This window comes from Poeciliopsis prolifica, unplaced genomic scaffold (genome assembly GCF_027474105.1).
Source record: "Poeciliopsis prolifica strain line A6 unplaced genomic scaffold, Auburn_PproV2 SCAFFOLD042, whole genome shotgun sequence".
Classification (NCBI taxonomy): Eukaryota; Metazoa; Chordata; class Actinopteri; order Cyprinodontiformes; family Poeciliidae; genus Poeciliopsis; species Poeciliopsis prolifica.
The window spans coordinates 4,919,318-5,448,126 of record NW_026562417.1 but is presented as its reverse complement, the minus strand read 5'-3'; the positions used below and the strand labels follow the sequence as shown (position 1 = coordinate 5,448,126).

Sequence of the window (528,809 nt, the reverse complement as noted above, 5' to 3'; positions counted from 1 at the left end):
AAGTCAAAAAGTAAGACTAAGACGAAAAAAGCTTTCTCTCAGTGAAATAAGTCAAAAATGCACCACTGTAATTTTCTGAAATTCATGAAAGTTCAGCTTCATAATCTTTGAAACAGCTTAGAAGTACTGAGAAGCAGTATATTTGAGTGTTTTGAACAATTCCAGTGTTGATCTCAGTGAAAGAAGTCAAAAAGTAAGACTAAGACGAAAAAAGCTTCTCTCAGTGAAAATAAGTCAAAAATGCACCACTGTGAAATTTTCTGAAAATCATGAAAGTTCAGCTTCATAATCTTTGAAACAGCTTAGAAGTACTGAGAAGCAGTATATTTTAGTGTTTTGAACAATTCCAGTGTTGATCTCAGTGAAAGAAGTCAAAAATAAGACTAAGACGAAAAAAAGCTTTCTCTCAGTGAAATAAGTCAAAAATGCACCACTGTGTAATTTTCTGCAAATTCATGAAAGTTCAGCTTCATAATCTTTGAAACAGCTTAGAAGTACTGAGAAGCAGTATATTTTAGTGTTTGAACAATTCCAGTGTTGATCTCAGTGAAAGAAGTCAAAAATAAGACTAAGACGAAAAAAAAGCTTTCTCTCAGTGAAATAAGTCAAAAATGCACCACTGTGTAATTTTCTGCAAATTCATGAAAGTTCAGCTTCATAATCTTTGAAACAGCCTAGAAGTACTGAGAAGCAGTAAATTTTAGTGTTTTGAACCAATTCCAGTGTGATCTCAGTGAAAGAAGTCAAAAAAAACTAAGACGAAAAAAGCTTTCTCTCAGTGAAATAAGTCAAAATGCACCACTGTGTAATTTTCTGCAAATTCATGAAAGTTCAGCTCATAATCTTTGAAACAGCTTAGAAGTACTGAGAAGCAGTATTTTAGTGTTTGAACAATTCAGTGTTGATCTCAGTGAAAGAAGTCAAAAATAAGACTAAGACGAAAAAGCTTTCTCTCAGTGAAATAAGTCAAAAATGCACCACTGTAATTTTCTGCAAATTCATGAAAGTTCAGCTTCATAATCTTTGAAAACAGCTTAGAAGTACTGAGAAGCAGTAAATTTTAGTGTTTTGAACAATTCCAGTGTTGATCTCAGTGAAAGAAGTCAAAAAATAAGACTAAGACGAAAAAAAAGCTTTCTCTCAGTGAAATAAGTCAAAAATGCACACTGTGTAATTTTCTGCAAATTCATGAAAGTTCAGCTTCATAATCTTGAAACAGCTTTAGGAAGTACTGAGAGCATAATTTTAGTGTTTGACATTTCCAGTGTTGATCTCAGTGAAAGAAGTCAAAAATAAGACTAAGACGAAAAAAAGCTTTCTCTCAGTGAAATAAGTCAAAAATGCACCACTGTGTAATTTTCTGCAAATTCATGAAAGTTCAGCTTCATAATCTTTGAAACAGCTTAGAAGTACTGAGGAGCAGTAAATTTTAGTGTTTTGAACATTTCCAGTGTTGATCTCAGTGAAAGAAGTCAAAAATAAGACTAAGACGAAAAAAAGCTTTCTCTCAGTGAAATAAGTCAAAAATGCACCACTGTGTAATTTTCTGAAAATTCATGAAAGTTCAGCTTCATAATCTTTGAAACAGCTTAGAAGTAATGAGGAGCAGTAAATTTTAGTGTTTTGACCATTTCCAGTGTTGATCTCAGTGAAAGAAGTCAAAAAGTAAGACTAAGACGAAAAAAAGCTTTCTCTCAGTGAAATAATCAAAAATGCACCACTGTGTAATTTCTGAAATTCATGAAAGTTCAGCTTCAATATCTTTGAAACAGCTTAGAAGTACTGAGAAGCAGTATATTTAGTGTTTTGAACAATTCCAGTGTTGATCTCAGTGAAAGAAGTCAAAAAGTAAGACTAAGACGAAAAAATCTTTCTCTCAGTGAAATAAGTCAAAATGCACCCACTGTGAAATTTTCTGAAAATTCATGAAAGTTCAGCTTCATAATCTTTGAAACAGCTTAGAAGTACTGAGAAGCAGTATATTTTAGTGTTTTGAACAATTCCAGTGTTGATCTCAGTGAAGAAGTCAAAAATAAGACTAAGACGAAAAAAGCTTTCTCTCAGTGAAATAAGTCAAAAATGCACCACTGTGTAATTTTCTGCAAATTCATGAAAGTTCAGCTTCATAATCTTTGAAACAGCTTAGAGTACTGAGAGCAGTAATTTTAGTGTTTTGAACAATTCCAGTGTTGATCTCAGTGAAAGAAGTCAAAAATAAGACTAAGACGAAAAAAGCTTTCTCTCAGTGAAATAAGTCAAAAATGCACCACTGTGTAATTTTCTGCAAATTCATGAAAGTTCAGCTTCATAATCTTTGAAACAGATTAGAAGTACTGAGAAGCAGTAAATTTTAGTGTTTTGAACAATTCCAGTGTTGATCTCAGTGAAAGAAGTCAAAAATAAGACTAAGACGAAAAAAGCTTTCTCTCAGTGAAATAAGTCAAAATGCACCACTGTGTAATTTTTCTGCAAATTCATGAAAGTTCAGCTTCATAATCTTTGAAACAGCTTAGAAGTACTGAGAAGCAGTAAATTTTAGTGTTTTGAACAATTCCAGTGTTGATCTCAGTGAAAGAAGTCAAAAATAAGACTAAGACGAAAAAAGCTTTCTCTCAGTGAAATAAGACAAAAATGCACCACTGTGTAATTTTCTGCAAATTCATGAAAGTTCAGCTTCATAATCTTTGAAACAGCTTAGAAGTACTGAGAAGCAGTATATTTTAGTGTTTTGAACAATTCCAGTGTTGATCTCAGTGAAAGAAGTCAAAAATAAGACTAAGACGAAAAAAGCTTTCTCTCAGTGAAATAAGTCAAAAATGCACCACTGTGTAATTTTCTGAAAATTCATGAAAGTTCAGCTTCATAATCTTTGAAACAGCTTAGAAGTACTAGGAAGCAGTAAATTTTAGTGTTTTGACATTTCCAGTGTTGATCTCAGTGAAGAAGTCAAAATAAGACTAAGACGAAAAAAGCTTTCTCTCAGTGAAATAAGTCAAAATGCACCACTGTGTAATTTTCTGCAAATTCATGAAAGTTCAGCTTCATAATCTTTGAAACAGCTTAGAAGTACTGAGAAGCAGTATATTTTAGTGTTTTGAACAATTCCAGTGTTGATCTCAGTGAAAGAAGTCAAAAATAAGACTAAGACGAAAAAAAGCTTTCTCTCAGTGAAATAAGTCAAAAATGCACCACTGTGTAATTTTCTGCAAATTCATGAAAGTTCAGCTTCATAATCTTTGAAACAGCTTAGAAGTACTGAGAAGCAGTATATTTTAGTGTTTTGAACAATTCCAGTGTTGATCTCAGTGAAAGAAGTCAAAAAGTAAGACTAAGACGAAAAAAGCTTTCTCTCAGTGAATAAGTCAAAAATGCACCACTGTGTAATTTTCTGCAAAATTCATGAAAGTTCAGCTTCATAATCTTTGAAACAGCTTAGAAGTACTGAGAAGCAGTATATTTTAGTGTTTTGAACAATTCCAGTGTTGATCTCAGTGAAAGAAGTCAAAAATAAGACTAAGACGAAAAAAGCTTTCTCTCAGTGAAATAAGTCAAAAATGCACCACTGTGTAATTTTCTGCAAATTTATGAAAGTTCAGCTTCATAATCTTTGAAACAGCTAGAAGTACTGAGAAGCAGTAAATTTTAGTGTTTTGACCATTCCAGTGTTGATCTCAGTGAAAGAAGTCAAAAATAAGACTAAGACGAAAAAGCTTTCTCTCAGTGAAATAAGTCAAAAATGCACCACTGTGTAATTTTCTGCAAATTCATGAAAGTTCAGCTTCATAATCTTTGAAAAGCTTAGAAGTACTGAGAGCAGTAAATTTTGTGTTTTGACCATTTCCAGTGTTGATCTCAGTGAAAGAAGTCAAAAATAAGACTAAGACGAAAAAAGCTTTCTCTCAGTGAAATAAGTCAAAAATGCACCACTGTGTAATTTTCTGCAAATTCATGAAAGTTCAGCTTCATAATCTTTGAAACAGCTTAGAAGTACTGAGAAGCAGTATATTTTAGTGTTTTGAACAATTCCAGTGTTGATCTCAGTGAAAGAAGTCAAAAATAAGACTAAGACGAAAAAAGCTTTCTCTCAGTGAAATAAGTCAAAAATGCACCACTGTGTAATTTCTGCAAATTCATGAAAGTTCAGCTTCATAATCTTTGAAACAGCTTAGAAGTACTGAGAAGCAGTATATTTTAGTGTTTTGAACAATTCCAGTGTTGATCTCAGTGAAAGAAGTCAAAAATAAGACTAAGACGAAAAAGCTTTCTCTCAGTGAAATAAGTCAAAAATGCACCACTGTGTAATTTTCTGCAAATTCATGAAAGTTCAGCTTCATAATCTTTGAAACAGCTTAGAAGTACTGAGAAGCAGTATATTTTAGTGTTTTGAACAATTCCAGTGTTGATCTCAGTGAAAGAAGTCAAAAATAAGACTAAGACGAAAAAAGCTTTCTCTCAGTGAAATAAGTCAAAAATGCACCACTGTGAAATTTTCTGAAAATTCATGAAAGTTCAGCTTCATAATCTTTGAAACAGCTTAGAAGTACTGAGGAAGCAGTAAATTTTAGTGTTTTGACCAATTCCAGTGTTGATCTCAGTGAAAGAAGTCAAAAATAAGACTAAGACGAAAAAAGCTTTCTCTCAGTGAAATAAGTCAAAAATGCACCACTGTGTAATTTTCTGAAATTCATGAAAGTTCAGCTTCATAATCTTTGAAACAGCTTAGAAGTACTGAGGAGCAGTAAATTTTAGTGTTTTGACATTCCAGTGTTGATCTCAGTGAAAGAAGTCAAAAATAAGACTAAGACGAAAAAAGCTTTCTCTCAGTGAAATAAGTCAAAAAATGCACCACTGTGTAATTTTCTGCAAATTCATGAAAGTTCAGCTTCATAATCTTTGAAACAGCTTAGAAGTACTGAGGAGCAGTATATTTAGTGTTTTGACCATTTCCAGTGTTGATCTCAGTGAAAGAAGTCAAAAATAAGACTAAGACGAAAAAAGCTTTCTCTCAGTGAAATAAGTCAAAAATGCACCACTGTGTAATTTTCTGCAAATTCATGAAAGTTCAGCTTCATAATCTTGAAACAGCTTAGAAGTACTGAGAAGCAGTAAATTTTAGTGTTTTGAACAATTCCAGTGTTGATCTCAGTGAAAGAAGTCAAAAATAAGACTAAGACGAAAAAAGCTTTCTCTCAGTGAAATAAGTCAAAAATGCACCACTGTGTAATTTTCTGCAAATTCATGAAAGTTCAGCTTCATAATCTTTGAAACAGATTAGAAGTACTGAGAAGCAGTATATTTTAGTGTTTTGAACAATTCCCAGTGTTGATCTCAGTGAAAGAAGTCAAAATAAGACTAAGACGAAAAAGCTTTCTCTCAGTGAAATAAGTCAAAAATGCACCACTGTGTAATTTTCTGCAAATTCATGAAAGTTCAGCTTCATAATCTTTGAAACAGCTTAGAAGTACTGAGAAGCAGTAATTTAGTGTTTTGAACAATTCCAGTGTTGATCTCAGTGAAAGAAGTCAAAAATAAGACTAAGACGAAAAAAGCTTTCTCTCAGTGAAATAAGTCAAAAATGCACCACTGTGTAATTTTCTGCAAATTCATGAAAGTTCAGCTTCATAATCTTTGAAACAGCTTAGAAGTAGTGAGAAGCAGTATATTTTAGTGTTTTGAACAATTCCAGTGTTGATCTCAGTGAAAGAAGTCAAAAAGTAAGACTAAGACGAAAAAAGCTTTCTCTCAGTGAAATAAGTCAAAAATGCACCACTGTGAAATTTTCTGAAAATTCATGAAAGTTCAGCTTCATAATCTTTGAAACAGCTTAGAAGTACTGAGAAGCAGTATATTTTAGTGTTTGAACAATTCCAGTGTTGATCTCAGTGAAAGAAGTCAAAATGCACACTGTGAAATTTTCTGAAATCATGAAAGTTTAGCTTCATAATCTTTGAAACAGCTTAGAAGTACTGAGAAGCAGTATATTTTAGTGTTTTGAACAATTCCAGTGTTGATCTCAGTGAAAGAAGTCAAAAAGTAAGACTAAGACGAAAAAAGCTTTCTCTCAGTGAATAAGTCAAAAATGCACCACTGTGTAATTTTCTGCAAATTCATGAAAGTTCAGCTTCATAATCTTTGAAACAGCTTAGAAGTACTGAGAAGCAGTATATTTTAGTGTTTTGAACAATTCCAGTGTTGATCTCAGTGAAAGAAGTCAAAAGTAAGACTAAGACGAAAAAAGCTTTCTCTCAGTGAAATAAGTCAAAAATGCACCACTGTGAAATTTTCTGAAAATTCATGAAAGTTCAGCTTCATAATCTTTGAAACAGCTTAGAAGTACTGAGAAGCAGTATATTTTAGTGTTTTGAACAATTCCAGTGTTGATCTCAATGAAAGAAGTCAAAAATGCACCACTGTGTAATTTTCTGAAAATTCATGAAAGTTCAGCTTCATAATCTTTGAAACAGCTTAGAAGTACTGTGAAGTAGTATATTTTACAGTTTTGAACAATTCCAGTGTTGATCTCAGTGAAAGAAGTCAAAAATAAGACTAAGACGAAAAAAGCTTTCTCTCAGTGAAATAAGTCAAAATGCACCACTGTGTAATTTTCTGAAAATTCATGAAAGTTCAGCTTCATAATCTTTGAAACAGCTTAGAAGTACTGAGAAGCAGTATATTTTATTGTTTTGAACAATTCCAGTGTTGATCTCAGTGAAGGAAGTCAAAAATAAGACTAAGACGAAAAAAGCTTTCTCTCAGTGAAATAAGTCAAAAATGCACCACTGTGTAATTTTCTGAAAATTCATGAAAGTTCAGCTTCATAATCTTTGAAACAGCTTAGAAGTACTGAGAAGCAGTATATTTGAGTGTTTTGAACAATTCCAGTATTGATCTCAGTGAAAGAAGTCAAAAAGTAAGACTAAGACGAAAAAAGCTTTCTCTCAGTGAAATAAGTCAAAAATGCACCACTGTGAAATTTTCTGAAAATTCATGAAAGTTTAGCTTCATAATCTTTGAAACAGCTTAGAAGTACTGAGAAGCAGTATATTTTAGTGTTTTGAACAATTCCAGTGTTGATCTCAGTGAAAGAAGTCAAAAAGTAAGACTAAGACGAAAAAAGCTTTCTCTCAGTGAAATAAGTCAAAAATGCACCACTTGAAATTTTCTGAAAATTCATGAAAGTTCAGCTTCATAATCTTTGAAACAGCTTAGAAGTACTGAGAAGCAGTATAATTTAGTGTTTTGAACAATTCCAGTGTTGATCTCAGTGAAAGAAGTCAAAAAGTAAGACTAAGACGAAAAAAGCTTTCTCTCAGTGAAATAAGTCAAAAATGCACCACTGTGAAGTTTTCTGCAAATTCATGAAAGTTCAGCTTCATAATCTTTGAAACAGCTTAGAAGTACTGAGAAGCAGTATATTTTAGTGTTTTGAACAATTCCAGTGTTGATCTCAGTGAAAGAAGTCAAAAAGTAAGACTAAGACGAAAAAAGCTTTCTCTCAGTGAAATAAGTCAAAAATGCACCACTGTGAAATTTTCTGCAAATTCATGAAAGTTCAGCTTCATAATCTTTGAAACAGCTTAGAAGTAGTGAGAAGCAGTATATTTTAGTGTTTTGAACAATTCCAGTGTTGATCTCAGTGAAAGAAGTCAAAAAGTAAGACTAAGACGAAAAAAAGCTTTTCTCTCAGTGAAATAAGTCAAAAATGCACCACTGTGAAATTTTCTGAAAATTCATGAAAGTTCAGCTTCATAATCTTTGAAACAGCTTAGAAGTACTGAGAAGCAGTATATTTTAGTGTTTTGAACAATTCCAGTGTTGATCTCAGTGAAAGAAGTCAAAAAGTAAGACTAAGACGAAAAAAGCTTTCTCTCAGTGAAATAAGTCAAAATGCACCACTGTGTAATTTTCTGAAAATTCATGAAAGTTCAGCTTCATAATCTTTGAAACAGCTTCGAAGTACTGAGAAGCAGTATTTTAGTGTTTTGAACAATTCCAGTGTTGATCTCAGTGAAAGAAGTCAAAAAGTAAGACTAAGACGAAAAAGCTTTCTCTCAGTGAAATAAGTCAAAAATGCACCACTGTGTAATTTTCTGAAAATTCATGAAAGTTCAGCTTCATAATCTTTGAAACAGCTTCGAAGTACTGAGAAGCAGTATATTTTAGTGTTTTGAACAATTCCAGTGTTGATCTCAGTGAAAGAAGTCAAAAAGTAAGACTAAGACGAAAAAAGCTTTCTCTCAGTGAAATAAGTCAAAAATGCACCACTGTGTAATTTTCTGAAAATTCATGAAAGTTCAGCTTCATAATCTTTGAAACAGCTTAGTAGTGAGAAGCAGTATATTTTAGTGTTTTGAACAATTCCAGTGTTGATCTAAAGAAGTCAAAAATAAGACTAAGACGAAAAAAGCTTTCTCTCAGTGAAATAAGTCAAAATGCACCACTGTGTAATTTTCTGAAAATTCATGAAAGTTCAGCTTCATAATCTTTGAAACAGCTTCGAAGTACTGAGAAGCAGTATTTTAGTGTTTTGAACAATTCCAGTGTTGATCTCAGTGAAAGAAGTCAAAAAGTAAGACTAAGACGAAAAAAGCTTTCTCTCAGTGAAATAAGTCAAAAATGCACCACTGTGTAATTTTCTGAAATTCATGAAAGTTCAGCTTCATAATCTTTGAAACAGCTTCGAAGTACTGAGAAGCAGTATATTTTAGTGTTTTGAACAATTCCAGTGTTGATCTCAGTGAAAGAAGTCAAAAAGTAAGACTAAGACGAAAAAAGCTTTCTCTCAGTGAAATAAGTCAAAAATGCACCACTGTGTAATTTTCTGAAAATTCATGAAAGTTCAGCTTCATAATCTTTGAAACAGCTTAGAAGTACTGAGAAGCAGTATATTTTAGTGTTTTGAACAATTCCAGTGTTGATCTCAGTGAAAGAAGTCAAAAAGTAAGACTAAGACGAAAAAAGCTTTCTCTCAGTGAAATAAGTCAAAAATGCACCACTGTGAAATTTTCTGAAAATTCATGAAAGTTCAGCTTCATAATCTTTGAAACAGCTTAGAAGTACTGAGAAGCAGTATAATTTAGTGTTTTGAACAATTCCAGTGTTGATCTCAGTGAAAGAAGTCAAAAAGTAAGACTAAGACGAAAAAGCTTTCTCTCAGTGAAATAAGTCAAAAATGCACCACTGTGAAATTTTCTGCAAATTCATGAAAGTTCAGCTTCATAATCTTTGAAACAGCTTAGAAGTACTGAGAAGCAGTATATTTTAGTGTTTTGAACAATTCCAGTGTTGATCTCAGTGAAAGAAGTCAAAAAGTAAGACTAAGACGAAAAAAGCTTTCTCTCAGTGAAATAAGTCAAAAATGCACCACTGTGAAATTTTCTGAAAATTCATGAAAGTTCAGCTTCATAATCTTTGAAACAGCTTAGAAGTACTGAGAAGCAGTATATTTTAGTGTTTTGAACAATTCCAGTGTTGATCTCAGTGAAAGAAGTCAAAAAGTAAGACTAAGACGAAAAAAGCTTTCTCAGTGAAATAAGTCAAAAATGCACCACTGTGAAATTTTCTGAAAATTCATGAAAGTTTAGCTTCATAATCTTTGAAACAGCTTAGAAGTACTGAGAAGCAGTATATTTTAGTTTTGAACAATTCCAGTGTTGATCTCAGTGAAAGAAGTCAAAAAGTAAGACTAAGACGAAAAAAGCTTTTCTATCAGTGAAATAAGTCAAAAATGCACCACTGTGTAATTTTCTGAAAATTCATGAAAGTTCAGCTTCATAATCTTTGAAACAGCTTAGAAGTAGTGAGAAGCAGTATATTTTAGTGTTTTGAACAATTCCAGTGTTGATCTCAGTGAAAGAAGTCAAAAAGTAAGACTAGGACGAAAAAAGCTTTCTCTCAGTGAAATAAGTCAAAAATGCACCACTGTGAAATTTTCTGAAAATTCATGAAAGTTCAGCTTCATAATCTTTGAAACAGCTTAGAAGTCAAAAATGCACCACTGTGAAATTTTCTGAAAATTCATGAAAGTTTAGCTTCATAATCTTTGAAACAGCTTAGAAGTACTGAGAAGCAGTATATTTTAGTGTTTGAACAATTCCAGTGTTGATCTCAGTGAAAGAAGTCAAAAATAAGACTAAGACGAAAAAAGCTTTCTCTCAGTGAAATAAGTCAAAAATGCACCACTGTGTAATTTTCTGCAAATTTATGAAAGTTCAGCTTCATAATCTTTTGAAACAGCTTAGAAGTACTGAGAAGCAGTATATTTTAGTGTTTTGAACAATTCCAGTGTTGATCTCAGTGAAAGAAGTCAAAAAGTAAGACTAAGACGAAAAAAGCTTTCTCTCAGTGAAATAAGTCAAAAATGCACCACTGTGTAATTTTCTGAAAATTCATGAAAGTTCAGCTTCATAATCTTTGAAACAGCTTAGAAGTAGTGAGAAGCAGTATATTTTAGTGTTTTGAACAATTCCAGTGTTGATCTCAGTGAAAGAAGTCAAAAGTAAGACTAAGACGAAAAAAGCTTTCTCTCAGTGAAATAAGTCAAAAATGCACCACTGTGAAATTTTCTGAAAATTCATGAAAGTTCAGCTTCATAATCTTTGAAACAGCTTAGAAGTACTGAGAAGCAGTATATTTTAGTGTTTTGAACAATTCCAGTGTTGATCTCAGTGAAAGAAGTCAAAAATGCACCACTGTGAAATTTTCTGAAAATTCATGAAAGTTTAGCTTCATAATCTTTGAAACAGCTTAGAAGTACTGAGAAGCAGTATATTTTAGTGTTTGAACAATTCCAGTGTTGATCTCAGTGAAAGAAGTCAAAAATAAGACTAAGACGAAAAAAGCTTTCTCTCAGTGAAATAAGTCAAAAATGCACCACTGTGTAATTTTCTGAAAATTCATGAAAGTTCAGCTTCATAATCTTTGAAACAGCTTAGAAGTACTGAGAAGCAGTATATTTTAGTGTTTTGAACAATTCCAGTGTTGATCTCAGTGAAGGAAGTCAAAAATAAGACTAAGACGAAAAAAGCTTTCTCTCAGTGAAATAAGTCAAAAATGCACCACCAATGAAGTTTTCTGCAAATTCATGAAAGTTCAGCTTCATAATCTTTGAAACAGCTTAGAAGTACTGAGAAGCAGTATATTTGAGTGTTTTGAACAATTCCAGTGTTGATCTCAGTGAAAGAAGTCAAAAAGTAAGACTAAGACGAAAAAAGCTTTCTCTCAGTGAAATAAGTCAAAAATGCACCACTGTGAAATTTTCTGAAAATTCATGAAAGTTCAGCTTCATAATCTTTGAAACAGCTTAGAAGTACTGAGAAGCAGTATATTTTAGTGTTTTGAACAATTCCAGTGTTGATCTCAGTGAAAGAAGTCAAAAAGTAAGACTAAGACGAAAAAAGCTTTCTCTCAGTGAAATAAGTCAAAAATGCACCACTGTGAAATTTTCTGAAAATTCATGAAAGTTTAGCTTCATAATCTTTGAAACAGCTTAGAAGTACTGAGAAGCAGTATATTTTAGTGTTTTGAACAATTCCAGTGTTGATCTCAGTGAAAGAAGTCAAAAATAAGACTAAGACGAAAAAAGCTTTCTCTCAGTGAAATAAGTCAAAAATGCACCACTGTGTAATTTTCTGCAAATTCATGAAAGTTCAGCTTCATAATCTTTGAAACAGCTTAGAAGTACTGAGAAGCAGTATATTTTAGTGTTTTGAACAATTCCAGTGTTGATCTCAGTGAAAGAAGTCAAAAAGTAAGACTAAGACGAAAAGAGCTTTCTCTCAGTGAAATAAGTCAAAAATGCACCACTGTGAAATTTTCTGAAAATTCATGAAAGTTCAGCTTCATAATCTTTGAAACAGCTTAGAAGTACTGAGAAGCAGTATATTTTAGTGTTTTGAACAATTCAGTGTTGATCTCAGTGAAAGAAGTCAAAAAGTAAGACTAAGACGAAAAAAGCTTTCTCTCAGTGAAATAAGTCAAAAATGCACCACTGTGAAATTTTCTGAAAATTCATGAAAGTTCAGCTTCATAATCTTTGAAACAGCTTAGAAGTACTGAGAAGCAGTATAATTTAGTGTTTTGAACAATTCCAGTGTTGATCTCAGTGAAAGAAGTCAAAAAGTAAGACTAAGACGAAAAAAGCTTTCTCTCAGTGAAATAAGTCAAAAATGCACCACTGTGAAATTTCTGCAAATTCATGAAAGTTCAGCTTCATAATCTTTGAAACAGCTTACAAGTACTGAGAAGCAGTATATTTTAGTGTTTTGAACAATTCCAGTGTTGATCTCAGTGAAAGAAGTCAAAAAGTAAGACTAAGACGAAAAAGCTTTCTCTCAGTGAAATAAGTCAAAAATGCACCACTGTGAAATTTTCTGAAAATTCATGAAAGTTCAGTTTCATAATCTTTGAAACAGCTTAGAAGTACTGAGAAGCAGTATATTTTAGTGTTTTGAACAATTCCAGTGTTGATCTCAGTGAAAGAAGTCAAAAAGTAAGACTAAGACGAAAAAAGCTTTCTCTCAGTGAAATAAGTCAAAAATGCACCACTGTGTAATTTTCTGAAAATTCATGAAAGTTCAGCTTCATAATCTTTGAAACAGCTTCGAAGTACTGAGAAGCAGTATATTTTAGTGTTTTGAACAATTCCAGTGTTGATCTCAGTGAAAGAAGTCAAAAAGTAAGACTAAGACGAAAAAAGCTTTCTCTCAGTGAAATAAGTCAAAAATGCACCACTGTGTAATTTTCTGAAAATTCATGAAAGTTTAGCTTCATAATCTTTGAAACAGCTTAGAAGTACTGAGAAGCAGTATATTTTAGTGTTTTGAACAATTCCAGTGTTGATCTCAGTGAAAGAAGTCAAAAATGCACCACTGTGAAATTTTCTGAAAATTCATGAAAGTTTAGCTTCATAATCTTTGAAACAGCTTAGAAGTACTGAGAAGCAGTATATTTTAGTGTTTTGAACAATTCCAGTGTTGATCTCAGTGAAAGAAGTCAAAAATAAGACTAAGACGAAAAAAGCTTTCTCTCAGTGAAATAAGTCAAAAATGCACCACTGTGTAATTTTCTGCAAATTTATGAAAGTTCAGCTTCATAATCTTTGAAACAGCTTAGAAGTACTGAGAAGCAGTATATTTTAGTGTTTTGAACAATTCCAGTGTTGATCTCAGTGAAAGAAGTCAAAAAGTAAGACTAAGACGAAAAAAGCTTTCTCTCAGTGAAATAAGTCAAAAATGCACCACTGTGTAATTTTCTGAAAATTCATGAAAGTTCAGCTTCATAATCTTTGAAACAGCTTAGAAGTAGTGAGAAGCAGTATATTTTAGTGTTTTGAACAATTCCAGTGTTGATCTCAGTGAAAGAAGTCAAAAAGTAAGACTAAGACGAAAAAAGCTTTCTCTCAGTGAAATAAGTCAAAATGCACCACTGTGAAATTTTCTGAAAATTCATGAAATTTCAGCTTCATAATCTTTGAAACAGCTTAGAAGTACTGAGAAGCAGTATATTTTAGTGTTTTGAACAATTCCAGTGTTGATCTCAGTGAAAGAAGTCAAAAATGCACCACTGTGAAATTTTCTGAAAATTCATGAAAGTTTAGCTTCATAATCTTTGAAACAGCTTAGAAGTACTGAGAAGCAGTATATTTTAGTGTTTTGAACAATTCCAGTGTTGATCTCAGTGAAAGAAGTCAAAAATAAGACTAAGACGAAAAAAGCTTTCTCTCAGTGAAATAAGTCAAAAATGCACCACTGTGTAATTTTCTGAAAATTCATGAAAGTTCAGCTTCATAATCTTTGAAACAGCTTAGAAGTACTGAGAAGCAGTATATTTTAGTGTTTTGAACAATTCCAGTGTTGATCTCAGTGAAGGAAGTCAAAAATAAGACTAAGACGAAAAAAGCTTTCTCTCAGTGAAATAAGTCAAAAATGCACCACTGTGTAATTTTCTGAAAATTCATGAAAGTTCAGCTTCATAATCTTTGAAACAGCTTAGAAGTACTGAGAAGCAGTATATTTGAGTGTTTTGAACAATTCCAGTATTGATCTCAGTGAAGAAGTCAAAAAGTAAGACTAAGACGAAAAAAGCTTTCTCTCAGTGAAATAAGTCAAAATGCACCACTGTGAAATTTTCTGAAAATTCATGAAAGTTTAGCTTCATAATCTTTGAAACAGTTTAGAAGTACTGAGAAGAAGTATATTTTAGTGTTTTGAACAATTCCAGTGTTGATCTCAGTGAAAGAAGTCAAAAAGTAAGACTAAGACGAAAAAAGCTTTCTCTCAGTGAAATAAGTCAAAAATGCACCACTTTGAAATTTTCTGAAAATTCATGAAAGTTCAGCTTCATAATCTTTGAAACAGCTTAGAAGTACTGAGAAGCAGTATAATTTAGTGTTTTGAACAATTCCAGTGTTGATCTCAGTGAAAGAAGTCAAAAAGTAAGACTAAGACGAAAAAAGCTTTCTCTCAGTGAAATAAGTCAAAAATGCACCACTGTGAAGTTTTCTGCAAATTCATGAAAGTTCAGCTTCATAATCTTTGAAACAGCTTAGAAGTACTGAGAAGCAGTATATTTTAGTGTTTTGAACAATTCCAGTGTTGATCTCAGTGAAAGAAGTCAAAAAGTAAGACTAAGACGAAAAAAGCTTTCTCTCAGTGAAATAAGTCAAAAATGCACCACTGTGAAATTTTCTGAAAATTCATGAAAGTTCAGCTTCATAATCTTTGAAACAGCTTAGAAGTACTGAGAAGCAGTATATTTTAGTGTTTTGAACAATTCAAGTGTTGATCTCAGTGAAAGAAGTCAAAAAGTAAGACTAAGACGAAAAAAGCTTTCTCTCAGTGAAATAAGTCAAAAATGCACCACTGTGAAATTTTCTGAAAATTCATGAAAGTTCAGCTTCATAATCTTTGAAACAGCTTAGAAGTACTGAGAAGCAGTATATTTTAGTGTTTTGAACAATTCCAGTGTTGATCTCAGTGAAAGAAGTCAAAAAGTAAGACTAAGACGAAAAAAGCTTTCTCTCAGTGAAATAAGTCAAAAATGCACCACTGTGAAATTTTCTGAAAATTCATGAAAGTTTAGCTTCATAATCTTTGAAACAGCTTAGAAGTACTGAGAAGCAGTATATTTTAGTGTTTTGAACAATTCCAGTGTTGATCTCAGTGAAAGAAGTCAAAAATAAGACTAAGACGAAAAAAGCTTTCTCTCAGTGAAATAAGTCAAAAATGCACCACTGTTTAATTTTCTGCAAATTCATGAAATTTCAGCTTCATAATCTTTGAAACAGCTTAGAAGTACTGAGAAGCAGTATATTTTAGTGTTTTGAACAATTCCAGTGTTGATCTCAGTGAAAGAAGTCAAAAATAAGAATAAGACGAAAAAAAGCTTTCTCTCAGTGAAATAAGTCAAAAATGCACCACTGTGTAATTTTCTGCAAATTCATGAAAGTTCAGCTTCATAATCTTTGAAACAGCTTAGAAGTACTGAGAAGCAGTATATTTTAGTGTTTTGAACAATTCCAGTGTTGATCTCAGTGAAAGAAGTCAAAAAGTAAGACTAAGACGAAAAGAGCTTTCTCTCAGTGAAATAAGTCAAAAATGCACCACTGTGAAATTTTCTGAAAATTCATGAAAGTTCAGCTTCATATCTTTGAAACAGCTTAGAAGTACTGAGAAGCAGTATATTTTAGTGTTTTGAACAATTCCAGTGTTGATCTCAGTGAAAGAAGTCAAAAAGTAAGACTAAGACGAAAAAAGCTTTCTCTCAGTGAAATAAGTCAAAAATGCACCACTGTGAAATTTTGAAAATTCATGAAAGTTCAGCTTCATAATCTTTGAAACAGCTTAGAAGTACTGAGAAGCAGTATAATTTAGTGTTTTGAACAATTCCAGTGTTGATCTCAGTGAAAGAAGTCAAAAAGTAAGACTAAGACGAAAAAAGCTTTCTCTCAGTGAAATAAGTCAAAAATGCACCACTGTGAAATTTTCTGCAAATTCATGAAAGTTCAGCTTCATAATCTTTGAAACAGCTTAGAAGTAGTGAGAAGCAGTATATTTAGTGTTTTGAACAATTCCAGTGTTGATCTCAGTGAAAGAAGTCAAAAAGTAAGACTAAGACGAAAAAAGCTTTCTCTCAGTGAAATAAGTCAAAAATGCACCACTGTGAAATTTTCTGAAAATTCATGAAAGTTCAGCTTCATAATCTTTGAAACAGCTTAGAAGTACTGAGAAGCAGTATATTTTAGTGTTTTGAACAATTCCAGTGTTGATCTCAGTGAAAGAAGTCAAAAAGTAAGACTAAGACGAAAAAAGCTTTCTCTCAGTGAAATAAGTCAAAAATGCACCACTGTGTAATTTTCTGAAAATTCATGAAAGTTCAGCTTCATAATCTTTGAAACAGCTTCGAAGTACTGAGAAGCAGTATATTTTAGTGTTTTGAACAATTCCAGTGTTGATCTCAGTGAAAGAAGTCAAAAAGTAAGACTAAGACGAAAAAAGCTTTCTCTCAGTGAAATAAGTCAAAAATGCACCACTGTGTAATTTTCTGAAAATTCATGAAAGTTCAGCTTCATAATCTTTGAAACAGCTTCGAAGTACTGAGAAGCAGTATATTTAGTGTTTTGAACAATTCCAGTGTTGATCTCAGTGAAAGAAGTCAAAAAGTAAGACTAAGACGAAAAAGCTTTCTCTCAGTGAAATAAGTCAAAAATGCACCACTGTGTAATTTTCTGAAAATTCATGAAAGTTCAGCTTCATAATCTTTGAAACAGCTTCGAAGTACTGAGAAGCAGTATATTTTAGTGTTTTGAACAATTCCAGTGTTGATCTCAGTGAAAGAAGTCAAAAAGTAAGACTAAGACGAAAAAAGCTTTCTCTCAGTGAAATAAGTCAAAAGTGCACCACTGTGTAATTTTCTGAAAATTCATGAAAGTTCAGCTTCATAATCTTTGAAACAGCTTAGAAGTACTGAGAAGCAGTATATTTTAGTGTTTTGAACAATTCCAGTGTTGATCTTAAAGAAGTCAAAAATAAGACTAAGACGAAAAAAGCTTTCTCTCAGTGAAATAAGTCAAAAATGCACCACTGTGTAATTTTCTGAAAATTCATGAAAGTTCAGCTTCATAATCTTTGAAACAGCTTCGAAGTACTGAGAAGCAGTATATTTTTAGTTTTGAACAATTCCAGTGTTGATCTCAGTGAAAGAAGTCAAAAAGTAAGACTAAGACGAAAAAAGCTTTCTCTCAGTGAAATAAGTCAAAAATGCACCACTGTGTAATTTTCTGAAAATTCATGAAAGTTCAGCTTCATAATCTTTGAAACAGCTTAGAAGTACTGAGAAGCAGTATATTTTAGTGTTTTGAACAATTCCAGTGTTGATCTCAGTGAAAGAAGTCAAAAAGTAAGACTAAGACGAAAAAAGCTTTCTCTCAGTGAAATAAGTCAAAATGCACCACTGTGAAATTTTCTGAAAATTCATGAAAGTTCAGCTTCATAATCTTTGAAACAGCTTAGAAGTACTGAGAAGCAGTATATTTGAGTGTTTTGAACAATTCCAGTATTGATCTCAGTGAAGAAGTCAAAAAGTAAGACTAAGACGAAAAAAGCTTTCTCTCTCAGTGAAATAAGTCAAAAATGCACCACTGTGAAATTTTCTGAAAATTCATGAAAGTTTAGCTTCATAATCTTTGAAACAGCTTAGAAGTACTGAGAAGAAGTATATTTTAGTGTTTTGAACAATTCCAGTGTTGATCTCAGTGAAAGAAGTCAAAAAGTAAGACTAAGACGAAAAAAGCTTTCTCTCAGTGAAATAAGTCAAAAATGCACCACTTTGAAATTTTCTGAAAATTCATGAAAGTTCAGCTTCATAATCTTTGAAACAGCTTAGAAGTACTGAGAAGCAGTATAATTTAGTGTTTTGAACAATTCCAGTGTTGATCTCAGTGAAAGAAGTCAAAAAGTAAGACTAAGACGAAAAAAGCTTTCTCTCAGTGAAATAAGTCAAAAATGCACCACTGTGAAGTTTTCTGCAAATTCATGAAAGTTCAGCTTCATAATCTTTGAAACAGCTTAGAAGTACTGAGAAGCAGTATATTTTAGTGTTTTGAACAATTCCAGTGTTGATCTCAGTGAAAGAAGTCAAAAGTAAGACTAAGACGAAAAAAGCTTTCTCTCAGTGAAATAAGTCAAAAATGCACCACTGTGAAATTTTCTGAAAATTCATGAAAGTTCAGCTTCATAATCTTTGAAACAGCTTAGAAGTACTGAGAAGCAGTATATTTTAGTGTTTTGAACAATTCAAGTGTTGATCTCAGTGAAAGAAGTCAAAAAGTAAGACTAAGACGAAAAAAGCTTTCTCTCAGTGAAATAAGTCAAAAATGCACCACTTTGAAATTTTCTGAAAATTCATGAAAGTTCAGCTTCATAATCTTTGAAACAGCTTAGAAGTAGTGAGAAGCAGTATATTTTAGTGTTTTGAACAATTCCAGTGTTGATCTCAGTGAAAGAAGTCAAAAAGTAAGACTAAGACGAAAAAAGCTTTCTCTCAGTGAAATAAGTCAAAAATGCACCACTGTGAAATTTTCTGAAAATTCATGAAAGTTCAGCTTCATAATCTTTGAAACAGCTTAGAAGTACTGAGAAGCAGTATATTTTAGTGTTTTGAACAATTCCAGTGTTGATCTCAGTGAAAGAAGTCAAAATTGCACCACTGTGTAATTTTCTGCAAATTCATGAAAGTTCAGCTTCATAATCTTTGAAACAGCTTAGAAGTACTGAGAAGCAGTATATTTTAGTGTTTTGAACAATTCCAGTGTTGATCTCAGTGAAAGAAGTCAAAAATAAGACTAAGACGAAAAAAGCTTTCTCTCAGTGAAATAAGTCAAAAATGCACCACTGTGTAATTTTCTGAAAATTCATGAAAGTTCAGCTTCATAATCTTTGAAACAGCTTAGAAGTACTGAGAAGCAGTATATTTTAGTGTTTTGAACAATTCCAGTGTTGATCTCAGTGAAGGAAGTCAAAAATAAGACTAAGACGAAAAAAGCTTTCTCTCAGTGAAATAAGTCAAAAATGCACCACTGTGTAATTTTCTGAAAATTCATGAAAGTTCAGCTTCATAATCTTTGAAACAGCTTAGAAGTACTGAGAAGCAGTATATTTGAGTGTTTTGAACAATTCCAGTATTGATCTCAGTGAAAGAAGTCAAAAAGTAAGACTAAGACGAAAAAAGCTTTCTCTCAGTGAAATAAGTCAAAAATGCACCACTGTGAAATTTTCTGAAAATTCATGAAAGTTTAGCTTCATAATCTTTGAAACAGCTTAGAAATACTGAGAAGAAGTATATTTTAGTGTTTTGAACAATTCCAGTGTTGATCTCAGTGAAAGAAGTCAAAAAGTAAGACTAAGATGAAAAAAGCTTTCTCTCAGTGAAATAAGTCAAAAATGCACCACTTTGAAATTTTCTGAAAATTCATGAAAGTTCAGCTTCATAATCTTTGAAACAGCTTAGAAGTACTGAGAAGCAGTATAATTTAGTGTTTTGAACAATTCCAGTGTTGATCTCAGTGAAAGAAGTCAAAAAGTAAGACTAAGACGAAAAAAGCTTTCTATCAGTGAAATAAGTCAAAATGCACCACTGTGTAGTTTTCTGCAAATTCATGAAAGTTCAGCTTCATAATCTTTGAAACAGCTTAGAAGTACTGAGAAGCAGTATATTTTAGTGTTTTGACCAATTCCAGTGTTGATCTCAGTGAAAGAAGTCAAAAAGTAAGACTAAGACGAAAAAAGCTTTCTCTCAGTGAAATAAGTCAAAAATGCACCACTGTGAAATTTTCTGAAAATTCATGAAAGTTCAGCTTCATAATCTTTGAAACAGCTTAGAAGTACTGAGAAGCAGTATATTTTAGTGTTTTGAACAATTCAAGTGTTGATCTCAGTGAAAGAAGTCAAAAAGTAAGACTAAGACGAAAAAGCTTTCTCTCAGTGAAATAAGTCAAAAATGCACCACTGTGAAATTTTCTGAAAATTCATGAAAGTTCAGCTTCATAATCTTTGAAACAGCTTAGAAGTACTGAGAAGCAGTATATTTTAGTGTTTTGAACAATTCCAGTGTTGATCTCAGTGAAAGAAGTCAAAAAGTAAGACTAAGACGAAAAAAGCTTTCTCTCAGTGAAATAAGTCAAAAATGCACCACTGTGAAATTTCTGAAAATTCATGAAAGTTTAGCTTCATAATCTTTGAAACAGCTTAGAAGTACTGAGAAGCAGTATATTTTAGTGTTTTGAACAATTCCAGTGTTGATCTCAGTGAAAGAAGTCAAAAATAAGACTAAGACGAAAAAAGCTTTCTCTCAGTGAAATAAGTCAAAAATGCACCACTGTGTAATTTTCTGCAAATTCATGAAAGTTCAGCTTCATAATCTTTGAAACAGCTTAGAAGTACTGAGAAGCAGTATATTTTAGTGTTTTGAACAATTCCAGTGTTGATCTCAGTGAAAGAAGTCAAAAATAAGACTAAGACGAAAAAAGCTTTCTCTCAGTGAAATAAGTCAAAAATGCACCACTGTGTAATTTTCTGCAAATTCATGAAAGTTCAGCTTCATAATCTTTGAAACAGCTTAGAAGTACTGAGAAGCAGTATATTTTAGTGTTTTGAACAATTCCAGTGTTGATCTCAGTGAAAGAAGTCAAAAAGTAAGACTAAGACGAAAAGAGCTTTCTCTCAGTGAAATAAGTCAAAAATGCACCACTGTGAAATTTTCTGAAAATTCATGAAAGTTCAGCTTCATAATCTTTGAAACAGCTTAGAAGTACTGAGAAGCAGTATATTTTAGTGTTTTGAACAATTCCAGTGTTGATCTCAGTGAAAGAAGTCAAAAAGTAAGACTAAGACGAAAAAAGCTTTCTCTCAGTGAAATAAGTCAAAAATGCACCACTGTGAAATTTTCTGAAAATTCATGAAAGTTCAGCTTCATAATCTTTGAAACAGCTTAGAAGTACTGAGAAGCAGTATAATTTAGTGTTTTGAACAATTCCAGTGTTGATCTCAGTGAAAGAAGTCAAAAAGTAAGACTAAGACGAAAAAAGCTTTCTCTCAGTGAAATAAGTCAAAAATGCACCACTGTGAAATTTTCTGCAAATTCATGAAAGTTCAGCTTCATAATCTTTGAAACAGCTTAGAAGTAGTGAGAAGCAGTATATTTTAGTGTTTTGAACAATTCCAGTGTTGATCTCAGTGAAAGAAGTCAAAAAGTAAGACTAAGACGAAAAAAGCTTTCTCTCAGTGAAATAAGTCAAAAATGCACCACTGTGAAATTTTCTGAAAATTCATGAAAGTTCAGCTTCATAATCTTTGAAACAGCTTAGAAGTACTGAGAAGCAGTATATTTTAGTGTTTTGAACAATTCCAGTGTTGATCTCAGTGAAAGAAGTCAAAAAGTAAGACTAAGACGAAAAAAGCTTTCTCTCAGTGAAATAAGTCAAAATGCACCACTGTGTAATTTTCTGAAAATTCATGAAAGTTCAGCTTCATAATCTTTGAAACAGCTTCGAAGTACTGAGAAGCAGTATATTTTAGTGTTTTGAACAATTCCAGTGTTGATCTCAGTGAAAGAAGTCAAAAAGTAAGACTAAGACGAAAAAAGCTTTCTCTCAGTGAAATAAGTCAAAATGCACCACTGTGTAATTTTCTGAAAATTCATGAAAGTTCAGCTTCATAATCTTTGAAACAGCTTCGAAGTACTGAGAAGCAGTATATTTTAGTGTTTTGAACAATTCCAGTGTTGATCTCAGTGAAAGAAGTCAAAAAGTAAGACTAAGACGAAAAAAGCTTTCTCTCAGTGAAATAAGTCAAAAATGCACCACTGTGTAATTTTCTGAAAATTTATGAAAGTTCAGCTTCATAATCTTTGAAACAGCTTCGAAGTACTGAGAAGCAGTATATTTTAGTGTTTTGAACAATTCCAGTGTTGATCTCAGTGAAAGAAGTCAAAAATGCACCACTGTGAAATTTTCTGAAAATTCATGAAAGTTTAGCTTCATAATCTTTGAAACAGCTTAGAAGTACTGAGAAGCAGTATATTTTAGTGTTTTGAACAATTCCAGTGTTGATCTCAGTGAAAGAAGTCAAAAATAAGACTAAGACGAAAAAAGCTTTCTCTCAGTGAAATAAGTCAAAAATGCACCACTGTGTAATTTTCTGCAAATTCATGAAAGTTCAGCTTCATAATCTTTGAAACAGCTTAGAAGTACTGAGAAGCAGTATATTTTAGTGTTTTGAACAATTCCAGTGTTGATCTCAGTGAAAGAAGTCAAAAAGTAAGACTAAGACGAAAAAACTTTCTCTCAGTGAAATAAGTCAAAAATGCACCACTGTGTAATTTTCTGAAAATTCATGAAAGTTCAGCTTCATAATCTTTGAAACAGCTTCGAAGTACTGAGAAGCAGTATATTTTAGTGTTTTGAAACAATTCCAGTGTTGATCTCAGTGAAAGAAGTCAAAAAGTAAGACTAAGACGAAAAAAGCTTTCTCTCAGTGAAATAAGTCAAAAATGCACCACTGTGTAATTTTCTGAAAATTCATGAAAGTTCAGCTTCATAATCTTTGAAACAGCTTCGAAGTACTGAGAAGCAGTATATTTTAGTGTTTTGAACAATTCCAGTGTTGATCTCAGTGAAAGAAGTCAAAAATGCACCACTGTGAAATTTTCTGAAAATTCATGAAAGTTCAGCTTCATAATCTTTGAAGCAGCTTAGAAGTACTGAGAAGCAGTATATTTTAGTGTTTTGAACAATTCCAGTGTTGATCTCAGTGAAAGAAGTCAAAAATAAGACTAAGACGAAAAAAGCTTTCTCTCAGTGAAATAAGTCAAAAATGCACCACTGTGTAATTTTCTGCAAATTCATGAAAGTTCAGCTTCATAATCTTTGAAACAGCTTAGAAGTACTGAGAAGCAGTATATTTTAGTGTTTTGAACAATTCCAGTGTTGATCTCAGTGAAAGAAGTCAAAAAGTAAGACTAAGACGAAAAATGCTTTCTCTCAGTGAAATAAGTCAAAAATGCACCACTGTGTAATTTTCTGCAAATTCATGAAAGTTCAGCTTCATAATCTTTGAAACAGCTTAGAAGTACTGAGAAGCAGTATATTTTTAGTGTTTTGAACAATTCCAGTGTTGATCTCAGTGAAAGAAGTCAAAAAGTAAGACTAAGACGAAAAAAGCTTTTCTCTCAGTGAAATAAGTCAAAAATGCACCACTGTGTAATTTTCTGCAAATTCATGAAAGTTCAGCTTCATAATCTTTGAAACAGCTTAGAAGTACTGAGAAGCAGTATATTTTAGTGTTTTGAACAATTCCAGTGTTGATCTCAGTGAAAGAAGTCAAAAAGTAAGACTAAGACGAAAAAGCTTTCTCTCAGTGAAATAAGTCAAAAATGCACCACTGTGTAATTTTCTGAAAATTCATGAAAGTTCAGCTTCATAATTATTGAAACAGCTTAGAAGTACTGAGAAGCAGTATATTTTAGTGTTTTGAACAATTCCAGTGTTGATCTCAGTGAAAGAAGTCAAAAATAAGACTAAGACGAAAAAAGCTTTCTCTCAGTGAAATAAGTCAAAAATGCACCAATGTGTAATTTTCTGAAAATTCATGAAAGTTCAGCTTCATAATCTTTGAAACAGCTTAGAAGTACTGAGAAGCATATTTTAGTGTTTTGAACAATTCCAGTGTTGATCTCAGTGAAAGAAGTCAAAAAGTAAAACTAAGACGAAAAATGCTTTCTCTCAGTGAAATAAGTCAAAAATGCACCACTGTGTAATTTTCTGAAAATTCATGAAAGTTCAGCTTCATAATCTTTGAAGCAGCTTAGAAGTACTGAGAAGCAGTATATTTTAGTGTTTTGAACAATTCCAGTGTTGATCTCAGTGAAAGAAGTCAAAAATAAGACTAAGACGAAAAAAGCTTTCTCTCAGTGAAATAAGTCAAAAATGCACCACTGTGTAATTTTCTGCAAATTCATGAAAGTTCAGCTTCATAATCTTTGAAACAGCTTAGAAGTACTGAGAAGCAGTATATTTTAGTGTTTTGAACAATTCCAGTGTTGATCTCAGTGAAAGAAGTCAAAAAGTAAGACTAAGACGAAAAATGCTTTCTCTCAGTGAAATATGTCAAAAATGCACCACTGTGTAATTTTCTGCAAATTCATGAAAGTTCAGCTTCATAATCTTTGAAACAGCTTAGAAGTACTGAGAAGCAGTATATTTTAGTGTTTTGAACAATTCCAGTGTTGATCTCAGTGAAAGAAGTCAAAAAGTAAGACTAAGACGAAAAAAGCTTTTCTCTCAGTGAAATAAGTCAAAAATGCACCACTGTGTAATTTTCTGCAAATTCATGAAAGTTCAGCTTCATAATCTTTGAACAGCTTAGAAGTACTGAGAAGCAGTATATTTTAGTGTTTTGAACAATTCCAGTGTTGATCTCAGTGAAAGAAGTCAAAAAGTAAGACTAAGACGAAAAAAAGCTTTCTCTCAGTGAAATAAGTCAAAAATGCACCACTGTGTAATTTTCTGAAAATTCATGAAGGTTCAGCTTCATAAATTATGAAACAGCTTAGAAGTACTGAGAAGCAGTATATTTTAGTGTTTTGAACAATTCCAGTGTTGATCTCAGTGAAAGAAGTCAAAAATAAGACTAAGACGAAAAAAGCTTTCTCTCAGTGAAATAAGTCAAAAATGCACCACTGTGTAATTTTCTGAAATTCATGAAAGTTCAGCTTCATAATCTTTGAAACAGCTTAGAAGTACTGAGAAGCAGTATATTTTAGTGTTTTGAACAATTCCAGTGTTGATCTCAGTGAAAGAAGTCAAAAAGTAAGACTAAGACGAAAAGAGCTTTCTCTCAGTGAAATAAGTCAAAAATGCACCATTGTGAAATTTTCTGAAAATTCATGAAAGTTTAGCTTCATAATCTTTGAAACAGCTTAGAAGTACTGAGAAGCAGTATATTTAGTGTTTTGAACAATTCCAGTGTTGATCTCAGTGAAAGAAGTCAAAAATAAGACTAAGACGAAAAAAGCTTTCTCTCAATGAAATAAGTCAAAAATGCACCACTGTGTAATTTTCTGAAAATTCATGAAAGTTCAGCTTCATAATCTTTGAAACAGCTTAGAAGTACTGAGAAGCAGTATATTTTAGTGTTTTGAAAATTCCAGTGTTGATCTCAGTGAAAGAAGTCAAAAAGTAAGACTAAGACGAATAACGCTTTCTCTCAGTGAAATAAGTCAAAAATGCACCACTGTGTAATTTTCTGCAAATTCATGAAAGTTCAGCTTCATAATCTTTGAAACAGCTTAGAAGTACTGAGAAGCAGTATATTTTAGTGTTTGAACAATTCCAGTGTTGATCTCAGTGAAAGAAGTCAAAAAGTAAGACTAATACGAAAAAAGCTTTCTCTCAGTGAAATAAGTCAAAAATGCACCACTGTATAATTTTCTGCAAATTCATGAAAGTTTAGCTTCATAATCTTTGAAACAGCTTAGAAGTACTGAGAAGCAGTATATTTGAGTGTTTGAACAATACCAGTGTTGATCTCACTGAAAGAAGTCAAAAAGTAAGACTAAGACGAAAAAAGCTTTCTCTCAGTGAAATAAGTCAAAAATGCACCACTGTGAAATTTTCTGAAAATTCATAAAAGTTCAGCTTCATAATTTTTGAAACAGCTTAGAAGTACTGAGAAGCAGTATATTTTAGTGTTTTGAACAATTCCAGTGTTGATCTCAGTGAAAGAAGTCAAAAAGTAAGACTAAGACGAAAAAAGCTTTCTCTCAGTGAAATAAGTCAAAATGCACCACTGTGTAATTTTCTGCAAATTCATGAAAGTTCAGCTTCATAATCTTTGAAACAGCTTAGAAGTACTGAGAAGCAGTATATTTTAGTGTTTTGAACAATTCAGTGTTGATCTCAGTGAAAGAAGTCAAAAATAAGACTAAGACGAAAAAAGCTTTCTCTCAGTGAAATAGGTCAAAAATGCACCACTGTGTAATTTTCTGCAAATTCATGAAAGTTCAGCTTCATATCTTTGAAACAGCTTAGAAGTACTGAGAAGCAGTATATTTTAGTGTTTTGAACAATTCCAGTGTTGATCTCAGTGAAAGAAGTCAAAAAGTAATACTAAGACGAAAAAAGCTTTCTCTCAGTGAAATAAGTCAAAATGCACCACTGTGAAATTTTCTGAAAATTCATGAAAGTTTAGCTTCATAATCTTTGAAACAGCTTAGAAGTACTGAGAAGCAGTATATTTTAATGTTTTGAACAATTCCAGTGTTGATCTCAGTGAAAGAAGTCAAAAATAAGACTAACGAAAAAAGCTTTCTCTCAGTGAAATAAGTCAAAAATGCACCACTGTGTAATTTTCTGCAAATTCATGAAAGTTCAGCTTCATCATCTTTGAAACAGCTTAGAAGTACTGAGAAGCAGTATATTTTAGTGTTTTGAACAATTCCAGTGTTGATCTCAGTGAAAGAAGTCAAAAGTAAGACTAAGACGAAAAAAGCTTTCTCTCAGTGAAATAAGTCAAAATGCACCACTGTGTAATTTTCTGCAAATTCATGAAAGTTCAGCTTCATAATCTTTGAAACAGCTTAGAAGTACTGAGAAGCAGTATATTTTAGTGTTTTGAACAATTCCAGTGTTGATCTCAGTGAAAGAAGTCAAAAAGTAAGACTAATACAAAAAAAAGCTTTCTCTCAGTGAAATAAGTCAAAAATGCACCACTGTGTAATTTTCTGCAAATTCATGAAAGTTCAGCTTCATAATCTTTGAAACAGCTTAGAAGTACTGAGAAGCAGTATATTTTAGTGTTTTGAACAATTCCAGTGTTGATCTCAGTGAAAGAAGTCAAAAATAAGACTAAGACGAAAAAAGCTTTATCTCAGTGACAAGTCAAAAGTGCCAGCGTATGGAGGTCCAATGTTTCACTGTCCAATCACCTGGTTACGTGGTATGGAGTGGCGTCTCGACAGGACGTGGCAATGTTTCTTACTCTGTCTGAAAAACTAGAAAAAGCGTATTTGACAGGCTTTGACAGTAAGACAACCTTGCATCATCACACACATACGTGGAAGGAACTACATGTCCTTGGGAGCTTCCTTTCACTGGCTAAACATGTCAATAATAACAATCAAAAAACGTCCTCCCTTTAGCAGGGAACAGTTAAATGATTTCCATCATAAAATAGTTAAAAAGTCATTGAGTCAAAGAGATGGCAATTAGTTACATAATAAAACAGTTACAGTATCACATGAGGCAGAGCCATAAACAAACATTTGTTAGAGCATTATAGATAATGGAGTTGTCACCATAGTTTTCCTTCAAATCCAAAAGGAAACCAATTTAATTAATTTATTATTTATTTAATTAGACCTGCATCATATTTGTTTTTTAGCCAAAATCATCAAGAACATTAGATAGCGCAGGGGTGTCCAAACCACCAGTTTTAATTGGCCCGCAGCAAATTCTGAAAATATACTTGAATATGGTCCGCACAAAAAGCTTGAGCTCAACTCTGTTGCACTTCTGAGTTTCAACAGGAGATGGAGCCAGCCACACAAACTGAATTTAATTTATGTTGATGCTGAGCTGGACAGGCTTGTGTCAGGATAAGAACTGATAAAGTCATGAAGAGTAAAAAATAAAATTACATTTAATAATATATTCTGGTGCATACTATCTTGTTTTTCATGTTAAAATATTAATGGTGTTTTGTCTTGTTTTCATGATATAACGAGTAGTTAAAAAAGAGATAATTCACTTAATATAATGATTACTTAGCGATAACTACTAAAAATCAAACAGTTAAAATATAACATTGGTATTTGTTTACTAACGTAATCTTTCTTGTCACTCTTGTAACAAGCAGCATTCTACTAATAGGCTACATTGTTTCTTGACAAATTCCTCATCTAAAATAATCAAATAATCCTAACACAGTGTAAATATCTCAATGGATCTACTTATACTTCATCTTGTTATTGTTCTTATCTTCAGTTATTAACCTCTTAAATACAAGGAGCTTTGTTCCTATATGAGTCTCTAAGAAACGAACCATTCTACTTACACTGTTTTTGTCCAAGTAGTAGAAATCAATTCCATATTTTCTCTCTTTTATATTTGTGCAGCTCTCATACATTTTATGTTTTAAGGACGACTTGTTCTAAGTACAAGAATGTGCATTTATTGATTGATCTTTCTCTGATCTGCACAATACTCATCCGATGTTGTGCAGATCACAATTTTATCACAATCTGAGCACTGTTTATTTCTGTTTGTAAGTAATGTAAGTGTTGCACTTAATACCCTTCCTTCTCAATTTCAAGACCTAGAACTGTTCTTCATGAATCCTTCTGCGTCTTTCTAAAACGTGCTCAAAATGTTAAGATTGCTTAGATCTTTATGTCTAAGCAACAACAATGAGAGCAGGTCTGTTTTCCATCTCCAGAAAAACCCACTTTGAAACAGCATAAAAATGAGAGCTGTAGTTTTGATGGTTTGAAATATAAACAAAGTCTAATTCCTGCGTGTCGTGGAAAAAAAAAACTCTTTCCAAGCAGTGTTCAGGCGGAACCACTCAATCAGGTTTATTCATGCATTGTGCAAAATTATGAGAGCTCATAAGACAATCAATAATCAAGCCCGTCTGGATGCAAGTCTAACCCAGCTCACAAAGCTCTACCAGCTTACAACATGTAAGTTTTTATACAATGACTAGGAAGGAAAACAAGGGGCTGTGGAAAACAACCTTCCAACCTCATACAAGTAAGCCAAATAGTCCTTTTGGTGAGAGTTCACAAACATTTCATATGGCATGACTTGCAGATGTAACCTTATTGTAATTATTCCATGACAATCCCCTCTTCTGAGGATAAATAAATATAGAAATATTTATTGTTAATCAAGATAATAAACAGTGCTTGCATCTCTGTTGGGCTTCCCATGTTGGAAAATGATCAATGATTAACGCCATTCTTTTTCACACCAAGAGGCACAATGAAGCTTGTTCTTCTACAGGGTGCTGTTGAAGTCGTTTCAGGAGAGGAAAGTGGTCTACCAAACTTGATTTTGACTTTTCCTGCGCTTGTAGAGAGTGCCAACTAAAGCATTTTCGCGAGTGGCTTTAGTTAATCTGTTCTGTAGTGGTTTCAAGCATCGATGACGGTTACTGTAACAGTGTGCCACTAGATTTACATGCATCATCTTTGGTATCTAAAGCCGAACTCCAGAAAGGCTGATAATATCTCAAGAAGAGCAACACCAACATTGAAAATCATTGTATGAGTTTTGGAGTGGATGGAAAACTGCTTTGTGAGGTATAGAAATGAACTGAAAAGGAGTATATTTTAGTGGTTTAAACAATTCCAGTGTTTCATGAACATAAAACTTCTAAGACCAAAAACACTTTATCTCAGTGAAATAAGTCAACAATGCACCAATGTGTAATTTTCTGCACAATCTTAAAATTTCAGCTTTATAATCTTTGAAACAGCATAAAGATACTAAGAAGCAGTATATTTTTGTGGACTGAACAATTCCAGTGTTCCATGAACATTAAACTTTCTAAGACCAAACAGGCTTTATCTCAGTAAAATAGGTCAAAAATGCACAAATGTGTAATTTTCAGCAAAATATTGAAATTTCAGCTTTATAATCTTTGAAACATCATAAACATACTGAGAAGCAGTATATTTTTGTGGATTGAACAATTCCTGTTTTTTTTTTTTACATAAAACAATGTAAGGCCAAAAAAGATTTATCTCAGAGAAATATGTCAAAAATGCACAAATGTGTAATTTTCTGCAAAATCTCAAAATTTCAGCTTTATAATCTTTGAAAAAGCATTAAAAATCTGAGAAGCAGTATATTTTGGTGGTTTTAAACAATTACTGTGTTTTTTGAACATAAAACTAAGTATGACCAAAACAGGTTTATCTCCATGAAATAAGTCAAAAATGCACAAATGTGTAATTTTCAGCAAAATCTTGGAATTTCAGCTTTATAATCTTTGAAACATCATAGAAGTAATGAAGAGCAGTATATTTTAGTGTTTTGAACACTTCCAGGGTTGATCTCAGTGAAAGAAGTCAAAAATAAGACTAAGACGAAAAAAGCTTTCTCTCAGTGAAATAAGTCAAAAATGCACCAATGTGTAATTTTCTGCAAAATCTTGGAATTTCATCTTTATAATCTTTGAAACAGCATAGAAGTAATGAAGAGCAGTATATTTTGGTGCTTTAAAAAATTCCTTTGTTTTATGAACATACAACTATCCAATGTCAAAAATGCTTTATCTCACTGAAATAAGTCAAAAATGTACCAATGTGTAATTTTCAGCAAAATACTCAACTTTCAGCTTTATAATCTTTGAAACAGCATAAAGATACTAAGAAGCAGTATATTTTTGTGGACTGAACAATTCCAGTGTTCCATGAACATTAAACTTTCTAAGACCAAACAGGCTTTATCTCAGTAAAATAGGTCAAAAATGCACAAATGTGTAATTTTCAGCAAAATATTGAAATTTCAGCTTTATAATCTTTGAAACATCATAAACATACTGAGAAGCAGTATATTTTTGTGGATTGAACAATTCCTGTTTTTTTTTTTACATAAACAATGTAAGGCCAAAAAAGATTTATCTCAGAGAAATATGTCAAAAATGCACAAATGTGTAATTTTCTGCAAAATCTCAAAATTTCAGCTTTATAATCTTTGAAAAAGCATTAAAAATCTGACAAGCAGTATATTTTGGTGGTTTTGAACAATTACTGTGTTTTTTTAACATAAAACTAAGTATGACCAAAACAGGTTTATCTCCATGAAATAAGTCAAAAATGCACAAATGTGTAATTTTCAGCAAAATCTTGGAATTTCAGCTTTATAATCTTTGAAACAGCATAGAAGTAATGAAGAGCAGTATATTTTAGTGTTTTGAACACTTCCAGGGTTGATCTCAGTGAAAGAAGTCAAAAATAAGACTAAGACGAAAAAAGCTTTCTCTCAGTGAAATAAGTCAAAAATGCACCAATGTGTAATTTTCTGCAAAATCTTGGAATTTCATCTTTATAATCTTTGAAACAGCATAGAAGTAATGAAGAGCAGTATATTTTGGTGCTTTAAAAAATTCCTTTGTTTTATGAACATACAACTATCCAATGTCAAAAATGCTTTATCTCACTGAAATAAGTCAAAAATGTACCAATGTGTAATTTTCAGCAAAATACTCAACTTTCAGCTTTATAATTTTGGAAACAGCATCAAAATACTGAGAAGCAGTAAGATTTTGGTGGTTTGAAAAATTCCTGTGTTTTATAAACATAAAACTACTGAAGGACAAAATAGCTTCATCTCAGTGAAATAAGTCAGAAATGCAACAATGTGTAATTTTCAGCAAAATATACAACTTTCAGTTTGTTAGGAAAATTATCTTAGCTCATTTACTTTTATTTGAATGGTTATGTTTTCATATTATTCTTTGTGTTGTTTTCTTTCCTTTTCTTTTATTTGTTTATTCTTAACTGTCTTTTAGGGTTTTCTCTTGAGGGTTGGAGATGTCTCACACATTTCTGTGTTAACGAGCCACAATGATCTTTATCTGTATCCTGAGAATGGTAATCCTTGTGTCCCAACAATGGGACATCAAGGGAAGACTTCCAGAACATCCTGTAGGATAGTGTATTGGTCAATTGTTTGAAGCCAACCTCTTTGTGTATTCACATAATAAAAGGCAGTTGGCCGACGGAGTTGATCTCAGACAGCGTTTGGCAGCGGTTCTCTCCGCGTCGGGCTCTTCTCCCCTTTTCTGCTGAAAAGTAATTTGTGTCTATGGTTGATTCTTGCAGGTTGGGGAACAAAATAAACCCAACACTCTCACTGTACAATTCAGAGTTCCAGCACAAGTCCAACTTCTGACATTTACAGAAATACTCAGATGACTCTGCAGTTGTCGGGTGAAACAGAGATGGACAAGAAGCTAAGTACAGAGATCTGCTTGACCGCTTTTGTCATGGTGGGAGCAATAATCTCATCTTCAATGAGAGCAAAACCAAGGAGACGATTGTAGAGTTCAGATTTGGAATCAATGAAGTAGTTTTGAAAATTTGAATAGAATTTGAGTTTTAAATTAGTACAGCAATATCTAATAACCAAAGCCAATAATTTTTTTTTGTTTGGTATGTTTTTACCAGTGGCATCTTTTGGGTTGACTGTGGAGGTTCCTTGTCTTCTGTATGGACCGCTGTGGCTTAGATTCCCACAGGTGTTTTACGTCTCCCCGTCCTTCAGCGGTGTATGAAAAGTTGGGAGTTCCCTGGAAACAAGTCTCTGCTTTGACTGTTTTCTTCCCAGGCTTGACCTTTCATATTCCATTTGCTTTGGATTTCAACCCAACAATATATTTTTTTATAAATATTAGGATCCCATGTAAGAAATGTGTCCTTCTTCTGGACAATTTTGTGTTCTAAAACCAGAAATGATGGCTCTGTAAAAATGACAATATCTTATATCAAAGGTGAGGAGTGTAGGGGGGTTCCACAATGTGACATTTATGGCTAGGATTAGGCAAAAATGGCTCTTTGGCTTGTGAAGATGTAAGGGTCTTGTGAGAAGACCCATTGGATCAATAAATAAGAACTTGATGATCAAGAGACTTGAAATTACATCAATTGGTCCTGCACAGTTAAATTGATTTAATTCTGATTAAATAGAACTTAAATATAACTTATCTGCAGTCATAAATACCAGCATAATATGGGATGCAGTGAAGAAACACAATATTCATAGAGGAATTTCATTACAGTGTCCAACCCTTTGTGAGCATTCAGATGGTCCAGTCAAGCTCTAAATCCTCATTAATTTCCCAAAGCGTTCACTTTATTTTGTCTTAAACATCCTGACAATTCTTACAAAGCAAGTGTCAATCATTAATGAAAAACATACCAACAGGTCTAGTGACATTAAAATAGTACATAACCCTCATTAAAAATGAAAATAAATAGAACCTTTTGGTTTAATATCAAAGGAAACTTCTACAAAACACCAACTTCCAAGTTTCCAAACTAAGAGCTATACGTCTGCCTCATTTCTCCCCTAAACAATTGCAATATTTTCTATATCCGGTACATTCTCTAAAGCAGTGCCAGTTAAAAAAAAAGCACAATTTAAGGCACAGTTGGATCATCTGCAGCAAACCATCACTGCAGCAAGCAAATGCAAAATATGAAAACTATATGCACAATTTTACACAGCAAGAACTGAGTCTGATACTGTATTAAAAACAAGTATCAGCTCATGTCATGTTTTAGGAATATAAAGATGCAGCAGAAACAGGAGACTGGAAGCTTCCAAAGCTTCAGATGCTTGCAGTGCGAGGGATATGTGGAGTTCAGAATCCTTCCATCAGAGTGCTGACATCATGGTTAAGGAGGAGTCACAGACTGGTGGAGCAGGAAGTTGAATCTAATCTAATCTAATATAATTCTGTATTGTGAGTGTGGGTGAGGGGTGGAGTCAGGTAGTACAGACTCCACCCACTCAAAAGGTCAGATGGAGCTAAAGAAATGGGAGTTTTCCAAACATGCTGGAATGCTGCTGTTGCATAATCTCAGGATTTTCCTGCCGATGAACTCAGTCTTCTGACTGAAGCATCAGGATGTGTACTCAGATCATCAGCCTCTCTCTCTCTCTCTCTCTCTCTCACAGACACACACACACAGAAACACACACACCACGGTGAAAAGCTTGTGCTTCAGAAGGATTCCCATCTTCCAGTTGCCAGCATGGAGGCAGTGATAAACAGAAGTGAACAGTGACAGTGTTACACTGAAAGCTTACGTACGTACATGACTCCACTGTGGCAATGAGCAATGGAAAAGAACAAAGATAACAATAAATACTCACTTTGCTTTGTTTTCAATTCTATGACACTTGAAATATAAAGTTGATGTTTTTAAAAACTCTGCACCATAACAGCTTGTGTTGTCGCCTCGCTGCGAGGCCACAGTTCTATGATACAGGGAGGGGCCCTCTCAGGAGAAGCCTGAGGAATTGGGGCCCCCATGCTGCAGCGGGTAGGGAGTTGGGGTTTGGTGGAGGCTGGACGCCTTCAGTGGCACACTGCAGCCCTGGGCCTGCGGGAAGCGCTGATGGTACCGGTCCAGACGCAGATACTTGACTGTCACCAGCTTACCTGCAGGCAAACGCATCACTCCATAATAGAGAGCCACACACACACTCATATGCCTTAATGCATGTAACTCACCATCAAACCAGGAACCATGCAGGGCTTTGAAGGCTTTTCCTGAGTGCTCTGCAGAAAGACACTTCACATAGACACAGCCCTGTGGAAACAAACAGTCAGTGGAGGAGAACCACAGAACCAACGCGTCTTAATCACACCTCACAGTTCACCTCTTTAGAGTTCTTATCAACAGAAATATGGACGATGCCATCATTGTCACTGCATTTCTCCAGGATGGCTTCCTGGATGGCCAAGTCCCAGCTGTCACCAACCTCCCTGCACACACGCACACACATACGCGCGCACACAGACACACACTGAAAATCTGCGCACAGGTTGGGGTTGGAGAGCCTTCGGTAGTTCAATCATGGAGGTACTTACATGTCTGGATCAAACATGTTTCTGATCTTCAGACAGGGAGTCAGACTGTTGGGCGGTGAATTCCTCCTATCCAGAGGGAATGCTGGGAAAAAATACAAACATGAGACCAGCATTCATTTCCTAGCTGTAAACCAGCTGCCATGCAGCGGTCTGCTGCATGTCTGTTGCAGATCTAAAACTTTGGCAGAATCAGGCTGGCAGCAGCAGGCTCTGCATGCTCACATAGACACAGCTGTGTGTTATGTATCTCTACAGGAAGTGACAACATGAGGGAAGGTAAACCTTGAGGAGGCTGACAGGTTGATTCAAAATAACTATTTATCCCAAGACAGAAATGAATTGCTGTTATAACTGAGATCATCCAAGTTAGGGTTTTATCCAGAAAACTTGCTAAGCCTGTTGGTCAGGTTGCCAGGTTTTTGTATTAAAAAATATTACATTGACAGGAAATGTAAAATATTACCAGGTCATTATGTTACTGGAAGACATTGCTGACAATGCTTAAACACACAACTATAGAATCTTAAAAGCAACAAATAAAAAAAAAATAAAGAAATAAGTAGCAGCAGCATGGTACCTTTCCCCTGCCACATCTTGGATTTGTCAGAGCTGAGGGGTGGCTGGATCCACCTCCACACCATGAAGTCTGCTCCCTTGATCTGCTGCGTCTCTGTCCGGATCCTGGACTCGTTAGCTGAGAGGAACTTCACGGCTAGCTCCCAAACCTTCTTCATCTTCCTCCTGAGGAGTGACTTGGTTAACCTGGTCTCTGGAGGCTGACGCACATTTCCTGCTGCTGTTGGAACTCACCGATCCTGGGGCTGAACCAGAGAGTCTCTGACATGGGGGATGGGCAGGTAAGGCTCCAGGTCCCGGTTCTCTTGGCACGCCTCACCATGGGTTCTTAACACATCTGGACCACAACAGTTTACACTGATTTCGGATTTTTGCTTCAAGCTGTGACATGAAGTGTGCTAATCTTACCGATGATCCTCTCCACCATGTCGTACATCTGCCTCGTCTCCTCCTCCTCTCTCCTCCAGCGATACTTCACATAGCAGACTACACTGCACACTAAACCTACAACTGCAGACATGACGCTTTCATGTCAAGTTCACTATACACCTGATACAAATAAGAATGTATTAAAATACAGGATGGGCTATGGAAGCAGGGAATCCGTAAAGTAGGACTGGACAATATAAGCCTCTCGTATCAGTTTATTGATAATTATTGATTAGTTTTTGTTTTATGTATGGAGCCAAGAAACACAGCTGAGTGTGGGGATGAGGGAGGGGTTGGTGGGCTGTGATCAGATTTACTGTTGTCAGCTTATCCACTTTGTTGTTGTATTTATAAATTTTTCAGTCTCCTCTGATGCCTATTTTCAAAATGACAGTAATTGATAAATCTGAAGTTTTAGCACGAGCTTCCGCTAAATATCATGTTGATATTACTAACTAATGTTTATAACTAGTCCTTCACAGTTATCATAGCTAACTTGACAGTTAGTGGTGCAGACCAGAGCTATGTTTTACATATGATGTTACTTGGAAAACTTTGACCTTCATGAGTTTGGGTCCACTCACCAACGGCAACAACCAGGACTTTGTTCATGACTGTGAGCAAAGCTCGGCAAAAGCGGCAGGTGAAAGGCATCCTGGGATGCGTGGATTCCAACCAAGAGATCTCAGACACATCTGTCACTAGGTCGTCAGCTCGCTGCCCACTCAGCCTGGAAACACACAAATCCATCCCATGTTCACAACAAAAATACCTTATCTGTTTTGGTTACAGTATAAAATGATTGCCTGTGCAGCTATTGTTTCCTTGGTTTCCAGCTTTATTTACAGATGCAGGACATTTGTCACTTATAAGAGATTAAAGAAAAGATCAGTTACACCTGACTGATGCATGTTTTAAAGCCACAATCTCTCCTAGCAAAGTTATTTATACTTGTGGTAGATTTAGATTAAAACATATTCTCATTCAACCAATAAGATGGTTTCTAATAAGTATAAGACCACCATCTCTCAAAAGATTGAATAGTATGGCATTACCACCAGTTAAAATTATTATGTAATCCTGGATTGGATTATTCTTCACTAAATCTCAGGCTGAACTACCATGTTCATTTCAGCGTAGCAGAGTTGCTGCAAACAGCAGTATGTTATCATAAGCAAAGGATGACGGTCTCTGTACATCGGTACATTTTCCAGAGAAAACATGATCACCAACAAGATGGATGAGGAACACCATGATGAATAAACAAACATTGCCACTCTTTATGCAAACAAGCTCAATGTTCGGGTTCTTTATTTTGAAATAGACAAAGGAGATGTTCATATCTGTCACGCTGGAGTCAACTTCTGCCTTTGTTTACATTTCACATGGTGGCATCAAATAAATACCAGACTCTGACTTAAAGAAGATTTGGGATTATACTAGTCTATTAAATATTCAGTCCATACAGAAGGAGGGAGAGGTTCCTTAAAAACCCACCACTAATAATAATATTAAATTTTATTTACAACGTTCCTTACACCAAATTGAGATCTCAAAGGGCACATTGATGGTAGTAAGCTACTGGATTATAACCATGGCTGCCCTGAGGCAGTCTGTCAGAAGCCAGGCTCCAAACAATGAGTGCTGAACGGGTATCGTAATGCCATCACCCCTTTATATGTTCTTTTGATACAACTTTAAACATCAACATACATTTATACCCACAAGTGGCACATAATGGCTAAAGATGAGCTACTATAGCAACAGTCACATGAACATTTTCTCCCCATCCTCACTTTATTCCAACATCCTGGCCAGCTCGAATGATCCACTCCAGAGAGACATCAATGAAGTCTTCAAAGTCTCCATTCTGAGCCTTAAAAACACACACAGTTAAAACCAAGACAAGTGAGTCCATTCGGAGTCAAACTCTGATAGCTTCCAAATGTAAGCTTATGATGCTCAACCAGAGCAAAATCTGACCACAGGTCAGCATCTGATTCATGTCACCTACCAGTAAATACTGTGTGACCTGCTCTCTGGACAGACTCCTGCTAGGATACTGCTCCTCTCCACAGTCATGATGACCTGTGAAGCAACACCAGAATTACAACTGAGTAGCTGCTTACATTAAAGTACATTCTTTACATGGAGTTCATATAGTTCATTCCAGCTGATGCTTATAGCAGGCAGTATGAGTCATGATTAGTAAATCCTAAACTGGAACTTGAAACTTTGTTCTGAACAGAAATCAGGATTTATGGGATATTATTGTTGTGGAGTTAAATTGTTGGGACAGATTTCAAAAGCACTGGTTTGTGTTGTGAAGCATGTGTTCAGATGAAGCTCAAACTGAACAATGAGTCCATATCTACCAGCAACAATGCCCAGATGATCATGGAGGCTGAGCAGCAGCTTTAGGATCATGTCTTTTTCTGTCTTACTCTGGAAAAAAATAGAAACACTTGGTTACCAAAGCAGCATACCATATAGAACTTTGTAATATTAGCTCTGTACCAACATGCCTATGACACAAACTGATCCTGAATACCAGCAGTGTTAAGATTTGGAGCCAGAGGTTAAAAGAGCTCTTTGGCTCAGTCAGCTGGAGGAGGTGGTGATCCAACCAATCAGATAATTTTACACTCAGATACGTAAAAATAATGCAATAGAAAGCCTGCTAGACCATAATGTTTGGTAGCGTTCAATAAATCGGCCCCGATTTCTTTCAGTTTGTCAGATCAGCGATCGCTACTTGATGAAAAACTGATCTGTGCTGTGAAAAGGAGTGAAAACCAGCTCTGCCATGACAGGAACCCCCCTCCTACCCAACAGGTCACGCCTCAACATGCTGTTAACATCAGTCTCCACACTGAGGCAAACTCTGCAACTTTGTCACCATATTTGGCAACTTTTCAGACAGCAAAATCAGTCATACTTTTAACAGCAATCAGTGCAAACATAGATACATCGTTTTGTTGTGCATTCATAGTTTGCATATTAATATATATGACCAATCGAATGGACTAACTGCCATTCACACATCTAAATGTACATTTTTTATGGTAAAAACAAGTTAAAAACAAAAAATACAATCAAATATTGCAACCAAAGTAAAAGGTTAATATTTACTTTTTAACATTGTGGATGTCTGAATATATACATAAAGGAAGAAATTATACTTACATATGAGGAATCAAAGTTGCTGCCAAACGGGTGGCTCTTAACTACAGCAAAGAGATGAGCAAGGATTAATGAAGATAAAAAGATGAAATCAAAAGTTAACCAGAACTATTTAAAATGTGTTCAGAATAAAAAAAACTTGTGTAAATGTTTCTGGAAACATTTTACGCAACATGAAAAGTTTGATTGCTAAGCTGGTGAGCCCAGATCCAGTCCAGCCTCCAGATGCTCTCACTGAGAGCCACTGAGTCCTCCATCACATCACCAAAAATTAATCAAAAGTCATTTTAAGATCAAATAAACACAAAAAGCAATTTATAGATGATTTTGTGAGGGGAAAGCATATGTCTGAATCACCCTGGTCCTGCAGAAAAACAGAATGACTCTCCTTATTAGCCATTATTTGGGTTTCATTTCACCAGCCAGAGCCTGAAGCATCACTTCAACAGAACTTGAGAGACATAACTAACACCATCAACAATGACACAACATTCAGATTTTATGTCGAGATACATGAGCTTTCTACTCCAGATGAAGTGTTGCTGATGAAAACTTTACAGAACGTCACTTGAAGCGATGCTCAAATACCTGACAGAGAGGCAGAAGAAGAGCTGGAGAAGAGCTGGAGATTCCTCCAATGAAGCAGCAGGTGGTCACAAGCAGTTATTAAGGTCTTTGTTAGCTATAAGCTATAAATCAGCCACACAATACTAAACAGTGGACTTAACATACATATACAAGTTTCAATTTTGGAACGGAAAAAAAAACAGAAAAACAAATTATTTTTCAGTATTCCTGTTGACCTGTATTTAGTTTTATATATTTATGTAAATGCCCTGCCTCGTGTAATAACTGGATTTTATTGTTGGATCTCCCCAGCTGATGGGAAAAACAAAAAGCTGCTGTGATCAATAATTACAGCCAATAATCCTGGTGTATTTTAAATTCAAATCCCTTTCACTCCAGCTGGTAATGTGTCCCTCTCTGCCAAATGGAGATGGGGCAACATGAAACATTTTAGACACTTACTGACACCGTCTCCCACCGGGGATCCCGAGCCCCTCATGCGAATGTACATGAGGCCAAGCAGGAGGAAGAAGAGGCAGGCTGCGGTGAGCAGGAACATGGACAGGTAGTGTGCGCTAAAGCTTCCGGAGGAAGGCTGCTCCTCTCTTTTAAACTGCAGCAGCAGCTCATCCTCCGGGGCAGTTGGCTTCTTCTTCTGGGTTCCCGGGCTATATGCGTGGTTCTGGACGGGGCTGTGATTAGAATAGCCCCCCTGAGGGTTCAGGATCGGGCTGTAGGCGGCGCGGTAGCGCGGTCTCAGGTCTATGTTGCTGCCGGACGCCACCTCCTCGCTGTTGACATGGTTGTTTTCCCCGGTCTTACTGTGGCGGTCCTCGCCGAGGGACACGTAGATCGGCTTCCTCGGAAGCATGTGGCTCCGTAACCCTCCCGATGCGTCCAGGTCTCCTTTCTTCCCTCTCTCCTCATCCTCCTCTCTGCAGCCCGCCATGGCTCTGTTTCCAAACGGATTAAGCGCACAGTTTTTCCCTCCGATCCGGGACCTGCCGTCTACATGCGAAGCAAACGGTCCGCTCGTGTAAATCCGTCGCAGCTCCAAACTCCTCCGGTCTCTCTCTGGGCCTCCATGGCCCCCAACTTCCTCCTCGTCCGAGTCTGAGTACTCACCGGCTAGTTTGCTTGTGTTGAGGCGAGCAGCGCTGCGACCATTAACCGGGTGGGAATTCTGCACTTCATCATCATTAATGTCTTCGTCCCTCGATTCAGGATCATGCATAGATCTTTTACCAGTTTCCCAACCCAGAGAGGCATTTGTCTGTCCGTCTGGGCTCGGGAATGAATTGCTTTTCAGAGCAGTCCCAACTCCATACTGCTTCTTGTTAGCCTCGTTAAGAGGCGTAGCTGTTCTAATCTTCAGCTGTTGTTGCAGGTGTGGGTTTCGGCTGGGTCTTTTCATGTGATCCAGGCCCTTTCTTCTCAGTGGCGTTTCCGCATCAGATTCGTCAGAACTGAAGCCGAGAACAGAGGACTTAAGGCCCGGTCTCCTACCGGAGCTCAAGCGCCTGACGTCATGTCTAACTGGCCTTGGTGCCCCAGTGCTGCTGCTGCTCGTCCCGCTGACTCGGCCTTTAGCCCGCTGCTGCTGCTCCTCACGAAACTTCTTCAGTTTCTTTAAATACACCGGACGTGTATTTTCTGTGACTGGGCCAGGAATGTAACCGAAACACTTCAACTGGGAAAAAAGCTCCTCATCTGTTAACTGCGCCGACGCCATCTTTGGAGAGGAAAAAAAATGTCTAAAAACATTCTTCTTCGTCCGTTTCCTTATCTATTGCTGTCGTCAACACAAAGCTGCATTACTGCCACCTACATTAAATTTTTGTATTAGATTAGTAATGACTTATTTATGCTACTACACACTACTACTACTACTACTACTACTACTACTACTACTACTACTACTACTACTACTAATAATAATAATAATAATAATAATAATAATAATAATAATAATAATAACAAAAGAGACACCAGAAAGAAAAAAAATGTTAATCGTTCTCATGAAAAATATTTATTTTGTAGATACAAAATACAGTGCATAAGTTATTCACAATCCCTCCCTTGCCCCTATTTAAAATGAGGTAGGGCTATCTGAAAAGATTGTTCAACAATTTAAAATTATGATTCATAAAAATTATGTAATTTACATTTGAGTAAAATTGGCATCTCAATAATCAATGGAAGAAAATACTTAACTTTACAGCAATTAAACCCTTCTTATAATGAATGAATAGCCTTTTGTCTTTTTCTGCTGGTGCAATAATAAGTTATCTTGAGGTTAAAAGAAATCTGTGCCATCATTCTAATCCTTACCCCCCTCCACAGATTCTTGGTCAGACTCAAGTTAGAACTCTGGCTGTGCCACTGTAAAAACTTAATATTACTTGCAGTCAGAAGAAAGATGTTGGTAAAATTAAAAAGATTATTTTAATCCTAAATTTGACAGGCTTAAGTGAAGCTTGGACTTACCTAAAAATGAATGTCTGCTGACGAAAACAATGAAATAAGACTATGTGTATTGCAATGTTAAAATATATTTTCTACATATTTAAACATAGTTGCAACCTGGAGTTTAAATAGATAGAAGGAAGATGCATAGACCATTTCTGTCAACGTCTAAAGTTGAATCAGTCCAAACTTTTCTTGTTTATGGTTGGTTAGAATCACCTGACTTATTCATTAGAAGCCATAATAATGGGAAAAAGAATATATCAGAGGTGTATTTATTTTCAAAATCATAAGTTTACATGGAGAATGATTACTGTTTCTTTAAGCAATGTGGGTTAATAGGAGTCACACCTGCAACACTTTACTTTCTTGTTTGACACAAGACTATTCAAGAGAAATCAGAAAAGACATCAGGAAGAGAATCATGGAGTTGCACCAGTTTGGTCCTTGGGAACAATTTTTCTTGAAGGTGAAGCATTCATCTGTTCATAGACATGATGGGAATGTCCAACCATTCAACCAGAGGAAGAATCCATTACTCCAAAAGAACTGACAGAAAGCCAGACTGCAGTTTGCAAATGTCCACAGAGACAAAAAGCTTCATTTTTGGAGACATGTCCTCTGATCTGATAGGACTGAAAGTGCAACAGTTTGACCATATTGACCGATGTTACATTTGGAGAAAACATGGGGGTGGTTGTTGCCTGGAACCATCCTAACTGAAGTATCGTGGTGGCAGCATCATTTGTGGGGCTGTTTAGCTACAAGAGGAACTGGTGCACTTCATAAAATAGATTCATAAATAGGCATCTTGAGAAAAGAACATTATATGGAAACATTGAAGTAACATCTGTAGACATCAGCTATGAAGTCAAAGCCAGGGTACCAATGGGTCTTCCAGATGGAGAATGACCTTAAGCCGGAGTGGCCCAAGGACAACAAAATTGATGTTTTGGTGAGGTCATCACAAAGCCAGAGCAAGATTACCCATAAACCTGACCCAGTTTCCCCCATTTCTGAATGGGATTTCAGAAGTCCTGAATGGGATTTCAAAAATCCTGAGATCCCATTCAGGATTAATTCCTGAGTGGAATTAATCCAATTAATCGAATTAATCTAATTCGATTAATTGAGGGATTAATCCTCGAAGATTAATCGAATTAAACCCTCAAGGATTAATCCTCGAGGTAGGAGCTTAATCCTAACTCGAGGATTAAGCTTGAGGAAAGAACCCCTGTAAAGCAGTTAAAGGCAATGTCAGCAAATACTGCACTGTACATTTTATACAGTTAATCTTGAAAATATTCACAACACTTCACTGTCCTCATTTTGTGATGTTGCAACCTTTGTTATATTGGTTTGTGAACCTGCTCTGATGAAGTTTGATAAGTGAAAAAGACTCAAAGACAAACATTATCTTGGAGGAATCTGAATTTATTAACTCTAATCCTAAAGTAAAGAGCATTGTTTCGGATTTAAGAGTGCAAGATGAAAATACATAGGATGAGACATCGGTCTTTCAGCTCATCTGATCCATTGAAGCTTTGAGGTTGAGAAGGATTAACACATCACATGGTGCCAAACAGAAAACTCCCAATTCATTCAGAGCAGACTCTGGTGAAGGACCTTCAAAGTCTGTTGTCTCTTGCTTGGAGTGTTTGAGGAGATCCTTTAGGAGAATGGCAGAGCCAACCTTTAGACACAAAATAATGCACGCTTCCTTCACACTGCAAAGACAAAAAGGAAGACTGAAAAAAAAGAACAGATACATCTGGTTCCACAAAAACATTTATCAACAAACAAAGAAATCGATCTTCTGTACATTCTCAAAGGTCTGAAAATCAGTGGCTACTCTGCGAGGAGACAGGACCGAATGACAGACTCCTACCAGATCATGTCTGCAGTTAAAATCAGTCACGCCACTGCTGTTAACTTAGCTGCTATATTTAGTAACTTTTCATACAAACAAAAAAAAAAAAGATCGGCAGGTCAGTTTTTAAAGAGAAAACGGCAATTGGTGAACCACTAGTATTTTTAGTAGGGTTGTATGATTCCAAGAAACTGAAACATTGACATCAGTTGTGATCAGCCCTCTTTCTTTAGCAATAATAACTGACTAAACAGGCTCTGACAATTATAATATAGTCCCTCGTAATATTGGATCAGTAGCCCTTTGCAACCGTGACATTAAACACACTGGTATTGTGTTGATGCCAATTGAATGTATTGTGTAGCTCCAGTTTTTAACTGTCATCATATCAGGAGGATCTCATGTTGGCCTTCTGCCCTTTCTAGTCTCTGGATTCTGGTGGAATGTTGTGCTGCAGTAAAGCCGAGCCGCTGTCAAACACTTACTGCTTAAAGAAGTTCTCAGGTCTTCTGCAGTAATGGCCAAACAGAGGGAACAAGTTTCTGGTCATATCGAACTGAAGCTGAGCTGCTCCACCATCACTGAAGTGATTAGACAAAATAACCTGGCAGGCAGAAACAATTCATGAAATTATTGGCAGCACTAATAAGCACTTAAAGATGTTAACAGCTTCCCAACGATGACAAACCGCTTTGATGTCTTTTAGTCTGGTTTTCATGATTACCACAGTACTGAGATTGTCCTTGTCAAAGTGGTCAATAACACACATAAACACAGACTGTGGAAGAACCACTGTGCTGATTTTGTTGGGCCTATCTTATCTTACATTACTGAAGTGAATGGAGAGCTTGGTCTGACTCTCTGGTAGTCAACTGGTTCTGTTCTTACAGAAAAAACAGGTATTTATTTGTGTCAATAGGTAACTTCTGATTGAAGTCATGTGGGGGTACCTAAAGGTTCAATCCTAGGACCCCACGCATTCAATATCTACATGCTCTCACTAGTTCAGGTTATAACAAGATATAAGATTAATCATCATATCTATGCAGATGGTACAGGTGACTGTGAAGCCATCCAGTTCTAAACATCTGTTCTAAACAACTGCTTAGAACAGATGTTCAACATAAATGTGTTGATGTGCCAAAACTTTCTCCTGCTGAAATAAACAAAACTAAAGTTATTATCTTTGGACCATGTAGAGATAACACACAACTTTAGTTATTACAGCTGGAAACCAGAGATCAGGCTGAAATCTGGTAGTAGTGATGGACTCAGACTTGAGCCTTCAGAACTACAAAAAGACAGTTACAAAGTCAGCCTGCTATTACCTGAGAATCATTAAAGGAGTAATGTCTCAAAAAGAGCTAAAAAAAAACAAAACTCAGCCATGTGTTTATCTTTAGTCGCATTGATTACTGCAGTCTTATAGGCTTATCTGGGAAAAAAAAAAAATCAACCCTCCAGCTGCACCTGATCCAGAACACTGCTGATGAAGTTCTGAATAAAACCAAAAAGATAGAAAGATGACCAAAAAGATCACCCTGTTCTACAGTCCTTCACTGAGAGAATAGACTTTAAAATATTGTTAGTTTATAAAGATCTGCTGTTGTTGAATCAACCTTCCAGACCTCCTAGGTCTTCTGGTTTTGCTCTGTGTCCAGAACCAGAACCAAACATGGAGGAGGAGCATTCAGATTATATGCACCACAAATTCCAGATGTGGAATTTGTGGTGCATAGAAGCATAGAAACAGTTTTCTGGAATAGACTTCCAGAAAACTGCAAAAGCGGAGAAACACTGAATTCCTTTAAATCAAGGCTAAAACTAACCTGTTTAGAGTTGCTTGTAATTTAATATTTTCTTGTTTACCACGTGGTGTATTTATGACTTTGCAGTTTTATAATGTGAAGCACTTTGAACTGCCTTGCTGCTGAATGGACTATAATAAAAAACTTGACTGATATGATGTTTCTGTGTGCCCAGAAAATATATAATATTGGCCATCTAATAAGTGGCTTAAAATATTTGCACTGACAGTTCAATAAAATTTATTAAGAATTTGAAATGTTTTGGGAAAGAAAACCGCTTTTCAAGGCCAATGGACATAATTCTGATAAAACTGGACTACCACTGTTGGCTTCAAACATTTTCTGTTAAGTAAAGAAGCAATTATCCTCTTGGCTCAGACAAGATGTCCCAGCCCAGCAGATAGCACAGAGTTCTGATCCAGACATACAGCCTGCAGAGAGACGGATGGAACAGGATGTATAGTTGACCCAGAAACCAAGCCTCTCGTCTACTGAGAGCAGACAAGACAACAGCCCTCTGTTCCACCTTGTGTCACTGCTCATCTTTTGAAAACTAATAAAGCTCAAGGTCTGGTGGGTTATGGCTCTGTCGGCTTTACAAATCTACGCATTGACATCTTGGACTGTTGCCGTTTGCAAAAGTTTGTAACTTTCTCATAAGACAATCTGCACAAAGAGGACTTTTACTTTACACTGTAATTTGTCGTCTCTGTGATCAAACACTTTCTATTGTTTTGTTTTTAATGTAATCTTTGCTGAAACAAATCTTTGGACATTTCTGAACAGTTCCAATCCATGGAGACCAATCCATAAAGAGACAAAACGTAGTACAGTTTTTATTATTTCATTATTACATGTTTAGATTTTTAAACCTAAACATGAGGTCTTCTGTGTGCATTATGCCACCAGTACAGTCCAATGAAAACAGTTCACCCTGCTGTCCCCCAGGAAATGTCCAAAACAGTGAAATGAAGCAGCTTAGTGCATCAGTGTGAAGCACTGTGGGTAGTAAAGTCTTTCACCATATTAGACCAGATAAGCTGTAAGTATCAGAACAGAACCATCACATCTCTCACCTCTTGGTAGATGAAGTTGTCCAGTTTCTCTGCCAAACCCTGCCAGGCGAGTTGGAACAGAGAAACACTCAGAACCTGTTGAAGGTTTAACAGTCTGTCCCTCAAGCAAAGCATCATGGGACACGCTGAACTGGACAGGGACATGGCAGACTGGTCTTGAGGAGGTGGAATGGACAACCATCTACAACAAGAGAAAAAGCACAAAATCCATCTATTCTTATGAACCTTTATTTTCAAAAAGGTCAGGTTAAATATTGAAAAAAAGGTCCATTTACCAGTACAAAAACTACCAAATTTGTGACTGTGTGTGGTACATTAACAGACTCACCTTTCCTGACAGTATGGCTGGGCTTTTTCAGCCGTGTCTCTCATTAGAAAGTGCAGCAGTCTTGCCAACATATCTCCCTTCAGTCGATCCAGCAGTGACAGCAGACCATCAAACAGAGACCCCTCCAGGGAGGCCAGACGCCCGACTTCTGTCATCTCCAGGCTGCCCAGAACCTCTTGCTGTCCCAGAGAAACTGCAGCCTGCTGCAGCTGGAGGAAAAACTGAAGCACACACACAGGAAGCAGTCACACACTCTGCAACCTTCAGTTCCTGTCATTCCTCTGCAGCTCTGGCTTCATGCTTAGCAAATGCTTTACTTGTAAAACTCAGGATGATTTTACTGCACTTGTTATGCTCAAAAGCTCAGCATTAAGAAGTGAACACAACCTTCTGCTAGAACTGCAGTCACATAAACCCATACACACCACATTGTCCCCCCAGTCTCTCAGAATGGTTGAAATGTAGTTGACCGTATTGAGGATGGCACAGTACCGGAGCCCCAGTGGGCAGCGGGACTCTTCTTTCATCACCTGGGAACAAAAGAAAAGGACGTTTATTGTGGTGGGATGTTCAGTGGTCCTCATGTTGGACATTGTGGTTGTTCCTGATGTCACAGAGCGGAGTGTCTGATTCCTGATCCATGCTCTTGAAGGCCAGTGAAGTTTTCTTGCTGAATCATAATTTTACGTTTTTCAAAACGATTATGAAACAAGTTTTTTATGACAGCTGACATCCAGAGTCATTCTTACCTGAGTTAGTCGTATGCGGAAGTCATCAACCAATTCCTTCTGCAGCCCAAAAAACTTGAGCTGTGCTGCAGGACTAGGCAAGGCCCGATAACGTTCTGTAAGTTTGCAACCAAACACAGTTAGCTGACAAAAACTGTTGGAGGAATCTATACTATAGTTAAATATGTAGTGCTCTTTTCAAATGAGCTTATTGTGGGAGTTAGCTTTGGCAAAACTTTATCCATTTTATTTATTCCCAGATTTCACCAACATGTCTCCTGCCACACCAGAGGAGACAAGACCCTGGACCATGTCTACTCCAATCTGGCTGGAGGTTACAAGGCGACACCCCTCCCCCACATTTGACAGTCAGATCATCTCTCCCTGTTCCTCACACCTCGGTACTCACTACTCATCCAACGTGTGAAACCCACTGTGAGGACAGTAAAGGTGTGGCCAGAGGGCTCAGACGGTGTGCTCCAGGACCAGTTCAGAAATACAGATTGGAATACTTTCCACCACACAGACTTGGATCAGTATGCCTCATCTGTACTGGACCACATCTCCACCACCATAGACTGTGTCACCATTCACAAACGCATCACCAATAGAAATTTCAATAGAAATTTCGTTGAATCCTGTTCAATGACAATAAATGCTATTCTATTCTATTCTATGTACCCCAACCAGAAGCCCTGGATGAACCGAGATGTTCATCTCCTGCTGAAGGACCATAACATCGCCTTCAGGTCAGGGGATGCACAGACCTACAGCGCAGCCAGGGCTGAGCTGAAGAGGGGAATCAAGAAGGCCAAACACCACTACAAAAGGAAGGTGGAGGATCACTTTTCCAACTCCAACCCCCGACGCATGTGGCAGGATTCTCACAGATTACAAGAATACCACCTCCACCGCCTCCGCTGATGTCTCCTTCCTCAACGAGCTTAACAACTTTTATGCTCGTTTTGAGAGAGGGACCACTACAACTGCAATTAAGACAGCTACTTCCCCAGATCAACAGCCACTGACTTTCCTCTCCACTGATGTAGGAGCGGCTCTGAGCAGGATTAAATCCAACAAGGCTGCGGGTCCTGATGACATACCTGGCCGTGTCCTCAGAGCGTGCTCTGGGGAGCTGGCAGGAGTGCTGACGGACATTTTCAACCTGTCCCTGGCCCGCGCCGTGGTACAGACCTGCTTCAAGTCTACCTCCATCGTCCCAATTCCCAAGAAATTCAACCCGAGCAAACTCAATGACTATCGTCCGGTAGCCCTCACTCCCATCATCACCAAGTGCATGGAACGGCTGGTCCTAGCACACCTCAGATCCTGTCTCCCCCCACACTGGATCCCCACCAATTTGCATACAGGCAGAATAGGAGCACAGAGGATGCAGTCTCCATAGCACTGCATTCTGTCCTTGCCATCCTGTAGATGCCATCAATGACATCTACAGGAAGCGGTGTCTGGACAACAAGAACACTTATGCCAGAATGCTGTTCTTGGACTTTAGTTCAGCAGTTAACACTGTCATTCCATCACAACTCATTGCCAAACTCACAGGCCTCGGCATCAGTTCACTCATGTGCAACTGGTTGCTCGACTTCCTGACCAGTCGACCCCAACACGTCCGGCTGGACAATCACTTCTCATCCACCATCATCATAAACACCGGAGTGCCACAAGGCTGTGTGATGAGTCCCTTCCTCTACTCTCTCTTCACCCACGATTGCAGACCAAGTTTGCAGATGACATCACGGTGATCGGCCTAGTCAGAGACAACGATGAGGCCGCCTACAGGGAGGAGGTGGACCGTCTGGCTGAGTGGTGCGACAAGAACTACCTGCAGCTGAACACCGAGAAGACCAAGGAGCTCATCGTGGACTTCAGGAGGAACGCTGACCTGCACCCACCCAGCCACATCAATGGAATAGTGGTGGAGCGTGTGAACAGCTTTAAGTTACTGGGAGTCCACATCTCAGAGGACCTGACCTAGACAACCAACTGCCCCAAACTCGTCAAGAAGGCGCACCAGCGCCTCTTCTTCATGAGGACCTTGAGGAAGAACCACCTGTCCTAAGAGATCCTCACCAACTTTTACCGCTGCACCATTGAGAACATTCTCACCAACTCCATCACAGTTTGGTACGGGAACTGCTCTGTCTCCGACTGGAAGGCTCTGCAGAGGGTGGTGAAAACTGCCCAGCACATCGCCCGGGCACCGCTCCCTGCCATCAATGACATCTACAGGAAGCGGTGTCTGAAAAGGGCCTGGAAAATTACCAAGGATTTCACTCACCCTCTTCTCTCTCCTGCCCTCTGGGAGGCGTTACAGAAGCTGTTCCAGAACCACCAGGTTCTGGAACCTGGTGGTTCCAGCTGTGGTTCTATAAGGACTGTACCCCCCCCTATCCCCGGACTGTTTCCCTCACATAATCTTTATAATCTTTATATAATCTGTAATAATACAGGTTATAATATTTATCCTGCATTATAAGACAACTAATATATATACACAATCCATTTTTCATATTCCTGTATATTCTGTACAATCCTGGTAATTTGTATAATATGTACATAGCTCTCATATTTATGTTTATATTGTACAAAACATTTATAGCACGTCATTATTCTCTGTTTATATCTTGTACAACTGTTTATAAATATTTATATCCAATATAGCACTTCTGGATAGATGCAAACTACATTTCGTTGCTTGTACATGCGACAGTGCAATGACAATAAAGTTGAATTCTATTCTAATTCTATTCTATTCTATCTCTGGATCAGGAGCGGTTTAAAGACACTGTATTATATATTTTCCAGGCCTACAGTCCCATTTTATAACATAATCAAGTAACTGTGTTACCTTTGGTTGTTATGATTTAGCACCTTGAAAATTGGACCCCTGTCTCCTTCTTTTTTGAAAGAAGTAGCTCCTATAATGTGCTCAGCTGATGTACAGTTCCACCAGTTTTGAAATTTCTCAAATATGCATGTATGAATCAAGACAACACTCCAAGTATGTCTCTGATGAGGGAATAACATAACATGATGTATAAAAAAAGGTCAATTTTATAATACTGTCCCTTTATCGCAGAATGGGACAGTTTTTACTCATTTGCTTCAAAATCCTCTTACTCTTGTTGCTTTTCTTATAACCATCAAAATGAGCAAAAATCCTTTGTGCAGATTATAAGTTTTTCTGGATGAGTCTATGTCGGATAAATGATCAGCTTGAGGAGGTTTTGAGTTTACGCACACTTGGTCATACCAACACGTCTCTCAGCTTCTTCTTTATGTGTGAAAACATGATGAAGACATACCTGTGATGACTTGCAGGAGGGTCATAAATGTCTCTGCACACTCTGGTGCCTTCAACTCATCCATGTCACTGATGTCTTTGTACTGAGATGACCAGGCTCCCTCAGCTGACAACATAGCATCCATCTTCTCCACAGCCACTGTGAGCAAACGGAGAGAAAAGCACAGGAAGTGATGCAGGCAACGTTGACGACGCTCCATGTTGCCTGCATCTCTAAACCACAAAAAGGACAAAGAGATTAAAATAACTGAATCATGGGCAAAAATGATCAACTAGTACATCACTGTTTGATTTAGAATTTTCCAGCAGATGTCAGAGTTGTTTCCTTCATAGACAGGATGCAACATGAGCAGTGAGTGATGAGATACAGCTTTTAACCCAATAAAAGAGGAAGAAACTGATGGACGGCAGTCTGGTAAGAACTCACTCTTCTTCTCTACTGCAAGCCACTTCTGAAGGAAGGCGTTGTCAAGCAGGATGTGGAGCAGAGCGGGCAGCATCGCTGGGTAGGAATGATGGGTTCTCAGGTCCTTCTCAAACTGTAGCACTTCCTCCACTAGGTGGCAGAAAAGCCCATCATCATACAGCATTCGAGATGCATCACTGGTTACCTTCTCCTGGACTAAACACACCAGGCCTTGACACAGCGCCACCTGCAGGCAGACAGCGCAAACAGATTGCTTCTCTCGTCACCCATCAGGAGAATTTGATCCTTTTTTTCTGAATTCAGAGGATTTGTAGATGAAACTTATACAACCTAATACATTATAATTTTAAACAAAACAAGAACTTGAACATTTTAACTTTTTATAGATTAATAACAAAAATATTATGTATTGAAGTTAAAATAAATCTATTTGAACATTTTTGAAACGACTTGTTGAGATCAAAGATCTACTTCCCAAGAGTATAGTTTTACAGTTTTAGCTGTAAAACATCTAACAATCAAGCAGTCCAACCATTTAAAGCATAAAATTTACATTCAGCAATAATGCAATTATTTATTCTTACCGGTCTGACAGAGGAATAAATAATTACATTTATAACGAGTACCTGCTCCATTCTAGGTTTTCAGAAAAGATTTCCACATGCGTAAGTAAGCACAGCTCGCTAAGCTAGAAATGATCTAAGTGCTTGATTTGGATCCATTTTATTTCTCTCTTTTCTAATCAACATACCTTGGCACTGATGGTTTGTCCAGACCGGTCAAAGACTGGCTGAATCTTTTCCTCCATGAAGGTGGAGCTGATTTCCATCCATTTCAGAACCTGAGTGAGGTACCACTCTGGCTGGAACACACACAGATATAAACTCTTCTATAGCAGGGAACCAGTCTAGTTAGTGTAGAGCTGAACTCAAACAGTACATTTCTCCAAACACAGTGCTTCATTAAAGAAAGTACAAAACCAAACAGGAACCTGTTTAAAGGAGGAGTCCTGAAAGGCATATTAAAATTAAAACTTATTTTATTATATTCAGTCTGCTGTATTTTAATTTCCTCAACAGTAAAAAGATTCTTTAATTATGAATATGTAAGTGAAGCTCAGCTGCAGTATCAAAAAAGGCAATTAAACCCCAGTGATAAACATGAACTTTCAAAGCACAGAAACACTTTTTTAGGTCGAGATGGAAAGAAAATAACTGACAGCAAGATTATAACCAATCCACAAAGAGATTGTCTCATAGTTAGCTTACATTCACAAAGCAACAGCAAAAAATATGGAAGCAAGTTGGATAGAACTTCTTCTAAACATATAGGTCATTTAGGAGGAAGACTTCAAGTTCATTTTACTTTTCATTCTGAGAGTAAATGTCACATGAAGAAACCAGGAAGAGAAGTTAGGGTTATGTGCGTTGGGTGTTCACTGCAGGACAAACCTTGTGTATGGAATTGGTTTGGCGATTTCCATAAAAGTGGTATCTGAACCTCTTGGTGAGTGGCTGCAACATGATCTGAATGGGAAGACAGAGGGGTGGTGCTGCAGGGGACAGGGTGAATGAAGAGCCAGGAGGCGGTCCTTGAGTGGAGGCTGAAGCCCTCTGAGATATGAGGTCATCGCTTTGAGGGGCGGTTACAGAAACCAACAACCTTTAGCAAAAACACTGATTGCAGGCTTCATTATTTAAGCTTAGCTTCAGAAACAATAGCTGAATTACTTATTGTAGCATTTAATAATTTAAGTCTGTTAAAGTGGAATCTCAATAAATTAGAATGTTCATTTATTCATTCAAAACAATCCAAGAGATTTTTCACTCACACAGCCTTAATTTTGTTGATTATTACTACCAGCTAAATTAAACTCAAAACTCATTTAAAAAATTCTTTTGAAATTACATTTTTACTTAAGAGCAATAAAAATTTTAGAATTACAAAAAATGTTTTGTTGTAGTCACATCTATGCACTGACAGATGTTCAACATGTTATTTAGTCCTCTACATGGACAGTCAGCCATAAACTCCCACTGCCCAAGAAACTGACCGTTTACAGAGAAGTGGACCTGAATGTATGGAAAGTTGAGTGAAAGAAAAAAGTTAGGCAGAAAAATGTGCTCAAGTAAGTTGGACAGCAGCTGCTTTAAGAGGATTGCTATGCCATGAAAAGGTGGATGGCGCCCCAGGGAGTCTCAAAAACGGAAGTTCTCAGACTCGGCTATAACTGCTTTTGATGCAGCCAATTTGACTTATGATTCATATTCCATGTGAGAGACCATAACTGAAAACACTTTGCTGCCTACTAGAGGCTGGAGTTACTCTGAGTTATACCTAATTTTCCTAACAAGCCAGCGTATTTACGTTACCTGTGTGCAATGTTGAGATGAACAGCCTCTATTCAGTTCAGGCTCTGCTTCACGGTTAAACTCAAACTCAAAATCAAAATTCAATAAATCAGAGTTCTGATGAGGTCAGGCTAAAAGACAACAACCTTTAAGCAGGTATTAAACAAGCTTTTCCCACATTTCTACATTCAGTGGTTTTTGATGTAATATTCTAATTGTACTGAGCAACTCTGTACATGTGAAAGGATACGAAGTCTGCAGAGCCAGCAGCTGCAACAGCAGTCCCTCCAGCTGGCTGCTCAGCTCCTGGTAGTTAGCAGGAGGAGTCACTGACTGGTTAGGTGTGATGATGGGCCACTGCAGCTGAGCCAACACTTTCTCAAAATCACTGTGACAGAAATAAAAAGGAGGATCAGACTTCTGAAGAATCTGACCTCCTGAGTATTGTGGCTTTGAGGCAGACCTGGTCAGTCGATCCTTGATGATGTTATGCCAAAAACAAAGAGTTTTCCGGAGAAAGTCACGAAGATGGGAACATTGGGATTGGTTTAGACCGCAGTCCAGGGCTGCCATGCTCTCTACTCCCTTTATGGCATCCCACACACTGTTGATCATGAGGGATTGCTGGACTGCAGCACTGTGGACACAGCAGCACACACACACACACACACGCACGCACGCACACCTTACATGTGATGCATAAAACTGTTACCTAAACCCACATGCACAGTACCATCATAATCTAATTGTTGACCCCCAAGACTTCTGGACTGCAGCACTGTGGACACAGCAGCACACACACACACACACACACGCACACCTTACATGTGATGCATAAAACTGTTACCTAAACCCACATGCACAGCACCATCATAATCTAATTGTTGACCCCCAAGACTTCTGGGAAAATATTCTGTGGACCGACAGACGAGGAAAAAAAAAACTTTTTAGATCTGGTATAAAGGAGGGTGACTCTCTGTTTTGTGTTTCTCTCCATGTATTTAATAACTGATCCAGGTTCTTAACCATCTCTCCTAGTTTACTGTACCTAAGCTCCTCTATGTGGTGAAGGCCCTTCAGGTATTTCATGGATCTCTCTATGAAGTCCACATGGTTACACTTCTGGCCCAGATCCTCCATCCACTGGTTGGCCCCCTGTAGATGCTAGAGAAGAGCAACAAGATCATCATAAATACAAACATCATAAAACACAATACACGACTAGGGTTTAAACGATTAATCATGATGAGTCAGTTAATTAAATAGTCATCAATTAATTTAGTAGTTGTTTCTATGAGCTCTACTGCAATGGACAAGCAACCTGTCTAGGATGACCCCACCTCTCGCCCATTGATAGCTGGAGATAGGCACCAGCACCCTTCATGACTCCAACGCGATAAATGTGTGAGAAAATGGATAGATGGATAATTTAGTAATTGATTAATCGTTAACTGGAATGTACAGACTAAAACAAAAAACTACACCTTCAGAGTTGTAACTAACCCTGAACTGTAAACAATATTTAAATATTATGCATTTAAAATAAAAACTTCTGTCTGTAAATATGTTCAACTTCACCTGGTTCAAATAGTTAAAATGACTATTTTATCATTGGGTTGTTTATTTGCGTGTTTATTTTTTTTCTTATAATGTATAGAAAAAGCTTAAGTAGTTAAATGACAAATCTGTAGAATGAGGCAACTGTTTTATCCAACTAATTGATTAACCGTTAAAAAACTGATTGCTAAAATAATCATTAGTGAAAGAACAAAAAGAAAATTCATGGAACCAACTGGACAGACAGACTGTGGAAAGAGTTCCAGGTGAAAATGCGGCATTAATCAGTGGGAACGGTTCACATGATGATTTCAGGTTTAAAACTGACCTTTGGACACTTTGACCTAAAACTATGTCTAACGCCGTTTCGATGAGCTCTACCTGCTGCACCCTGCTGGAGATGCGCTGCTCTCTCTGCAGCAGCTCGTCCAGAGAACATCTGACCTCCACTGCAGCAGAAAGAGCTGCTGCAACTTTAGGAGGAACAGAACTGCAAACATTCACAACCTGAATTAAAAAATGAGACATTTGTATTGGATTTTATATTGTCATAAACTTGTGTTTACTTTTGAGTTTACTCAGAGTTGAGCCAACCTACCTGCTCCTCTAAAGATCCGGTCTCCTCTCGGATCTTTGCCAGCAGTTCACAAACATTCCTGGAGGATTTCAGGATGTCGCTCTGCTCCTTCTCCAGAAACTCCAGTCCGTAGTCCTCCTGCTCCCCCATATCACCAGGAACTCCTTCATTCCTCTGAAAAATCTTTTCTTTTAACTGGTCGCTACTTTTTCTCGTTGGGGAGTCCTGTTGCTCCTCGGTGACTGCAGCCATTTTCCCTTTAATCTACTGAGATGACGTTGTCTTTCCGTCGAGTACAAATCGAACGTTAAAGTTATTGCCCCCTGCCGCTTCGGGGTGGTATGAAAGCAGAATGAAGACCAGTGTTGTTTGTTTTTGTTGACTTGTATAATTAATTGAAGCACACTTGAATGACATCCAAAGATGATGAGAAAATCTGTTCGGCAAGGATGAATTTCCAGACCAACGTGAAAAGCAATAAGAAAGTACATGTTTGGAAAACATAAGCAGAGATGAAAGCACATTGGCAATGTCAACGTTATCAGACTCAACCATAGAAAGTAACAAAAACCCCATAATACACCGAGAGGGAAATAGATTGATGTTCAAGGCAGAGTACTTTGGAGACCCAATTTTTAAGTATCAAAAATCATCCAAGCCCACAATAAAATATCAACATAGTCTGTTTATTAGAGTTAATCTACCTACTGGCACAGATTGCATCTGCTGGAGAAAAATGTTTCCTTCTGATTTGAATGATCCAAAATGCCAACCTTCAGCTTCTAGAATACACTATGGATGATTTAAAGGATTTTTTTTGAGTACAAACTACCAACAAACATAAGTCCAAATGCATGGAAGATTTACCCGATGATTATCTACTTGATGACTATCTGTCTGGCACTGTCCACCTATCAGTGACATATAGAAATATAAAGCAAACATAAGAGCATCAACATTTTAATAAATAATCAGGTAGGCAGACTTCCCAGCTCTTCCAGGAACGTTGCTCAATATGGCAGGAGCACTGACTTTCCAAGTACTGGAAGTCAAATTCTAGAAATTAACAGCGACATTTCAGTCATACTTATGTGCAGAGAACATTTCAGCAACAATGCAGTTCAAAGTGCTTTACATTACAAAATACATAATACAGTAACCAATTATGAAATAAGCAATAAACATTACATTTGAATCTTTTCAATACATACACACATACATACATATGTACATGTATGTATGCATGTAGGCATATGTGTGTGTGTGCATGTGGGCGTGTGTGTGTCTGTGTGTGTTTATAAGACAACTTTGGAAGTTCAGTTTCTTAATAGCAAAAAAATTCACAATCTCCAATAATTTATTCTTCTTTACCTCAAAGTTCTGAACATTTATAAACTTTTAATATAGTAATTGAGACTCCATTTATTTCAGGAAAGACTTTATCCAAAAGATAAATCTCCATTGTTCCAGAAAAACTTGCTTTCTGTAAATATGGATTGAACGGTTGGATCTAGTGACTGTAGTGTCCTGTGGGCATTCGTGAATAAAACTTTGACCCCTTAATTCTGCAGGTCAGTCTAAAAATGACTACATGAGAAGATCTGCCTGACAACACAGCTTTCCATGGAAGCCTAAGTGTGGTTTGTCTGCACATGTAGCTTGGTCACATGAGGAATCAGCATTCAATTATCAGTGAAACATCCATGATAATGTACTGCTTTCAATCTGAAAAACAAATCAATGCTTTTATGAGATGAAGCTTTTTAGACTGAGTCACATAATCATCTTTAATGAAATAAAGACATCCTTTTAGTACAACAAACCTTCAGCAACAGAGTGTAAAAGGATTGAGACATTATGAAGCACATGCTGAGTCTGTAGGCTATGCAGAAAGAATGGAATAATGAAGTAAAGCTTTATTTTGGAAAGAAAGAAAAAAGGATTCTAAAAAGAGCTTATAGAGAGAACTGCTGGGCTGGTGGGTTTACTGATTTGAATTGTGGACAAAGTACTGTTGTAGTTTGGATTAGTCAAGATCTCAAAACAATTTCCTGAATACTTGTCTCAGAGTTGCAAGCTCCCTTCCTTCTTCCTCCAAATGTACCAACATGACTGACCTATTTATACTCTGGGGTAGATGCAAGCATTTCACTCCAAAACATGTTCCTGTCTGAGACACAGAACACCAAACCAGAAAGAGTGCCCTGTTGGGACCTGGAAGGAGACTGAAGTGATGTGGTTGGTGGAGGCAAAGGCAAAAACTTATGGTGTGCTCATTGTGTGCATCTTCAGTAAGAGGCTTTTTCAGATTCAGTGTATTACAGACCACTGCAGATTTTTCCTGCCAACAGCCATCAACCATCTCTTTGAGGAATCTAAATCAATGAGTTACAACCTTTAATTTCCCTTTTTTGATTAATAAAGTATTTTTGATTTTGAATTTGAACTCAATTCACACCTTAGGCCTAAATATAAACCCAAATCCCAAATCAGCATTTCTCCTTGTGGGGTCCAGGCTTCAGTCCCCACAAAGTAATATGTGTCAGGAAAATGGTCCCCACAAAGTATTAAATATATGGTACACACACACATACATACATATATAAAACCATCAGGTTTATAAATATGTACATGATCTGAGAGCGTACGTACAGATACCGGTCAGAGTACAGTTCTGTTATCATTTTTACACCAAGAGAATCACAGACAGTCTGGATTTCTTGCAGCTGCAGAAAACAAGTCCAGAACAACTACCTCTGGGCTCAGATAGGGTCATTAGGTCAAAGTTCATAAGCATTAAAATAAAAACTTAAGTCATAGGATATAAACCTGTATGCATAAAACATACTCTCCCATAGTATGTGAGTTTGAGGGACAGACATTAAAGGACATGAAGGATGAAGAAAGAAAGCATGATTACAATGCTTTCAACCCTCAGAAATAATAAGATCACAAAAGATACTGTTCAAGAAAGACTCATTGTTCTTAGGGTTGGGCTCACAGTGATCTGATTGATCACTCACATGCCCCCATTCCCCTCCCCACATCCTTTCTTAACATTCCCCTCCTTATTTTTGCTTACCAGCCAAATTATCAGTGAGGATTTATATAAAGCCCCTGCTGTCTTGAAACTGAAGCATTCATTTCTGCACCAGAGACGGAAACTCTTTTGCACCTATAGGATGTCTGCACACATCAGACCAGGCAGGTATCATGCATGAAAAAGACTTCTGTCTGTCTCTTCACATCCTGTCTAATTTATCAGTCCGTCACTGCATAAGGTTTTGTCCCCTTTTTTTCTGCTTTCTGTAGAATCCATTTTATTGTTATTTTTTTTTAAAAAAGGAGGCAAATTTAGGTTTTAATATGGAAGATATTGAGAAAATATGTAAATTCATTCATTTACTCACTGTCCATATTCTCAGAAGATCACTGTGGTGTTGTGAATTTTCTTAATATTCCAGTCTTTATTGTTTTTCCTCATTTTTCTCTTTCTTTGGCGTTTCTTAGTCTCCCCTGTGTTGGTGGTGCTAATCTACCTGGCACTCTGCAGCAGGCTGAGCAGCATGAGAACAGCATCCAGCTGCACCAACGGCCAGTCTGGATGCCACTTCCTCACCCTGGCCAACCTGTTTGACCGGGTCATCCAGCACTCAGCCAGGATGCATGGCATTTCAAATGACCTCCACTCTGAATTTGTAAGTCTTTTTCTTATTTCCTGAGGATTTGTAATGATTCATATCAGAGTGTCTTTGACATACTTGAATTCTGTAATTCTGAGTGTATTAGTTATGTCTAGAATTTATTTATACTCAATCTATCTATTAAATGTAACAGTCCTGTAATGTTGGCTATGTCAATGATTGGTTGGGGTTTTACAGTTTGGCCTGCTGGTAAACTTTACTTTGCCAATAATTTAAAAAGAAGGTTTAAATGCAGTTATGATGTGATTTTAGGACATACAGTACATTACTCTGCTTTAAGGGGGAACTAAACATGTTATCATTGCCTAAAAAGGTTTTGTTAGAGGAGGATCAAATAAATACACAGTATTTTCTCCCTCATAATTCTTTTAATTTTTTTGTTTTTTAGTCGTGTTTAAAAGTTTAAGATTTGTAAAGGAATTTTAAAAACTTGAGTAAATCCCAAAACCTCTTTTTTATTTAGGTTCTGATTTTATGTAGTTGAAAAAATTAGCTGTCCAAACCAACCTGGTCCTACATGAAAAAGAAGTGACCTCATTGCTCAATTTATTATTATTAACTACATTTAAAGTAAACTAACTTCAGTTTTCCTTGTCACACCCAGTCCTGATTATAATAGCTGGACCTGTGAATCAAAAACTGACTGAAACAGAGCCTGTTTTACAACATTAAGTAGTCTAAGAGATCTGGAAAAATAACCTTTAAGCAAGTAAATCAAACACATCTCAGCTGTTCTTTTAGCTATGTGCACATTTAAATATAAAAAATAGCTCAAGTGACCAAAGAGAACAAGACAGAATACAACAATTGCTAATCTGTGTGGTAATTTGTGGCAATTTGTGGTAATTACCACACAGTTTTTATAACTGCCATGCAGCCGTGCTTACCAGATCTCATAGCTGTTAGAAAATGGTCCCAGTGGGCTAACCATCAGCTGATATGAGAAATTTGCTGATATGGCAGACACAGCAACAGGCATCACCAAGGAAACTCCACTTAGGAACATAGACCTTTTCTCTTTTCTTTTTTTTTAAACTTAGACATTGTTGTCACAAGAGAATTTGATGCAGTTCTAACCATACTGGGCTCATAACTGTAATGCTCTTATGGGTGCTGCAACAAAGTGGATGTTGTCTGTAACAAAAAAATCTAATGAAGTCACTTTTTATGCATCAATAAAAAAACATGCCTTTCAACACAGAGAGAGACATTCACCCACACCTGAGAATTAAATCCAGTGTCAAGGGTCTGTTTCCATATTTGCATATTTGAGAATGACATCATCAAGTTATACTTCAAATAGTATTCAGATGTGTATTTGTCACAATGACTAGCATATGATGCTACTTTTCAAACCTGCAGTGAAACTAGCAATACTGATATATTAAATTTTGATAGTAATAATTGATCATCTTGACTGAAGTCAAGTCAAAGTTTATTTATACAGCACATTTACATCAGCCTCAGCTGACCAAACTGTTTTGCAACTAGATAAATAAGATGCAAGTAGATAAATAACAAGATAAAAAATAAAATTAAGTTTAGTAAAAATAATAAGACAAATATAAAATTGGCAAAGAAACTAAAAGCTAATGGTATGAATAAAAAACAAACAGTACTTAAATTTTATCTGCAGCAATTTTCTTCCATCCTTTTTATTTTAATCCAGTCATGAGGGCAATTAGAACCAAACATCACTAATGATGTCAGTTCAAAAGGTTTAGAAAAGCATTAAGAGAAGCAGAATACATCTTTGTGTAATATGTCGCTCTCATACAGAACCATAGACTGCTATATGCAAAATGCTGTTTTTAACCCGTCTTCAATTGTTCTTCTTGCTATTATTCAGTGATGCACATGTACATATACACACACAAATAGAAAGCATCACTAATATTAATCACTTGCGTACTGTGTCCACAGATGGCATTTAGAAGAAGCTTGACCTTTGACATTCTCATTCATGTCTACTCCATCAGGAACTCTATTTCCTTCCCAGTAAAAACCAGATTGGCCGGGTCAGTCGCAACTGCCACACGTCTACCATCCTAACTCCAAATGGCAAAGAGAATGCTCAGAGAATAGCGGTGAGTTAACCTTTCTGGAACTTATTTCCTCTTCCTGACATCAGCTGTCTACATAGTGAAACGTCATGTGACCTTTTGGGTTCCTCTTCAGTTATTACCTTTTATAACACACAACTGTGCTACTTCCTCCTTTGATTTTCAATGCAGCGGTTTAAGCAGTTACTGCATACAACTGTGATGATGAACAAGCCCTCCTGACTTTTGTATTTTACCATGTTCCCACATGTTCTACTGCTCTGCAGAGAGAGGAACTAACCGAGGTGATTCTGAAGCTCCTGGTTGCGTGGCGGGAACCTCTGTGGCATTTTCACCAGAACATGGCTCAGCACCATGAATTTAACAATTTCAGCTCAAACAAGTCTCTGGAAATGAGTGACATGGTGCATGAACTACGCAGGGGTGTGCAAAAAGTGGTTGAGAAGGTACATGCCTGCACACATGTCCTCATAATCTACATCAAAACCAAAATGAATGATTCTGAGCTGCCTTTACTATAGACTGAGGGAAGTAAGGAGATTCTTTATACTCATCAGATTAAGATTTATTTAACATCACTAAAATAGACCAGGAACTTTTTAAATTAATTTTCTCATTAATCATACTGCTGTCCCAATCAAAGGGGGAGAAAGAGGAGAAGGTTTAATGAGCAAAGAGTGAACATTTGAAATATTATTTACAATGAGTTAGGTCTCTTTGTTACTTTCTCCAGACTTTGTGGACATTTATGAATTCCAATACCAAACATTAATTTGAAGGGAAGGAAAATGGTTGATTTCAAAGTTTCAGAATAACCCAACCTCTCAGAGTTCAACTTCTGAGACAGAACAGAAATAATGAGTGCATGTTTTGTGAAATGAAATGGTTGGCTCACTGATGGAGGAAACAGTCTAGTCTCAGCTTACCTGACAGGTAAACCTGTTTCAAATGCTCTGGTTCTGATCAGGCAGTCAGAAGGAGATTTGAAAGTCATTTATTATGTTTGTTGATCTAAACCCAGTGACAATAAAATCAAGCAAAATGAAAAAAGAAGAAAAAAAAATATGGTAAATGTGGCACATCATGTTGCAAACAGAAACATTCACCCAAAAGCTAAACTTACCCGACCATGCAAAACATTTTGAAGGTTCTGTTTCTGTCTCTTAAAACTCAGTGGTAGGATGGTGAGAACCAATCAGAAGCTAACTCTGAGGAATGTGGCACCAAACAGTGCTGAACAGCCAACACACACAAAAAAGAAAATTTATTAAAAAAAATTTTTAACCACTTTTTAGACTCTGATAGACACCAAGAATGTAAGCAAACTATCCAAAACTGCTTACATACTAAAGATTTCCAGCAGGAAATCACTGTATTGATCACCATATATAATTTATATTTTATAATTTAACACTTCACTGAAGTTATTTTCTATCAATATAATTTCTTTAAGCTTTAGCACATTTAGTCATTCAGACAACATAGTAAAACTTTTCACACATAAATCACTGAAGCACCTATATTTCAAGACAAAGAAAACTATATCTACATGGAATATAAATAGTTTCAAAGGAACTTGGTGAAAATGGTTCTAGTGGGTAAAAGCTTGGATCTGTGGCTTTGTATTTCTAATGAGAGTTCTCACAGAGGGTACTGTGTGGTTTATGTTTTTGTTAATTTTTGGTACCTAAAGTCATTTAATTTAGAACAAAATGTCTCAGTGCATATAACTGTTACTGTTTGATAGTCCTGGAGGTTAACTCGTCTCATCCATCTGATCACCAGAGCACATCATTTACCTGTTTTTGTGCCAAACCATATTTTTTGAAGAAAGATGAGTTGAACGTAATATTTTTTTGAAGTTGTTCAGTATCCCAAATAGACTTTAGGAAGCTTTTATGATTGTTTATGTGGTGTACTATCAATATGAACATGTTGATATTGATTTGAAAGTTAAAGTAATAATGTATGTTCCTGTGCCTAAGATGCAGATGCTGGGAGTAATAAGCAGTTCTCTTGGTAACCTGGGTTCCCCAGAGGCTCTGATGGCATCCGACAGGGCAGAATGGCGACTCATGAATGACTATGATCTCCTCTATTGCTTTCGTCGTGATTCAAACAAGATTCAGAATTACCTGAAGATCCTGAAGTGTCGAATTGTTCCAGAGCATGGGTGCTAAAAGGAACACTATCGAAGACGTTGTGTTGGACTCTGTGAAATCAGCATTGAAATGGAAATACGCCACAAAGAAACAATGTATATCCTGACTTACTGTGCATTCCTTTTGCCAACTATCAGGCATGAAGTAGCTACACTTAAAATTTGTTCAATTCTGTCATGAAAGAAGACTTGCAGGTGGTTGGCTTCTGTGTACTTCAGAACTTCAGAAAAACTTTGGGCATAATGTAAGGATGCAGTGGCAGCACAATTGTTTACAAATGTCATGTAAAATGCACAATGTATTGAAGTATGGTTATATTATATAAAAACATTACTCGAAAAAATATATATTTCTGTCATTTCACCAGAGAAGAAATATGTGCAGTGTTTCCGCCTTCCACCAGAAACTGTTCATGTGGTCAGAAAAGAGCCAATGAACACAGTAATCAGTTTTCTTTATGTACAGTTTTTGGATAATGTGTCATCATATCTTTGAATGGCAAGTTCTAGTTTGAGCACAAAGTAATGGTGTTATGTGTAACGTGACCATAGTAAAAGTTCACTATCATGTGTCTCAGTTGGCCAGTGAGAACAGAAAAGTGTCTACTTGACATTGATCTTGGCATTTAGACAAACAATACACAAAAAATATATTTGTCAGTTAAAAAAATTTTCAGACATCAAAATTACATATATATTTTTTGTCTTCATGGAAATATCAAAAGGCAAGAATATTGTCAGAACTGTGTGCCATGAGAACTGTGAGAAGTTTCAGCAAATTAACTAACAAGCTGTTTCATTTGGCATTTTTAATCATTTTTATGGTTCAACAAGCTAAACGCAAACTTTGTCACTTAAAGGGATTTTTTGTGTGTTTCTCATTCCATTTGTATTTTTGACACATAACAAGTTTCAATCTTCTCTTAACTTTAACAAGAAATCAAGCCAAGAAATATACATATTACAATGGTGCTCTCCTCTCACCATTGAAAGATAGTAAGATCCTCCACGAGCCAAAGTCCATGATAAAGCTCTTCATGAATGAAGCCACCATGATGTATTCACTCTGAGCCCTTCTGGATGGCCTTAAATCAAGCTAATGAACTGCCTAGATCCATTAGCTTGCCTTATTGTCTCATAAATACATGCAATGACATCGATCCTAAAAACCTGTGGTGTATGTATAATGCTTGAGTAATCATATCTAAATTGGGGACATTAATCAAAGGGCATATTTCCTTAAATAATTCTGTCAGAAACTGGGACTAACATACACGTTGAACATTTAGATTAAGTAAATATTTTTGATAATTCGGGAAGTTCAGCTGAATCAGAAGTCCAAACAGATCAGATTTTACAGTTGCTATATAAATCTACCTCAATCACTTTATTTTCAAGAAAATAAATTTTAATTCTGCACTGTAGTGCTAAACGTTTCAAAATGTTTGACTCTTTTTGTGATTTCAAACCCACCATTTTAACATGGATGTGTAGATTTTTGGCCATTGACTGCAGCCTAATTTTGAAACTACTTATGAGAAAGTAGCCAATGTAAAAAAAAAACTGCAGAACATCCAGTGAGTATGAGAGGGAGAGGAAGATGCTGCGTTTATTGTTTGTTAAGGGCAACTAGACTAAGATAATATAAAGAATACTTAAGTGGAAGGACAAGGAATGTACAATGATCAAGTGGCACGTGGGCAGTAATGCACACCAAAACCAGAGGGAGGCGATAGTGCAAGTTAAACCGCTGGTAAACTCCTTTGGAAAAAGAAGAGGAAGTCCATGTTTTCCAGCATGTCTGCGATTGGGATTCATTTTGGTTATACTTGTGCTTGTGTGGCCGTGTTTAAGGTGAGCGACTCGCAGTCTTTTACCGCGTAAAATCTTTCAGAGCAGCGCTTCACGTTGCTGTTCACAGAGAGGAAAGGCAATGATGTCAGTTCCGGTAATGATCGATGGCATCGTGGTGTAAGCGTTAGCAGCAGCAGTCTAGTGGTCTTTCAGAAAATTTGGGAGAACAAAGAGGCTAGATAGAGGATCAGAGAGGAGTGAGGGGTTCCAGGTTTGTGGAAGACCCGACAGTTTCAGCTTAGAGGGGAGCTATAAATGTCTACACGCTAGCAGTTCCACAGGTCGACGAGGTCGCCGTGTGGGGAGGGTAGTGATGTAAGTCACTGCTCCAGAGTCTGTCACGTTATTACCTCTATTTTTTAATAAGGCATTTAGCTTATCATGGTAACGTGTTATAAATTAGGACATAACTTCTTAATTTTGAAAGATGTATGCTTAAAAAAATAAACCCAGGTTTGTTGTTGAAGTTGACGAAGAATAAAAATCATCAATTTCTAGTCCAATAAGTCTGAACAGTTTGTGTCCGGGATGTGTGGGGTCAGCAGAAGTGTAAGCTTTCCTTTGCCTGACCCTTGACCTGTTCCAGGATGGAGGGCTGGTCAGTCCTGCAGACGCTCTGTAGACCTGATCAGTCTCTACAGTTTGGACTTGTCTTGTTTGTGGATGAGCCAAACCACACAGTTCTGGACAAGCAAGGGACAGACTGAATAACATCTATGTAGAAGATGACCGGCAGTCACTATATATGTACAATGTGTCCACAATCCTGTTCAATGTGCAGCTCGTATATCATCCAGCAGTGCGAAGGCAAGGGCTCCTCTTGGTCCCTAGAGCTGATTAACGCTCATATCTTTTCAAATCCTCGTCCTCTTTACTGTCACTGGCTCTTATCGAAGTACTCTATCTACCCTGTGCTCCTTGCTTTGGTTTCAAAAGCTTAGCTCACTAAGCTCATAAAATCTCATTGTATCAAAGTATTTTTTGTCATCAGATTTTTTCTTGAAATATACTCAAGCTGCCTTTCTGACAGAGGGTCCCCCCAGTGTGTTATAAGTCTGCCAGACCCCATAAGAATCCCCCTCCACAGGTCTGCTGCCAGTGTGCTGAAGGCAGTCATATCAATTGTCCTCTTTGTTTCCTGTTTTTATTTTTTGTTTTAATGAAGTAAAATGTGTGTCTTAGGATGGACGTGCTGACGTGGTGGCTAACGATGCAGGAGATAGAGTCACTCCAGCTGTGGTGGGCTACAGAGATACTGAGCAGGTGAGTCATTTCGATCTGCCTTTCTGTATTTCATTCTTATTTACTCTCCTAAAATTATTGCCAACAGAATCCTTTTTGCATCTTTTCTGGTGTTCTGAAGCTGTGTCATTCTTGCTAATTCCATGTGGGCTGATTGTTCATTTGCAGATTGTGGGAATAGCAGCAAAGCAAGGTCAGGTCAGAAACGCGGCCAACACAGTTGTTAAGGTGAAGCAGGTTCTGGGGAGAAGGTAGGTCGCCACAGGAGTGTTTTGTTGCAGCTTATGTAGTTTCACTAGAACAATGATTCTGATAGACCTGCAGGCCAAAATCTGAATTGTTATTAAATGAACTAAGACTCAAAATCTCCCACATTAATTGCTGTAAAAGCGACAGCAATAACTTTTTTATCCCTTTTTTTCCTTTCTTAATGTATTTATCTAACAAAGAAAGATTTGAGCAGTATCAACTATCAGTGAGGTTATAAGTCTGCCAGACTTTTATATATATATATATATATTTGTTTGTTTATTTAAAACCCTAAATCAGAAAAAACCTGCAGTTCTTTCGAAATAATAAATAATTTTCTGTGATGGATATTTATTGAACATTTTGAAGTCGTCTTTTCAGTGAAGGTCATGTAACAAGCTTTATTTAGCCAGACTGAGGGGAAGAAAAGCTCCGTGACAACAGCTCTGAATAATAATAGTTCTTTTCTCTGTCTTGATGGTTTAGGTTTGATGATCCTGTGACACAAATGCACAAAGCAGAGACGAAATGCAAGGTACGTTGTGGCAGTCACGTTTAGAGAAGGAAGTGTAATTGTGTATTTATTTTTGGGTTATTGATGGTTTCCGTTATTTAAACTTTTCCACCATATGCCACTCTTCAACCCACATAAGAGCTAGAGTGACAAAAACATAAAAATGAATAACAGGCCAGTTTTATCATCTTATCATCAATTGACTTCTGCTATGCCAATGTTGCTGTCATGTAAAACATCCCATCATCAGGCACACATTAACCTGGCTCATTCTTTTTTTGATTGGTGATAAATGTGTTATTTATTGTTATTTTTATGTCTTCTACTACTTTCTACTTGGAATAGGACTTTGGTTTCTTTCCTAAAATGCGCTTTGCCAGCAGAGACAAACTCCACCTGACTTGTGGTTGGTTATTAGGTTATCAACAGAGAGCAGATGCCATGTTATGAGATCATCTGTGGAGAGCATACAGAGCTTGTGGCACCAGAGGATGTCGCAAAGCTCATCTTCAAGAAGATGAAAGGTAGTGTGAATTAAATGCACCAACGAAGTGTCAGCCAGTCAGCTGACACATCTTTGCTTTTCCCCAGAAACAGCTCAGTCAGCTCTGGGCTCTGATGTCACTGACACCGTTATTACTGTTCCCTTTGAGTTTGCACATTCTCAGAAGCGTAGTTTGAGGTAAGAATATTTTATTTTCATTAATTTCTGTTTCATTACTGTTTTTCACCAAGCTTTATTGCTTTGGGGGACAAATTCATAGTTTTCATCTTTCTTTAATCGACAGCAGTAAACTTAATTGCTGTAGTTTAGAAGGCAAAACAGTCTGGAAGTTTTCTGGAATACGCTTCAAAATGTTGTTTTGCAGAGAGGCAGCCGAAGCTGCAGGCTTCCATGTTTTGAGGATGATCCATGAACCTGCTGCTGCTCTGCTGGCCTATAACGTTGGACAGGACTACTCCTCTGGGAACAGGTACATTGTGAAAATATCTGCAGAATGTTTCCTTTGTTGAAGATAACAAAGAAAAATTCAAGAGGCTGATTAGACATCTGTTTTCACAAGCAATGCCTCCATGTTCTTAATAGCAAAGCTGCACCCTTGCTGCTGTCAGCCTCTTTATTTATCTGAGCTGTGCTGAAGTGACTTCAGTTCTGATGAGGTTCAGCTTAGTGAGTCTGATCTGAATTCTAAAAGGATCGTCTTTCTCCTGGGTAGAGTGTGTGTTGATGTTTGACCTTGTGGTTTTGTCCCAGTCACGTCCTGGTGTATAAGCTTGGGGGGACGTCCCTGAGTGTGACTGTGCTGCAGGTGAATGGGGGGATGCTGCGGGTAGTCAGCACCCGGACAGACCACAGCATCGGGGGGGAGAGCTTCACCCAAGCCCTGGCTCAGCACCTGGCCTCAGAGTTCAGACGGTAGCTGCCGTCACACACAACCACAATACAAGTCAGGTCCATTAAACACAGAGAAGAACGTTCAGTTAATGGCTTTTATTTTGAAGTTCTTTTTCATCAGAATAATAATTTATGTTATTTATGTTCATGTTGAAATAAACACTTACTGAAATGAAAACTCAAAATATTATATCAGGCCAGCAATATAGGATAGTGAATCTTTATCGTGTGAGTTTCACTTTTAGAAACTTATGACCAAAATCATTATCTTTTTGATCATTTGTAAAATATGGGTCTGTATCTTTGTGATATGCTAAGGTTGAAGGTTAAAACTTAATAGGTTAATGAGCTAATAACAAAAATATTTCAAATCAATAAGAACATGTGCATCTCAACATCATCACCGATTCATCAAGACTGGAGAGTTCAAATGTTTCCATAATTCCAGAGGGCATCTGTATAATGTAGAAAATTTTGAGAGTTGCTTTAGATACCAGGAACCTCTTTTCTCTGGACAGTTTTTCTCAGCCATAACAGAAGGCATAGCCTTCCATAAAAAAATATTCTGATTTACAGAACAGTTTGGGCTTTCTCCCACTCACTTAGATTCCCTTGGAGTCCCTATGGTAGAATTTCTAATCCGCAAACAGAGTGAATGATAATGTTGATTTTTCTGCTCTGTTTTAGAATCGTAGTCTGCCTGTAGTTTTAGTGGCGGCATTGAAGGAAGCTGTTTGGTCTGTGTTGGTTACACTTTTAATATTAACAGTCGCCTCATTCTCTCGCAGTACAGACAATTTCTAGTAAACTGGTGCACTACATATATCACTGGCAAACATTAGAGACTAGGTAAAATGTAAAACTTTAACAGAGTTCAGGATTCCAGGATGGAATGATTATTCAGTAGTGAAGGGTCCAGTAGCAAAGCATTGAACCAAGCTGGTTTTCACCAGGCTAAGACATCTGTGTTGTTGTGCAGAACCTTTAAACACGATGTGAGCAGTAACCCGCGTGCCCTGCTGAAGCTCATGAACAGTGCAGACATGGCTAAGCACTCTCTGTCCTCCCTGGGATCAGCCAACTGCTTCGTTGATTCCCTGCATGATGGTGTAGATTTTGAGTGCACTGTTTCTAGGTGAGCTGTCAGCGAGGGCGTCATGGGACAATTGATATTTGTTTCATTTCGTTACGTTTTGACCTTTGGTTTGTTTCCCACAGAGCTCGATTTGAGCTGCTCTGCTCCACACTCTTCAACAAAAGCATCCAGCCAATCAGGTCGCTGCTGGACGAGGCGGGACTCTGTGCTGGAGACATCAACAAGGTGAGACAGGCTGACCCAGGCACAGCTTTATGCAAAGCACATCAAAAAGTAACGGGTTCATGTAGAGAGAAAAAATAAAAAGTTGTGATGTACTTCAAAGATTATATTAATTTTGATCAATTAAGGAAAAAATGGCCTTGTTTGGCTACCATTTCCGCTTAAGACATTTACTGCTAAACCTGACTAGTTCCTAGCTAGGTGTAAGGTCTGTTCATACTACAAGGCGTTTAAAGTTGCACACAGTTCTTTGATTGTTTGCATGGTTGGATCCTGATAAGTGCTTCTAGCACCATTTGACCTTCCACTCAACTTTCCACTCTGAAAAACCAGCTGAGCATCTGTAAATCTGAATTCTGGCAGTTGGGCGGCCATTTTTGTTTTAGGTGGTTCTCTGTGGCGGATCGTCCAGGATCCCTCGCCTCCAACAAATGATCCGTGAGATGTTCCTGGGCGTGGAGCTACTGAACTCGGCACCTCCAGATGAGATGATTGCTGTGGGAGCAGCCATGGAGGCGGGGCTTCTGGTTGGCCGGGACGGCCTGGCCCCGGAGGAGGAGTCTGTTGCCGTGGATGTTTCTGCTGCTGACATCCTCCTGAAGGTATCCTCATTCGTTCGAGTCGTCTGCACTAAGCCATCTGCACAGCATGGATGGCTTTCCTTTTGGAATATATCCTTTATATATATATTACTATAAATATAGTGGATAAAATATTGTCATATTGCAACAGCATCCCATAACAGAAACAGCAAGTTAAGTAGTGACTCATTTTCCCTCTTCAAGTAGTGGAATCTATTGAATTAGCTTTTTTATTGTTTGAGATGGAAAATAAAAATATAAAGCAAGAGACATCCTCTTTCATTCAGTTCTATAAAATGAGGATTAGGATGTAAGTGTTCTGCTTATTGCTGCAGGAAGTGGATGAATCGGGAGCACAGACGTTTAGCATTCTTCTTCCTGTGGGAACTCCCCTTCCTGCACGCAGACACCATACCTTCTCTGCTGAGGGCAGACTGTCCTCCCTCTGTCTGGAGGTTTATCAGAAGATCGCCATGCAGCAGCCCCAAAAACTATCCAAGGTAATCAAAATTGTAGCTTTGTATTCAGGTGAGTTTCAGTACTTTGTAGTTTGACATCGTCGACTGAAAAGGCTGCGACGCAGCTGCACATTTTCATTGAAGGTAAAGAAATTTGTGCAAATTCACAATACTATTATGCACCATCTAACACGTTTGTGATTAATATCCAGATTATTTTAAGAGACCTGCAGCCCAGTGAAGACGACCACAACATTAATGCTGTGGTCACTATGAAAAGGTGCGTGTCCTCTGAAGCATCAGTGTGTTCACTTCAGTTCAGAGTTGTGGAGAATTCTTGTCTGTGTGTTCCAGGGATGGTTCTGTTCATGTGTCATGTGAAGTGCAGAGCAGTGGAAAATCTGAGGCCGTCACAATAGCAGCAGCATCATGAATTCACTTCATCGCCTTTCACTCCGTGTAGCAGTGCTCCTCCTGTTTTCTACAACTTAATAAACTAATGAAACCATGTGCACCTGCTCTGTGTTTTTATAGACATGGAATAATGCAGATTGCAAAATGGCCACAAGGTGTCGCACTTTGAAGGTTCTAAGCATGTTTGAGAGTTGGGCAGGGTGAACAGGATATGATGCTGGAACACATTCAGATAAAAATGAAAGTAAAGTTCTGGTCAGTCTGTTTGCAGCCTTCATCAGCTGTGATCACACTGAGATGGAAACAATTGTTTCTGCATTTTATATAAAATAGTTTTCAAAGTGGTTGTCTGGCTTTAAAATAAGTGATGAGAAGAAACACTGCAGCAATGTGCAATCAAATGATTTGCTCTCCTCAGAGTTACATAATTATATCTCCTTGAGAAAGCCATTCACATTTATTGTAAAACTGATGCAGATATTACAAAACAATGTTTCTGCATGAGCAAATGCATTGGAAACGCCCCATTTAGGTAAAGATAAAGATTTTTTATTTATTTATCCAGCATCTACCCTAGATCTTATGTGTCACGTCTAAAGAAAAGTTTTTATCCAACTTGGGTTAGGATAGGATATTTTGGGTTGCTGATGAGAGAAGGCCACTCCAGACATTCTAGCTCACATGATGATGTTAACCTGGATTTGTTGTTAAAATGGGTCCAGGTCAGATTCCAAAGGAATTATAGATTCACCTGTTTTTGATTTTTTTGTTTTGTTGTTTATTTTTTGCTATTACAGATCACAATATAGTGTTAGTATTAAACTATACTTTAAATCACTTTCTAGTCAATCCACCCAATTGAATCATTTTACTCTGGAGAAATGTTCATTCAGTCACACACACATTTCTACACAGGTACGGGCAACTTGGGGTTAAGTGCCTTACATAGTGGCATGTCAACATGTCAGGAAGAAAAGCTGCAAATGAACCCACAACTTCAGGATGTAAGTCCTACCCTCTAATAAGTTTCCCCCAAATAAATCTGGGCTATCTTGTAGAACTCCAGTGGACCCTGCCTGTTTGTTCAGTATTCCTACACAATCTGCTTGATTTGCTGTTAGCTAGTGAGGCTTTAATCCTCAATATGGCCGTCATGTTCGAGTCCTGACCTGATGACCGTTGCCCCACGTCTTCTCACTCTTTCAGAACTTGCTTTTCTGTCTGACCATTCTCAAATAAAGGCCTCTAAAGGCGATAAAACCGTAAAAAAAAAACACCTGAAAATTGAAAGGTAAGTTGTTAAATTAATTTTTTGACGTGCGATATGTCTCCTAGACCTACATGTATTAAAACACAATCGAAACTAAATTAAACATTTTATTATATAAAACCAAATGAGTGGAAATCCCCAAACATTCCTGTGAGTGTGCCAAACCCAGGCTTGTAAAAGTGGTGCAGAAGCTCCGCCCAGTCAGGTGGAGCAGAGAGGGGGTTAATCCAGATTACACACCATCATGTTTGATCCAGTGACATCATTGCAGTGTTCTGAGTTTAGACAGAAAGTGAAACTTTGTGGCAAAGTTTGTTCCTTCATTGTTTTTGCCATCTTTGTGAAATCTAAATCTGTGCAGCACAAAGTTTTACCATTCTTTTCTTTTGTTTTTTAAAAATAGGGATCATTCACTTTCTCAATTCCATGTTTTTCTTTTCTTAAGCTCTTCATACATCATCTTGTTCCTGAATAATTTGGTGTGCTTATCACATTCTGTGTACAAACCGTTTCTGCTTTTCATTTAATAGTTGTAATTTAGATTTTCTATTTTACGCTGACTGCTTTCTTTTTGAAAACCGGAGTGAAAGAGCCTCAGTGCTGGTTCTGCTGGACCAGCACTGAGTCCAACAGAACTCAGTGCACCCCAGTGCAGCCTTTCACACTACTGATCATGACACTAGAGAGCTGGAAGGACTCTCTGGTACGGTACTCAGTTGATTTGAATCTGAGGATACAACAAAGTGAAGATTTGTAGCTACTGGCAGAAGATAGTTCAGGCCTTCAGTCTTCTTCTCTCTTAAGTAGGCTTTGGCTTTGCTGTAACACCACTGCCAGTCCTCTGACAGCTTACCAACTCATTGGCATATTTCTTCTAATTAACAGCCTTTTCATACATATGTGATGTTTTCATACTCCATGAAGACAATGTGGTCTACAGCTACTCAATTATTGTGTTGTTATTATGTATTCTGTTATTACTCATTGCCTTATTATTATGAAGAAGGCTATTACTTTGCTGAGTATAATGTGTACACAGAGGTTGAATCATTATTTTAAAACACTTTATCTTTGCTGGAGTTAATTGGAACTGGAAATACTGGCTTACTGGAAGGATGGGGTTTATGGAACCAGACACCAGAGAAAGGGAAGTTTTGGTAATATCCTCAAAAGAACACATTAAGCTGACAATTTTCCTTTTTGAAAACAAAGGAACTCAATTACAACTTTCACACTGTCAGAGAAAAACCCAAAATGTTTAGTTTTTATGTTCATTGCCACGAGAATTCAGAACACGGAAACACTTAACCCGTTTACTAAATCTCTCCTCAGCCTACGATTAACACGAACGTGTTTGGTCATATTTTACCTGGTAACACAAATATATAAAATTCCTGATTGGTTAAGATCACACAGTGGGCGGGATTTGATGTATATTCAACCCGACGCTGAAGCACTTTCTGTTTATTGATCAGAGGATAGAGAAAGAGCAAGTTCTGTTCTAAACCTTCCGCCACCCGAAGAAGAAGAAAGTGAAGTAAAAATGAAGCTGCTGCTGTGTTTCGCAGCTCTGGTTGCTGTTTTCTGCGCAGTGAGTTGCAAAACATGTGAGTAGAAAATCTTCTGTTTAATTCTGCCAGTATTGAATAAAACCGTGTGGTACTCTTCGTCACACTGAAGAGTATCAGAAACATTTCCTATTTACAGGATGGACCTTCTGCTGCTGTCAATAGTTTCGTGTTCAGTAACACCATTTTAGGCGACACCATTGGTGTCTTTTTTGTTAATGTGATCTTGATGAGGCTTCGATAGAGATGCAGTTTTAATTGACATTATATATATATATATATATATATATATATATATATATATATATATATATATATATATATATATATACAGAATATGTTTTTTTTAGTTAATTCTCCCGAAAAGCTTCAATGTTGGTGGGAAATGAAGTGAAGCACAAAATAATTATTGATAAAGCTTGATCTGAGTTTAGTTTCGATTTTCCTATGTTACAGACTGCTGAATACCTCCCCCTACTGGCGACAGTATGAAGTAATTTTCGAATTGTCATTAGTTTCTACCGTTGCTTTTGTGTGCCAAATTATTGATCTTCTGTGAAAAACTGATTTGATGTTTAAGCAAAATAAAAGTAAAGCTTTGAGGATCTCTGGTTGTATTGCGAGCTTATTTAATATGTTAGCAGCCTAACGAAGCTTTTTCATTATCTCAAAGTCTAAACTGAGACACTGAGAAGGAATTATTTGCAGAAGAAATGTGAATTATTACCATAATCCTGTAAAATGGCAAAAATTTTTTGCCTTGTTGCCTCCAGCTCCACCCAAGGTTTTGATCTACAGCCGTGACCCTGGCGAGTTCGGGAAGCCGAACTCTCTGATCTGCCATGTGAGCAACTTCCACCCCCCTGACATTACCATCGACCTCCTGTGTGATGGCACTCCACTCCCCAACCCCATGCAGACCGACCTGGCCTTCAAACAGGACTGGCATTTCCACCTGACCAAGAGTGCCTCCTTCACTCCAGAATCTGGCAAACAATGCATCTGCAGAGTTAATCATGCGGGAAAATCCAAAGATTACACTTGGGGTGAGTTAGTCATTTGAAATCTTTCTGGAATAGATATATTTTTTAATCAGAATCAAAGTCCAGAAATTCCCCTCAGTCTGAACTTGGCTTCATCCGTTTTGCTTTCAATTTCCCTTTCTGCGACATGCCTGGTCACATGACTGCAGCCAACAGAAATTTACTGAGAGAACAATGGTTTCATAAAAACAATCATTTAAACCTGGGGAAATGTACCCACATATTGTTATATCTAATTTATTAAATCTCTGTGATAAAAGTATGGAAAGTATGACCATTGGTGAAAGGGGCCTTAAGGCTATTCAGGATGAGTTCACTTCAAAGAGCTGTTCAAAGTATCCATTTTTGAAAATATAAATTTTTCAAATAACAAACCATCTTATCTATAATATAGTTTTATTTTAATTGCTTTTGAAGGTAAAGTTCACAAAAAAGTTGAATCATCTGTAATACGTAAATAACCAAAGTATGTTCTTAGAGATTGTATATATTTTCATAAAACATAAAATTTTAAAATATACTTGTTAAATACCTGTGTAGCTTTTTAAGTAAATCTTTGTATGCATAATGTTTTAGTGCTTTTTGTAATATTGAAACAAAATGGAAAAAAAAATGAAACTGAAAGTAGAAGGAAAAGTTGACTACAAAAGCTGTGGCAGAAAACACAAATTGTCTTCTCGACATTAATTCTTAAATATAAGAATTAATGTGACTATACACATTAATAAATCAGGAAGAAGGGAGCATCCTCATCCTCTCTGCCGCTGCTTGAACGTGTAGCCGCCAGCTAGTGCAGACCCATCATGACACGACAAAAACAAACCCAGACTGCGCTTTGTGCTCATAAACCAGAACCTTCCTTTCTCTTATTTATTTGCTGATTAAATACATCAGCAAATACGTTTTTTTCTTTTTTTTTACATTAAATATTATATTATTATATTATATTATTATTATAAGAGCTGCTGCAGTCTGCACAGAGCATTGTTAGCAAGTTATGTTATGAAAAAAAAACAGAGAGCCATTCTTTAGTAAAGAGATGTTAAAAGATTTGGATTGTTCATGAACGTCACTTCACTGATGACGATACCTAAATGATCTCTACAGAACCTGGAGAGCAACATTTCTGGCTTTTTTTTTTTTTTTTTTCAGTATTTGTTGCTGTTGTGCTCAACTTTGAAATAAATGGAAATGGTTCAGGTGTACAATCACCGTGTCAGAAAACCAAAGATTTTTTGCCTACAAGTATTGTCTCCAGTAGAGCTTTTTGGGAATGTTTTTTTTTTTTTTTTTGTGGTCTCTCAGAAACTCCTCAGATGAGTAACAGTTGCTGTGTTGTGTTTTACAGAGCCCAACATGTAACTGCAGAAAACCAGACAGGTAAGTTTCCTCATGTTCCTGCTGTCAGAACCGATGAGCAACAGTAAAATTATCAGACACATAAAGTTTATTACTAGTCATTATTACATTGTCACCAACGTTTTCCACACTGAAAAATTTTGTTTATTCATATTTGATATTTTTAAATTTGGTAAAATCCTGTTCCAATATGTTTTGGCTAGCTTCCAGGTTAGGGTCAATTTGACTACTTTTCAATACCTAATGCATTTTTTTAAAATGTTGAAGCTGAAAACAGCATAGAAGATCAAGAACAGTTTTTCTATTCACAGCATCAAGATCATCTCTTATTAATGCTGTCATGTTTCTTTTCAGAATATTCTCAGCTGCAGAATCATCTGTTCACCATCCCATCAATCAGCAACATCAGTTATCTTCAGTTTGCCTCTTACTGTCTATTGAACAATAGTTGGGTAGAAGGTGGTGGGTCATTTTCAGTCTTGATTTTGTAAATACAAACAGGACTTCAGCTTATACACCATGTCGTAATTTAAGTGTGCTGTTTTTAATTTCTTGCTTTTCATCCTGTAAATGATTGTATCCATGCTTGATATGTAAACTCTGTAAGTGAAACTTTTCATTTCATAATTGGCCAAATTGTCTGTGAGGTTTTTCTATTTTTCTTTTTGATTTATTGCTTAAGGTGATTGTCGACAGCCTGTACTAAATAAAAGCCACAGTAGTACTTCTTTTGTCATTAATTAATAAACATCACAATAGTTACAAAATTATAGCTTACTATACAACAAAATACCTGTGAACTGTTGCTTTATTTCATTCCGAAGAGAAAATATGTCATAACTCAATGTTAGTTAGATATCTTCAAATAATTCTGCCAGTGTGAATTTATTCATAAAGTACTTAAAAAGCAGCTGTCTGATGCAATGAGGAGATGATTGTTTACATTCTGTACAGTAATTCCTACAATTGTGGATGCTGAAGGAGGGAGGATCTCCAGTAGCAGTCTTCCAATGAAGATGAAGAGTCCTCTGACTGAAGACTGCTGTTGTCTGACAGTCATAACATGCTAACAGCAGAACTGGTCTTCCACAATATCACATCCAGGGTGACTCCATAAGTTGGTTCGGCTGATCCATCTCCTTTGTTCTGCTGATCTTCAGGTTTCTGTCTGGATGTTTGGTCAAAGAGCTATTGGAGCTGGTGGTCTGATCATCACCTGTTGTAATGGATGGAAGAGTTTGAACTTCCTCCTCTCTGCCTCATGCAGATTCTGACTTAACTCCTCTGGCATGTGAGGTCAGAGTTCAGATAATAGTTAAGCTTTTGTGAACTTAATTAGCAATAAAGATGGTACTCCAAGACAGCTGTGTCTCACTGTTTATGTAAACTTCTGGTTTCAGTTGTACTTAAGTACTATGAATTCACTAAATAATGCTAAGGCATACAACTACCTGGGTTAACTGGACTGACTGTTTTAGCTTTGTCTTGACCCCACAGCCTGTAGTTTGTCTGACAGAGAGTTTCTCGTACTGTAACCACTCCGATGTTCTGCTATAACTTATTCAACATGTTTGACTCATGGAGCAGAAATTTCCTCCATGATGCTTCCAGCCAGATGTTACATTGCACATACTTTGAAGAGTAGACATAATCTTTAATGTCTCCACAGTTCAAAAGATGATTTGCCATGGAGTTCAATTTTATCATTCATGACTCAGCAGTCCGGTGGAAAGGAAACAGTTACGAAAAGGTTTCATAGTTGTATTTCATAAACTGTGAATGCGTCTCAGGACGCATTCACCCTTTATTAAGGTTTTATTCGCTGTAGTGGCCTTTATCTGAGAGTCAGTCAGGAAAGTGGGTAAAGAGAGAGAGGAAGGTCAAAGGTTACCAGGCCAGGAGGACTCACACCTGTGACACTGGGGTTTAGGACTAGTCCTCCATGTGTTGTGTGTTACTGCAATGCCAATGCAGCACCCAGACATGAATTCATCTTAAAAGTAGTTTATTTCAGTAACTCAATTCGAGGGGCGAAACACAGAGACTAATATATCTCTCGCATTTATTTTTTTGTTCAATTTGATAATAGTACTTTACAGCTGATGAAAAGCTTGCTGTAAATTTAGAATATCATATAAATAAAGCATTTTTTTAAATGCAGAAGTGTTCTGTCTTACTGACCTGACAGTTTCCTCAAACGGCCGTAAAACTTGTTTTCATTTTAGTCCAAATCAAGATCATAAATGTACTCAAAGGGCCGGTTATGGCAGAGTGTTTTAGTAAAACTACTCATTAAAAAATGATTCAGATATTGTAGAAGTCTCTGCATTTGGAATTTAAATAATATTGAGCAATTTTTTACATTGATATTTAAGTTGTGTGCTAATATTTAAGCACATAACTGTCATGTTTGTAGTACCTTCTCACGTGGCCCTTTAGCCCATCCCAGCTCATTGCAGGTCACAGCGCTCATGTCTACCAGGGTCCGAGCACCAAAATGTTTTCATTCATGATAAATAAAACAGAAGGAAACGTTTTTGCAACTCTGGAGCAAACAGCTGTGAGAAATACTGCACTGAGAGAAATACTGCAGCAATAGTCTTAGAAGAGCATGGCAATTGTCAGTCTGGGAAGGCTTTTAGCAATTTCCCCCAAATTTAAAGAATTAAATTAAAAATTGAAAGTTGCCAATCTTCCCATAACTGTGATGGAAAATCTGATTTGTCAAGCTGTGCCTCGGTAGTTTGTAGGAAGGACCATAGTCCTTCCTACAAACTACCGCACAGCACAGCTGGGACATCCAGCTGTGCTGCAGGGCACAGCTGGATGTCCCAGCAACTTCCTCCCACACTCAGAACAATAATTTAAAGACCAAATAGAGATATGATAGAATATTTATTACAAAATACTCCATAGTCAAACACAATAGTCAAGTAATGGTAACAGAAAGCAGGCTATGTGGCTTTTTTTCTTTTTTAAGTTTTCTACAAAAAAAACAAAACAACAAAACAAAAACAGAATCTGAATCGAGTATAAATTAAATGAGAGAGTCGACCGAATGAACAGGGATCAGTTTTATGTAGGAGGAGGTGAAACAGGATGAAGGAGCTTTAGATCTTGCATAATCCATCTCCAAATGTCTTCATCTTTCAAAACAAGTTTATGATCTTAGAATTTCCACTATGTCCACCAGATGGTAGTCTTGTCCTGGCGCCTGACTCAGACCACTTCCATTCTGAAGGTGCTTGTTATGGGAGCGTAGCTTTGAGTTTCAAATTGGGCTCTCCTTATTGAGCTCATTACCAGCTGCTGACCTGCTGGTCGATGGAGCAGGGGAGGTGATGTGCTGTAACTGTGTGATTTGGCTGATTATTTCTGTAGCTGTTCAGAAGCTTCGCTTCAGACTCAGTGTTTCCATCTGAGCTCATCATAAAATAATTTTTAACTTCTTCTGCAAAAAGGAGAATGAAGTTAATTATTAAATGTTATTGTAAAAACCTTATTGCATTGGTTGAAAGTCCATGTACTGAGATTTTGAATTTTTGAAGTTCAAACTAGAATATAAAGTTTATTTTCATGATTCTGGCTTACAGTTAATGTGAACCCAATATTCAGTTTATCTGAAACTTACAATATTATGTCAGACAAACACACAAAAATTTGTTAACAGAAATGTTTGCCTGCTCTTTTAATGATAATGATTTATTCACCATAAAAAGGAACACTAACCTTGTTCTAAAATGCTGGTGTGACAGTAGTGGTATCAGAAACCAGGCTATGTGAAGCAAGCCGAGTCAGTTGCATTGACAGACGTTTACTGTAAAAAGTAAATTATGTAAACCAAAGTGCAGAATGCTTTTACATCCAGCAATGACTGGAAATTGGTGGTTTTCCCTTCCCTTTTTTCAGGAAAGCATTAAAATTCCTGGGCAGGTGTTTCTGTGTTCCATGTACACAATTGGAATACCAGATGAAAAATATATTTCATGTTCATTTAATATGACTCCTAAGCTGCTGTGTGAAATGCAATACAACAGCATAATACTTCAGAATTCAATACAGATGTGATGGAATGAAAGCATCCTAATCCAGCCTGTTCTGGACTATAAAGTCCACCTCTAACCTGAGTTGAAAAAACAGGTTTCTATCAGAACAAAGTGAAAACATGAAACTAAAATATCTACAAATTGTGTGACTTAGTGATAAAGTTGCTGAAATTAACCCACTAAAAAATAAAAAAAGTGAATAGGCAAATTCTCACCGATAATTTTGATTTATATTCCACAACAAATGAACCAAACAGGTGAATCAGTGAATGTTGGTCCACTGTATCCATGTTGTGTTTGTGGCTCAGTGGGAAAAGTGGACATGGAGCTTTTAATGCCCCATGTTGAGGCATGCTGCCTGTCAGAGCTGTGTGTGTGTGTGTGTGTGAATGTGTTTCCATTGTGATCAGATGGGGAAACATGACCCACTGGTCTTGTGCATTACAATGCATTAAGTGGATGGTTTAACTAGATCTGAACCTAATGACTTGAACATATTGGGGGTGAACATGGAGTGATTGTTGCCTTTTAATCAACTTTCAATCATTAATTAAGCTTATAGGCTCAATTGGAATGTATATAATTGAACTGAAATTATTCATATGAAATTTGTTGTAAATTGGTGTTCTATAATTGAATCTGTCTGTCCTGGATGACTCTATACGAACTCTATCCAAATACAACGGACGGAGTTAAGATTGAAACCCAGTTATTCCCCATGTGCCCCGCTATGATGGACACGTCCTCAGGGGAAGGAACTCGTAAGGGACTCGGACACAGAGACTGGGTGAAAATGTCCAGATATCCCAGCAGTAATGTTGGTGCTGCCCTCTGTCTTTTTCTCGGTGTCAGTTGAATGAACTTCAGGACTCTGTGGAGCTGCCCTTCTGTGGTCTGTCCTTCCTCCTCCTCCTGCTCTTCTTCCTCCTCCTCCTTCTCTTTCTCCTCTTCCTCCTCCAGCTCCTCTTTATTGTGCAGCTAAATCCGTGGCGGATGTCCCTTTAACAGGCAGAGGCAGTCAACAGCAGCAGAGTGGAAGCAGCTTTCTCGTCCTTCAAACTGACCAGCGCGTCTTTCTGGCTCCTTCCGGCCGGCGCGGACCAGAGCATCCAGTCTGCAGCTCTCCTCCACAAGCGGTACGTTTCTTCAGCAGCATCTTCCTCGCCGTGTATGAGCCCAGCCATGAGAGCAGCTCCGAGTCTCAGGCTGTAGAAATGTTGCGCTCAGTGTCCGTGTTTTATTCACGTGTCTTTGTGGGATTCTGCTCTGGACTTGTGCGCTTTTCATGTGCAATATGTAAACGCATAAAGCTCTGATGTGTCAGATTTTGCTCTGAACGCTGTCCAGTCCGGCCCGTCACATGCCAAGCACAAAGAGGACAGTTGGTGGGACCAAATGGTTGGAAAGTTGAAATCGAGATGAGTGAACGGCCCTGGAGGTAGGGATCTGCTGCAAAGTGAGCAGGAAGGTGCTTTTGACCAGTTCCCAAGTTGTTTGAACTCTGCAGGGAAAGCAATACTGAGAGGTAACTGAGAGGAGCAGAATTAGATGGACATGAGATAAAACAAACAAACAAACAAACAAAAAAAAAAAAATCCCAAAACAAAACAAAACAAAACTACAAGTCTATTTAAAATAAATACAGGCATGTGTATCAAACAGAGATCACTTCAAAATGTGCAGTTTCTGTGATATTACTTTTAATAAAATAGCCATTTCTGTTTAATTTAATGAAAAATGAATCATTAAATAATTTCAAATATTTATTTGGAATATGATCTCAACTAATATGAAGAAAGCAGGCTCATATTCAGTCTCAACACACCAGTCGTGTTTCAGACGTCAGTGCGTGGAGGAATAATTCAGATTTTCATCCTCTTCTCTCCTGATCGCTCAACAGATCCATCCGTAATAGATGTAGAAAATGTTGGAAGTAATCTCATTATTTTTCCAGAACTGGGCTTCAGCATTTTTTCCAGTTTCGATATTTGGTTCTTTTTAGTCTTTTAGTCTTTTGTTTTTTTTAGTCTATTTATTTAATTTTATAAATATATTGTCACATTCTAAGTGTTCCATGTAGAGTTACTGCTCTTGATTTATTTATAAATCATAACTATATATAAATATATATAATATATAAAATATACATGTTGTGTGTACATTTTTTTTTCTTCTTTTGTGTACACATTTTTGTGTATAAGAGATCAACCAGAAACAACATACAGCAACTAAAATACAAGTTAAGATTTGAAATATTGAGAAACATGTAACAAAGAGAATCAGCAGCTCTGATGATGGTAGGATGGAAACGACATTTGATTTCAAACATTTACAAGTAGTGAAAAATGAAAGCATCAAATGAAACAGATAAAGGAAGAAAGGAATTCTGACCAGAACTAGACTTACATCCGAGACAATTAGACAAGTTAGAAAACTTCTAATCTGGCCTTTTCATACTCAGTCAGTGTAATAATCCCCGAATAAAATTTACAAATCTGAAATTAATCTAAAAAAAATTTGCATCTAAAGCTTTATATACTGATAAAGATACCCATCAGTTTCAGCTGTGAAATAACTTAATCTGTGAAAAAAATGATCACACTTATTTCTTTAGATGATAAAAATTTTGATTTTGAAGAAAAAAATAACAACCTGTTGTTACGTTAGATCAGAATCTGATGCAATATAATTACGAATCGACATTTTGTGGATATTAGGAGACATTTAATTTAACAGTCCTGGAATATGTCACAATTTTATATTAGTTTTTAAGTCAGTGTTTATATGCTTTTTTAATATATATATATATATATATATATATATATATATATATATATATATATATATATATATATATATATATATATATATTTTGAGGTATTGAAAATGAGCATATATATATATATATATATATATATATATATATATATATATATATATATATATATATATATATATATATATATATATAAAGTTTTTGATTTGTTTTAAGATTTGATATTGGAGCTGATCAAAAAAATGAGCAAATTTTTCTGACAGCAGTGAGAACACAGAGGAAGCTGAAATAAGTTAATCAGAGTTCTGAATCAAACAGCAGCCGAGTGTAAAACAAAGAGAAGAAGATTAGTTCTTTCATTAATAAGGCGCTGCAGGACTCTGCCAAAAACACACACATTTTTGTTTCCTTCAATTCAAGGAACCATTTAGATGAGAAAAACTAAAGAACGTGCAGAACTAAAAAGTAAAGCAATGAAAATAAATCATAACTGAATAACAGCATAATAGTAGATGGGATAAAGCTCTACGTGCATGCCAAATTACAGGCATGTAAACCTGGCTGGGAATGCAGCTGTCGTCCTCTCGGCGGAGAAGGAATGCTGCTGCTTGATGGTGTGCCAACAGGGGAAGATGGAAGTCAGCTCTTATTTTATGTTTCTATTATAAGGACTGCTGCAAATGATAATAAAAAGTGTAACAACGATACTACCTTGTTTATTATCACAGCAGCACTGTCGTTTTACTTTACCGGCTTAATTGCTGTTTTCTCGGGTCTTCTACTACAATTTAATTCTGTTTCAAACCTACAGGCAGTTTTATTTATTCTGCTGTATTTTTTCTGTTTCGAGGATATTCTCCCATCATGAATTCAGCAGCTGCCTTGTTTTTATTACTTCCATAAAAACAAACCAAATATACCTGCATTTATCTTAGAAATCATTTAGATTTTGATTCAAGGATCCATGTAAAGAGTGTGAGAATAAACAGGTGTGTGTCACATTTTGCAGCCATGGTACTGAAAATATTAGCTATTGTTTAGATTAATGTGGGAAACCTCATTTTATTTGAGGTATTGAAAATGAAAATGAGGTTTCTGCTGGAAGGAACCCCGGTTGTTCATTCCACCTCAGGAGTCAGCTGCTTACATTAACTACACAAACTATATCTCTTATGGGTTCTTCATGATGTCGAGTTCAAAACAGTGTTCCTTTAGAGGGGCAATGGGTGGCGCTCTTCTGATGACCAAACCATTGTTCTGGGTATTTTTTGCTACCAGAAACAGTTTCAAACAGAGTGCTTTGCTTTCATAACACCATAACATCTGTTCTGAGACTGAGGCTTTTTCAGAATATGTTTCTAAAGTCATCATTGGTGAAGCGATGCCATCCATGTTTTCTTCCAAGCTCTTTTCTGACTGAGTCCCCTTCTACTTGCGGCTGCCATCATCATTAATGTGCTTTTATTGCTGTCATTTTTATCATGGCTCCATATCGTGGTCTGTTAGTTCAGACGCGTTACTCCCTCTAACCGGGCAGCTTTTTCACTTTCTATTATTATATTAGTGAGGATAAGAACGGCAGAATCAGCCTGACAGGCATCCTTTCCTGATGAAAGGAACACAGATTTGCTCTCTCTCCTCTGTTTCAAGGAATGAAAACAGACCATTCTGAAATGATGCAGAAACCAGTTTTGATCGGTTTAAAATGCAAAATCAGCTGGTCTTCTCTTTTTAAACAGGCAACTTTTATTCAAACAGGTAGAAAAAGGTAACATTTGCAAGGGAAATGCGATCACCTCAGTTGCGTTATTACCGTGGGAACCTTTGACTACATAGGAAACAAACACAGTGACACACCTCTGTTATCAGGAAAGACTTGAAAATATGAATCATTTTTAGTGTTAAATGCTAATTTAGGAAAGTATTGTCAAGTGTGTTAAAGAATGAGCGCTCACTCTCTGGATTTCTGGGTCACATTCATCAGACAAATGAAGCTCTGTGCGATTCTGATGTGTTCATTCATATTTAAAATCAGAATACAATTTAACTCATTTGTAATTTTTTATTGTGAACTGCATTTCTGATAAATGATTCATAACATTTAATATGGATAAATGTAATAAAGACACATTTTATTTAAAGATATCAAACAGATATCTCTGCTTATTAGAGCTGTATTGATTTTTATTGCTTGTAGTCATAATTCTCAGCTTCACTCTGTAGACTTTTTTAGATCATTTTGGTCACCTCTGAATTATGGATGTGTTGTAAATGGTAAATGGACTGATAATATACAGAACTCTTCTAGACGCCCTGACCACTCGGAGCATTTCATAATCCAGCCACAATTGCATTCATTCACTTAGTCTAGTACCTTCCCATGGGCACATAGACAAGACAGGAGGAATCTGGAATCAAACCCAAAGCCTTCCAACTGTAGGACAACCACTCCATGCACCGTATCACCAGGTGCACCTAATAACCAGTAAAATATTATGTACATCTAATGAAGTAAATGTGGTATAACATAACCACATATATGTCAGTGTGGTTTGGAGTCATTGAAATTAAATGGTTATGCTTCTTATTTCATCATGGTAAAAAAACAACAACAACAACAAAAAAAAACAACTGACATTTTCTTTAGTATCTTTAGTATTTTTGTGTCGTAAAAACACAAATCCACACTGAGAGCTGCTTAGTAGTGCAGCTAATCTGATGACCTGTATAAGCATGCACCTTTTCACTGCAGCTTCTCATTCATTTTCCTTCACCAGAAACCACAAGGCCGTAGTGCTTGGAGAAACTGAAACAGCATTTTAATGAACCATCTCCAAATTAAAATCATTTTAATTCAGGCAAAACCTCATAAATTAAATGAAGTAAACTTGTGATTCATTTGCTGTCAAAAATAATTAAAAATACGGCACTGCACAATTCATTTCTGTTAAAAAACGTAATTGTGTGAAACCTGTACTGTTTTATTTAAAAGCTTAATTTTTCAGAGTTGAGATGTGCAGCAGAAAGAAAAAGGATTCAGCTGAATGTTAATGGAAGATAAAAAAGAAGTGGGGTGCGGTGCGGCAGTGGTGCTGGGGTCCTCAATGCAGCCACCGGCTCCAACGAAACTGAAGGTTTAACTGAAGGTTTTCTAAAACTCAACATGATGTCTGAGGTCCTGAACATGCTTGGAATGAGAAATGCAACAGGATCGCTGCAGCTTCTATAGAGGCTCGAGGCTCCAATAGCTACCCATCTTCCTGCTGGTTACCCTGTAGCCATGAGCTGCAAGTTTGTTGTCATGCAAACTTAGAGCAACCTTTTCAAATGTAAAAAAATAAAATAAAAGTTAATTAGGAGCATTTCCATGTACATACAATCGGAATGTACAATCAGGCCATGCAAAACGTAATTTCTTCAGATGTTGATGCTATGCATGACTGTAAAAAAATAAGATGCAGAAAGTTGGAGACATTTTCCTGAGTTTTGTGCACAGACCCACCACTGGATGGGAAAGCTTTCTATATCAGAACTTATTTGGCAAATGTGTTTCCATTTCGGCTTTCAGCACACAAACTCTTTCAGAAGAGCCAGAAAACGTACGAAATGATCATAAAAACTCTGGGAAATTTAGGACGTTTTATTTTAAAGTTTCCTGTTGAAATAACTTTTTTCCAAGGTGAAGCCTCAACATGCTCATAATAAACACAGTTAGGAGCTCTAGTAGCAAATTCAAAATTTTTACTGCTTGATCATTTGGAACAAACAATACAGAAAATCCATAAAGCATAATAAAAATAGAGTCAGGGTTTCCCCCTTTAGCCAACAGATTTGGTTCAGCTGTGGCTCGGGAAGAAGAGGATTGGGCTGTCTGTCAGCAGTTTCACCATCACTTAGTGGTCCCACAGTGAATTTGTGACCGCGGAACAACCATGTGGGATATGTGGATCATTTTATTGCAACACACAAACATACAAATGATCTCCAAGTTCTTTTACAGAATTGATTGGTTGGGGGGCTTTTTCCTCTTCAAAATGAAGTTTTAAGCACATTTTAAACTTGGTGTTAAAAGTGTGTGAATGAGTATATTTCCAGGTGTTAAAGACATCTTTATTTTCATGCACTTGCCCGTTTTGAAGCAGACAGTCACAGAATAAAACCCTGACAGCTGAGAGCAGCATGTTGGAGCTGCAGCGCCAACCTGCTGCGTCTGTGGAAGTAAAAAGAAATCTGGGAAAACTGATGACAGCTTTGGTTTCTCCACCCGGTTATTTGTTTACAGTGCCTTAGTAAAGTATTCACACTCCTAGAACTTTTTCACATTTTTCCCCATTATAACCACAAGTCTTTGGGTATTTTATTGGTATTTCATATAATACTATGCATCATTGTAAAGGACAAGGAAAATTGTTTTCAAAATGGCTTTACAAATAAATCCTTTTTATTTGTATTGTGTTCAGCTCCTTTCCTATAACAGCACTAAATATAACCAGTTGCCTCCAGAAATCACCTAATGAGGAGGAAGAGTCCACCTGTGTGAAATTTAATCACAAAAGGCGATGTGCATCTCGCTCTTTGTGTTGGTCTGTCATTTAATATCTCAGTAAAATGCTTTATGGTTTATGGCTTTAAAACAAAAACAGGAAGCAGATCAAGGGGTTTGAATCATTTTTATTCACTCTTATAAATAAGAACTGAAAGCCAAAAGATCACTCTGATACATAATAACTGTATTATATTGGGACTAGAATTATTTCCACTCAACCAGGAGATGGTAACAAAAAAAACAAATAAATAATTACAGTAAAAAACAAGGTAACAAACAATGGAACCACAGAACTCAATATGTTGCCATTAAGCAATAAATCAATTGTGTGATAAATTAAAACTCAATCATCTTTATTTTCATAATTGATAGATTTTCTTTTTTCTCTCTTTCTACCAAAAACTGCATGATAAAAGTCTTCAGTCTGGTGTTTTTGTCTTAACTAGTTCCATTTTTGAAAAACAATTTTGTTTACAAAGAGTTCATTATTCATTTTATTTGTTGTTTTTGTTGTTTTGTCTTTTTATTTGGGGTATTTAAAATCTCTTCCAGTTCCAGTGTGAAACCTTCATTAGAACTGAAAACCTTATTGATCTTTGACAATGTGTTCTTGCATTAATGTGCCATCGCCATTATTTTACTTGAAAATGTAATATTGTTGTAATATATTATTATGACAAAACAACAATGTTATTTGTTTATCACAATATCTGGGATCATTTATTAACTTGTAATTGTGGCAGGCCTGCAGAACACAATATTCTGATGTCTTCAGTTTCATCAAATTTCTATTCTTTCTTTTATTAGAGAAATGGAATTATTCAAGTCATTCGAATAGGCATCAAACAGGATTAAATCACAAGAGACATAGAGGAAAAGCTCTCCTTTCTAGAACGTCAACCTGCAATAAAGTGAAAACCTTCAGCAAAGAAATGTGAAAATAGAGTAAGATTATGGTATGCATATAGTATTTAATTATACAGATGGTGTTACATTTGAGTCAAAAACTGATTTTCAAAATGACTTAAAACTGGAAGGAGAGTCAACACGGGAGTCTGTAAAACTAAGATTCAGTTGTTCTGAGTCGTGTACGTGATCGAGACAGCTGCATCTGAGCCCAGAGTGTTAGACACTCAGCATCTGCTAATGCATTTCTCTGTCTGACACTAACAGTGTGAGGGACTGTCACTGTCACATTCATGACAACAGAAACACTTTTAAATATGCATGCACAGGCCCTCATGCTCATCCGCTGTGCACAAAATGCACACACACCCTGAAACACATCCACCAGCCATGCTGGGATTCGCCTGTGACAAACAACCGCAGTGTGAAGTGTGAAGTGTGTTTCTGTCTCATCAGTGGGCTGTCAGTGTGTGAGGTTGCAGTGAATGATGAATCAAGATGGCACGCCGACATCGTGCGGCGGTCCAGGTGGACTCCGCCAAGCCGCCTGTCCCTAAATTATCGCCTCCTTCTTACACTGTTGCCATCATTCACCACCTCTCAGTAGCTGCGCTCTCCCTCCAACAGCCGGTGAAAAAATGAGCTGCAGGACTGAATCCGTGTCTTAATAGATGAGGCGCACGCAGACGAGCCTACCACGAGGGACAGGCAGCAAAATCTACCAAATTCTGTTCAGGGTCCAGCTTGTCAAAAGCTGCATTCACAGGAACCAAATGTTGCTGCAGATTCATAACATGTTAGCAAAATATGAAAGCAAGTTAAAAACAGGAGGAGTCACAGGATATATTTAGAAAAATATTTTTTTTTTTTATTTTTATTTTAACCCAAAAATCATAGATGACAAAAGATAAACTGAGCTCATAAAAGAGGTCAAAGAAACAAAACTGAACTGAGGCAAAAAGTGTAAGCAAACTCGCTGCACAACAAAACATAACTGACCTAACAAAGAAATGACACACAGGGGTTTATGTACTGGCTGATCAGACCAAGACACAATAGGGGTAACTAAAAGAATACAAATAACATAAAACAAATGGTATAGCTAAGTTTGGCTAAACTAAAGACCCAAAAATAAAAATCAAAAATAAACTTTAAATACTAATGTTTACTTAAATATAAATCTTAACTAAACAAAGAACCCTGCCATTTCCTCCTGCCAACAGGAACTAATGGTGCATTCCAATTAACATTTAAACTTGCTGAGACCTGGCCATCGTCTTTTATCTGGTATCTCCAGGCAGGTAACATAGGGGTGTGGCCATGGATTTGGCCATCACAGTATTCTTTAAAGCAAATATGAAAATATGAAATCATTTGAGAGGTGAACAAATTGCTAGATTTATTTTTTATTCAGTTGGTCGGGTGAAAACGTGGAAAGTTGTGATTTCTGAGTGACTGAAGATGTAGCTGTGTTACACCTTTTTTTTCAGAATATACACTGTAATGGAAGACAGCATCAAAATCCATTGAATTAAGTTAGATACTTTACAGTAATATCAGAATGAGACTGAGAGATGATATTACCAAGATACATATCGACTTAACAACATACTACTATTGATAACATTTTTAATATTAATACTAATGTAAATAAAAGGATTGCATAATATCTTTCAATGAACTGACTGTCTTTCTTTTAACCAAGACAAATAAGATTGTAAATAATAACTCAGAAGAGGAGTGGGGTTTTCAGATGGATGAATGGTCAGTTCAGACACAGAGCACAGTAGAATTAGGAAATCAGTGGACTTGCCTCAAACACAAGGACTCTAAAGAAAAGTGGTGCTGACAAAGCTTGATGTGATGAGATGACAAAGGATCTCATCACATCAATATTAGAAAAGAATGATAAACTGAAAACTGGAACAGCAACAATGGAGACAGCGCACAGGTGCAAAACAAGAAAAAGGAAAACAAAACGAAAAAACCCTGAGGTATCATAGAACAATCAAGGAATCTGCAAAAGTATTATTCATCGTGTATGCATGTCATATGGAATGAATCACTTCTAGGATATTTTTATACCAGCTTGTCAATGTTCACTGCTGCCAGGGCTGCACAATGTATTGCAAATTTATTGTTATGACAGAATCATTCTATGCAATATGCATATTGCAAACAATTGCAACAACTCCAAGAGTTGTTGGAGAAACATTTAAGGACCACACATTCAGATTTTCTGTGCTTATGCTGAGTATAGCTGGTGGAGCTGGTCGTTATTTAGGGCTTACAAATGTTTAAAAGAAAAAAGGTGATCAGGTCATTTAAAACTGCGACTAACTTCACTGCAAAAACAGCAGATGTAACCAGTAACTTCTCTCCTTGTCGGCATTTCCAAAAAAACATATTTTTAAGATGAACATAATTAATTTTACTGTATTTTTCTAGTAGCTGGACATCATAGTTGTTTTGCAAATATTATGGAAACTCTTCTATTCAAAAGTTTATTTTCACACAGAAAAATAAGTATATAGAAATAAAATGCTATTTTAAATCAGATATACATTTACATTAGAATTTAGTATTAAAAAGCCAAAACTGGGGATGAGGAAGTACGATTCTAAGGTGATTCAAGGAACTCGGAAATTCAAAAATGAAAGGCTTCTTGTGCCTCTCTGATTGGGCATTTCTTTGCTTTTTGTTGTTGAGGAAAGACTTCTTCACGATACCACTGGAGATTAAAGGATTTCTCAAACATGCATGAAAGAATCCAGGCAACATTCCAGGTGTGTTTTTGATGAGAGAATAATGTTATGACATGATGTGAAGCTATAGCAAATCACAGTCATATAGCCACACAGAACTTGTGGACACCTTTCAAAGTTGTCCCCCTTCATTTTGAGTCTGAAGAATGTGTGTGTTTGGATGGCCAGGAGAACAATCAGTACAGAACTCAGCCGACTTGTACTGGGTATACTGGGAATGTCCACACACATGCTCAGTTATAAACCATTCGCCTTACATAATTGTAATTACAATAAAGTAATTACAATAATTACTTTATTATTGTACAATAAAGTAATTACAATAATTACTTTATTGTAATTATGTAATAATTACAATTATAATATAATTGTAATTACTTTAATTATGACAAGACTGTGGTTACGTCTTGTTGAGGGTGTGGTAAATAAACCACAGTTTTTCCTTTCACAAAATTTTACATCAACATGCCTGCAGAGGGTTGACTTTATAAAGCAGTCAGAGTATTCTCAGTCAGTTTAAGGGAACAAATGGAGTCAACTGATGCAATATGAAGATATATTGTGTGTTCTTAAGTAACTGTTGAGGAATAAGAGGAACTTCATTAATGTTTTTAAACATGTAATCACTACACTGGGGTAAGTTGCAAAATGTTAGCTGTTCTGGTTGTAGAACAAGTTAAACATGCAGAGCTAGTTTTCTGTCATGCTCTAATAAGAAGAAGCAGATACCACAATCGCCTCCTGTTCTGCCTCTTTTCTGAAGTGACTGTTCTGATTTGTTCTGTTTGTCGACTTTTCATGGTAGCTTTGGTTGATTTATTGCATGTTTGGGCAGTTCTTCACTTTGTTTTTGGATGCTGTGCAACTGGAAGGATGAGCAGTGCCTCCATGGCTGCAGCCCCAGGCATCTGTCTCCCTTTGGATGGGCTCTGAAATGAAATTGTGTTGTGCTTTTGCTCAACTAAATGGAGCATTCTATTCTATTCTATTCTATTCTATTCTATTCTATTCTATTCTATTCTATTCTATTCTATTCTATTCTTTGTTTAATTTACTTTTAAACAGTTGTTCTGTTGCATAACCAAGAAAACAAGGTCTTGTTTTTACAACTGGGAGCTGCTGATTTGCATCTCAACAACTCAACTAACACATGACTTCTGACCCAAATCTTCAAAACGTGTCTTCCATCCATCATGATGGACCACTCAGTCTTTCTAACCAAACAGTCAGACAGACATTTAAAGAGGAACGGTCAGAGCAAATGATGCGGATTAGCAGTTCTTGATAAAAAAAAAAGGAGTTCAGGACAGGACATTGTTATAAAATACCATTACTAAATAGTTATATTTAGTTATATAGTTAACTTAATAGAAACTCCAGAAATGTGTCACAGAAATGTGTTTGTGTTTTGGGAAATACCCTATCATGTAAGTTTTCAGCTATCGATTCCAGCTATCCAAAGCTCTGTGAGTAAATTCTGTTCTTTGTAATCCTTTTAGGGATTTCTTGAGGAGCTGGAAGTAAGCAGAAGAAGAGGAGGCCATGCTCCCGCCACAAATCACAGCCAGAGTGAGCTCAGCGTGTGTTTGAGGACAACAGTCTCCCCTTTGGCCCATCCGGTCCGCTCGCTGTCCAGAACCAAAAGCATAAAGCAGTTGACACCACAGAGAGCCATGGCCTTCACACTGTCAGAGATCATGGCGGCAAGGCGGCAACAGACCCAGACCCATTCACACACTCAGAGAGGCAGCAGGGCGGCTGTGGAGGTAGACGAGTACAGCACCAATCCCACACAGGCCTTCACCTTCTACAACATCAACCAGGGCCGCTTCCAGCCACCGCATGTCCACATGTGAGTAAACTGGAGAAAAAAAGTTGCGGCCATGTTGGCCACCATCTCAGGATACCACTGTCATGAGTTTCCAAATATTCCACAGTCAGCTGTTAGCCATATTGTAACGAAGTTGAAGCGATTGGTAACTGTGTTAGGCCTCAGAACATTACAGAGCAGTCAGTGGATAGCAGGTTTCTGTAGCTACAGTCCTCCAAGCTTCATGTAGTCTTCACATGGATAAAGAACAGCAGAGAGCTTCATGGAATGGATTTCCACTGCTGAGTCATTTCCAAGCGTTACATCAGCGAGTGCTCTCTGTCCGTCGCTGAACTCTGGAGCTGTGGAAACATGTCATGGAGAGGAGTCAGGGGTTGGACGTTAGCAGCAGAAAGGTGCTGGGCTGCGTGTGTGTGTATGGTTTGGTGGTACGGGGTTACTGCAGGAGGTATACCTTTTATTGCAGTAAAAAGAATTTATAATGTTTCTTCTTATAAAAACATTTTGGATCATTCCAACAGCTTTGAGATGTAGAACTGATCTAGTTTAGACCAGTTCACACTACACGATTTTAGAAAAGTCTACCGATTCTGAAAACGTGAGAGAACACACACTAGCCGATTTAAAATCGTAGGTGTAACGGGTTCGATCGTAGAGTGTGAGGTTTCACTCGAAGACATTCTAATTCCAGATACGAACAAACATGGACAACGACGTTGAAGTGGTAACTTTAGTTTGCAGACTTATGTTATCCCAAAAAAGACGTAACCAAAAATCAAATCTTTGGATTAAGAACTGGAGACATCGCGAGCAAGGATTATATTTGTTGCATCGCAACATGGAGGTGAGGTTTTTTCTTTTTTCATAAAAAATACTTTTTAATGTTTTCGGTTTTGTCTTTAATTAACCGTTACCGTTTACGTATAATTTTATAATTTTGTGCATATATGCATAAACTGTACCTTGTTTCAGAAAACGGAATGACTGAAACATCAGAGCAGTTTAAAGTAGAAGAAAGCATTTCCTGCATATTCGTTTTTAGAAAATCAGATGGCAGTTATCCTTTTTTCCTCCCAACTGACCGCGAAAGCTTAAGGTATTCCAGCTCTTTTAATTGAAACTTATTGTATTGTTTAAAATTGTATTATGACTGCAGAATAAAATCAAATGTGCCATTTCAACCAAAAATTGGAATGCGCTTTTCAACCAGATGTACTCTGTGCAATAATTTTATAATTATCTTTTCATTTAAACCCACAACGATCCAATAGCATGCTGCTCCAAATAAGGATAACGTTTTACTTATGGTTTTATGAGATGTAATTACCTCTAAAGCAAGATGATTAAACACGTTCAATATCCCATTTTAGATCAAAGCGGTTCCGACGTTCCACCGACAGGACCCGATCAGTCGTAACACACCACGCACTACAGGATGATCGGTTACGATTGTCGGAAGCGACAATCTTAGAACTCAGAACGTTCTAAGATTGTCGTAAGGGCAAAATCGGGCAAAAAAATCGTGTAGTGTGACAGTTCTGCTGACCCGTCTCGCAGCTACCCGTCCTCTCTAGACGGTGCTAAGTCACTCCTCCTGGCTCTGATTGGTTGTAGAACCACAGAGAGGAGACGGAGTAGCTCATATTTGGTGGTTTAAAAAATATATAAAAGACATATTTTTAAAAAAAGTTACTGCAGCCTAAGAAATTATTTTGTATAATTAATAGAGTCTGAAGCATCTGCCAGTTTCCGTGGAATGAAACTAATCATAGACGAAAAAAAAAAAAAAAAAAAAAAAAAAAAAAAAAAAAAATATATATATATATATATATATATATATATATATATATATATATATATATATAATATAATTCTGCTGCCAGTTGAGGACCATATTCATTAGCATGTCAGTAGAATGAGAATGTTAAAGTGAACCTTAGGATTTTCTTACTGCGCTTAGTTTACTTTACTTTACTTCTCATGACTGTCTGAGATTCATGTCTGCTGCTGACATTCTAGAAGTGGGATGGTGGGTGGTAGTGATGGTGGGTTAGGGTGTGGTGGGACGGCAGTGTGGAGGAGAAAGGGCTGTGTGGATCCGAAACTGGGGGAAACTTCCTAAAGTGGGCCATGGTTATTCACCATCTCCCTGCTTCCCTGGAGACCACATGAATGTACATGCTCACTGAAAATCCCGCAGGACTCTACATTTTTCTATATCTGTACTTTATTCTTTTTCTATTTTTGTACGATTCTTCAGTGTGTCTCTGTGCTGTGCTTTTATTGTGGCCTCTCGTTCCCACCTCTTCCCAAGTCTCCTGGTTTCTCCTCAGTCAGTGGGGATGTTTTTTTTTCTTTTGGTTGGATACTAATTTAAACTTCTTTTCTTGTCAGCCTCCTTCTGCAGAACTTTTGGGAACACCGTTATTTACCTGTACACTTTACACATGCAGTGACACGTTTATCATGGACCCTCAAACTCACCCTTGACTTTGTTAATTTCTTCCTTCTTAGGGTGGACCCAATGCCTCACGACACTCCCAAACCTCCAGGCTACACACGCTTTGTGTGTATTTCAGACACTCATTCACGAACAGACGCCATCCAGATGCCATATGGAGATGTGTTCATCCACGCTGGAGATTTCACCGAGCTTGGGCTGCCCTCTGAGGTCAAAAAGTTCAATGACTGGCTAGGTTAGTAAATGGGTGTTTAAATTTCAGCACTGGGATTCTATGGGCAGTTTAAGTACAAATCACATGCAGCACTTTTTAAAACTTTAAAGTAAAAACAATATTACTGTTTATTTCAGTGCATTTTCTCAGCATGATGTTGTTTTTTTGTGCATTTTGTAACATAAAATACACAAAACGTTTGTGTATTTTGCTCTTATCTAATTTGACTTATTCTCTTATAAGCACAAGGACGTCTGAGTACGTTCATAGAATTTTTAGATTCAGGGCAGAATCTCTGCTTTCTTATTTTCTAAACCTTTAAACAGAAAAGAAACCCTTTGTTGCAGCCAAACCACTTAGATGTACAGACTGAACTGAAATGACTTCAGTTGACAGTGAAAACTTTAACAAAAGGTTTACAAAATGCTCAATTTGTTGAAAAAAAAATGCTCATTATTAACTGAAATGTGAACCTTCAGGTCAGATTTTAGCCCGTGTCGTTCATGAGTACGAATGTTAAAATTAATTTAACTTCAGTGGACTTACAGTCGAATCTGTGTTGCAATGTTTTACCAAATGTCAACATATTTCAATTCATAATCAAATCCAACTGACCAGTTTAACAAACATGTAGAAAGAGAAAAGTGTGCTGATGGTCCTAAACATGCAGGTGGCAGTTCAAACAGGATCTACAGTTTTTAGCACTGGCCAATATTTGAATGGTGGACAAAGAAAGACAATTAAAAATGTCAAAATGCCCAAAGAGCAGGAGGATCTACAGTTTTATGCATGCTTTGACTTTCTAATAGGAAATGTTGTCTCTAAATATTTTCTGGATTTTTTTTTGTTGTTTTGAGAGAATCTATTTTTTAATTCCATTTCAACCTCCTGCTCTGATGTCCTCCACCAAGAAGCATCTCATCTCCATTGAGTTAGCAGCTGCTGGAAGTTATCAGCTGTCAGGAATGAAGAATCTGTACAAAACTGGGTTGCAAAATGGAAAATGAAACAGTAGCAGCTCGATCATAATTATTGCTGCCTCAAAAACCTTCCCAGGTCTGTTATGTGAAAGTATGTGAGCCTCTGTGAGTTAATCTCACTCTCTGAGGGGGAGAGGGGATGTCCTGTCCTTCCCGTTTACCCACTCACGTATATAAAAGCTGTGGGGAGTGCAAGTTGCTCGGTGCATTGCTATGCTCCAGCATCGGGCCAGCTAATAGGAAAGATGGGGATAAGAAGGTAAAATGAGCTAAAAGCACCTGCTGCCACCTCTGAAGTTTCACTCCTTTCTCTCCTTTCCTTCATCGCTCCTCTCCTTTCCTATTATTTCCTCCTCTCCTGCAACTCTACCATCTTCCTCCTCTCATATAAATATTTATGATGTGGCTCTGTTTGCGGCCTTTTCACTGATGAATGCGACTCCTGCTGCTTCCTGTGCAGAACAGATTCACAGTATGATCAGCTGTAGTCTGATCCCTAACCCCTGATTCTGAAACAAACAGCACTTCTTTTTAAAGGGCTTTGGGCCCCGTAAGATGAAGTTGGTCCTCACAATGTAGCATTTGACAAAAAAATGGGCCTCCAAGGCGAGAAATGCTAAACAGACACGTGTCCTTTTCTCAGTGACTGACAGCAGTAACTATATGGTTTTCTGTGACAATGACAAAGATAGGGGGTGGGAGATCATGGAATCAACCTTCAGGTTTTAAAACTCTGAGCTCCTCCACCTACAAAAAAAGACCAGATTTACTGTACCTCCACAGTCCCATCATCTCCTTCATGTCCAATCACTGTCCCTGCATGAATTTCAACTCCTACCTCTTCACTCATTCCCTCTTCCTCTGTCTGCCTGCCTCTCCTGCAATGCTGCCATCCCCTGACAAAAGCCTTGAGTGGATGCCAGTCCCCCGCCCTCAGAGCCGTCTGACTTACTGCTAAAAATAAAAGCAAAAAGAAGAATTGCACCAAGTGAAAGGGAGTAAAATGGGGTAGAACTGGATTGGGAGGAAGCTGGCTGGAAAATGTGAGGGAAAAAGAGGTATGGAAAAAAATGAAGACTGTAGAGAAAGAAGAATGAATAGGAGAGATGATGGGAGGAAAAGAGAAAGGGCAATGAAAGTAAGGAAAAGGTAAGTTTAAGAGCAGAATAATTTGTCACCGGGGGTTAGGTTTAGGGTAGAGGTCCCCAAAGTCGGTCCTCGAGGGCCGGCATCCTGCATGTTTCAGTTCTCTCCCTGATTTAACGCACATGGCTCAAATGATGGCTCGTTAGAGGCCATAGAAGAACAATGACATTCTGAAAAGGTTTTCACTACCACCAAGGAGAGAACTAAAACATGCCGGCCCTTGAGCGCCAACTTTGGGGGTCCCTGGTTTAGGGTTTAGGGTCAGGCATACTGGTAACAGGTTTAGGGTATGGTCTGGGTTGGGCAGTACAAATGAAGAAAATGTCAATGTACACTTCTTGTGAAGTTAGAAAGATATTCTATATGTGGTGTTGTTATAGCATTCTGGCCTTCCAGTTGTTGAGAAACACAGGCATGGACTGTGTTGAAGTTTAAAATTTTACCCAATCTCTAAAATTTGTCCGTGATGTATGTAAAGTGCCAGTTTGATGATATGAAGTTAACCAGAAAATGCCTGCGCTGTTAAAAAAAAACATCCTCCCATGTGAAGAGAGAAGAGCCAATCCAAACAAGGCAGGTGTTTATGTTAATTTAATATTTTGAAGCATAATCAACATGGACTGAACAGCTTCATTCACTTCCTCTGCTGCTATTACTAAAACGACAGACAGACTACGACTCTAAAACGGAGCAGAAAATCAACTTCATTGTTCATAACGTCAGTCAGAAATCAACCAGAAAGAATTAGAGCCAATGGGAGAAAACCCTGAATGTGCCAAAGGCAATTTTTTTTTGTGGAACTGCAGAGGTTAGTTACACTTTAAAGAGTCATATCCTGATTTCAAAAATAATGGCGATTGATTTTTATCAGTTCAACAGCTTTCTATTAATATCTATCGATCTATAGATTGTTCGTATCTATAGATAGATATAGACACGTGGTTGTGTGTGTCTATCTATCTTGACAGACACAGCCACCCAGGCACACCCACTAGAAGGAAACAAACATATGTTCCAGGAGGCTCCCACTACACAGGACAACACCTTCATTCTACTGACTGGAACCAACTGTACTTTTTCGTTTTGAGAGAGAGCAGAAAGGGTGAGCTGAGAGGTTTGCCAGCAGAAAGTCAACCCATGCAGAGTGAAGTTTTGTATACAAGGAGAAAATCTGAGCGTGAATACAAATATTTGAGAGAACAGACGTTTTGAGTGCAAGCATTACAAGTTTTGAGAACAAAGAAATTAATTTCTGTTTTTAAACTAAAAATGTTTACTCTTCTTGACTTATGGCAGTAGAATTCCTCTATAGCTATCACCCTGTCACACAACTGATTGACAGAGATGGAAAATAGAGCAAGAGAAATTAAATAACTCAGTTAAGTCACTCAAAGCAAAACATTCAGAGAAAATACATGAGAAGGTGGAGGTGACTTACTCCATGCAATGACACTAATGCTTTCTGCTGTTTCCTTGCCTCCTTTTTCAAACATCAGAATTTGATCCAGCATATATGACTGATGAGTGAGACAGAAGCTGAATGTGTAGTGAAGGTACACAATGTTTTTCATCAGTAGTGCTGTATTGTGAAAATGCCAGGAACTGTAGAAGAGGTTCTGTATAATAAAATGGTCTACCAAGAAATCACAATCTGACATAAATATGTTATAAAAGTATTACTGATTAAACTTTAAAAATTATGCAGCTTTATGTTGTTAAAGCTAAAGTTTAATCAGTAATACTTTTATAACAAATTTATGTCAGATCACAATTTATGTCATAACAAAGACATCTTGAATAATGTCAACTTTGTATTTAAAGTGTCATGATTTACCAAATGACACTTTATGACAAGAGTCATGAATATTCATGAAGACTTACTCATGTTCATTACAGATGTTATGTCATGTTTATGATGGTGTCATGACAGTCTTATTCGCAACCTGTCAAATAAAGTGTTACCCAACTTTGTAATGGAGTTGTACTTTGATAGAACTAACTTTCCAAGATATTTTTTGCAACTATTTTTCAGTTTTTAAAGTTTTAAATATTTCACATATTGTTGTGTTCTTACAGTTTTGGACTACAGGTGATCAACTTATCATTTGAAATTAAATCTGAGAAATTTAAAACATTAGTGACATTGGAATTTATTTCAGAGTGACATAACCATTTCAAGTATTTATTTGAATGCTTGAAATGTATTTGATGATCAAATACTTTTGAGGATTCTGGTGAAGAAAACTGAATTTTGTTTGTTCATTAGTTGTAAGCCACGATCATTTCAATTTATAGAAATAATATTTAAATGTTTAAGAGTAAATTCAGTTCACTCTTTACATAAAATTAATTTATTGAGATGCATCTACAGTTTTCTTTTCAGGCCAGGCTTGGAGTGCTAAAAGTCCTCCATAAAATGTGATTAAATTGGCTGAATTTGTAACTCATCATCCTGAAATTAACATTTAAACAGTGTGTTCAGATACACAAGTTATTTGGTGTACAATCAATAAGGAGCAACTATCATTTTGCATTTAGGTACAAATTCCATCCCAAGACGAGCTCAGAGAGCTGCAGGGCATTCAGTGTGAGACTGTCTGTTTCACTCTGTTTTTCATTTGCCACTTGCTGTCCATTCATTTTCTGTTTAGTGGTGTTCAGACAAACAACTTCCACCCCTTTCCCCTGGCTCTGTGCGGCTGGACTTCACTCCTCTCCACACAGAACCTGAACCTGTTGTGTTCCATTAGAAGGCTGACAGCTGAGGTTTTGGCTCGAAGGCCTGTCTCCAGCTGCTGCAGTCATTCTCTGTTAACTGTTACTGTGCGCAAAAGCTGCTTCATGGTGGTTTTGGGGCAATGCTTGTGCATTTGAACAGCTGATTTATTATTACAAAGCATGTGTAGTTCAGCTGAGTTGTAAATAGTAAAACTATATTTGGATTAACCTGCTTCTTCCTTTGCGGTTCTAAATATTATACTAATCCCTCTTGAGTTTCATAAACCAAGCAGGTAACAGCAGTCTGTCCACATCCTACTCAAAAAACCAGCAGTGGGCTAGAAAACCAGTAATGGAAATGCTTGCAAAGTGGTGTCTGCCTCCTCATTGGGCGAGAGGTGGGACACACAGAGACACAATCATTTACAGTTAGAGATCCCCAACAGTTATGTTTTTGGGCTGCTGCAGGAAGCTGGAGAAAACCTACAAATGTCCTGGGATTCACCTGTAGGAGCTGGAACAGGAGGCTGGAGAGAGGGATGTCTGGGTGTATAGGCTGATGGATGGATGGATGGACCGACGGAAAGATGGATGGACTGATGGATTTGCTTTACTCTGACAAGAAGAATATTTATTCAGTTCAACGATCTGGAGACGTTTACAGCCTTTGAAAGGTGAAATGAAGTGAAACTGTGGGTGTGACCATGACAGACTCCTCCCATTTTACACATTTAACCTCAGGTAATGTGAAATTAGTGTAGCTTTAGAACAATACATAATATAACATAATCGTGGCACAGTTTTCCACAATTAGTTTCACTGTCCTCCTCTTAGATTTGACTCTGTTTTCTGACTGGAGGCTACAGGGTTCACAGCCTTTAGCATCTTATTTAAAGCCTGCTTGGTTCCTTTCTGTTGAATAATAAATGAGCAGAGACTGTGATGCAATCACCATGCATGCATTTTAAATGCAAGTAAGTATGGGTTGTTGCTCTTTTCTGGTCAGAAAGAGAGAGCTCTTTCTCTGCATATCTTGACCTCTCCATCTCCTTCTTTGGGTTTACACTCTTTTACTCTGTTTCCTCATAACTCTACTTCCTTGTAGCTTCCTCATTCTTCTGGATTACTTCCTTTAGCTCTGTAACAGTGAGGGCATTAAACTTTTATGCTATCTTTTTATGGTATGTTGTACTCCTCTTCTGCCTCTTTCCTTTTCTTCCTGCCCTTGTCACACATCTATCTTTCCTTAGTTTGCCATTTTCTTGTTTCTATTCTTGGTCTCCATTTGTTTTAATTTCTAATTTCTCTCTCTTCTTACTTCCTCCATGTTAAATTTAAATCAACGAACTTGAGAAAACTTCATTCGACTGTAGCTTTAGCCAGCCATTTTTCATTTGTCCCGCAGGGCTTTTGTTTGTTCTGTTTGCTTTTGTACAGATCTGTGCTACTTTAATCTACTGTATGTGCATACAGGAGAGAAAAAGATTAAATTGACTGTGAAGTGCTTACAGAAACATTTTCACTATTTATTTATTTTTTTTGTAAATACTGAACATTTTTATTCATAGTTCAGAAAACATTTATAGGCAGAGGAACTTCCAAGAAAAACATTTTCCAACGTGATCTTTCATTGTTTTTAGCTTTTCTGTTGCAGAGTTCTCTATAAGTCAGGATCATTGAATGTATGTTTAATGATAATTGTAGCTTTCATAGTCTGTCAAGGAGAGGGAGGCCTTTTACAACCCAAGGTCAAGCTGCTGGAGACTTTAACAGGGAGCAGATGAAGGAAGTCAGTAGGACTGCAGCCTGTCTGAGCATAGACAAGATACAAGTAGATAATTTCCCTTAGTGTGGTGCTGTATTTGATTAAAAAAATGAAGGGATTCACCTTGGAGCCAAATGTATATCATGACTTCTTAGTGAAGGAGCAGGATGTGAAACCCCAAAGCAACAATTTTTGCTGATAAATTGTCTAAACATGTTGTTTAGGGTTCTATCTTTATGATTCTGTGCAAAGTTTGACATTTTTGTGCAGTTTACTTAGTTTGTCTAAAACCATCTCACTCTGGCCTCTCCAGTCAAACAGTTCTAAGGCCATTTGACTAAACGGGCAGTTTAGTCAAACAGTTGAATTTTCTTCTTGTTGTTCCAGTACACCTTGGTGATGATGAAATCTAAATTTGCTCTAAATAGATCTGAAGAACAAATAGTTGAACAGAATTCTGCAAAGTGGCTTAGAGTAAACGAGTTGTTGTTTAACACTGATTTAATTTGACATAATAGAAACCAAAACCGAGGCCTGGGGTGGGTGGCGCGTTGCCAAGTGTCTTTAATTCATCAGCATTCATCTGAAGCCCACGCTGCTTGTTGTGAAAGTTGCAGCTTAATCTTCCGCCACATTATCCTGGAGGCGACGTTTGTCACACCGAACAAGAAAGTGGAGCAGACAGAATGAAAGAGAGAGATGGAACGCCAGAAAGAGAGAGGAGACAGACCACCTACGAGGATGTTTGATGATGCGCCGTATCTGTCTTTGTCACTGCCTCTGTGTGAGCATCTCTGGATGTGTCTGTGTGCGAAGTGCATTATGTTTGCTGTAGACGTTGTGGAGTGTTAGGAAGTTCTGCTGGACTCAGATAAAATGATGCTTTTGGATGTGTGGCGCAGTAGGTGGTGTTTTGTGCGGCTCCTCATAATTACTGGTTGTCTTTGTTTTGGGTCTGCTTATTCAATTGTGTGTGTGTTTATGTGGGTGTGATGGAAGCTGCAGTGTGCGGGTGGTGCATTAAATGAAATGTGTATGAAGTTTGAGTAGAGGTGGAAAGGCAAAAGTTCTTTTATCTTCCTTCATTGTGTACCTTTATCTCCCATGTCTTCTTTGTTTCTCTTTTATATATTACTTTTTTCACCCATTCAGTCTTTCATGTCTGTGTTTCTCTCACACTGTGTCATGAAACCACCACTGAGCGTGTAATTTTTCTGTCGCTGAACATCACTTGTGTTTTGTCTGAAGCTTCACTTTGAATTCGACTGTTCTTTTTATTCTGGCTAGCGTTGTGCCGCGGGTTCAAAACCTTACACAGTTCAACACATAGAGAGTGTTCAGGGTAAGAGACAGTGACAAAGATGGCAATAAGAAAAGTAGTTGAATAATATACAGTATACAGTGGTCTCGTGGTACAGACAACCACAACCAGCTTTGTGGTTGTGGTTGGACCACAAGTACAAAGCTGAAATCCACAAATACTTGAGATTTCATACATCCAGAACATTTATAACTGCATAGACATGTATTATACACTAATATCCATTGAGATAATGAGAAGTATAAGAAGACATGAACCAAACAGTATATGGCAGTGATAAATGTTGATTAAAGGTGATGATGTAGCTGCGCAATCCAATGAATACAAAGAAGTTGCATCTCTTCCTCTTACTTCCTTCACCAGGTGCTCTTTTTCTGGAGTCTTTGCGGAGTTCTTCTTCATGGGTATTCCAGCTTCTGAAGCTGCATTTTCTGTCAAATGTTTTGGATATTTTTAGCAAAATAAAAACAGTCTGCAATTGGGCATATTTTCCATGAATAACTCAGAGCTAAAGTAAAATGTTCAAAAATGTTTGTCTATGCTGACACTGTGTATCTGTCACAGCATCAGCCCACTGCAGCAGAGACCTGTTTATTTTTATGCTTGAAAATTAATTGGTATGTACTTTTCATTCACTAAAACATCTGGGTATTTATGAAGATTTGCCTAGGTATGTGTCACAAAACCATCGGTATCTGATTATTTAAGTCCTGGATGCGATGTAACCTCTGTAGTTCAGTCTCATTTGTCCAGATGTTGGACTGCATTATGGTTGGGACAAATGGGAAGTCGAGTCAGGTCAAAACTTTAAACTTGAACTTGCTGTTGTGCATCTGCAGACATTCTGCATTGAAGCGTGTGGCAAGAGTCCAGTGCCATTCGGGATCATGGTTTCCATAGTGGGGTGTGATTAGTCAGCAACAATGCTTACACAGGTGGTAGGTGTCCATGTAAAATTCTCCTAAATGACAAGAAGATAAGTTTTCCAAAGCATCACTCTGCCCTCTACAGCTGATCCTGGTCCCCCTTCTGAGAGCCACATGTCCTTATTCACAAAGACAGTAATGTAAAATTGCTAAAGAATTGCTTGTTAACTATTACAAAAACAGTTATATATTGGATAGTTAACATTTGTCAAGTAATCATCTACTACTTTGTTAGGAATCCAGCCATTACCTACCAATGTGTTATTTATAAAATTAACAAGAAACAAATGAAGTACTACTAGATAACAATAACTAGAACATTTCTCAAGAAATTTAAGAATCAGGCTAAAGTGCATGATTCTGAACCGAATCAGAGGTTCTGATTAGGAGTCAGGTTCAGTAGGCCTACTTCAGAGAGTGAAAGGCTAATCAGCTTAACTTAACATATAGTTAATTCATTATTAGATGAACAAGATTTGGTTCCAGTTAGTTTCTGCATAACGTAAAATTTTTCTGGATTTTTTATTATGTTTTTTGGTTGTGAAGTCTTTCCAACATTACGGAGCTTCTATGGAACTGACTGTGGTGAGTGTATTCTAACACTGACAGTTTAAAATGTTCTGGATATTTTTGACAACAAAAAATAAGAGAGTTTGTTACCACCCAGCTCAGCCAGGGAGAAGGAGAAATAACATTAAAGAAACCTAGATGTTAAAGATTTATCAGTTTGGGATTTTTTGTATGGGTTTAACAAAATGAAAAAATGAAAAGTTAAAAAGCAACTACAATCAAAAGTACTTTCTTTAGTATAACCAAATATACTAAAGAAAACAATATCCACAAAACAACCAGAGTTGTAAACCAAAGATCTTAACCAAACAAAACTGGACCAAAAACATAAGCTTAAACAAAAAACAACAAAACTCTAGTAGGCTATTATAAGCTTACATACAAAGCCCTCACAGGGACAATCAAAGGTAACCAAGATTTACTAAAGTTCTCAAAAAGACAATGCTGTGTTCAGCAGTCAGCAAACATCAAGCAAAGTGGCAAGCTGTCTGAACAAAGAATCAGTCATGCCTTCTCCCAAGAAGGTTTAAAAAAGGATGTCTGAAGCCTGCAGAAGAGCCAATCAGCTCTGCTGTGGGCCTCAGGAAGTGGCACGGGAGGATGAGGACTGCATCCAGTTCCCAATTGAGTCAATTTGGTAACAAAGCTGAAGTCATACCAATACGGAAGAGAAAAAGAAAACATACAATGCCACTGGCCGTAACAGAGTCTGATTAAGAGACAGGCTATTCTTGAAATTTAAGTAGCCTCAAAGTATTCAAGTAATATTCATCCATCCACCCTTTTAGCTTATCTCCAGCTAAAGTTCCGGGCGAGCGGCGGGATGCACCCTGGACACGTTGCCAGTCTGTCACAGGGCAACACAGAGACATGCAGGACAAACAACCATGCACACACACACACCTAGGGAGAATTTGGAGAGTCAAGTAATATTGAGACTGGACGAAGGTTTGAAAGAACCGGAGTTTTCTTTTCATCTTACTTCAGAGGAAAGTTTGAGTGCTGCCACTCCTACGGAAACACATTTCAGGCTGGCAGGAAGTATTTGGCCCTTATTTTCATGCAACTGCACACACTCCCAGACTTCCCAGACTTACACTGTCATTAAGTTATTTGGCAAGATGTTTTGGCTACTGCTTTTTAATATCGACATGTACACACACACACACACACACACACACACTTTGGAATTAACTCTGTTGGCAGGCTGGATTTTTGTGCCTTTCTTTAGGAATCTATCTGTGCACAAACAAAACATCAGAGCATGCACATGCACACACACACACACACACACACAATGGGCATTAATCTGCCTGTACATGTGGGAGCTTTGGCCAGAACAGGGATTTTCCTCTTCAAAGAACAGACCACCCATAGCAGCAACAGAACAATGATGGCCATGCTCCGGAAGATTTCCTGTGGGTGCAATTGGAGCCCACACACATACATACCACATGAAGCTACCTAGCTAGCTCCATGCATACAGACAGTCTCAGGTATCTACATATAGAACACATATGGATTATGCATGGACACTAAATCAGGTAGATAGAATTAGTGGCAGGATGTCACACACTTGATTTTGAACGTTTGCAGCTGAAAGGGAGGGCATGCAGCAACACAACGGACAATGCAGACAAAGGACTGAAAAATGACAAGGAGAAACTAGATGGTTGAAGGGATAAAAAGAAGGGTTTTTCCGCAGTGTTGCCAGCCAACTGCTACAAAACTAAACTGAATGATGAAGGCAGTAACTTGACTATAATTAGCAGGATTAAAGAAATGATACGTTGAGCTAACCTAAAGAAAACCTTTCATTTGTTAAAGCTGTATTTATTAGTTTTGATTATTTGATCAAAACAGCATTTTCATCCATACACTCCTTACCCTAAATGGGGCCACGAGGGCAGATAGTGCCTATCTCCAGCGGTCAACAGGTGAGAGGCAGGGTCACCATGAGCAGGTTGCCAATGCATCACAGGCCAACACAGATACAAACAGGACTAACAACCATGTACACACTCACATCAAGGAGAATTTAGAGATCAGTCGACCCGACAGTCATGTTTTTAGTGTGTGGGAAGAAGACAGAGAACCTGGAGAGAACCCAGCATGCACAGGGAGAAAATGGAAACTCTATGGAGAAAGACCCGTGGCTGGGAATTGAACCCAGGACCTTCTTGCTGCAAGGCAATAATGCCTTAGTAACATATACTATATGCTACAAATAGGAGCCGCCACTGTGCAGCTGCTCTACCTTTTCATTTAAAATAAATAAAAAAATTATTTTTCCAGAATCATACGTGAACATTTATGTCTACATTCAAAATCTTACTCAATAGAAAAACTCCATAACAATACATTTTATTATTTAACACAAACAAAGGCTAGTTGTTTTACAAAAGTTTCAATCTAGATTTTGTGACAGTGAAAATCAAAATTTTGACTGTCTTTATTCCTAGAAATAAAGACAATTTCTCATTTGAAAGATCAAAATGATTATGGTGTATTTCTGAAGCAAATACTCTGTTTTATGTATCAGAAAATAGAAAATAAGACACTCAAGTCCTCAGTGCTGTTTCCAATATACACCACATAGGGAAAATAAAACAATACAATAAATGTGGGAGAGTTGTTTTAACAAGAAATAATATATATCAGATCATGGTGTCTTGATTTCTCTTAATTTAAAATCAGTTCCCTCCCAATAAAATTTACAATTGAAGCCAAACGAATGTAGATGTTTTTAGACAACAAGGAATCAGAAAATGAATTTGCTGTGCATTGGTTTTGTGTGTCCATTTGCATTTGGGAAGGTGCAGCCCCTTGTTTATGGGGCTTTTTTTCTGTGTCTTTGTGACAGCTAAACACAAGCCCTTTCTCCAAACAAATGGCAGTTATGTATGAAGAGGCGTCGGCCCGGACCCAAACCGTAGAGATGGCTTCTCTTTGACAGCTGCTTTCATCTCGTTATTATTTCTCCTTCACACTCAAGGATTTTTGGGCTTCCCAAAGTATTTCTTTTGCCGTCTCCTTCCTCTCCCTCCCTCTGTCCTTCCACTGGCACTGAGCTGTGATTGGCTGTTATGACAGACTTGTCGCCTGGCTGTCAGCTTCCTCTGAAGCTGACTTTAATTACTCCTTTTCACTAACATGACATGTTCATGCACAGATGCATGCAAACTTGTGCACACATTGGAAAGTCACTCACAAATAGGCCCGCTGATACACAAACTAGCATGTTGAGCTGCACACTGTGCTGTACTGGCAGTAATAATGGAATAAGAATGGTGATTGAACTCTCTGCCAGCCAAACTGCCTCACACAGCAGACCTCCAGATGTTTGTCAATGTTGACTCTGTTTTTTTAGTCAAGCTTTGAAAACGTCATTCGAAATTGTGAAGGCCCAAAGTCTGCTGGGCTTGATGAGCTAGATCAATGTGGCTCCCTGCTGTGCCATGAGCTGAATAGCCAATTAAAGCCATTGAAAAGGAGGAGAGGATGAATGAGTGAGGGTTTGATTAGAGGAAGATGATGAAAGAAGACAGGGTAAAGATCCAACAGTGATTGCTCTAGCCTGTAAATGTTTAATATTCTGTATCATAAAAGTGACAGTGATGACCCATTCTGCTTTCTTTTCTTCTCCTTCCTGTTTCCAGAGGGACACATTCAGCTTTGCTTGCATTAACAAAAGGCAGCAGTGCACTGGGTTGAGACCTTGACTGATTGAGGAAATCTAAGACAGATTTACAGATTTACTAGGAATAGCGAGGAAATGTATTTATTGTAGTTTCCACATATCTGCCTCGCCACTTCTTAACTTTGTGTTCTTCTTTTTTGAACCTTGCATCTGTCCTCTTTGGTTATTCATCCCTCTGGTATTTCTCTCTTTAACCCAGGTACTCTGCCCTACGACATCAAAATAGTGATTGCTGGAAACCATGAGTTGACCTTTGACCAGGAGTTCATGGCAGACCTCATCAAACAGGACTTCTACTACTTCCCGTCAGCCTCCAAGCTGAAGCCTGAGAATTATGAGAATGTCCAGTCGCTGCTCACCAACTGCATCTACCTGCAGGACTCTGAGGTCACTGTGCGAGGCTTTAGGATCTATGGTTCTCCATGGTGAGTGACTGCAGCTCTCCACACAAGTCAATAAGTCTGAAAAGTGAGTGTCCTTGCTGGCTGCCGTGCTGAAACGTGACAATGTGAAAAATTAAAAAGAGGGTGATTACTTGAGTTCCACAGCCATCTCCATCGGCTCAAGAGTGGAATACAACAACCAAACATAAAAACAAGTTTACATCAGCTAGACTTTTTGAGCCTACTTTCATCTGCATGTGTTTAGCACAATCTGCAATCTAAGTCTCACACAAAGCCTCAATATTTTCTTGAGACTTTGTCAAGAAAATTATTAGTCAGGGAACATCTTCATATTGTAAGTAGTGAGTATACGACAGTGACCTCATCCAGTCACTGTCATATACTTGAGGCTGAGAATCAGATGGCTGATTTTACACACTATTAAAACTACGTCACATAAATGTTTACACTACCGGGCAGTTTCTCCTGTCTGAATCTGTAAGGACAGGGTGAGATGTGACTTAAAGAAAGAAGAAAAACCAAACATTACTTTTTTTTATCCATCTAATAGCTTGAGTGTTGTAATGAGTGTGTCCCGCATCTTTGCATAACCTTATGTATGTTCTGGTGAGCACTCCATAAAGTGCTGAAGTTCATGATCATCATATCACTGATGCTGACAAGTTGGTTTGAATCATATCAATACAGCAGTAAGAAAACCAGGAGAAAATTGCCAAGAAACACAAATTTTCATTATCCCATGGCGGTGGTGTGTGTTAGACCGGGTGAATACTTTAGGACTGCCAGTAAATTCTTGGCCTTAAAGAAATACAAAGTAGTGTTGGATTCAGATGGTGTAAACTCTTAAAAGAACATATTGATAATATGATAATGATACATTTTTTTTGGACAGACATTTTACCAACGTAGTAAAAGTAAAACTTTTATATGATCGATGTTTGAAAACAAACCTCTTTTAGACATTTCATTTTACTTAAGTTTAAGACATTTATGAAAATGTTGCTTGTTCTGTTCAGTTTAGTAGATGTCCCTCTATAAAATGTTTTAAAAAAGAAGAGCTCTCTTTTACCTTTGGCCTGGGTTTTCTCTAGTACGTCAGCAACATGAATGTGTGTGTTTGGTCCTTTATGTGTGCGTGTGTGTTTGTGTGATACAGGATAATTGAGTTGGTATAATAGCAGGTTTCCCAAAGCGGTGCTTAAGCTGGTGCATTAGTGAGCTGGACAGTGCTGGGAGTCAGAGTGAGAGGATAGCAAACAGACGGGGAATAAATTCCAGGACCGGTCCGGACTGGACTGGATCAGACTCAAGAAGTTAGAGCAGGGTCTAAACATGTAAGATCTTCTGTACACCACCTGGTCATGGTTGCTATGTGTGATGTGTGAGTGTGTGTGCTTCTGGTAGCCTTGAGGTGTGGTTTAGCAGCACAAAGGCACTCCAGCTCTCCAGCCACACCTCCCTCACCACCCTATACCCCTGTCCTTTCTTCTGTCTCTCTTGCCACCCTGCCCCTAACAGCCCTGTTCAGCTGATGGTCCTGCATGTTGCTGAAACCTCACATGTCACGATTTTCACAATGATCAGAACACCGGCAGCACCACCATCTTCCCTCCCTCCCACACAACAGCCACCTCCACCTATTTGCCTATGTGTTTGTTCAGTCATACCTGTGTGACACCTGGCCTGTGAATGAGCAAGAAGACTTCTGGAACAACAAAAGATTAAAGAAGATTAAATGCTTAGCTAAAGTAATACAAATAATGTGATGATGTGATTTTAGACATAGTGAACCTTTTAAAATTATGGTGTGAAATATGAGACATATTAAATCCTGACATGGAGTGGTTGAATTCTGAAAACTTCAGTAAGAAAAGAAAAAGACAGAAGTCTTTTTTCCTACATGTCTTGTTTCCCACAAATATTATGAACAATTATTTTTCCTCTGCATTTTTAGCATTTGAAACTACAGACATGAGCATCCTCAGGCTGTAATGATACAATAGTAAAATGTAAAACAAAAATATACTTAAGGATATATTGCTTTGATTTTAAATTGTAATTATGGGAGATCAATGGCACGTGACTGGACAAGATTAACATTTATGCTGCTAATGTAATTTATTGACACTCATGTCATTGTGCATAGAAATGAAATGAAATGAAAACATAAGAAAATCTCCTTAAGAAAAACTGTGTAAGCAGTGCTGTAGGAATTACAGTTCAGTCTTTATATACTTTCTAACTCCATGCTGAGAAAAAATAAATAAATCCACAATGGTGTTAAGGAAGGAAGAGTAGAGTAAGAGGAACTTCATCAACATCCTCTTGTGGGTCACAAACCATATACTTATAATGTTGGAGTGATGAGAACTGCCACATGCCTGCTGCCTCTTCTTCTGTTTGCCTCCTAACATCTGTCCAAGTCCTTGTCAGCTTTTTTCCGCCAAAAAATTATTTAGATCCATTTTCCGTCCAACGAAATCCAATTTCTGCCTGAAATGACTTTATTTCACTCAAATGGATTATATGATATAGATAAGGTTAACAAATATGTAAAACAGTAAAATGTGCCTTTTGTGTTTTCATGTAGGCTCACATAGGCATGTAGCAATTACATACATAAAAATGTCCATTGCAAGTCTTACACATTCTGAACACCAAATTGTAGTTTGTAAGTGGGTGACTAAGATTTCTTATAAAGCTGTCTTTATATGTAAGGGATGCTGGACCTTTGTTTGGCTGTTGGGCATAGCATTCAGGACCAATGCTATGCCCAAACATAACAAATGCAAAACCATAACTCAATTTCAACTACTTAACTATAAAAGCCAAGAAGCTCAAGTTCCTGCTGTCGTTATATCCTCCCCACATCTTTTCTTAAGAGAGTCCTGCTGTCACTGCATATGATCTGAGTCAAATAGTGAATTCATTCCTCTCATGAGGTGTTTTCATCTGTAGGAAAGTGTTTAAATTTGCAGATGATGCAGTTATGGTTAGTCTGCTGAACAGCGGTGAGGCCTGTGGGGGAGGATTTGATCATGTGGTGCAAAGCTCACCTTTATCTGCATACTGAAAAACAAAGGCAGTGGATTTCATGAAGTCTTCTCACTCTTTCACACAAGAATATATATCCAGACAGAGATCACATGATGGAATTGTATACTAACTTGAAAGCATTTCTTAAAATCTACTGCCACTGTATTTTCTTAGGAAGTTGGAATTACTGAATTAGTCTCATATTTTCTATCATGGCCTGGTTTGAAAATATCTGAATACACTAGAGCCAGACACATACCCAGATGCTCAGATGATGCATCCCCGTGTCCTCACAAGATGTGATGCTATATTAATGTGCATATTGAAGCCATCCGTATAGTAAAACTGCATTGATGAACAGTCTGATGCATAGCAGTCCCTTTAGGTTCTGTTTTATTACTAGGTCATGATATTTATACCAACAAAATTTAGCTAAAGTGATTATAAATCCGACCATGTACATATTTTGAGAGTAATACATATATCTGGTCTAAGACAATTTTACTGTTTACTCTAAACAACAACAAAACTATTTGTATACATTAACACTATGATTTGTTGGCAAATATTTTTGAAACCTAACCTGTTCTTCAGAAATGTAATTATATTTTTTTCTGAAATGGCATTATTTATTCTCTGAGTGCCACAGATCTGGGCTCTTCAGTGTACTAGAAATTTGTCCTACTCATAATTTAGCAACTTAGATTCTCAGAAACTTGGCTGTTCCTCAGCAAATGACATCTGAGTCATTAATAATAATGAGCTACATGGTAGGGACATACAGTTTCGCACATTCTTTTGTGAGATCAAACACAGAAATGAGTATGCATGTCTCATTCTGTGCAGTTATTTCATTAGTAGCCTGTTAACCTCACACCCATGTCTTATGATAAGAAGACGAAAAAAGTTATTACCTGCATACTGAAAGGAAATTTTCCCTCCTGTCTGAATTTATGTGAATCGTAAAAGAATATAGAGCCACTTCCCCATCAAGAACCAGCTTTTAAAAAGTTATACCAATAGAAATGAAAAAAGTTAATGTGGCAGTATTGTGTATTTTCTTGGCACATAGTGCAACTTCATAGCACAATCAAGTAACTATGTTACTTTCAGAAGTTATAAAAATTTGATATGTATTAAATATGACTCAAAAGAAATTTGACTTTGTAATTTAACGCTTTGAAATTGGGCTTCTGTCTCTTTAAGAAACTCATGTTCTTTCTTAAACTCCACCTTCAGGAAGCCTTTTACAACATGGCTCCTTTATTAACCCTTTAACAACGTCTTACCAGCGTTGAACTGAGAAGTTGCTCCTATGAGTTTAGCAGATGTGCAGCTCCACCAGGTGTTTGCTAATGGCTGCTGGCGAGTCTGTGTTAGGGTTCAGCTTCCCAGATCCTATGCTATTCAATTTTTTCATTTTCAAAATTTTGTGACAAAGAAACTCTTGCCAATCCTAACCTTGGTCTGGGTCAGAATTGAAATGTTCTGATAGCAACTTGTGTATTAGAACTTTGCAGATGCTCAAAATAAGTTTATTTTTTGTCTTTCTCTTTGAATATGCTTCTAAGATCCTTGAAAATAAGAAATTCTCAGTCAGCTGATTTAGAGGACAGGAAAGATGTCCACCTTTTATCTATAGTCTGATATAGATAAAAGGTGAAAGAAACAGTCCATCTGTTGATTGGGGATATGAGTAACTGGAGAGGCAGAGCTGGAGATTCTGTTTTCCTTTTTAATGAAAACAGTGAAAATGTGCCGTTCCCCACTGCTCCACGAGAAATAATTAAGGATGGAGATGCAAAAGACTCCTTAATTAGATTTTTTAATTATTGAGGATTCACTTCTCCTTCTATAGTGTCCCAATTAAGAAAGCTCATCAAAAACTAAAGAGATGAAGAGAGACTGTTTTTCTTTCTTGTTCCTCCTCCTTTCTGTCTTGTCCCCTTCTCCTCCTCCTTCTCTTATTCCTTCACTCTTTCATTTTTCAATAAACAGACTACCTGCATTCTGTCTGATGGCCTGTCTGCACTGATGAGCAGAAAATAGAGGGGATTCTTTCCAGCATTAATTAACTTGGGTTTTTTTTATGTGTTTGGTTAAAATACCCAGAGGAGAGTAGGGGGATGGGAAGGGGACAGAAGAGAAGTAATGGTGGCATGAAAGTGTTTCCTTTAATGGTAATGAGTCTAACGATGGTAGTGATGGCATCAACATTAAACTGTTTCTCTTTTTAGATGTTCATTTTAGACTCTCTTGCTGACCAAAGTTTCCCAGAAAAAACAGTGAATGTAGGGAATTATACAGGATTCTTTCAGATTATCATGGAATTTGAAATGAGATCATATTAACAGTTTCTCCTACTGAAAATTTCAACATGTAAGCTTGAAATTTGATAATGCCACTTTTGCGAATAGGTGTGTCCTATTCCCAGTGTCTCCAGCTATAGTTACAATAATGTTTCTGTAGTTTCCATGGCAACTGTGTGGTCTAATAGCTATATCTGCTTTTCTGAAGACTGTTGGCATTTTATGCTGCATAAATAAAGAGTTATTGATCAATTGCTAACGAAATGTGCACATAAACTGTTACTGTCACACCTTTATCTTTGCACCATCCATCTTGATGTTATGGTTGGAGTAGCTCATAAACATCCAACATTCCTGCTTCTGAAACCATTCAGTCTCAAAACTTCTGAATATAAATAAAACGAATGGGAATGGGCCACATGGTAGAGTAGTTGGTAATGATGCTGTAGATGTTTTGCTGGTTGTCTGAGTTGGGACATTACCAGTTGTTCCCATAAACTTGTTACAAGATTATTTACAGTTTGTGATGCATGTTGCATATATGCATTTGTAATGTTTATTTTGAGACCTGTTCTGGTTCTGCTCTGCATCCAGAACCAGAACCAAACATGGAGAAGCAGCATTCAGCTTTTGTGCACCACAAATCTGGAACAAACAACAGAACAGCTGAAACACTGAGTTCCATTAAATCTAGACTAACAACGACTTGTTTGGAGTTGCTTTTAAATGGAACACTGACCAGTGTATTTGATGTGTACTGATGATTTTGATGATGACATTTGACTAAATGTGTTTGAACTTCCATGTTGCTGAAATATGTTATCCAAATAGACTTGATTAAAATTTGTTTGATAGACATGGAGTCATCAATACACTTGCGACTAGATGTGGAGGCAAGTCAAGACTTGACACTAGACTTGAACTCCATCTTTGCCTCAATTTCTTCATTTCTTCTACTTTCATTTTATTTCCTTCTGCCTATAAAATCTTCATAAAAGAGACTTTGACCTACGAATATCAATAAATGTGCATGGAAGAAAAAAAGACAAAAAAAAACAATTTTTTTACCTGCTCTCCCCACCCTCTCATGGCTCTTTCTTCACCTCCTCATTCCTTATTCTGTCTTCCAGCTCCTCTTCCATTTCATCTTTATCTTCCTCCTAAGTGCTGCCAGTCTGCAGGCCTGTAGTCAAATAAACAATTCTGGAAAGCAGGAAGAACAGACAGGAGGACGTTTTACTGTGTCGATTCCCTGGAGGGATTTCTCTTTAAATTACCTGCTAAATGGCCTCAAGGGGCTGAGCTTTAACATGCGTGGGTGTGCATGTCAGCATTTGTGTGTGCTTTTGTGCTATGGCCCGCTATGGGGCATTTTACTCTATTTCACACATGACTTCACTCCCCAAGGCATGTGGCACTGTTGATGGGAGAAGGAAAGGAATTAAAACGATTCTGGCCTTATGTTCCTCTGCACCTCCCCTTTCTGCTGCTACATGCACGACACACACTCTGTCTCACACACATGGAGACGCTGTGAAGTTCATTAACTGTGTAACCACCCAGGCCCAAAGTAATCATAATATTGGTGCTCTAAACCGAACGCCTGATCAGCAGTGACTCAGAACCATACAACTAAAAGAAACAAGATCCCTTAGAAACCGTCTTGTATTCTGTACATGAAGGTCGCTGTATTTATCACAAGGTGCTGTTTATTGTGAGATGAAGCTTACTACAATAGCTTGTCACACTACTCTTAGCTTTGTCCTGTACAGGTTTTCATATTACAGTGATAATTTACGACTAATACAGGATATGAGTTTGAATAAATAGATTTTTCTCATTTCAGCCACTTTCATCCATATATTTAATAATAATAATAATGATCTAAAAACTTCAGTCACTGTGACTCCTGGAATTCGTTGGGGTTAGTGACTACAACTCCCCTTGAGTGGCTGAAAACCATGAACACTTGAGACTTCCTTTACAGATGCTCTTTTAAAGGTTTGCTATGTCTACTGCTTGCTAACTGGTCAGAGTTCTTCTCCATGGGTCACTTCTCATCAAATCCACACACAGTCACCTGTGGTTTTCCTCAGGGCCCAGTCCTTGGTCCCATTTTCTTCATCCTTTATCTCCTACACCTTGGTCAGGCCATGGTCTGATCAGTTTTCTAGTTCCCAATGTCTTCAGTTATGCAACATATTCTGTGAAACTCAGTTTTCTTTTTATCTTTCTTTTTAACTATCTTAAATTCTAATTAATCCAGCTTGCACAAATAGGAAGAATTAGGATGAACAACATCTAGTGCTCATCATTCATTTTCACCAAATCCTCAAATCCCTCAAATTATTAGTGCTTCTTACTAAGCTATACTTTGGGGGATTTGATCCTGGATTTTAAAAAAAAGAACACTGTTAAAATTATTTTAAAAATCTCTACCACATTCCTTATGTGTTTTCTGTTCAGCTTCACTTTTCAGTGAGATGGATGACTGTGTACTATGACTTTATGAATTATTGTCACTATAAAATTAGATGTATCGCTGCTGTTTTGCATCTTTTTGCATGCCACCTTGACCGTTACTTTGACTTCTTTTTCTTCATGTTAGGAAAAGCTTTCATGTGATCATGTGATGGTAGAACCTTGTGATGTCATGTGAAGAAGGTTTTTTGAATTAATTTCTCTGAAATTTTGGTGATGTACAGCAGGCAGAGAACCGCTGACTAGACTAAAAACCATTAAACCTACTACAGAATTAACTTCCCTGAATTCCTTAAAGGACCTTACATCGGATTTGCTTGAACTTTGGTCTGGACTCACTGACAAGCAGCTCAGTTCTCCAGAGTCACATTGAAAATTAATTTATTTAATTTTCAATGTGACTCTAACTGTTTGAGCTCATTTGTTTGCTTTAGGGTTTTTAGCATGATGCATCCGGAGGCCGTTTTCTGGAGTATCTTATTTAGTTCAACCAACACTAAAAATATTTTACCATCTGTCTTCAAATTGTTAGCACCTGGAGGTATAGGTGTTGCAGCTCCTCCAGAGTAACTATGGATCTCTTGGCTGCTTCTGTGACTAATGCCGTCCTTGATAGCGAGAGCAGGTTCTACGTGTTTTAGGTCTGCAGTGGGTCCATTGTCTCCTCTTGTTTAGAAGATGGATTGATCACAGCTCTAGAATGCTGTTGGAGAACCTAATATGTTTTAAACTTTCTCTCTACCGTTCTCCCTTACCTCTCTGCTCTGGTCCTTGATCTTCATGGTGTTGCTTGTTCTCTTGGCAAGTCGGAGATGTGATTTATCTAGGAATATGCATGCTTTAAATTTGTAGATATATAATCTATATAAAACCACAAATTTTCTTCCGTTTCATAGTCACATGCGAACTGTGTTTCTTCTCTGTAAAATGGTTCTAAAGTAATGAATGTGAATAACTTCAGGGGTTATACATATGTTTATAAAACACTGGCGGATTATGGGGTTTTGAGATAAAGACAATATTTTTGGGGCCATTGTGATGAATTCTTCAGTCTGTATGCTGTTTGAATGTCAGAGCCTAATCTTTAGGAAGACATCACACTCTTTGTGGATTACTGGTTCATCCTGGTCACTCTTCTTTTCTAAAAGGTTTTTTTGGGTTCTACTGGCCGTTATTTGAGAGGTAACAAATATGTAAGAGAAGGAGAAGACATTCAGCAAAGGTCAACGTGTCTCCATAAACTGAAGCACTTATGTTATAATTTTATCTAGTATGTTATTATTATTATTATTATTATTATTATTATTATTATTATTATTATTATTATTATTATTATTATTATTATTATTATTATTATTATTATTTGTCATTTGTTTGAGCCTATACTCAAATTTCCTCTCTAAAGTTCTGTTCTGTAGCACAACAGAACTTTAGTTTGTTGGTTTGCATGCTGGCTAATAGAGAAGGATTTGCACATGGAAAACAAAAATAAATAGATAATGAAATGTTTGTTTCCGGGTGGAGACCATAGGAGAAGCCCCGGCTCCTCCCTGGAGGCTGCTCAGCCAGCAGTTCGCTCCGTCTGCCATGTTGGCACTGGGGATACATTTCCTGTCTCCACCTGTCATGGTAGATGGAGATGGAGCTCCCTGCCTCCGCCTCACCTTCCACCTCCAATATTTTATCCACTTCCTTTCCACAAGCCACTAGTTCTGGCTGAACTGGCTAATCTCCATGATTGATACACAGAATTATAGGCAACTGAGTAGGGGAGAAATTAGGCAAGGAGAAGGCCTGGGGAGGGAAGGGGCAGGAGGGGCAGTTAAATAATTTTTTTTTTTTTAATTCTACCTTTCTCTTTTTCTCTTCCTCCCCTCCGTTTCCTCTCTACAAAGCAGAGAACTTTGAAATAATTTGCGTCTCATGGGTTTTTTACACATTCTAATTTCCAACTAAATGGGACATCTGTTTGAGAGAAGAAAGATTTGCCATGGTTGCCAAGGCAACTATCACTGTGAAAGGAAGGAAAGGGGGGGAGTGGGTTGTGAGAGAGAAAAAAAAATGCAACTGCTTTTACAGACAAAATTAGACTTTGGTGAAATGTTATCCTTGTATGACAGCAGCAGTTGCTCCTTGTTTTTTTTTCTTTTCATCTTTGCTCATTCCACTTTTTCTGTATTTATCAATTTTTTGCTTGTCATATTTCACACCCTTTCTTTAACTTTGCTTCATATTCCCTGATTGCCCCTAACCTTCATGTTGCGTCATGAGCCGTAGGTAAATGAATGTTGCTCCAGTTAGAATCCTAAAGCCTCTCTGCTGCAGCTTCTCTGTCCTCTAATACGTCTGTTATTCATGTGTACTACAGTGTGGCTGAATGCAAGATAAATTAACTGGATGTATGCAGAAAAAGATGAATGGTGTCTGCATGGAATAACTTCCAATGAAAGTAAACCCGGATCACACCATGTTTAGCTGTGAGTATAGAGTTCTTGTTAGTGGTGCATTGTGTTTCTGTGTTAAACATACCTGTTGGAAATGAAGCCTAGGCACAAAGTCAAACTGCACTAGTTGGATGATGCCCCAGCGGCATCATCCAACTAGTGCCTCCTGCTCATCACTGTCGACCAATCAACGCTAGTCCAAGACACGTTACATCCAGTCACCGTCAAAGTCCCAGCTGATAAGGACCTTCATCCATGGCGTCTTCCACTTTCTAGCAGAGCTCAACCCACCACCACCCCTTCACCTCCACTCGCCCGGCCATTCGGCCGCATTCTTCACCAAACCTCCATCACCAGTGCCTGGTCCCTGGGGGATGACGTTCCTACCAGGATCGGGAACGCTCATCCGAGCTTATCGCAAAACGTTTTGCAATAATCGAATTCCTCAGCCGGGGCCCGAGCGCCAAAGGCTTTAATTTTGTATGTCAATAAACTCTTCTAATTGTCTTCCCCTCTCTCTGTCTGAGTCTCTCCAGATTGAATTATTACCCAAACATTAAAGTTTAGTTATACTAAAATGCAGTTTTTCACAGGGTTTTTAGAATTTTTTATTTTGCCTACATGTTTTCTTAGGAAGAAAAGTATTTAGTCCTCCAGTCGGTCATTATAGTCCTATCTATATGTCACATGTAGAGGACAATCAATGAAAATTGCAGCACCTCCTTCAGTTCTTTTGCAGGCCTCCAGGTACTTTGTCCAACCCGTGCCCCAAACTAGGGTTGGGCAAAGTACCAACCTAGTTTAGGGCAAGGGTTCACAACCTAATCTAAAACCTAACCCATAACCAAAGAACAGCACCTGTTTTTAGGAGGGCTGGACTTTGAGCCCCACAGGCAAATGTAAATATTTATTAGAAAAATGGGCCTTACATTGTGAGAAACGCTAACACACACACTCACACACACGCTACATCCTCCACCTGCTACTGAGTGAAGTTTACACAGTTCTGAAAGCATGTGCTCAGATCCCAGCTCCTCCTAATCCCCTGCACAGCCAGCAGATGCTCTGTTTGTCTGCAGAGACACATCGTTCATTCCTCATCATGTCTGTCTGTCCATCTGTGTCTTTACATTCTTCTCTTTTGATTTGCCCCTGTCCATTGTTTCACTTCCACAAAGCCATCAAAAAGATTTTAAACTTAAATTGTTGTACTTATTTATTTATTTATTTATTTTACGTTTAATACTTGGTTTTTGCATGTCATAAGTTCCTCCTGTGTAGTGCTGTTTCCATTGGGAGCTCATTATTGCTGGGCATGAAGTTGACTGTGGGTCTCGGCTGATTTGCCGCATCCCGGCTCCCTGCTGCTGTTGAGCACTGCTGACGGAGGGCGTTGTTGAGCGCTATGTGTGTGTCTGTGGGTGGTGAGTGGGTTGGAGCTGCTTGAGTCAGGGTTGAGGGACTGTTCAGAACTCTTTGCTCTGGGGACCATCACAAAAGATTTTGCTCTGACTGAGCATGTTGCTGTCTTGTTCCACCACAGTGACTTGCATCAGCAGCAGGGGACGGTAACTACTGATGTCGTACATGTTGAGATTGTTTTCTTCAGGTATTTATCATGTGTCTGGTGTTATTCTTAGTAATCTTTCCCGGTTTTCTTTATTTCTTGGCTGTAATAAGAATAAAAACAGTATTCTGCTAGTAGAGCTCATAAGATGCAAGGAATGGCTGATGACAGTAAAAGATGGCACATTTTATAATTATGACAGATATGTATGTTACTGCAGGCAGGCCAGCACATTTAGATGTAAGCTGATATCATCTTGAAAAGCAAATTCAGGAAAAAAATTAGTGGTATCTGACTTAAAGAAATAAACTCTTATTGTACATGTCAGCATATTTATCTGCCTTGCCGACGCCACTGCTGTGATCAAAGAAGGTATATTCTTGTGTGGTATTGACTTGGGATTTTTCTGTACTTTTAAATCCCTAGATGAGTTTTGAACTCTTGAAGCTCATTGAGTGACTGCTGCATCCTAAGTGCACAAAGCAGTTTTATCACAGATTCTTCCACCCAGCAGCTGTTAGATTTAACCATTCTGTCCCCACAAATTGGAACCTGTGTTGACACTCCTGCTGTTATTGAACATCCTTGCTGATATCTGTCTTAATTTCTTCTAAACTGTCTGCTACTGTTTTCTGTGCACAGATCTTGCACATTTTTTATATTGCTCAACTCGGTTGCACATTACTTTTGATTTGAGTATGCTATTTTTAATAACATTTCAGGATTATTTTTCCAATGTTGTAAATTTTGTCCTTATTGTACAGTCTTCTCTGTTTCTGTTGTGTATGATAGTTTTCTTCCAGTTACCTTTAACTTGCTGCTTGTACTCTGTGGTACACCTGAATTTCAATGGGAAAGTAAACAATATTTCTGTTTTATAATTTGTAGTTTTCTGCTGAAGGTTAGGTTTGCAGTCAGAGGTAGAAAGAATATGACATCCTGCTTTAAAAATATTACCAGTCATAAAGACTTGTAGTTACATTAGTCATCAATTCTTTACCCAGAACAGTTGATCCTTTTAAGAAGCCAGCTTTTTTTTCTGGAGGTCTTTTGAAGCCAGACACAGGCAGGGTAAGGATTTCCAAGACAAAACAGCCCACCTGCAGATCTATCAGGTTAGATTTAAAGTCCTCACAAAATATTGCACATACAATTTATTTTTGTGTTTATTGTAAACATATTTTTAGAATTTATTATTAAAAAGGTGCTTTTATTTATATTACTCTGTTATATTATATTACTCTTGCAACCAGTAATATAACTTCCAAAACACAAAATCCACAGTGATGTTGCAGTTAATAGTAAATATTAATGAAAAAAAAATCCATAAATTAAGAATGTAATGAGTGGACTGATCCACAATTTTCAAAAATAACTAGATATATATGTTGTGGCCTTGTAGAATTCATTCATCAGTAGTTTGACATGAAGAACAGCTGAGAGACACGGGAAAGACATAAAGCAAAATTGGATCATGAAATTATTTATGCAGCTTAATAAAAATTACTGTTTGATCTAGTTAATTTAACAGAAAGTGGACACTCTCCCATAAAAATCGAAGTAAAGCATTCATTTTCAATACAGGAAATACTGATAATTTAACATCTTAAGAAGATCAGCAGATTGCAGAGCTAACCATCTTATTTAAAACCCAATTTGTCATAATTTTTGGGTTGACATCAAAGTGAGAGCATGCAACACTGACCATGCTCAGAATGTCATCCTGTATCAAGGATGACATTCCAGCCTTCCGCATATAATTAGCAAACAAAATAAAAGACAACCCTTAGGTCTGTAATTATCACTACTGATGAAAAAAAAGAAATGCAAACAAACAGCTCATTATATGATCAAGCAACAATTTTTTCTCATCACCTTTCTGAATGGTTCTGTGATCATGCCTTGCCTGTACACCTTGATCTAGTGTTTACCTCCTCAGGCCAGACTCTGTCATTATAGACACACATCACCTTCTATGATCAAATCCATTCAAGATAGTTTCCAGCTGGAAGTTGGAAAATATCCCTAAAAAAATTATATGGTCAAAATACTCACCTGCCTAATAATTATGCACAGTGTGATAGGCACTTTGTAATTTTTATCTGTGAAAAGTGCTATATAAATATTACTGTATATTGTATTTTTCACAGATGGTGGTAAGTTAAAAAGCAGAGCTTTATACAGTCTTACAGTCTTTCCACCCACACAAAGGAATTTGCAGAGCTTGTTTAGGCTAATTTCACAGTAGTCAATGTATTTCTCCTGGACAGTGTGTATAAAGACAAACTGTAAATGTGTGTCTTAGCGCTAATGTAGCCTGTAGTGATGCATGGTATGTGTGTGTGCAAGTTTTTGACTCAATCTACCCACTCAGCACAGTAGGGTGCCAAGTTAGAGAAACTCGATGTTGTTTAATATAATGAAAAGACACAACTTTAGCCATTAATGATTTATATGCATTCAGTCTGAGCAGAAAATTTGTATTTAATCCCTAGCCTTGAACAGAGTTTCTTACTGAATCAAAAGGAAACATATTCTGGAGTTCCATAAGCCCGTCTGGTTGAGACAGAGCACAAAAAGAACAAGAGGTTTCGATGCTAGAAAGGCGAGAGGACAAAGTGAGAGAAAAGTAAGACATCAGATTGGTTAATAAATAAAACTATAATGCAGAAAATGAAGATGGACAGATGGGAGGAATGAGATGAGGAGGGAAGGAAGATCAATGCTGGAAGACAAAGTGTGGCTGACTGTGGTAACAAGCAGGATTAGAGCTGTGACAGAAACAACAGCCTGCAGCACTCTTCACTTTTAGAATGACTGTGGAATGTTGAACCATCCTCACCTTCATCCAGAGGTCAGCAACCCAACATGTTGAAAGAGCCATATTGGACCAAATAAACGAAAAACAAATCTGTTTGGAGCCGCAAAAAAGTAAAAGCCTTCTATAAGGCTTTTATATAAGGCTAGAGCCTGTTTTGAAGGCAAAACAGGCTCTAGGTGTTTATATTAGTGTATTATCAAAATGACAAAGTGTATACATAATTAGTATTCATGATTAAATACTTATTTTCCCTGCAGTGCGTCCTGGAAGGAATGACGCATCACGTGACTCTTCTGTTGTATGATGGTGCTTTAAGTTTACCTTCTGTTAAACTTAAACAGAAGGTAAAAATATGAATGTATTTACAAAATTAAAGAAACGCAATAAAGAAATCAGATTTTTGATATCATTTTTATTACGAAGAGCGACAGGGAAAGTGTCATTTTTTTCCCTTTTTGGAACACGGAAAATCTGCCCCCAAATGCAGTTTGCATAACGACGATCGCTCTTTGTGAATAATCACTATTAAGTGTGTGATCAAAAAAACAACAAACGGAGTGTAATAAAACGGCAGCCTTTTGAAAATGTAAAGTATATAAAATTAAATTAATAGAGTTTAAGTTCAATTTCTGTGCAAATGCAAAGTAAGTCAGTGCAATAGTAACACATAGCAGCTTCCTCTTCTCTTCTGACACACAGCCATGAGCAACACGAAACAAAATAATATCGCTAAGTGTCATTCTAAATGTATACTGATGAAAATTACTGTATCGCTTATTTATGTATGTTTTCAGTTTTTTTTTCCAAAAAATTTGTAGGTTTGGCTTTTATTAAGGTGCGCTCCGGAAAGTACGGTACTCTTTTAGTCTTTTGACAACTTGTCACTACAGAGTAAACATTCAGGCAATTCTTCCACACTGGCAACAAATGCAGATGATTCGGTCTAAGAATTGTAGAATTGAATATTTCTTTTACATATTTTTATAGCATTGGAAAACGTTAAGAATGATTGTGTCGTGTTTGTACTCCTACAGAAACCATATTAAAACAAAAAATATATTTCCCACACCCATCTTTTCCCATTTTCAAATATTTTTGATGAAGCTCCAAAGAGCCACTAGGGCGGCGCTAAAGAGCCGCATGCAGCTCCGGAGCCGCGGGTTGCAGACCCCTGCCTTAGTCAATCCATTTATGACTCATTACTTTAGTTTCACACTTGTTGCTGTTTTGACTCCAGAATGATAAATTCTGGAGTCAAAAATTCATCATTCTTGTAATGCCAATGAAACTATAGTGTCAATTATAGCCTAATGTGAATATTGAATAATGAATTTCAGTTCTTGGTGGATATTTAAAGCAGAAAAAGAGAAAAGTAGCAAAAGTCTACAGTGATTTTATTTCAAAACTACAAATGAGCAGAATTAGATTGGGGTCAAAAATATGGAAGATTAAGCACTAAGGATAGTTCACAATAATCAGGACTGATTGTGAATGTAAGTTAATTTAAACAAGCAAAATCCTAGATATTTGTCAGTGCGGAAATGGCTTTTCCTGAAGCTGTGGGACTAGCAAGGGATGGGAAGTGTAGCAAAAATATGTTATCACAGTTTTTCTACTGTGATTGATGATTTTATCACAATCCTGCTTTCATTATGTGATAATTATCTTTTTATTGATGTTATTATTACTTTCATTTGAAAAAGAAAGAAAAAAAACTTTCTAGACAGAAGGTTTGCGTGTCACTGCTTATTTAACTTATCAGAACATATTTATTGCCGATCATATGCATTTGTTTGTTAATTTTGTTTTTTTTATTTATCTGGATAATGAACAATAGAATTTATTTTTTTATGTTTATATTTTCCATATAAATCTAAAGATTGTGAAGATATCTTTTGTCAGTTTTCCTTTTCTTCACATTTTAATATATTGTACTTCAATGACTTTTTGTTCTGCAACTACACTTTGTCAGAAATTAAACTAATTTAAAGCAGAGAAAATACAAAAAAGAAGTTTGCGTTTTTGATTATTTATTATAATCTTTCTAAAGCAGAAAAAAAATGCAAAAAAATAAGTTTTAGTTTTTGATTATTTTAAGAACTGCCAGAGCGGTTCTTAAAAGCTTTTAATCAGTTTAAACAGTTTGGTGGAGCCACCATGCCTCAGTCTCTTTCTGTCAAAACTGTCATCTTTAACAAACTCAGCACACACAGCTTTTTCTGAATGAAGTCATGTTGGTCATTAGCCTAATGTGTGTAATTTAACTTTCTGCAGGTCCTCACAAATAAATTCACAGACATATGAAATTGAGTTCAGTCCTTTACTCAACAGTTTCTGTGAGGGAACATACTTGTGTTTGTCTCATAATGCGTTTGATGGTGGATCAAAATGCAGAATGGCACAGACGTCAAGGAAATAAAAAAATGTTTAATGAAAAAATTAAGGACAAATTTACAAAAATTATAGGAAGCCAGAGCAAAACAAAAAACAGAAAACTCTGTGACAGAAACAACAGCCTGCAGCACTCTTCTCTGATAGAAAAGTGCTGAAATTGCATTTTTACAATCTATAAAAATACAGACAGATGAATATATTCATCTGACCCTTGCTCAGACTGGTGCGATTTTTGCTTCATTTTTTATTCTGTTTTTCTGTATTCCTTGAAATGAGATTTTCTGAATTTTCAAAAAACTAATCTTTTTATTGAAGTATTGCAAAATAGTATCTTGATTTCTGTATTCTGTATTTTGCTTTGTAAACAGTCTACAGATTTCACTAAAACACATCAGAAGAATCCAGTGGATCACTCAAAATTTCCAGGGTAGGTGAGCAAAGGAGGTTTCCAACGGATCATTCTAATTTACTGCTTGGGTTTCAGTGACACACAAAATAGAGACCAGGGTGTTCATTGAACCATCTGGAGGTTGTTCCAATAAAAAAAATGTAAATAAAATGACAGGAAAAGTTTGTCCAGCTGGAGAGGCAAGCATACAGAAACTCCTCTACCGAAGCAAATCTTCTCTCTGCTGGAAGGAGGACGTGTTTTATCCCCCATCCATTCCTCCAGTGAGTGCTGCTACTGCCAGCTGCCTCCTACAAAAATCCTTACATCCATCACACCAGCCTCCTTTCACTGAAATTATCCATCCATCTGGATGAATCCAGACTGTAGTAGTGGAAAATCAGTTTGTTTGCTGAAATGCTAAAATATTACAACATAAGGCTCACATATAGTATCTGCAAATAAACACACACCCGATAGGTCCCAGTCTCCCCAATGCTTCTTCCTGTTTTAGAGAGCGTCGGCTGTCAGGAACGGAGGGAAGGTGTGTTAGGGTGGGGGATAAGAAGCAGGGGAGGGGGAGGCAGACAAAGAATAGGAAGCAACCCAGGGAAGAATGAAAAGAACAGAGATTAAACTCCACCAAACAAAGAAGTGAGACAGGGAAAACTGGAATACTACCGGACACAGGGAGGGTGGAATGAGATGCTGGATTAGAGACACATGCATAGTTGAGTCCCTTGTTGCTCTGCCTTCCTACTTCTCTAAAAATCACATTCTCCATTTTTTCCTTTTTCCCTTTTGTTCGCCAGTCAAATCTGATGCCGAGGGAGCCAAAAGTGGGGCTAGTCATCCTACAGAAGACGGATTTATGTCACACAGTCTGACTTCACAGGGAGTCTGGTCCCACAGGGAGACTGGTCTAGCTGTTTGCTCTGTGGTTCATACTGAAACGTAGACTTTGACACTGATGTAGGTAATAGTTCCACTGATGACGTCTGACACAGAAGTCAAACACGCACACACAGGCACACACACGCACACAAGACAAAAAACTGAATGCTATATATTTTGTTTCAATTTTGGAAATAAAACAAAGGCACAGAAACTTGCTTTAAAGAAATAGGATTTAAATTTACCTATTTAGTCTTGTAATCCAAAGTTAACTAGTTTATATATATTTGTAAATTTTTTTGTGCCACTCTAATATTCATGGCCTAAAATTGCATCTCTGCATAATATTCTTACACAAACACAACACAATAGCTCTAACTCTAACCTAACTCTGTAAAGAAGATCTAAATGTAATACATACCTGAGGTGCATTATGGAAACTTAGTCGCATCTGATGGTGAGGTTTATTTTTATATTTGTTTAATTTATAGATTCTGAACCGTTTGACCTTTTAGAAAATGCTTTTTTATCTCCAAAACGGTGAGTTGAAGTAAAGCATAATTTGGAAAAAGCTAGATGAACTAATGAATGGGAAATAAATGGAGGTGAACAATTACCTCTGCTATTGTGAACTTTGATCTTGAAGAATATCAGAAAGAGGTTTCTGTTAGCCTTTGGTCAAACAATCTTACTGCATCAAACCAAGCCTCAAATTTGTTTTAGTTTCAGAATCAATTTTATATTGGACCCTTAAAAGAAACTCCTGCTAGCTGGTAGTAGTATGGTTTACTGTCAGCAGCCAAAGTGTGAGTATTGGTCTGTGGCCAGTTTGTCTGCTACATATGTTCTCAGGACGTTTACCATAAGGCCTTACATCTGGCCCATGATGCAAAGACTAATTCCTGGAGTTTTATTGTTTCTGCTTGTTCATATTAGATGGTCTTACAGCAGAGACCACACAGTTTCATGTTTTCATGTTTTAATAACATGTCTATTGTCTCAAAGAAAGTTGAACTTTCTCACTTATCTGTGGGAGGAGCAGTGGGGAGGTCATCTTCAGGTAGCCAGCAGATACTATCACAACCAGAGGCTCTCGAGAAAACACCAGGCTTTCTTGCCCTCACTTTATTTCAAGCATTTCCCTTGTGATGTTATTCTAATGAGCAGGACTTGTATCTGCACAGTTATAAAGACAGGGATGTTTGGCACCTGGAGATGTAGAGAAAACACTACAGAGACAAATGTATGAGCAGGTACGTCTTGCTGTGTGTGCATCATGCTAACCATTGAGAAAAGCAGACTTGATTGCGTGTGTGCATATGGGTGTGAGAGTGGGTGTGGGTGTAGTCATGAGCAGACTGTTTTACTCCTCTACTACCCCTTCCAGGCTATTGGGGTCATTAAGCTGTGAGTAGTTAATTAAATCTAGCAGAGGTGATTATGGCTGAGTGTTTCTAGTATGTCAGTACATGGAACGATTAACATGGAGCTGTGTTACACTTCAGCTGTACTAAATTTGTCCATTTTTTCCTCTATTCGAATCACCACATTTTATTGCCTGCTTATTGGTACAACATCTATCAGTACTGTAGTTCATAAGAAAGCAATGCAAATTCAATAATTTGAACATCGATTTAAGATACCTGGTTTATGTCAGTTACTTTTATCGACCATGATTAGAGTTTAGTATTTCATAAATACAGTTTTACATGATGACAGTTAAATTTAAAGATTTAAAAAAGATGCTCAGAATTGGGCTTTTAATAATTTTTTCTATGACTGATTAGATTGGTTCCTCTTTTCAAATACTGCAAAATGCAAAATCCAAGTTTTCCTGCTTTGAAGCATTACATTAAGAAACTCGAATGAGCTAAATTTGAAATCAGTTTAATTTCAGCTTCTTTCTTTTCATAAAATAAACTACAATAATGGTGAAAAAATTCCTGATTATTCCAGGAGTCAATGCTTTTTTATGTGTTTGACAGAACAAACTATACTGAACTGAATTTCAATATCAATATCAATACTAATATCAATATCAATAATAGGTATGGCACACTAAGGCTTCCTCTATACTAATGAATATAGAAAAATGCTGTGTGCTTATTTAGACAGATGTTGGTCATATCTACAGCAAAGTTAAGTTCTTCAAAATAACCAGCATGCATTTCTTGGAAAAGGCACAACTAAAGTCAGATCTCAGCAGCTCAGCTTCCTTCCTATACCTGGAAAATCTTTTTTTCTTCCCATCTGGACTGCTATGTTTAAAAAGCTTGGCCCTCCATTGAATATGGCCGTGCTAGCAGGTCATATTCTCCTCATTTACTCATTATGTAAATGAGGAGGGAGTGAGAGCTGGGGTAATACGTCACAGGCGTAATAGCATGAGAGAATGAAGATGAGAGAGAATGAGGGAGAGGAGATGACGGCCTTACAGCCCTCAGCAGATGTATTCAATGATTCATGTACTTAGTGCATTGATATCAGTGGACCTGCGATAGTGAGATACACACAAACATAGGTTAGGTTAAAAAAAATGAAAGCAAAAAGCCCTGCTGTCCTCTGTTTGTGTTTAAATAGAGTGAGCTAAAGAGAAAGTGTTATGTTTGGCGTCTTGTCTTGTTTTGAAAGGCAAAGCCTGTTTGTGAAGAAGTGAGGTAAAAGCAAAGGTTTGAGCTGCGTCTCTGTCCCAGCGGCCAGCCTAAGGAGATGCTTGGGGATTGTGTCCTCCAGCATAAACATCTGTTTTCTCCTTTTTGCGAAGCCCACAGCAGCTTGGTACATTACCATAATTCTTAGCATGCTCCACACTTCTCCCCCTCTGAGTTAACACACATCCCTGCACCAGAGATAATCCCTTACCTGATAAAAATGTCATAATGCTTGAGCATGGTTATTATCCATGAATTACATTCAGTTATTTTCTGCTTTTCATATCAAACATGGAAGTGTGGCTGATTTCCTGTCAAAGATAATCTGGGTGCATACGCCTACACTTTGTAGGAACTTTAGTGCATGAACACCATGGCAAATATTAATTAACCGTTCTACTGCAAAAAAAAAATAATAATAATAATAAAAAAATACTCTCCTGATATTCACAAGAGAATTACATTTAATTTACTATGCAAAACCAAAGTATGGTGCAGATATTTTAACTGAATAGTTTTATTGTTAGCTGACAAAATGGCTGCAAAAACTGTGTGTTTTATTCCTTAGATTTCTCCGTCCCACAGGATGCCAGAAAAACTGGAATTTCCCTTGAAAACATCATCATGAAGAAGAAAAACTGACCACTGAGCCAAAATGGCAGCTAGGTTTTCTTCGTTAGACACCTATTATCAATTATTTAACTCTTCCATCCCACTTATGGATATAAGCTTGTGATGGAATCTTCTATTCCAATGGATGGATTGTATTCTTCTATCACTTGAGCAGGACTGTGAGACAGCTAGTCCCATCTACTATGACACACATAGCTCTGGCCTATCAGCTCTGATGCTCATTATTACACTACCTGCATGTAGCCAATTAAAGTCCTGCAATAAAAATGTCTGGCATATGAAGGTGAACAGGAAATGGGCTTAATAGTTTTGAAAAGTTTAAAAACTATTAAAGTTATGTAAAGTGAGCTCACTTTACATGAGTGTAAAGCGTGTTTATTTCTGCACTGTGAATGTGTTACGAGATGACTTCTAGAAAATCACTTCGGTCCCATTTGTCATGTGTTGTGTTGAGATGCAAGTCAAGTAAGTTGTTCTTTTCAGAGACTTCAGACCCAACCCTCCAACAGTGGCACAAACATGCCACACCTGTTCACTCTATTTCTAATTTACCGTGTTAACTGATATGTTACTCAGATTGATTTTTCTTTTCTGGGAGTTAATTTGGGGAATTAAACTATTTGACTACAGTATGATCTTGCTGTGATGTCCATTTCTCAAAATGGTAAAAAACACCTGTGAAAAATCTCTGTGAAAAAAAATAATATTTTGAATTGCTTTTAAGTGCTATCAGGTAGCAGCAGATGTTTCTCGATGATGTCATTAAGTTAACTCAGATTCAGCTTCTCCAAACAAGCTTTGCTTTTATTGAATTTGTTGAGTCCATTTTGTTCATTGTGGTTTAATGATTTTTGTAAATGTATTTTGCTTTAGTTCTGTTAATAATGCTTTTCAAATTTTACGGGCAAGATGGTTACTTTTTTATTTATTCTAAATATTCTAAATTTATTCTAAATTAAAAAGGTTTGAAATGGCATTCAAACCTTTTTTTTTTTTGGCTGTTTTTACATTTGCTAACCCCGACCTGCAGCCAACACTCGTCTATCTTCTCACATTTCTGAGTCCGTCCATGGGGGAAGCATTTTATCACGGTTCATACATTATTTGTTCAAATGAATTGCTTTATGTAACTCATGCCTTTTTCTTCTTTTGCTGTCACTTTATTTCTTTCTTTGCTGTAGAACTAAGGAGCATCAGTTACACTGCTGGGCTCATTCTAGTGTAATATTGATGTCAATGTTAAGATGAACATAAATATTGCATTTCTGTAGCCTATTAATATGCTGAGCCCAGTCTAAATGCTTTAATATTCGTTGTGTAAATTACTGAATGTGTATTCTCAGGCCCCTTCAGATCATTTGACAGCACTCTTTATTCCTGGATCCTTACAAAGGATAAAAATGTAATTAAGAGCTGCAGCAGAGCCATCGTGGTCCTTTGCCTGGACATGACCAGTCCTCTACACCTGTGACCTCCACATTACCACATTACCATCCACATCTGCCCTAAATGGAGAGAAATATTATGTTACCAGTGCAACTTAGTTTCTTGAAGTCCCCATGTAGCCAGACACCCCCCCAACCCACCCCACACACACGCACACACACACAAACACACACACACACACACACACACACACACACACACACACACACACACACACACACACACACACACACACACACCCACACACACACACACACACACACACCGGATATTATTCTACAGAATCCTCATCTGATGTTCCATTAGACACAGATGCTGCTGCAGCAGCTCCGGTGATAAAGTTGGTGTTTCAAGTGACTGAGCTCAGCAATTTATTAAAAGCCGGTTGAACGCCGACAGTGACAGACGCTGTCGCCTGCCGTTGTACACACACGTGCGCTGTGTGTTGTGGCTGAAGATGGATCGGAGTACAGATTGTAAGTGACATGTTAATTTCTTCTCCGTCACTCACGGCCGAGGCGTGCGCTCCTGCAGAAAAAGAACAGCACAATGAGCCATCAAGATTTTTTTCCTCCTCTGTTCTTTCCTCACTTATCCCTTTTTCTCTCCACTTCTTCCTGTCATGGTCCATTCCATCACTGTTCAGGATCAAAGAAATATTTCATTTATCTTTTTGCAACATGGCTGCAAACTACTTAACGGTCTAAAGCATGCTCTTCATATGGCCACCTGCATGTTTTTAAAGTCAAGGTCAGTCCACATGCCTGGACACTGAGAGGACATGTCCCTCATGTCAGAAGTGTCCTCTAAGATGCTGGTCAGTGTTACCAGTCAGCCTTGATGAAATCTGAAAATTACAAAGTGACTGAGGGGAGTTCAGCTCACAGACACACAGAGGCCTGCTGCTTTACACCAGCTGTATCCCATTTCTCTAATGCACTTCTTTCACGTGAGCTGTTGTCTCTGAATGCTTTCCTCTTTATTGTATTTCAGTTTAAGGTCTTAAAACTGTACATTAAATGCTGCTCAGATCCTAATTTTCATCATCCAGATCCAGATCTAGATCCAGAACAGATGTTTGTGCTTCAGATGTCCATCTGAAGCACAAACACAACATGATAATTTGATATTTGAAGATATTTTATGTGTTGTAATCAAATATTAAGTATGGTGTGTTTAGTTTTGGATTTGTGATGTTTTTTGTGTTTGCTCTGAACCATCAATACATTTTAATGATGATATTATGGGTCATAAATATAAATGTCAACATCCAGCAGCCTTTGACTGATACCAGTTTATACAGTCTCTATATGAAACAATTATTTCCACTCACTCTGTGTGTGCGTGTGTGTGTGTGTGTGTGTGCCTATGCGCGTGTGGGTGTGTGTGTGCGTGCGTGTACGTGCGGTGCGTGGGTGTGCATGTGTGTGTGCAGGCAACCATGGTACTACGGCTGGGGCTTCAACTTGCCGCGGGGTCAGGCTCTTCTCGACAAATGGAATCAGATTCCAGACAACACAGACATCCTGGTCACGCATTGCCCCCCACTGGGTGAGATATGCATTACAGTGTTACCCCCCGCCCCCACCCGCCCTCAAGGGACACACGCATACACACACACACACACACACACACACACACACACACACACACACACACACACACACACACACGCACGCACGCACGCACGCACGCACACACACACACACACGCACACACACACACACAAACACACGCAAGTGTGCACACACACCCTACTGTAGTAGCTTTATTTACAAGCATGTTGGGAACGTCGGAGCTCACCTTTCAGATCCTAATCACTTTACCACACATTCCCATCACAGAACAAAATGCTTAACAAACAGATGCTGGATTGCAGGCTGACATCGTGCTCACACGCAAACTAGTGCACACACACTTTCACACCTCATCTCCTGCTGCAGCTGTGCCACTCCAACAACTGTTTATGATTGATTTCTATGTCTGCATTTCGGCTTTGAACACTACGATTTATTTTTCACTTGGCTTAGCCAACTGTCTCCAACTATCTGCTCACAAGCCACCAGCATATGGAGCAGCTCCAGCAGACTACTTGTGCATGACACATTTTCACTCAGATGCAAAAGTTAAGCGATAGACATGAGAGGAAGTGGAGAAATGAACAGATGTTGATGACATAAACCTTTCAAATGTTTTCATCTCTCAGTAAAAAAATAAAATAAAATAAAAATTGATGAACAAAGCACAGTGAGCAAGACATTGGCAAAGTAGCAGAGGTTTTTATATTTTAGGAGGTGAGAGAAAACACTTTATCTGAGGGCAAAGACAAAGCTATGGCCATTTGTTTGGCTGTGAGAAAGAAGCCAACATCACAAAGAGACAGAGTGAGAGTGAGACAAACAGAGGAGCACTCCCTGCCCAAACAGCAGCTGTTTCAAACAAGAGGCACATTAGAGTTCAACACCCTGAGCCCTCAAATATTCTCACTTCACGTCCACTGTAAGAACAACAATAAGTTTATTCCATGTTGATTAAAATGTTTTTTCCATATATATATGTTGGCTTAATGGGTCGAGAAATCAGATTGATTCACTTATTGAACACAAGCGACCTAACAATACAGTGAAATGTTGAAAGCTGTGTTCCTGAGGGGCTGCAGAATGGTTTGACTAGTTTTTCCATGCTGGGAAAGTAGCTGAAACAGGAACAGGTGGGTGGCTCTCAGGAAGTACTGATTTAGAATGTTTCAAAGATAAACTTAGATACTTGATTTTATATTTTATGTCAGTTTAGACCATTTGTTCATTAAAACATTTATTTACAATTAAACACATTTTGGAATGTTTTTATGAAGCTTGGGAAATACCCTTCTACACTAGTCTGAAAACATTTACACTGAAAGAAATTATAATTACACTTTTTGACATTTTATGGAATTTTTAGTTAATTTCAGGTTCAGATTGTCTGTCTGTATAAGTTAATTTTTACTGAAGAAAGCAGGTGTAAAACTATATGAGTTCAGAATCAATAAAGTACAATTTCTTGATTCTGAATCAAGAAATTGATTCTGAATCAAGAAATTGACAGATTTAGCAATCTGTCAAATTCTGGTAACAGATTACTAATGACACCACCCCCAAAAATGTGAATTTCTGTGAAACACACAGAGAAGATGTAATTGCTTTCTGTCTGTGGTTAAAATGATGAAAGACCTTATAGATTCCATGGCAACAAGCTCAACAATGTCTTTCTTTAACTAATCTGGGTAGGATAAAAACTGTCCTGTCAGTCATAAAAACATCATCAGGTGTTTGCTGGGATAACTTACACTGTGTCTCAGAAACAAACCGTGGATGGAACTACACAGAACTTGAAAAGGAATTCCACACCTCTTCAATTTGTCCACAGACATTAAAGTATTGTATTTGATTGTATGTTATAGACTAATGAAAAGTTGTGTTCACAATTATAGTTAGAAAATGACAGTGTACATTTGCTTCATTGCAAATGTACACTGTATTCATGGCACCCAGAAGGGTAATATGTTTATGTGGCTGGTGATCATATAGTGATCACTTTCTGTGATAAGAAAAATATAGTACTTTATGAGCTTAAGGGATGAAGGGCACAGTGAGAGGAACTGCATCGTGATGTTGGAGTGATGGATGCTGACATCATGTCCTCCACCAGTTCTGCCTCCTTACCTCCACCATGGCCTCACTCCTCCTCCTCGTCTTCTCTCTGGCTGTTGATCTCATCCAAGTTCTTGTCCTTCCTTTGTCATAAGTGTAACTGTGTGTTCAGATGTACCTCTGAACCATGCAGAAAATGGGTTGATTGTTGATGCTTCCCTCACTTACCTACATTAGAGAAAGTCAGGACTCACCTGGGAGCAACTTACCAAATCAGGACAAATTGAGAAAAAAAAGTCTAATGAAAATTATTAGAAGTATGCTTGAAATATATGACAACTTGTTCAATCAATGACAAACTTTTACCTAACATTGAATTCAGGACAACCCTGTTCTCCACGATGTTCTCCTTCCTTCTCTGCTGTTCCTTGGTCTTCTTGTTTTTATTGATCGCCCACAAACCTCTGAGGCCACAAACACAACAGCTGCATTTATATTAAATTATACCCGTATGAATGGGCTCTGTTTAATCATATTGGGGTGTTACAGTAGAGGAGCTTAAACACACTTTAATTATTTTTTTTTGTAATTTGTCTCATACAAAAGTTTTAATGCAACAATGTTTCTTTAAATGTGACATATGAAACAATGAAATAGGTCTGAATGAATTTGCACTGATCTGCAGAACCAGGTGGATGTTCATCAGTAACTGAAAGTGACATCCTCGTCTTACCTTTCTGCAATAATGGTTCTGTTCAGATTGTTTCAGAAATTCACTTAATTGGATGTTTGATGGCTTTGGGTTGATTTCCTGTGTTTTCACCGCTTACATGCCTGAGTGAAGGTTATAAATTCCACCTCCCCTCTAATGGCGATACATCACTTTTCCAAACAAAGCTTTTCATTCTGGGCTGTTTGTGGGATGGTAAACTGCTCAGCACAGCATAAAGGGTGAAAAAAACAGGCTGTCTGAAAGCAGCCATATAAAATAAAGATCAATCAAAGCCACACACAGACGCAAACTTCACAGTATGTGTGACAAGGATGAAGCATGGAGTATGTAGGATTTAATGGCTGCGCAGTGAGGAGGCACGCTGCTGACGCTGAGTCAATAAAAGCATCGAGTCGGAGGAATAAAAGGAGCGAGGAGTATGAGACTCCATTTTTTGCCTCCTGTCACTCTTTCCAGACAACAATAATAAAGTGGAAACAAAAGACAAGAGAAAAGCAGCAAACAAGGAAAGGAAATAGAAAAAAAACTAATAGAGGTTTTAAAGAAAGAAAAATCAAACAGCACTTTTTAATAACAGATTAATTCTTCTGGATTTCAGATAAAACCTTGGTTTATATAAAAATATTTATAAAAATATTAGTTTTATTCAGTTACTTCAAGGCATTTCTCAGCATAGAATTCAAATTCTCAAAACTTCTTGTTCAGTCTTGAAATCTGGTGATTATCAAAAGAAGCAGTTTCTCATTTCTGTGAGCCAGTTGGAAATGTTTTTGTGCATTTATGTACAGTACTGTACTATTTTCTCTATTTTATTTTTGCTTATGTCTTGTTGATCAAAATTTATTATACAAGTCTCTTTTGAATAACCAACCTCCATAACATTTAAACCTGCAGTATATACAATTTTTTGTGTCTAATAAAACCATTTTGAAGCTTTCTCTGCTTCAAAATGGGAGACTGACTATAAACTAGCACAGCCAAGCCCTGTCTCAGTGTGGAGTGAATATGCACTGCAGACCTATACTAGCCAGTATTAATTGGTCGTTGCAATAGCAGCGTGACATGAGTACGGTAGGCATGCCAACAGAAGCACTCCAACAACCAGCCTGAATTGCTGCCAGAGTGATGTGGGTGTGATGAGCTTGAATCCTGAGCATGAGGCCATACAGAGCCTGTGCCTCTGTGTGGCCAAATTCTTAACAGCCCAGCAGTGCTGAAGGCTTAGGTTCTCATGTCACACTGTTCCCCCCAAATAGACTCAATTCAATGATCCAACAGAAGTTTCAAACATGTTCAAAACTTCACTTAAATTTCATCATTGTGGGATGAAGAGCTCACTTTGATTTTGACACTCTCGAAGAATTTGTTCTGCAAAGACCGGGTGTAAATTTCCTCATGCTAGTTATGACATATGCCATTTCATTGGTAGCATTTCTTTTCATTGAGTTGACTTCTATGGATATGCTATAAAGAGTTGCATATTTTAAGGAGATATCATAAAACTTCTCCTACTTGATCCAAAAAACAATGGTCTTATTTAAGATTTTGATCTTGTTGTACATATTAATGAACCAGCATATTCATCTGTCACTTTAGTATATCTATGTTTTTTTTGTTTTGTTTTGTACTGTTTCTAATGTAACCCAAACATTCTATAAATCAGTGGATGAAAAATCATACTGCAGCCTGGGGATTCTGCTACTTCACAAGTCTGATTTCTGCAGGTTTTCTGGACTGGGTTCCTAAAAAGATGCAGCGTGTTGGATGCATGGAACTACTCAACACAGTTCAGAGGAGAGTCCAACCCAAATTACATGTGTTTGGACACATCCATGAAGGTAAATGCTTTTGCTATTTAAACTTCTTTTAGGAGGTCATGGGACGATCCGTCACGTTTTCAAGCAGTTGCATCTAAAAGGTCATTGCTGATGTATTTCCATCTTGGCATTGTGTTAGCACCAGGGCTCAACTGTTATTGCTATGGTTACCAATAATAAATAATCCTTTTCAGTAAAGCAATATTTTACTGCATGATAATAACTGTAGGCTCTAACTCCAGCAAGCTGTAACTTTATGAGCAAGCTAAAATTAAACCAAGTATACATAGCATTGTTTGAAAACAAAGGACCTTTTAGTGAATATGCCTCTCAAATACTTTCTCACTGTTTTTAAAATTTAAATCTGTTAAAACATAATTTTTTCTTAGTTTTTTGCTATTTCTGTTTTAATTTCCTTATTATTATTATCATAATCACCCCACTCTCACTTGCCGTCCTCACATCCCTCATTATGAACATTTTGACTGACAGACACTAACCTGTACAGTGTGCCACTACTCTTGGCTTCTGCTTGGCATCCTCATTGTTGGGATGGGTTTAGCTTTGTATATGCTACTTCTGCAAACTTGCTGTATTAGTACTTCATGTTCATTTCCTCTGATGTCGACTACGTTATTATACCTAATTATAACTGGTTAGATAAAAGCATAGCGGTCTCACCATTACTGCTGGTTTGCTGTTACATACTCATCTGCAATTCATCCAGGCCAGCAGGGGCAGCAAGGTAGCTCCCTGTTCTGAGGATTACTTTTTTCAGGGTTACCAGGTCAGTGTAACCCTGGAGCAGCAGTCCCTGATCAGAGACAACCAGATTAGAAAGTAGATCAGATTATTTTTAAAGGAATGAGCTGAGTGCTGCTCATTATTGAGAGAGCTCCAGGAGGGATTTATAAAGAAGTCCATTTTTTATTATTGCATTTCAAATGTCATGACATAATGATAATTTTAACAAATATGTAAAAAAGTATGTAACTTTTATTTTAAACATCGACTCACTGATCCACACCACCAGGATCTACAGCACTGACATTGGGATGTCATTCGGACTAGAGAAGTGTGGTCGGCTGATCACAAAGAGGGGAAGGTGATCCACACAGAAGGAGTCTCACTCCCACAAGGAACAATAGCAGACATAGAGGACAGTTACAAGTACCTAGGTATACCACAAGCAAATGGCAACCTCGTTGAGGCCACAAGGAAAGGAGCCACAGCTCCAACGAATAAGGCAAGTCCTGAGAAGCCAGCTCAATGGCAAGAACAAAATCCATGCGATAAACAGCTATGCCCTGCCAGTAATCAGATACCCTGCTGGAATAATTAGCTGGCCAAAGGAGGAGATAAAAGCCACAGATATTAAGACTAGAAAGCTACTAACAATGCATGGAGGGTTCCATCCCAAATCCAGCACCCTGAGACTGTACACGAGCCGCAATGAAGGAGGCAGAGGACTAGTGAGTGTGAGAACCACTGTCCAGGACGAAACACCTAAGATCCATAAATACATCAGGGACAAAGCCTCAACAGACAATGTGCTCAGTGAATGTCTCAGACAACAGGGAACGGAGGTTGAGGTGTCAGAGATACCATCATGGGAGGACAAGCCCCTACATGGGATGTACCACCAGCAAATAACCCAAGTGGCTGATATCAGTAAATCCTACCAATGGCTGGAAAAAGCTGACCCGAGCTCAGATGATAAGAACCACCCGCGGTGGGTGAGCTCAGGTCCTCTACCAGAGGCCTGGGAGCTTGAGGGTCCTGCGCAGTATCTTGGCTGCAATATATCTATATATATATATATATATATATATATATATATATAGATAGATAAATAGATAGATAGATAGATAGATAGATAGATAGATAGATAGATAGATAGAGATAGATAGATAGATAGATAGATAGATAGATAGATAGATATAGATAGATAGATAGATAGATAGATAGATAGATAGATAGATAGATAGATAGATAGATAGATAGATATATCTATCTATATATATATATATATATATAGAGAGAGAGAGAGATATAGATATGTATATCTATATATCTATATATATATATCTATCTATATATATATATATAGATATATATATATATAAAAAATGTGAAGGGTATATATATATAAAATACCCTGCATATTGACGTAGCATGGTTTCCATGTTGTACTTGAACTACACTCGCACACACACACACACACCCCCACGCACACGCACACACACACACACACACACACACACACACACACACATACACACACACAACCTGCCTTCATAATTAATGGACTCACACGGACTTGCACACTAGTGGCTCAAAAATGAAGATATCCAAACTATATATATATGTATATATATAGTTTTATTTTTATAATAAGTTACATTTTAAATATATACATATTTAAAATGCTTACTTGCTAGTTCAGTTTACTGAGTGAAACTTTTTTTAATCCATGTTAGACTGACAGAAAATATTTGAGTTAAATGAACTTCAATTGAGTATTCTATCTGAACTGAATTGTTGAGGTTAATAAACTTAATCTTTTTAAGACAATCAGTTTTCTCAAATTGAGTTCAACAAACTTATCAGGTTTTACAGGGCACCTCAACTCTACAGTCATGGCCAAAAGTTTTGAGAATGATTCAAATGTTAATATGTACAAAGTCTACTGCTTCAGTTTTTATAATGGCAATTTGCATACACTCCAGAATGTTATAAAGAGTGATCAGCGTAACAGCAATTAATTGCAAAGTCAATATTTGCCTAGAAAATGAACTTTAGCCCCCAAAACACATTTCAACTTCATTGCAGTCCTGCCTTAAAAGGACCAGCTAACATGTTTCAGTGATTGCTCCATTAACACAGCTGTGAGTGGTGATGAGGACAGGGCTGGAGATCAATCTGTCATGATTAAGTAAGAAGGACACCACTGGACACTTTGAAAAGAGGCTGGTGCTTGGCATCATTGTTTTTCTTCTGTGAACCATGGTTATCTCTAAAGAAACACGTGCAGTCATCATTGCACTGCACAAAAATGGCCTAACAGGAAAGAGAATCGCAGCTAGAAAGATTGCACCTCAGTCAACAATCTATCGCATCATCAAGAACTTCAAGGAGAGAGGTTCCATTGTTGCCAAAAAGGCTCCAGGGCGCCCAAGAAAGACCAGCAAGCGCCAAGACCGTCTCTTAAAAGAGTTTCAGCTGCGGGATCGGGCTACCAGCAGTGCAGAGCTTGCTCAGGAATGGCAGCAGGCAGGTGTGAGTGCATCTGCAGGCTGTGAGGCGGAGACTCTCGGAGCAAGGCCTGGTCTCAAGGAGGGCAGCAAAGAGGCCACTTCTCTCCAGGAAAAACATCAGGGACAGACTGATATTCTGCAAAAGGTACAGGGAGTGGACTGCTGAGGACTGGGGTAAAGTCATTTTCTCTGATGAATCCCCGTTCCGATTGTGTGGGACATCTGGAAAACGGCTTGTTTGGAGAAGACGAGGTGAGCGCTACCACCAGTCTTGTCTCATGCCAACTGTAAAGCATCTTGAAACCATTCGTGTGTGGGGTTGCTTCTCAGCCAAGGGAGTCGGCTCTCTCACAGTCTTACCTAAAAACACAGCTACCAATAAAGAATGGTACCAGAATGTCCTCCGAGAGCAACTTCTCCCAACCGTCCAAGAGCAGTTTGGTGATGAACAATGCCTTTTCCAGCATGATGGAGCACCTTGCCATAAAGCAAAGGTGATATCTAACTGGCTCAGGGAACAAAACATAGAGATTTTGGGTCCCCTGATCTTAATCCCATTGAAAACTTGTGGTCAATCATCAAGAGATGGGTGGACAAACGAAAACCTAGGAATTCTGACAAAATGCAAGCATTGATTGTGCAAGAATGGACTGCTATCAGTCAGGATTTGGTCCAGAAGTTGATTGAGAGCATGGCAGGGAGAATTGCAGAGGTCCTGAATAAGAGGGGTCAACACTGCAAATATTGACTTGCTGCATTAACTCATTCTAACTGTCAATAAAAGCTTTTGTTACTCATAATATGATTGCAATTGTATTTCTGTATGTGATGACAACATCTGACATACACACATGAAAACCAGAGGGCAGCAGATCATGTGAAAATATAATATTTGTGTCATTCTCAATACTTTTGGCCATGACTGTACAGCGACTCAAAGAATGTTCTCCAGAGGAACATGAGAGACACCAGAACCTACAATAAAATATATGTAGCCTGTGTGGAATGAATGTATGAATGCATGTGTTTTATTTTATTCCACTCCATTTAAGAGTCATAAAAGCCAATGAAAGTTCTTTTAATGCTTTATTGTACAGGTTATGGCATGATGACAGATGGCACCACAACGTTCATCAACGCCTCAGCTTGCACGGTGAACTTCCTGCCCATGAACCCACCTATTGTCTTCGACCTTCCAAACCCCAGGACCACATGACTGCAGACAGCTGAAGCCCAGACCTCAGACGTCCGCCAAGAGAAAGGAGCCCAAGGAGGAAGTTGAGTGTGAAGGGCTGGACAGATGGCGGTGTGTAAATATAATCCTGGTGTGTGTTTCACAGTGTGCCATAGTGGCAGACTGATGCTTCCTCAGGCTTTCACCATTATTCCATGTGCCATAACTACTTCTTCATGTTAACACTGGGCTTGAAAAGCAGATGCATGGACTCATGGAGAGAAACATTAATATGCAGACATTTCTGTGTCCTTGCTGCACTGACAATCTGATGCTGCTGTCGGAGACAAAAGAGACTTCATTGTCAGTTCATTAAAATTATCAGTGAAACAGTCCAACTCCTCATGTACACCAGAGCCTTGGCTGAGCAGCGGCAGAACATTTGCCAAGAGGATTTCACACCACTCTTCCTACTTTTCAACTTTAATTTCCCATGTCTTTCCTAGTCCCCTGCACACACACAGACCGTCCCGACTCCCCTTTTATGCCTCCGCTTCCTTTCGTCTCCTTAGGGCCAAAGCATGCTGGAATGTGTTTTTTGTGTTTTTTTTTCTTTTTCCCATTGGCATGTTTGCACATGCAAGACATCAAAGGAAGTGTACAAGGGCAGCGAGAGGTCTCTGCCACAGACTGACAGTATATTGGGGTGTCAGATGTGTCAACACTACTCTCTGGGGCTCATTACAGCCTCAGGTGATTCTCTAACCGGCTGAAAGGCAGAAACAGGGTGTATCTCCCCCACACCCTTTCTGTACCACTGCTCCTCCATCCTCTCCACCACTCCTGCTGTGACTAGCTCAGAATGTAGCTGGTTCTGTCTGAGAGCTGAAAGGGACCACCATTAAACCTGAAGGTGCTACACGCGAACACTTCTGTCCGTTCAAAACGAGCAACGCTAGACCACCAGAAGCAGCAGCTGGTGTTTCAGACTCCTCAGTTACTGTGTTTGTGGTTCTTTCAGTCAGGACAGGAAAGCCGTAACAACACACTGTAATTGATATTTGTAGAGTTCCTCCCTCAGAATAAAGAAGAGCTTGAAGCTCTTAAATGCTGTTGCTATGCTATACTTTTTCATTGAAAAAAAATAAAAATAATTGTGATTGTTACATTTCATTTGGTCTATTTCTTAGTGATGTAAATGCTTGCTGTGGTATTTATTCTTTTTGTTTAGCTGTATGTATTGATGTATTTTGTATTTAAAAACAAAAAAATAGATAAAAATTTGTAAAATTGTTTGGATTTTTTCAAGGTTCTATCTTGTAGATTCGGTCGTCTAAATATGCTGAGCATAACAAGACCAGGTCACTCTACAATCTGTCTGCACTCCAACGATGCATGTGAACTTTCCTCAGTTTATTCCTCTTCATCCTCTGCTGCTTCTTCTTAAGTCTAAGTCTATTGCACTACATGACATCTTAAGGAAAAGTGGAGAATGTGTTGAGTTTTTTGAAGTTATGAATAATGAGTATCTTACCAGCAGAATATAACTGCTTTATTCTACTGTTCTTTGACAAAGTCTCATTGTGATTTCAATTTTAAGGGCCCTTTAAATCAGAATTAAAACTTGAGAAATCAGAAGTCTAAGATTGGTTCTAAGATAACATCCAATTCACTGTCTGCTACAGGTAAAATCTATGGAAAGTTGCAGTTACAGTTTATTTTTCAATTCTATAGGATCATCTCTTATTAGACTTAAAAATAGAAATGCACACAATCTTTGTGGTGTCTCATCTCACAACGGTGGTTTATCACAGCATTCATAAACAAGAAAATCCCACATCTTGTTTAGAACATCAAAGTAAAGACAAAAAGAAAATAAATCCTGAGGATAATCTGTGGTTTCTACAGACCTGGAACAGAAAATTCACTTCTCTAGGTCTCTATGGTTCGTACTTGACGAGCAACCAATGAAGTTGCTGTTACCTGTAATCCTTTGTACTCATGATCAAAGCCAAGACAATATTCAGAAAAATCATTCAATATTGTGAAACTAGTCAATGTCTTGAAACCGATGGAGAAATCATGGAAGAGTGGATCTTCAAATGTCTCTCCAACCACAGTGATTCCAAGAGCTAATCATGTCAAAGAGACTAAATATAAAGGGAAAACAGAATAAATCTCCAGGGTAGCAAAAACTGTTTCCAGGCCACAGCAGCTACAAACTGGGAGAAAACTCATGCTGACCTCTGCCCTTTGGCCAAGACTGTTTACAATATATTCAATACATCACTGATCAGCATTTAACAGAACTGTTACCATGTTGAGGTGCCTGTATATTTCAGTTAGCTGAATAGCTGAAAAACAAAAAAAACTCATCATGCATCAACAGCTTTCTAAATGTTCCAATCATCAGAATATTAAAGGTTCTTGGTTGGCAGTGTATTAAACATAGTGGCAATTAAAATGTCCAAATTACTTTCATAATCAGTTTAAGAAAAATCTCTTCATGAAAGTTTTCTTGGTTTGTATTTGGAAACTATTAATGTGAATGTAAGGAAAACCAAGACATGGAATGATGTTATCATGCAAGGCTGTTTCTCTGGTTCACCTGCAGGTTCCTGTGCATATTTACCATCTGTCTCCTCCTGAATCTGTTCTGCTTCAGTAGCTGTATTAATGTGCTTCCTGATCTATCCACAAAGAGACAGACTGGTTATTGGTTTCTTTAGACATTTTCCATTCAGGAGAAAAATAACTTCTGCTCTTCAGACAATCTTTGTGTCAATGTTTTTTTATTTAAAAAAAGGGATATTTTTCCAAGTGAAGTAAAGGAGAGCCTCCACAGGCAGACTGAAGTACTGCAGCAGTGGTGTGATTTAAAAGGGAGTCATTTTTGTCCTGTGACAGTTTTACTTCTTGGACCTTTTATATTTGGACATCACTGGATACTTATGCCCATTTTTAATGAATGAATTTATAGCATTTTAAAGATGACAAGGAGGTTTTTATTTATTTATTTATTTTTTAATTTTTTTTGCTTTTTCCATCATTGTTGTAATATTTTGTGTACTTGGATAAATTCTGATTCATCAGCATTTGGAGACGTCTATAATGTGAAGTACCCTGTGTTTCTTAAAACAACAAATGAGACTCTGTTGGTTTTCAGACACTATTCAACAATCAAATAAAAACCTTATCTGTGATCAGCAGATCTCATCTTCTGACCCTTTTGTTCTATCAGATTTGCAGAAAAATAAACTGAGAGGTATTGAGGTAAGTTTTTACCAGATTTTTCCCATTTTTAAGTCAGGGGTATTTGTGTCGACTATCAGTTGCAGAGGTTAGAGCAGGAAGTTAATTTCAAGTAGCCAAACCTTCTCTTCTCTTTGTCTGGCTCACATTTGTTCCATAAGTCCTCCACCCCTTTAGACATTCTGATGAGAATCCTTGTTCAAATAATTACATTGGTAATCCTGAGGGAGAGCAAGTGAATTTTTCACAGACAGTGTTTTCGTTTGCCAGTATTATCACTAGCTCCCATACACTCCAACATCAGCTTCTTGTTCCATTCTTCTTTCTCACTCTGCCTCTCCAACTGCAACTTGGTAATCTTTTTCTCACTTCTGATCATCTCTTTCAAAATTCTGTCTGCCAGTCCTTCTATTAAGCTCCACAGATAATGACTTTCAGCTCTCTGCATGTTTCTCTCCTCTGAGTACTAGTGTAGATCCTGCAGCATAATTTTCTTAGAAAAATTATTTTCTTAGGAAAGGTTACAGATTTCCTGCTGCACGTTACAGATTTCATCAATATTTTTTGTCACATTTAAATGTCTCAGATAATTAAACAGATGCTAATATAAAAACTTGAGTAAGTTTAATATGCGTTTTCATATACATTTTAAATTTATTAGGGGAAAATGTTCCTCTCGTTGGGCTGCCACCTTATCGTGGTGGAGGGGTTTGAATGTCCCAATGATCCCAGGAGCTATGCTGTCTGGGGCTTTATGCCTATGGAGCCCGGCCGGGCTCAGCCCAAAGAGGAGACATGGGCCCACCACCAATGAGAGGGCCCAAAGGGGTCGGGTGCAGTGTGTGATGGGTGGTGGCCGAGGGAGGGGGCCCTGGCGGTCTGATCCTCGGTTGCAGAAGCTGGCTCTTGGGATGTGGAATGTCACCTCTCTGGTGAGGAAAGAGCAGGAGCTGGTGTGTGAGGTTGAGAGGTTCTGGCTAGAATTACTCGGAATTACTCGGTCTCACCTCACATATGGCTCTGGTTCTGGAACCAGTCTCCTTGAGAGGGGCTGGACATACTTCCACTCTGGAGTTGCCCTTGGCAAGAGGTGTCAGGCAGGAGTGGGCATACTTGTTGCTCCCCATCTCCAGCGCCTATACGTTGAGCAGTGGCGGAGCCAGACGGGTGGCCGGGGTGGCACTTGCCACCCCCAACAGAGCCCTGGCCACCCTTAGTGCCACCCCACTGGAAATGGTCATTTTAAAATATAATACTTATGAGATCGACAAAAATTTGCCAGGAAAACTGTAATTTCCGACTGTCCCTGAAGGCAGCCAGATGCCCGACGCTGTTCATTGGTTAAACTGACATGTGGGTCCTGCTTGATCCAAAACACACCCGTGGCTTTAGAGTTACACCATCGAGGAGTTTTGCAGGTATTTACAACATTTTACCGCTCAGCAGTAACCGCTGTTACCTTCTTAATGAGAGGCGGCACTTGTCATACATTTCTAAAAAGAAAAAAAACATGGTTGTGCACCGCTGCGTAGTGCCTCGTTTATTATATTAGCCATGCTAGTGCTGATAGATCATGTTTTAGACAGATTCTTTTAACATGTTTTAGTGCACATGCTGCCCTGTAATGTTTTATATCTCCCAGCTCTTGCTTGAAATGTGTGTGGTAAGAATATGTGAAAAACCATTAAGTTTTATAATGACTGAAATGTAAGTAGGCTATGTCATATGAAAGCTTTGAATTATAACCTAACTAGTTATATTAATTAATTTTGAACGAAAGGAAACAAACAAATTTTGTTCCATGGAACGGTCCATTTGTATGTGGACCCCTCTGATAAAGCCTTGCTCACCCTTTGGCCACCCCTTGAAAAAAAGTCTAGCTCCGCCACTGACGGGGTTTACTCTGGTGAATGAGAGTGTAGCCTCCCTCCACCTATGGGTGGGAGGATGTGTCCTGACTGTTGTTTGTGCTTATGGCTGAGTGACAGTTGATTACCCACCCTTCAATATTGTGAGGCGTCAGGCAAGAGTGGGCATACTTGTTGCTCCCCATCTCCGGCGCCTATACGTTTGTGTTTACCCTGGTGAATGAGAGGGTCCTTGGAGTCCTTGAAGGGGGTACTAGAGAGTGCCCCTCCTGTGGACTCCCTTTTTCTGCTGGGGGATTTCAACGCTCATGTGGGCGATGACAGTGAGACCTGGAGGGGCGTGGTTGGCAGGAACGGCCTGCCCAATCTGAACTCGAGTGGTGTTCTGTTGTTGGACTTCTTTGCTTGTCACAGATTGTCCATATCGAACACCATGTTCAGGCATAAGAGTGTCCAAGTGGAGGAGTTTAAGTATCTCAAGATCTTGTTCACAAATGAGGGAAGAAAGGAGTGGGAGATTGACAGGCGGATTGGCGGAACATCTGCCATGACTGTACCAGTCCGTCGTGGTTCCTGACTGAAAGAACGAGATCACAGATACAAGTAGCCAAAATGGGTTTTCTCCGTAGGATGTCTGGGCTCTGCCTTAGAGTCAGGGTGAGAAGATGAGTCTTCCTGGAGGGATTCAGAGTAGAAAAGCTGTTCCTCTACATCGAGAGGAGTCAATTGAGGTGGCTCAGACATCTGGTCAGGATGGACCTGGATGCCTCCCTGGTGAGGTGCACTGTAAAATGTAATAAGTTCACTTTACTTAAAAAAAGTTAGGAAACCGATTGCCTCAAAATCTCCAAGTAAAGTAGCTAATTTATTTTAAGGTGTTATAGCTATAAATAACTATGTTTAGACCACTCAGATAATGACAGTAAACCTGAGTGCCATCAACTCAAAATCATGTTGACTGTAAAATGTCAATTATGACTACTTCAATGTGCGAGTTAACTAATGAATCATTTATGCCGATATTAGCATATCGGCATATCGATATGCTGGCATATCAATATCGGCAAATGCCGATATAATCCTTATCGGCATTATACTTATGCATAAATTGATCAAAATTAATTTACTTTAATTTTGCAGAAGATGCACTAGTCTGGTTTCAGTCTTATTTGTCTAACAGGAGACAATCTGTGAGTGTAGGGGGCACAATCTCATCATATCTTCAATGTCCAGCAGGGGTCCCCCAGGGCTCTATTTTAGGACCAATATTGTTTTCCATGTATATAAATGACATGCCAAATGTGTTGTTGTCTCATAGTTATGACATCACAGTGTGTTCACATGTCCTTTTCCAAATATATGCTGATGATGCAGTTATCTTCACATCTGCTAAAAGCACCCAGGAAGCTTCATCAACTTTGACATCAGCTTTGGAGAATATACAGCATTGGCTTTTACAGTCGTCTTTATTATTGAACAAAAAGAAAACTGTTTCAATGATGTTGACAAAAAACCCCATAAAACTGGAACGGTCCAATGTCTTCCTGTGGGGAACAGAGCTTGACCTTGTGCAGGAGTTCAAGTACCTCGGGGTCACATTGTCACAACACTGTCCTTTAAAAAACACATTAAACTCACAGCAAATAAAATCAAATTTAATCTGAATAACTTAAACAAATCAGACCATCAATGACAATTAACTCCGCAAAAATGTTCCTGCACTCAATAGTATTTTCACACATAGATTACTGCATCACAACTTGGTCACTCACTGGAGACATCATTAAAACCTATAGAAATGTTATTTTAAAAATTTATAAAAATTCTTGATCAAAAGCCTCTGTCTTATCATCAGTGTCATATTTTGGAAAAATATAATATGCTTAACTTTGAAAACTTTATTAATGTTAAAAACATTTGCCTTATTTACAAAGTTCTTCATGGACTCACTCTACCTCCGCTTGGTATATATTTTAAGCAAAGAGCCGAGCGAGGTCTTGGCACCAGGGCATCTTCCAGAGGAGACTTGGAGATCCCTTACAGAAAAACAACATTTGGGCAAATGGTTCTATCAGTCAGAGGGAGTCACTTCTGGAACAGTGTGCCGGCTAGGATCAGAGAGTGTTCCACCTATAGCGTTTTTAAAAAACACCTGAAACTGTTTATTAAAACTTCCCAGACGTGTCATCATTTTAACTAACTTTTTACTGTTTTTTGTGAATGTTTGTCAATTCTTGATTGTATGTTTATGTCTTTTTGTCGTTTGGGTCTCCTTGTCTAGGACTACAGATGGAAATGAGCAATTATGCTATAATCTGGCTCAATTACAGTCTATACAGTAGTGTTGATTGTTCATTAATGTGCACTGTCCTTAATAAAGATTAAAGTTATGTCAGTTAAGCACTACTCATAAAAATAAGTTATGCTTACACGTTAAAGCGTTCACATTACTTGCAAAATATCAGGAAACCGATTGCCTTGATATGTTCAAGTAAGAAGAACCAAAAGTGTTAAGTTATTGAAACAAAGAGCCAACAGACAACAATGGAAAAAAATGTTTAATAATTAAACAAGTTTACCTTAAATACAGGGTTCTCAAGTGTGGTTACAGACACACTAACCTGGAAACAAAGTTTCCCATAAACTTTTTTTCTAGGGCAGCCTTCAATCTCATATTGAATCCTTCAAATGGCCCTCAGTCTTCAAAACAATTCAAAAAGAATCAAACAAGAAATAAAAATCACTTTTCCAATAAGGGTAAAGGTATCAACGTTGATCCATAATGTCACATCACATTCACTCATTGCATCAGAAGATTTTTGAGTGATTGTATTTTTGATTTTAGGGATTTATGTCCAAGTGAGAGAAGCACCCTTTGGATGAAGTCAAAGGTGTACTTCAGTTGTTGAGGGTACTCCAAATTCAGAGCATAAATAAGTCCAAAGAGCAAGCACATGGCATGTGGAAGATTTCCAAGGTCATTCATGACAAGACTCCCTTCCAAAATGATGGATGAAGACTCAAGGTGCAGTGAGTCAGGGGAGGCCTGCCTGTCCTCAGGAATGATGGTCAGGATCTCAATGGGGGTGTGAGACACGTCTGGGTCTTCGCAATCCTTTATATCTTAGTAATATAAATTGCATGCAAGTAATATGATTTAAAACTAACTAATTCAAAACATGCTGTTTAATGCATAAGGAAATATCTTAATACGTTTGATTATACTTTGGAAAAGACTTCTATAGTTTTAATGTTTGACTGAACTGTTGAACCCCGAGCAAAGAATTTATTGATCCTGATAGAATACACTCCCTGTCTGAAAACCCTCCTTAAGGGAGTACAAGACTGCCTTCTCCTTAGAAATTTATGTAAGTTCAGCGAGTCACCAGTTGTTTTAGTTTGGATTTTTATCTAAGTTTACCAGTCGTAAAGTCTACTCCTAAAAATTCATGCTACATCTAATATTTCATATGTCTAAAGATTACCTGTCTGTAGAGTTATGCTAAATAAACTTATATTCTTAATAAAAGTTAGTAGGCAAGCTAACGTTAGCTTACCTACTTACTTTTAACCACACTGAAAGGCTTTTTTTTTATCCCGCCAACGTCTTTATCCTTATCCCTTTTCCTTTTTTTATTTTGCTCCCCGGACAGCTTTTTTCTCTGCCGCTCCTTCTTGTTGCTACTAAAGAAACATATTTTCGACGAACGTTAGTCCCAGGCAAATCATCGCAAAATCATTACACATAAAGTTAACCTAAAAACCTGGACTTACGGATGAATTATACAGCCGAGATAATGAATATAAGTTTGCTAAAAACCAGTGGAACTAACCGTGACAAAACTTGGCTGCAGCAACCGCAGTATACAGTGGCCAACTGCGCATGTGCGTTCAACGAGAGCTGCCGAATGATGCCGAGTTTTCTGCTGGTTATGCAGTTGCGACTTGCTCACTCAGAACTCCAAGTTCGGGTTACTTAGTGCTGATGAGTTTGATGACTTGCCTCAGTAGAAAGTTGTCTTTGCTAAGTTTAAGTTAGTATAGTCAATAGAGTAAGCTAGAATGAGTTAAGGTCACTTTTATTTTAGAGTAAGATATACTATTACATTTTACAGTGTGTTCTGGGCATCTCCCATCAGAAGGAGGCCCTGGGGAAGACCCAGGTCATGCTGGAGGGACTATGTTTTTTGGCTGGCCAGGAAATACCTTGGGATTCCACCGGAAGACCTGAAATAAGTGGCTGTGGAGAGGGAAGTCTAGGGCTACCTTCTGAAGCTGCTACCTCTGCAGCCTGACCCCGGATAAAGTGGAAGAAAATGGATGGATGGATGATGGATGGATGGATGGATGGATGATGGATGGATGGATGGATGGATGGATGGATGGATGGATGGATGGATGGATGGATGGATGGATGGATGGATGGATGGATGGATGGATGGATGGATGGATGGATGGATGGATGGATGGATGGATGGATGGATTCTTTTAATTCTCATTTGCTATAGAAAATGTTTTAGATTGATGAATAATATTTTTGTTTTTGAGATATTTTGACTTATTTCATGCCGCTGGATAAGTTTTATTTAGGCAATGCTATGTTGCATATATCAAGAGGTAACCAGGGCTGTGGTTGGCTAGTGAAATAAAACCAAAAATGATGTTAAATCACAATTTTCAGAAGTAATTAATTTTCACACAAAGGCAGGTTGGTTTGCATAGATTTTTCATAATTTCAAGACTGGGTTTGCTTTTATTCAAGTTTTCTTTGTCTAATCTTAAAATTAGTACTTCAGGATGTTTTTGTATGAATAAATTAGTCACATCCATTGCTCATTTTTTTAATTTTCTACCATTCTTCAACACAAACTCTCAGCAAATCTGAAAAGTTTGCAGGTCCTTACTAAGATTCTGACTTTTTGTCTTTTCTGTGCAGACAAGTCAAGTGAATATCAGGAACATTCTAGCAATTTTTATTTTTCTTCTCTGAAACCAATAAAGAGTTACTTTGGCCTGATCTGACCAGACCATATTCCCCCAGTGTATCACTGATCTTTCCTAGTCTTATGCACCAAACTTCTTCTGGCTCTGTCAGAAATCGTTTAAAGAGAAAACTGTAAGACATTGCTCAAGGAGACATTTTCATAATGAGAAACATTTTAATGTGCTACCAGGCGATGCTGAATTGTACGTAGCAGCAGGATTGTTTTCTGAATAATAACAGATTTCAGATGGTTTCTTTGCTTTCTTTACCTTTTTGGTCTTCTTCTTCATGACTTTTGCAACTATTCCACATACAATTCCATTGTGTTGTACAGAACATAATTCATGGGAAAATTTGTTTGAGTTTCTTTGTACATGCAGATTACTTGGATCATTGTGTTTCTTGACAGTAAAGCAGCACACAGCATGTTTTATTTTCTGGCTAATGCAGTAGAAGCCAAAAACTAAATATTTTCTTAAAACCCTGTCTCTTTTATTTCCTGATGTTTTTTGTTTTCACTCTGATATTCAAGTCATATATTGTGGCTCTTACCACAAAAACTAGTCTACTGAGTGGACTTTCTTCTGACATTCTTAATTAAGTTTATCTTCTGATATATTGTAGCATTGTCCGTATCAAAATTTTAATCTTTTCTTTGTTTGTTTTTTTGCTTTTTTTGTCAGGTAATTGTTGTCATTTTCAGCTCATTTGCTGGCACTTCTATGAGATTATCTTTAGTAGGAATCACAGGACAAGACATAAGAATAATCAAAAATCTAAAATACCAGTTGAGGTGAGAGCCTCTGCATTTTCAGAAAAAAATCACTTTTTTACAAGTGTTTGTAATTATGTGATCAGATAAAGAAGTTTTGTATTCAAGCTAATGTACATACACTATTAAATTAGATACCACGCAATGAGTATCTGCAGTTATACACAGATGGTGGGATTGTTCAAAACAATGCAGGTCTTTGTGAGGAAGGTTTTGGTTTGGAAGGTTGCAGCTTGTGGGTTGCCAGATTAGGCCCTCTCCCACACGCTTTCACTAAAGCTTGGGGTTCGACTTAGCCACTCAGCAGGATTTCTTTCAGAGCGTGCCCACCCGTGTGTCATTGTTCAAAGCTTCTTGTACACCTCTCAGTGCCAGAATAGCAGCAACACACCAAACTTGTCCAATTTGCCAATCATGGGAGGTGACAGTCGAGAGCCTGAGGGTGGGAGGTCCCTGCTGTGTTTACACAATCTGGCAACCCGCTGTTGCCCATCACCACCCCCTCACATTCCACCGCCAACCCCTCCCATCACTTTGCAGTAACCCAGTTTCTTTGCCTTTGATGGGGGTGAAGACGACAGAAAAGCTAATGTTGCTCAGGGGATGTAATATGACATGTACAATAACCAGTAATAATTAAATTCAGTTTATTTATTTATGCTGGTGAGTTGACCTTTTAACAACAAAGGTCAACTCAAGGGGCCTTTGGGGAAAAGTTCTCCACCAGTTTCTACCCCACATTCACACCCATTTGGTGATGTATTATGAACCAGCTCACATTTTCCTTCACCATATGTTAAGTAATATACAGTAATATTCAATTATTTCGATCATGCATTTCAATGAGCCCCATTTGTCAGAGCACCTTATGAAAATAATAACCTTTAATGAAACTTAATGAAAGATATATTTTATTAAGTTCACATTTCTATATTGAAAAATATTTTTGTTTTTAATAGCCTGATGTAATATTCTAATCTTAAATATTGTTTGCATAAGATGTAGCCAGAGAATAATCAGAATTAACACAAATAAAGGGGTGAAAACATGAATGTGAGTGGGTACTGCGGACCACCAGACCAGCTAACTAAACGTTGGAAATAAATTTTTGTTTCTGCACCTCAGAGGGATAGCTTGTGGTTTTTGAAGTGAAGTTCTGCTAAAAGGTTGAACACAGTTAATATCTTACCTGCAGTAGATAACTCTTCTGGCTCTTCAAGCAGCATAAATCCAGATAAATTGGTTGAGTTGGCTTAAATTATTGACCTCAACCTTAATTTGAAAACACTCCATCCATAAAAAGTTTGATATGGTTTTCATGAATGTTGTTATTATTATTTTTTTGATTGAGCATCAGCAGTAGATCTGCAGGGCTAGGGTTGAAGACCCTGCTCTAAATGGTCATGTTGTCATTGAACATTCATCTTAACTGAAGACAATGATTATTTACTTGGGAGTTATTTATTGCCCTGCAACAGGCTGGCGACCTGTCCAGAGTGTACCCCGCCTCTCCCCTGGAAAATAGCTGGAGATAGGCACCACCAACTCCCAACCCCACTAGGAACAAGGGTGAACAGATGGAGTTATTTATGTGTGCAGAGCGAGGAGAACTAGTTCATGGCCTTGGACTCATAGAAATTCTACCAACATGCAGCTGGTGAGCTCTGCCCCACACATACTGCTGTGATGAACAAAGTGTTCACAGATTCACCCTAACTTCATGTTAAAAATCAGATTAGATGGACTGGAGAATAAATGCAGGCTCATAAATGCAGCTTGTATCAGTAGAACATGTTTCAGTTAATGGGATATTAGCTGGAAAAGTGCACTGACTTTTTTCATGACTAAAATTTCTGAGTTCTAATCAGTGTAAGCTCATCTGGAATGTTCTCCTTAAGGCTTGTATAGGAAACATATGAGCTAAGTGCAGAAATTATTATGGCAAGAGAACTTAATACTGAATTTTGAGAACTTGCATACTTTGAAAAAGAAATACATTTCTTTTGGATGCTCAGCTTCTTTCTCAGCAATCTTTTAAGGCTGGAACAAATCATTATCCACTTTAAATTTAAAAATCCATCACAAGATGGGAAAGAAACTACAAACACTACAAAATTCTAATTATAGGTCAAAAGAAAATTATATTTTAAAAATATTTTTTAATAATTAAAATAATTATTATTATTATAATTATATAACTATATATAATAACTATATATATAAAATATTAATAATTATTATCATGGTAATTATAATTACTAATGATGATAATAATAATAACAATAGTAATAATATTAATATTATATTATTATTATATAATTAATTGTAATAATTATATTATAATTAATATTAATATACTATTAATTATCATGATTATAATTATTAAATAATTATTATACATAGACAAACAGTATTGGGCTAAAATATCACCAATCATCCTCCCTACTGATAATAGAAAGACCCACATCATTCAAACACTAAAAGGATGTTGTGTCCCACCAGTCAGTATCCAGAACTTTGCAGCAATTCTTCATTCTGAGGAAAAATTTGGCTGAATGGAACATCCATCCATCCATTTTCTAATCACCCTTCTCCCTAACGGGGTCGGGAGGTGCTGGTGCCTATCTCCAGCTGCATTCCGGGCAAGAGGCGGGGTACACCCTGGACAGGTTGCCAGACTGTCGCAGGCTGAATGGAACATATAAAGTATTTCTGGTCATGTAATGACGTAATGGAAAATGAATGTAGTTTAAAAGCTCTAAGAATAACAAAATTAGGCTTTTTACTTATCTTTTACAAACCAGTTGCTCTGACCAAAAAATCTTCAAAACAGGTTCTGCTTTCAGCACACGTTTTCAGGAAGACCGCTGGTCTCTTAACTACTTTTATGGAAATATTCATTGGTTTCTTTGTAATTAACGTTCAATGCCAACATGATGATGGCCTTCAGGTTGGTCTTCACTTTAACGCTTTCAGGTCATCTCCATTCCAGCTTTCAGATAGAGTTGAAATTGAGATCCCCAACAGTTTCACCAGCTGCAAACATCATGAAGACAAGAAGCTGTTCTCTTTCATGCTGAGCATCATATTTTCTCAAATTCTCTCCAGATGTCCTTTGAGAACCACTGCTCATCCCCACACTGTCTCTTCTCCATGCTGCCTCATGGGTTTCCTGTTCCTGGACTCCTATCAGATGGTTTATGCCTGGAGCCTCACTCAAGGCAGAAAGGAATGAGAAGAGGAGGGGAAAGCACAACTGTATAGTGAATGTTCGCTTGTACAAAGTTTAATATTTTTTATGTAAGTTAAAATGCAAAATAAAATGCCCAGTGAGTGGAATAAATATTCACAAAAACTTTTTTTTATCATAAAAATAGATTATGAATTCAAATTTTACCACATTTTGTATATTTACATTGCTGTTAAATTGTTTTGAACTTTTAAAACACATTTGTTTCATAATCTGAAAGCAGCTGTTATATTTCTCTGACTTACAAAGATTTCAGTTCAGTTTTTTATTCTGTTAGACAAGCCTACTCTATCTGGTGTGTAATATCCTAATTTGTAGGATATTTTCCTACAAATTAGGAAAATATCCTGCTGTTCTGTGCTATGCTGCCAAAATACAATGAGCTCAGACCAGCAGAAATGAGACTGATTCTGAATCTACAAAGACAAAGACACTCCCTCTTACTCTATTTTTAGTCTGAGATGATTTCTCCAATGGCTCATGTCCGTAACAAGAGATAATTTAACTGAAAGCAGGGGGTTCAGTTTTAATTTGGTTGGGTGGGGTAAGGAACCGAATGCAAAAGAAGATGATGTGGAAGCCGACGTAAGCCTGGTGGGGAGTGGGAAATGATTTTAAAAATCTCTATTTAAGCGTTGAGACCCCTGTGTGGTGGAATTGAGAGAGTTGTTCTTACTGCTGGTCATTAGAGTTTTACTCTGTCTTTTCATCTCATTTTTCTACTTAGCTTAGGAAATATCAAGACTTAATTCTTTGCAATCTAAAAGCTCAGTACATTTACTGAATTATTATTTCTTTTCCAAGATGACCTTTCTGTGTCCTACTCTCTGAAATCTGAAAGCAATCGAACACAAAGCAGAACAAGTTTACTGATATATGACGGCTCAGCTGCTTAAGAAAAAAATACACACTCACACAGTATTTTCCCTTCGCTTCTTCATCTTTCATAATCTCCCATGGTCCTACCTGGAGTATTAGGGGATGGAACCAACCCTGCAGTCATCAGAGAATAGATGGTGTAGTCATCCAATAGTCTGTGGGTCAAACAGAACAACACCTCCCAACATGGGAGGTGTTGTCATGTCTCGCATAACCATAAAGGACGCCAAAAGATAGAACGGTGTAGTAAAATGTTTAATGACAGAAGTAGAACTTACACAAAATATTGCCCAGCACTGTAAACACATGCCATGAATGAGTGTCAGAACAATGGGACCGTTCCCCAGTAACAAGCCCTGGGTAACGATGACCAGAGACCTGCAGGAAGTGCTAAACAGGAAACAGCAGCCTTTAGGGAAGGAAACAGTAAATGATCACCTCCCATGATCATTTACTGTTTGTGCAGACACAAACTAACACAACATTAGAGTTTCTCTTCAAACAACAATTCTCACTTAAATATGAACATTATCTGTATTTAACCACCCCTGTGTTTCCTCTTCTTCATTAGATCCTGTCTTTAGTTTGCTTGTTGCTGCTTGGTGTAACATGGTGTAACAGCTGTGTGTTCCAGAGTGGCTTTGGGTCCTTGATTCCTTAAATTATTATTCACTGCGACATCTCCTCCTTATTTCCTGCATTACTAGACATGTATCCATCCTGCCAGCTATCCATTTTCTAACGCCCTACTAGACATGTAGAGTCCCAAATTGTCTCAGTTTGGAGAAAACAAAGTACCATAAAATCAAGCAAAGCAGAAAATTTGCATGATTACATTCACAGACAAAGCTTCTACAAATTGAATTTGAATGTTTCTGGAATTAGATGTCAGTACTGCTCTTGCTTTGGAAGTGGCATGCAGTGGTACCAAAGAGGCCTCAAAACTGCAATATAGAACTTTTATAAAACAACAGGTTTTTTGTTTTTTGTTGTTGTTTTTTTACATATTTGTTGAAAGATAATAGGTGTAGTTCCTCTGCTTTCTCCCAGTGGTAACCAGAAACAACCAATCAGAGCCAGGAGGCGGGTCTTAGCACTGCCAATTTCAAACTTGCCCATCACATTTAGTCAGTAAATGATGTAGAGTGAAAACAATGAACTTTCCTTCTGGTTCTGATTAGTTGTTTTGGACCAGGAGTGGTGCATTTCTTCAGATGGCAGTAGTTGCTCAGGAAAATGATGGAGAAGATCGACCTTTTCACAGCCCAAAGACCAGACAGGTCTCTTGGCTGCACTTTGTCTCATTCCTCACATAGAACCTGTCTGCCTGGGATGACCCTACCAGGCTCACAGAGCCCCTGACAGCATGTCTCCTAGGATCACCTCAAACACTCAAACCCGTCCACTGTGATAAGGTGGCAACCGACAGAGGAGTACACAGAAACAGTTTCCCAATAATTTTTTTTTCTTCTCCTAATTGCGCTGACTACACAAATTAAAGTTGTATTGATATTATAGGTTTGACCAAGCACAACATGGTGAAAATTTTGACAAGTATGTAGAAAAATATTTTTTTAAATAAAAGTTGTAAGTTACATACTGCTTCTTTAAGCTTTCCTAAACTCTTATTTCAGTTCCTTAACCTTCTGTTGTCTTAGTTAAGAGACTGTTGCAATAGACTTCATCTCTTTGTAGCATGATGTCATTTTTAGCGTTGTTGTAGAGATGAACAACTATAGAAGACTGTGTGCGACTAACATGCACTAATTGCAGATTTCTCCTCAATTGAATCTTCCTCAGAAGGAATAGGTAGACTCCACTAGTGCCGCTCAGAAGGTTCATTGATGGAATAATAGCAGGTACTTGGGAGATGATGCTACAGATCATGAGTTGGAGACGATAACGAGGTGTTTACTTTGGTTTTATATATATATATATATATTATATATTTTATATATATATATATATATATATATATATATATATATATATATATATATATATATATATATATATATATATATATATATATATTTGTGTGTGTGGTTATCTAAAACAGAAGAAATGATAAAGGTGCATATTAGTAAAGCATGCGGGGAAAAACGGCTACACATAACCTCGATACAGGACAAAAATGGCATGTAATCTCACCAGAATATATTATAGAGGGCGCCATAACACATGAATTATCAGTTAAACGCAACAAACATACACATGACAAAAAACCGTCAGAAAATATGAGTTAGTGGTAAATGCCCTCATATAATACTATAATGACGATATACATGGCAAGTATAGCATAAACTTTAGTTATTGTAACTCTTGCATTATCGGTAGCCAGCGAAACACGAGGGTGATTTCACCTCCTGGGCTAATAACTAACGTAAATACAAATATCAGGCATGAAAATGGATACTTACATAATGAAAACGCACACAGGTCTCATACACGGGTATTAAGGGAGGGTTGATGGTGGATGCTATCTGTGGATGCTATTTTTATGCCACAGAACCACAGCGAAGCACAGAAAACAACTAGCCCAGCTATGTGAAATTAGAAGTATTAACTGAACAGATGTATCATGGATAAAGTAGTGCTACATGGACGGACTTTTACTTAACATACTCGGTCTGGAAAATATCTGAAGCAAAAATAAATTGTTGTAATTCAGATAGGATAGTTTATTTTAAAAGTAATTTTTCCAGTGCAGCTTTCTAGATTTTTCTGCATGATTCAAATGATCGCCAGAGTAAGTGGGATGATCAGGGGTCTAGCATCCACTTGGACTCAAAATTGACAAATGGAGCAGACAGAGAAGTTCAAGACTCTAAGACCAGGAGTCAACACAAAGGTTTAGTTCCAAACATAAAAGACATAAAGAGGCAGAAAATAAAGGAGTGACAGGGACACAAACCCTGAAGAGAAAGCTGACATAAACAAAACAGTGAGCTACACCTCGAAGCAAGCACAGACAGGTTTGCACTTTTAAAGCAATGAGATTTCTGCAGCTTTTTGTTCAGTGCTGAAATGTGTAGGCAGAAACACTAAATCATAACTATTATCACTGCTCGCCAACTTTAAACAGTAACACCAACATTTCTTAGTAACTGTTGAGTAGGATGGCGTATAACCACCATGTTGCCATTCACACTACCCAAACAAGTGAAAATGTTTCAAAGTCTTCACACAGACCCAAGTGAAGACAAAATTAACGACATGTGTTGAAGATATAAACGTATTTGTGTTAAAACAGCTCAAGCGCTTCTATTTTATAAGGTTTAATTTTGCAGCTGAATTTAATGGGATATTTTTTACTGTAGATGCAGGTTCAGCAAATATTTCTATATCACTTCATGTTTAGTAACTTTGAATTAATTTATCATGAACCAATGAGTCCCATCTCAGACAAAGCAAATCATAAACAGCAAATTGTATTCTTAAAGCACTTTCATTATTGATGAGACCCAGGCCCATCAACACACACATGACCACACCTCAAGGATTCACTTATTGTGAAAATGACTGAAACTTAAACCATCAACTAGGCCAGCATCTGTAATATATTTAATTGTGATATGCAGTTTATTTCAGCAGAATTGTTTGAGTGAATAAAATTGTCAAGTAATGTCTGTAAACCAGAGCTAAAACTGCAGTGTTTCACACAGAACGTCAAACTTCCAATATGAACATCTCCGTATTTGTCAAATATTTCCTAATCAGCTCTTTATGTCTTTTTTTATGAGATTTTACGTTTATTATCACAGACTCTTTCAGCTGATAAAAGCTGGAAGAGTCCAATAGTCCCTATTGGACTAATCACACGATTCAGTCCAATAGGGAACATTTGTAATGAAATATATGTTTTTGTTTAATGTAATGTATACAGTGGCCCTGAAAGGAAATCCATGTGAAAAAGAAATCTCTAAACACGACTAAGAATTCAAAAATGTTTACGCAATGAGTGGACAACCTTCTTTGATATGAAACAGTGTTGATCACAGTCAGACTTTGAAAGTCTTCTATATTGAGTGCTGGCTATTGTTAGGTTGTATTTTTATTAATTAATTGTTCATTAGAGATAATAAATATACATTGTACCATCAGACTTATGTCCAAACTGAATTTTTTCTGGTTCATGCCTGAACCATAGCTGTTGGTTCATTTGCACTCTGAAGTGTGAAGACACATGTGACATTAAAATACGAGGAGATTTTGGCACCTGGACAATAGATCCACATATGGATGAATTCTTATACATGAACATAAAAGTGCACGTGTCCTCACATTGGAAGCAGAGTGATTTTTATAAGAAGCAGGAACATACTGCTGCTTCTTATTTTTAATGACAATAATTTAAAAACACCATAATTTTATCAGGTTGTAGAAGACTGATTTGAGGTTAAAGGAGCAGATCTGAATGTGAAGGATGATGATCATATCTGTAAAGCTGTTTGGCATTTACATGTGAAGAATACATCTGAGCATGTGCCTTTGTCACTCAGCAATCTGTTAAAATTGCTCCTTTGAGGCCTGTCGAATTCAAAACAACTCCAGTCATGTCTTTTAGTGACACGACTAAAAGGCATGTCACTAAAACAGCAGACAGGATTGGTCAGATCTTGTGTTTTACTGCTTCTATTTATTTGCATTTTGAATATTAGTGCCAGGCCACAATTTATTTGTCTGTTAGCATTCATGCAGCAGATTTGCTTGTTAAAATACAAGTATATTTAAAAAGTAGGTAAGATTTTTTTTAATAGTACTATTTCAAAATCAATTCTAAATTATCAATTCAGTATGAGTTGTGACTGGATGGTCTGGTTGCCTGTGAAACTATAATTTTAGTCATTTGCTCTTGGTGTGCACTCTGCCCAGGCTGCTATTAGGTCGACTGGAAAACGTGTAGACTTGGCTGAGAGAAAAGCAGCAAAGGTAGAAGCAATATTACAGAAAATAAGTCGTATGTTTTTTGATTCATACAATTGAGTTGCTGTATACTTCATACATTGGTATGTTCACAATCAAATTGTAATGTTCAAGTTTTTAATTAAAACTGGAAGAAGAGGATAGCTACAACTGTTAGCTACTCTGCATCTTGGGTCCATGATGTATAACAGGTTTGAAGAGCCTCTCTGTTTGCCTTTCCGTGTGTGTTTGTGGATGGAGCCATTCGTTCTTACTGGATCCTTGTCAGAATGCTAAGCTGCTCACTTTGCTTTGTCGATAGTGCTATGACCAGTTTCCTGATGTCATAATTTACCTTCCAAAACTAAAGATTAGTGCATTTTAAACCTATTCACATGAACTTCAATGGGTCAAACAGGAACAGCAGCTTTGGATTCAAATCTCAGCCTGGGGTCTTTCTACGCCACAATCCAAATATATTACTGTTAGATTAGGTTAATTGTTCTTTTTATATTGCCGTGTGCATTTGTATGTAATACCTTGTGAGGACTTATTATCCCAATACATAGTATTAACTGGTAAGTAACATAACTAAAATGGCTGTCATGTGGGTTGCTAAGGTGGCACAGGGATTAAATACAACCCATATATGGAGGCCTTAGTCCTCGATGACACTGTCGCAGGTTCAATTCCCAGCCTGCATGTATTCCCCCTTCTCTAATTATCCACTTTCCTGTCAAATAAAGGCCATTAGAGCCAATAAAACCTTTTTAAAAAATGGCTGTCTGTTGGATCTTTACCTAACACTCTTGCTGGACATTAATAAGGACACAGGGAGACGGTTAAATTTTCTCATGCAATCTTCCAATTGAACGGAGAACTCTGCCCAGAGACATCCCGTTGTCTCTGTCTCCAGACCAGTTCTAACATGCTTCTCTGCAACTGCATATTTTATTACATTGAGGCGTTGCTTAATTACAAATATTTGCATAGAAGGAGTGGCAAACACAATACACATTCACAAGGTACTGTTTTTGCATCTCCTGAGGTTACAGTTGTTTGTTGTCTCTCTGGACCATAAAACTAGAGTTTCTTGGGACATCTAGCCTTTGATCCACTCTCCTGCTAGGTGTCAACTCTTTCTCTCTGGTTTTCACCTGTGGTCCCCTTGTCCTCCTGTCAGGTCAATTGTAACTGCAAGCATCTTGCTCTGTTCCCGGGATTCTCTGGTGCAGTTCCCGTCCCCCCCTGGGGTCGTAAAGTTCAGTTCCCGAGACTCTGGGTTGTATGCAAATGACCCATTCTTCCTACCAGGCTAAGTGTCACCCTGGCCATCCGTCTCCAAAGTGACAAACTCATTGCTTCAAAGATAAAAGAAACACAGATCCCAGGGGCAAACAAAGGTTTCTCAACCCTGATAGTCTCCTAATCTTGAATATTTATATTTGTATTTATATAAAAACCTAACACTGTCACATTTGAAACTTTTTCTGGAAACAATGTTTTATGACGTGAAGGTATGCTTTTGACTATTTTGATTCTTCGCCCATCTATATTTGTATGAAAATTATTTCAATAGTATGGATTAAAAAGTAATTCTAAATTTAAAAATGTTACTGAAAATTAATATAGTATTCCTTATGCTGTGCTGTTCAATGACAACATTTTTAAATGAATTCATTGTTAAATGATTTCAGAGGTTTCTCAGTTTGCTTATCTGATCATTTTTAAGGCAAAGGACCTGCAAAGAGAACACCATGGACTGCAGAAGAAGTTCATGCCGTCGAGAAACACCTTGGTGCTTTCATAAAATCTTTTACAGTAGTGCCCAGAAATCATCACTGTGAAAAATGCTTAAAGGCAGAACCAGTGGCTTTAAAAAATCGAACATGGCAGAATGTGAAATTTTTCATTCAAAACCGCATTCCAACTAACAGGAAGAAGCTTCAGCATTGTTAAACAGCCATGCTTTAAATATTAATTTTCCTTTTTCTATTTAAGTTTCAATGACTTGGTCATTGTTTTTTTTTTTTTTACATACTGCTTCAGTGTTAATTTAGAAGAAGCACTAAATTTTCATTGTTTTTTCAATGTTTATTTCAAAACCTTGTATGTTTCTGCAATACCTGTCACACCTGAACCCCTACTGTAGTTGTTTCTATAGAGCTAACTCCAGGGCTCCAGGCCACATGAGGACAATCTCCTTTAACCCCAGTGCCTTGTCAGGTTTATCAGTGTTGAAAAAAAATGTTGTGAGTTAGATCCCCAAACTAATAACACTAATTTTGCATGTAAGTTTCTGTCCCATACACCAATCTTTTGATGTAATTTGAAACAAGAATTTATATCTTCTGCATAGATTTGATGCAGTTCTTAAATAAAATCCCAAAATTGTAGTCTTGTGTTGTTGCACTCATTGCTGTATGCACCCACACTCCTACGCACATGCATTAAAAATGCAACACAGAATGGATAATTTCCAGACATCAGATTTTTAAAAATTAGGTTGATCAGAGACCTAAATTAGCAAAATAAAAATATAAAACATTTCTGCCATTACTGCTCAGAATAAAGCCTGCCACAGTATATATCCATATTTTAAGCAACTTGTCCCTGATTTTTTACTCAGAAAAGAACAAAGTAAATCCTCCATGGGTTTTAGTTACCATGGAGAACAATCCAGGACAGCTCTGAATGAAAGCACAAAATCAGCCCTTACTCATTCCCTTTTCTGACAAATTAACAGTAATTATCACACTAAGTTGGGAACTAATTTTTATTTGCAAACATTTTGATTAAGACTGTTCTCTTTGTCATTTAACATACTGAGGTGCCACTTTGAGTTAACTTACTCCTTTATTTTTAACAAGCACAGTGCAGCGGAGAGAGTTACAAGACCAAGTGCAAAATGGAGGACTGATGATGATCTGATGTACTGCCTTTGTTTCTTGTCTTTCAGTGACTTGAGCCACACTAAGAGTGTGAGTGATCATTTGCCACGACTGACTGGGGAGTTGAGTAAACAGAACAGATACACAACAAACAAAGAACTCATCTAGAGTATTTTGTTTATAAGTTGAAACAGCGGTGGAAATTAGCACTTGCCACTGTCTAATGCAGGTAAAAGTATGAAGTAGCGTGTAAATTGGGGCAACGCACCCGCCACTGAGGTGGATTGACAATTTCAGTAGAAAAAAAAGCTGCATTCAGTTTGTACTTCTGACCAGGGGAGGAGTGGCTAACTGGACCACAGACCTACATACTTTGTCAGACTGAACAATACTAATGTTAAATGACTAAAATAATTAAATTAAATTGTTAAAAGAAATAATAACATAATTTTCACTTCACATTACGTTGTTGGCAGCATGATACCGTCAAGAAGGTTACCACAGCAAAACAGAATGCCAGGACCGTTAGAGCTTCTATGGAGAGAGAGAAGAGAGAAAGCACAAATTTAAAAGTATAAATAGTAGCACATTAAACAAATTGTACAGAAGGCAGATCAATGTAAGGGTCAGAGCACACAATATTTTTTGGCACATGCAATCAATTTATTTGATCATTGCTTCATGATTATCAGGAAAAAAAATCTATTTTTCCTACATGTGTCGTCATGTTGACACACTCAACCTGCTAGATTGCAGTTTTCTGAATCACATGCACAATCACACGAAGACACCGAAATGATGCAATGAAGACTTGTTTAAGGTGAATATTTATAATAATAAATACAGAAATTATGCACTATGGAACTCAGCAGGCTATGTCAACTCAATTTCTGAGGAGAGGGAAGACATTTACAGGAACCCAGTGAATTGGGGAACTGCAAGATGAATTCAGGCCAGGGCTCCCTGTGGTGGAGGTGAGCGCTGAAGGAGAGATGTTGATTCAGGGAAGCGCTGTGGAGGCCCTGTGATGACAGGGAGAGAGTAGGCTGGATAAAGAGTCAAGAGCTTGGCTGGATGAGAAGCAGTTGTAGGACAACTTGAAACCGGTCGATGGCAAGACAAGATTCCTCGGAGTGATGAGGAAACTTCCTCTGGACCTGAAAGATATCAACACATGAATGAGTCCAAGACGAGACATGAAAAAGTCAAAACACCATTTGCTTAGCACTGATCATGGCATGAACAAGTGGAGTCATTAAGCGATGAATGACTGATCAGCTGCTCCTTAAGCGTCTGCCTACCACAACTTCTTCCCAAGAAGATCTTCACTGCAAATAGAGCACTCACACAAAACTGAATTCAAAACTGAACAAAGTGTATATATCTATTTAAAGTGTAAAACCTGAAGCTTCCAAAGGTTATTTATGTTTGCTCTATGGGAAATTATTTGTCAGCATCCAAAAAAGGTAAATAATTTTACTGTTCTTCGTTTAGGACTAAGTGTTTTCTGTTTACATTTTCTTTTCTGCATGCCATGTTTTCCCTCTTTCTAATAATTTCCAGATATCTGATGTACTGCCTGTTAAAGGAATTTGATGATGATCATTGATCATTGTTATTCCAAACATGGTCATCTGGCTTAGAATAAATAGTGTAGTTGCACATAATGTGAAGGAAAATAATGTCCATGTTAAAATGAGGAAGCATGCTCTGTCTTGCCTTTGTCTATTCTAACAGACCAATAGGAGGTGTGTGTGTGTGTGTGTGTGTGTGTGTGTGTGTGTGTGTGTGTGTGCGTGCGTGTGTGCATGTGTGTGTGTGTGTGTGTGTGTGCATGTGTGTGTGTGTGGGGGGGGGGTGTGGGGGTGTGTGTGTGTGCACAGGCCACAACATCCTGAGTGCTCAAACCAATTAAAGTCATTGAAAATGAACCTGTCACACACAATCCTCCTGAGCCAGATCAAAAAAAGTTGTGCAGCAAATCTGATATGGATTTGACTGCAGGGCCCAAAGTTTTAAAAGTCAATTAACTCTGTCTCATCCAAGGACAAAGTTTGACCATCAAGTAAGTCAGTCGTCTTCCTACTGAAAGACAACTTCCTACATTTGGAGATACTGCATGTTACCCAAAAGGGAATGTCAGTACAGTGATTAACAACATTTGAAGTACATTACTACTTTATGACTAATTATGTGATGGAAGACAATTATATTAAATTTCATTTTCCAAGTAAACTAATTATTAAGTTTCCATCCATTGTCTATACTGGCTGGCTTCTACTTTCAGGTGGGGGATAGGGACAGGTGCCTGTTTCAAACAGTCAATGGTGTAAGACACAAAGTGCATTAGTATAGGGCAGTCAGTGTTGTAGTCAAGACCACCTAACCCGAGACCAAGACAAGACCAAGATCAGAGTGTATCAAGACAAAACCAAGACTTTTAGGGTCCGAGACCAAATCAAGACCCAGACTTGAATTGGGTCAACAGACTGAAGTCGAGACCTAGTCAAGACCAACAACAGCGCCTCGTGCTACATGACACAACAAAATGTGAAATATGATCAAAATTGCTAATCAAATTGATCTGAAAGATTCACATTCCCTTAAAAACACCTTGATATTAAATACTTAGAACTGAAATAAATTTCACTAAAATTAAAGGCAGATCAAACTCTTTGTTCTGCTTCTCTAAAAAGATAATGCCCCGGGCATTTGCCCATACCATTCATGTCAGATATCATCACTATCAGTGAAACTCCAGCCCAAGCCTCCATGGGGCCCTAAGTGAAATTTGGTTTTGGGGCCCTCTCGTTCTGGTAAGAATGTGGACTGGCTGCAATCAGCAGTACGGTCATTATGTCGTTCACACACCTGCTATGAATTTATCTGGACGTTCTGTTTATATTATATACACAATAGGATACATTTGTTGGTCAACTGATTTATCAAACAGTTGATTTCTAGGCACCGATTTCCTTAATTTTAGGGAATTGTGATCGGCTTATACTTACAGGTGAAGCCCATTTTATTCCCTAATCTTATCTTTGTCAGCAAAGGTTTAAAAATCATCCTCTGTCCCCTTGTGCTCTACAGTGAGAGCTTTGACTGACAGACCAGCCCACCAGGTCAAGTCTGAACCTGATGAGCAGTGGAGTTAACAGTGGGGTTAACAATATTCATCCCACTGTTGCCAACTGAGCGACTTTCTTGCTATATTTAGCAGCATTTCAGACAAAAAATTTATATCAACCAAAATTAAAATCGGCAGGTCAGGCGCTTCAAAGATCGGTAACCTGGGATCGGTGAGAAAACTCCAATGAGTCCAGCCGACATTCTTTGATTAAATACATTTCTCATAAGCGTTACTCCACTAGCTAAAATTTAATTTACACCAGGAGAGTCTTCAAATGATTTTAACAGAAGTTTCACATAACTTAAGTTGATGTAAAAATAATTGTTTTAGCCACAAAGTGATTATGCTCAGCAGCAAATAACAAATTCACAACAATTTTATTTACAAATTTTATTTTCAGCAACAACCTGTTCAGAAAACATTAACACCATAACTATCACCCATGTACATGCTTGCTTTGTCGCTTGAGGGCACCTCAGTAACCACTGAGGAACATGAGGATAGATACTAAATATACCCCAAATGACTCTTGGGTAATCAGAGGCTTTTGTAATTGCACTCTGATTAGTCTCTCAGTCAAAGGCTTGGAGGGAGCGTCCCTAATGTGCTGTAACACTCAGATTATCTTTATGCTGAGACACTGAAGAAAATAGATTAAGTCAAAATATAGCAACTAATATTTGAAATGCCTTGACTTAAGAAAACCTTCAAGGTTAAATCTAGTTTAAACCTCCTTCCAGTCCCATTTGAATCAATATTTCTTTGTGTTGCAGAAAAACCTTCTTTCTGCCTTTTATAATCTAACAACTTCTGCTATCAAGCTTCCATAAAAGCAGAACACCCAGTACCAAATTTATATAATTTTTTAAATTCTGCCAGAGTCAGGGGAAATTCAAATGTCGTTCCACAGCAGCTTGTGGGTTTAAAAAAAAAAAAAGATCAAATGAAAGTGAATTTATTAAAGACATATATAAATATGGTTCTATTCCTTCAATCTCCTCCCTCATTAACTTAGAGGATTCTGTGCTAATTAGAAATGTGTTAAAATCACCAAGGAGGAAGAGAGGAGATCATACGGTATTAATGAGCAGAGACAGGAGGATATCTTCCAATCTCTGTCTCCATTTCATCTGTCCCTCTGTACACACACTCCTCCCTACCTTTATTTCTACCCCCTTTCAATTCCCTTTACAAAGTTTGTTTCCCTTTATCTTACCCCTTTTTTTGTTTTTCAGCCCTGAATCATTTTTATCAGAGCTAGAAATTTCTTAATTATTTTTAATTCCCGGCCCCCTCCTCTCATTCCTCCCCTCCATACTCCCACATATTTCAGTGGTGCCAGTTCTCCATTAGGCAGCTGTGTTCTTGTTGGCGAGGTTGGAGGCCTGGCACTGAGCCATGCTCAAAGTGTCTTGCCCATTCGTCTGCTCGTCTACCCTTGTGCTCTTTAATTTTTCTTCACCAGCTTGTTATAAAATAATCCAGAAAGCCCTGTGAGTAGATGATAGTTCTTCACCCTGCCTGTGTGTTACCCAGTTAGCTGATCAGAGTTCAACACCAAGACACCAAACTGGCAGCTATTTGAACGCTGCACATTCCCCCAACTGCTTATAAATATTGCATATTTAAAATACTCTGCTAATTGTAAATATAAATTTTCTTTCAGCCTTTAAGGTGTTAATCTGTGCAGATTTAGCTCAGCTGATAGTGGAGCACTCTCCACTGTCAACCCAATAAATTGCTATCTGTTGTGCTAAATATTTGTGCAAGTGAATATTTAATATACATTTTTCAACAAAAAATATATGTTAAAACAAAGAATACAAATAAAAGATCTTTGAAAACTATATGTAAATGTGATTTTTACAAAACAAATTTCAGTAAGGAATAAATGAGGACACCCTTGGATTTATTCCCACTTTAATGTCTGTAAATTACAAAGTGAAATATGATGTGAGGTGCATATGATCAGAGCACCATTAGCATGTCAAAGAGGTTTTGTTCTGTATGAAGTTCATATACTTCATGTTTTTATGTGCACCTGATTTTAAAGTCTCACCAAGTAAGAATAAAGATTCTAAGGCTTCTGGAAGGAAGACTACCTACATTATAGTCTGGTACAATAGCTAAGAGTTCTCAAAAGAACTTGATATCAGAATTTAGGGAAATGTATGTACAAGAGGCGAACATTCACAACAACTGGAAAAATTAATTTTTCTAATTTCAATTTGTGCAATTCTATGCTTAATGGAAATACAGCTACTCAATGCCTGTTCAATTAGAAACTGCACAAGTTCAGCCTTCATGAGAAATGTGCAAGAATAATATCGAATTAACTGAATTTATAGAGTAGAATAGAAATATTTTTTTTGTTTGAATTCTGTATTTCTATTTTACAGTGAGAAATGCAGCATTGGGAAAATTTGACAAATAGTCAAAGCATGTGGGCTCACGCAAAATTTTAAATATAAAAGACTGAAAAACAAAATTGAACATAACATACTGTACAGTAAGCGCAACATTACAATACAAAATAATGTGCAGTTGTTAAAATAGCAAACTCTGATCCAAAGGAATGAGTATCACAATTAAAATATGCTGTTATATTAGACCTACACATCAAAAAGATCAGTGGTGTGTGGGCACAACACCTTTACATCCACATAGACAACAATACTCAACCCATGAATGGGCAGTTCAGAAAAATCTTTCATCTAACCTTCGCATGGCTATTATAGTGAGAGTGCTGTAATAATTTGTGAACATATGTTTGTCAGTGATCTGAATTGAATATTGATAAGTGAGGGAAATGCATGGGGTAAACAGCTGTGACTGCTGCTTCATCATAAAAGTGTGTGCATCAGTCATTGCCAGGCACAGCTGCTGCTCTGAGACAAGCCATCAGAGAGACCAAACTCTCTATCATTCTTCCATTCACTCTCTGTTCTGTTTTTCTAAGATACTCAGAATAAACACTACAAGTTTGCTCCTGGAACCGATACCAAAAGGTAAGTACAGGAGGGAAAGCTAAACCTCCTTTTTTCCAGCAATACTGAAAGGGATGAAAGTGGACTTCCACAAAACACACTCCCTTCCCTCACCTTCTTCAACAACGTGGCCTACTGTCGACAACTTCTGCTTCCTATTGTTAACCGTTCCTGCTCAGACTCCTGACCGTAGTCGGAAGACACAGGGGAGATTTTCCTCCAGGGCCGAAGCGAAGTTACTTCGGGGTTAACTCCCTCATACGCCTCGAACATGAACCACAAGGTGGCACAGGGGTGCTTGGAAGTCAACTTTAATAGCGCCAGCAAACACTTGAAAGCTGTACAGAGTTTTTGTTAGCCGCTGCTCCCATCGTCGTCTCCACTCTCACTCTCTCTCACTCGCTCCTCCCCACCACATGCAGGTTCTTCCAGCACGCAGCGCCCCCCCCCCTGCTGACCGGAGGACGGCTCAGCAGCACTTCCAACCCTGCTATATCTGCTACAAGAAAATCCACATCCAGCTGACGGTTGTTGATGCCGACTGGCACATCACATCCCCCTCACAACAGATGGCTGTAGCTGAGGTCTCACGTCAGGGTGGATGGAATTATAGTAGCGCAACGGCAGCACATTTCTCCGCGCCCCACTGTCCAACACAGCACACACCTCCACTTCATAGATTTGCATTTGGATACTCATTTCTTGGCTTTGGCCTTTCAGGTGGAGCACAGTGGGTTCTTGGGTGTCACAGAAGCTTCTAGATGTCAAATCTTTGGTGGTCTTGTGAGGAGAAGGACACTGCTTCTGGATATGACCCCAACCTTGACAGTTATGGCAGCGAACTTTCCCTTTTGTGGAATTTCTGCGGTTATTAAAGGCTGAAAGCATATGTGTGGCAAACCAATTTGGTGAAGAACTTGCTACAGGTGTAGTTTTGATAATACTTTCATATTTGTCATTGGCTCTGACCACAGCGGTTCTGGGCCGTCGTTCAACCATGCTGCGGGCTCCCGGCTGCATGGCACTGGTGACATAAGCTGCAGCCCTTTTGGTGGTTTCATGAGCATGAGCTATTTCATATGCACGGGCGAGTGTGGCTGGTCGTTGCTCTAATAGTTTCTGGACTATTTCTGCATCACCCAGACCGTTTGTGAAAACTTTAACAGCAATAGAGTCCTGTTCAACTTCTGCCCTGTCACCATAAGCCACCGCCACTTTCCCATAAATATCATCTCTGAAAGCATGCAGGGCCTCTCCATGTTTTCGTATTCGCTGCCTCAGTTCTACTGCAACAGCAGCGGCATGATCAGAAGTTGGACCATATGCAGTTTCCAGTTCGTCCACCAGACGGCGGTAGTCCCACCTGGAAGAGCGAGGATTTCTGTGGACAATGGCCCCTGCTGCGCCAACCAGGCAGAATTTCAGCTGCACTGTCATCGTCTTTTCAGACCAGTAGTTCGCTTCGGCGCAGCTCTCAAATTTGTGCAGAAATTCTTTCCATGGTGTGGTACCATCATATTGGCCTGGACGTAAAGTGGGGACCCTCTCTCTAGGATCACCATCCTCCTCACTGTCGGACAGGGGGCGTTGCAACATGACACGGGTTTTATTAGCTTTTAATCGGGGCTGGGGCCGTGCAGGGGTTTGTTTGTGGCTTATAGTTCCATCCAGTTTAGGGGTACATTGCACGGCGGGAGATGCCACAGGGTTAAAATAAGCCGGCGTGCTGTGTACAAAACTTCTTATATGAGCAGGAGCGAACGGATTGGAGTCGGTGTAATTATCTTTCAATTGAAACGTGGGGGCTGGGTAGTAATGCATCCCGTTTTCTGCATGCCCCCCGTGGGTATAACTTTGACATTCAGCAGCAACGAATGGGTTTGTAGAGCTAACCTGTGGCTGAGCGGGGCCGTGGTGCGGTGCAGACATGTCCCCTCCCTTAGCGTACGAGCTAAAACAGCGTTCATCACACAGAAAAGGGTTGAAATGTTCACATTTCTCCACCGTTACATCTTCAGTAGTCTTTCTACATTCCGCACCTTCGGACGACATATCCAATGTCATAAACGGGTTGGAATAATCTGTTTCGAGCCCATAGTTTTCACGGGAGTGGCGAGCGGCGGAATCCATGTTGCGGTGGCTAAGCAACGGGCTAATGCAGTCTCTCGGCTTTATTGCTAGCCGCTATTATCTCTCTTCTTCAAAGCTCACCACTCGTTCAGCAAGGCGAAGAGGTCCCTTCGTGGTCGCCAGTGTTAACCGTTCCTGCTCAGACTCCTGACCGTAGTCGGAAGACACAGGGGAGATTTTCCTCCAGGGCCGAAGCGAAGTTACTTCAGGGTTAACTCCCTCATACGCCTCGAACATGAACCACAAGGTGGCACAGGGGTGCTTGGAAGTCAACTTTAATAGCGCCAGCAAACACTTGAAAGCTGTACAGAGTTTTTGTTAGCCGCTGCTCCCATCGTCGTCTCCACTCTCACTCTCTCTCACTCGCTCCTCCCCACCACATGCAGGTTCTTCCAGCACGCAGCGCCCCCCCCCTGCTGACCGGAGGACGGCTCACACACATCACTCACTGAGCTGTTATCACTTACAGTGGAGGCACTTTCCGCAACACTATGAACAACTCCGTTATTTCTTGGGAAAGCCTAGCAGAGACTGAAGTAGAATCGTCCAGAGGAGCTGCTGGTCATCTTCTACATGACCATATGTCCTTCACATCCATCTCTGTGCGGTTGAACTCATCCACAAAACAAGACAGTTCCAAACTGCAACAAACAATCAGGTCTGCAGAGGCTATGCAAGTCAAGGGTCAGGAAAAGTATTACTAATGTTTCTAGTGGTCGGCATGAAGCTGGACTCTCTGGTGACGGTGGCAGAGGCGAGGACACTGAACAAACTGCTGGACATCATGGACGATAGCAGCCACCCTCTACATGCCGTCATCAGCAGCCAGAGGAGCCTGTTCAGTGACACTGCTGCTTCCCAAGTGCCGGACCAATAGATTCAAGAACTCCTTTGTCCCCACGCCTTCAGACTGTACAACTCCTCACTGGGGGGTCGGAGGTGACACAGGACAGAGGGAAGAAGGAGTAGTTTTTCTACAAATGTGAACTCCATATTTATCAGGCCAAACCATACAGTGCAATACCATATCACTGGTCAATCTATCGACCAAATTGCTATAATTTCCTTTTGTGTTGTATTTATATTCTTTGTTTTGTATTTAATTTGTATTTTTTTGTATTTTGTGTATGCTTACTGTGTGCCACATTTTTGCCTGTGAGCTGCTGGTAACTATAATTTCCTGAGGGAGTCTTCCCAAGGGATCAATAAAGTCAAGTCTAAGTCTAAGTCTAAGTCTACAGACCCAGCACATTCCTGGACACAACTTGTTCAGACATTTCCCTTCATGTCGGCACTATGGAGCACTTTATGGAGCCACCAGAGACAGTTCCTTCAGAGAGAAAGGTAAACACAACTTTACACACTCTCTGATCAGAGAAAACAAACCTGACAGAGACTGAATTAACCAAACGTTTACAATACCATTGCAGGGTACCTGGTAATTGTATTTGCCTTACATTCAGTAGGATGTATTTTATTTATTTTATGTTATTTTTTTGTGGTAATTGGAGCCTACTCTTAAAGTAGGCTCCATCAACACATCACACTGGTGTTGATGTTGTTGCTGCCTATATACAATACGGTTATTATGTTGTTTGGTGAATATCCAATTCTGCTCAGTTATTTTATACAGAGGTAATAACAAAAATACTCAAGATATCTTATGAGGAAAACAAATCAAATTAATTATGTTATCACAATTAATTTAAATTAGAGTCCTTAAAATGTATATTGTTAAACAAAAAGAAAAGAAAAAAAAGATGTCTATGCAAGAGTCAGTGTTGTTCTTTGTTTCTTCATTTTTGAAATGACAGACAGGAAGTGAAAGATATTCTTTCAACAAGAAGAAACCTCTAGCATGACCCGGAGAAGAACTGACTGCCATCCTCCACCTTGATCATCAAAATATCGAGAGAGAAGGAGCGAGACCCCTACAAACTTTCAAGCTCTTGACAGCTACTATCTGGGCAAATAACAGAACACAAAGGTCAAAACTGCATTATTGCATTAGGGTGATTTGAGGTCGTTGAACAGAACTCATCAGCACTAATAAGTCATCAAAGTGTTCAACTATTGCTTAACTGTTGTACTGTCAACATTTTTACTTAAGTTAGTTTTGACTTTTCCTATTTTTTAATGTAAACAAAATCAGACTGTTCTTCTTTTTTCAAAATATTTTTTTTTCCATTTATGTTGCTTTTTACATTTTGGTAAAAAGCAACAGACTTATTGGCCAGAATGTGTTCTGTTTGTCAAAAGCAAAATTGACAAGAGCATTAAGTATTAAAAATGATCAACAATTGAGTGTTTACTGTCTTGAAGTTCTAATACATTCTGCTCGAGGAATGTAAAAATTGAAACACAGACACACCCACAAGGTAACAAACATTTAAACCACACATGCACAAAAGATTCACACTCCAGAACTAAAACAAGGTTAGAGAAAAACATATTGCTTCTTAACAAAATTTAATAACTGATAATTGATACAACCCATTTTTGTTTTTATGATATACATTTTTGTTCAGATAAATTCACAGTATTTGATTTAAAAAAAAATTTTCACCTGTAGTTAATTCATTTTACGTTACATTTGAGCACATTCTCAACATTTTTTACTGGCTTCGAGAATAGCAAGCTTTTCTGCTCCAACAGCAGTTCTATCTGCCACACACACATCACTCTGAGAAGGACAGGCAGTTCTGGTCTCTGCTAGCACATTTTTTGAGGTTCTCCATTTTGGATCCAGAACTGGGAAATGCTCAGAGAGAAAGCAAAGTGGAGCTGAACACACAGGATGGAGAAAAACTGGAATCTTGCACAGCTTTTCCCAAAATAGACAAGCATAGCCAAACTTATGATGCAACACAAAACATTTTCTGCAAAGAGAACTTTGTGTACGGGTAGAGAGAGAACCCCAGTCGGGATGAGGTCCCAAATCCGGGCTTTGCTGCATGTCACTCCCTTTGTTCCTCTTCCAAATAGTGTGAGAACTTCAGATCAAGGTCACTAGTTCCATGCAAATAGTTACTCAATGGAAAGGTTGTACATTCAATGAAACAAATTAATTCAATATTGTTTTTTTCTAAAACACTTCTTTACAACTAAATAGACCAAAAATATTAACATATTACCTGAAACATGTCAGCTTATGGCTCAGGCTGCTTGCAAATTGCTGTTTTTCTAAAACATCTCAAGCTTCTTTAAATAAGAAACTCATTGAATTAAGCTTTCATGCTATGTGAGGAGATGATTGTGTGGGAGACAATAAAACAGTGCTTAGCTGTGACCACCTGGCCTTACAATGCAAATAAACAGACAATGCTTTATAAAAGGCCTCTTGTTCTATGTCTTCTAATGCTGGAGAAACTTATCAATAACAGCTTAAAGTTTTCTACTGCACACAAACATGTATGCATACTCAGTTACGTGGAGCAAATAAAAAAACAAAGGTCCAATTCTTCCACATTTCACTTACATTTTCCAGCATGTGATAATGGCACATGTAATGATGTCTCTGAGGAGCCTGGGAGAGCAGAGGCTGTCATCAGGTGACTACAGCAGTAATTTTCATGATGGGGCTCTTTGGGGACTACACAGGGTGCTCTCTGTTTGAACAGTTTGCAACTGGGGTAAGGAAGCATTAATGTATTTGTTCTGACCCTCAGCTTAACCATAAAATTCAAGTACTCATCCGTAGAGTTATGATAAAACCGGTTTGAAAAAACTGCCTCAAACATCCAAAAACAAAAATAGTTTTATAAAGGAAAATACATAAACACAATAAACAATAGATTCAGACCACAGTTTGGCACAAGAAAGCGCCCACAAACCTATTTAGATGGCTCATAATCAAAGTACAGTCTCTGTTGTCCTGCCCTACATCCTTCCATAGTGTAATGCAGCAGTCCCAAGTGAAGCTCCTGGCATTGAATCTCATTATAGACACCACATAGTCCAATTATCACTGCTAACCACATCCTCTGAGCACAGAACTCCAGAGGATCCACCACCTCTGGGGATGCTGGATGGTTCTGATGCTCTACATACCTGCAGCGCTGTTACATCTTCAGTTTACTATGACAATGTGGGTGACATCAGTAAGGAAAAATGTGATGTCTTTTCCCTCTTTTCTAGTTTTTTTTTTCCGACCTGGTGTCCAAATCTTTTTGGATTGTGCATGCTTTGACCAAACATTTATCATAAATAACTTAGAAAAGCTTCAGTTAGTGAAAGCTTAGATTAAGAGAATTGTCAAACTACATATTTTTTCTTGTTCAGACTGAACACATTAACCAAACCCCTGTTCTTTCATACACTATTTTTGAACAACAATCCAATAAGTGTAAGAGGTACATGTTTTGGAAGATAATTATTGATGATCTTGTGATCCTCTACCACCATTGCAAACAAAGAACCTAACAAAGAACTGGCAGCACGTTTTTCTTTCAGGAATACTATCCTACGGATATGGGGAATTTTTTTTTCTTTTCCGTTACTGTTAGATTTTTGATGTCTTGTTTTCATATATACTCATTTCCCTTTGATTTTAATATGCTGGGAGACCTTTATTTGCCCACAGGATCTGTATTTTCTTTTTTGAACAGCAGGAAGTGGGCAAACTGAAAACAGAAAACTTGCAGCCATAGCTGCCCTGAGAGCAAGACAACGGTGAAAAATGGACAACAGATGCTAGCCAGGAAGAAAGCTTTAAACTTAGCAGTTAGCTTATGCAAATGATTGGTCACTAAGCAACCCCCCAAAGTAATAAGTATGCAATTGTATGAGCACATGTTAGAACTAGCCTGGAGCTGGCGATAGGCTGGTTCTCCATTCAATTCTATTGCATTTAAAACTTCAACTGTTTCTCTTTTGTTATTTTAATAAATGTTTGATAAATGTTTGGGTTTAAATCCAACATTAAATTGGTCCTAGAATTCCTCACTCAAAATATTCGAGTCGAAGCAAGAAATTACCCTACAACAAAGATGTCAAAGTCAAATACACAGAGGGCCAAAAAAACAAATTTGCTACAAGCCGAGGGCCGGACTGGTTCTACGTTTATTAAAATATGTTGAAATGATTGCACATAGCCTGTCAAACCAAGACCTAACATATTGTATATTGTTTAATAATTAAATGAATAAACCTATATTTTCTTTTTTTTAAATTAGATTTTCCACATAACAATGAGCAACATGCAAGTCACACTTGAGACAGTACTTTGGAGAATAAGCATAAACTAATACATGACAAAACAAGAACCAAGAATAAAACTACAAAATAAACAAACAGAGGTAACAGAAAGTAAATAAACTATAAATTAGACAGAAAACAACTAAAAGGGGTACCTAAATGGCTTAATGTAGTCTGTGCTACTAAAATTGTAATAAGACTTAGTTAAAGGGTATATGTCAATACAACTTGGAATTAAGGGGGAGCACCACTCATGGGGTCACATCAAGTGACAAAGACATAATATGGTCCAAAAATGGTGACCAGCTTCTTGAAAATGTGATTTCAGAGCCTTTGAGAGTATGCCTAATTTTTTCCAGTTTCATGAACGAAAGTGCATCTTTTATGCAATGAGAATGTGTGGGTGGGAGAGAATTCTTCCAATGCATCAGTATGATACGTCTAGCCAGTAGTGTAAGGAAGGCCACAAGGTCAGCATGATGGGGTGACAGTAACTGGTTTTTGGGGAGGACCCCAAATAAAGCAGTGAGTGGAGAGCGCTGTATTGTGGTTGAGGTAATTACAGAAAGTGAGTCAAAAACAGATTTCCAAAATTGAGATAAGGAAGAACAGGTCCAAAACATATGACTGAGAGTCGCTGGGCCCAAACCACACTTCACACATCTTGAATCCACGTCCAGAAAGATTCGAGCCAGTTTGCTTTTGGACCAATGTACTCTATGAACGACTTTACACTGAACAAATCTGTGTCGGGCACAAATTGATGAGGTGTGAATGCGTTCTAGAATAGTTTGCCACATTTCATTATCAATCTCTATGTTAAGCTCAACAGACCAAGTAGCCTGAAGATGGCCAAGCCCAGGAGTCAGATTGGACATTAAGAGGTTGTATAGTTTTGATATTGTACCCTTTGGAGTGGGACTAATTTCTAGCAGTTGATCAACCATATTGGGGGCAGGAATTATTGGAAAACCTGGGAAACGATGACTAATAAAGTCTCTAACTTGTAGAAATCTAAAAAAGTGGGCAGTAGGAAGGTTAAAATTTGAAGATAATTGAGCAAATGAGGCAAAAGTACCATCTATATATAGATCTTTCTCAGAACAAAGCCGATGGCTTTTACACACTGAAAAGGTTTTATCAATGAGTGAAGGTGGAAATAGAGTATTAGAATTTAGCGGCGATAAAAGAGATATTCTCTGGATCCCAAAATATTGCATAATCTGAGCCCATATTCTGAGGCAGTTCTTAACAATTATGTTGTTAGTGTAAGTAGCAGGAGACATTACAGGAGGGACGCATAGAAGGAGTACAAGAAACCAGAGCTACATGAGGCCTCCTCTATTGGTAATCATTTGGGGGTCTCACAGCTCGCATTGCACCAGAATAACATTGTACGAATATTAACAGACCAATAATAGCATAAGAAATTTGGTGTGGAAAGCCCTCCCATTTCCTTACTTTTCTGCAGGATACTCTTTCGTATTCCAGAAGGTTTTTGTTCCATCTGAAGTGAAAAACTGAAGTATCGAGTGTCCTGAAGAATTTTTTTGGAATAAATAGTGGCAAACACTGAAAAAGGAACAAGAATTTCGGCAAAACATTCATCTTGACACAGCTGATCCTGCCTGCTAAAGAAAGTGGCAGCATGGACCAGCGCTGTAAGTCCTGGTTCAGCTGGTCAAGTAAAGGAGTAGAAAGTACTACAAAAAGTTGTGAATACTTCTTCGTTACATGGATTTCCAAGTACTTAAATGCTTGCAGAGAGATCTCGAATGGTAAACTAGTTAGTGTCCAAATTTGTCCAAATTTTTCAAGCAGGTCTAATACCAGAGGCATGGAAGCCTCTGGGTCTGAGGGAAAGAGTAAGATGTCATCTGCATAAGAGACTTTATGGTCAAGACCACCTCTTGTGATGCCGCACATGGGACTGGATCTCAGGGCTGCAGTTAAAGGCTCTATAGCAATTGCAAACAGAAGAGGGGAGAGTGGGCAGCCCTGGCGGGTTCCACGAACTAGGTGAAAATATTCTGAGTGGTTATTATTTGTGTGAACACTGGCTAATGGTGAAGTATATAACAGCTTGATCCAAGAAATAAAGGAACAGCCAAACCCAAAATGTTGTAAGGTGTAAAACACAGAAGTCAAGAGAAAAGCAGATGTCCTCCAAGGAGCAGCCATCCTATTATTATTCATTAAATAAACCCCCCACACAGCTCTGCCTTAGTAGAAATGTTGTGTGAAATGCTGAATTTAGAGTTTAGGAAAGATTTGAGGTTCAACACAAGGCCAGGATGAGATAAAAATTATGAAATAGGACTTAATAAATTGACTCCAATAAAAGGCGACTTTAAGTAGAATAAGAAGCTAAAAATAAAATAAGCAACAGGTTGAAGATGAAGCTTCAGGAGCAAGAGGAATTTATCGCCTCCTGTTTACAGTAGAGAGGAAGTTCAGGCAGCAGCTGAGCAAGGAATAATAGGCAGCTGTGCTGCAACTCCTCCCCTCCCCATCATGTAAACTTTTCTTAGTACAAACATCAGTGCATATAAAAAAGGCAACAGAAGCATCATAAATTTTACAAATTAAGATGAAATTGAAACATATTCTGTGATATAAGTGCTAAAACTCTAATGAAAGAACAGGATTAGTTAGAAATTTCTATTGAAACCTTCTTGCCATAAAACCATCCCTTCAAAGTGGAAACAAGAATTTCAGGGGGGAGAGGGATGGTATGAAGTCATTTTCTGGCCATCTAACAGTTGAGAAGACAAATTGGATGTAGTTTTAGTTTTTTAAAATTCAAAGAACCATTTTCTCTTTAGAGCAGATTGTTTAAGTTAGTTAATAAATTGTGAGCAATAAAATAATTTGGAAAATGTTAAATGCAAATTTTTAACATCAAAACGTTGAGTTTAAAGGTAGGCATATTTTATTAAACTTTAGTTAGAATTCTTTAGGAAGTTTGTAAACAGAAATTATAATTCTTAAATGTTTCACAACTGTAGAGAAAATAATGTTTTCTCTACAGTTTGGTGTTATGATCCTTTAAGAGGACATTATCTGGCTTAATATCTCAATTTATGCTTTGATGAGGAAAAAGACTGTTTTGTCAGTTTCAAAACTCAGCAGTGGATCAGTAAACTCAGGAATGCAAAGCTTCCACCCCTCGACAAGCTTGTAGGAAGGTCGCAATTGGGTGAGAGAAGGCCTATACTGCAGTGTTATTTAAGACTAAGCAGTCGGCTGACACAGCTAAAGTTAATTTAAACTTAACAATATAGAATTATCTGCACTATCGCTACAATCAAGACTGATTGCTTGCTGATCTGTTAAACATATAAGAATGATCAAATTAAAAAACCTTTCACTAGATGATTTAATATTGGAGAAATTCTTTCAGGTTGCTCTGGTTACATCTGAATATTGAGAAGAAGCAAACAATCAGGAAAACTGTGAAGTGAATTTTTAAACATTTAAGTTTAGCAAGGGAATTAATACATTATATTATGAAACTTTATTAATAAAACATCATTAAGAGAGTAAAATAAAGTGTTCTGCTTTAAACAGTGTTTTTGAGAAAAATAGTCATCTTGAAGGATTAAATTATGCTTAAATAAATGATTAGGTTTATTTCGAGAAGTTTTTTTAACGGAACAAAAACAGTGATAAAAATAATATATAAAAGTTATCAACAAAAATCCTCAAGGAAAAAGAACATAAAGGTCTTTGAACTATTAAGTTTGGAATTAAGTTGACACTTATGGGTTTTTCATAAGAATTTTTCTTAATGAAGAAATTTGTTTAGAATTAAATTAAAAACCTTTAAGTATTGAAAATTATGGACACAGTGGTGTTTAAGTATTTGATGCATCTAACTTTGGATAAATAATTTTAAAAAAGAAATGAATCTACATTTCATTGAAATTGACAACATGTTTTGACAGCAGGACATTATTGATTGTTATTAGGCCATAATAAGAGTTAGAGTGATCTTTTAGAACGTGCACATGTAAATTAAAATAAGTCCTTGGAGACTAAAATTAAGAATATGAAAACATTGGAAAATTGTTGAAGCTTCATAAAATTTGATTGAACAATTCGAACAAAGAGAAAAGTATGAGAATAGACTGGCAATTTGTGAATGACCACGACTTTTGACTAAATTTCATGGTTTGCTTGTTGTGTTATTGTTTGTGATAACATAGAATGTGTGTGATTAGACTTAGACTTAGACTTAATTCATCCCTTGGGAAGACTCCCTCAGGAAATTGAAGTTACCAGCAGCTTACAGGCAGAAAAGTGGCACACAGTGCGCAAAATACAAAAAATACAAATTAAATACAAAGGTACACACTAAATGTGAGTAGCCAAAACCCTAAATGAAGCAAAAATAAGCAAGGAATAAGAATATGAATAAAATATAAATAAAAAATATAAATACAACACAAAAGAAATTATAGGAATTTGGCGGATAGATTGACCAGTGATATGGTATTGCACTATATTGTTTGGCCTGAAAAGTGTGGATATTTGCAGAAAAGTACGAGGGGTACTTTTTCTTAGAAGAAAAAAAAGAAAAGAAAAAAAAAATTCTTATGTGAGGGCTTACTCATTTGAAATTATTAATGCCTTGACATAAATAATTTGAATAATTTGCTTGTAGTGGAACTAAAGTGCAAAGTTTAGTGTAATTTCATACTTTAAACTACTCTATCAAATATGAGTAGTTATTCTGAATTAAAAAAAAAATAAAAGGTGTAAATAAATAATGTGTTTCTAGACTGAAGTTTAGAAAACATTAATCTGGGCTTAACTGATTAATGGTCATTAAATTAATAATTTGTGGTGAATTAGACAATTTTGGAATTTGATTTAATTTTGAAATGGCTAATTTCAATTTAAAACAAAATAAAAGTCAGAACAGTGTTTTGCAAACAGATCCAAATAGCACCATCCAGAGGAGGAAAAATGAAAGTGTTTCACCTTGAGAAATTTGACAACAGGTTATAAATAGGTAGCAATTCTTTAAAGACACCAGACACTAGGTTAATTTATCAAATGACAAAAAGCAACAGCAGTAGTTAAAAATGGGGGAATTGAGATAATTATTTTGAGAAGCTTAGTGAATTATTGAAACTTATTGAATCATTAAATATTATATTAAAAAATATATATTTTGACAAATATGTTTGATTTGGGCTGAAAATAACACAGAGGGAAGCATTATCCACAGGGAAATTTATGGTCATGCAGAAGAGGAGGTTTTTAGATTTTAAATATTCTAAATGTAGAATTCCATTAATCTGAATCAAAAGTGAAAGTAAAGATTTTGTGTGGTGAACATAGATGTTGACTTTAAACGGTTTTTGAGTTGTTCTCCATTAAAAGACGTTCTGACAATGGCTAAAGTATTGTGTAAAGTAATAATTTCTAGAAAATGTGTATTTGACCAAATTTACAGTGATAATAAAGCACATTTTGGTTAACCAATTTGGAAAAAAAACTATATGAATTATGGTTCATATTGATTTGAATATTATGCTAGCCATTTACAAAGCATTATTTTTACGGATTAAAAAGCAAATGGATTGAAGAAAACAAACAAGCCTATGTAGACAAAATATCTGTTATTGTTTAAAGATATACATTAGCATAATTAGAACAGGTCTAATTCTTCTAGAGATTTTTCATAAAATGTTTAGACAATAAATCAGTAAAATTTAGTTAATTTTGTAAAGGTAATTTGGACTGGACTGCTTAATTCATACTGATATTCATTATTTTGAATATTTTTTAAATGTGATTTATATAACTATATTTGATATTTTAAGCTTTTGTTTTGATTGTTTTTGGTTTTGAATTACAAGAGTTGTTTAAAATGAAGCTGAGATCAAAACAGAAACAAGATCTGCATATTGAAAATATTAACTTTGAACTTGATAAGCAGGTGGTTATAGGGTTTTTGAGTTTTTCTAGTTGTTGGTGAATTATAAATTAAAATAAGAAATAAAAATTGAATGGATCACAGCCACAATTTAATGAGCAAAAATTAAGAAAACCGGGCAGGCAGAAGATAAGGCTTCGCACAACGAGCTGGCTCATGGTTCCCCACAGAATGATGACGTTGTTGGCTGGGGAGAAACGTGTACAATTACTTAGAAAAGCATCTTCAAACACGATAACAACCAAAGTTGAAAAGGAGCAGTGGAGAATTAACTCAGATGGACAGAGTGAATTGAATATGTTTGTGTTGAACATATTCAAATGGATAAAGGAATGATGCCTTTGGGAAATCTGACTTCTGTTTTGTCATTGCAGGTTTTTTTGCAGCTGTTTCTGGCGATATGTGACCTGTCTAGCCTGGAGATGGAGATAGGCTGGTTCTCAATTCAATTCTATTGCATTTAAAACTTCAACTGTTTCTCTTTCAAACATTTTTTATGAAATGTTTGATGAATGTTTCGCAAAACTTTTGGATTTCTTTTTTTTTTTTTACGTTATTTCGCAAAACTTTTGTGTTCCCTCGCAATACCTTACCGATCAGTTATGTAGCATAATTGAATACTGTAAGCCTTTCTTACGGTAGCCGCTGTACTTTCTGCTTTAATATAAGGTTATGTGAGTTTTTTCATAGAAAGCAGCTTTTTAAACCATTCAGATTACGATCACAACAGAGACACATTCAAAACTGTTAGATGACCAATAGTAACTCAGAAATAGTCCAAATTAGGATGTATTTCTATTTCTTTCCTAATTACGGAACATTTCTCTTTATATCATAGGTTTTTGGTGCCTTTTTATGCCAAAGGAAAAAATCTAAAACTTCAGATATTTCAAGAGATATTAACATTCATGGAAAAACCTCACATAAAAAAATAACCCTAATAGACACTAGGATTAGTTGTGAGGTGGAGGTTCAGACTCTTCTTGTTTTCTCATCTTTCTTCATTGTGTTTGCTAAGACCTACTGATGGTCAGAGAACATATTTCTCATATTTTATTTTCCCTTCATCAGCTCCTTCTGAAATCCAGAGTAGAATTTCAGATTCTCCTTCTCACATCTCTTAATTATCAGATCCATCAAACATCAGATCTGATTGGTCCATATGTTCCTAACAGACTGCAGGTTTCCTGCTGGTTCCTAGAATTCTTGATAGTAGAATGGCACCCAGATCTATTGTTCAAGCTGTGCTATGGAACCAGCTCCCGGTTTCAGTCTGTGAGAAACTCTTGCCAAAGAAGATGGAAACAATGACTGTTTGGACGAATACATTAACTGAATTTCAACTGAACAAAATGCTCATATCTGATTCTTGAACAGCAACTTTTCTAGTTCCAAAGTCTTCACTTTGCTAACATTTAGCAGTGCTTGGCCACACGAAATGTTTGAACAGGTGGATTTTATTTCTTCTTTCAAAAGTTACACTCTCAGAGCTTATCAGTTTGTTTAAGCAATGGACAATCAACATATAATTTATAAAAAACATGTTGGTAAGTCCTTGGTGGAGCTTCAGTACCTTACAAAGCAACTTGTAATGTGGATGCAATCTCTGACTGCATCCATCTGAAAAAGCTAGAGAACTCTGCTCATTACCATAAATAATTAAAATAGCAATAATAATAAAAGCAATAAAGGCATCTTTGCAACAAAAAAATAAATAAAATAAGAGGATACGATTATTAAGTTTAGGATGTTGCTTAGATCTATAAATGCTGGTCTGCTCACCTGAATCCTGGCTATAGAGCTGAGCTCATTCTGCTGAGGTTCTCAATGCTTTACCAACACCCAGAATATCTATGTTTGGGATTTTCTGCTGCTTTGCCATGTCAAAAAAATATGTGAAAACATTTTACAGGATTTTGTTACAATTCAATTAATGTTCAAGTAAGTAATTTTTTTTGTAAAACCAGAGAACATGAATACTGTGGATTTAAACAAAGGGAACAACAGTAAAATTAAACAGACTTTAACAGCTTATGGATCAAATATTGACAGAAATCAGAGCCATGTTCCTTTATTAGTTGTGTGCTTTTTTGTTGCTTGAAGCAAATAAGTTCAGTCTTAATCCTTTTCAAACTTAAATGAACTTAAATATGTACTCAGTCAGTGAATGATGGTTTAATAAAAATTAAAACAAGAAAACTTACAAACTTAAACTAGAATTACTCATTTACAGAGTCACACTACCAACACGGAAAAAGAACAGTAGAATATTTGTGCAGATGGATTTTCTGACCTATTTGTCAAATGAACATCACATCCTGCTGCCGGTTCCACTGAGCTGCTGGTGGCGAGAAAGATGGAAAGAAGTGAAATATGTGAAAAGAAGTCTTCACATTTCACTTAAACATGCACATGTAATGCTTTCCAACACAATTAATAAACCTCAAATTTAGGAACCAGTCATGAACTTCAATGTATTTTGGGGTGATCTGATGTGAATACAATTATGGTGTAATGACAAGATAGAAGCACAACAACATGGCAACAATTTCAAAGATTTTAAAGATAGTTTTACACAAAAGAAAAAAAATTAACCTGTAAGGTATGCTTGCAACTGCCTTTAGAAAAACTTTTTGGCTGCAGCTCCAGCTGCACACCTGCAGAGGTACATCTCATTCCTCCTTGCAAATCAGTACAAACTGAGTCAGATTTGATTGGAAGCATCTGTGAAAATAAATGTTCAAGTCTTGCTGGAGATTCTCAATTAGATTTAGATCCGGACTTTGACTGGTCCATTGTAATACCAAAATCTGCTTTCATCAAAATCATTTTATTGTAGCTCTGTTGACCTGCTGAAAGATTAGCCTCAATCCAAGGTTCGAGTGGCAATGATATCTCGGCTCATGGTGATGTGCAGTGTCAGCTGACTGGGCTGAGTCTTCCCATTCTAATCCATACAGTGAGGATCTTATTCTGCATGTTTGTTTTGTTCCCTTTATGGCTTGTTGAAAACTACAAGCAGGATTTCTTATGCCATTCTTTCATCAGCAGCTTTTTCTGGACATAATTCTGCAAACACCAGTCTGGGGAGCTTAGGTGTGACAGCTGTGCTGATTCTCACACCAGAGCTGTTAGTCTCTCCTGCTTTTCCAAAAATATCATGGATATCTTGGCTATTTCTTTGGTTTAGGTGGATGGCCAGTTATTGGACTGAACAGAGATGCACAAAGTTTTAGAATGTAACCCTACTTTGAACTTCTGTTCAACTTTCTCCCTGACCTGTCTGCAGTGGTCCTTGGTCTGATACCGTTTCGTTCACTAATGCTCTGTAGCAAACCTCAGAGGCCTTCACAAAACACCTGGTTTTATAAGAGTCAGTTAAGATAATTGTAGCTTGTGGTTGCAACATGACGAAATGTGAAGAGGTTAAAGTAATGTGAAGACTTTTGTAATGCACTGCTTTCTGTCACAGTATCAAGAATTCAGAAGGTGTTGGTTCCGATGTTCGTATTTACTTCATAGATCTTACCAGTGCCAACAAAAGTATTGGGGTGGTCAAAAAGAGTTTATAATGGGAAAGTGGTTGCCCATGAGAATTTCTATAAAAGCACCTCCATGCACAATTATTTCAGTTTCAACTTAAGACAAAACAATAAAGAATTTGTGTTTGTTGGTCGATCTTTTCTTTGCTGCTAGAATGCTTCTTGGCAATAAATTATGTACTATTGGAGAGCCAGTTTGTTGGTTGTATTGTGGCACATTTGTGAGGAAAATGTGTTTGAGCAGTAGGCCCTTGTTTGATAAATTATTAGATAAGCAAAATGTCTTGTCGCTTACTCAACAGTCAGCCAATTCAATAAATAACACCAAACATCGACAGAGATCAACTGTTCAGCCATGCAAAGTCTCACCTCTACTGCACAAGAGAAACGACGAAGGCTTTTCAGTGCGGTTTGAGATCTATTGTCAAGAAACATTTTTTCAAAATAAACAATAAACCCAACAAATATCCTTCATTTTGGTTAAGTATATACGGAGTTGTTATAATGTGCTACACTCTAAGCAGTGGAAATTAGTTTGCACAGCACAGTTCACCTAACATTTACAGGAAGGAGATAAAGACAGGAGAATTGGAATGGAGACCAAGTCAACTCTCAGAAGAAAGCTCACAACTGTCAAATTTCTGAGGTGTCAGTGAATGTTGAGTTACTTCTGCTGAATGTGACAGTACAACACATTCATATGTGTACATTAAAGAAGTAATAACATTAGAAATATTGCAGACCTTATACCATTTTTGTGGATGTTGAACACAATGTGATTTGTCTTGTTTAAGAAACCAAACAGTCTCTGGAACATGGCCAGAGTCCAGCTGGCAGTTAGAAACTATCTGCTTCCAAATAGAAAGAAAGTGGATGTAAATACAACATGATTAAAATACTTCTTGCTTTCTGTGATTTGTGGAACCTGTTTGTTTCCACAGTAACTCAAATGCACACAGCAGTCTCAACAAATATAGTGAATTTTGGAACTGATCATTGATATTTTAAAAGTTACACTCACAGTGATTTATTTTTGATTGCAAGTGTGATTTCTGTGGAACCTTTTAATAAGGCCAATCTACTCAGACTGCACAATTAAACTTCAGACTGATTGAGCTGAGGGAATGCAGAAGCATAAATTTCTTCAAGATATGATCACTTGTAGAGATCAGTAGTATCAGGGGAGTGAGAGTCTTTGGTGAGAGAGGTGCAGCAGTCCTCACAGGCAGAAGTCAAAGCTTAGGTCAGATTTGGCCATCTTCTGTCTGTAATAAGCATCAAATGTCTCATTCATGGACACAGTGAAGACGTCCCTCCACACACCCACACGACCTGCAGAAAGAGGAGAAAAGGCAAGGACAAAATTCACTGGACTATGTGTGATCACAGTTTAGTTACACTGATCTAGCTGCAGTGTGAGCACAGCGGTCCTTGGCAGTTACTCAGCTTACCTGATGTGATGTGACATGACACAGATCAGAGCAACAGGTCAGACACCAGATTTCAACTCACTGAATGAAAGGATGAGAAAACAATAGGAAAACAGAAAAAGGAGAAGAAAAATGAATGGCAACTCAAAATTTGAAAAAAAAAAATTGCACAAGGACAAATGGCTTAAACTAAAACAGACTGGATCGATGGTTCAAAATGGACTATATGGTGCAAGTCAAACAAGTGTCCACAAGAGGGTGCATCAGCCTCTCAAAGGGAATTGGAGAGCAATTTTAGGAATTCAGTGTGCTGACTTGAAACCAGGAGGTCTTCCAGTCCTCCAGAACCACTGTCTTCTTCCAACACAGTGGAACCAAGATGGCTGAATTCCCTCAACAGCAGTAAGTCTGATTAGGTCTGGTAACAAGCACCTTTCAGCTGTTATGGAGAAGGTGACTGGATACGAACACGTCTGACTTAAACTGAAATCTGAAGGAACTTAAGTATCACTAGTCTGAAGACTTTGTATTCATAAATTTGTTCTAGCACTTTTGATTTGGTGAAAGTCTACTCATCCCTGATGGACTGTCGGATGAATACACTGTATGAAAACCACTTCACTAATATTCATGATGAAGGAAAAAGAAGCACATATGTGAATATTTAATAAAATTGGACAGCTTGTGTTAGTGTTGAAGGAACTCGATGTGGACAAGGTGAAATTAAAAAAGCTTTCATGGAAATGGTGCTGAGGAGAAAAACATTTTACATAACTAAATTAATGAATTAAAACCTGTAGTTAATTCATTAATTTGTGAATGAATTAAAGAGTTATAAAGAGGTTTAATTACAGTTCATCATTTACTAATGCAAACTGATTTGTCTGGATTTATCTAAGAGAGAAAAGTTCTAAGAAATGTTTTTTTGCTTGTGTTTGTAAATGAACATCCACTGATGGTTGAGCTGATTTTTACTCTGGATTGCATGATGGGATTCAGGAAGTTTTTGTAAACTTTGGGTGAACATAATGTTGTAGGTTGATGACAGGAGCTCAGAAGAATCACTAACATTTGTAGAAGAAATTCTACACATTCTCTTTTAAACATATTCACCTCCCTCCTCCCCTTTGAATATTTTTCATACCTGTACTTCACAATCACAATTGGTGCTTAATTGTAAAGAGGAACTAACATAACAAATTGTTTTCAAAATGTTTGAACTGTATTCCTTCTTAAGGAATTTCTCTAATAGCTTTAATTTTTGTTGCCTTTTTTTTGCAAAACAGTTTGAGCTCAGTCAGATTGAATGACCTGTTGGCCCCGTTCCTTAGTCTTCATGATGCTGTTTGTTCTCTAAAGTTCTCTACAGAACCTCTGAGGCCACAAACAGAACACCTGCATCAGATAATTAGATGCACTAGGTAAAACAATGACTTCTGAAGACAAGTCAGGTCATTGCCTTCCTACGTAGTTCTGTTTGATTCTCATCTCCCTCAGTGCTCCATGTAGGATTTCTTCCATCGAACTCAAGTTCTCAGTTTTGGGAACAATAACAATGTCTTCATTTTTAATCCGCTTTCATAAAGCCAAGCTCCTGAGATGACCAAAGGTATTATAGAATTACTATTCTGTTTGGGGAATTTAAAAGTTGACTGTGTTTATGTAATGAGACTTGTTATTTGTTGTCTTTAGTGCTCTTTGACAAAAACTTTGCTAAAAAAAGTAAATAATCAGTGGAGATAAAAATACAGCACTGATTGGTTTACCAGATGAATACCTGCAGTGACTTTGACAAAATGGTAAATTGCACATTCAAATGTGGTGAAATCACAGTGAACCAGGTAGAAATTTAAAAAGAAACAGGGAAATCTCAAAATAAGACATGAGAAAATTTGATAACTTAACGGTTCCATATAGGCTCTTAAAACAAATCTAAGTAAAGTAATGTTTAAAAACAGGTTGAGAACTTTAAAAGGCCGTCTGTTGCGATCTCACTCACAGCTAGAGATAGACAGTGCCTCAGATTTGCAGCATTGCTCAATCAGTTGGTTGCAGTTTTCCACCAGAACTTCCAGCTGAGTTTTATCACAGGAAACACAGAGGAACCGGGCCAGATGCTCCACCATCGTCCCCAGGTTCTGGGAAGGGAACATAAACCGCAGCATCACATTGGAGCAGCAGTTGTGCACAAAGCTAACTGCAACCTCCAAACATTCAGATGGTTTCACTACCTCTCTGACAGTAGGTCAGATTTTTCACACTCAGACACAAAACAGTTTTGTTAGAACAAATCTGTCATGTTGGGACAGTAAAATATTTCAACATAGTCTGTCTCTATCACAGTTTAAATTTGAATATAATAATTTGATATTGATATTGATATTTGAATATATAATTTGAATGTAAAAGGCCATTTTGACTTGGTCAGGATGAACTTTCTACTAAAGAGGTTTTCAACAGTAAATACAAGAAACTGATTCTGTACTAAAAATATATAAATGTGTATGATTTTTTTTTCTTTTGTATTTCAAAACAACATTTTCACTTATAAATGAACATTTGACACTAATTTATTTTTCCTCATTCATTTCTCTGCTTAGCCAAAGAAGCAGCTGTAAGACTCACTTCACATAAAATAACCAGGAAGAACATTTATGACACTGAGATAGATTTGGAGCAAGAAAAGGTCAAGCCCTGATTTCTGCTTCACACCAGCTCTGAGTCATGCAGAAAACACTGACATCTTGTTACATAACATGAACAGGTTGGAAGCTGATATAGCTGAGCTGCATTTGATGTTTTCATTTAAGTGGTGCCAGGACAGATTTTACTGGGATTTATTTGTTTATTCCTTCTTTTATTGTGAAGCCTGCGGAAGGGAGAAGATCCAGGATGATGCAAAGAGAAATAGTTAATCACTTCAGTATGCAAGAGAATGTTTCATGATTCTGAAATGTTTTCATGTTATGTTTTCTTCTCATCTCCCCCTCCCTGCCTGTGTTGCTGATTCTTCAGTTGGGGCGCCTGTTGTGTTGCTCACTCAGTTATTCACAACCAACCCTCAACTTAACAGAACCTGTTTTCTCATAAATTATATCGATTTCAAATCCATTTATGTGTAACTTTACATTATTATAGAGCCAATTATAAGACAATTCCATATCTATGTTTTTATTTTTCATTTAATGAAGCTTATTAGAATCAAGTAAGTTATCAATTCCTCCAATCAACAGCACAAACAAAAGTCAAATAAATTACAGGTCTGTTTACCTACTGAGTACCGACAATAGTTAATTTAAGTCCACATGGCTGATTATTGTTATTATATTCACATATTTTACATAAATAATTTCTGCTTTACATTTTTAAAAAACTGAAACATTTCTATCAGCTTGATTTCAATGATTTCCCTACAAAGCAACATCTTTGATATTTGAAAACATCTGGAGAGAAGAGAATATTTGTGGATGTAAACCTCATAAAATTGATCAGATAAAATGGAGTAAAATGGCTTTTGGAGAAGCAAATGGAAAAATTTGGATCATTCAGAATCTGTACTCTTGGACAAGCTGTCTATCACAGTACAAAAACAAGTAAAGATAACTGAAGTAGATGTAGATTCAGAATGTGAGACATACAGTATAAATCAATATTTGTTGTGTCTGCTGAGTCCAGTCTCTGACTCCCGGTCCTGGACCTTTTCACTGCATGTCTTCCACTCCTTTCTCTACCCTCTTTCCTAACCAGCATCTGTATTTTTTGACAGGTTAACTTTTTCAAATCTTTGTTTTTGCTTGAGGTTCAATTTGCAACCACCAAAAAAAAAAAAAAAACACATTTTCCCATGCTTTTCCCTGTCTCAATGTGCTGAATGAAAGAATGCAGGAAGTAGAAACTGATCAGAAAATATTAAAACTTTCCTGAAGCCATGACAAAATCTTGTCATAGTAGGTGCTGTTTCCATCTCTACATTAACAATTGGAACTGGAAGGTTTAAATACATTCTATAAAAATAGAAATTTTTCTCACAGTCAAAACAAAACTTTGCCTATATGAGCTCAGTTAGGATTACTAAATGATTCCTATTTGTTAAGAGACTACAATGTGTATTTTAAGCACACTGCTTTTTTGTGTGACGTCATGACAAAACAAAAGATATCAGTAAAATAATATGGACCTCCACAAATCATCCTTTGGTACAGTTTTCAGATACCTGAAGGTTTTACTTTCTTCTGTTCAAACACAAATATAAACAACATGAGAATGCTCTGCATTAAAAGGAGTTATGACTGGTGTTGTAAGAGGAGGGGTGTGGTTAAATGTAAATTTGAGCAGTTGATTGGAGGATGTTGATGACTTGGAGAAGATGGATCGGTGGCCTGGGGAAAATGATAGGGAGCCGAGACAAACTGTTCTTCATCCCTCCTCCTCTCATCCCAACCAGTCACATGACTCCTGCTAGTTCTATTGAACTGTTGGATGGAGCTTGGTAAGGGTGAACTGCCTCTTCCTTTCATATTCATTTGTCCCCTGTTTAGTTATTTATCAAATTACATGTAAGTCGGTGTAATTTGATTTGCTTGGTTTCTTTTAGCTTAAATAGGCTCAAACTTGATAGATTCTTTTTGTTTGCTTTGGTATTATGGTTCATCCTGAAGTTGTCCTGATGTGACAACTTCAGGATGAGTAAATGGAGAAGACAAAATATTACCTTGAACATGTCTTCATATTTCAGGAAGAGGACATTGGAGTCTAAACGATGCTCCCAAAATTCCTGGACATGTTCAAACCAGGAACCATAAGCCACTGCCGGATGAGATAAAGAAAACATTGGCAGAGTCAGAATATGATAAAAATCTAGATAAAACAAAGCATAAAGTAAGTCATATTAATGAATCATTTTGAGATTGAAAGGTTCTTACATTTATCATTCATGAAGCGCCGACAGAATTCCTGAAAAGTTCCACGGTAGCTCATGGTCCTGAGAGAGCGGTGGAACTGATAGTAGGACACCACCAGGTCTTTGGGGTTCCTGGCCATGTAGATAACCTGAAGGGCCCAGGGCCGGGGACATCAACAATCTTATTTCATTACCAACAATTGGTTTGTTGTGATGCTGTACAACTGATCTAATCATCTAATTACGCATCTAGTTGATCCACAGTTGTTTGTTATTGTAGCAACATTCCTTTCTTTAGTATGATATGCTTCAGTTCCTCATAATCCTCCATGTAAAGATGTTTGGTGTGAGGTATGGCGAATGCAGTCTATCTACCATCAGTATAGCGTCAGTGAATCTATGATCGATTTCATTAGTCTGTTGAAGAAATCTGTGGATGCACATTTGTAATGGATTGAAATTTGGTTATTTCAGAAGCTGACTAGTCTGATTTAGTTGAAGCAGTGGTCAGATTCAACCAGCAGGGGAAGTCTTGCTCTAGCTATAGTGAAGAGCACCATAACTTCCTCCTTAGATATTAATAACCGCTGGAGCAGAAGCACCGTGTCCGGCTCTTTTATTAAAATACTCCCCTTCTTCAGGGCATTACACATTCACCTGAATTACTTCATCAGCCTGGTTTGTTTTTTATGAAACTGATGTGAAGCCTGGCTTTGTCTCTTATCCTGGATTTCTTGATCCTATCTCAATGTTTCTTTTGTCAAACAGCCCTCTGGTTCATGTCAACTTGGTTAAATAGTAAAAGCCCAATGTGAACAGCTGCTTCATTAAATTAACCAGTTCGCAAATGTTATTTTTAACTGCAGGTAGTTAGTCCAACTCCCCCCTTAAAATGGTTTCTTGAAATTGTTTGAGTTCCACTAACTTATCAGTTTTTACAGTGTATTAAACTAAACCTCTGTAGGATGATGCAGCTGGGCCTAGTCACATTGATGGGAAAAAGTACAAGATCTAATACCCATTGGAAGATCAAAGTCCTGAGGCAGAGTCATACTCTAACATCCCATAAACTCTAGGCACATTCTGATGATAGCAGAAGACCAAATTACTCAATTAACATATTTGAGATACCGAATCACACATGGCCTGACATGCACTGACCTTGGCCTCTCCATTGTGCATTGCTGTAGGGAGAAATCGGTAGGGAAGATGGCTTTTTATCAAGCGAGGGGAGGTCAGCTCCTGTAGAAGAACAGAAATAATCACTTCAGCAATCTAGAATCAAGGATTAAAAAGTCTTGAGGTTTACAAAGTTTTGTTGTTGGTCAATGTGGGGTGCCCAATATAGATTCCCGGAGCCAATACGGGCCCTTAGAATTATTTTTTGGCCCTCCAACTTTCCAGAAATGGTACAAACTTAGAAACTGCTATAGATAATACAGGCTTATTATTAATTGCCAAGCATACGGCAAGGCCTTCAGATTCTCACAGATTACAAGAACTCCACCACCTCCACCGCCTCCGCTGATGTCTCCTTCCTCAACGAACTTAACAACTTCTATGTTCGTTTTGAGAGAGGGAACGCTACAACTGCAATTAAGACAGCCACACCCCAGATCAACAGCCACTGACTCTCCTCTCCACTGATGTAGGAGCGGCTCTGAGTAGGATTAAATCCAACAAGGCTGCGGGTCCTGATGGCATACCTGGACGTGTCCTCAGAGCGTGCTCTGGGGAGCTGGCAGGAGTGCTGACGGACATTTTCAACCTGTCCCTGGCCCGCGCCGTGGTACTGACCTTCTTCAAGTCTACCTCCATCGTCCCAATTCCCAAGAAATTCAACCCGACCAAACTCAATGACTATCGTCCGGTAGCCCTCACTCCCATCATCACCAAGTGCTTGGAACGGCTGGTCCTAGCACACACGACAAGAACTACCTGCAGCTGAACGCCGAGAAGACCAAGGAGCTCATCGTGGACTTCAGGAGGAACGCTGACCTGCACCCACCCAGCCACATCAAGGGAATAGGGGTGGAGCGTGTGAACAGCTTTAAGTTCCTGGTAGTCCACATCTCCGAGGACCTGACCTGGACAACCAACTGCTCCAAACTCGTCAAGAAGGCGCACCAGCACCTCTTCTTCATGAGGACCTTGAGGAAGAACCACCTGTCCTCAGAGATCCTCACCAACTTTTACCACTGCACCATTGAGAGCATCCTCACCAACTGCATCACAGTTTGGTATGTGCAGCTCTGTCTGCTCTGTCTCCGACCGGAAGGCGCTCCAGAGGGTGGTGAAAACTGCCCAGCACATCGCCCGGGCACCGCTCCCTGCCATCAATGACATCTACAGGAAGCGGTGTCTGAAAAGGGCCTGGAAAATTACCAAGGACTTCATTCACCCTGCACACGCGCTCTTCTCTCTCCTGCCCTCTGGGAGGCGTTACAGAAGCCTATGGACCAGAACCACCAGGCACCGGAACAGCTTCTTCCCTACAACTGTCACGCTCCTGAACGCCTCCTGACACAAACGTGATTCTCACGAACCCAACCTATCGAATGTCTTATAAGATTTTAGGGGCGTACTCAAAAAAAAACTAAAATAAATAATCTTTTATTTGAACAATCATTATTTCTAATATTTTGCAAAGATCATTGTTACTTACCAAAATAAGTTTTTTTATGTTTTTTAACTGTTTTTGAAGTCACAAATTCATTACCGTAATGTGTCCTAAGTAGAAAAAAAATGCTTTCACCTCAATTTATCATTATAAATAATCAAGCAAGTTTACAAAAAATATCATAAATTTGTTTAAATGTATATAAAATAATAAAATTTGAAAATATGTAACAATTTGCTATTAAATAATTCTGAATATTTTAATAAAAGTCAGTGTCTGGAGGTGCAACTCTCATTACCGTTGCACCATATTAAAAGTCCTGTAATTTTCACAGCATTTTTTAAAATAAAGTTATTCTGATACATGATGCACCACAAAGAAGTGAAGACAAGATGGCGACAAGGTAAGATTGTTTGACATCTTTTGATCATGATAACTGTTAAGTTTCTCATTCCATATGCATATTTTTACACCATAGATGATCATTACCGTAATGTACAATATCTCATGGTCTTAAAAAGTTATTAATAAGATACTTTCGTGTACAGACGAAATTAGGGAGTTCATACTGTTTTTGAGAAAAGTTTAGCTGAGTCATCATGGTATTCTAGAATTTTAAGCTAGCTCATGTGGATGTCATTCATTACCGTAATGCATAACTTTCATTACCACGTAATCTAAGGCCTGTTGCGGTAATGAGAAATAAGATTACTTACTTAGACTTAGACTTAGACTTGCTTTATTGTCATTGTACAAAAAAAACACAAGGTGAATCTTGACAACGAAATGTCGTTACTTGGCTACCAGTGTAGCAGAGCTAAAACCTTATACTACACAATAAATAAATAAATACAATACAAGTGCCATAGAATACACAGGTTCAGTGTTGTGAACAAAACTAAACTAAAGTGCATGTATTGACCATGTCCATGGGGGGGATGATTTGGTTTGTGAGTGTGTGGAGGGGTGTTATGTGGCGTTAAGCAGTCTGATGGCCCGGGGGAAGAAACTGTTCAGTATGAATAGTGTCATTTTGCAATAGTAAATAGATAAATGTTGATTGATAATATAATGTTTGTTATTGTTTATTACACTTTCAACTTTTTGGGGGGCAAAATTTTTATGCTAATTTATCCTAATTGATATCACCTAATATGAAGGGCAAAAGGAAGTGAACATAAGAGGGCAGCATCAAGAGCTAGAGTGGAGAAACATAGACAGAAGATTTATAACAATTCGGAGCTTCTAGAGGAGTATAGAAGAAAGGAAAGGGAAAGGTAGTGTCTCTCTGTGCCTCTTTCTCCCTCTTGTTTCCCCTCTGTCTCAGCTCTCCTTCTATTTTTCTTTTTCACGCTTACAATGTGCAAATACAGTATGGAGTATGTTGAAGACTTTGCTGTCTCACAGATGTTCCTATTGATATTTTATTTTAACAGATATAAAAAGATACTATTTAGATGACATCAAAGAAATCATTCCTGAACCACTGCCTACCTCTTCATCCGCAAGACACTTCTGTGTGGTGTCAGAAATCTGGGCTAAGTACAAGAAGAAAGTCCACTGACACCACTTTTGATTTATTTTCAATATTTTCAATTTCTAGGTATTTTTAAACATTTTATTCTAACTTTGAGCAAATAAATTTATTACCGTAACATGATTTCCATGAAGAAATTTGAAACCACAAAACCTTTTTTCTTGAATTTTTTGGACACCCAGGATTTCAGTGTGGACAGAGGGACAGATATAAACAAAAGTAGGCATTTTCAACAAAATGTTTTATTTTAATACAAAAAATCATTTCATCACCATAACAGTGTTGCAAAATTCAAAGTCAATTTTTGATTGTGATTTTGTATCAAATCATTATATTGAAAAAACAATATAACCATAGTATAAAGGGTTTGGCACAGTTCAAGTCTGTCATTACAGCTAAACTGCATCACTTCTCCGATGCAAGTGAGTTGGGATACGGGACTGTCACTTATTTGACAGACGAAAAATTCCATTCTGCTTTCATCATCAGAAAGGCCCATGTTGCACCAATAAAACAGACTACAATACCAAGAATGGAACTTGCAGCTGCTGTCGTTGTTGTGAAAACTGACAAAATGTTGAGGAAAGAAATGCAACTCAATTTACAAGACTCACAGTTTTGGACTGACAGCACTACAGTGTTATCTTACATCTCATCTGAAACACACAGATTCAAAACTTTTGTTGCAAACAGAGTTGCAATTATAAGGGAAAACACAAAGCCATCTCAGTGGAGATATATCAATACTTCCCTCAATCCAGCAGACTGTGCATCACGTGGGCTGAGAGCAAAAGACTTTCTGAAAAATAAGACATGGATAAACGGCCCAACATTTCTTTAAAGTCCGGAAGAGTTATGGCCTGACGGTCGTGACAGTAAACCTGTGTACCATAATGATGCTGAGTTGAAGAAACTAAAGGTAAACTTAACATTGACAACAAGTGCTCCATTCCCTACAAGCCAACTGATTGAGTACTATTCTAACTGGTACAAGTTAAAAAAGGCTGTAGCATGGATGCTAAGACTCAAAGAAATCTTGTTGCCAACAAGATTTCTCATATCTGCAATCTCATCTCTGCAAAAAGGTGTTTGCGTGAAAAAGATCAGTGAGATCTATAAATTAGATCTTATTATTATCGACAACACACTGAGAGTTGGTGGCAGACTTTGAAATTCAGCCATGCCTGAAGAGGCTGTACATCCTGCTTTTCTCTCAAAAACATGCACATATCAAGACTCATTCTCAAGTGTATCTATGAGCAATCTGGACACAGTGGAAGAAACTATGTGCTTTCTCAACTACGACAGAAATATTGGATTCCTAAAGCACATTCAGCAGTAAGAACATTGCTTTCAAACTGTGTTGTATGTCGAAAGCTTCATGGAAAACCAGGAGAACAAAACATGTTTGACTTACCACAAGATCGAGTTTTGCCTGATTCACCACCCTTCACTAACACAGGTGTCGACTTCTTTGGACCAGTCGAAATAAAGAGAGGATGGAATAATGTTAAAAGATATGGTGTCCTATTTACATGCCTTGCAATTAGAGCTGTGCATATAGAAGTTGCTCATTCACTGGACACAGACTCTTGTATAAATGCAATACGGAGATTTATGTGTTGAAGAGGACAAGTCCAGGTGCTTCGCTCAGACAATGGCACAAACTTTGTTGGTGCCGAAAAACAGTTGCGTGAGTCTATTGAACAGTGGAACCAATCAAAAATTGAGGATACACTGAGACAAAATGGAATTCAGTGGATATTTAATCCCCCAAGCAGCTCTCATCATGGTGGAGTATGGGAGAGGCAGGTTCGATCTGTGAAAAGAGTGCTGAGCTCTGTGCTGAAACAGCAGATGCTTGACGATGAAGGTCTCCAATCAGTGCTCTGTGAGGTCGAAGCCATCATTAATGCAAGACCTATAACAAGTGTTTCGGATGATCCTAACGATATTGAACCATTGACACCAAACCATCTGCTATTACTGAAAAAACAACCTCTATTACCTGCTGGACTATTTCAACAGGCAGATCTCTATGCTCGCAGAAGATGGTGGCAGTCTCAGTACATTGCTGACCTATTTTGGAAACGATGGACGAAGGAGTATTTTCCCATACTTCAAGACAACCTTGCAACTGATGATGTTGTCCTAATCATGGATGAAACCACTCCTAGGAATGCGTGGGTCATGGGAAGACTCCTAAAAACTTTGCCAGATAAGAAAGGTCTTGTTCGCAAAGTTATTGTGAAGACGATGACCAACACACTGGAAAGACCCATTGACAAGCTGTGCTTGATTCATAAGAAGGGTATTGTATAAAGACATTTACAATACCTCTTTTTTGATTATACTGTATATTTTGTTCTTGCTAAGGTTATGTTATATAATTGATATGTTTCCTCCATATGCAATTATGGGGCCGGCAATGTCAGTTTGTGACATTGTTCATGACTGTGAATGCTTTTTGCATATTTAGATATTTTATTATTAGTAAGTTTCCATTTTATTATGTTTTGGTAGAAAAGCGCCACCTAATGGACCTAAGTGAAAAATACGTTAAAAAGTGCTTTTTTTGTTAGAGCAGAAAGAAATGGGAATATGTTATGTTGTGTTTCAGTAGTTCTACACAATTTTTTGACCGTTACATGCGGAATGTTGTGCAAGATTAAGGAATCCTACTTTGTGTCATCCTCTCAAAGAAAAGTAAAGTTCGTCGTTCGTCAGACTTTGTGTGGATTTTTGTAAGTGATTCTTTAATTCACGAAAAGAGATGCACAACAGCATACTGTGGAACAGAAATGCATCAAGCTAAGAGCTAAGCTAATGAACCTCAACAAAGGAAAGATAACTGAAGCTAGTTGAACAATATAGTGGCTTTACAATGACCAAACTAGCAGCCACTACACAATGAAATAGCATAAAATATGTTAAGAAGCTTGTATTTATGCCCTATGTCTCATCCTCTCTGTCCTGCAGACCGCTGCTCCTGTGCTTCACTGATGCCCTGCCTTTGTGCCTCATATGACTGCTCTGGTGATGCCTCATGTCTGCTGTGGGTTTTGGTGCTGCATCTACTCATCCTTTACTGATTCGTGGATGCTGAGTATTGCAGGCTTTCTATCGTTCTTGAAGTTCTAGGTGACAAGTTCACTCACATGAAGTCCAACAAAGATTGATCTAAGCATACAACTATTGTAACATTAAAAAGGTTCTCATTGAATGCTGATCAGATGTTTGTTGTACCTGTATGACATCCAGCCCAGGCTGGGGGTATTCTATGACAGGTAGCTGCTCATCGATGTTCATAAGGCCAATCTCATCAGGATCTGCTCCCTGACTCACTAGAAACACAACTTCCTGCAGCAGACTGGTTCCTACATGAAGAGACAGAAGAACCAGGACATTAGGGACATTCAGACAATGAAGGACCTGACCTTTTTACATGTTCTAAACTCATTCAAATATAACATCAAACGGTAAATTAAACACTGTTCACCATGTTATTTATTAAGCAAAGATAAAGCCAAAATGGACATATTTTCTTCTATTATCTCTTATATTGAAAGAATATTGAATGAGCAATCTAAAAATAAAAAATATATATATTTTTAGCACAACAATATACAACTCCCACTTGGGGATTCTATTGTCTGGGGCTTCAGTTTCTCATGTTGGTTTCTGGGTGAGGATTTGAAAAAGCTTCTTCGACATCTCCAACAGCCAAGACCACAATATGCTGTGAGTTTTGCCTGGATTGGGAAGATGGGACGTCTTCCTGAATCCAGGTGAGGAGACCTGGCCAAACACACCTATGTGCGCGCACACGCATGCGCACGCACACACACACACTGAGCTCTAATGTCTGGAACCCATCTGGAGAGCATGGTATCTTTTTCACAGATCCGCTCAGCTATAGGAGGGAGCAGGATTTGGGTCATAAAAAAATCCAAGATAGAAGTGGCTGAATGTGTATCTAGACTCTAGAGTATGAACCAAAATCATTCAGACACTAAAACATTCCTGTTTTTTTTTTTTGTTTTGTTGGGGGCAACATTGCAACATTGCAAAAGAATAAATGACGAGAGATCTGTATATGGAATTGAATAGGCTGCACCTTACTCCAAAGGTTGAATGAGTCTACAGTGACCTCATGTGCAAAGCTGATATGATAAAGAGAAATTTGATCTCAGTCAGTTTAATGTGGGAAGAACTGCTTAGGTCCAGCAGTTCTTAAGATAACAGAATAAGGATAGGCGTCTATCAGCTCCAAAATAAATTCTCCCCAATACTTAAGAAATATTAAGTCTGTTAACAGCCCTGATAAATCCCGCAACATTTAAACCATGAGCAGAGTGCTTGATTTTGCTCTAATAAAAGCTAATATGCAAACAGAAGACTAAAATTTTAATTGAAGTTACAGATATGGTGAACAGAAACCTAAAGGAGAGAGGGTGTACTATGCTGGACCCAACATGAAAGACCATATAGGCTTGAAACTAGATGGTAAAGTTATGAAGAAAATTGTGTTTTGGTGTAGTACTGTTTCTGTATTATCTTTTGCTCATGCCTGATTCTCACAGGTTGCATTGAAAGGTCTTGTAACTACTGATGTCAACCAGGAATCTCTGGTCAAAGCAGCTCTGAATATCAATTGTTTAAAATTCCAGAGTGAATAAAATTATGGTCAAACTAAAAAAAGTGGGAACAAATCAGCTGAGCACAACAGAGAAAAAGAAGAAAAAGTTGCATTTCTGAGAGGGTTTTTTCACATCTTGCAGAATATACTAGTTGAATATATAAAGAAACAACCCCATATGTAGAGGTTTTGGAGGTTGTAAAATAGTAAAATTTGTTTGACTATTTCTAGAGGAATGTGAGCCAGCAGGCATTGTTATTTTGGACAGGGGAAGTACTCAGCAAATGGTCTCTGAATGGCTCTTCACACATCCATAGTTATGGATTTCACTGGCATTTTCTGGTTGCAAAGCAAGTTTGGGGAAAACTTTGAAATCTGCATTCTCAAAAAGATAGATTGAATAGTGCCAACATTCAAATGACCATTTATCTTTAATTATTTATCTTTGCTTATGTAAGTAAATCTTAATGATTTGTTTATTTTATTGTGATTGTGACAGGTGGCTTTCTACACATACCTGAATCTCCAGAACTTTGGCAGTTTGTGATGATTAGAAAAGGATTTAGATTGTTGAAAGAATTTCAGATTTCTGATTCCCTGTATGTTCAGGGAACAGTGTCAATGGGTAAATTTTCCATTGACAATTTTGAGCCATGTTGCACAGAAATTAACTAAATGGGTGAAAAGGACGGGTTCACTGTAAACTTTACTATGATCCAATGCAAAGACAATAATGTCTTTCTAGTTTATTCTGTTTAAAAGAGAGAGATTAAGAAGATGCTTTGGTTAGCAGTGGTTCTCCCATGGAGCCTATTTGTGTCCAGCCTCTTTCTTGTTGAACCTTAAACATCAGAAGGCCTGCAGAGCTTTAAATCTTGCTCTGCTTCTTTTGTTACCGTGTTTCTCTGGAGTCTCAAAGCTTTGTAACCATTTTTAGACTGATACATGCTAGTTAGCTTTCATGTATCTTGAATTAGTTCAGATCAGGGCATGATGATTTGCTTTTTGACACAGCCCACTTCAGTTGTCAGAACGGTTCTATCAGGGATGGGCAATCCTGGCCCTCAAGGGCCGTGCCCTGTAACTCTTAGATGTCTCCCTGGTCCAACACATTTGAATCCAATAACTGAATCACCTCATAAGTGCACCTCATAATGAGTAATAACCTCATTATTTGACTCTGGTCTGTTGAAGAAGAGATACATCTAAAAGTTGCAGGAGACCGGCCCTCGAGACCTGGAGTTGACCCCTCCTCCCCCGATTTAAGTGATTCCTTGATTATACAGGTCTGGATAAGAAGACCTGTGAAAAAAATGAACTGGACTTCCAAAAATCAATATTTGTCTAATATTAAAATTGGGTTAATAATCTGAAGCCTTTGGGTGAGACAACAATAAAAACAAGAAATGGGACAAATATTTTTTAATAGCATAGGGTGTCAGCATATTGCATGTGAGTCACTTTATTCTGCTATTACACAACAAAGGTGTGTGTGTGTGTGTGTGTGTGTGTGCGTGGTGCATGCGTGCGTGTGTGTGTGTGTGTGTGTGTGTGTGTGTGTGTGTGTGTGTGTGTGTGTGTGTGCGTGGGTGCGTGTGTGTGTGTGTGAGTGAGTGTGTCTTCCTGACTGCTCTCATAGGGTAAACCAACAGTATTGTCTCTCTTCTTCTGGTTATAAAATATAAAATATTGGTATTACTAATGGCTAAGACAGTCACAAGATGCTGGCATCAGAAAGCTCTGCACGGGCTGGTCATGTGTTTGTTACTTATCTCAGAACAAGATGTGAGACAGGCTCACTCAGTACAACTGATGCACAAAGTGACCCAAAAGCATGAAACAGGGAGCTTGGTTAAATAAACAAGGTTATCATATAACTATAACAGAATGGATGGAAAACTGTAGAAAAGCTGCTGAGGACAAGAAGTTCTGTCCGAGCATATATTAGAATGTCTTGAACTATGACCCACACGTCACACTTATGAAACTTGTGTTTTTGAAATCTCTTCTCAGAATGATCTGCCCCTCACTTTTGCCCTCAGACCTAAATAAATGCCACAAACATCTGAGTCTGAGAAAAACAGCTTGGATGTTATTTCTTTGAACTCTCTGTCTCTGTTGCATAACAGAACACTGGGTATATTCTTCTTTTTTGGTCCTTTATTCAGTAGACTGGCATAAATATAGGATTAGACCAGTCTAAGTATTAATTCAAAGTCTGAGTCAGAGTCAGTGTCAACTTTCATGCAAAAATGTTCAAATTGGTAATTACTTAGCATGGCCATTGCATTCCTGTGCAACTCCGCTCGAAAACAATCTGGCTTCTAGCACAGTCTGGGCTTTCTCCCATTGACTCAGATTCTCTCTGGTTTATTTTTGACTGGGCCAGTCAGGGAACAGAAGGAGAAATTGTGATCGATGACGTTGATTTTCTGCTCTGTCTTATAGAATCATAATCTAACTGTAGTCTTAGTGATGACAGTGGAGGAGGTAAACAATGCCGTTCAGTCCATGTTGCTCACACTTCAAAATATTGACTCAACAGTAACACCGGCCTCGTTTGGATCGGCTCTTCTCTCTTCACCAGAAACTAAACAATTTCTGGTTAGCATCGTAGCATCAAACTGGAACTGGAACATTGCATACTTCACCGGAAAACGTTCATTAGAGTTCATGCCTCCAGGAAGCAATGGCTGAGGGTCCAGACCTGTAGAACAAGGAGCTGGTTTTCTACTTCTGATTACTGTCTAATATTTCTATGTTAAAATCTTGTACAGTATAGAGAGATTATCAGTCGACCTCAGGCATCAGCATCCAGTGTACTGCTTCCTGCAGGGAGTAAGTCTGTACATATTACATATTATAAGGTCTTTATAACTGAACACTCTGCCATGGAGAACTTTGACTAATTAAGTTCAGTTTAAAGTTTTGGTCCTGATTCTGACAGTTTTATCTTCCAGATGAACCAGCAGGCCTCCTGAAGTTTTCAGTCTAATTGAGATGATTTCTGTGTCTGCAGAACCATTTCTGTGTATATATGATCTATTTTGCCTTGGGTTAACTTCATTTATTTGCTTTTCTTGTGCAGTCCCTCTTAAGATGACTGAGGTTTAGCCTGAGATGAAGAGTCCAACTCCTATATTAGTCAATTTGAAGAATTTGGGCATCTTTATTTTTGTAGTGACTTATCACTAAACTCCTGTTCACAAACCACTTTTCTTTAATGACTGACACTTTCCAATTTCTTTCCCATCATTTTCTAAGTTTCCTTAATCTGTACACGCTCCAAAACCATCAATGCATTTAAGTCATACATGTCACATTTAATTTGGATCAGCCAGCAGCCATAAATAAAAAATAGAAGATTATTGACGGAAAACATTGAAGGTTTATAAATTAGGGTTCGGGGGTTGGCCTGTAATGAGAGGTAAGCCTATGCATAAGGCAGGCTTGGTTAGGCTTTCATCTCTGACACCCTGTGCTCTGACCAGTCAGTTTATCAGAGAAATTATTCACCTTTCTTGTTCTGTTCACCACACACCTACCGCTCAACTATGGTTGTCTGCTCTGCAGGCTACACCCTGCACAGCTTGACATGTAAACACCGACCAGCTCAGCTGTGTCTGTGGCTGAGGATGACACAGAACACAGGTGACGATGTGGGCTGTAATGCCTTGCAACCAGAGTTTAATCTGTTTATGTGATGTGACTCACTAACTTGCTTTCAGGTGATTACGAAACAACCTGCAGACTGTAAAATGCTGTGAGAGGACTCTAAAACCCATTTCTGCTGCACATGTGGATAAAAACAGATAAGAGCAGATTTACCACTTACATTGTAAATCATAGTTTTGACAAAACGACATCACAACCATTTATGTGCACTGTTATTTTAAAGCTTTGACAGCATTACATAAATGAAGCTGCAGAGCCAGCGCAACAAACACCGTGCAGGAGGTTTGTTTACCTGATTTCGGGTAGGTAACGATCCATATGTCGCTGCTTCTCAGGGAGAAGTTAGAGATATCCTCCATCTTCCCTCTGCAGAAGGGCGGCAGCCGCACTCCATCAAACTCGAAGTATTTACTCTCAAACTCGATCGGTGTGCTCGGCGTCTCTGCCTCGCTCTCGGCCATTCTCGCAACGCTTCTCCAGCGCAAGGTGGACAACACGCGCTCGCCCACGCGAATTCTTTCCGTTAGAAAAAGGGAAGATGAGCCTGTGTGGTGAAGATGAGGATGATGAAAATGTTGACGGTAATGGCAGGACGGGCCTTAAAGGATGCAGAGCGTGGCGCTGGATGCGGGCAGCGAGGTGACCCACGCAGCGAGAGATGACGTAATGCGCGTCCCCGAGAACCAGCATCAGGACCACTGTCGAGGAGGAGTTAGAACGTGTGCGTGCACGGCTTCTAACGAAACGGCTAAGGACACAGCTAAAGTTTGATCAACTGTAAGTCTGCACACCCCTGATGAGGTCAGCTTTTCTCCTCGAAGATTTCAGTTTGTGAAACATCATGGTCCACAGACCTCGTCTGGCGACCCACAACATATGTGTTAGATTTAGTTCTGGACTTTGGTTAGGCCATACCAAACCTTTCTCCCTGGAAGTCTTTTTATTATTATTTATTATTATTATTATTATTATTATTATTATTATTATTATTATTATTTGAATGTATCCCTAAAAACTCTGTGACACAAAAATATTGTCTTTGGATTTTAACACACTAAGGTGTGTGGTCAAAATGTAGTGATATTCGAATCTATTCTAAAAACCTCAGTGTTCTTGTATTGTTTTGTATTAAAGGTACTGCTGAAATATGTACCGAAACAACAAGTTTGGTTCCATTAATGCAAAATATTTTCCATCTAGTTTCTTTTAGAACAACAAAATCTGTATTTTACATGTTGGTCCAGAAGGATGGAGACTCTGACAGGAAGTTTCCACATGAACAAAACCAATCATTTCCAGCAGCTGTCTATTCCACTCATTTTCCATCCGTTTCTTCTGTTATTATCAACTGTTATGTTTGTGTCTCGGTGTAGTTTGGGGGCATTTTTTGTAGCTTTCTTCTGACTGACACAATAATTTTGATCCTTTGAGACCGTTTTCCTTGTTATTACCTAAAGAATGCAGACCAGCAGGGGATCCATCAAGGAGAGCAAAGCTCCATCGGGTTCATCATGTTTACTTTCTGCTGGCTGATGTAAAGTTAGGTAGAATGAATGCTAAAATGGAATCCATCCATCCATCCATTTGCTAGCACCCTTGTCCCTAGTAGGGTCGGGAGGTGCTGGTGCCTATCTCCAGCTGAGTTCTGGGCGAGAGGCGGAGTACACCCTGGACAGGGTGTCTGTCGCAGCTAAAATGGAATCATAAAGTATTATTTTAAGGGTGTGTATACATGTGCAATACACTCACACTGAAAGACAATTTAGAGAGACCAATTTTTGGACTGCGGGAGGAAGCCAGAGTACCTGGAGAGAACCCACAAGGAGAACACGCTGAAAGACCCGGACACCTGGGATTCAAACCCATGACCTTATAGCTGCAAGGCAACAGTGCTGCACCACCATGCAACATAATTTAACAAGGTTATGGCAATTTCTATAATTTTATATGTAGTTTTTCCTCTTATAAATTTGTTTTCTTGAACTACACAGGATGGCATTTGTTGAAAATAAATCAACAACTACCCTGGTGTAATTTTGAAATCAAAAAAATCTGGCATTTTAATGGGAGAGTACAGCCACTATATATTACTAAATCTTCAGCTTATATTCCGTCATAAAAAGCTGTAAAATGTCGGTAGCACTTAAATATATATTGCGGTCTGTCTCAGAGACATTCTTTACCTTCACCCCATGTTCCGTTCAATTCAGTTAGAAACTATGAGCATTAATCCAACAGAAAAATTCTATCCAATTCGACTCTTGACAACGAACACATTCAGACTGCAAACCCAAACCTGCTCAGTCTCATAGCTTGTTGTGTGTTGAAAGGCAGGACTCATGACAAATTGAATTTCAACCAGAAACCATTTGGTCTCATTGCTATTGGCGAGTTAAGTGAAGAGTTGCTACGCTCGGCGTCTTCTGACATGTTAAAGGTTCTCGTAAAGTTCCGAGACACGTGACCTGTACGACTAAAGCTAAGAGTAAAGGACGGCCAGAGGCTGGATCCTCTTCTGACAGAGCAAACAGTGACATCACCATCCGTCTGACGTATGCTGACGGATACATAGTGGTGCGTTTATTTTCAGTGCGACTTTCGGATTCCAGAACAAATAACAATTCATGACAAAAAAATAACAACTAGGAGTTAAAAGGTATTTAGCCGTCTTCTTTAAGGTTATAACCACAAAACCATATGCATTCAATAAGGGTCATAACTGTCACAACAAAATGATTTTTGCGCTAATTGCATCGTAGTTCACTTTGCGTTCAAAGAAACCTGATTTACTTCAGGAGTTAAGCTTACAGTTTTGCGGAAGAGTGTTGGGGCCGATGAAAAAATAATTCAGATTGTTTTTTCCTTATAATTTATAATTCTGAGTATAAAGTTATGGTCAGAAATCTATTCAGTGCAGAGTGAGTGCAGCGCTTGCAGGAGATGAGGTATTTATTCCAGCTTAAAAATCTCATCTGCATCCAGCTTCAGCATGAAAACATCACGAAAAAGGAGAAGAAACTATATTCGGTATTTAAAGAACTCTGAAGAAGCTTGCGTACAATGCATCGCTTGTGTAAAATGAAAACATATCCACAACAATACCAGTTAGTAATAATTCAGACGGCCCGTGAAGGCATCCCAGGCTGTTTATAAGCTGGATGTTTTCGTTCAGCTGTTTCCGCTCGGCCACCGCCAGAAACAGCACCTCTGCGTCTCAAGTCAGGGTTCCCCAGCTGGGGCATGTCCCGCCATGTTCGACCTGAAGGCCGACTGGAACTTGTCCTTTGCCGGGTGCGGCTTCTTGGGGATCTACCACATTGGAGTGGCCAGCTGCTTGCTGGAGAAAGCCCCGTACCTTGTGAAAGGAGCCACCCGGCTGTACGGGGCCTCTGCCGGAGCGCTCACCGCCTCAGTTCTCGCAAGCCACGCATGTATAGGTAAGAAAAATATTCATAGAATATAATAAAGCCATGTATTTGTTGCTTATTGTTGATATGTGAGGCTGTTCAGTGTTCAGTGTTGAACAGTTTATTATATGAATGCTACAGAAGACAGGAAATGTGATTTGCAGCATATTGTTCAAAAGTTAACTTCCCTCTGCATGAGTCAAAGCCAGTCTAACTCCCATTCTCGTGAATGAGCGTAATTGTAGGAAGCGATCAACAAAAAAGTGTCGGTCTGTACCGACCTCTGCACGCTGACTGATAAAGAGGCTGCGCTGACCTCTGTCATAAGAAACTGTTCACGTGGGCCATAAAGTGCTGATCGTGTGCTGCTGTTATGTCTGTCCCAGCGAAATGCTGTGAGGACGTCATTGAGGTGGCAAAGGAAGCCAGGAAGAGAAACCTGGGCCCACTCCACCCAACCTTCAACCTAGTGAAGGTCCTGAGGTCCGGCCTGAACAGGGACCTCCCCTCTGATGCTCACGTCCTGGCCTCTGGCAGACTCTGCGTCTCCCTGACCAGAGTGTCAGACGGAGAGAACGTGCTGGTGTCAGAGTTCGGTTCCAAAGAGGAGCTCATCCAGGTGTGTGCGTGCGAGTGTGTGTGTGTGTGTGTGTGTGTGTGTGTGTGTGTGTGTGTGTGTGTGTGTGTGTGTGTGTGTGTTAACCCTGTGTTTTGTCATCAGGCTCTGGTCTGCAGCTGTTTCATCCCCATCTACTGTGGACTGATTCCTCCATCCTTCAGAGGAGTGGTAGGTGTAATATTACTAGAGCTGAAGGTTAATGATTAATCAGATTAATCGATTATTTAATCATCAAATAACTCGCTTAGTAATTGATTAATTGTTAACTGGAGTATACAGTCTCAAAAAATGGCATTTGCTGAAAGAACAACACACTCAGAGCAGTAATGAAGCCAAAACTGTACAAAAACATATACGTTGCATTTATGATAAAAAAAACCCCCAAAATATTCATCTGTAAGCTGTTCTACCCTGAACTCCTCACATGGCAGATTTAGCGTCTCCTGGTTCAGATTCCCTAAAAAAAAATCATATCAAGTAACTTTTGCATGAATTAATTAATGAAATAGTCACCAGATCAGCGCTACATTCAGAGGTGGTTCGAGCCTGGTTGCTGCGCTGGGCAAACCATCTTCCACCTGCCCCCAGTCTGGGCCATTCATGCCACCCCTCACGAAAGTCACCCTGGGCGGCTGCCCATCCCGCCCATATCAGAGACTGCCACTGTATAGATGTCACATTAAGTTGAAAAGCTTGAGCTTTTCACATGTTGATGTTAGAAGGATGTTTTTTTTTTGCAACAAATAATCAAGCTTTCACTAAAGTAATTCTATTATTGCGTTTAAGACACTAAAATGTTTTTCTAATTAAAGGGGGATTATTTGTTTAATTGTATCTTTTAACATTTCTGATATTGCACAAAAATGCTGACGTGGTTAAATGAAAAATCTGAAGAATGTACCATTTTTTTATTCGATTTAATGTTTAATTTTTAGAATAATTGATTACTAAGATAATTGTAAGTTGTAATATGATTATTAGTACTTGTTTCACTGAACAGGGAAAAACAATAATTATAATGATACATTTTAGACTATATCAGATCTAATGAAAGCAATGTTTGATTTATCACAACTCTAAGTCACACTTTGTTTTTTATTTAATGAAATCTTGAAAAAATGTAAATCTGGTTAAATTTGAAACAGAATCATAAAGTTTTTTTCAGGTAAAATTATCCAGAATTGTATGTTATCTGTTATTGTAGTAACTAAGCTATTCAACAGTTGTTTTGACTTCTTGTTTTGGATCCATCCATCATTCTGACTGAGCTTCTGTCACTGGTTACATTGACTTCCAGAGTCATTCAGTTCAAACAAAGTCTCCCAGATTAGATTGGATTCTCAACGCAGTGATAAAGCTGTAAAGTTAAGTGCACTGCCCTGGAAGTAGATAATAATCCACCAGATAAGTTCATATATAATAATGTTGCAAAGTACAGTTCAGTCTTCTAGAAGTTTCACTTTAACATACAAACAAGCAAATAATTTTTAGCAAATCGTTTAACATAGAGAGATCAATATGTAGATAAGTAATGGCCAGAGGGGACACAGGATCACCGGGGGGAGGGCAGAGGGTGATGACTGTCTGAGGGTATTGCTGTCTTGGAGTACATGTATCTACTTGGTTCGAAGAGTTCTGACACCAAATAATTTAAGGAGTCTGGTTTCAGAAAAGCACATGTAGCAGTGGCAGAAGAAGTTATGTAAACTGCTGATGACACCAGATAGTCACTATTTTGATAAAAAGCAGAAGGTTATAACCAGGAATTCACTGAAAACTGATTCCCCAAAACAAAAACAATGAACAGATCCACTCTGTGGAGAAAGTTGCATTTCCTGTGAATATAAGTGAGAATTTTTAATGACAGGGCCTCTGCTCTCTCAGCTCATTTGGAACTTCTGGCCTGCTTTTTGCTTCTGATCATTCTTCTTTTTTGAAAGTTTTCCACTTTTGTGTATATTGGGGAAAATGTTTACTGCTTTAATAAAGAGTGAAAAACAGACATGTGCTATGGGAAGCTTATCACTAGTAAAGATAAAAACTGCAAAAGGTATATTAATAAAATAATATATTTTTGAACGTAGTACAAAAAAAGCCTTTTATAAAAGTGATAAAAAGTGAACAGTAAAAGCAGCTTTAGAACCATTCTGTGTTGAAAGTGAAGAAGAATAAAATAACCAAAAAAAAAGCCTTCACATGCCACAGTCCAGCTTTTAGGAAGAATCCAGATAAACCTGAGATCACTGATGTTCATCTGGGTTCTTTTTTGTTTTTTGGCTTTTTGTTTTATTTGATGCTTATGATTGACTTTTTATGCCACTGTAGTCAGTCGATCTCCTCTCTTCTTAGAAGACTGTTTGTCTTATTAATCTTATCGGTAGGATCAAGGCTGACCCTTCACTTTAAGTCTTCAAAATAACAGGGGATGACAGTTTTGTCTCAAAAAGTTTTTTTTTTAATTAATAAGAGAAAATGACACTGAGGGCTCAAGTTTTTTATTATTATTTTACCACTGCAGCAGCACCTTTGTCAAGATGCTGCAACACAGTAGTAAGCATAAGGATGGCTCACTTTACTGAGATGTTATGTTGCTTGTGATTATTGATGAAGATAGAAGCTGAAATCACATTTGTGTCTCAGACATGTAAACTGTCAGGTTTAACACCTATTAAAGAAGTCCTTAAACACAGGAAAGACAATAGAGTTAGATTCTTTCTTACTCGTGAGGAGAACAGACAGAGATGTGCTTTCAGTTACAATCTCCTGCTGCTCTGAAACCACATTTGCCTGCTCCTCTCTTTTTATTGTTTTTAGGATTCCTAATCACAAAGAAGGCCTTAACTCTAAAGGGAGGGGAAAACACTTCATCACATAGCTACAGCGCCAATGACAATCACTAACTAAAACACAAGGTATCTTGCACTTGATAGTCTCGTTGTAGACACAGGGTCAAACTGAACAAGTTGTACATCTTCACGGTCATAGTTTTATAGCAATCGAGCCGAGAGATAAACCTGCAGAAACCTGTAGTCACTGCTTTCGTTCAGTGAGGCCTTCTGAGAAAGGAATCAGAGTAATTCAACAATACAGAAACATTCTTAATTCTAAGATGAAATTAAACAATAAAAGCATATAAGAAAAGATACATTATATAGATGAATGAGAATAGCAAATATTTGATTAATAACATCACAATTTATCCAACATAAACCATGTATGAAACCTTGCCTTCTCTTCCCTTATTCTGCTTACTGAGCATTGCATTCACAATGCACAGGATCAATTATTTGTGACAAAATAGTTAGTTTATGGACAGGAAGTCTCCTCCATGTGTTATCTATAGGTTCAGTGCACTGTGTCCTGTCCACAGTAATGTTTACTGGCCCTTATCTTTTCTGTGAATGGATGTGTTTGTTTTGAGGAATAAGAACTGCAGATAATGAAATAGAATACACAGGAGAGGTCACCATGAGAAACTTGCATGCTTTATTATTTCTTCACAAATCGTTGCCAGTGTTGTCATTGTACATTAATTACAGAAAGAGGTGTGTTTTGGACACATACTTCATATTGCCATTGGTGAGGATCCTGCATCATTAAATAAACTGGAGAATACTCCAGGTGCATTCTGGGTGCCCCCCAGAATGTACTGGGACTCTTTTTGCAACGCATCAAAAGAGTTCTTTATGTCTCAAATCAAGAAGTCCTTAATAGAATGTGACAAACTGAAGTTGGCTTAAAGATCTCAAACATCTGCACATTATGAAAGAAATTCAAGAACAGATGAGAACCAGTGTCATTAACAATGTCAGTCTGGACAGATTTATAAAGCCATGTCAAAGACTTTGGGAGTGCAGAGAACCACAGTGAGAACCATGAGTACACATAGAGGACACAGGAAACGGTGCCAAACCTTCTGTTGCTTCAGTGCTTCTGTTGTGTCAGCACTGTTTTTGGCCTTGAAATCGCTCCATGTAGGTCATGTGAGGCCTCTGTTGAATTCTGACCAAAGGACCAAAAACTTGATAATTCCCAGGATTTTCATACAAATATTCTGTGGACTGGTGAGACAAAGGTGGGCCTTTTTCAAATAGTTTTTCCAGGGACTGTATGGTTGGAGCTGCTATAGAGAAAAAGTCCTTTTTCAGGTTCAGGTCCTGTTTTACCAGGAAGCTTTTCACACTTGCATTTAGGGCTGGACAATAACTCAGTAACAATCTATATTGCGATAAATACATGATCAATATCAATACATAGTTCCCACAAATCTGAATCAGAAGTGATCTGCACCATCTTAGTAGGAAAGTACATGCTCAATGCATAGCAGACCCATGGTTCCAGACCAGTTAAAAGAAAATATGTGGACAATTTTGGCCACTGTGCGAGAGAAAGATACATGAAAGTCACTGACCCGTATGAGATGGAGAAGGAAAACATGTCAGACGATGTGAACAAGCTGCCTCTGATCTCCTACTATGACATACTAGAACTATGACATACTTCACTTCACTACTTACTAATTTTGCTAGTTTGGCAGTACTACAATAAATATCACTGATATTTATCTTATTATCAGATATAAAATATGTGATAATATACCCCAAGTGGGTAGGGTGATCAAGTAATAGTTGTAGTGTACTTCGATAGTTTATAAGTTAGGAATGAGGTGAAAGCCAATTCTAAGATTGTGCCTTGTTTATTGTGCTGTCACATGAGAACTATGTATTCAGATCCCTAAAAAGAACCCAGGCAAATCTTACCAAGTCAGGCAAACATTATTCTATAGTTTACTGAGACATGGCTGCAAGATTTTATCCCACTGCGAAACATAAAATCTTACAAAGTATTTGTGGTCTAGTCTCTTCTGGAAATATTGTAATAAACTTGACATAGGACAAAACTAACTAAAAAGTAACTTTTTAGCAAGATATAAATATACAGATAATATTTCTAATGGAATATTCAATAATTTCACTGAATTCCTATCCATCCTGAATTGCACTGTGGGGGTTTTAGGCAGAGAAATAGGTGTAGCTGCTCAACCTCTCATGACCAGCTAAGCAAGGTCGGTGGCATCTACTAACTCACATATTCTTTGGTTACTTAGCAACAACCTGTTGAGTAACTTGCGCAGTAGCAGTTTCAGGTTTGGCTGTGCCTCTGAACTGTTTAAAAACAACAATTTGGAGAGAAAGCTGGATAAAACAGGAAAGATCACACCACAGTCTAGTAGGATTTCAGATACATAAAACAAAAACTAATCAATAATTATTGATACCCACTGATAAGAAATGCTTATATAATGATTCATTTTCTTTGAATATTTGTAAAAACATTCAAAGAAACATTCATATTTATACAAAACTTATTACAAAATCTGAAACTTAACTCACATTGTCATAAAACGCTTCTAGCTGAGTGTACATTTTTACTTTGACTTTGTTCCTCTGACACTGAAGAAAACTTCAGTGTCAGAGATTTATTGTTGCAAAACCAATTTCACACCATTTTCACACAAATCAGAGCTCCTTTGGTTTACTCCACTAATAACCAGAACCCAGTTGTACTAAAATATAATTTGTGTCCTTTGGATAAATGATTGAGATCCTGGATTTATTAGAAAGTAGGCCACCTTGCTCCACTATTAAGTCAGAGTGTGTTTGTACATGCGGATGTGTGTGTGTACCCAGTGCTCACTCTGATCTGCATTCCTGCTCTGCCCTACTTTCTGTAGCTGGCACTCTGTGAACAAACCTGTTCTTCTCTGACTAAGTGGAAATTTACAACCATAGCAGTCCTCCTCTGGGAGCTCAGGGTCATGGAACCCTTCTTTTCTACAGAATGGAAGCAAGATGTTGTCCTCTGAAGAATAGTAGATCAGTCAAACCTATCTCCTTCCCTGAGTGTGGCTGTACAGTTTAAAATGCTTCCTGTGAGGAATGTTGATGTGAGAACTGTTGCTCCATAGTGCACGGAGAAGTCATGGCAGAAAGTAAATCTGTGCTGGATTGATGGAGGTCTGGAAAACCTGTTGGAATCCGAGGTTCCTCTGCAAACCAGCTTGCTGGTGTGGAACATTAATATTACAAATCTAAAATTGAAAGAGCTCTTTGTGGGTACAGAAGTCATATTCCACTGGGAAATTAACCATATGTCAGGAGGCTGATGGTTAAAATACTCCAGTAACAAACAAATCACTCTCTGTAACTTTTAGCAGAAAACTGTTAGATATCCTTTTGTAACTTTCTAAGAAAGCTTAATGATGGTATTAATTGTAATTCAGTGGAAGTCTCCTATAGTTAAGTGTTCTTTTTTCTGCGAAATATGACTTATGTGGAATTGTGAATTATTGATGGAAAATTCACCTATTTGCTGAACATCTTCCTGTTTGTTTGCGTATGTGCAGCGGTATGTGGATGGTGGAATCAGTGATAACCTGCCTCAGTCGGAGCTGAAGAACACCATCACCATCTCGCCCTTCTCTGGTGAAAGCGACATCTGCCCTCGGGATAACTCCACCAGCTTCCATGAGCTCCGTTTCACTAACACCAGTATCCAGATGAACATGGGGAACCTGTACCGCCTCAGCAGAGCTCTGTTTCCCCCAGAACCCAAGGTAGAAACTCCCACAATGCTATGCTGTTCCTCAGGAAACCACTTAAAACCTGGTGATGTTGCTGTTCATTCGCCACAACTTCAGAAGATGCTAACTCTCCTGCCCCCTGGTGGTCACACAAACCTTGCTGATTTCTACTTTTAACTTAACACTTTGTAAATGGGCAGTTTAAGTGGTAGTCATTTTAGCTTCCTGTCCTTTCCTGATTATGGTAAATTTTATTAAAGATGTTTTTTGGGGGGACAAACAGACATTGGCATGTGGTGCTGATCAGGAATGTAACCCAAAACTTTACATACGTTTAAAAACAGTTCATCAGTTCATTATCTTCATCAGTTTTCATCAAAATCCAAATAGCGTTTTTTTTTTTCAGTTTGAACTTTCATTTAGTTCTAATGGATCACCAGTCCAGAATGTTTGTGAGTCTCAACAGTCAGACTCCAGAGTCATAGTATGCATATTTTCACCAATTCAGCCTACTCTTCTCTTTCTATAAAAACACATACATGTTGCATATTTATATGAATATATAAATATGTGCTCAGTGAATGTCTCAGACAACAGGGAACGGAGGTTGAGTTGCCAGAGATACCATCATGGGAGGACAAGCCCCTACATGGGATGTACCACCAGCAAATAACCCAAGTGGCTGATATCAGTAAATCCTACCAATGGCTGGAAAAAGCTGGACTCAAGGACAGCACAGAGGCCCTCATCCTGGCCGCCCAGGAACAGGCCCTAAACACCAGAGCAATAGAGGCCCAGATCTACCACACCAGACAAGACCCAAGGTGTAGGTTGTGCAAGGAGGCCCCTGAGACAGTTCAGCACATCATAGCAGGGTGCAAGATACTGGCAGGGAAAGCGTACATGGAGCGACATAACCAAGTGGCAGGCATAGTGTACAGAAACACTGTGCAGAATATGGACTGGAAACCCTGAGATCAAAGTGGGAAACATCCCCAAAGGTGGTGGAGAACGCCAGAGCTAAGATCCTGTGGGACTTCCAGATCCAGACAGACAAAATGGTAATGGCGAACCAACCAGACATTGTCGTAGTGGATAAACATCAGAGGAAAGCCGTTGTGGTTGATGTAGCAATACCAAGTGATTGCAACATCAGGAAAAAGGAGCACGAGAAACTGGAGAAATACCAGGGCCTCAGGGAAGAACTGGAGGTGAAGACCACAGTGGTGCCTGTGGTCATCGGGGCCCTCGGGGCAGTAACCCCCAAACTGGAGCAGTGGCTACAACAGATCCCAGGAACAACATCAGACATCTCAGTCCAGAAATGTGCAGTCCTTGGCACAGCCAAGATACTGCGCAGAAGGATAAGAACCACCCGCAGTGGGTGAGAAGGGAATTATTTATTATATTGCTTTGTTGTTATTGTTACCCCTGCCATTGAGAGTACACCTTAGCTGGTTGAGTGGAGAAGAGCCGGTTAATCCTTCTGGATTCATTCTCCCTTGTGTATCTCTTTAGGCGGCTGGACAAGGCTTGGAGCCTCTGTTTGGCAGTTTCGAGTGCTTCAGGTATGGGCATCTGCCTGTACTTTCTGGGTACTGGTCTTTTCATTGTACCCTTGTGGAGCTCTGACAGTTGGCTCACTTCCCTCCTTGTTACCTTGATTTTAGCCTCTAACCGTCTTTTCCATGGTGGGTATTGGGTCTCATGGTGCTCTTATAGCCAAGCGTCTCAAGGATCACTGATGCTGAGTTGTAGATCAGCTCATTGGTTTCTGTTATGGTGTTGGTAGGGATCGTTCTCAATGCTGCATTCACATTCGCACTTCACTCAGCCGTTGTAATTGGTGCCGGTTCGGGTCATGATTCTCTCTCTCAGGTCAGCTCTGTTTCGCTCATTGGGGCCATGTATCCCCTCACTGGGTGAAGAGGGGATACACGGATGTAGTTAAGTCCCCACAGTTCTGACATCCGGGTTCCTCCCTTTTGCCGTAGCATTTGTGTTGTATCTCGTCAATCTCAAGTTGTGATAGCAGTTGCCGTTTGCGGATGTTGGAACACTGAGCTACTAGTTGTTTAGCGCTTAGTGTTGACTGGGGATGTCGAAGTAACCATTCCTTCCCCAGTCTTTGCATGTAACCTCTCTGACTAGGGTTACTTGAGTAGTAGCATTCCAACAGATCCACATTTTCATCTCTCGCCCATTTCCGTCTTGTTCCAGTACCCATTTGTCATCAAGGTGCTCTGGTTCCCCAACACCTGACGCAGACCTTGTTTGGCCGGGCGACGTCTGAGCCGGCATGTTACGCAACTTAGTATCTCTCATGGTATGAGGTAGGCAGTAGCTTGAAGGGTCTTGCCTAAGGACCCAGACTGGATTTGAACCGCCCTCTCGGGTGATATACTGATGCCTTATGTATTGAGCTATCCAGCCAGCATATATATATATATATATATATATATATATATATATATATATATATTTATATATATATATATATATATATATATTAATTGTCTTCAATGAGAGTAAAAGTGGAACTGAAGTCAAATTGCTTGTTTTTGTGCACAAACTTATAAATCTGATTCTGATTTCAATGTTGACCAAAAATCGTGAAAGACAAGAAGTTGTTCAGAAATTTATCCAGTGAATAAATGATGTGGATTATTTTCTTCTTATTATGGTCTTATTTTGAAAAACTTCAGCTACCCTACAGGTAGTCAGAAATAGCAGTGGCAGGTGAAGCAAAGCCTCTGACCTGATGCCTTTCTCTCCCTCAGGTCCTTGCTGACATGTGTCAGAGTGGCTATAAGGACGCTCTGCGCTTCCTTCAGGAAAACAGTGAGTTCCGTGTTGTTCTGCCGCCTGCAGCCTTGTCTGAGTAGCAGTTAACCTGAACTGTGTGGTCTGTGTGTGTTTGTGCTGCCAGACTTGCTGATGCTGGACTGCCCCAGCCGCAGCCTGCCAGACTGCTCCGGAATCAGCCCCGGCTCCAGCTCCGGTCCCAGCTCCAGCAGCTGCTGCTCAAAGCCTGCTGAGGGCACCAAGGAGTGGGTGCTGCGTAGGCTCCGCCTGCTGCACAACAAGCACTGGTGGCTGGATGAGCACATTGTTCTGCCCACCCACATAAAGAAAGGTGGGATGTTGACTCTAAGTTTGAAAGTTGACCAGATAAGATGACGCCTCTGCATGCAGCTGAATAATCCCCCTCGTCGTGTCTAACAGTGTTCTGTGAGGCCTGCCAAGACAAATCGGGTCTTTATGCCAGAGTGTCTGGCATGCTGCCACTGAGAGTTGCTTCCTACATGCTGATGCCATGCACACTTCCGGTCCAGTCTGCATATTCTGTGGCCCAGAGGTAAGCTGGGGGGATCCACATGTTTATTAAAAGTTTAGATTTTATTCCTGTTCCAGATGACAATTAAATGCACAAAGGGACAGTAGCTGTACGTGACAGAAACTGTTAAATGTTCTGTGGGTATTAAACATTTATTCATAGAATATAATATACGTGAACATGTGCCGTGTGTGCGGCAGGTTTGTGGAGTGGATCCCAGAGGTGCCTGCTGACGTGCGCTGGCTGTTTGGGGTGGCAGGTGACGTGTACAGACAGGCCTGGAAAACCAACACAGTTACTGCCAACAGGTGAAGCACCTGAAGCCATCCCTTACGTCACTTTAAAGTCTTTAGTGAATATATAGTAGGTCCAAGTAACCAGCTGAGGAAAACTTGTATAAAGATGCATTTCAATTGACCAGTCTATTTGTTTCCTTGAAGGGCAATATGGAGGTTTTACAACAATAATAGTACCATATTATTAGCACAATAATATGGTACTATTGTGATAATGATAAATATCACAATAAGAACGAGAACAAAAATATTTATTAGTGTCACCATGTTGTGACAGTATAATTTTTGTGAAAGGATTGAGCTACTACTGTGAAGAAATGTATCGCTCAAAAACAGTCAATCAGAGTCAGGGGGAGGGTCTAAGCAATGTCAATCAACCTTGTGTTCCTGATGCTCAGAATGTGGAGAAACAACTTATTGTTCCATGAAAATCATTTATGCGCACTAATTAGTGTTAGCATTCATGGAAGTCCAGGACAGAGAGCGTTTAAACAAAGTAAATATTACTAGTTGGACTGGCAGATTAATTTATTATAACATGGTAAAAATGTCTTATTACAAGTGAAATAACCTCTCACCACCAGTGAGAGTCCAACTGGTGGTGGACACGCTCTCCTGAACACACTGACCATAAAATAGCATATAAACCCAACCAGACCAGACCCAATCCAACCAGGCCAGATCTGACCAGCCCAGACCCAACCTGAAGCTCTTAGTGGAGCGAGGTACAAGTGGCTGACCTTGCAGAAAGTTTCACATCCTGGAAAGTAGTAAATTCAAATTATAATTATTTTAATGACCCTAAATAAAATATTAGTCTGGTTTCATGTCACACAATGAAAAAAAAAAACGGCTCCATCGGTTCTTAAATGTTTTCCGATCACATCTGTTCATTTATAATCTCTTGTTCTGAATGTTTGCCTTGCACAGTGAGCGCTGCCTGAGGAAGTGCTTGAGTGTCCCGCCGCTCCCTTCAGACCCTGAAAGTCCCACACAGACCATCGTTCCTGCTCTTTCTTCCTTTGACCTTCACAGCAACTACTGGGACATCCCATCCCCATCGTCTACCTCCTCCTCTCTCACTGCCCCTGCTTCCCCACAGCAAGTATGCTTCTTTGTTGGCTCACAAGATGAGGCTCAGAGCCCTTAAAGGCTGTGAAAACCTGGACTTTGACTGGACTACACTCTGCTCCTTCTGGGTGGAGGGAAGGTGGAGTGAGCCTCATGAGGACTTAGCCCCTCCCACTGGGGAGCAAAGATGTGCTTCATGGCAGAGGAATGTAACTCTACCTGTGAGCTGTAAATTTGCACATATGTATTTATTCTAAAGCATTGATCTTGATTCAGATTTTATTTTTCTGTCCATTAACTGTGATGGGTCTTCAGCAAGTGCCTTTAGAAGTCTTTCATGTAAGTTTTGAAGTTTAGAAAGTCAGTTCCTTGAAAAACTGATAATCAATTTGTTTGAAGTCTTTAAAAATGAGGAAAATATGCAGTTTGCTTTCAGTGTTTTTAAAAGTTTTAATATATGGAAAATAAACGGTTTCCTAATTTTATCAAATTTTCTAAAAGATTTTTTAAAAATCTAGACTTCCTAAATTAAATGTTTTTATATTTACTTTAAGATATAAAAACAGTCTTAGTTTCCATTGTAAAACAGTTTTTGCTCAATAATGCAAATCATTTACCATACATTGCCTGTACTATGTGCAAATTGTCACACTCTATTTTATTTCAATTTGAAAAGTGACTGCTGAAGTGTGTGGTCAGAAAGATTGGAATTGTTTGTCTAAACTTTATTCAGTTTTAATCTAATTCAACCATAACAATTTCCATCCAGCCAACACTAACACATGGAGTTAAATATGGAGTTAAATAATGTTGATTTTGCATGATCAAAATCATGATTTTGCAAATGCATGCCTGGCTGTAACATCAGCCTGGTAAAGCAACATGTCTATGCAACAGTCATGTTGCAGTACAGTGAGAATGTTTTTTATCCAGTCTGCACTGTCAAACAGGGTCCGGTCTGTTTGACTGGGATATTTTCTGAAGATTTGTTCCATAAACAGTTCTAGAGCTGTTTAATTTTCCAGTCTGCACTTCAGTTCAGTTTTGACTAAAGTTCAACAAATTCTACATCCACTGAATTTGATGATGGAACTGGAATCTCTAATAACTTCAGTTCAATTGAAAATAATTTTTATTCCCAAAAGGGAAATCAAATGTTGTTGTATGATGTGACTTTTACAGACAGGTGGAGGACAATCAACAGCGTCAGACATCTTAATAATCAATAGGTAGAAAAGAAACAGCTACTCCAAACAGGTGTTGCCTTCTGTGGGGTTAACATAGAAATGACCAAAGGTTTTACTCCCCTCTTTCCAGGCCACAACATTTTCAAGCTTTTATGTATTTGGAGAGATCCAAGTTTTCTTAGATAATGTCAACCAGACTTTTGAGAGAAAGTCTGAATTAAAATCCATTTATGGTTTATGTTGACATATTGCTTGTTCAGACATGATTTTTTTTCTTTATGTTGTGTGTTCTGTAGTTATGATGACTGCCAGGTTTTTTTCAACATTCAAAATAAAGTTTTACTGTATCATCATTTGTGTTGGCTAGCTTTGTTGAATAAATAATGACAGTCGAGTACATTGTGGTTTTGTATAGTTCTGGTTATATTATTAAACCAATATCAGAAAATATTATATTTTTTCTCATTTACTTTTTATCCACAATCTTTTATGTCATTTGTGGTTTTTCTTGTAAAGCGTTTTTGAGCGTCCTAAAAATAGAAGTTTGATTCTGCGCTATTATTATTATTATTATTAGGTCGCTTTCTCAGTCGGATGATGCTCGCCGCGCATGCGTCTTCAATCCTCACCGTCATCATTTGAAGGCTGACCTCACGGTGCTCTGTGCTTCATTGTATTACGGTAAAAACACTGCGAGGCGAGCTGACTGGATCCGTGGTCTGATGAGGAAGGATGGCGGAGGACGTGAAGGAAGAGTCGGTGGCTTCTAACGATGAGTCGGACCGAGCAGCATCTGACGGGAGCCTAAGTAACACGGTAAACAGCCGCTTCATCTTGCTTAACGACCATTTGTTTAGCAAAGACGCCGCTTTGTGTCGTGGATTTTAAGCTGACGTCAGGACTCGCTTATGCAAAGAAAACTGGGCAGACAAACATTTCACGCAGCTACGTCGGAGCTATGTGGCCGTCATGGCCAGAAGGTTTTAACTGTCATCTCTATCCTGACGCGGGTTGTTGCGTTGGGGCAGATGCTGACAGAAGGCTCCTGTCTCCTGCGGAGGATGGAGATCTGTGTTGCTGAAGCTGAGAAAAGGAGCGGTAAGAATGCAGTCAGCATACAGGAGACCTTCACTGTGTACCTAGTTGAGACAAGGTGAGCACAGCAATCCACTGGTTGCTGTTTGAATATGTCCTGTAGTTTGACACCTGATGTTTAAAAATGCATGCAGCTGCACTTCCTCCTCTTGTGATGTTGCAGAATTCAACTTCTGTTTTTGTTTTCTTTTGTTTTGTCTTGAATAAAATTTAAAGACCAATGGATGCAATCGCAGAAGGCCGTAATCCACCGCCTGACTCTCTGTGGAGGCGATACAGTGAGTTTGAACTGCTGAGGAACTATCTGATAGTTACATATTCATACATCGTGGTTCCTCCTCTGCCAGAGAAGAGGGTGAGTTCAGTATTGCTCCTCATAAAAATGTCTGTCCCTCATTCATTGTTTCAATGCAGCATACTGCTTCCACATATTAATGCGCCTCTCATTTATTAGTTATTTTATGTATTCAGGCATAACTTGCCCAAAGCATCACCCTGGTGGGAAAGCAGCATTGTGGCATTGTTTATTCACTTCAACACATTTCCTGCTTAAACAGCCATTCAGCCCTGCTTGGTATCATTGTCTTTCTGAATGACCCAATGTGAACAAAGCATCAGTTGTTGGACAGATGGTCTCACATTTGATCCTGGAATATTTTGATTCAGCTGACTTTTTCTTCAACACATCAGTGCATCTTACTGGCGGTGCTGGATATTTACTCCTTCAGTGGAGTAATTCTCTGTCCAACATGGTGTGACTCAAAGTACCTGAAGAAACTAGAACAGTATGTCTTCTCAGGGATTTGATTTTGTTCTCTCATTTATTTAAAAATATGGATTACATTAGGTTTCATAGCTTCTGTACAATCTGTGGAATCTAATCAAAATCTTGAGTAGATGAAGAAAACCGTTTTCTTCATCTACTCTGCTTGGGATTGATCTTGATCTCTGTAGAAATATAGATGAAATCAGATATTTACTGAAGTTTTTGGTCATTTATTCAAAGCCAAAGGTTTACATAGTTTTATGATTATAATTCCCTGAAACCATGTAGAAAAACCTATAAAATTATGTGATGGACTGCGACAGACTGACGACCTGTCCAGGGTGTACCCCGCCTCTTGCCCAGAACGCAGCTGGAGATAGGCACCAGCACCTCCCGACCCCGTTAGGGAGAAGGGTGCTCAGAAAATGGATGGATGGATGGCTGGATGATGTGATGGAATTATAGGCTTTTGATTGGTTACTTCGCAACACCAGAGTTAACTGGAGGTAGTATACCTGTGAATGTATTTTAAGGTTACAAATGCTTTCCTTCCTTGTGTGATGTAGAGGAGCAAATAATCAATCATCACCAATAAATCAGGTATTGAATTGTAGACCTATATAAATAGGCTTCATTCTTTGGTCCAATTTCCACATTCTTCTTTTCGAACAATTATATGCAAGCATAAACGAGACTGTCCAGGTATCATACTGTCTGGGAAGGAGACATGATCTGTGTCTCAGAGATGAAAATGCTGTAGCGTGAACTGTGTGAATCACCCTCAGAACAAAGGAAAAAGACCTTGTTTAGCTGGTGATAGCTGGTCATTTCCAGCACAGTCTGGGCTCTCTCCTCTCGACTCAGTGATGGTGATTTTCTGCTCTGTTTTAGAATTGTAGTCTGCCTGTAGTTTTGGTGATGGCAGAGGAAGTGAATGAATCTGTTCAGTCTTCACACTTCCAAATATTGAATTAGCATTAACAGTTGACTCATTTGGATCGTTTTTTTCTCTCTTCACAGTGCAGGATGGTTGCTTACAGCGCAGAAAATTTTCGGTTTCATAGCGTCAAACTGGCACATTGCATATGTCACAGGCAAACATTAGAGATTGGGTAAAATTTACAAGATCATACCTCCAAAAAGGAATGGTTTCTCAGTAGCCAAGGCTCCAGACTCTTTGGACAAAGCAAAAGGTCACACAAGACGCTGGTTTTCACCAGGCTGGACCGGTGAGGGAGTGTCATTATCCAGAGTGAAAGAAATTCTCTCCCAACACGGACTGAAACGCCTCTCAGAGTGGAAGAGCCAGAACTGAAAAAGCAATATAATAAACCAAATAGGTTGTTTGTTTTTTTCACTTAGTACATTTCTGGTTTCAACTGTATACAATGGATAAAATAAGAACTGAACATCATAACATTTTTCTTATGAAATATATCTCTATTTTTATTGACATTATATTCACACTGGTAACAATCCAGGTAACACATAGAATGAACTATGTGTGTATGTTGAAATGCACAGATTTTACAGAGAAGAGACTGAGACAGCAAAATGCAAAGAACAAAAACTTTTAATATCACTTGCAAGTGGAGAACAACACAGGTAAAATCATAGCTAACTCTAGGTGTGTTCTGAGGAGGCAGAAACAATCACAGAATCATATACAGTTTCTTGACACACAGGAAGTGGGAGTCGTTTCAAATGCCCAATCCCTGAGGGGGAGGCGTCCTTTACCTAGCTTCCTTCAAAGCCACTCAGATAAGTTGAGCATCTCATCCTGCTCCCATAGTGGGGATGCACAAACTATTTGTCATCTCTTCCCTTCCAGGCCGCTGGCCTTGGTCCTCCCTTTTACCTACACAAAGGAGATGTGTTCTATAAGACTGAGTTACTAGGTGCAGCTGGATAGGAGAGAGAAGTAGAAAAACAGCTTATACAACTCAGAATATTTTATATACGTCTAGATGTAATCTTAAATATTGTAGATAATTAATTTTTGTTCCACATGTGTTATAAGATAATGAAATAATCTTTTCATTATCTTTGCACATAAATAATGAAAGGATGTGCATGAAGGTATAGAAAGCAAGAAACATGCTGAGGCATGTGATCCAGATCTCAGCCAGATATGGGGAATTTCACTCTGTATGCTCCACAATCCTAGCTGCATTAATCATAATTCTCAAATCTGGACTTGTAAATTAAGTCACAGTTTTTTCTTTCGTTCATTAGATCAGATGAACTTGAGTGATGCTCTTATTAAATATATCAGATTAACTCATCGTATCCAGTAAACTGGTCTTTTTGTCAGAATGGTTTTGAAGCCAGGCTTACGGTGCTTTTCAGCCATCATCACCCTGTTTTATAAACAAAAACAAGGTTCAACTATGACTTTTTTTCTTTCTCCCAACAATAGACAAGAGCCTTCACCAAGCCTGGCTTGGCACATTTTACAAACCTTTTCAGGTGTACAGAAAGGTGGGGGTAATGTGTTTTCTGCTTGCAGGCAGAGTTTGTATGGCACAAGCTTTCTGCAGATAACATGGACCCAGACTTTGTGGAGCGGCGCAGGATTGGGCTGGAGAACTTCCTGCTCCGTGTGGCCTCTCATCCAGTTCTCTCCAACAACGAGATGCTTTACCACTTCCTCACCAAGGTGTGGAATGTTGCTCCTTTGTTTCTGATCCAAATTTGTGTCCTATAGAGCTCACTTCCTATAGCACAAAGACATTTGTCTGTGACTTTATGTGGCAGGAGCATGGCTGGAAGGAAATGGTGTATGAGACGGGTTTCCAGGCAAAGGTACAGGTGTGCAGCTCTGCTTTCTGTCATCACTGGGATGTTCTCTGTGTTCTCTGGGTTTGAATGTTTCCTGGCATTTCCTTTGCAGGCAGATTCCAGACTCAGAGCTTTGAGCGCCACCTTCAGGGTGAGAAGTCCACATAAGTAAGTCTAACAGTATGAAACCATAAAGTCCTCATAGTTTTGTTGGGATATATATTTTTAAGATAAGATGTCTTTATTGTCACTCACATAGAATAACCAATGGTATTTACGGTATCATTTGCAGATTATTGTGAAATATTAAATGAAGAGTAGAATTAACCAATGTTCCAGTTACTGTGAATCAAATCCATCTTTAAACAGGTGGATGTCAGCCTTCAGTTAAAGGAACTCAGTGCTTCAGCATCTTTGTGGGTTTTTTTTGCATTTGTTCCATCAGAGCAAATGTCCTGATGTTTTTTTGTAGCTTTTTTGTGTGAATTTGCTCCTCTGGAGCAAGGCTGTCCTCTCCTCCAGGACCAGGGCCGTGCATTATTCAGATGAGCGCCTGCTCCAACATAGCCTGTCCAAATGGCTGCATGGTCTCCTCTGCAGGCTCTGCAGAGATCTGAGCTCTGCCCTGCCTGGGACGATTAATCAGGCCAGGGTGTAAAACCTCCAGCCAGCAGGGCTGTGAGGAAAGATTCAGAGTAGCCATTCATTTAGACCAGGTTTTCATCTTGACAACCTCTGTAACTGAAGGTGACATCCCTGCTATAGAGATGGTCAAAAGTGTTTCTGTCACTAAATAGTTATTAATAATGCTGAGGCTTTCATTCTAGAAATTATATTTCATTAATGTCTTCATCTCAGACGCCTAGTGAAGATGAAACATTACAGCGACGGGCTTCAGTCTCACACTTCTCAGCTACTTCGAGCACGAACTGTAAGTTCACACACACAAACACACATACATTTTTTCTAAGTGCCTAAAATCTTGTGAGGCAGTTAAACCCCACAAATAAGAGTGTTGCCATTGTCTACCTTTTAAAACTCATTTATTTAGTCACTTTTGTAGACAAATTAAAAGTTGAACAAATTTGAATATTATTTTAAAAGGTATTATTCCACTAATTAAATTCAAATTGTGACACTGACTCCTCAGACACAGAGTGAAATATTTCCAGAATTTATTTTTGATAAATAAACCTAGTTGGTGAAGATAGGCACCAGCAACTCCCAACCCCACTAACGATAAGGGTGAACAGAAAATGGATAGATGGTTGTAAGAGGAGGGGGAATATTGGAGGACAAGGGGTTGGGGGTTTAATCACAATATCCCGCCCGGTGCGGTTGGTTATGTCTTCTGTATCAGAAACCACGAGCAGTAGTTTCACTGTTTCAGTACATCCTGAAAATGTCACACTTTGAAATTATTTCTGTTAATTGACTCCTGGCTGTTCCTCTGAGCCTCTCAGCAGCAGAGGCCATCTTTATTGCTGTAAACATCAGAATGTTAGAACACAGCTGTGAAACGTTTTATGCTCAGTATTAGTGGAGAATTCCTGCAGATAACAGTTTCTCTCTCCTGCAGAGGGTTGCTGATAGACTGTATGCTGTTTACAAAGTCCATGGAAACTATGGACGAGTCTTCAGGTTTGACAACATGCTTACATGCATCCTTTATCTGAACTAAAGTGATTTAGATATGGGACTGTTCCAGAAGTGACGTTATTCTCCAGTATTGGAGAATCCCTTGTAAAAATGGATTCATTGGTGTGTTCACTACAGTGAGTGGAGTGCCATTGAGAAAGAGATGGGAGACGGACTGCAGAGCGCTGGTCATCACATGGATGCGTAAGAACTCACTCTCTTGTAATAAATCAACTCATCTGGTAGTTTGTCTGAGGATGCTCTTTTGTAAAAACATGCAGAAGGACTACATGTTGACAGCAGCTATGTTGGTCATTCACTTACAGCTATGCTGCCTCAGTTGACGACATCTTGGAAGAAGAAGAACATTATGCTGACCAGTTGAAAGAATATTTGTCCTACGCTGAAGCTCTGAGGTAACGTTCAGGAAGGGCTGTGTGCATGTATGGCCCTGGGACTGTTCCAGAAGTCAACAACAGTCCAGCTGTGTGTGACATAATATAAATCTAGATGCAGCTGTTGTGTTTCTGTGCTCAAAAGTTTAATAGAGAACACCAGAGAACAGTTATCGTCATGGAGACCTAGGAAAACAGTAGCAGGCCAGAGGGAATGTTCAAAGCAGGGTTAGGTTTTGCAGTAGCCTGAGAGCATTAACCAGAGAAGCAGCCAAGATATCCATGGTTACCCAGGAGGAAGTGAAGAAATCCAAAGCTAAGGCTGGATTACCTGTTCAGTGGAAAAGTATTAGTTCACAAATCACAAATCTGGACTTTTAGTAAGACAGGCAAGAAGAAAGCCACTGTTAGGAGAGTCACCAAGGTTTCTCAGAAACACTCAGCTGGCTAAGCTACACATTGCTCTGCTCATTAAGAGAAATTTGAACTTTTTCATCTTCATTCAAAAACAACAAAACAAGGAATGACAAAGAACATACATTGCGTGTGTGGAAGCTGGTTAGAGCTGGTGAAGATGGATGGATCTAAATCCAGGACAACCCAGGAGGAAACCTATTAGAGGCTGAAGAAGCAAGACAAGCAGCCTGAGGATACAGCCAGATGGTTTAAATCAGCCTGAATACTAATGCAGCCCACGCCATTAATGTTTCATTTGGAAAAGATGTTCAAAATCATTAAGCATTTTCCCCCCACTTCATTGTGTTTTCTAACCCTAATGTGGGTTTATAAGTGTGAGGTATGAGGTAAATAAGTGGAATTCAGTGTTTCCTTTGCTTTGCAGGGCAGTGTGCAGAAAACATGAGCTGAGCCAGTTTGAGCTGGAAATGGCTTCACAGGACCTCATCTCTAAGAAGCAACAACGAGAGGAGCTGGCCACCGGGGTACATCATGCAGCATCATGCAGTATTACACATTAGGTCCTTCACTCCAAACTTTATGTTGCCAAAGGGATCCAAGTGCTTTAATTAATCTATTATGATCACTTCCAAGGCCGCAGGTGTATAAAACCCAGCATCTAGTTATGCAGACTAATGCTGCAGACAGTAGTGAAGGAATGGGTCACACTATAGGGCGATTCCAGCCTACATGGCAGGATACCACTGCTGTAATAAGTCCTGGCATGAAACCTTCTTTTGGAGAGTGAGAAGCAAATGTGTACATGTGTTTTTATTCAGTGTATTTAAATTTCTGGTTTCTTCTGTAAATGTTTTGTTGATCATGTCCTATGGATGGATGGATGTTAGAACCATCTGACACGACTCTGCATCATACAGACCTGTGTCACACATGATTGGTCTGCTTCAACCTAATAGAAGACATTGGAGATTATGCATCTCTAAACAGGTGGCATTATGAGCCATCCGATATGAAACACTCCCTAAATGAATGCATAGTGTTGGACCATGTGTGAAGGCAGATGAGTGAATGTTTTTTTTTTGTCCCTCGAGGGGGCCTTTTTTTTTTTTGCAGGCTCTAGCGTTCCTTATATGACAGTAGGCTAAAAGGTAGGGGTTAGGAGAGGGGGGAAGACGCACAGCAAATATCGTCGGGTCCAGGAGTCGAACCCGCGAAGGCCGCATCGAGGACTCAAGGCCGCCAAATGTGGGTCGCGCTGTCCCCTACGTCACCACAGCAAGCCCCGAGTGAATGCTTTTGGCATCATAATGTAACATTTACAAACTCAGTCTGGTGTTCTAAACATGTAACTAATCCAGAAGGCAGTAACTTTTTATTTATTCCATTTTCTGTTTCTGTCTCAGATAGTGCGCACTTTCTCCTTAAAAGGCATGACCAACAAGCTTTTTGGGCAAGAAGCACCTGAACAGAGGGAGGCCAAGCTCAACCTACTGGAGGAGCTGATAGCAGAGGGTGAAGAGACTGTGAAGGAGAAAAGAGCTGAGTGCGAGTGAGTTGCAGACTGTGTGAAAGCAGCAGCATGGCTGATGGATCAGGTTCTGGTACTGCTCTGCTTCATTTGTCTTTCTCTAGGGAGCATGCTGAAAAGGCATGGGGAGACATCGTCCGTTTTAAGGATCAGAAGGACAAAGATCTGCAAGAGGCGCTCATCAACTACGCTCTCATGCAAATCAGCATGTGCAAGAAGGTAGAAAAGAGCCTAAACTCAGCGTGCATTTATGTGTTTATGCTCACTGTCTAGTTTCATATCTACTCTCTTTTTGCAGGGAATACAAGTGTGGAGTAATGCCAAAGAATGCTTTCTTAAGATGTAGAGTCAAAGCTGTACAAGCTCTACTAATATAAGTGAGACCTGTGGACACATTTACACAAAGGAACATCTTTTCCAAGTACTTTGAAGTACTTGGAAGGGGAAGAACATAAAATGACATGGAACCTGATGTTTAAACTTTTAATATGTTCAAAAGTTACATGCTGGAGATTGTTTCTACGCTGTTGGATCTATAAGAATGAGCACAGTAGGAGAATGGGCTGGTGAGGCTGAAACTAGAGGAGAGGGAATGACAATGTCTCAGGCTTAATCCAAAGGTATAAAGTAGGACCAAACGATTAGGACCTCAAAAGCTCAAATATTAGCTGAACCCTGACCTCAAACCCTGGGAGGACTTACAGCAGAGAAGGAGGAAGCCCAAATCATTCCTTCTACCAATCCGACTGGACAAAGATCAGATCCCAGACCGCAGCGTCTTCGCCCGTCTTTAACCGTACAGCTTGGTAGAATATTAAAGAGGGTGGAATATCGACTCTGCTGCCAGGAAATTAAGTCTTCAGTCAGAGGTCTCTGCAGATTGATTGGTTGCGAGACTGACTGCTACCAGAGATTCTTTCCACCCACAGCCTCACCATACAAAATGATTCTTTGAATTTAGTTTTAATTACCTTTTGAGATAAATGAAGTATTTTTTAATTGAATCAAAACTTTGACACAGAAGTCCTCAAAAATATCTATGTCCCCTTATATATATAAAAAAACATAATCTTGTAATTAGTAAGACACTTAATGGTATTGTTTACAAGGATCATGTAATATAAAACTTCAGCAGTGTGTTTATTACCAATGTGTAGCAATTCTATCGATGGTAAAAAAAAGAAAAGAAATTACATTACAATTGCAAAGGGCAATTCATGTGATCCAAACTGGATCCAAAGAAACAGAAGGGAATGAAGGAAACTCCATCCATATAAATCTCAGGAAAGGAACGTGGTGATGAAAGGGAGAAACTTGAACCAGATGTCCAACATGAGCAGAAAGGCTGAAAATCTTAAGGTGTAACTCATGTGGTAACATAGTTCAAAGCACAAACTATTACAGTGAAAACAACAAAGCAAAGCACACACCAATGCGATTTATTACAGATCCACATGGTGAGAGAAACACAATTTTCTTATCCAAGTACTTTGAAGTACATTGTGTTTCTCTCACCATTCTCTCTTAACTGTTTGTCTGTAATGAACTGTCTACTGTGTGGACTCGCCCGTCAGCTAGACAGTCAGATGACAACTGATAGTTTCAAATCAAATTGGATTGTCATCAAAGTTTATTTTCACTGTAAAACTCAACATTCTGTTTAATAAAAGACTTTGAGTGAACACAACTTAATTCTCATCAACTTGTTTGTATTGATCTTGAACATGTGGTGTGAACTTTTGGATTAAAAATACTCGATAACTTCATCTATTTAAGTTGAGTTCATGCGGGAAAAAAAAGTCAACTATTTGAAAGTGGTGAGGACTTGAGGTTATGAAGCTTGACGTTCAGACATTACTCCATTTCTGCTCAACTGAAGAAAAAGTTTTGAACATTTGTGCCACTGATTTCAGTGTTGGTAAAAATAAAATATGCTCTGATGATGCTATGTTTCTTTAATATGTTGCAATAATTGATTCTGTTGAGGCAATTTGTTCATATGTGGCAGAGGGGATCCCACAATGCCTTGTGCCACTGGCATCAGCAAGTTTAAGGAGAAACGGTCATCTGTACAGTCAGTTCCTAGAATGAACCACTTTCAGAGCAGTTCTCTAATTAGCCAGTTTTGCCATTTCTATTTGCACAAAAATGGGCTATGAGTGAGCTGTATGACTGGTGTTCTGCCTGATGGAGCAGCATTAATTATGTTTTCTGAAAAAAATTTGAAAACTATGTATATCATACATTAAAGTTTGCGCAGAGAAACAAATAAAAAGCAGGAGCCAGGAAGTATTTCAATTAACAGTTTTCTTTTTAGATAAGTGGTTTCTACTTTTTATAAAAATAAGCTTTGGGATTTGTTCCTGTAATTACAACATACTCAGATTTATTCAATTAACTTCAGTGCATGTGCAGAAATGTTAGCATATATAGGCCTATATTGTAATTATTTTATGTGTTCTCTTCCACTATAAAATCTGATGATGTGTCTCTGGAGATGACATGAGACTGGTTGGAGTCTACTTTTTCTTTATTTTTGCCTCTTTAGATCATATTGTGAAGACATCCTGTGTGTAAAATGCAGCTGGTTGAATAATAAGGTGGAGCACTGCTGGGTGTGAAGTGAAGAAAAACGATTTGGTCGCTTGAGGTAGAGACAGGACAGAGAGCAGAACTGAATGAGACAGAGAGATGATTCGTTGAAGGGAAAATCTGAAAAGAAACTACTAATTCACTTTCCGGATCACTAGATGGCGACCATGCGAATTGAAAATGGTTACCAACGACACACGAAAAAGAAGTTTTCTTCCTGGTCTGCAGCAGCTGCTCGCACGTGAGTTGGAACGTTGTCCTGGAGATGTCAACAAACCCAGAAAGACTGAATGATGACTTGGATGAGGGGTTTGGGGCTTTCGTGGGGCTGCAGGGTGAGGCCCTGCAGTCCTCAGGGGTCCCTCAGGTCTATTGGAGGAGCCTCTATCACAAGATCACCAACGAGGTGAGCACTGAGCATACTCAGCACACGGAGCTTACCTGGATGAAGTGTCGCGTTAACGTGGGTTCTGCTGTCAATCCTATGGGGTTCGCCGTGTTCTCTTCCTCTCTGCAGGTCTACGATGCCGGGGAGGTGTTTGGAATAATGCAGGTCCAGCAGGAGGAAGATGGGGAGAGGAAAAAAGGCAATTCTGGAGTGGTGATTGAGTGTAAAGTGGTTGTTACTCGGGAAAGTGGGCTGGAAGTCTCCGATCCAACCAGGTGAAGACCGTAAAAACATAATATATCGCTTATTCAGGACACGAATGACTATCAGCTGAGTGAAGCTGACACTCCACCACGTGAAACATTCCAGCAAATAGCCTGAGTGGTTTGTGCTCCTTATGTGGCGATAACATTTTCATTTGTGCTGCTTTGGTTTCTGAGATATTAAAATATATTTTTTAAGGTCATCCATTAGCACTAATGACGGCACTAACCTGCACTAATGGAGCACTGAAAAAAGTAACCCACTTTGGTTTGTTTTGGAGGAAGATCGGGAGGGATGGTGACCTCTGGATGACTTAAAAACAATTTTAATATATCAGAAACCAAAGCAACACAAACAAAAATGACATAACCCTAACCAAAACTCAATTCACACCTTAGTTCTGAACCTAACCGCTGATTCACAAACATTTCCCCTTGTGGGGTCCAGGCTTTGAACAGTGGCTCCCCATCAGGAAAAATGGTCCCCACAAGGTATTAAATACATGGTACACACACACTTCTGTCGAATGACATGAAAAAAGGAAAAAGGATGTAAAGGAAACTGACAATATAACACTAGGGCTGCAGATAAGTATTTTAGGAATCGGACATTCAAATTACTAAAAACTCAACACATTCTGTAGATTTTTTATTAAACCACTTAAGCTTTTTTATATACAACACTAGATATATATTATGTTAGAAATAATTCAAAGAAATAAAACATGACCATCAGATTAATAGTCATCACATATTACTTAAGTGATAAAAAATTTTCACCATAATTGTAAATGCAATATGGATATGTATTGTCCGGTTTGGCTTAATTACTTGTCTTTTTTTGAGTTTGTATACTCTAGCTAATGATTAATCAATTACTAAATTAGTTGACTATTATTTCAATAACTGATTAATCTGATGGATAATTTCAGCTCGAGTTAACACATATTAAAACTTAACATGGTTACCTGGTAATGATGACAGTCGACTGTGTAATGCTATCATATTAACTGAAACAAGGTGTGCCTAATAAAGTAGTTCATGACTATGCATGAGGGAGAAAGACGAGCAGAGACGTCTCCAGATCTACAAGCTTGAACATTTTCACAGGTGGAGCTGCTGATGCCTGCTGCTGACACATAGTGATGCTTTAAACAACATGCTGCTGAAATCCCATCACAACCAGGGTTTCTGCGCTCCTCCTGCAGCATTTTTCTGGTGGACCATGCTTGGACGTACCGGGTGGAGCATGCCCGGCAGCAGCTGGAGCAGATTCCAGGACTGCTGCCCAGGATGGCCTCCCTCATGGGGGTGGACTTCCACAGTGAGGTCCCCCCTCCAGACATAGTGGAGCTGATATTGGAGCGCATGTGGAAATACAACCAAACCTACCAACTGTCCCAGGGGGCAAGTCTGAGAACGGCTTCGCACTGCAGCTCCCTCTCTGTCAGCATGTGTTTCAGATTTCTTCTCTGCTGTGTGTGTGCGTGTGCATGTGTGTGCAGTCAGCAGAAGAAAAAGTTCCCGTGTGGTACATCATGGATGAGTTTGGCTCCCAGGTGCAGCACTCGGACCATCCCAGCTGCTGCATGGTCCCCTTCTTCTACATGCAGGGTCAGCTGACCTACACTCTGCTCTGGCCTCTCCAAGATCTGAAAGAAGGTGGTAAGGACAAAACCTGATCCAAACACACTCCCTGATCCAAACACATACCCTGATCCAAACACACAGCCTGATCCAAACACACAGCCTGATCCAAACACACAGCCTGATCCAAACACACAGCCTGATCCAAACACACAGCCTGATCCAAACACACACCCTGATCAAAACACACACCCTGATCAAAACACACTCCCTGATCCAAACGCACAGCCTGATCCAAACGCACAGCCTGATCCAAAAACACACCCTGATCCAAACACACAACCTGATCCAAACACACACCCTGATCCAAACACACAACCTGATCCAAACGCACACCCTGATCCAAACACACAGCCTGATCCAAACACACACCCTGATCCAAACACACACCCTGATCCAAACGCACACCCTGATCCAAACACACACCCTGATCCAAACACACTCCCTGATCCAAACACACAGCCTGATCCAAACGCACAGCCTGATTCAAACGCACAGCCTGATCCAAACGCACAGCCTGATCCAAACACACACCCTGATCCAAACACACACCCTGATCCAAACGCACACCCTGATCCAAACACACACCCTGATCCAAACACACACCCTGATCCAAACACACAGCCTGATCCAAACGCACAGCCTTATCCAAACGCACAGCCTGATCCAAACACACACCCTGATCCAAACACACACCCTGATCCAAACACACACCCTGATCCAAACACACACCCTGATCCAAACACACTCCCTGATCCAAACGCACAGCCTGATCTAAACACACTCCCTGATCCAAACACACACCCTGATCCAAACACACACCCTGATCCAAATGCACAGCCTGATCCAAACGCACAGCCTGATCCAAACGCACAGCCTGATCCAAACGCACAGCCTGATCCAAACACACACCCTGATCAAACACACACCCTGATCCAAACGCACAGCCTGATCCAAACGCACAACCTGATCCAAACACACACCCTAATCCAAACGCACAGCCTGATCCAAACGCACAACCTGATCCAAACGCACAGCCTGATCCAAACGCACACCCTGATCCAAACACACACCCTAATCAAACACACACCCTGATCCAAACGCACAGCCTGATCCAAACGCACAGCCTGATCCAAACGCACAACCTGATCCAAACGCACAGCCTGATCCAAACGCACACCCTGATCAAACACACACCCTGATCCAAACACACTCCCTGATCCAAACACACAGCCTGATCCAAACACACACCCTGATCCAAACACACAGCCTGATCCAAACGCACAGCCTGATCCAAACACACACCCTGATCCAAACGCACAGCCTGATCCAAACACACACCCTGATCCAAACACACACCCTGATCCAAACGCACACCCTGATCCAAACACACACCCTGATCCAAACACACCCTGATCCAAACACACAGCCTGATCCAAACACACACCCTGATCCAAACACACAGCCTGATCCAAACGCACAGCCTGATCCAAACGCACAGCCTGATCCAAACGCACAGCCTGGTCCAAACACACAGCCAGATCTAAACACACAGCCTGATCCAAACTCACACCCTGATCCAAACACACACCCTAATCCAAACACACAGCCTGATCCAAACGCACAGCCTGATCCAAACTCACACCCTGATCCAAACACACAGCCTGATCCAAACACACACAGTGGTACCCTTTCTCGAATCTGCTGCTCTCCAGCCTATTAAAGTGACTTTGTCTTTAGACATAGTCTTGGAAAATAAAACTTTGATTAGTTTTCTGGGCAGAATGGGGTTAGGGTTAGATAAGTTAATTTAAGTTAGGTTTCTGAGCAGGTATTTTTCTTATGAAACTGATAAGGGAGATTTTCAGAGGAGATGTGTTTCTTCTCCTTTCCACTGAATCTCCTTTGAACTGGGTTTGATTTTGGGACAGAGGTACCAGATAACCAGAGAGGGAAAGACTGAGAGACACTCCATACAGGAGTGAGCTGGATGGAAGGCACCGTATTGAAGATATATAAGAATAATTGTATGCTTTAAGTTTCTTTTTTTCTCTCTCTAACTTGACCTCTGAGAATCACTGTTCATTTATTCTGACTTTTTCTGATCAAGTCAGTGTTTCATTATTGTTAATTATCAAAAGAATATTCCTCAACAAAACATTTTTATAGATTGATTCCATGACCTAGAAGGGCATTTCCTCTCCACACTATACCGTTGGACATCAGGAAGGAAGCATGCAGATATGTTTATGTTGGATCAGAAGGAGAAGCTTTGTTCTGCTTTGTTCTGCACAACTCTGATCTGGACAGTGAGTTCTGCTTCATCCCAACTGATGGCCAGAGACTCGGTGATTCCAGCAGCGCCCTCTGTGGTCATCTGGGATTAAAGAACTATAGTCACATAGATAACTAAATTAAAACAAAGTTAGTTTCTTTTAATTTGGTTCTCGGTAGCTTGTCTTTTCACAGAGACAGGATCTGATCCAAGACTTGAAACATGTGATGCTTAGGTACTTATAGTTGGAAAGTGTGGAAGTATAAAAAAATGCTGAGGAATTATATGTTTGAGGAGCCATTTAATGTTTTGATGTCTTTTCCTAACAGTTACTTTTTGTTTGATTTTGTTACTTAAAAATTACGTTTTTCAGATTTGTTTTAGCTAATAAAAATAGTTTTTTGATACAAGATTATGTAAACAAGCACCCCACTTTCACACTTGCACAGATGAATTAACCCGCGATTATGCATATGGGGAGACCAACCCATTGCTACGGAGATGCCGGTTGTTACCGTGGACACATGATGATCTGGAAGGAGTGAGCAGTGCCGTCACAGAACCACCAGATTCTTACTATGAGGTGAGGAAAATCACTTTGGACACTTAATCAAAGGACAAACTTTGATGACGGCTTCCGGATCATTTGACCCTGAGCTGTTTCAGCCTCGGTTGAACAACAACACAATAGAGTTCAGGTCTGGAGTATACAGTTACCACAAAAGTGAGAGAGGGAATATGTCATTTGTATTTATTCTTATGGATGTAATGATGGGCAGGAAGGCGTGGTGGAGCCGTGGTTAGTGCTCTGATGATGTCACTTACAGCAACACTTGTGGCCGTGGTTTAATGAACGCAAATAAACCCAGATTATTCTTTTTGCCTTAGAGGCAAGCAGCCACAAGTTCAAAGTAGTTCATATGGTAATTTAAAATGATGTTACATCTCATCCTTTGTGTGGGTGTTACCATGGCTGCCTCAAATAAACCCAGATATTTGAATTTGTCTTATCAAAATTTGTTGCTGACGCAAACATAATGAAAACAGTTAGTTGTAGCTCTGACTCCACCCCGCACCTCTGCCTATTGAGATTCACCTCTTTGTGGAGTTTTCTTTGAAATGTGACTCCAGATTATTCACAGATCTCTTTATTGAGCATATTTGAAATATTTGAAACGAAAGTACTGCTGGAAAACCAAAACACCTAGGTGCAATGCTACTTAATAACAAAAATGTTGTATTCATTAGTTTTGTTTTGTAACCAGGTTGTTGTGTATTGCAGACTTCTGCCCAGGTCCCTCTTGAAAATTAGATCCACATCTCAATGGGGTTTACCTGATTAAATAAAGGAAATACGTTTCCTTTATTTAAGGAAAAGCATTTTCCTTAAATAAGGAAAATACTTCCTTATTTAAGGAATGAGCATCACTCATTCCTGAGTGATGTTCATGACATATGCATGAGCATCACTCATGCAAATGTCATGATGCCTGTTAACCATGACAACATAAGGTTAACAGGAGCAAAAAGGCTAAGGTAGAGTACTGATACCAAACAGACTAGACAGAAATCAAAAGTAAAAAAACATACCGGTAACTGCAAACAGCCAAATGGATAAACAACAACAGAACTCTGAAAAAAACAAAAAAATGAGACTTGACAGGGAAACATGATAAGGCTAGAGAAGAGATACATGAGGCAACAGCTGAATCAAGATAAAAGAAACAAGTGAAGAGCATAAACTAAGAAAAGGCATAAGCTGCACAAAATATAAAAAATATTACAGCTGTAATATTGTTTCTTATTAGTTTTGTAGAATAAGGAAAGAGTAGAATAAGAAACAAAGTAAAGGTAGGATGCTGTGAGGTACGGAACAACAGTCAGGGAAACAAAAAGACTTGAACTAGCAGTAAAAAGTAAGAGCAAAAATACTGAGAAAACAGAACCAGGAGATGAAGACAGAAAAAGAATGTCTAGAGAAACAGATGAGCAAAGAACTAACTTAGACAAAATAACTAACTCAAATAAAACTTGATAATCTAGACACAAAACAAAATACAAACTCACATAATAAGAGTTAAACAAAGTCTTTGAATAATTATAGAGCTACACTATAAAAATAAAACTCTTAATACCCAGACATCTGGGGTTAAGATGTCTTAACCCTGAAGGGTTCCAGGTCAAGTCAAGTCAAAACTGAGTGACTTGAATCTGACTCGAGTCCACATCAGAACAATTCTGCATTTAAAATGTTTTGATCTTATGTAATATTTGACTTTTTAGTTTCCATTAGTCGTTAACCAGAATCATCTGAATAAATAGAAATAAAGAGTTCAGCTGCATCACTCTTTGAGCAATGAATCAGTTTTACTGTTTGAATTGAATTCTCATCGACTGAGACACTTCTGCAAATCAAACAACACATTTCCAGGTCTGTAAAGCCCTTTGGGTTTATATTTCCAGGCCATCGCACAAGAGAACAAGGAGCAGCTTCCTGTGGAAATCCAGCCTTCTACTGTTTCCAAAGACAAAATCCTCAAGTAAGTCTCATCTCAGTAATACACCCTGGAGGATGGAAGCTGGAAACCAGTTGGACTTCAGGAGGTCTGCCCTGATACCAAGGGTTCAGCCGCAGATCTTTTAAGTTGATCTGCTTTTCATTCCAGAGTCTTCACTCAAATGTCCCAAGTAAGAAACAACCTGACACATCCTCGCTTCATTCTGGTGGAGGAAGAGGACGAGGCTGACATCATTTGGAATTATGATCACATCAAAGACTACAGGTTGGCACCACACATCCTGGTCAGAGCTATGGAGGAGAAGAGAGTCATCATGTTCAATTTAAGCAAACAGAAAATGTTTGGAATATCGGATTGCAGGTTTAAAGGTAATATCAGTGAAGTAGAATATGTATTATTATCAGTTAGAAACTGTTGAAGTCAGATGCTGCTGCTGGGTAATTACATAGACCTTGAATCAAAAAAAGTTGGTTGTTTCATTCCAGTTCTGTTTATTTATTTAGCAACCTAATCAAAGAAATTGTTGTCAGAAGTCAAAAAGCCCATTCAATTATCATAATAATAATGTTGTTCACAGATGTGGAACGCTGCCTTTGGCTTCACATGGTGACTAAAAACATTTACAATCAGAATAAAAAGATCACAACAAACTCACAAACCAACAACAACAACTTCATAAGTGACTCTTGGTGACAGACCTTGTTGCCTTTGGTATAAATGAGTTTTTTGTTCCTACTGCCTTCCAGAGTGAAGCAAATTAAGTCACCCACAATTCAGTGGCCTTTAGTTTTGTTTGCCTTTGGTATAAATCGCCCAGCATTCAATGAGATTTTTATACACAGTATCTAAAATCTTTTTGTTGCATGAATTCATTTTCTTAATAAAAAACATATGCTATGTAACTTTTTTACGTCCAGACATATGGTCAATTTATGCAGTAAAGTTCAGTTTATTATTCAAACTGGTGAAGGTTTTCATCTATGGAAACCTAGAAAATTGCATTTTGCAGCAATCTTTCCTACTGAGCGTGTCTGTAGCGATAATGGAGAGCCTGGCTGAGTGTGAGCAGCTGTCTATTACGACCAACACACAAAACAATGGACCTCCTGTCCAGGGTACCTTCTGTGTCAAAGACAAAGTAAAGAGTTTATGGCAGTAGTTACCCCAGGCCTGGGGGGCCGGTGTCCTGCAGGTGTGTCTCTTCTTCAACAAACCTGAGTCAAATAATGAGGTCATTAGCAGGACTCTGGAGAACCTCACTGCACTGAGGAGGTGATTCAGTATTTAATTGAGGTGTGTGGGACCAGGAACACATGCAACAAGAGTTGCAGGACAGCAGCCATTGAGGGCCAGGATTGATCTAGACCCAGTTAAACACATGAGCTCTGAGCCAGTTACATGATCTATGCCATGAAGAGCATATCCAGTTACAGTGAGAGGCAGACATGACTCATTGTTGGGACAATTACTCATCAGCAGAAAATAACATTTTCAATTCAATTTTATTTCAAATATATAACAAACAAAAATAAACACAATTAACACCACACTCGATGCCCAAATGACACAGAGCAAAGCAAAAATGGAACAATGAAAAATAATCAAACCAAACTAGTTTAGCTTACATATTTGAAAAGGAGAGGGAAGAAGAACTTATTTAATTTCGCCCCCTCTGCAAAACATACTAATAACTTGCTTCTCTCTTCTTTATTTAGAATTATAATAACTTCAAGAGACTTAAACAATTATCTTAGCATCAGTTGGATATTTATCACAGATAAGTTGGATTTGGGTTTGAACAAACACACAGAACTTGTGTGTGTTTGTGTATGTGTGTGCATGCACGTGCAATATTTGTGTGTTTGGTAGGAAGCTGAGTCAAGAGCGGCCTCATGTCATGCTGAACCAGTTCCCCTGTGAGAGCATAGTGACGGTGAAGGACTGCCTGGCTGCTGTGGCCCGCAGGTTGAAAGGCGGTCCCACGCCTGACTGGCTTCCAGAGACCTTCAACCTCCAGACGGAGCTTCCACACTTCATCAAACATTATCAGCTGAGACGACTCAGGTTAAATTCTGTTTTTTACTCAGCAGTATCAGGGCTTTGTTTTCTCAATCAGCTTCACGTTTGAAAATCTTGAGGCGTCGTCACAACCTGCTTCTTAAACTTGTTGTCATACTGACTCAGATGGGAAGTTTGAAATACCTCTTTCTGGTTTTCAGGGGAGAAGACAACTACTGGATCTGTAAGCCGTGGAACTTGGCCCGGGGTCTGGACACACACATCACCAGTAATCTGGATTGCATCATCAGACAGAGAGAGAGCACACCAAAGGTACCACCACACTCGTCAGTCTAAGATGAAACCCAAACGTGAAAACCAGACTGTCTGAATTTAACTCCTTAACTCTCACCCTAAAAGCGTTTTGAGGGTGAGAATTAAGGGGTTAAATTCAGACATTCTAATTAGTCAATGAGGATATCATGTGTCATCATTACAGCTAAGGGGTTAATATCTGATCTAGAATTTTAATGGAAGACTATAAACCAGATGGGACTTTTACATCATTGGGCAGGTAACATCTCTGCAGTCCGCACACATCCTGGAGCCTCATCTATAAAGTGTCCAAAAAAATTTGAGGCACCATATTTTAAATACAAGTCGGCATGTATAAAAATAAACGTGATGTGAAAGTTTGCATAAATATGCACTAACTTTTTACCTGCCTTGAAAATATGCAGCAGCCATGCAAACCGTTTTTCTACACAATAACAAACTGCTAAAGTCCAAAATTCACCTTTATACACTGAAACCTTACTGTATTCAGAGTTATTTAACCCTTAAATGCACTGAAAAAGAAAATGCGGATTAGGGTTAGGGAAAATGCAGTTAACTCCAAGCAGTTGGGGTGGATGATTTTAAGGTGAACAAAGTGTAGATAGTCACACATACACAAATAGCAGTGCAAAAGTGCAAATCGTGGAAGGATTTTGCTCTGATGGAGAATATTCCAAAGGAAGGAATCAGAGGGAATTGGAGTTTTCATGTTCATAAGAACATGAAAACTTCATGTTCTTATGAACATGAAGTTATGAACATGAAGTTCAGGGTTCATGAACTCATGAACCCTGAAATGCAAATTTGATGTAAAATACATAATTATTATGATTCCTGCAAATTAGGATGTGTAAAGGAAAGGTGACTTGGCATGTGTGTGTGCATGGTTTTATACATCAGAGTTTCTTTGTGTGCTGCACTTTTTTAAATTTGTCTCTACACCAACTTTTAACCCTCCATACTCTGATATGTGAGGCCCCTGGTCACAGACTGGTTAGACTTTCAGCTTCAGGTCAGGGAGACCAGGAGATATTTTGATTGTCCAGAACAAAACATGACAACTGAAAACAGATACAATGGAAATAAAAACACAGACAAGCCAAATTGGATCATGATGTCTCTGTAAACAAAACTGCATCAAGCTCATTTTAATTCATCATGCTATTAATTGCTAAAAGCCTGACACAATTTTGTTGTTTCACTTTAAAACAAATTTTACTGAAGATGTTTTTACTGCATCCATTACTTATGAATGTGAACAGTTTCTATGATCTTTTGTTTCCTCGGGCATCAATATGATGTTACACAGAGGCTCACTTTCCCTGTCCTCTGGCTTCCAGGCTGAAATGTGTTTGTGTCTACAGAACTACTGGGCTTAGAGTGTCTGCGTGCGTGCATGTTCTCCTCAGGTGGTGTGTAAATACCTGCATGATCCAGTGCTGTTCAGCAGAGAAGAAGTAGGAATGGTAAAGTTTGACATTCGCTACATGCTGATGCTGCGCTCAGTGCAGCCACTGTGTCTCTACGTCTACGATGTCTTCTGGCTGCGCTTCGCCAACAAGTGAGGAATATTTTCCATCAAGATGGAGAAACTGAATGGATTCGCTTTCCTGCACACCTGGCAGCAGAATGAATTTTTGTTCTGTTGTTTAGGCCCTTCTCTTTGGATCATTTCGATGACTACCAGAAACACTTCACTGTTATGAACTACGCAGAAGGAGTGCAGCTTAAACAAGTACATGCTTTACTTTTGGAATCCTTCTCCAAAATGTTGACTGTTGGTTATTTCTAATTTTATGAAGATGGAATTTCATTTGCACAGCTCTTTTGTTTGTCACCTCAGTGGATTTGAATATCAAAATTTCAGCAACTGGATTCAGAAAGTGAAATTAATATTACTAAACGTATATAGATTCATTCCACATTTCATTTAGCATCTACTTACAGTGGTTTATCTGTTGTATTGATCAAAAATAGCTTTTGGGTTTTAGATAATCCCTAATCATTAATAGAAACACACGTTTCACTTTTTGAATTAATTTAATGAAAGAAATGATTTTTTTCACTGATCTTTTTGGTTTATTGAGATGCAGATCTGAATGAATTTCTGTCCTCTTTTGGAATCATTGCAGGTTCACTATGATGAGTTCATTCCCATGTTTGAACAACAGTACCCTCAGTATCCATGGAAAGACGTGGAAGTAAGTCAGAATACATGGACCAACTTATTTCCACTTTTTAGTGATAAAATATTTAGCTTCAATTAATTTGGTTTAATTAATGCAGCAAATATTTAGCGTGAGTACTTCCTGGGACACAGACAGTTTCACCTCAAGCAAATGTAACTCATATTACCTGTCTATGAATCTAAATGATGAAATTGGGAATATAGGCCTATTATTTTGTTGGGAAAATTCTGAAACTACCTGGATGACTTCTTTCAATATTTATTATTAGATAAAATTGTACTGTTGTGGGGGGGGGGACATTTTACAAGCATATCATATTTCTTTCACCTGATGTTAGCTTGAAAACATCATTCAGTTTTTCTTCTGCATATAGAGGGTTTAAAGATTAAGTTTCCTCTTAACCGCCGCACTGACTGTACAGAGTGACACAGAGAGGCTGAAGACTTCTGAATAACGAACTAAATGACACTAACGGGTTTCTGTAGAAAAGGTTTCTTTAGTTATGTAACAGTGATGGTGATGCAGCAAAGGATTGTGGGGAGTTGAATTGGTGAAATCAGTGATGTGGTATTTTTTTTTCTTATGGTTTCAAAAGTGTAGTGAATAATTAGGCATTTGCCAAACAGAAATATTTTATTGGATATTGATGTCAGCCCAAATTTTCAAATCAGTCCATCCCTAGTTTTTTGTTGTGTCATACCAATGAAAAAGATTTGTTTGAATTTACTCAAATAACTGCAACTGATTTAAACCTGAATTTGTTGGAACTTGGATTGTTTGGAAATGGACTCCAGCATGAAGGGGACAGACTTTTTTTTCCAGTAAAAAAAAGTCTGTCCCCTTTTCACCAAAAGGGGACAATAATTCATGCAAGTCAAAAATTATTGAAATACAGAAAATGACTTTATTGTCATTGCTCAAAGAAACATAAGTAAAACTGGCAATGAAATATCATTGCTTGGCCACCGGAGCACACACAGAAACACAAGTGTGCCTATAATTACATAATAAATAAATAGTAATGTGTTATAATGTGTCCCCTTTTCATTGAGTGAAAAGGGTACGTTTCCCTTTTCACTAGTCAGAAAGGAACACTGGGGTCAGTTTAGCACCTGCTTCAACATAGACATAAATGTGATTTTTACTGGCTTGTCACTTGTCTTGTGGTTAATAACACATCAAGGTTGTTGAAGATCTAAAGATCTCTTTTGCAAAGTGCAAGCAACTCAGCATCTTAGATCAAGCAGACATTATTGCTACTGTATTTCCCTTATAATCAAACAAATACATCAGGGCTCGCTCATGACTTTTCTAATGAAGACCTTGTTTCCATTTGCTTCTCTTTCAGGCAGGCTTGTTTAAAGCGTTCAAGGAATTCTTCCAAGCCGCTTCATCTCGGCCAGCACCGTATGGAATCTGTCCATATCCGTCATCCCGGGCCATCTATGCTGTGGATCTCATGTTGAAGTGGAGTCAAGGGCAAAATGGTAATCTTTAAAGCTCCAGTATCATCACTATCACTTTTTGTATGTTTCTGTATTTCCATTTGAATATCTTCTACTTCTATAAACAGTCCAAGAACAACAACAAGAAAAAAATACATCCAGCCTTTTTTGGGGGTAATATGGAAACTAGACTTAGATTTAGACTTACTTTATTGTCATTGCTTAAAGAAACATAAGTAAAATTGGCAATGAAATATCATCGCTTGGTCACCGGAGCACACACAGAAACACAAGTGTGCCTATAATTACATAATAAATAAATAGTAATGTGTTGCTAAATATATATAGCTTAATATTTTCAAGCAGTCAACAGGTAGTTTTAGTGATGGGATTGTTGAGCAGTCTGATGGCCAGTGGGAGACAGCTATTTCTGAGTCTGGCTGTTCTGCAGCGGATGCTACGGAATCTCCTGCCAGATGCCAAGTGGATGAATAGACCATGGAGGGGATGGGTGGAGTCAAAGAGGATCTGAATTGCTCTGGCTAAGCAGCATCTGTCTGCAATGTTATGGATAGGGGGGAGTGGAGACCCAATGATCCTCTCCACTGTCTTCACCACTCTTCGCAGAGACTTACGGTCTGAGGCCTTGCAGCTCCCAGACCAGCTGGAGATACTGCTGGTCAGCAGGCTCTCAATGGTTCCTCTATAGAAGGTGGAGAGGATGGAAGGTGGTAACCATGTTACAATTATTCATGATAATTGTAACATGGTTTTTGTAAATTTTGTGCTGGTTTGTGCAAATTATGATCAAAATAGAGGTGCAACGTTGTTATCAGTCCATACAAGTCAATAATTATTGAAATACAGAAAGTCCAATCTAGGGCTGAAACAATTCCTCGAATGATTCGAGTACCTCAATTATTAAAATTTCTTGAGGAAAATGTATCTGTTAATGTATGCTTGTCAGGTTTAACACCTATTAAACAAACACAGGAAAGACAAGAGCGTTAGATTCTTTTTCACTTGCGAGGAGAACAGATAGAGATGTCTTTTCAGTTACAATCTCCAACCACTCTGAAACCACATTTGTCTGCTCCTCTTTTTATTGTTTTCAGAATCCCTAATCACAAGGATGCTGTAGCTCTGAAGGGAGGGGAAAACAATTCATCACATAGCTACAGCGCTAAATGACATTTACTAACTAAGACACAAATTATCTTGCACTAGATAATCTTGTTCCAGGCACAAAGTTTAACAGAATATGTTGTGAATCTTCACAGTGACGGCTTTATAGCCATCTAGCAGCTCAACGAAGCAGATCTCCTGGTCAAGAGATAACCCTGCAGGAAACTGCTGTCTCTGCTTTCCGTCAGTGAGGCCTTCTGAGAAAGGAATCAGAGTAAATCAACAATATAGAAACATTCTTAATTCTATAATGAAACTGAACAATAAAAGCAAATAAGAAAGATAACATTATAAAGACACATGAGAATAACAAATATTTGATTAATAACATCACAATTTCTCCAACAATGCTTTATTAAGTGTTAGCAGCAATTTCAAGTTCGCTCTGGGAGGATTTTATTGATTCATGATAATGTCTGGGGTTTTATTGTTTTTCGGGGGACCAAAAAGCATCCTTAATGTAACTGGCACGATGTTTGGGGTACGGCAGCTTTTCTCCTCCTGGAGCTGCTGCTTGGTGACAGTTCAGAGCGAACGGTGGGGAAGAGCACTGCAGGTGTATTTACACAGGTGAGCAAATAGACTGAACAATGCGGAATGTTCATTTATGAAAGAGACTGGAGATGAATACATAAACGAAAAACTGGAGTATACACTTTTTTTTTAAAAAATATAGAAGCATATTTGAAACAGGCTGTTTCAAAAGCTTCTAGATTGTTGGTCATGCAGGTGTCACTGCATATTCTCCCAGTCACAGAGAACAAATCTTCATTTTATTTTTGCTTGCAATGTCCCTGCAATCTTGCCAAGGAAAGTTGTAGTTTGAGCAGGTCAGTTTAGGAAGGAGTCCTTTGAGACACACCAACAGAGCGGGACTTGCCTAAATACATGCTCTGATGGAAGGCTATGATCCTGCTGTTAGTCACAAATCTGCAAATAAATATATTATAAAATATTGTGTGTTATTCAGCACAAACATTTTTTGTCATTTAGCACAAGCCAACAATGAGCAATAGCCTCTTCTAGTCCCACCTTTCACTCTGTTACCCACAATATCTGTGCATTTACTGTCAAAAGTGATGATCTACATTGAGAACTGATCAAGTGAAATCTCAATATCTGAGAATGATTTTTTGTATTAAATGTAATGGACATGTTTTGTATAGACCACAAACATATCCCAGCTTGTTCCAGGGAACATAATAGTAGACCTTTAAAGTTATAGTTTGCATTGTACAATATAAAATAACAGTTATGATTAAGACTGTAATGTGATGCTTCTGCTTTAAAGGGTTTGTTCTTGATCCTGCTGCTCAGCAAAGTGGTGGAGGGATGACGATTGGACTAAGGCTGAATATTTTAGTAATCGAGTAATCTTTCGATTATTCTTACGATTATTTGAGTAGTCGTATTAAAAAATTTATAAAATAAAATCCTGGTAAATTTAACATAACAGCAGTGTTGGTATCAAATACCAACATCAGTCCAATTGTTCATATTTGAACTTACTTAACAAGTTTAAGAAATGAACCTGTAACAATGAAAGCTCACTTTCTAAGTTAACTTGAAGAAAAGTTCTACAAAAATCTGAAGGCAGGCTCACAAATACACAAATACGCTCACAAATAAGCAGGCCCAAATACGGATGGGCCTGCTTCTACCATCCGGACTTCTACAACCACATGTTCCAGACTCTGTTCCTGGATCAGCCTGAGAACTGTCCAGTTACTCAGATTGTGTGAACAAATAATAATTCCCTTCTCACCCACCGCGGGTGGTTCTTATCCTCTGAGCTCGGGTCCTCTACCAGAGGCCTGGGAGCTTGAGGGTCCTGCGCAGTATCTTGGCTGTGCCAAGGACTGCACATTTCTGGACTGAGATGTCTGATGTTGTTCCTGGGATCTGTTGTAGCCACTGCTCCAGTTTGGGGGTTTCTGCCCCGAGGGCCCCGATGACCACAGGCACCACTGTGGTCCTCACCTTCCAGGCCCTCTCCAGTTCAAGTGTATACTCCAGCTTTTCATTTATGTATTTATCTCCAGACAATTTAATAGATGAACTCTCACCTTGCCCAAACATTTATAGCTTTTCTGTTCATGTTAGCAATAAAATTTGGCTCCTTAGTTTGTCACAGAAAGTCATCTACCAGCTCTGTACCACCACGTTGCATTCCGCCACCCTTTTGTTGAGAACGGGAACTTGAAAATGCTGCTAACACTTAATAAAGCATAAATTAACAGATAAATTTTCCTCGAGGAATTTTAATTATCGAGGCATTCCAATCATTCGAGGAATTGTTTCAGCCCTAGATTGGCTTTTGTGTTGCTTTGACACTCTTCATTTTTATGTACTATTTTAATAACAGTATAACTGTTCTTCTTGGTTCAGGTGAGCGGATCATGCAACCTCAGATCCTGGAGTTGAACTTTAGCCCTGACTGTGCCCGGGCCTGCTTCTACCATCCGGACTTCTACAACCACATGTTCCAGACTCTGTTCCTGGATCAGCCTGAGAACTGTCCAGTTACTCAGATTGTGTGAACAAAGTTTCACCACAGAAGACTCTTTATGGTTTAGGCTTTTATCAGCTTTTTCAGTATTAAACAGTGTCAAATATGTTTCACTGCACCATATTTTGTCCAATCAGTTATAAGGCAAACGACCTGCTCAGAAAGTAAGAAGTAGTCCTTTGTTCAAATTACCAATACATTGGGGCGTCAAAACCTTCTTTAGGCCAACTATAGGGACATTTCTGATTTTCACATGACATCTTGTGTTCTAATTGATGAATTATTAATTACCCTTTCAATTTGGATTACGTAATTGGAGTGAGGTCAAACGACATCTAACTTCACAGGCCGTTCACTGTGCAGCAGGGTTTGTTTTTCCAAACGGAAATCTCTCAGCAACTAAGGAATCCTAAAAATCTGGCGAACTGAGAATGTTTTTGAGAAGATTAAGTGGTTTCTTTTGTCAGTGGTTTAACACATACTCCAGTTCAAGGACTGATGTGATACATGTAAACGTTCACATTCTTTAGCAGTACAGATCAGATTTCTATGGAAAATTGTATAGTTTGGTTCCAAGTTTTAATAGGAGGGAATGGATAATGCATCACAAATGGTGGATAACTGTAACAACTGACAAGTTGAATCTATTTACTGAAATTGTCTCTAGTACCATTATCCAAAAATCAAATGAAGTAAACTAATTGCATTAGATCCTGCCCCTGCAAAACACAATGGCAAAAAGATGCATAAGAATGCCAAACTGAGAACCTAATACATCATTCACATGGTACAGCACGGTCATGGCAGCATCATGATGTGGTATGATGGGGCTCTAGACTAACATTTTGTACTGGTGCAGCTAACTTTTTCTTCTTAGATTCACTAGCACAAAAGTTAGGTGCACCCAAATGTCTGACCATACTGCAATTTAATGAACTTTAGTTCATTAAAAAAAAAAAAAAAACTAAAATTAAGTTAATATTGACCTGTAAATGATTAATGGTTTTCTTAATCAAGAACCACTAATCTGATCAGAGTTGATTGGAAATTGGTTGGATGTAATGGAGGACAATCCTAGAAAAAACCTGTTTGAGGCTTAATAGGAGGGAATGGTTTGAGGCAAACGACCTCAAACCATTTGCTGTTTGCTACTAAAACATCAGTTTTAGTAATACGAGTGGATCCATTCGATCCTCTTAAATCATTTACTGTTTATCAATTTCATTTCCTTTTTTTTTTTTTTGCTTTGTTTTTCTTCCCACTCTTCTCTCATATTTAATACTTAAGTATTAAACATGACAGGAGATTCGCCTTTCAGCAGGTCAAACAACCTAACATACAGCCATTCTGTAAATCATGTTGGTGTCATGGTTCGAATAGGAAGTAAAAAATGGGTTACATTAAAGGATTGTCCTGTGTTCCTGTGTGGTTCAGTGTAATTTCAGACCTAATCCAAGTGATAAACTATTACAAGGCTTTAAAAAAAATTCCACAAATGCTGCACATGTCACTTAATGTGTGCAGCTTTCCAAAGAAGAATCAAAACTTTTGAATACAAATGCAAAATAAAACATTATTTCTACTTCATAATTGTAACCTTTGTTGTATATTATATAAATTAGAATAAAGTCAAAATTTGTAATTGAAGTTGTACTTGTACTGTGACAAAATTTAAAATTTCAAGGAATTTGAGCACTTTTGTGTATTGTTTGTGCATGCGTGTGTGTTTGGGGTGAGGGTGCTGAATTTGTTAGGAGTTTGCATTTTCTCAACATGGATTCCATTGAGGTTCTCTAATGGCCACAACCTCCACCTGTAACCCTGCACAAACAACCTGTAAGATTCATTAAATATGAGATGAGCTCATATTTAAAAACATATTTAATGAATCTCTGCTGTTTAAATATGTGAAGAGAGAGCTTATTGACTTGTAATTAGTTGTCTACACGTACTTTTATGGCATTCATTTAATTTCAGTTAGAAAATGACAAGAGTCTAGGTTTGGAGCCTAGACCATAAAACATTCGCTGCTCCATTGATAGCCACGCCTCCTCATAAAACCGCCAATCAGAGCTGACGCTGGGGTTGTAAAACCAATCGGTCAACGGTTAAAGTTTGCCCCTCTTCCCACTATAGTTTTAGGTTAATGTGTCAGCGTTGTGGGACGTCAGGAGAGCTCGTGCGGGTTGAAGGGAAGGAAAAGGAAGTGGAAGTCGCGTGACCTCAGTCTAAACACATGTTTGTGGATTTGCTCGGCGTGCATTTTGGAAAACCTTGCTCGAAGTTCATCGGCGGAAAAAACAGGAAGCAACTGTACGCCTTCAGTAGGAACCAGCAGAACCAGTAAGTGCTTTTGTGTTTTTTTTGTTCAGACCACCGACACATTTAGAGCAGTTCACGCAAATGAAGTTATCCTGCTGTACAGGAGTAAATTTTGTTTACTCTGTTAAGAAAACAGAATTACTTCTGTTTGTGTGTTTTTTTACTTCTGTTTACTTAGCAGAATTAATTCGGAAACAATTTCCATCACAGCATAAATCTGGCGATGTCTTCTTCATCAGCGTTACATCAGCGTTAGATATTTTGGGTTTTCTTGTTCTGCACTCATCTTCACAATGAACCACACTTCTTTTCTTAGATAACTGTGTTCTTTTATTGCAAACGTTCAGGTCGTAAAATTTATTCTGATTCTTTCTAGAACAGTGCTGCCTATACATAAGAATTCGCTCTCATTGCCCCCAGTGGACAACAACAGTACAACATGCACATAAACAGGATATAGAACTTAAAGCTGTACTTTTCAAAGTAAATTAGTAAACATGAACACATAACTCAAAGACAAGTTAAGATGAGAGCATATTCTAACAAGATATTAGAATTTCCATCTGCAAAAGTTTCTTACGTTAGGGAGCTCGCGTGCTCCTGTCTGTTCATCAGTGTTTACTCTGATGGTTCATCTGCTTCTAAAACCAACATGGTGCCCCATATCACAAAATTGGCCAGGGGAAGCATAAACTAAAACAAAATCAGAACAAAATGGCAGTCACAATACTCTTCCATAAATAAAACAATTATGCTAAGAGTGATATATGTTCCAAGGATGCTCAGGATTCTAAATTTGAAACTAAATGACTGTATTCTCCAAGCTTTTGAAAAATTTATTCTCCCTCGTGGTATAATATGAGGTGTACAGCTCCAGATGGTTGGTTATGTTGATCACCTCAATGACTGGTAAAGATTATAAGAAGGCTTTTTTTTTTCTTTTTTTTTTTTTTTTTTTACAGATAATACGGATCATATTCTAAATATATGCGTATTTTTTTCAAAATGTTCCAGCCTATTTGGGGCATTGGCATACTTGTGATCAATTGTGTTTTGAACCGGAGAAATCCACTTCCGGACCTCCATCTGAATTTTGTGCGTCATCTGGGTCACATGACTGAAACCCAGCAATTGAGGACCAGTGTAGATGATGTTAGGTCTTCTGTTCTCACCACCTGGGGTCAGTGGGTGAGAAAATCCCTGATCCAAAGGCACACTGATGTTGAAAGTACCAGGTTGTGGAGCTTCAGTATCGGCTTCTCCAGGATGGCGGTATTAAATGCTGAACTGAAGTCAACAAAAAGCAGAAGTGTCAGCATGCTGCAGGTGTCAAGGTTGTGTGTAGTGCAATAGAGACAGCATCCTCTGGGGACCAATTCCTCCTAAGCAAACTGGTGCCTGTTGTTAAACTGTTCCTCAATGCTAAGTTTTGCCAGCTGTATTTCTTTTTTCAGGTTTCTTCAGGCATTGGTGTAGGCTAACTTGTCAGATGACCTGTGGAAACTCAATAGTGGCTGTATTTCCAACTGCGTGGTATTAGAAATGCAGATGGCGTGATTGAATTGTCTCAGACCAGACATCACTACCAAGATTCAAGAGGGAATGAAATTTACAAAGGAAAATTATAAAATGGCAATCCACAGTGACTTATGTAAGTCACTGTGGACTTACACAACCTGTTTCACCAACCTGCAACAAAGCAGGTTGGTGTAAAATTATTTGCAATACGATCATTTAGTTTTTGTATAGTTAATGTGTTGGTCACACTGATTGTTACTAAATGAATTCTTGGTGATGGGACAGCTACTTAGTTTAGAGTGAGCCACTGTTGGACTAGATTGTAAAGACTCTTAAATGCAGGCAAGAAGCTAGGAATTTATAGATCTGTTCATTTAGGACTGTTTCTACATCTAATCTTTAATTGGTTGTGTCTTTTTATTTCTCCAGACAAGTCAAGTGCTTCCTAGAAATGTGGGTGTTCCTTCAGCCAAAAGATGATCCATGAGCCTCTGTGAAATTACAAGCTGCTATAACCAAGGAATGACATTTTGTCACTATGTACTGAAGATTACAGTGGCTCATTGGAATCAACTGGACTGGGCACAATCATAACAGAAAATCTCAGGAACCAAAGAACTACTGATTTCACTAAAGCCCAAAGGAAGCACTACATTCCTTGACTCGAACCATGGAGAGCCTTACTCTTTAAAATAAGGATCAGAGACAGAATTCCCATTTTACAACTTTGCAATTTGGATATCTCCCAAAGAAAACAGTCTCTACATGTATAGTGGACAAGAAGGGACAAACTAACAAATGGTCAACTGAATGGGCCTTCAGTCTTTGGTGTGCTTTAGTGACCCTAAGGAAGAAGTACTTGGAGGCTCAACAAAGGACCCCTTGAACAATTTAGGGATGGAGTCTTACCATTCAGACCAATATTAATTTCACACCGGTGTTTTATTTTTTTTCTAAGAAAAGTTCTGGAAGAGTCTCAAAGCTTCTATAAGAAAATGTTCTTGCATTCGTCTCTTCATTGTCAACCATCCATTGTAGGTGTCTTGACAGACAATATACTGACAAATGACCAAATATGTGAATGGATTGCGTCCACAGTTTCAGAATTTAGGTATGCAAGAGAACATGGTGGGTTCACCAACAGAACCTCTGAGCAACACGACTCTGAAACCAGTACATCACCTCCAACTTTGCCAGTCACCCTCCTCCAGGCCTCTACCTCTGATAAAGACGATGAGCACAAACAAAGTTCTAACCTGAGTGTTTCTCAGCTGGGTTCTGTCACAGTTGGTCAGTCACCTGAAGAAGACTGTTTGAGGACAACTACAAAATCAAGTTCTGAGAAGAAAGGTGAGCATGCTGGTGAACCACATGACAATTATGCATGTGACCTTTAACCTCCAGAGGTGACTTTGCAAGAAAGATTGCATTTTCCTGGGAATAGGCTAAAGTAAGGGTGCATCAATAAATAAGTCCCAATTTTCTTAATTTTAGGATATCAACCAATATTTTAATGTACAACCAATCTTGTCTACCTCTGAAAAGGCCTGAAAATCAGCCAGTGAGCCCCTATTGATCTGCTGTGAGAGATGGCAGACTGATGACCTGCCCACCAGGCCACGTCAGCACTGCCCGGTTAACATGTTTCAGCAACGTTTCAGACAAAACAAATCTGTATAAGCCATAATCAGAATTGGAAGATTAGGCTTTTTGATATTGATTGCTGAAAACACTGCAATTGGTGCTCTCTACTAAAAATTATTTTCTAAGTTAACAATAGAAAACATCTGACCCAAAATGTTATGAAGCTGTACAGTTTTTCCAACACATTTTTTTCTTTTTCCCAAAACATTACATAAACTTGAGCAGGTAAAACGGAAAAAAATCACAGTATTTTTTATGGGTGTAAAATAAACTGTGACCCCCAGAGTCTTTTCAACTAGCTGACTTTTGACCTTTGAAGCGGAAAATTTGGACACGACTGATCTAAATTATTTTATATTAAAACGTGCTTATGCCATTCTTCCTTTATACAATGAGCAAGTTAGAATTATGTGTCATATGACATCAGCTGGGATTTTTTTTTCTCCACATTTTAACCTGGAGAGATCTTCACTTTTTTTGGTGACGGTGTAATTTACAAGGAAAAGGTGTCACCAGTGGTAGGAGTGCACCAATTTTTCTGGCAGATAACCGAACTTTAAAACAACTGATCTGCCAATTCCGATTTTTTTTTTTTTTTTTTTTTTTTTTGGAATTATCACTAAAAGTATTAAAGTCGCCGAATTGGCAATAGTGGGGTGAGTATTGTTTATTGCAAATGTTCAGATATGACCTGGTGAGCAGGTCTGTCAGTCAAACCTCTCACAGGAGAGCAGTTGATTTTTAGATATTTAGGTTAGATAAGATCAGGAAAAAGATCGGCCGATCACCGTTTTCCCAAAATTAAGGAAATCAATGCAGATGAATGTGTGCACTCCTACTTTGCAGATATGGTTATGGAGTAATGATGGAAGTTAACATAGAAAATGACATAACTGCACAAATGTTTATTCATTGTTCTGGAAAATGTACAATTTATTCAAGAGTCAACTGACAGTTAGTGCATAGTGTGTAGGTAACATTTTTTATCTTTGATCTCTTACAGAAAATTCACTGATCCTGTCAGAAGTCTCCAGCACCCATGAAAAAAAAGATGAACAGCGTCCTGTCATTAACACTACCATTGATGCCTTTATCAGTGATGAACTGATAAAGGAGTCCAATCAAACAGTGGATAGCAATTCATCAGATAAAGACTCCATGTTTCGATTAGATGGCAGCAGGACTTTAGTTGACAAAGTTGGAGAAAGTGAAATTTGTCAGCAGCAAAAAGGGGATGAAGTTAAAGAGGGGAGAGTAGTAGCTGCCTTAAGGTCAAGTACTACCAAAGAAGAGTCCAGGAAAGGTAGTAAAGCTCAAACTGATAGAGCAAGCTCATCGGGTTCATGCCAACAGAACTCAACAAATGTATTGGAAAAAAGGTTCCAACAAACCAAATCTAACCATCAAGCACAAAGAAACACAGATGGAACACCAAATTTTGCTATTCCAACTGATCCCCAGTATGATGATATTTCAGATGTGGAAGAGCACTCATGGTTGACTGCCAGATTTCTGAGGGTAGAGGGATATGAAGATGTAAGTGAAGATGAAAATCAGGGCAGTGGAAAACGAACTGGGAAGATGGGCTCTACCCCACCTGTTGTGTCTGTGCCTTGCAGTAAAACATTAGAAAATGTGCAGCTTTACGATTCCCCCAATACACCCACACTTGATGAAATAACAGATATTCATTCTCCATATTCTGTTGAAACTGCTGAGTCAGAACATCACTTGTGTATTGAGAGAGATCATGGAGGGCAGACAAACCACTTCTTGTATGAGGAATTTAGCGACGAGTCTGATGAGGAGAGTGAGGTGGAGTTTGAAGTGGTACCTATAATGATGTCAGACTTTAACCCTGAACCGGTGGAAGAGGAGTCTGCCTCAGGAAAAGTGATGCAACATGTCGGTGTTCATGAAAACCAAGCACAACAGCATGGTGTAAATGCAAGACAAAGTTGTGCTCCAAAGCCAGTACCAGCATCTGCATTTTCCAAGATGGCCATCTTTGACACCCCAGATGATCAAGAACAAGCCTTTAGATGTGGTCAGGTTTCCTTTGTTGCACTCCCCTGTGGCAGCCCTGAGTCAACATCAGGACAAGGTGAGGACAGTTGTGCCACTGAGGACAGTTGTTCTTATTCATCTGGTCCTGAGTGCAACTATATGACTGTGTCCAAAGAGCTATATAAGAGCATATCATCTGCCCAAAGAAAGACTGGCCACTGTGTCCCCAAAAATGGGGAGGTTGTGCAAATGCCTCTAGATGATGGTGTAATTGACAACCTTGCTTTGGATTTGGAAGATAACCACTGCGAGTCAAAAATTAAGAAACAATCTCAAACTTCAGAGAACTTCAAACAAAATGATGAAAGTGTTGTGATTATTTTGTCTGACTCGGATGAAGAAGGTGGGGAAAATTACAATATGGCAAAGATGGCTTCAACGGCAACTTCAGTAGACTGTGGCAGAGGTTCTAGACAAGAGAGGAACACAGCAACTCCTGAAGTAGCAACATTGGACAAGAACCAAAAGAGCAGCAGGTCAAGAATGAGTTGGCAACAGTCTGACAGTGCAGATCTGACAAGAGAGGTTATCTCAACAGAAGCAGAGGACAGTGACGACTTCTCAAATGCAGATGTAAATGTTTTGGAAAGGAAAAAACTGAGAACAGCCTCTAGCCACCCCAGATGGCTATCAGAGGTAGACATCACTGAAAACGTCTGCATAATTGAGCGCATGATTGTTAAAGAATCAAAATCTGGTGAGCCGGCTACACTTGTGAGGGTACCCAGAGGCCCCAGCCAAGGTTCACGTGAATCCATGCCAATGGCAAAGTCTTCATTAACAGAGAGGGATGGGATCAGAGAGCAACCTGACAAACCTGCCTCCATCCCCACTAGAACTCATGTCGAAGCCCACAAGAACTCGCGTAGACGCATCATGCATGCTTCGCCGTCTCCCTCCTCTGACAACCCTTTAGCAATGGATCATCACTTCACTCTTGCAAGGTTTCCATCATCTTCAGCTCCTGTTGAGTCAATACAAGTCACCAGCCATGCAAGGAGAAAAGTGTTTAGAACCTGGAAAGATCAGCATGTCCCTCTGCGGAAAGAGAAAAAACACAAGAGGGAAAATGCCTTCAGACATCCTCGCTAGATGGTTCACCAGCAGCTCAGATGGCAGTAGTTTTTCCCAGGTTATGATGATCACTGAGAAAAATTCCATTAGGTCATTTATATTTTATTCATAATATTATTAAACGGTAAAATATGTATAAAGTATCACAATCTGGATGTTATGAATATATTTTGTCTTACTTCTAGTATTGCATCTCATTATCTTTTGGAACAAATGTAAATTTGAGATGTCAAGAGATGTTGATGTTTTATCAACCTCGTGTTGTACTGAACACTTGACTTAAATCCTGACTGCTCACCTACACTGAGTTTTGCTCTTTTCCTCAATTGCAGCTTTGACTTCAAACTTAAACTTCAAATGCCGTCAGAGCTGTATCACTGCTGTGTTTATATTTCACGACAGGGTAATCTGGCATGACGGTTTTATTTCTCTGTGATGCATTACTAGGTAAGGTTTATTTCATGTTTCTTCCGCATTTAAATACAGCAAAGTAACTGAAACCTGGACGAGAGTAAAGATTTTACTGAGAAATTAGGTCCTACTAAGCAGTGTGTCTGTGTACTAGACAATATTTGCACTTGCTACTTTTGTTTTTGATATATTAGGAGTGGTATGGAGAAAATTAACCTGTGGTTGGCTCAATCCCAAGTTATCCCCTTCCTCTGTTATGCAGTCATATATGAGGGTTCATATTTTCAACTTTTCTCAGCCTCTGAGTTCCTGTATTCGCTAAATGGTTCTGTCAAGGAGTCTTTGTTTGGAATTATTGCATTTATTAACTTTTTGAGGAGGTGTGGTTGACCCTTTTCCAATGTATAAGTGGACCTCATTGCTAAGTATGATGCTCATCAATTGACTGGATCTACTTGCTTAATGGGGCATTACTATCACCAACTGGTAGGGAATGTGGACCAGATATAAGCCCCTACTTCCTTGCAGGAGGAAAAAAAATGCTATTAAAATTAAACTCTTCAAAACAGAATATCGTGTGGTAGTTTTTGTGTTGAGTTTAATATACATGAATATGATTTAGTTTTGTGTTTTGGATCCTCATTAGCTGCAGTAGAACTACAGCTATTACTGGGGTCCGGTCTGTCGGACAAAAATAGCATACTTAAATATACTGCTCAAAAAAAATAAAGGTCTAGATCTGAATGAATTAAATAAATATTAAAATAATTTCCACCTGTTGTCTATTCCATTTGCACAACAGCAGGTGATATTGATTGTCAATCAGTGTTGCTTTGTAAGTGGACAGTTTGATTTACTTGGAGTTATATTGTGTTGTTTGAGTGTTCCCTTTATTATTTTGAGCAGTGTATATTTTAAATATACTGTATACTTTTATAAAGTACATTTTTAGTATGTTATCAAGTTTATATTTATTTGGATTATACTAAAAATGTAAAGTACATTTCTGAAAACATGCCTCAAATGTACTTTTTTTAAAAATTATTTACTTTTCTAAAATATACTGTAAATTCTAATTAAATTTTAAAATTATACTTTGGGTAATCATTTTAAAAATACACTTTGCATGTGTTTGTATAAATGTTTAAAAGTCTACATTTTAAAAATGTATTACACATACAAACAATACTTCTGAAGTATTTTTGGTAGTATTTTCAAATAAGTTCTGTGTATTGTCATGGGGAAAAAAAACTATTTCCAAGCACTTCAGGTAAAATTACTCAATCAGTGACAAATCTTGAATTGTGCACAACTCAGCGAGCTCATAAGACCATCAATAATCAAGCAGGTCTAACTGCAAAATTCTCCCAGGCAGGGACTACACGTAAGTTTCATACAAAGACAAGGCATCCAAAGCGTGGGAAACAGTCTGCTTCCCATGCAGCTTTGGGAAACAAACTTTCAACCTTGTGCATGTAACCCAAATAGCGTTACCTTGGTGGGACCAGTCAAGAATTTGGAATAAAGATGAAACAATACAAATGTAGCAGATGTGACCTTATTGTAATTTTTCCACAGTGTAATTTAGAAAACCTTAAAACTCACAAAAAATACACTTCAATAATATTTGTAAGTACTTTGTAAATGGTGTCTATATTTCAATGAAACACTTTCAGTGTTTCCATACATGCTGCTTTATGCTAACAACGTATGCCTTATATAGTGCCTTAATTATCTTCTATATTTTGTTAAAAAGGCAAAAAAGAAAAAAAATTAACAATCCTTATAATGGAACTTACTGGAAAGTAGTATTTTCTTCATGCCTCAAAACATCAAACGCTGACAGTTTAGTGACAGAGGTTCTACAGCAAAAACAGTAATTGTCCTTAACACTAAATGTAGAAGGTGTGGAAGTCAGCAGAAAAAGAAAAAAATCATTTTAGTCTTGTTCTCAATGTCTTCCAATCAAAACCAAAAACAGAATGTAGGACAACCGTTGGTGTCTTCTCACCTTCACAATAAGAGTATGCATTCGAGTGAGAGCTGTATGTTGGACCATTTTTTTCAGTAACAAGTAATCTAACGCGTTGCTATTTGAATCCAGTAGTCAGACTACAGTTTCTTATCGAAATAAAGTAATATAATTTTCACAAGTGGCAAAGTGTTGCAGCTGCTGAAAGTAACTAAAAAAGTTATTTTGAATGTAACTTAATTACTTTCCAAATCAAGTAATCAGTAATCTAAGTTACTTTTTTCAAGGAATAATCAGTAATCCAATTACAATTATTTTTTCAACGTAACTATGCCATCACTGGAAATATATACATTGTATTCACCACACAGGACTTCCTAAACACAGAATGTCACAAAAGCGCATAACGTGAAACATCACAAGTACATAAAAGAAAACACACAAAGGAAAAACTAAACAGCAGTGACAAAACAATTGAAATACCTAATGGTAACTGTCAGGTTTATCACCTAAACATTCTCACACACTGGAAAGAAAAATATAACTGAGATTAGATTTTTGTACACTCAGAAGAGCGGAGAGTTAAGCCAAAGACACCTCCATCTTAGTCTCTGAACCCACACCTACTTCCAGCAGTTCCTTTATTCTCACTAGGGCAGTCCCTGGGTTAGTGATTGACAGCTGTTATCTAAGGGAGGGGCAAACAGAAACCCAGCAGCCAAACACAGAACCACAAGGCTAAATCTAAACATTGCAGTTCTCCTATCTTTATGCAGTTGTGTCCTCAAGGCAGTCCCCAAGATCCTGTGTCTCTGGGTCATAAACTTGAACCCAGCCTTTGATGTAAGTCCTACCAGGACAGCTCTTCCCCCAGCTGTCCCAATTTGGTTTGCTTCCTGCTTCCTACAGAAACAAAAGAAACACACATCCCGGGGGCAAACAAAGGCCTCCCAATCTTTAATATTTGCATTTGTAATTATCTAAACCTATCAGTAATGACTAGTTAAGTCGGCCACCATGGCTTCTTTTCAGGGGGAACAGGTTGAAATTGAAAGACTTTCCAAATTGACTGCTACCAAACTGTCCACCTGAGGGGGACGTGGAAGATTGAGTAAAGAAACTGGGGACGGATAGCAGGGGTAGATGTCTCCAAGGCTTGCCACTCTCAGTCTAAAACATTCTTCGATGCTCCGTAGAACTGCCTCTGAATATTATGATGTACAGAAAAGTCTTCACCTTATAGCTGAGCTAAGCCAACTTCTGTGGCTATTAAACTATGAAAACCCTGATGGTGAAGCTCTGAGTTCTTGAGAACTGCTAACTGAAACACATTCTGTCTGAGCAGCCACACAAAAAATAAAGTCATGAGTCATAACACTATTTTCTAATGACGTTGCTGAGCTTAAGCTCACTGATAAGCCAGTGGTAGGTCGCCATCTTGAAGCAAAGTACGGTGTGATGTTAACCAACCAATTGGAGAAGTTGTAGCCTGCTGATGCTGCCCCTCCTCATGAGCATATATTTATTTACCTTTTTTCCCCAGTTCTGGGAAAATGATTGAATGAAAAAAGGAAAATTGAGAAAGATTTAATAAAAATGGAAAATTTAAAATGTTCTGTCATTGATCCTCACTGTTCATAGGAAGGAGAAATGTCTGTTTGTCTGGAGTAATACTGGAATACTGTGACATTGTCCATCCATCCATCCATTTTCTGGTCACCCTTCTCCCTAACGGGGTCGGGAGGTGCTGGTGCCTATCTCCAGCTGCGTTCCAGGTGAGAAGCGTGGTACACCCTGGACTGGTCGCCAGTCTGTCACAGGGCAACACAGAGACAAACAGGACAAACAACCATGCACACACACACTCACTAAACTAAGTTAATGCATAGACAACTAAGCAATATGTCAAGGCCTTTTGCACAGTTATTGATAGAGGGGACTGAACAAATTATGGCAAGACCATTACTGAATCAAAAACAGTAGATTATGATAAGTGAAAAAAAGATAAAGGACATAAAGATTCAGGAATGAGAACATAACTAACTATGAAAATTGACCTCAAGGAAAGAATTAAGATGGCCATAACTATGACGGATGAATTACCAACAGAGGTGAGTAAAGGAGACAAAAATATGAAAAACTAAGAAAGGCACTACTTCAACATATTTTAATCAGATAAAAGCAAGAAGTATTCATCCAAGTATTTACTCAAGTAAGAGTAAAAAAAGCAAAATATTTGGTAAAAATGTTACTCTAGTGTTCAAGTAGGTATTTGGCAGCAACAGCTTAATACCTATAATAAGTAAAGCAAGTTCTGAGAAGTCAGCTCAGTTTCCAGGCAATCAACAGCTATGTCATCTAATGGGGTTAAAAGTTGGCCAAGGGAGGAAATCCATCCCACTAAGATTGAAACATGAAAGCTCCTCACCACACGTGGTGAATTCCGTTCCAAATTCACTATCCACAGGCTATACACTAAATGCACAGAAGGAACAGTGGTCTGGTGAGCATCAGTGCTATCATCAAAGATGAAATATTGCAATATTTCAAAAGATTTCAGTCCTAGGAATAGCTAAGATACTGCAAAAAATCCCTCAAGCTCCCAGGACTCTGGTAGAGGACCTGAGCTTGAGATGAAGAGCCACCTTCTTGTAAGACAATGTAAAATATTTCCTTGTGGGAGATCAACTGTTTTTGTTGCTCAGTGTAAACCTGGAGATGCATGGTCACTTCCTCTTTTAAATTTCCATCTTTGATCCTTTTTTGTGCTCTTTATAGCTCAGAGTTCTTATTTGCACTGTTTTTAATTCGATTGTAGTGGGAATGTGAGCATTTAATTGTAATTGGAATAAAGTGCTTTCTATTTCACTTTTCAGATTATGATTTTTGCTTTTCAAAAGCAGGGCTTTTCATTTACTTTCCATTATGAACGTGTTACCTTTAAGGGGAAAATCAACTTGAAGTTTCCAGAGAATCAGGTGCTTGAACCGGATGTGTTCCGGGTGGATGCGGCTGCCTCTGGCAGAGTATATAAAGGTATGGGCTGACACCGCGTGACCTCCGTGTTCCCAAACATCCCAGTGGAAGTGCAGTTGAAGCGGCGCCTCTGACGGAGCAGACAGGCGCGAGGTGCGGTTGTTTGTTTTGTTGTTCTTAATTAGCTTAGCTTCCTCCGGAAACTGTGACGTGCATGTGGAGAAAGCATGTGGAGAAAGTTTTCCTCGCGCTTTAAAGAAGTGTTCACATGAAAGCTGACGGCAGCCAAGCATAATTGGCACCAAAAAGAGCTTTAATTGCTTCACCGATTACCTAACTTCCTCTTTCTGACGGCATAAATCTGAGCCAGACGCCAGGAGAGTCAAATGGATAAAAAAAAAAAAAAAAACTGTTCTACCGCATTTCTGTGTGTTTTGTTAGGTTCTGGGCTCCTATTGTCTGCGGTTCTGTACTGTCTGTAAATGCACCGTCACTGCGCTGGCAGCCGCCCAGGCTGCGGTCAGCCTGCCCGGGTTTAGACCAGTAGTTCCTCACTCTTCCTTCTGTTACCCTGTTCATCCTCTTCAAGGAATTCTCATCATGGTGCAGCTGTCTCAGTCCCTTACCCTGGCTGTGACCCAGGACTCAGCTGATGGGGAGGACAGGCATGGGGAGCCGCTGGATAGTATCAGCAGCCCAAAGGTGGAGAACCTGCAAGAGGGGCTGACCAGCCCTCAGGTCAGTCTGGAGGTGTCCACAGCCTACCACGGCTATGAAACATACATAGAAGATGGCCTCATCTGCCTGAAGCACAAAGTCCGTAACTTGGAGAAAAAGAAGGTAATGTGTTTGCTGTGAATCAGGTGAAACAGGTCTTCTGCACTGTTCATCATGCATCTTATTTATCCTCAGCTGAAGCTGAAGGACTACCAGAAGAGGCTGAGCCAGGGGGAGGTACTCAACAAAGATCAGATGGTGAGACAGAGTTGCTGCTTAAATAGAAACTTGAAAAATTGCAAGTTCTTATTTCCATGTATTCAGATGTGTGTTTTGTGCTGTAGGTTGCTGTAGAGAAGTATGACGAGGTGCTCCATAACCTGGAGTTTGCACGGGAGCTGCACAAAACCTTGGATGGTCTTACCCAAAATGCAAGTGTTCTTTATGTTTGCTAAGTTCCAGGACTGTATGGAACTTCTTTTATATCTCATGAACTTGATAAATGAACACTTTGACATTCTCGCCATGGCGACTAGCGAGCATTGATCGCTGTACTCAATGCTGAGTAAAGCATTGATAGCTTTACAAGTATGTGATTTATTCGCAGTGTGGACACGGAGTGGAATGGGTCTGCTCTCCTCTGAATGTTGGTGAAGGTTTGGTGTTGAACTGATGACAGTCAGATTGAGGAGGAGAAGCTAATGGAGGCTAATGGCCACTCTCACTGGTAGCTCAGGACAGACAAGTTGAAGCTGAGCTGCAGAACGTTGTCTAGATTTATCACTAGCGAAGGTGACTAAGTGCTTCTTTCGTCCTGATCTCAGCCCCTCTAACACCTCCCTCATCCCAACATTTGACCTGCCCACTTTGCTGAAATCTTTCAAAATTTGTCAGATTATGCTTTCAGAGGTCAGCTATTTCCATCCTTTCTTTCTTCTGTCTCTCCTTCCTTCCTTTTTTCCATCTCTCCTTCCTTCCTTTTGTTCATCTTCCTTGCTTCCTTTCTGTTTTCCTTCCTTCCATCCTGTTGCCTATCTCCACCTGTCAGCAGGAGAGAGGCAGGTTAGTTACTCGTTAAGTTAATTGCTTACATGGCTGCCAAGAAAATCCTATACTGTTTGGGCGCCCAGAGTGAACAACTCCACTGGTTCCAAAGCTCCGCCTTAGAGTGGCAGTCCTCAGCCAAGCTCTGCCCTGTGAGGGGCTGCACTTAGCAAACACCTGGTGGGACTGCATGTCTGCTGAGCTTATCATATGAACTACAACACTGTTGCAACAGAATTGTCATAATGAATTTTTATGATGTTCTGAATGGGGAGTGTCTCTATGAGGTTATTAAAGAAACAGAGGCCAAAATCAAAACATTGGATACAGCTGTGAAATCAAGTTTCTTTTAAGATGTTTCTGATATATACAGCATTTTTATAACCCAAGGTAATATTGATGGTACCATTTTATAGCACAATGTTCCTGAATGCATAATATGTCTCTCACCCCCAGTACAAAACAACTTAACCATAATTGGGTTTTGGGGAAAAATTTTTATGAATATAGTGAAACTCTACAAAATTCTTCCGTAGAGTTTCATTTATTTGGTCTCAACTATGCACATTAACATTTCTGAAAATGCACCAGAATGAGCCAGAAGCTATTTTCCTCTGTTGTTCCTGGACAATGAATGAACATCTTGCCTGCAGTTGCTGAAGGCACAGAGGAAGATGGTTAAAAAGGAACAAATTGCAAAGATGGAGACTGAGAGGAGGCGTCTGGCCCTGGGGCTTCAGTTTCAACACCTTCTTGGTGGCTTACAGCAGGAGCACATAAGGGAAGACATCATGGCAGGAAGCAATCATGCACCCTACATCCCAGCTCACCAGCTGCACAGCCTGAACCAGCTTGCTGCTATGATGGGAATCCAAAGGGATGGCAGAATGAGGTGAGGTGCCACTCTACACATGACTTTTCATTTTAAATACTCATTATTTTGAGCAACCACAGCCATCCTGCAGAAATGATCAAATGATATTTTTAACTTAGAGTTGTTGCAGGTACTTTTCAACTGTATTGGTTGAAAGGTTTGTCGGCCTGTGGTTGACCTCTCAAGAAGGCAAAGCAACACTGAACATTACAGTTGTTGACCAAAATAACTCTTGTTTCAGCCTGATAGCCAAGAGTTCAGAAGTAATTATTCCAGTTGTATTCTAGATAACTGGGTGCTGTGTATATAGAGTATAGACTTCTCAATATAGCTCCTTGTATTTCTCACAAAATAGATTTTAGTAGTTGTGAATGGTGGCCTTTTCCTCCAAAAAATCTTCAAGCTGCTTAGTTCTTGCAGCTGAAAAGAAAAAGATTTTCTGTTGGGGGGGGGGGGGGGGGGGCCGGAAATGCTTTCATGTTTCAAACAATTTCAAGTATAGAGTAGCTTCCCCATAGGCTGGTTTTGCAGAAAAGTGTAAACTATCTGAAATGCCACCTGTTGACATCTTATAGTACCTCTTTGCTCTGTGCTGCAGCTTGGCCGAGCAGATGGACCAAGCTGCCCTTGTCTACATAGACCTTCTGGATGGGAAGGACAAACCTGTGGCTGGATCCACATGTGAGTTACAATATGACAGATAATTGTCGTGTCTGGGAAAAGGCTTTTGAGATTTGTTTTAAGGTACACTTGTTTTGCTTTCGTAGAATAACCAGACTTTTAAACAGCATACTTGATGTTTGAGCTCATAATCCCATGTTGAAGAAGATCAATTTTATAATTCAGAAGGAGGGGCTGTGGAAGGATGATGACTTCATGTCTGCAAAATTGTATGGGTCAGGACATGACAGGTTCAGCTTTCTAAGATGCAGTTTTTTTTTTCTCAGAGGATTTTGTTGGCTCTATTGGCCCATATTTTTTGAAAGTAGGCTGACAGGAAGGAGGGGACGGAGAGAGAGAGGGGAAGACATGCGGCAAATGTTGTCGGGGCCGCGTCAAGGACCAAGTCCTCCATACGTGGGTTGTGCTAACCCCCTACGCCACCACAGCATGCCCTCTATGATGCAGAGTTATGTTCACCTGTGGTGCAGCTAGAACTGGTGGAGAAGGTTGCTCTGCACAAACATCCTTGTCATTGTTGCAGGTACTTTTCGGGGTAGGAGAGTTAATGCCTGATCCAGCTATAGCCCACAGCAGAATTTCGGGAGAAGCTTCTTAGCTGGATTTATGAGAGGAGAGTTACCTGGGATTAACGACCTTCGACCTACCATCCCATCTCATTTCATTCCATAAACTAATTTATAACTGAGGCATTGAATTTATAACTGAGGCATCTCATTTCATTCCATAAACTAATTTATAACTGAGGCATTGAACTTCACTGTAGTAGAAGCTTTTTATGTTTTGAAATAATGACTTTTTGAAAATGTTGGTATGTCTTTGGTAACCTGTCCATGTTGTTACTTCAGATAAGCTGTTGAAAGATGAGCTCATCAGGCTGTTAAAGTACAATTTCTTCAGTTGTCTCCCACCTCCACCCACTAAGGCTTCAGAGTTGTCTCTGACCTCAGCCTACCCGAGTGGTAAGATCATGGCTGCATAAATGTTGAACTAGAAAGTAGACTTCAAAATGTTCAGAAACTCAGGCCCATATTTGCCTCTATCCAGATATGTTTAGATTTCATAAGAAAAGCTAAAAGGAGCTAGATGGTTTACTGATTTGCCATGCTGTCAAACTTTATTGGCTGCTTTTCATGCAAATTTCTACAACAAAAATGTTTCATAGGATTAAAAATTGTTTAGTTTTAAATGCATAGGATCTGGAAGATCATTCTAGAAAATATTGCACTATATAGTTGTGGTGTGTTAAAACAGGGAGAGAACTAGAATATGCAGGATGCTGGCCCTCCAGGACCCACTTTGGGCCCCACTGCTCTAGATATTTCACTTTCACATGTCTGTTCTTTTTCTGCCTCTTGGCATTTCATTGTTTTTTCTTTTGTGCTCTGTTGTCAGCCTTAAAGTCGATGCCTAAAGAAAATTCAAAGAAGGTAAAAACATTCATTCTTTTCACCTTTGAAGTTTTCTGTGATTGCGGTTATGCTCAAAAACCTGCTTACCTATTGGGTTTACCTCAGGTTTTCAACAGACTCTACCTGACTGATTTGGAAACTTTGAACAGTCAGAACTGGAAGGAGGATTTTCAGGCTGTGATGGAGCAGGATCCTCCAGAATGCTGGGATTCAGAATCCCCAGATGAACCTCTGTCACCTCAAATTGCAGTTAACAAACCATGGAAAGGAGCTGCCACTTTCATACCTAAGGTTGTCCAAGTCCCCTCTAAAAAATGCTCTACTGGAAGCAAACGGGTGAGCTTGAACATGTCCAAAATGGATTCAACTTACGCAATAAATGACTCTTTCAAATTCTATAACTAAAGTTCACCTAAAATGTTGTTTGCTAATGATTATGTGACTTTATAAAATTATCTCCAGAGAAAAGAGAAGAAGACAAAAGGACAGCAAAATGCAAAGTTGGTGAGTGTTTAACATTCAGCTGACTGAAGAACTGTTTCTCTGTGCTTCTCTGTTGTGAGACTGTATTTCTGGTTCCCTACAGCCCAACCAAATGAATTTACTTGTGGAAGTTTTTAGCTCCCCCTCTGCCTTACCCAAAGACCCCATACTGCGGAAGCAGCACCTCGAGGACCTCATGACTAAGATCCATGGCTCCTTCTGTTTCTTGCAGGTGGTCTTTAACTCTGTGTAAATCTCGATAGTAGGGATAAGTAATTTTTTCTATTTCCCTATGAAGGTGAGCTAAAGTTCATCTTGACATAAAGGTTTCAGGCTGCTGGAACTTGTTTAAAAGCCATATTGAATGCATAATGCACACAGTGTACTGGTCTCTGAACATGTAAAAATAAATAACATCAGTACTCTAGTTTGACAATAGTACCTTTAATTGTTTTACTGGTAATATTTGAAATTACCAAAATTACCCAGAAGAGAAGGAAGATTTTGTTGGAACCTGAGTACATCAAACTGATCACTATAACATTGAGTTGGGCCACATTATGTCAGCCTATTGGAGTTTAAAACAAATATTGGCATCACCAGGTTGAGTGAGAAATGAACTGAATGAATGCCTCTTCATCATAGCACTTGTTAAAGAGATGGATATACTGGAACATCCTAAAAAACAGTTTCATTAATTTCATAAAGGTGAATCTTTCTGTTTTTATTTAGATTCTTACTCTTGGCTGAAAATGAGCATCTAAAATGCAGTGTCTTAGAAAATCAAAAATTTTATATACTTGTTATAAAAAGGATAATTTAAACAAGAATTTTGGGCTTCTGAAAATAATGTTCATGTACATCAATGCGCCATGGCAATGAGACAATCATCCTGCAGTCCTGCTGAGGTGTGATACAAACCCAGATTGCTTTAAGGTCATCTGACTTGTTCGGTCTGGTGTCTCATCATCCACTGGTAAATAAACCAGCTGTTGTTTACAGGACTCCCTCCTAGATGGTGAAACCTCTGTGACCACTGGTACTCCCAGACTAAATAGGCGCTCATCTGGAGCACTCTCTCCTCTAGGTAACAGAAAACACAGCCAGCCAGTTTTGTGGTTGTTTTTGTCATTTTTCACTCTGATTTAATTACATTTATGGACGGTTAATGACTAAGAATACCATAGAAGCAATGTGCTGTGCATAGTTTTTGTTGTGGTCAGAAGCTTGTATACATTCTTCATGAACATAAAATGGTATATTTAGAGTTATATTGATGTAGGGCAGGGGTGTCAAACTCCAGTCCTCAAGGGCTGGTGTCCTGCAACTTTTAGATGAGCCTCGACTGGACCACACCTGAATAGAATAATTAAGTCATTAGCAAGGCTCTGGAGACCGTATCTACACAAGGAGGAGGTGATTAAGCCATTTCATTCCAGTGTTTTGTACTTGTGGCACATCTAAAAACTGCAGGACACCAGCCTTTGAGGGCTGGAGTTTGACACCTGTGATGTAGGTGAACTGTTAGGGTGAATGTCATTACCAAAATGACCCAGAACAGAGGGAAGATTTTGTTGGAACCCGAGTACTGTATATCAAATTGATCACTATAGGATTGAGTTGGGCCACATTATGTCACCCTGCTGGAGTTTAAAACTACATATTAGCATCACCTGGTTGAGTGATGAATGAACTGAAGTGAATGCCTCTTCATCATAGCGCCTGTTAAAGAGATGGATATACTCTTTAACATCTCACTGTAGAGCAACATCCTAAAAGACTTCTGAAAACAGTTTTAGATATTTGGTCATTAATTTCATAACGGTGAATCTTTCTGTTTTTATATAGATTTTTACACTTGGCTGAAAATGAGCATCCAAAATGCAGTGTCTCAGAAAATCTAAACCATCCTCATGGAGTACCATCCTCATGGATGTCTGGTAGTTTGAGAAGAAAACATGGTAGTATTGTGGTAGTCAACAGTCCTGCTGCTGGGTTATTATCCTCCCACAGTCCTTATGATCGTAAGTTTTGTCTGAGTAAACGGTAGCAGCAGGTGGTTTTTACAACCGTTTTAAATATCTGGTGAATAACTATCAAGATAAATTGGTCTTATTTGACACTGTATTTTCTTTTTCTTAAATGGGGATTTCAAAGTGAGCAGGACCAGAATCTCTGAAGGTGAGGAACTATAGGGTTGATTGCTAGGGCTGAGATGAGGACATCTTTTTATCATTTTAACCGATTCTGTTCTTTTTTTTTTGTCCCCCAACAACTAGCCCAGGGATGCTTGAGAAGCCCTTCTGATATCCTGGCCAAAACAATGCATGTAAGATTGTATTTTCTTATTTGTATTATTGCAGTGTTGGTTACTCTAATATATATAACAGGGGGCACTTTAGTGTTTGCCCTGTTCTTCTGTAACTATCCAGAATAATTTGAATTTCTTGGTTTTCCACATTCAGTCTACCCCATTACCTCCCAGGCTGATGGAGCGCAAAGGAAGTGTGACGGTTGTTGATTCAAACGTGGAGACTGGAGCCCTGGAGCATTCCTCAAACAATCACCCCCAAGTAAGTTCCAATACTGCTATTATTTACACCAAACTGACTCAGAACTTTCTTCTTTTACTCTGCTTATGTTGTCTTGTTGTAGGTGTCACTAAAGCTGGCTGACAGAAAAGGGTATTCCTCACCACCACTTTTCCATGGGAAGGCTACCATTGCAGACCAGGAAGAGAATTATCCATGTGTAAAGTAGACTTGTTTAAGTTGACAGAAAATGACTCTAAAGCATTATTTAATAATAAATGAACATCAACACGTTGAATCTTTCTCAGACTCCAGGAACCGAGTCAGGGAAGCAGTCTCCCTGTAACAGACTGAGATCCAACACCTCCACTCCACCTCAGGCAGATTCTTTCTCTACACCTCCCATGAGGCGAGCTCTCATTACATCTCATTTTCACTCTGTAAGTTTTTCACAACTTAATCCACTAACCTATGTTGTATATTTCTAAGACTTTTGAACTTGCATACCTTGATTCTGCTGTAACTCTCAAATTTCCCCACTGTGGGACAACAAAGGATCTATTCCATTTCATCAATTGCTGTTGAGTCTTATTTACTGACTGAACACTTTGTCCTGCACTCTGGAGGTCACTTTTTATCACTCTGAGGTTTTTGAGTTATTTTTATTTATTTTTTTCAAAAAGCACCTTTGAAATGAAATAAATATAGGCATAAATCATTTTCTATCACACTTTGTAATGTGATCTTAAGTTAAGGGGTCAGACTTGCATCCTCCAGGCTTCAATGAGCTTCATCTGCCTCCATTTTGTCTTTTGTCCTTTCTCCAAAGTTCTGTTTCTACAAAGCCGTCTTCTTCCAAGTCCTAAGATTGCAAGACAATCCAATGATCAATGAATTTTACACCTAATGTTTCATCTTTTCATTTTACATTTTGGTCTGTTAACTTGTTTTTCTCAGAAGCAGTGCCAGCCCAAGGCATAAGCAAATTACACCGCTGTTTAGGGCCCCAGGGCTACAAGGGGGTTCGTAAACTGGCAGTTTTCGGGGTGATCACTGATTGTGGATCTTTAAGATGCCTTACCTGCCAGTTCTGATTTTGTAAGAGGCAACATTTCTTTGCCTGATATGTCACTAAATAAAGCAAAAAAAATTGGCTGAGTTGCCAACATTGGAGTGATTATTGTTAACTGCAAACATGCAGACCTGGTGGGCCGGTCTGTCAGTCAAACATCTCACTGTAGAGCGGAAGAGGACAGTGGGTGGTATTTTAAACCTTTATTGAGGTAGATAAAATTGGTGGATAAGATCGACTTCACATGTATTGGCTAAACTTGTTGCAATTAAATAAAAAATCAATGAATTGCATGATAAATTAAAATTAAGTCCATAATAAAATGAAGGCGATAATAATGCTTGTCATGTTTTTCTCTTTCTACTGACAAAAGCTTCACTCCAGTTACTCTTATTTCCTTGGTAACAGCTCAGCACACGGGGAGTTAAAATCCTCAGTTGAATCCAGTAAATGGGACACAGTGCTGATGGCGGCGACAAAAGTTGAATACTTTTCAACTTTCTTGAGTCGCATTATTGGCCTCCGTTTACGTGTATGAACTCAAACGGTGCGCAGACTCCATAAGAAATTATTGGAGAGAAAGTAGCGCCATCTCCTACCACTGCGTGACCATTACCTCAGGTGCTTGCCGGGCTCTTGGTCTCTAACTTCAGAACATTGCATAAAGCTTGGTGGGCAGGAGTGAGCCGGGAAAAACTCAGGTTTAAAAGCTTAAAATGTCAGCTGCAGTCTGGGATCACTTTGGATTTAAACTGAATGACTGTGGCAAAACGCTGAACTTGTGGAGCCACTATGTTGGTAAACAGTAGCAAGTAAGCGATACAACCAACATATCCGCAACCAATATGTACTGATGCAGATTTCTACCCCCGCCATCAACCGGAGGATGAGAATGGGAACAGTGCCTAATGCAAACCCACTAAAGCCCCCTCCCAATTTTGTATATTTAAAAGGTTGTCCAGTTCCAGTGTTAAATGTTCTTTTGAAATTAGTTTTTCTTTTGAAATTGTTATGCAAATTTTATGTTAACAATTTTCTCAAATGACATTATCGTTTATCACAATCATTTCTAGGACAATTAGTTGCCAAGCAAAATTTATCATGACAGACCCGGTTTTGGCTCATCACTGATCTCCCAAAGTTCTGGAAATTAGCGCCAATAAATTGTATGGCGCTACTTTAAGATACAAGGATATAGAGTGAACAGCACTGTCAGAGACGCAATAAGTTTATAGCAGGTGTGTGAATAATCTAATCATCTGACTTTTGATTTCAGCAATCCACATTATTTGCAGAAATGGAGGGGCCCAAAACTGAATTTTGCTTAGGGCCTCACAGAGGCTTGATTGAAAATCTTGTCCACTTTCTTCAGCCCTCTTGTCAATTTCATATTTTCTGCAGGTCTTTAAGGTGTCCACATCTTCACCCCAAAATGGAGAACTGCACTACAAATCCCACACTGCAGTCTGTTCGGGGCCCAAGTACAGCACCGCCAGCACTCAAACACCCCCCGAGTTTGCGCCCCCAGATGATGAGCCTCAGATGGGTATGCGCAGACTCATGGAGCCTGTGAAGTATTTGCAAAGTTCTTCATCCCTTTGTTATTGCATGGAATTTGTTTCTCCATATAGTGTATCAGTCAGAATACTTGGCTGTTAACGGTGGACAGATGTTCATGTCCCCTGGCCAGACAGGTGGAAGTTTGAATCGAAGCAGTCAGTCCTACAGTAGAGGATCTCTCAGAGGTATGGCACGTGGTAGCAAGGGACTGGCTCAGAACTATCGGTCCTCTGGGTGGCACAGAGGTATCCAGCCTCAACTCACTTCCTTGATTGAAAACCCAGCATGCTTAATTCCTTCTGATTAAGGAATGCAATAAATATAACTGTTCTTTAAAAGTTCAAATGACTATTCCTGAGGTTTCTTTGGTTGATTTCTTCTCTTCAGGAGGATCCTACATCCCTCCCGCTCACCTCAGGGAGTCTGTTCCTCTTCTCTATGCAGCTAGAGTAAGTCAGTATCTAAGCTTTATGATCCTATATTAACTCTGATGGAAAGCATCCCAAGTGGGTGTAGAGATAATCCAGTTTATTACAGCAATCTGAAGGACATATCCTCCTAATTCTGAGGGCAAACAAACAAAGTTCCTTAGATTCATGCAAACATTTAAGGTTGATGTTTGACATTGTCAACCATTCTCCATGTGTTTTTTTCCCCACCCCTAAACATTTGTTCTCTTCTCAGGACTCAGAATATCAACACATATACAGGCGAGGAGGAGGAAGGCACGGCTCTGGTAAGTACATCAGGCAAAATCCAAAATCCATTTCCTATTCCAGCCTAATTTCCCTCTTCCTTCTGCATTACTACAGCTCAAATAATTATGATGTATAAAAATGTAATATGTCTTGCCAGTCATCTCCAAGTGAAATCCAGAATTTAGTGTCACAGAAAATTAGAATACTGTGAGATCATTAATGGTTTAATTAGATGATTACCATACCATAATCAGCTAATTAACTCAAAACTCCGGCAAAGAGCCATTAAATGCTCTCTTAAAATCTGCTTTTGGTTCAGTGACCAGTTCAGAGATGATACTCATGGGGAATTTTTTTTTTTTTTTGTGAATGATTTTTACACAGTGTTCCAAATTATTATGCAATTGATATATTTTTTAATGGTCAATGCAAATTATGGTGATTATAATTTTCAAGTCATTAGCTATTAAAGTACAAATCAAATTTTACTGAACACTGCTCCCCAAGAGAACAGAATTTTTTTTTCAAAAATGGAAAACTCAAAATGCACTATTCCAAATTATTATGGACAGCAGATTTTCTAAACATTTTATGGATTATAAAGAACTGCAAATGAATGTACAGCATTAAGTGATGACATGTATTAAATTCAAAAGCTATTTCAATCAAAAACATTTTAACAGACCGAGTGTTAAGGCTACTCTTGCAGAATAACCAGTTTTCAAAAATTTCCAGAGTAGTTTCAAGGAGATTTTCAACTCATCCAAAACAAAAAGCGTTTTCTAGTTTCAAAGGTGTGTTTTCTTTACTTATTGGTGTGGTAGAAAAACTGCATCACTCCTTCACCAAGCAATCAGATGGACCACAGCAGCTGCTTCTGCTTCTTAATCGCAGCAGGAGGATCTAAGCAAAACAAACAATCAATAAACAACAATAGATCTACCATTCACATAACCTTAGATCTGTAATATTAATAATTTAGCAAAATAAATTAATTCTTAACAAACTCCAACACAGAGTTGCATATTAACATAAAATAGATTTCCAATAATTGAGCTCACCAGATAAACTAATCAACTAATCATTAATTATAGTGATTCAAAGAGCCCTGACACACAATAACATCTATAAATTTAATAGCACAACAAAAAATGTAATCTTTATGACATGTAAATCCAATTTGCATAATAATTTGGCGCATAGTGTAGTTACCTTTGTTATGTACTCTATGCAGCTGCATACATTTTCCAACTACACACAGCGGTCAAGGTGTGTGAGTTGTAAACTGTCAAAATGATGCCTGGCCTGCATGTTTTTTCCATCAGCCTTCCAAATGGACAATAACTGTAAGCATACAGTCAGAGTGGTTACAAAGTGGCATAAGGTGTTTTTGTGGCCATCACAAATCCTTGATCTCAGTCTTATGGAGAAGTTGTGGGCAGATCTAAAAAGGTGCTTCCAAGCCAGAAGGCCTACAAACCTGACTGCAGGAGTTCTGACCCATTCCTCCTGACCGAACTGGTGGAACTCAAACTGTTGAGATTAGTTTGAGGAAGAAAACTCAAAAGTTTTGATCAAGTTATACAGTTTAAATCACAATTATCCCTTACACTGAACAAATGTGTATACACTTCTGAAAGCTACAAAACACCTCTTTACAAAAGTTTTTGCTGCTTTTTCTCTCATGTAGAAATAATTGAGGCAATTCTAACTGACCTAAAACAAATGTTTGGTCTGATTTTTAACTTCACAGTGAGAAAGAAATGTCTCTATTCAGTCTGTTTGAACTTCTAATTTCACATGCAATTGTAAGTAACCAGTCTGTAAGTAATCTTTTCAGGGATGGTTGCTGCAGCAATCAGCCTTTTCAGGGATAGGTCAGAGGGCATTTTATACCCTATCCTCAGTGTGAGGTGTGTCACTGACTGACACCTGGCAGGTCAACTGTCTTCCTATAATTGGGTAGGCTTTGATATTTATTTAAAATACATTTATTGAGTTTTTCATAGAATTTTCTGATAAATATGTTTATGTGCTGGAGAATATTTTGGCAAATTTTTCATTTAAAAAGAAAAAAACTCTACCTGTTGTGTTAAACATCAAGGCTGTTGCTTTATAAGACTCATTACCTGAATTGTCAGATGATATAAGATCAACCGTTTATCTGAAGTTCCCATCGACATGTTTCTATCCTTAGGGTATAAAACAATCTTTTACTTATGTCTGTGCAGCAGCCTGGAGTGACTCTTCCCAGGTGAGCAGTCCAGACCGGGACGGAGCCTTTACTGTTGTGGACTCTGGTCATGGGGATTCCTTATCTGTATCGACGGTGGAGGTCCCACTGACCCCACACAGCCATCCGCCTACTGCCTTACTCCCCATGCCGCTTTACCCACTCTCGCAGCCACTGCGTGTGGCCTTTACTGCCTCTCGCACTGCCAACTTTGCACCCGGCAACCTTGACCAGCCCATTGTGTTCGACCAACTGTATAGCAACCTGGGGGAGATGTACGACACCCACATTGGTCGGTTCACCTGTCCTGTGAACGGAACGTACGTTTTCATCTTTCACATCCTGAAGCTGGCCATCAGCGTCCCCCTCTATGTTAACCTCATGCGCAATGAGGAGGTGATGGTCTCTGCATATGCCAATGATGGAGCCCCTGATCATGAGACCGCCAGCAACCATGCCATTTTGCCTCTTTTCCAAGGAGACCAGGTGTGGCTCAGGCTGCACCGTGGAGCCATCTATGGCAGCACATGGAAGTATAGCACGTTTTCAGGCTTCTTACTTTATCAGGACTGAACCGATGAAGGATAGATGGCCACCTTCCTCCAGCATGATTTGCTTACAGCTTACATTTCAGAACTGGTCAGGTAGCATGCCTGTGTCTCAAATGTATGAAAACCAAGAAGTACATGGTGCTGTCTACACTCAAAGCATTTCCATTTGGGAAGTTAAAAATTATTCTCATGAATCCATACAGCTACTGTAGTCAACATTTTTTTTTATTTAATTTTTTTCTTTTAGCTTTTGTCTGATGCTGGACCGAGCTGTTGTCAAGGAGACATTAAACCCACAGGTCCTGCAAGTAAAGAACAACAAGGTGGCCACTCTTATGGAGTGTTCTCAATGTGTTTTTTTGTTCTGAATGGCTTTTGGAAAATTTTTCAGGCCATGTTGAGTGAATATTTTCCTCATCTAGGACATTACTGGCATCATTCTGCTGGAGCATGGCCTCTAAAAAAATTCCTGTTGATGTGAAAATGTACAACTAAGCAGAGGAGTAGTTGTGTTTTTTTTGGTGGTGGGTATGGTGTTTTACACAAGACCAAAAAGTAGCACTGCTGACATGACTGTGTCAAGAGGTCCTTTGTTGCCTAAATAAAATATAAGCAGTATCCTTTGAGTCATTAGTTGTCTGTAAAGGCTATGGGGCGATTTATGTTGCAATTGTAATTCTTGGCCTTGCTCTCAACAGGATTCATGCTGCTGTAACCAAACTGTTACAGCCCCACAGGGAGGCGGCCCTCCATATGTTCTGTGCAGGAAAAGTGAAGAGGTATTACCAGTGATTGAAGACATAAAACAAACAAACAAAAGTAATACAAAGGCTAATTAAGGAGGAAACAAAAAATAAACAAAAAAAAAAAACACATACAAAAATCAGTGTCAAACCCCCTGCCCCCCACAAATATAGCTCAAGAGAAACTTGTATCTAATCACATAACTCAATGTAAACCCATGTCACAACAATTCATAACAATGAAAACAAGGGAAAACCAGTAACATATTACCAGATGGGAAAAAAAGGTTAAATCAACCATAAAATGCATATGTGGAACATACAGAAAGGACATACATTTGTTTTTATTTCTGTGATTGGCAAAGCAGTATAGGAAAGCTAAGCTAGGATACTAGCCGGAAAATATCAATGATTAACACCACTTAATACAAAAAAAAGTTACACATTATCTTCAATATTACTGGAGGACAAAAAATACAAGAAATCAGAGTAAAAATAGTCAATACAAATTGACTATACTCTTTCAACAAGTTGATCACTGTGATGATGAATTCTCTTGCCTTTGGTTTTGTTTGTCTCCCGAACTCTTAATATTTATTTTAATCTTTGCTCCATACTTTGCCCACTCGCCAGCGGACAGCAGTAGTTCGCCTTTTTTGATGTACAAAAGCAACAAATATTATGTTCGTCTCTTCCTTATTCCTTTGTGTCGTCTTTTCTCTCTTCCAGAATGTTAAGTGTCAGAGGTTACTAGCATTTAACACCAATTACAATGAAGGTATTTCGGTGATCTAGGAAATGAAACGTGGCTGTCTGCAGTGTCAGAGGTTACTAGGACTTAACACCAGCAGCAGTAAAATAAGTTGTCCTCCTCGGTCTGATGTTCTATCGGCTGTTGGACCCCAGGATGGGCGTTGTCTTGACTCTCTTATAGTGGTTGGCAGGAATCCAAGTCGCCCTCTCAGTCATCTTGACAGCTGTAGTTGCAATGGTCCCCCCCAGCGTGGGGCGGTCCAAGGTGTCCTCTGGAAGTCTTTCACCACGATGCAGTCACCTGGTTTGATGGTAAGGGGTGACGTCTCGGCAGGATGTGGCAATGTGAGTTTCACTGTCTGAAAACTCGATAGGTTTTGACAGTAAGACAACATTGCATCATCGCAGACAGAAGTGGAAGGAAGGACCTGTCCCTGAGAGCTTCCACTCATTTGCTAAACATTCCAGTAATAACAAACAAAAATGACTTTCCCTTAGGAGGAACAATTCAAAGAAGTTCATCATCAAATAGTTAAAAAAGTCATTTTGTCACACAGATGGCAATAAGTAACAATCAAAACGGTAACAGGAACATAATGCAGTCATAAACAAACAGCACTAAATCAGGGTAAGAGCATTATAGATAGTGGAGCTGTCACAAAATCCTTGACCCAAACAGGTAAAAGTCCATAATTTCCCTTCAAATCTAAAAGCAAACCAATTTAATGAGTTTAATCAATTATTTAATTATACTTACATCACATATATGTGTATATATATATATATATATATATATATATATATATATATATATATTTTTTTTGATATGGAGAGAGATCTGTTTGAGATAAAAGAGCATGCTTCAAAGTTTAGGTCTGTGGTAGGAACCAATTCCACTGGTTTCTTTTAAAGTGTACTGCATAATGATGCAACTTTTTTTTGAATGCCAATGCTCTTTCAGAAAACATTACATTTGAGTCAGTAGGTGACTCAAATGTTTTACATGCATGAAGAAATGTCCCAACATTACTCCATGACAATTTATGTAATTTTGCCAAAGATATTTATAAGTAAAAGTCAGGAACCCAAACTAAAAATTGTCTGCTCAGCTGAGAGAGAGAGACAGTCCAACCTGTTCTGTGTATGTTCCAAAACAAAGCAGATGTTGACAGTTTCTCAGGGGCACAGAACCAACGCTTCTCACAATCATAACATGACTGGTCATGACTTGTGCAAGAAATTGTAAAAGAATCAAATTTTGGAAGTTTCCATTTATAAACATAGTTTAGAGCAGACAAGTCAAATTGCACATCTGTGTGAGTCCATGTGTGAGTGATGTAACTTTTACACCCTGTGGAGCTAAGATCAATCCCTAATCGGCACACCAGATCTCACCTTAAAAGATTTACTGGAAATATTAAATGAATATTAAATTCCCTTTTTTTTTCACAATTAAAGCAGTTGCTCCGAGTCAACCATAAAGGACACTCTTCCCTGGAATAGCCAAATCAAATGCAAAATGAGCATAAGTTTGTTTTTACAAGCCAAATTTCTCCTCTAAGTCAGAAATGGCATTTGAAATTATTCTCAGGTGAGCCACTGTCAGCAAGCAGCTCTTCTTTGCTAGAAGCTGAAAAAACAGGAGACTTATTCACAAACTCATTCAAATGACCATTTCGAAAACAACCTAAGATCTTAAATCATTCCATGCCAAATATTCCTTTAAAAACTTGAATTTCTTAATCAGTCACAAATTTTTATAGTCTAGTAAACACTGTTTAGTAACACAAGATATACAAACATTCACTCTAACCCAAGACATAACAAACATTCACTCCATGAAACAGACACAAATGTTGCCATCAGAATTTGGAGTCAGTCAAAATTTCATCAAACATTTATTGTCAGTCCTTATTTTGTGCATATTTTTTTAAATTGAAATTACCAAATGTACTGAAGCTTCAAAGAGTTTAAATTTATTTTACCAACTTATATTAATGTTTAAATTCAACTCTAATGAAGGGAATCCTGTTTTAAGGTTTAGCTATATGTAAATATACAAAAGAAATCTCAACATAATTTAGAATTACAGCAACCAATTGATCAAGTTTCTGCTTAATAGCTTCATTTACAAATTGTTTTGATGTAACTAATAATTCCAGGATAACAAAAGGTCTTTTAACCTCTCTAAATTCAAATTTATCACAGCTGTATTTTATAGAGACTTTCTTTCTGTTCAATTTAAATGGAACTAAATATGGTATACCAAAATATTATAAACACTGCAGTAGTAAGTGTCTTTAATTCTTAACACTAAAAAATATTTGGAAGGAAAGAAAAAAAGAAAAAAAATCTTTAAAGATGTTTAGAGTCAAGGGACACTGGTATTTTATATAAGACCACTTTGTAATTCTCATTGATGACATTGTATTACTGTGGACAATCCCTCGCATTGTCATTGACTTTCCAGCAATTACTCCACTGTCCATCTAGTGACAGTGGAAAAGAAAAACTCCCTGTTGACATGAATAAACCTGAGCAGAACCAGAACCTCACTCAGAGTGAGGGCCTATCTACCAGGATGGTATAGGGTTTTGAGAAAATGGAACATTACACTATCTCTCTCTCTCTTCTCTCTCACACCCACACACACAAAGAAGCAGCAGAAACACTGATCCGGGAGTATTTTTTGTGTTCAAAGGAAGTAAAAAGGTAATGCAGTAGTAGTTTCTATGTAAAATGGGATATTTTAGAAGAGAAACACATCCTAACACAAAAATAGAATTAGGGATGAGAGAGTTAAAATAGCAATATTTTATTAAAATTTTACACCCTCATCCCACGCTTCCACCCACCCCCCCAAAAAAACCCGTGCATTTGTATGTAATGTTGTGTCCAAATATGATTCTGATTTGTTGTTCATATGATTGTAAAAAAAAAAACAAAAAAACTTTATGAATGTCCCCTAAGCCAAACTCTACTTGCCAAGCTCAGATGAAAAACAGAGCAACCAGGACTGTTTTCAGAGGACATGATGAATAGTTTTTCACTCTTGTACGGTAGGAGGCAGTACGTACACAGAGTTTAAACGTGTCTATAAATTAATATTTCTGCTATTTTGTTGTTGCTGCTGCACATAGAACACTTCATGAATGATGTGCACATATTCATTTGACCACATGTACTTTGGTGAAGACATGCGGAAAGCAAAGCGGAAGCTAAACACATTTGTGCCCATATAAGGTAATGTGTTGGTGCCTTGACATTCGGCTCATTCAGCCTCAGCTTGGTGGTAAGAAACTCCGTTCATCCGAACTCCACCTGATGTACCGCTTTAAACAAGGCTTATCAGCCGCAGAAACAGGACGTTTACCAGCTAACATCGTGCTGCTCCTGCTTCTGCTCTTCTCTGGTATGACATTTATATTGTTTTACGGCGAAAACTAGCTTTGTATGGCAATAAACCGGGGCGTTTTATTAAACGATTAACATATTTGTAGTAAATGACTAGTTCTTCAGTATTTCACATTTTTGTTATTAATGTAATTGGAGATAACGCTACAATAATTTAACATTTTATTATGAAACCCGGCGGTTGAATACAGGCAGGGACCTGGCTGTCCAGGTGTTCAGGATCTGTTGGTTGTTCAGATAATCTGCTGAGTCCAGCCCGTCTGAGAAGGGGTTTTTGTTTAGTAGGCGTTAGTTTTCGGGAACCGTTTAACTTGTCGAACAATAAATGACATCTTCATGAGCACAAATGAAATATGTCCTGTATGGTTACAGAGCAGTCCCAGTAGACCCGTTCTTCCAATATGGCTGCGGTGTTAAAGTACGTAACAGTTAGCCATAAAGTCTAGCCAAGCTAAGTGTGTATGGTTTCTACGATGATCCACCCCTCCCCCCAATCTTTATTTATAGAGTATACAGCAGTTTCGTGAAACAGCAAGTAACTGCTCGAGGCTTAAAGACTGGCATGATAATACAAAAAAATGCAAGCATATTGTTGCAAAATAAACATTACTGTTTATCAGATAGCTGTGACGTTAGAGGCGAAGACAAATAGACATTCCATGGTCTGACCCTGGAAACGCACAGTTTGCTGTCCAATAGCCAAAAGTGATGCTGAAACAAGACTTTTCTTAATGCAATGCCTTCCCAGGACTTTTAAACCGTAGGAGCAGAATTTCTCTATTTTTAAAACACAACTTTTTAAAACTTTAGTGCATCTGCATCTGCTTCATGCCAGACTTCATATTGTGATGAGAAAGCTATTGAATGGATGCTTCCCAAGCATCTGATTGTGAGCGCATGCAAACATCTCACAGCTGAGCTTTTCTGGGAAAATGATTCATACTTCAGCTTAGTATCTCATGGTGTTGATGAGCTTTGGTAGATAACAGGACTGACTTGTTAGTTTATATGAACACAGTGAGGGGAAAAGAAATCTGCTCTGGAACACTTCAGTTCTTTTTCCTCCCTAACATCTCAGAAGTGATCAGTGTATCTCTGTCTGTATCATCACAGGTTTATGGCTGTCTTCCTTAGACGTGGGCTCCTCTTGGCCTTACATTGTACCCTTGGGAAAGGCAGCAACACAGCCTACCCCTCTGCTCTGCCTGCAGCTGTTCTAGGTAGAGTAGTAGATTAAAGTGTTAAAATATGCACTTTGTTTACAACAGGGGTCTCAAACTCCAATCACCGAGGGCCGGTGTTCTGAAACTTTTAGATGTGCTTCTGCTGCACCACACCTGAATAGAATAATTAAGTCATTAGCAAGGTGCTGGAGAATTGATCTACACAAGAAGGAGGTAATTAAGCCATTTCAGTCCAGTGTTTTGTACCTGATGCAGGGCTTCTGTCCTGCATCTCAGAACTGCAGGACAGCGGCCCTCGAGGCCTGAAGTTTGAGACCCCTGGTTTACAACAATGTTAACTCAATACTTTTACATAACAGTCTAACAACAATATTAAAACATGAACTAGTTTTCCTAGTGGAAGCTCCAACCAGCTGGTGCTGGGAATCAGGAGTAGAGCTGGAGAATCTAAATATTTCTAAAATAGGAACCAGTGAAGTGACTAACCAGGCCTTACACAGTTTGCAGGTAAAAAAAAACAGCAAACAAAAAGATAAGATTTTATTTGACGGGTTGTGAATAAGACTGTCATGACACATCATAAACATGACATAACACCTGCCATAAACATGAACAAGTCTTCATGAATATTTATGACTGTTGTCATAAACTTATAAAAGTATTACTGGTTAAACTTTAAAAATTATGTACCTTACTGATATTAAAACTAAAGTTCAATCAGTAATACTTTTAGAACAAATTTATGTCAGATCATAATTTCTTGGTTAATGTCAAGTTGTCATAACAAAGACATTTTGAATAATGTCAACTTTGTATTTAAAGTGTCATGATTTACCGAATGACACTTTATAACTACAGTCATAAATATTTATGAAGGCTTACCCATGTTCTTGACAGGTGTCATGACATGTTTATGACAGAGTTATGACAGTCTTATTCACAACCCGTTTAAAAAGTGTTCCCAAACGTTTCAGTAAATATCTACATTTTCCTCTTTCCAAACTTTAGTTTTTATTTTGGCACCAATCTGAAGTATCATTTTCCCAGGAAGAGTTCAGCAAGTCATACGGCATCAAAAGGAGATGAAGTAAATACTTTACCTTAAAGAAGCCAGAAGGTAACCAGCTTTCTGTTCTGTTTTTCCCCCCAACATAGACAATCATATTCCATTTTATGAATTGCTATTATTTTTAAATTGTTTGATTAACAATTACAAAGATTAGATTACCATCAAAAAAAACAAAAAACAAAGGTGCAGTTACAGTTGACAGAAACGGACAAAATTTAAATATCGATTTTAACTGCAATCCAATAATTAGTCCTATTGACCAAAAATTAAGTTAAGTATTTAATTTTGATTCACCGAAGAGAGAGATATCAGATAAATTAAGGTGGTATATATCTATATATATATATATATATATATATATATATATATATATTCTAATTTCCCCTCCAGGGGGCTTTTTGTGGGCTCAAGTGTCCCTTATATGACAGTAGGCTGAGAGGAAGAGGGGAAGGAGAGGGGGTAAGACATGCGGCAAATATCGCTGGGAGTCGAACCCGCAACGGCCGTGTCGAGGACTCAAGGCCTCCAAATGTGGGTCACGCTATTCCTTACGCCACCACAGCACACCCTGGAATACTGGAATATATTCTTTAACCAATATTCAATTCAGCTTTTTCACATTGAGCCAATTCACAACCAAATCACATTGAATCTTTTGATCAATGTTTGTCAGAATGTAAACACAATTTTATTTGGAATCCAAGGATTTTCATTTTCATTTTTTTTAAGTTTTCTCTAAAAAAGTTCTTTTTGAACTTGGATCTGATAAGTCTGCACAGTAAAGCATTGTCAACACAAACACTGCTGCTGCCAATCGTTTTGAAGGTCTCCACTGAATGATGACCAAACTATAGCTGGAAGTGAAAAGGTAAGATTAGCAAAGCCTGGAAACAGAATCAATCTTCATGGTAAACCATGAACAAATAAGTGGCTGTAACATTTTCTGTGTCCTTTTTAACCAATCCTCATCAGAACCTTCATCAACATTGTGGATTTCAGTGATCCAGCAGCCTGGATTTGGTTTCTAATACTGTACATGATCCTGTTTTCCCTTGTCATTCTGTCCCTCATCCAGTTTTGGCCCTGCTGAGGGCGGGTTGATTCTAGTGCTGTGTGGGCTCTGCCTTTTCTCCAGAAACCATGTCGGGCTTCAATCTTCTGCATCTAATAACCAAGAGTCAGCCTGTGTCTCTGAGGTCCTGCAGTCTCCCCTCAGGTCCACTGACTGCGTGCTGTGTGTCTGATTGGCTCTGCCTCACATTAACACGTTAACGCATTGCTGGAGTGGTGTGCTGTGTTTTGATTTGTTTTCTAAACCATTTCTAGCTTTTAACTGGTCGTTTCAGAGAACAGAGATTTTACCTGTTTGCTCACCAAACCAAGTCTAAATGAAGGTTAATTGTCAGATTTGGATTTTTTTTTGTCCTGAATCCTTCAACATTAAAAGATCCTGATTAAAGAAAATCAAACAATTTAAGAATCTAAAAAGCTGAATAAGAACGCAAGGCAATTTTCCTCACAATGTGATAGAAGCAGTTAAATTATAATTTATTGTTTGGACAAAGTCTGGCTTAATTTAAGGCAACAGTAAATATTTAGATGGTAACTGATGTCTTTTGGTCTCCTGACAAATTGATAGAGATGAATGTCTGCACAAGAACATCCTCTAAAATCAGAAGTGACCAACTATATTGATCCAAGTTCTGACTGTAATCAATCACAAACTAACATCTTGCAAATGTTCAGACAAAATGTTAAACTAGTTGTCATAGAACCATCATCCCTGACACATGCTGAACTGTTTCTGGCACTAACCCGGCACTAATCAGCACCTACATAACAGTTCATTTGTAAAACATCGTCCATATTTGTCTAACTAATTATACAATTTGAAGATCGTGTACATATTTACAATGGCCAACTTGAATCTTATCCAAGAATAAGGAGGGAGCGAAAGATTAGGGCGATGGCAAAGAGAGCTTCCAACCTCAAAGACTTGGAGAGCTCTACCAAAGATGAATCATCAAAACAGCAGAGGAAATGTGGAAAAAACTGAGCAACAAAGAAAGGGTTTTATCTGAGTCAGGTTTGTTCCATAAAGACTATATTTTTTGCAAGATTGGCAGAATCTATCTGGGTTGACTTGAGAATTTGTCAAGTTTGCTGGTGGAGTCTAGGCTAAATACAGTGGAGGATTTCAGAAAAAAGTCCAGGGTGTACTTCAGTCTCTGGCATTGACCATAGCTTTCCAGAAAGAGAGTCAGAAACCCCTGAAAGCAGCATGCTTCACACTGTAGCAGGACCTGCAGCTTAGCAGGAAAAGACAATCACATATAATACAAATGCAAAATAAAATGAGAAGATCTAGTGGATTTTCTCTGTTTTCATTTTGACAGAAATGCATGTCATCTCTATCATAAGACATGCTTCAAATTATTGGTGTATTTTAGGATTTAGTTCTTACTATGAATAAGAGGTTTTAATCATGTGACCTAAATATTTTGTATATAGTGCATTATATGTTCTTTTTTATGTGCTGGCACTTGTGATTGTGCCAGCACATAAGATATTTTGTTTTTAGAATTTTTCGAAACTTTCTTTTACTATCACTTCAACACTGCAGGCTGCAGCATGATCTTGTTATATGATGAAACAAAGACTGCTTTGAGGATGTTCTCCACCTGGCTGACCAACCCTGTCCTGAAGAGTCGGGGTTGGCCACATCTCTGAGGTAGTTTAGCTTGGTGTTGGGGCCCAAAGGGCAGAGAGAGTTACCTGGTTCTGGATACTAACACCTGTGTAACATTGCCAGTACTTCAACTAATGGGAATCCCACTTTTTATTATCTTTTGGGAAGTCTATTTCTGTCAAATGAAGAGAAAGATTGGTAAAATGTTTGATGGCTGATGTAATTATGAATTTTGTCTGGATTTTGGATATTACATTTTCTTTAAAAGATTGTAGATATGAGCTATGAAAAAATCTGAACAGGCAGATTCTCCACAGATACTTTGGAGTAACGTTCTGCAGAAAAATCTGAATATTGACTCTGTAGGAACACTGAGTAGGTCTGCTGGATTGCTGTGCATCCAGGGGAACTAGATGGGCGGATTTAGCATCTTCTTGACATTCTCTAGTGGGAACAGTTCAAACTTCTCACAGTGGAGGTCTTGGAGTTGAGGGTTGGGTATCCTGGCTCTAGCTTGGGCACTGTGTAGGGCCCTGAAGGGTACAGGTAGGAAGTTCTGGAAGCAGAATGTCAGTCACATTTAGAGCATGCTGTTTCAAACAAGAACTAAATGCAATATAATTGTCATCATTGCAGCATCCAAAATTTAAAATTTTGGATGCTGCCTCTCATAATGTAAAGTCAAAGTACAGTTTGTATGGACAGCAAATTTTGTTTGAAACTGTATTGCTTTTGTTACTTTTATTATAAAAGCAACATCACATGGTTGTCAAAAGCAACCAAGTGATGTTGCTTTTGACTCTAGTCTAGTCTGGGATCCAAACATTACACTTCAGTTGTGGCTATAGAGAAGGTGATCTTTATTTACTTTTAAATTCAGCGTTTACTGTTGAGGTTAGCCTTTAACTAGAACAAACTTTCAATTGCCTGGCTTTGCTGCAACTTGCATGCACCAAGTCACTTTCTTAAATAATTGTCTAGCTGCACATTTTTCAAATTTCTGTTTATTATTTTTTAAAGGACGTTCACAACACTGCAATGTATATAAAAAATGTCTGTGCAGGTTGAAGGACGTGATAAAAATTTGTATTGCCAGACCAATTGTAACATTATGGCTTTTTACTGATCAGCCACATCCCGAAACCTATTAACAACATAGTTTTATCCTAATGCAACAATGTCAGAAATGACATGAAATTCTTGTTCCAAACATGGTTAGCTTGTAGTCTGCTGCAGACTGACAGAAACACACACCACACGTAGCTGTTATGTGTGTGTGCTTGTGGGTGTGCGTATGCGTGTGTGCATGTGTGTGTGTGTGTGGGGTACTCATTGCTCATCCTGCTATGGTTTTACATCTTGACACACTGCTACATTCTGAAGACAGTTGCACTTACTTTTATATTGGCTTTATATGAAGGGGACTCAATATAAGGGGACTGAAATCACACACACACGCACATATCACACTTTTCAGATTTTTAAAGGTAAAAAGCTTTGGATTACATATCAATATTCTATTTTTTGTTAGGCTATCACCCAAATTCTAAATAAAATATGTTTTAAGTTTGTACTTCTAAAGTGATAAATATGAAAAAGTTTAACTTGTGAACATCAAACTCAAATCTCATAAGGATCTGCTGCCAGCGTCCCAGCAGAAGGTTTTCAGTTTGCGGCTGATCAGTGGATAAGATTCAGTGTGTAATGCTTTATATATAGTGAGATAAGCAAATCACATGTTGATTCTTCTTCTGGAGCTACAGAAGAAATCTGGATTGAACTTTTTTTCCTGTCTTTATTGGCAGGAGCCTGTAGGAGTAAGAAGACCTGGCCAGTGAGTTTCCCTCAGGAGGAACTGAGGAAACGCCTCACCCCAAAGCAGTTCCATGTCACTCAGGAAAGAGGAACCGAGAGGTCGGGAAGATAGAGCTTTGGTTCTCTGCCATGTCACAAATCAGTCTCTTTTTTTTTAAATGTTATAATTGTCATGGAATATATCTCAGGCTTCACTGTGTGCTTGAATATTTTGCAATTGGCTGAAGCACAGGATGGAAGTAGAATCTGACGATACAATATTAGCCTGACAATAAACCTACAGTGCATAGTACCATATTACTTACTGCTGAACCATTTTGTGCTTTTATTATTTATTAATACTTCCTTTCCCACAGTGCCTTTACTGGGGAGTTCACATACCATAAAGATGAGGGAACCTATCACTGTGTTGTCTGTGGGGCTCCTCTCTTCAGGTGAGGAGCTCTGTACACCATAATCGACTGCCCAGGTGTCTGTACTTGGCCAAGAGATGGATTAAAACTCACAGTATAGTTATAAAAAATCTGTTAAATCAGAGGATTATTTTTGTAACAAAAGATCATAAGACTAAATTATATCATTGCTTTATATGAGCTATTTTTGTTTCATTTTCCAGCTCAAATTCTAAATTTGACTCAGGATCAGGTGAGTAGAACTTCTGTCAGATTTCTGTCTGTCTGAACTCCCTCATTTGCATCTGTAGTTATTTATTTTACTTCTCAATAACCAAACCTGATTCATATAAAACAAGCTGAAGCTCAGGTTTCAGATGTGACTCATTATTCTAGATATATGGTATATATATTTTATATGTTGATGAAGACAGGAGTGTGAAATGTAATACAGAGGTTTTTATCCTGACATTCCTCTTGTGTTCTTAAACAAACCATGCGTAGGCTGGCCATCCTTCTTCGACCTGCTGAAGCAGGAGTCCGTCTCTCTGGTTGATGATTTCTCCTACGGCTTACACAGAGTGGAGACTACCTGCAGCCAGGTGAACTGCAACACACCACTTTATTTATCAAGTTTCCTTAAAGTTCTTGTCGTAAACTCGTTTACTTCATGTAGTAAATCAGTTCAAAATCATTTTTAGCCTAAATCCCACTTCATCCCTCACCCTCACGCTGTGTTTGGGGAGCAGGGTGTGTGATGAAGCTGTGTGTGTAAATCTACGCTCTCATATAGAACATCAACAAAAAGACCAATAACTACTCTAATTTCTAGTTGAAAGTGCTTCAAAATGTTACAGTTTTAACATACATACTTATTATTAATAAACAGAAAAAATAGCTTATCAAATACAGTATTTCTCAATTTGCAGAAATTGTATGTATACCTTTACAATTATAATGAGAAGACTGACCAATAGGTATGCACAGTTATGTCCAAAATTATTCATATATATGGTAGATATATGTACTATTTTAATTAGTCATTTTTATTTAGCAACAATTTATTTGCAATGGATATAATATCGATGTTTTGGAGTGGCTCAGTCAAAGTAAATCCTAACTGAAATCTGACTGTGGATTGAAGTAAAGATGAGGGCGATGGTAAGGAGGCATTCAAACCTCACAGACCCATCCAGCATTGCAGCATTTGCTATATTGATATTTTTTAATTTTCCCACCAGAAAACATCTTCTTGGTTGAAAATAAATAATTTTCTCTTCTGTTTGTTGTGTTTATACACAATAAACAAACATTTTCTGATTCACAGCAAATGTTTTCTTCAGACACAAAGTGTGCTGGAGGTTCCAGACAGGTTGCTCAGTGCTGCTGAATGTTCCTGTGTTTCAGTGTGGAGCTCATCTTGGTCACCTGTTTGACGATGGTCCAAAGCCCACTGGAAAGCGTTACTGCATCAACTCTGCTTCCCTGGCATTTCAGGCTGCAGGCCCGGCTGAGGACGGAGCCTCAGCCTCCAGCAGCGCTGCCACTGGTGGGAAGGTTGACCTATAGGAGCGCTGCTGGCAGGCAAACGCTTAGGGAAAGTCAAACAGCTCATTAAAAAGATGTTGTTGTTTTTTTTATTTGATGTGCTGACCGAATGAAACACCAACAAAGTTGATGAATGTAGCTAAAGTGACAGATCTTGACCATCTTTGAAACTGTAATCTGAGGTAATGGTAATACACCAGAGCACTAGAGGGATAAGTCATTTGCTGATTTCTCCAACATGACCGTGGTTTCCAATCACAGCCACCAGTCACAGTCCCTTTAATGCTTTAATGAAGATCCTTTAGTGCTTTAATGAAGATCCTTTAGTGCTCTGGTGTGTTTACAAAAAGGAAATGGAAAAAATACTTTTTAAAGGCTGTAGATGCTAAGTGTTGGCATTGCAGTATGCTCATGTAATGTTTTTCAGGACAAGTCAATTCATCATGAGTTTGAGAGGCAAGTATTGATGAAGGAGTTTTTGGTTATGTTACAGTTACCATTATTCTTTCCTTGTGTACCCGATTTTCATCCTCTGTAATATTTGAATAGATTTAAGTCAGGAAGTGACTTAAATCTATTCTAACATTTTATTTAAACACTGTTCCTCTATCTTAGTTGTCCTAGATCCACATGCTGTACCGTTTGTCTCTTTTCACAAATATATCCATATGTATCTAACAAGCGTTCCAGACAGATTCAGCTAGCGTTTGACATTACTGCAGGAATCTGTAGTGAGGTGTGAAGGCAGGGTTTCTGCATGGACACAACAGCAAAGATGATGAAGCATCTTTCTTCTGGCGTATATCCAAAGGTTCACTGGATAAGAAGTGCGTCATCATATGGAAATGAGGTTCAACACTTTTCTTCTCTGTTGTTTAAACGCATAATTATAATTATGCTTTAAAACAATCCTAGGCTTTCTCTCCGTGAGTCTGTCATACAACAGAGTCTTCAGTCAGAGGCTTCTTAAGATATCTGCTGTTGGCAGATAATTCCTGCCAACAGCCATCAATATCTACAATAACTCCAAAAAATCTTGAATTAATATAAGTCACAATAACATTTAATTTCCCTTTGGGATCAATAAAGTATGGTTGAATTTTGAGTAAACATGAGTTTAGAATCTATTAACAGCCAGATCATATATTACATAACCTAAAGTCTTGGCTTTGTTTGTGCAGTAGCTTCAACTTGTGGATCTGTAGGTTTAGTTACACCAAATTTCTCTGATTTGTATTTGATTCATTCTGAATGATATTGCACTGAGAAGCAATGAAATATCTATGCAAGTTTTTGATTTCAGTTTGAAGCATAATGGAACACTAAATGGGTTTTGATCTGCCTTTTCAGTTCAGAAATATTTTGTGTTTGATTTTAAGTGTAGCCACTTATATCTTTGCAGTTTCATCTGAACACTTGATCAAACTGGTGAATAAAATATATTCATAAAAAGTCTCACGTTCTTAATGCTATTTAGAACTCAAATAATTCCCAGGAGAATTTGTGAAGTGTTTTTATTGTTAAATCATGTATTTTCTTGACCTCCAGACATCACAAATCAAGACATCATGACTGACAGAAAATTACACTTTTTAAATCTCTCTTTCAAGAAACCTATTAAATGATCCAAGAAGCTGTTCTGTTTCGGAAACTTTTATATAAGCATAATTTCTCTCCAACCACTGTTTTAGATCAGTCAGGCCAGCTGGATTCTCCAGGCATTGCTGACTATAAATGTTCCCAACAAAACATGAAAACATAAACATGACTGCATAATATTGATTGTAGTAGTTTTAAAGTTTGATTTCATACAGTAGAAGCAATAAGTTTACATGCACTGATTAAAAACATATCCACATTTTTTCACCGTTTGAAGTTAAAGCAGACTAAACAGCTCTTGTTTTATGTCAGTTAAAACAACCAATCGTTTTGCTTAGGAAGGAGACGGTTCTGTGTGAGATATAAACGTTTTGGTCCAAAATGTTCAGATGGACCCAGAACACAAACCAAAGATCTTGTGAAGAAGCTGCTGAAGCTGGTAAGGCAATCATTCACAGTGAAACTGTCGGGCACCAAAGTGGTGCAGGACAGAGGAAGAATCCATTAGTCCAAAAGAAACGGCAAAAAACCAGACTGCAGTTTGCAATTGTCCACAGGTACAAAGACCTTCATTTTATAAAATGGGTTTTTTGATAAAAGGATAACAGGCTACAGATGAAAAAATAAACAAAAAATAGCATTATCTAAAAAAGGATTATGACTACACATGGGTTTATTTCCAAAACTACAACTGTCATATTTATTGTGGATATGGGCAATACTTTAACAGAATCCAAAGAAAAATTGTTTTCACCTCTCATGCCTTGAGAGAAATTAATTCCTGAAAACTAGACCCTGGATCAGCGTTAGAGGTACTCTGAGAAGTACTAATCAAAAGTACAATTAGAAAATACTTGTTTTTCTTAATTTTAGGAAACTTCAAACATCATTGATATAAATCAGTGCAGTTTATCTCAGCAACAAGGAAGTTCAAAGTTCTTCACAGGATCAAAACAGGAATAAGAATAAGAAGTCATAAAATGTTTAATATGATGGTTAATTCCTTTGACGTTTTTATACGATATAACTGCACACGTGTCAATACTTCAATAAAGATTTTGAAAAAAAAAAGTTGTGCATTGCCATCTTGCGCCCTCTCGTGGAGACATTTTTTCACACGTGATCGGTCACGTGCTGGTCAGGAGAAGGAGAAGCTTTCCTACCAGCAGCTCGGTGGAAGTGTCACAACACAGCAGGTTGGCCTGGGCCTGGAGGAGAGGACTGCTGCCGGGTCCCCTCACACATCTGTCGGTGAAAATGTCAGCCAGGAACCCCGGAACTGACCTCGGTAAGGCAAAACACTCCCAGTCCGGCTACTACTTTCTTATAGACATTTGTCTGTATAGACTTGTCATATAAACCGAGCTTTCAGTACTAATTACGAGGTTTTCATTCTGTAGTGTAATACTGGAAGTTAAATAAATTAGAGTTAAGTGAAGAAGCGTGAGCATTCCAGTTTAATGAGTAACAGAGGGTCAGTAACCTGCAGGATGACAGCTCTAAACGTTTTTCTTGACCGTGCAGAGTGTACAAACGGATGGTAAAAAATAATAATACTGATAATAATAAAACAGTTTTTAAAGTAAAATGTAAACAAACTGATGTCAGTAGTAATCCTTCTTTCTTACCTGCAGACCTGGAATGGTTGTCCAAAGTGAGGGTGAACACTCAGGCTGTGCTGAAGAGGGCTCAGCACATCCAAGGCCTAAAGCTCCCCAAGAAGCAGTGGCAGGTGAGTTTTCCCATAATGCATGCAGTGCTGTAAATGTTCAGAAGCTCTTCAGTTCCCCTGTTCACCTTGCAGACGGCCTGGCTGCTGAAGGCGGCTTCCTGCATCGATTTGACGACGCTGGCTGGAGATGACACGCCGTCCAACGTTCATCGCCTGTGTGTGAAAGCCATCCAGCCAGTTCGATACGACCTGCTCAGGAGGATGGACATGCACGACAAAGGTCTGCTCTGCTCAGGTTATCAAGATCACCAACAGTATTTACTCATCTGCCTTCACATGTATAGAAACTTGACTGGCATCCCAGCCTTAACTTGTAGGGATTGACATTTCAGTATAACAGCTGCAGGTCTGGTGGAAAGGATTTCCAGCAGGGTTAGGTGTATTTTCATGGGAACTCTATGACTGTTTATTTGTGAGGTCAGCTGCTGATATAGGACAAGAAGGCCTGCTTCAAAGTCTGTGCTCTGTTTTCAGGCTGAACTCAGGACTCTGCAGACCTCTTAAGGTTTTCCTCACTTAACTTGCTCATCTAACATATATATATATATGGTGTTTTAGGTTAAATATTTTCATAAAAAATAAAAATATATGTTATGGCCTACACACATTCATAGAGAGGTTTTCTGACTATCAGCTGTCCAGTCATAAACACTACTTGCTAAAGAAACAGCTGTTCAGAATGCTGAGTCCATTTTAAATGATACACAGCAGCAGACCTATAGGCTGCGTAGATGAAGACGGGTCTGGTCATGTATCAGTTCATCCTGCAGAGGGAGCCACAGCCTGGTTTATCAGCCTAACTGGGTCTCTTGATGTGATCCAGGGTTAACCACAGCAGCAGTCTGTGTGTATCCCTCTCGGGTGGCCGACGCTGTCAGATCACTAAAGGCAGCTAACTCCATCCTACCTGTTGCCTCAGGTGAGTCTCCTGGAATCTTTTTACATTTGTTCTGTACAGGTTAAAGGTCATGGATGTGAGTGTGCGTGTGTGTGTTTCCGTTCCTTCCCAGTTGCCACTGGTTTTCCAGCTGGGCAGACACCCCTGGAGACCCGGCTGCAGGAGGTTTGTATGGCGGTGAGAGACGGAGCTACAGAGATTGATATTGTCATCAACAGGACGCTGGCTCTGACAGGACAGTGGGAAGGTAGGCTGTGCTAGAGCCCCCTTAGCCCAGAAAAACATTCTGAAGTGTGTGTAATCTCTTTAATTATAAACGCTTAGTTCTGCGTTGTGTGAATAAGGGATCAGGAGACAGGATGAGATGAAATGTGGTTTATCTGTACAAAACAGAGTATGGACTAATCGGGAACCAGGTCCATCACAGGGGATACAGCACCTCGCACCCATCTCTCAGGAACTGGCAACGAGGTGTCTGTGTTCACTATGTTTAACACTGCCAACCACCAGGAGGGGGTGCTGTTTCACCCATTACACATGAACCCAAACTTGGAAGTGATGACAAGTGGAATTCTATATATTAACTATGTTACACTCCCTCCTGCCAAATTCCACTTGCCCCATTACAACAAACAAAACTAAACAACAATAGAATAAAAAACAAGAAAGAGAATAAAAAACTAAATAAAAAAAAGTACAGTAACGCAGGGAAAGGTCCAGGTACAAAAGCACAAAATAGACTAAGACCACTATTCAAATGCACAGGAAACCAATACACGACCACCGTTTTCAAAGTTGCTTGTGGGGTACAATCACATCAAATTCACAGTTACAAATATCTAGTAACTTAGACTATCCCATGGGGATCAGTATGAGAAAAGGTTGGCCAAACCCTGCCTACATACATAGGGGGGAAAAAAAATGCCCATTAAATATGTTACATGTGCAATGTGATAAACTTCAGGTCCAACCAGGCTGAGATTGTCCATCAACAAAACCTCTCCACAAGATTAAAAACAGAAGCAGCTTGTATATAAAGTGAGTCTGAAAAAAGCAAATTCAACAATGGAAGTAAGTGACATGTCCTCCATGTGCTCAGGAGAGTTGACTGTTGGAAATGCAACAAGAGGTTTTTAGAATTGGACCTGATTTCTTCCGTTAGTTTTCACTCCCACTTTCTAGATTTTCTTCATGTTTTTTTGCATGTTTGAACAGTCCATCTGGATGCTGTGCAGATAGAAGGATTTTTGCTCTTTTTCCACTCTCTGCTCAGGATCACCCTCTCCTTCATGCTTTACTCTAAACATTTGACCATTTTGACAGTGCAAAATGACAAAAGTCAGTTGTCATCCAAACAAGGAGGGTCAGAGGAACGTCCCAACTCCTGATGTTATGGAGAAACTGGGACTCTTGTTTGTGCTCTTGTCTTTGAGTATTGTTGTTTGACCGTTCTAACTCTCTTACTGAACCTGGATTACAATGTGAATGTAGCCTAAGTCAGGGTTTTTCTGTTTCACACACAGTATCTGGTTAGCTAGTGTGTGTTGTTTCAAGCAAGCTGTGGTGTGGAACCAGGTGGTTGTTTATGCATTGTTCCAGCACATCTTCTTTCCACGGTGTTTTAACGTGTGCCTGAAGGTAAGGGTCCCTTTGAACACAGTGCCTGAAAAATCAGCAGCTGGCATCAACAGAAGTGGAGAAAAAGGTCCACCAGTGTGATATCTGTGATGTTCAGGTGCGCTTCTCTAGCGTAAGATCTCCCAGAACTGCGGAAATGCATAAGACTAAAGGAGGAAGGCTTATCATTAAATGGTAAATGGACTGAACTTATATAGCGCTATTCCAGTCATTTTGACCACTCAAAGCGCTTTACACTAGAGTCACATTCACCCATTCACACACACATTCATACACCGATACGCAGACCGGTAGGCAATTTGGGGTTAAGTGCCTTGCCCAGAGGCACATCGACATATGGCAGGAGGAAGCTGGAATCGAACCTACAACCTTCCGATTGCAAGACGACAACTCTGCCACACAACCACAGTCTGTCTCCTCTGTCTCTGCAGCCATGTACAGAGAGATTGTCCAGTTTCGAGAGGCCTGTGGTGACGCCCACATGAAGACCATTCTGGCCACTGGAGACCTGGGAACCTTCACCAACATCTACAAAGCCAGCATGGTGGCCATGATGGGGGGTCAGTCCCACAACACAATTTTCTTTGTAACTGTAAAGATGACGGGTCTGTTGTTATGAAAATAACAACAGACCCGTTTTAGCAAAAAAACACTGGAGCTCAGTAAACTGATTCCCAATGACGATTGTACGAAAAATCCTGATTTATTTATTCAATTGAAATATTTTCAGCAAACTTGGTGTGGGAGAGAAAATCAGTTATTGTGTGTGGATAATTCAGAGTTTATTAACAAACACCAAAATGTATTGATTATAAGTTATGAACCATTTTTGGGAAATGCAGAAGGTGGAACTCTGCATGTGATATTCACCATAACTTCACTTCAAACAGAAAATGACTTGGACCAGATCCACGCTGTATTCATGACAACCTGAAGACTGAAACACAAAAACAAGAGGACTAAATCTATTAAGCATAAAGAAGGAATAACAGCTCATATCAGAGGCTCATCAAGCTAGTGTTGCTAAAGTTTCTCTTTACCACACATGAGGCTAAGCTTCATGTGAAAACTTCATTCCATGAAGACTGTATTTGGGGGAGTGAAGGACCACAACCACCCACAAAGAGCTAAAATCCACAAATATTTGAGCTCTCCTCTTAAGATGCTTATGTAAATAGTTCAGATACCAAATATACCTCAATAAGTTTTTAATACGCAGTGGAAACTATCTTAGCATTATCACAGAAACTAACATCCACAGTCTTCCCAAACTCCGATGAGCAGCAATCAACAACAAGGGAAATGAATGGCGCTATGACAACCTATTGGCCTGAAACTGCAGCCAAAAGTACCTCATTGTGGTGAGGCAACTCAGCTTCACAAGCTACATTTTAATTTTTTCTATAGATTTTAGATCCATCAGTAGGCAAATTCACAGAGTCACAATTCACAGAGAAATGTATGGAGGGTGGCAGTGCAGGCATAAAGAGGGACTCATACACAGAGACCATCAGGGTTTGAGTCCCAGCCTGGGTGTTGGTGTTTGGTTCTCTCTGGTACTCCAGCTTCCTGCCACAGTCTGATACATGAATGCTGCATTAGTCATTCTTAAGGCGACTTCTCAAGGTCAAGGTTGATTTGACTAAGGGTATGAACAGTAAAGTTGTGCTGAAAGTCTTTTTCATACTAATTTTAACTCCATAATTATGCACTCCATTGTGATGCTGTAATATTGTGATTGTAACATAATTTTTAAGCAAAATGAATTTAGCAGAAATGAAACGTTTGGACTCGCCTGATCTCTGCTTAGCTAACCATCACCCGATGAGCTGATTACAAAACCAAATTGTCAATTGTTAGATAGAGTTCATTATTTTAATGCATTGCTTTTGTCACCTCACTCGCTTCTTAATCTGCCACTTTTCCTATAAATTGCACATGAGATTTCTGAAATTAAATGATAATTCAACCTATTAATCTGTGATGTCCATTTAAATCTACTGTCCTCTCCTAGTATCCTTGTGCCCACCTAAATGAATGGACCTTTCATCCCTCCTCTCACCCCCACACACACATTTAATACCCATTAGCCATTATCTGGTAATTAAGATTCCTCATAATGAATCTCTAAGAATCTTCCAGATTGAGAAAAGCGAATGAAGGCTAAAAAAAAAAAGACCTGACTGGAAAAAGAATTTGCGGAACACGCCTTTAATGATCTAGGAAATGTTTAACTTGTTCTGGTCTGCAGTGGCCAGATGAACGCTCATTATAAATCAGGGTGAACGAAGATGGAGAACATTTTGTGTGCTACTTGCAGTTTGTGAGGATCTATTAGAGAATCATTTTATCATCTATTTTTAGCAGGAAAGCCAATAAAACACAAATTGTGAAGGAGGACATTAAAAGTCTGAGCATGGGGATATTTTTAGTTCATGAACATGTAGATATAGTCTTGTCAGCCGGGAGCAGATGTTCATGCCTGCCTTCTCACTGCGGGATGTCCTGTACAGCTTAACCTGTGCAGAGGCTGGCAGACCGGTCATTGCTGCGCTTCACTGGTAGGAGCTACTTCAGGGTCTGCAGTTATTTGCCATTAGCATCGGTCCTAAACAAAACTGGAGTTAAATGAACATGATGGCCTTTTAAAGTGTGAATAAGATGAATATTTAATCCTCACTTCCAAGCACATATTAATGTCATGAATCAGCTGTAGTATTATGATGAGCCTGTAAATAAACATGAAGCCAGCAGCTGACTGCAGTGTAGCAGAAGCAGCAGTGGTTTATTATTTTAATGCTGACTGTCATTGTTGATCCCAACAGGTTCAGACTTCATCAAGACCTCTACAGGGAAGGAAGCTGTTAATGCTACTTATCCTGTTGCCATAGTGATGATGAGAGCTATCCGTGACTACTTCTTGCGCACTGGCCACAAGGTAGAGTATTGTTATGTATGTAGAGTTTACTATGTACAAAGTAAGAATCACATGTAAATGTATAAAAACTCATACACTCCTTGATAGAAGAGGATTAAGATTGTTTACTTGTTGCAATAAAGACGTACAAATTCTCCTGTAACTCTCAAACATCTGGAAGAAACGTTTTGGCTTGCGTCAGCCTGAACCATGGCCTCCCTTCAGTGAAAAATGGAGGTGGCTGCGTTATGCTGTAGGATGTTTGTCTTCAGCAGAGACGAGGGGTGGGGGAGAGAGATGGACGAGACAAACATTAATTTCCCCACTGAGGGATTAATGAAGAGCCAATCTGAAAGGGGAGCAAAGGGTATTATGACGGTTCATATCAAACCATGTTCATGTTTGAATCACTGCTGTGATCATGTGATCAAAGTTCTTCCAGACTAAGCAAGTGAGAGAAACCGGTGCTTACATTTCACCTTAATCTATAAATGAAGTCAAAGAAAAGAATAAGTGGAGAAACTGATCTTATATGTGGATATAAAAATGTTTGTATCTGTTTGTAAGCATATGTCATGGTTTAAAAATAGAAGGTATGAAGTAAATGTTTTAGGGGTTTTGTAGTGATATATTTCTGTGGCTGAGCTATGTGTGTGTTCCTCCAGGTGGGCTTTAAGCCAGCAGGGGGAATCCGGACAGCCCAGGAAGCCCTGGTGTGGCTCACACTGATCAAAGAAGAACTTGGTAAAGATTGGCTCTGCCCACATCTTTTCCGCCTGGGAGCGAGCAGCCTATTGGCTGACATCGAGAGACAGGTGAGAATTTCAATCACATCGTCACTGCATGCTTGCTTCACAGTTCCACATTTGTGCTCTGTCTTGTGCAGGTGTACCACCATGTGACGGGGCAATATGCAGCTTATCATGAGCTGCCCATGGCCTGAACACCAACATGTGCTTCAGAAATTATGAAGGAAACATCCAGTCATGTCTTTTTTTAATTCAAGACAAGTGTTTTTTAGACAATAACGTGATGAGTTACCAAAACTTAATAAATCTTTAATTTTAGTTTTGAGCTCTGGTGATTATTTTTTAAAGAAGCTGTATGTTGTCATGTAAAACAACGTGATTCTTCCATGTAGAATGGAACCCTCTTATATAGTAAATCCACAGTATGTGGGAGATGTAGATGAACAAATAGTGACTTTTGTTCCATTTTTAACCCATTTACTTATATGCTTTGAAAGTTAGTATTAATTTGAAGCTACAATAACTGCTGTGATCAGGCTCCTTCTTGAACCCACTGGACTCGGAACATGGAGATTGAGAATGAAATTTACCAGATGAAAAAAATAACGTTTGCTCTGGTTACTAATGAACAAATGATAAAAATGTGGTCAAAATTAATATTTATACTAACCAAATGAATGTCAATGTTAAGGAAAAGTATTTGGAATTATTAGCATTTTTCTATAGTTATGAGGACTAAATTTCTTGGCAATTCTGTATCAATGCTTTATACTGTGTAATAGTTTTGCTTTAAAAAAGGCATTGGGCTTTGGTCACATACTGGTCAGTGACCATCAGGTAACTTTAACCTGATGTCATTTTTTATGAGGTTTCAAGATAAAAATAGGCAAAAAAAATTTTAAGCCCAAACTTGTTATGGTTACATATAATCTGTTCATTTTACTCACACTTCTTCAGCTAACACAGGTAGATCTAAATGAAAAAGATTTTGTGAAAAGTCCAATCTGGTTTGTTCATTTTTGAGTGAACAAACTAAATGGATGAATAAGAGTTCAGCACTTCTGTTCTTCCCATTAAAAACACAAATCATAATCTTTTCTTTTTTAATTTGAAAGACTTAGTTTTGCTATACAGCAGTTTTAAATCCAGAAATTATTTAATTGTGTATTTAATTTGACAATTTATATCAGATGTTAAAATATAAATGAGCTACTCAACAACCACAGCACTTAAACCACTGAGTGGGAGTTCCTTACAGAGATAAATTATCTTGATAAATTTCAGATAAAAACACTTTATTCCAATAGTTTCACTTCTCTGAGATGTCAGAATGATCTAACGTTTAACCTGGAGAGGATTTTAAAGCTCAAAGAAGCACATTAAAGTCTAAAAAAAGGTGATCCTGCAGGAGCCAGCTGTGCCTGATGAAAAATGGACAACGCTCTGTCTCCCTCGAGTTTGCTCTATTTATTAATTGGTATAAGTTCTAAATCTGGTCTTGAGGACTTGTATGATGAAAGATGTAAAACGGATATAGGAATATTTTAATCAAAGGGCTGAAAGATTTCTCGTTTCTTCAGTCCCTCTCATTAATTTACAATCAGAGCACGCTGGTAAACTAAAACACCAGAATTGTAATTAGGTTTTTCTAAAAACACTACTGTGTAGAATCCAAATCCTTGGAATTTTCTTACAGATAAAGAAAACGGGGATATTTCCCCTGCCATTTGTCCTCCCTAAAACGGGAAGAAAAACAGATGGAGAATGACTGAGTCTTTAAGAAAAATTATCAAATCAACAGAGACAAACTACTACTATAAAAGAAAAAGCAAAGAATCAAATTGGGTACATTAATTAAATGGAAACTGTTACTAATCCCCATGCAGGTTGATTCCAGCTGTTCTGTTTGTCAGATCATTATGTGTGTTAGTCTATAGACTGATATAGATTAATACATTATCACTATAGTGATATCTGTGTTTGACCTGTCCTGCATTCTGGATCTGTGAACGTAACTCAGCAGCACTCTCAGGATTCTTTTGCCTGTTAAAAATCAATGTAATCTATTTTCATCGGAGAACTGAATTATTTGGTTTTAATCATTAACTCCTGACATCAGTGTGAGGAAACATCCTGGATGGGTCTGGCACTGTTTGTCACAGAAGGCTCAGAGAGATCCTCCCTCAGCCAGTGAGCTGTAAAATGGCAACATGGTCAAAGAAATGAGAGACCTTGTGATGTGAAGGAGCCTGAAAAATGATCTATGAAGCTTTTCCTGTTTCCAGGGACGGGACACAACGGTGATGAAAGGCTGCCTGCAGCAGACTTCACGGTAACTTCACTTTGCCATTTCCAGTGACCAGCCGTGGGTTTCAGTTCTCTTAGCAGCCAGTCAACTTCATGTAGATGAACGCATTGTTCATTATCTGGCCTCTGGAATTCAGAAGGTTATTGATGTCATTTGATCCAAAATGAAGGAAGTTTCCTCAAATCTTGACTAAAAAAGACTTCATGTCAGTCACTTGGAGGCCATGCCAACAGTTAGTGGTCAACAGGTAACATGGCATGAAAAACAGAAATAGACTTTATAGTTTTCTATATGTGTGCAAGAGTGAAAGTGATCAATCAACAACACAAATTTCTGATTTGTAAGGATCGTGGATTTATTATGTGTAGGAAAAAATTTATCTTTGTTAACAATACACAACATGCCAAGAAATCAGAAATGAGTATTGACAATTTGAAGTTTGCAAATAAACTCAGTGTTTCTCAAACACCGGGGAGCCACTGGAATACTAAAGGGATGCTGAGAAAACAAAAAAGTAAAAACCTACTTAAATACCTATTTTTAGGAATTTATAACTATTTTTTTATGATTATAAAATGTTTTTCAATCAGTACTGAAAAATATGTGAAATTAATGTATTAAAATGTCATGTTCATCAGTCAAATTCATCCAGCTGCTTTGCTCCACAAGCTCTGAGTAAAGCAGCTGAAATTAATCTGTGTTGAAACCATGTGGTGGAAAGACAACATTTAAAAAACATGTGCCTGTTATCCAACTGTTCTCAACCCGAGTGACATGCTGCATTAGTTGTCTGAATTATCCTCTGACTCCAAAAACAGAGAACATGTGTTTTGGTCCTGGCTTCAAAGCTGACACTTCAGTCAGCTCTGCCTGGTTTCAGGAACATTTTTATTCCAGGCCATAGAAATCCATTCTAAACTAGCTAAAGACAGAGTAACTCAAATCTGAATATACTTCCACGTTAGCTGCATGCATTGAAAAATATAAAAATAACTGATAAAATAAGACTATTTATTGTAAAGTCTTTTGCAGGAAAAAGCTTATTAATCACTGACTTCATTTTTAAACACAACCAATGGAGCAGTGCTTCCTGACACAGCTTCTCCTCGAAAACCTGGAACACTTTTTTTAACGAATCAACATAATATTTTGTTATAGTATACATATTATGATATGTATTAATATAACATATTATATGTTATAATATGTAATAATATAACATATTATATGGTAATAATGTGTATTGTTATTAAACAGCAAAAGAGATGATGGTGTGCTGTGACACATTTTAAAGCCAAAATGAAACGACAAGAAACACAATTTCTGTCAGAAAAAAAAATCTTTTCAGTGTGCAAAAATAAACTTTTTCTGTATTTTTGATAGGAACAGGAGTCATTGCTCCAAAATACCCCAAAATAAATAAATAATAAAAATAAAAAAACTAATGAAGGAGAACAAGCTGTGTTTTTAATCAACCACAGCATGCTACAAAGCCTCAGAGACTACAAGGTCCTATGGTAGCCTGCTGAAAGCCTCTCTGAAGTGGCAACGGGGAAAAAGATTACCAGGGAAACCAGAAGGTTTTAGCTGATCAAAAAAGAGATTCAGAACTGTTAGAGACAAAGACTGAAACTGACAAAGGCAGCAGAGCAGGAGCCTGAAACAGAAGAGGTCAAATAACTCGTATAAGGAGCAGTGCTATGGAAAATCAACTTTTTTGTCTGCCATCATATTATAATGTTTCCCTCACCAAAAAAAAAACTATGGTGTTGCCTTGATTCTTTCATTCATTTTTGAGAAATCATTCAATCTCCGTGGCAACTATTCAGCGATACAAAACACCTGGGTGGATCTAGCCCCGCCTTTGAAATCCTCCCCACAGCTGTAGCTGCCACAGCAATTAGCAAAAATCTGTTGGAACTGAGCTCCTTATAGGACCTGCTCTCAACTGGTAAAAACGATTGTTAAAGGGTTAATAAAAACATGACAATTAAAATTAGATTACAAACCAACAATTTATAGTACAAAAATATGGGTTTAATGAAAACCATGCTTAATATCAGCTTCAAAGTTGTTATTTTCAAAAGGTGCAAAATGCTTCAGAGGCCTGGGTCTGCTGTCTGGAGTGTTGCCTGCTGGACCTGTCTGTGGAGGCTGAGGAGACTGCCTGACTGAAAGTTGGCGTATTTAACATAATGCCTTACAGTTTCCTTGAAACATTTAGCGCAGAGGAATTGGGACCTTTTTATTCACTTTTTGTCACTTTACAAAGATTACTGAAGAAGTTTGACAATGACAGAATTAGAACAGGGGTTCTCGCAGCTACACTAACACCACAGGGAACACAGCACACACAAGCCAGAAACAAAGTTTACTTTTGTTGTCGTTTGGAAGAATGGGGTCACATGAAAACTAATGTCACCAAGAGAAATGTGAAGAGAAGCTGTGCATCTTTGAAATGGAACCTTCTGTAATAGCAGGAGCGACTGTCTTATGAGCACCCTGTAGGGCTTTAGGGAATATATAATTCAGTAGCAGAAGAAAGTTGGCTTCTGGTTTCATTCTTACTCCATAGTTTGTACAGAAGATAGCTGTCACTGGAAAAAAACTTTTTGTCTTGTCTTGTTTGATATTTTGAGGATAGTTATAGTTTGGTTGAAAGCAGAAAATTAGTTAAAATGATTTATTTAAAAAAAGAGCATCAATCTTAACCCAAAAGCAGTTTCACTCCAGAACTATTTAATAAAGAAAACTAAGATCTCCATAGGTAAAGTGAATGCACTTATCTAAAATCAGCACCTTGAAGGTTGGAATATCTATTCAGATAAAACTTACTTATCCTGCTCTCTGCATGCAGAAGAGGTTCAAATGACCTTTTTTTTTTGTTTTATGTCTTTAAATGAAGCTAGACATTCCTGTTTTTATTTAGTTCAGGGTTATCAGTCCTCAGTCTGCTTCATGTTGTGGTTCATGATGTCAGTGGTGTGCAGACGCCTGCTGAAAGGCCATCATCTGTTCCCGCTTCTTTGCTGTCCTGCTGGAAGAAGATGTGTTTCACTGACGACGTTCACTCTCTCTTACCAACTTCATTCATTGTCTTCTTTTAAGTAGCAATTGGGCTAGATTATTATTTGGTTAGCTTTCACCTGATAACCACACCTGATACAATTGAGGAATGGATGCCATTATTGTATTTTGGAAAATGAAAAATGAGCTCAACAGTATGCAAGTAATGTTTAGGATGTCATAAAAAAATAGTCTTTCACACACCAAAGAAATACCAAGACTCATGAGCATTAAATAGTAAAATTTAAAAGTCATAGATTTAACGATCTTTCATAAAAAGAACTATGGAAACAGCCGCGCTGAGCCTGGATCAGATCTGATCAGACATTAGCTAGATTTAAAGTGGAATCAGGAGAGCATGGCACTGACAAAATATTATCAGCTGTTGCAGCTACTGAGGCAGAGAGCAAAATGTATCCAGAACAGAAGCCAGAAGTTGGTCCGCTCACTTCTGAGTGAACTGAGCAACATTCATACCCCAGTATGAACTTCATGCTGCTTCCCTCCTGAACTCAGCCTCACACCTGCTTCCTCTTCGTCATGCATCTACTCAGCATGATGAGGGTCAAAATGATTCAGCCATCCGTGTTCCAAACTGAACAAAGATGCAGTGATTGGATGTTTTAACCTTTTTATTGCTTTTACAAATACAACAGTGTTACAACAACCCCTGTAGAATAGAATAGAATGGAATAGAATAGAGTAGAATAAAATAGAATGTGCCTCACTCTAACTCAATTGTTGTTTATTAATTACTCGTATCCATACATGTACTCATTATCATTTGATGGGTCTACTAATCTTATTGTAAATAAACTTCAGAAATGAAAATAGAAAAAACCATCCCCAAACATTTCCCTCAGAGGTCACCTCGACTTAATGCCAAAAAATAACAACAGAACCCGTCGTCGCCATACCAAAGGTGAATGTTCATATGTGGAAAGCTGAGGCTGAGAGAGACAGAGTGTCCATGTGCAAACATTTATGAAAGGTTCAATGCAGCAATTTTCTCTGCATGCTTGACTTTGAAAACTGAGACCTAATGGCCACGATGGGGATCTGTTAAATGTTACTCTGCTGCATCAAAGAGAAGTCTAATAAACCCAAAAACGTTCCCTGACTGTGGAATTCAGACTTGCCTCATTATTAGTTTCATGCATCTTTTCCATGCTGGGAAAAAATATGAAACATATTGATCAATAACTCATTGAATGTTTCCTCTGAATGAAATCATTTCATTATGGTGTTAGAGGCTGAGTGGTGTGTTGATGACATACCAGGCATCAACATTTAAATGCCTGCCAGTCTTAATGAACTTGGAATGGTTTAGAAAGAGTGTTTCCAAATTCTTCCACAGTCCTGTGAGACTACCGCAAAGCCAGCTTGATAAGCAGAGATGATTGCAGCCAAGCAATCTTTAGAAAAAAAAAGACTCCTATCTACAAACACATGCTGGAGTCAGAAGTTGGACATCTTCTTTATCCCAATGCAGCTCCAAATATCTCCAATCGCTCTCAGGCAACTCTTCTCCATTCTTCCAGATAAACTGTTCTAGCTGTCAGCTTGTTTAAACGACTGCCACAAGTTTTCTATGGGACACATCTGGGCTTTGAATGGGTCTTTCTTGGTCTTTAGACCATTTACCTTCTACCTTTACAAGGAGCCAGGTCTGGTACCAAGAAGCATCCCCACAGCATGCTTGAAATCTAACATTTTATTAGATTTGATTGATGATCCATCTTCACTCAGGTAGTGAACCCCACCAGAACAAGAAAACCTCAATAAATCAGAATATATTTAAAAATTTCTATATTTTTTGTCTTTCATTTCAGAAAGTGAAACTTGTTTACATTCATTACAAACAGAGTGAAATATTTCAAGCCTTTCATTTGGATGATTACAGCTTCCAATATAAATATGAATAATGGCTATGAATATATATAATTGATTTGGGCAATTATTCATTAAACTAATAATAATTTAGATCAAAACCTCTAATGAAACACAGATCGTATCCATACATGTACTCATTATGGAGTACATGTATGGATAGACTATTAAAACAGCACATCATGTGTTTTCAGCTAATAAAACACATATTTCAGCTAATATGTGTTTTCAGCTGATATGTCCAAGAAAAAGAAATGATGATAGAAATAAATGATTACAAAAAGAAATAATTTATTTTTATTTATAATTGTTGCTTATAATTGTTTGATCAGGTTAGTTCTGAGCATCTCGATTTCTGAAGCTTTTGGTTTTCTCCAGCTGAACAGCAGGACATCGGACAGTTCGCTGAACTTCATCCACAGATTCTTTGATGAGAGTATCGTTGAACTGGTTAATCAGAACTCCTCGATAGTCTTGTGCATGGATGATTTACTCGTTATTGCTGGAACATTGCTGGTGTTTAATCAGCCGTTCAGACAGCTGTGATGTTCAAGAACATTACTCCCTTATCTTTGAAAGCGGCAAGATGAATCTCAGCATTGGTTTGTGTTTTTCTCCTGGAAGGGGAGCAGGGAGTCTGTGGAGCCAACACAGACTTCAGGGTCAACTGGAACATGAATGATTCTGCTAATGATGCGTAACTTGCTGCTAATGGCCTTTTTAAGTGCTTCTGTAAATTGTCAGCCTTTCCATGGGCTCTAGCAGGCGAGGCTAATTTAACATTATCAAAGAGTTTTTCTTTACCATGACCAACTCTATAACATAATATTTTCTCGTTTTGATGTGCAAACATTTTCATTTTCCAAATCTTTGTTTCCAAATTATAAATTTTTCTACTTCACATTCTCGAAATTTTCTCCACCTTCTTTTAATATACCTTTTCATTTGCCAGATTGTCAGTTATCTTGTTTTTAGATCTGCTCAATTTAATTTCTGTATTGTATTGACCACTACAAGTACTTTGCAGTATAACTTTGTGAGTATTTTTATCTATAAAAACCTTTCAATGGCAATTCTTGGTCAACACATAAATTATAAACCTGATTGCAGAGAAAACCATTATGTTCAGGAGACATTAATATCAGTGAGTCATGTGGAAAAAAATTACAGCTGTGCGAAACTGAGAGGATTAAACTGACAAATCTTCCATCAAGCAATAACACACGGCTTGGACAAAAGAAAACTCATCCTATGGCTCAGTTAGTTTCTTTAATTAGATCTCCAATTAAGAAATAACAAAGAGCTTTCAATAGCATTAACTAGATCAAACACTTTCCCTCTCTTCTTTGTGTCGAACACAAAGAAATTTAATTAGCTTAATTACCTTGGGTATTTTGCTCTTAATACAATTTAAGAATTACTTTCAACAAGTTGACAGTAAAACACCAATCAGACTAGAGCAGTAGCGATTTGTTCTTCATGTACTGTTTGAAACAAAGCTCAAGCTTCAGTCAGAAGGTTAAAACTGAGTTAAGTAGCAGTAAGGACTGGTCCAATTTGGGTGTAATGTCACACACAACAAATCAGCCATGGGAATGCAAATGATTTACAGGCAGCAGAGGTGATAATGGCATCAGTTCTTGTGTGATCAGACGCTGTGAAGTTTTAAGGTACACTCTCTCAAACTTCATCAAATGCAGGTAATTCTGTCTCCAAGACTTAACTGGTGCTAGAACTCACTAAACAGCAATTCTACTTATTTCTAAAACACTGGCTGTCCCAAAGTTCAGAGCTAAGCCAGAGGACAGAGCTGCTGCTGTCAGGAGCTGAAACACAGCAGCCAATCAGCAGCCAATCTAACTGCTCCTGTTGGATCGCCCATAAAAAGCACTTTAAAAAAAAAAAGGAAAAATGAGTTATAGTTTTAATGTACAACCACAGACTGACATGCCACATGTTGAAATAAAGTTTGCAGTTCTGGAACCTGGAATGGTCTCCACTGCTTTGACCATTTGACAAGTGTTGGTTGTTAAAGTTAATGTTCCTCTGCACAGAAAAGCTAAATTAATTGACATAAACCTGTGGTGAACATGTCACACGCATCTGAAAGGGAAGAGGTCTAAATATTTTGACAATTAACAACACCACTTATTTGAGCAACAGCAACAATCTTGCATTGTACAATGTGTTCAAAGGTCTCCAAATGGTTTATGTCAGCTTAATTTAGTGTAAGAGAAAAAGTTTTGATGGAGTCCATTTCCAAATTCAGGCCGATCTAAAAACGCAGCCCAGTAATTTTCTAGAGGTTTTTCCTGTGGTACTCAATAACTCCACTCTCTTCCTTCTCATTTTTCTAATCTGTTGCTGACAACTGTTGGCTTCAAAACACTCGACCCATTAGCTAAGTTTTTGACCAATTTGTAAATATCTGGTCAATATCTGTAAATATCAGGAGTTTGTAAAACTCCTAACCCAGAAGCCGTGAACACATAGATGCAGTGGTATTTGTATAGATTTAATGAACACAATGCTTTGCTTTATCCTCTTCTGTAAAGATATTTGACTGTTAAAACGTTAAATGCTTAAGTTTCTTTAACAGTCAGTTACTAAATTTGGTGGTGATGAAAAAGGAGAAGGTGGAAAATCACAGAAACTATTGAATGAATTATAACAAACTCAACCCTTCTTGCTTGAATGCTACATTTTACTTCCTGTAAAAAGAATTCACCCCTTAGATGTTTTATCCTTTTACTGCTTTTCCAAATTGACCAAAATTACAAAAAGCCTTAATGTCAAAGTGAAACTTTCTTATGTTTTCAAGCATGACAAAACAATGTCATGAACTCGTTCACTTGAAAATGTGAGTGGATTTCTGACAGCTACATAAAATGATACAACAGAAGAAGTGATCACCCTTTAAGTGTGTATTTATCAGCTGGCTCTCTGTGTGAATCGCTCTCAGGCAACTCTTCTCCATTCTTCCAGATAAACTGTTCCAGCTGTCAGCTTGTTTAAACAACTGCCACAAGTTTTCTATGGGACACATCTGGGCTTTGAATGGGCCTTTCTTGGTCTTTAGACCATTTACCTTCTACCTTTACAAGGAGCCAGGTCTGGTACCAAGAAGCATCCCCACAGCATAATTCTGCCATCACTGTGTCACAGTGGGGATTGTGTGTTTGTGGTAATAGTGACTAAAGAACTTTCTTCCATTTGGCCATGGAGTCTCCCTCATGTATTTTGGCAAACTCTAGTCCTGCCTTAATCTGACTTTTCTTCAGAGTGTCTTTATCATTGGAACTCCCAGAAAGCTCTGACTTTCTGGGAACCAACAGTCAGAGTAGATAACTACGCTGACTGATGTCATATTCTTTCTTGATGAATTAACTTTCTTATGTTTTTAAGCAAGACAATGTAATGAACCCGTTCACTTGAAAATGTGAGTGGATGAATCTGTTTTTGAGATTTTGAGAGTATGGATGTGATGATGTGTTTTTAATTTTTTACTAATTTTGTTATTGCATGTTTTTAGTGTTTTTTCAGTGTTTACAGAAATGACAATTTTCCTGGAGGAGAATCCCAAAGACATTAAAAATTTTCTGTGTATCGACATTTTTCATTAATATAGTGCTCTGGTATTGTATATTTGCTGGTGTTTTTAGATGTGTTATTTGCTAAAATCAGTTTTGACTTTGACATTGGAGGATTAATTTTTTTTATTTATAATGATTGATTTGTAAGAACATCTGACTGTATAGATTTAATGAACACAATGGTTTGCTTTATTCTCTTCTGTAAACATACTTGACTGTTAAAATGTTAAATGCTTAAGTTTCTTTAGCAATCTGACTGGAACACATCCAAAGGAGTAAAAGTTTTCAGTAGGTACTCTATTCAATGTTTTCAGAATCTTACCAAAACAATATTTGACAGGTAGTAAAAATTTGACTTGAACTTTCTCAGAACAGGATTACAGACAGTAGCCTGAGACAGGAGCAGGAAAATAATGTCCGTTTTTAAACTTATTAAAGGATCGCAGTGTATGAACCACAAAGAGTGTAATGAGAGCAGGGGACCCTTTATCTGTTTAGTTGTGAAGTAAAAAAAAAAAAATACCTGTGATTCAGGTTTGCATAAACTAATCTTGGTGTTAAGTTTAAGTATTTGAATCCTACAGTCAGGCGGGATGCTGTCTGTTACTGAGTACAATGAAACCAGTGAACTTTGAACCAGGAACAGAACTTGGTTAGTGATCACTCTCTGGGCAAAGTTAGTTTATTCTTTGTCAGGTAAAGAGAGCCAACATCCGTCAGAGAGAAATAATGAAATATACAAACGTGAATTTACACCAGTTTTTTTTTTTTTTTTTTTTTGCCACATTGTCTTTATGGCCATTCTGTACAGTAGAGTGAGTCCCAGTTTATGTACATGTTGGGTACAGAACCTGGACAGGAGGCAATAGTGCATTTTGTTGTGTGATTGCATGCTCTCCTTCAGTCTCTTCATTTCACTTCTGCTCTTCCTCTTCCTCTGATTGGACAATCAGCGGACTTGTGGAGCATAGCCCTCCTTCATCAGCCCCTCCTCATAATCAGTCTGGCAGAGAATCATGTTGTTCTTCAGGAAAAATTTGTCTCCCACACAAAACCTGCAGAGAAGCAGAGGACAGGTGGCACTTAGATGATCACCAAAACATGAGTCCCATCATTAACGCTCCACAGTGGGCCTGACTTACTGCTACATTAGCCAGCTGACTGTGGTGCCAACTCACCCTCAACTATTGCGACCTTGATTGTAATCACGGCGTATGACTGGTAGCATTATGCTACCTTTCATATGTGACATTTTTACTCCTTTCTTTCTGCAGCTCAGTCAGCTTTAATTTCTTGTCTTCAGTTCTAATTTCAGCTTTTTGGTTGTAGTCAGGCTCACAGTCGAGCGAGGCAGATTGACTGCGCACTTCTGTTTCGGAGGGAACAAGGGTTTAATTTATTTCTCTCATTATTTTATTATTCTGAACATCTCTAATGATTGTGCCAGTTTTAAATAATTGAATTATATTTAATTAACTGTGATTGTAAAGACCTTTCAGTCTAAGATTAGACATCTTTGTTATGCATAAACCTACAGTGTGCAGGAAGTTCCAGGAAATGAAGGCTTTAAAACTTTGATATACATTCGTCCCCCTGATGTATCCCTGAAATCTTTTTCTCTATAAGCTCTTCTGAGAAAAAACACAACAGGTTTTTGTGTGCACAAAATTCCATCATTCAGGATTTCACAAAAATCTGATAAAATCATGAAACATCAGAGCTAAAAACTTTAAATAAAATGTCTGCTGAACCTTCTAGGGTCTAAACCATTTTTATTCCAACTTTCTTTATTGAATTTTAACAGCTTGACATTCATTATTAATCATTAGGACAATGAAAACACAGTGATCACAAATAAGAGATACAGAAAGTAAAAAAAAAAATGAAGCTGGTTTCTCTATAAACCCAGCCCATCATGAACACAACATGATCGAGTCCAAACACAAGACTAACAATTAGAGATCCAGTCCCTGGAACTGGACACACCAACATTACATACATCAACACAACCACGCATGTTCTAAATGAGACAGGAAATGACAACAGAAAAATCAACAGTAAATAAATGAAGGAATAATAATACTCAATAAAAAAAAAACAAATATTAAAAAATATGTAAATAAATTAATACATAGGATAAAAGGGCCCACAGATGGTCTAGTTTTCCTCTGTATTAGGCAGCAAAGTGATAGTGATAGTTCCAGGTCTCCATAAATTTGTTGGCAGAGCCAATGAGTGAAAGTCAAAGTTTTTCCAGTAGAGAACTTCTCTCACCCAGTGGTCAAGAGACGGACGGATGTTTAGTTTCCACATACGTAAAATAAGTCTGAGAACCAAGAGTGTTGACAGACCTTTTTTAATCAGATAGGTAGAAGTAGAGAGTTTTTGTTGTCCATCCATTCATTATTTGTATCTTGATGTGGTGCCTTCTTTGTCAAAAGCTTTTACTCATGAATGTCTGATCTTGTGACTCTCATAACACATGCATGGTATTAATAAACCTTACAGTGACTTTTACCTGACACTGTTTGGCAATCAATATTTTTGCCCACAAGACTTCCAACTAGTGTGTGGGCAACATCATCCCAACCATGAAGTGTTTAACAGCTGAATGACAACGACAAGCTTTAAAATAAATCTGTACATATGTCACAGTTTAAAATATATATATATTTTTTTATTTCGCTAGCTATTGGTTACCTTTTCTTCTTTAGCCCCCCCAGCACTTCTAATTCCTGACAAACAGCACAGGTTTTGTTCTGTTCAACAGAATTAGTGTGAGGTTCCAAGTTGTCCAATGTGAAGTTTTTCCCATCATCAGCACTGACCTTTCCCTTCTGCTGTCACCCAGCTGGGTTTCCTGTGCCACCATCTACACTGACCTTGACCCACCAGCTCTTCTGTGGCCTCCGGTTCTTCAGGGGAAAAAGGGTTGGATGATGAGGCTGGGCGACAGCCTCATCGATTAGCTGTCCCCAGGGCTGATCTATGGCTAACTGCTTACAGGACGAATCCTCATATCTGGCGCCTCCACCCTGTCCTCTATCGCCTCAATATGCTCTCTGTGTTTGGATTTAAGAATGCAGGAGTTCAACTTTTAATGCTGAGATAGAGGATGCTCAGATTCTGGACAATTTAAAGGCAAAAGTAGCAGATATGAAAAATAAGCCCACTGTACATTATAATTTTAACAAATATGAGTCATCCATCCTAATGTTATGAATAAAGTGGGGAAAAGGAAGAAAAAATTGCATCTCTTCTGCACAAGAAATGAAACATAATTGTTGAAGCTTTTCCTTTTCTCTTCTATTGGAATCTGGTTTATCTGAAATAGTTTCCTCTACAGGGTGCCAGCAGAAGGAAGCATGATAGCTTTAACAGCTAATAAATAAATGTTAAGATTCTTATGCAATGCTTAACTGGTGGAAGAACAGTTGATGAAATCAGGTAAATAACATAAGGCTTCCATTACACATTTGAAAACCTTACATGTTCATTCAAATACCTGTCAACACTAAATAAATTGGGTCTGTCATTTCATATTGTTTATATTCTATTGTTTCTGTTTTCTTAACAGTATTGATTTCTTGTCTTCTTGATGCGTCAGGTTCTGACGAGTGCAGTCTTATCTCCTTACCAACTGTGTGTCTTACACACTTGTATTACTTTTATAAAATCATTACCTGGGGACTACAGGTAAAAAATAGCCTTTTGGCTAATTTTGGCTTTTTAAACTCATGAACTATCGCAGCTTTTATTCAATTACACTGGCCCTTTATCCCCTTTCAAATAAATAAAGCACATCATATCAAGAATATTAAACAGTGAATGTCTCGTTTCTAAATGATGGCCTTCCCTTGAACAAACTTTTTCTCTCTATGATCCTGGTTCAGTGCCTTAGATTTGTTAATATCAGTATATTTCTGGCAATAATATAAAAAAAATAAATCAAGTCTTAAATAATCCCAAACGGACACATACTTCCCAGAAGCAACTCTTTGACTTTTGGATGAGAGCCTGTCAAGATCCATCAACACAATCCGGCCCTCACTGATGACATCACAGATGTTTATTTAGAAATAAAATACATGTTTTATGCTTCCTGCCCTTCTAAACACTGCGACCAAATAAGAACTGTAAGAATGAACGGTTCAAAAGTAATTTAAATAATGTGCTATCAGATGATGTTACTGTGGAGAGAATCTCTGGTAATAATAATAATATATATAAAAAAACAACTGAATGAATTAAATTTGATTTGCTCTGCTGGTTTATTCATTGGTGCCCCAGTTCTTCCTCGCCTCTATCAGCATGTGAGGATGGGTGGGAGCAACACACTCCATGCAGCAACTTACCTTTGATTGCAGAGCTGGCATGCAAAGCAATCCAGGTGATAGACATTTTCTTTTGCCCTCATCACCATCTCGAAGGCTGGAATCAGCTTGCTGCAGGCTGCACAGTTTCCTGTTACACCAAACAACCTAAACCACGAACACAAACAAGATATGACTGAGTCCAAAACAATACGAAAACATTAGAAATGTCTTAATTATTACAAGACGGAAAGAACACTAACAGGCAAGTTTCAAAGCTTACAAATCATTTTGAAAAACTGAATTCATCACAAGATCATTTAAAATTAATTAAACTTACAATGGCACAAAATGATTGTCAAATTATCAATCAACATAAATCTGGAACATCTGCACAGCGCTTCACTTTTTTCACAGTTTGTTATGTAACAGCCTCAATTGTAATAAATGAATCTTTTTCCTCACATTTTCACATACAAATAATCCATCATGACAATTTGAAAAAAATATATATATATATATATTTTTAGTCATTTGCAAATTTACAAAAACAAGTGGAAAACAGAAGAAATCACTTTTATGTAAATATTCACAGCCTTTACCATGAAGCTAAAAATTTAGCCATTTTCACTAATCATCCCTGAGATGTTCCTACAGTTTAAATGAAATCCAACAGTGGGAAATTCAGTTGATTGAACTTAACCTGTAAAGATTCCCACCTGTCTCTATAAGGGTTCACAGTTTACAGAACAACAGGAAGTGTTAGCCAGAATGGATAGAAAGATGAATGCAGTCATGGAGACATTCTGCTGCAGAGTGTCTTGACCTCAGACTGGAGCGACGCTTCATTAGTTCAGCAGGACAACGACCCAAAGGTGAGGCTTCAGAACCTCTCTGTGGTCATCCTGAAAGGCAAAGCCAGAGTCCAGACCGGACTCTGGTTCTGACAGACACCCTCCATCCAGCTTGATGGAGCTCCAGAAGAACTGCAGAGAAGAACGGACTAAACTGCCCAAACAGAGGTAAGCTGAGCTGGCCAAAGATAAACACAGTACTAAACAAAGGCTAAGAATATGTTCATAAATGTGATTTCTTGATTCTGTATTTTTAATAAATTTGCAAAACACTCAAAAGAATTCACATTGTCACAATGAAGTATTTGAGAGTAGAATTTTCCATAAAGAGATTCATTTAATACAATTTGGAATAGACCACTGGACATATGCACCAGTTCTCCTCACAACTGCGCAAGGATGGATGGATGAATGGATTATATTTTGAATAAGGCTGCAACATAATAAAATGAGGAAAAGTGTGAATATCTCCGGACGTACTATAACTTGGTGATTTTCTGGTAACTTCTAGACTTAAAAAACAATTAACCATAGCTTGTGTTAATTGATGCTGAAGCAATCTTTCCTAAAATATTCAACAGCATTCTCCCATGGCTCATTTCTTCTTCATAATAATAACTGTAAAAACACATTTTCAAAAGTGTCTTTTTTTCAAATTTCAAAACAATAAATCAAATAAACTCAAAATTGTGAGTGGTGTATTAAAACTTTAGTTAGAAACAATTAAAAATATCTTACATAATTTTAAATTATCTCATGTTTTAGGCCACAATTAAACATTATTTTTATTCACAGAGCACAACCACCAAATGGAATCCTATTATTATTATTAAACTTTTTTAAGCATGTGAGCTACTGCTGGCACCACAGAAGAAGATGGAACATTGCTTTCACTGCTCCATGCACATTGTGAACATTGGGCCCCGTACTAAACAGCAACCTGGATCCAGCAGTCAGATAACAAAATCATAAAGCAAGATAAGCTATTAAGCAAAGTTCTTGAGGCTCTTTTCACAGCCCGTGTTAAAATGACAAAACTGCATGCAGCTCTGAGAGCCTGTAGAGAACACGATCTGATAAATGATCTGAGGGTGTGGGATAGTCAGGGCTGGTTATTAACCTCCAGAGAGCATGTAACCCAGAGGCTGGAGAGGAGATGGATTTTACCATCCAGACACAATTATCATTGTTAGCAAAATTCAACACAATATGGGACAAATCTTCAGACATATGTGGATGGCAAAAGTAATTCAATAGTTCAATAATAAAAATTAACAGGTAAAAATGTAACTTACGTACTTGTATAAATTATAGATTTTTATTCAATGTATAAATGCAATAAACTCTGAGAACAAGAGGTGGTCAAATTTATTATAACTGTGAAAAACACTCCTTTAATGCATGCTGAGCCAGCAGAAAACAAAACAAAAATATTTAAAACTTTAAACACACATTTATATCAAAAGTAAAATAAAATAAAAAAGGAGGTCATTCAGCCGTTCAGTTCAGGTGTGCTGGACCACAGGTGGCCCAACTAACCCTGGCTTCCTCCAGATCTGGACTGCGGGAACGAGCAGTTATGACTCTTCATACTTCAATTTTATTTTGTAGTTGACAATACAGCTTGATGAAGCTGAAATAAATTTGAAGGTTTCTGTAGCAGCACACACCAGTGGCAAATGAAGACTGGGCTGACCTGCTTCTACGTCTGCCGAGCTGCATCACAATCTGCATTTATTTACCTTTAGTATGTTGATTTGAAAACAGAATACGTCTTAATCATTGCGATTTAGTAAAATAAGAAACAACAACAGATTATGGGACAATTTCTATCAAAAAGGGCCAATCAGTGTAGATGTTTAGGTGTGCACTACTCAGATAGAAGCGGAAGCTGGAGAAAGAAGATCTCTTGGAAGCTGCGTGGTCTGTTTCTTTTGCCCAGCCCTCACCTCCTGTCTTTTCTGCCACATAAATTGCTCCAGCCTTGGCATGCATTCATCAGCTTCTGTATTAGAATTTGTTTCCTCACAAACCATTGATCATCGTCCTATTACTAGGCAAATGACAGTTAATTACCCACTACATTAACCACCAGGACCCGGGGACTGACTCCCTGTGCCATCAGTCAACATGATGAATGTGGCAAGTTCAGTAATGCATGACCATTCTCCCGTCTGCCCAGCACGCAGAGAACAAGCCCCAGATCACACTTTAAAGCATCAAGGGAAAATCTATGGCAATTTGCATAATTACAGACTCGGGGTTAATAACAGACAAATGATTTGTCACATCTCTCATCGACTTTTTTAATGGAACTGTTGTGTTATTAACCATGCTTGGAACAATGCTGGTGTTCTACATGAAAAGTAGAGAAAGCTTAGCCTGTCCATCTGTAAAGAGACTGAGAAGAAATATAGAAGAACAGATAGAAGCAGCATTACATTAGAATTTGATCTAAGAAGTCAATTTGATCAGATAGTCATATTGTTAAGAGAGGCTGGGGAGGAGGGAGGAGCAGATATAATTAGTCCCTTTCCACCATCCATGAGATTGTCAATGATTAAACAACTCAAGAGTCAAAGTTATTTCAATTACCACAGGCATGACCTGGGAATTGTCAATGGGATAAGAGTTTCCTCCGTGAGTACCCTCTCTTATGAGGCTGCCAGATCTACCAGCCCTCATCTACACCCAAACACCGATCTATCCTAATGAGGAATTATGGGATCCATTATGAGAAGAAGGTGATAATATAGGGAAGTACATCAATTATTTTTTCTGTCAATGTTTTATTGAAACTCGCTCATGTGAGATATACACACATACACAGCACAGTAGTGAAATGTTTCACTTAAATATCAGTTTGAAGGTTTTTCCTCAAGTGACTCCAACCTGTTTATGGCTACTTCTAGTTCGCCAGTTATTGCCCACATTTCTATGTAGCGGATTTCTATTACTGCCAATTAGACAGACTTCTTCTGCCACTCAGAGAAAAACATGTCTTAGAGCGCCGTGTGTGAGTGAAAGGGGGAGGCCACAGCTGACAGCAGAAACAGAAACACGTAAATAGTAAATTGCGTTATTGCTTGGATTTTAATCTGTATGTTTTGCATCCAGTGAAAGCAAGGATGTTAACCAATAAACTGGACAACATGCTGGACATTTGGTAATATTTCCACAGTTGTGGTCTTGAAATAAAATCCCTCAATGCCCGAGACTAAGACAAGACTGAGACCAAGACGAGACCATCAAAAAATTGTCTTGAGTACTACAACACTAGAAAGAATCAAAGCAACATTTCAGCTAAGTTACTGATGAGGGAATAATATAATACTATCAAAAAGGTTGATTTTTGATAGTATTGATTAGACAAATATATTTTGTGTCTGAGGAAATGAGACAGAGGAATTGACACAGAGTATATGTTTACTTTAGTGACTTGTAAAGTGTAAAATTAGCAGAAAATCACAAGAAAGATTTTTTTTCCGGTATTGTCACATTCCTTGCAATTTTTCATTTTTGTTATCAGGATGTTTAAAGGTTTCTTAATGGTGAAATCAAAAACACAATTCAAAAAAGTTACATTTATGCTTTTTTTTTTAAATCTATTTTGTATCTTTTCTATATATCACCTCCTATGTCCACCGGACTCACAGTTGCCAGGTGAACTGTTTTGGATTCCCCTCCGTTCTTACGTCACTGCACTTTCTGACTGGCTACCTGTCACATTCAACAGGCTGAGTTCTCGCTCCCAGTCAGGGAAATCCCACAGGCTGCGATAATCGGCCCAAGACAATGTTGGATATTTAAGGGGCACACACCACCACCACACACTGCAGGACGTTGTAAGATTATTGTAAAGGGAAAATCGGGGGAGAAAAAAAACATCTGACGACTGCCACACCCCCCGCAGCAAAATTGCCAAGTCTCGACAGTCCACGGGACTAAAAAGATTGGGGACCATTTTCATCAATCTTGCTGCTGTCATTCAATGGTTTGAAAATGTGGATTTTCCAAATGACTTAAAGTGAAGATTTTCTGTTAACAATATTAGAAAGAAGATGAACACATACTAGAATAACCATGGTGCGAGATGCACCAGTACTTTCACGCAAAAGTGCATATGTTTATCTTTACTACTTACTGTGGATTATTGGCTAGGAAAAACTTCTACCATAGTATTTCCTTTTCAAGTCCCAGCTGAAGATCTCCATCAGCACCACTCACTGCACAGACCTGGTAATAGAGCAGCTGGATAGCAGTGGGTGTAAAACAGGTTCTCACTGTTCCACCATGCTGTCCACTAATTCAGAAGTCATTCAGGGGCTCAGCTCAGGCCTCATAACCCTGCTAATACCATCAATATAAACAGCTGTAAGCAGGACCGACACCAACCAAACAGGTTGGTGTCGGTTTATTGTTTTCTACATTCTGCACACCATGCTGCAGCAGCTCCAGTCAGCTGCTGCAGCATGGATCCCATAATTCCAGCATGAGACGTGTTTTTAGCTTATTTGTTCCTGAACCTCATCGCCATTTTGCTTCATTAACCAGGGATACTAATGAAGGCCTGGCTGAAGCTGCCCACTTCAACTGAAGCAACACTTCATCCACCCACAGACACTCACGCACGCGAACACATACACACTCACATCTACACCACACACACAAACAAATCCAAAGGATTCGTTATAGATATTCAGAGAGACCTCGAGCGGATCCTAATACACAAGTTCAGATGATGAAAATCATGTCACCTGGGCAGCAGATCAGGAGGTATGAATTAGGCTTAAAGATTTTCTCTGAGTTATGTTTTTTAATATGAACAGGAATAAATAAGATTTGGATTTGGATGAGTTTAGGCAAAGATAATTGGGTCAATTAAACTTGATTGCAATGTTTGCATGTATAACTGGACTGAATTAAGTTTGCCATAAAGTGCCTTGAGATTTTGCGTTGTAAATTGGTGCAATAAAAATAAATTGAGTTTAATAGAATTTAATTTGACTTCCATGGCTTCATCCAGTCTTAAATTAACAAAGAAGGTCAACAGACATTCAGTGGCAGAGTTCAGGAGCAAACTGTAAAAATGGCCGCTGCTCTGGGAGTTTCAACAATGCTGATTCCATTAACATGTCATTTCAACATCAACTCCCTCATATGTCAGACAGTGTTAACATCTTCATAATCAGTCCCAGTCTATCTTAAATTTGTTTTTACAGTATTCTGGCTGCAGTTCTCAACATTGCTATCATTTTAGCGTGTCGTTGGGCTATATCCCTTCTACTATGTTGCCTCCTGTTGGTGACCTTACATGAGTGTTCGTCTACTTCAGTCTCTCGATCAAATATGTTACATTTTTTAGGATTAGGGTTTTGCTTGTGTCAAAACTTTATTATTTGTTTAAAAACACACAAAACCTTGAAAAAGGTACATTGGAGAGACAAGGCATTTCAGGTTGCTGGTTTCATGTATCTCTGCGTTAGCCATGCAATGGACTGGGAGCCAGTACAGTGTATACCCCACACCCTGTCACACAGAGCAGGATATGTTGGACATAGAAAATGAAGTGATGCATAAATTGTTAGGATGCAGCTGTTTTAACCTTTCTCATGTCACAATACCAAACTAAGCGTGAGGATTTTTATGTTCCTTTCTTTTCGTCTTTGTTACCACACACTGGCTCTGTGTGTGTGTCAGTATATTGGTTTAAGACCAGATAACTGTGAAACCAGACCAAACCAGTGTTTGGCGAAGATTGTGAGGCTGAGAGGAGCTGATACTGCACCTCGATGTGTGTCACACAGCAGGGTTTCTGTTATCATCCTCTCACATGCCTGCAGAATGGAAGTGACAGCCAAATATGTGGCGGTCCTGCAGCCCCAGAGTGTTTCAGGCAACACATGTCGCCCATTCTCAACAAGCAGTGACTGCGGAGGGACATAAGCACATCAAATGAAACGAAAAGCAAAAAAAATGCTAAGCTCTTTTTACTGTTGCTGTAGAAAGCATCCTGTTCCTATTTGGAGTAAGAAGTTCTGTTCAAACTAAAACCTTTTTAGACTTTCAGGTGTTCAGGTTGCATTTGCAACAAGTCTAAGGGAGATTAAATGATGGCCAGACTGGTAGAACTCTTCCACAATCACCACCATTCCTGACCCATTGGCACAGGGCAGGATTCTTTCTGATTTACTCCAAATTCTGGCCCTACCATCTGAACGTTGAGGCTGAAGATTGAGACAGGAAACATTTTTCTGATCCTCTCCTTGTCCAACTTCTGGGAGCATGTGAACTGTAACCTGGGTTTCCTCTTCCTATGTGGTGCCCAGTGTGCTGCTGAAGCCCATCGGTTTTGTAATGTTTGACATTCATAAATAATATTCCACAAACCTTGGCTTTAACAAAGGCTTACTGAAACTACAGCTGCTCTTATATCATCTAAAACCAGTCTGTCCATTCTTCCAGAATCAAAACAACACATTTTGTGTTGTTTTTTTTTAATCCCCAACAACTAAAAGTCAATGTATATGCTATTTTTTTAGATTCTTCTCTGTGAACCTGACAGATGGTTGTGAGTGAAACTCTAATCAGATGAGTAATTTATGACATTTGTTCTGCCACCAACAACCAAGCCACATTCAAAGTGACTTAATCTCTTTTCCTCCTTATTCTGATTGATGCTCAGTTTAACATCAGCACTCCATTGATGTGCCTATATCGCTGATTCATGTTTTGTGTAAGCTAGCAAGTATACAAGAATGCCAGAAACCGTACATGTATATATAGTTTGTTGTTAGATTTTTTAGCATTACAAAGAAGTCAAGCTTGAAATCACACATTTGAATTTAACTAAGTCATTTTCTGTTGTCAGTTTCCTGAATCACTTGGATCTGACTGTGATAAGTTGCAATCTGTTTTAACTGCCACCAGGTGGAGTATTGGATGCACTCTGGACACCAACAACAAAGACAAAGCAGCTTGGATACACCAGTTTGTACATCTTTGTGTGAAAAATAAGTCTGCATGCAGTGGATAGAGTTTTTCTTGGAATTACATACTCAGAAAAATGACTCTGGTTCTTAAAAAAAAGTAAAAAAAAAAAAAAAAAGATAGCTGCAAGTCCAACTAAACAGCCATGACTATGTTAATGGCAATAAACTGAAGAAACAAGGTGCAACAATTGGAGTCCTGCTTCATGTTTTCATTAAACTTAGAAAAGACAGCTGTTAAACTAAAGAGAAAAATGGGTTTTCCACTGTAACTAGAAAAAAAGAGAAGATTTACAGACTAATCTTGTCTTAAGAAAGAATGAAAACCCGATTTATATTTCAAACTCGATATGACAAAGACATGGGTTGTTTGAAAGGGCGTTCAGGAAAGGTCTGGTTTCACAGTTATCTTTTCTCCTTAAAAAGAGCATAGCAGCATAACTTTGGCTTCAGAGGTTAAATCTCAACAAACCTCAACAACTTGAGGTTTGTTGAGATCTTTACTGTTAAGATCAAAGTGGTCATGTTGGCCTGTATTACACCAGCACAAAAAAACAGTAAAGCATTCAAAGAAAAACAGCCATTCCAGAAAACAATAATCTAAGTTCAGCAGCACCAACAGATTTTCTAATAAAACTGATGATTCTCCTGTGCAAAATTCTGGAATTAGAGATGAATCAGGCAACAGCTGACCTCTAAGTGTGGGAGAAAGTCGTTTCAGAGCACCTGTTATCAAAATTAATCATCCCTTACATTCTTTACAATCAGGTTTTCAGGGAAATATTGTAGCTGCTGTTTTTTAAATTTGAAGAATTTTCACAGTAAATCACATTAGTTTAACCTAAAAAATGTAATTCAAATCAATGTAAATTTTTAAAATTACAGAAGAAAACTTTTTAACTGCCACATCTTTTAGTTAGTAAATTACTGGTATGAAAGACCTGCATCCTGATTCTGACTTTTTAAATGTTGTCTTGGTTACTGTAATGCCATTGCTTAGAAAGATGAACTCACTCAAGTTTAGAGAAAGTGTCTTGTGCTTCTGTCTGATTGGAAAACGAGTCTTTATCACTGAGGGTTAAGTTTTAACTTCAACTTCAACTTACTTTATTTGGTTAATTTTGTTTTACTTTTCCTATATATGATCTCATCTATTTCTGTGCTTTACATTACATTCAAGCCTAATTTTTTAAAAGGTGCTAATATCCATCTCTTTTTCTCAGAATGTTATCTATACTCTAAAACATTTTTCATTTCTGTACCCTGTAGCAGATTAAAAATTAGTCATACTCAAGGCCTAAGCCTAATCTGGAAATCCTTGTGAATGAGGATAGGAGAGGTTAGGTAAGCCATTAATATATGCATAGAAATGACCTCCAGGACATACAAAAAAAAAAAGTGTGTGGTAAAAGGTTGAATAATCTTTAAATTGCACTTGAATTTAATTAAAACTTACAAAACAGGTACAATTGCCTTTTGGTGAGATCATGTTTTTCTTCAACAGTACACCTAAGCAACAATTTCTGTCCTTTTGATGTCAATTAAAACCCTCTTATTAATGTCACCAAGGTTAATCTGGAAGGATAGATGATATCAAATGTGACGGAAAGAAGCCAACACAACGACCCTGTGCTGATTAGAGGTAGGGACATGATGACGCTGAAGCTCTTGGGTCTTTTATAAATTCAAAACACTTTTTCAAGGGTTACTGAAATAATGCCAACACTCATTACAGCAGAGACTGCGTAGCTGTAAATGATTCAAAGTTAGCAAGTATAACTGATTTGCAATTTATACATTTCTTAGAACATGAGAAATGTGTTCATCCAAAGAAACACATCAGGAATGTTTTTTATCAAACGGCTCTATATGCTCAGGACACTAAAGCCATCATTTCATGAATTTACTTCTCCCATAGCACTGCTGTCTTATCCATGATCCATCTCATCCATTCATTACAAAGAATTGTGCGGCACTGCATTCCTCAGGGTCAATCTGCGCCAAATAGTCAGTGGATCCCTAGACTGTTGATTAAAGGCATTTGTAATTTCTGAGTCTATACATTATTGAAACAACTCATGTTCAGAATGGATTTGTGTAACACCTGCTACTTAATATTTTATAATTTAATATGAATAGTGTTGAGAAAACAAATCAGACTTTGACAAACCTGATCTGTTGAAAGAATACGCTGATGATAATGATATCTACATCATCACTAATCTTAAATTATTTGCTCTTCCTCTGTGGGTTCACCTGCAAGTTGTAGCATATAACTTTATCCATCAGCTCAGTATGAGAACTGAAAAATCTCCTGAAAATCTCATTCATCTCATCAGTATGATTTATTTACTTTTTTAATTTACTCGTTATGTATTTCTAGTAGTATTTTTTGTTTACTTATTCAGTCCTGGAGGTCCCCTCTCCAGCCTTTTTTCTATCTTCTGTTTTACACACATTTGAAAAAGTGTTGGTTATATTATTCAAATTTTTTTTTTGTCATGTTACCTTAATGTGAGTGGAGTCTGTCTGTCTGCTTTTTTTAAGTTCATTTATAACTAAAAAAATTTCAGGAATTTGAATATTTTCTTTTATATGGGCAATATGATAATAGTCATATAACTGTATTAAAACTAAATAAAATAAAAAAACTGTCAGTATGGCATTTGGTTTTAGCTTGCGAGGATAGCGACCACTTGTCATTTGTAAGTTCTGGAGAGAAATGCTAAGGGTACAAATGAAGGTTCTTCAGAAGTTGTGCTCTGCTCTTTCCCAGACTCTTTCTTCCCCTCATGTGGGAAGCAATGCTGACTCACCTCACTATTTTTATTAATTATGCCAACAGTGACTAATTGTCTAATTCACACTCAAATGCAATACGATAAAAAAAAAACAACTCCTGGAAAGTTAGCCTTATGTTGTTTACTCTGTAGATTCCAGTACAGAATGAACCCAACTGCTTCATCGAGTAGCATGAAGCAGTTGGGTTATGACTGAATTCAAATTCAATTATTTGAATTTCTTTCTTAGACAGGAACCCAGTTCCTCCATTATTATTATTATTATTATTATTATTATTATTATTATTATTATTATTATTATTATTATTATTATTATTATTATTATCCAAATCCTTGGACCCAGCATGCATTGTGCAGGAGAAAAAAATTGTGATGTTCAATGGGTGAAAAATATAACAATAGATTTGTAAAAACTCTTAATTACTTCAAAACAATTATCGCGAACATCATTTTGTTTTAGTTCATATGAAAATTACAACATATTTGGCTTAATGTGTTCAACTAATAATGGATCCCTTTAAAGGCTGCTGTAATTAAAACTTTTCACATGGAACACATGAAAGACCCTGTAACCAATAGCAGACCTGCATTTGAGTTAGCTTTCTTGTCTATTTTTTTTAAACGGTTGCTTATCAATTGTGTTTACGCTGTTCTATTTGTTTCAGTCATATTCTTGTTTCTTCGAAAATCTACAATCTTTTCACATTCAACATAAGATCATTTTTCCTACATCATGACACAAAGCTGGCCACCAGCTCCGTGCTCAGCTTCACACCGACACACCTCACCAGGGCAGTCGTCACCGTCTCAGTAAAGCTGAGGACAGATTTTCAAAAGACCAGGTGTTCACACTGACAGACTAGTTTTTGCTTTTGTACTCAATTACATTGAGTGAATATGACTTGAAGTGATGACTAAAAGAGTTCAAGTTTAGTGACACAATGATGATGACTAATAATTTGTTTTTAAAAACAGACAAACATTATAAATAAGTACTTTTGTAGCAAAATGCGCAAAGAATGCATCTTAATTGTTAAGATGCATTTTAATTCTAATCAAATTCCATATTTAATATAATTAAACAAATTCCGGAATATTGAGGCACATTTCAAATCAATATAATTATTTTGTAAAGTTGTTAAAAATTATATTCATAAAAAAGTAAAACGTTGTACTTTTTCACTTTTTCATTTGGCATATGCCAGATAAAACTCTGGTAAATACCATATTAAAATGTTGGCTGTATTTTATTTGCACAAAGAAAAAAAAAACAGAAAAAAGTCAAGCACTAGATTTTAGACTTTTACTGATGAATTAAAATATGAAGAGGAAGATCTGAGGAGGATCAGATCATTTCATTCCTTGGATCAAATCAAATTACACATATGGCTGTGTGCCTCAATAAAACCAATTTTGTTTGAGAGATATTGGCAGAACAAATTGCACCATGAGCTGGAGTTTGATACACAATGACTGCACGACTAAGGTCTAACCTAACTTGATGAAAATCTTACTGCTCTCCTTCGCTCTAAGTGCTCTGGCAGGCAGATAAAGCAGTAGGACTCACAAAGATGATCAGTTCTTAGTGAAGAACTGATGCTCTGCTTCCAATCCCAATCCATGCACTCCAACTTGACTTATAAGCTATATGTTAAACTTTTGTTATTCCCATGCCAATGACTTCTATGCACAAATGATAGAATTCTTGAAATTTAACTTTTTTTTATAATAAAAAAATACATTATAGCATTTCCCTTACTCCTGCCAGTACTCTATTTCTTTCTTCTTTTTTTTTTTTGTTAAAGAAGAGCAACTCCTCTGACATAAAGGAGGCATTATTTCAATAAACAGCTTCATTCCTTTAATCATCTTTTAGATGTATCACGAAATAACATATTTCTCAGTCAGGTATCAATAATGTCTTACTCAAAGGAGTAGTTGACAGTTTTGTCTGGCTTCATGAAGCTAGACGCCGTGTTTAGGCAGGGGAATAGAATGGGTTCTTGTGGGGTGTGGTGCATGGAAGCTTGTGTGTAATTACAATCAAGTGGTCATCTACTACTTCTCTTAAGTGATGCAGAGCCTAATTATCAGCATCAAAGACTGCCATGGGATTGAGACCTAAAAGGAAAATGAGGAGAGAGGAGTGTTTTGGTGTGTTTGTGAAGGATGAAAGAATAAAAAGGTATAAAGTGGCAAGAATGACAGGACTGAGTGCCGCAATCTCCTTCTTCGAGTTTCCCTAAAAGCTTAAGCAGGAGAGACCTTTATGTACGCCAAGTGCTCTATTGTAATAACAAGCTGTTGAGACGGGATTCTTTTGGGACTGGCAAATCCGACACAATCTCTTCTTTAAGGTATTCAACAAGAAAGCATCGCTTAGATGTATAATGGCTTATTTGCAAAAGATAAAAGTAAAATAGATATTTTTTATCTAATATTCCTAATTTAAAAATACAAACCTAAAAAATATCAATGGTCTTTTACTTCAGGACTGTGAAGCAGGTTTTATTAAGCTGAAAATGGTGTTTAAAGCTTTATTTCTGGATGTGACATTTTATCCAGAGGTTAAGGTTAAGGTTTATCATACTGAGACATTGAATACATAATTTAACCTGAGTTTAGTTATTCTAACCACAAACTTCCAAGCTAAATGCTTCCTTAGCATTAGCCAGTAGGCAGAGGAGAGGGTTGATCCACTAGTCTCCCTCTGCAGAGGACAAAACATCTCCAGAATGTTTTCCCTTCATGGCATTAAAATCCACAGTACAGCGAACACTTTCTAATGTTCAGTGGTCTAAATATCCCTGCCTGACTTCTGAACCAAAGCTCTTGGAGTGATAAAGGAAGAAGCTAGATTTATGTTGCTATGCTAGTTTTTATGTTTCATGAGCTATTATTTTGATGTAAAGGGTTTTCCTTGACCCTGTGAAAAACATGTTTCCCATTTCACAAGGTAAGCTGAGTTGGTACTCAAAACTCAATTTGTCCTTTATGATATACATCCTGTGTGCATCATCTGATGGTTGATTGGCCCTTCTAGATGTGATGTGAAATTTTGGGAAAAGGGAGAAGAAATAGCTTATGAGCAAGACATACATATTTCTGAGTTCAGGGTTCCAAGACAACGGTGCCTCCTGTATTTCCGTAAGGTATAATTCTACTTAGGGTTTGTGCAAGTCAGTAGACCAAGTTCAGCCTGAAGTGTTGAACAGATTCTTCAGCTGCAAAGGTGGAATTATTTATGTTATTGATCAGTTAGCATTTAAGACACAAGAAGGATCTATTGTTCATGCCCTCTGGTCTGCATTTTATGAAAAGATAACTAGGTGTCAGATAAGCAAAGGAGAATCTTTTCCAGACAGGATGATGGGAAAGTCAGATAAAAATCTTGTACAACGGTTGAGTGATTAGTTGAAGAACGTCATTCTTTATTCTAGCCAAAGTCCTATTATTTCTAATCAGTAGAACTGAACTATTCTTTGCTGTATGTCAGATCCCGTCTCTAATACTGTTTCTCATCAGCAAATAGAAATATAGATTAGAATTTTTATTTTTTATTTTAGTCCATGGATAATGAAAACTAATTACTTTGCTAAAAAAAAAAAAAACATTTTTGGATGGATGGATTTCTTTAATATTCCACTATCAGGTGGATGCAAGGAATGCTCATTGTGAAGTTCAGAAACATGCCTGTAAGAAGTGCTGTCAGTAGCCAATGTTTTAGAAAAATGATCCAATGATCTTGAGGGACCTACTTTGTTTAACCCATGAAGAAATACTTTTAGCAATTTATTAGTTATCATTAGTTATGACTTAACTGACATTTGCAATGGAAGGCATTGCAATGGAATGCTGGCTACCTGCTGCTGTAGCCAGAAACCTACAGCAGCAGGTTTCTGGCTGCTGTAGGCTTTTTTTCCCCCCCACTATTTTTTCTTTATGTTTTCTATGATTTATTCCCTTTGCCATTCCATTTTATTTTGTTGTATGTGTAGATTACTTGAGCTGTTCCCATCTTCAGATGTAAAATTAATATCACAATTCCCTTTAGAGTTATATTTACTGAACAAAAACAGACATGTTCAGTATTTATTTTCCATACTGAATAGATTGCAACAGGAATAAAAGCCATTTTTGAAAAGATCAAGAAGACTAAGATGTTGTCGTAGTTTAATTAATTAAACTTATTTGTTTTGAACAAATGAGAAACAACAAATATGCCAACAAGTGAAAGTGTCAGCCAGTGTATTATTGTGGAATATTAACCTCTGCTGCCCAGAAAGTGAGCTGTTAGAATGTCATGACTGACATACAACAAGAATTTTCAGTCAGAGGAATCTTCACATTAATTGAAACACTGACTGCTACCGTTCACAGCATCAGTATCCACGACAGCTCTTTAAAGATACTTTCAAGATGTGAGTTACAACATCATCTAATTTCCCTTTTGGGATAAATAAAGTATTTTCAAAATGTATTTAAATTTTTATTTGTTTAGTCTAGGTCATAAAAATTGTTAAAAGAAGAAAGAATGAAACAACAAAAAACAAACAAACTAAGAATACTATACAACAGTCATGTAATGTAATATGTGAAAAAAAAGAAAATAATTTCCATTAATAAACAGAGCCATAAGATGGATGCAGATTACAAAGTTGATTCTGAGAGTAAATAAGAACATGTCCTACAGTGAACCATGCTGTTGTCTGTTAGAGGTGGCTGGCTTTCCAAACTGTTATTAAATCCAGTCATGTTTCTGGGGAGCTTGCTTACATTCACAATTTTAGTAAAACCAGTGTAGAGGAAAATTGAAGTTGGATTAAAGAGTGAATGAATAGATCGGAATAAAGTGAGTTTCTTTTTTTTTCAAATGCTGCCTTCAAAATGGGTTTTTGGACTTTACAGTTTTCTATTAAAACTGACGCTCAACAGTTTTGTCAAGCCTCCACCTGGCCCTGGAATAAAGACAGTGATTGCATTGTGCAGGTTGCAGTACTGCTGTCTCCTGTTTCTTAGCAAATTTCAAGCTAGATGTGTCATTCATACTACTGTCCTCCTCCATATTACAAACAATATTAGTTTGGACTTTTCAAATAACATAAACAGTAAAATCCCACCATCATCAGGATAGTGAGTGGAGGTTCTGCATCAGATGAATCATACACTGTTAGGATGATCTTACTAGGGTTTAGTTGATGACGTTCAGAGACAGCAGAGCACAAATCAAACTCTGAGAGATCAAACCTGTAATTATGTTTGGAGCTACATGCCTACAGATATGTAAAACATTCCTCTTTGAACATCTCACTCAAACACACAGGAATTGCAGCAGCATAATTTTTTCCCTCCTGTTAGTTTTTTTCTGTTTTGTGCCCGTGTTGTGATGCAGGATTACTATTTGGCTGCTGGTTGGATCACATCACTCAGGTCGGCGGACCCCTGAAGAATTCTATTAACCCTGGTTATGTCACGCCTAATAACATGCCACCCTGCTAAGCAGCATGGGGCTGACTAGGCGTACAGATTAAAGTATATAATGAATGCCCATCTCATTTATTTTTCCAGTGCACTCGGCAAATCAACTAAAACTAATATATTTCCCCTTCTCAATAAGTATAAATAACACCCATGGTCACTTCTGGTCTATTAACATTGGTAGATATTTCTATATGTGGGAGAGTCAAGAAAATGTAAAATAAAAAGGGCTAAAGATAATTAGAAGGAGGAACTATGGCCATATGGTGCTGAGGTGCATCTCAATAAAGGAGAATATCACTACAATTTTTTTTCCTTGGAAGTTCAATACAGTTGAATTAAATTGAAAGTGAGGCTAATTAAATAAGTTTGTTTTACAAACAACAATTCTGATGATGATAGCTTGCAGCTATTAAAAACAACAAAAGAAAATCAGATATCCAAAACATTAAATGAAGAGTTATGTCATGCTTTACACAATCGTATGCCACCACACTGGCTTGACTTTTGTTCAGCAGATAATCATTAACATCCTCCACAAAGTCCATCACAAAAGGTTTTTGCTGAAGAAGCTAAATGTTGTAGTCAAGCACATTAGCGTAGAGTTAAGTGGAACTTTTTAAAATAGTGTCACCGTCTTCAAGTGATTGTTCTTGGCATCACAAACAGCAAAGCCAACAATTGTTGAACTGTTGTCACCAAATGAATCCGTTACTAGCTTACTTTTGTCAGTTCTGTTGGTCATATTTGGTATTTGTAGAGAGGCTATTAGTGAATGGTAAACATTATGACATTTCAAGCATCATGGTTGTTTATAACTTTGTTCCCCACTCAGACTCAAACAAGCACAGAAGCAGTTGTTTAGGCATAGCCAAAACTCTCACAAGTGAACAGAAGCGTTACTGCTTGAATTTTTTTCTTCACCTCAGTTGGATATACAGATGCTTTTCTTTGGCAGATAGATGCATGCTTTGTTTTGACTGAATCCTCAAATAAACTATCTTCTTTCAGTTTCTGCGCACTTGACACCGTCAGATGGGTGTTTGCCCTTCTCCCAACTCTGAGTCAGACTCCAGTACCAATCCATACCAGTGCATACTTCATTTGTCATAACATTTTTTGTTATATTCTTGTTTTATTATATTCTTGTATCACGGAATGGTTATATTCCGTTATATGTCCATTTTGTAGTATATGGGTATATGGAACTTTCACAATTTCACAATCTCTTTTCACAATGCATAGCATCAAATGCATAACCAAACCCTTTCTTCTGTGCCTTTCTTTGCCACATAAAATCTTCATTATCTTTCTTTTATGAAAATGACTTGGCACTATCCCAGTCACATTTCTAATGTTCTATTTTCAGAAAGCAAAAATAAATCTGAAATGTAGAACTATAAGGCAGATTTCATCTATGATTTTGAAAGGACCATGGACTTTGGAGCTGCACTGACTTTATTTTGCCATCAGAGGATAAAGCCTCCAATTGAGTAATTATCAATAGATTAAGCTAATTTGTAACAACAAGGCAGTTCAAAGTGCTATACATTATAAAAACACAAAAATACAAAGTAATAAAAAAACAACAAGCACTCAAAGATTTAGAAAACCAAAAACAAACATTTTGATGAGTGCCATTATTGTAATCATCAACAGACATTGAATGTGCAGGTCAGTACTTCATTTTTTATGGTTCAAAAGCATCAGTCGGGTTTTTATAGGATGCCTGCCCTGCAACTTTAATGGCTCTCGTCACTAATGATGTCAAAATCCTACAACAGCCATATTCATTCAGAACAATGAAAGCCAGCGGTAATATCTGTGTGGAGAACAAGACAAATCCATTTCTCAACAGAATTATGGTAGCAACAAAACAATGCTGTTTAAGCCTGAGGGATTCACAGCAAGGTGATTGGGAGAGTATGAATGGAGATAGGGTTTTTTATTCCATCTTTAAAACCCCAACAGAACATGGAGGAATATCAGTGCTGGATAAGAGCTTATAAGTGAGGAGTTTACTGTAGAAATGCAGCCAAACTCACCACTATGTACTCTGCACTTCATCGGTGTAAAGGAGCCAGACCAGCGACTGCAACATCTTTGCAGATTCATGATTTTTCTCAGCAGGACAAAAATATGAACGTACAATACATGACATGATCCCTTATCTTTAAAATGTAAACACACCACAACACAGAACATTCAGACACTCACGAGTTTACCTCAGCAGTCAGTGGCACTTTCTCAATAAGAGTATCAGTGCTACTGTGTGCCCTTATTTTGTTATCATCACTATTATTTTTACCATTTAAAAACCCCACCAAGTCAGAAGTACAGTAACTTCATGCTGGCATCTGTAAAAACCCAGTGGGTCGATCAACATATTTATATGGTGTTTAAATAAGCCACATTCTTATTTGAAGGACAATAACATCTGTATGTTAAATGAAATATTATCTTTCTGTTTGCTGTAATTGTACGTGGATTCAGCTCATGTTTGATTGTGGTGTGAGAAGCGATGACAGGCTCCAGTGGGAACAACCGGAGGAAGTTTGCAGTGATCCGTTACATTCAGATCACTGAGGGTTTTACGTCAGAGACACCATTTGTGTTCTGTTGCTGTGTGGACTACTGCATGAGCCGCTTCATAATGTTACTGTTTAGTGTGTTTTGGGGGAAACATCTCTGAACTGCTGATTTTGTTTGTGATCTGCTGATTCAGGTTATTAATATGTGATATGTACACTGTAATGGTCATAAATAGGTACTTGCCAACTGAAAATGTACTGAATATGAAGAAGACTTCACATCAAAGTGTTTTGTTTTTTATGTTTTGTTATTTTAAAGAGATTAGTGGAGCTATGAGTAGAATGAAAATAACTCAGTTAACTTGTCCACTTTCTAACTATCAATTTTTTCAGACTCCTAGTGACATTTTTTCAAAAGAACAGCTAGTGATGAATCTAGAAACTGTGCTATTGGTGACAACGCTCTGCAGCTCAGCTTCAACTTGTCTGTCCTGAGCTACCAGCGAGAGCGGCCATTAGCCTCCATTAGCTTCTCCTTCTTCCTCAGTCTGACAATCATCAGTTCAACATCAAACCTTCACCAACAGTCAGAGCAGAGCAGATCCATTCCACTCCATGTCAACATTGCAAATAAATCACATACTTGTAAAGCTGAGTGAAGCTTTACAAGCTTCACTCAGCTTCACTTGTAAAGCTGAGTGAAGCTTTACAAGTATGTGATTGTAAAGCACATACTTGTGCTTTACAATCACATACATACTTGTGCTTTACAAGCACAAGTATGTAAAGCACATACTTGTGCTTTACAATCACAAGTATGATTGTGATTGTAAAGATGCCACGGCAACGCTAGCTACTCCAACTCCAGAAGAAAGACGGTTTCAGGCAAACTAAGCAAACTGCACAAAAAATGTCAAACTTTGCACAGAAATATCAAGACAGAATCCTAAAGAACCTGTTTAGACAGTTTATCAACAACAAAAAAAGTTGTTTTAGGGTCGAGTTTTACTACGTTGATTTATACCATGTTTCTGTACATGATGCATGTTAAACTTGAGCTCTTCAGCTGTCGTCATCTTCCAGTGTAAAAGGCATTCCAGATGTTGCCATTCTGTTTGTACTCTGTTGGTCCAAACATCTGGGCAACAAGCACGCTTATGAATATTAATCTATGCCTATGCACAGAGCGATCTATGCCTTTAGACTGGCATGTATGATGGACAGAAATTTCAGATCCAAGGTGGTATTTAAAAAAAAAGAAAGAAAACACTGGTGACGTTTCTTTCTGAATAAAAAAAATCCAGAATAGAATAAATATTCAATCACAATGAATCACACTCAGTTCAAGCTCTTTATGTAAAGCAGCCCTCTTAGGTTCAAGTTCTTGGGCAAAGTTAATATTTATAAAGGCACAGATTTAAATGTTATAACAAAACAACATCAGCTCACTCAATTCATTCTGCTAAATCCAAAAAATAAGTAAACTCATGACATAATTTCATTTGGAGAGTAGTTTTTCTCTTCCAGAAAAACATCAGAAAATTATCTTGAGAACTTTGCAGCCTCACTTTGTGTCACTTATCATTTTACTTTTAACTTTGTTTACATCCACCATAAATAAGATAACTCCATGTGAATTGATTCCCCATTATCTGATTATTAACCAGACTTTCGATGTGGTTAGCTAAAAGCCTTCCAGAAATCACTTCATAGTTTATGACTCTTTGGATTCATTTTGGTTTTCTTCATTTCTTAATGTTTTTCTTTAATCCACTGGATACAACGTCTTATTAAAAATGAGACGATTCAGATGAAAAACATTCAGCACAATGTGTGAGCAGGCAGAAGAGTTCAAATAATGAAGATAATAATATCTGCCAGAATTTAACAAGCAGTATTTATGCTCCATTTTTTTAAAGTGAATTTCTATTCTTTACGCTGTTTAGAATTTACAGATGTTATTGACAAAAGTGATTAAAAACAAGATTCGATTTATTGTATCAAAAATGTGTCAAAGGAAAAAGAAAATGTGTTCCAAAGACAAAATCACTCAATATTTTCCTTAAATGCATTAACAATATGTTTATGTTGCTGTTTCAGGGAGTTACTGTCTCCTTCTGTGGCTGCTGTTTTAACTGTTACTTCATTGCACACATTAATAAAAATCAAAATTTTTGAATTCTAATTGCTAATTATGCCATCACAGACGCATAGTTACAATTTCCTGTTTTGTTGCAGGGAAGAAGAGTGCAGGCTGTGTTAATGAGCACTCCAAATTAAGATAGATAACAGTATCTAATTCTTACAATGCTTATGTTTTGAAAAACAATAAAGCATTACTTTGGTTCAGGCTTATTTTTAAACATGACAGATTTTTGCCATTTTGACAGTATTTGGACCTTCTTGTAGTTAGTCAGTTTGACCTAATTTGCAGATTTAAATAACTACACTCCTATCACAAAACTACAAAAAAATACAAACACAGACACACAAAAAAATAAACTGATTTTTTTCAAAGCAACAAAACACAAATCAGTTTCACTGAAAAGAATAACCAAGTGCATGCCACTGCAGTTCCACAGCAGACTAATCTGGAAAAATTTAAAGCCGTTTTCTAAGAAGCATCTTCAAGTTCTTTAAAAACCCAAATTCTAAATAAGTGGAAAATAATTTCAGTGAATTTGCGCTTTGTGCACCATTTCGAACTGTAAGGTGTAGAGCGGTCAGAAGACGTCAGCGTTTCTTACCGGAGGTAGTCTCTCCGGCACAGGATGAGGTTGGCTTTGGTGTAGAGCGTAGATCCCACCTCGCCCAGCCTACAGTCACAGCAGGCACACTTCAGGCAATCCTCATGCCAATATTTATCAAGAGCCTTCAGCAGGTAGCGGTCCTTGATCTTCCGGTTGCAGCCGGCACAGCCTTTTGGCTTTGCGTCCGGCTGGACAGTGAGCATTTGTATACCTGGAAGCACAGACAAACTCATCAAACACTGAAACACTGAAACACTCTAGAACGCAATTTCACTGTTTATTTTTATTTTATTTCAGTTTGTTCTTTTGTTCTGTTGTTTTTTTTAAAACACACAACAAAACACTGAGCAGAATTAAAGTCAGGGAGTGGCCGGAGTGTAAAATATTGTTTCAATTTAACAAGTTGTTTAACAAAAAATATGTTTATGAAATTCTACTGAAGTCACAGCTAAAATACAGCCACTGTCTGTAGACATTGTGACATGTATACTTAAGTGAAATACTATATAATCCATAATGAATCATCTGCTGGGTTAACATAAGTTCAGTTACAGTTGAATTTGTAAGACTAAAATGAAAACTGAAAAACAGATTTGGTCTTGGATGTTTTCAGGTAAATCTGATCAACTGGCAAAAAATAAAAGTGTCTTTAATGACCATCCATTTCACACCAAAAGTGATTCATTCATTTATCTCCTGTAAAATCATTCTGTTCTCTCGGAGTGGAGTAACAGACTAAATGTGTTCCTGCTGGAGGAACTGATCTGTTTAAATCAAACCAAACTCGTCCTGTATGGTTCACATTAACACAGCCTTATTGTCTGCATTTTACTGATTTCTTTGGGTCACTTACTGTAACTCATCCTGTGATTCACGCTTTTCTTACAAACAGCAGTTTTGGGGTTTTTTTTGTTTTGGTTTTTGCCGACTGCACGGCTGCAGCTTTACTCCAGGTGAAAGATTGTTTGTGTGAGAGGAACTATTAATCTCAGTGCTTAAAGACTGAATTAGAAATCTAAAACATACACAAACTGTTTCAGTGTGAGTAAACTGAGCGCGTTGTCCACTGAAACATAAGATCATTACAAACAAACTCACAGCTCTGTTTAAACTGCCTTTGAGACCAACAGGCACACACACAAAGCCACCACCTCCAATATGGCCCATTTTAACTTGACCTGATGTGTATGCGAGGACGTGTGTGTGCGTGTGTGTGTAAGTGTAAAGAGGCGTGGTTCCAAGCAGTGCTGTGTATTGTTTGGCCTCAGCTCACTGTGGAGAGCCTTTGTTGGCCCTGTGGGTGCTAGGAGCTGCCTCACAATGAGGCTTTAAATTAGTATTCTCCTTCCATTCCCTGAGGAGCACCACAGTCTCACTCCTCTTTGTCCCCCATTCAGCATGCACGCACACGGGCACAACTTGTTTCTTCTTTAAAATGAAGTACGGTAGTTTGGGTCACTTTTAATTACACAAATGCCTGAATTTCACCTCAATTTTGGGGATTTCTTGGAGCAAGTGACTGACGCTAATTTCCTGGCAGGAGACAAGTTGCTCATGTGGCATCTGGTTGATGATGTGTGAAGCAACTTTAATCTGAAAATCACGCAAACATCTGGGCTGCTTCTCTGTTGTTAACTATCTTGAAATGTCCTTAAAAGGTGCAGAGCATGCTGCTGCCCCAGGCTGTTCAAAGTTATTCTCTACCGCCTAAAAAAAGTCCACTGCAGGCTTCAGATCTGAATAAAACAAATGTGCACAGGATCAAAGAAGTGTGCAACAGGATTGTCAGCTCATTTGTTCCGGTGTTGGCTGCTGATTTGTTAATTGGCTGGATTTAGACAGCAATGCGCCTCGGCTGCTGTCCACTAAGCACCGCTGATCCGTCCGCCCTCGTTAGCACTACAAAGTCCTGCTGCTCATTACCAACGCACAGGGAGAAGGAGTCTGCGCCCTCCTCTTTGCTTTGCAATCAGTAGAGAGTGAGAGCCATGGGCTGGATTTGTTCACTTGGCTTTTATGATAGGAAAGGGAAGTTTGTAATAAAGTGAGACAGAGCACCACAGTCCGGCGGTACCGGGCTGTGGTGCTGCTGGCTCCGGGTTCTGCCCGACACGTCTGCTCCATCCAGCAGACCATCCAGCTGCCGGGCGATCGGTGAAAAGATGCTGACATTTCACCATCACTTTAATTACTGTTGCTATGGTAGCCCACAGTAAGTTAAGTCCAATATCATGGCGATTGTAACCAGACCCAATTTGTGTTCCAATCAAACACAGCGAACCCCTCATCATAGGCATCAGAGCACCAGCATCCCGTGTGTGTGATGTTGTAGACATGCAGGGCTGCCGGTGGATGTGGCGGAGGGTTGGAGCAGCAGCAGATGCAGGTCTCGTCACCTTCCACAGACACGCGGGGAATTTCTTCCAGAAAAACACCGAAACACGCGAAGCGCAGCCTGCGCCGGCGCCCGACCAACGAAAAGCCAAAGAAAACGTCTTACCGAAACTTTGCTCCCTTTTCTGCATTTGCTGAGCCACTGGAGCACCACCATTCAACCCGAAGCCACCGAGTTCCGAGAGCAGCTGTCTGCGAGCAGCCTGAGACCGGGCTTTGTTAGACACAGAACAATCCAGCACGGCGGCGGAGAGAGAAGAGGCGAAGCGAGGCAAGCAGCGGCCGACGGAACAGCAGGCGGAGGAGCTGGAAGCGAGGCTGCCGCTGCTCTCCGCTCACATGGCGTGTGAGAGCACGTTTATCACCGATCGCAGATGCAGCCTGTGCGCAGAGAGGTGCTGGCCGCAAATGACAGGATGACAAAGAGATGCTTTCCCCCACCCCCTGCGATGCAGAGACCATCTGATCCGGCAGCCAGCCTAATCACAGCGGCTCCTGCTGCACGCCGCTTTGCCAATCGGCGCTTTCAACGCACCACAAGGCAGGAAGGCAGGCTGGATGTCTCCAACCCAATCCTCATCATTTAATACGCTCTGCATTTACTTTGTTCTCATTTGAACACAGGCTACGCTTCGTGTCTTGCCATCTAAATTAGAAATTTGAAGCAACTTTTTTTTTCAGTCACCATCGAATTTGTCTACAGAACATGAACAGGACGGGTGAAGAAGTATTGAGGCCTCGTTCTGAAACAATGAAGACTACACTGTCTCCGGCAAATCTTCAAACTCCTGAAATGATTACCTGAACATTTTCGGGATCATTCAAAGATCAACAATGAACCTAAAAGTGTTGGAAGGGTAAGGGTTATGGGTTGGGGTAGGGTAGTCTTTTCTGTTCAGGGTGGACATTATAAGCAGGTCACTCTACTGCTCCACACTACTACTACTTTAGCATGTCTTCTGTTTCCATTCAAACGAATACATTGCTGTGTGCTTTTTAAAGGGCTTTTCAGAAAGTGGGACTTCTAGTCTAATAAAATCATGTAAAACTTATGAAAAAATTATGTAAAACTTATCCAACTGGTCTACTTATCAATATCACTTCATTCTGAGATCATGATTCTTCATTCATGGAGATAGAGAATTGAGTAGTGCTTTGCTTTTTTTTTTTTTTTAATCTGTTGCTCATCCATTAATGAACCAGTTTTGACTATGACACTCACCCACCTCAATAGCCTCCTAGCTTCCTTTTGCACACCCATGGTGTTCTAATGCCCTGATAAATGCTGGTTGTTCTCTTAACGCTCCAGCACACAGAAGGAGGAGACGGCAGTAGGAGGAGACACAAGTCAATAGTTGGCATGCGGCTTGAGCCTAAACTGCAGCGGTAATAAGATGGGTCATAAAATGCTCTCTGCGTGCTGTGATGAGTGATGACATGCATTAAAGCTGACAGGGTATTACCTGCCAGTAATTAGGTTTTGTCATGGATTGAATTATTTTAAGACTGCCTATCTCGGTAATCATCCAATTTGCTGAGGTGTGTGTGTGCGTGGGAGAATGGGCTCCCACACCTCTCCCGTTTCCCTTCTACCCTCAATTAGCTAAGTCATCCTCATTGTGAATGGAAGAAGGAGACAGAAGGCGACATCAATTGGAAACACCAGGATCCTGCCATCCACTCAGAGATGAACAGTGAGAGAGAGAGAGAGATAGAGGGAGGTATGTTTTGTTCATGACCCCAGCTCTTCTCTGTGTCCTAACAGGTCACCAAACCTTACATTCGTTCTGGGGAAATGGATGATGAAGACAGTTTCTGGTCAAGCCTGGTGTGATTTTAGGTTATCACGGAGGAGTAGTGGTGTCCTGTCTGTGTCCTTGCACTGAGAAAAGGGCAGAGACTCCTACCTTGAAATGGGATGCAGCCAGGGGAGCCTAGGGATGCTGCTGCGGATGTTCCTAACTTGGAGACAAACTGTCCACGAGGCAACTTTCTCAAATTGAGTGAATTCCTGATCTTCTAGAGAAAACTTAGCAACCAAACTTAGAAGATGGTTTCAAAATCAGCCAAGCAGACTTGAAAGCACACTATCAAACAGTGCAGATCCTGGATTTTGCTCACAGTCGTTCCATTCCCCCTTTGCTGCCTTCTCTCCTTCTCCCTGCCCTGTATCTCTGTGTCTCTTTGGTTTTCTGACAGAAAAAGCGGTACAATGTTGAGCCTCCCCTCCTATTTAAGCCCCTCTACCAGGTCCCCAGTCGGCAGCACACTCCAGCTCATCCAAGAAGCTGACAAGCACCGTTAGGGAAGGCAGCGCATGTTGCTCTAATGGACCTCATTAAGCACTACTTACAGATGTTCTCTTAACATAATTGATCTGCAGTGAGTTGAGAGGACGGCAACCTATTCCCCAGCCCCCAATTATGGCCCGGTAATTAGATCCCCAACCTCCTGTTCTCCACATTCACCCTTCTAACATTCCGAAATATCAAAGTATCTCTTTCTCTCAAAGCGACCGCCCCCTCCCTCCACCATTTCACCTCCATGTCTCCTCCCTCATTCCCTCCCACCCACAAGATACTATTGACAGTCAGATGTGCTAACCTTTGTAGTGTAGCCAGACTTGGCAACAAGCTACACTCACTCAAACAGAACTCACTCACTTTTCTTTACCTTCTTTGTCTCTTTGCCTTCTCTCTCCACTGGGAAAGAAACTAAGGGAATGAGTGGCAATGATGGAGAGAGAGAGGCAGAGAGAGAGCAAAGGAAAAAGTTAGTACTTTTCATATAAGACTGACATGATAATATTCGTCAGGGGGGAACACTTTTTGACAATCATATTAAACAAGGCCTCTGATGGAAAAGACACGTCTGAATAGAATGAAGACCGGGTTGGACAGTGTGGTACTGCGAACTATTGAGGTAAGTCCTCATTAGTTCCACCCATCTCCAGTGTAGCTGCAGTTCTAAGGCTGAAAACCCTCTGGAACACAGTAATGTTACGTTTATAAACTATTTTCATTCTCTGCCTTCTCGTCAAACCTTCCATAACTCCAACAACCCACTGACACCTCCAAAGCCACCACCACGCTCCCATAATGTAACCCGGGTGTGAGATCAGAGGGCCTCTAACCCATACCACCAAACAAATGTAACATTGTTATGCCTGAACACATGCAGAATGTTCCTGTGCCGGATGCAACATTCTGCACTGTAACTTTATAAAGTGATGCCAAGCTTGAAAAAAAAAAACCATGAATTTCAGATGTAGTTTCCATTTTCCACATGTGATAAAGTATTTTGTTTATATGATCCATAGTTTATTCAACATGTGATCACATGTTTCTCATATGCACCACATTTTTTCTTTGTGAAGATCTGATGATTGTACTGAATATGTAAAAGAAAATCTCATTATTTTACATGCAAAAATCACATCTGAAAATGATGTACCACATAAAAATTTTACGCTTGGTTCATACAAATTCTCACATATGATTGATGTGAGACACATGTAAAATGTTTGTGTATGATTTTGGAATGCTTCATTGTAAAAACCCATGTTTTCACATCAGATTCACATGTGTATCACGTGTACCCGCCATGTTTATTACATGTGATACACCTGGATTTTATATATTTTATATATCACGTGTATCATATTTTACTGTCTTAAATGTTCGATTCCAGCTTTCCCCACCACATGTTGATGTGCCCCTGGGCAAGGCACTTAAGCTCAAATTACCTATCGATCTACATATCAGTGTATAAATGTGTATTTGTGAGTGTGAATGGGTGAATGACACTCTAAAGCGCTTGAGTGGTCAAAATGATTGGAAAAACTCTATATAAGTTCAGATCATTTATGCATTTTATATGTGTATCACGTTTTCATATGTGTATTACATATACACCATGTCATAAACATGTTTTATGTGATATACATGTAAAAAATGTGGATCACATGATACACATGTGCATTACATGTATATCATATATTCTAAATGTGTTACACATGGGATGCACATGTGAAAACATGCAATTCCCATGTGATCACGTGGGTTTTTACCATGAAGCATTCCAGAATCACACATATACATGTGCTTTTACATGTGTCTCACAACATTCTCATGTCATTCATGTGTAAACATTTATATGTGATTGTAATGTGGTGCATGTAATGTGAATTTCATGGGATTTTTTGTAAGGGCAGAACAAAGCACAGAGAATTCTTAACTATCGCTGATCTCTGCTGTGTGGGACACCTTTTGGGAAGAAAGGTGGACAGAACCAGAACTTTCTGTTAGTGTTTTTCAACAGCACAGAGTTGACTTTGTGCTGTGCAACTCACCTGAAACAACGTCAAACTGAATTGAAGCATCACTGGTACTGAAGACAAATCAGCTAGAGTCACTCTGCTCCACCAAGCTCCATAATCTGAAAACAGAAAAACTACAATTGAAAACTGAATCAATCTATCAATCTATCTATCAATATTTGTGTTTCTTTCATTCCTTAAATGTAAGACTATGTAGAAACTCTCCTATGCAGATAGTGAAATGTGAACTAAGTCCACAGCAAACAGCTGGGAGAGGACTACAAAATAAGGAGTCATCATGGTGACACTGTCCATCTTCAGCCCACTAGGTGAGTAAGTGGAGAACTCTGGCAGAAATATTTTACCAGGATGAAGATTGAGATACTTATTATGCAAGCAGTCAGAGTGTCGACATGCATAGAATACACCTTCTTCCGCAGACCCAATGCATTTGATAACTGGAAAGAGGTTTGTTGCTCTCTCTCTGTGCCTCAATATTGGCACACAATAAGAGTAATTATTTCAAAAGAACAAATTTTACCCCTTGGGCTCCAATTATTTTCATACATTCCTTTGTTTTTCAGTGTTTGATTTGTTTCTAATTGTGACAAAAACATGTTCTACTTTTAATGTGAATGTATAAACAGCACCCTGCTAATTGGTACTCCAGGAGGTTAGGTCATTGATGTAAGATATGCACACTTAGTTTCACTTTTACTAACCTCAACTGGCAAAATATGATTAAAACTAATACAATTCATCATTCACACACAGGAACATACAGATTAGGAGGAATGTATTATTAAAATGTATGTTCTGATAAGTAGTAGGAAAATGTGCATTATTGCCACCTATTGGTCTGGAGTTTAAAAATGAAGACCTTGAACAACAACTGAATTTAAAAAAATTGTGTCTGCAAGGTTCCAGTGAATTTTTATATTGCAAGTTTTGTAGAGACAAGACATGAAACTCCTCTAAATATTCCAAATCTCAATAACAACAAAAATGTAATTAGTTCAATGTTGGAACAAAGGAGAGAGAATGAAGTCAGGAATTTCAGTCATGTCTTATTTTCAAGCTTTGCATGTGAATTTCTTTGTTGGAATTTATTTTTTATTTTTTCTAAAAAAAAAAAAAGTCACAAAACCCTTTTCAGGCTCAGTTGATAGTTTTCCAGCCTTTTTATTCCTGAGAGGTTTTGACCTTATTGCTCCCTGTGTAGAGGACACTATAAACCTGTCTTTTTGTATAAAAACTTGCTGTTTTAAAACTATTCTTTATGAACCCAGCTTAGACTCCTCTTAGCCAAATATCTGTTTTGCTTAAAGAGTTTGTGACATCATGATGGCTGCAGACTGGAGAACTTATTGTTTATGTAATGGGCAGTAATTTATTCAAAATGAATTGTGTAAATGATCTAAGATGTATTTCTAACTTGTGTGGTTTGTTAATAGATGTTTGTTTTGATTAATACGGTGTTGGTTGTTTGTAAATATTTTATATTGGCAGTTTTCAATTAGATGTTTTTGTTTATTTTGTACCTCACAGGATGCCATAGCTAATCAAGTCAGACTTTATAAAAGATGTTCAATTCTTCAGTTGTTCAATTAATAGTTGGAAAACAACAGCAGAATGCAAATGTTTAATGTATAAAAGAAACAAAAGAGAAATGCTTTTCCTTCCCCAGTAAAATTTCATTTGCTGTTTGTCTTATAAACCCATCTTTTTGTATCTTAATGTTTGTACATTTTGCCATTTGTTACATTTAATATATATTACATTGTTTTATAAATTTTGTAGCTTCATCGGTTTTATGCAGTTGACATTTAGTGCTCTCTTTCTATAATTTTGCACTTGATTCTTCAAACTGTTTTATGCTTGCATGGTCCAGTCTGATGATCAATCAGCAGACTGGACTTCTGAAGTTGGCTGTCCAGCCAAGCTTTAGGAGACGAGCTGTTGTTTTTGAACAATTAATGACTCTTGAACATGACTCCAGTTTTCCCAAACTGTTTGTATCGTTCAAAAATATTTTCATTCTAAGAGGGTTAGTGTCAAAAGAAAAACGTTCATGCTTTTTGTTGTTGTTCCATCCAGAAAATATTTGCTTTTAGAGAAATCTCAAATCTGGGAGGGAAAGTTCCTTTTCCAGAGAGTTGTTTTTATTTTGTGGCAGTGTGAAGGTTTGCAAATCCTCCTCCAGGCTGGAAGAGCTGCAGACGTCCAGTGCAAAAGGTTCTGCTGACGGCCGGAGGATTTAAATAAACTGAGAGGAACTGCTTGTCAGTAAAGACACAACATCCAGCAAAGTTTCAGCCCCGTCCCTGTAAAAAAGTAAGGCTGAAAGAATTTTTGAATGAATTGAGTGATTTAATCACATTATCCAGCATGATTTTTCCAAGAATAAATACTTTTCAAAACATGCTGCAGACATTCTGACTACTGATATCAAGAGATAGATAGCTGTCTTCACTTTTATTTTCTGTTGACACCTTTCACTCTTGTTAATCCATTTCCTTTATATAGACAACATATATAATAAAAGCCAAATTAGTGACTAGCCATTTCATCTTTAAATTGAAATGAGCACAAATGACTTCAGCCAAGTTTCATTTAAGACAAAGGAAATTAATTACAACAAAATGGCAGCAACATGAAAGGGTGTTGTAGTAGGAAAACACAACCATCCATTTTTCATTTTTCTGTTTTCATCACTGCAAAAAGAAAGACTTCTGCTAATTAAAGATAAAAGATCTCTATAAGTCCCAGGTTGATTGATGATCACTGAGATGTATGACACCTCTCAACTTGTCATAGAGGAGTTATTTGTACTCCGCTGCGATCCATTCTGTGAGGAAAGACCAGATGTCCCATCTTAATTAGGCCAGCAGTAATGTTTTAATGACTTCTGGCTCATTTCAGATGACAGAGGAGTTTTCAGATCTTCCTCTTGTCACTCCTGTGGACCTGTGCAGATCTTTCAGCAGGAGTTTTACATTCTCCAATGATAGACCGAGTGAGACAAAGCACCGCTCTAGTACAGACATGCTCATTTAAATGTGAGACAGAGACAAAGAGATGCTGAATCTGTTGCTCACATGGACATGATTCCACGTCCCGTGGTATGTGCTCCATGTTGTTTGCTTCATTTATAGGGATGTATTTTACTCATGGTAAGTAAAGTGAAAAAAGTAGGTCATCATAGTTGAGACTTTCTACTGTGTGTGTTTCTTAAATAATAGTACAAAGGATGGGGGGGTTGCTCTCCAAGGTATTTGTGTAATTCTCTCTAAGGTTTTGAGTTAGACAACACCTTTTCTTTTTCTCCCCTACTTCTTTTGTTCTGTGTCTTTTCTCTTTCTACATTGCCTATTTTTTTTCTTTGTCTTTCGTAGCAGATAAAATGTTACAACATGCACAGAAAGTCCTTTTTGCTCCTACTTATTTGTCATGGCTTGACAGAAAAGCAACAGTAGACAGCAGCAGGCCAAATATAACAGCTGTTGGTTCATCCAGCAGCATGGAGGAACAATATCGTCTACAAAGAACCTTTACACCTCATACATCCAGTTTAGGAACAACCTCAAGGTAAAAGAAAAAGTTTCTGAACAAATGTTGCTTCCCATAATGAGAGTGTAAAATGTTATTAATATTTTAAAACAAGCCCTATTTTTCATCTCTGAAAGCCACTGTGGGGCTTCTTTTCAAAGGGTTTCAGTCAAAACCCAATGGGAGATCCATTTGACTTTAATCTTGCATTCGTTTGAAAATTTGAGCCCATTAGTTAACTTTGCCTTCTATGTGCAATTTTCATTGCATTTCAATGAAGCCGCTTTCCTATGGTGGTAAAACACTAATAGTTGCTTCAAATAGCAAATAAAGGAGATGGAGTACAAGCTTAAGAGAGAATAAGAAAGAAGCAAAAACACGAGGAAACAGCTAAAACAGCCAAATCCTGTTACAAATCACCAGTTCTGATTTGAAAGTGAACATTTTGTATCACTGGGGAGAATAAAATTCTGATTTATTGCTGTAAGGAATATTATCATTGAAACTTACTAACTGATCTGATGAGAACCAATAAATGTTTTGTCAAACCAGCAATAGCAATTGTTTAAAAATATTGTTAGTATAAAGGTGCATAATTAGAATAGTTTTAAGAAAATGAAATATAAAGACCTAAATTAGTTCTCAAAAAATTAGTTAGACTTTGATGATCAGATTAACTCTTCATAAAGGTTCCTTACAGTTGTTCGTGTCTTTCAGCTCTCTATGAATGTCTTCTTTTAACCTAATTTATACATTTATAATTCAACAGTCCATTGTCTAAACACCAAATTCATACTATTTTCCTTTTGATTAGTCTTTTAACTCTTACAGCAATCACAGTTGCCACATCATCTATTTCAACAAATGATTAATTTTATGCTTCTTAGCTCCTGTCCTTAAGTTGTTTGCCACATGGTGACTAGCAATGACCAATATTTAGCTTTCAGAATTGTTTAATTGTTTCACAGCACTTTGGTGCCATTTTGTTCATTAATGAAAGGGACACTGACACCAATAAAAATGGGTCAAGATCAGAGTTATGATCCAAGATCTCCCACCCACTGATCATCCCATGGGCCAAACATGAAAGGAAGAAGAACAGAGAATTCTCTGGTGCAAATAAGTATTCACAAATGGAAAGGAAAACTATTATTTTGGAAGTACAGGTATTCTAGCCAGGCAACATTCTAGCCAGGCAATATATACTAGCCTGGCTAGTATATATTTTTGTATGCAAAAATATATACAATTTTCTGTTTATGTCTAGAAATTGTACTATGTGGCCACAGATGATTATGGCAAAATCTTCATAACAATAACAGAAAGTCTTGAAATGATCAGAAAACTAACAAAACTAACAAAGTAAAAATAAAACTCAAACAGCTGTGGACAGGTTTTGTTATGGGTCTTAGTTTTACCCCGCATGATTCAATCACTATAAATATAATTTTAAATGCTGTTGTTGAGAGATTATAGTTTAGGGAGATGCTTAAACTGTTTTTAGAAAAACCTATCGGTACTCTGATGTTGTGTGATAGAAGAATATGATCAGAAAGTTCAAAAAAATATTTCCTGTTTTACACACTATGAAGCAGGTGGGATTTATTATAAAACTTAGCTATTCAAGTCAGCAGTTTTGAAGAGCTATGCATCTTTTCAACTCCATATTTGCTGGTGAGTTTGTGCTGTTTTTGCATATTTATGTAGAAGCAGGAGTTCATTATATTTGTGTGAGCTGAATCTACCTATGTGTGCTTGAAGATTTAGTCAAATAACTTGATGGAAAGGAAAATGAAGGAAATGGCACAGGGCAAAGTTGTGGTGTGGGGGTCTGTATCAAACCTGGGCCATCTCCCAATGATCCCTGCTGCATCCAATTTCTGCACCAACGCTTCCTGTTAAACCCCATCAAACAGACACACAGAGGTACAAAGGAAAACCTCATCTCCTCAGGAAACTAATCCGTTGGAATACGCTGTAAGCCTGTCAGTTTTTTTTCCTCTTTTTTTTTTTTTGAAAGAAGTCATCACTCATTTCAGTAAAGATTAAAAGTATGGCTAAATTGAGAAAATCCGCTTATGAATTGTAAATTTAAATAGTGAAATGGAGGGGCAGGTAGGAGAGAAACCAAGCAAAGCTTGTGGTGAGCAGACGCAGGTATGGGAGGTAAGATAAATTGCAAATATACATGTTTTTTATTTGGATTTCTCATAACCATCAGACTGAGACGGGTCTGAGGAAGAAGAGGGTGGAGGAGAGCTGCAGGCTTCCTGCTCCACACAGCAGTAGCAGTTCGACATGAGAAGACCTCACTTCTTGATGCACTGATTTCAGCTACGGAGAAATCATATATACACATTCAGAAGCCTTGGCCACCTTATTTAAAAGCCCAGGTGGAAGATATGAGGCACATGGTAATGGGTACAATTTAATTTATCAGTGATAAGACATACAGTATGTAAGCGATCAGCTGTGGCACAGCAGGTATAACAGTTAAACAACCTTTGAAGAGGATACCCTCAGTGAGCAGCTCTGGTCTGCAGCTCAGTGAGAAGTTAATCCAAGGGGCCAACACTTAGCTGAGGGCCCAAAGCAGCAGCTGTTGTCAGGCATGTTGGTCATCAACTGTTTGCTGGTGTGAAAGAACCTGTCAAGCAAATTTAGCAAGGAGTGACCCAAGAACTTATCCAGGAGGTTGCAAAAAACACCATAAGATCAAAGTTCATAATTCAACTAAGAAAAAGACTGGGCGAAAATAATTTCCACAAGATATTTGCATTCTGGAAAGATTAAGTTGCTGCTAAATGAATGAGAAACTTTCACACTATCAAATCAGCTTGTTTTGTACACCTGAATGCTACCTTACAGAAGGGACATTGCTGGAAATGCCAGCAGGGGATGTCTAGGCCTCACTGCTCTGCAGGCCACTCTTCATAAAACCTACACAGGCTTCATTAATAATTATTTCTACCAGAACAACTGCTATCTGGTTCATAGCCCTGGCCTCCTCACCTCTGTATCTGGGCGCATGGAAAGCAAGAGAGAGAGATTTGATCCATAGACTCTGTGTCTTGGAGATATTTGATGCACTAACCAGAAAGCCTGTGTCTTAGGTGATAATTATGTCAGCTTCCAGACCAAATAATGTATTATTTATTTAGCTGTAACTCGCCTCCCAGTCTCTCTCTAACTGCTGGCTGAGCTTTGTGCCCCTGGAGTGGTCATTAATCTGATATCTGGCTGGCCTGGGTGCAGCCCTGTGATCCTGACCCAATCTCACATCCTAATCCAAGGAGGAAGAGGACTGCAGGCCAGGATTTGGAGGTCTAGGCTATCTCCTTGTTCATGATTGATAGGTGTTAGGTGATTATACGCTTCAAGTGATTACAATCTATAATGATCTATTGATTGGATTGGGACGCATTCACCAGGCTGCTTTTATGCCATAGACACTTATATTGCTGCTGTGTTATTTATTATCTTTTTGTTTTTCCTTGTTTGGAGCTGTTCTGGACTTTAAAATATGGATGACATGTATGCATGCACACACTCACTCTCATATGCACGCACACACACACGCACGCACACGCACACACACACACCCATACACACATAGACTGCTATTCTGGATGGAAAAAGAGCATGATGTGACTTTGGCACTTCCTTTAGTTGGTTTGTATCAAACTAGTTGTAGTGCATTAAATTGGTTTGATGCGATTCAAAACAACATCCTTCCTCGTTCCATATGCATAAAATATACATGCTCACTTTTTGTCAATCAACTTGAAAAAGACTAAAGAAGATAATTCACAAGTCACAACAATAAAAAGTCAGATGACCATTTCTGCTAAGTACTTAGCATCTTTTAGTTTCATCGAACTTGGAAGCTCAAAAACAGTGATCTTCCAAAAGCAAAAAAAATATAATGCTACTACAACATTACTGTGGTTTTGAACATCATGTGTTATTATAAAAATAAAGTGTTTATGTCTCCATTCACACTGACCAAAATTAGAACAACAACAAACAAAAATCTTAAATCACAAAGCTGCTACATTCCTCCTTTACTCTGGGCTTTGGGTTTTGTTTAGTGGTGTGTTTGGTTTTTTGGAGCCAATCTTACATTTTAGAATTGTTGCTTAAAAATGTTATTGTTTTTGCTTCCATCAGACATTAACAAAATCCCAATCCCATATAAAAGACTGAGATATTTCATCTGAAAAAGGTTTTGATTCAATTTGTGAGACCTACATGTTTGGACGAAAAACCCTGCTTGCTTGTTATGACTTGAGAACACACGAGAATGTCAAATGTCTGACCCCACATTGCACTTTAAAAAAAATGATTGGAGCTACTTTACAGAGAAATCAGTCTTCCAAAAACCAAGAGAAGGCCTGGCGATGAGCAGTGTTTTTTTTTTTTTTCATTCTGCTGTGTTGAAGCAAGAAAGTGTAAAAGTTACAGAGCAGAGGACTGGAGTCTGGTCAGTTTTGGGTTGAAAGGAAAAATGCTCTTTGTAAATCACTTTGCAATTCAGTTAACCTTTATTGATTTTAAAAGGTTAAAATTGTTTGATATTGATCAGTAATAAATATCTGTAAGTTAGAGTTGGCACATATGATGGTCAGGAATCGTAAGAGTCCTTGCAGCATTTTCTTTTTAAATTCACAGCAGATTGTTTGTGTCCAGCCTGGATTCTGTTTGGCTGCCATATAAGGCAGCAGTGGCTACAAGCTAGTAGCTTATCATCATCGCCATGTGAATGGGATTTTTCAGATCTCAAGATTTAAAGGGCATTTTGAATAAATCGATTATTATTATTATTGTCATTATTATTTGAGTGAAAGCTGTGAATTTCTCAATACAATAAACCTTGTTGTTGACATCTCAGTAAGATAAGCTTATATGGTAAATTTGAACAGATGTAGTTATAATCTCAGTGGATGTATGCTTCTGAATTGGAATAAAAAAACTCTCCCTGGTTGAGTTACTGTACAATATAGAAATGTGTTAGTGCATCTAAAACATTTTAAATATTGTGTAAAAGTGCAATATTTCTTATCAGTCATCAAGAAATGCAGAAAAAGTCAAATGGTTCATGACACAAATTATGATATTTCAAGCTTAAAATTGATGTTATTTATTTATTTTGACATTTTAATGGTTGTGACTTCTGGTTAAGAAACCCTGAAATTCAGGATTAGCTTCCATCTGAAAACAAAACCAGAGTCACTGTCTATGGTTCAGGAGCAGCTTGCAGAACATGTTTGTGAGGTGGCTCTTCTGGATTGGATTTCACTTGACAATCAGCTCAAGACTGTGCTTCTCCCTGTCCACACTTATTCCTTCCACTCAATTTCCTGCTATGTTTAAATTAAATACAGAACACTGAACTACCAGCTTTTTCAGTAATAACCTGGAGTGTCTTCTCCTCTCTGTGATGTCTCACTGTTTTGTGGTCATTTGACCAGTCATCAGTCTTCCCCATGACTGTGTCCTGCTGACCCAGACAGAGAGCGTTTGTTATTTTTGATGTAAAAGTACTTCAGAAAATGGATATATAAATATAAATATAAATATAAATACATAAAATACATACCCTGGAATACGGAAATGTTTCACAATCCCCACTCTGGTAGAGGTATCCAAGCTCAAAACCTCCCTCAACTGTTATAATAAACGCTTCTGTCTGGCACATGGTTGTTCATGCCCAGGTCTGTTTGATGCAGAACGTACAGAGAAAGCTGTCTGATGTCATCAAATATTGATCACAATCTGGTTTGCAGCAGCATAAACAAGCAGTAAATATCTTCAGCAAATCTTGAATCAAACAACGCTTTTAGAGCATTTTAATTTTACTGGCCTTTCCATGTAAACACAGCAGCTATGAATGACTGTAGAATTAGCTAACAGTTTGCACTTATCAAACCCCAGTCGCCCAGCTCATCTGCCTCGAAGTTTATCCCTGCAGTAACAAATCCTTCACCAACTTCCCCCACATACTCTGCTATTCCTGATTACTCGTAAATGAGCAAATATTTTCCCAATGTTTGCCAGGTTAGTTCCCCAATTAATTAAACTGGCTCATTATGTCGTTCTCTGATTAGTGGAGGAGAATCAATTATTCAATTCACAAACACGGGCCGCAAGAGCTGAACGTGCACAACAAGCTACTCATTTAATTCCAAGGACACTAATTTGCAACAAAGCAAGCAGTAAGTTTGCATCTTTTTTTCTGTCTGGCTTGTTTTCCAATTAATGCACACGGATGGCTTGTAAGGTTAGCAACAGAGGAAGAATTACAGCGTTTTGTGGATGACGTTTTGAGCAGGTGTTTTGGGAAAACAGAACCAGTGGGTGTGGTCAGTCAATCTTTCTCACTTTGTTAGAAAGGTCAAAAAGGAGAAATAGGCAACAGGGAGCTTATTTGGTAATATGTAGATCATTAAGCTTAAGAATTCAATGAATTACCCAGAGGGTTTGTGGATGTGTCGAGCTGAGGCAGCTCACTTTTGTTGTCTGCAATCAACCAGCGGGCCGTTATCCAAATTATTGACAGCAGATTTCTCATTTCAACTGCAAATTAAGGCTATCAATAAAGCTTTCTGATGCAAAAGTGACTAATTAACCAACCGAGTCAAGCTCTGAAGCCTTGATTAAGAAAAAAAAGAACTCCAGTTGACTGCACATCGTGGAAACACAGGGGATCTAATTAGTTTAATTATCAAAACAGCTAATTAAAATTACACAGTTGCCTAATTAGTTCTTTGCTTCCCATCGTCTTTTTCTCGTTTTTTTTTTCCAGCTGCCCACTCAATCTGTAATTGACAGGTTGAAATTAAATATAAAATATCAAGTTGTTGAGTAGAAGGTGAGCATTGTGTGGACATGGAACTAGTCTTACTGAATATGTTAAAGCATAGCTGTATCAATAACTGATATCACTTTAGAATGAAAACCTTGTATTATATGCAAACTAGGACTGTACTAAATTATCTGAGCCTATTTCCTTCATTTTGGGAGATTTCGGCTGATATTACAATGTGATCTTATCTATCTCACCAAAGGTGCAAAGATGCTCTGCCATAAGAGAGGTTAGACTGACAGACCTGCCTACCAGGTCATGTCTGTACATTTGCAGTTAACAATAGTCACCCCACCATTGCCAACTCAGTGACATTCTTACGATATTTAGTGACACTGAGACAAAAAAGAAAAATTGGCATCAGCCAAAGTTGGAATCAGCATGTCAGGCCTTTTATGATCTTTAGAACAATAATCGGTTATCAGTCAAAAAACTGCAATTGACGCACCCCTGATGGAAGCTATTCTTCCTAACCTTCTCAAACTCTGAGAAAGAGATAAAAATAACAGAACATTCTGCAAAGGACTGTGACTAGGCCCGTCACAAGGACAAAGTTTGTTGGACAATAAATTGTCCTAGAAGTTATTGCGATAAACAACAACGTTGTTTTGAGACAGTTTTCCAGTAAAATAATGCTAATGGCATAATAATTCAAGAACACATTGTCAAAGATCAATAAACTTTAAATTCAAATGAACATTTAACTCTGGAACCAGAAGACATTTTTAAGATCCCAAATAAATAAACACAAGGACAGAAACAAATAAAATGTATTATAAAGTCTCTGTAAACAAATTTGTCTTTCAAAAAAAGGTGAAGTTAAGACCAAAGCACCAGACTGAAGACTTTTGTCATCCGGTTTTTGGCAAAAAGAGAGAAAACAGAAAAACAATAAATCAAACAAATAGAAATTGAGTTTGTTTTGCTTTCTCATACAATTAATTGATTTAGTGTTTGATCAGGATCAAAGTTGTCTCCTTTAAAATTAAACACAAACTCTGTTCCTTCACAATAGTTCAATGAGTGAGACCATATGTGTTGAGTCCCACATAATCATTGGTGCATAACAATTAAAGATTTATCACTGTGGTTCAATCAAGCCTTTGTTCTCTGACCAGAACCTATAAAAGAAAACCAGAAACCAGAGACTTGACAGACTCCTTTGACTCTGTATTTTTGTTCTTACCTATAAAGGTTAAATACATTTCTACTCCTTCTGTTGTTAAAGTATTGTTTTTCCATGACAATGCATCAACTGAAAGCTTGATGTTTTTTGTTTGGTCCAGAACAAAGTGACACTGAAGGGGAGCAAACTATTCAGGTACCCAAAGAAAAGCTAGTGTTTCTTCATCCATGCTGCACTCCTCTCTGCTTTGCTGCCACTCAGCATACATATACATACACAGATGCACATACACTCATACATCCTGTTCCCTGTTAGTGTTTACTCAGTAATCAGTCCCGTACCATTACTCCAGTAAACACAGTCCCAATACTTCACAACCTCTTCTTCATTCACTCCTTGCTGGATTCTCCGTCGCTTCACGCTCCCGTCTGTGTGTCACTCCGTTAATTGTATTTTCTGCATTTATGCACGTCTTCCTTGCCTGTAAGGAACAAGAAACACAGAATTATCTTTATTAGATATATTCAAATTTACGTCTGCCTTCAACTCTGCCTGCACTTTGGGTCCAACTGACACTCTGACCATGACACAGTGTCTGTATCCTCTTTGCTGGCTCTCCTGTGCCAGTTTTTTTTTTTTTTGTGGTTTCATTTAAGCTGTTCCCTATAAATCAGCCATCACCAGCATGAGGTTGTCTCTGTCTCTGTCTTGTCTACCTTGGCTTCAGTTCCACCACCACACATCACTCAATCTGTGATTGAATCTGATCTCTGGAGATATCTCTGTTGCAGGTTAATTGAAATAGGTTGATTGAAATGACTTGTGTCTTCTTGACCAATTCATCTTTGAGGTTCTTTAACAAGTGGAGCTGTATACTGCAGCCATGTTTTAACCTGGAGCAAACCCCCTTTCTCACTTCCTTAATGCCTGCAGCGCATCACCATGACATGCTTTCATCCATAGAGCCAGTCCCTGTCTTTCTCTTTGTATCCGTTGTGCAGGGTCCCAAATGAAGTCTGCTGAGATTTAAACTGTTGAATCTTGTCTAAAGCTCGTCTCAGCTCATTTAAAAGACCTGTGGGAATGTGCATGGTAATCAGGATGTTCTGATCTGGTGGCAGATTTGTTTCTTTTGCATATACTGTATCTTTGTTGACATACATTTTTGAAGGAAATCATTGTGGTGCATTTGTTCCAGTCTGTCAGATTTAATTCCAGGACTCTATTACTCCCTGGAAGATGTTAACATTCTAGAATTTGCCCCCCTCAAGGTGGTAGTACATTTGATTAGACTTTCATTCTGAATTATTCTATAAAAAAATTAAACAACTTTAACTCTTAACTTTAAGTGTTTTTTTTATGATTACTATATTTTTTATGGAAGGTATTGACTCAACATATTTGCAAAAAGGTGTACTTTCACAACTGGGAGCAGCTGATTAACATCTCTAATTACAATATTGAGAATAATATCCCTCATCTACAGATTAGAATCCCAAATGAGTTGAAAAGGATGGATGGAGAGCAAGCCCAGAGAATAGGAAGAAAGTAGAAAGTTCAAACCATCTCTTCTATCTGAACTTCAAGCCCTAATAAAGACACAATTATTAATAAAACTAATAATTTAGATCAAAATCACCACAGAGGGGAACCACACTCAAGAAAATAGCCCAAATAGTTCCATATCAGATATTATTTATGTGCCTGAAAAGTTCGGTTTTCTTTAAATAATAAATTAAGGCATAAGTCCAGCATCGATGTTATCTGAACAGCAAGATGAACACAGACTTTTTGTTTTAAATATACAAGATTATTGAGAGAAAGGATTCACCTTACAATCAACAAACTGTCTGTGCTAACAACACTCTACTAAAAAACATAGAGTCTCATGATGAAGCTAAACCACTATAGACAAAACAGTTAATTATAAAATAAAATTATAACAGAACCAGTAAAATTCTGCAATGATGTCACAGTTCAGAATGAATAGTGAACATAGAGAAGCCAGATTTATTTTGTGAGGAATTTAGAGTGTGATTATTAGTTTTAGCTAATTGATTAGTTTGTTAAAATTAATCAAACATATTGTTTACAGCAATATGTACTGTGTATTCTTCAAACAGAAACAATAGAAATAACAGACATGAAAGAAGCAACAATCCATTTGGTGTCAGAGATGGTTGTTTATAAAATAATGTCATAGGGGTGAGCAGGTCCTGAAACACCTGGGCCGTCCACCTGGCAGCATCAGCCATATGAAACGATGTCAGTCCTTCACTCTGGAGATCAGCTGTCATATGCAAGCTGTGCTTCTTGCTTCCATCCTTGTAGCAGAAAATAGTTGGTGGAGATGAAAGGTTCACATTTTGGTATGTAAACAAAACAAGCTGCTTTTCAATTGAACATTTAGTGATACAAATAAAAATAACAGCATTTTTTTAAGACGTGTTTTTCTCTTTCTGAATTCTCTATGATGTTCATGTCAGTTTGACGATGTTATTTCCTTGAAACTGTAATTAAAAAGCACAGACAACACACAGTATTATGGGTAAAATATTGAAAGGATACTAAAGCAATGTGGAAAAACTGAAATTGTTTTGGAGTATTCTGAGATTAATTTCTAGATGTAATACTAGACATAATGTTGCTGTTCTGGTTTGATTTCCACTGAATACCATGAAGAGTCATTCTTCTCCAGGCTGTTTTCTACAATTCTGTTGCCCCCATTTCTCCACATTAATGAGTAAGGCAGTAGAATTAGGCTGCCCACTGACTGTTAATGGGGCCTGTGAAAGCTGCAGAGTGGCTGCACCTCTCGTTAGCTGAGCCGGGTACTATTGATTGTGGCAGGCCACTAGGGGCTCTCTACCTGTGGTTGACTTTGTACTTGCACAGTAGTGGTAAGGGCTTGCTGAACAACAGGGACCACGTACATCTCAAACAAGGTCTATGAGAAGCCTATCAATTAGGCGTTGAAGGTCAAACAAACTCTCTTCTCCCACCCTCCACTTTCTCTGTCTCCCCACTGCTCCCTGATCTTGAGCCGACAGTATCTTTCCTGCTTTCTCCAAAATACATCTGAAGACTCCATTCAATTAAATATCTCTCAGCTCCAGCTGCTCCCTAAGTGAAAGGTCAACTTAGTCCAGGAGGCTAAAAGAAAAAGGCTTGGGTTGTTCACAACCCCACCCCACAACAAAGCATCCCCCAAGCAGGCGTGCTCACTCCTAATGATACCCACTGGTCAATACCTAACTAGCAGTGACAGAGGCCCCCAGAAGCAAGACTGCAGACCAGAGCCAATCGATCAAGTAAAAAAAAAAAAAAAAAAATACATATAATGATAACCTGCAGACATAATGTCAAGCCCTTGCACTGTCCCAATTGGTTGACATTCAGGTTGATGGTGTGGAGAGAAAGGTGGTCAGACATCAAAAGAGAGGTATAGCAGTGAGCTGTCTGGCTCTCCTGTGGTACTGAGAGGTTAACCCTCCCTGAACCGCTCTAATTATCCACCCTGCAGCCCAAAGGAGCTCCACTGGGATGACCACCAGGCCCAGCAGCACACACTCATTCAATAACCATCAGCATAAACACCGCCTAATTGGCTTAAATTGAGCCTTATTGCATACATTTTATCAGAAGCATTTAGTATAAATACACACATGCACAATGGGCTGTAAGAAAAAAAGTGAATATACACTTAGTTATGTTATGTTATCTCAAAGATGATTAGTGAAAACAGCTCAAGGCCGCGAATGATTACCATCTTTTTTGGTTTTCTACATTTAGAAAATTTGCAAAAACTGAAACTTTTTTCCACATGGACACAAATGCCGGGATGTTCTCATTCACAGTGTTTAGAGGATATTCACATTACAGTGAATAATCTGTGTTAATCTGTCATCCAGGAGACAACATGCCTGACAGATGATGATAATTCGCTCCAACCCTTCAATTAAAATACAATAATACAAACATGGACAAGCAACATTCTGGTTTGTTCCAGATTAGAAAAGTTTCCATCCTTCTCTAATCTGGAACAAACTTCTAGAAAACTGCAAAGATGCTGAAAAACTGAATTATTTAAAATCAAGGCTGAAAAGACTTGTTTGGGTCTGCCTTTGATTAATAACTGGAACATCATTAGTTTTAGTCTGGATTGCAACTTTTCATAATTTTTTTCATTGACACTTCAATGTAACTTTTATTGTTTATTGTGTTAATCACTTTGAATGCCTTGTTGCTGAAATGTGCTATTCATATAAACGTGATGATTATATTAATGAAAAAAAAACTAAACAAAAAAAAAAAACATAGGGTTTTCTTGTGAAGTTACCAGACTTACAGATCTCTGTTGCACTATGACTATAAATGTGCTCCATTCTCTCTGCTCCCAGGAATTATGGTTTCTTTCAATTTCTGCTTAATAAAACCAATTCTTTTTGGCGTCCTCCTTAACATGGTGAGTAGATCCACAATATATATGTGAGGTAACTTGGAGAGCCTGATCTGTATTTAGATTATTACTATTTAGTTAAGGTCGCTGAAAAAAAAAAAATTAAAAAACAAGTTTCTAATAAATTGTGTGAGGATTTCTGAAATAATTAGATATCTGAAGAGTTTCAGTCAGGTTTCAGATCTCATTATAGCACAGGATTGTACCACATTTTAAAAACTATATCCATTCAACTGTACACCAATGAAATGTTACATTCCAACATTACAGCACCATAATGCAGTATTATAGCTGGGATATAGATTAGGGACAATAGACATGCTATATATGGTTACATTCAAGACAATTCTTCAGTGCCTTCCCACTGCTTGCTGACCTATTGCTGCTTCTCTTCTGGGAATGCTTTACATCACATAGCATCTTGTCCTGCATTTCCTGTAAGCATTTTTATTTGAGCAAACACAAAATCCATAGCTGGATTTGAATTTCTGCTCTTGGAAAATTGAGAACTGTGACCATAAGACCAGTATGATCAGTATTTTTTAATTGAAGAAGCTGGGAAGTGATCCTATTGTTTGACAAATATTGTTGGTGATTTTCTGGAAATACAAAGAAACCTTTTGACTTATTTTTGCACTGTTGATTAAATAGTGGCTGCTCTGGGCCACTAATCCAGTTTTTTTTTTCTTTTATGTATTATTACTCTTATTATTACTTATATTATTTTAACAATATGCATGGATTTTGTTTTCTTTTCATGTAATATTTCTTTTTTCTTTCCATCAACTTATTTCATTATCATTTTTGTACAGCATTTTAGTGCAGTTTTGAACCTGTTTTTAAAGTGCTATATAAAGAAATTTGACATTGACATTGACAAAAATAAAAGTGATATAAAAGCCCTGGTCCAAGAACTTTTACATGACTTAAATTCAGATGTAAGCCAATAACCTCTGGTCCCACAAACACAGTGCCAATCCCAAAGCAGTTGCCTGAAAGTAATTGACTGTGTTATGAAAGATCTTTGCAGAAGGAGAAACAACACAGAATGTGCCTGTAAAATGTCTCAGTATGTGTACGACACACGAAGCTAGTATATTTCTCCATATTTTACAACCAAAAGAAACCAGTAAAGGCTAAATTTAATTCTGAGGTGTTTTGATGAGGTCAACATTTAAATGCAAGAGCTCGATCTTCTCGTACATCATATTTTATCAATATGTGTATATTGATAAACAAGTTATATATATAAACAGTCCACTGCTGGCAGATCCCAAAGAATTGTCTCTGAAGATTAGGCTGGTCATCTGCAGCGCTATGATGGTGGTGAAAGCAAAAATGAGCTGTATGAATACAACAGAACAACATTGTCCAACATGCCACTATTTCGATATAAAGCTTTTCAAGAATAAACAAAGCTAAATCTGACACCTACTTGTCCCCCCTTCGTTGCTGTCTGCTTCTACCTGCTCCAGTCTGCATGACCTATAGTTTTTCCTCAGTTTCACTCCTCCTGCTCTTCCTTTGTCATCCAGCTCCAAGTATCATGGAACTGCCAGATCAGTCACCACATTGCACTTAGTCCTCCTGGTGTCCTTCTCCACTTCACCCAGTAAGCACAGTTCTTCATCTCAGTGATTGTTCCTGCATTCACCTCTCTATCTTCTCAGTCTCTGGGTCTCCACTATCCTGCACCGGCAACCATCCATATTTCACCTTCTGTCAAATACATCTTTTCAATCTTTGCTTGCTTCCTGAGAATTTTTGTGCATGTAGTGTCATGTTTTTATAGACTTGGTCAGAAGACTATAAAAACATGACACCAGCTTTTTTTCTTTTTTTTAGAAAAATTTCCTTTTTCTAAAAAGTTGTTATGGTAATGCTGCGTTAAGCTTAGATTGCTGGATCACAAATTGAATACTTCACCTCTGCTACATTTTGCTTTTCTCCAAGTTTTCTTAATTTTCTGTTATTTTATCTCTGAACTTTATATTCTCTGTTTCTTCTCAGCTGGCGTACACCTGGCCTGTCTTTCTACCTGGTCTCTCTCCTAGACAGCCATTGTCTGAGCTATTATTGCAACTGACTCAGAGATCATCTGTGTCTCTGTCAGGTGTGTCTGACAGAGACACAGTGGCTTCTCTTAGATGAAGCCACTGAGATTAATTACAAACTTTTCTTTAATATGGAAAGTACTCCTGAGTCTGTGCTTCTCTGTTTTTGTGTGTATGCTCTATCTACTCAAACTCCCAGTTCATCGTGATAGATGGTTAAGTCACAATGCCATGAAAATGAAAATGTGATTGTTATTAAAACCTCTGCAATATTTGGAGAGCCCTCAGTGTAGGTTCCTATTTAGATGTCACTGACTAGCATGGTTTAACATAGTGTAATCATGACTTCAATACAAGATGAAACATTTATATTTATAACAGTATTGAGTCCGATCAAATACAATAAACAGTCATGCATGACATTTCAAGTCAGCTGTCAGACAAATGATCCTTTGGAGTGTCAGATAATTATCAGTGTTTTGCATGATTTAATTGATGAGGGCAGTAAAAGAAAGATCCACCAAGTATTGATTACAGGTCTACTTAATCTGCAACTGCTGTTTTCATCAAGGTGGGACTCATATTCACACTCTCTGCAAAGCAAGATGAATGATAATTCACCGTGGAATCAGCTTCCAATTTTGCCCCAAGCCAGTGCCAAAGGCAAGGCCCATCCAGCATCCCTCTGGACAACAAGTGATTCTGTTTATGGTGTCATATCAACAAGGAAATGTTCAGGACCAGGAGAATAAAGGGCTGCATAAATACAGATAAAGAAAGTACACTGTCCCGCTGTTTTACACATCTTTAGTTATTTAATAAAGCTAAAAAGCTGGAACTTTTATTTTAAAAAATCATGAGCTGCTATTAGTGTCTGAAATAATGCACCGCACCCGGTCAAAAACAACCAATCAGAGCAAGGAGAGGGATCTTAGCATATGTACTGCTAAATGTGGTAACAGTTGGAGAAACAACAGAAAACCTGTTAATCTGCCGTCATTGGTGACTATGGTAACAACCTCAGCATTCATGGTAGGTTGTACTGCAGCAGAGCACAAGGGATAGTGTGTGAGCAATGTGTACATGAGAATGATTGACAGGGCTAAGACCCTTCTCCTTACTGTGGTTGGTTGTTTCTGATAGAACTGTGTATTTCTATTGTTGGCACTGGAAGAAAGGTAGAGCAGCTATATTTTTTCACAGATTATCTGTCCCTATGCCATACTGTCATGATATAGTAATAGTTTTAGCAAAGGTGTAGGAAGTTATAAAACTTTTTAAAGTTTTAGCTTTAGATTTGGAGATCCTATACTGTAATTTTCTCTGCTTCCACAGGATGTAAGAGAAAACAGTAGAAGCCAGGTACCACTAATGAAATTTACTTGTGCGTAAACTGTCAAATATCTGTTGATGTGTCATTGCTTTGGTCTGGAACATAGGTTGGCAGAGTAACATAACTGGCAATTGACATGGTGGCACCTGTTAATCATTCCAGTAGGTTTTGTCAGCAACTGACTAGTCAATGGTTACAATTTGTCCTGAAGCCCTTTTACTGGAGTAACTGAACCTCCGACAACATTGCAAGGATTTATCATTGCAGACAAGCTGTGGTCATAGAGAGGTCAAGCAAAATAATAGAACTCAAGATCAAACATTGACAGTGGAGAACTTGATATTCTGATAGCCATTACCCAGAGCGTTTGGAGGGTGAAATACAATACAATTGTGTTTTGAACAATTTCCATGTCCAAGACACAAACAGAATTTATAAAAATGCAAGCAACAAATCAAGGCCTGCAGCTGATCTCATGTCCAGTTGAATCAAATTATGATTGACTCCAACCTCTATATGAGGTAACTGGTAGTAAACATCCCGTTTTTGTCATATTGACACTGTAAGATTAATACTCAAATCAAAGATCAATAACTGAACATAGTTAAGCTTGATTTTGTGAGTAGATTCCATTAGTAGCTCAATGGTACTATGAAAACATGAACTGCAGCAACTGCTATAGTCACATAAATTTGCATGTAAGCACCTTTACAATTGTTTAGTTTTAAGCACTTTCCTGAAGGTGAGACTTTCACAAGCTCATATTATTTAAGTCATGACATTAAGTCCTACTTTTGCAAGTTCATCAGATTTCATATTCACATCTAGACTTTGTGCTCCTCATCATCCTTCATCTGGCTGTGAAAGACTTGGGCTTTAACATTGATTTCTCTGTTGTTTTCTGCACATAACATTATCGAGCTGATACGACTCATCATTGTTTTGGTCTGGAGCTGAAGCGACGCAAATGTTTTCTGCCTGTTGCCTGTTTCAGCCTTAGTGTTGGCTGATAAGGCAAAAATAACTCACAAAATGTCTAGCAACACATTGAGTTTCACAACTGCCTCCATCATAACACTGTTTGTTGGAGGTTTGCTCTACCTCCACATGGGGGTGGAGGTGCAGCCAAACATCTGCTTGAAGTTGGTTTGAAACCAGCTCAATTATTTTCAATCTTTTCTAGAGCTGCATATTTTTGTTCATGCCTGTTTTGTAAACTTTTTTCATGATCACGTTGAACCACCTTTCAGCAACTATGTTTGATTTTCATCTTTTAATTTTCAGTAACTTTTCATTTGTTTATATATTTAACAATGCAGCTATGATAGTATTTTTATTTTTGAAAGTTTCATGTTATCAGTGACCATGGTGGGTTTTTGCTCATAACAGAGGGGTAGCAAATATTTTGTCCATGTGTGTCAGCATTCCAGAAGTTGTTACAATGATAAAAAGTTTACAGAAAACATTGTTACTTTCTCCAAAGTGAACATGATCTAAAATATTGACGAGGCCTTTGTCCCCTTTTCCACAACAAGATTAAAAGATTCCATTCAATATTCAACTCTTTGGAGAACACATTTTGGCCAACTTCTTGCAGAAATATGGTGTCTTAGTCCTTCCCACCCTAGATTTTTGTACTCTATTATTTTGAGGTGCCTTCAATTGTCAATTGTTTTTTTCCCTTTCTGACAAATCCATGTAATACTTTTTACTCTTGCAACCTTGATACATAGAACATCTTCAAGCTTAGGCTGCTTCCCTGCTTATTTCTTGAATAATTCACGATGTGCAATCCAATACCAGTGCAGTGGGGATAGAGGGACTCAAGAGTTGATTTAAAAAGAATCTGATTCTTTCATCTAGTGAATTTTTTTTTTCTCAACAAAGTGCAGAGGTCAATTATGACTCCTCTGGCAATGGTTCTTATGAATAAAACGCTGAAGGGCTCCAAAACCATGAGAGACTCGCTACACTTGTGTAGATTATTGACGCCTCCATCACTTTTTTCCACCCTTCTTTGGGTACAAAGTACACCCTTTGTCTATTGCCTCCTGCGTGGCTCATGTTTGCATTGCTTGAGGCAAAGGAGTCCTAATGTGCACCAGTGTCTTTTGGGTCCAATTATTATAATACCAAATTTATTGGAAAAACAATCACATTGAAAACAATAAAGAGATGCCACCGTCATGCATTTTAATCATTTTCTCATTTAAAAATATATTTCATGTGTTCAGCAATTTCTGGAGTTTCACCTTGTTCATCAAAGGTTCTTCTAATTATCTGCAGTGTGTAGAGGCAACTGTTGAAAAGAATAATCATTTTTTTATTCAGAATCACAAAGTAGCTCTTGCTCAGGAGGAAGAGCTGACAACTGCTGCACAGTGGGAAAGTATTTGCTCACCTCTGTAGATTTTTTTTTTCTTTTGTTAGACTAAATATTGCAGAGCACAGTCATACAGTATCAAACATGATCTGAATAAAGTTACAGAGTAGTATGAAAATGGGGACTTCATGTATTTAACTACAGGTATCCCAACCAACCAACCTGGCCCCATGAAAATATAAATGTTACTTTTTGTTGTAGTCATGATTTAGCTGTGATTAGCCACATTATATGTAATTACAGCATCTGAGTGTTTTCAGTCAGAGGCTTTTCAGATCTACTATAATACTGGAGAGATTGGATAATATGAGCTACAGTAGCATTTAGGATTAATCAGGGTGCAGTGGGTAGCACCGCTGCCTTGCAGCAAGAAGGTCCTGGGATCGAATCCAGGAGTTTTCTGCATGGAGTTTGCATGTTCTCCCTGTTTGTAGATTATCTGGTACGTCCTTCCTCTCACAGTCCATGAGGTGTGTGTGCATGATTGTGGCCCTGTGATGGACTGGTGACCTGTCCAGGGTGACCCCGCCTCTGACCGACTGATGGAGACAGGCACCAGCACCACCACCCCCCTCAGGAATAAACATTACATAGTGGGCAATTAATCAGATTGTGGTGAGTCAGTTATTGAAATAACTGTCAACTAATTTAGAAATTGATTAATTGTTAACAGGAGATTGCATTGAAAAAAGACAATTTCCTGAAAGAACAACAGACTCAGAGTAGTAAGTACAGAAAATACATATAGGCTATGTTGAATTTTTAATTTTTTTTTTTTTTTTTTTTGTAAATGATTGTCAATGTGTTCTACCCAAAACTCCTCAAGTGGAATAATTTCGGTTCAAATTCTGTAATTTTTTTTTTAAATTTCCTCATATTAAAGGACTTTTTCTATTTAATTATCAGTGGGTTAATCAAAAAATGAATGAACAGATACTACACTGAATTGATCTTCAATTGATCAGGAAGTGCTGAGCTTTTCACATGTTGAGGTTTTTTTTTAGCAGTATATGCTCCTTTCACATGGAATGCTGTTATTGGCAAATATTTCACCCGATTAATCAATTAAATGTCAGCTACTAAAATAATAATAACCTGCAGGCCTAATTACATTAATTTCCCATTGGAATTAATATAATTTGTTTTCTTTTACTTCAATTTCTAATTTATCTGCACTCACTTTTACTTAATCTCATAATCTCTTTATGTCTTTATTTGAGATGGATGAACTTTATTATGTTACACTATCATTCAGCATATCCTCAGTGTGGGATACTAAAGGATATTTCCATTTCTTATTTGGAAGTTTCTTCGTAATCATAATGAAGTGGTCAACTGTTTGGGTTTGGAAGTTCTCCGACTTACCAGAGGGTGTGTTCTCTTACATTAGCCTCCTCCTTCCTCCTTCCCTGGAGGAAGGAGGAGGCAGCGTGGGAGGAGATAACCTCTGAAATGAAGAGGCTTTTTTGGGCCCAACCAATCTAATTTAATTCCTCTTACTGTGTGACCTAAAAGAAACTCAGTTTCGGTCACAGAGAGCTCCATCCCTCGCCACCCAAGTTGTAAAATCCAGAGAATGATTGCAAATCGCGCCTCCCTTCTGCACTGATTCTTTCATTCGCTGGGTGGTAAATGGTGCGCACCCAGTGACGCTGTGTTTCGGACAGGAAGCTGAGTGGTTCGGTTCCCTCCTCCGCGGCAGGCTGAGTCTCTGCGTTCAGCCAATCAGCGGACGACTCACAGAGGCTACCCGGAAACAAGTTAAAAGTTAAAAAAGGGCGCCTTGATTAAAGCAGGGAGGTCAGCTAAAGGTAAGCTTCGTCCTCTTTTAAAAATAAGTCATATAGTTTTCACTTGTTACTATGAGAGCGCGGTTGAAGAAGCAAATCGGAAAGTTTCTGTGTCTGTTTCAATTTTCTGATCCCTCCATAAAAGCTCCCTCATTTGTGTTCTTTACTTGTCTAAAAGTTTAGAACCATTTAAAGAATTGTTACAGTGAAACATGTAAACCTGTCTGTCTGTCTCGACAGACATGTATGTATGTCGTAGAAGAAGCCACTTTCGTGTTGTTTCAGTCGATGCAAGTTTTGGATTATGTGTGATCTGCGTTGTGGTTGCACAATAATTTCTGAAATATTAATTTATTTTAGCAATTCAGTTAAATAGTGACACTTATCCATAAGTATCAGATATGGATAAGTGGTCGTGAAGGAAAGCTCTTTTAACAGTTCAGTGGAGATCCAGAGCTTCAAACGGCAGTACCATGACATGAAAAAATAACAGTTTCTTCAGAACCATGATATGTGAGCTTAGGAGAAAAATAACTGGAAGGTTCTGACTGTGACTAAGCAACCGGATTTGAGACAACTGTAAAGTCAGCAGTCTTCCCTATCTTCTATAATTTCTGATGGTAATACTGGTTATTTAAATACATTTCTTTACAGGCCAAGAAATTGTTGAAATTTCACTTTAATTTTCAACCCAATAGGTTGAAACCATTACATATTGTTTCAATATAACCCTTGTGTTGGTTCTTGTGTTTCCCTGCAGTCTACTCCTCTCTACAGTAACCATGAGTTTCTCCCCTCATCCGCCCGGGCTCTCTGGGTACAACAGCATCCAGGAGCAGAGGGACCGCTGGGAGAGGAAGCGCAGCCGAGTCGCTAAAGAGTTGGTGCAGACAGAGCAGCACTACTGCCAACAGCTGGAGCTTGTATCCACAGTATGTTTTTATTATCACTCTGAGTAAGGGAGGTTTGCGTTTTAGTGCCCATTTTTATTGGCTTGTTGCTAATTTGAAATTTAGAAACGGCTACATATTTTATCAGGAACACAAACCCATTTTTTGACTATCGCATGTTTGCATTTCATTTTTCACTAGATTGATTTCTATGCTTCTGAATCTAGAAGTCAGTGATGGAATAGAAAGAATTGATGATAGCTTTTGTATTTAGACATGCAAGCTCATGGTGTCAAAGTATAAGTTTTTGGGTATTTTTTCAAAATTATAAAATTTTTCTATACATTATTCCTTCAGCTTAAAACATTTTTAATGAAAGAACAAAGTGCCAGAATGACCAAAGTTTTCTCCAGCTGTTGAGCACAAAATCTCCAAAGGCTGCTATTTTCTTATTATTCATATTCATTGGGAGATACTATTTAACCACTTTCGAGATATTTATGGTCATAATGTGTCTATCAGTCTGTTAAATAAAATATAAATATGTTATGCTATATTAGTATGACAACATGCTAATATAGCATGTTTTTGACAACATGCTAACATAGCATGGTGTCATGTTGTCATGCCATATTAGCATATTTTCATGCTATATGTTGACAATATGTTGTCAACATATTGACAACACATTGCATTGCAAATTGATTGCAATGCAATCATTTTGTTGGAATAATAATATTCAATAGATTAGAATATTAATGTTGTATATCAGTAACTCCATCAGTAAATAAAACACATATTGATTTCAGGTGAATTAAGGTTTTTAAGCTTTTACTTCAGTTATTTGTGATTATTTTCTGCTTACACCTGATGATGGAAACACATTTAACATAAGAATATGAATAACCATTTTCTGCCAGGCCAAGATTCGACAAAAAATAGTTTAAGTAAAATTCAAAACAAAAAAATGCTTTTCTCAATTAACTAATATGGATCTTATCAGCATAGCTGCTCAGCTGCAGTGTTCATACAAAGTTTGAACTGTCAAACCCACGTCATAGAGTGATAGACATCCATATGCTGCAATGTGCCAATCCATTTGGTCACAAAAACATGCAATTATTTATGTATGTATTTTTTTGTTTTGTCAATTAAGATATAGCAGAATTGATATTACACTATTGTTTAGCTCTACCATATCTTTTTTTTCTTTCTGTCTTTAGTTTTGATGCATTTAAAAATGAACATAAACTGATAATTGAAATGACCCAGCAGAGGTGAATGTGTGTCTGGTCCATTCAGCATCCATCCTCTGCCTCCTGTAGTAATGAAGGGAACCTTAAATAACAGCTCTACAACAAAGCCTAACTGAGCTTTTACAAATAAGTATTAACAACACCTTACCTTCCTGTGGAGAGTGCAGAATTAGTATGTGCATCTATAGTCTAAATTCAGTGCAACTACTAGGTCTCCATGTCTTCACTAGAGTTAAATTTCATTTTCTTTGTCCTATTTTCAGCTTAAGTGGATTGAGATCCCAACAGATGTTGCTTTATTGTCATTTTGGCAGCTCAACAGTGCTGGTTTTGTGTGAGCTACACAGCCCACAAAGCTCTGGCTAATGGATGTTTGGGTTTTTAATGCTTTCACATTGTAGCAGACTAGCTTGGTCCAGCTCCTGAGTTTAATCGTCTTCTTGACCATTGCAGTTTTTTGTGGAAATCTTGAAAGCCAAAGGCACCTTAAAAGAGGATGTTCAAGAAGGAATCTTCAGTTCCATCAAATCCATTCTTTCAATGAATCAGTAAGTATTTTTTGGTTACCTGAGTATTTTGAAGAACTGACAACTGGTGTATGACTTGGTAAATTGATGAAGAATAGTTGTTTGTCATTATTTCAGTGTTGCAATCTTGAGGCATTCACTTATTGTATACCTATAAAATGTCACCTACGATTTATCCAGATAATAATAATGTACAGTTATTTGCATTTTTTTTTTTGCATTTTTTTTAACCCTACATTGACTTCTGACTAGGGTTGCACCAATTGCAGTTATCTGGCTGTCAAAAATCTTTTACAAGCCTGACATGCTGATTCCAATTTTTATTCTTTTTGTATGAAATGTTGCTAAATATAGCAAGAAAGTTGCTGCTATATTTAGCAACTGTGGGCGACTATTGTTAACTGGAAGAGTGCAGACATGACTTAGTGAGTGGGGCTAACATTCAGACCTCTCTCAAGCAGAGCAAAAGAGGACAATAATTGATTTTTAAACCTTTACTGAGGTAGAAAACATCAGTGGATGAGATTGGCTTCACATGTAAGTATCAGCTGATCACTGATTTCCCAGAATGAAGGAAATCGGATTTGGGACATGTCATCATTTTCCAAACTGAAAATCAAACAGGCACATGGGTGCTAGCTGAGAGCCTTGTCACTGACTGAACCTAGTGACAGGGTGTTGAGTTCCTTCAGCTCCTTCTTGAGATTTCTTAGAATGAGTGGAAGGATTTTTTTTAGAGGGGAGGAACATCTGAGGTACCCTCCTGGATCTGTTGTGCCCACAACCTGGTTTTAGATAAGGGATGGATGGATGGATGGATGGATGGATGGATGATGGGATGGATGGATGGTGGATGGATGGATGGATGGATGGATGGATGGATGGATGGATGGATGGTGGATGATGGATGGATGGATGGATGGATGGATGGATGGATGGATGGATGGATGATGGATGGGTGGATGGAAGGAAATCTTAACTGTTTCTTCTTAAATAAACTCATCAAACTGAGGTTAGTTCAAACTTAGGTCGTTGAACTCAGCTCTGCTGGCAATTATCTTGCCTTTTTTGATTCGTATCCAATGTGAGAGAGAAGTTGGTGCTTGATTTGAAATAAAAATGCAAGCACTTTCTGTTCACAATTGCACTCTTCAGCAAGGCAAGCTGTGGAATTGTTGATTCGGATGCCTTGGACACCCATAATAAGGAGTTTAAGTTGGACTAAATGAAGGTTTGAGTCCCTGCAGATGGCAAACCTTTTTCTTTAGTGTGCTACAATGAAGACTGAGGTATAAATTACACACTCTTATTTATTGGATGAATGGCTCCACAGTTCCCATACATCTTCATTATGTCCCCATTACTGAATCAGTGCTTGAAACATAGTGACAGTCTATCCTGTAGGAAGTGGTCTTAGGGGAGACAGTGGTTTACTGCTAGAAAGATTTACTACTTTTTATTTGATAAAAGCCTTGTCGTATTCACTAAACTTGTATTATAATGCCAGAATTTACATTGATACTCTTCTTATATTGATATATAAAGTGTATAATCCTTAGTTTCATATTTATTATAAGAACCTATCCGGCTGAGAGCTTAATAAAAATCAGAAGCTGAAATTTCCCAGCCCTTGTTAGAACCCTCCTAGCTGCTTCTGCATCACTTGATTATGTAGAGTCTACCTAAGCATGCACCTTCATTAAAATCTATTTAAATCAACTTCAATGGTAAAGTGTGTGTGCACTAGACATTTGGTTAGAAGTCTCTGGTAGCATCATTTGATGAGGGTGTGTGTGTATTCGAAGTTTAGATAATGAGCTTCATCACATGTGTCAAAGCCCTCTGCCAGTTGAGTCTGTTAGAGAGCCTAACAGGCTTAGCCACTGCATTCCCGTCTCCTTCATGCTGATGTTTTGGTGAGATCAGCAGGTGTGTTTTCTCTACAAAGTGGCTCTGTTCACCTTGAACATTGATTTACAGGAAAACTCTCACTCTAAAACCTTGTCTGCTAAGCTACCTGCTTAGAGAAGCTCTACCTCTTGACTTTAAAAACCATGTGTGGTCAGGCAGGAGAAACTGATACAGATGTGATGTTGCCTTCTTATGAGCTATAATTTTTTCTGTTTCAAATAGAAGCCACTCAGGCAAAAACTTACAGCAGCCAAGTATAACGCAACAGATGAAGTTTTTATTGTGGGTAATCTGGCTGAAGTTTGATCTCAATGCGATATCTTTAAAATGAAAGCGACACACACCAATTCAATTCAGTTTATTTATAAAATACATGTCACCTTGATTCACTTTACAACATTCAAACACCACAAATTAACCTAATACTGTATTTTCTACATCTACTTTGTAGGGTAATAAGTTAAAATAGAAGTTGAAATTTGAACTTTTATTCAAAGCAGTTAACGCAGAAAATTATTTATAAATTTGAACTTTTCTCTTTTTCTCTTTGTTCAACTGCTTATTGTATAAAAGAATAAACAGTTGAACACAGAAGTTTACACAAAACAAAAAAAACATCTGCATTTTGTCTCACTGTCTGAAGTTAAATCAGACCAAATGTCTGGTTTTGGCTTATTTAGAATTGCCATAATTATTTCTACATATAACATATCAAAATGATGAAAGAATATGTTAAAAATTTATTTATTAATGTCTTCAAAATTATAACTTTACATACAGAATGATTACTGTTTCTTTAAACAATGAGATAAACAGTTATTTGGAGGAAGGTACATCTGGAACACACTGCTTTCTGGTTCGATCCCATAGGATGGACCCAGAACAGAAACCAAAGACCTTGTGAAGAAGCTTCTGAAGCTGATAAGATAGAATCATCATTCACAATGAAACTTTCCTGCACCAAACTGGGCTGAAAGAAACTCACTGGAAGAATGAATTACTTCAAAAGAAACAGCAAAAAGCCAGACTGCAATTTGCAAACGTCCATAGAGACAAAGAGCTTCATTTTTGGAGACATGTCCTGATGGAACTGAAGAGGAACTATCTGACCATAATGACCATCGTTACATTTGGAGGAAATATGGGGGTGGTTGTTGCCTGGAACATCATCCTAACTGAAGAATGGTGGTGGCAGTATCATGTTGTTGGGCTGTTTTGCTACAGGAGGAACTGGTGCACTTCATAAAATAGATTCATAAATAGGCATCTTGAGGATAGAACATTATGTAGAAACATTCAGTGAATAGTAATGAATTTGTTTTAGGTTTTAGGACCTAAAATAGGTCAATTAGACCTGTTTTAGGTCTAACTGACCTAATAAATATATATACATACATATATATATATATATATATAAAAAAAAATTTCCCTTCTCACCCACCACGGGTGGTTCTTATCCTCTGAGCTCGGGTCCTCTACCAGAGGCCTGGGAGCTTGAGGGTCCTGCGCAGTATCTTGGCTGTGCCAAGGACTGCACATTTCTGGACTGAGATGTCTGATGTTGTTCCTGGGATCAACATCAGTGGGAAACACCCCCAAAGGTGGTGGAGAACGCCAGAGCTGAGATCCTGTGGGACTTCCAGATCCAGACAGACAGAATGGTAATGGCGAACCAACCAGACATTGTCGTAGTGGATAAACAACAGAGGAAAGCCGTTGTGGTAGATGTAGCAATACCAAGCGATTGCAACATCAGGAAAAAGGAGCACGAGAAACTGGAGAAATACCAGGGCCTCAGGGAAGAACTGGAGAGGGCCTGGAAGGTGAGGACCACAGTGGTGCCTGTGGTCATCGGGCCCTCAGGGCAGTAACCCCCAAACTGGAGCAGTGGCTACAACAGATCCCAGGAACAACATCAGACATCTCAGTCCAGAAATGTGCAGTCCTTGGCACAGCCAAGATACTGCGCAGAACCCTCAAGCTCCCAGGCCTCTGGTAGAGGACCCGAGCTCAGAGGATAAGAACCACCCGCGGTGGGTGAGAAGGGAATTATTTTTTATTATTTATATATATGGGAAACTGTAATTTATAATCCTACTTAACACTTTGACTCATGGATAATTAGAAAAAATAAAATCACCCCCAGTTCTATCACCAGGGCGTGGTCAACTGTTATAAACATGCTGAATAATGGTTACATTTGAAAAGCAAAGTGAATAGACACAATAAAATGTAAAATGTTGGGTTAAAATGTAACAGATAATTAAGGGTGTCATGTGGTGCAGTGGTTAGAGCAGACATCCCACATACAGAGGCTGCAGACCTCCATGCAGCTGTCCAGAGCTCCTTTTCTGCATGCCTACCCCCACCTCCTCTCTGACCCATCCTGTGGGATTAAAGTTCAATAAAGCTCAAGTGTGCCAAAAAAATGATTTAAAAATGTAACTGATCATGTAACATTTGTTTAAAAAACAAAATATGCATAAACTATTACATATGAAGTTTGAAGCTGTTTCGGTTTGTATTGCAATGGCCAAATTTAAACAATTTTATTGTTGGTTACTTTGTATTTTACAGATCATTACTGGTCCATTTGGAGAATGGCTACATTGGGAAAGGCCTGGAAAAGTTCTCTTCACATTTGCACCACTACAACACCTATGTGGACAACATCTATAATGCCAACAAAGTGCTTGGGGTAGAGACTCTGCATTTGTTATGCAGCTGAGTTGGATCATTTTAAAAAATGTACAAAATGTGCACATATTTTATTAATTTCTGTTCACAAGAAATGAAACAGCTCACTCTCTCAGTTGCTGGGAGAAAGGATCTGTTATAAAGTTCCTTTGTGCACCTAGACTTTCCAAATCTTTCTGTTGGTATCTGTTTAACAACAGATACCAAACCACTTCCAAAACTAAGGGAGTTGTCCTGGAGTAAAATGAAAAAATAAAAACAACCAAGAGCTTTAGAAAGCTTTCAGTGCAAATGTCCCAAAGTATTTGCATTGTCCTGTGCATGACCTTGAAAGTGACTTCACTTAATATAATTACTTTTTTTTTTTTTTTTAGATCCAGCTAAAGAGAAATAAAGCCTTCAGGCATTTTAAGAAACTACAAGAAGCTCGACCACAGTTCAACAACCAGAAGCTGGAGGACATGCTTCAAATGCCAGTTCAGCGAATTCGTCAGTAAGACTTCACCTTCCTGTTTAAATTAAGATTCTGGTTCTTTTGTTTCTCATCATGCTGGAATTGGAAATTGAAATTGGGGATCTAGTTGGTGTTCAGCAAAGGGTTTTTTTTATTATTATTTTAACTTTGTGACATGGCAGGATGGATTCTTGCTGTCATGTTCACTGCAAATTCTGACCAAGCAATCAATAATGAGATTGAAAGTTGCTGCTACATTTCACATACACATCTTCTTCAAGGTTCGACTCGTTCATAGATGAAATTGTGCTTGGTAGAATAAAGGTTGTCTTTCTTTTTTCTAAAACTAGTCTGCCTGTTTTCCTCTAATATTCATAAAGATATGCCTTTATGCCTCCTAGCCTGGTAAAACCAGCTTCTTATTCTACACTTTGCTTCATCCAGAGTGTCTGGACCCTCGGCTGTTGAGAAATTATGACTTTCTGGAGGCATGGCTTATATTAAAGTTTTACATTTTACCCAGTTGCAAAAGTTTGTCTGTTAGATATGTAACGCACTAGTTCAATTCTATGAAGCTAACGAGAAGTTGCCTCCTCTGTAAACAACCATTCTGCACTTTGAAGAGAAAAAAGCCGATCCGAATCCTGTATTTGGAAGTCTGACGGACTGAACAATTCACTTCCTCTGCCATCACTAAAACTACAGTTAGACTATAATTTTATTATTTAGTGGTTTTCACTGAGGCTTATGCTTATTAGGCATTACTACATGAGAGATAGATGGATAATGTATGCCACTCTCCCGGTGTGAGAAGCTTGCCCCATTACATTTGGAGTTGTGGGCTAAAAAGTTTTGGGACCATTGGTCTAAACAAACTCTGTCACATTACGCTGGAACATTTAATGCCACCAAATAGACCAGAGTCAAACAGCCTGGTTTTGTCTCTAATGGCCTCTTCCAGTGGCACCACTGTGTCTGTAAAACAAGACTAGACTCAGGGAAGGGTGGGCTGAGAGGTGGAGACAGACATGGTGAAAATCAATGAGAACTGTCAATGTTCCTGGAGGTCATGTTATCCTATGAAAAAGTATCAACTTTGTATCGAGTGATTATTCACCAATACAGTGTTTCGCAAAAGTAACACCATGAACTTATTTTGTTCTCTTACTATCACAAACTTCAGTGCAGTTTGAGATTTGTGTGCTAGACCAACACACAAATCTCGGCATTAGACCAGAGGATACTTACTTATACTGATCTACCAACCCTGAATATGAATATCTAGTTTATTTACTTTGGATCAACATTGTTAGCTTTTTGTTCTTTTGCTCTTCTTTTGGTTTGTTATTTTGTTTGTACTTCCTTTTAATTCCTGTAAAGCACTTTGTATTGCCTTGTTACTGAAAATGTGCTATATAAATAAAATTACATTTATCTTTACAAAGGAGAACATTCCCAGGCATGGCACTTTTTAATATTTTCATTGATTTACCTTTTAGATTTTTTTATTTACTTAAAAAATGAAAATCATCTATTTTGAATGTAGTGGGGTTTGCTGGACAAAGCCCTATACAAGAACAGTCCATTTGCCATACGGGTTTATGTCTTTGAAATATGCATATAAAATTATTAGGGATCAGATTGTCTGTGTGTTTTTTGTAGAACAACACTCAGCAAGTAGCTAAAAATGCACAACCATCTGGAGGGAAGTATAACTGGGATTATGTGCGCTCCAAGTCTTGTAATTATGGCATCAGTATCTCAGTTTTTTAACCTGCAAAGTGTGCACTATTATTTGACAGTTCACATCAAATAAACAACTGTACCTTGACAGCTTTTGGCCAAATGGCAGAGAAGATCTTCCAAAGTCTACAGTTCAATTCTGTTGACTCTGCATTTTTCATTTCTTCAGTTAGTTCAACTGGTTTTGTTTGTTACTCAGGTATAAGCATCTCATCCAAGACCTGGCTGCCAACACCAGACCAGACCACCCAGAGTTTGAACAGCTTTCCAGTAAGTATTTCTTTATTCAAATTAGTGCATGTTTTTGTACAACTGAAATATGGATCATCTGTATTTACATCTCCGCCTTTCATTATGTCTTTGCTAATGAATTTCTCATTAATTGAAAACAGGAGCAGCTTTAATGTGGTTTGCATCTTTACACAAAGATCATGTTGGCCTCCTTCAAACATCTTTAAGCAACAAATTAAGAAGTCTGCACAGTTAGAAACTCTATGGCTTGTCCTCATGACACTGTAGTCTGTCTCCTTGTCTTTATTTAAAGGAGAATGAAAAGTGATTTTCTTCATAACTCCATTGTAGGTGTGAAAGCATCATTTAACTGGAGAGGAAATAAAAGCAAGAGAGTACTGTGTGAACATGTGGCTCCAGTTTGACCTCATTAATTAGGAGTGGATCAGAGCATATTAAGCAGGCGCTTATATTAATAAATAAAATCTTCAACATCAGCACAGATCTTGATAATGACTATTTCCAGTTGTCAAATAAACAGAAAATGTGCTTCAAGTGCAAATATACACAAGGAATTATTTATGTGTATCAATTAAAATGTGGTTGCTGGTGTGCTGTGTGTGCTTATAAATTAAAACCTCCTCTGACTCTAAAATGAAGGTATATATCTTACTGCGCCCTCCTTTTTTCTTCCTCTTCTCATTAGTATTTTTTTTTACCAGGGAGCCTTATGTGTAGCTTATATGAGCACATAATGATAACTGTTCAATGAGAAATTTCGGATAATTTTAGCAAAACGAGCAGAGAATCACAAGAGACTTAACTGTTGTTTCCATTCTGTATCCGTTTGCTTTACTTCTTCTTTGTCCCTTCTCCCTGAAGCATTACTTTTCTCTTCCTGCATATTAAGGCAGGATTTAATTGGTGTTCCTGCACTGAGTTTTCATGGTTGCAAATTTTGTGACCTGAGTGTCTGGAACACAGTCAGACCTGAGCGGTGCAGCTCAGGTTCTAATCTGTGAAGTCTGATAAATCTTTATGCTGGATCAAACACAACTGAAGCAAAATGTGGAATAAAGAGTTGCAGCAGGTGGAAAATAAATGTGGAAACCAAGGCAACAAACAGTACTGCTGCTGTCAGTGACTGTTGAAATAGTCATTTTCTGTAGAACCACAGCAAAGACTGGAGCTGAATGAAAACGTGCCAGAGTTCAAAGGTTAAAATAGTGTTTGCCCTACATTAGCAGGAGGACAATGGGGGCGAGGTCTGCACAAGTCTCCTCAGGCTTAGTAGTTCTAGTGATAGAACTACTAAATTAAGTTTTTATTAATTTTTTATTGTTGTTTGTAAGAAGCTAGTGTTTAAATTATGTAAAATGGATTAAAATTTAGATTAATGAGAAATTTTCATCAGACTTTACTTTTAAATCCAAGCTCACTGATAGTGTTCATTATTGGGGCGTGTCCTCTCAGTGGTTTCACAAAAATTCATCTTTATTTCTCTTTGTTTTTATCACACAATTTCTGAAACCTCATGAAACCACCAGTCCTGGTTGAGATGATCACTTTAAAGCCTCTTCTTTCTTTCACCTAATTCTTTTTGTAAATGCACTTTTTGGAGGAGGCCTGGTAGGAGTGAGGGGCTGATTCAGCACCACTGACTAGACTTTGTGCACTCAGGTCCCATGTTAGCTTTCTTCTTTCAAGTCAGAGGCTTTGTTCTTTCCCAAGTGATCCTTGGAGAAATGGAACGTTTGCAGGCAAGGCATTTTAACTTCAAAGTCGTTGCATTGTTAACTAATGCACAGTAGAGTTTATACAGAATGTTCCTTCTAAAAACTGTACTGGAGAACATTGTCTGCATGTAACTTTTACAGATATTTGTTATTAAGCTGGGAAAACACTGCAACCACCCTTTTCAGCTGTACACTGCACCAGTGTCCAGTAGTTGAAGACAGCCAGCTTCTTTGCACAAAATCAAGACATGAATTTGTGAACAAATTAATGCAAAAACTCAACATGTCCTCATAGAAATCCCTCCTATAATTATTACAGTCACTGCTGTACATTTTTGCTGCCAGTGACAAAGAGAAGCGATAAAGGGGAGAGCAATAGACTTGAGACATTAATACCACCAAATGGTATGATGGTTTATTCTCTAAACCACGGGGGCCAAATCCAGCCCACCAGGACAAGATAACAATCCATCCATCCATTTTCTGAGCACCATTCTCCCTAACGGGGTCGGGAGGTGCTGGTGCCTATCTCCAGCTGCGTTCCGGGGGAGAGGTGAGGTACACCCTGGACAGGTCCCCAGTCTGTCGCAGACAAGATAACAATTCTGTGCTTAAATATTGTTTAATCAGTCAAGTTAAATCAGGTTTTAGCTGTAATGTGAAAAGATGTTCAATTTAATTTAACTATCAAAAGTATTTACTGAAGCAGACATAGCTATTTATGCATATTTTAGCAGTTTAATGGGTTTTATCAATACATTCTGCCACACCATAAGGACATTCATAATTTTAGTGCGTCTGACATTCTTACTATAAGCTGTTGAGTGAGACATTCCTTGATTCAATTGGCTTTAAAGGCCTACAATTACACTTCCTGGAACAAGCATTCTGTGTGATATGCAAAACATGTTCATTACATTAATGCACAAAATCATTCTCAGATATTGAGATTTCACCTGTGAAAAAGGCCTGTATGACCTCATTAAAGAATGCAATGTTTTATGGCTGTATTACAATTATGCAAATGAGCTGCTGCTGGCCAGGCATCAACAGATGTTTCAGACACATCGAACCTGAGTAAATTTGTTTTTAATTAAATTTCAACATAATTTTTCATGACTCAGCTTTGGTTTTGCCATTTATAGGCTGTTTTATTTCATCGCTAATTTCCAACATGATTTACAGTCAGATTACTGAAAACAGAGTTCTTACAACTTCATCTTCTGTGATTTTCTGAAGATTTCTGCTTACATCTAGTTTGTAATCTCTGTAAACTTTTTTCCACAGGCTAATTTTACTCAACTCTGGGAAAAAAAATAGCATGGCAATTATTTATGATTCCTGCAGTGGATGATAAAGTGACATCTGACCCCTGCATTGTTGAAGCACTTGTGCCATTACTAGTAACAGGGACGTCATCAGTCCAGTCAGTATAATGTTCCTCTAATGGTAATGGTTTCATGGTGTAAATCCTTTAAAGAAATGTTTTTTTTTTTTTTTTTTTTTTGCTTGTTTGTTTTTTTAATAATACCATGGTTGCCAGGTTTAGCTTTTTCTGTACATATCATAGACATAAAAACTAACTTGAAAGCAGCTATTGCATTATGGGACAGAAGGATCCCTGTGGTGGAGACCAGCATCCCTAATTAAAATAACCATGGTTTGGTGATTCTGAACACACTGTTCAGCCGACCATCACACCTAATCAGGACTCTGAATATTTTAATTTTCACCGCTCAGTAGAGTTCGTGACAGAACCTTATTGAAATTAGGTTGTGTTACTCTGTGATCTGATGAAGCCTTTCAAAAACAGATCAAAAAAGTTAATTTTAAAAACAGATAATAATCCAGTTTTCTTTTTTTTTGTTGTTAATTTTTAAGGTGTATCATACATTCTCAGAGAAGACCAGCACGATCACTGTTCAGAACTCATCAATATTTGATGCTTCAGCTGGGTTTTGTCTTCACAATGGGTTTCTTATAATTTTTGCATTCATCTGTTTGTTTCTGTATTTGTGAATGTGAATGTAACATAACTATGCTAATCAATTTGTTTCAGTGAAAACTATTTATAAAAATCTAAATTATACTTTACCAGAGTAGTGAAAATGTAGACGTAATGTTGGGTGTTTTCTTCTGTTTACAGATTTATTTTTTCATGATTCTGTAACTGATGAATGCAGTAGTGGAAGACTGACACAAAATACAGAAGATTATTAAATGTATAGACGGCCTCCCATAGATGTGCACCAAGCAGTTCAACTGCATTCACAGGAAACTGACGATTCCTAGACTTTATTGGGATTCATATTTGTGACTTTAAACTGTGTGAACCATTTAAAGGAAAATATTTAACTTTCAAAAAGTGTAATGTACTCTAAGAACAGAATCAGAACCAGTGCTGGCCAGGGTGGAATGCTGTTTGGGGTTGGAGAAGCTAATTTACCGACAGGTTGGAGTTAATACAGGAGAAAAAGTCGAGTGGTTACTTGAGTTACTGTTGCCATTTTATTATCTTGGAGCAATCGACACTCTCTTCTGAAATCAGCAAGACCTTTTCCACCTCTGTATATGTTGCTTACCATGTTCTGAAAACTCTGCCGATTGTTCCTGAACTTCTCCACCCAGCCATTTGTTGGTTCTTGTATTCTAGTCTTATATTACTTTTATAACTACCACTGCAAATTTGCTAGTGAGATTTTATCTGAATCCCTTTGACACAGAAATGTGTGCATGCCCACAATATGTTTAGAAACATATTGCTTCAGAAAGAGCTCTCACACAAGTTTTCTGAATGTCCTCCTGAAACATTATATATTTTTGATTTCCGTAGGAGCCGTGGCTGCTGTGTGTGAAGTGTCCCAGCGTATCCAGGGCAATGCTCAGCGCCATGAAAACCACCTGCAGCTCTGCAGAGTGCAAAAGCTGCTGCAGGGCCGGAAGATGCAGGTGTTGGCTCCAGGTTGGATCCTCCTATGACACATTCCTTTCATCTTCTTCATCAACTGCCACCATCTCTCTTATACTTTCCTGAATCTGTTGCTCTAAGTCCTTTGAGACACAAGGGGGCGAGGAAGACATTGCTAAGCTTAAGTAAGGCAACAATATGTCAGGATATTAGGGTTCTTCTGGTTTGATCCCCTGCTCAGCCTGTTGTGGCAAGTTACTTCATCAGTCTTCCATGGTCAGAGTGCCTGGTGGCAGCCATACTTCTGTCAGTCTGCTCCGGGGTCTGGCATTGTGGCTTCAACGTAGCTCACCAGCATCAGTGTGTTTAATGCATCAGAATGACTGAGCACTAAGAAGGCTGATAGCCTTACGTGCTTCGCAGGATTTTATGACATTTTTTGTGTTTGCTCTCTGTCTACTGGTGGGAGTGTGTGTTTACCCGTTTGTGTGTGTGTGTGTGTCTTTGACAGAGTAGAGGCGTGTGTTTTTATCCACCGTTTGTCAACCTTGTGGTTGGTGCTTTTGAAAATTGGCACTGAAGTCACACAAACTGAGCGAGCTGCGTGACTTGGTGCGCGCACCCTCACAGTCAGTTCAGTGTATCAGGTAGATGAATGACCACTAGGGGCAGAAATCACTCACAATGTGGACTGCTGTTCCGAGAAAGGTTGATCAAATCAAAGGCATTCCCTGTGAATACCTACAATTACTATTACCTCCTCCTTACCCACCAAGAAGATTATGACCTTACCTAAGCCCACCTGGGTAAAGGAAACACTGTAGATTAATATAACAGTACAAATTTAAGGGGAAAGGTTGTAAAAAAAATAAAAAATCATATGTTCTAACATTAAATACAGCGCAAAACCATTGAACTGTCTTTGCTTGTCTTGTCTGTTCATCTTTGACTACTGGAAAATACTTTAAGTAGATACAAGTTATGAAAGTGTTTCAATTAATTAATGAATGTACCTTTACCCTTCACCTGCTTTCTTCCTTTTTAATTTATTTCCTCTCTTGAGTTGTGGTTCATCCAGTGCTTTGTGGAATGGTGGCTCTTTTCTTCCTGCCACTCCCCTTCCTTTTGTTTGCCTCAAGAGAATTAGGCCTCATTGTAGCGCTGCTCACCCTGCCATACTCCCCCAGGACCAATTAGAGTCCGGCTTCATCTCGCAGACCAGAAGATAAAAAGAAAGCCAGAATGTGTGTTTCTCTTAATGTGTGTGTGCATGTGCGTGATTCGGCATGTGTGCCTCTGGGTGTACATGTTTATGTTACCTATTTAGGACCTTTTGTGGTGTATTTAGTAATCTCCTAAAGACCTCATGGTTCAGAAACACATTTTAATGGAAAGGGGTTATGATTGGAGGTAGGATGTAAATTAAGTTGATTATATATACTAAAATGAATGGATAGAAAATAGAAACCGGTGTTTGTCTTTATGGATATGCAAGCTGCTTTTAAATCAGCTCATGAAGGCTGAGAGTGAACAATGAATAACAGTTCATGTCTCTAAGGCCAATGTGGAAAGTTTTGAAAGCTTCCTCTCATCCAAGTTCTCAAGCCTTTGCAGTGCACAGGCTCCATTTTAGTGAATAAAGCTCCGGTCCCACCAGGCAGACTTCAGAGGTGCAGCAGCACCTCCCCACACAGCAACCTCATCCCGACCCATTCTCCTTCCTCCTCACCACCACCTTTAATGTTGGAGAAAGAAAAGCAGTGCCTATTACAGATCAGAAGCATCAGAGCCCCTCCAACATATTAAGTAGCTTTGGAGGACAGGAGAGGAGCAATTGTGGGACTCAAAGCCTAAATCACTAAGGCAGTTACAGCACACCACAGTGTTTTTTATGTCTGTTTTTGTATTTGTTACTGAAGTCCTAAATTTTCTATGTTAGTATTGAGGTTTGATTGTCCAATATTTTTCCTTCACTTTAGTTATTTTTATTTTTCATTTGAAGCCTCTGGACATGACATGGTTTAAAACAATAATAATCTGAGATTTTTTATTTATTTAATTTTTACCTTTATTAATTTCTGATCACCCAAGTATTTTTTTTTTCATTTTAAGTCAGAACTCATGTTGTCTTTAAATTATACAAAATAAATTCTTAGTTTTCTTGAAACCCAATATAGAAGCTGAGTTATTCAAATATATTCATGGAAATGTTCACATTGTAGGGCCAATGTCAGACAAGCTTATCTACAAGGAATCATTTTTAAGTTAGGTTAGTTCAAACCTAACCATGTGGGTCAAATGAGCATGGTTTGAAATGACCCTGAGATAACAGTACAAATTTAAGGGGACGCTTATGTTCTTCAGCTGTGGTTCTGGTCTGATCTGGATGGGTTCTGCTGTAGGTAACTTGACAGGATCAACCAAAGAAGCTGAGGCATCATGAAAGGGTTAGCCATTGTTTTCTGTTGTTTTTCTTTAGTTCGTTGTCTAAATGAATGGTAAGTTTAATTCATTCTTCTAGACTCTTTGGTTTGTCTTGAAAGTTAAGCTCATTCTTAAGATTTTCATTAATGCCTGGATCCAGAAGCTGCAGCTAATGTCCAAAAACTTTTTGCAAATTCTGCCACTGATTTCTTGGCTTGTTTAATACGCCATAGATGCTGGTGTTATCTCTGCTTCAATAGCAGTTTAACCAAAAGTCATCCCGAAAAACATCTAAGGTTTGACTTAGGAGAATCTGCTGACTAAATTTAGCTTCAGTAAGCATTACCTTGAAGTAAACTGATAATTCTGGTTAGATCATCAGGAAGAGACTATGGAGATGAACTAAGAATGTTATGTTTAAACTCCTAAATTTGAAGTGGTAAAATAATTCTCATGTCAATCTTCTCTTTTAATGTGTACCTGCTGTATTGCTTTTATCTCAAATAAGCTAATTAGATTTCAGAAAGTATTTATTTCATATTTATGGAAACAGTCATTTTGCCAATGACACATGTGAGACATTCATGGCATGTCTCTTTCTTTTTGAAGCACATTGCATTTATAAGCAATGTGACCCATTCTTGGCCCCACCACTTAATCTCAGTGGGCTTGTCTGCTGCTGAAAATGTCCTTCCTGAGCCCAAAGGCAGAGCTGCAGTCACTCAGGCTAACTACAATCACTTTGGTGAAAATGACTCTGGACCCAGGATAAATTTTCATTTTATCTATCTAAATGTCAGTTCCCTGCTTATTAGCTGTCATCTTACTGCTGCCAATCAAAGTATAAACATGAGCTTTTTTCTTGGTGTAGGCCACCTAGGTAGTTAACTCGAATGGTAACAGCAAGAGATGCTGCTGAAACAAATAAAGAAAGAAACAATGAAGCAAAATAAATTGGATTAAATAATAGTAATAATGTGCAGGTAATTCAATCTTTGCTCGTGCTCTATACTGAATAAGTTGATGTATGGTTTGAAGTGTCTGACTGAATTCCTTTTTGTATATATACACTACATCTTCTGCTACATTATGCTGCCACCCATAGCCAAAATCAGAAAAGAAATTGAGCTAAAAATGATTTATTTGGATCTTTCTATGTTAAATCTTGGAATTTTTTTCTTTCCAAATAACCTAGGTCCTGGAAAGAAAGTCACATTTTTTTCAACCAATCATCTCCATTTCACAGGAAGATGGTTCATCCGTGAGGGTTGGCTAAACATGGTTCCTCCAAAGGGCTCTGAGGCGAAGCCCAAGATGTTCTTCCTGTTCTCTGACCTCCTGCTGGAGGCCAGACGCTGCAGCCCACTGTCTCTCTCTAATGGCGAGAAGTTTGTAGGCCAGCACGCCTACCCGCTGCAAGACGCTGCTGTTGAAAAGGTGTTTGGCCACACCAGGAGCCAGGGAGGACTGCTCAGTGTAAGTTCTTGTAGCCTTGGTATGACATGTTTGCTTTTAGTTTTTGAGAACAAATTTTTCTTCTTTTTTTTATGTACTCTGCAACACACAGAAAAATGTCATATATTTATTAAACAAGCAAAATAGCTGTACAGATTGTAAAGATCAGTTCAAACATTGTTTGCCTATTAGGTTAACTTCAGTCCTCAGCCTCTCCAGAAGATGGAATTTCTTTGTTTTTTGTTTTTTTTAGTATTATCCATGCAAGTGTGTTTTATACTAATTAAAAGATGCTTGGTAATTATTCTTGGGTGCGTGAGGGGATTTTTTTTCCTGAGTTGTGAAGTGTTAATGTCAATGTAAATGATTTAAGCCAGGCATATTAAGCCTTAGGCCTTACAGGCCAGATATAATTGGATCCAACCCAAGAGGTAATTTCATACATTTATTAATAATGTAATGCCAGAAAGAGTTCACAAGCTGCTTGGGAAAGTTAGATACAACAAGAAAACTTATGACACTTTCCACTTGCCAAGTAATGCCAAGTGCACATTTTACTGATAAACTGGTCATGTGTAATGACTTCACATGGAAAAGCATCGGAATCTCTATCATAATGCATAATTCATTTACACAATGACTACCATTTGTTTTAACTGTCAACATAATGTGCAAAATATTAAATGTATGCTTGATATATAAAAGAAAAAAGGATGAAGTGCTTTGCTAATTGTCAACACTATGACAACTACATAATCATGAAAAAGTTTTTAATAAGAAAAACAGTGAGAGAGCGAGAAAATAAGCACAACAGGTGGAGAGTATAACTAGAAAAACACTAAGTTCAGTTTAGTTGCCATTTCACTCTGTAAAGAGGAGAGAATTAGAATGTGTAATTCCACCATGAGCCAACAGTTTATTCATGTTATGGCTCTTTATTCTTTTAATAAGAAAACATTCAGGCAAGAACAATATAATAAAAGGCTAAAAATAAAGGAGCTGAGTGAAGAACTCGGGGTCTCTCACACCAAATGCACCACTAGCTTCACTGCTCTCTAGAATTCCTCTTTGTTGTTGCTGTTTTGTGCAGCAGCTTTGCAAAGCAAAGTGCAGGTGGAGCAATGCTCCAACATCTGTGGAGGTGTGAGCTGCTTGGTGGCTCTTGGGCAGTGCTCAGGTCAAAGTTGAAATTTCCTCAAATTTTCACTCAGTGCACTGCTAGGAATATTTACATGATGTCTATCCAAACTCCACACTGCTCCTTACTCCTCAAAGCTCTTCCTCTGTCTCACTATACCATGTGTAGTTGAGAACAGCAGCAACAGCATCTGTGTTTAGCTTGGCTCCACAGGGTTCACTGCAGTCTCCTACAGAGAAAAGCTGTTTTTAGTCTGAAAGTCTAAAATACATCTGTTTGCTAGCTGGTAGAGCTGAGCTGCTATGCTAACATGGCGGATTTCAGAGGATGTTTGTTCCTGTTTTCTGGTCAAGAGCTAAACTTGTCAAATTTTGTAACGTCTTCAGGCTTTAGGCTCATTGTCTACCGTCCTTCTTGATTAATGTGATCAGAAGCATGTTGTGTCACTATATTAATCATTTCTGTGTGAAACAGCAGAAAGTCATTTGGTGCTCAAGAACATTTTTACACAGGAATTGAACTGGCAACCTTCTTGTCAGAAAACTATTTAATTTCGTCATGAGTCTGTGCCTTTCCTGTGCCTGGGGGCAAAAATGATTTCCCCGCATTGGACTGTGCGGCAATGACAGATAGATCAGGTTTTATGTCTGTCTTATTGTGAGAATTAGTGTTAAACAAGTAAGAGGCAGAGTTTAGCTTAGAATAAGTGACCAGGAAGTGAATAAAATCCTCGCCTGTGTGTGTGAATGTGAGTGAGGAAGAGAGAGAGAATCATCTAGTTGCTGGATCCGATTAGGTTGCAGATCCATCTCTTCTGGTCTTCCAGTAAATGCATCTTCCTCAACCCCACTCTGCCATCTCCCTGCAGCTTATCTAATGGTAGAAATGGCATTTCATTAGCCTCTTATCCCACAGTGCCCGCATGCATACGCAATAGCTTTACACATAATTTCTCATAACGACACATTATTGATCCTGGGCCCCTACCTGAGCTAGAGGAAAAGGGCTATCAGCACTCCAGGGCCCTCATCATGCAAGACCATGAGGAATTAAAGCTAAATTAAATTTGACAGCTGTAAATGCCATGCCAATCTATATGCAAAATTTTAAAAAAATATATTAAAAATTGTCTTTTTCTTCTCTCCTTCCTTTTTTCCTTTCCTCTTTTCCTCCCGTTTTTCTTTGTGTCTTGCTCCTTTCGCTCTGTCTGTCCTGACCTTCCCCGTCTCTCTCTCCTCCTCTTGCTAATATTCTCTCACTTAAGTATTTTCTCACATCGCTGACAGATTCTCTTTGATGTATAAATAATTAGACTAAATTATGTGCAGCAATCAGGATTTCTGCTTTGCTGTTCCTATTACACAAAAATAATTTCTACCTAAGAGGATCAGATTTCCTGTCAAATCCCTAATTACCGTGCTGCAGTGGAGCTGGAATTTATTTATGCAGGGGTGGGTGCCTAATATTATGAAGCACTCTGTTCATCCTGTCTCACTGAACTCTTTAATAAGACTTATGTTGATGTTACATTTGAAAGATTTTGTTTAAATGTGCAAATAAAAGACTACATCTCCCTCTGTCTAGATTAAAATATAATTATCTTTAATAAACTTAGTCTCTAGTCAATGCCTCATGGATTACGTTATCAATGTCATGTAACCATTGAGAAAACTGAACTAAAAATATGTTATTATATTATCAATCCTACTTAAAATAATTTTATTTTTCCTGGAAACTTCACCTGGTTACAGCACAATCTTAACTAACATTCCTTCCGAGCACTATTTTTTTTTTTATTGCAAATGTTACTTTGAGACTTAATTCTGCTAATTTCTCATAGAAATAGCAGTAGATTTGATCAGGAATAGTATTGGCTTGATCTGGGCTGCCACCTACTGCCTGTCCTCCATCACTGCAGACTGGTGTTTCACCTAATAACAAGCCTTTGGAATAAAAAACTGATATGACCCAATTGGCTACAAATGATTCTTTATGTTCTTTGGTCTGTTAAGCAAACAAACCTTTCAATATGAGGCAAAGATTAAGCTTCAATTCAAAGCAATTCATGTTTCTCTAAAGACAAAACATCTAACCTAGTCTTATGAATAAGGGGATAAATATAAGGAACACAATCTAAAATGCAGAATCATTGTTTTCTGTTTTATAGTTTCCCGTGGCATTGGAATGCTGTCACAATCATTTCATAGATTTAGTTTTAATATATTCTATTACAATCTTATAGTGCATATTATGCACTATAATAATCCCATTTGAAGTTGTGTTATTAAGATGTTTCCCTATTTTTAAAAGGAATACACAGAAAAAATGCATAATTTGATAGAATCTGGTAAGTACCAGAGATGGATAAAAAATATAAAAAGGTGTCCTGAAGAAGCATTTTAAAATGTTTTTTATGTTTCTAAAGCAATGTGTGTGGAGATTGGCTGCACTGATATTCACTCACACTCATACAGAAAAAAACTGAGCAAGTTGAACATCCATTTTCATTGTTACGTTTAAAATTATCATAATAAAATCCTAAACTTTTAGGTGGTATTGTCACATTTTACTGACGTGACAATACCACGTCAGTAAGAAACCACTCCTGTAATATATTGATTCTATCAACAGGAGCCTGTTTATATTTAGAATGGACATCACTACTTATTAAAAAAAAAAACTCGCGACCTAGAAATATGGAAATAGACAGAACCTGATCAGGAACTCACATCTTCATCAGACATTATGCTGCCATTAACTTTTTCTTTCCATATCTTCCTCCAGCTAACCTTCCCCAATGCAAAACTTCTGCTGATGTCCAGTAACCATGATGACCTCAATGACTGGTATCAGTGCCTGAGCTCAGCCATAAGGTATATAGCTGCTGCACACACACGCACACATATACACATACACCAGGTGTTGCCTTTAACTTTGATTGTTCTAACATTAAATAGCTCGTATTGATTTGTCTACTTCTGCCCCTGTGTTTAAACCTATAAAGTGAGTATTGCTTGTCAAAGACAATAAACCAACATTTACCAGAGAGAGACCAGAGAGGTCTCTATAGGAGAACAAATAGCCATTTTGAAGCTGAGAAAAGAAGCAAAATCAATCAAACACTGGACAAACATTGGGCACAGCAAGCTCAAGAATTTGGAACTGTACTGAGCAACAGACGTCAAACAGGTCAGCTAAGAAAAATAACAGTAGAGTTGATGACAAAAATATTGTGAGAGCTGTGAAGAAAAACTTCAAAACATCAGTAAGTGACATCACTAATGACCTCCACTTTACGAAGGTGAAGGTATCACAATCCACTGTTCAAAGAAGACTCAGAGAGCAAAAATATAGAGGGTATACACAAAGAGACAAAACACCTATCAGAAAGTCAGGTTGCAATTTGCAAAGAAGTACAGAGATCAGCCAGAAAAGTTTAGGAACACAAACTTAAAGACTGAGGAGACCAAGATCAATCTCTACCAAAGTGATGGAAAGGCCAAAGTGTGGAGAAAGAAAGGAACTGCTTTTGATCCGAAGCACATAAACTCATCTGTGAAGCCTGGTGGAGATGACGTCAAAGATCGGGCTTGCATGGCTTCTTCTAGAACAGGGTCATTGATTTTTATTGATGCTGTAACTGATTGCAGCAGAACAAAATCCAAAGTGTACTTAAATATTTTGTCTACCAACCGAAATGCATCCAAAGTTATTGGGGCAATGGCTCAAAACATACTGCCAACAAAACAAAGGGCTTCATCAAGAGAAAAAAGTGAAAAGTTTTGGACTGGCCAAGTCAGTCACCTGATTTTACCCAAGAGAGCCCACAATTCACCTCCTGAAGAGGACACTGAAAGCAGAAACCCCCAAAACAAAGAAAAAATGAAAGAGTCTGCTGATTAAATATTACATATTATTCACATTAACATTATTTTCCCTTTACTTTTACTCACCTAAAAATGCAGTGGTGTAATGCAAATGGTGATATAAACTAATTTGCTTAACACATCTACATGTAAATACCAGGAAATAAGAGCTGACATTTTATTTCTCGGCATTGACATTCTGAACTCTTGTCTCAGAATGTCATCTTTTGATCTTAAACCCAAATGTCTTCAGTGTACAACAAAACCAAAGAATTTGGCTTTGTTGTTCCAATGCTTTTAGAGGGGACTCTAAGTATTTTCTTGTCTCCAGTGCGGTAAGACATGTCGTTATTACCAGATCACTACTAAAGGTAGTGATCTGATAGCCACTTTCCAAATCTTTGTATCTTTCTCTGCTACTTTTGCAGAGTTTGTTCCCTCAGTTTGAGGCCATATATGTGCTCAAAGGTCCTCCATATTTACACACAAAAAGGTCCTTCAATAAACACTCATCTGGCATAATGAGTGTTTGTTACGCAATGAGTTACGCATCTGGCATGATGCCAGATGCGTGTTTCCAGGAAGCTGATGTGTTTCCAGGAAGCTGCAGTCTAAGCACACAGTGGTTCTTCAGAGAGATGACCGGTGTAGCCACCCGGCTGCGGATCACTCCAATCCAGGAAGGAAGAGAGACCTGGTGAGTGGAAACTTCCTCACTGGTAGAAATTCTGGCTTTTAATTCCAGTCATTTTCTGCTTCAGTAGTTTTAATGATCTTCAAGGGGCTTGATACATGTAAATATCAGTGAATAGTTTTATTTAATTAAATTTTCACAATTTTGGCTTATAAATAACAAAATTCTCAAATTCAGTTTAACAGAAAATTTGAATATTATGTCAGACCAATAAATGGTGTTTTAATACAGAAATCTGGGTCTTCTTAAAACCATGTTCTGTACATCGGTGCACTTCATATTTGGTCAGGCCATAAAGAAGATCCTGCAAACTGTAAATATGAAATTTATTTAATTGCCGGGTGGAAGGCACTTTAATTAACAAGTCTGTAAATATGCCAGGATAAGACAAATGGCTATTTTTCATCCATTGTTCCTGGACAATAAGTATTTGTCTTGGTAAAAACAAACAAAGTTCATACAAAACAAGGTTAAAATAAAACAACATCTCTGTTGGTAATTGCTGCAGATCTTCTATGTGCTATGAAGATTAGACTCATCATCCACTTCAGGTTGAGGTTGTTTCCTGTCAGCCAGCTGAGACAGTCAGGCTGCTCTGTGTTTAGCTGTACTGTCATTTCTACATGCTTGGTCAGAAATTAGTTTCCCCTTTCCACTTTGTAAACTAAATCCCGTCTCTGCCTTCAGGCCAGTGTTGAACCCTCAGAGCACATCCTGAAGTCAGTGGTTGAGCTTGAGTGCAGCGCCCCCAAGAGGACAAAGCCGTCCGTCGACAGTGAACCAAGGTAAGGTCCTTGTAGCTCCGCAGGTCTGAATATTCCATATTCCATATTAATAGTGAAGAGTTATATTCTGTTTTGCTCCCTGGGGTGACACATTCTGCTTAGAGCTTTAGAGCAGCTTTATTAGCTGCACAACAAATATGTCCTAAAAACAAAGGGGACATTAAATAAATGATCTGATGGAAAAATTTAAGAATGAAAAGAAAATGTAATGTTTATTAGTTTTTCAATTGTTGACTTTATGGTGTTTTTATGACTTTAGGTTTTTATAATATAAAGCACTTTGAACTGTCTTCTTGCATCAATATGCTATAAAAATAAACTTGATTGATTCACTGAAGATTAAACATGACTGTATGTAGGTGTGTGTTGCAACAATATGTAAGTTTTCTATTCCTAATTTGCTTTCTGTTCCGTGTGAGGCGGTTTGATTGAGAACATTCTCTCTGTGCCCAGTAGTGCAGAAGCCTCCTCTTCCAGCTGTGTGATCTTCTGATGGGTTCCTTCAGTCTCAGATGATTGTGGACTCTCACCTGCACATCTTGGTTCCACACTCATGGAACTAAATCATCACATGCATCTGCACTGCCTGCGTCACCCAGATGTTTTCCTCTGCGTTTACCTCAACCTCAGAGTTTTTTATTATTACTAACCTCAACTTTCTCCCTTCATGTGACTATAGATCAAATAGATCTGCAATTAACCATGAGCTCCTGCTGTTGCAACCTTAGCAGTGAGTCACATAAACAATAATCATTAGATAATTAAACATATAACTCTAAATGCAAAAGGTTAATATTATGTGAACATTGAACTCTATTGCTTGATTTACTTGATTCAGCTAATATCTGTTTCTGTATTCTGATGAATGTATGCCTTTAACTCCTAAAACCAGCAAATACGAACTGATGGAGTGTTCGGGGTTCTGCTGTCATGCAGCTGCAGATTAACTGCTCACTTACAGCTCCTTCCTGAAAGTTCGTTTGGTGTGTATTGAAAGGTCCTGTGTCTATCTGCTTCCAGGCAGAACAACCTGGTTAACAGACATGGATCTGTAACATGTTTTCCTCCCTTTCTTCTACCTTTTCACAGAAAGTCTGAAAATATTACTTCTATTTTGTATCTTTATATTGTACACTGAGTCTTTTTATGCTTTTTGCTACTCAACATTTATTTAAAGCTGTTACACTGGTTTCAAATAAAAACTGATGAAAATTACAATTTCCTCATAAAATGAAAACAATAGAACAAACTTAAACTTGAGTGCTTGATTTTGTTGTTGCTCTTTGATTCCTGAATAGTTTAAATAGATTTAATTAATGTATTGCATTAATATTACAACAATATTGTGATATAGAGCTCAGATGACACTGTTAGATCAAACCCTCTTTCCATCATGGGAGAAGACATGGAGGTGGTTGAGGAATATAAATACCTCATGTTCATCTGGACAACAGACTGGACTGGAGATGCAACAGTCTACAAGTGACAGAGCAGACTGGACTTGTTGAGGAAGAAAAGATCCTTCAAGTTTTGCAGCAAGATGGTGCAGATCTTCTTTCAGTCTGTTGTTGAGAGCGTTATCTCTTCTGCTGCCATTTGTTGGGGCAGCAGCACCAGAACCAGGAAGTTAAAAAGGTTCAACAGCCTGACATAGAAGGCTGGTTCTGTCCTGGTTTTGATTTGAGGACAACTGGAACTTTTTGAGATGATTATACAAAGAAGGATTCTTCATAAAAACAACAATATTATGGAGACCCCTGCCCATCATTTTCATGAGACTGTGGTGGGAAAAGATAGTGTCTTCAGTTAGAGGCTTCTTGAGATTTGCTGTAGTACAGACTGCTACAGGAGATATTTTCTGCCAACACCCATCGCTATCTTCAATGACTCTGAAAATGTTTATTATTTAATGAGTTACAACAACATTTAATACCGGTTTGGGTTCAATAAAGTATTTTGAATATTGTTGTCAGATCTGACTTTACTTCAGACACAGAAATAGAAATAAGGATAATGCAGCTTTCAACATTTTAAACAAACCAGAGCATTGGGAGTAATTTCAACAAAGCAAGGAGTTTAGTGGAAAAAAAGCAACAGCTCCAAACAAAATCAAACCAGAGGATCAAACATATGACAACAAGAAACCAAAATTCCAAAGTGTATCATCACTTCCACATTAAATGAGTTCACACAGCAGAAGAGCCGTATGTCATGATGTTTTAAATATTAAACGCCTCTATTAATGGGCTGAACAGGGACAAAGATTCTGTTTCTATTTTGGATGACAGGTGATGAGTTATTTTATCACCACAGTCTATCAGATCCAACATCCAGAGAACTTTCCCTTTAACTTCATGTAGGAGCTATTTCTCTATTTTCTGTTGAATATTCAGTCAGTGGGTGAGCAGGTGAGGTAATAAGGCAGGAAACAGGGCAGGAAAAGCACCTTCCACCATGCTGTTTGCCTGGAGGCTTGGAATAGACCAACATGGAGCCATATAAAGAACCTCTGAACATGTCAGCTAAGATGTTTTACTCTCCTTAGTTTGCATTACACATTTTGAGGAGCAGGGGCTGTTGTCCTAGATGCAAAAATGATGGATATTATTCAAGCTTAATGTGACAAATGTAACAACATATTTTAGAAATTGAAATCCTACTTCTCATTTGTAATGAATTTCTGTCTTAACATCAGAGGGCTCCATTCTCCTGTTCCCATGAATGAGATCATCTCAGTGTCAGTCTAAAGACAAACCATAACAGTTCATTGTTCCTGAGAGAAAACACGCAAAAAAGTACTTTGGAAGCTGAATTCTTTACATCCTGTAGAAAGGAGAATCAGCGCTCGGTTTGCAGAAGAAACACTGAACAGGAGATAAGACTCTGACATTTATATAATAAAGTAATAAGATATGAGTTAGTAACAAGATAATGTTAATATTTTCATTTATTTGGGTAAACTTTATGTGGTCATTATGAAAATTGACACTGAGACAGATTATGCCCTCGTGATTACACTGTCCTTGTGTAACAGCTTCCCCTTTATGCCCGTCCCGTCATACACACAGAGGAGGCCAGTTGGTTGAATTTTCTGTAATAACTGTAATAAATGGTCAACACAAATTAGTACAGTGAGCTCCACTACTGGTCCATCAGCTCTCCGCATACACAGTAGAGCGCTCAACAGACTGCGTCACAAACAATCATTACAATCTGGCTTAACAACATATTTTTCTAACAAATGATCGTATAGTGATATTTGATTATTAATACTTCTTTAAAATTAATTTAACACATTCTATTCTATTTCCTATAAATAAAGAAAAAAAAATAGACAGACAACAATCAAATTTAACTAATAAACTAATTAACAGTAACTTCTAACTGAAACAGGGAACAAACAAACTGACAAGCTGGTAAATACAGCAAACCGACAATACAACAGACAAACCGACAACTCAACTGAAGAAAAACTGACAAACATAACTGACAAAATAATTTACTAATAAATAATATAATATAATTACCTGTAATAAATGGTCAACACAAATTAGTACAGTGAGCTCCACTACTGGTCCATCAGCTCTCCGCATACTGCAATAAAACTCCACGTCAGTCTTTGAGCACACCTACTATGACTATTCAGAAAAGAACTGGATTTGGTGACTTACCACAGTAGAGCGCTCAACAGACTGCGTGGAATTTACGGTTTAGCTTTGTATTTATAGGCAACCAGTAGGGGGCGCCAAAAACCATTCATCACATGGTAATTACAAAACATATTTTAGCAAGAATTTCATCTTAATACCCGTTACATACACCCCCCTGAAATTCTGCTAAATATGAAAAATATGATCAAACAAAACAAAACAATCAAATAAAGTGGGTGTACTAAGGAAAAAGCAAAAAAAAGAAAAAAAAAAAAAGTGCAACACTAGGAACGAAAGTGGGTATACTTGTCAGTGCAAAAACTCTGCCAAAAGGGAGTATGTAAAGAAAGGAGTTGATCAAATTCCTAACTAAACACAGACTCAAAAGTGCCCATTACACCTTTGAAATGTAACACTGTTCCTATGACCCTAAAAGCACTACTCAAGCACCTCTATGGTTAACACGGTTTTAACTCTGCTACTTAAACTGAAAATGCATTTGAAAAAAATGAAATTAGGGAACTAACAGACACTGCAGATAAAGAAGTTTCATCTACTTCTTGATTATTCATCTCACAAATAAGACGTTTGGGAGGCCTGATGGAACTACAGTCCCTAAGAATACGACGGTCAAGCTTTGTAGAAACAATTTGAGGTGAGGAGCCTGGAATGTCTGAACAGTCATCGTTTGGAGCAGCCGTCACAGGAGCGTCAACGTCTGTGAGGTATTTGTCAGGAGCGAACATGTCTGTGGAAGGGGCTGTCATCATGTCTGAGGGTAGAATGTCACTGTCACTGTCACTGTTCTCCGGCTCATCAGGTGTGTCTGGACATAGACCACTTCCATGCGCAGCAGTAGTACTGTCAGATTCGTGGTCCTCAGCATTCTCACATGGCAAGAAGCTAACAGAGAGTAGCAGGTTTCTGTGGACAACTTTCTCTCTGCCCGTTAGGACATCTTGAACTCTGTAGACATTGATATCAGGCCTGACTGATATGACCTCATAAGGGGTAGATTCCCACTTGTCTGCAATCTTGCGTTTTCCTTGCACTCCTCTGTTGGCAATCAGGACTCTGTCTCCAATGACGAGAGGTGAGCCTTTGATCTTACGGTTGTACAGGTTGGCATGGCGAGTCTGTTCCTTGAGACTGTTTTTCTGCACAATTTGAGCAGCCTTGTGTAGATCTTTTTTTTGGTGGGAAACAAAGTCTGAGTGGTTGACAACAGTGTTGTCGGTAAGGGTATGTTGAAACATCACGTCAACAGGTAGACGAGGGATCCTTCCAAATAGCAGGTAGAATGGTGCGAACCCTGTTGTCTCATGCTCTGTGCAGTTATAGCAGAAGGTTAGTAGTTGTAGCATTTGTGGCCACTTTGCTTTTGGCTGAGGAGGAAGGGATCTGATCATGTCTCCCAGAGTCCTGTTGAATCTCTCTGCAACACCATTCCCCATGGGGTGATAGGGAGTTGTATGGGATTTCTGTATTCCAGCCATTTCTAGAAGCTCTTTGATTAGTTTGCTCTCAAAGTTGGCCCCTTGGTCAGAATGTATACGACGAGGAAACCCATAAATGAGAAAGAAGTTGTTCCAGAGACGACGAGCAACTTCCTTGGCAGTCTGATTCTTACAGGGGAAGGCATGTGCCATCTTGGAAAAATGATCAGTCACAACTAGAACATCCACAGACTTGTTCCCTTGCTCAGCAGTCCAAAAGTCTATGCAGACTAATTCCATAGGCTCAGTAGTGACTATGTTTTGGAATGGTGCACGGCTGTGCGGTTCCGCTGTCTTTCCTACAATGCAGCGCTGACAGCACCGAACATAGTTCATTACATCACGGCCCATGCCACTCCAGAAAAATCTTTGTCTCACCAGAGACAAGGTACGGTGCTGGCCTTGGTGACCTGCTGCATCATGGAGACCATGGAGAACTTTTTGCTTCATTGAGTCAGGTACTATGAACTGGAGGATTTTCTTGTTCATGTGAGGATCTCTCCTTGCCTTGTACAACATGCCATTCTGTATGGTGAGTCTGGTCCAGTGTTTCAGCAGCTTAATCACGCTCTGTGATTCATTAGTCCTTTCACGTTTGGTAGGTCTTCTATGTCTCCGTACAAAGTACATGGCTCTGTTGATTGTGTCGTCAGCTTCCTGCCAATTGACAAGCTGGCTCTGTGGGAATGCAGATGACTGGTTTTCATCCAGAAGAAAATTGGGGTCAATACTAGTTCCCATCATTTGGCTCACACCTCCGCTGGACTGAACATTGAAGATGGCAGCAACCTCCTCTGCTGAGACTGAGCCTTTTGTGTTTAGTGGAACTGTATCTTGAATTGGATCATTTGGTATCTCACCACCATCATCTACAACAGCTTGACAGTTGTTGGACACTCTGAAGACATCCTGCACGAGTTTGTCATTCACACTGTTGACCTGGTCCAACAGCAAGGTATATGGCTCATTTACGAGGCGATGACCCACACATGACTGGACAAATGGCTCACGGCTCAAGGCATCTGCAACAATGTTCTTTGGGCCAGGGATGTATTTCAGGTCAAAGTCATATGCAGCAAGCTTTGCCACCCACCGCTGTTCACACGCATCAAGTCTGGGTTTGGTCAGGATATAGGTCAATGGATTATTGTCAGTCCATATGGTGAAGTGTCTGCCCTTCAACCAATGGCTGAATTTGTCACATACTGCCCATTTCAAGGCAAGAAATTCAAGCCGGTGTGCAGGGTAGTTCAGTTGGGAACGTGAAAGAGTTCTACTTGCAAAGGTGACTGGTCTGGCCACTTTTCCACCAGGTGGCAGTTGTGACAGGACAGCGCCAATCCCATCAAAGGATGCGTCGACAGCTAGAATAAATGGTGCCTTGAAATCTGGATGGGCTAGAGTAACACTTGTCATGAGGTCATGTTTCAGTGTCTCAAAAGCAATCTGGCATGCATCTGTCCAATCAGCAGGTGTCAGTTTCACATGACCTCTCTTTTTGACAAGTTTGCGACCTTGTTTGTGCTTGTTTTGAGCGTCCAGTCCAGCTGTGAGCTTAAATAGTTTTTGCCTTTGCAGAACATGCCTCAATGAAGCTTTGATAGTACATCACCATGCCTAGATAAGTCCTGATTTTGCTAGGGCAAGGTGTTTTTCCATCAGACTCCATTAGGTCAGTGACTTGGACTTCATTTATGGCCTTCACTTTCTCAGGATCTGTTCGGACACCATGGTCATTGATGACATGTCCAAGAAACTTCACAGTCCGCCTTAGGAAGAAGCACTTCTTGGGTGCGAGTTTAAGATTGTGTTCTTTGAGACGGGAGAAAACCATTTGTAGGCGATGGAGTGCGGTTTCCTCTGTAGGTGCAAATACCATCAGATCATCAAGGTAGCACAATAGGCTTGTGAAGTTCTCATCCCGAATATCGACATCATCATCCTCATGAATGTAGCCGGACTATTGCACAGGCCTTGAGGGAGGCGGTTGTATTCATGTAATCCAAAAGGAGACGAGAATGCTGTATATTTTTTGTCATCAGGGTGCAGAGGGACATTATAAAAGCCTGATGTCAGGTCCATTGTTGAGAAGAATGCATTACCACCAAGGGCAGCCAAAGCATCAGCTTGATGCGGTAGTGGGTAAGCATCTTTCACAGTTCTCGCATTGAGCCATCTGAAGTCAGTGCAGACTCTGAGGTCACCATTTGGTTTCCATACCAGAACAAGTGATGCATATTCGCTGTTTGACTTCTGGATAATGCCTCTCTCTTCCATCTCATTCAGAGTCATTCTCAGTTTCTCATATTGGCTTGGTGGTATGCGCCTGTAGGGTAAACGAAATGGCTTGTCATCAACAAGATGGATGCGGTGAACGAACCCCTTAGCTTCTCCACAATCCATCTTGTGACGGGAGAAGATTGACTCATGCTGCACAATGAGGTCAAGGAGCTTGTCTTTCCACTGCAGTGGCACTTCACATGATTTCAGGTCAATGTCTTGCAGACCCAGAACTTTCAGCGTATTCATCATGTCCTCCTCTGACCTTGGTTGCACAACTGTACTCTGTATACATTGCACATTACACTCAATTTTGTCAGCTTTTGGCAGGTCTTCAACTGCAATACATGGAGACACATCTGCTAATTTGGCATTTCTCTTCAGTACTATAACCCTGTCTGTAGGATTGATGACCCTAACAGGTACCCATCGATCTCCCCAAAGAGGAGTGACAACTCTGCCAACAAGGATGTGTTTTGGTCCAGCTTTAGATCGTGTTGGCTCAACAATCACTGTACTGCCTGCTGACATCACCGCCGACTCAGGTAACTTGCTCCAGACAAGGTGCTCACTCTGTGGTTTCAGGGTCACACAACTTTTTACTTTCACTGTCCCTACTTTATCTGGAATGCAATCACCCCTCCAACGTTCTGTGTTGGATAACAGTGACAGAAATTGGCAGTGGTCAGGTGTTTGGCCATTGTTGGGTGAAGAAACTAGTCTCCAGTAACTGTCAGTGCTCTTTAGTTGGGTTAGAATGTGTTTGATTGCATTGCTGCCAAGAATCATCTGTTCTGTCTGTCCTGGAACAACCATTGTTGGAATTATCATCCTGCATCCATAAACCATGACATCAAGGTCATACATGTCTTTGGGGAAAATCTGCTGTCCACCACAGCCTATAATCACATAGTCTTCAGCTGTGCCTTTCGTTATATCAGGACACTGCTGTAAAAGGGATTGAACAGAGGACTCACTTATTGTACAAGCCATTGAACCACTGTCTAATAGTGCTTTGAGGGGGGGCCATTCTGTACAGACACAGGTGTGTAGAACAGGTTGTTAGTTTCTGCTATTCTTTGGGATCCCTGGAATATCGGTTTCTTGGATGAGGTCAATGTACTACTGTATAACTCAAAGAGGGATGCATTATCTTGGATTTCTGGAGACTCATTTTTAGTGGGAGGCTTATTGGGTTCATCTGCACTGTCCTCCCTTGTGTGCAGACCAGTCAGTTTTCCTGATGCTCTGGGGCAGCTCTTTTAGTTGGGCAGTTGTGGCGTGAATGACCTGGAGCATAACACTTGAAACAAAGCCTATTTTCTCTGCAATGTGACAAGGCACTGTGGTCGTCAGCTTTGCAAATAATGCATGGTTTAATAGTGAAACCATTTATTATGTCTGCATTGTCTACAGGTCGCCTGGGTGGAATTCGCCTTCTTTCATGTGGCTGATTAGAGGCTCCATGTAGCAGAACCTTCTCTAACATCGACATTACATCTGTCAGGGAGACATACTGAGCGCTGTGTGTCTGGGGGTACTCCTGACTGTTATGTGTAGGGATCAAGCCATGGCCCACTTCTGCTTTGTGCACTTTAATGTCTACTGTCTTCTCGTGGCGCACTGGGAAAGTTTCTTTACAGCTCATCTCAGCATGGTACTGATTCAGCACCTCCAGGACTTCACATGCTGACCACCTGTCAATAGTTTTGGATCTGAAAGTGAGAGCCAGGTCTTTACAGGGACAATTCCTAATAAACATACATGTCACCTCCATCTCAGGATTTTCAAATGATTTGCCCTGCTCTCTCAGGCAGTCAGAAGCAAGGTCAGCTGCTCTGTTTAGTCTCAGCCAGTAGTCATATGGGTCTTCGTGGTCTTTGGGCAAGGTCGAGTAAAAGTCAGCTAAGGGGACAGCAGAGTATTTAGAAGAGCTGAAGTGTTTTCTGAGGAGACTATAAATCATGTCAGGATGAGCAGTGATGTTAATGTTACTATTTCTAATCCCAAACTTAACTACATCCTTAGCCTTTCCCCTTAGATGCATAAGGATTTCCTCAGCCTGCTCTTCAATCTTAACATCAGTTTTCCTAATGAATGTTCTCATCTGATCTTCCCAATCATGCACTGTAATGGAGTCTGAGCCATTACCTGCAAAACATGGAGGTTCTTTGACCTTTCTCTGCAAGACAACCTGAACCTGGGATACATCAGATACACAACCAGACTGACACACAGTACTCCCTGCAGTGTGTGTGGCTGTAGAACTGGGAGAAACTGTGATATGTGGCTGTATGCGTGAAATGATGCTGTCAGCCAGCTGATGTCCTATCTCTTGTAAAACAGATTTCATCTGTGCAGTTACACATTCAGAACTGTCACTAGTAGGATTATGGACTCTAGCACTAGGAATTTCATCTAATGAGGGCATAAGACCACCAGGAGCAGGACTATCAACAGAAAAAGGAATGGGAGCAAGCACACCTCTTCCTCTTCCAAAACTAATGGGTGTGCTGAACCAAAAGTGGTTACTTTGATTAGACATTGTTCAGGGAGTTTAACAAGTGGAAAGATACTCAAAATCCAAAACACAATAAGAAATAAAATCATCAATTTGGAATAAACAAATAATAAACAAAATAAGTCAGAACAATTTGCATAGTATATTACTCTAATGCTCCATAAAGGTTTAAGTGTACAGCAACGTCTTTTCACTGTCCTGAAATGTTACTGTGAACATGAAACTATACACAATGTGAATAAATGTATTCAAAACCCGATGTGGCAGACAGGACGGTCACAGGTTCGACGAGCTTGATTGTAGTCCAAGGTCACGGCACCAATGTAACAGCTTCCCCTTTATGCCCGTCCCGTCATACACACAGAGGAGGCCAGTTGGTTGAATTTTCTGTAATAACTATAATAAATGGTCAACACAAATTAGTACAGTGAGCTCCACTACTGGTCCATCAGCTCTCCGCATACACAGTAGAGCGCTCAACAGACTGCGTCACAAACAATCATTACAATCTGGCTTAACAACATATTTTTCTAACAAATGATCGTATAGTGATATTTGATTATTAATACTTCTTTAAAATTAATTTAACACAATCTGGTCTATTTCCTATAAATAAAGAAAAAAATAGACAGACAACAATCAAATTTAACTAATAAACTAATTAACAGTAACTTCTAACTGAAACAGGGAACAAACAAACTGACAAGCTGGTAAATACAGCAAACCGACAATACAACAGACAAACCGACAACTCAACTGAAGAAAAACTGACAAACATAACTGACAAAATAATTTACTAATAAATAATATAATTACCTGTAATAAATGGTCAACACAAATTAGTACAGTGAGCTCCACTACTGGTCCATCAGCTCTCCGCATACTGCAATAAAACTCCACGTCAGTCTTTGAGCACACCTACTATGACTATTCAGAAAAGAACTGGATTTGGTGACTTACCACAGTAGAGCGCTCAACAGACTGCGTGGAATTTACGGTTTAGCTTTGTATTTATAGGCAACCAGTAGGGGGCGCCAAAAACCATTCATCACATAATTACAAAACATATTTTAGCAAGAATTTCATCTTAATACCCGTTACACTTGTTGAATGTCAGTTCCTTCATCAGTACATTCTTTTTCACAGGTTTGGAGATGTAGGACTTAGGAGGAGAGGGCACTAGAATATTTAAAATAACAGCTCTTATGTCTACATTTAAGACATTCTCAACTTCTGTAATTGCTCATTTGAAATCTGTACTAAATGACCAGACCAGAGCAGTCTTGGAACTGAACATTTAATTGGTTGCTCACAACGTGCGTGAAGCTAGTGGGCTGTTGCGATGTTTCTGCTGTCAATGGTTAATCATCCTATCCAGGCTGTTCCAAATAACAAGGAAGTAGACGGAATGGTTGATGGTTAATTCACGGACACAGAAAAGAACTCAAGAGGTTGAAACTTCCTGGTGAAAACTACTCTTGCTGTTACAGCCTCTCTGGAGAATTCTTCATCTCCACAATAATAATTAGTAAAGAAATTTGTCCGTTAAGATATTAAAAATAATATTTGAAATCTACTGGTAAGGTTGACCTGACAGAAATGAACGTTTGATTAACACACTGAGTAAACTTTTCCCAGCTGAGAGATCACTGAGGTCCGAATTCTAAACAATGAACTTTCAAAAACTCTTTCATTGTGCGAAGAATTGTCCAAATATAAAAAAGAGCAAACTGTCGATAGTTCTGGTAACAACTAAAAGCTGTAACTTCCGAGGTTAATGAACTCATCATGAGGTTGAAGTTCCTGCTCAGCGCGCGGAGGGGATTTTCCCGCAGCAGAGCAGGAAGTTTAATACCTGCGTCAGTGTTTCGGAGAAAAAGGCTGTTGTTTTCACTTGGTTTTTGCTGCTTTGGCTAAAATGGCAGCAGCGACGCTGACTCTGGGATGGCTGGTAAACATAAAGTTGGATTTAGCACTGCTGGTCTTGCTGGGAGTGATGGGATCGTCGTCCATCAGCATTATATCTCAGCACGCGCTGAAATGCTCGCGACAGGTGAGACGCAATGAGACTTTCTTAATGATGCCGGTGTTTGTCAACACCGGAAATATTTATTTCCGTTGATAAAAGTTTATGAAATCATTTCTTCTCTGCGTCCAAATGTTATAAATTTAATCACTAGGTTGATTTAAAGGAATTAAAGTGCTGAAAGGTTTAAACATGTCAAGCAATTACTCCTGTCACCGTTAATGCGATTCACCTTAAAATTTTAACGCCTTAATAACACAAAATAATCGAACTACCTATTTAGACGTAAAAGCCTTCCGAGTGTTAGTTAGTTAGTTAGTTAGTTAGTTAGTTAGTTAGTTCACAGTAGAGCGTTATGGCAGAGACACATGGGGAGTGACAGCGAACAGCAATAAAAGTTGTATATTTTCAACTTTTTACATCGCTACTCCGCGTTTGCACATCGATGTACACAAGCTCAAAATTTCACATGTATAAAATACGGCTGGACCAGGACAAACTGACGCCTCGTCGTACAAGTTCCATAGGAAATGAAAGGAGAGGGACATTTCTAAACATATGTTCAAAACAAAATGACTTCCTTTTAATCCTCCTGGAAAACCGACAATCATACATTCATGGTTTTTGATATGAATTATGTCGGCAGTTGCCCTGGGGCACCCAAGAACTAGAAGATAAAATATATATCTTACCTGTCAGTTGTCCACAGAGCAAGTTTGGTACTACTTGTATACATACATACATGTGTAGGGGAGTAAGTTTCCCCTAGTTGCTGTTGAGTACTGGGAGTACTGGGTGAAGTGCACTGTGTTGTCAAGTTCTGTAATTAGCAGACCCTTGTTAAAATTATCACTCAATCCTATGGAAACAAAGTTAGGCTCTGAGATTTTCACACAAATCTTTTCAGCAAAGTGTTGACTGTAGAATTATTGTGTTTTCTAGACTTTAGGTTTGATTTAAATTATTTTATAAACTATATCATTATTTTTAATTCAGAAAATCCCTGGAACTCATCAGGGGATACTTTCTGTTTTCCATGACTGTGTAATTACTAAAATACCACGTGTACAAAACACCAAGTTTGATAAACTGAAGATTTCTAATGCTGTCGTCTTTGTTCTTCTAACAGGATCTGGACTGTCGAGCGAGTTCCAGTGAGTAATTTGAATTTCCTGTTGCAGATATTTCCTTCTTGCTCTTTTGTTTATCATGAGTTAGAAATCTAGAAATTACACATCTATTTAACTTTACAATAGCATTCATCACACTTGTGTCTTTGATTTTAATTTCTCCCGCACCCCCTCATGTCATGAAAGTTATTCCATGTACATGCTTCTTATTTATATATTAGAAAAATTGCTATTTTTTTGTTGTTTACATTTAAATTAGGATTTTATAATATATAAAATTCTATTAAATACTACTAAGTATTTTTAGGATAAAACAAAAAATAGCTTATAGTGAATGGATACTTACAGGCCTGTCACAATAAACAATAAATTAATTAATCACATGATAAATTAAAATAATAGTTTTCAAAGAATTTTCATTTGCTTGATTTATATATATATATAAAGAAATAAATTCCCTTCTCACCCACCGCGGGTGGTTCTTATCCTCTGAGCTCGGGTCCTCTACCAGAGGCCTGGGAGCTTGAGGGTCCTGCAGTATCTTGGCTGTGCCAAGGACTGCACATTTCTGGACTGAGATGTCTGATGTTGTTCCTGGGATCTGTTGTAGCCACTGCTCCAGTTTGGGGGTTACTGCCCCGAGGGCCCCGATGACCACAGGCACCACTGTGGTCTTCACCTTCCAGGCCCTCTCCAGTTCTTCCCTGAGGCCCTGGTATTTCTCCAGTTTCTCGTGCTCCTTTTTCCTGATGTTGCAATCACTTGGTATTGCTACATCTACCACAACGGCTTTCCTCTGATGTTTATCCACTACGACAATGTCTGGTTGGTTCGCCATTACCATTTTGTCTGTCTGGATCTGGAAGTCCCACAGGATCTTAGCTCTGGCGTTCTCCACCACCTTTGGGGGTGTTTCCCACTTTGATCTCGGGGTTTCCAGTCCATATTCTGCACAGATGTTTCTGTACACTATGCCTGCCACTTGGTTATGTCGCTCCATGTACGCTTTCCCTGCCAGTATCTTGCACCCTGCTGTGATGTGCTGGACTGTCTCAGGGCCTCCTTGCACAACCTACACCTTGGGTCTTGTCTGGTGTGGTAGATCTGGGCCTCTATTGCTCTGGTGTTTAGGGCCTGTTCCTGGGCGGCCAGGATGAGGGCCTCTGTGCTGTCCTTGAGTCCAGCTTTTTCCAGCCATTGGTAGGAATACCCGACATATATATATATATATATATATATATATATATATATATATATATATATATATATATATATATATATATATATTCCCTTTTTCTCTCTCTTTTTTTTTTTTTTTTTTGTTAATCGAAAACTGACTTGTAGAAGTCTTCAGTCTGGTTATTTGCTCCTCAAATATCCTTTAAAAAAAAAAACATAATTTTGTTTATAGAGGGATCCTAATTTATTTTATTTGCTGTCCCTTTTGTTTTCTAGGATATCCAATGTCTTTCAGTTCCAGTGTTTAAATGTTCATTAGAATTTAAAGTTTATTGCTCTTTGAGAAAGTATTGCATTTTTATGCCATTATTGCTATGATATTTCTTGAAAATGTTCTCAAAACAACAATGTTATTGTTTATCTAAATAAGCTCTGAGACAATTTATTGCCCCAGAACTTATTGTTATCTTGATAACCCTAGATACTGAGACATTTCAGTGTGTGTTTGTCTCTTTATGCAGGTAACTGTATGGACCCTGGGTGGCTGATCAGTCACCAGTACACACCCAGTGGTCCAGAGAACCTTCAAGTTGCTATAGAAACCAGGTTAGACAAAACAGGAAAACTGCAGCCTGTCCTTCAGGCTAACTGGACTTTAAAGGATGAAGGTGAGTTAGTGTTGTAACACTAACGCTGTATATTGTTTGATTATATTAAAAGTATTGTTAAAATTCAGTGTTTATATGGATTGCAAATATGTCTAGCTTTGTCAGTTTCTCTTTGCAAAGTTTAGGATTTAAGTTTAATATTCTCCAGTCTTCTGACTGGAATTTGTTTTTATTTTTTCATTCTCTAACATAGACAAAGACAATATTAACATCAACTGTATTAATCAACAGGTAGCATACATTTTCTGAATGCCACTGAGCTGCATGTTCTTCGGATGTCCACTAATGAGCAGATGTGTATTCGATATTCTTTCAAAGAACGTCTCCCCATGAGGAGTCCAACAGGAGAGAAAGTGAGTGGCTCATGTTTCATATTTTAGATCAGTTCTTACCAAGTTTGGAAACACTAGATTTAGATTTCCTTTGCACATCATTAAGCAAACACAATTAATCAAATTATTAGGCTAATTATCTGCTAATATTCAGACTTAACAAGGATGATTAAGCTGGTCAGGTTTGCATTTCTCTCACTGATTTCTCATTCAGTCTAAATGTTCCAAAAAGAAGCAGAAAACCTGAAGCATTTTACTTGTTGAGTCCAGAATTATTTCTTTGGACTGACTTATTTGTGTGTTTTCAGTGGCTTTTCTCCTCTGATGTCATGGTGCTGAATCCTGGAGAGAAGTATTATGTGTCTGTCTATAACATCCCCAGACCAGAGCAAGGCCACAGCAACTTTAACGTCAACAGACAAATTCAGGTCCCAGGTGAGTTAAACCAGGATGCAGTTGTTTTTGGTTTATGATTCACAAACCAAGCCTGTCAGGAAATCTTCCATTTGATTTTTGTTGAGTTAATATGTCCTCTTAATCTGTTTTTCTTTTTTCTTTTTTTTTTAAGGATGTGACCACGTCAATATGAAGAAGACCCGGGTTTGCATAGAGGGAGGTGAGTCATACTCCTGTTTCCCCAGCTCAATGTGTTTAAAACTGCTAACAGGCTGTGTAATCTCTGTAGGAAGTCTGTGGAAGCCTAACATCAGCCTGGTTCATGAGCCAGTCAATGGCTCCCTGGCTGTCAGCTTCATCCCCAGCACTCTTTGTAAGGAATACCTCGTTCTAATGAGATGTGGCTCCATCGCAAACCGCATCACTGTGCTCAGGGTGAGGCTCAGCCTCATGGCTGTTACATACCTTCGTCAACTTTGACACTAATCTGTTTCCAGTGTTGTCCATGAACTCATTTGAATGAATATGTTTTGTGTGGTGTTTATTTTCTGGGAACACTAAATATGTAGAAACACACTAAAGCCTCATAAATGGTGGAACATTAGCTGAAGGTGTTGACGCATAGCAGTTTAAGCCTTGTAACTTTTATCAGACTCAGTATTCTCAAATATATAAAAAAAATCTGTCTTAAAGGGAGTTATTTTAACCAGAGAGCCCTAATACCATACTTCATTTAAATGAATGATACATTTTGCAAAAAATAAATCAAAATCATAAAATGACATTTCTGTTGAAATGGTTTGATTATCTCAGAACTAATATATATTTAGTAATCTTGATAACATACTGTATTTAATGATTATTTAGGCAAATAAAATGGACTGAAGAAATCTACAAACATACATTAAATATGTTAATCTCCTCTGAAACGTAAACAAGGTCTTTGTGCACATTATGGATCTAAATGTTGCTCTCAATTCAAAAAGAAAGCTTTGAAACTGAGGAAAGATTCAGATGGAGGAAGGCTCTGAGCCAGATTTTTTTTGCCAGAAACCCACCTGCTGTTTTCTTTCATTGAGGGAGTTTTTGTTTCAGTTGATGGTACTTCCATTGTAGACTTTGCTGCAGTTCATCATATTGAGCATTTACATAGCAACAGTGAAGAGGAAAACTCTCTAGCAGAACCAAAACCTTTCTCAGTGTGAAGAACCATCTGGAGGTTTGAGAAGACATAGCAGACACAGAAAAGAAACAAAAGCACTGATTCTGGAATACTTTCAATGTTAAAGACATAAATGTAAAGTGTTATTCCTTACGTGGCTTAGGACAACTAAGCAGATAATTTTAACTATGTAAATTTGAATAAACAAGCCTTTAAGTCTAAATATGAAAGTCAGAACATTCAGTTAGTTATAGCAAAACCTCAGCCAAAGAATTTGTTAAGGAAAGATAAAGAGTTAAAAACACTCTGGCTATTAGTGGGTTCATATGCTAGTGTGCAAGTTGTGATATATACATTCTAAAATACTTCACTTCATTAAAACTTTGATATCTGAACTAGCCTTTCAAAAATAAGAAAGGCTAATTCCTGCCTGGAGCTGTGAATGTAGTTCAGATGCTGAAATATATTCATGCATTGAGTTTGTTTTAATGTTGTAAAGCAATCCTCCAAAATGAGGGTGAACAGATGCAACTCTGATGTTATCTTGAGGAAGATACAGATATTTTCGTGTTTCGTGGGTTGACACTGATCAAAACATCCTGCAGTCAAAAGACGCTTTACTTATCTGTGACCATATTTTTTTTTCTGTACACACTATCTATAGTCACACTATCTTTGTGGGGACTTTACATTGACTTCTGTTCATTTCTACAGCCTAACCCTACCAAAGCTCAATTCACATTTTAGGCATAAGCCTAACCAAAAAAACAGCATTTGCCATGGAGTAGTGTGTGATATGTGCCAGGAAAATAGTTCCCACCATGCATCAAATACATGGCACATATAAGCATACATGTTTGAGAGTGTGTGAGTGTATTTGTGTTAATGTATATGTTTCCCCTCCAGTACTAACTTTGTCCATAAACCTCTCCTCAGGTGAATCAGGAGACAGTGAATGTACAGTTCAGTCTTCATGAATGGCCAAAATTCTGCTGCCAGTTTGATGCTGAGGTAAATGTTTTCATTTCATTGCTGACTTCCATTATGTCAGTCATGCTTGTGTTTATTAGCAATACGTCTGTATCATCCAAGCTAAATAACATTCGTTTGATTCTTCTTTTCCTGCAGATTAAACCTTATTTCCCACAATGTGGGAACGACTGTACACGTCAAAGAAAAAGTCATAACATTTGTTCAGGTACAGAATCTTGTTTTATGGCGAAGGTGGATGGTAGCTTAAATATTTAGCCATTAAAACTTTACCTTTCAATATATTCCAACTGGGACGAATGATTTCTGTCTATTTTGTGTCTCTTTAAAGAAAGGCTTTTCAAAAAGACTGTATAGAAACAGATGATCAGCTACTAGAATAACTCTAGCGATACAATTTAGCATTAGAATTCAACAAGTAGATAAAAGCGCTCTTTTGCAAAAGTTATTAATTTTTTTCAGGTTCTGGCTACACACACACACACACTAGCAAAACATCAGTGGACGTAATGTATTCGGAGAACTCGATTATTGGCAATAAGCAGATAGGCTTCATCTAAAGGGTATCTGAAGAAAACCTGCCTCCACCACATCTACACAAACGTTAGTGCCAGGTCTGATGCAACCTTTATTTGGTCATAGTTTGCAGTAAATGTAGTGATGATCCCATCATGCATCATATTTGCAGCATTATTATTAAACACTAATACGTTAGAGAAATTTGGATTTCAGGTGAACTTTCAAGATGAGTCTAAAATGCACTCTGACCTTTACAAGTGAACTTAGTGTGACTTCCTTGAATTATTTGAATTCACAAATTGTTCAGTATTTCAGAATTCTTTGTGCAACTTGCTGCTCTAATAAGCCAGTTTAAAACAAAAGTCATCCTGGGATACTTTTAGAGAAACTGCTTATATTCATATGTGACTGCAGTCACTAGTACACATAGACCTTTTGACATTCTGAAAGTGTGAGGTTGGATTTTATCAGACTACATTTGGAAGGAAAACTTTCTCTGGGAATGCAGCCTACTCTTCAGATACTGGTCAGTTTTTTTTGTTTTGTTTTGTTTTGTTTTTTTTTTTTTACAGAAGCTTTTGTTTGGTATTAGTTTGCTCTACATTTTACTTAATAAAGCCCAGGATGTCTGACCTGACAGACATCCTTAAGTAAAATACTTAAATCTTTACACTTAAGTACTCAAAAGGCTTCTCAGCATATTATGTCTAAAACATTTGTGGGTTTCAGATGTTGGGAAGAAAGCAAAAAATAAAAAATAAAAATAAAAAGCCTGGCTGCTAAATGAGAAGGACAAGGAGAAAAGAATCCTCTAAAACTTTCTAATTGCTTGTCTTTTCTTTCTCACAGTGAAAACACCAACAACAGATCCGCCTCCCCCTGGGTACTTGTTCATTCCCATCGCAGTTGTTTCCATCTGTATCATATTGGCAGCAGTGATGTGTGTCATTTGCAGAAAGCGTGGTATGGAATACTTTTTCCTAATTTTTACCTTTGAACTTAATGAATGTCAGAAGTGTAGTTTCGTACCACTCATAGATTGCTTTGTCCACCTTTAGGTAAACATTACGTTGCTACTCCACCAGAGGATGGTGGAACACAGCAGACGCCGCTTAAAACACAACCCAAAGTGCTGGTCATCTATTCCCAGGACCACCACCTCTACAGAGAAGTAGTGCTTAAGCTGTGTGCCTTTCTTCAGGCCAAATGTGGCACCAGGGTGCTGGTAGACCTACTGGACACCTCCTCAGTCAGCATGGTTGGCCGTCTCCGCTGGCTGGAGTGGCAACGGCAGCAATTAAACAACCCGTCCGACAAGATCCTGGTACTGTGCTCACCTGGAGTTCAGGCAAAGTGGAGGACAATGTGTGGTCAAGGCCAGGTGAAACTGAAAGAAGATGTACTTTGCCCCACAGATGACATCCTCATTCCGTTTCTAAATCTCTTCCTGCCTGACATGCATCAGGCAGGAATGTTGGGCAAGTATATGGTGGCTTACTTTGGGGACATCAGCAGTGAGAGGGATGTGCCTTCAGTTTTTGACATTGGAATCAAATACAACCTGATGAAGCACTTTGAGGAACTCTACTTCCGTATCTTAGACATTGAGAAATATCAGCCAGGTCAGGTCAGCCACATCGAGGGAATCGGTGTGGATGAATATTCCAGCTGTGCTTCTGGTAAAGCCCTTAGAGATGCTATTGAAACCTTCCAAGCCTATCAGATAGAAAATCCGGACTGGTTTGAAAAGGAGTGTGTTGTCAGTGAAGAGGAAGTCATTTGTGAAGCCAACCAGCTCATTGAGCCACTGCAGACCCTTCCTGTGTTTGAGTACATCCCTCCTATCAGAGATGGCCTTCCAGTCTACATTCACAACGTTGACATTAATGAAAGCTGCAGCTCTGTTCGCATCCTTACACCTGAGTTAAACCCAGGGCATCAGATGTCTTCAGTGGCAGAGCTTGTACCAGCAATAAATTCTGACTGCAGACATCTGTATGCACCAAGCCAGGTGGAAGTGTTGACAGAAGTCCCACTGTACCACCACAGCACCGGGCCAAAGTCTGCTTATGTAGCTGAACCTGTTTTCAGGAGCCAGTCGTCTATCCAACAGAACTGGGTGTCCCTCAGGGAACCATCATCTGTTCCAAAGTCTGCTGAGGATGATGAAGGCTCTTTGCAGCATATGAACAAAAGGCTGTATGCCTATTCAGACCAAGGACATTTGGCTCAACAGAACTTTCCTGACACAAGTTCTCTTGGATGTCCCAGTTCTGTTGTGCAGAGTGAGAATATTCCCTTACCTGAACTGAGCCTGGCCCAGCCTGTGGAGATGGAGGAGGATTTTGAGCCAGGTATAAAACGTTCCAGCAGTGGATCTGACCAGGGCTACAGCTCCAAAGGATCATCCCAACATGAAACCCCTTTAGAAGAGGATCCGATGAAGGCTTTAGCCAAACTGCAGGAGGAGCTGTTCCAGATGTCTGACAGCTAATCTTCATCTTCTGCTCTAACAGACTGTGGTTACTGTCCAGATGAAGCTTTTTTACCCAATACCAAGTTTTTCAAACCCTCTGAGACATTACACTTAATGCTCAAATGTGACTTTTCAAAACAAGCTGGACCTGTAAAGCAAAACGAACATTTAATTGCATTTCTTCATGAACTGAGTAGCAAGAATGTTGCATCTTTTACTTTAGGTTTCATTCTTATTTAACTCTGCCCTGTGCCAAAGTCCCAGTACCTGCTCATGACACTGTTTGCTTGTGTAATGAATCCCCCCAGTATTCTGATCCTATGTATGCATACTGATGAAATCATCTGAATGATTAAAATGCCTTAATGTGATATAAGAACGAAGAAATCTATTTTAGGTTGAGAAACTCAGAACAAGAAATTCAACAAACAGCTGAGCTGAGATCCATTCTGTTTCTGCATGGTTCTGTTCTGTCAGTATGTTTGGACTGCATACAGTTGAAAACAGACGTTGCAAACACAGACGACTGGTAGGTTTTCTTTTTATTTCAGTCTCCAACCACATAAAACTCCATCTTAAACTACATTGATTAGATAATTACAGATACAGTATACAACACATCTGGGTATTATGATAGTATAACAATACTATACTATGTATATATTACTATATATAGAACAATTCTAAAAATCAATAGTTTACTTAGTACTGATTTTTATCACTGTTTAGCAGATTGTATTATTATTTTTATGTTTGTGATGTATGTAACATATTTCTCTTGTAAATGAGACCTTGAGTCTTAAGATATATTTTTTTCTATATAAATAAAGGTTTATGTAAGAAAAGGAAATGAGCGCTCTAACTCCAGGACTCGTGTGGATCTGTTCTTTCTGTGATGGGCTCCTTCGAAAACCCAGAAATAGTTTTGGCCCTGTCAGAAGATTTCACTACATGCAGATCACAGCTTCACTGCACTCTGGCTGGATGGTTTTGATATTAATCTCGGGTAAAGGTTACATGCTGCTGGATTCAGGGAATTTAAGATAAATTTGCTTTTACATGCAATGTAAAATCTGCATACAAAAGTGACTGATGGGCAGATGACAGAATCAATTCTCCACAGGAATTTTGTCAAACTGTCCTCCAGTTTGAAATGTTTCACTGAAGGTGAAAACATATGTGTAAGTATTGAGTTGAAACATAAAAAGAAAAATCTTTCAGCACTGCCAGACCATCAATATTCCTGTAAATACATTCAAAGAACTTCTAGAACAAAAGTTTTACCATAAATCAACAGAAATCTGAAGATAGTGATTTTTATGGTTCTTTGATGAAGGAATCTGAACTGGAACATAACATTATGTAGATACTGAAACACAGAAACCAACCAGCATTCGCTCTGGAGTGTCTTCCTCATGGCTGAACTATGACTTCATGTCTTCATTCAATTCATCTGAGTTTATTTCAGGTCAATTGACAACAATTATGAAGACATAGCAGAGGTCATACTGCACAGCAGAATGATATTATTTATATCAATCTGGTCAGTAATTGAATCAAATGATTTTCTCTGGGACATACATAACGTTATGTCCCAGTTCAGATTCCTTCTTCAAAGAACCATAAAAATCATAGAGTTCAGATTACATCATTTACATATTAAGCAGTACACACACAGTAAACCCAAGAGAATAAACCTTCAAATAAGACAAATAAGGTAATGAACAAAGACATCTGGAATGACGTAAACAACTGACACGTTTCACACATTCACACCACCTGGGATGCTCTTTACTTCCTATAGTGTCACCCAATCAAGGGCCATAGTGTCATAGCCAGAGTGATGACAGAATGGAAGGGGTGTGTCTCAGCACAGTGTGTTGGGCTATGTAGTCATATTCAATAAATGAGAATATGGTTTCTGGGGAGATTCATTTTTCAGATTAAAAGTATCTTGAAAATAACCGTTAGATGGTATTAAACGTTCTTTTCATTCTTTAATCCCACATTTTTGCATTATAAAATGTTTTTTTACTGCTATGATGTAAAATAAAAATTTTAAATGTCATGTTTTGATTATCATTATTATCATATTCAAAGAGGTGGAAAACACCAGTGCAATCCTGAAATAAACCATCCATCCATCCATCCATCCATCCATCCATCCATCCATCCATCCATCCATCCATCCATCCATCCATCCATCCATCCATCCATCCATCCATCCATCCATCCATCCATCCATCCATCCATTTTCTTACACCCTCATCCCTAGTGGGGTTGGGAGGTGCTGGTGACTCTCCAGCTAACGTTCCGGGCGAGAGGTGTGGTCACCCTGGACAGGTCGGCAGTCTGACGCAGGGAACTGAAATAAACCAAGTTTTAATAATATTCTAACTTACTGAAGGGCTCTGCTTCCTGCTCCATGAGTGCAGGGTGTGTTGAACTCAAGCAGCATACTTCAATCTTCAACCAAGCATTACGGGACCAAATGAACCAGAATCAGCGTTTGGTTCTGTCACTGCATCAGAACCACTTTTAGGATATGTCACCCAAATCAGAGCAGAGCGAGGTTCAGGTTTGAGTCTAAGCTGAACACTGTTCAGTGGAAAACATCATAAAGTGCATTTAATGCAGCAATGATTCGGAAATAATTATTGTCACCAGCATATAAAGCCATTCGTCTCAGTTATCATAAAATGTGTGCTTCAGGCTTTGACCTTGACAGATGTGTCATTTAATGACCTCAGTTAATGGATGGATAGATGGATTCCAGAAGTGACTTTAACTAGACTCCACATGTGTTCACACACTGTGTGTGAATGGATGACTATGGTTTCATCTGGATAGCACTTTGATGTAGAAGGCCAGCAGAGTTTCAGGTGGATCAGTAAGTAAAACGAGATTTGGGAAATTAATAAAATTGCTTGTCATGGCAATAACCAGCAATTATTATTGCCATAAATAAACCCAGAATGTTTCATCTGCTTCTAATGACCTAGAAGGAGGAAGAACTAAAAAAATAAAAATAAAAAGGTGGACATGAACGGCACACACTCAGGTTACTCTACTGTGACATTTTAAGGTGCAGCGAGCCACTCAGGCAGGACCGAGATACGATTTCTGTAACACAACAGAACGAAAGTTAAAGCTGTGAGTTAAAGCTCCTCATTGGTCCTTCATGGATCCACACAAGGCACCAGCTATCCACAAGTTTAGGTTCAGCAAAAGGCATTAAATGTATCTTTATTTGTGAAATATTGCACAAACTGCCACATCAAGCAGGACAAGGCATAACATTCCAACTTAAAATAAGACACTAAGCAACATCTGACAGGTAGAGCACACATTATCAACAGTATGTGTTCTTCTGACATATTTAGGTCAAAGTGCCTGAACAGAAGGCAGGTAGATAGATGTCTGTTTCACTCCTGAAGACAGCAAACGTCTTTTTGTACTGATGGAGAATCTTAGGTATTTAATCCCTTTTGTGGGCATCAGATGCCAACAATATTATTTGGTTTTTTTTTGACAAATTATCATTCAAAATCACATTATTTCCTAAAGCTGGTGTCAAAGCCCACCTGTGCAGATTAACTGCCTTCTATTTAAGCTCTTTACATTACTACTCCTCCCTGATTTTTCACTACACGACAGAGCAAATGTACTACAAGAGTGAAATATAGTGTTAGGGTAAGACAGCTTGCTGATTATGGCTAAATCAGAAACCCAAGACTCCACTGTGCAAATAAAAGCTCTATGATTGGGAATCCTGATATCCATCCACTGTCTGTGGGTCACAGACAGATGCAGGCAGATCCAGCAGTCACTAGGTGAGACTGCAGTGTGTCATCAATCCAGAGATACTCACTCTAGGGCTGTTGTAAAAGAATATTCTAGAAATTGAGTGCTCTATCCATTATTGTTACGATTAATCAAGTAATCAGAAAAAAGCTGGGGTCTCCCTCTCTCTCCCTTTTTCTCTCTCAATAAAACCGAAAACTGGAGGTTATGTTGCCCGCACTGAAGAGCGCTGCATGACACAAATAACACTAAATAATAAAACAGAATTTATTGAAGCTTTGAGGCAGGTAATTTTTTCATAATCGAGGTACTCGAATCATTCGAGGATTTGTTACAGCCCTAAAACACACACACACACGCACTTGTACCAAATGGCAGTGGAGATCAATTAACAGTCAAGTGTTTGAACTGTAGGAGGAAGCTGGAATAAAAGGAGAGAACCCACACATGTGCGAGCAAAACATTCAAACTTCCATGCAGAAAGACCCCAACTGAGGATTTGAACCCAAGACCTTCTTGCCAGAAGGCGACCAACTTCCTGCTTGTGCTGCCCTGCATTATGACTGCCAAAATAAGTGTTTATTTTAATAAACTCACTTTCATTTAAAAATCTCTGTTGATTGAATATAACATATTCACCATGACAGTGAATACATGTATTTATTGTGCAAATATGTCTATTTGACCTTCTTCATTTTTCCTACCATCTAATCTTCTCCTTCTGGTGAAAGTTAAACCCTGACCATGTACAGCAACATGTTCATTTTGGCTTTAATACTAGGAACAGTCTCTGTGTTTTAAGCCAAAGTGATAAAACATGAAGTTGGCGTTTTATTGAAATACTTTCAAGGCACAACCACCAGAAGCTCCATTTGTGCCATTTAGTAAATCTCCTGTGGTAACCCAGGTTACCAGCTTCATGCGCTGACAGGCACTTTACATTGCATCCATTCATCTGAGCTGAACTCTGAACGGCTCAGTGGGGATGGAGCAGGCGGCCTATCAGAACCATCACATCAGATTGAACTCGTTGCCCTAACACTGCAGCATCAGCCATGACAGGGTGACACCTGCAGACAGAGGTCCACTCACTGAGTCACTAAACGACAGACACACATTCTACTCTGGTTCTGACAAATCAAGCACAAAGCCACAGGAACAGGAAACACTGCTGTCCATGACATCTGGAGTCGGAACACAAAACTCAACAAGATCATCATCATCATCTTATTATTATTATTATTATTATTATTATTATTATTATTATTATTATTATTATTATTATTATTGTTATTATTATTATTATTATTATTATTGTATTATTATTATTATTATTGTTATTATTGTTGTTGTTATTATTATTATTATTATTATTATTTTATGTATTTATTTTGTTTGCACCAGATTCATCTGAATGTGACCTGTGTGAACTGGTTCTAAATAAGAGGTTGGAAATATGAGACAAAAGTCTAAATCAGCCAAACATGTTCTGTAGAAAACGATTTCAAAGTTCTACAGAAAGTTCCTCAGGTCCAAGGTGTTGGTATAGGGCAAGCAGTAATGTGACATAATCCTCAAAAAGCAACACAGATCAGAAGACTCCGTAACTTCTGTTATCCAGAAAGAGAAGAAAAGTTTGCTGACTTCGCAAGAAAGAGATAAAAAAAAAAGAGAGAGAGAGAATTTGTTTGAACATCCAGTTTCCAGCCTCTAGAAATGAGAGATCCGCGGTGCTGCTGTCATTGTGCTGGTTTATCTGTATCTTCTTTTTAGTGGAAATCCTGCAGCCTGGATGTTTTTATCCGGGAAGCTGACAAGCGACCCTGTGGTTTGCCCGCTCCCCTTCTCTCCCCTCCCGGCCCCGGTCCACAGCAGCAGGCTTCCCGCTGTGTCTGCTCCAGTCCCACGCCCGCATCCAGCACATGCATGCTGATTAAGACTGCGTGACGGCCAGAGTGTTGACATATCCGTGGGGACACATGTCGTTCTCGGACACGCAGTGGGAGAACTGGGCTGGGTTGTTGGTGCCAGTCCGCCTCCGCAGGCCCTGCACCGCGGCGCACTGCTCCAGCAGCTCCAGCAGGCGGCACGTCAGCAAGAAGATGTTCTTGAACATGAACACCGACACCGGCGCCTTGTAAACATACACCTGGAAGCAACGCACGACGAGCAGCGGGGCGTTGACCAACAGCCCGGTGGAGAAGCGGGCCCACAGCCACCGGCACCGCAGCTCCGCCGCCGTCAGCTCGTAGAGCCAGACCACCGGGACCGCCAGGGCCACGAAGTACACCGCGATCACGGTGTACTTCAGGTACACGGAGGGCAGCTCGCCTCTGAGAAGCGTCTCCATCAGCGTGAAGGAGTCCAGCAGGTCCAAGCAGGTGCTGGTGAAGCAGCTCTGGGAGTGGTGGCGGGTCGGGCCGTTTAAATCCACCACGATGGAGTTGATGAGGCAGAAGAGCAGCGGCGCCGACAGCAGAACCGTGATCTTAAAGCCGGTCACGCCGCACGGCACCTTCAGCGCGATCAGCTCCAGGATGGAGGTCTCCAGGATGAGCACGACTTTCGGGGTGCAGGCGATGACATAGATGAGCCAGGCCAGGTAGGCGTACGTGAACTCTCCGAGGTTGCAGCCGAAAATGGAGCTCTTCTGGTGAAAGCCGCAGGCCCGTTCTCTCTGGCTTCGAGCGTTCTTCAGGAAGAAAACCCCCCAGCCAGAGATCACCACCAGGTCCGTGGCGATCCATGAGCACCAGTACAGGTCGGTGAAGAGGATGAGGTAGAAGTCCAGGACGCCGCCCTGGAAGAAGAGGAGAAGGAAGCAGAGCGACTTGTAGAGCAGGCTCCTCCTGGATTTGTGCACCAGCAGAGGAGCGCTCGGCAGGAACTCCCCAGATGTCATGATGCAGGCGGAGAACAGAGGCTGGAAGCTGCTGCTGGTGCTCCGGGTGTCCAGGCTGCTGCTCAGCTGGCAGGCTGCAGAGCGGAGGGAGGAGGATGAGGGGCTGGGAGGATGATCGCTGTTCTGATGAACGCCGCCAGATTCAGAGATCATTGTATTTGTGCTGCCGCCTCCCTTCATCCACTTTCTGCCCTTCTGCTGGTTTTCTTTGGGAGCCACGGCAAAGAAAGGTGTGGACTCTCAGGGAATGGACTCTGCTTTTATTAGGTCCAGTCATTTCAAATGCAACCCGGACAGAAAGACTGAAAGCATCATTTCCATCAGCTTCAGTTTGACAGTCAGCAGTGAAAGTTTGATGTGGAAATCGATCAATCAGTCAAGTTTATCTGTAAAGCACATTTCAGCAACAAGTCTGTTCAAAGGGCTTTACATAATAAAAACTGAAAAATAAAGTCATAAAACAGAATTGATGATGGAGAAACCAATAAACATGTTTTGATGAGAGTCATCATTAAAATCATCAAAACACCACGAATATGTTGGTCAATGTTTCATTTATCATCTTAAAAGCTCTGAACAGGTTGGTCTGAGCCTTGACCTAAACTCTGTTTCAGCCGTTTCAGTTTTCTGGAAGTTTGTGCCAGGTTTGTGGTGCATAGAAGCTGACTGCTGCTTCTCCATGATTGGTTCTGATTTTAGATGCAGAACAGAACCAGAACCAGGAGGCCTGAGAGGTCTGAAAGACCGACACAACAACAATAGGACTTTAATGTGTTGTGGTGCCAAGCCGATCAGTGATTTACAAACTAACAGTATTTTAAAGTCTCAGTGGTTCATCACCATGACACACTTTTCTTAATCCGGTCTAGATTGTATGAACGCTGAATCCAGCTCTGCTGCCCTTTGACCCAGAGCAGATGGAGAGCTGCTTCAGTGACAGACGGCTGCATCCAGCAGTCATCACAGATTCTTCCTCCTCTTTGCTCCCCACTAACTGAAGAAGTGTTGATTTTCGTGCCGGTATTTGCACATCTCTGTTGTTCGCACTTTTATTTTCATTGATTGTAAATAGACTTTCAAAGCACAACACAGGAACATGTTTTTTTTTAATGATCCTACTCAGTTACACAGTCCAATTGCTACTTCTAATTACTTCGCAGTATTTTATATTGTATATTATCAAACGTGCCTTTTCATTATTTTATACATTGAGCATTTCAACACTTGTGGCTTCAGTTTCCTCAGTCAATATTTAGTGAAGTAGTAAATGCATGGAGTAATGCATTTATGTCTCCAGTATCACACAGGGGTTGTAATATTCCGGAATTGTTGAAGACGGGATTTAATTGACATTCTGGACAAAAATAACACCAAAGTGATTTGTTTTGTCATCAGAGGCAGAGTCACTGCTGTCCAGAACAAGTGATTGATGAAGCAGGTTCTTTTTCAGCAGTTCTGGTCCAAAAACAAATTCTTTGTCGTCAGAATTTAAATGTAGAAAGCTTAGAGTTGCCCAGGTTTTTACATCAAAAATGTCTGTATTTAAGGTTTATGGATAGGTACAGCTGCGTGTCATCAACATAACAGTAGAACTTTATCCCATGCTGCCTGATTTGAACAATTTTATTTATTTGGAAAGCACACTGCCTTTCTTTCGCTGACTTCTGATATTTATTTATTTTTTCAATTAATTAATTTTAACCATAAAAAATCCCAACAAAGGCCAGGAAGTGATTATGGTAAATTTATTAAACATCAGCAGCTTTATAAACAGACAGAAAAGAAGTCCCGGCCTTCAACAACCATATGTAAAGTCTTAACAACATGCCCATCTGAGTTACAGTAAACGGTGCTGAGTAAGTTCAAGTGCAGAGTCTCAGAAGTATGTACAAATACCTGGATAGATGATAAACAAGTCAAACCCACAAACAAACTGGACAATGTCTTAGCAATTTCTTAATGGTTACTTTAGTTAGATTTTATATTGACTTCTTTTTCTCATTTTATATTTTAATAAACCACGCAAGAAAGACTCACAAGGATAGAGGTCTATAAAATGTTTAGCACGAGCGCACGGAGGTGGATGTTTTTTTTTTTTTTACTTTTTATAAGTTCATTTATTATTCATGGCCTGCTTAAAGGCACTGCCACAATACAGAGGGGAAGCTACTGTCCATCACTCACACAAGACAGTCCATTCTAATGTCTAGAGTATATGGGTGGTGGGATTAAGAGGGAGCCGCTATAGGTAAATCTCATAGAAATCGTCGAGCTCCTCGTGAAACAAGTCCCATTCGTCCTCTGAATCCGTCACTTCGTCGTCGGTTCCTGCAGCAAGCAGCATTAGAAGCATCTCACTCAGCTCGAACGTCACCATATCCTCGTCGTCGTTGTCGAACGAGTCGGTGCTTTCTCTCTCGTCAAAGATGTCCCACAGTGGCGTCCGCCTCGAGTTCTGAGAATTGGAACGGGTCTTACAAAGTGTTTGCCAGTTCTCACACACAGAGAAACTAACCGCTTTTCATTTTCTTTCATCTGCTCTTCCTATACTCAACTAGCTTCCTGCTTTCCAGCTCCACTACAGAGTGGGAGTTTTATCTAGCAGTGGTGACTGAACAGAACTGCTCACTGTCAAGACATGTTAGCGGTTTTGGGAAATGTGTTTTACCCGGTTCCTGTTATTGGATCCAGTCTGTCTTCTCTGCGGCTGAGCTTCCTCTAGACGTCCATCAGGGAAGGCGTGTTTGTAGAAGCAGTTTGAGCCAAAAGGACAAGTTCCACGACCTTCATCGAAGTACCGACATGGTTTACTTCTACAGACAGCAGACAACAGAAACAGGTCAGGCTTTCTCAGTGAAAGCAGCGACAAAAGATAAGTAAATGGATTTAGTTTGAATAAAAACAAAAATATATCTAAATATTTTATCAACTTGATTTGATGTCAGCCACTAAGCAGTAGTGCTCATGTAGGAAGCAGGCGGCGTACCCCATGCCATCCTTGTATTTCTGAATTAGCTTCTGCTTGTCTTCTTTGTCCTCCACCCAGTACTCACTCGGGATGACAAAGTTCGATGTGATTCGACACTCTGGACAGGACCTAGCGAAAGAAAGAGGAGATCAGAGGTCTAGATCAACAGAGCCATCTTAACTACAGCTTCGTTAAATAACCTATAGTTATCATCACAACAACTTCAATAAAACTTATAAGTCTAACATTGGTCAATTTTAAACACAACTTGGAGGAGCTGCATTATTGAAATATTTTTCAGTCATCACCTGCTTCTCCTTAAACATGTTTAACCCCAAATTGGCAACAATTGTTGCCAATTTTTTTTTTTGTTAATTCTGGAACTTCTAAAATTGTTGTGGCTGTAGCCAGCTAGTTTAAGTTTTGAACTGAATAATAGATCGTCTACTCTAAGTAATATAAAATCGATGTTTCTAGTGTGAACAGCATATAACTTCTTGCCTGTACCGCTGGAGGTGTTTTTAGCTCTAATTGCCTTCACCTGAAAGTGCTGGACAGGAAAGAAGGTAAAGAGAGAGAGGGAAGACATGGGGCAAAGGTCACAAGGCTGGGAATCAAACCTGTGATGGCCAGATTGAGGACAAAGGCCTCTTTATGTTTTATGTTTAGAAGTTTTGATTAGGTCAGTGGTGTCCAAAGTGTGTCCTGGTTAGGGTCATGGCATCCTGCATGTTCTAGTTCTCTCCCTGGTTTAGTGCACCTGGATCAAATGATGGCTCAATAGAAAAACGTGGACATGGTGGGAAGATTGTTTCTACCACCAGGCAGAGGAAACATGCAGGCTGCCGGACCTCCAGGACCCACCTTGGGCGCCTCTGATTTAGGCTGTAAATTCAAAAAGATCAATACCTGGTAAATAGTGGAACATATTCCATGATAACATTCCTATTTAGACAGGTTGAAAATTAACTGAATAAAAAAATACAGTGAATGAAAAATTAACTACATAATTTTTCAATCACATGGGAAACTTTTTATTGTTCTGTTTGAATTAGGACAAAGTTATGAATCTTTGTCCTAATTCGGACACATTCTTTCACACCGTTTCTCCCATAGACTGTGTTGGAAGATGCAGGATGAAGTAACTGCTCTCCACGCTGTAGAAATAATTCTGCTTACTTGATAATTTTGCTCTCGAACTGCTTGGCACTCCTCCACTTGCGAATGCATTTCAGACAGTAACAGTGGCTGCAATTGGAGAGGATCCCAAAACGACGCTCGCTTGGGTTGGACTTCTCGAACACAACCTCCATGCACACACCACACATCATGTCCTTACTGCGCTGGATGGCAAAAGAAATCTCCATGTCTTTCTCATGAGCTTCAATGCACGCCTGGAGGAAGGACAGTTAACCAACATTCAGTGTTGCAGGTTTTAGAATGAACATGCTCTCTCTGATGCCCTCCTGAGTCCTTCACCTTGGTGTGCTCTGAGCGCTGGGAACTGTCACTGGGGTGGAGAACCTGCAGGCCACACATGTCACACACGTCACCGTGGAGATAAGCACAGTTTACTCCGTAGCGACACTCTCCGACAGCAGCGTAAGGACAGAGCTGCTTCCTCAAGTCTTTGTTGTCTGTGCCTGCGTCACTGTCAAACTCCTCAATGAGAGGGGCCGAGCTCTCCACTTTCACTGGCTCAGCTGTGAACACACACACACAATTTACTAAATCTTTCATTGTTGCGCTGCAGACTTGATAAGTACCGCTCTCTGTCTGATGAACATTTACCCCAGCAGATTAAATGCGATTGTTTACCATCTGAAACATTTCTTCAGGCTGAATGAAGGTGATAATAATGTCTTAGACTGCTGTAACACCAACCTTTAATAGAGAACTTGCCACTTTTTGTTCAAATGTAAAATTTGACTAAAACTACAGCCGTGAAACCATCTGTTCTATTGGAATTAGAGAGAAATGGTCTGAGCAGCTGAATGGAAACATGCTGAGGATCCGAGTCGGAAACTGTGCTTGAATTTACGGCATTAAAAGTTTTAGAGTGTCCTGCATAAGGATGTCGTCATCCCTCACAGGATGTGTGTACAATGTCTCACACAGGAACCAACATACCTTGTTTCTGGAATCCCAGCTGCATAAGCTGAAAGCACATAAAGCCTGTGATCCTGGCTGACTGACTTTATGACTGTTAAAAGTCAAAGTGGTCGTTAATGTACCTCAAGAGCCACCATACAGCATTCAGGACACAGGCCAATAGAGGAAAGCGACTGGACTGTAGCCGTCCAGTGAAAATCCAACCAAGAATGAATGCATTTACTGTACAGTACATGGACATATTTGTCTCATTTAATATTCCAATGAAAAAATGATTTCAGGAATTTTACTAGTTCTACATGAAATATAGTTGCAAGTGAGGAAGGTAATGTACACTGTGTTTAAATTTTTAGAATGATTTAAAAACTAAGATTTGATCTTTCACTTTGATGCCCCTGAAAATTGTTCCCTTTACCAATGAGCACAATCAAACACCTAAACTGACTTAATAATGCCACATTCTCAAACATTAAGCTCACTACCAACGTCAGGCGAGTGAAGCCGTTCACTCACCTCGTCCACAGTACGGCTGTCCTGGAACAAACTCTGCAGCGTTGACCCAGTCCTGAGCCCCTGACCCAGGCGACATGCCCCTGGGTTCTGGGTCAGCCGGGTCGGTTGGGTCCGCCGGGTCGGCCTGGGAGACAGAGGCCAGCGGCAGCGTCTGGGTGTTTGGCAGCTCCTCTTTCTTTATGGGTTTACTGTGCTCAAACCTAAACAAGTAAAACAGAACAACCCATCATCAGAGCAGAAACCATCTATACTCATTTCCTGAAATGAGAGGGAAAAAAACTAAAAACATGAATAGAGTAAAATAAATAAAACTAAAAAAAATAATTTTTAACTCAAACCCCAGCCTATCAAAACCATTTCAGACTAAAGGTTCACACACTTGTCGACAGTTGCCCTTGAATTAAATATGTTTAATTCAAACATATTTAATGTTTGAATTAAATATGTTTATTCAAACATTGATAAACATATTTAATGCTTACTTGATTTTGATGACGTTTGACAAAATATAATGGTTATTGGTTGTTTCATGGTTTGTTACTGGGCTATATTTTATGTTAAGGTTCAACAGCAGTCATCATGGTGTAACACTAACCTAATTCTGAAAATTAAGAAGACCAGGGAATGGTTGTGGATTTCCACAGAAACCAGTAGAACCGCTAATGCCCTGTTGGCAGAGAGGTGGTGAGAGAGTCACAAACTTTAAATACCATAGAGTAACTATTCTGGAGAATCCTGGCATCTCCTCAGCTGTGGGGAAAGCGCATCAATCCCTGTTCTACTAGGAGAATTGGAGGAGTGGCTCATGATGGTGTCCGTTTTAACTTTTTGGAATGGTAGTGTGATTTCTGGCTGTTCCAAAGGCGACTGGGAGGCAACAGCAAAGGAGGTCATTGGGCCAACTCTTCCAGATATCAGCACCATTTACACCACCTGCTTTCTGTGTGTGAGCAATACCATCTGGTGCTTCACCTATTTCATCTGCTGCCCTCCGGTGGAAGGTACAGGCAGTAGAGCAGCTCCTCTCTTTACCCCACCCAGAGACAATCATCACATCCCTCTGTCCAATCAGAGCTGTAACCTGGACTGAACACTGACACATTAATCAAGACATTACTCAAATAACTCTATTCCTTTTCTTTATTGAGACGCTATCTGTTTGATGCAGTATCACTGTTGATGTTTATTACACTTGTGCCAACACTGAACTGATTTATTGAATATGGTTGTTTACGGGTGAAGGGGTTTTGCACTGATGTAGCACTTCATTAGATCTTTGACTGTGCAGTATATAAAAGCTCAGAATGAAATTTTGACAACAAAGAATTTAATTATCTAGGTTAATGAATTTGTTATAAAAATGAAAACACACACACCACCTCTGTCACAATATTAAATAGAATGCAAAAAAGATCTAACATTATAACAAAACACTACACTACTACATAACTATGAGCTAACATTCCAAAACCTTAAATCAGATTACTAAACAGTACTATGTTCCACTTATCCACTGAATAAGTGTACCAAAAATCATACGTTTGCCTCGACTACTCTGTTTATTTCTAGCACTCCCTGTTGACATGCAACTTAAACAAATCATTGAGTGTGACAAGATGTACTAATATACATGAAGATTTATTTGGAAAAGTAACAAGATCAGGGCTAGGTACTCAACACAAAGCCAGCATGAATCTTCCCAATTTGAAATTATATCACTATGTTGTCTCAGCTTGGTTATTTGTGGTTTTGGCGTGACCCTCGTTACATCACCTTAGGAAAAGAGTTACAGACCCGTATCCAAGATCACCATATGCAAACAATTCTGGAGAGGACAGCACAGCACACCAAATTGTTTTTTTAAAAAAATGTTCTTAATCCAGTGGTTATATTCACATGGGATACTTGGTTTAAGATAACAAGACAAGTTGAAATGAAGAAAGAACAAAACAAACTTGAAAATTGATAGTTCTGGACAGTTAATTCAAAAGTGGCATGTTTGACTCAAAATTTAAGACCTTTTAAGACAAGACCTTTTTCCACTCTTGTAAAAAAAATATAATAAAAAAAATCAGCGATGAGGAGTTCCCAAGACTTGAAGAAAACAATGTGTACTTTGTAATCGGAACTTATTATACGTCTACAATTAAGAGAATATTATAATGAAGAAAGAAAATAGGATGGGGAAAGTGAACCAAATGTTCTAGAAATATTGTTGCTGCATTTGTCTAGAAATGATCAAAATCTATTCAAACATACATTATGCTAGTATGCTGGCTTGATGGAAATATACAGTAACACTGTATCAAATATGTCAGAGAAATGGAGAAAAAAAAACATTTCTGTCACATTCTCAAATGAAGAATGTTTTCAAAAAACTTCAATTGGCTCATTGACGCAGGGGGAATTCAACGGGAAAAAATCTTGTCTTTTTTAATCACTTCAACCAGCAACGCAACAAATCTGCTGGAGGCTGGAGGTTCTGAGGCCCTGAGTCACTCATGTTTTGCAGCTGCTTGAAATGTTATTTTTGGGGATTATATTTACTTTTACTAAAGAAAATGTTAAGGTGTTTATTGCATGGCATATGCATCTTAATATTTTGTCAGTATCACTACGGTAGCCAAAAAAGAAGACCAGCACTTCGCTAAAATACCTCTGGTAGTGGAAATGCAGCGGCTATGAAATGGATAAAATGACATTCAGCCAAAAACTCAAGAAAAATATGCAAAATTAAAAATGGGTCAGTTTAATTACTTATAAAATATTATATATGGCCACTGAATAGACTTATTGAAGCTTAAATATTTTATATCTGCTATGTCCTTGCCATATCCTCTTGTTCATATTTGTTTATTTTTGTTATGTCTATTAGCCGAAGCTCTTGTGGGTTTTTTTTTAATATATAATTTATCTTGTTTCTTCTTCATGAAGCAAAGAAAAGCAAAAATGTAAGTGACAAAAAAAAAATACAAATAATACTAGTATTGCAAGATTTTTAAATATCAAGCAGCCCAACTTCCAGATAACACTTCCACAACAATTCATCTCTAAAATACACACATGTTGTCTTTAAATAAAAGTATTTGACACCAAAATTTGCACATCGAGTTCAAACAGTTCAATAAAATGATTTTCCAAAACCTAGTCAAGTTTATGTCAACAAGTAGAAACCCTCAGAGCTTCTGGTGGGCTGGGAATTGATCACAAAGATAAATTAACAAAATATAAAAACAATGTTTTTAACTACAAACTGGTAAAAACATTACATTTTAATGGTAGTGATGATGCGACAGACTGGACTGGCGACCTGTCCAGTGTGTACCCCGCCTCTCGCCCGGAACGCAGCTGGAGATAGGCACCAGCACCTCCCGACCCCGTTATGGAGAAGGTTGCTCAGAAAATGAATGAATGAATGAATGAATGAATGAATGAATGAATGGATGGATGGATGGATGGATGGATGGATGGATGCTCAGAAAATGAATGAATGAATGAATGAATGGATGGATGGATGAATGAATGAATGAATGAATGAATGAATGAATGAATGGATGGATGGATGGATGCTCAGAAAATGAATGAATGAATGGATGGATGGATGGATGCTCAGAAAATGAATGAATGAATGGATGGATGGATGGATGGATGGATGGATGGATGGATGGATGGATGGATGGATGGATGGATGAATGGATGGATGGATGGATGGATGGATGGATGGATGGATGGATGGTAGTGATGAGTTCCAAATACCTGATCAAAACACTCATTTACTAAGCAATCATACAATTCAAAAGCCAAACATGAAACAAATGAACCTTCTTCACACATCAGCTCCTCTGACCCATCCAAACAGACTCGCACATAAAGATGCACCAGGCCTAGTTATGAGACACAGTGTTCAAAAAGCTACCCAAGGAAGCTTGTGGAGTTTGAGGAGGGGGAGGGTACTGAAGCTATGCATAAAGAGAAAAGGAGTGAGCTGCAGCAGAATGAACCTGGTGAACCCAATAACAGCAGCCTGAGAGGAGGGAAGGGAAGGTTTTGGGGCAGGGAGGGGAGAAGAGAGGAGGGGGTCAGTCTGACAAAGAGAGCAGCTCAGAAAAAAAAAACTGTTATGCAATTACTATTCGGGCTGCAGTGTATTCTGTCTGGCCCTAGGGGCTACAGGGGGAAGAGAGGGAGAAACAAACACAAAGTAAGAGAAGCTTCAAATGCTAATGACAACATTCAAAGCATACTGGAGTGTTTTAAATGAACAAATTATCTGTCTAAATCAGCATCAGAGTGTAGCTAAAGTGCAAGTAGATAAGTGTACAGTGCAGTTAAAAAAAGAATGGAACATGTCAGTGTTATATATCTATATCTATCTATCTATATATCTATCTATCTATCTATCTATCTATCTATCTATATATCTATCTATCTATCTATCTATATATATATATATATATATATATATATATATATATATATATATATATATATATATATATATATATATATTAATTAACCTGCCCTGATGTTCAAGGAAATTATTTTCTTCGGTATGTATGCATAAAATATTTAACATATTCAACTTAGACATACAAAGTCCAAGTTGTACAGATTACAATTTTCGATCAGAACATACTGTTTGTGGTTGGAACTTCAAAAAGAACGATAATTAAAATAAATCGGATTTTATTCAGGACCTCTCAGGTCCCTGGAGGAGTCCCAGGGATGACTCAGGACACGCTGGAGGGACTATGTTTATCGGCTGGCCTGGGAATGCCTCGGGATTCCATCAGAGGACATGGAACAAGTGGGTGGGAAGAGGGAAGTCTTTACCTCCCTTCTTATTGCTACCTCCGCAACCCAACCCCAGATAAGCGGAAGAAGATGGATGGAGGGGTGGGTGGATGGATATTATTCAGTTTTTCTTTTAGAATCTCAGAAATCAAGCTATAACATCTGAGATGATTGATCAATCAGTCCGGCCCAGAGCCCAGGACGCTCCTGTCGATTAGATATTAATCCCAAATTGTATTAATCCAGAATAAATAAGGGATAAAATAAAAAAGTGGTGGGAAAAATAACAAAACAATTTGGTTTTGTAACATTCAATTTTGAACTAAATATTTCAGTTCCAACAACAGAATGGTTGCCATGCTATGGTTCATGGTCTTTATAATAAAACTCATCCACCCACTGTCCACTATCTACCAGCTTAGTCCTGCAAATGGTGACTCAGGCTGCTCATATGCATAAAAAAACATTATTATTATTGTAGGAATATTATATAAAAATAAGCAATACCATAATGTGTATAAATATGAAAGCAGCGACAAAAGCTGCTTCTCTAATTAAAGTGAAAGCATTTAGGGAAATGTTTCATTTTGTGCCCTCATCTAATCCACTATAAGTAAGTGTGTCATTTCTTTAGGACTGGACAACACAAATTTAAAGCTATGTTAATATTTCTGTAAACAAAATGCTTATCATAAAGAACTACCTTGCCTGCAACAAAGACCAGCTGATTACTTAAGTACCACTCATTTGGACTCACTGTGTGATAAAAATCCTTTCAAAAAGCAATGTGACAGTAAGGCGGGCATCAACAAGAACCAACTGTTTCAATAAAACAATCATATGTGAATTTCATTTTCTCTGGGGTCTATGTTTGTTATGAATCTACATTTGTTATGAATCCAAATCACAAATTCATTTAAGCCAAATGCTGAAAATACATAAAAAGAACCCGACGATGTTCAAATAATAAAAGGAAGCATGGGAGTCAGCTGCATGAGATTTCTGGCACCAGGAACCAAAACTGTAAATGCACAACATCCATCACATTAAGCAATTAATTTCCGGCACTGTTTCCTACTGACCCAAAGAGCATCAGAAACATAGAGCCAAAGGAGGCAGCCGCATGTCAACAAAACTTTACAAATTCATGTTTTATAAAAGCTTCCCCTCACTATAGAGCAGCTGTTGAGCTTAACAGCAACTCCACAGCTTAGTGATAGACAACACTGGAGCAGCTGTCTCACATATCAGAGTCACTTGAGGAGCAAGCAGCATAGCCAAGATGCCCCTTCAGCAAGGCTGTGATTGGTTCAGAGGACGGCTACTTTTAGAAAATTAGTAGCAGTCTAGATCAGGATGAGTATCATTTCCCAGCCCATATTAGATTTGCATCCACATCCTGGCATTTATTCATTTATTCTGGCATGCGTTTGTAAAATTCCTGGAGTAGTCAGTACCTGCAGCGATCTCCAAACACACAGTTTCCCTTCTGAAAGAACTTGCATATAATGGCTGCAGGTTTGCTGCTTGAAAGATCATGAGAGTATCGACAGCTGTCTCCTTCTTTGCAAAGACCATGCATGAAATACCTGCAAATTCAAATGTGAAAAAGACAAGTACAAGAATTAGAAAAGATGAAGGTAATCATCTTAAAATTAGTAATTTGGCAGAACTGAAAGGCTGAACACTCATCTCGAAGTACAGAAGACAGTTAAAGATAAATGCATCGTATTGCTTTATTACTGAAACTACATTCCTAATCACTGACTATAAAACTGCTGGAATGACGAACCAATCAGGAATTTACCACCAGAGCCTATCTTTCCCTACATTGTGTACTGCTTACCACACGGCTGCTTTAACGTGAAATAATATAAAGTACTAATGAAGTAATTATGGTTTTATCAAGGTGTGGCAGTATGTGTAAGTTTGACACGAATGCCAGTCATGTAATAGTTGACAATGTACGTAACATAGCTAGCTAGCCGGCCGCTAAAGTGGCTCAGTGGCCATAGTCAACACAATAACAGAGGACTCCAGCTAGCTCTGTAACAGAGCCGAGGTTGTCGTCAGGCTATTAATCGGCCACTAGCCGTCTTCACAAACCAATATTTGTGTCAACCAATAGCTGAATACACCCTGACACTATAATACTCGAAGATAGCGCTCTACCTGCAGGTTACGTGTTTTGTCCAACCTCCTGTTACTGAAGGAGCCACCGTAGACGCTGCTGCTGCCTCCGCCATTTCTGTTTATGTTGAGAAGCTACAGCCGGATGTTCCGGACAGCTCAGCTTAGGCTCGGCTACTTTCGGAGCGAACGAACGGGATCGATGATTACCGAAAACCTATTTTGACTGTTTGTTATACAACTTCATTTTTTGTTTAAATTATAATATTCTTCATTGGTCATATCATGTGAAACCCATTTCATTTTATGAAAAAAAGAAGAAACACTATTAACTGAAATGAGCCATATTGTTCAAATAGCGGTTAAGTGAAGGTTTAGTTTAAATTCTGCTCTATCAGCCACATTCTGCGAGCATGAGCTTCCTCCGGCCTCCTGGAGATGGCGCTGCTCGGAAGCTGGATTGAAACACACGTAGTCTGTTGTCAGGAAATACTGGTGGAGTGTACTGTAACTCTAAGGAAAATTATTTCAGGAATTTGTTATTTCTATTTTCTAACCAAGAATAAACCTCACAGAAGCAAAGCTAAAACAAATTTGAATATAATGGAAAAAGAGGGCTGCATAGTGGCACAGTTGGTAGCACTGCTGCCTTGCAGCAAGAAGGTCCTGGGTTTGAATCCAGCCTGCTGTCTTTCTGCATGGTCTCTCTAAATTCTCATTAGGTGTGCACATGACTGTTTGCCTTGTCTGTCTCTGGACAGGTTGCCATGTGATAGACTGGTGACCTGTCCAGGGTGACCTCATCTGTTGATTACTGGAAATAAGCATCCATAAGAAAATAGATGGATAAAGTTACATTCTTTGTCACTCAGTTTAGAAATGGAAACTGAAATTAAATAATTTATTATTACAAATAGTAAATGATAAATAAATAAGAAAATAAAGCTTTTAAGTGGCAAAGATTTTATTCTTTATTCCTTGATACATACTGCATGCAAAGACTTCTGGCCCACAGCCACTAGAGGTCAGGATGACCTAGAGGTCATGCTTCTCTGAGTTGCTCTGGATTCAACAACGCATAATAAAGCAAAAATATGTCCTGCAATGACTTTGGAAAGTAAAAAAAAAAACTATCATGTACATTTATAGTGTTGGAGTTGTACTGCCATTGTTAGTAGAAATGCCAAAACAGCAATGGTCCAGTCATTTTGGATGTCACCATAATGACACAGAGGCGTACTAAACTGTGCACTCAAATCCTTATGTGCATTTTGACTGAGAACACACTTCATAGAAGGGCAGTGCGAGTATTGGGACGGGGCTTATGTTCGCAACATACGTCACCAGTAATCACTGTGGTAGCACTCAGAGATATACCTAGATGAACTATGCAGGCAGGAAAGTCTGAGGAGATAGCTCTAAACATGTAAAAATGGCAGAAAAGGTCCCCAAGATACTGTTCTTATGAGAAAGTACTCTTTATCCTTTCCAGCAAAATAAAGCAGTCAATGATCTGCATAGTTCTTGCAATATGAAAACACTACAATTTTTAGATGAAAACTGTTGAACAAGTGGCACCATCAGGTGTCGCACCATTTGACTGTCAATATACATTTGCTCTCCACTGCTGTAGCAGATCAGCAGTTTTAAATTACACAGGTAATTTAGAACAAGCAGGCAGGTCTACAATATTTTGAGATAATTTTAACCAGCCTTTTATTTGGAACATTTTAAAGGTCCATTCATCTACTGTTGCTATACCCAACACTTAGACTGGAAGTGTTATTCGGCTTTGGTGGTTCCCTCTATCATCAAAAGTTGCTTGTCGATGTCCTTAGAATGTTGCCTCATTGGTATACTTCCTTTTTCTTTTAGACTATGCAGGGTTGTAATGTAAAGCTCTTCTTCAGATACACTGGCTATTTTACTGGAGATTTAAACAATCATTGTTTTGATTCTTAGTCATTGTACAAGTGAGCCTGTGCAATCGAGGGAAACGTCTCTGCAACACTACTATGCAGTTTTGTATTGCATAGTAGTAGTAGCTTAGGTTAGTCATTCAAATCAACTTGAATGACTTTGAAATTATTTTGATGTCATTAAGTCTCAATTTCGTTCTTTTTTTTGTGTACAGGGCAGGCCATAAATTTTCATACATAGGAGAATGTAAAATGTATATTTCTTCTTAATTTCAAATACCCAAGATGTGTCTGACAAAAGAGCAAAGAATTGAAATTACATTGATGGCTGGAACGGGAAGCAGTCGCATGGCTGCAGGAAACTAACAGAAAACATGGAATGAGCATCACACACAACACTATGGTAAAACTTATTTGCAAGTTTCAGGAAACTGTAAATGTTGCAGATCAGCCACAAAGTGGTCTAAGACATGCAGCGATTATATAGAGTACCAGAAAAATAAAAGCGATTGTCCAGTATAAAATGTTTATTTTTCCTATGTATAGAAACTTATGGTCCACCCTTTAGGTATCTCCAAATATTACTTTGATAACCTTAGGCCAAGTCTTCCAGAATTTAGAGAAAATTATTACTGGATTACTTGTGAAAAAAACAATAATGAACACCTGCAGAAAAAGAAGAATGGTTAAAAATTTATGATGACATGTGAACTTTTAGACCCACAGTATTTATTTGGATTCTAAAAACTAGACTGACATGATTGACATCCCGGCTCAGAAGGTCATTTCTAAACAAAAAAATGAACCATATAAATAAAGGATTCTGTCAAACTGTGGTTATTTGAGCTGTCTGAGGAGTAAACTAGAGGCAAATTGACTTGGGGCTGACTGAAGCTAATATGGCTCTACAACAAAGTAATACACAGAGTGTTGGGTTCAGTTCTGCTGTTATTCTGCACCAGCTGCAACAAAGAGCAAAATGATCTGAGTCAACACCTGCTGGACTTTCAGTCTGGATCAGCAGGAAGCTACAAAGCCAAACCCAATCAACGGATCCAAAACTTTAGAGGAATTTCTACTTCTCTGATTAGAACAAACATTGTTTAAGTGCAGCAAAGTAACTACTGGTTCTGTCAGAAAACTTTATGTCTGAAATAAAAGCTAGATGTTTCTCAGGCCACAGCTGATGCTACAGGTCAGCAGAACAGAACCTAGCACTAGGAAGGATTTGAGATCTTTTACACTCTCCATTACGACGATCCTGTAAGTGGGTGAATGAGCGAGACTGAATAATCTAATCAAAGCAGAGACTCCTACTGACACACCACTTCCACTCTTGATGAACAATTCATATAAAGTAATAACTGTGTAAACAAAAAAAGCAATAACATTTTTTTTAAAAAAGTATTAGTCACATTAATACAGAAATAAATGGCACATTGAATTCCTAATTTTAAAAGAAAGTGGTGCTTTTCTTTACTGAGGAGACATGTTAAATAAATTACTACCATAAATGTTACATACAAATCTGGAGTAGTATATACAAATGAGTTGTTAGACACAAATAAACTACAGTTTGTAATTTTATGTTCAGACAGCAGTAAAAGTGTATGATACAATGTAGGGGGTTGCTTTGAACAAATGTGGGCCGGAGTGTGTGGGTTGGTGGCTGGTTGGCTGGCTGTGGGTGGAGGAGGGGCCGTCTTTCCAAACCATCAACCGTCCAGGAAACAGAATCGCCTGCTGTGGCACGGTCACGTCCAACATGATGGAAGCCTTGGGAGCAAAGGAACACTGGTTCACTTTCACTTTGTTAAAGGAAAATTATGCCATCTTTCTCCATCCCAGTTCAAACAAGTTCTGATTGTTCAGTATTGTGTTTCAACACAGTAAGAGAAACACAGAGAATGACTGTCAGTTTGATGGAAAAGAATGGGAAGTGTAAGTCAGACTGGGTCCGAAGTGCAAGGAAACAATACTACTGTGGTAAAATTTTTTTTATAAAATGACATAATTTTCCTTTACAACTTGTTTCCAACAATTTGCGTCCATCCCTAAATCTGTCTCTGACACATCCCAAAATATCACAGTATCCCTCCATGTCCCATCTCCCTGACCTCCCATAGATTGTTCTGAAGTCATAATAGAAATCCCTGCTTTTTCCTTCAACATCCCTTAAAAATTTCAATGGTAACAGTGATTGGATAAAAGCACGGGGGCTGTGAGCTGAGTGGAGCTGAGTAAAGAAACCGTTGTCTACTTTGTAAACACGTATGGATTCTGAAACTCCAGATGGCTCTTCTGGTTTGGTCTTCACAACTGGATCATGGCTTTCACAAGATGTCTCCTCCTGTGGAGAACAGGTGGCCACCACCAAAGTTTTCTCATTCTGATACAAACTTCTGATTCCTAAAAAAAAAAAAAAAAACTCCAAAAGAAAAACAAATCCTTCATGAACCTTTACAGAGCGCTCCTGCTCTACTGTCTCCATAGCAACATGCTTGCCAAAACCTAGCATCAGCAGGCTGCGTGAGGCAGTGAGAGCAGAGCTTTATGAGGACTAGGCGCTCCTCAGGGCAGGTTTGGTCCATCAACCCAGCAGTTAGTCCTTGAGATTCTAGTCTGGGCAGTCTAATGAGTTCATTGTGCAGCTTGGCTGCCTCCAGCTCCTCCGTCATTCCTCCTTAAAGTGTGAGTGGGGTTTGGACAGAAAGAGCAGGTGTTGGTTTATAGGAGGAGGGTCTGGAAGGATGGTGATGCTGGTCCAAGCTGCAGGATGCCTCCCAGACACGCCTGTTGATCTTGTGCATATAACACACAGTGTTCAGACACTTGGGGAGTTGGTTTTTCTGGGACTTTTTCTTTTTTATAATAGAAACACTGTAACATGTGACATCAAATTATTAGTTCAACACTAGTGAACAGTGGTGAAAGGCCCCTTTCCCTCTTTGTTCTGCTGAGGTTGACCAGCAGAGGCTCCATCAGGCACAGCAGCGCCCCCCAATGTTTTCTGGTAGCACGGGCTCCAACTCTCTAGGCGTCTGACAGGGAGCTCTGGATACTGTCCATCCACAGCTGGGCATTTGAACTGTCCTGGGCACACAAGTTATACATGCGCTTGGACGTCTTCAGCTGAGAGTGGGAGAGAGAGGTCTGTTAGAACCCTTGAAATACAAAGAATACTTTTTGCATATGAAAATATTCACATCCTCTGCACTCTTATACAGTGGAAACTGGAAAGTATTTTACTTGCTTTCCTTCCTGTCTGTCCTGTCTTGTGTTGGTCTGTTTTGTTTCTGCACCATAACGAGTGTTGCTGTATTTGAAGGAGAGAAATGTTTGCAGACTCACATCAAAGAAGGCTTTCTCCTCGACGTTTTTCGGCGCTCCCATGGCAGGTGTTCCCACTGTGACCGACTCCATGTCTGACAGCTCGATCACACCTTTACAGTCTTTGTCCTGCCTGCTGTCGTAGTATCGCAGCTGGAACAGGAGCCATATTGGAGACAGGAGGAGGTCACAATCAGAACGGTATACTTAAGGATGGGTTGGTGAGGCTGTGTGATAAATTTCACCTCATGTTTCGTCTTATCCAGCACAAACCACCTAGGTTTCCATGGTTTCAGCAATGCTCCTCTTTTGTACAAAATGCCTTCAAAACTCCTGATGGGGAAGACAGGTTAAAAATGAGAGCAGTTCAGCTGAAGTATGGGATGATCAGCAGTTAAAACTGCATCATCATTTAATCTCTTTGCAGGTGAAACTCAATAAATTAACATAGAATTGAAACTCTAAAAACTATTTTTCAAGGTCTGAACATCATATTATTCTTGTCATATTTATTTCTGTTCATTTTGAGGATTGTAGTTCACAGCTAACAAAACACCAAAAAGTCAGCTTCTTAATGCTCTATTCTAACTTACCATAACGGCATTTTACTTTTTAAACTTAATTACTGAAATTAATGAGCTTTTTCATGACATTCAAATTTAGATGCATCTGTATATAGCAGGTTTTGATGTTTGTTTCAGGAGGTAATTCTGTGTCTATCTTCACTTCTGACTTTTTGGCAGTCATTCATTCACATTCCAAATATGTGTGACTTGTGTGTGATCTCCTGTGTGAACTGCAATAATGTCTCATGCAGTGAGCGTGCTCAGAGTTTGTGGAACTAAACACGGATGGTAATGATGGAGCATCTGAACTTCCCCTCATAGACGGCTGTCCTCTGGGGAACAGACCTGTTCTCGCTCTCCGTGCTCTGGAACTGGCTGTAGAGCGTGCTGGTACTGGGCCGACCCGCGACAGGTGTGGACGTGGCGCTAGCTTCGCAGTCCAGACCCAGCTTGATGGAAGATCCAACTCTGCTGTCCTGCAGGTAGACACCCTGGGATCGCCGCTGGTGGCTTAGGTTGGAGGACATCAACAGAGAACTGGAAAATGACGGCTGTTAAGAGAGAGAGAGAAAATATTCAGAATCACATTTAAATTCAGTTCTACTGGTCAAAATGTTATGCATAGAAATTGTTACTAGGTAACAGTATGAGTATGTGGGTGGGAAATGAAACTCTTATCTCACTTTGCTTTCCAGTTTGGTCTCAGTCCTCTGTGTGGTCTTGATTTTGTCCCACGTGTCCTTCCACTTATCCGATGTCTGGCCGAGCTCAGCCTCCAGGTTCTGCAGATCTTGCAGCAGTTTGGTGATGGCGTCAGGCATCACCTTGCTTAGGTTGTCGTAACACGGCCACACACTATGCCGCTGAGACTTTGGAGCGCCGGTGTCAGCTTTCTCTGCCGTCTCCTCTGCCAGGCTCTCCTGCCGGCTCCTCAGCTCCCAGTCGTATGGGGGTCCGTCAGACAGAGTTTCCTCCAAGTAGAAGTCCCACACCTTCAGGTTGGAAATGAAAGTGTATGGCCGCAGGACCTGCAATACATTTCCACATCAGCCTCGTCTTAATGATTTAAGAACTCTGATTCCTGAAACGATCCCGGAATGTTCCTGAGTCATGTTCCATTAATATTCTGAGTCTAAATTTCATTTATCCTCAGTATCGAGTGCAACTGTCACTACAAGATAGACGGAAGACGCCCTCACCTCCTCATCCTCTGGAGAGTACATGTAGTTGTAGAAGACGGGGGCTTTCTTGTTGAGTCTGTCGACGTAATCCCACACAGACTTGCACACGTGAGGATTTCTCCTATCGCTTTTCTCCTCGTATAACACTCCTACATCCACACAATGATCAGCTTCACACAACCGCACAGTCAGACAAACATGAGAAGATCTACTGTGGCTGTGGCTCACCCAGCTCGATGCGGTCATAGTCTGAGTCCAGTAGGAAGGTGCGGAAGCGGTTGGACATATAATGGTAGGCGAGGAACTTCAGGTAGTACTGGCTGAACTCAAACTCCATGGGGAACTGAAGGTGGATCTGAAGGATACAGAAGAGTTTTTAAGATGACACCACAGTACTTTAAACAAAGAAGCAGTTTTTATGCTGTGTTTGATTAAAATGTGTGTTAGTCAAAGACACATTTTAATCTTGGTTAGACTTAATGTTTTGCTCTATAAATGTATTACTACGGGCTTAAGAGCACAAAGCTCTTAAGCCTTATTTTTCTGTGGTCCAACTCCACAGGCGCACAGATGGTCATACGTTCACCATATGTGGAGAAAGAGGAAGTGAACCAGAGGACTGCTAAAATTTCTGCAAAAGGGTTTTATCTTTTTGAATCCAGGTCAGAGGTAAGCCAGGAGTGGTCTCAGACAGGACAAATAGAGTGTCAAGTCTAAAGATGTAACACTATTTTCACAACTTTGAGTCCATTAAGGTTTGCAAACATTTGTTTTAGCACACCAAAGCATTTCATCCTGGGTTGAAGTCTGGTCTTCACTAAACCAGTGAAACACCATGGTTTTTCTTCAACAGTTGTGTAACACAGAAACTCAAGTTCAGCTCAATGACTACAAAATGCAGAGTTGAGGTGTTTGCTTCTTGCTAACCCTGAGTAGCCTGAGATGGAACACTGCAAAGTCTGACCTTGATAGAGATGTTGACCCACCTGGTGTACACAGTCGAGGAACTGCAGAAAGACGGGGGTGAAACCACTGCTCTGGCTGCCCAGCGTCTGCGCACCCCGGTGGCTGAACCTGTGGCCAAACGACAGCCACTCCTTTTCTACCAACAGTCGAAAACCATCAATCGTTCTATAGTATGGGTCAGACAGCAGCTGCACCAGGGACACCACCTACAAAAACACAGTTCGAACTTCTTGATTAAAAAAAAAGTAACAAATTAAAAGCAGATTTTGGGTTGGGGTGCATAGCTTTGTGGTCCAACCTGTGTTGTAACGTCCCAGCCGTCTTCCAGGCTGACCATGACAGAGGAGCCAGTGTCCAGTAGCTCCACTACCAAAACAGACACCTGCAGCACTCTGTGCAACTGGAAACATAGTCAACTCAGGTCAGAGTCCTGTCATGATTGAGCATTTACACTTAAGGAAAGCTGTAAACCCAATAAATACTGACCAGAGTCATCCACTCCGAGTCCTCCAGGAGGCGCAGGAAGCTCATGTTTGGCTCTGTGGTTTGGGAGCTCGGCACGCAGGCTTTCATCAGCTTCTTGAAACTGTTCTTCACCTGCCGCACATCACACACCTCGATGGGGATCACCTCCCACTGCTGGAACGAGTCCTGCTTTCCTCCCTGATGACAACATATAATTCTCTTCACTGACATTTAATGAATACCGACGTATATTTTTCCCACCAAAAATCAAATACGAGTTTGACAAAGTGCCAAAACAGACTGTATGATACCATTAATCAGAAGAACAGATTTTCCCAAAGTATCTAGAGAAACATCCTGCATTCCACCCAGCTGTCATTCATATGAATGTTTTTATGACCTGAAGTTTTATACTCAGAAAGGAAATCTTTTTCAAATGCCTTTGTCACTTAATGAAGTAGCTCCCATGTAAATTAATTTATTTAGCTCATTTAGAAATTCAAAAAACTTTTCATTATGTAATTAATCAACTTTAAACAGTGGTTTATATGTTAAATCTTTGATGGGAATTGGCTTCATGAATAAAACAATAAAATGTTTAGAATGTTGAATGTGAAACCAGCTTTATCCTAAGGAACTTTATAGACATTATGGGTATCTGACTGAGCCTAAAAAATATGGTATAAAAAATCTACTTCTCTTAATTTCTGTCTACCTCTATTGATCATATTTCCCAAATCCGATTCCGATTGGCTGATTGGACCCTCATAACGTTTCTACTCCAGAAATTTCCAGAGCAGCTGTCTTCAAAGACAAAACCTGGCAAGGAGCTTTGTCTCTGATCAAATTTCAACGCTCAGTTGGGGGAAATGTTTTGTGTGCATGATATACTTTTCAAATCTTTGTGTGAAATTCTTCAATGTTCTGTTTTGCTTTATCTCTACAACTCACATGTTTAACATCACACAGATTTTTTCATTTCATGCCCATTTTTTCCTTGTACCCAATTTGGTACCCAAAAACCTGAACCAGAACCAGCAGCAAATGACTTTTGTTCAGAAAGCTCTTTGCCTGCTTTAGTCCTGCATATTAGCATAACAGTTGTCTTGGCATTACACTGCAGATCATATGTCAACCCATAATCAGAACAGACATTCAATAACTGTTGAATGTCAGTCCTGCTGGGTGAGAGAACAGATCATCAGGGTAGTATTTTTACAGAGGTTCAACTGTTCTGGCAAGTTATCCATGTGCTCAGATTACTGGCTTAATAACCACATTTTTGTCAAATCAATATCAATTAATTTCATCTGTCTAAATCAATTTTAGACAAAACTTTATCTAAAAGAGCAGCTAACTGAAGACTAAGCTGTTCTATTTTCTAGTTCTTTTGTGGAGTCCTGTTATTTTGATCGTGCAGTATGATCAGTGACATTCTTTAGCATGTTTCTTCTCACCTTGAGTTGGGCCTTGTCCCCAATGATGTAGAGGTAGGCTTTCTGCTGGCGCAGGAACAATGGATCGTTTGGCCCTCCATTAGGCTGTGGAGATTCCTTCCCAGCCAAACGTGTCCCAATATCTGGGTTGTAGGCACTTAGACGGCCACTGCCCCGGATGCTGCCCCATTTACCTGCAGAGAACACATATACATAAAGTCACGTCTTCCTATACATTGTGATGTGAACCTTTAATCAACACCTCATGTTGAAGACCATTCTAAAGAATCATTCTGTTTTACTGAAAGAGCTGGAATGATCCTTCAATGTGTCAGCATCTGATTGCCATCACATTCAGCGATTACCAGCCAAGCTCTGAAGCAAGGCAGCAATGAGTAAAAACTGCCCAGCTCACTTTGGGACATCTGCATCATGATGATTAATCAGCAGAGGGAAGAATCAAACAGAAACATACAGAATGTCAGAGTCCAGCTGCAGCGGCAGCAGCATGCACACAACACACACAAGCAGTAACAACAAACCCTTTAGTCTGCAGAGACACTGCTTTTCCCAGAAGGACACCACACTGAAGCTACTGTTAGACATCTGATTGGTTAGAGAGGAGTGCAGGAAGAACAAGGGGGCGGGGCCTACTGTACCTCTAGGAGAGTTCCTGGCTTTGCCAGAGACTTTGGGCTGAGAGAGGGAGATGACTTTCGCCTTTTGACCAAGTGCTGAGGTCAAATGACAAAGACGGCTCGTTAACCAACAGCGTTAACCAACAGCGTTAAACAACGAAGGATGGTTCACTGGTTTGCACTGATTCCACACATAACGTAAAAGGAGTGTGTTCACTGACACACCATAAACTCTGATCAGTTCTCATTGTACTATGATGACAGACTAGCATCTCACCTCCTCTGCTGAAGGTTCCAGGGACGTCCTCCTTGTTGCCCAGAACCTGCTTCATCAGGTCTCCAATCTTTGGCTGCCTGAGCTTATCAGATGACTCTGCGGATGGCAAAAGCTGTCAGCCTGCAGACAAAGGGTTCTCTAACAGCAACATGTGCTTTCAGAGTGTGTGTACTGACCAGAGGTGTTCATGTGTGTGGATGTGAAGCCACTCAGGGTGTTCCTGCCGGTACTCTCACTGTAGGAGGGCATGGAGCTGATGATGGCTTGGAGGTATTTCTCCTGCTCCAGGCTGGTGGAGTCTGCTTGAGACGGCACTAGTTAAGATGAAAAACAGAAACCAAAATGTTAGGCGAGAGCTGATCTCTACATCTCATCAATAACTGAGGTATTAAAAGGTACTTGCCCCTTTATTGTTTGCTGCACTTCACCAACATTTTATTATCAGACAAAGATAACCTCACTAAATATGAAATAAAGTTTTGAAATGATGATCATTTACTTAACTTTTTTTTCCTGAGTGAAAAAAACCTGCCATTTATATGTGCTCAGAAAATTTTTGCCTCATCCCAATTTTGTTTGGTGACCTGAAACATGGTGTGATCAAAACACAGCCAAAAACTAACCTGAAATGATGCAAATATTTATTCACAGGACCGTACTTGTGCACAGTTGACAAAGTGGATATTTTATATCTGATTAAAAAAAACACCTAATTCAGCATGTCGCTCAGAGAATAAGATATATGTGACTCCTTTGAAGCCCAACTGTCTCTTAGTATAAAGTCTAAACATGAATAAAAAATAAACATGAACATGGTGAGCATATGGATAAGGACATACTAATAAGATCTACACAATAGACTGCAGTCATGACAGAGCTGCAACACAAGGCAACTGGACTTCTCTTTTTCTTGAAAACCTTTCAGAAGATTTATGCAGTTCTCAGAACCTTTTGGGTTTTGAAGTAAAACGACTTCAAGATATCAAGCAAAGATGTCTACCTCCCTTCTTTTAATGAAAATTAGGAATGTGCCCAGATAGTTAGCCTGGCATAATGTTGTACCTGCAGTTGGCGCATTGGGAGACTTGAAGAAGCTGACGACTCCCTTGGCATGAAGGCCTGCAGAGCGCAGCAGGACGGCCTTGGTGCGCGAGTGTCTCCAGCACACGACAGGGAAGCGATTCTGTCTGTAGCAGCGGCTGATCCTCTGAATGGTGCTGTCCACAATGCTCTGAGGGACAATCAGCAGGCCGGGGTAGCTGGAGCAGAAGAGGTCGAGCCATTTTTATTTGTCTGTCTGTCTTTTCTACGCACTTTGCAAAAGGATTCATACTCCTGAAATTTTGTTGCATTCTGTCAAGGTACAAACAATAGCTTTGATGAATTTTATAGGGATGTTATGTCATAGACCAACACGCTGCATCAACGTAAAATGGACAGAAAAGTATTCCATTTTCAGAAACTGGGGATTGAGAAAAATGTTGAAAACTATTTGTCATTTCCTTTTATTCACATTATTTCATTGTTTTCACTTAAAATCCCCACAAAATACACATGCTATGTGGAAATGTTCAAGGAGTGTAAATACTTTTGAAAAACTTTCTACATCTGTACACCAACTACTGCTGCTGTACCTCCTGCAGACTGTGTACATGCGATTAGCTGTAGAAATCCTGAACGGCTCATTCTTAGATCGCGTCAGGCTGTTGCTAAGCGTGCCCAGACCGAGGCGCTGGTAGTCACGGCAACAGGCACGCTCCACAACATTGCTCATAGTCTGTCTGTCCGAAGAGCGGATGGTAGAGGACAGAGTCAGGACACTCTGATCCACTTCCTCTGAGACTGTGGAGAAAATTGATTGATTTAAACTTTAGGCCCATGATTCATTTAATTTATTAAATGTTGAAAAACAAAACACTAAAAAACTGATCAGCTTTTTTTCTTGTAATACCTGAGATTTCATCTTCATCCAGCTCTGACTGGAAGCTGCTCCTGTTCTCCCAGGTGGCCGGAGCCTCCTTCTTCCTGCCCACGTACTGACGACTAATGGTTCTCTTTGCATTCTTCACCAGGTTTTTGGAAAGTGTCCTGAAGAGGATAAGGACATACTCAAAGATTTGTATCAATGTGGCTTACTCAGAGTAGCTTACAGCTGGTAACATTTTTACTTTTAGATATTCTGAAATTGAGAAAATCTAAAAGTAAATTTAAACAGTTCTGGCAAGTTATTACATGGAAACACATTCAGATTTATTATGCATTTATTATGTTTCCGTTTTTTGTGCGTTTCTGATTTTGCATAATTTTACCAAGGCACATCCATGATTCATGAGGCCAGTCAGAACATTGACACTGGGTCATAAAAAAGCCTCAAAGTAAAACCCTCCTGTACATGGCCCAACAAACAACCAATTCCGATGACTCGTCTGCTTTCAGAGTTCTGAGTATTTGTTGAAATAATAAAATGTCAACTTACAGACAAAAAAAACCCCTATAACAACACTTGGTGTGCTTGGGCTAATTGATAAAGTCAAGCTAAAGGAGTGAGAGTTGAGCTATTCTTTGATTTATTTGAATAAAAGTTTTTTTGTCTCTTACTTTAATGACTGGTTCTTATCCTTGGTTTTGGGCTCCAACGCCAGCTTGCCACTTTGACCAACTGTGAAGGCAAAAGTGCCCTGGACATGCTGAGGAAAGCGCAGCTTATGTAAGTGCTTCCTGAAACTCTCAGCCAGGTCTGATGCCACCTCTTCATCAAAAGCAATTTTCATCAGCTGCAGGTATAAGACAGAAAGAGAAGGACATCTTACCTGTGGGTTACAGGCTAAGATCTGACAGAGGGTGGCAAATTATGAGAGGTAAATACCTGGAAGGTGCAGGATCGTAGCTGAAGGCCCTCCTGGACAAATTGGTCCATGGTTAGAGTGACAGAGATCCTCTTCTCCTTGGTCAGAGAGGCGATGGGGAAGGAGCGAGTCACTATCTGTTCGCCCACTGAAGGAAAAGACACCAGGTAACCTGGCTTAGAATAATGAACCAAAAATCCAGCAAATCTCAGATGATCTTTTCTTCCTCACCTAATGCATCACTCGGTGTGCCCTTGAAGATAAGCCGGTAAGTTGTAAGAAAGATGGCACCCTCTGCAGGAAGAAGAGGTGGCCCTCCCATCTGCCCTGTGGCCTCTTCTCGACCATCAGGGATGAGGTGGACCCGCATGCCATCCATCACCAGCTCCTCACCGGGCAGCAGCGTTGGCCTTAGCAACTTGGGCTGCAGATGAAAGCAAACAACAAAAAAACAAGAAGGAGCCATAAATCATTTGAAGTGGAAAAACAAAAAAGCGAAGAAAAGTAAAACTTGCATTTAGTGGTTTTTTTTAAATCAGTATATCAGTCCTGTATTTAGCACCTTTTCAGGTTTGTGAAAATAATTTAAAAAAACTAACAGAAAGGATCACTTAGTGTTTGTGCTTTAAAGTTAAACTGCTGACAAGACTGAATGTTTGAATGCGAGTCGCAACTTTAAATCATGCCATTACTTTAGGCCTTCACACATTCCAAACATCACTCCCATGCTTTGAAATCAAGCGACCTGCACTGATTACCCAGAGAGCAAAATATGAGTGAATCAACGTTAAAATATATTTAGGAAGAAACATTGAATCCACGTTGAATAACATTGAAATGATATTGAAAGTGGTCGGTGGCTTACATGTTTAATCAACATTAATAACTGACACTATATCAATATCGTTTCAACAATCATCTACATGCACTTTTTAGTTTATTTTACATTGAATCCAAGTTAAGGAATCAATATTGATTAATGTACATTTTTTGGTCTGATAGGTCTACATCAGTAATTAAGTTTCATTACTGGTGTTAAATACACAAGATAAAACACCAAAAACAAAATAAATGTCTCTGCAGAAATCTGAACAATATCTGCAGACACATTTATACAAATGAAGCTCCATACAATGCTTATTCAGTGCTCAATCAGAGATCAGTGAGTGTGGGACCGTACCTGCTCCAAGCGTTTTCCTGCAGCTTTTGGAGCAAAAAAACATCCAAAAGCTGCAGGACAGTGGCACTAAAGGCACTGAATTACTAGATAAGATCAAAGCCTTTTTATATAATAGAATGGACTCTTCAAAGTGCTGCTCTGAATCCATTCACGACTGTTTCTGATTCATTGTTCTACTTTACAAAGAACAATGAGTACAAACTAAGTCTCTAGTTTCTAGTGAGCATGCCTTCAGGTTTATATTTGCAAAACATTTTGAAAACCATGAAAATTCCCACTGCATGCACTACTTAGCGTTTGTCTGTCACTCAAAATGACTTTCTATTAAAGTCTGTGGTTGTAACATGACTCCAGTCAAACCAGTGGACCATTACCAGGTCACTTCAGAACTTGATGACTTGCAGAGGTACTTCATTCATTTCTGAATGAAGGTGAGGTGCTAGTGACTGATCCACTCTACTGCTACTGACTGATCCACTCTGAAAACTAAGGCGAGACAATGCTCACATGATGCCATCTTCCTATAAGATATCTATAGAAATAATGGGGAAAAAAACTGTCAGATGAAGATTGGCGTAGCCCGAATTCGTCTCCAGAACACTGCATGCATGCACCCTTCAGCATGAAGGCACTCATCTCTGGAGGTCCTGGAGAAGCTGCCACAGCTAGACTGAGCTTCTCCGGCCTCTGCAGAGATCAAACAGCAGGGTGGGAGGGAACCATCACCCAGCAAGCACCACTACGGCATGCTGAGAATCACACCGTTCTGTCGTGGTGGACAGACGTACCTGCCATGACACTGTGAGCCTGAGCTGAAGGGATTGGTGGAGAGGGGAGTGGACGGGGCTGGATGGAACTCTGCATGACTTTTTTCCAGTGGAAGGTAAAAACAGGAATTGGTTACCTTTTGGATCGGAGGCAGTCTCTTACTCTCCCTGTGGACTGCGTCCAGTGTCTCGATGTGCATCTGAACAATATCTGCAGACACATTTGTACCAATGAAGCTCCATAAAATGCTTGCAAAACTGCTCAATCAGAGATCAGTGAGTGAGGGACCGTACCTGGTATCATAGTGTGGAGCGCCTTCAGGTGCTCGTTCGTCACACCACTCTCATTACACACTTTATCTACAAAGCGGTTGATAAAGCGCACCACTGAATTGGCCACGTCTGAGCTCTCTGCATCTTCAAAGCCACTCTCTGTGTCGTAGCTCTCTGCCATGCTGCCTGCAATACTGCGAGATAACATGATTTAAACTTCTGTTACATTCTAAACTGCAAACTACCAAGTCTTGAAGAGTGGAACACGTCATTACTCTGACCCCTAGTGGTTGAGATGAGGATGTGCCTCCCTCTCATTACCTGTTGGTGACATAGCTGTTGCTGACGCTCTCCACGTCTCCGAGGCCAGAACTCCTCAGCAGCCGGTTCTTGCTGGTGTCCAGTGGCAGCAGGAGGTAGCTCATCCTGTTGGCATAATGGATGGCCTGGCTGAACACCGTGCTCTCCTCCTTCTGCACGCGCTCCGTCTGCAACTCTTTGGTGAGGGTCGGCCACAGACGGTTTTGCTCAGCTGCGAGCTCCAAGGCGCTGATTTCCCTTCTGTTGCCTGAGTCGTCCTGTTGCTGATGGATCAACAAATATGAGAAAAACAGATGAGCTGATGACAAGAAGCCAAATTTGACCAATGCTAAATGCTCTCAGTCATGTGAAGTGGAACGTAGGTGCTCACTGAGTTGCTCTGCTGGTCTCCATCATCTGTCTCCATGTACAGAGCTTTGATGTGGTTCTGAACGTCACTATAGAACATGGCCTCCCAAAACTGCATGGTAGTCCACACCATGTGTTCTTGTACACAGCTGTAGGCAAACTGAGTGATGCCTGCACCCAGTTTCTGTCCAGTAAAAAACAGACTCTTGAGAAGAAGCCAAGAAACTTTAACCCAGATTAACCGATAAAGAGTTCACATTCTGAGTGGCTCTCATCTAAAGTTCCTCCCACTGAGTGAAGAAAGGAAAACCTACAGTATCTTGGTGTTCATGGATTTAAGACTTGAATACATTTAATGAAGTGAGTTTCTTAGTGCGAGTTTGAAACTTACTCTGCAGAAGGCAGTGACAAGAGGAAGCAGAGCGGCTGCAATACCATGTTCATCCATATGGGAGCAGTCCTGCATTGCAAGATAAAGAGCTTTTAATATGATGTTGAATATGAATAAAAAAGTTCACTACAATTTTATGACAGACATTTCAAAACCTTGTTGGTATTATATAAACATCAGAAACAGCGCACTAAAAGACAGCGAAACTTCATGCAACATTAACAGCAGAGAGATAGTGCTGTTCTGAGGTGCAGACTCACCTGTAAAGTGCAGTTCATCATGCGAACAATGTAGTCAAACTGCTGGTCGTCCAGCACAGCTCGGTTCTGGAGAACATGTTGATTCAACTCCTGGGTCAGACAGACCCGTGCTGTGCGACCCTTTAATGCCCGCAGTACAGCTGGCATCAGCTGGACCATAGAGAGAGACGGTCACAATACACTTCCCACACACATGATCTGTTGTGACATGGCCATTTTGGGTAAAATACTAATGTTGAAATCGCATTGTTATTAACATTAACATTCTTTTATGTTAAAGTTTATACGAGGTCAATACCTTTTAAATGTTACAATTTCTGTTTGCCCAGAAGATGGCACTATTTTGACCCTTATCAAATCATGCAGCTTCTAAACCAGACTGTGGCTTAGTGATTCAGTCCTTTTTTTCAGATGAAAGTAAATTTTCCATTGAAAGGAGCCCTGACCAAGTATGGAATGCGTATACTATACAGTCCAAGAACATACTCTTCCGTTGTCCCACATTCATGTTTTAAAACATGTTTATAATTGATTTTATAAGTACAGACCATAAGTCGCTCAGAAGTATAAGTCGCATTTTTGGGGAAAATGTATTTAATAAAATCCAACACCAAGAACAGACATGTCATCTTGAAAGGCAATAAAAATATGACACATAACAAACTGAGAATGTGCCTGGTATGTTAGCATGACATATTAAGAGTTTTTCAAATAATTATAGCATAAATAACATGCTAAAAAGTTTACCAAACCATCCGTGTCACTCCAAATCACTAAATCTAGCTTCTACCACACACATTATCAACACAGGCCTGGAGCGCCCTCTTGCGGTTTAGTGTAAAAATAACATGTTACATGACATAATAAGGTGTCAATGAATGATTTCACACATAAGTTGCTCTGGAGAATAAGTCACACCCCCAGGCAAACTATGAAAAAAACTGTGACTTATAGTCCGGAAAATTTGGTACTCAAGATTTTCTGAGTGGAATTAAATCACTGAAGTGAATTCACTGTTCAATGACATACAAAGGCTTATAAATCCAAACTTCAGCCTTTGTTTTATACAAACAGGAAAATTTTTTTGCTCACTGCACAACCAGAGTCAAAAAATGTTCCATTTAGCGTCATATCATTAACAAAAACGAAAAATAATTTATTGTTGTTTTCATTCCCTAAGTTTGGAGTTTAGAAACGCTGTAGACATCATGAGTCTCTCACCTTCTTGGCCTCCAGCATCTTGTTGTCAAAGATGTAAGTGATGCAGTTCCTGACCACCTCTAGCCTGCGAGCGCTGTTAGCCATCACATTACCATTCCTGTCAACTATGTCTCCTGAGGGGAAATAGCAGTTATTCATCAACATCATGACAAACTGTCTCTCTTGGTAAAAATAAAATGCTTAGACGATAAAGATAAATACACATGTGTATTTTTAGATTTTTAACACAAAGCTTATATTCCCACTGTGAAATACACATCTACAAATCCTCATAAGTGATTTTAATTTGCATGTTGCCATCAGGTTCCTTTTTGGGTTTTAGTATTCAGGAATAGAGGTTGCGCTCACCCAGAGGAGGCCCAGATGGCACCATGCTCTTGAGCTCCGCTTTGACAACAGGCGGTGAACTCTTGAGCTTGGCAACAGCATGATCGATGAAAAGCTGCACTGCAACATCATCCAGAACAGGAAACGGAGTCCGACTCTGATCCGTACTCTGGCTGGTTTCTGATGGCCTCTGGACTTTGTGCATTGCGACTGTGGGGTAGGGGTTCTCCTGAAAAGACGTCAAGTAAAAGTGAAAGCTAACTCTAACCCTAACTGATCAAAGCAGAAGATGGCAGAGTTCTTGGATGTTTGGAATGTGAATGCCCTGAAATATTGGGGATCATACATTTTTAAAAAGTTGCTCTGCCAGCTCTTTAACATGATTCATGACTTTGTGTGGGCAGGTTTCTTCTTGTCGTATTCGCTCCACCTGATTGGCAACAAGCTGTGGAGAAAAAAAAAGATTTAAACAGCTGCATCGTATCAAAGCTATATAACTAACAGAAAAATACAAAACAAAATAATAGAACCTCCTGAATAGAACAGCTACGAATGCAGAGTAGAAACGCTTTTTTTAAAAGATTTTGTTAGCTCCAGTGGCCTTTGTTAACTGCTCTCAGACAGGAAACTGGGTTGAGAGAGAGGGAAGACCTGCGACCAAGGTCATGGGGTCAGGACTGAAACCTGTGACAGCAGCATCAAAGGCTAAAGCCTCCATACATGGCTTTAACCCTGTGCCGCCGCTGCCTCAGCACATTTTTCATGAAAAAGTTAATCAATTAATCCATGCAACTGCATACATGTAAATGATTAATTCGGCAGAAAACTTTAATTCAGCTTAAACACGATATTCTAGATAGCAGAGAAACTAAAATGTGCCATGTTTATTGAAATGAATCAAAATGCTTTTTAATAGCATTGCTTCTGTAATGAATTTCTTTCTTACTGATGTTAAATTCACAACACTTAGTTTTTAAGAAATTCATATTAGCAAGAGTCTTTATTTAGCTACATAAATATGAATGTGTGTTCATATATGTACAGAAAGACTCACATCATCAAACAGATCGGTGGCTCTGTACGGTGGGCCCCTCTCTGACACAAAGCCTGCGAACGCCATCCCATCCAACACCTTCATCAGGAAGTCATCCTCTGTCAGGGATCTCTGACCCAGGAAGGCTGCCTGCACGAGTAAAAGGAAGAGACACTTTTGCGTTTTGTTTTTTTTTTATAACTAAAAGCAAAGGCCTCTTGCTTCCCCCCAGGGTAAAATGCATTTCTGTACCTTATGGAAGCGGATTACAGGTTCTGGGTGAATTCGGATGATATGTAAACACCAGCGATAACCTTGGAAAAGTCGAGCGAAGAGCCAGAGAAAGACGGCTCGGATTTCCTTATCCTGAAACACATCCACAGTTCAGCTCAGTTTATTTATAGGATACTCATAAGCCACGTTACAGAACAATTGAACAATGTATGTTCAGAAATATAAAGCGGCAGGGTAACAGTCCATTCAATGTAATCCCATACAGAGAAATTTTAAGTAAGTTACAGACATTCTAATTAGATTCCAGGTACAAAACAGATCAGTTTATTTTTCTAAATGGTTAAAAGTCTCAACCATTTGAAAGGATTCACTGACTTAGCATGAATTAACACTATAAATGAGCATGAAGTGACAGTGCATGGTGTCCATGATTTTAAAAATAAAATTATTTTTTATTATTTAAAATTTTATTTTCAAATAATAAAAAACAGATTTAAAAGTCAATCCAAGTGCTCTTTCAAGTTGTGTGGGGTGTATATAAAGGTCTATGTTCACATTTTCTTACCTGGATCTTTAGTGCAGAAGCATGCATGGACTGTGGGGGAAATGCTTGATCTGAAAATTCCAACTCCGGGTCCAAAACCTGCAAAAATTTTACAAACCTGTCAAAAATTATGCACAACCACATCTCCCCTCCCGCTTTGCTTTCTCGCTTCATGCTGCATGTGAAGGATCTATTTTATAAGGTCCTTCCAAAGAGCAAAACAACTAAAAACTCTGAGCCTCCTTCCAAAGACACCCACTGTAGAATGTGAAGCTGGTTTTGTCAGTTGGGATGGGCATAGGAAGATGGATGGCACTGGAGAAAAACCCAGGAGTAATATAGTTGAGAGTGGACCAGAAATTCAAACAGACTTAGTTTATTCCAATTATGTTTAAGGTTGAAAAGAAAGCTTCATTATTTTTTTAGGTTGTTCCAATTTGTTGTCATTTTTGTTTTTTGACCAATGATCAGTTTTGGTATTTACTTTTATAGGAAACCTGTTCACTATTAAGCTGAAATGAGATGGCTCATGCAGTAGCATTGTTGTACTGCCCAAATATGTGCCTGTTCAAAATCAGTGAAGATTGAATCATCAACATCAGTTGCCATACTTAGAAAATGTAAAATGTGACCAGTTATTAGCCGACCTCTCCTCTGGATATCAGCTGGATTTTCTGCGTTTACATAGGTGTGTTGCTGCCTTTGTAACTTATTGAAATGGCCATTCACTTTTTATGAAAAGTGATTTCGTTAAAACAAAAACAAAAAAACATACATTTGGGTAGGAATGTGTTTGTGTTATTGTAATATTCAGCATTTTATGAAACATTCATTTCAACAATCCAGAGCAAAGTCTCAGATGTGATAAAACTGAATAAACAACGCAGAAATCCAATAAACCTTTATGAATTTCCGCTTATTTCAGAAGGATTTGTTCTTTTTTTTGTTTGTTGTGAAAGGAAACCAGGAGATATTTCCTCAATTAGTGACAGAGGTCACAGAAACACAAAAACCATGAAACAGCACATTTCATTTCACTTAGGCCAAGTGACCCAGGCCATCTCCCAGATGCCTGACATATCATGCCTTAAAATGAGTCCAAATAGAAAATATGGGCTCCATACAACTTCTTGTTACATTTTTGCAACAGTAAATGAAAAACCCCTGTGTCTTCAGCCAGGAGTTCATCGACCAAACGGTGACAAGAGAACCAGAATCAGATCAGGAGCTTGTGCTGCGGTCATTTTATTATTTAAATTGACTTGCTTGGATGATTTACCTCTGCTGTAGATCCAGTTGATTGTTGATTGTCAGCAACCTTAAACCAACACTTAATGCTGATTTTCATGTTATGTTATTGAGTCAGCTGCCTTGTGTTCTGTAAAACTTTGAACATACCACTGAATGTAGTCAGAAAACCTGTAAAAGGACAAATTATGGACTTGAGGGTGGGCAAGCAAGATGGCTACAGCCTAACTGAGCGTTTCCCAGATAAATATTCTAAAAATATTCTTTCTCTATGCAGTTGCGGGATGTAAAATACACTACAGAGTGAGTTAAAATGCCTAAGCCTAAATCTAAAAACCTCTTCTATATGACAACAAATTACAAAAGATGAAGACATGAATCAAACATGAATCCCAGAGTCTGAAGCCTCTGGGATTCAGAAGCATCTGTGGTGGTTAATGACGACTGATCTGCAAACTATTTTTCAACAACTCAGAGAATCACGCCGTGAGAATAGAAGCGGTTTTAGAAGTCAAAGAGGACCTGGAAAACAAATAGAAGATTGGACAAAGCAGAAAACCATATTTTGAAAGCAGAGAATTAGATTCAGCACAATGAAGCAAAGAACAATGTGAAGCAAAACTGGTCGAGTAGGAGGGCAGACCGAGACGGGTTAACATGCGGCGCTATGGCTCTACAAAAGGCTGAGGACCGCTCTTCCTCTCTCCCACCATTCATAGAAAAGATTGTCTATGAAAACTTGCATGGACAAATTGGACATTCTGACATCATTTGACCTGGTTATTGAGAGAGCTCACTGTTCACTGGGACCAAAAGCTCCACGTTATGCCCCCCAGCACATTTAACAACAGTCAGGTTTGCCACACTTGAAGTCAAGGATGCAGTATTAAAACGAGCTGGGCAAAAGAAAAGCTTCATGCTGGCAGTGATTGGAGTAATAGACCAAGATTATGCCCTGGACGTGTTGAAATGGGGATATGAATACGCGAAGCAGTTCCTCAGAGAAAAGGAGATAAATTCCAGACCCCATTCCCATACAAGTTGAGGGTATTTTATGAGAACACCACGTGTCTACAACTCTGCAGCTGAAGCAACAAAAACATGGTGAGTTGAGACTTCAAAGTCACCATCATCCAACCATCTACATTGTAAGCTGACAAGATCAAGAGTGCTATGTGGAGTTAGTCAGTAAAGATGGACAAAGAGCATTCAAAGGACCAAACATGGGATGGATGTAAGAAGAGGCTAGACGCTTTTAGAGGGAAAGACGTAAAACCATAAAGAAAAAACACTACCTGGTAAAAGTACACTACAACCAGGTACCACCACCAGAAGACCATTCACAACCACAGAACGGTGATGCTTTACACTTAGAGTCACTATTACACCATTAAGATTGTTGATAAGACCAAAGGAAAGGAAGTCTTCTTAACTGTACTTGTGTTAGTTTCATTTACAAAGTGAAAATGTTCAGACTATTAATTGTTGCTATATGTTTGAGTAGCCAAAAGGTATTCCTTTTATTTGTTCTGGATATGGTAATCTCTAACTCCTGACTTTATCAGTACCAATAAGAATCACAAGCTAACATGTAAAAGGAGTTTTTAATCCATCAAAAAGGGCTAAAATACTAGGCGAAATGAAAAATAAAATGCAGAAGTAAAATTCCTTCAAGAAACTCACCTCTCCAAGACAGAGCATAGTAAACTTAAAAGAATAGAGGTAATCAGTGCATCACATGAAAAAGGTTGTAGAAGGAGTGTAACATTTGAGAAGATCCATGAATGACTATAACGCCAAAAAAATGCAGATACAATGCAGTGATTGGCAGGCTCGGGGGGCAGGAAATGATCTTTAACAACATAATTGTAGTTTTGATAAATTATTTTGTTACCCGTGTTAAATAATACCAAGTTTATGTTTTTGGATAAACACTTTGAACAGATTCAATACAAATGAGGAAGTCTATCGAATCGAATAAGTAGAATTAAAATGGAATTTGTTCTTTTCCCCAACCCCACTTTTCCACCAAAGACAAAGCGAGACAGACAAACCGCACACACACTGTTGTTATGTGCGGAGGAACTGAATGCATCTTCGTGTGCATGGCCCACCCACTCCACCAGTATGAATGACAGTAGTGAAACTTCCTGTGAAAAACCTGATCATACTGAAAGGGAGCTGTTGCTGCCAGTGAGTGGTAGTTTCAATGTGAAAAGGGGAATATGTTTTCAATACCTATATATTGTACAGAGCACTGTGCACTGAGCTTCATTTACTAACTAAAATTTTAAAATATCCAGATCCAGTTGTTCCTTTTTGATGATTTCACTCTATGACTTTTTGTAGTTAAAAGCTGTTAAGTGATTATTATAACAGGAAAAATATATATTGAGAGAAAACATATGGAATCATATTTTAACAAAGAAGCAAGATTATTTTGGGAGCTCAACTTCTTTGACTGTGCCACTTTTGTTGAAATGGGAGCTGAATTCCTCCTGCCCCCCCAAAAAATATATTTAAGATAATGATATCTTAAATATCTCCATGTCTCTCAGTTATGGCTGAGATAGAGCCATAAAGGTTAATGTTTTACCATCAGGTGACATTAACCTCTATTGGTAAATGTTGCAGCAGCAGAATTAGCAAACTGCCAGCAGGTTCTGTTATTCAAGAAAAAAAACCCCTGTAAAATACAGGAAGTAAATATTTTTTTATTATGGGGGTATAATTCAAGTCTGTGCAGCTGTACTGTTCTAAACTGTACAGCACGTGAGCTGGCTAACTAATATGCAATGAAATTAGTGCTCTCACGTGGAATTATATGAATAACAAAGGTGACACATTTCTTCAATTATTCCTGGTAATCCTTTGGTCAACACAAAACCAAGATCATAAAAATCATTTCCAGCAAAGAGGCATAAACGCTGGAGGGACTTCCTGCATCATGTAGCCTCAGAGTGTAAATGCAATGACTAACAACAAATTCAATATTTATTATCAAAAACACACACAAGCATTTCTAACAAGAGGAAGAAATAATGTAATGCATAAGTATCAATAAGGAAGTTGAGAAATCATCTGTGTACAGACTATAAGAGCTTTTCTCAGAATGGGCTGTGTCACCGGGATACTGGAAACAACCCAACAGCTTTATATAGGCTGGCTGGTCAGACCACCTCTAATGAAGACAACAGGGCAGCACAGACAAGGCTTTAAAATATCATACTGTAATAATAGAGTGTCAGCAGAGGTGGCAATATCAAAGCTCTGACATTAACAGTAGTTATAAAACATATATAAACAAAAACAAATCAAAATAATGATGAATATTTTAACATTGTAGGCTTAAAAAATGAAGCAAAAATATTTCATTACCTTGATGAGTAAGTGGAAATGACTTCCAAAAATATGAGCAATTTCTATCCTTTTTTTAACAATAGTTGCATTACAGCAGTCTAGATTTTTGCAAAACCAGTTTGATAATAAGACACAACTGAGTGTTTCAAATTCAGATCAATTCAAAAATGATTTACTGATCCAAAAGGGGAACTACATGTTGTGACTCAAATCATTCAAGATTCTTTGATATTCAAGATGGTAATGGCTGAAGGATCTCCTGTTACAGCCTGTATTAAGAAGCCTCTGAGTGAAGACACTTTGTTTTTCTTTGACAGTCTCATAAAAAGGATGCTCAGGATTCTATACATGCATAAGTATATGGACTGACTTCCAGATGCTGGAAGTCAGTCCATGTGGTTTGGAAGTCAGTCCATGTGGTTGTGTTAATTACTTCAAATGTGAAACCATTTTAGGGGAAAAATGACACATTTTTCTGACAGTATAAGTTATTAGATGAAGCATTGTTGTAACAATGAAAATAAAGATAGAAGAATGGCTTTAAAAGATGGCGAAACCCTGCTATGTCACAGAAGGAAGCCCTCAGTGAGGACTTTCCAGCAGTGCTGTGTAGCTGATAACTAAATGAACCCATTCCTGAGATTTCCTTACATTTACTAGTGTGTTGTGTAATGGTGTGGTTGTCAGTCTGGTTGTGTTTGCAGCTCTTACCATGGAGAGGGCAGTCTGGGTCTGCTGCAGCAGAGGTTCAGGCAGAAGAGAGATGTGGACGCATTCAGGGATGGTAACGGTGCCTCCATCCAGGTCAGCGATGATTACGTCCAACTGAAGTCACACAAGAACATATCATATATATCAGCGATAAACAGTGCAGCATCAGATGATAAACCAGACTAATAGACATTAAGTTGTTTCTGTCGGCTGCTGTCCATTACAACATCAGACATCAAACAACAATAACTCCACATTGAGACAGAACAGCTGCATAGCTGATAACCTCTGTTCTACACTGACAAGGGATCAGAAAGCAATCTGTGGGCTGAGAAAAGAACTCAACTCACACTTTTAACATAACTGATCATTCCATTTTTAATAAGTCACAAAAGATTATTATTTTTAGTACTCTGAAGATTAACTTTTGAAGGCTGAAAACACAATTTTATTACACTTATAAATCTTAAAGGCAGCGATCAGTCAGCCAGCAGGACGAAACTCTAGACTGGAATTATAATACTAATTGTTCCGAGATCACAGATCTCTTTAGCTCTTTGTAAACTTCCTTAACTCCAGTGAGTTGTTTTTGTCATATACTCTTATGTTTTGCAATGATAAAAACTTACCAGTTCCTGTGTCTCAGAGCGGAAGAAGGAATTGACACCAATGATGAAGGGGGTGGGAGTGCTCAGGACCTCCAGCAGCTTCCCGGGTAAAATGGGAACATAAGTAAAACTAAGAAAACCAGAAAAAAAAGGTTTAATGTGAACATCATCACAAACAAGCTGAGCACGACTACAGCAACAGAGCAAAGTTAACAGCTGTTAAACATTGTGGATCAACTGTTCTGTACAAAAACGGAATTTGAGATGGAGTATTCTCCATTTCAGACTTGGAGGCTGATGTGAACAAGGTCAGCAACAGTTTAAATAAACCTAACCTAATATATAAGCATACATTTTATTTATGACTTCTAGCTTCTAGCTAATTTTCAATAATCTCTGGATTTGCAGACCCTGAATGTATTACATAAATTGACTTTTTAAAATTACACATTGGAAGGTGTTTAAAGTATCTGAATGTGGAATGGAAGTACAAGCAGCAGAAAATATTTGTCCCTCTATAAACACATGTTGGTGGTTTTTGCTTCCAAAGCACCAGAGTGGAAGGTCACCTGTATTTGAGGGGGAACATGATGGCCAGCAGGCCTCGGCAGGCATCGGTCAGCCTCTGGTAGCTGCTGGACAGAAACAGGATCTTGTGCTCCGTCAGAGCAGCACAGAACAGGTACAACACGTTGACTATACCTGAGAGGAAAAACACACTAACCATTATGACAGGCCATTTGCGGAGAAAAACTAGGTTTCACACACGCGAAAAAGATATACAGTTGTCAAGTCATCTAACCAATTAACAGACACTAATGTAGAAAACAACAGTCTTCTGAAAAGTGCTGAAATCAACAAAGCCAACTTCACACAGGAACACTGGCATGGTGCAGTCCAACCCAACAGGCACCAAAATCGTAAAGCTAAAATTGTAAGTTGTTAATATCTTATAAAACAAATTTTAAAATGAATGAATTTATTGTTTATTTCTAAAAGCTATAGAACCATGGGATCAGAGTCCATACCAAGCTGCCTAAAGAGCTGGGCCACGCTGCTGCCACTGACAGGAAGAGCATCATTGATGGGAGTCTGGATAACTTGCCGGTCGCCAGCGCCTAATGTTATCGTCCTCTACAGGTAAGGAGAGATAAAAAAAATATGATTAGAATAAATTAAAGAAAAAAAATCAAACAAACAAATGCGACTCAAGAAAATCATGATTCAGTGCGGAGGTTTGATCAGAGTTGTGTGCGTCCAGAAAACAGTGTGAGTCCAAGAGAGAGATGGAGAATCACCAAAGCTCAGCAGGAACATAACAAATAAAACCCAAGCCATTCCAGCTGATCAGGTGAATGCGACTGCAAAAGACTCCATGCCAGCAACCTCACAGGAAAACACCAGCAGCACCATAACAAAAGGTTCCCACGGACAATGGAGGTCCAATGACACTGCAGCCCTCATGCTCTATGAATTGTCCACTGCAGTCTAACGGGTAACAGGGAATGATCAGACGGCCTACATATATCAGTCAGGCCACCAACATTCTACAAAAACTATTTTTAACTTTTTAATAAATAGCAGATATTTCTGTGCTTTATGTAGAAGGTTTCATTTCTATATACCAGTTACCAGATCATTAATAAACAACAACAGTAAAAAACATAAAATGAGATTACCTAACGGAGTTTACCTCAGGGATGTGGTTTAGGACAATATTCATATATTGAGCAGAGAAGAAGTTCCAAAAGGCCCTGGACGGTTTGGCTCAGGAGGCCAAACAGAGAACAGTGCAGCCACATCCCATGCTCGCTACAGCAGCAGTGATCATGTCAGTTGACTCAGATTAGCCATTCAGTCCTGTGGGCCAACATCTGATCATCAGGTGAACAAAATGTTTTTTTGGCCAAATAGAAGCACCCGATGTGCTGCTTGTGCTTTATCTGCATTAATATACCGACATGTCATATTTGTAAACTAATAGTGAAATAAAATTGCATCCTTGATAAATCAGAGCATCTGAAAAAGGTAATCTATTTCAGTAATTAATAAAAAAATGAAACTAGTCAGATGGATTTATTACACAAAGTGACATATTTCAATAATTTATTCCTTTTAATCTTTGTGATTGTGGCTTACAGCTAATGAAAACCTAGATTGAAGCTTTTCAGAAAAAATTGTAAACTAACATAGACTTATATTAGGACCACAGTTTGTGTGAGCTTGATTAGTCAACAGCCCTACAAGGAAACGGTTGTCAAGAGAGACAAACACCAGAGACCTGAGGTCCAACACAGAGCATACTGAAGAGTGGACAGAATATACACAATCATTAGAATAATAATATCAGCAAATTTTATGAGAAAATTAATTAAACTTTAACTGTGAGCCAAAGTCATCAAACAGAACCGAAAAGAAAGCTTGAACTATACCACTGTGTGTAAAGAATCTTTTCTATTCAACTAAATAAACTCACTTTTCAATTCAAATTAGTTGATCTATAACTAAGTACCAACTGAAGCATGTGCTTGACTTTACTGAGGAACACTGAATTGTTTTTATGTTCCTGGTCAAATTGTTGCTGAGTGATACTTCAGCTTCCACTGTCTTTATGATTTGCAACAAAATCACATAACAATTTTGAAACATCTCCAGAATCTAGGATCAATTTTTGTTATAGATGAGATCAGATGTTGTTCACAGACAGAAAGCATCTCAATTAGTTCACCTAAAGCAGCAGGTGCGCATGGATAGACTGAAGGAAGTGGGCAGGGAAATAAAAAGAAGCTGATTGGTAGAGAGGGGGTGAGGATATGAATTCAGGCTGGCGTACCAAACTGTCCTCTCTCTCCTCTGGACCCGGCTGCACAAGCATTCAACACACGCACGCACACACAGCAGGATAAAACATGTTAGAGGTGACTACACAAGATAGTCATGTATCAGCATGGCAAAACATATGGACTGAACAGACATCATCATACCTCTGTAAAATGGGTGAAAATAGAACATTGGACGATACACATGCAAAACAAATATTTGGCATTTTGGCAGCACAAAAACAGCAATAAAAATAATAAATGCTTCCATTGAAAATCAAAATATACATAGGAATAATAGGGCAATACTTTTCACACAAGGTCAAGTTGTTTTGAAAAGCTTTTTCCCTTGGGCATAATCATAATCTCAACACATTTACTGTAGTTAAATTACTCTGATGTTACAATTAATCTGATAGTCTCAAGCATAAGTGTGATGAAAAAGCAAAACTAAAAGCTAATGTTATTTTAAAATGCTGTTACAATAACAACTGGCTTAGAAGGAAGTGAATTCTGAGGAATCAGTTCCAAAACTGAAACAGTGGCACCAACCAAAAGCGGTACTAAAAGTAAAGCTGCATCCAGCAGACAAAAAAGTTCCCAAACAAAGGTGTCCCGTCATCAACATCCGCAAGCTCATATGATGAGATCAAGCAAAATGCCAAAGACCTCTGGCACAGTGAGTCATTCTTTCACTTCGGCCAAAGCAGCTGGCAGAGTGACAGAAGGCGAAGAGTGTATGTGCTCCTTTAACAGCTTGGGTTCTAATAAACACTTGACCTCGTTCCAAAGTAAACAAGTCTTTGAAAAGCTTGGACATTTGGAAATGGTGAACACCGTTGTGGTAAGAGTTACCCTCAGTTGTTTGCTTCCATTTCCCCTGGGGAAACTCCACGGACTCTTTGCAATCCCCAGCCCTTCAGCCAAACATTACTGACTACTTTTACTAAACTTAAACCTATATCTTAAGGACAAACATAGCACAAATGTTCTACAAAAATTTGACACCGTTTTTGTCTGTTTTGAAGAAGGTGGGATGACCAACTTCACTCAGGTATCATAAAGTCAACAATTTGTTTCATTAATCACATACAGTTCTGTAAGACATTGCTTTTGTGTGTCAAAGTGAAGTTAACACTGACCCTTAAATTTGATTCATCTTTCAATGTTTAGGCAAATATGAAAATATGGTTTTATGTAATCGAGAATAGCAAAAGCAACAAATGTGGAATGAAAAGAAGGATGGACAGCGTGATCTTATAGACATGTTTTCCCACAGTGGCTCTTACATCTGGAGGAAAAGGGAGCCTGAAAACACAAACGCAGTTATACAGCATCATGTTGCATGGTTGTTTTACTACACAAGGGACTGGTGCACTAGACAAATTACATCACTTCATGAGGAAAGATGATTTTGTTAAAATATTGAAGAACCAGCTCAATATATTCACCAAGAGGTTGTAGTTTGGGTACGAGTGGACCCTAAGCATACCACCAAGTCATTTACAGAACGGTTCAGAGACACCTAATTTTAAATGGTGCTTTTCTAATGAAATCACGTTATGGAAGCGTCCCATTCATCCAGCCACAGTCAAAAATATGCAGACATTTATACACAGATCAGAAGAAATCTTGGAGTCAAGTGTCTTGCCTTCAGGCACATCGACATGTGGCAGTAGAAATCTGGAACTGAGCCGAATGTGCGTGTGACTGACAGGTTCTACAGAACTTACTCAGCTCTGCTACGTCTATCAGGAGGAGAAGGAGAACATTTCAGCAAACTATAGTCAAAGTTTAAGAAAGAATACCGGTAAACAAAAAACCCAGGATTCAAAGGTGAATTCTACAAAATAGTAAGAAAATGTATGTCAACTTCTGCCGTTGGACAAATAGAAACAATTACCATTTTACAACCCAACTGATTTAGTCTAATAAAGGGAAAAAGTAGGAGAATTGTCAAAATATGTTTTTTGACATATTAAGTGGCTTTCCAAAGCGTGTAGTTGGTTGCTGCAGCCTGGAAATGTCTAATGCTGATTAGATGCGATTGTCTCATTCAGGTGCTGCGCTGCCAGCAGGAAGCCATCTGCCAGACCATATGGCCACCAAGCAAGCGAACTATGACCCACTAAGCAACCACTTTAATGCGTGTATTTGTGTGTGTGTTGGGGGGTGAGTGTGGTTCTTAATACCTGAAGAAAATCAAAATTATTAAATAAGAAAAACACCAACAAACTCAAATCTGGAGAAATGATATGATTCTGCAAAGTCTGAATTCAAAACACACATAAGCAGGTCAGAAGCAGCTGGAATCACTCAGTTATTCATGATTTGAAATGAATTAATGGAAAACAAAAAAGGCACTGATTTGATTGATTGACAAAATCAATAACATGGAGCTTGTTGCTGATTGGTGAATCTTGCAGAACAGGAAAGTTACCTGGAGACAGGCCAGCAGCCAGTCACAGGCCAGGGACTGGGGAACTTTGTCTAAACTACAAACTGGGGACTCATCTATCTGTAACACAAAGGAGCCAGTGTACAAAAGGGTGCACATACAAAGCGATAGCACATCTGGAACTCTAGTGAAAGGCTTCAGCTCACACAAAATCATAGAGAATATGAAACTGACACCATCTGTGAAACCCTAATAATGGCTGAATGTAGAAGACAAATTCTTCCAAAATTTCAAAAGTACAATTCATCATGAGCAAGAAAACACATTTAATGAGAATGATGCCATTTAAAAATTGTCAAAATGTGTTTTAATGTAAAACACAAGATGACATGCTGACATCCCACAACATATGTTTTTAAGATTTAAACAATATTAATTTGAACAAACATACTGCAGAACATCCCATCAGAGCTGCTCTGTAAAGACATCATTAGTAGGTAGAAACGAACCGTGACAACATGCCACATTAATGACATCCTATGTGAAAGAAAGCAGTTTGTTTGGTTTGAAAGCCTATATCCACCTTATTCCTGATGCTGCTGTAGGAATGAGTGTGGATGGAACACACAGAAACTACACTCTACTTTCTGTGCTTTTTCCCAACAGACAGCTGTTCGCCGTTTGTCAGTGATCAACAGCTGAGTAATTGTAAAGCATGACACAGATTAGACAAAATCCAGATTCCTTGGATGAACTAAATAAATTAAAAAGCTACACACAAAAATAGGCTATGATTTGAAAAGTTAGCAGCATGAAACACAGCTAGATAAGACTTCACTGTAACAGTTATGTTTTCCATCAGAATTACCCGCCTACATTTAATTGTCAAATTCAAAGCGACATGAACATCCTGCTGTGTGTTTCTTCTCTTAACCCAGGACTGTGCTCCATGTCCGCCTGGAGAGCCTGAGGTTGACTCCGACCTTCAGTAAAATCTAACCAACCGTTTTACAGGGTTACCACGGCTACAAGTCCTTATTGTTCTCCATTCATCTCTTTCTGCGTGAAGCGCAAGTTGATAATGATGGCTTATAGGAATTAGGTGGATACAGCATGATGTGATGAACTGGTGTGAACCAGTAATTAAGGCTACACAGGTTTCTCATTAAACTGAAGAATATTAAACTAAACAGTCCCACTCACACATTAATGACCACCAGTACACCTGCGATCCAGCCATTACAGCAGCTGATCTTGGCTCTGACCAGAGCAGAATTAACATGTCTCATGAAAGTGTTGGTCGGTTATCATACCTGGGATCCTCCGGCAACAGGGATGACACAGGTTAGCAGGTTTCCGATCACAGTTTCTAAAGGCGTTGACAGGCCGTCTACATGGACGGTGTAGATCAGACCGAGGCAGTTCTGTGGAATCAAGGCACAGACACAGAGGTTAAAGGTCAGCATGGCAATGTAACAACCACACTAATGATGCACTTAAAACTATAAATCTGTCACATTTTTTTTTTCAACACCTAGAAATAGATTGGGAAGGTTGATGACGTCCTACCCTGAAAGCCTCTGTGTAATCAAGTCGAGAAACCACCACCAGGCTCTTCGGTGCAAACAGTTTAGCGTGCTGGACTCCAACCGGCTCCTCGTCTGCCTCGTCAGCATCGCCAGCATCAACCTTCTTCAGCTGAACATAGAGGAGAAACAGATGCTATCACAACGTCAAGCTGAAAGGAAGTTACTGGTATTCAACTTCCTGCGTGATCAGCTCAGAGGGACTGTGTCAAGCTGCCATTCCTCTCACCTGTGGATTATCCAAACCCTCCCAGAAAGTAAAGCAGGCACAGTAGTGACGCTCCGAGTTGATGTCAGTCAACACGGCAACAAAGAAGGAGGCCGGCTGTCGCTCTGGAACCAGCTGCCAACCACTGGGCTGGCAAAACTAGAGTGGCAGAGGGAGAGGAGGTGATAACAGATGAATGACTTTTGTTCACAGTAAGATGTTTTACTGTGAACAATGAAGATAGTGAATTTTTTCAAATTGATGTGTCATAGTTTCATATTTGATTTCCCTGACACCCTAGTTGAATATTGAAGGTACTTATTTAGATGAAAGCTATACACAAAGACAACAAATCGGCAACTTGGTCTCTCATAAAAAAAACACTGATTTAAAAATAAATTACAAAAACTTAAAAATCTAATATAAGAAAAATACTAATTCGAGTCTGATATTTAAAAAAGACAATTATTTTTCATAATTTCAAATTATGCTTTAACTTGAGCACATTTTTGCAAAGATATAAATATGTGTGAAATTATGATGTGCCATAAATTTGAGGAATTTCTATATTCAATTTACATTTTGCGTAAAAGACCAGGCCCCAAATTATTCTTATGATGAGAATTTCAAGGTTCTAGAAAATGTTAAATAGTCTGATGTTCTAAAGCATTTTTAACAGATGCTTCCAGCGAACACAACAGGTAGAAAACAGCAGGTAGAGGCTCAAGCAGAGTGCAGTGAGGAGTTGCAGCTGTGTGATTTGGCCCTATCTGAACGTGCTCAATTCCCAGTGACAACAAAACACAATATTATTAAAAAAGAACACACAAGACTGTAGAAAATGTCAGCGGGAGTGGTAAAATTCAAAAGTATCACCTGAATTAACTAAACTGAGGGTAAAAAAAAAAGGGCATGAAAATCAGAATGTCCCGCAGAATGTGGGCCATGGAGGTGGCATCAGATGTACCAGGCAGGCAGTTCATCACAGCCTTAACAAGGCTTGCCCTTCAAAAAATCTAATCTGGACAGGTTTTCAGTGTGGTGAGATGAAACGTACATCGTACCATCCGAGAGTCTCTATGAATTTCATCCACAACTGAAACTTGGTAAATTAAGATTATTGGATGAAATCATCTTAAAAAAAACATTTCATCTGCGTGTGGATGCTGTTAGCTCTATCTGAACCACAGACAATTGCTGTTATTGTGTCGTGAGGAGAATGAAAGCCCTAACCCTGACAGGGCTAAATCCATACACAGGAACATGACAGTCAGCACAGACTCACCAGTTCAATGCCTTGTGGGAACGGACTGTCCTCCCAGTCTTTCTCAGGAAACCGCTGGAGAATGCGACCCTGACCCTCACCCTCCACTGGAGGAGACACACAGAGGAGTAGAGGAAGAGGTCAGTCTGGGTCGCCTACAGTGTTTGTTGCAATGTCTGTTTCTACAAATAAGCTTCTGTTACGAATCATTTATAGGCCATTCCAAAACATTCAGCCCTCATACATGTGTGTGCTTATTTACATGATCTAGCCAAGAGAACATGCATGTGTTTCCTGGACTACCGACTGCAACTACAAAAGACTGCTGCCAATAATAGCTTACTAATTCAAGAATATAGCAGAGAGTTCAGAATGATCAAAGTGTGCTTAAAAATCTATATAAAAGTTCTTAAAATAGACTTTTGACTTATTTAGATTTTCATTTCCAAGAAGCAAATAATTACTCAGCACATTTTGACCATAACATGTTCGGTCTCTAAACAAAAGCTTCACTTTGCTTTTTTGTACATGGACTTATGACATCAGGAAAATAATGTTTTACACCAATGATAACAATTATCATCAATAATTTTAGACTCTTTACACCAGGTTTCTATCACTGTGTGCGCTTCAGTGTCTTTCACTGAAAACAGCTACCAGAAAACTAGACTGACTGCTGGAAAACATTTAGTACATAATTACACTTACAATATAGAGTATCCTAAGAAATATGACACATGTTCACAGATATTGCCATGACAATTGCGTTTCAGTACATATTGAAACTCTAATAGGGACTGAGCCAGTCCAGGCCTTGTGAATTTTGAATAAGCAGCAATAATGATTCTTTCACACATTTTCCTTCCACTCAACTCTCCATTAACATGCGTTGACACAGCATCGGCTTACTAATGTCCTTTTATGGCATACCCTCCTTGCAGAGTGTGTCGATGACTGGAAAGCCAGCAGTCTTCCCCCATGATTTTGATGGCCATAAGCTTTCTGTATTAAAAATCTTTTTTTTAATTAATTTTTTGGAAAAAGGGCGATATCATCAGATACATCCACGTATAGCAGTTTCATCAAGGAGATGGGCTAAACTGTTTCTTCCTGCTGATTAATGAGGCCTTTTCTGCTGTTGGTGTGAGCTTGGCTCATCACAGAGGCACAATAATACAACAAAGAGAAACTTTTGTAACCAACACAAGCCAGTCTTTCAGCTGGGTTCCGACTGTAGCCCTGCTGGTTGCTTAAAGGAACCATTCATCTGTACAGAGAATACACTCTACTTCCAAATACAAAGGAAATGCAGACAGAAACAAAGGAGCACAAAACCAAGTGCTAATCCATGCTAAAAGAAGATTAACACCAGTTTTTACATACCATAAAATAAATAAATAAATCAACCAAATAATGCCTGAAAGAAACACTGTGCAATATACAATACTCAAAAACACTGAAAGTAGGCCAGTGGCTGAAACAGCTATGGAAATAAAAAGATGAGCTTTTTATTTTCACTCTGTTGGCTTGACCAACATTTTCTTTTCTTTTTATTCTTACTTTAGATTCTCACACAATAGAAGTATACATGTTGTGTACATCAAGATCAACTTGAAACCATCTGACTAGTCAAATATATGACTGGCATTCAGAAACTGAAAGAATGACGCCTGAAATATAATACCCAACCACATATTGTATCCAAGCAATGCTTTGTGATCGCAAAATTGAAAACAATGTGTAGCTTTTGCACATTTTACCTCTACAGAACAACATAGATCATGTTCAGTGCCAGAGATAAAACAGATAAGGGGCCTTATGCATAAAGGGTGCATACGCACAAACAATGTGCAGCACCATATTTTATGCACATGCTGGCATGTATAAAATGTAACTTTTTTCTGGAGTTAGGGTTAGAGCAATCTCAACCTTTTGTAGGTTGATATTGTCCACAGAAATGGTTTGCGTGGCTGCCGCACATTTTCACGCCAGCAATAAAGTTTGCGTAAATATACTCGCACTTTTTTTGCTGGCGTGAAAATGGTGATGTTCTCCATCAGAACAAACAAGGACGTTTCCATGGTTATAGTTTCTTGTGGTGGCAAACTTCGGGGTATTTATACTAATTTACATATGCATTTATGGAGGTGACAGGGCAGGCCAGCACCTGTGCTATTTCCCACAAATTTGAATCTATAAAGGAAAGATACGTGGCCACGTGCGTGTGCACGGCTTTACACATCCAAATATTTTTGTGCGCCGCACTTTTCTAAATTTTTCTGTACACCAAGAGTGAAAACTGCACACTCTTTTATGCATGAGGCCACAGGACATTTTACAACGGACCAATCAATAATTAAACATTCCAATCCTTTCCAAAGGCGTATTGGTGTCCAGTTTAAGTATTACTTTACAGAAAAAGGCCGGTCATGGCGCTTTACATGACAGAAATATAAACAAAAAACATTACAGAAGAAATAAAAAGTTGCAATCCAGACTAGAATTAATCAATGTTCCAGCTTTTATAAAGCCAGTCTGAACAGGTTGGTTTTAGCCTTGATTTAAAGGAACTCAGTGTTTCGCCTCTTTTGCAGTTTTTTGGAAGTTTGTTCCAGATTTGTGGCGGATAGATGCTGAACACTGCTTCTCCATGTTCACAAGAAGACCTGAGAGGTCTGGAAAGTTGATACAACAACAGCAGATCTTAAGTGTATTTTGGTGCAATCATGCACATTAGTGCACGTCACATTATTGTGTCCTCTAATAATGTACACTATTACACTACATAAGCTGGTAATTCTACAGAGTCATCAATGGGACAAAATTAATTCACATTAAAAAATAGCTTTTAATATAAGGTAGAGCCCAGTCACGCCCTTATTAATTCAGTGACCTACTTAGAGACTTGCCCTTTTGCACTCTGTGTACTCTTGGACCGGCATAAAATGCCACTGTGATTAAGAATGTGTGGACCACTTTACCTCAGAAGGGACTTAACCAAGTGTTTTCTATTTTGCTTTTGTCTCTCTTTTTATATCACTCAGTCTTTGTTTTATTCATTGTTATAATGTTTATCAGTATTACTGATGTCTCATCTCCTCTTGTCAACTTATACTGCAAAAGATATATATCAGTGAGAGACAGAACTATGGACAAGTGTCACTGTTGTTAAAAAAAAAAAAGGGTATAAAACGAGACATGTAGGAGTCTAGTTTAGAACCTCAGTCCGTCAGTTGAAGCTGGACGTCCTGCAGTGGAGGGAGAAATGAGCAGAAAATTGATGTAGCTGCACCAAGCCAGAGTGTATGAACACAGGCTGCAGAATCAAGTGAAGCCATAGTGTCTCTCTCTGTGTCTGAGCCCAGCTCCCTCCACATTCTGGGCTTGCTTATGGGACATAACATCTGACCAAAGAAGTCCCTTTTCCACAAAGAGGCCTGATTACCATTCTGCTTCAAGATGCAAAACGCATGAATAAAGACAGTGTGTGACATTTTGAATGCAACTGCTTCTGGATTTGTATTGGTGGGTGAACAATAACAGACAACATATTTCTATTACTGTGGCAGGAATTACTGCATAACTTTATAATTAAAATTATGTCTATTTATTGATTCATTTACAAACCGAAATTTATTAGAATTGGAAAAACGTTAGTTGAATTTAATCTAATGTAATAATACTTTATTCCAAAGAGAAATGAAATGTCATAACTCTTATCATCCATGTGCTTTCAACAAATTGTTGTGGATGGTGATGCTGTAAGCAGGAAGGATCTGCTAGAAGTCAGTTAGCTGTTAGCTATGGCTAACAGCTCAGAATCCAGGCAGCAAAGGCGATACTCCATAGTAACCTGGATGATTCCATCAGTTCTTGGCAAGAACTGCTGATCCACCACATTTGCTTTTACTCCTCTTTGAATCTATCTGTTTGGTTAGAAAGCAGAGCGGACATGCCACTGTGATCGATGGAACGGATGTTTTCAATTAGGGGTGCGTCAATTGGAGCTTTCTGGCTGATTGGCGATGTTTAAAAAAGCCTGACCTTCCAATTTTGATTCTGGCCAACACTGATTTTGTCTCAATGTTGCTAAACATAGCAAAAACTTCAGTGAATTGGCAACAGTGGGGTGACTATTGTTAATACAGAACTTACAGACGTGACCTTGGGCAGGTCTGTCCAATAAATCTCTCCACAGTACAACAAAGTAGACAGCGGCTGATTTTTAGACCTTTGCTGAGGTGGATAAAGATCGGCTTCATGTGTACGTATTGGTCAATCACCAATCTCCCAAACTGATGGAAATCTGCGCTGATTTACCCCAGTTTTAATTAAATTCAAAAATACTTTATTGATCACCAAGAGAAACTTAATGCTGTTGCAAAGGTTCTTCAAAGAGAGTTTGAACTTATTCCTCTTTCTCCTCTGTGGTTCTGCTGGGCAGCTTCTGGGATTAGTTCAGGTAACATTTGAGGTTTTTAGATGCTAATCATCTGCTCCCAGTTGAAAAACAATACCTTGTGTCCATAGTTGGACAACATTCTAATTGTCCAAAAGTAAAAAAAAGCAAAAATTCTTTGTTCGATTATTCCCTCAGCAACCATAGCCAAGGGAACAAATGTCTAACCATGCAGTGAATCAATCAATAAAAATATAAACAGACATCTAGAGAAAGAACCAATTAAAATTGACGTAGCAGAGCTGCTACAACATACTGCCACCATGAGTGACATATGAATAGAATTAAATAGAATTCTCCATGTGTCAAATATAAAATGAATAACCCTCAACTCATTCTAAGCACATTGAGGCGGTCCTGAAACACGGCAGCTCTGGAGGAAAATGGCTTCCCACAGGGATCATGGCTGATTGTTCTCAACTTTTTGCTTGTCAGTTTGAAGCTTTTTTTCCATTATCAACACATTTCTTGTAATTATGTTATTTGCATTGATACATTTATTGGTTCTGAGTATGATGTCAAGAGTGCTGCATCTCTCTATAAGCCTTTTTAGAGTGTTTGATATTTCACAGTCAGTTAAATATTTCTTCATCTATTTTGCCACAGGAAATTAAGCTACCAAGTAAATAAGCACAGCATGAAATCAGGCATTGGTCTCCTTACACCCCTCCTCACTACACAAATAAGCAATAAATGACAGGCTCAAATCTTACTAGAATTAGTATCAATCTGGAAAATATGCATAAATTAACTGTGGACACATGCCATGTAAATATGTGGTTTTTAATAATTGATTCCAAAGGCTCTGGTCTGATTGGTACTGATCAATTAATCAGGCTTTAAAGCCTGGTACTTTTCTGCATTTAGGTATTCTAAAGCTACCTCACTCAATCTATAATGTATGCATTCGCTGGAACAAAGCTGTATTTGAAACAAACACATGAGGCAGCATTCCTGCATACACCAGAGTGCAAAGAGAGGCTAATATGTTGATACACAAACGAGCAAAATGAGGATAGGTTTCATGTTTGTGTTCTCTTAACAGTGATTTTATTCATGCGTTTATCAAAACCACCTTGTTTAGCTCATATCCTTCTGATTAGTCAGTGACCCAAATTCAAAACCTGATCTGGAAGATCTGGAGATGATGGTGAAAAGAAGGTATCTTCAGAAAATCTAGAAAATTCTCAACAACCCTGAGCATCCTCTTTATGACAACAATAGCCTCTACAGTCAGAAGCTTCTTCAGATTCGCTATAACAGACCACTGCAGGAGATCCTTCCTGCCCACAGTCATAAACAGTCATGAACATTGAAAATGAAGATTGGGTTTTATTACCGACATCTTGTTTCTCTGGATTATGGAGAAGTGTTATATATGAATGCTTCAACCAAATGCCTTCAATTATTGAATACCGTGTATCATTGTGCTTTAAGGTTTGTAACCGGTAGCAGACGTCTTACATGTCATTGTGAATTGTTTGCAAAAGCTGAATGGCTTCCTTTAAGAATACAGAGAAACAATCACCTGATGATCCTCATTTATAAATCTCTACTCGGATTGGCTCCCACAAACTTAAACTCTCTCTTACATAGATTTGTTATTTCCAATTCTTTACGCTATAATACATTTTTTCTTGTGCATGTTCCACGTGTTTGAACTGAAAAGGGGAAGCAAGCATTCAGTGTGACGGCTCCTTCAGCCTGGAATCAGCTCCAGTCTGAACTCAAGATGTCAGAATTGATTTCATTTGATTTATTTCGAGCGGTTCTTAAAAACAGGCAATACGATTCTATTAAACAGTGTCAATGCTTTTGAATTGTTTTCTATAGTTTTACACTTGTGCATATCTATTGGTTTTAATTTGTCACTGTGTATTGCAGACTTCTGCCCAGGTCCCTCTTGAAAAGGAGGTCTGGATCTCAATGGGGTTTACCCATTGAGATCCAGATCCTAAATAAAGGAAATTAAAAAAAAAAAAAAAAAGAAATCTACAGTTTTTTGAAGAACTATTAATTACATAGCCTTTAATGCTCTTTGGGATCAATAAAGTATTTTTGAATGTGAATCTGTAAATGTTAACACTGCTGATCGGTAAATCTGGCCCCAGCCTGTTTGGTGAGGGGCATGTTGAAACAAGGAGCAGCACAACTGACAAGGACATAAAGACAGAAAGATACAAGTCAAGACATTTTTCATCTTTTGATTTATTATCAGCACCACAGGCATCCCACAGAGATAGCTGCAGGTTTCAAAACAGCACCTGACTGTATGTAGAACTGCTCATGATGAGCGATTAGTTTCAGCGTCAGCACTCACTGACAGTTTGCGTAATGTGAGAGAAATGTGAAAAGAGTCGAGTGTCCTGGCATGGATATAACATGCAGTTATGAGGCAGAGGAGTTCCATAACAGTAGCAAACATTATGACTGCATTCCCACAAGTTTCAATATTCAGCCTGAAATCTACAACAAACATCTTGCATCTTGCACAGATCTGACCAAAGTTTTTTGTTAAAAGTCCTTGAACCCTAAACCAAGTTGATGCTAACCACTTTCTCTAAATTCTTTGTTAAATATACTCCTGACATAGTTGACCTGCTAGGATAGCTGCCCTGGGTCTGCCCAGCAGCGCCACCTGCCCCTCCGACCAGCACCAGCAGGCAGGGTGGGTCAAGAGTGTTACCTCGACGACGGAGACAGACAAGGGCTCGAATAGACAACCCAGCGATAATATATCCACCATTGCTAATATATAATCGATACTAGAAAAATTATTTATTCAAAACACAAATTAATGTCACAATTGTTATAAACGGACCTATTGACATTTGCTGGAATTGTCACATTTCTTCCAGCAGCAACTAAAGACACTCAGCGCCTCCCTTCCTTCCAAGAAGTTTTGACGTTTAACCTGCCCAGTACATCCAGGAGGAAACGCATGTGACCGCAACTCTGTTTAGCCGACAGGGAAAACACAGCAGTACTATTCAGAGAGCAGACTGCCTATGAGGCAAATAGACAGGAGAAAAGGAAATGCCTGCACTAATGCTACAAGCTAAAACTATGACATTAATTTTTGAGAACAGCTATAAAAAGGCCCTGTATTAACAGCCTCCTATAAGCATAACGCTATCTATTTAACAACTAGCTTCATGGACTGTCCAACGGTGTTCTGTCTGTTTGTGTGCCATCGAAATCCGCTTCCTAGCTCAATCATGCAGAACTCCACTCTGACAGTGCATATATTTTGTTATGGATAAACCGATAAATAATGACAAAAAGGCTTAAGTTGTGGATAGCTGGGCCTAGCAATATTTCAAAACCTTATGTTGACCTGTCCTCACTGAATCAGCCTTACACTGGACATACAGCTAAAGTCAGTTGTCAAAGCCATATTTTTTTAATCTGAAACAATTAGTGAGAGTAAAACCTTTTCATTCTTTGCATCACTTTGAAATGATAATCAGTCAGCTACTAGTGAAGTTATTAGATACCCTACTGTTGCTGTTAATCATTCAAGAAAATATTCAATAAAATTATGTGAAAGAGAAATTATACATCTACTTGGACTAAATCCTTGTTTACACCGCAAAAGTCCAGATTAATTTATTAAATCATTTATTGTGATACATTTATCACAAGAATTTTGATTTATTATCATGATAAATGACGTTTAACCCCCACACCTGTCTGTATTGTTGGAATTGTTAAGTTTACTATTTTACACACACAAGCCCATATCACATACTTCACATCCTGTTTGTTTTTATGTTCTAAAAAAATTTTTGCATTAAAAGCAAATTGGCAAACAAATGGAAGCAAAATGAAGAAAAGCATTTATAAATAATCACATAATGTAACTACAGGGCTGAACTAAAGGTTCACTACCATAAAGTATATGAACATTTTACTAAGTGTTATCTTATTTTGATGATTCTAATTAAAAGAAGCAATTACAGATTGCTGGAGCAAAATAACCAGTGTGTCTTCCCAGGGCCAAATAAAGGCCTGAAGTTAGCCTGCTCTGATAGTGACGTTGGATGTCATGTGGCCACTGTGCACAAAGGTGAAGGAAGCATCCACCACACTCACTTTATCTCTGTTTATCATGCTCTTTTGCTGAACCAGACCGCAGCTTCTCGTTCATAAGCTTTCAAACCACAATGACACGACATCATGGCGTTTCCACAGCAACCATAGCAGTTGGGACAAAACAGCTCAGTTTACACAGTGGGAAATGTCAACAGTTTGATACTGGAGAAAACTATAAATGAAGTATTAAAGATGATCTGAGGCAAGGTTAATTCAGCAGAAAGGAATAGAGGTAAAATAATACCTTCATTACAGAATTATTAATACCAATAATAGAGCATTATAAGTTTAATGGAAACTGATTAGTCAAAGCTCTGAGCTCAGTTCAGAGCTCAGATTTAAAAATAGTGTATTTTCAATTCATTATAAATAAACACTATTTTTAATTAATTAGTTCATGTTCAAACCCAACTTTTCAAACTAATCTACCATTTAGGAATCAGCTCCGTCTGTCCAGCTCCATAGCCTTGGACACAATGGTGAAAGGAGGGTGGGTGTTGGAGGAGCTGGGGCATTTTCTTTCAGCAAAAGTTCTTCAGTAAACTCACATCCTTTCTCCAAAGCTGCTGCTGCCCCCTCCCCCTTAGTACTCCACCATGCAGAGCCAGAAACAAAATGGCCAGCCTGATTGGACACAATTTAGCTTTTCAAACTTCTTTAAAGTAGAAAAGACCTTAAAGTTTCACAGTGAGAAATCACATTGTCTCATATATTGACAGGCATGGGGGAAGGGAGATGAGCAGGAAACATGGCATGAAGCAGTGCATATGCACCTGCATTAGAAAGCAGGTGCATATGCAGAGAAGTAGAGGCACACACTCTACTTTTCTGAAACAAAAACTTACTTGGAAAATCAAAGTCACATGGACTTTCAGTACTTTGATAATCTTATTTTTTATGCAAATATCCATTTCATTTAAAAAATTTTTGTTTATTTGACAGGAGCAGAACAACAAAACAAGCTACAGCTAATTCACAACTCCAGTCCTGGTAGGACATTTATGTTCATTAGATTACATACAAATTAAAAATCAAGATAATATAGAAATACAAATTTCTTCCTACCTATGTATTCGTGAACAACCTTGCAACCTCCAAATTTATATAAATATGCTTGAACAGTCTCAGAACATCTGCATCCTCTCACATTCTACTAACGTACTAAAAAATTATAAATATATAAAACTACCATAGGTTCCACAGAAAATGCTGAATGGGAAATGATTCGACAAACAAAAAGAAATATTCAGGATATTTGCAGGTTTCAGCAAGTCAATTTTAAGACTTTAGACATTTTTAATGACATCCTGCTGCATTACAATCAAGCACAGCAAAACGTCCAACGTTTGTGGGTTTTGTTTGTGGTTCTTGGCAGCAGCTTTGTGTTTCTCATACTACGGCTCCCTACACTCTTAACCCTCACAGTGTTGAACTTAAGTACTTTTTGCACAGAATGTGCCTGGCCTCAAGTGAGTTGGCAACAGAAGGGGGTCAGCCAGTCATAGATTTGCACTTACCCATAACAGACAAAAAAAAAAGTAACTAGCTATCAAGTATGTATTAGCAGCTAGTCGGTGATAGCCTCAACTGCTTCGTGTTACAAAATGCAATGAAGATGTCTCTGCATTACTAAAGCTTATACCTGACAAAAAAGTCCAGCAGGGGAAAAAAAACCACACATGACAAAAAAATTATTCTGCCACGACAAAATATAATGCATTCAAGGCAAACTTGAATCTATTTTCTAAATTTAAGATATACCATGGCTTTAATTTCAGATAGATAAATTGTGGACTCTCAGGATTAGCAACCACACCAAAAAAAATGTTGTAATATTTATCTACCATTAAATGTGCATCTGTTTTCCACTTAACAGATTTAAGCATCAGCCTATGAATCCCTCCTCCTAACAGATGAACACATAAAAAGTTGTCCTGAGGCGCTGGAATCACCCTCTAGATCTGAATGATTGCTTCCTTTGAGCTCCACCACGACACCAATGTGAGCCCCACTGATAAGCCTTTGTCCTGGGAGGAGAGCAACTAAATTCCCTGAATTCCACCATCACTATCAAAGCACAGTAAGATTGTGTTCTTCTCACAGCTGCCATATTTAATTCCTTCTTAATCTTTAAGATTTTAATCTAACCTTCAAATCAATGCTTGGCCTTAGTGGAGTTTGTACCATGATGAAAGCGTTAGTGTTGTAAAGCTGAAGTGTGATGTTCTGATTCTGGCTTATCTTCTAAAGTGGTTCATTACCTACAAATACTGTACATAAACTTAAGTGTTTTTAAAATATTCTCTCTATCAAAATGGAATTTTACTTTTACTCTGAAACTTTTTGTTTATTCTACAGCGCAGCATAAATTTGCACATACGTGTTTTGTAAAAGTATTCACTCCTAATCTAGTATCCGATTTTGTCTTAGCCATCAACCACAAACACCAGAACAATCAGCAGCACAAGGAAGATGTGCCATATGTGCCATATAACATATCTATTGTTCATGAGGCATGTCCCTCTGGAGTCACATGAGGTTCCATGAAAATGGTCTCAAAACATTAAGATTATACTTCATATACTTTGAGGGACAATTGATCATCCAGGAAAGTTCATAATAGTGAAAGGCCTGGCATTGAAGTCAGTTTTACTCCTTAATAAGAACCAGGGAAATGAACTGGTTCAGTGAACAGGCCGCCTGATCTTGGTATAAATGCAGATGTTGCGTGAAGGACTGTGTATCCATCCTGTAGCCAACAGGCACCCTCTCCTCTGCATGTGTGTGAAAGAATGAGGGTGGCGCTCTGGGCTCCATCTCTCTTGTTTACAACACACACTACAGTACACAGTCAACACATACTCTAAGATTAAAGGTGCATCGTTAAAAATGACATTTTAATTCCCTTTTTTGCTTTTTTAGTAATTGTTTTTCTACTAATCTAAAAAATGAAATGGGAACAAGTTCTCTTTTAAGAGGAAATGAAAAAGAAAAAATGGCTGCATTTTATACTCTGTATGTGTGAGGTAAATAAAAGTTACCAAGGTAAAGCAGTAAATACTCAAGAGTGTGTGTCAAGCTGCCAGCAATGCTCAAGCAGGCAGCCCATCTGAGCAGAGCTCCTGCCAGCCGACATCTGTGCAGCACAACCATGGCTGTGGCCCAGCACCACTCTGTCCCCATCAAAGCTTCACTGTGAGAATTATTTCTGGAGGGCCTGAATAGCTGCAGCCCTGCTCTGAAGAGGAGGAGGAAGTAGCTGGCCACTTTCAGCACACACACACCATTACCCCAGTGGCCATGGCTTCAGGCAAAGAGCTTTCTATTTCCTCTATTAGTCTGGAGAACATTTATCTGTAACTTCCTATGATTTCATCTTTTAAAACCAAAGTACAAAATAAAGAAACAAGAGCAAAACCTGTGGCGGCATTCTGGATACAATGTTCATCATGTAGGAAGCTCTGTAATTGCTGCAGGCCAGGCAGAGCAATCAGACCTGGGACAGCCTGACAAATAACTGCAGGGCTGATTGGTGTCCAGATTCATTTTTTCACAGTCTGCTTTCAGAGTCATCATATCAGACTCATCTATATTTAGATCTACATAGAGAACTTCTTATTCTTTCTTACATGCAAAGCCTTTAAAAAAAAGCTTCTGTGTGTTTCTTTTGTGACCCCGCTCCATCCTCTCAGACTGCAGCCAGCTAGCTGCTAACACTGAGTTGGTTTCAGCTGGAGGGTCATTGCTTTCTACTATCCCACATGACTACTGGGTATGAAAGACCACTGCAAAGTTAATGACTCAATGTATAGGTTGAATTGGCTCACGTACTTGAACACACTGATGGAAGAAACTAAGCTTGATTGCACTGGTTTAAGCCAAGAATCTGTACACTGGATTGAATTGACTCCATTTGTGCATAAGTCGATTTGTGAGCTGAACTTATTATCCATTTAATCACATGTACCCATCTTCTGGACTTTTGTTCAACTTAAAGAAGGTAGTCAGAGCACATATTGTTGGTTATGCAGGGTTTCCTCCAGTTTACCATAAGCTTGGCAGGCCATAGTGGTGCCAGATAAATCAAACCAAGTTTGTCTCTCATCAACTGTAGCTCATCAAGAAGGGCCGGCAGTATTAGGGCTGAAACGATTCTTTGAGTGATTCGAGTACCGTGATTATTAAAATTCCTTGAGGAAAATGTATCTGCCTCAAAGCTTCTTTAATTTATACTTTATTATTTAGCACACCGTGTTTCGGCCAGGTTATTTCTTGTGTTGCACGGAGCTCTGACTTCACATGAGTTGTTGATGAAAGCTAAGTGTTAGCGGCATAACGTCCAGTTTTCAAGTTCGGCCTGGGAGGATTTTATTGATTGATGGTAATGTCCATGTCTTTGTCTTTTTTGGGGGGACCAATAAGCATCCTTAAAATAACTAAAATAACTCCAGGCATCAATAACCGTGATGCCCAGGGTACAGCAACTTTTCTCCTCCTGGAGCTGCTGCCGGTGGCAGTGCTCTTCCTCTGCAGTGCGGGGAAGAGCACTGAAGGTGAGCGGATAGTATAGACTGTATACTCTGCATTAGGTAATTAACGTAAATGTACCTTTACGGACGAACTGGAAAATTGATTTCATATCATTTGGGTCTCAACAAATGGGTGGAAGTGCGCGTCGTAGCGGCACGTTGCTGGTAGAGGTTTCTGTGTGTGACAAACGAAGGTGTCAAATTCCGTTGCTAATATAAACACAAAAGCTATAAGGTGAGAATTCATCTATTAAATTGACTGATGATTAATACATAAACAAAAAGAGTATAAACATTTTTTATAAGGATATTTGTGAGCCTGCTTCTTTATTATTGACTTGAATATAATTTCAGATTTTTGTATAGTGAAAGTGTAAAGCTCACTTATACACTTTATCTTATCTAGTTGTTTCCTAGAGCTTAAATCCAGTCACTAATTTGCTTATGCATTTGTGAACAGAATGAATTCAAACACAAAGGATTAAACTTGTAGCTGTGGTAACAACTATTAACATTATTTGCACTTTTACAAAGGAAAGTTGTCAGCTCATTAAAATCTTAAATTGAAATGGTAAACAATTCAAAGCCTTTTAATTTACCTATGCTGAAACCATTAAATCAATTTTAGCAGCATTGATATTCTAAATAAACAAATGTTACATTTCTATATATGTGGTTTGTGTTAAAATGTAACCAATTATGGGGCCCCTGAAGTCCTGGAGGCCTTAAGCAGCTGCTTGATTCAATTATGCCTCGGGCTCTAAATGTGATCAGCATTACAAAGTTTTTCATGATCAATTGACTGATGACTTAATGGGGAAGTGCAAATAATCGATATTTAGTTTTATTGTATTTTTTGTTTTTAAGACTCTAGTTGTGTGTTTAATCATTGTCAATAATGTCTTCCACAAACATAACTACCTAGAAAAATATTCACATTTCCTGTCAATATCTTTTAATACAAAAATACGGTGGGCTTACCAAGGTTTCTGGGTAAAACCCTGGTTATGTACGTAAAGTGCAAAAATTGTAGTTCTTAGTTTGATGCATTTAATAAGCAGACTTTTCAGTATTGGATCTGGTGAGGCACTTATAGAAAATGGGCCAAATTCAATCCCAGGCACATTCATTGATGCATTTCCTTGTCAGAAAAAGAGAAAAACCTAAAAGTCATCACTATCTGAGAATAATTGTTACTTTACTCAAAATTTCTGGAGCTCTGGGTGTGGATGTGTGTGTGAACAGATTGCTCTCTAAACACAACCAGTATTTACACGATCAGAAGCATCCTGACGGGTTTCATGTCACAGGTAGCAGTTTTAAGCACAACAATATCAACCAATGTCAAGATGAAACTACAGTGACCATCATCCTCAGGGCACAACTCACAGATGGAGGTGTGGTCTGTCTGTCTGTGTGAGTGGCTCAGTGCTGCAGCAGACAGCGCCTCACACACAAGTACACAAACCAAACACTCAGTTTTCCTGCTTTCCACGCAAGCACAGGGGGACAATCTGGATTCTCGCTTTAAACACAAGTCTCCCTGGAGTCCTCTCCCCAGCTTCCTGTTTCAGCCTCAGACCATAAATCCAATTGGCTACTGGGTGCTCAACAAAGGACAAATCGCTGTCAAAACACACAGGCATGCTGTAGAGTTTCTCAAGAGACTATTGCAGGAGGACAACACCCTGGCAACTTTGGACTCTCTTCCACCCACAGGCAGAAACGACGGCTCCAAAAATCCACTGCTGAGATATTTGTATCTTGGCTGAGCACAATGTAAGCAGCAACATGACACTTCAGTGGCAAAAAACAAATGCAAAGAGGCTCTGACCCCCAGGCGGCAGCTCAGCAACTCACAGCAGGTATGAACAGGTTACTGGTTTGAGGTTTACCAATGTTTCAAACAGCTACAAACCACCAAAATGTTCCCAATCACCACTCCCTTATCTTAAAGTCTTTTTCGAGTATTGAGACAGAAGTTTCCTACATCTGACAGTAAACACAGCACTGCCCCTCCCACACCTGCTGCTGCACATGTTGGATCTGGTGAGGCACTTATACTTACTTCAGCCAGCTGAAGTAAGATTCTACAATCCTCTCAGTTAAAAAAATGTTTTTTGGTTGTTGTTTTTTTGCTCAATTATGTTTCTACACAATGTTCCAAATTATTATGCAAGTGATATTTTCTCAGATTTTCTTAAATGGTCAATATAATTTTCAAGTCATGAACTATTACAGCAGAAATCAAATTTTACTGAACAAATGTTTTGGCTGGTATACCAAACGTGCTCTTCTCATCCTTTATAAAAGTCTCTGTGATCTGTGTGATTTAAAAGCAGCCGACCACAGGTCAACCTCACCGATCTTGGTTCAAGTGACTTGGATTGAAGTGGTTCGGTTTACGTTGAAAGCTCAAGAAGTCTGGTGTTAAAACGGCTCTAAAAAATATTGACGGGAGAGACGAGGGCGTTCTGAAAACAATCTGGGGAGTCAGGATGCTTTCAGACGTCCCATAAGAACAGTATTTTTTCAAAAGTAAAAAACTCAAAATGCACTGTTCCAAATTATTATGCACAGCAGATTTTCTAAACATTTTATGGATTATAAAGAACTGCAAATGGTCATTCTTTGAATGTGCAGCATCAAGTGGTCACATGTACTAAAATCAAAAGCTATTTCAATCAAAAACATAACAGACCAAGTTACATGTTAACATAGGACCTTCTTTGGTATCAACTGCACAATTCTTGCATTCATTGAACTTGTGAGTTTGTGGAAAGTTTCTGCTCAAGTTTCTTAGCAGGATGTCAGAAAACCTTCCCAGAGCTGCTGTTTTGATATGAACTGCATTCCACTCTCAGATCTTCTGCTTGAGGAAACTCCAAATGTTCTCAATAGAGTTGAGGTCAGAGAAGGATGGTGACACAGCATGAGTTTCTCCCCTTTTATGCCCATAGCAGCCAATGACACAATGGTATTCCGAGCAGCATGAGATGGTGCATTGTCATGCATGAAGATGATTTTGCTACGCAAGGTCAGAAAGTCCATATACTTTGCTGAGGGCCCAATCAGCTCTCTCTCTCCCCATGATTTCAGCCCAAAAATGACTCCACCACCTCCTTGCTGACGTAACAGCCGTGTTGGGATGTGGTGGCCATCCACCACCAATCCACTACTGTGTTCATCTGGACCATCCAGTGTTGCACAGCAGTCATCAGTTAACAAGTCTGTTTGAAAATAAATCTTTATGTATGGCTGAATAAAGGATCATGCACTGCAAGCCTCTCAAGGATCCTCCACCTCGAGGTTCTAAAGGCACCACAGCTTCAAATAACGTTTTGCTGCTTTGTAAGGACATTTTAGCCACTGTTCTCTTAATCCCATTAATTTGTCTAACAGGAACCTTCCTCATTGTCTGTACAAATGTTCTGAATCAGTCATAAATCTCTTAACAGTACAATAACACTTCAGTTTTCATTAAATATCTAATGTTTTCATATCTTGTCATACGGCACTACACTATCTGATGATTTTGTCAGCAGAGAGATCCTTTCTCTTTCCCATATTGCTTGAAACCTGCTTAATGATGTGGAACATCCTTCTTTAGTAGATTTCCAATAATTGAGCTCACCAGATAAACTAATCAACCCAGCTCTCTGAAATTAATTATAGTGATTCAAAGAGCCCTGACACACAATACCATTTATAAATTTAATAGCACAGCAAAAAAATTTGATCTTTATGACACACTTAAATCCAATTTTCGTAATAATTTGGAACACAGTGTATATTAAAGTAATGACTACATGTAAACAATTTTTATAGCATTTGATGAATGAAACAAAAGTAGAAAGTTCCATAATTTATTAGTCGACCAACCAGCAGGTTGTACTGTGATGCACTTTCTCTGGGTTTAATCAAAATTAGTTTATAGTATAGGGCTGGTACTATTGTGATGGCAATAAAACTGACAAGAAAAATATTTATGAGTTCTTGTCACATAAACGTGACTTACATTACTAACTAACTATTTATTGAACAAACAGTGGAGAAAATAATCGGACTGTCAAGTCCAACAATACACACAGTTTAAGTTTTTTATTTTAAACCTTATTATTTGGAATTCTTGTGACAATGAATCAAAATTCTTATGAGAAATGTTTCACAAAAAATGATAAACAATTTGATAAATGCCCACCTCTTGTTTAGGAACATATGCTACTACTTATTAATGACCAAAAGACAAAGTTGTTATCCAAACCTACTATTTCTGTTTAAAAACCCGCAATATAAATTTTTCAAGTCTCGTCAATACAGTTTTCAATTCAACTCCAACTCACAACAGAAAATGTCTCAAATCACTTTTAAAAGAAAGAATTTTTTTAAAGTAAATACTATTATACAATGAAATTAAAAGTCAACTAAGCTCATTCCAAGTCAATGCTAGTTACCAAACCAGGTCACTTACTGGTAGCATTCACTCCATCTGGACAGGTATCAGGTGCACTGTGTGTGTCAAATGTGCAGCAATCCCTCATGCTGAGCATGCAAAGAGCGACAGTAGAAAGGAAAACTCCCCTGACAGATTTAATAAGTAATACTTAATAGCAATCAATACGTTTAATTATTTTAGAAACAGCAGGAATAAAATGATTGGTTCTTTCTTGTAAGTTAAGAAATAAACGTTTTCACATTTCTGTCTTTGGAAATATCATACACTCTCATGCCCAACTTTTAGCTATGTCAATTATTATTATCAGACAGGAACATTAGTGCAATGAAATGAAAGAATGAGCAGAGGAAGTTGTGTTCCTGTTTGTAGCTGTGCCACAGTGCAGCAGCAGAGCGGCGATGACGTCAGCTGTGAAGCTGTCAGCGCCTACACTAGTAAAACATTCCACTGGATGACAATCAGCAACCACAGTCACACACAAAGACTGGGACAGGATGGCTGAAATACTGAAGCACAAGCGGAAACTTAACTGAACGAACAAAATTCCTCATATTCTTAGAATCAAGGTCAGCTCCCTCTTGAAGCTGCTTTCTGCCAGGCTTTATCTCACAATTATGAACCACTTTCACTAGTTTGGGCATGTTTTTAACCTAAAATAAGATTTGAAGAAAATGAATGTCTGTCTGACAGGAAAAAGGACACAGCAGAAAAATGGCTTCAGGTCTCTGAAGAGCGTGGGCTGTACACACAGATACAAGAGCTTTCTAAGAAAACTGGAGCCTCGACGAGAACTAGAGCCAGGAGGCCAGCAGGAGTTATTTCTGAGACAACAGGAACCATGAGGAGGACGGTGCTCCTGTCCAGACAGATGATGTTCCCCTGGATACCTGGTAACCCTAGATACCTGATAATGTTATCTGGTTGCGTTGGTTGTAGTTCTGGTCATTATACCAAAAAGTGTTTTGCTGTAAACTTAATTTTTCTTGGGTTCTGAGTTCACTGTTACTTCTTTGTTGTTTCATTTAATTGGACTGAAAGAATCGAAAGCACACCTGTTTATTTTTCCTTCTACTGCAGCTCAGTGTCACTCCCATCGTTGTTCATTGTCATGGTGACATGACTGATTATTTAGGTTTGCATACATGCTTTCTGCATGATTATCAGCTGTAGAATTTAAAAAATGGCATCAACAATTCTAAACATCTCACTGTGTCAGAAATGCAGGTACTACTTTTCATTTACATTATCAATGAATGTTTTCATCATTCAAATCAAAATATGATCAGGAACATTGCTCTTATCTTGTCCAGACTCATAAGAACTGGATTATAATAATACACTATAATACACTTCACTCCCTGTTATAAACAGGGAGTGAAGCGGAGAGTGTGGGGTCACCAATAAAACCGCTGGCATCTCCATGTGGTGGCCGCCTCGAGTACCTTCACAGCCTTCACCTGAAGTTACTAAACAATGATCTGTGTTCAAATTTTAGCTTTTATGTCTAAGCAGCTGCTTAGTTTATTAATGCCTTGGGCAGGTTAGATTGGGATTTCAATAATATTTTGACATTTCCTGCCAACTAAACATTTCATAATAGAAAAACATGGCGGCCCAACCACCAGCAAGACTTCTGCAGGAAACCCCTGGGGGTGTGTTTATCTTAAATCTACCTGTACGTTTAAAAGTGACCTGTGGTGAAAACGGCAGTGAAAAAAACTATAGTGATTTTAGGAAGAACACACCTCAGAATGTCAAAATATTACAAAAACAAAGATATTTTCTGTATGTACAGACATAAATTTGTCTGTACATGTTAATATATATTAACATGTAAAGCATTTGTACATGTTAATGTACTCTGTTTTAGCAGAGCTACTCTGCTAAAACACAGCAGAGGTACTCTACAGTAGCTCTAAACATTTCATCATCCTTACACAGCAAGTATAAAATGACAGAATTTAAGAACATCTGTGTTCTACTCAAACAACAAGTCTTGGCAAACTACCAATTGGTAATTTTAGCTTCAGGCACTTTGTTCACTTTTAAAGCAGCATTAACAGAAAGCTTCTCCCTGCCATGGCACTGAATGCAGCGATTATTGGCTGTTAGAGGATTTTTTTGCACTATCATTTTTTAACTATGCACTTAAACCAAAAGCATATACTTTTATGAATTTGAAATGAAATTAGCACATTAATTCCCCTTTAAGTAGAATATTCTTTATTTGAAAACAAATCTAAGTCGGTGACAACATGAATCAACATGTCAGAACTCAAAGAAAATCAGAAATCCATGTTTCGGTCAAATCTGTCACCAAGACTACTGAATATATTTCTAATTCAGAAATAAATTGCAATATTATATTAGCTGATTTTATTTGTACTTCACGGTCATGTTCTATATACCAATAAAATATATATTCTATATATATTTCTATTTATCACTTAAACAAATAACCAATAAGGTAAGTTATTTATTTTTCTATGTGGTATTTTTCTTGATCTGGGACCTGAGTCCAAATTTCAGACCACGGGCTAGCTAGGTGGTCTGACAAGAGAAAATCCTTGAATATTTAAAGGTGCTAATCTTAAGAATGTTACAAAAATATTTTGAAAGCCATTATGGAACTGGTTCTGCATGCAACACAGGAAGGTGATTTATTGCTTAAGCAGCATCTGTGAGTGAGGCTGAAATGAGCACAATGTTTCGTTATCTTTACAGTATCTGCAAAGGCTGCTAACATTCTAGCAGTACAATATTAGAAAATCATGTGGAAGCACTATTATTGTTGAATATTGGGATGGTGACATCTTTGTTTCTCCTCATTTCAATGTTTCCTCACACCGTGGCTATTATCACCTGTATCAGGAAGTCAGACAAACAGAATCAATACATGATCAACTATAATATCAATGGGAATATAATAGTCAACAAATCTTGCCTACAGTCTTACTATATTCACTTTGCACACAAGTTATGACAACATATTTGCAATATGTTGCACACCCTCAATTGAGACATTCAATAAAGTTGCTGAATATTCACTGTTTTCCCAAAAAAGTGCAGACCTGTGTGTATCAGTATTTCAAGTAAAAAAAAAAAAATGGCAGAGTGGCAGCTGAACAACAGAGTCAGCTTCCATAAACATGGGCTGTAGTTCTCTATGAAAAAGCCCAGGGTAAAGATCCAGACCTTCAGAACTATGCTGAATGCCCTCCCTCTTCTCTGTCCAACCATTTCCTGTCTACACCTTCAAAGTAAAAAGCACCACAAGAACAAGAGATGAATCCAAAACCATACAGAAAGGTTTTTTATCCACCAGCCACCAAAAGCAACTGACATGTCAATGGCACACTGCAGTGTAAGGAAAAACAGCTGATGAAAGACGACCGGTCACTGATTGGCTTACTGGAGATTTAACTTTGATAACCAGAAGAGGCAGAACATGTCTAAAACAGAGCAACAGATTGGCATACTCATGATAAAAGTACCATTAATGAGATCCTTCTTTTAGCTAAGAAACAAGGTTATCAATCTGTCTACTTGCCCTGAACAATGTCATATTTTCCAAGCAAAATACCAAAAGGTGGGTCAAAATACCAAAAGGTGGGTCAAAGTGTGTGTGCAGTCCTTTTTTAAAATCCTTGTTAATATTTTGGGAGCATGCTTTCACAATTAAAATACCAGCATGTTCCATCTGTTCCATTATGAACAAACATAATACAGACATGCCCCAATTTATATTTACATAAATGTACATATAAGTATCAACAGGTCCAAACATATTCTGATCATCTGATCAGGCCTTTTTCCACTGCTTTTTGTCCTGGTGTTGTTCAGGCTGAATAAACTGCAGCTAAGGTCAGCTCTACAATCTGCCCTTACAGCTTCAGTTATATTTATATCAGCAAGAGTGTGAATTACATGGTAGGCCTCAGAATTACTCTATATATATTCACATATTATGTATCATGAAGACTCTGTAAACAAAATGGTCCTTCAAACGAAGAATTACTTGAGAATAATATCTAATTCTAATCTAATAATACACTGGACTGACAATGTTTGGCATCCAGTTTTTTGTATAAAGAGAGAGGAAACAAGAAAAAGAAATTGAGCTTGTTTTAATTTATCATGTGATTAATTGATTTATCTCGTATTATGACAGACCTATTACCAGCTACACTTGCAGCCTTGTATTTACACCAGTGTCACTAAATATCTTATTAATACAGGGGGCCTGAATTCATGGTACTTAAATAATCAACTAATACTAAGAAGCTCAAGCTGTTTTTTTGTTTTGTATTTTTTACAATATTGATATTTCTTTCTGCAATCTTGTAAAACAATAAAATTGAATATATTGTGCAGCTGTATTTTATTTGTTGACATACTTTCCTCAAATCTACATTGTGTTTTCTTAAGCTTCAGTGTTCTGCTGCAGTCATACAAAGCGCAAAACACAATTTGAAATTTGATTAACAGACGAAAATGAAGAAAAAAAATAATAAATTGACATAACAAAAAAACTATGCTGTGATGTCACTAGAGGGGCTTGTGTTTAAGTTTGTATTTTTTTTTTTATCTTGATTTTATTTATCTTTTAGAACAAAACAGAAAAACAAATGACTCCAACCTGTAGAAGTAACATTATACATCTAAAGTGAGTTTGATTGATTTCATGTCCAGTAGCTGTAAACCTCCAAAGCAAAATAAGCCACATTATGCCATGCAGCCTCACAGGATCAAGGCTGGAGTCGGTGGCTGGGCTGGGAGTCTGTAACTCATGTCTGATCCAAGTACCAGCAGATCAGTTCAGATTGATCTCCACATCATACAAAACTCCCCGCATCTACAGATAAACCACAGCATAATGCTGCGATTTAGAAACCTAACAGTGAGTGCAGCAAGTTGAAACACTGAGGCAGCAGCAACACTATGCCAACAATCATCATCAACCATAAGTGTTGTGTTTTACAGGATCTGAAAGCTGTTCTCCATTAAGGCCACTGGGGCTTTTAATGCATGCTTCCCAGATGCCTTTAACAGGCTTGCTCTACGCCACACTGCCTTGAAGCTGAGTAGAACAGGAAGGAAAGTTTCTGCAGCGCTTGCAGTGTCCACCTTAGAACATCCTGTGTTCAGCCCCTTCTATAACAACTACAGCATAAGAGGCAAAACGTCACCTCATGCAACCAAGAAAGTGATGCTCGCTGCTGTTGCATCATCATGATAAAAGCCAGTCCCTCCGCCTGGTTTTAGCCACAGGGGAACTTGTCATGTTACAATCTGCCACTTAATAAATCATAAGACAAAAACTCCACTCCAATGGAAACTTCTAACCATGTTACAAGTTGTATTCTTCCATGGGATGGGCGAGTTGAATATTTCATGATTAAACGGTCCATTATACTGCTGAGATCTAGGCCAAGGCTAAGACTGAATGAAGGGAGGGGGGCTCAGATAACGGTCCAAGCCCCGTCCCAACAACGCAAGGGAGCAGAGCACCGGCGCGGGAGGGGGTCAGGGAGGGGCCAAGCCATCTAGGTTAATCCACACAAACACATACAAAGAAAACAATAATCAACTCCGACAAGAAGAAGCATCAATTTCCATAAGTTTTTGTGTTGGGGCTGACTGCAGGAGCGGTTTACTGTCTGCAGCAGCACCGAAAGCTCCCAACAGTTTAATTCGAGCGTTTCTTTCTGAAAGTGCCCTGCTGTTTGTGAAGCAAAGTGATGCTTGTACATACACACAGCAGGAAAATGGTGAATGAATGCGAACTAAGTTATATTCAACTCTACAGCTGGGTTATTGTTAGCTCTTAGCAAATGAAGATACCTCAAGTTTACAGAAAAAAGAATGACTGTTTATAGCAATGACAAAGCCTGTTTCAAGGCAAAGTCTTCCAACAGAGCTGTGATTTCAGAAGCTTCTCCCGTCAGAAATGCGTGTCAACACTTGACAGCGTCGCACTGAAGTGCGCTAATCCCCCTGAGGCCTCCGAGTCCCCGGCCTCAATTTGACGGCTTAGGCTGCTGACAGCGCCTAATATTGGTCAGCTGTAAATGGCGTACAGGCCGGTTCCCGCCTCCTTACCCGCCTCCTATTTACTCACAGCTAATAATACGGCGTTAAAGCTAACAAGGCTGGCTAACTGGAGCACCAACCTCGGTTGTCGAGATCGTAACCGACCACAACAAAGTAGTCCGCGAGCCTGGCCATGTTCAGAGCTCAGGGCGACAGGCCGTTCTCACTGAATCCTCTGGTTTCTGGGCCGTCAATAGTCCATTTACGTGCTGCCGGCGATAGAAACATCCTGGGAGACAGTAGCATCCTTCCAGCTGCACTCCGCCGCCATACTGTCAATTTGCCTTGCCCTGACAGCCGAGAGCCGTGCGCCTGCGCACTGAGGGATTACTAGGGAGGGGCTGTTCTGCAAGAATGTCCCATGTGGGGAGCCGAACCAATTAAGAGACCAAAAGTCTGACCAAAGCCTATGATTAAACCGGTTCAGCTTCAACTAGACCAGCGATGCAGAGGTGAGGGGTAATGTCGGGTTTCAGAGCCTCTAAAGAAAGAGAACCCGTAAACGATAAGACAAGTTTATTTGTATAGCTTTATTTGTATAGCTTTATTCACAATTCTCTACAGAAGAAAAAAAGTTCATGACAATTAGAATAACAATTCAGAGTAACTCATTTTTCTGGCACATGTAAGGAAATAAAATGCTAAATGCAGATTTGTAACAAATAAATTGATAAGAAATTAGAAAAACAGTCTGAAAATTAAATTTTTGACCTTTTTGGTAAATCTGCAAAAATCTATTGTTTTCAGTCTTGAATGAAACCTTAGGTTTTCTCTGTGTTGTTCCAGCGAATAGTGATGCAACTAAAGAACTGAAACTCTGTCTAAAGTCGTTCATAAAGAGGTCCACAACTGCTTTGTGAAGTACTTTTTTCAGTGTGGAAAAACCCAAACTTAGTCATACCTCAACATAAAAGTAACCTTTCATAGCCAGGCTACAAAGAGCCACCATCTCTTCCTCTAAAATCCTGGTTAAGATAACATCATAAAGATAAGGTAACATCATAAATATAGGGACACTTTATTATAAAAGTTAAATGAAAAGGAGAAAACCCTAAGTATTTATAGCAATGACAAAGGCTGTTTCAAGGCAAAGTCTTCCAACAGAGACTTTGCCTCTGTTGGAGGCATAGAAAATAGGGACTTTAAATATTTCACATTCATGTCAATAAAATCCCCTAAAAAATAAATTATGCACAAACAAACAAAAATCCAATACAATTCATAACAAATAACAGGCCAATTTAAACATTTACATTTTAAGAAATCCATTGAATTAATGAAGAAATTGAAGTTTCTCATTTTAAAGCTATTTCCAAGACAGTTTTTTACTCTGTAAACATTCATTAATATTGTTTTCATTAAAATAATACAATTCATAACAAATAACAGGCCAATTTAAACATTTACATTTTAAGAAATCCATTGAATTAATGAAGAAATTGAAGTTTCTCATTTTAAAGCTATTTCCAAGACAGTTTTTTACTCTGTAAACATTCATTAATATTGTTTTCATTAAAATAATAATGAATTTTATTTGAAAGAAAATGCATTTCAGTAGGCCTAACTCAGTTTACTGAAATACAATGAACTGTATCTCAGTGACCGCTGGCAGCATTTTTTGAAAATAAAGAAAAATTTGCTTAGTTTTTTTGTTCAGGAACAACTGAAGTTATGTAAAGTTCTTAAAAACTGGAGTTACACTCCTGGATGTGTAGATAACATTAGAGTGGGGTGAGAGGAAGGCCTCATGGCTCATATCCGTGTGGCCTGTCCTTGGCTGTCATTTTTGTTATAAACTCAGGAGATATCCAGCACTTCCTGCATTTGACCTTTGATCCAGAACACTTGCAGACTTACACCCTGGTTACAAACAATCCCCAGGTTTGGATATCAATCTTTTGATAAATGTTTTTTTCCCCTTTACTGATCACTAAAAACTCAACACTGTCTGTTTTTGTCACATTTATCTGTAATTGAGGGCTCAGTGGGTTAAAAAATAGACCATTACTCAATAAATGCAACCAATGCTGCACTAGCAGGCGATAGCATCCACTGTAACTGGTTTTAATATAATAGTGACAAGTCTTGGCGAAGTAATTTGATCTTCTCACCCTCAGCCTGCACCAAATGTAGCAAGCTGTTGTTAGTAGAATAAACACCAACTAACCCTAATTCAGGATGTATTTTTACTCATAACACAGAGATAAAGACAATACAGTAAAATGTGTGTGCTGGCTGCTTTTTAAAATGATAATTGTAAATAGCTGAGTTTAAAAATGCATATCCTGTTCTAAACCTTTCATTCTGTGACAATACTTTTTTTAAAAGGGGTCCAAAATTAAATCCAGTAAGACATGCAGACAATTTTATGTGCACAACTCTGTTCAAGTCCCAAACCCACATTTAGTGGGGTTTGTGTCTGAACTGGGCAATTTCAGATTGCACCTGTAATTTTAGATGGCCTAACTCTATTCACCAGGTTGGTAAATAGAACTAACCTGCTGAATAACACCCACCTGGTTTGGATCAACACATCTCTCTTTCAGCGCAGGCAACTTCTGGTTACCTTTCATAGTGATGAACTGGTACTTTACATATGTTACTAACAAATGTTAGTGATTGGGTACAATTTAAAACTTCGACACAGTCCAAGCCTCCAGTAATCATTTCTCAACAACCAAGAGCCCAGACCCTCTGGACAAACCAGTACCATAGAATAAGAAACCGTTTTTTATTGGGCTACTTTAAAGCTACAATATGTAACTTTTACAAAAATATGTTTATTACATTAAAATTGTCCCCATGTCATGACAGTTTATTATGAGACAGATTATCTGTAAAAAGATTGAGCTCCTCCACCTTCCCCTGTGCTGCCCATGCTCACTGTCATAAACAACCAATTAGAGCCACAAGACATGTCTTGATGCTGTCAAACATCTCCTGTACGTGCTGCTAAATTTGCTAATGTTGGAGACATAACTTCCAGGAAAGATGTTTATCTGCCGTCATCGATGGCTGTGATAACTTGCCTGAACATTCACTGCAGGCTCTGTTATGATGAAACAGAGCAGAAAGAAAGGGTGGGGTATGAGCAGCACATACCAAGAATGATTGACAGTGTTGGCTGTTTCTATCAGAGCATTATATTTGCTCTGGACCACCGGGAGAAGGCAGAGGAGCTAAATTTTTTCACAGATCATTTGTCTCATATTGTATACATTCAAGACATGGTGATAGTTTTTAAAAATATCACCAAATATCACCAAAATGTATTATTTCTAAAAGTTATATAGTGCTGTTTTAATAGGCAATTTTTAAATGATAATATTAAGTGAAATGATTTGCACAACTCCCAACTTTGTGCTCAAAAGAATTGTCAGCATAGATTTTAATTGAAGGACTAGAAAATTTAATAAATATTCAACCTTCTTCCTAAAAGTAAGCAGCTTCAGTTGCTCTGATCATTTACTATTCATATAGAGTCTTTTTCTGATTGACTTCATTTCCAGGAATGAATGAAAAGAAAGCTTCTCTATTCCGCCGACCATTGATTCTTCAGGCTTTATAGTCATAAAGTATGCAGCCCAATCAGAGCATGAACCCACTCTCAGCAGGATGCAGCAGTCATGTGACTTCCTGTAGACTAACCAACAGACAGGAAGTGGTTTGAAGGCCTAATGCACATCATAGCTCTAAACAGGCCCGTTCCAACAGCCATCTTCCTTTCTGCTCAGGTGAAGCATATCTCCAAAAAATGCATTTATGTTCCAGAAAGTGGTGTATTTTTCCTTAACTATGATTAAGAGAGACAGTGATGTATCTTAATGTGCTGACTGAAGCTTTTCAGCATCACTCCACACAAGTAATGTGGCAACTTGCAGTTATTACAAAAAACTCCATGAAAGTGTTGATCGCCTCATGTAAGGAGAGACATGAGAGAAATATACATGAAGTGCTGGTTGTTCCTTTGGCTTTATCAAATTATGGCTAAGCTTAGAAACATATGCCCTGTTCTTTATATTTTTAAAAGTATCTTTTCAATTCAATATTTGCGGACACCCATTTTGGTCAAACATCCAGAGCTGAGGTCTGGACTTTGATTAGGCTATCATAACACCTTAATTTTTTGCCCCCCTTTTCTCAGTTTTTACTTTGTAAATTTGCTGTAGTGTTTGGATGAACACGTTTGGCCCAAGCATCACTTCTTATGACCCCTTGTTGTTTGGACATTTAACCTTAATAATTTTCTGTTTTGATCATTTATTTCTTGTTTGTTTTCTTACATCCTGCCTTTTCAGTTTTTGTTTTCTTTGTGTTGATTCAGCTCTTCTCATTATTTGTGTTCTGATTTTCCACATAAAGCACCACTCCACCAGCAGCTGGTCACACAAACTATAAAATTATTAGAACATTCCCTCGGACCACCAAACTCCACTGCCTTATGGCAGTGGAGTTCATTGTTTCGGAAAACTCTCACAAAAAAGAATCTCAAAACAGGACAAAGTGTTTGGAACTGTACTGCATGGACCAAAACACTGGCTATTGTACTTACCTTCTGAAGTCTTGTAGAAACAAGGTCGTTTAAGTTATTTATTTATATATTTTTTAACAGTTTATTTTTGTATTGTTTTATTTTTGCTGCAATATTTAGTATTTTATTGTATTTTTGCATGAGAACATATTGATTGAGTGGAAAACCTGCAAATAATAACTATAATTTTGTTTGGCATGGCAAGATATAGATCAGTCATGTTTTTTTCTGACTGGCTTGTGGGGAAAAAAGAAAAGATCTAATTAGCTTTAAAAAAAAGAGGAAATGGAAAAAGTACAAACAAATCAGTGAGACCTTAAGATGTGAGCTGTTGTGGGATATTTTCATTTGTGACAGATGTTTGATATAATATTCTGAGGACTGATCTTATGTGTCCACTAGCATTTAACTGAGTAACTAAATAAAACATTTTGTCTTCAGCTCTGAGGTTCTGTTATGCTGGATGTTTCTTCCTGTTCATAGAGAGTTCTTACTTTCCACTGTCACCATGTAATTGCTATGGAGAAGGGATTACTGCGAATGTATTTACTGAGATTATTTGGGTAAAGTTTTTTGAATGGGTGTTTATTTTTTTACCAATAGGCATTACATGATCAATTAGACTTTATAGTATTGAATATCAACATTGTAACTTTTGGTGCTCTAATCAGAAACAAACTGGGTTGTTTTCAGTTGGGGCTGAATTTGATGAGAATCTACCGCATTGTAAAACAATTTCTGTCATTTATGTCATTTAGATGGAATTGGATTTTGTTTCACTGCATATGAATTTGACAAGTTCGACTTGCAAAGTGTCCTGAGACTTTATCAGTTGTGACTGTAATAAAAATCTGAACTGTTTGGATCTGCTTTATATGCACATGATGCAATATATTTTTCTGATACAAATTTCTCTGAATTTACATTGTGTTTTAAACAGATGGAAGGTGAATAAACAGAAATGTGTAGAACTGGTTTGTATTTGCAGTTGTTGCTAATAACCTCCATCTCCAGTGTCATCTCTTCTCTCCTTCTCTTCTTTCTCACAGTGAAATCTAATCCCTCCTTTGTGCACAACACTGTCCTGATAGTTTTCCGCTCTCACTCATACTTGTGTTAAGCCGTTCCAAACAAACCTATCTGGATAATATCTAAAATAATGTAAATTAAACTTACTGAAGCTGCCAAGTAAACGATTAACAAGATAACAGCAGGAAAGTGAATCTTCACATGGATGTAATGCTTAGAGTAGGAGAAGCTATTTTTAAATTCAAGACATTAGCATGAGATACAGCTTCTACTTGTTGGACTACACAAAGAATTTGTGTTCATTTATCTTCATGTTATTCTCATCCAGCTGCAGCACCAAGTTGCTAGTGCAACATGAGGTTCACTAGGGGGCAGCAAGTATTAGACTACCACAGAGCGGCTTGTGCTGCTGTGAAGCAAGTCTGTGAGAAAGATGCCATGAAGACGAACATTAAATGACTAAAACTAAAATAATTTGAGCATCGCAAGATGAATATTTTTACCCAACTATTTTTTTTAATTTTGATATTCTAGATACACAGATATATAAATATACATATATATTGACGTAAAACATGATCGAAAACATTTTTTCTTTTGGAAATTTAGCTTAAAAATTTAAATCCATATGAAGATATGTTACACAGAGGGACTTAGTTCAAGCATTTACTTCTGTTCATTTTGGCGATTTTTGGGCTTCAGATAATACAAACCAAAAACTGCCTTTCAGCAGAAAATAAGAATATTACATAATAGAAGCAAGAAATGAAAATAAATAACAACATTGAATGCAATCATTTTAAAGTGTGTTACGTCCTAGATAACAGTGAGGAAGACTTCCTGATGCAACATCAGGCGAGTATTTTCAGTATGGGCCATAATTCTGTATTAAAATTCTCTTCTTATTGGTGTGCAATGTAAAGTCTTTTTTTTAAAGCTGAATTTGGGGTTTTATTTGCCCTAAGCCAAAATCATCAAAACTGACAGAAATAGTAAGCTGAAATACTTCATTCTACGAGTAAAATCAAAAAATGAGTTTCACTTTTTCTATGAACTAACTTTAATTTGATATTTTAATTGGCAGACAATATACACGTTTAGAGATTTGTTTCATAAAAATCAACAAAGACATACATGTTGGTTCAAGTCAAGACCACAAAGCACAACAGCAAAACCAGCCAGGATGCAAGATACAGTCTGAACACTTGCTGCTCATTTACTTGTAAACATTTTCAAATAAACAAGGGCCGATGAGGACAAAACATCTTCAGCGTTTGTCTACATATAAATGAGTTTGTTGCTGAAAACCAGAGGAACTCAGTATCCTCTATGAAGAACCATTTACCTCCTGAGAGCTGCAGATGTTCTTTCTCTGGACCCTTCAGCTTCATCCTCTTCACCCCTCATTTCCTCCATCAGGCTGATTGCTTGTTTTGTACCTGTTCTCATTTAGCAGGAACTGATTTCCACCCTCACATGTACACTGTCTGATCACATCAGAATCTTCCCCAAGATGTTTACTATTAACAAAAAATAAACTACACTGTCAGTTAAATTTCAGAAAGTGATCCATACTTTTATCATTTTCAGCAAAGAGGAATGTAACCTGAACTTCTTGACCAATGAGCTCAATAATTCTCACACATACACAAATAGTCACTAAAATAGGATGAGACATTTCTTGTTAATGAACTTGTTTTATTTATTTTGTGTTGATCAGTAAAAGTTAGAATGTTGCTCCACAGCAATAATGCATGTGAGAACATGCTCCACTTTTTCCACTGGCTCTCTTTTGCACTCAATGAAGCATACTAAATTGCATTTTCAGCCATCTTATGAAGTAAGCCGTGTTCTACTGTCTGACATTCAAAAGCTCTTCGCTGTTCTCAAACACATCAACAGAGACAACAAAAAGATTGAGATAAAGGACTGATTTGATAGGCCTTTGATCAACTGACTGCATCCTCTCAGCTTTTCCTTTTCTGGCAAGTTCCATAGTGGTAGATAAATGACTGTGTGCCATAATTGTCTGCTTCACAGAGTATTGAGTCATTTTCGCTAATTGCTGCCAAAAACAACAGTAAAGGGGGCCACGACTGAGAGATCAGTTGTGAAGAGGATTCATGCGTTCAGCGCTCAAAGGATTCTGAGTCTCCAGCTGAAACTCTTACATAAATGAATCAGTAACAGAACCAGCAAAGAAGTGGCCTATTTTCTCAACCAGCTCTGACTGACCAATGAGTTACTTTCAGAAATCTGTGTTGGGATGTCTTTTTTTTATGGTTTCATGTAAGATTTAATTTGACCATTTTGAAGCCTGAAAATAATGTTAATCTGACGCAGACGCTATGTATCCACTGATTGGATGCTTGAAGTGGCCTCGGTGACTAGGTGGTGGTGATGATTGTGATAGGAGTTTGTCCTGTGATCAGTGGGTTGCTGGTTTGAGTCTCTGTGTCTGTCAGATTGCCCCAGCCCAGCTGTAGCTTGCCACCATCAGCGCGTGAATGTGTGTGTAAATGAGAATAACTGATTTCATTGGAAATTGGTTGTCCCCAAAAGTGCCACATCAGTCTGATGTGATTTCAATTCATTACCTCTATTGATCATTTGGGAGCATTAGACAGACGACATCAGCATTAAAATTGCATCTCTTGGAATTGGAGAAAAACATGATCTCACCATAAGATTATGGAAAAAGTATCCTACTCTGTCATGTTACTTGAGCATACAATTCTTTATCTTTGCTGGACTTAAATATTCAAACTTTCAGTTTATTAATATTGCACCACCAAATAATAGCAAATGTAATTTTAAGGCACTTTACAAGACAAACAGATTCAGAGATATAATATTATATCATTTCAGTAATATACAGTGATTCAAAGTTAGTCACATTCACTACAATTCAATGACAGTTTTTTCAAGCTGCTTTATAATTTGTAAACAGCTTCCCATAATGAGGAACTCCAGGTGATTGAACCGGGTCATTGACTTTGCACCGGTTCGTCCTGAGTTACAGTAAAGAACATGAGGATGAAGAACATGGCTGTCTGATCAGTCACTAATGTCCACAAACCTGTTTGGTTTAGCAGCAGAGTAAGCATTGGTGTGTGAGTCACTGTGTTTTATTTGTTATCTATGTATTGCATCAGAAAGTGGATCAATCAACTGAAAACTACAGACCAACCAGGAGTCTACTGGTTGGTCTGTTGATCACCCATCAATGTTACTTTCTTTCAGTTAAATGAAAAAATTTGCACTGACTAGACCGTCGAAACCAGCCTGTGACGCAGCACTTGATATTATAATTCGCACAAAGACCAGTCAACAAGACTTTGGACATAGAACAAAAAAATTCCTGCCGATATGAGATCTGAGTCATTAATTAAAGTAGAGAAAAATGTGTCTAGACCTGTACCGTACCTGTCTTAGTGAATGACTCAATGAGATAGCATGCAAACAACATTTTCCATGGTTTATAGTATTGAATCATACTAACAATAGACAAGTTCCTACCAGGAACCACTGAGCAAAAATGACAACAGCAATAAAATACATGCAGTGAAGGAAATGCTTGTGTGTGGGAATTTAACAGTGATGCCTCCCAACGACTCATGACTTACACTGAAAAGCGTCAGGGGAGGTAGTGGAAGACTCCTGAATCCAGTCATATCTGTGCTAAACACTTGGCTGAAGGCAATGATAACAGACAGAAGAGGGGTTTGGCTGAATTTCTTGAAAACGCAGCTTGATTTCATACGCATACACATGGTGGATTATGATAGCAAAAAGTGCTCAGGAATATACCACCGTTTGAAATGGGAATATGACCCGTGTCCTTTTATCCAATCACCACTGGAGATAAACGACAAGCCCCTCACAATCAACCTGCAACATGCTGCTAACGGCTGTTAGCAAAGCCACCTGCAGTTCATTACTGAAACTTTACAGCTGATGTTCAGTCAAATTTCACAAAACTATATTAACTGTAAAGCTTAAACATTCTTGAGATCCTGTTAAAGTTGATTTCAGCTTCTACCACTCAACTTTTATAGCAATCTCTCTTTTCCAGAAAAATACATGATCCCATAAAAATAAAAGGTGTAAGCTTGTAAAATTATAAAATGTGTCTCTTTTCACATAATGTAGCCTGTACACAAATATGTTAAGGATTCTGAAATGTATGCATCAAATCAAAGAAAACCTATATAATGCTACACACAGAATTTTTATTTCTGTTGTAGCTGTTTCAACCGTTAGTTCTATTTAGAACTATTTTATTGTGATGGTTTTTTTTTTGTTTTTTTTTTTCCAGAAAAAGCTTCTATGCTTTCAGTTTTATGTTTGTTTACTTTTTGAGGTTTTTAAGGTTACAGAACTTACACTGCTATTGGGCATGGAATGCAATTTCTGATATTTTTATAGCATCTCTTGGATTTATATCAGTGCAATGCAGAATAGTAAAATTTCCAAGGATGTTAAATACTGGTTAGTTGTAACTCCACCCACTCTATTTAAATCCACTATGTTAGTCAGCAGTCAGCTTCACATTGGAACTTGATTCTTGACCAACAGGATTGGAATCGTGGGAATAAGACTTTTGACTGACTCCATACTCTGAGCTCTACATTAAAGTAAGATCATTTATTCTGCATAATGTGTGGACTATGTGTAAATAGGTAATCTTTCAGACAAATATGTTCTGTTTTTATTTTGTTTCTGCTGAGTTAAAGTTCATGTAGAACTAAGTCTGTATAAGGCAACAAAATCTGCCTATATTTAAATATACTTTTTTTTAACCATCATTGTCTTTTAGAGAAAAAAAAAGAAAACATTGATTTTCTTTTCTCTTCTTTTCCAGTTTGCCCAAGTGGGAATCCTCAGCTTCAACGTTTTGCTGTAACTTTTTTTTTTTAATTATCATTATCTATTTATTGCTCTCCCTCCATTTTTGGAGGTCTGAGAGTCGGTGAGGTATAGCCCCCCTCTAACTCCTGCAGAGAGAGGTTGTACAAAGTTGAAGTTGAAAGTTGAAGATGCGGTCCTTCCTCCCGCTTGTCGTGTATTGCATCAGCCTGCTTTCCCTGCAGCAGCTGGCGGCTTCACCGGCCGGGAAGCGTCCTGACGGAAACAGGTAGGACAAGATAACCACCGGCTACTTTACTACTGCTTCCGCCTCCTGTTGTCGGTATAACACACTAATACAATAGTTTTAGACGATAAAACAAAGCTACACCTGATTGGCTGAGTTTAAAAACATTTCGTCACCTGCCACTTTACGGCAAATTAGTTCAGGGGAAGTGCTGCAAGTCGGAAACTTTAAACCTAAATGGGTTGGAACAAGCGGCTTCTGCAGTCGTCTTGTTTTTAATTTAAGAAGTTGAAAAGTTTTCTGCCGGTGTGGTGGTGCGTAACAGATCTAGAACTTTAACTAAAGCTTGCTGTTAGTTTGCTTAAGTGTTATTTTCTGCCTGCGTGTCTAAAGAGTCACATGAGCCGGAGTGTTTGGAGGTGGCTGCTGTTCTGTCGTGCAGTTCAGACAATGAGCTAGATGATCAAAGGCTGTAAGCAATAAAACACTTTTGTAAATGTTTTTTGTTTTCGTTTTACATTATTGTAAAAATTAAAACGTAAAATAATGCCAATATTTGAAACGTTTAAAGTAGCACAATAGTTCGAAACTCCTGGTTATTAATATTATAAAAATTATACAGCATTTGATAAGGTCGTGGATTAAGTTCTGAAGTGAAATAAAAAAGCTACAATTTAGCAGGTCCAGTATAAAAAAATGACCCACATTCTGAATTTAAAGTTGAAGTTAACTATTGCTCCACACTTAAATCCCCAAAGCATGTTTGACATATTCCACGTCGTCTTACACAAGGAGGGAAAACCAGTTTATTTTCATGAATGGAGCCCCACAATGGATTATTGTGAATGTGACGTTAAATGGTCCCTGTTCTGTTCCGCCCTTTTAAACTGCAGTGGTTTTAGTCAAAAAGCCCCGCAATTAAAGACGAGGCAACAACCAGTAACAGCCTGTAGACCCAGTTTGATGTGTGCGGGGTCAGCAGCCATACAAACTTAAGTTGCAATGTTATCAGTGAGTAGCGCCTGAGAATGCAGATGAAAGAGTGTAAATGGCGCCTTCTGCTGGTAGAGTGTGATAAGAAACTGCTTTTTTTCCCCCTTTAGAGCCAACTTTTCTGAATTTCCATCCATTTGTGAGTCAACAAGGCAACTCAAAAGTGATAGACCTAAGTGTAGCATTAAATATTATGAGAAATATTACAGAAAAAGCTTCTATGCTTTCAGTTTTATTTAATGTTTATTTTCTGAGCTCATTCCTTTTAAGGTTACAGAAGTTACATTGCTTGTGGGCATGGAATGCAATCGATAATATTTTTATTATATATTTATATCTGTATATATATACACTTTGTGTATTTATTTATTTGTCAAAATGGATATAATCCAGTAGATAACTTGGAAAATTGAGGAAATCTTTTTTTTTTCCCTTTTATGTTGTTCAATTATTTTGTGATTGTAAAATAATTAAGAAAAGTTGGAGAAAAATCCTCTCATCACTATGCATATGTCACATGCCGGACACAATAAAGAAAGAGGGTTTGGAAGAATAATAAAGCTAACATCTGTGCTGATGATCTAACAGCTCTGCCTCTGTTTGAGGCAGAGCAGATCACACAGCACCATCTCATGTCATTGCCTATTGATGTGTGTGAGCGAGCGCTGAACACCTGCTGCTGAAACCTTCACCTGCCCAGCACCTTAATCCCCTCAGTCCATCTCGTTTCTACTTAACAAGAGAGTCCTAATCCCTCCGTCTTCCCTAAAGACGTGTCTTTTTCCCAGTTTGATCCAGTCTGCTACATAACACATAATTGGTCGTAAATGTTCCACTGCTTTCTTCTTATGACAATAAATTCTCACTCCCAGTTCCATGGAGCACATGGTGTCCTGTTACCATCACGTGCTGACTGAAGAATAACAGCAGACATAACTATTCTACATTTCTTTCGCCTGTTAGACGCTGGGTGGATTTCTGTCATTCCTTTCATGTTCTGTTTGTGTCCATGTTCTGTCTCTGTAACCTGATAAGGTAATGCTAAAGAAGTCCTTAAGATGCAGAACTGCCGCTTGCCAAACTAGGAATGATTGTATGGTTTTCTGATCACATGCAGCAAATACCCTTCATTTTCTACTATATTTTTTCTTTTATGTTTCTTTTTTAGGTTAACCGGTTTTTATTTTTATTTATCTCAATAAAATATGTCAAAATCTGGACGTTTCTAGCTAAGAACAATGACCTTTCACCCACATTTTAGCATCAGTACATATCTTTGTTGTGCCACCAAAACTGAATTCTGTTTTGGTTGTTGAGCACTTTACGATACAGATTACTGATTTAACAACTCATTGTTTTGAGATGAATGACATGCCAAACAGATTTTCACTTGGACTCCTTTTGGGCCTCACTGTGTTCGCGTCAGGACACACAGTGTGGTTCAGTCTGGGTGCTTACGTTGTAGTCCAGGTTTGTTCAAGCAGTATGAGGTCACATGATGTTATGTTTTTTCCAATTAAATCATTAATGGAGAAAAACAAGAGTGAGCGACAGACAACCAGACAGACAGACAGATTTAATCTCACACAGGGTGTGTGTAATAATAATAGTAGCTATTATTACTACAACTATTAATTATAATAATTACTATTAGCATAGTAATTATTCTAATAATTAGTAATTATAATAACAATATAAGAATATGAAGTTAGGTATTTCAGGTTTCTGTGCATGGGTTCTTGGGACTGAACAGTTACAGTTGAGCAAGGTGAAAGCAGTGACCAAACGGGGAGAATTCCACTCTGGATTATCCTCTTAGACCAAAATCCAACTCTGGCATCCGTAAAGAGCTGTTTTTCACATGGAAACCCATTTTGTAGAGGCGTGACTTTACATGTGCTGTGTATGTAAGAGGAGCAGCACTCATCTGATGATGTGGTTGAATGTTTTGTTTATTGATCACAGGGTTTCAGATGCTAGTTCCTATTTAAACTTTTGACTTCAACTATCAAAACCACTGGGCTAGAATCATCAGCACCACAGATTATAGTTCTGTGTTGTGTAACAGTGGAGTCAGTGTATGAGTCATACAAAATATTACCAATTTAAATCCACAATGAATTTCAGTGTCAAGATGCAATGGTGACTACAGTTCGAGAGAAAAAAGACATGTGTCCAGTGAGTTAAATACTGGTCCCGTTGTTTAGACGGGTGATGTGGCAGCATGGCACATCAAACCTGATCTGAAAATAGCCTGCGGCATCACATTATGCAACTGTCTCTCCAGAAACAGCCTAGTCTTTGGCAATTGAGTCCTCGTCAGGCTACCTTACCTGTTTGAATAGCATTGACCTTCCATTTCATGCCAGATTACTATACAACATCTCAATGGTATACCGTTTTCAGCCACTCAGCGGGATTAAAGAGTGAGTGTTTGTGTTGAGTCAGCATTTTACTGAGTATATTTAGAACAGCTGTGGTATCTGCCACAGACAACTTGGTGCTAAATTTTTCTTGTAGTTGGAAAAGCAAAGATATGATGCATTTCCTCAGATGTAGTGTACAAACAGAATTATGAAGGTTTACTTCTCGTCTACCAGGTGTAGTCATTTTTTTTCCAACCCTTTTTCCATTGGTGGTGCTAAGTTCGACACTCAGTGGCTTGACTCTTACTGATGAGCCATCAGGTCAAGTTGAAAGAACGATACCCATTGTTCAAACAATGAACAGATGGTAGAGATGTTGCTACTGGTTACTGAGAGGCCAGTACATTCTGCTTGGTTTGCTGACCGTGTCCTTTCCAGCAGAGAAATTGTCCCAAGGTCCACGTTCCAGACAACGCGTTTTATGCATGGATCAATGAAATGTCAGTCTCCAAATAAAAAACATACCCTTCTTAACTTGAAAGAACTTGTTACTGTGCACAGATTCGCTGGAGTTCCACCGGTTTGATTTATATTTGCTCTGTTTCCCCTGGAACCATTCAGCAGATCTGAAACAAGTCTCATCAGGTTTCTTGATAATGAGATCCTGTGCCTACTTACCAAAAATACCAACAACAATCAGGTGGCAACATAAAAATGGTAGCAACAAAGGCTGACTCAGGAATATGCTATTCAAGGCATCAAAAGGCTATTTACTTTTATATCCCAATTAAGAGACAGGCATGTTGAAATGTACAAAGTTGTGCTCACATGCAAAAGATAAACAGATGTCGGTACTCCTACTAAAAGTTTCACAGTAATAGCTGATCCTAAACCTTAAAAGAAAACAATAGGAGAATAAATCCATTACTAAAATTTGTACTTATTTCAAAAGAAACCCATTCATATTACTCAGTGATATAAAATATTATGTAGTTTGGAAGATATACTGATCTTATGAGCTGTGTTTGTAATTCAGCATAACCCTTAATCAGTTTCTAGTGTGTTTGGTCTGTTTGTGGACAGGATTTGAAGTTGCAGAAAGGAGGGTGACTGGTTTGGGAATCTCTGGGTCTCCTTTCCTTTGGTTTGATTATGTGCTTCTGTGTGTATCTTTGGACCATCAGTGTGTGCTAGAATGTTTTAGTTTGCATTCTAACAGTATACATCACAGTAATTCAAAAAGTTGGTAGTTGTTACTCGCTTGTGTCTACTTTTCGAGGTGTCACAGTGGACTGATATTAGTGGGATGACTTCAACTCCTTATTATGTGCGAGGACTTTTCAGTTGATCGCAACATGTCAAGAACATCACACAATGAAAGGGGTTTCTGTTCTGGGTCTCTTACAGACTGGCATCATGCTTAGGGTTGGACCTTCCTTGATGGTATTGCCGTCTCCACAGTGTAGCTAACAGGACTTAGCAAGTAAAAAAATGGGCAGCAATTTAACCACCCATAAAGAGCTGTTGTCCATGTCTAAGGAGTTTTTGAGGTTTTGTAATGTTCCTCAAAATATTTCCTAGCATTTTTTGTGGTTTGGCATGATGCACCATAATGCTTGAGGAAACTTCTACCGCTGGCTTGGTGGAGTGGATGGGCTCAGTTTGCTGAAATATTTAAGTTAAGGGCAAGTATTACATGAATATCTACATTCAAAGTTTGCTAGCACTGCATTAAAGTGTTGTGATTTTGGCCATTTCAAATTCTGATTCACTGAGAATTTTTCTTGCATATATGTGTTACCTGCTTATTTTTGCATTTTATCTTTTGTTCATCCACTACTGTTTGCTTAATCCACTTATATTTCAAAAACCTAAAAGAACACCTTTTAACCGGCTTTTTCTTTTCCCTTTCCAGACTGAATAATCTCAAAGAACCCATCGATCAGAAAAAGGAGCTCTCCACTCCCTCAGAAGGCCAGTCCAACACTGTACCAGCATCTCCAGCAGCAAACAAACTCCATAAATGGATGTTAAGCCTCATGAGACACCCGCCAGTGTCCAGTTTGAAGACGGCATCTCCTGGCCTGACATGGGCACAGCCTGATAAGGCTTTTCAGATCAAGAAAAGGGCTAAGAGATCTCGTGGCCACGGACACTCGAAAGTGGGCAGAAACCACCACCAGCATCCCCAGTATAAGAGAGTGGGGTGTGTCCTAGGAACCTGCCAAGTACAGAACCTCAGCCACCGTCTGCATCAGCTCGTCGGTCAGAACGGCAGGGAAGAATCATCCCCCATTAACCCGAGGAGCCCTCATAGTTTTGGATGAGTTAGGTTGCCCCAAAAGCAGTTCTGTTGGTATTTGTCTGTTAATGTCTTGGTTGTAGTTTTTGCATTTAGGATTAATCTACTGCGCAGTCAGCTTTGATTTATTTTAGAAATCTTCTGCTTTTACTGTTTGTACTTGATTGGTGGATTTTAAAGTTACATTTTAAAATCGCAATGGACCAAATTAACTCCAAGGATGGACCATCTCCATCACAGGAAAATATGGACATTAAAACATTATGAATTCTTCAGCTTGAATACTAAAAGGAAGAAAAAAGCTGACATTGGGACATCTCAATCTGGATAAAGTAAGAATTGTGCTGAGTCTTCAGTGCCGTTCAGTGGAGTACTTCTTGTTGCCAACTGAACTTCATAGCTTTGGATCCTTTGCTGTTCACTGATCACACACTAAAGCCTCTAATGTGGATTAGAAGCTGCACCATGACATGGAGACCTATCAAAATCAATGAGTTTCTGAATACCTTTTCAACAGTCAAGTGAACCCTTTTACCTCTCTGTCAGCTTTGAAGTTCATACACTGTGTCTAACATGAACTCGGAGATCACCACAACAGTCCTTAAGTTTGTAGCTGAACTTAATTTGAGATCATCCACAGCCAAGACTTACAGCAAACATTGTCATTTAAGACAACATGAAAAGGAAAATAAGAGTCAGCATGCAGGGATTAGTTAATGAGTCAAGAAAAGTTCTGTTTCAATTTTATGCTTCACTCAGTTGAAAATAAAAGTTAACGCTATAGTCAGATTAGCATTTCATAGTTTGAGTGGATCCTGGTTAAATCTCTAGTATTTTAGCAGTTAGATCAAATCAGAAAATAACTTCCTTAAAATTTCTCAACAAGCGTCTTTATTTAGTGGACTAGCAGATGATTTTAGGCTTCCCGATTTCAAGAACTTAAAAGTTAAATCTCTGAGTCACTTATGTCATCCAAGTTGATTCTACAGCAAAGATGTGAAAGTAGACAAATCAGAAATAGGTAAAGCATCCTAGTAAAACACATTTACTTTCATTATTACTTTCCAACTATGTAATATGGAGTTACGATGTGGGTTTGAAACAAAAGCCACGCTGACCAAAATGCTAGCTGTAACAGTTTCTAGTTTCAAATATAAACAGAAATAGCCAGGCAGCAGCAAAATGCATGCCCCAACATTTTGTTGTCTTCTATTTATGTCTGCCTCTGAAATGGTGGGCGGATGATAGACCAGGAATCGTTGGGAAACAAGGTCTTGTTGGTCCACCATGGTATAATTTGTTTCGGTCTTAAAGTTCTCAGCCATCCAGCCTTCCATTTTCTATACCCACTTAATCCCGTTTAAGAAAACCACCATCAAGCGAGTGGGTTATGTCATAGAGCTGGCATAGAATATAATCTCTATGCCAACTATAACCGAGCAAGTAGTGGAAAACAATCTGAAGAAGTCACCAGTCCATCATGAGGCCAAGGTTATAATCCTCTTGTTAGACACCCACCATATTACTTAAATCATAAGGTTGAGACGCAGCTTGAATCAAAATTAGAGTCAGTTCAAATTTGAACATCAGTCAAAACCGGAAATCAGTGTTGGCCAGCAAAACTCTGATTGGTGCATCTTTAGTATTAAAATTATATGTAAACTTTTTACTAAACCTTCATACGTAGTAGTGTTGGAGTAATGTTTGAGTAGGAAAGTGAGTCATTTATTATTATTATGATTATGATTATGATTATGATTATTATTATTATTATTATTATTATTATTATTATTATTATTATTGTGTGATCTATTGTTTTCTGTAATCTTGAAATAGCATTACTTAAATCTCACCAAATACCTGGAAATACTTGACTGAGTGGCCTTGCAGTATGTGACCCACATGATATGACACCATGTTCTTAATGTATTTTCCACTGTCTTTATTTTTTCCATCTATTTTTTTCTTCCCTGGCTGTAATCCTTTTAGACCAGAGGTCAAATCGTGGTAGCCAGTGATTCCTTGGTCTTAACTCTAATGTGTTCAAAGCCTCACTCTCTGTTGTAACAGAGCTTATTATTGTCTCGTGACAGCTCATTAAACAGCTTTTAAAATGCAGACAAGAACATCTCTCTACTTTCTCGAAATGTAAATTTTCAGCGATTCTATGTGTTTTGGATGAGTTTTGCCTTATCACTGTTTTGCTTTTTCAGTATGTTTTTGGGACGTCACACGTTGCGTCATACAGAGTTGTGTTAGCAAATCTTACCACAGTCGATGGCTTCTGGTTAGAGACCAGGGACAGTGTTTCAAGATTATCCATGGCTAAGATTCATAGGAGTTCAGTGATGTTCCTGTTAGTTTCTCATCAGACTTGTTTTCTTGTTTTCACATTTGAGTGTCACGTGTTCTTCTTTAGGGTCACAGGAAAGCACTTTAATGCAATCAAATCATGTTGACAGTTTTTTTACAACTTGAATTTTAATGTTGAAGAGCTAGCGACGGTAGGATGAGGTTGTGTTTCTATTTGTGAAGACGTATGTGCGCTCCCTGTGGTGTGAGGAGTGCTGAATTCTCCCGTGAATATATGTTATACTTTTGTATTTAAAGAAAGTTATGTATTGAAGTATTTAACTTATCTTGTGTGATAATGCCTGAATGTCACCGAGAACTATTTATCTTGTCTTTTGTTCCTTATGGTGGGAATTAAGTTTGTGACTGTAGTTGAAATGTTACTGTTTGACCATGTTCTTCAGTCTTTAAAATAAAGAACCATACTGACAATATGTTAAATGTTTGTGCAAAACTTTTCTTAGTTTTTCATGTCACCTTATTAAGTTTAAAGAAAAAATGTATTTGAAGAGTTTATGAATAAAACCCTTTTCTCTTCTAAAACTTGGCATTTTTGCCCATTTTTCTACAAAATAGCTCAAGCTTCGTCAGACTGAATGAGGAGTGACAATAAACTTATGCTGTAAGGTTTGGCTCCAGATTCTCAGTTAGTTTAAGGTCTGAATTCTGACAGGGCCGTACTAAGACATAATTAGGTTCTAACAGCCATTAGCTATCTGCTGTAGGTTTAGGATAGTGATTCTTATGGAAACTGAAGTCTCAAATCTTCTGCAACATCTAGCAGGTTTTGTTCTAGGGTTGCTCCTTAGCTCCATCCATCTTTTCATCACCATTTTATCTAACGGAAGCTTAAGAGTTGTGACTGATTTTGAAAGCCACTATAACATCATAGAGGATGTGATCCATCTTCTCCTTTGACCTGGAAACAACGTCTCAAATGTTGCAACTATGGTCAATCATTAGCTGATGGAGGGCATTGGACATTGTGAATGAGACATGGAGGGATCAGGACATGATCTGATAGCTGCCACATCAGTACGTCTGACAGAACAGGGTTAATGAGTGATGGAGGGAGTCTGACCAAAAGCAAGACCAGGATTTGGTGTCCAGAGGGGGCGGAGTTCAGGGGAAGAGTGCTGAAGGGTAAAATGGGACGAATGAATTTGACAACCCTTGATAGATCCTTGAAAGGGTAATTTTTGACAAATTTCTTGGAGCCAAATGCTTCGGAAGGTGGATGTCACTTTCCATTAAGTCCAGTTAATTCCTCACAAGAGGTCAAATCCCTGCCTTGCTCTACTGCACATCACATGTTTGCAACGCTTGGCTCTCATGATTCTTATTAAAGTTTTATACGTTCTAAATATTTTAAACGTATTTTAAATCAAATTTGACCTTTCAAATTCCACAGCAAATGAAGTTGCACTTGTTGGAAGAATTACTTTTAACTCCTTTCGCCCCCTTCGTGTTAAAGCTGAGCTGGTATCCACTTTAGCTGTAAATTTTAAAATGAATTTTGAACAAGACATTTCCTTGATAGAAACCTGCAGCAGATGGAAGTATCAACTCTCACACTTTGCTGTAACCCCAAAGGAAGTTCCCACATTCAACACAATGTGGCAGATAGAAAATATGACCTTAAAGTAAGTCCCTAAGTGTGAGGATACAGTGGAGATCCACCGATGCTACTGTTCATTTTTTCTGTTTCTTAAAAAAATCTAAGAACAGCCATGTTGAATGAAGAAGGAATCACGTTCAGGATCTTTAAGAGTTGGCTGCTGCACAGCTGTAGATTGAGGAACAGTAAATTTATTTCAGTCATTTTTATTACCTTCCAAAAAAAAGAAAAAAAAAAAAAACACAAAGGTGCCTATCTCCAGTGCTTATAGTACAAGAGTCAAGGAACACCAAAAGACGGACACATGAGACAAACAACCATGGACTGACACACTCACTCATTAGGCAAGTCTGGATTAGGGAGAACGTTCAGGACAGGTTTGAGGCTTAGTTAGAATTGACACAACCCCCAAGCTTTGGATACTTTGGATGATGGATTGACCAGAGCTCACAGAGCTCTGGTCAATCCATCATCTAAAAATATAAAACTGAAGGCACCATGCCCATAATCATCTAGGCAACACTGCTTCTTACAAAAAAAAAGGCAGCTTCATACGCCAGTTCAAATTAAAAGCAGTTTTATCACTTCATAAATACTGAAAACCAAAGAGACTGACAGCAGTCTGTCCATCTAGCAGTCTGTCATGGTGTCCACCCTGGATGCATGTCTGCCAGCAAAAACAATTGCAGAAAATGCCAATTCTCCCCATGGTCTTAAAATGAGCCTTTCTTTTACCATTTAAACTTTAAAAAGTGGAAAGTTATAAAAAGGGCTTAATTCCTGTCCTTGCAGGTGATGCCAGGTGGAAAAACAGTTCAAACCCCTCACTGCATGTCATTGAAGGGTTTGGTCAGGTCTTGTGATCCCATGCATAGATGACTTATTGCAGTGATTTCCAGCCCAGAGGAAACTCAGGGAGGCTGCCTGGCTGCCTAATGGAAACCAAACAGTATTTGACACATGGTAGATTTGCAGAAGGTTTACTCCTGTTAAGCTTCCACAGCAGTTAGTGGATTAAAGCATGCATATTCTTAAACATGCATGCTTAAAAAGCATGCATGTTCTTCTGAAGCAAACAAGTAAATTTGAAGATATTCTCACAATCTGTCAAACTATCTTCAGTGTTGTTACTCAGCACTTTAGGAAGAAGGCTGATATCACAGAGCAATAACACAGACAGATTGACGTCAGTTGTTTTATTTCTCATCTGTTCTCATGTTTTTTTAAGTCTAGTATACAGCTTTGTGAAGTCTTTTTCCCTTGTTGTTAGACAGGTTCTATTTCATTGGGTTTTTCTTACACCAGACATCTGAGTAGTTAATAAAATTAAATTCAGATTTCTAAAAAAAAATTGTTAGTTATAGTTAGTTAATGTTTTAACAGTGATAGTAGTTACTGTTCTATGAAGGGCCAGGTTGTTTTGGAATTCATTTAATAGAAATTCTCATTTGAAAACAGAATTTATTTTTTCTCATGTTATCTTTGCCTGAGATTAAAATGCGTTTAACAATCTGAAACATTCAAGTTTGACAAATGAGAAATATTCTATTCTATTTTCAAAAACTACATTAAACTAGTTTTTGCTCTGATATATTCTGGAACACAAATCACACACCAAGCTGAACTTGTTTCTTTTTCTAGCTGGAAATGCTTACTGAGGTATTTCCTCAGGGGAAATACTTAAACACTGAGGTTCGGTAAGATTTGGAAAATGTTTTTATATTTCTCTGGAACAAAGTAATCATCATGTTAACCAACATTTACCCAAAAACCCCGGTCATATGCTGACACACTATAAATATGATTTACCAGTAGCTAAAGTTATTTAAATGAAACCTCAAGAATGTAAAAATACATGCCAAATTCCACACTGTCATTCTTTAATAAAACAAAAAGGAAGCCACAATGGAATAAGTGTGTGCAAAAAGTAAGTACACCCTTGTGACTTGCACGCTGGCTGCTTGTCTAGAATGGATCCCAGGATGATTGTCTCCTCTCCAAGAAGAAAATGACAGCATTACTTTGGCTTGAAAAGTTATATCTCAGCCAACCACAAGATTTCTGGAACAAGGTTCTTTAAACACATGAATCCAAAGAAGCAATTTTTTCCATTAAGTCATGTTTGCAGAAACACATTCCACCGTGTCCAATTGAATCTGAGTATAGATGCAATTGTTTCTTGAAGGACTCAAAGGTTTGTTAGAGACAAACAGCATCATAAAAACCAAGAACCAATCAGAGATAAAGCTGTGGAACAGCTTATTGCTCAGTCAGGTTGTAAAGAATGTCTGAGGCTCACAGAGTTCTGCTTGGGACGACATCTGCAAACCGAAGGAGTTTGGCTTACCTGCAAACCTATTAATACAAGTCTGTGCACTATAAGATAAAGCTGTTGACTTTTTTACTTATCATTAAACCGATCCCTTCAATACAGCCATGTTTTTTTCTCTTTTTCTTACAGGTTGAACTTGATAGGTTTTTCCACCTGCTCTGTCTTCCAACTGATGCAACACCAGGAATAGAGTAAGACTCAGTTCACGCCTGAGGCTAGCCTGCTTTAGATAACCACCTATTATTACTATGATCATGTAATTATAATCTTTCAATGTAAAGTTCACCATAGCACATTGTTCTCTAAAGTCATGTAATTCAGTGTAATTTTCTAAATTATTTCCAATTTAGTGCAAGTAAGGGTTTCACGATGAGTGCACATTTCAAGCACTTTGGCGTTAGGCAAGTTGCACTCCAGCAAATCAGCAATGTCAAAGTCTGTTACACCTGGTTCCAATCACCTGATCACCTGCTGGGGTTTGAAGGAGCCACTGGATGATCTCTGATAATCAGTCTTTTCTGGGTGACTTGTTTTCTTCTCCAGTAGATATATCTGTTAACCTGCCGATGATACGTTGTTACGTCTGGCTCAAGGTCATAACAAAACCGGGAGACCATGCAGTGGTTAAGGTGCAGAAAAAGGAATATTTATTAAAACCCACAATGGATTGTGAAAGTCGGTATCAGTGGCGTAATGCAAATACTTGTATGTGTTGTATGTGTGAATTCGGAAGTGTTGAGGTGCAAAAAACAAAGACAAACTCAAATGTGCAAGACGCGGGGAGCTGAGCCTTGGCAGCAGAGTACCAAGAGGCAGAGCGGATGCAAAAGGCGACCCAGAAGACAGAGACAGTCAGGTTCAAATAGTCCGCGCTCCAAATCAATGGATCAGCAACAGCTGCAAAGGGGAGGAGAACAAAGGCAGATAACAAAAGCACCTGCAACCGAGCCCACCATTTACTTTTCAATGTTGATTCTGCACATGGATGAGAAAGCTACCTGGAAACAGTGGGAAAAGAACATAGCAAAACTATATCATAGCTAAAACACAAAGTCAGGTGTAGTTCTTTTGAAAAGAAAAAAAGTATTCAATTAAATATATTCAATTAAAACCTGAGAAAAATGCAAATTATACAAAATTATATAGTAGAAGAAAGTAGCAGGGGGAGGAAATGTAGCCAGCAGCCATGACAACAATAACTGAGCATAACTCAAGTCGCTTCAACTATGAGCTTTTTCAAAAATTAAAGTGTGGCCTTAAAAGTGAACATGGTGTCTTCCTCACACACACCTGGGAGCTGGGTCACTTTTTGATCTGAGTGTGAAAAGTCTCCAACCTGAGGTCACCATCAGGCTACAGACAAATGAAAAAGTTGAGTAGGAAAGTCTAAATCACATCCTCACCTAACCACAATAACGACTGAAAGAAGACCAGAACTGTAATTTATCTTTCTTCACTCCATAAACACACCATGAATTTAACAAAGGCTCAAACGCTCACTGTTTTACATTGAGCTTTGGTTTTTACCATTAAACCAAAGCTTCTGCTTTGGTTTAATGAAGCTCTTTCTGCAAGCCCTGGTCTGTTCCTGCCTTTTAGGACAAGAAAGCTCTTAAATTTTGTTTGCAGTTGTGTCATAACTATTCTATTTCGAGATGATAAATTGTTGCTCTGGGAGATTTTTTTTCCTAGCCTTGTTTTAAACCTTTCCATACCCTTCTCCCTGACCTCGTTCTCTGACTCGCCTGCACTAAACAGCTAGATTGATTCTGAGGAGAAAAGACACCAAGGTAGTGTATTGAATTTTATTTAGGGTAAACAAAGTTAAGGGGCTGAATATATATATATATATATATATATATATATATATATATATATATATATATATATATATATATATATATATATATATATATATATATATATATATATATATATGCATGTCACAATTTTCTAATTTTTCATTAATAGGAGAATTGACAACCAGATATAATTTTCCTTCCACCTCACAGTGATGCATTTCTTTGTGTGACAGACAGTTTCAATGAAGGCATTCAAGTTTGTGAATGTCATCTAACTGAAAAAAATGTTCAGTGGAGAATTAATACTTTTGGGAAGCACCTAATTAAAATAGAATTTTGAGCTCAAATATATGAAGAGGCTCTAGCAGCAACTTGTGGGGTTCACTCACCTCACACACATTGACCTACAGTCAGCCCTGTGACACAGGTGGCTTCATAACTGGTTGATTGTATAAGGCCTACTTGACCCTGAAATCTTCAAATAGTGTATCTAAAACCTATGATGATTTTAATAAAATATAAAGACTACTCTCTTCCTACTTAAACTTATTGTTTATTTCTCAGAGGTCATCTCCAGTCTGCAAAGACAAGAACACTGTCCACACCTCCTGTCCCTGCCCACAGAGGACACTGGACCACTTTCACTTCATCTAAACATCCTAACATTTACATTTCAAGAGACCAACATAGCACTGGGCTCAGTCTATCCCTCAAGTTTATTTTGTCTCTGACAAGGACACTTGAGATTGGAGAGAGATCAGCACGTATGTACTGTGCATTCAGTTATGTAGGATGCAGATGGAATTTATGTGCAGAGCAGAAGGAGTCAAAAAGGAATATCTGAAGCAACACCAGGTCAGAGGGATAAACTCCATCAGTAGCTTGTTACTCATTGGGTAATAAGCTACTGGAAAAAGGATGGAAAAAGATCTTTCAAAAGATCTTCAAAAGTTTTTATAATGAAACGCCTCAAAAAATACTTCTGTTGAGACTAAAACCCACCCATTTACAGTATTTTAGTAGATCCAGTAATTTTTTTTGATGCATGAATATTTAAAGACTGGGTGTGACACTTCAGTTCTCAAAGACCAGGTCCAACATACCTGGATCAAAGGACTGAATTACCTCATCATGGACTCAAGTACTGCAAAGTCCTGCTAATGACCAGGCCTGTCGCAACAGGCAACAAAACGATGATAAATTAAAACTAGCTCAACAATTTTCATTTGCATTTCATTCTATCAAAAACTGTGTTCAAGTCTTCAATCTGGAGCTTTGCTCTCAACTAGCCCCTTCTGTTGTTTTGTTTTTTATTTTGGATGTTCAAAATATCTTCCAGTTCCAGTGTTAAACATTTATTAGAACTTAAAGTTTATTAATCGATGAGAATGTGTTCTTGCATTGTTATGCCATTACCATTATATTACTGCGAAATGGTCTCAGAACGACAATGTTATCGTTTGGCTAAGTAATGACCTAACTATGTGACTCAGGTCACCTTCTGTTGAACCACAGAATATTGCTAAAATCAGATGACTCATGTCCGTACAGGATTCTGAGAGACTAGCTCATGCCTTTATTTTTAGCAGACTTGATTATTGCAATGCCATTCTTACTGGATTACCAAAAAAAGCATTAAGACAGCTCCAGCTCCTCCAGAATGCTGCTGCAAGAGTCCTTACTAACACAAAAAGAGATCAGCACATCAGTCCAGTTCTCAGATCTCTGCACTGGCTGCCTGTTGCTCAAAGATTGACTAGTTTATAAAGCACTTCATAATAGAAATCCAAACTACATTTCCGGTCTTCTGCAACCCTACATACCACTCAGAACATTAAGATCATCAGACTCAAACCTATTAACTATACTGAGAGTCAGAAGTAAACACGGAGAAGCAGCCTTTAGTTTTTATGCTCCAACACTATGGAATAAACTTCCTGCTCATTGTAAGTCTGCGCCTACCTTTAATTTATTTAAAACAAAGTTAAAAACCTTCTTATTTGAAGTTGTCCATTTTTAAATTTTTAATCCCACTCATTTACTATAATTACAATTTTAATGTTTACTTTGTCTAAATATATATTTATTTATTTATTTTCTTCTTCTAACAGTATGTATTCCTTATTTTTCTTGTACAAGCACTTTGAGTTGTCTTTGGCTGAAAGGTGCTATATAAATAAAGTTGCCTTGCCACAGAAGGTGACGTTGGCCCTCAACGACTGAAACTTGGAACCTGTGATTTTAAATCAAATCATTTTCTCAAACATTACTGAATGCTTCAGAAAAACCTGGATGGCGACCAACACAAATCTACCGTCTCTCAGGTCCAAACAGAAATCTGGGAATGACATCACATCCAAATGAGCTGCAGGCTAACAGCAGAATTGGTTAGCAGTTGTGCTTGGTGATCTGAAGGTAAGGGTGAGCTAGGTTATCCAGTCTCTGTGGGAAGCAATAGAACTGAAATGTGGACTGGAACAGTTGGGATCTGGATGTTAGGATGTGGGTGTGATTCCCAGAAATCCCGTCGGGTGTCAGATAATTATTATCTGTGAAATTTGGAAGCTGTTTACATTTCAGAATCTCTGTTGTTTTCATTGACCCATTCTTTAGCGGTTTTTGGGAAAGCTAACCACAACCTTTTGTGTCAGCCTTATATAAACAAAATAAAAAAAACCTCAAAATCACTTATCACTGTTGATTCATAGCATGAGGTCATGACTACCAACGTTTATATCTGAGTACCAAAGGTTAGAATCTTACCTATCCAAATAGGGTCATTGTTATGTCGCCTTGTTATTTTATGACTTTTACATCAAAAGTGAATGACATCACACCCGACCTTAGAAGATCAATATTATAGTCTGGGTCCAAGTTAGATATAATATTTCAGTACTGTGTTAGCAAAACCCTCCACATCTTTTTTCTGTCCAAACACTAAAGCAACAGATCAATAATTGTCATGCTTATAAATAATTTACACCAGCAATTTTTGTCATGTTTTTATATGCCTCAGCTGTTATGTAACCTTTTTAGCTTTTCATATGCTCTTCAGGACAACATCTCTGTTTGACCAACAGACCTGTCTTTTTTTTTTTTTTTTTTTACTTTTATGGCAAGAGTTCTACATATTCTGCTGTGATTATTATAAATGATTGTGTTACACTTTACACTTATTATGAATGGTTAGGATTTCTATGCATAGAATGTTTCTGACCACTGTCATTATTTCATTGATAATTTTCTTGTTAAAGAAATTACAAAATGTTTTTTTTTATGGGTTTAACATTCTTAGAACATTACATAAAGGCTGGAAGATTCAGGGAATGACAAAAAAACCTTGATTGCTTATCTCGGATCCAGAGGCAACTCCTTCCATAGACAAAATAATAACAACAACAACAACAACAACAATAATAATAATAATAATAATAATAATACCTGTTGTTCAAATTCTTTGATAACTTCAAATCTCTGCCTTTATTTCTGTGATGTGATGTTTGTTTTTTCCTATTTCTGATGGATTAAGTGATAATGTTATGACAAGTAAACTGTTTTTCCATTCACATCAGACTGAAATCACCACAGTTCCAGGAGGAAATCAAACGACCTCGAGAGTTGAGTATTTATCCTCATTAACAGATGAATTTCAAGTTCAGACGTTGAGTTTGCTGGTTTGTGGATGATCTAATGAGAGAAACCTGTTGCCTGGCAGCGGTTCTGCTGTTTGACACCAAATATAACTGACCCGCACATTTTAGATATGCAGAACAGCATGCACAGCAAAAATCCTGCAAGCTGAAAACAGTCAAATGATAAGAGATTGTGTCAAGGCTTTCAGACTGATCTCTGCATTCTTAGCCTCCGGTTCATGTCATGCAAACTTGGACTTTTGCTTGAGCTCACAGAGCCTTTACATTCTAGAAAATCTATTCTACTAAACACCTATTCAAGTTTCTATATTGCATCAACCCTATATTGTTCATTACTCATATTCCATGAGTTTATTCCACATATTGCCATGTTACAATTACAATTACAACTTTGATTAAATTTGGTGCGGTAAATTACTCAGAGAACACAAAGCAGCGTCTGATTAAGTTGAATGAAAATGACTGATAATTTGTTTTAAATTTAACCACTAAAGATGTGGAAATTGAATTATAATTTTTTTTTTATGTCAGTCTTTTTCAGGACTGCCTTTTTCCAGCAACTTTGCATTTCCACAGACTGAACATTTTGCACATTCCCTTTTGCAGAACAGCTCAAACTTAGATTGTTCAGAGTGTCTGTGAAAATTAGAGTCGATGTTTTTAATGACAAAATATAATATCTCTTCCTGTTTGCTATATGACAGTTATGATGTTTTTATATGTTTTTTTATGTAAAGCACCTTGAACTGCCGTGCAGCTGAAATGTGCTTTACAAATAAACTGGTAACACATAACTTAACTGGGAGTTAAGTTATGACATCTGTCATGATTATGAAGGAGTCATCAAGTGTCATTCAGTAAAAAAATAATCCTTTTAATGCAAAGTTGCTCTAAAGGTTGCCTTGAAAGTCCAGTGAAAGTGCCAACTTTGCATTATTTTAAAATGACAAAGTCAAATAATGCAAAGTTGGCACTTTAGGTGCAAAAGCTGATTGTCCAGTTTGTTTCTGGGAAAACAAAAAGTTTTAGTCAAATAAAACAAAAAAACACCTGAATTTCATTTTTCATATAATCTATGAAATTAAACACTTCTGAAACAGTAGACGGAGAAGTAGAAAAAATAAATCTCCACACTTAACCTCATTTCTATTCATCACCTGTCAAAAGCCTTTGTGGCCTTTGGCCTACTTAAATTCTGACTGCTTTCAGAAATCACGTCCTGCGTTTGTTTGTTTTTTTATCTGCTGTCGCTAAGATCTTGCTGAGACAGAAATAAAACTGATTTGAGCAAGAGCAAGTCGCCATATGCAGACAAGAGGATTTAGAAGGTGGGTTTGAAAACTTTAAAGATGAATATAGTCAGGAACATGCAGAGAACTCCCCCAGCTGTGTAATTTACACAAAGGCTTCTAGGAAACACTACCTGAGTCTGTGTTTAGACCTGAGCTGGTTTCTGTCTCAAACTCAGATGTGTGGGTGGACAAAAAAACAGTTTCCCTTTCCAATCAGTGATCCCACCCCGGGGCAACTGGGGCTGGAGAAAACCAGACCAGTCTGCACGTCTGCAGCGTTGACCTGCTGCCCCACATCCCAGCAGGTGGTGTTTGACTAACTGAAACAATGCTCACTAAATTTAGACTTTCAGAAAGTTCCTGAGGTAACTAGAGGGTGTTCGTGTTCCTTCCGCCATGCAGCGTTTTTCATTAAGTAGGATTTCATTTATTTCAGTAACTCCATCACTAAGTGAGTCATAGAGATTCATTCCACACAGAATGTGTTCAGGTCTTTTTCTGCTCACATCTGATGCAAACATTACATTTAAGATTCAAATATTACACCAGGCCAACAAATTAAAGCATTTAATCACAGAAATGTGGACTTCGTGGAAGTTACCATCATGTCCTGCAAATGTTTTGGTTTTTCTGAGTTAGATTTTTTTACATTAATGCTCAGCCTATTTGTCATTAATTTACTTTGTGGTTTTCTGCTGAGTTTTTTGATTCTTTACTTTTTAACCTGATAATTGTTCATTTCCTCCTTAGTCTGCTGAGGTCTGTCCTCTCAGCTGCTCCCTGTTCATAATTTTGTTTCTGTTCCAGTGATCAGGCTTCCTGTATTAAACTTTCTCCAGTTCAGTCCTGGATTGTCTTGTTCATTCTTGCCACTCTGCGTTTATTGTGTTTTCCTGTCTGTTTCTTGTCTGGTTAGTCATTCCTTGCCTGTCTGTATGTTTATTTTTTAATCTTCATTGAAAGTCTAAAAACATACCTCTACCTCCTACTGCATGTGCATCTCAGGCCCAACAGTTACTTGTAACCATATAGCAGCTACTTTTTCTTAAAATTATTATTATTTTTTTTTTTTGGCAGAAGTGACCTTTATTTTTGATATCAGCCCAACAGACAGGAGTCATGGGAAAGACATGCAGCAAAGGCACAGAGGACGGGTTTCGAACCTGGGATTTGAACCTGGGCTGAACCCGTTCTCCTCTGGCTCCCTGCATTCCCTAAAATTCTTTTTGTAAGGTTTATGTTCATCATTTTTTCTAAACTTTCCTATTTTTTCTTCTTTTAACATTTTTTCTTAAACACTTACCATTTTCTTTCCTCACAACAATTATTTTGTGTCAGTTTGTCACATAAAATGCTAATTTCACATAGGTTGTGTTTGTACTGTGGGAAAGTGGTGTGAATACTTTCGAACTGCTACTTCAGTTCAAAAGGACAGATGAGGTCCTTCCTGTTCAGGCCAGAAAATAAAAGTGAAAGCTGAACTTTGTCCAAATGAAGATTGGTTCAGTTGGTCCTGTTCTTTCGCTCATTTGAACATTTTCACACTGCTAATGTTTTCTACATTTATTTTGTTCTGCTATAGACTTTAGACAAAAACAGAATTCGGAGACATCTTGAGTTAATGTTGTTATTTCACAAACCTCTTTGTCACATATTTAAAAACAAAAAAGCTTTCTTCACTTTCTCTCACTGTGAAACTTCAGCGGAAAGAAAAACTGAGCTGGGCTCAGTGATGACACACCACCTCAAAGCTGAACGTGACTCCACTCACACACACACACACACACCCACGCACACGCAAACACACGCACACACACGCACACACCTATACTAATGAAACATAAAGCTAATAATCCTAAATGACCTGTTACCTACATCCTTCAGCATGTATCTGTTGTATTGCCTACACACACACAGCAAAACTTTTATGCTCACACTCCCACCCCAGACACACACGAACACACACTGAGGCTGTGCTCCCCCCCTCCTGGCTGCCAGCTGTGAGCAGCATACGTGCCGTTTCACACATCGTCTCCTCGCAGCCTTTCTCTCACAGTAGACCAGGAGGATTTTCTGCTGATCCCTGCTGCTGATGTGGAGCTTTCTAATCCTTTTACATTACAATCACATCAATGAACTTCAATCCCTGTGCTTCCAATTAGCATCTAAAAAGGTTTTTAACTTTCTAATTTTTTTCCAGACACCACCTCTTGCCCCCCTTGGGCTTCTCTTTCAACCGTTGCCTTGGTGGGGGTGTGGCCTCTTCCTAAACAGTTAAAGGTCTAACCACGCCATAGGAGCCTGAAGTTGAACTCTGACCTGCTTCTGATGGGAAACACCACGCACTGCCCTTGCTGACGCAGGCAGGGCAGATTTCAATCATCTTATTGACACAGCAAGTGCCAAAAAATGTTTTGTCCACATTTTTGAAATCGCGAGCATTGTAAGAGATGTGGGAGGCTGATGGACTCCCACTGAAGAAAACAGAAGGATGAAATGGAAGAAATATGTGCAGAGTGTTGTTTTAACCCTCTGGGTCCTTTTTGACCCAGTGAGGTCAGTTCTTTGCAATATCTTTGTAATGAAAGGTTTTCATCACTTCATATTCCAGGTATTCCTAGAAAAATATGTTACTATTCATATTTTTAATTTGACTTTTATACATTTTAAGAAATATTATGTTTTATATTACGACCCCATTCTTCCATCAGTGGGTCGAAAATGACCCCCATTCATTTCCTATGGAATTTAAAGGGAATCTTTGTTTCTTACCAGCTGTGACGATCAGGAAAACATTTGTTGTGAACCAAACACACTGAGTCCTAAGTGTCACCCCTGAATAATATATTTTACACAGCAAGAACTCTTACCCATAAGTATTACCATTATTTTTTACCTCACAAATGTGTGTTGTGTGTGTTGTGTGTGTGTGTTGTGTGTGTGTGTGTGTGGGTGCGTGTGTGTGTGTGTGTGTGTGTGTGTGTGTGTGTGTGTGTGTGTGGGTGCGTGTGTGTGTGTGTGTGTGTGTGTATGTGTATGTGTGTGTGTGTGTGTGTGTGTGCGTGTGTGCGCGTGTCTGTCTCTGACTCTGTGTGTCTGACACCCCAGATAAGAAAACCAAGAAAGAGAATGTGTTGAATGAGATGAAAAACCTGTTGATCAATGTGTTTGAGGTTTGTTCTTTTATCATCTCAATAAATAAAATAAAAATTCATAGATATATAAATAAATGCATAAATAAGGGAGTGGGTGATCAACTGTACCAGTTTGTCGTGGTGAAGAGAGAGCTGAGCCAAAAAGGGAAGCTCTTGACTTTCTGGTTGATCGACGTACCTGCCCTCATCTATGGTCATGAGCTTTGGGTCATGTTCGAAAGAACGAGATCACAAATACAAGTGGCCCAAATTAGTTTTCCCTGTAGGGTGTCTGGGCTCTCCCTTAGCGATAGGATGACAATCTCAGATAGAGCCGCTGCTCCTTCACGTCGAGAGGAGCATCTGGTCAGGATGCCTCCTAGTCGCCTGTCTGGTCAGGTGTTCTGGGCATGTCCTACTGGGAGGAGACCCAAGAAAAGACCCAGGACACACTGGAACTATGTTTCTCGGCTTGTCTGGGAGTGGCTAGGGATTACCCCGGAGGAGAGGAAAAAAAGTGGCTGGGGAGAGGGAAGTCTGGGCCTCCTTAGTTAGGCCTCTACCCCCGCGACCCACCCCGGATAAACGGAAGAAGATTGATATATGGATGGATAAATACATGCACACACATACAAACACTCACCTGCATGATACACATAGCATGATAGAATGCAGACAGTAATGTTAGCTAGCTCGTTTCAAGACACATACTCTTTCACAGCCCCACCCCCACACACACACGCACACACACACACACAGATAATGGATGTTGACATAGTTCATTAGTGATATTTTATCTTTGCTGTTGTAAAATTGCTGTTGTTGTCATTTTGTTTTAAAAATGTTCTACAAATTGTTCTAAAAACATTTTAAAAAGTGAAAAATGAAATACAAAAAAAACATGAAATAATTCTTGCGTGAAATAAAACACAGTAGGAAGTATTATGCAAAACATTATTTTTAATCGAAATGACAAAAGTAGGAAAAAAAAACATTGAGGGGTCAAAAAAAAACACTCATGGAAGTCAGTCAGTCGTGTATCAGAGGGTTGAGGGTGCAGGAACATTAACAACAGTCATTACATATTTTTCATATAGCATTAGTAAGAGAACCTAATGTGGCTTTAGCAGCAGAGGAGAGCATGCGGGACGCTACCACTGAAAACTTAGTTTCAGACTTTGATTTTGAGCTGCTCTTAACAATAGACCTTGTCGTCAGCTGGTGCTTTCTTTATTGTTGTCCTGTCTGATATTGATATCATAAATCGGTCTGATATCAGCCAAAATACAAGCATGAAATTAAAACGACCAACATCTAAAATCTCTGATATGAGCATGTGGATAGAAGCACTCTGCTCCATTTTTGGAGTGAGCCAAGGACCAACTCCAAATTATGTAATGAGCTCAGCAGTTCCTCAGTTCCATCAGGTGTTTGCTAATTGCTTCTGGCTAGTCTGAAGGAGCTGAGTGGGGGAGGTTCTGTGAGGCGGAACCTCAGAAGCCTGGAGCTTCAAAGTTTTTGTCCAAGCATTTTGAATGGCTCAATGGTTGCCATGGAGATTAGAGGGTTTTCCAAACATGCAAGAAAGAATCAAAGCAACGCTTCAGTTATGTTTTTGACGAGGGAAAAACATTATAACATGATCTAAAGGTCAAAGCAGTCAATTAATTTAAACACTGCCCCATTTTCCTTAATTATTAAAGAAATATATTACCAAGAAGCTTTGTTACAAAAAGTAACCAACCAAACACTATTGTTCTTACTTTGAGTTCTGAGTTGAGTTCCCTCAAACACATTTGTAATTTTTCTTTTATTTTTACATGATGCATTACAACTGAAAAAAATCCTTCAAAATTCCTGACGCTTTAATTTTTTCCCTTTTTGTGTCATTGAAGGTCCTAAAGAAATGAAAACATATTTATTTTAAAGCTTCGATGTATTTACAGTATTAAAGCTTTGCATGAAGAGTGATAAAGAACACACTGTTTTTAAATCTTTCAGGAAGAAATTTTCATTGTCTAATAGAAATTTCTTCAAAAGATTTGAAATGTACGGCTTTTCATTTTTTATCAACCACAATTTATGTCTTAATTTTAATTTTATAGAAAAAAGGAACCCAAAGTGCAGCAACTCTTACTCAAATACACCTAAGAAAGAAAGAAAGACATATCCCTTGTTCTTATGGATCATGCTTATTTTCCTAGATGAAACAACAAACAAACAAAAAAATATTTAACATCAAAAATGTGGTAATTGTTATTAAAAGGGCAATACACTAGACACTAGTTAAAAGTTGGGAATCTATAAAAATGTACACATTTCTTCATAACACATATGTGTCTATATTATTCTTTCATTTAAAACTCTCCATGTTTACTGAGCACATTATATTCAGAATTTATAACATTTAGTTTCTACATTTTGAGCTTGAGGATTTTGGCCAACATGGCTGACCCTTTGGACACTGCTGCAAAACATGAACAAGCTT

General features: G+C 38.3%; 21 protein-coding genes across 43 annotated transcripts; 14 read left to right on the top strand and 7 right to left on the bottom strand.

Annotated features, from left to right (window-relative positions):
• Window positions 1-32,892: 32,892 nt before the first annotated feature.
• Window positions 32,893-41,176, bottom strand: lemd3 (LEM domain containing 3). The gene is made up of 13 exons (XM_055055707.1): window positions 39,879-41,176; window positions 38,853-38,893; window positions 38,042-38,111; window positions 37,681-37,754; window positions 37,463-37,542; window positions 36,251-36,396; window positions 35,646-35,747; window positions 35,472-35,574; window positions 35,239-35,402; window positions 34,662-34,743; window positions 34,451-34,556; window positions 34,302-34,380; window positions 32,893-34,229 (listed from the first exon to the last, which is right to left on the bottom strand). Exons 1-13 carry the CDS (start codon window positions 41,146-41,148, stop codon window positions 34,069-34,071), a joined length of 2,478 nt encoding a protein of 825 aa, XP_054911682.1. The 5' UTR covers window positions 41,149-41,176; the 3' UTR covers window positions 32,893-34,068.
• A 2,119-nt stretch (window positions 41,177-43,295) lies between these two features.
• On the bottom strand, window positions 43,296-56,208 carry rint1 (RAD50 interactor 1). 4 transcript variants are annotated; one of them, XM_055055691.1, is made up of 15 exons: window positions 55,951-56,208; window positions 55,734-55,859; window positions 54,844-54,959; window positions 54,259-54,432; window positions 54,046-54,183; window positions 52,896-53,076; window positions 52,196-52,306; window positions 51,445-51,670; window positions 51,019-51,156; window positions 47,714-47,808; window positions 47,390-47,494; window positions 46,965-47,185; window positions 46,637-46,817; window positions 44,238-44,356; window positions 43,296-43,609 (listed from the first exon to the last, which is right to left on the bottom strand). In XM_055055691.1, the coding sequence occupies exons 1-15, from the start codon at window positions 56,179-56,181 to the stop codon at window positions 43,402-43,404; spliced, it is 2,370 nt and encodes a 789-aa protein (XP_054911666.1). In that variant the 5' UTR covers window positions 56,182-56,208; the 3' UTR covers window positions 43,296-43,401. The 4 variants fall into 4 exon arrangements, with proteins under 4 accessions (XP_054911666.1, XP_054911668.1, XP_054911667.1 ...); XM_055055693.1 differs by having other exon boundaries at window positions 55,681-55,842; window positions 55,951-56,065; XM_055055692.1 differs by having other exon boundaries at window positions 55,681-55,859; window positions 55,951-56,061.
• A 1,954-nt stretch (window positions 56,209-58,162) lies between these two features.
• prl2 (prolactin 2) lies at window positions 58,163-64,143 on the top strand. The gene is made up of 5 exons (XM_055055496.1): window positions 58,163-58,220; window positions 59,440-59,627; window positions 61,613-61,720; window positions 61,963-62,142; window positions 63,682-64,143. Exons 1-5 carry the CDS (start codon window positions 58,163-58,165, stop codon window positions 63,874-63,876), a joined length of 729 nt encoding a protein of 242 aa, XP_054911471.1. The 3' UTR covers window positions 63,877-64,143.
• A 1,475-nt stretch (window positions 64,144-65,618) lies between these two features.
• On the top strand, window positions 65,619-71,979 carry hspa14 (heat shock protein 14). 2 transcript variants are annotated; one of them, XM_055055637.1, is made up of 14 exons: window positions 65,619-65,711; window positions 66,894-66,974; window positions 67,122-67,204; window positions 67,689-67,737; window positions 68,135-68,240; window positions 68,308-68,398; window positions 68,586-68,690; window positions 68,972-69,133; window positions 70,092-70,247; window positions 70,331-70,433; window positions 70,817-71,032; window positions 71,347-71,511; window positions 71,682-71,749; window positions 71,824-71,979. In XM_055055637.1, exons 1-14 carry the CDS (start codon window positions 65,643-65,645, stop codon window positions 71,900-71,902), a joined length of 1,533 nt encoding a protein of 510 aa, XP_054911612.1. In that variant the 5' UTR covers window positions 65,619-65,642; the 3' UTR covers window positions 71,903-71,979. The 2 variants fall into 2 exon arrangements, with proteins under 2 accessions (XP_054911612.1, XP_054911613.1); XM_055055638.1 differs by lacking the exon at window positions 70,092-70,247.
• A 2,634-nt stretch (window positions 71,980-74,613) lies between these two features.
• b2m (beta-2-microglobulin) lies at window positions 74,614-77,847 on the top strand. The gene is made up of 4 exons (XM_055055640.1): window positions 74,614-74,760; window positions 75,495-75,767; window positions 77,113-77,144; window positions 77,478-77,847. The coding sequence occupies exons 1-3, from the start codon at window positions 74,697-74,699 to the stop codon at window positions 77,124-77,126; spliced, it is 351 nt and encodes a 116-aa protein (XP_054911615.1). The 5' UTR covers window positions 74,614-74,696; the 3' UTR covers window positions 77,127-77,144; window positions 77,478-77,847.
• Window positions 77,848-82,047: 4,200 nt separating this feature from the next.
• On the top strand, window positions 82,048-147,084 carry mpped1 (metallophosphoesterase domain containing 1). 2 transcript variants are annotated; one of them, XM_055055747.1, is made up of 7 exons: window positions 82,048-82,305; window positions 93,662-94,014; window positions 96,508-96,689; window positions 109,994-110,219; window positions 134,698-134,813; window positions 139,352-139,465; window positions 143,799-147,084. In XM_055055747.1, the coding sequence occupies exons 2-7, from the start codon at window positions 93,836-93,838 to the stop codon at window positions 143,915-143,917; spliced, it is 936 nt and encodes a 311-aa protein (XP_054911722.1). In that variant the 5' UTR covers window positions 82,048-82,305; window positions 93,662-93,835; the 3' UTR covers window positions 143,918-147,084. The 2 variants fall into 2 exon arrangements, with proteins under 2 accessions (XP_054911722.1, XP_054911723.1); XM_055055748.1 differs by lacking the exons at window positions 82,048-82,305; window positions 93,662-94,014 and adding an exon at window positions 94,961-95,089.
• Window positions 147,085-187,508: 40,424 nt separating this feature from the next.
• sult4a1 (sulfotransferase family 4A, member 1) lies at window positions 187,509-209,326 on the bottom strand. 2 transcript variants are annotated; one of them, XR_008607720.1, is made up of 8 exons: window positions 208,705-209,326; window positions 203,345-203,475; window positions 197,103-197,183; window positions 195,964-196,090; window positions 195,753-195,847; window positions 193,041-193,179; window positions 191,063-191,122; window positions 190,857-190,943 (listed from the first exon to the last, which is right to left on the bottom strand). XR_008607720.1 is itself a non-coding variant. In XM_055055725.1 (7 exons), exons 1-7 carry the CDS (start codon window positions 208,871-208,873, stop codon window positions 190,831-190,833), a joined length of 855 nt encoding a protein of 284 aa, XP_054911700.1. In that variant the 5' UTR covers window positions 208,874-209,326; the 3' UTR covers window positions 187,509-190,830. The 2 variants fall into 2 exon arrangements, 1 of the variants encoding a protein (XP_054911700.1); XM_055055725.1 differs by lacking the exon at window positions 191,063-191,122 and having other exon boundaries at window positions 187,509-190,943.
• Window positions 209,327-211,569: 2,243 nt separating this feature from the next.
• On the top strand, window positions 211,570-225,265 carry pnpla3 (patatin-like phospholipase domain containing 3). The gene is made up of 9 exons (XM_055055432.1): window positions 211,570-211,849; window positions 212,206-212,438; window positions 212,541-212,606; window positions 218,845-219,054; window positions 221,802-221,862; window positions 221,951-222,157; window positions 222,247-222,379; window positions 222,559-222,666; window positions 223,585-225,265. The coding sequence occupies exons 1-9, from the start codon at window positions 211,663-211,665 to the stop codon at window positions 223,802-223,804; spliced, it is 1,425 nt and encodes a 474-aa protein (XP_054911407.1). The 5' UTR covers window positions 211,570-211,662; the 3' UTR covers window positions 223,805-225,265.
• Window positions 225,266-225,537: 272 nt separating this feature from the next.
• On the top strand, window positions 225,538-235,476 carry LOC129376028 (sorting nexin-4-like). Of its 2 annotated transcripts, none has more exons than XM_055055431.1 (14): window positions 225,538-225,728; window positions 225,941-226,065; window positions 226,224-226,362; window positions 229,283-229,432; window positions 229,531-229,578; window positions 229,667-229,722; window positions 230,413-230,485; window positions 231,134-231,195; window positions 231,331-231,396; window positions 231,519-231,608; window positions 232,429-232,528; window positions 233,408-233,553; window positions 233,637-233,751; window positions 233,831-235,476. In XM_055055431.1, exons 1-14 carry the CDS (start codon window positions 225,645-225,647, stop codon window positions 233,876-233,878), a joined length of 1,302 nt encoding a protein of 433 aa, XP_054911406.1. In that variant the 5' UTR covers window positions 225,538-225,644; the 3' UTR covers window positions 233,879-235,476. The 2 variants fall into 2 exon arrangements, with proteins under 2 accessions (XP_054911406.1, XP_054911405.1); XM_055055430.1 differs by having other exon boundaries at window positions 229,531-229,584.
• Window positions 235,477-236,299: 823 nt separating this feature from the next.
• On the top strand, window positions 236,300-254,283 carry ttll12 (tubulin tyrosine ligase-like family, member 12). The gene is made up of 14 exons (XM_055055429.1): window positions 236,300-236,530; window positions 236,642-236,787; window positions 237,984-238,182; window positions 238,281-238,440; window positions 241,147-241,280; window positions 243,161-243,237; window positions 243,364-243,480; window positions 245,086-245,280; window positions 245,436-245,547; window positions 246,960-247,111; window positions 247,204-247,285; window positions 247,683-247,751; window positions 249,088-249,226; window positions 252,758-254,283. The coding sequence occupies exons 1-14, from the start codon at window positions 236,390-236,392 to the stop codon at window positions 252,907-252,909; spliced, it is 1,875 nt and encodes a 624-aa protein (XP_054911404.1). The 5' UTR covers window positions 236,300-236,389; the 3' UTR covers window positions 252,910-254,283.
• Window positions 254,284-254,971: 688 nt separating this feature from the next.
• LOC129376231 (uncharacterized) lies at window positions 254,972-262,485 on the top strand. Its single transcript, XM_055055776.1, has 3 exons — window positions 254,972-255,221; window positions 257,148-258,068; window positions 259,366-262,485. Exons 2-3 carry the CDS (start codon window positions 257,714-257,716, stop codon window positions 261,519-261,521), a joined length of 2,511 nt encoding a protein of 836 aa, XP_054911751.1. The 5' UTR covers window positions 254,972-255,221; window positions 257,148-257,713; the 3' UTR covers window positions 261,522-262,485.
• Window positions 262,486-266,920: 4,435 nt separating this feature from the next.
• caprin2 (caprin family member 2) lies at window positions 266,921-281,344 on the top strand. 2 transcript variants are annotated; one of them, XM_055055786.1, is made up of 22 exons: window positions 266,921-267,015; window positions 267,452-267,702; window positions 267,775-267,837; window positions 267,924-268,010; window positions 269,277-269,515; window positions 270,096-270,178; window positions 271,027-271,140; window positions 271,574-271,608; window positions 271,696-271,926; window positions 272,053-272,094; window positions 272,177-272,305; window positions 273,076-273,160; window positions 274,231-274,254; window positions 274,353-274,402; window positions 274,539-274,646; window positions 274,729-274,824; window positions 274,913-275,044; window positions 277,078-277,222; window positions 277,308-277,421; window positions 277,624-277,685; window positions 277,921-277,972; window positions 280,166-281,344. In XM_055055786.1, the coding sequence occupies exons 2-22, from the start codon at window positions 267,463-267,465 to the stop codon at window positions 280,738-280,740; spliced, it is 2,706 nt and encodes a 901-aa protein (XP_054911761.1). In that variant the 5' UTR covers window positions 266,921-267,015; window positions 267,452-267,462; the 3' UTR covers window positions 280,741-281,344. The 2 variants fall into 2 exon arrangements, with proteins under 2 accessions (XP_054911761.1, XP_054911759.1); XM_055055784.1 differs by having other exon boundaries at window positions 277,308-277,481.
• A 4,050-nt stretch (window positions 281,345-285,394) lies between these two features.
• On the top strand, window positions 285,395-294,422 carry msrb3 (methionine sulfoxide reductase B3). 8 transcript variants are annotated; one of them, XM_055055687.1, is made up of 10 exons: window positions 286,758-286,848; window positions 287,201-287,319; window positions 287,821-287,929; window positions 288,272-288,412; window positions 288,957-289,097; window positions 292,376-292,484; window positions 292,742-292,819; window positions 293,002-293,030; window positions 293,282-293,379; window positions 294,185-294,422. In XM_055055687.1, the coding sequence occupies exons 5-10, from the start codon at window positions 289,022-289,024 to the stop codon at window positions 294,344-294,346; spliced, it is 552 nt and encodes a 183-aa protein (XP_054911662.1). In that variant the 5' UTR covers window positions 286,758-286,848; window positions 287,201-287,319; window positions 287,821-287,929; window positions 288,272-288,412; window positions 288,957-289,021; the 3' UTR covers window positions 294,347-294,422. The 8 variants fall into 8 exon arrangements, with proteins under 8 accessions (XP_054911658.1, XP_054911655.1, XP_054911657.1 ...); XM_055055682.1 differs by lacking the exons at window positions 287,201-287,319; window positions 287,821-287,929; window positions 288,272-288,412 and adding an exon at window positions 285,515-285,626 and having other exon boundaries at window positions 286,742-286,848; window positions 289,017-289,097; XM_055055680.1 differs by lacking the exons at window positions 286,758-286,848; window positions 287,201-287,319; window positions 287,821-287,929; window positions 288,272-288,412 and adding an exon at window positions 285,400-285,626 and having other exon boundaries at window positions 289,017-289,097.
• Window positions 294,423-297,041: 2,619 nt separating this feature from the next.
• Window positions 297,042-318,530, top strand: dera (deoxyribose-phosphate aldolase (putative)). 2 transcript variants are annotated; one of them, XM_055055654.1, is made up of 10 exons: window positions 297,042-297,212; window positions 297,559-297,656; window positions 297,729-297,876; window positions 298,480-298,575; window positions 298,667-298,801; window positions 300,624-300,752; window positions 303,018-303,130; window positions 303,775-303,924; window positions 306,144-306,190; window positions 317,567-318,530. In XM_055055654.1, the coding sequence occupies exons 1-10, from the start codon at window positions 297,182-297,184 to the stop codon at window positions 317,682-317,684; spliced, it is 1,065 nt and encodes a 354-aa protein (XP_054911629.1). In that variant the 5' UTR covers window positions 297,042-297,181; the 3' UTR covers window positions 317,685-318,530. The 2 variants fall into 2 exon arrangements, with proteins under 2 accessions (XP_054911629.1, XP_054911630.1); XM_055055655.1 differs by lacking the exons at window positions 306,144-306,190; window positions 317,567-318,530 and adding an exon at window positions 303,996-304,176 and having other exon boundaries at window positions 297,044-297,212.
• On the bottom strand, window positions 314,328-345,025 carry lmo3 (LIM domain only 3). Of its 2 annotated transcripts, none has more exons than XM_055055658.1 (4): window positions 344,733-345,025; window positions 340,429-340,642; window positions 319,071-319,196; window positions 314,328-315,770 (listed from the first exon to the last, which is right to left on the bottom strand). In XM_055055658.1, exons 2-4 carry the CDS (start codon window positions 340,632-340,634, stop codon window positions 315,665-315,667), a joined length of 438 nt encoding a protein of 145 aa, XP_054911633.1. In that variant the 5' UTR covers window positions 340,635-340,642; window positions 344,733-345,025; the 3' UTR covers window positions 314,328-315,664. The 2 variants fall into 2 exon arrangements, with proteins under 2 accessions (XP_054911633.1, XP_054911632.1); XM_055055657.1 differs by lacking the exon at window positions 344,733-345,025 and adding an exon at window positions 342,932-343,594.
• Window positions 345,026-370,661: 25,636 nt separating this feature from the next.
• On the top strand, window positions 370,662-396,649 carry arhgef39 (Rho guanine nucleotide exchange factor (GEF) 39). 2 transcript variants are annotated; one of them, XM_055055678.1, is made up of 12 exons: window positions 370,662-370,723; window positions 371,463-371,634; window positions 373,302-373,396; window positions 377,864-377,984; window positions 378,358-378,476; window positions 380,380-380,450; window positions 384,981-385,109; window positions 388,726-388,955; window positions 392,857-392,945; window positions 394,539-394,635; window positions 395,320-395,417; window positions 395,874-396,649. In XM_055055678.1, exons 2-12 carry the CDS (start codon window positions 371,485-371,487, stop codon window positions 395,908-395,910), a joined length of 1,236 nt encoding a protein of 411 aa, XP_054911653.1. In that variant the 5' UTR covers window positions 370,662-370,723; window positions 371,463-371,484; the 3' UTR covers window positions 395,911-396,649. The 2 variants fall into 2 exon arrangements, with proteins under 2 accessions (XP_054911653.1, XP_054911652.1); XM_055055677.1 differs by having other exon boundaries at window positions 395,871-396,649.
• Window positions 396,650-407,193: 10,544 nt separating this feature from the next.
• il17ra1a (interleukin 17 receptor A1a) lies at window positions 407,194-417,104 on the top strand. Its single transcript, XM_055055664.1, has 11 exons — window positions 407,194-407,417; window positions 408,520-408,544; window positions 410,221-410,367; window positions 410,599-410,720; window positions 411,008-411,134; window positions 411,268-411,315; window positions 411,385-411,530; window positions 413,194-413,268; window positions 413,386-413,455; window positions 414,616-414,729; window positions 414,825-417,104. The coding sequence occupies exons 1-11, from the start codon at window positions 407,283-407,285 to the stop codon at window positions 416,258-416,260; spliced, it is 2,445 nt and encodes an 814-aa protein (XP_054911639.1). The 5' UTR covers window positions 407,194-407,282; the 3' UTR covers window positions 416,261-417,104.
• A 4,317-nt stretch (window positions 417,105-421,421) lies between these two features.
• On the bottom strand, window positions 421,422-423,274 carry tmem121b (transmembrane protein 121B). The gene has a single exon (XM_055055690.1). The coding sequence runs from the start codon at window positions 423,126-423,128 to the stop codon at window positions 421,980-421,982; it is 1,149 nt and encodes a 382-aa protein (XP_054911665.1). The 5' UTR covers window positions 423,129-423,274; the 3' UTR covers window positions 421,422-421,979.
• A 1,405-nt stretch (window positions 423,275-424,679) lies between these two features.
• mkrn1 (makorin, ring finger protein, 1) lies at window positions 424,680-435,636 on the bottom strand. The gene is made up of 8 exons (XM_055055770.1): window positions 435,508-435,636; window positions 434,793-434,924; window positions 428,542-428,741; window positions 427,396-427,619; window positions 427,096-427,310; window positions 425,935-426,045; window positions 425,617-425,761; window positions 424,680-425,403 (listed from the first exon to the last, which is right to left on the bottom strand). The coding sequence occupies exons 1-8, from the start codon at window positions 435,579-435,581 to the stop codon at window positions 425,191-425,193; spliced, it is 1,314 nt and encodes a 437-aa protein (XP_054911745.1). The 5' UTR covers window positions 435,582-435,636; the 3' UTR covers window positions 424,680-425,190.
• A 2,457-nt stretch (window positions 435,637-438,093) lies between these two features.
• On the bottom strand, window positions 438,094-494,116 carry sbf1 (SET binding factor 1). Of its 5 annotated transcripts, XM_055055422.1 has the most exons (43): window positions 493,903-494,116; window positions 470,212-470,297; window positions 468,948-469,085; window positions 468,702-468,830; window positions 468,446-468,556; window positions 467,175-467,252; window positions 464,749-464,778; window positions 462,944-463,049; window positions 462,485-462,617; window positions 461,937-462,045; window positions 461,308-461,421; window positions 456,010-456,087; window positions 455,463-455,576; window positions 455,232-455,360; window positions 454,524-454,622; window positions 454,199-454,406; window positions 453,851-453,963; window positions 452,630-452,779; window positions 452,370-452,438; window positions 452,001-452,162; window positions 451,631-451,893; window positions 451,331-451,503; window positions 451,174-451,247; window positions 449,321-449,513; window positions 449,110-449,237; window positions 448,842-449,017; window positions 448,195-448,331; window positions 447,878-448,085; window positions 447,306-447,502; window positions 446,420-446,557; window positions 446,244-446,339; window positions 445,988-446,062; window positions 445,350-445,522; window positions 443,914-444,090; window positions 443,726-443,827; window positions 443,448-443,633; window positions 442,690-442,816; window positions 442,480-442,610; window positions 441,964-442,308; window positions 441,626-441,831; window positions 440,960-441,047; window positions 440,736-440,867; window positions 438,094-440,516 (listed from the first exon to the last, which is right to left on the bottom strand). In XM_055055422.1, exons 1-43 carry the CDS (start codon window positions 493,955-493,957, stop codon window positions 440,418-440,420), a joined length of 5,835 nt encoding a protein of 1,944 aa, XP_054911397.1. In that variant the 5' UTR covers window positions 493,958-494,116; the 3' UTR covers window positions 438,094-440,417. The 5 variants fall into 5 exon arrangements, with proteins under 5 accessions (XP_054911397.1, XP_054911400.1, XP_054911399.1 ...); XM_055055425.1 differs by lacking the exon at window positions 445,988-446,062; XM_055055424.1 differs by lacking the exon at window positions 464,749-464,778.
• Window positions 478,964-512,924, top strand: adm2a (adrenomedullin 2a). The gene is made up of 7 exons (XM_055055428.1): window positions 478,964-478,976; window positions 479,687-479,734; window positions 480,621-480,824; window positions 488,420-488,619; window positions 503,961-504,019; window positions 504,247-504,519; window positions 509,752-512,924. The coding sequence occupies exons 6-7, from the start codon at window positions 504,422-504,424 to the stop codon at window positions 510,161-510,163; spliced, it is 510 nt and encodes a 169-aa protein (XP_054911403.1). The 5' UTR covers window positions 478,964-478,976; window positions 479,687-479,734; window positions 480,621-480,824; window positions 488,420-488,619; window positions 503,961-504,019; window positions 504,247-504,421; the 3' UTR covers window positions 510,164-512,924.
• The last annotated feature ends 15,885 nt before the right edge of the window (window positions 512,925-528,809 follow it).

Excerpts from the sequence above, each read along its gene's own strand:
- lemd3 (XM_055055707.1), bottom strand. The coding sequence starts at position 41,148 with ATGGCGTCGGCGCAGTTAACAGATGAGGAGCTTTTTTCCCAGTTGAAG. Across the intron at positions 36,397-37,462 it reads GGCCAGGATGTTGGAATAAA|GCTGAGTGGGCAGCGAGCTG; the intron begins GTGAGGATGGGG and ends GTGTGTTTCCAG. Across the intron at positions 35,748-36,250 it reads AGTCCTGGTTGTTGCCGTTG|TTGTAGGTTTAGTGTGCAGT; the intron begins GTGAGTGGACCC and ends TCATGTCTGCAG.
- rint1 (XM_055055691.1), bottom strand. The coding sequence starts at position 56,181 with ATGGCTGCAGTCACCGAGGAGCAACAGGACTCCCCAACGAGAAAAAGT. Across the intron at positions 54,960-55,733 it reads TCTCCAGCAGGGTGCAGCAG|CATCTACAGGGGGCCAACCA; the intron begins GTAGAGCTCATC and ends GCTCTTCTCTAG. Across the intron at positions 43,610-44,237 it reads CCTGAGAACTTCTTTAAGCA|TGTGAAGGAAGCGTGCATTA; the intron begins GTAAGTGTTTGA and ends TTGTCTTTGCAG.
- prl2 (XM_055055496.1), top strand. The coding sequence starts at position 58,163 with ATGTGGTTGGTGGAGGCAAAGGCAAAAACTTATGGTGTGCTCATTGTG. Across the intron at positions 58,221-59,439 it reads GCTCATTGTGTGCATCTTCA|TCTCCCCTGTGTTGGTGGTG; the intron begins GTAAGAGGCTTT and ends GGCGTTTCTTAG. Across the intron at positions 61,721-61,962 it reads AGAATGCTCAGAGAATAGCG|AGAGAGGAACTAACCGAGGT; the intron begins GTGAGTTAACCT and ends ACTGCTCTGCAG.
- hspa14 (XM_055055637.1), top strand. The coding sequence starts at position 65,643 with ATGTTTTCCAGCATGTCTGCGATTGGGATTCATTTTGGTTATACTTGT. Across the intron at positions 68,241-68,307 it reads CATCTTCAAGAAGATGAAAG|AAACAGCTCAGTCAGCTCTG; the intron begins GTAGTGTGAATT and ends GCTTTTCCCCAG. Across the intron at positions 68,691-68,971 it reads GACTACTCCTCTGGGAACAG|TCACGTCCTGGTGTATAAGC; the intron begins GTACATTGTGAA and ends GTTTTGTCCCAG.
- b2m (XM_055055640.1), top strand. The coding sequence starts at position 74,697 with ATGAAGCTGCTGCTGTGTTTCGCAGCTCTGGTTGCTGTTTTCTGCGCA. Across the intron at positions 74,761-75,494 it reads CGCAGTGAGTTGCAAAACAT|CTCCACCCAAGGTTTTGATC; the intron begins GTGAGTAGAAAA and ends TGTTGCCTCCAG.
- mpped1 (XM_055055747.1), top strand. The coding sequence starts at position 93,836 with ATGGCCTTCACACTGTCAGAGATCATGGCGGCAAGGCGGCAACAGACC. Across the intron at positions 94,015-96,507 it reads CAGCCACCGCATGTCCACAT|GGTGGACCCAATGCCTCACG; the intron begins GTGAGTAAACTG and ends CTTCCTTCTTAG. Across the intron at positions 96,690-109,993 it reads AAAGTTCAATGACTGGCTAG|GTACTCTGCCCTACGACATC; the intron begins GTTAGTAAATGG and ends TCTTTAACCCAG.
- sult4a1 (XM_055055725.1), bottom strand. The coding sequence starts at position 208,873 with ATGGCCGAGAGCGAGGCAGAGACGCCGAGCACACCGATCGAGTTTGAG. Across the intron at positions 193,180-195,752 it reads AATATGAAGACATGTTCAAG|AACCTGGGGACGATGGTGGA; the intron begins GTAATATTTTGT and ends TTCCCTTCCCAG. Across the intron at positions 190,944-193,040 it reads GGCACTGTCTATCTCTAGCT|GTCGTGTGGGTGTGTGGAGG; the intron begins GTGAGTGAGATC and ends CTCTTTCTGCAG.
- pnpla3 (XM_055055432.1), top strand. The coding sequence starts at position 211,663 with ATGTTCGACCTGAAGGCCGACTGGAACTTGTCCTTTGCCGGGTGCGGC. Across the intron at positions 222,158-222,246 it reads GCCCACCCACATAAAGAAAG|TGTTCTGTGAGGCCTGCCAA; the intron begins GTGGGATGTTGA and ends CGTGTCTAACAG. Across the intron at positions 222,667-223,584 it reads AACACAGTTACTGCCAACAG|TGAGCGCTGCCTGAGGAAGT; the intron begins GTGAAGCACCTG and ends TGCCTTGCACAG.
- LOC129376028 (XM_055055430.1), top strand. The coding sequence starts at position 225,645 with ATGGCGGAGGACGTGAAGGAAGAGTCGGTGGCTTCTAACGATGAGTCG. Across the intron at positions 225,729-225,940 it reads ACGGGAGCCTAAGTAACACG|ATGCTGACAGAAGGCTCCTG; the intron begins GTAAACAGCCGC and ends GCGTTGGGGCAG. Across the intron at positions 231,397-231,518 it reads GCTGGTCATCACATGGATGC|CTATGCTGCCTCAGTTGACG; the intron begins GTAAGAACTCAC and ends ATTCACTTACAG.
- ttll12 (XM_055055429.1), top strand. The coding sequence starts at position 236,390 with ATGTCAACAAACCCAGAAAGACTGAATGATGACTTGGATGAGGGGTTT. Across the intron at positions 236,788-237,983 it reads GAAGTCTCCGATCCAACCAG|CATTTTTCTGGTGGACCATG; the intron begins GTGAAGACCGTA and ends CTCCTCCTGCAG. Across the intron at positions 241,281-243,160 it reads CACCAGATTCTTACTATGAG|GCCATCGCACAAGAGAACAA; the intron begins GTGAGGAAAATC and ends TTATATTTCCAG.
- LOC129376231 (XM_055055776.1), top strand. The coding sequence starts at position 257,714 with ATGTTCTTGCATTCGTCTCTTCATTGTCAACCATCCATTGTAGGTGTC. Across the intron at positions 258,069-259,365 it reads ATCAAGTTCTGAGAAGAAAG|AAAATTCACTGATCCTGTCA; the intron begins GTGAGCATGCTG and ends GATCTCTTACAG.
- caprin2 (XM_055055784.1), top strand. The coding sequence starts at position 267,463 with ATGGTGCAGCTGTCTCAGTCCCTTACCCTGGCTGTGACCCAGGACTCA. Across the intron at positions 270,179-271,026 it reads ACCTGTGGCTGGATCCACAT|ATAAGCTGTTGAAAGATGAG; the intron begins GTGAGTTACAAT and ends TTGTTACTTCAG. Across the intron at positions 274,647-274,728 it reads CCTCAAACAATCACCCCCAA|GTGTCACTAAAGCTGGCTGA; the intron begins GTAAGTTCCAAT and ends GTCTTGTTGTAG.
- msrb3 (XM_055055680.1), top strand. The coding sequence starts at position 285,461 with ATGTGTTGGTGCCTTGACATTCGGCTCATTCAGCCTCAGCTTGGTGGT. Across the intron at positions 292,820-293,001 it reads TGTGGGGCTCCTCTCTTCAG|CTCAAATTCTAAATTTGACT; the intron begins GTGAGGAGCTCT and ends TTCATTTTCCAG. Across the intron at positions 293,380-294,184 it reads TGGAGACTACCTGCAGCCAG|TGTGGAGCTCATCTTGGTCA; the intron begins GTGAACTGCAAC and ends CCTGTGTTTCAG.
- dera (XM_055055654.1), top strand. The coding sequence starts at position 297,182 with ATGTCAGCCAGGAACCCCGGAACTGACCTCG. Across the intron at positions 297,213-297,558 it reads GAACCCCGGAACTGACCTCG|ACCTGGAATGGTTGTCCAAA; the intron begins GTAAGGCAAAAC and ends TCTTACCTGCAG. Across the intron at positions 303,925-306,143 it reads TGGCTGACATCGAGAGACAG|GGACGGGACACAACGGTGAT; the intron begins GTGAGAATTTCA and ends TCCTGTTTCCAG.
- lmo3 (XM_055055657.1), bottom strand. The coding sequence starts at position 342,956 with ATGCAGAAAAGGGAGCAAAGTTTCG. Across the intron at positions 340,643-342,931 it reads GAAAAGGGAGCAAAGTTTCG|GTATACAAATGCTCACTGTC; the intron begins GTAAGACGTTTT and ends CTGTGCTTCCAG. Across the intron at positions 319,197-340,428 it reads TGCCGGAGAGACTACCTCCG|GTTGTTTGGTGTAACAGGAA; the intron begins GTAAGAAACGCT and ends TTCGTGGTTTAG.
- arhgef39 (XM_055055677.1), top strand. The coding sequence starts at position 371,485 with ATGAGTTTCTCCCCTCATCCGCCCGGGCTCTCTGGGTACAACAGCATC. Across the intron at positions 385,110-388,725 it reads GATGCAGGTGTTGGCTCCAG|GAAGATGGTTCATCCGTGAG; the intron begins GTTGGATCCTCC and ends TCCATTTCACAG. Across the intron at positions 392,946-394,538 it reads TGCCTGAGCTCAGCCATAAG|GAAGCTGCAGTCTAAGCACA; the intron begins GTATATAGCTGC and ends ATGTGTTTCCAG.
- il17ra1a (XM_055055664.1), top strand. The coding sequence starts at position 407,283 with ATGGCAGCAGCGACGCTGACTCTGGGATGGCTGGTAAACATAAAGTTG. Across the intron at positions 410,721-411,007 it reads GGAGTCCAACAGGAGAGAAA|TGGCTTTTCTCCTCTGATGT; the intron begins GTGAGTGGCTCA and ends GTGTGTTTTCAG. Across the intron at positions 413,456-414,615 it reads AAGTCATAACATTTGTTCAG|TGAAAACACCAACAACAGAT; the intron begins GTACAGAATCTT and ends TCTTTCTCACAG.
- tmem121b (XM_055055690.1), bottom strand. The coding sequence starts at position 423,128 with ATGAAGGGAGGCGGCAGCACAAATACAATGATCTCTGAATCTGGCGGC.
- mkrn1 (XM_055055770.1), bottom strand. The coding sequence starts at position 435,581 with ATGGCGGAGGCAGCAGCAGCGTCTACGGTGGCTCCTTCAGTAACAGGA. Across the intron at positions 427,620-428,541 it reads ACAGCCGTACTGTGGACGAG|CTGAGCCAGTGAAAGTGGAG; the intron begins GTGAGTGAACGG and ends GTGTGTTCACAG. Across the intron at positions 425,404-425,616 it reads GATCCAATAACAGGAACCGG|AACTCGAGGCGGACGCCACT; the intron begins GTAAAACACATT and ends TCCAATTCTCAG.
- sbf1 (XM_055055422.1), bottom strand. The coding sequence starts at position 493,957 with ATGGCCAGGCTCGCGGACTACTTTGTTGTGGTCGGTTACGATCTCGAC. Across the intron at positions 449,514-451,173 it reads GACTGCCTCCGATCCAAAAG|CCCAAGTTGCTAAGGCCAAC; the intron begins GTAACCAATTCC and ends TTTCATCTGCAG. Across the intron at positions 440,868-440,959 it reads TGGATAAGACGAAACATGAG|CTGCGATACTACGACAGCAG; the intron begins GTGAAATTTATC and ends CTCCTGTTCCAG.
- adm2a (XM_055055428.1), top strand. The coding sequence starts at position 504,422 with ATGCGGTCCTTCCTCCCGCTTGTCGTGTATTGCATCAGCCTGCTTTCC. Across the intron at positions 504,520-509,751 it reads AAGCGTCCTGACGGAAACAG|ACTGAATAATCTCAAAGAAC; the intron begins GTAGGACAAGAT and ends TTCCCTTTCCAG.